Below are 576,716 nucleotides of genomic sequence, written 5' to 3'. Positions count from 1 at the left end.
TGAGATGAAAGGCAATATGTTAATCAAAAAGGCTTTTTTATAAAAAAAAACCTACAGAACGAAAATATTCAGCAAGCTAGATAATTTAAAATTAAAAGCAGAACTAGAAGCAAGGTACAGCCTTTGAAAAGTAAGTGCCATCACAGCATTTGATGTGCTTTTTGAGCTATAATATTTTGTTTTCTTTACTCTATTGATATTGAAATCATGAAAATTCTAACAATAAATTCTTTTAGTTGTGTGTAATATCTGAGTAACATTTTTAATAAGCCACACTTTGCATTTATCAATGAATTGCAAGATATTAGTTATTGCACCATGTAAAGATAAGTTTAATAGTGTTCGTTTTATGGCTAACTATAGTTAGCACACAGACCCCAAATTCAGTCACTCATTTTATTTCCCCTCAGGTTTTCTTTACTCGACATGGTATAACATTACTAATCAAGGCCGGGAGCTGCGGCTCACACCAGCACTTTGAGAGAATGGGAGAGAGGATTGCCTGAGGCCAGGAGTTTGAGACCAGCCTGAACAACATAGCCAGATCCCATCCCTACAAAATAAAAAAGCAAAAACATGAGCCAAGCATGGTAGCACATGCCTATAGTCGTAGCTACTCAGGAGGCTGAGGTGGGGGAATCTCTAGAGCCCAGAAGTTTGAGGTTGCAGGGAGCTATAATCGTGCCACTGCACTCCAGTCTGGGTGACAGAGTGAGACCTTATCTCAAAAAAAAAAAAAAAAAAAAGGAAAATCTAATGAGTAAAAGTGAATATAGATACTCAGACTAAATATTTTTGATTCCTTTGATCAGTGTTTGATATCTTCCTAAAATAGCCAGTCTACATGTCCATTTATTTTGTGTTGTGTAAGTAGATCAAGAAGAAAAAATTGAAAATGTCTCATGTTATCTAAAATGATAAGTAAGGTTTCACCACTCAAACACTTAAATATAGAGTTTAAGTTCATAATTCACATAGACACATCGTATAATGATGAGTTTGGAAGATAGAAAGAATATCATTGAGACTAAGGCTCTCTTGTATGATGAGTAAGAAAACAGAGTTCTAAAAACGTGATTTTCCTGGGGTTATAGGAAAACATTTAACTTTTTGCTTTCTCTTAGTCCCACATACCTGGCAAAAAACACCAATTCAGATGTTATCACCTGAATTTTTTACCTTCCAAAAAAGGTATGTTGAAGTCTTGAACTGCTCCCGCCAACCTCAGAATATAACCTTATTTGGAAGTAGATTAATTGCAAAAGTAAATGGTTAAGATAAGGTTGTACTGAAGTAGAATAGGCCCCTAATCCGATATAACTGAGTTAGAAGAAGACAACCACGTGACAATCACGTGAAGACAAACACGTAGGGAAAATGCCATGTAGCTACAGAGACTGGATTTATGCAGCTGCAACACACAAACACCAACAATTGCTGATGAACCCCCAGAAGCTAAAGAGAGGCAAGAAGGGATCCACCTGCAGTTTTTAGAGGAAGCATCGCCCTGCTGACACTTTGTTTCTTATTTCTGGCCTCCAAAACTGAAAGACAATAACTTTCTCTGGCTTTGGTGTGTGGTGCTTTGTTGTCATGGCCCTAGGAAACTAACATACCCGGTCAACCCATGTATCTGCCTTTTTTTCTGTGCATAGGATCGCCTGAAATGGTGGAGAAAATCATGCCATGATGTGAACATGTCTCATTTAATTCACGACTACAGAGATCAGAAGAGCGCTTCGTAGCAATCCTGCTGCACTCCCTAATAAATCCACTTCCCACCCACTATATGGGTGATTTCACAAAGTCTTCTCTTGTAAATTCTCCAGTGCTCTTATACCTTCCTCCTCTGATGGTCTTGTCTTCACACCTTACTGAGATCATAGAAGCGATTTAAACAGACCCCCTCATCTCCCACCACCAGATCTACAAACATGATTAAACTCGTGCACAGACTCTGTGTCTTTCTTCCTGTTCCAGGAGCAGAAATTTCCCTACAGTTCTCCAAATCAACTCTGCCCTGTGTGCTCCTTATACATTCTCTTTCACTTTAAAAATGTTAGTCCTTGTTTTGCTATGTAAAAGTCTTTTCTTGTCCAATATCTAATGTTCTAATATAATTCTGTAAAAACAAATACAATTCTAGTATTATTTTGTTAAAACAGAGACAAAATAGAACTTCCCTTGGACCTTAAATATCCTTCCAAGTTACTCAGCATTTATCTATTCCTCTTCAGAATAAAGCTTCTTAATGTGGTGGGTGTACGCTCCATTTTCTATTCTCATCTTTTCACTTTTCAGTCTACACGGTTGTGACTTCCATTCTCCCCACTCACTGCAATTGCTACTGACAGGGTTACCAAGGCCATTCATGTCACCAAGTTCATCAGTACTTCCTTGTTTTCATTATAGGAGATCCATCAAATCTTTTATGAATGTTGATACTCCCTCCTTCTTAAAACATTGTCTTTTCTTCATTTCTTTCCTCTGAGCTTACTGTTTTTCTCCATTCTGCTGGCTCTTCCATCCCAGCCTTCTTTCTGCCCACACCTCGTCTACATTTCCAGGCAATGCTAGAGTGTTCAGTCCTGGATATCAACTGCATCCCTCCAGAATCTCATCTGGAGGGTCCCGTGGCTTAAACAATACGTCCCAAAAGATGACTCCCCAAATTATATCCTACACTGGTTATTTCCTCTAACCTCTATACATATCTATGCACTCGGCTGCTTAAAATCTCCTCTTGGAAATTTGACAACTACCTCAAATGTAGCATATCTGAAATGAAATGGCCCCCAAAGTCTGCTTCTTCTCCATTCATTCCAGTCTTGGAAAATGATATCATCAACCAGATGCTCAGTCCAAAAGTCTTGGAATTAAACTTAATTACTTTTGTTTCCTCTCCCCCTTTTCCACATCCAATCCAAGTTTTATTGGCTCTGACTTCAAAATATATCTAAAATACTCACACTTTGCACTATCTCCATTGCTGCCAATCTACCAAGATTCTATCATCTTTTCCTACTTATTGAAATAGATTCCCATATAAACCCACTGCCTCTCTAACCTCAGCCCCTCCAATGCATTTGCTAAACAGCACCTAGACAAGAGGCACAAACTGGATGCCTGAAGGCTGTCTCTAGGTTGGAGACATTTTAATTTAATTGTTTCAATGTCTTCAGAATGAGAATGTGCCCTCTAGGTTTTCACAGCCCTTTCCCTTTTATTTTTTTCAAGCCCATATCACTCCTTATGTTACCTGCTTGCCTTTTATTATTATTAATTATCCCACTTCCCTTCTATGGTCAGTTGAGTTTTGGATCATGACCCCATGTATCTTTCTAAAATGTGAATCAAATCAGTGCAAAAGCCTTTTTAAAATCCTGCAGTGGCTCATCACTGAATTAGAGGATATTCCAAATTCTTGGCTGTTGTCTACAAGACCTTGCCGATACACATCATGCCTCCTGCTCTTGCCTCACTGGGTACCACGAGGGCTCCTCCCTCACAGGTTCAACCACAGCAGTTTATTTTGTTGTTATTGTTCTTCAAATCTGCCAGGCTTTTTTGTTGTTGTTGTTGTAATTTCAGAGATACATGTTTTTTTTTTTCTTTCTGCTTGAAATGCCATTCAAATTTCCATGTCATTTGGGAAGACTGTTTTCCAATCATTGCTTAGATCTCTGCTCAGAAGTCACCTCATCAAGATGAATGTTCCTCTCTGCCATCTAGAGACTCCCAAATATTTGATAGTTCTCCATCATATCCCCTGTTTCAGTCCTTCCATGTATTCATCTCTGTCTGGTATTCTCTTGTCTATCTTATGAAATGTCGACTTAGTGTCTGCTCTGGTCAGACTGTCAAATACTTGGGAGCAGCGGCCATAGTTGTCTTCCCTGGGGCAGCTGCAGCACCTAGAATAGTGCTTCACAGAAATAATATCGAGGAAAGTCAAAATTCAAATCTAGATTCTCAACTTCAACGTCAGTGTGGTTGCTATTCTGTACTCCCCTGCCCATCTGCATCTTGCTGGCTATTAATGAACTTTGTTTTAGTATTCCTCAGAATAAATACAGTTTATACTTGTTTTTAGCACCCCGACCAAAACTAGCAAAATCCTACATGGTCATGGTGGCTAAATTAGGGTAAAATAAGGAACTAAACATATTTCCATTACACATACAAATATGATCCTGCTCTTAGAGTTATATGAAATATTAGGCAATAGAGTGCAGTGGTTAAGAAAGAGCACAGATTCTAGAAACAGAATAACAGGATTTAAAATCTCAGTTCTGCCATTTCTAACTGTTGGGGACTGACATTATATTTTCCTGGTTTAAGAATTAAATTTAGTGAGTAATGTTCAAGCTCTGCCCAGAACGTTTAAGAGTAATGTGCTCTGGACAAGGTTGCTGCCTAGAGGCATAACAATAGGCCTGAGTTTCTGCATATAGGCAAGAGCTTCCTAGCCCCACGTTAATAGGGGAGGGGCCTGGAGGCCACACGATAATCATATTGTTCCTATTATTGTTGCTTGGCTCCATAAGATGGCTGGATAGTTAATGATGGGTAAGATTCCTCAAGGAGGAACAACCTAAGACAGACACACCCACTGGGGGAGGGGGGCAGCCAGAAGGAACTGGGGACAGAAAGTGCCCCCTGTGGCTGCCTTGCTTAACCTTTGCTTATCTCAGCCTGTGATCTATGCCTGGCATCTCGAGCAACTGCCTGGAAACCTTGAGTCAGGGGACATCTGTGTCCTTAAGGTACATGTTCCGGAATGTATGGCCATTGCTGCAATGCCTGGGTGGTCACGTACAAGGAAGTAACTTCGATTTTTTAGGGTATAAAAATAAAACGACTGGTGCATTCTGCACTGCAGTCATGTACTGTCTTTGTGTGTGTGTGTGTGTCTTTCTTTTTGTGTCTCTTTGTTCTGTGTTCATCCCCCCATCCTGCAAACGGGCCACGACACTAACCATGTAACTTCGGGCACATTGCTTAGTCTCTTTGTCCTTCAGTTTCCTTATCTGTAAAGCAGAGATAATGGTAATACTTCACAGAGTTGTTTGGATAAATATGCACTTAGAATAGTGTCTGGAAAATAAAGGATAATCAATTCTGTTACCTAATTTTATCTTTTTATTGTTACAAATGAAAAGACAGATATTTAAGTAAATAGAATAAGTAATAGAGTCTAAGTTTTGTGTAAAATTAATGAAAATGAAACCTTACTATTTATAAAATGCAAATTTATAAATGGAATGAACATTTATTTTAATGTATTTTTTATCAAAAGAGGATTAGCTTTGATTTTGACTATTGATTTAATTATTGACCACAGCATTTGAGATTAAAATAATGTTGATAGCATGTGCTATGTTAAAGACAAGAAAAATAGACCAACAATATAGTAAGCAGTAAAAACACCACAATGCTAGACAAAGAGATCGTTCTCTTCTAACAGTCACGTGCTTTTTTTTTCTTTGCCATATCAGCATTTATCCAGTGCTTACATTTCAAGATTCTCTTGACAACAATAGTTCAGTTATTCTTAATGATGGAGTTGTTCAAAAATATTAAGGATTTAAAAAAACAAAACAACAGTAACTCATTTCAGGTAAGCCAGAGAGATTTCTTTACTGTCAGTCTTTTGTTATTTCATCTGTTATAATCCTTCCTGGTAATACTTCTGCAGAATTTCTGAGTCCTAGAAGACCCACATCAATCTCAGTTCTGTTTGTTAATGTGTTTTTAAGTAAATATATTTCTTGAAAAAGTGTATTGTTTACCCAAGAAGAATAATCCTTTCACATTAACTCACGATTTAGATTCAGCATGACAAATTAAAGCACAAATGTGTTCATTTATGTGTCACCACTTCTAGTTTCTTTTTCTTTTTCTTTTTCCTGTGACTTTCTCAGGCAAAACTTGATATGTGATGAGATTACCGACTAAGATTCACTGTCAATCTTAATAAATGGAAGACGGGTCACCTTAGGCTGTTTCTAAGCAATAATGTGGCCATAAAACATATTTGTTGTAGCTGCTATGCCCAGGCTACTAGGCTGTCCTACACACTCACACACTCACTGAGGTTAGAGGACAGACACAGTTCTCCAGGAAGAGTCCCTGGAGGGAATTCCAGTTACCACTGGGGAGAAGAAAGAATGCTTCCTTAGTGGGACTTTTAGCAAACATCTTAGGTCAGAGACAGCCTGGGGGTTGAACTTTGTAAATCTCCTCAAAAAGCAGATAAGAAATTATCTTTCCTATCTTTCAGCCCTTGATAAAGGTTACTGAAGCCCATTGACTCCAGAAGGTGGGAAAATACTGTCTTTCCTTTCAGTATCAGCCAAACCACTGCCCTAAGCCTAAATAGACCAACCCAGGTAACTCTTATTAGCAGACATAGACTGTGACAGACATAAGGTCGGTTGCTGAAAGGGTGGATACCTAGTCAAACAACCCAAACAGGTAGTTATGTTATGACAGACTTAATGGAAGAATTATAAGATAACATCATTGAAAATAAAATTAGAATCCTTAGAAAACCAAAACTTAAGTTTTAGAATTAATAGAAATAACTTACAAATTTATAAATTTAATAGATAAACTGACACAGAGAATGGATTATAGAAAAAAAAATGAGTGATTTGAAATGTCAGAATAAAGCATTAACATTCTTGTTAATATCATTATATTATCCAAAGTTAGTGTGAAAATTGTATCATATGTTACAAGAGATTTTTAAAAAAACAGAGGAATTAATATAGGGGAGAAAGTACCCAGGTATCAGAGATTTGCTAAAAGTAACATTTTCTCCATATAAAATCCAATGGAATGAACTGATAAACTTTCTTTAATATATTTTTGGCAGTGCCTTTCTTTTCTATGGTGAGTGATTTATAAGCCTATTGTAGACAGTTTCTCAGGCTCACCTTCTAGAACAAATTATTTCCATGTTACACAACGCAAATGCCTTTGAAAGTCATAGAACTACTATTTCAATAGTTTATCATCACCACAAGAACATTCACCTGTACAAGACTATACAGAGTAACCAAAGTGGCTCCAGTCCTTTTTGAGGGGAAAAAACACTGGATTGGTTTTGATATAAGAACTATCTACATATATATTAGCTACAGAAGTCACAGTTATTCAGATAGACAGAGATACCACAAATGGTTTAATGAATAACTTACATTTTGTCTGTACTGGATAATAAAAAAAATGTATGGAAAAATGAATATACGTAAGTTTATGTATAGGTATATATTTAGTGAATAACTGAATCTCTTCTTTTTCTGTTTCTACCCAATACGCAATATAATCCTATGAACATAATGGTACTCAATAAGTATATGTGGAAAGATATTAGATGTATCTCTGCAGTCAGTAATATTTTACTGATTAATTTATGTCTTATGGTATATGCTATTTGGACTTGCAGTTGGTCCCTTTAACTAACCATTAAGCTTTATTAGCCAGCAGTGTAACTTGCAGCAATATATTCTAATCTTCTTTTACTGTTCATCATGTAAAAGATATTTTACTAAAAGGATTAAACTGCTTTTTGGTAACATTTATAAGTTTGTATTTGATTTTCAGAAATGCTGAACTTCTCTTCTACTTAAAAATAGCTCCATCAGGATTTCCAAAATCTCTCTAAGAGTACAGTTTTAGATTTTTTAGAAAAAAATAATATTATCTCATTGATTAAGATTGTTTCCAAAGAATCTTAAAGAATACATGTGCTGAATGTTTTGATTTACTTAGACAAAGTTTACCTGGCACAAAGTTTACAACAGCCAACTCTTTATTGTTGATTAAATTCATTCTTTAAGAAAATTTATAGAACAGGTATATAAAGTAGGCAATAATTATAGCTCACAGTACCAATATACTTTCTGTATTTGTATCTTTTCATTGTCAATTCAAGATCTGTGTCTCTGATTCTATTTGTTTCTTTCAATCTGTTTATAACATTATAAGATACACTCATGTCATGTTCAAACTGCTATTGAATTACATGTTCTTAGACTCCTAGACAAAGAACTATGGATGTTCATTACATACACTGTGTTTTAGAGTTTAAAGTATGATGAAGCAATATTGTATTTTGAAAAACCTAATTGTGAAGCAGAAATTGTCTGCAATTCTGTGTCCTGAAACAGCATAAGCAGGAATGGATATTGGAAATGAACACATATGGGAATTATCTTCCATCAATGCTATTGATTATTATGCCATGATTAAAAGCACAATCACAAAATGATACAAAATGGAAATGCTCATTTTTACAATGTTAAAGTTAAAAACAAATACACATACATTCACATGTATGTATGTGTGCGTAGTCTCAACTCTATACAAATTTATACAAATCTGGGACATCCCTCAAAATTTTAATAGTTACTATCTAGTTATCTCTAAATAAGAGTATGGATAATATTTATATTTTATACTTCTTAAATTAATAATATTCCCCAAATATCTATGTTATATTTTGCTGTTATAATCCCTACAAAATACAAATAATTTAGTTACTTGATAAGGGTTTCAGAAAGGTAAATTTTAGCTCTGGGTGGGGAAACTTTCTAGTCAAAAAATTACACAGAAGATATTGGGCTGCCAGGTGAAATAAGGATTTCTCCCAATGTGGAGTGATTAGAACAGAACTCACAACCCTCCTCACAGCAAAGCTTTAGAAAGGCTTCATTTTTAACAGAAGTTTGGCATCTAAAACTTCTCCTCTCCCAGCCAATCCATAATTCTACCAGTGTAATTATATAGTAAAAACAATACTCTGTTTTTGCTTATTTTTAACATTTATTAACAAAATATAGATATTTCTATTAATTCCTATATTTCACTGTAAACATAAAAATCTCTTGTTCTCAGATAAAACACAGATTTATTAACAATATGCAAACTTCAGAGGAAAGTTTTTAATTATTTTAAAAAGCCAGACCAAAGCCATTTTATTTTACGTAGTTATGCTTTGAAAGTAATGTATGTAAAAAAAATCACTTTTTAGTGTTTATAACCAACCTATATGAATAACAATGTGAATCACAAAATATAAACTTAAAACTGTCAAGTCAAGTAGCTAATGGAAAGTAATATACATTAGTATTGATTTGAGAGATAGTATCTAAATTATTTGGGCCTCTTATTGATTTCTTTTCAGAATATCAGATGTTTCTTATAACAAAATCAATATGGCACTTTACAAGACATTTGGGCAAAAGTGAGACCATTCTCTGGGCAGCACACTCAGAAATGTATTCATTTCGTTCCCATTTGGATACCACAATAAGTTTATTAATAGAAATAAATACTAATTTGGGGAATTCAATGGGCAACATATGTTTTCTACTAAACACTGGCCAGTCAGATATTTTGTACAGCTAGTTGATAATTAAAAAAGGATAAACAAATAAAATATAAATAAATAATGTATATTCATTATGGTAGATGTTGATGGTTATATCAAAAAGAACATTAACAAGGTTTTTGTTTAGAGACTGTAATCTCATAAAATATATTAATAAACAAACACAAGAAAATAAACTCCTGATATTGTAATTCAAGTTTTTGAAAGAAGCAAAACTAACTTCTGTCATTTCCATGTACATTACAATATTTTCTAGCATAAATAGAATATTTTATACCTGTAGCATAAAATAGAGTCCATCTATCTCACTCATGTTATGGATATTATTACAACTGGATAACATAAAATATATTTTTAAAATTTTGCTGTTAAATCTGATTAAGTGTTAAACCCTAAATAGGGCTATGAGGTAGAATGTATACCTTGCTAGAAAGGTATTCCAGGTGTGTTTTTTTTAAGTAAATATTGTGATGAAAAATAATTTATATACAATGCTTTTCTTGTTTCAGATGAGCAACAAAGAGAATATAAAATGGCTTTTACAGACATGATGGCAGACTGTTTATGACTTCTAAAATTGAAGCAACCATAAAGATATGCCACATAAAATTAGATTTTAAATAAGAGGAACATTAATGAAATTTGCCATTCAAAATAAAAATTAAAATTCAGTAAATCATAAATTAGCAAAGATACATGGGCAATAATTAAGCACAACAGGCAACAGGAACATTTTCAAGGACATACTTGCAAATATCAGTCAGTAAGTAGCAGGTCATGTGGTACACTAGAATCATTGGCTCCTCTCAGGAAGGAGAGACTGGAGTTTAAATCTTTATAGCTTTATTTTGTAATTTATGGCAACTCATCCTACAAGAACAGCAGTTTCTTTATTGTTTTTCTAATGGAAACAACCTATACACTATAGTGTTATTGTAAATATTGTATGAGATAATGTAAATATAGTTCCTGCCACATCCAAAACGCTAAATGGTTACCATTCTTATTGTATGTACAAAGATCACATTGTGTATTTCACCTGTCAAAAAAAAAGATAAAATTTGACAAATTTTCTTCTACCACACATTTATGAACTAGCAAAGTGATCATTAGCTGCAATATCACCCATTTAGTGGTGACACATTATAAGTGAAATATCGGGAGCCAGATGGATGAATTTTCTCTTCAACATAAATTTGAAAAATTGTATCCTAATTTGCTGTAGTTATGCTGAAGCCCTCTATAGTAATCTTTAATAAATCTACTTTCCATATATCTTCTTAAACATTGTTTCTCTCATTCCTACAAACATAAACTTTGCATAGTCACAAAATATATCAAACAGTTAAGAAGGAAATAGTAATACGATATATTTTTAGATGTTGAATATAAGGAACCAAAGGTTCTTATCATCCTGAGAGAATATGTGACCTCTAAAATGATAAACAAATTTGTGTAAGGAAAAACATCATGATTCTCATAAGTTTCCTCACCTGGAGAGGAATAACTAAGTTGACTGGATCTTAGACCATCATTCAAACCACCAGGATGTGCTACCCAAGTGACCACACATTGTGACCAGGACTCAGTCCTAGGTTGTGACCGCCACCCTCGTATTCAGCACCTCCTTGTCAGAACGCTCACCCCTGAAGTCACTGCCTCAGAAGCTAGATGGGGCTTCCGGTCACTTCTTTTTCTCTATGATGCTCTCTAATAACCAAGAGTAGCTAATTCAGCTTTGAATTCAAGTGCTTCATTTGGCTTAGAGACCCAAAGTTAAACTAACATAAAGATAAAGATTAGAATTTATTTTTGACCAGATAATATAACCAATGTAAATTGATTTTTATCTCTGGCACCCAGAGCCAGCCCTGCTTCTGTGTGTGAGGGCACTAAACAAGAACTAAGGACAGGGGACATTGTCACTGAGGACCATCTTAGAGGCCGGCATCACAGTTCATCCACTCGCCCCTAACATTTCATGACCCTCTATATGAAAAAGCCACTCACCCTTCTCGAGACCCTAAAAAGTCTTGTCTCAGTGCAGATTCAACTTCAAGGTATAGATGAAGCTTCCACGTAAGACCGCTGTGACACAGCTACCTACAAACAGTTCCTTCCAAATGAAGACCTGTTCCTTGAAGAAACAAAATTATCTCTCTTCCCATATGCTCCCTACGCCATGATGGGACCAATGACCTCTCTAGAGCTTCCTTTTTTCAAAAAGAAGGAAAACGGTGGCACACAGCTGTCATTGCTCCATAACAACTCTAGAGTGTGGCGGGCATGTGATGCCAGTTGTATCAGAATTTAGTCCTGCTCCCTGGGACTGACTCTCCTCAGCTCTTTGCTCTGCCCCGGGTTCTGGATGCTGCCTTCTGCGTCATCCTTTCTTTTCCACAAAAAAAATGGCTGCTGTTTGCAGCTGAGTTTTCTCAGCTGGCTTCTTTCTTGTCTGTAATAGTAAGGGAGTTTATACGTCTATTTTCACTCTGTGCTGTGTCTGTCTTTTTTTAACTGAAGCTGACCACGTTCCTGATAGCACAATCTTCTCAAAATCCAGTCTGAGAAGGATATTATGAGGATTCACCTCATGACACAAACACCTCACCTGAATCTCTTTGAGTCAAGTTCCTCTCTTCCTGGGATTATACTGAGGTGACTAAGAAAAAAACTCCCTTAAGGTTCTTAGAATAGGTTGTTTAATGGAAAAGAATCTGTGAGACACAAGCTCAGGATCCTTGGAGGGCTTTTATAAGACAAAATGGTTCTTGGAGAAACTGCCTCAGATTTCTCTGAGATCTAAATAATTGTATCATCACAACCTTGGCTTCATCTTTAGATGGTGTTTTCACAAGTGTGCTGCGCATTTTATCTTTGCATGGAAGTCATTTCTATTTCTTTTGCCATCTGTAGAGGCTGTGAATGAGAAAAAAAAAATAGAGTCAAGTCCAGAAAATTTTGTCTCTATTATATTTAATGAATCTTCCTTTGCCATAAATCGTCTCAGCTAGATCAGCCAGTTCACTAGGTACACCTTCTGCACCTCACATTTGCACAGGCTGCTGGTATTGCTAAACTTTCTATTACCCCACGATGAGCCTCTTTCCTCAAGTTTCCAATAATTTTTCCTCACTTTCCTTTAAGTGCCCTTCAGCTGTCTCCTCAGGGCCCTCCAGGCTTCCTCTAACAATCTCTTCAAGTCCATTCAAACTTCTGCTCACTGCTTCTTTCTAAAACGACTGCCACAGAGTTAGGTGTTTATTACAGCAGTGCCTCTTATCCTGGTACCAAAATCTATATTAGATATATATTGTGCATAACAAATCACCCCAAAACATAGTGGCTTAAAATAAAAGTTTTTATTTTGTCCATCGTCTGTCATGGTTTCTGTGGGGTAAATTTTAAGCCAGATTGCGTTATTGGCTCTGGGGTCGCTAATGAAATTACACTCAGATATAAGGTGAGCTTAGCTTATGCTGGGAAGTCCTCTTGTAAGTCATTCACAGACATGACTAGCAAGTTGGTGGTGGGTGTTGGCCAAGTGCCTCAGCTCCTTTTTTTCATAAATCTCTCCTCCAGTAGCTTGAGTATCCTCAAATCATGGCATCTTGCTTTCTTAAGAGCTATCTGTCCAGAAAGAGCTAGATAAAATCTGTAGTGCTTTAGTCTGCTTTTAGCTGCAATGACTTCTCTTGGAAGCCAAGCATGGCCACTTCTGTTGTGTGTCATTAACCGCATATGGCTGGACTCCATGCAGTGTGAAAGTGGCTTCATAATAGCTTATAACTCGGGAGACCAGAGCCACCTTGGAGACTGGATATCAAAGATGTTCTTTCTGCATTTATTCTTTCAGAAATGCTTTATTACTATCAGTTTAAAAAGTAGGATACATTTTGAGAATTTTATTCAAGCCTCATATGATAGCCCCTTTTATTGAATTAGCAATTATGTGCCAGGCACTGAGTTAGGCAATACACTTTCATTGTCTCAGTTAATCCTCACAACAGCCATTCAGGGTGCATATAATTGTCACAGGAGTCCCTGTTGGTTGTCATGCAGGAGTCCCGTTGAACACAGGGAGTGTTCCAAGACTTCCAGGTCTTGCCTGAAACCACAGATAGTACTGAATCCTTTATATATGATTTTTTTCCTATACATATATACATATAATAAAGTTTAATTTATAAACTAGGCACAGTAAGTGATTAACAACAGCAACTAATAATAAAATAGAACAATTACAACAATATGCCAGCATCACTACTGTTGCACTTTGAGGCCCTTATTAAGTAAGATAAAAGTTACTTGAACACAAGCACCAAAGTCCCACCACAGTTGATCTGGTAACCAAAGCAGCTGCCAAGTGACTGATGAGCAGGTAGGGTACATGGTGTGGATGATTCGTGTTCTGCTGGACGGAGCAGGTCTGTGTGAGATTTCGTCATCCTACACAGAACCGCATGCCTGGATTGAATTGTTTATTTCTGGAATTTTCCATTAAATATTTTTGGGCCACTGTTGACCACAGGTAACTAAAAGCACAGAAAGTGAAACTGTGGATGGGGTGGACTACTGTATTACAGAGGATGAAACTAAGACTATGGGGGCTGATTAATTATGAAGAGTCGTGGAGTGGGAGGCAGACTAGATGGTAGGATTGAATTGTGTTCTCTGACAACTGAGGTTTCTAGCTTTTCATTGTAACATAGAATGAGAAGCAGCAATAAGAATTACAAGTTCAGTAGAAAGGAGCAAACTGCCTTAAGAGAAGGTAACAAAGAATAGTTTGTAACATTGAAGCTTGAATCCCATACAATCCCGCGTGTGTGTGTGTATGTGTGTGTGTGTGTGTGTGTAGTTTTAAATAATGGGAAATAACAGCAGACAGTCAGTAGTAGGCTATGCTGATGACCATTTCTGATTTACTGGGATTTATTTTCAATTACATATTATTGTACAAAGCATAATAAATAAAATGGGAACTATATTCTTATTGAAGAACATTAACATACTAAACAAGACACTAAATTAGTGTCTACACTAAACAACTAAACTTTGTCATACTAAACAAGAAATTATTTATTACTTTATTGAAAAAAGTAAAATATGTTAGTTTTATACATTGATAGTTTTTTTTATTGCCAACATTTGAATTGTCAGAACTGTAAACAATCATAAGAAATGTATATGCAAGCTAATGAGATTTAATTCTTTGAATGACAGCACTTTCTGTTCAATGTTGGAACTCTTGTGTTTCATTTAATGGATGAAGGTTTTGTGCCCTCATATGTTACGAAGGCTGTGAAAATGTGCTGTCGTAAGTTATTGGCCACCCGAATGTGTTTGCTCTTTTCTTTGGGATAGTTTGTTCAACTAAAGACATTGTATCACTTACTTCTAGGCATATTTAAACTTGGCAGTGCATAGAAATAATCTAAATGCACACACGTGAAAATGCTGACTACAGGAATAATTGATGCAAAAAGCTCTTATTGTTTTTGAGAAATGCATCCTCAAAACAATTATCATTCTTCATTATTTTTCTAAGTTTTGAAGAAGAAAATTAGAGGTATTAAATAGCATTGGAACTAAGATTGTCAGTGTAATTCTCTGTCACAAATTTTGCAGTAACTTTCTAGAGAAAAGCCAAGGCAAAATAAAAATAAAAAATTTAAAAAGATTCTATCATTATAAATAGTGATGAAGAATCGAGCCTTTCTATTCTCTAACTACAAGATTTTATTTACATCATGAATAAACTTTAATTTAATGCAGATACTGTATTCACATTCCCCAAAGAAATTTAAATATTGGATTTCAACCCAGGGAGCCTGGCAAATAAAATAATCTTTAAGACTTTTTTTCCCAGGGGTGACAGCCCTGCCAACTCTGTATCAATAAAAGCTACTGAATTGCTCAGTTCAGAAACCAAGCCAATTCTGAAACTTCCTTCTTCCATAGCATAGGAATCTAATCCTTCAACAAGTCTTATCAAGTCTACCTCTACAATCTATGTTAAGTTCATTTTCTGCTATCTACCTCTGTTGACACGCTATGATATAGCTCCCTGCCAAGGGATAGCTCATCACTATCATTTCTTATCTCCTCTGTCCTTAAGCAGTCCCTGACTATACTCCCCCCAATCTTCCACCAATCTTCATTCTCTGCAGAGCAGAGTGATTTTCTTAAATGCAAATCAGAATATTTTATTCCCATTGCTTCCACTGCAGAAAAACTAAATCACAAAAATGTCAGCATGCCTTCCATGGCATTCCCTTCTCTCAAGTGTTCTTTTGTGTCTGTCTCATCATACGCACATCATAAATATTGTTTCATGAAAGCATCATGGATAAACACATCAATTTCTAATGTTACTATATTACACAACTTGTTTTTCTATATTATTATAAATTATTTGTTGTTACACTCACAACTGGGAGGAAAAACTCCCCAAAAAAGAAATTTTGAGTAAATTTGGTTCTTTAATGTATCCCCGACACCCAACGTGGCCCTTACACTAAATCTCCAAATGTCATTTATCAGTTTATCGATGGTACTTGCAGCTCCTTCTTCTATAAAATAAGGAGATTGAAAAGATTGTTGAGCCTAAAGGAGGGGAGGTGCTGCCTGCAAAAGTTGTTCTAGAACATTTAAAAAGCTGGTGTGTGTGTTTATTTCTTCCAAATTTATGCTGCAGGTATTTAGAGCACGGGCACCAGAGATTCACCTCACCCCACAACATGTTGTACAGTGGTACACAATGAAGAGCCCTTATATCTGCCAAATCAATTTTGACTGTCTCACCAATCATTTATGTAGATGAAAAATCCATTTTTAATTATCTCAGGCTAAAATATTATTTCATTTTACATGCAAATAAAAAGCATTTTATATGATTTTAGTGTACACTAAATTTTCCAGAAATGGAGCCACCTTGACCATAGAAGTATCATTATATCTTATTTTTTTCCCAGGAGTTGTTCACCATTTTGTAAAATGGCACCCCTGATGGCAAAGGTGTTTATGGTATTAAGTTACTGATATAACACCCCATGCTGAGTCTGTCCTTCTAGCTTTCCCATCCGTGATGGGTTTTTGCACATATGTACGTGTTTATGTATGTGAATATATCTATGTAAACTTTACTTTAAAATTACAAATATAAAAAATAATCCACCACGACCAAGTGGGCTTCATCCCAGGGATGCAGGGATGGTTCAACATACGTAAATCTATAAATGCAATTCACCACATAAACAGAAGCAAAAACAAAGACCACATGATTCTTTCAATAGATGCAGAAAAAGCTTTTGACAAAATTCAACACCCTTTCATGATACGAACACTTAAGAAAATAGGCATAGAAGGGACATACCTAAAAATGATACAAGCCATATATGACAGACCCATAGCCAACATCATACTAAATGGGGAAAAATTGAAATCATTCCCACTTAGAACTGGAACCAGACAAGGCTGCCCACTATCTCCACTTCTATTCAACATAGTGCTGGAAGTCTTGGCTACAGCAATCAGACAGGAAAATGGAATCAAAGGTATCCAAATAGGGGCAGAAGAGATCAAACTTTCACTGTTTGCTGATGATATGATATTGTATCTAGAAAACCCCAAAGATTCAACCAAGAAACTCCTGGAACTGATCAATGAATTTAGTAAAGTCTCAGGATACAAAATCAATACACAGAAATCAGAGGCATTCATATACGCCAACAACAATCTAATTGAGAACCAAATCAAAGACTCAATTCCCTTCACAATAGCAACAAAGAAATTAAAGTACCTAGGAATATACTTAACCAAGGATGTAAAAGACCTCTACAGGGAGAACTATGAACCACTGAGGAAGGAAATAGCAGAGGATGTAAACAGATGGAAATCCATACCATGCTCGTGGATCGGCAGACTCAATATCATCAAAATGTCTATACTACCCAAACTGATCTACAGATTCAATGCAATACCTATTAAAATCCCATCAGCATTCTTCACAGAGATAGAAAAAATAATTTTACGCTTCGTATGGAACCAAAGAAGACCCCGAATATCAAGAGCAATTCTAGGCAACAAAAACAAAATGGGAGGCATTAATATGCCAGATATCAAACTATACTACAAAGCTGTAGTAATTAAATCAATATGGTATTGGCACAAAAATAGGAATATTGACCACTGGAACAGATGTGAGAATCCTGATATAAAACCATCCTCATATAGCCATCTAATCTTTGACAAAGCAGACAAAAATATACGCTGGGGAAAAGAATCCCTCTTCAATAAATGGTGCTGGGAAAACTGGATAGCCACCTGTAGAAGGCTAAAACAGGACCCACACCTTTCACCTCTCACAAAAACCAACTCACGCTGGATAACAGACTTAAACCTAAGATATGAAACTATTAGAACTCTAGAGGAAAAAGTTGGAAACACTCTCCTAGACATCGGCCTGGGCAAAGAGTTTATGAAGAAGTCCCCAAAGGCAATCACAGCAGCAACAAAAATAAATAAATGGGACATGATCAAACTACAAAGCTTCTGCACAGCCAAAGAAATAGTCATGAAAGTAAACAGACAACCTACAGAATGGGAGAAAATTTTTGCATCCTATGCATCCGATAAGGGACTGATAACTAGAATATACTTAGAACTCACGAAAATCAGGAAGAAAAAATCAAATAACCCCATTAAAAAGTGGGCAAAGGACTTGAACAGAAACTTTTCTAAAGAAGACAGAAGAATGGCCAACAAACATATGAAAAAATGCTCAACCTCTCTAATCATCAGGGAAATGCAAATCAAAACCACAATGAGATATCACTTAACCCCAGTGAGAATGGCCTTTATCAAAAAATCTCCAAACAATAAATGCTGGCGTGGTTGCGGAGAGAGAGGAACACTCCTACACTGCTGGTGGGACTGCAAACTAGTTCAACCTCTGTGGAAAGCAATATGGAGATACCTTAAAGCGATACAAATGAATCTATCATTTGATCCAGCAATCCCATTGCTGGGCATCTACCCAAATGATCCAATGACACTCTACAAAAAAGACACCTGCACTCAAATGTTTATAGCAGCACAATTCATAATTGCAAGGCTGTGGAAACAGCCCAAGTGCCCATCAATCCAAGAATGGATTAATAAAATGTGGTATATGTATACCATGGAGTACTATTCAGCTCTAAGAAACAATGGTGATATAGCACATCTTATATTTTCTTGGTTAGAGCTGGAACCCATACTACTAAGTGAAGTATCCCAAGAATGGAAAAACAAGCACCAGATATATTCTCCAGCAAACTGGTATTAACTGTGTAGCACCTAAGTGGACACATAGGTACTACAGTAATAGGGTATTGGGCAGGTGGGAAGGGGGAGGGGGGTGGGTATATACATACATAGTGAGTGAGATGTGCACCATCTGGGGGATGGTCATGATGGAGACTCAGACTTTTGGGGGGAAGGGGGGAAGTGGGCATTTATTGAAACCTTAAAATCTGTACCCCCATAATATGCCGAAATAAAAAAAAATAAAATAAATAACAACAATGTTTATGCTTTTTATTTGCTTTACTGATCTTCCTATTTATTCATTACAAGTAATAGAACTATTTGGCTACTTCATCTTGAAGCATTTCTGGCCCAAATATTTACGTATTGAAATACACATGCTTCTTAATTTATGATAGGATTATGTTCCAGTAAACCCATTGTAAGTCAAAAATATTGTAGTTGAAAATGCATTTAATACACCTAATCTACCAAACATCATAGTTTAGCCTAGCCTACTTTAAAATGTGTTCAGAATACTTACATTAGCCTACAATTGGGCAAAATAAATCACACAAAGCCTACTTTATAATAAAGTGTTGACTATCTCATGTAATTTATTGAATACTGTACTGAAAGTAAAAAACAGGATGATCATATGGGTATTTGAAGCACAGTTTCTGCTAAATGTTTGTTATGTTCGCACCATTGTAAGGTTGAAAAATTGTAATTCAAGCCATCATAAATTGGACATTGTGTGTACACATACGTATTATTTATCAAAAATTCTTTTTTTATAATTTCTTTATGTCAAAGTCAGGGCATTATCTTGAGTTTTAAATAAAAGTTATGCATATAGGTAGCTTATATTAATATTATCTTATATTGCATGTCAGAATATTTAAGAGAGTATGATAGGCAGAATAATACCACCCCTCCAAAAATGATGTCCATACCCTAATCTCCAGAAAGTGTGATTGTGTTACGTTATATGGCAAAAGGAACTTTGGAGATGTGATTGAGTTAAGGATTTTCAGAGGAGGAGCTTATCCTGGGTTAGGCAGGTGGGTCCAATGTTACTACAATGGTTCTTAGAAGGGAAAGAGGGAAGCAGGAGAGTCAGAGTCACAGAAGATGCAATGATAGAAATAGAGGTTGGAGTGATGCAATTGCTGACTTTAAAGATGGAGAAAGGGTCCAAGAACCAAGGAATGCAAGCAACCTCCTGATGTTAGAACAGGCAAGGAAAAGGACTATCCCTGAGAGCCTCCAAAAGAAACTCAGTCTTGGTGATCCCTGAACTTGATCCCACTGAGACCCATTTGAACTTCTGAACAGTGGAACTGTAAAGTAGTAAATGTGCTCTATTTTAGGCCACTAAGTTTGCAGTAATTTGTTATAGCAGCAAATAAGAAACTGATACAGGGATTGCTAAGAAAAATTACACTAGACAGAAATAGACAGTCAAGGAAGACTTTATAAAAGACTATTGTAATAGGAGAGAGAGATTGAACTCAGCTCTTTTTGAGCACTGGGGTAAGCTAGTGGAAAAGAACTGGAGGATATTAGGGGACAGGATGGGCAACATGGCTATGCCATGTGTGTTTGCTAATTGTCACTTATTGAATTTAGGTGCCTAGCTTCCCACAGAAACTGTGTAATAATGCTGTGCTTACCTTTCAAAGGGATAGTTCCCATGTCCTTGAGAAAGACATCCCAACATGTAAAACTCTGCCTTTGAAAGGGGCAGAGAAAAACTTTGCAATTAGACATTTTCTAAAGTAAATGCTCCAAGAAAAGGGAAATGAGGGGCCTATTGCCAGAAAGAAGCTGGTCTAAAGTCTTGTCAGGCTGAGGAGAATGCTAAGGCTTAGCAAAAAAAAAAAATAAAAATTGTCTAAAAATGGACACTGCATCTGATAGAAGTGAGAATGATTAGGCTAGATAAATTCTAATTTTGTGTTTAGTCTTTTTTTAAAAAAATTATATATCTTAAAATATTGAATAGTCTATGTGCTGTTTTGATGAATTTGTCATTTTTATTATCTTGCTATTATCAGGACCTATCTAAAATCCTACATTTTCCACAAAGCCCCCCCTGGTTTTCAAACCCTGTTCTCTCTCTTATCAAAAGCCTACAATCAATTATTTGCCTTATATTTTTGCATATTTGTCATATTTATTATTAGATCATATGTTGTTGGACACAAAAGGTTTTCTTCTAGCCTATGTAATGTGCCCTTTCAGTCATAGCTAATAAGATGTCATTGTCTTTTATAAATAATTATATATATGATGTGTTTTATATATATGCACAAAAATATATGGTTATCGCTCAACTGATCTGTTATGAGTTTTATTAATGTGGTTAGAATAAAAATTTGTAAATATGATTTTTTGATTAGTTTAACAGAAAAGCATCAATAAATCTACACTACTCTGATCAAAACTGAAATATTTATGGTAAATCCTAATTTTTTTGATATCATACTAAAATATCCTTTTTGCAGGGATAAGGACTGCAAACATTTATCACAATTACACATATTGTTAAAATGTAGAATTGTGTAAGCTAAATACTTTTATTTAATATAATATTTACCAAAATGATACACAACTACTTCGAATTAATTAAGCTGACTGATGGAAATGCTCTGTGTTTTCTCTGTTCAACACGTTAGCCACTAGCCATATGGTGCTATTTGGTACTTGACATATGGTTACTATGTTTGAAGAACTGAATTTTCAATCTTATTTCTTTTTGATTAATTTGACTCATGATTTGTGACTACCATACTGAGAAGCTCGGCACTTGCATCCCTGAGTTTCTATGATTATTTTTAACCATAGGCTGAACTTTATCCTGAACTCAGAGGAATCTCACAATATCTGTTATATAAAATAATAAACATGTAAGCATCAAAAACATCATGTAATGTTTTTAAAAACCACTAAAACAACTTAAATCAAACATCATAGTTCCAGAAAAATTCGTATTTTTATTTGAATAAAATAAAGGATAGATGAAAGACATGTAAAATCCAAGAAGATATAAAATGCAACATTTTTCCCATGAATGTCCAGTTAAGTGACTATTGAAACCAAAAATAAACATACTTGTCAAGTGCAGAGTTATACTAGTATTATTTGTTTTTGCTTTATGTACCCTCTTAAATGATTCTAGTAACCTACGACCATCTTGTCTGCTTGTAAAAATGATTTCTGAATTTTACATGCGAGAATATAATCAGAACCAAAAAGCAGATGTCAACTTTACTGCCTGAGCTCTTAACACTTCCCACAAGCCTCTGCTCTAATCTTTGACATTGTCCAACCCTTTAGGTGTCCTGTAGACTGCTTTCACCAAGTTTGAAGTTTTTCTCATTTATTGCTGCCCGAGTTTTGCACCTCAATTTATAATTCATCGTTGATTTTAATTAACCTCAAATAACACACACAATTCAGTTGACAGAGCCAAGAACTGAGTAACAGCTGGGGAAACAAAAGAAAAGACAGTCGGTGAGTGGAGCCTCAAAAACAACCGGATGACACACGCAAGCAATTTGAGACAGGAAATGCATGCTATGAAGCGATGCTGTGGGATGTTCTTTAAATCAAGAGAGCTTTCATGACTGAATTTCACATATAATTGTTTGTCTGCTCTGGAAAAGGCAGACAGCACTGTCTGGTGATCACAGTATGTAAGTGTTGTTACAGCTCATTGTCTGCCATGACTCAATGATAAAGCAATTAAGCATTCTAAACTTTATATATGCTTCATCCTTTGAATCATTTACAATTTCTGAATTTCGCACTGCAGACTTCAAACCATGACTTAATCACTAATTGTTGTGATTTTAAAAGACACACAAAAAAGCCAAGTAAATGCCTTAAGTTCAAAGACATATTTGATAACAAATGTTAGGCTTTGAATTTAGAAAGCCATCCTTATTTTCAAAAGTAACTAACTTTTGAAGTTTGAGTTTTAGAAAGATTACATTCAAAAACCAGATATTGAAATATGGAACAGGAGATTTTTATCTACAAAAGTAAAGGGAAAAAAAATCAGTTTGAGTCCATACAGCAAACCCATGAACATTAATGTTCTTTCTATAAGCTAATAACTAATTCTCTCCTACACTTGGAACATCCATCCAGTATAGCAAAATCTAAACACTACGGGGACAATATCTTATTAAGGGACTCATTAACAGGGAATTATTCTCATATATACTTTGCTATTGCTTTAGTAAAAGATTGTCATATATGATGAAATTTCAATGAGAGAGAGGCATTATAGGATATAAATATATATATAATATATATATATATATATATATATATATATATATATATATATAAAATCATTAACACATTATGAGACTAGACTGCCAAGATTCAAATCACGGTCTTCTACTTGCTACCCATGTGGTCTTAGGTTCCTTAACCTCTCTTCTAAACATATTCATGAGTCCACAAGAAGATCAGAATAAGAGCAAATGCCCACAGCCATCAGTCCTCTAGGTTTCCTTGTGTTCTCTTCTCCATCCTGGGCATAATCTATGGCCATGTAGTTGGGAGAGGACCAGGGAACAAAAGGGAAAGAAGTGAATGCAGCCCCATCAGCTCCTGCCCACGGTGCTTGAAGCTGCGCCCAGTGGTGGATATTGTTCATTTGCAAAATCACTTGCTTTCACACTCTCTATGAATTCATGAACATGCTTCTCACTGGGCATGTTTTTATGCTAATCTGCTCTCCTTTTTGTGAAAGAGAAAGAAAACCAGGCTCCCTGTGCTAACAATCTCCATGATATATACCCAGATCTCATGTATGTGAATAGTGGAATAAAGTCTTTCCCCAGAAGGTTTCATTTTGGCAGTTTTCTTTCAAGTACTTCACAGAGTTCCTACTTAAATATAATCTAGGTAAACATTTAGTGTTTCATCTTCTGCCAGCTGAAATTCAGAGGAATTGTAATAGGAACTGAAGGGCCAAATGCTCGGTGTGCCTTCAGTTCCCTGCTGAGAGGATCCAAGCACACAGTGACTTTTGAAGCCACTGTGGGCTCCAGGCTCTAATCAGTACCATGGGAGGTATGAAATGGGATAAGAATGGGTCCTTTGGATGCTTTTAACTGGTGCTATTATGATTCACAAGAGAAACCATTGGATAGCTATCCCTAAAGTAAAGCTAAACAATTAAACAGAAGGCTGGCTAGGATGCATCAAGAAATCACAGGTTATCTTTGATTCATATGAGATCAGAAACAGCAACATTTTATCACTCAATAAAAATTTAAAACACCTCTCAAACTCAAATACATTGCAAGGTTCAGGGACCATGTCCACCCCCATGTTTTATAGTAAACCAAGTTCACTCCCTGGCAGCTCAATAAATAACAATAAAAAATTCTCTCTCTGGGAGGACATTACAAAAATATTTCTCTTTCATTTTTTATGGAGCATATAAATCCTATATTATATTGCTATTTTTAAAAAATCCTAGGACAGTACTTAAAGGAATGTGACAAGAAAAGAGTTTAGACAACAATATCCTTGAGGATTGCTTTTCACAAGATGCATTCTTTGAATTTTTAAAGCATTAACTTATCTAAATATTTGTTTCTGCCTGGAATTTAGTGTTGGAGGTCCTATTAAGGAAAGATGCTTGGAAATAATTTAATTAAAATAGAATAATGTCATTTATAGTTACTTTTTGATTATATGTGGTCATTCAGTAAAGATGTAGTATGTATGTTTAATAATACCTTAATTTAGCAATAAACCTGACCTTCCTTATCAAATGATTTTCCTAGAGTGCTAAATAGTAACACTGCCCTGAGTAGCTAGATCCCATTAGGTCATGTTCAAAAGCATTTACGAGAAATGAGAGGGCTCAAACACAAAGAATTCTATGAACGAGATGAGAAGCTTTCAAAAAGGCCCTTCTAGGTCTATGAAACTTTCAGCAACACCTACAATAATAAAAGAAATGATTTTTTTCCCAACCCTGGAGCAAAAAGTGAAGCCAGTGTTCCTCAAAGTGAATAGATAGATCTTCAACAAAAATGGGAGCTGTTAGGATGAGAAGAATGAAGGATATCAGGACAGCAAGCAAAGGGATCATATATACATCCCTTTGACTGCCTAACTTCCCTCCCTGGCCTGCTTCCAACACATGGATAATAAGCCCACCCTTGAAACATACTGGCAACGTCCATGACATTGATTTACAGTGACAAGATCTGAGTACAAGATCTTTGCATGATGACAGTCTCATCTGTTCTGCATTGTTCTTGATATTCTAGCAAACTAGAGATAAGTAAGTCGTTCAATTCTACACACTCTAATACTGTCCAGTAAAATTTTTCATTTGATCATAAGAAAAATGGGAAACAACACATGATTGTCACTGACATGCATCACATATCACCACCTCTGGGACAGACACCTAAAGCAATTCCTGCTCAGGACAATTGAATAGAATCCTCGAAGGGCCAATTTGGCAGCAGTGGTTCTAATTTGCGTGAGGGCCTCCTTTCTCCATTTTCTCCGTGGATCCTGATTTCTCACCAGTGAGAACAATCTTTATCAATTTTATTCTATGGGATGCCTGCAATCAACATTGGAGAGGCCATGCTACCCGGGCTGTATTTTTGATCATCTTACTTTCTGTTAGTGAAAATTTGGGCTTCGGAAGTGTTCAACTGAGCAATTGAGCTCAATTGTTAGTCAACAATTGAGTTGTTAGTCAACAAGCTTCAACTTTTTAAATAAATATAACTCCTTTACAATTGTAGCTTGCTCTATGCCTATTATATTTGATCAATTCCATCTCCGAGTAATTAAAAGCAGAGAACATACTTAACACAGTCTTTAATCCTAGAACCAGAATTAGAGGCTCTCTCCTAGTAAATAACATTGATCTTCTGTGTCCTGATCATTCCCCTGTGTCTTTTCAAAGTGGTCGGCTTCCTGGAGCAGTTTGAAGTCATGCTTAGGTTGGTAAAAACAAAAAACAAAAAAAACACACTTATATCCTTGTCCTAAGTCTATGTTCTGGTTGCCTTTCCAAAATGTGAGCAGTTACCTATTTTATCAAGCTACATTATTTTAGGATAATATTTTTTGGGTTGAAACCAATGGAATCATCTACTTCTTGGTCCCCTATACTTTATCCTATTAAATCTCCCACTTCCCTGTTAACTCTCATCAGCTCGCTGGAGGGAATTAGGCATGCCTGGCCATTCAAGTACTTGAATTACCAGACGCTCAGTAAATTTGGATTGTACACTACAAGCAGAAGACTAAGACTTGTCAGTACTTTTCTTTGCTTCCTGATATGGTTTGAATGTCTGTTGCCCCTCCAAAATTCATGTTGCAAAATTGCAACAATATGAAGAGGTGGGGCCTTTAGTAAGTGATTCAATCATGACAGTTCCTCCCTCATGAATGGGATTAAGGCCCTTAAAAAAGGGGGCTTCATAAGGCATGAGGCCCTTCTGACTTCTGCCATGTGAGGACATGGTGCTTTCCCCTCTGAAGGATGCAGCAACAAGGTGCGATTTTGGAGAAAGGAAATAGAGCCCTTACCAGAATCGAACGCACCGGCACTGTGATCTTAGACTTCCCAGCCTCTAGAACTGTGAGCAAATAAATTTCTATTGTTTATAAATTAACAATAATCTATTGTTTATAAATTAAATTTATAATATAAATTTAATATATATATTAATATATATTAAATTTATATATTTTTATAATATATATAAATATAACAGATTTATAAATTAACCTGTGATATATTTGTTATAGCAGCACAAACAGACTAAGACATTTTCCTTCATTCTTTCAGAGGACAGTTGCAAATCAGACCTGTCTCTTTCTTGGTAGAGCTCCCGGCATTCTAACTCTTTTTGACTCACTGTCCCTAGCGTTGGAGACTTGTGGGCACATAGCCGGATGTCCACAGTACAAACAGCAATCATTTAACCATCTATTAGCAATTAAATAACAAATATTCTCAATTTCTCATGTAGTATATTCTAACAGAATTCAGGCAATTCAATATTTTGGAGCCAATTACTTGTGAAACCCCATTGTTGGCACTATTGTATCGGTTATGTGGTTTTTGATTGAAAAATCATTTTTAAAAGCCAACTCAAATTAGCAAAAAATGCAAGGAAGTTATTATCCTGCATGATCGGAAAATGTCAATAGATTTAGTTTGTAAGGACCCTATATCTGGGGGTGTGTGCTCGTGCGTGCACACAAGCGTGTGTACAACTTTCGAGGCTCCGTCCTCCTCACAAGTCATAGGCAACCTCAGATCATGCTACGAGAATAAATACAGGATTTCTAGACTTTAAAGCTGCACAAGACATTGTCCAGAGAAAAAGATCTGTATCTTAGAATTTCCATATAAAGTCCTGAAATACTATTCACACTGAACTCATTAGAACCAGGAGTATATTATGCTGAATTTTTTTAGGTACTTCACTTAAATAAATGAAGTACTTCAATGTACTTCACCTGTGGGTCAAGGAACAGTGTCATATATCTTGTGACGAATATATCTGCAACATATACCTGAACTTTCGGGAGAGAAGAGAGGGGAAAGATGTTGAATACATTCCCACTTTTCTTTACAGCTCAATAAATAGGAAAGTAAAACAAAACGTATATTGGATAAATTATCAAAGCAACATTACAATGAAATTTAGTTTCTGTTCTCCATAGTGTTAAGTCATTTTACAAAAAGTTACTTTCTCAAAAAAAAGAAGACTTTGTATAATAAAACTTGATGTGAGGTTGACTTCCAAAGTTGACTACAGATACTTAGTTTTTGTAAGTAATTTTATGAAAACAAAAAATTTTATAAAGGACTATTCAAAGCATTTCTCCTCATCAAGTATTAGTTAATCCCTATGTCAAAGCATTTCTCCTCATCAAGTATTAGTTAATCCCTATGTAAGCTCAGATAGATAATTAATCACATAACTTTGAAAAATATATAAGATCATGTAATTGCTATTGAATCTTAAAGATCTTTTTATGATTTATGATTTCCAACATTTGTAAACTTTCATTCCTTTAAGAAATATATAAGCCCCTGCCAAAAGCTCCACCAACACTGAGCTCACGTTTTTGAGGCACCACTGTGATCTTGTATTCTAGCTCTCTCGGAAAGGGCTCTTAAGAATAGAAACTCAAAGAAGCTGAACCCAGACTGGAACTGTTCAGCTCATCTCCTTTTCATAGCATCAGTTATAACAGTATCAATATGCCCCTTATTGCATATGTGAGTTCCCTTCTCTTGAGTTTATATCTTCGTATAACATTTCTGGTTCAGAGAGTATGTACATGTTGAGACTTAGTAGATTAAAACTAAACTCTTTTCCAAGTGGCTATACCATTTTCTATACCCATCAGCAATGTAGGAGAGTTCTAGTGGCTCAACATCATTGTCCATTTGGTATTATCAGTCTAACCACACGCAGCAGCTCTGGAACTTGAGGAAATAATTTGCCTAAGCTTCTATTTATTCATTTTTATAATCAGCATATCAGAAGGATGTCGTTGAAAATACATTTCAGTATCTGTCACAGGAAAATGATTCCATAAATATTCGCTGTAGCAAAACTCTAAATCACAATAGCCAAGACATCATGCCCAAATATTATTCCCTAACTAGTAATGATCTTTTATTTTATAATGTTTAATGGTCAATACGTTCCTTTTATTCTCTTTAGTGTCATAGTGAGGACACAATGATACCCTTTTGAATTGTTAAAACGGATTGCATTTTTAAAATTAGAAGGTTTCACCTAGATGCAGTGAGAATTATTCACACAAACAAAGGGCAGGTGTCCAACAGCAGCAAAGCCCTATCCTTCCGGTCTGCACGGAGCATGCGCATGTGGGGGTGGCCGGTCTGCACAGAGCATGCGCATGTGGGGTGGCCGGTCTGCACGGAGCATGCGCGTGTGGGGTGGCCGATCTGCACGGAGCATGCGCGTGTGGGGGTGGCCGGTCTGCACAGAGCATGCGCATGTGGGGTGGCCGGTATGCACGGAGCATGCGTGTGTGGGGGTGGCCATATGGAAGGTGAGGCCTTTGCGGTGTCATCAGAGAAGGCTTTCCTGTTGGCACGAGCACTCGCTGAGACCGGAGCGAGGACAGTGTTGCCGAGCAGCTGGGACTGTGGGTGGGGTGGAAAACAAGGTCTCGGTGAGAGCAGATTCACAGACACCCTCAAAAGAGCATCGTTTCCCCACCTGCAGATCTTTTTCTGGAAACAGAAGCAGCAACGTTCACTTCAAACATTTCGCTCCAAACGCTAAAAACGACCTGCGAGGAGAAGCATGCCACAGAGGGACGGCTGCTGTTTTGTTTTGTTTTTAGCCAATTATGTTTTAAAAATTACAAATTGTTTTTTTTTACAAAGAACATAATTTCCAAACTATGAAATTGGAGATTTCTCTCTATCCTTTCACTCCGCTGGTTTTATCATTTGATTCCTCTACGTCCGTCCTTCCCGGACTCCTCTTAGCCCCGGTAGTCAGGAGCTCTCCACAAACGCGAAATCGGTCAGACTTTAAGAAAGACGCGCTGGAGGTGAATGAATAACTGGCTACTTCCATTTTTTTCTGGCAGGAAGACACTTTGCTCTCAGGCTGCTGAATATGTCTAATCGTTTCAGTCGATCTTTCCATGGAGCCATCTGTTAAATCCACTAAAGTATAAACTCAGCATTCAAGGTGCTATTTGGGTAACTGAGGAGGTGACAACAGGGTGTGACAGTTGGTAAAAGGCTCACCTCAACTCAAGGATGAGCAGAGCTGGACTAGGCTCACCGTGTCATCTGCTGGACTTGCCCCCAGCCTAGCAGGGTCTCCGGGCCCCGTTAAAGGATGCTCTGTAACTCAGGCACGTTATCTGTTTTTAACCAATGACAACCAAATTCCCTAAACAAAAATTTAAAACACACAATTTCAATATTACCAGCACCATTTGCCGTAACAGATCAAGTCAATGCGCAGAGTCTCCTGGCTTGAAGGTAGTCTGAGAAAGCAGGACATTCCTTCAAGCGAGTGAAGGTTTCACCCATCATCACACACTGAGAAGTATTCATAGGTCGGGATAGATGTGTCAGCGTCGTCTTTTGCTTAATTCAAAAACAGCTGTCCACCTTCCTCAATCCTCAAATACAATGTCAGTGTCATGAACATGAATATTAAAACATAATTTTGAAAAAGCAAATCATTGCTTTTAAAAGGCATTTTCCAAGTTATATGGGTATAAATTTAGCATAAGATAATAATAATTTGAATTTATTTTATTATTATTATTTTTTGAGACAGAGTCTCGCTTTGTTGCCCAGCCTAGAGTGAGTGCCGTGGCGTCAGCCTCGCTCACAGCAACCTCAATCTCCTGGGCTCAAGCAATCCTCCTGCCTCAGCCTCCTGAGTAGCTGGGACTACAGGCATGTGCCACCATGCCAGCTAATTTTTTCTATATATATTAGTTGGCCAACTAATTTATTTCTATTTATAGTAGAGATGGGGTCTCACTCTTGCTCAGGCTGTTTTCGAACTCCTGACCTTGAGCAATGTGCCCACCTCAGCCTCCCAGAGTGCTAGGATTACAGGCATGAGCCACCACGCCCGGCCAATAATTTGAATTTAAATAATGGTTAAACATCAGGGTTGATCTGCTCTGCTTCTCACAGCTGTGTGGCATGTGGAAGTCCCCAACACACTCTAAGTGTTGATTTCTACATCACTAAAATGATATACCTCTTATGTGTGTCAAAGTGTTGCTTTTAAAATTAAATGGTTTTTCAAATATACAGTCTATTATACAGTATAAATATATATGCATCTCTCCTATGTGAATACCGGTATGTATTACACACACACAGTAATGCACACACATATCTTTTGTAGATTTAAAAAACTATGTAAATTTCCATGTATGACTTTTTCCATTACCACTAGGTAATTCACATATAGTGATGTTTTCCACTTTAGGCAGCCGATTTTTTAATAATATGACCTTATAACCATACATGCATGATAGTGCCATTATGTGGATAAATATGTATTTTCATATATATGTAATTTATATAAGTGTATAGCAATTATCCTCTGAATAATAAATACACATTTATTTTAAGCCTTATTAAATTTATAGTAATTTTATTTCATTGGTTGAAAACATGAAATTTTTTTTCTGAAAAATCAATTCTAAACAGAAGTTCTCCTACTTGAAAAAAAAGAATTATTGATCTGAGTAATTCGCCTTCAAAACATGAAAATTCAGCTCTCATTAGATAGTGTACTGAATGGTAAGTTAAAGGTGAATTTGCAAATTAGTGCAACCTTTGTGGAAAAGAATTTGGAGATACCTCAAACAGCTACATATAGAAATACCATTCAACCCTGCAATAGCATTGTTGGGCATCTACCCAAAAGAGCATAAGACATTCTATTATAAAGACATCTGTACCCGAATGTTAATCACAGCACAATTCTCTATTGCAAGGTCATGGAAACAACCTAAGTGCCCATCTATTCAGGAGTGGATAATTAAAATTTGGTATATGCTTACAATGGAATACTACTCAATTCTAAGAAACGACAGTGAGCTAGCACCATTTATGCTATCCTGGATTAAGCTTAAGCCTGTTATCCAAGTGAGGTGACACAAGACCAGGAAAATGGGCTCCACATCTACTCGCCATCAAATTGGTACTGACTGATTAAAACTTTGGTCTTCAAATGGTGGTAGTGCTCACCAGGGATTGTGGGGGAGGGGCGACCCATATCCTAGGGATGTGTCGAGCATTATGGGTGGGAAGGGAATGCCTCTAACCCTTCTTAGGAAGAGGCAAAGATATGCAAGGTAACCAAAATGCTACAAAAAGAAAAAAAATTTTATCACGTGGTGGGCAGGTGGGGGGGAGGAGGGGAAGGGTGTGTACTTACATAATGGGTGTGGTGCACACCACCTGGGGGTTGGACAGGCTTGAAGCTCTGGCATGGCGGGGAGTGGGGGGAAGGGGTGGCAGGGGCAATATATGTAACCCTAACAATATCTGTACCCCCATAATATAATGAAATAAAAGAAAATTAACTCTAAAAAACAAAGAGGTGAATTTAACATGTATTTTGGCAAACCACAGAGTTCAAATCACTGTTTTAAATGGGTATGGACTATTCAGCAACCTCCTTATGGTCAGTGCTTGTTCATTTTCTTCTTTGTATCTTCATGTCTTTCCTGGAGCCTCCTACATATTGAAGCACTCATATTTGTTGAAGTGAATCGAACCAAACTCCATTTCTAACAGAAGGTAAACAATTGCCATCACCTTAGGAAAGTCTTCGTATCTCATTTGTGAATAATCATCTGCTGCACTTGCTTGTTTATCATCTGTCACTCCTGCCAGGTGGAGTCTAGGAACTGTGCTTGTTGTATTCACCAACATGTATTCATCAGCCACTAGAACGATGAATATTTATTGTTGATGAATAAATGAACTTAGAGTTCACTTTTAATTGGCTGATACATAACATACAACATTGAACTTCATTCTCTAGAAATAAAAAAAATTGTCAACTTTAATCAGTATTTCTCAAGGGGAGGTAATAAACGGCTCCGGGCATTAGCTATTTCTTTAGGAATGCAGTGTGTGGTATCCTAATGTTATTCTTGATTTGCAAAGCTCTTTGAAACTCAGGTGCTTTTATAAGTAAAAATTGAGTTTGACTTCTAAATGTGAAACTACAAGTAGAATTACTAATAAATGAAACAGGCTGTCATTTTATATGTTGCCAGTGATTATAAGATATAATATTAATAGCAAAGCTTTTTTATTATATATTAGAAACAAAGGGAAATGATATACTTTACTGCTTTTGAAAAACATCTTTAGGAAATCAATCTAAAGAAAGTTAGACAGGAAGAGATCAGTGGATAATAACCAACAAGCTTTCTGTTAGAGGAAAAATGGGAACTAGCAAAAATGAAAAGAAGAGATGGAAAATAGTTTTATGGAAAATTAGAGGAATGTGAAAGGAATTTAATTACATAAAACAGGGCTCAGGAACAGCATTTCTCTCTGGTTCTTATAGGTTGGGGAAAGTGTAGCTCTCATGTGGTGAGTGTACTCAGTGAACATCTAGAACATTGTCTGGTCCAAGTAGGAATTTTAAGTCCCCCTCTTTTCTCTCAGTGGGTCAAATCCAACCTGCTCTACTTTTTTTCGGCATTTCCCCATACTGTGGTCAACCCCTCTCATTCCATCTCCCTTAAGAAGTTTTCATCTCATCTCCTCACCCTCTAGGTGCCATTCTAACTCCCAGGTGTGTGTGCCTGTATTCCAGCTCCTCTGATGGTCTGGCTTCACAACAGTTAAGTCTTGGAGTCTAGAAGTATTCTACCAGGATACAAATGCAAGTATAGTTAGGTTGGATAAACTCGAATGACATATCTGGTTCATGATGTCTTGATATAATTCTCCAAGCTGTGAAGCTAATTTTGTCAGTTTTACATAACATGAGCAGAATATGCATCTCACACTGACAGTGCAGTAATGATTTTATGTGTATATATGCTCATTTCTCTCTTTAGGGTTTATATTGTTGTGCAAAATATTCATAATTTTTGTTTCAATGTATAACACTCCTTCGTGCCCTTGATCAATATTTACTGAGTTGTGATTATGTTTCAGACACTGTTTGAGGCACTGGAGATTCAATACAGAAGAAAGAGAGTTACAGACCTTATGTCAATAGGAAACACAAATGAACTAGTGTCGTCATGGTGCCTGGCCACTTAGAGCTGCATTATTCTTTATTACTTTTCAATTCACAGTTTATTTTTAGAAATATTTAATCTACTTGTCCATTTTGTGAAAGACAAGTAATAAAGATAAAATAATTGATAAGTCCACTAACTGGCACAAATTAACTGCAATGTGTCAAAATCCTCTGAAAACAAGTGAGAAAGGTGAGCCCTAAACAATAATAGCAGCACCCTGTCCACTACTGGATCACCAGATGCCAAGACCACTGTCGGGATGTGACCATCTGACAATGAGCTAGGTAAAGATACATTTCTATCTGTTATTTAAATGTCAGTTAAACCCAATCCCTCTCTTATTCTTATTGGGAAATTAAATATAAATAACAATTCTGCTGTCTCTTTTAGTGCCCCATTGAAGCATTAATTCACCTTAGAAACCCCTGTTCAAGAGCAAGCAGTTATTTACAGTTTTATCATTATTAATAGGTTTTAGTTCTCTTTGACAAGATCTCTGTCTTTTTAGGAGTTCTGTGATGCAGGTGGCTGCCAAGAGAAGATCTAGTATACTGCTAGGTTATGCGAACCTTCATTTATTGATAATATCTAAAATCTTCAGGATTTAAAGGCCCAACTTTTTCTAGCAAAAAATAACCTATTTTTAAATATGTAATATAAAGTGAATAAAGTTTTATTAGTAAAAGATACAGTTCAAAAATGAACTAACATCTAGTTCCAGTTCTGCTCTTAGTTGTTTGAACTTAGATATTTGAGCCATCATGTGATAGGATGATGATATAGAATGTTAAATTCTAGAAATTAAACAGTTAATTTCTAATTTTTCCTCATGATTCCATAATTAAAAAGGAAGGATAAATAAAAAGAAATAATTTTCTAATGTAAACACTTGACTTACCTACTGAAATGCTTCTACCCTAGGTAATTACTCTAGAGGTAGCAATTCCAAAATGAATAGTATTTATATAATTACATATTTTCTATATATAATTTATATAATTGATATTTATGCATAAGTATATATAATTTATATGATATATTTATACATATATCTATATTTGTATGTCATACTATTTATATTTATGTATATGTATACCTAAATATAAATCATACTAATCTCTTAAATTACTTTGAATTATAAGTTAAGATAATTTATATTGAATAAACAGCTGTTTTATATATCCAATAATGTAATCATGTACAATTATTGACAATTGTCCTTTTGCATTTTAAAAAAATCCATTTAAAATATCTGTTCCCAGCCGGGCGCGATGGCTCACACCTATAATCCTAAATTCAAGACCAGTTTGAGCAAGAGCGAGACCTTGTCTCTACTAAAAATAGAAAGAAATTAATTGGCCAACTAAAATATATGTAGAAAAAATTAGCTGGGCATGGTGGCGCATGCCTGTAGTCCCAGCTACTTGGGAGCCTGAGGCAGGAGGATTGCTTGAGCCCAGGAGTTTGAGGTTGCTGTGAGCTAGGCTGATGCCATGGCACTCTAGCCCAGGCAAGAGAGTGAGACTCTGTCTCAGAAAAAAAAAATCTGTTCCCATTTGTTTCAATCAATTTTCAATGAAAAGATAAACAAATATAAATATAGTATTTTATTTATATGGTATTTTATATAATTATAAATAAATATACTAGTATTTTAAAAGCTCAATTTTAAAAGATGCACAAAATATGAAAAATAAATATACCATAATTTCAACATTGGTTACATCTGTATAATGTTATTATGAGTGAATTTTTCTGCACTTTCATTCCTTTCTATACGTTTGAAATTTGCTAAATGAGTATGGGTTACTTTGCTAACAGGAAAGCAAACAGAAAAAGAAAAGTTAACCAATATGGCTAGATAGTAGAGACAAAAATTCCTCTAACCAAGCTTTAAGTATAGAACTTCTTCCTACTTAATTCCAAAAATAACTGTAACTTGATTTAAGAGATACAATTTGATATTTCATTTAGTGCTACATAAAATTGGTTTTCAGATGTAAATACATGAAAAATCATTTTTTATTTCTAGTGCATAATTTCCTCTTATACTACTTCATCCTTATAAAACCAAGGTTTCAAACTTAAATGGCTATCAGGGTCAACCAGGCTTTATAAATGTGGAAAGCTGCTGATTTCTCACAAAAGGGAATCGCCAGGATTCTGGAAAACGGGGTGGGGGTGGAGTCCACGACCTGCTAAGGACCTTTTTTTTAATTGCCAACACTCTGCTATGTGAAGGAAACATGCCCATAGGCAGAATTCAGATTAGGATAAAATTTTCAATCAGTAATTATAAACTCAACTTTATTCTTAACAAGAGGTAATGGAAATAAAAATAATGTAGGTGAATTTCACCATTCTCATATGGAAAAATGATGCAAAATTGAGAAAAGTAAATTACAGAATGTAAATAAATATATTGACGGTCAAAATCAAGGCTACTGCAGACACATATATTCATGGAAAATATAGACTCTATTGTAGGATTAAATGTGATTTAAAACTGTAAACTAAGAGTGGTGATTTGCTCAAGCTTGATAAGGATGTTTTCCAGAGTTATAAGAACACTGAACCAAATGAGATTTTTATAGCCTCAATTGGCTGCAGGCATTGAGTTCCTTCAACGTGACATTAATCTCACTTGGTTTTCACACTAGCCCTGAGTAGGATAAGAAATGGACCCGGAGGCTGCAGTTGACAAGTTTCTAGGGCTGCTTTGTGTGAAATCCATGCACTTCTCTCTGTCTCTGCCAGGTTGACCCACATTCCCATTTAGATCCATGACTGTCCCCCACGTCTGGATCGCTGAATGTCCAGCCACTTAGCTGTGTCCCTGGCCTCTCACTCAGTCCTTCCTGGCTGTGGCTCTGAAGACTGGATGGTCTCCAGACACATTCTGCTCAAGAAGGGTGGCCTTCTGTAACCACAATGTCTTGTCCTCGCCTTGCCTGATTCGCACATTATCCACTTTATATTCCTTCGTGGCTGAAATTCACCCACTGAATTGGGCTGTTTTGTCTACACTGGGGCCAGTCGAACCTGAGTGCATCAAAGTCCTCAAGGCACTAAGTATTTCACTCTTGGCTATGCTCCCAAGATGCCAGTCTGTGGGAGAAGAGCCTTCCCAGTCCCTGACAATCCCACATGTATGAATCACCAGTAATCCGGAATTCTTTAATGAGGAGGTATTTTGAATTATGCTATTATATGCAATTTTATACCAGAAAAAAGGTATTATTCCAACATTAAATATTGTCTCTACATTGCAGATCATTCAAAAATCAGTTCATTTTTGTTTATGACTTGAACTCTTTTGACTATACGAGATTCCAAGATTTCTAGGGAACTGAGTGAAGAGAAAGTTCTCTTTATTCTCTGGTGTCATTCAGAGTTCAGTCAAAATACTGCAGAGTGGAAATTACATATTTTTTTCTTTTGACCCCCTTTTGAAGTCATGACAAGGAGGATTTGTGGTGACAGCTGTTTTATCCCGAGCGCTGAGAGATGAGAAGTAGTGAGCACAGGTAAAGGCCAGTAACACCTGCTTCTTAGATCTGTTGAGTAATAGTTGAAAAGTCCTCAATAAACACAACATAAAAATTATGGGTATTGCCATGATTATGCACATAATAATACAATTTGTAATTCATTTTTAAGTAACAGAAAATTAAACATATTCATAGGAAATAATGAATCTAGGATATAGAAGTCACATAATTCCAACACAAAAATTAAAATTTGACTTCTATAATCAGTGAGTGAACCTGAGCCGAAATTGAATATCTGTCAAAATGGATCAAGAGAAGTAGAAATTGAGAACCATTGGTAAAACCATGGATAACAGGGACGTTAATAGATCCGTCCACCTTCCAGTATTCTGGGAAATGGCTCACAGCAATAACTCAGCCTTTCCCGTGAGACTTTGGTAAGACTCACAGGTTCTAGCCTTATCTATCTATGAAAAGGCCACACATAAACCCTCAAATTCCCTTTCTTTGCCTCATAAATAATTCGATGAAGTGCTTGTCCCTACCGATCAATCCAGAACAAAATGCTTCTTTTTTTTTTTTTTTTTTTTTGAGACAGAGTCTCGCTTTCTTGCCTAGGCTAGAGTGAGTGCCGTGGCGTCAGCCTAGCTCACAGCAACCTCAAACTCCTGGGCTCAAGCGATCCTCCTGCCTCAGCCTCCCGAGTAGCTGGGACTACAGGCATGCACCACCATGCCCGGCTGATTTTTATATTATATATATTAGTTGGCCAATTAATTTCTTTCTATTTTTATGGTAGAGACAGGGTCTCGCTCAGGCTGGTTTTGAACTCCTGACCTTGAGCAATCCGCCCGCCTCGGCCTCCCAGAGTGCTGGGATTACAGGCGTGAGCCACCGCGCCCGGCCTCAAAATGCTTCTTAACCAAACTTTGCTTGAGTTTTTCTCCCTTCCTGGACCTCTGAATTGGGACCCATCTTCATTCAGCCTGAGCCTACAGACAACTCCTCCTGAAAACTCGCTGGCGTCAGGCTAAAACATTCTCTGACTTACTGTCCCATTATGCCACCCTCTCCTCCCATTTCCCCAGATGGCATCCTTACTACCCATGCTCACCCCTCCCCATAAAAGAGAAACCTCTTTTGCCTGACGCTTCAGACGCCCACAGAGCTCATGATCGGTGCAAACTCCCTATTTGCAATAATCCAATCCCCATCGTTCTTTCTCCCTTCATGCAGTGATCTCTTTCAATAAGGTCCTTTTCTAAGTCCCTATTTGTTTTTAATTTGACAATGTGCATGGAAGGAAGATTAGATATAATTCAGGTTCTCGATGTCACAAAAATAAGGCAAGATGATGGATTATACTGACATTACTTCAAAGAACGAGGAGAGTGCTGATATTAACTAAGAAAGGGAAGACTGGAGGACAAACACCTCTCTTGGTAAGAATAAATACCAAGATTATGTTTTGCTCAGTAAAATCTGAGATGTATTTGAAACATCTTAGCAGGAGCAAGAGCTCCGTAAGAGTGGTGAGAGCTGGGGCATCAGCTTGGAGTCCTGGGCATGGAGGCTACATTTAAACAGTGACACCAGACAAGATCTTCTACAAGAGGGCATACATGGAGGGGTGGAGATGGCATATGCCACAGTTAGCCAGCAGTCCCTAAGAACTGGCTAAAGAAATCTGCAGCTAACTAGTGCTGGTGGAGGAAAACAAAGCATTCAAAGAGTGAAAAAGTCAGAAGTGCATCAAGAAGATGAGTAGTAGTGATCGTCTCTGTCTAGCAGTGTTGAGAGTTCATGTAAACTGAGGAAACACAAGGGACCACCAGGGTTGCCAGCACTGAGGTCATTGCAGATGTTGGCAAGATTGGCGCTCGCCCAGCTGTGAGGACAGAGGCCCTGTGGGGACTGACTCAGGGGAGGGCTGAAGGCCAGGAAGGGGAAGCAGCTGTAAGGAAAGTTGCTGTGAGACAGAGAGAAAAAAGAAAGAAAATCATCTCATTAAGCAACAATCAGAGAGGAAAATGGTGTCAAGAGAAGGTTAACTATTTGGTTTTTTGTTCGTTTTGTAGGGAAGGCAGAATTTTACCTCTGCCTTCTTAAGGTCTTTCATTGATCCTGAGAAGTAGATTGACATGAGACATTAACAGGAGGAAAGCATGCAAATTTATTTAATATAAGTTTTATGTGACATGGGAGATCTCCCAAGAACATGAAGACCCAAAGAAGCCACTAGAGTGGTACACTTACGTCCTGATTTACTGATTTGGACAGAGTATCAGATTGTGAAACTATGACATGGAAAGGCGGCTTGGGCTGGGGTAGTTAGGCATGGAGAAATGTCTAGAAAGAAAAGGGTTAGTTTACAAGATTTCTTTGTACAGATTTCTCTCAGCCTTGACTCTCTGTCCATGGGGATAAGAATGTTACTTGCCTCCTGGTATAGGGACATACTCCATGCAGAGGTTTTATATCCAGCTTTCAGGAAGAAAAAAGGAAGATCAGAGTGTCCTTCTCACACCTGCTATTTTTAAAGTGTGCTCAGCTTAAAATATCCTTATGCCAAAGTGGCAATTTCGGGATGATATCTTTTGCCACCTTTCAGTTTGTTTGTTTATGAATATTGGCAATATCACAATATAATTGTATGTTGATATTAAAGGTCAGAAAGTAATAAAAATTTTGATAACATAGTGGAAAGGAAAGACAGTTTCAGCCAGGCCAGAATGGCTGATTGAATACAGGGAAAGAAGTTGAAGCACAACACTGGTTTCTGATTTGATTAATTGATTAATTTGAGATGGGGGTCTCACTATGTTGCCCAAGCTGGACTGTAACTTCTGGGCTCAAGGAATCCTCCTGCCTCAGCCTCTTGGGTAGCTGATGCTACAGGTACATGCCACTACACCCAGCTTCTTTCTGATTTTTTATTTATTTATTTATTTCAGCATATTATGGGGGTACAAATATTAAGGTTACATATATTGCCCATGCCCCCCTCGAGTCAGAGTGGTTTCCAATTTTTTAAAAAGAATTTAGAATTTTCTGGAATTAGCCTTGAGATTGCCCTTTTGTAGACAAGATCTGGAACACTTGGGTACTATAAAGTTTAATAGATACGTACCTTTATATATTGTCTGTTTCTGCACTTCTAGCATGCTTTATTGAATTTTTCATGATTATCGTTGAAATTCCAGCAGAATAAACTAATTAAAAATTAAAAGTTGTAGCATTAGTAACCTCTTGGCCATACTATCAATATGCTACTTTGTTTTAATCTAAACAATTATTTTGTTTTTACTATTCTTGTTTTAATCTAAACAATTATTTTGTTTTTACTATTCATTTCTGGAAGTGGAACAATGTAGATGTTAATACTTCCAGTTGGCTTCTTCCCTGGGCAAATATGTTAACAGGAAATGCACATTTTTCTGTAGGAAACAAGAACACATCTGACCTAGCCAGTAGATGAGCAGAACTCCAAGTGAGACTGTGTCCACTTAAGGAACTGCAAGATGTCATCAAAGGAATTGGAAAAATGCTTGCAAATTTTTATATAACTTGTTCAGATAAGAAATGCTGATAACTTGCTCCTGATCTTCTCCAATGCTCGAATCTTCCACTAAAGGTATTTAGATGAGGAGGAATTCACCTTTCAGTCTTTCTGACTATGCAACACAATAATAATAAATATTATAGATGTTCTGGTAGAATATTAGATTCTCAGATACATTTATTTCAGTTTCAAAATTGAAATTTCTACTTTCCTTCTCTAATTATCACCACTGTTGGCACTAAACACAACTTGTGACTTTGAAAAAAGGTAGTTTTCTTCTTTTAAACCTATGTCAAGAAGCCAAAAACCAGCTTAATGTTCCCAACCTATATAAATTTGCATGTGTATAATATATGACAACACTAAAACTTCTAAATGAGTTGTGAAATTTGAGAGCATCATTTTAAAATTCTTATTGCACTACATTTTACAGTTTGAGTTTCTAAGTATTATTGTGGATTGATGACTCAAAAATATTTGAATGTATTTTTCCCATTTCAATATATATTAGAAGTGACTTTTAATTCCATTTATATTCATATTAAGATGCTAAAGTGAACATGAATATTGGTATATATTATATATGTATATATGTGTATATATTTATGTACATCATACATATTCATAAACACAACCTATAGCACTTCATATGTAGCAATATCAGCTTTGAATATTAATATTCAATTTTATTTATGCAGTTGTAGTTTCATTGAAATATAATTAAAGCTTCTATAGTCATGTAAAACACTTAATGAGTCTAATGTTCAATCTCCTGAAAAAGCAGCAAATATTAAGTGATTGTAATGAAATATGGGTTTCAGAAATTATGGGGGCTGGGCGAAGTGGCTCAAACCTGTAATCCTAGCACTCTGGGAGGCCGAGGCAGGCGGATTGCTCGAGGTCAGGAGTTCAAAACCAGCCTGAGCAAGAGTGAGACCCATCACTACTATAAATAGAAAGAAATTAATTGGCCAACTAATATGTATAGAAAAAATTAGCCTGGCATGGTGGCGCATGCCTGTAGTCCCAGCTACTCGGGAGGCTGAGGCAACAGGATTGCTTGAGCCCAGGAGTTTGAGGTTGCTGTGAGCTAGGCTGATGCCATGGCACTCACTCTAGCCTGGGCAACAAGCGAGACTCTGTCTCAAAAAAAAAAAAAGAAATTATAAGCATTATATGCCCATACTTAAATATCCATCCTTGTGATCTGATAATAATTTTTTAAATGGAACCAAATAAGAGGAATGTGTAGGGTATAAGAAAAGTACTCCAGTCTAACTATTGATCTCTGTCCAGTTTATTACAATTTTTTATTCCTTGTCTTTTATTTGACTAGGTCTGCAGCATATTTTTCTATTTATCTTCACATTTCTTAATTTCTTCAGTGATTTCTTTCATTATCAGCATAGTTTCATTTGCAGCTAATTGTTTCTTTGTATTTTCTTCTAATATTTCATTAGCATGTCTTCCATTAAAAGTAATAATTTATACATATGATTCAGACATTTTTACACTTAAAATTGGTAACCCTTTTTAAATAGCATCCAAATATGCTAAAAAAATCTTACATGTACTCATTATTTTTTCATACATGTGTACCACATTATACACTAGCACATACAGTTTTCATATGATCAGTGTTTGCCTCCATAATTTTATGCTCAAGGGATTCTTTGAAATAAATGCCCAGCTTAAATTTTGACAAATACTCACTATAGAAGACAGGTCTTCACCACAGAAAGAATAATTATAGTCAAATTAAATGTGGTATTTGCTGTGCTCTTGCAGTCATCATAAAGAGAAAGCAAATGAACTAGTGTTTAAGTGATCAACAACATATTGTATTTGAATGGCCACAGTGATTCCCTTCCATACTGAGGTGATTCAGTGTATCTGGATCTGAAGAATCATAATGTAAGAAAAATGGTACAAACTTTGGTCTAGGAGGAAATTTCAACAGAAAGATATATGCAGAACCATCAGGTTTTTGGCTTTTCTCATTAATATTGAGGACATATGTGCTTATAATGTAAACACTTAGTAACCTTTTTTTAGGTATGTAGAATTACAAATGTCATAAAGGTCATCCTGATATTTTGATGTGTTATGTAAGATGTTTATTCTCCACTCACTCCACATTTGCTGTAGCTTAGTGGCTACAGTCCCCTGTGTCAAGAGCACGTGGGTCTCAGGGTAAGACAGCAGCTGCCATCTGTAACGGGGTCAGCTACATGCGGCATACCTGCTAAATCACGCAGGTGTGGGAGAGGAAGGGAAGAGGTCCAAAATAAGGAAAACAAATAGCAAATGAGGATTTGGGGACTTGAAAGAGTAAATTTCTTGGATAATATTCAAATTTCAACAGTAACACATCAGGGTCTTAGGAAAAGGTGGCTCCGATTATCATATTATGATTGTTATTTGAATGTGCTCTCCCATTTACCCTGTTAGTAGGTGTATAGTCTGCTTGGAGACTTGGCTATAGATAAACTGAAAATAAAATAAAATACTTCTAAATTTTTAGAATCTAAGCCCTTCTATCGTGTTATTTATATCAAAAGTATAAAACTGGAGGTAGTGATTTTCCAAGCATCAGATGAATGATGAACTTTAGTGTCACAAATGGCAAATTCTATGCTAAGCACTGGATATATAAGATCCCAAGTGGAGCTTGGCAATTACATGACAATAACAGCTAAAGAATCAGATTTAGCACAAGGTCTGGAAGCCATCTAAAAATGTACAGCCAAGTGGTAACTGGAAAGCAATTCTAGCGTAATGCAGTATTAGAGTTTGCAAAAGTGAATAGCTCTTGACCTTTAACATTTACTAGAGGCTCCTGCAAAGGTTTGACTAGTTCAGAAGTAAGAGGCAGATGTGGTTGGGCATTCCTCCCCAGTGAGTTTCTAGCTGAAGTATGAACAGAACTGGTGGGGCAGAGGACCAAGGAGGAAACAGAGCTGACCAACCAGCCAGAGGACAGCAGCTGTCCAGGAGGAAGGTCATGGTGGAAAAGGCTCAAGCCATGACCCCGGAGAACCATGATGGCATGACATGCGTGAAGCTAACAGAGAGTTAGCAACAGGAAGGACTGTCCCACCAAACTTTTCAGAGACTGTGAGCCATGTTCCTACAAAGTAGGTATTAGCAAATACATAGTCACAGGCCAAATCCAGCTTGTGGCCTACTTTTGAACTGCCAAATTACTAAGAATGGTTTGTGCATTCTTAAAGAGTTATGGAGGAGAAGAGAAAGAGGAAGGAGAAGAGAAAAAGAACCAAGATCTTAAGTGAGATGCAACCTAAATTATTTACCATCCAGCCCTTTATAGAAAAAGTTTGCCAATCCCTACTTTAGGCAGAGGAAGAGAACTCTAAGGAATCTTCAGGCTTCTTTCTTTTTTTTTTTAAGTGTGCAATTCAATGTTGTTTTTTATTATTATTAAGGATATTACGGGGGTACAAACGTTTTGGTTACATGTAATGCTGTTTGCCCCACCCAAGCCAGGGCTACAAGTGTGTCCGTCCCCCATACAATGCATTCTGCTTCCATTGGTTGTGGATTTACCCCCTCACACCCAGGGAATATTACTACCATGTGAACAACTCATAAACAGTAGAGAATCTTCAAGTTTCTGAAGTTAAACTACCAAGGAGTTAAACCCCTAATGAAATTCCCGAAAGAATGATATACCTTTTGGGTTTATCACCTGGAAATAATTTTTTTTCTAACCAAAGGATAATTGCACCCACAAATGAAAACAAAATATCCTCTAAAAAGATAGCTTGTAGAGACCATTTTGAAAACTATGAAAAGTGTGTTTAATTGACCTAACTGTAGGTAGAACTATATTTCTGATAAGGAATAAAATGCACATATTTAAAGCATATAATTTGATAAGTTGTTGAAACCCGCAACACAATCAAGGTTATATATACATATACAAACACTGCATCAAAGTTAATATATATAAATATGCATGTCTATCATTCAAAATTCCCTCATGCCCCCTTGTAATCTTTCTTTCCCCTTCTTTTCTTGTTCTTCTCTCCAATTTCAACATCAGGCAAGTAGTGTTCTGCTTTCTGTTACCATATTAATTTTCATTTTCTAGAATGTTACACAATGGAATCACACGGTATGTATTCTTTTTTTCACGTGTGACTTTCTTTTCATTAGCATGGTTATTTTGATATTCATCGATTTTGTAGGTGTCAATAGTTCATGCCTTTATATTGCGCTGTATGGATGAACTAAAATTTGTTTATTCATTCACTTGCTTGTTTATTATTACAGATAAAGCTGCTATGGACATTCATGTAGAAGTCCTTATGTGTGCATATGTGTTCATTCCTCTTAGTTAAATGACTAAGAGGGAAATGGCTGGGTAACATACTAATTATCCATTTAAATGTTTAAAAAACTGCCAAACTATTTTTCCAAGTGGTTGTATCATTTTGTATTTTTCCAGCTGTGCATGAGAATTAAAGTTTTTCACATCTTTCCCAACACTTGGTATGAATAATCTTTTTAAAATTGTAGACATTCTAATAAGTGTGTAGTCGTATCTCGTTTTTCAAAAATTGCATTTCTTTAATGACTAACAATTGAGCATCTTCTATATGCTTGTTTTGTTATCTGTTCATCTTCTTTGATAAAGTGTTTATACACATAATTTGTTAATTTTTTATATTGGGTTTTTAAAATTATTGAGTGCTGAAAGTTCTTTGTATATTCTGGATACAAGTCTTTATTAGTTTCCAAATATTTTCTCCCAGAGTGTGGCTTGTATTTTCATTCTTTTAAAATAGAACTCTATTTTTAAACTATGTTTGTTTGGGAATAACTACTAGGAAGGGGAATATTTGAAAATTAGAAATGGAATATTACTAGGTATTTGTCTGTCTATCTAATCTGTCTCTGAAACGTCAGAATCGATTATCATAGCCTTGATGGGGCTATCACTTTGTGATATTACTCATTATCTTCCTGCAGCATGATTTTTATAGGAATACCTAAACTCTCTAATAGTCCCCTCATCTGAGTCATCCTTCAGAGTGTGACATGGTAAAAGAGAGAGAGCTGGTCCCATATTGTAGTTTTGGAGAGAGGAAATAGTCACTGGGTTAAGGAAAAGCAGTGATAGGTTGTGGCTGGGAAATCTGTCCCAACGAGCCAGCGAGTTCCCCGGCCAGCTCTCCACCGGGGTGCTGCCACCATGCAAATGACAGCAGTTCACTCCGCGCCATCGTATATGTGCAGTGCTGTTGGCGGGCAACGTGCATTTTGTAAAATTCCCACAGATTAGTTTTCCTTCCTGGGGAAATACCATTTATTTAAATTTGTTGTTGAGCTTGCTACAAAGGAAAACCCTTGCCTTCCCCAAACCTATATGTAGGCATAGAGAACAACGTTACTCATGCCTTCTTCCGGAATGTGACATTACTGCCTCTCTAATATCAAGCTATTTTTTTTTTAATGATTTATTCCTTTAAAGGAAGATAGTTGCATATAGCTGTGAACTATTTCACAGAAAATAAGAGCTTCAATGTTAATTCAAAAGTAAATTAATTGTTCTAAGTTCAAGAATACTAATAGAGAAGGAAAATGCCTTCTGTCAAAATCTGCTATATGTATTTGCTTATAAAAATGTCCTCGCAATATTGGAGAACACTTAAGAAAGAATGTCTTGCAACAATTCCAGTTTTGTAAACTATAGATTTTTTTTTTCAGAGAACTTCCTCTGTATAATTCTTTGAATAGTCTTAAACTGCTAAAGCTATTAAGGTTTCACCATCTTTAATTTCTGATTAATTTCCATACTGTTGCATAAAATAATTAAAGTAAAGGAAAAATAGCCAGTCTATACTATAAAGTTTTGGTGGAATGTTAATCCACATAGTAAAAAATTATAAGATCTAATTATCTAGCAATGCAATTGAGATTTATTACAACCACCATTATCAACTAAGAGAAATATATGTTCACCAACTAAGACAGACATAGAGATGTGATATTTGTCTGCTTATAAACATGAGAAAAAAATTTTAATGAAATATTTCTAATGATTTTATTTATATTTTTATTTTATTCATTTATTACTATCCAGTTGCTGAAAATAATTATTCTGTCATCTATTTTCCCAAACATATCATAAATTCTCAGGGATTTAAGCTAGCTTGGGCCGTACTATTATGCCTACAAATGCAATCATTGCAATTACTACATTGTATTGAAATTATCTAATTTTATGTCTTTCTAGCTCCTAAGAATCTGAGTTTATTCAAGAGCAAGAGCTATATATCTCCAACATTTAGAATGGTAATTAGATATGAAGGAAATAGCAAAACTTCAGAATTGAATTGAACTGAATGTGTTCTTTTGTGTATAGTTTGTGTATTTTCCATACTAGATGAGCTAGATTTTATTTGCATGGAAATAGCACAATATACACCCAAGAAAGCAAATATATTTAGAGTTTTAAAGGAGAGAGTAGTAATAGAATTTCTGGAAAATTTAAAGGTATATGCCTAAAGAACTTCTATAGAAATTTTTTTTTCTGTAATGCATACTTGGAAGCATGTAAATGGATTATTTTACTTAATCTGTACTCCTACAACTTTCAGTGTCATGCCTTTTCAAAATTGGACTCAACCACTCAAAATATATTTTCTTATTGACTTTGTTTAATGTAAGAAAATAATTCAATGCAGCAACTATTCATTCAATGTCTTTTTGTATCTAATACTGGTGCTCAACCCTGAAGATACCATGGTGAGCAGGGAAGTCTTTCAATTCAGTGAATTTACAAACTAGAGGAGGAAAGACAGTCAATACACAATTATAGTGCATTATAATATGATAAACACCAGGATGGGGACAAGCTCCAGATCCATGGGAGAAACCCTATTTAGACAAAACTTCCATAAAGAATCAATGTGTAGGCTAGGATAAGGACACTGATTGAGAGTTTTCCAGAAAGAGAGAACAGCATAGGAAAAGGCAGAAAGGCCAAGTAGGAGAGAAAAGACAGAGCTTGTGTGCTGTGCTGAGATATTTATACTTTATCGGAAATCAGAAAAAAAAATTGATTAAAAAGTTTCTAAAAGAAGGACACAGTAAAACTCTTATTTGAGAAAGATCATTGGCTGTAGTGCAGAAAATAAATTGGAGAGGATGAAAAAATATCAGTTAATTAAGCACTGTTTCTTATAATTTTGAAAAAATTGATGGTATGATCTAAAGCAATAGCAGTGAGAATGGGGGAAAAGATACTCATACAAGAGATACTTTATTGTCATCTTTTCAGCAAGTGTTGCTGGGACAACAACATGGATATCCACATGCGAAGAATGAAGTTCTCCTACCTCATGCCATGTACAAAATTGAACTCAACATGTATCAAAGACCCCATTGTAAGAGCTAAAACTATAAAACTCTTAGAAGAAAACATAGGTATAAATATCAGTGACCTTGGGCTAGGCAATGGTTTCTTAGATATGGCACCAAAACACAAGCAACAAAAGAAAAAAGAAAAGATAAACTAGACATCACTGAAATTAAAAACTTTTGTGTTTCAAAGGATGCCATAAAGGAAGTAAAAAGACAACCTACATAAAAAAAACTGCAAGTCATATTATCTGATAAGGTACTATAGGGGTTTGGAGGGACTTGGGAAGCTAATCAAAGAAAAAGTTATGGCCATGAGGTGGCAATAGCACACACAGCTTCACTGGGCTGTGCTGACCAAGGTTTGGTGGTCACTGCTTGGAAGCAGAGAAGGGCAAGGAAACTCTGGTCAGACTGAGGGAAATCTCTGGGTCCAAGAGCTCTAAAAAGCAGTGGCAGCTTGGAATTTTTACAGCCCCGGGCTTATCCATCTATTGCTGGCAGATGTGAGATGAGGTTTATGGTGTATGCAAAGCAGACAGGCTCTAAATGGCTAATCAGCTTCTGTGGACTATTTTTAAAATAACTGATGTGCAGAAATTTTGAGTTTGGCACTAGTGGATATTTGAGCCAAGAGGTCTCAGTCTGAAGTGAAGAAATAAATCACCTAAGTGCATATATACAGAGGTCATCTTTGACTACTTTATATAATAGGTACTTGCATCTGGAATGTAAAAAGAATTATTACAACTCAATAATAAAAAGATATATATTTAAAATGGGCAAAGGATCTGAGTAGGATTTTTTTTTTCACAGTAGACATACAAATGGCAAATAGGCACATAAAAGGATGCTCAACATTGTTAGCCTTCATGCAAGTGCAAATTAAAGCCACAATGAGATACTACTGCACACTCACTAGGATGACTATAATCTAAAACTGTGGTCCCCAAGCCCCTGGCCATGGACTAGTCCTAATTTGTAGCCCATTATGCATGGGGTCATAGAGCTCCACCACCCCGTCATCCCCTTCCTGATCCATGGAAAAATTGTCTTCTATGAAACTGGTCCCTGGTGCCACAAAGATTGGGGACCACTGATCTAAAACACAAAAAAATAATCAATGTTAGGGGCTTGTAGAGAAATGTAAAAGCCATGCATTGTTGAAGGGAATGTAAAAACTTGCAGTTGTTTTGCAAAACCATCTGGCAGTTCATCAAATGGTTAGACATGGACCTACCATAGGATTCTGCAATTACACTTGTAGGCATATATTCACAAGAAATGAAAACATATCTCCACACAAAAGCTTGTATATAAATGATTTTAGCAACATTATTCATCATATCAAAACGATGGAAGCAAGCCAAATGTTCATAAAAGGATAAACAAGGTGTTTGTTGTATGTCTATAGAATGATAAATTATTAGACCATAAAAAGGAATGAAATATTGATACATGTTTCAACATTAATGAACTTCTAGAACAATCTAAAACAGATTTATACATTCCAACATGGAAGGGAAAAGAATGCAAAGAGTAAAAAGAATTAATCCTGGAGAGACAAAAAAAAGAAGGCAAAAAAAGAAAAGAAAAGAAATACTATGGACTATGGACTAAGCAAAACAAATACAAAACTCACTATTAGCTAATAGTGAAAATACAAATATGTTAGTAATTACATTACATGTAAATGGACTAAATACTTCAGTAAAAATAAAATATGACACAAGGATGGAAAAGACAAGCTAAAGCAAATTCTAATTGAAAGAAATCTGATGTACTTATGTTAATATCAAGAAAAAAATTAGACTTTAAGACAAAAATAGTAGCCCGCTACTGACCTGGACACTACTACAGAAGGATGCCTTCAGAACTGCTTCTGGACACTGCCCCATGGACGAGCTCCCTGTTCATCCTTACCTGCTGGTTTCAGTTTCAGACCCTGCCCTGCCCCTGGCTGTTCCGATAGTAGCAGCAGACCCCTCAGTTGCTCTCGTTTGAGTCCCTGAGTAGAGAAAATGCCAATAATGTTTCCTCTCTTTTTCTTTCTGTTTATTTATTTTGAAGAAAGTGGAAGGCTTTTATTATCCAGATAATTGCTTCTGGTTTCTAATTCATTACAGGATCACACTATCTTGCAAAAAAAAAAAAAAAATCACCACAGGGAGTAAGTTGTTCTAAAGAGCAGATACAGTGTCCAAGTGTCTAGACTACCAATTACTGTCCAGCCTGGATTTTTCAAGATGTAAAAGTATTACTAAAAAATATTGCCGTGGCAAATAGGAAATAAATCTTCTACTCCGACTACAGCACCAGATACTAAGATTCATAGAAATTACTACTTAGATTTCAAGTTTCCTTTTCATGCCTACTCTGAATGGGGTTTCTGATTTATTGTTACATCTACGAGAAAAGTATCTAAAATAACCTTAAATAATTAAAAGTATAAAATTCAATCTCCCAAAGACAAATAGGTTGTCTCACATTTCCCCCAAGTCACACACGGTCTTGGGCCATTTGTGATCCCCTAGCTAAACTAATCACTGCCAGGCAGAGGGCAGTTTGACAGGGAGAGGCAAAGCTGACAGCTTCTCCTTACACATCAAGCATGCATGGTGTTTCCAGTGCCAAGCTGGATTTGACAGTTAATTTAAAAAGTATCTTACCATAGGTCTACACAAAAAAAACTAGGCAGCTGCAACAAAATCAATTTTGTCTAATTTAAAGCTGAAAAAGCTTGATGCCCAAAAGGCAGAATTTATATAAGAAAGGTACCTCTATTCGACCACTGGGAATGCTGAGAATATTAAAAATAATGCATGTGGACTAGTTTAGGGTATTGGACTTGGCTCAGGAATACAGATAATAACACATGTTTGGTAAAGAAGTTAAACTGCTATAAATAAAAATTTTCATTGCTGTAGTTATCTAGCAATTTGTACAAACGTATCACCAGCTTCATATATAAAAATATAGTTATGCACACATACACACACAGTTCTATATGCATATATGTGTGTGCCATTATATATAGACAGACATACATGTACGCACATACATACGCACATGCTCATCCAAAGGTTTTTAGAAAATAACCTTAAATAACTAAAAGTATTAATCATATTTTATAGAATAAGCACACACATGCATTCTTACCATAATACATTAGTAATAAGCAGAGTCAATATAGTTTTATCCAGGCATCCTCAAACTATGGCCCACTGGCCACATGCGGGTGTTTTTGCCCATTCGATTTTTTACTTCAAAATAAGATATGTGCAATATGCATAGGAATTTGTTCATAGTTTTTTTAAAACTATAGTCCGGCCCTCCAATGGTCTGAGGGACAGTGAACTGGCCCCCTGTTTTAAAAATTTGAGGACCCCTGGTTTTATCATATCGTTAACCTGACCAAATTAAAAGTTGATACATTCAGATGTGTCAAGATGATAAAACCAAAAACTTTTGTTAGATGAATAATATTTTTTTCAGTATGCTATTCAGTATATTAGGTTTATTTGTGTTTGATATTTTGCAGGATGAAAACTTAACATTCTTCTTTATTAATCATTCTACTTCAAAATATTTAGAATATGAAGTGAAAATGTTAGGTAGACAGGTAGGATCTCCAGCTCTTCTAGGGCCAAGGGTTCCCTGTTTTGGTGCTGTCTTGAGCAATTTCTCCACCTGGGAAAAATAAGGGTGGGCACTCATTTTGTATGTGTGTGTGTCTGTGTGCTGCCCCACCCTTAATCCTATCCTGAGCAACTGCTACACTTGGGGAAAGAGGGAATGTTCTATCAATCTGACCTCAGGGTCATTATTGTCATTAGCTTAAAGCTACATTGTGGTTCACCCCACCCCCACCCCAGGTGGGCTTTTAGCAAGGGAGTTCATATACACTTCAGGAGACGAAGTGTTGGGAGAAGCTCTTTTCCCTGCCTCTGAGCAGGGCAGAATCACCCCAATATCTCAAAGATGAGAGGTTCTCAGAACATCTAGAAAGAACCTCCTTAGTGGAGGCGTTGGAATTTAACATGGAGCAATGAGGAGGCTTCTTACCAGCAGCTGCAAAGAAACAGATTTGAGCGAACGGAAGCAGGAGCAAGACAGCAGGATTGGGGACAGTTGACCCGGAAACAGAAAGAAGCTGATAAATTCCCATAGGGTTCCTTGCAAAGTGTCACCATTAGACTCCCCCAAATCACTACATGGCAAGGTGAGAGGGAGAGCTATGTTCACACAGGAACATAGGTCAGTGCTAGGAAACCGAGATTCATTTGACTGACAAGTAAAAGAATGGCCAAATAATTTCGAGGACCCAGCTGAAATTGGAAGCTATAAATCTGTTCCACATGACAGAGTGGGGATGAAATCCATTAAAAGGTTATTCCAGTGATCCAGGTAAAAATGGATGCATTTTGAATCAGTGCAATGGCAGTTGGAAATTAGAGAAGAAAATGAATGCAAGAGGTATTCAGAGTGTAGAATCTATAACCATTTGTGGCTAATTGAACATGGAATTCATTGAGAACAAGAAGGTTACCAGCAGCTCTCAGAAGTCAGAGAGAAAAAGAGGAAAAGAAAATTTTATTTAAAAGATGATTTGAGGGTCAATGGCATTTACAAGTTATTTGAAACCTTAATGGTGCTTATGAAACCACTCAGAAAGAGTACATGTGAGGAGGGGGCGGAGCAAGATGGCGGACGAATAACACGGCCAGACAGAGGGTCTCTGCAGAAAAGACCGATTCTAGCAGAAACTAGAGGAAAGAAGCAAGAAGACGAGCATACAGCGGACAAGGGCCGGAAGGAGGGGTACCTGAGACCCCGGGAGACTCCACGGGAGGAGGCTGCGGAGGAGAACTGGAGGCTGAGACCACCGGAGCAGCCCGGAGACCAGCGGCAAGGGTAGGTGGATTCGCTGGTTCCCCTCCCCTGCATTCGGGACTGCTGGTGGGCTCCCAAGCGGGTGGAGAGACCTGCGGACATCAGCCCAGAGACTGCCGCCGCCTGCCAACGGTGAGCCTGTAGCAGACGTGGCACCAGGTTCCCAACTTCCTCTGGGCACCTCCGTGTGCACGGAGAGCTGCGCGGCAGGCGCCATATTGCCTCCTCCTCCCCTCCGCCGACCCTACCCGCGGCTGCCCAGAGAGACAATACAGCCACCAGCTGGAGGCACCTCCAGGGAACGGGACCTTCCCGTTTGGGACCCCGCCCGCCCTCCCAGGTGCTGCTGGCACCGTGTTCCCAGGAAAACGGTGCCACGGTGCCGACTCAGAGGCTGAGAGACATAGACCCAGCTTGGGCTCCCTGTGGGTGAATTAGGACCGGAAACCCTCTCCCTGGTGGGAATACAGTTTGAACTCTGGGACCCAGAGGTCGGACCTGCAGACCAGATCCCCTGCACCGAGGGCTAGCATTGCCCGGGGCACAGAAGGATTATACGTGAACAGCCTACTGAGGTCTGTGTGCCTCCAGGGGTGGATCAGCGTCCTAGAGGGCAACCCTCCTCCCAGGAGGAGGCCGTGCGCCCAACCCAGGTGGCGTTCCTGTGCAGGGAACCTCCCCACCGGCATCACAGTCCGGGGAGGCCTGGTGGCTTGTGGTCTGGACTGCTGGCAGAGGCCCAGGAGTAGCTGCGGAGTTGGGGAGGGTGGAAAGAAGCGAGGCCTGCTGCAGACTGTGGGTCTCAGACAGCCCCACCCCCACACCCAGACTTTCTGGCTGAGCGGGACCATTCCAGCCCCGCCCTGACAGCAGAGAACAGAACTTTGACCCCTGCTAACGGCCTGAGGGCAGGCTTATCCAACCCAGCTCCGCCCAGAACGAGAGCTGATAACAGGACTCAAAATCAACACCATAGCCTGTTCCTCCAAGCAAACGCCACCTACTGACAGGGACGGCATCTTGCACAGCCTTTCCACGGCACCCACTGACTCAATATACAGGGAGTGGTCCAATTTCACCCACAGGCACCACCTAACGCCTCAGAAACTAAACAAGGTGTGTGAATACCCAAACAATAACCTAAGGAAAGAAACAACAACTGATCGACATGGGAAGAAATCAGCGAAAGAACTCAGGAAATATGAAGAACCAAACGGAAAACACACCCCCAAGGAGGAGCACCAGCCCCCTAGAAACGGACACCGACCAAAATCAGGCAACCAATATGACAGAAAAGGAATTTCGTATGTGGATCATAAGAACACTCACCCAGCTGCAACAACAACTCAATAACCAACACCAAGAAAACACAAAAAACCTCCAAGAAATGGAACAAAGGTTCAACAAAGAGATTGACACAGTGAAGAAAACTTTAACCGAAGTCCTGGAGATGAAGAATCAACTCAGAGAACTACAAAATACTGTGGAAAGTCTCAAGAACAGGGTAGATCAAGCAGAAGAAAGAATCTCAGAGCTTGAAGATAACACCTTCCAATTAAATAAATCAGTCACAGAAATAGAGCAGAGAAACAAGAGAAAAGAGCAAAGTCTACAAGAGCTGTGGGATTATGTGAAAAAACCTAACGTGAGGGTCATAGGTTTAGCCGAAGGGGAGGAAGACAACACTCAAGGGCTGGACAAGCTTTTTGAAGATATAATAGAGGAAAATTTCCCAGGCCTTGCTCAAAATCTCGATATACAAGTTCAAGAAGCCCAGAGGACCCCTGGGAGATTCAATGCAAACAGGAAGACGTCACGTCATGCAGTCATCAGACTGACCAAAGTATCAACTAAAGAGGCCCTTCTAAGAGCTGTAAGACAAAAGAAGCAAGTGACATACAAGGGAAAGCCAATTCGAATAACATCAGACTTCTCTAATGAGACTTTACAAGCAAGGAGAGACTGGGGCCCCATTCTCACTCTTTTGAAACAAAACAATGCCCAGCCTAGAATATTATTCCCTGCAAAACTAAGCTTCATATATGAAGGAGAAATAAAAACATTCGCAGACAAGCAAAGGCTCAGAGAATTCACCAAGACAAGACCAGCCCTACAAGAAGTACTTAAAACAGCGTTATGCACGGAACATCATAATAATAATCCACGGATATAAAAACAACCAAAACCCAAAGATATTAAAGGCCAGATATTACAATGGCTCAAGACAGAAATCATAGCAACAACATCCAACCCAACAGAATGATCAGTAATCTACCTTACCTATCAGTTCTCTCAATAAATGTGAATGGCTTAAACTCTCCACTCAAGAGACATAGGCTGGCTGAATGGATAAGAAAATACAGGCCAAGTATATGCTGTCTTCAGGAAACACATTTAACCTGCAAGGATGCACATAGACTAAAAATAAAAGGGTGGAGATCAATATTCCAAGCAAATAGAAGCCAAAAGAAGGCTGGTGTGGCAGTTCTAATTTCAGACGATTTCGTTTTTAAACCAACAAAAGTAGTAAAAGACAAAGAGGGTCATTATATAATGGTGAAGGGCACAGTCCAACAAGAAGAGATAACAATTTTAAATATATATGCACCCAACTTAGGTGCACCCAGATTCATAAAGCAAACCTTACTGGAGCTAAGCAAATGGATTAATAGCAACTCCATAATCGCCGGGGATTTCAACACCCCACTGACGGCACGAGACAGATCCTCCAAACAGAAAATTAATAAAGAAATAATGGACTTAAACAAAACTCTAGAACAATTGGGTCTGACAGACATCTACAGAACATTCTACCCAAAATCCACTGAATATACGTTCTTCTCATCAGCTCACGGGACATTCTCTAAGATTGACCATATCCTAGGACACAAAGAAAATCTCAAGAAATTTAAAAAAATAGAAATCATACCATGTACCTTCTCAGATCACAGTGGAATAAAACTAGAAATCAACCCTAACAGAAACTCACATTTCTACACAAAAACGTGGAAATTAAACAACCTCCTACTAAATGATTACTTCGTAAATGAAGAAATCAAGACGGAAATAAAAAACTTCTATGAAGAAAACGACAATGGAGAGACAAGTTATCAACTCCTCTGGGACACAGCTAAAGCAGTTCTGAGAGGAAAGTTTATCTCCATAAATGCCTATAACCAAAAGGCGAGAAGATCACAAATAGACAATCTAATGAAACGACTCAAAGAGCTGGAAAAAGAAGAACAGACCAACCCCAAACCCAGCAGAAGAAGTGAAATCAACAAGATCAAATCAGAACTAAACGAAATTGAAAACAGGAAAGCTATTCAGGAGATTAATAAAACAAAAAGTTGGTTCTTTGAAAAAATAAACAAGATTGACACGCCATTGGCTAAGCTAACAAAAAGCAGAAAAGAGAAATCTCTAATAAGCTCCATCAGGAATAAAAAAGGAGATATCACAACTGATCCCAAAGAGATACAAGATACAATTTATGAATACTACAAAAATCTTTATGCACACAAACTGGAAAATGTGGAGGAAATGGACAAATTTCTAGAAACACACAGCCTCCCTAGGCTCAACCAGGAAGAAATAGATTCCCTGAACAGACCAATCTCAACAGCTGAAATAGAAACAGCAATTAAAAATCTCCCTAAAAAGAAAAGTCCCGGTCCAGATGGCTTCACACCTGAATTTTACCATACTTACAAAGAAGAACTAGTACCTATCTTGCAGAAACTATTCCACAACATCGAGAAGAACGGAAACCTCCCCGACACCTTTTATGAAGCGAATATTACTCTGATACCAAAACCAGGAAAGGATGCAACAAAAAAAGAAAACTACAGACCAATATCCCTAATGAATATAGATGCAAAAATTTTCAACAAAATCTTAGCTAACCGAATCCAGACACTTATCAAAAAAATAATCCACCACGACCAAGTGGGCTTCATCCCAGGGATGCAGGGATGGTTCAACATACGTAAATCTATAAATGCAATTCACCACATAAACAGAAGCAAAAACAAAGACCACATGATCCTTTCAATAGATGCAGAAAAAGCTTTTGACAAAATTCAACACCCTTTCATGATACGAACACTTAAGAAAATAGGCATAGAAGGGACATACCTAAAAATGATACAAGCCATATATGACAGACCCATAGCCAACATCATACTGAATGGGGAAAGATTGAAATCATTCCCACTTAGAACTGGAACCAGACAAGGCTGCCCACTATCTCCACTTCTGTTCAACATAGTGCTGGAAGTCTTGGCTACAGCAATCAGACAAGAAAATGGAATCAAAGGTATCCAAATAGGGGCAGAAGAGATCAAACTTTCACTGTTTGCTGATGATATGATATTGTATCTAGAAAACCCCAAGGATTCAACCAAGAAACTCCTGGAACTGATCAATGAATTTAGTAAAGTCTCAGGATACAAAATTAATACACAGAAATCAGAGGCATTCATATACGCCAACAACAATCTAATTGAGAACCAAATCAAAGACTCAATTCCCTTCACAATAGCAACAAAGAAATTAAAGTACCTAGGAATATATTTAACCAAAGAGGTAAAAGACCTCTACAGGGAGAACTATGAAACACTGAGGAAGGAAATAGCAGAGGATGTAAACAGATGGAAATCCATACCATGCTCGTGGATCGGCAGACTCAATATCATCAAAATGTCTATACTACCCAAACTGATCTACAGATTCAATGCAATACCTATTAAAATCCCATCAGCATTCTTCACAGATATAGAAAAAATAATTTTACGCTTCGTATGGAACCAAAGAAGACCCCGAATATCAAGAGCAATTCTAGGCAACAAAAACAAAATGGGAGGCATTAATATGCCAGATATCAAACTATACTACAAAGCTGTAGTAATTAAAACAATATGGTATTGGCACAAAAACAGGAATATTGACCAGTGGAACAGATGTGAGAATCCTGATATAAAACCATCCTCATATAGCCATCTCATCTTTGACAAAGCAGACAAAAACATACGCTGGGGAAAAGAATCCCTCTTCAATAAATGGTGCTGGGAAAACTGGATAGCCACCTGTAGAAGGCTAAAACAGGACCCACACCTTTCACCTCTCACAAAAACCAACTCACGCTGGATAACAGACTTAAACCTAAGATATGAAACTATTAGAACTCTAGAGGAAAAAGTTGGAAACACTCTCCTAGACATCGGCCTGGGCAAAGAGTTTATGAAGAAGTCCCCAAAGGCAATCACAGCAGCAACAAAAATAAATAAATGGGACATGATCAAACTACAAAGCTTCTGCACAGCCAAAGAAATAGTCATGAAAGTAAACAGACAGCCTACAGAATGGGAGAAAATTTTTGCATCCTATGCATCCGATAAGGGACTGATAACTAGAATATACTTAGAACTCACGAAAATTAGGAAGAAAAAATCAAATAACCCCATTAAAAAGTGGGCAAAGGACTTGAACAGAAATTTTTCTAAAGAAGACAGAAGAATGGCCAACAAACATATGAAGAAATGCTCAACATCTCTAATCATCAGGGAAATGCAAATCAAAACCACAATGAGATATCACTTAACCCCAGTGAGAATGGCCTTTATCAAAAAATCTCCAAACAATAAATGCTGGCGTGGTTGCGGAGAGAGAGGAACACTCCTACACTGCTGGTGGGACTGCAAACTGGTTCAACCTCTGTGGAAAGCAATATGGAGATACCTTAAAGCGATACAAGTGAATCTACCATTTGATCCAGCAATCCCATTGCTGGGCATCTACCCAAATGATCCAGTGACACTCTACAAAAAAGACACCTGCACTCGAATGTTTATAGCAGCACAATTCATAATTGCAAGGCTGTGGAAACAGCCCAAGTGCCCATCAATCAAAGAATGGATTAATAAAATGTGGTATATGTACACCATGGAGTACTATTCAGCTCTAAGAAACAATGGTGATATAGCACACCTTATATTTTCCTGGTTAGAGCTGGAACCCATACTACTAAGTGAAGTATCCCAAGAATGGAAAAACAAGCACCAGATATATTCTCCAGCAAACTGGTATTAACTGAGTAGCACCTAAGTAGACACATAGGTGCTACAGTAATAGGGTATTGGGCAGGTGGGAGGGGGGAGGGGGGCGGGTATATACATACATAGTGAGTGAGATGTGCACCATCTGGGGGATGGTCATGATGGAGACTCAGACTTTTGGGGGGAGGGGGGGAATGGGCATTTATTGAAACCTTAAAATCTGTACCCCCATAATATGCCAAAATAAAAAAAAATAAAAAAATAAAAAAAAAAAAAAAAAAAAAAGAGTACATGTGAGGAGAGCAGTGGGGAAAAGGCAAATCCTGGAGAAAATAGAACATAAGTGATGTGCAAAAAGAAAGAAGATGAAGGCAGAATGAAAATCAGGAGACTGTGGTGATACAAAAGCTTAGGAAGAAATAGTTTCAAGAAAGAAATGTTCCCCTGGTTTAAATTTTTCTGAAACCTCAATGCAAGACAGAATAAGGCATGTGCTTTATTAACTCTGCAAGGCAGGTCAGCAAAGCTGTTATGATTTGGGTGCAAAGAGGAGCAGGAAGAGAGAGGGCTGAGTGATTAATTTTGACTAGGAACACTTTTCTTTGTATGCTCCATGAGAAATAGGATCACTATAGCAATTGCTAAACCAGTGGCCTCCAAACATCTGTCTTAGTAAAAATAAAATTGAACATGATTCTCATGCATGCTTATTTTAGACCATCATGAATATAACAGTTGATAGAAATGCATTTCTAGTGCTGTTTATTTGAAATGAAAAGATCCAGTAGAAAATGAAGTGGAGAAGAAAATAGCAAGAATGTATACAGTTGAAATCTTGGAACCTGAGAGTGAAGTCTGAGGAAGAGTGTTTTGGTTTGAAGTCAGGGCAATCTTATGATGTCATCTATAGCAACATTCTTTGGCATAGTTAATTCAATGTTTAAGAAAGATTCAGAGAGAAAAACAGAGTGCTATTATTGCAGAAATACACATTTAAAAATTCAGCTATGAGGAATGTACCAGTAATACTTTCCTAACATAGATTACAAAATTGTTTCAGAGGCAAGCTATTATAGTTATTGTGAGGTTCCATCTCTTCAGACATCTGCTGAAAATTCCCATTTTGTTGAAAGTTTTATTTTTCTAGGCTTAGAAAATAAATCCAGACATTGCCACCAGGAGCACCTAAAAGTAGTTATGGAGGTTCCTGATTTACTTTTAACATTTTAAAATGCATGAAAGCAATTGAATATTTAAGAATAAGGATACATACCTTCTATTCTGGTTTGGAAGCAGTATTAAAAACCATGTATTCCAATGAAAAAACAACGAGAAAGGGTCTTTTTTGGTAAAAAGGAAGAATTATTCATTAATTCATTTCTGATGACTTCACAGTGAGGAACAAGAAGGAATTAGTTGGTGAGGAAGATTTGATGACAACTGAGGGAGAAAGCAATTTTTTAATCATAGAATTTTGATAGCCAGAAAATTGAAGACTGGGCATAATGATTAATGTATTCTAGACTTTAGGAAGACAGATTTAAAAGTTCAGGGAGAAGGAATGTACTAATTCATGTCTGGAAGTGGACAATGATTCAAGCAGTCTGAAATGCTCTCAGGGAAAGTATTTCTGGCTATGCAATTATTTGGGAGGAAGAAAAGTAAGATGAATCTTAAAAGTTATTTCAGGTGCCCCTGATCTTTGTGGAAATAAAACTCTGAGACACTATTTACATTAATATGGAAATAAGAACATTTAATAAAACAGAAGTAAGACAAACACTAATGTGAAGATTAGAGAGTATCACAGAATTTTAAGGATAATATTTGCTGAGGCTTATAATAATTTTTAAAAGTTCAAAGATTGCTTTCGTTAAATACAGAAAATGGGAAAATATGGTTACATTTTTTTTTCTGAAAGTGAGAAAGACTCATGATAGGACCTTTAAGACTAATATTTTTAAAAGGTAGCCACATGGATTTATGAAGAACTCACTCATAATATTTTCTATTCAATATTCTCAACCTTGTCAAGTTGAGAATTGGTAGTAATGATCTGGAGAGAGAGATTGAAAACAAGATTCTAGGTTTGTTGAACAAACATAGCTGGGTATTGTAGAAACAAGTAAATAATGGAATCAATGTCTAAAAATATACCAGTGAAAAGGAACAAAATGGGAACAAATTTATTAAGAAAATACCATGTGGCATTTAACTCTCAGAACAACTCTGTGAGGTAGATGTTATATATATTTGATGTTGATAAAATTGAGTCTTATAGGAAATTATTAAACTATACTGGGTCATTCAGCTAGTAGTGAAAAAAATTGAATTTCAAATCTACGTCATGCTGACTTCAAAGTCTGAACTAGATTGTTCTGCCTTAAGTATAGTCCAGAAAACTAACTTAGACTTTCAAAGACACAGCTAAATTGGTTAAATGACAAGACAGGCACTCTAGAACACACATTTAAAGTATATTACTAAACAAAAACAAGAAAGATATTGTTTAATAGCTGCACATTTTATGTGAAAATACAGACAGGTTTATTCATTCATTTATTTGTTCATGGAACAAATATCTGTTGAACACATGCCATCCAACAAGTTCTAGTCTAAGCCTTGAAGATAAAGTGATAAACAGACAAAAATTTCTGACATCTGATACTTACTCTTAGAGTGGAAAAATAGTTAACAAACAGGATAATTATTAATACCAATTATATATAGCATGTGAAAGGGTGAGTTATATGTTAAGGAGAAAATATAAGGCAAGAAAAGGGGGTAGGAAGGTTGGGGAAGAGGGTTGCAATTCCAATTAAAGCGTTAGGAAGAACTACTGGAGAAGCTGACTCTTGAGTAAAGGCATGAAAGTGTTGAGAAAAGCTGTGAAACAGCTATCTGTGGGATAGAATTCAAGAAGAGAAAAAATAGCTAATGCAAAATCCCTTAGGAGGAAGTGCTTGTAGAATGAAGAACGTTGGGAAGTGGATGTGGTGGAAACTGGACTGGGTGTGGAGTAAAGAAGTAGGAAGTAGTAGGAGATGAGAAAGGGAACATTATGCAGTATTACACAATATTACACTGACACTTTATACCTATATGTGTGTCATGTGCCAGGCAAACAAATGCCAACCAGATTCCACAAGGGAGGCATTGCAGCGGGGATAGACTTCCTTCTGATAGGATCATGGGTGAAATATGCTCACTTAAATCAATGTAAAACTTTAAACTCAAGAAAACAAGCCAAGAACAAAAAAGAAAAACATGGGGAAAGCTGAGGTCATAAGATCAGGAAGGACCTATAATCCCAGCCCTTTGGGAGGCCAAGGCAGGAGGATCACTTGAGACCAGCTTAAGCAGCATAGTGTCTCTACAAACAATTAAAAAATTGGCTGGGCATGATGGCACACACCTGTAGTCCCAGCTATTTTGAAGGCTGAGGTGGAAGGATCACTGGAGTTCAGGTGTTTGAAGTCGCAGTAAAGTATGATTGTGCCACTGCACTCCAGCCTGGGTGACAGAGTGAGATCCTGTCTCTTAAAAAAAAATTAGGAAAGGTATAGAACAGAGCTTGGCACATAACAGGTGTTCAATAGTTATTTGATGAGTTAATAAATAAATGATTAAATGGACTTCTATAATGCTTTCTTATGTGTTAATAAATTTCTTATTAACTCATATCAGAAGCACAGAATAAATTGTCATGCAGTAATGGACTAACCTTACCCAAAGAGAGTTCTAGCCTTTGCCTTTGGCTTCTAGGAGGTGATCTCTGAGTCCTTGAGATGTTCTTCTTTGGTTTATTAAGAGCCTTGGACTCCACCAGATAGACTGTGTTAACAGTGTGATTTATGATGGGATCTTTGAGTCACTTGTTATCAGCTCACCCTCCAAAGGTTCTGGCTACTAAGGCAGCCACCTGGGAAATCATATCTATGTGACCAGGACCCATTAAAACTCTGGATACCAAGGCTCTAGTGAGCTTGCCCAATTGGCAATGCCCTATGCATATTGTCACACAATATTGCTGGCAGAAGTTACTATTGTCTACAACTCTATTGGGAGAACATAACTAATAGCTCCTGTTTGGAACTCTTGCCTATGCTAATTTTTTTCTTCCTTCTATTCCTAATTTGTTGAAGGTTTTTTTTATCATGAAAGGGTACTGCATTTTGTCGAATGCTTTTTCTGCATCTGTTGAGATGATCATATGATCTTTGTTTTTCTTTCTGTTTATGTGGTGAATCACATTTATTAATTTACATATGTTGAACTATCCCTGCATCCCTGAAATGATGTCCACTTGGTCATGCTGGATTACATTTTATTGTCCTGTTGAATTCAGTTTGTTAGTAATTTATTGAGAATTTTTACACATATTAATAAGGGATATTGGTCTGCAGCAGGGGTCCTCAAACTACGGCCCACGGGCCACATGCAGCCCGCTGGCAACATGCGACCTGCCAATGACGTTTATCCACCCTCCAGGGTGTTTTTGCCACCGCTGCCTGTCCTGCTTAGCAGCCGACTCATCCCGGGCCCACAGTGCGCATGTGTGGAATGTGCACCACACTCTCCAATGGCCCTCCAACGGTCTGAGGGACAGTGAACTGACCCCCTATTTAGAAAATTTGAGGACCTCTGGTCTGCAGTTTTATTTTTGTTGTGTCCTTTCCTAGCTTTGATATCAAGGTGATACTGGCTTCATAGAGCCTGTTAGGGAGGATTCCCTCCTTTTTGATATTATGAAATAATATTTTTAAGTATGGGTACCACCTCTTTCTAAGTCTGATAGAATTTGGCTGAGAATCAGTGAGGTCCAAGGCTTTTTCTGTTGGGAGATTTTTTATTACAGCTTCAATTTCACTGCTTTTTATTGGTCTGTTCAGGTTTTCTATTTCTTCCTAATTGAGTTTTGGGAGGGCGTGTGTTTCCAAGAATTTGTCCATTTCCTCTACATTTTCTAGTTTATGTGCTTAGAGATTTTTGTAGTATTCATGGATGATATTTTGAATTTCTGTGGTAATAGTCATAATATCTCATTTTTTTGTTTCTGATTGAGCTTATTTGGATCCTTTCTTTTTCATTTCTGGTTAATCTAGCAAGAGTTCTATTGATTTTGTGTATCTTTTCAAAGAAGCAACTTTTTGTTTACTTGATCATTCATATTGTTTTGGGGCTTTCTATTTCATTTAGTTTTGCTCTGAGCTTTGTTATTTCTTTTCTTGTGCTGACTTTGGGTTTGGATTGCTCTTCCTTTTCTTTTTCCTTAGATTGCTAATTTGTGATCTTTCTGTCTTTTTGATGTAGGCAATTAAGGCTATTTTCCCATCAGAATTTTCCCATCAGAATTGTTTTTGCTGAATCTCATAGATTTTGATAGCCTGTGTCTCTTTTGTCATTCATTTCAAGGAATCTTTTTATTTCCATCTTAATTCATCATTGATTCAAGGATCATTCAGCAGCCTCTTGTCTAGTTTCCATGGCTTTGTGTAGATTTTTCCTTTGCTTATTTTAATCTGGATTGTTTCACTGTAACAAACTATAGCCATGAGTAAAACAGCTTTCTGAGAATTCTGCAAATCTTTCTAATGATTTAAAAACCTGCAGATAGTCTTGGAATTACCCCACACTTGCAATTAGATTCAGAAGTGACATCTTGACAACTCTGAACCTCTCATGTATCAAAGAAATAATAATCAGGAAGCCAGGACCAAAACTTCAGAAAAATATGAGAATGATATTAGGAGTAATATTATGGCATAAAGAGAAAATTTTAGCATAATTTCTAAGAAAACCTAACAGTGTTTTGGTCTTCCTTTAATGAGTCAATGAAGGTATGTTTAGTGAGTTGGTCGCTCAATTAAAAGGCTAGGCAAACCAAAAGAAGCACTCCCTTCCTCGGAGACTTTTCCCCATCAGGGTAATTTTGTTAGGGGTCCTCTTGATTAACAATGGTAGAGCTTCTGAGCTCTTCACAGTAGAAAGATAATGGCTTGTATGCCTTTGAATATATACATAAAAAAATAACAGGGTGGGTGTGGTTCATCAGTGTGGGTGAGGGTCAAGTGGGTGGAAGGGAGCCAGATGGTGTCTACCACTCAGATATTCAAACATCAGATGTTCTCTCACAGTTGGCTGTGTTGAAGCCCAAAGATAGCTGGCACATGATCTTTACTGTTTCATGGTATTTGAGAGAGTATGCTACAGATTATTTTAAGCGGACCATGGCTTCATTGTCATGCAAAATCATTATAGCCATATCTGAAATTTGGCAATTGTGTAATGTAATAACACTTCCTAGGTTGCTTGTTTTAGAAGATGGAGCTGCCTTAATTTGGCAGTTATAGGTGAGGTGCTGACACATCATTCAAGAAAGGGATACTAGTCTTACTCATTATGCAAAGATTTAAAGAGTGGTTCTGTAAAAGACAGAATTTAATAAACCCTCTTCAGGAAAACATTTCAACTAACAAGGGTAGCTTTTTTTTTTTTTTTTTTTTTTTACAATCAGAGTTCTGCATTGGCTAAATTTGTTATTTAATTGAGTGCATTTTTTTCCATTATGAAAGCTCTTTAACCCTGGGCTCAAAGTCTCTTTGTATGTAGACTGTAGAAGGAATTCAAGCTGCATTTGTTTGGTTAACTTAACTACTGCATCAAATAAACCCAAAAATATATAAAGGAGCAAATACCGAATAAGTTTATCTTTCTCTCACATAGCCATTTAAAATGAGTTTCCTAAAGAGCCAGCTGCCTATAGCCAGTCCTGAATCAGAAAATAGTGTCCATTCATCTTAAATCTCTGCCATTTCCTAATACAGTATAATTCTTTACATCTGGAACAGATAGAGAGTGAGAAGACAGACTAATGCCCAACAAACATATAAAGAAATGGTCAACATCTCTAATCATCAGGAAAGGGCAAATCAAAACCTCAATGAGATATCACTTAACTCCAGTGAGAATGGCTTTTATCAAAAAGTCCCAAAACAACAAGTGTTGGCATGGATGCAGAGAGATAGGAACACTCATGCACTGTTGGTGGGACTGCAAACTAGTACAACCTCTGTGTGAAGTAGTATGGCAATACCTCAAAGAGCTAAAAGTGGAACTACCATTTGATCCAGCAATCCCACTACTGGGCATCTACCCAAAGGAAAAAAGGACATTCTAAGAAAAAGACACCTGCCCTTGAATGTGCATAGCACATTGTGTTGCGTAGCAACACAATGCACAATTGCAAAGATGTGGAAACAACCCAAGTATTCATCAATACATGAGTGGATTAATAAAATGTACAGTATATGTATACTATGGAATACTACTCAACCTGGATGGAGCTAAAGCCCATTCTTTGAAGTGAAGTATCACAAGAATGGAAAAACAATCACCACATGTACTCACCATTAAATTGGAACTAATCAAACACTTATGTCCACATATGGAAATAACATTCATCAGAAATCAAGCAGGTGAGAGAGGAGGAGGGAGTGTGTAAATTCACACCTAACGGGTACAATGCACACTATCTGGGGGATGGGCACACTTATAAAATAGTACAAAAGCAATTCATACAACCAAAACGTTTGTACTCCCATAATATTCTGAAATAATAAAAAGAAAAAGAAAAAGAAGGGTAACAGAACTTGGAAACATATCTGCTTCTCAAGTCTTGGTCTTTAAAGAGAAGACATCACATCCATTCAAATTCCATCACTTAGAACTCAATCATTTAGCTCTATCTATCTTCAATGGAAATAAAGCTAGGTATGGCTCCGAAAATAGGGAAAGTAATTGTTTTCCTGAGTAGCTAGCAACCTCTTCTGATTAGCCATTAGTGTTTGATTTCCTGGGTTGTAATATTTATTGCCTCATACTCTATGAGCATATTCCATATTTAACCAAATGATTGGTAGATCATTTGAAGGCAGCAGATATCTTTGGATAGTACACTACTAAGAACTAATCATGTAAAATAACAGTTTCTTTCTTTTGGATTTTCTAAATTAGAAATTTTATTTGGTAGAGGCTTTGAAAAAGTGTTTCAAAATAGTCTGCTGTTCAAGAAAGATAAATAAGAAGCGGACTGCAGTGGATTTAGATAAATTAATACCTATTCTAACAACCTTACCCGGACTGAGTCTGTGTGTATATATATATATATATATATATCAGTATCAATCTGGAAGAGGTGTCTATAATGGTGTTCTTAAGGTCTTAAATTTGATCCTATACTCATGGATTGGTTCAAAAATGCCTTAGATTAAGATGCAAAAGTTTTATTTATCAAACTGTGACTGCCACCAAGTGGAGTAAACTTTAATAAGTTAATAGAATCAAAATTAGTAAAGACATGAACATTCAGGAACCATGGTCTATAATGAATGATAAATATGGTAAAATCTAAACCCCAAAACCAATTCATATCACTGATTTTCATTGGTCCTCTGAATCACCAAGAACCAGTGTGAACTGGTTCATAGAAAGCCAGTATCTATTTTATCCACCCACAAAGTTCTCCATATCTCCCTTCCCCAGGTAAGTGCACCGTCACTTTCTGAAGACGTGTTGCTTTTGGTGACGATCAATAGGAAGAGTTATGACAAGTACTTGCGAGATCATCGCAGGGTCTTTCTTCAAACATATCTTGTCTCCCAAAAGACTTGAGATTCATAACCTGATTGAAGCCAGGGATTAAGAAAGAGGCAAAGACTCTCCATCTTTGTGACTTCTATCTCGCTAGATTTATAAGATTTACAGCTGTGTTGTTATACAGAACAAAAAGAAATTAGAAGATGGTCTAGCTATTTAAGTCCCAGGACCTCCACTGTCAGTTGGCCATTTTAATCACGACTTTGTTCCTGCTGTATGGAATCACAACCATTTCTGCCTTTCTTGTGCTAAATAAATATTATTGCCAGTTCTTTTCTACACTGATATCTTAAATTAAAGCCTACATTAAAATTAGAGACCCAATTTCAATACTGATATACTCAACCTTTATTGTTACCCCCCCTTTATTTACTACCCTTTTGCAAGGGTGTGACTGTTTCCATGAATTCTCAATGCCTTAGAGAAAGGAGTCTTGTGTGAAACATAGTTAGGAAATGGCTATGCAAGTAGATCTTGATAAATCCGCTGCATCCTCCCATCTACTGAATTTACTGAGACCTTCCACATCCATTTCATCTATGAGCGACTTGTCTCTCCACGCATTCTGGCAAGCCACCACCGAGCGCGGGTTCTGCTGGGCAGTCGCTCAGATGACAACACTCCCAGGTGCTCAGCTTTGCACATGGCACCCAGATTCCCGAGCAAGTCCATTCTGTTAAAATATGTCCCACCTAAATTATGTTTTCCCCTTCCTCATCTAGCACCACACACATGTTTTCCAGGATCAATGATAGAAATTAGCAAATCTTGAAGTTCTATAGGCACTGTGACCCCTCACCTCCTAGCCTTGACTTTGTAATGACTCCCTGGGAAGTAAAAGGAACTGCACCCAGTACTAGGTCTAGAGCTAATGGTTGAGGCAAAGGTAGAGCCTGAAAATTGGCATTTCCTCCCAAGGTAGTGACCTTTCAGGTGATTGTTACAGGCTCTCTGTGGAACACAGGATCATCTCATATGACAGGGGACAGAATTGCTTCTGCTAGCATTGAAGACAGCAAAGGAATTCTGAGGTCAGAGCCCTCAGGATTACCTAGACTTTTCCCATTGGAAGCAGCCTAATTCCTTCCTAATCAGTGCTGTAATCTTTACGTAGCAGAATTGCATGACTGTGAATTGAATCTACAAAACCATGCATCTGATTTTAGATACACAAACCATGTGGCTTTGAGCAAGATACTTTTAAAGAAGTTGTAGAAATTACCTCATTCTCTGATATGTCCTGAGCCAACTTAATTCTAAGCCTGTTACTTTCTTTCTCGGGTACTTCAGTGCAATGAGAAATGGACACTTCACTCAGAAATACTTATTGTTCTCTGGCAGATGCCACTTGTTCTACCAAAGTCATGCATTAAATAATCACTCTATTTCAAATGACCCCAAGTGATAATTTCGGTAATTTTTGGTACTGGACTACTGTGTCTCACCTTCCAAGGGTGCCTAGATTCTTAACTCATTGGAACACAACTAAGATTATAAGTCTTGATTTTCCAGATGCCAAACCTTAAAGGTCCATGGCTTACAATCAATTCTAATACCAAAAATTGTGAAGCAGATCTCAGTTACAGAGTCTAAAATATCTCAAGTTATTTTAAGGAGAATGAGCTGCCTACAAAGTTTTTGAAAGAACTGGAAGAGCATGTCCTAGCATCTGCCTCTAGAATAACTCCAAGAATAGAATAACATTACTTGAAATTTGCTTACAAGGAATCTTATTTTTTGTTGTTGTTGTTAAAGTCTGAAAGCGAGAGTATCATCAAGATGCTATCAAAGCAATTGAGCTCCAGGAACAGAGAAGCTGTGCTGACAAGATCAGAAAGCTACCGTCAGAACTGTCAGCTTCAGTTTGCTGCCGATCTGAACTAGCAAAATGGACTTCATGAACTACTGCCTGTTTCCCCACTCAATTCATCTTCGAAACTAAGTATATGTGGGTAAATCTGATTGGTAGAACCAAAGCTGTAACTGGAATCTTTGCTGCAATTCCTGAATATGTAGGTTTAACTTCCCAGTCTCTGCAGTAAAGGAATCTACCCCAATCATCAGCATCCGAGAGTTCAGCTGGGGACACGACCTGTCATTTAATAGAAGTGCTGAAAATTGGATGGGCACCAATCAGTGGGCACCGCTGATGAGCCACAAAATCTACGTTCAAGTCTTGGCACTCCTGCACACTAATAATCTGTCCCTTCCCCTCTCTGATCCATTGCTGTTTTCACATGTAATATTAATAACTTAGATAAGGCAACTTTTAAAGTGTGTAACATGTGTTTTAACATATTCTGTCATTTTAGAACATCTGCTGCGGAGAAGAGTTCTGGGAGTTAGAGGTTTTCTATTCTTTACAACAGATTTGTTTTAGCCCAAGGAGGAAGATTAGAGAGTATGTGTGTGTATTACTAAGAAAATGTTAAATTTATTAAAATTCAGTGAGAGTAGAATAAACATTAGACTATAAACTTATAAAAAAGCTGCAAAGAAAAAATAGGAGAGAGAAAGTATTATTATGCTTCATAAAATGAAGTAGTTGCCTGGAGCTAAGGAGGAAAAAAAATACATCTAAACACAAGGGACAAGCTTTATGAAATAACTAACTTCAAATGCAAGGATTTTGCGCCAAAATACATATTTAGGAACACAATAATAAAAATACTGTAGGAAATGCTGTGAAAGCCTTTGGATGTTGGTATAGTGTATAGCCCTACTTCTTTTTGTTTTCTACTTTCCATCTCTCAGTGCTCTGTGGAACATATTACAGTAATAATCATACAAGAGTTTATTTATAAGGGAAGAAAAAAGGAAAAATATGAATAAAGCCACTTGTCAGAATCATACACTCTCGTTTTGCCAAAAATATCAGAGCTAGTGTGTTGCTAGTCAGATGATCCTAACCTTGGGATGCTTCTCTTTTGCTTAGAAGTAAAGAAGGAGAGACTAGGAGAAGCTGGGAAGGGGGTGGTGGGAATGGGAGAGGGAGGAGGGATGTAGCAGGTGGGGGCATTGGGGGCCACACAAAGGGCAAATGAAGAAAAAGAAGCAACAAGAGGAAGAAGAGGAGAAAAAAGAAAAATGAAGAGAAAGCAAAAGTGGAGAAGATAAGGAGGCAGAAACAGAGAGAAGGGAGGAAAAGAGACGGAAACAAGAGAATGATGAGAAGAAACAAGGGCAGCAAGAAAAAAAAAAAATTCCCTTCCCCCAAAGGGAAGGGAATTTCAGCTACATTCCCCTTCTTCTTTCCAGGGACTAAATTTCTCCCAAATACAATGGGCATGCTGCGGCTTCTTCCTAAACTCGATTCCCTCTGATCAAATTTGAGTGCACAATTAAACTGGAGCTCTGAAAATATGGGGAGGGTGTGTGTAACACCAAAATATAGCAATTAAATCTTGAATTTTGAAATGATCTTTTGCTATTAATGAACTAATTCATAATTCATAGAATCATTTACCACCTTTCACCAAGGCACTGGCAATGTATTTAAAAGGGACTTACCATTTAGTTCCTAGAACAGAGATAATTCATTGGTTGAAGTTGGAACAAACTAGCCTCTACTCACTTACAACAAACATGCCCAGAAAACTAAACTGAATAATGTTGATTTAGCTATATCCAATCTCATGGAAATGTTAAGGAAATCAGGATAAATAAGCAACTAAATGTAGTCATTCTTTATGGAATCTTTGGATTTCTTTTTAGGTCTCCCTTTATTTTGACAAAATGTCACATCTTCTTGTCAGCGGACTTATACACTGTGTCACACAAGCCCTGCTATTTAATTCTTCTAGTGCAAACAAAAGCAGACCAGCTAGGACCAAAATGAGAATAATGCTACCTTTTAATATGTTTCTCTATATAATCAACAAGATAGGCTATTATTCCAAGGAATTTGTCGATTGGTTTTTTTCCCCCTTTCATTTTCTGGCCCTGATGAATTGAGTAAGATAATAAAAGCAGACCTGGTGGTTCATGACTGTGAACCATAGAACTGACCGTCAATCATGCAGTAAATTGAGACTTTTTCAAATCTTTGTCATTCAGGTTTCGAGTGTATAAACTACATAAAGAAAGCCATTGATTACTATGCATATTGTAAATGACAATTTAAGTGTTTCATTTGAATTCTGTCAGGATAAAACTGTCTTCAACTGAGTGTTCATCTCAGCAGTTAAAACTGAAAGGACCTTTAACCTCATGGTCTGTTCCTTCCATCGGTGAGTAAGGGAAACATTGGATAGAGATCAATTGATACACGATATTTTAGCATTATTTTTTTCTGTACAACAGTAATGTATATTTCTGAAATCAGGTTGTCTCTTTGCTCTCTTCCAGATGTTCTGAAATAAAAGATATATGTTTGTTTTGCTCTCACATAAGCATGGGTTCAGAGGAAAGTCCTCCAGGGCAGAAGTCCCCAAGCTTCTTGGCACCAGGGACAGTTTTCACAGAAAGCAATTTTTCCACAGACTGGCGAGTGTATGGGAGGGATGGTTTCAGGATGATTCAAGGGCACAATAATTTCATTTATTATGCACTTTATTTCTATTATTATTACATTGTAATATATAATGAAATAATTATACAACTCATCATAGGTAGGGAGACCTTGCTCTCAGACTCACCCAGGACCAGGGTGTTTCCAGCTCACTGCCCCACCACGCGTGGTGTGAGTTTCTTCTCCTCATGGTTAAGAGGGAAACACCTATATGGAAGGTAGGAGGATCAATGAATAAAAAAGAATAAAAAGAGGAGATTTTTTTTTAAAGAACAGCTTCTAGAACCTTCCATGAGACACTTCTGCTCACATTTCATTGGCCAAAGTTTTGTCATATGCCCACACTCAACTGCAAAGAAGACTGAGAAATGGGGTCACCATTCTGGGTAGGCAGGTGCTGGCCCCAAACCAACAACTATTTAATATATCACACTGGAAAAGGTATAATAGATTTTCAAGACAGTTATATTTCTCTGACATATTTTCTTTCCCATTTTCCTTCTAGGTTAACATTATTTTTATTTCTCCTAACCCCAATATGACCTTTAATTATCTAAACCCAGATTCCCATGGAGAGGATAAAATATGGAACTCCTTGGCATTTCATGAAATTCTTTAGTATTAGTATTTTTGTGTGGCAGATTTTTAGAATTATGGTATTGCCTATAATGTTCCTGTTTCTGCATGTGTGTGTGTGTGTGTGTGTTAGTTGTAGGAATTTAACTCTGGTAAAGTGACTAAAAATAGGTTGCCTTTCAATAGATGATAACATCAAGAATATTAGCTTAAGGATTATAATACAATTAATTATTGAAGCATTTCAGTGACATGAGGCACTATTTGATAGACTGTATTGTTCAAAAGCACTTTTGCCCTAACTTGGTAAAGGATTATTACTTTTTTGCACAAACCTCAAGGTTGGTCATGTGACTTGTTTTCATAAAAACAAAACATGGTGCTTCTGAGAAGAACCTGAGGAGCCGGCAGAGGTTTCACCACGTCCTGTTTCTACTCTGCACACCCACAGCACTGTCCCTGCAGAGGTAGGGTTATCTGCCCGAGTCCATGCAGAGATATTGTTGTGGAGCAAAGTTTCATTTGACCTGAAGCAATCGTTATGTCTAAATTTCAGGATTCCCCAAACTGACTTGTCTTTCTCAAGCAAAGACTAGCTTTTTTATTTAAAACCTTCCAATGCTTTTCTAAAACACTTAGAATAAAATCCAAGCACCTTCACTTAGCCAACAAACCTGAAACGCTGTGGGTCCTCCTAGTCTCTCTCTCTGCTATGCCATATGGTAAAATGATTCTCTACAACTGCTCCATTCTGGCCTCACTGCCCTTCTTTCTCTCCCTGAAGAAAAAGCTCCAGTTGGCTTGAAGCTCAGAACCTTTGGACCAGCTTTCCCTCCTGCCTAAATACCAGTTCCTATGACCTGAATATGTCAGCTCCTTCCTGTCACTCAGATCTCAGACGTACTTGGCACATGTGTCTAAACAACCCCCCTTTTGCTAGAAACTCAATCCTATAACTCTATTTTCTTCATGTCACCGCCATCATTTTGTTTAATTTGTGGCTTACTAGGTTATTTTATGTATCTCCTCATGAGTTTCTAAGCAACTTGAGAGCAAATGGCACTTGTTGCTTGGAACAAAGTAAGTAAGCCATAAATGCTTTTCGAATAAATGATGAAGATGAGACATGACACCATTTGCATGAGATGAGTCTGACAGGGAACTCCTACTGTTAATTCAGAAGAAACATAAAAGATATCAAGGCAATTTCTATCATTGGCGGGATTTCCAAAGCTTCTGAAAGCTTTCCAAAGCTTTTCAGAGCAAGACTTTAAAAAGATCATCACTTGAATAAATCTAGTATCATTTCCTCTAACTGTATCTTCATCTATAAATGCTCAGATGTAGATTAAAGTGGATAATAATACTACTATTCTGTAGCAATTGAAAATTCATGTTTATGGTGGCACTTTGAATTTGCAAATGCTGAGGAAGATTTTTGGTTACAGAGAATTGTGAATAAATTTAGTATCAAAAATTTATATGGTACTATAGTTTGAATGTGCCCCCCCAAAAAAAGATCATGTGTAGGAAACTTAATCCCCAGCAACAGTGTTGAAAGTTGGGACCTTCAGGCTGTGTCCCCCATGGATGGATTAATATTGCTGTAGCAGGACTGAGTTCGTTATCCTGAGTGAGTTTGTTACGAGAGAGAGTTTAGCCCTCCCTTGCTCTCTGGCCACGTGATGTCTCCTGCCATGTTATTATGCAATAATAAAGCCCTCACCCCTCAATCTCAGACACCCCAGCCTCCAGAACCATGAACCAAATCAGTTCCTATTGTTTATAAATTTCCCAACCTGTGCTATTCTTTTATATTGGCACAAAATGAACTGAGACATGCGGGTGAAATCTTCATCGTTCTGGTTAATGGAAGCAGTCTACCATGTTTCCCTGAAAATAAGACAGGGTCTTATATTTATTTCTCTTCAAGAAGACACCCTAGGGCTTATTTTCAGGGGATGTGTTATTTGTTTTTAAGTATGGTACAACAACCTACATTTATTCAAATATAGTTAAGTTGTCTTCTTCTGGAACATCATCATAACTCTCCAAAGCCCAAATTCCATCCTGAATTTCTTGCGACTCTGTTTCCTTTAGAACCATTGGCCCCAATCTCTTATGTCGAGCAATGGAGCTCTCATGGGGCAGATGAGAAGGGCTGCTCATCTTCTTTAACGCTCTGTGACGAAATGCATGGGTTATGTAGATGCGCTGCATAGCCACACCCATCACTAGGTCTTTTTGTATTTTTTTTTGAGACAGAATCTTGCTTTGTTGTCCAGGCTAGAGTGAATGCCGTGGCGTCAGCCTAGCTCACAGCAACCTCAAACTCCTGGGCTCAAGCGATCCTCCTGCCTCAACCTCCCAAGTAGCTGGGACTACAGGCATGCGCCACCATGCCCAGCTGACTTTTTCTATATATATTAGTTGGCCAATTTATTTGTTTCTATTTATACTAGAGATAGGGTCTCGCTTTTGCTCAGGCTGGTTTCAAACTCATGGCCTCGAGCAATCCTCCCGCCTCGGCCTCCCAGAGTGCTAGGATTACAGGCGTGAGCCACCACTCCCAGCCTGTCTTTTTGTATTTTATTTTATTTTTTGGATCAATTTTATTTTTTTTAATTAAAAAAATTTTTTTTTATTTTAGCATATTATGAGGGTACAAGTGTTAAGGTTACTTATATTGCCCATACCCCACTTCCCTCCTCGATATCACTAGGTCTTATTTTCGGGGTAAGGCTTATATTGCGTAAATGCTTAGAAATCCTGCTAGGGCTTATTTTATGGGTAGATCTTATTTTCAGGGAAACACAGTATATAGGAGCACCAATGAGGACACTTGATAGGTCCCAGCATTCTGAGATTCTGCAGCTAGTCTCTCAATATGCAATAAATAGATACATGCTTGTCTGTGTATAACTACACATGAGAAGATTTAAATTCAGCTGACAACAGGCAGGCTGGGATTCAAAGAGGAAGCCCTCCCTTGATCTGCATGACAGCACTTTAGACCATAGGTGTTCAGTTATGGGGCCTTTATGACTCATGAAAACCGATTTTAAAAGAAAATATTCTCTCAGTTATTTCAGAAGAGTCAATATAAAATTATTGTTTTGTTACAGAAAATTTTACCTAGTGGGAAAATTGTTTTCATAGAAATAGATATGTAGGCTAGTTATAAGATCTGGAGATCATGCACATCTACAACCTCATTTCTCTACTGAAAATCACATGATTTTCACATAATCAACATTATGTGAAATGGTAACTAAATTATTTATTGATGTTTTTGTCAGTTTTTTCCATAACTTCTTCTTTTTTTTTTTTTTTGAGACAGAGTCTCACTGTCTTGCCCAGGCTAGAGTGCCGTGGCATCAGCCTAATTCACAGCAACCTCAAACTCCTGGGCTCAAGCGATCCTCCTGCCTCAGCCTCCCAAGGTAGCTGGGACTACAGGCATGCACCACCATGCCCAGCTAATTTTTTCTATATATTTTTAGTTGACCAATTAATTTCTTTCTATTTTTAGTAGCAACGGGGTCTTGCTCTTGTTCAGGCTGGTTTCGAACTCCTGATCTTGAGTGATCCTCCCTCCTCGGCCTCCCAGAGTGCTACGATTACAGGCGTGAGCCACCACGCCCAGCCCGTAGCTTCTTAATATCACTATTCTTCTAACCCAAGTGCCCTAATGAACTTAAGAAAGTAACCAAATTCAGCAAAAGGCATGTTACAAATTCTAACCAACCTGACACATAGAGTCAATGCAGCTTTAATCAAATTCCCAGAAGGCTTTTTTATTGGTAGAATTTGCTATCTGATTCAAACATATGTATGGTAAGGGCAAAGAACCTAGAATAGACAAAATAACTTTTATTAAAAAAGAACAAGGATTGTCATTATCATATTTTAATACATATTAAAAAGATATATGCATCAGGACCCGGTGGTATTGGCATAAAATTAGACAAAAACGTTAATGAAACTGAATAGAAAGTCCAGAAGTAACACCCACATGACACAGTTTAAGATTCAATGGAGGGAAATAAAATGTATTTTCAATAGATGATGTAAAACAACAGAACAAATCTGTGGAAAATGTTGAACTTCAACTCCTACCTCTCACCATACACAATGATTACTTCATGATGAATTATGCACATAACAGTAAAGCTAAAACTATAGATCTTCTAGGAAAAATATCAAAGAATATTTTGGAGGCCTAAGAGGACAAAGATACCTTAGTGAGGACACAAAATGCATTATTAAAAGCAGCTGGTAAACTGCACTTCGTCAAGATTAAAATGCTTTAGCTCATCAAAAGACAATATTGGAGAAATAGGCTGGGGGTGGTGGCTCATGCCTGTAATCCTAACACTCTGGGAGGCTGAGGCGGGAGGATCGTTCAAGGTCAAGAGTTCAAAACCAGCCTGAGCAAGAGCGAGACCCTATCTCTACTAAAAATAGAAAGAAATTAATTGGCAAAAAATATATATATGGAAAAAATTAGCCGGGCATGGTGGAGCATGCCTGCAGTCCCAGCTACTTGGGAGACTGAGGCAGGAGGATCGCTTGAGCCCAGGTGTTTGAGGTTGCTGTGAGCTAGGCTGACGCCATGGCACTCTAGCCTGGGCAACACAGTGAGACTTTGTCTCAGGAAAAAAAAAAAGACAATATTTGAGAAACAAAATGGCAAGCTTAAACAAGAAGAAAATATTTTGGTACATATATCTGAGGGGTGGTATTCAAAATACACAATATGCTTTAACAAATCAATAATAAAAAATAAATTGTTCAATTAAAATTAGGTGAGGGGGAGAAGAACAAGGTTTTATAAGAGAACATACATCAAGGCAGACTTTAAAAATACTGCTCAATATCAGCATTCAGAAATATCCAAATTAAAACTACAAGTCAAAAATACTGGAATGATTAAAACTAAAAGGACTAAAACCACCAAGAATTCATTAGGGCATGGATATACTGGAATCTTCATACTTTACTAGGAACATAATATGGTTCTACCATTTAGGAAGACAGTTCATAGTTTCTTAAAAAGTTAGTCATGCAACTACCACATGATCTGGTAATTATATTTCTAGGTTTTTAGTCCAGAGAAATGAAGGTGTATGCACACAAAAAAGACATGGTAACAAAGTCCATGGCATCATGAACTAAACACCAGAAATTTCTGTCATTAAATTGTGTAATTAGACATTGAAATAATCAATCATCCTCAACATGTGAACAAATAAATGCATTGTACTATATTGTTGCAATGGAATACTGTTGTTTTTTTAAGCAAACTATGGATATGTAGAACAACGTAGATGGATCTCAAAAACATCATATTGAACAAAGAAAATACCAGACCTAAAATCTACTGTAGGATCACATTACATGAATATTGACAATAAGCAAAACTAACTTACAGTGATGACACAAGAATGGCAATGTTTTATGGGCACTGGGATTGAATGGACACAAAGGAATTTCTTGGAATTATAGAAACCTTTCATGCTTTTATTTTATTGTTGGTTGCATTTTTTGTCAACATTAGTTAAATCTATACACTGTATTTCACAGTATGGAAAATTTATCACAAAAACAAACAAGCAAATAAAAATGAATTATTTAAGGATTGGCTCTTTTAGGCTACTTTAAAGCCAGGATAAGTAGCATAGATTTTATTTAAAAAAATGATTATAAGGCATTGGGGACTTCTAATCATTCCTTAAAATAAGAATGTGTTGATTTATATTTTTAAAACATTCCTGACTTTCTCATTGCCTACTGTCCTCAGTTGTGAAAAGTCACAACTTAAAATGGGAATGTACTTACATCTTCAAGAAAAATTAGTATTATTAATAATTGTTTATCTGCTTTACCAAGAAGATGCAGAAATAAATTTTTACTATTAAGAATCAGATTTAGGAGGGGCTTGAGTGCCAAGTGAAGGGCATTCACTGATTTCTCCCATTAGGCACTATTCTAAAACTCAAAGGAAAAATTCACAAAAAGGACCTGTGAGGAATGATAGAGACTCTAACTCATTTAACTCAGTGTTAAAAAGCATGTTGCCCAAGGAATTGCACCTTTATTCAAGATTTTACCCAGCTGATTATTATTATATTTGTTTTTATTTGAAAAATTTCATCTATTTCTTTTAGGAGATTATTGATTTAAAGATAGAAAATGATTTTACCCAGCCGATTATTATTATATTTCTTTTTAGTTGAAAAATTTCATATATTTCTTTTAGGAAAGTATTAATTTAAAGATAGAAAATGACACATATTTAAAAATAACTTGAAATTCATATCAGTGACTATCTCAAAGGTGAGTAGAATTAGAAAAGCTAGAGATCTGGAGCTTTTTATGCAAAATTCTAATTTCTAATTACCATAGATATTAATGTCTCTCATAGTTTCTCAATCTTCTTCTGTTCTTTTTATTTTTAAATCTCTTATATTACTAAATATATAAATTTTCCATGACTGCTGTAATCAATTAATTCAAGCGAGGTTGCTTAAAACAACAGAAATTTATTTTTTCCCAGTCCTGGAAGCCAAAAATCCCAAATTGAGGTATCAGCAGGACCACACTTTTCCTGGAGGATCTAGGAGAGGATCTGTTCTTTGCTTCCTTCAGCTCCTAATAGCTGTCGGAATTTCTTGACTTGGTCCACATCATTCCAAACTCTGCCTCCAAGGTCACTTTGCTTCTTCCTCTTTTGTCCGTCTTCTCTTCTGTGTGTTTCATCTAAGGCATTTGCCATTGACTTTATGGCCCATCCATATAATCCAAGAGGATCTTCTCATCCCCAAATCCTTAATTTAATGACATCTGCAAAGACTCCCTTTTTTTAAATAAGGTGACAATCACAGGTTCTGAGGATTAAGACAGGGTCTATCTTTGGAGGGCCACCATTCAATCCACACATGTATCAATTAATGCCAAATTAGCATTGATCACCCTGCACTCGGCACTGCTTGGAGTTACCTGAGAGGACAGATTAATGTTTATCTGCACAAGTTCTTGATTTCTGTCTCAGCTCAATCTCTTAAAATGAGCAAGGACAGGTAAATTACCTAAACATGTTTCAATCATCTATCAAATTAGGATGAATAACATCTACATCAAACATTATTTTGGGAGTTAAATAAGAACAAGGAGGCAATTAGAATATTTCATTGCACAGATTAATTGCTGGATATTTTAGCTATTATTTCTTAAATACAAAAGACACATTTGCTGATTTCGAGGAACTTTCGCTTCATCAAACCTATACTAGAGGAAAGAAAGTGTAATGCGGAATATTTCCAATTCACCTGGCACGACTTTGGAGTCTGTGGTCTCATCTTGAAAGCATTTTGGCTTCCTAGCTATTTTTGTTTCTGTTGTACTGATGACAGGTTGCTGTGTTCCTTGCTTTGTATCACCTAGCAACAGAGAGAAGTAGATCAGAAGTAAGATAAATGGCTTGAGAAAGACAGCCCGGAATTTACAGTTTGACATCAATAAATGGCACAAGAGATCCTCTTTGGCCTGTCTTCCTCTCCTCTCTCCCACTTCCAACTTACCTCCTTTTTTCCTTTCTGCCTCAACTATCCCGTAGGCAGCTTACCAAAAGAATACATGCTGAAAAAAAGAAAAACAATAAAGTCCAAGTAAACCAAGATAGATTTATCTTTCCCCAACACCAGACTTTCTGGGTTCAGAATTCTGCTTTCTTCTGCTGCGAGACCCCTAACTGACTCTCACTGCAGGTGCGTGCCGCCACCCTGCTCTTCCCATCTGCATGTTTGCCAATGCTCACCTGTACCTGCTTCAGACTCTATTTGTTTAAGCTGCTACAAAATAGATCAAAAAACACCAATGGAGGCCAGGCGCGGTGGCTCACTCCTGTAATCCTAGCACTCTGGGAGGCCGAGGCGGGAGGATCGCTCAAGGTCAGGAGTTCGAAACCAGCCTGAGCAAGAGCGAGACCCCCATCTCTACTAAAAAAGTGGAAAGAAATTAATTGGCCAACTAAAAATATATAGAGAAAAAATTAGCCGGGCATGGTGGCGCATGCCTGTAGTCCCAACTACTCGGGAGGCTGAGGCAGAAGGATTGTTTGAGCCCAGGAGTTTGAGGTTGCTGTGAGCTAGGCTGATGCCATGGCACTCTAGCCCAGGCAACAGAGTGAGACTCTGTCTCAAAATAAATAAATAAATAAATAACCAATGGAAAACAAAGATGGTTATTTTTATGAAAATGAACTTGAAATATTTAGCAACATCAGATAAATGTACTAATGAGTATGTCATTTAAACTTGCTTCCAAAATAGTTGCAGAGATCTCAGTAAATTGCTTTACAAATATTTTTATGTCTTTATTTTCCGTCCAATAATTGAAGCTGGAAATTGCAGTTTAAACAGAAAAACCCAAAGGCCCTTTGACATTCTAGTCAGCAAACCCAAACCAAAGAAAAAACTCATTCATTCTGTATCAAGAGATGAGCTAACGTTTCATATATTAGTTTGTGAAAGCTGCCATAGCAAAGCGACACAAACTGGGTGGCTTAAAGCAAACAAAAAAGCTTGCAGTGTTGGCAGGGGCGCAGGGTTGGTGTTTTTTTTTGGAGGCTCTGAGGAAAAATCTGTTCCACATTTTCCTTGTAGCTTGGGGTGGTGGCCCGCAGCCCTTGGTGTCCGTTGCCTGAGAGACTGAGAGACACATCGCTCTTCATTCTCTGACTCCATCTTCATAGGGCTCTCTCTTCCCTTTGTACATGAGTCTGAACTTCCTTCTTCTTATTAAGAACATCAGTCATTGGATGAGGGCCACCATAATCCCATATATGACCTCATTCTAACAAGATTCCATCTGCAAAGACCCTATTTCCAAAGGTCACCTTCACAGGTTCCAGGGGGACCTAAATTTTTGGGGGGAGAAGAGGGTGCATTATTCCATACAGCATAGTTAATAAATTCTACCTATATTTATATGTTTTAAGATAAAATTAATGTTTAAAATATGCTTGTGTAGGCCGGGCACTGTGGCTCACGCCTGTAATCCTAGCTCTTGGGAGGCCGAGGCGGGCGGATTGCTCAAGGTCAGGAGTTCAAAACCAGCCTGAGCAAGAGCGAGACCCCGTCTCTACTATAAATAGAAAGAAATTAATTGGCCAACTGATATATATATAAAAAATTAGCTGGGCATGGTGGCGCATGCCTGTAGTCCCAGCTACTCGGGAGGCTGAGGCAGAAGGATCACTCAAGCCCAGGAGTTTGAGGTTGCTGTGAGCTAGGCTGACGCCACGGCACTCACTGTAGCCTGGACAACAAAGCGAGACTCTGTCTCAAAAAAAAAAAAAAAATATGCTTGTGTAATTTGTATTACCATCTTTAAATTATTTTGCTATTAACTAAATATCCACATATCTCAGTTGCATTACATAAAGAGAGTAAATGACTTTAATCAGAAACACATGAAATATATGTGGCTAAAATTGAGCCTTACATAAGGGGGATAATGCAAGTTATAAACCTTTTATTATCTTCCATCCCAAGAAGAAAGGAAAGGAACAGCCAGAAAAATCTAAGAAATATAGAAAAGGGAAAAAACAAAGATCAAAACAAAGAAATAAAATTTAAAAATATTAACAAGTAAATGGAAAAAATCAAAAGATGCAATTAATTCTTTGAAACAATTAATAAAATCTACAAATGCTTAGCAAAACTAATCAAGAAAAGCACATCCTTACTATCAGTAATAGAAAAGGAGGCATCATTGCAGATTTGACAATATAAAAAATACAAATACCATGACTAAGACAGTAAATTTGATAATTTGAATAAGATGGAAAAATTTCCCAAAACCTAAATAAATCAAACCAACATCCTACTGGAGTTGACAAAAGAAGAAATAACAAATTGTAATAGTTTAGATCTATTAAAAAATGTGTACCTCTTACTAAAACCTTTGACACAGAAAGTCTCCTGGCATAGATGGATTCACCAACACATTCTCCCAAATGGGTAAGGAAGGGGTAAAAAAAATTGCAATCTTATAAACTTTTCCAGAGAATAGGAAAAGGTAGCATATTCCAATATGTTATATGTGAAAAGCACAAGTATAACAACAAAAACACACAAGGATACCATTAGAATAGACCATTATAAACTGATCTTTCATGACCATAGATCCAAATGTCCTAAGTTAAATGTTTACAGAGTGAAAATTGTGATAAATAAAATGAACAATATATCATGACCAAGTAGAGTGTATTCAATAATCGCAATGTTGATTTCACATGCAAAAATTAATATAAATCACTGCATTCAGAGATTAAAATGTAGAAAATGTCTATGATTGGATAGGGTCAGAAAGGCAAATTTTCCAAATATAAAACATATTTTAGGCAGAACAAAAATAAAACAAAAACTTCTCAGCAAAGTTATAGGAGAGCTTTTTAAATCTTACTAAAGATAATTACAACAATATAAAAGAAAGAGAAAAAATTCAGCAAATATCATTTCTAATGGTGAAATATTGAAAATGTTTCCTCAAATTTGGGGCAAAAAGTTAAAGATATCTACTATTATTATTTATTCACAATTATACTGGAGTTTATATTCAGTGTAATAAAGTTAGCAAAATTCATAAAGTGTATAAGGATTCAAAGGCAATAAAACAGCCATTAATTGCGCATAATATAACTGTGTACATAGAAACCCCCTCCAAAATCTAGAGACATGCTTTCATAATTAATTTGTATTTTTCCAAGGTCTGTGGATATAAATGTGTGTGCATGTGTGTGCATAATTTATTATATGTAATATATAATAAATAGAATAACTTTGTAATCCCATTTACAATACTACAAAAATTATAAAATAGCTTAGATTGAATGTAAAAAAAGATACGTAGGCCCAATGCATGGAATAATTGAAATATATTTTCAAGAGAAATAAAAAAAATATGGGTATAGTTATATGCATCCTTACTTCATCACAGGTAAACTTTAAATAATACTGCATCACTTCGCAAAGAAGCAATTTAACTTCTTCTACCACCAACTTTTGTGCTTTTGTTGACATACATTTTAATTCTAAAAAGTTTATATATCTACAATATGTTGTATTATATCTACTGTAAATAGCCAAAGGCCTTTAAGAAAGTAAGTATTTTTACTTGAGCCCAAAGGACCTCTTTTAAAATTTATTTTAAATATCTATGCTGGTGCTAAAATTTGCCAGCCTTTGGCTTTGAAAATATTTTTATTTTATCTTAATTTTTAAATGAAGTAGACTTCATTTAGCATAGAATTCTGGGCTGACTTTTTTGTCATTTAAATAACATTTTATATTTTCTGAAGTTATAATTAATTCATATTCTGTCAATGATGTCTACTTCATTTATTTTAATCATGTTTCCATCTTTTCCCATTGCATATGTATTTTACCCTGCATAAGGGTTTTTAAACAACATTTTAGGCATGATTTTTATACTTACATGTCATTATATTTTTGCAATTTCAAACAATTTGTGCTTTCAAGATTGAAGCCATAGAAAAAAGTATGTGAAATCTCAGTGCAATTCAGTGACAGGTTTAAAGAAGAAAATTGAACCAAAATGCTAAGATAAGAAACATGTACAAATTTTCCAAGCATTCCCAGAGTTCACACACTAAAAATTAATTTGCCCCTACTAATTTCACCAATAATAAAAGTATAAAAATCCTTAAAGGTGCATAAAAATTGCAAAAGCATCACCATGGTATGCAAAATTACAAATAATTGGAAATCAATGATACTCATTTTTGACCAGTTTATCATGTTGAATAATTTGTCATTATGATCGATTTTTCAACTGAGCCAATTTATTTTCAACCAATTCATCTATAGTTTAAAATTGTTCTATATCTGCTGGAGTTGTCACTGAAATTTAAAAACCCCATAGGGGAGAAAATTTTGTCCAAAGTGAATGTTCATAAAATCTTCTAAGGGAATTACATTTTTTTTCATTGACTCTTGGTACTGTTCCTTTCTAGGAATTCAATGACTATGTGTGTAACATAATCTAATTTGATAAATTTGATTTTGACCAGCACTTAATGTGAGAGTGTGGCATTCAAGGACCCCAAAAGTCTCAATTTTATAAGACTTCAGAAATTATATTTGTCTAAGAAATATCAGTGAATAAAAATAACAAAAGGCACACAAATACGATTAGCATGATTCTAAATTTTCACAAAACAAAACAAATCAACACAAAAGTGTGCACGTTCATAACAAACTCTTGAACAAATGGTATTAGAGGAAAAGAGGTACAAGGTGAGAACTCTCATTTTTACTTGGTAGTTCTTCATGTTATATAGAATTTTTACAAGTGCTTAGTAGTTTGATAATTTTAAAAAATTACAAGGTTTGCTCGACTATGCAATGATTTGGCCAATCGTAGAGACAGATTTTGGAAGTTGAAGAAAAGCATTTAGAGCCAAGGGTGAGAATTGGAAAGTCGAGTAACCAGGTACAGGTGTGGCATTCAGAGTGTGTGCTGCCCAGACCCTGTAGGAGGATAACGATTGTCCCCGACTTTCAAGAACCCAAAGGGAGATTGGCCAATGAGCTGAGTTTCTCCTGCCATTAGGACAGAAAAAATGGAAGGCAGAAGTCATCCTAGGTTTTGTCAAAGCAAAAAAAAAAAAACCCATAAATTTAAGCAAGCAAGGAAGACTTCATTCAAGACTACTACAATAGAAGAGAAAGGTTGAACTCAACTCTACTGGAGAAAAAGCCAGGAGGGTTCTTAAGTGCTGGAGTGAGCTAATGGAAAAGCACCCGAGTGTGAGGGAGTAGGTGTATCAATGGTATATTTCAAGTACCTTTAGTTATTCCCAAATTTGCCAAGATTTTTTCCTTTATGAGTAAGTGATCTGTGTTTGCTAATTTGGTGCCCAGGGTAGGATGCCCTACCCTCCCACGGACCGGGAGATGGGACACTAGATAGTGAGTGAGTACACTGTCCACTGCTCTTCATGAGTGCATTTCAAAGGTAGCAATCCTTGATCTCTAGCACAGACATTCCTGGATTGTCAAACTGGCAAGACTCTTTTAAAAGTGGCAGAGAAAGAATTTACAAATCGAGTTTCCTCTGACAAATGCTGTAAATAAAGGGAGGCCAGAGGTCTATGGTCAGGAAGAACTCTGTCTCAAGGTCGGCCATGCTGAGGGCAGCACTAAGGCCGTGTTGGCATTTCCGTAAATCTCCATTCCACATGCCCAGTTTCCTTTGCTCTTCGTAACATAAAAGATCCTCATAAGAATACTCTAGTAACCAGATAGGTATGAGTCCAAATGAGGTTATAGATAGAAAATAACATGTTATCTAAAGAAAGAAGCCTAGTAGGAAGAGAGACAAGAAGAGGTCAAACTTTCAGATCATAAAAATCAAAGATATAGAATTGCTTGAAGGGTCAGCTGTACAAATACATGACTAAGTAATATAGTATGTAAGGAGATTCAAGTGCATCACACAAAAATAAGACACTCAGAATTGATATTACCAAGATGGCAGAGCAGAAGATACTAGCTTTCATCCCCTATAAAAAAAATAAAAACCAATGTAGACAATGATCCACAAAAAAAATAATAATAATAAAATAGCCCTGGGATAGCTCAAGGGCCCATTTAAGAATCTGCAGCAGCACAGTGGAGTGAAACAAACCCAGACACCACCTATGCAGAAAGGTTTGCTGGCAAGATTGGCATGGCTGATGCCAGGGAATGGCTGTGAATGCAGAAAGGAAAGGATACCTGTTATCAGCCACATGTTGAGAGCTACTATAGTTACCAGCATCCTGCTCCATGGAGGACATTGGCATCTTTTATGACTGAAGTCACCAATAGCCATTCCCTCTAGGGCATTCCAGAGAGGGAGATCAGCTGCACGCTCCACCACCAATAAGCAGCTGTGGATGTGTCACTCCAAGACCAGAGCTGCCACGTTTCCCAACAGTGCCCATGACCCTTGCCCTAGAGCCACAGCTATTGTGCCTACACAAATGCCCACACTCCAGACTCACTCTGTGGCTGCCCTGTGCTTGCCCACAGCTCAGACACTAGGGCCATCACCATACTTGCCTAAATTGTACCCCGAGCCCTTTGGTCACCAACTCAGACACCTGTGTCACCACGACTACAAGCAGGTCTGCAAGTCAGACCCAAAGCCAAGAGATGTCAAGCAAGTCCCCGCTGAGATACCAAGTGTCTTCGTCCATTTTCTGTTGCTTGAACAGAATACCACATACTGGGTTATTTATAAAGAAAAGGAATTTCTTTGGCTTATAGTTTTGGAGGCTGCAAATTCCAAGAGCAGGGCATGGGCATCTGGTGAGGGCTTTTGTGCTGTGCTACCCCACAGTGGGCGGGCAAGTGAGCATGTGAGACGGGGGAAACTGGGGGCCAAATTCCCATGATAACTACATTAATCCACTCGTGAAGGCAGAGCCCCCATGACCTAATCACCTCTTACATGTTCCACCTCTTATCATACCATTACAATGACAATTAAATTTCTGCATGCGTTTTTAAGGGGCCAGTCAAACCAGTCCTAACAGCAAGAGGCCATGGGCTGCCATAATTGAAGATATGGCGAAAAGAACAGCAGAGCCAGGGATCAAACAGAAATGACAGCCAGATATCAGAGGGTCTGCAAGCCATCAGGGGTCTGGGTGGTGCCTGGTTAACAAAGAGCAATAAAGGAGCTTTCTGGAAGCAATTGTCTTGCTCAGAGAGCAGACCAAGGCATGCATCAGGGCAGTCTTCAGCTCTGAGGCAGTGAGTGAGGACAGAGTCATACTTGGAGCCTTGTAATATTGAGCCACAACCAAGTTCTAGAAGTGGCTTTGTATGAACAGAGACCCTTGCTAACAACCTTAGTAGACGTCAGTTCCTCTTATACTCATCACACAAAGCAATTAATGTTGTATAATGTAACTGGAGAGGTGGAGGAATCTGAGTGCTGAATGACATGCAAGCTACCTATTCTAACAAACTTGAAGCCCCCACAACTTCTGAACTTTTAATACTTTCTTATTGTTTAAGCCAATTTGTGTCAGATATTTTATTCGTTCAAGCCCAAAGCATCTCCCTTGATACACGCCAACATGAATGGTCAATTTATTAGGCTCATGGGGCTGATGGTTTCTTTTGAGTTCTGTATTATCTCAAAAAGAACATTGCTACTCAGTACCCAAGTTTAACGGGAGTTAACAGGGTTTTTCCTGAAATAACTACAGCAATAATCACAGTCGTAGCTAGCTTACCTCTTCACCCATAGAAGCCTCATTTTGTAGTGCTCTTGTAAAAATCAGAGAATTATTCTCCTTATTCAATTCATTTTTGTAAAAGCCAATTCTATTTCTTAAATTGGGCGATAAGAGTATTTTCCAGAGGGGGAAAGTATTCTCTACTGAGAAACTAATACTAATCTCCAAACCCTCCTTTCTAGCAAAACAAAAGCAATCATATAATGATATTGCACTCATAATGTTCATTTACATTGTTTGCTAAAAGACACAACAAAAGTGCTACCTCTGCACATTCTTGTGCAACTCAACTGTAATAGATAAAACTGGATGAAAATTAGTCTACAAGGCGTTTTACAAAAAAACTTTCAGAAAATGTTATATAAATCTAATATACTTATTTTTAAAAGTTTAATTTCTTTTCAACAAAGTAAAAGAAAGACAGAGGGAAAGAGAGAGGAAAGGAGGGAGGGAAAGAATGATGAAGGTAAAGGAAGGCTTAGACAGGTTTGTTTGTACTAATGGAAGAACTAAAAACATGTTTTCTGAAATGCTACTTTATCTTAAAGCACTTTTTCTTCATTTCTGTCATTTTATGGAATGAATGTTGTTAGTATGTAGTTGCAGTGTTTGGAGACATGTGTTTAAAAAATGTTTCTAAGAATGTTGCCTGTACGCTATGTTGTTTAGAGTGCTATTGCAGTAAACAGAAGTGTCATGCATGTAATGAAATATTTAAAAATATTTATTTAAAATGTAGTTCTTAGTTTCTACTTACATCGTGGAAAGATTAAACCAACCTAATGAGCATATTCATTGCCTTTTTCATTTTTTTGTGGTTAGAACGTTTAAAATATACTCTTTCAGCAATTTTGAATTATACATTATTATTAATGGTCGCCATGCTGTGACACACATTACTAATATTCATTCTATCCACCTGAAACCCCTGTGTGCCCAGACAGCCGCATGGCACTCCCTTGCCTTCTTGCCCAGCTTGCTGCAGCAATAATCCCAGACCAGAGAGGTCTCCTCTCTGTCTTGTACAGATTATTTTGGAGGAAACAAGACAATATAGGAGGAGGTTGTGAGAACTTTGAGGCCTGAAAGGAAGAGGAGGCACCTCCACAAGTTCTCTGGCTTGCTCTAGAGGTAAAAACAAGCAGTTTGTCTTTGAACCCTTAGTATCCATCATTCAAATATATTCCTGAAAGAAACGTAGGAAATTTCCGGTAATGTTTTTGTTCACTAAATCCTGTAGCTCACTTATTGTAATACTTGTAAAATGACATGTCAGGTGAGAAATTTAAGAAGTCAAAGATTCCAGAGGAACACAGCACCAAGTTCTCCTGCTAACTTTTTTTTTTTCCAAGTAAATGGTTTGTTAAAACAACACTTAGATGTGTTTACAATCTGTTTACATGTTTGGCACTCATCTATTGGATGATAACCTATTACCCACTGAAATTTGCTAAGTTTGTTTCTAAAGGTGACACGCTTAGTTTTTTACAAGCACTCATCTTTTTTGGCTCTCCTTTTCCTGAGAAGTGGTTGTTTGGATAGTAAATTTTAAGAATCAAAGTAAGTGAAGTAGGGCTATTTTTGTTAGAATAAATGGTGGGGGGCCGTTCATTCAAGAACTTGTTTTGAACAAATGTTAGTTGCCAATATGCAAAGGCAACGTACATACCAATGTAATTAATACTCAATAAAATTATAAAATTTATTTATATGCATTAAAATCTTCCCATATAACAAAAGGCATCTTTTATTTTTATCTGCCATTTTTTTTATTTCAGCATATTATGGGGGTACAAATTTTAAGGTTTCAAATAATGCCCTTGCCCCCTCTCCCCCAACAAGTCTGTGCTTCAAGCTGTGACCATCCCCCAGATGGTGCACATCTCACTCATTATGTATACCTATACCCGTCCCCTCCTCCCCCCTCCCACCTGCCCAATACCCAATAAATGTAATTCCTATGTGTCCACTTAGGTGCTGATCAGTTAATATCAGCTCCAGCCGTGGAACTGCTATTAAAGTCAAGGGCACTCAGCATTTGGCTAGTCCAGCTAAAGGACAGATTTTGTTCTCCTCCATTGCTTGTTCTTACTTTATTGTTTTCTCTCTTCCTTCTCTCCTTTTCTGGTGCTTGATATTTTTTAATGTTTTCATTTATAATATTTGACTTTAGAATATATCTACACAAGCAAAATAAATCTCAATTCTAAATTCTAAAATTTTTTGACCTTAACTTCTAATAGCTCCTTGTGCCACCCCAATTGCTCATTCAAAATTTACTTGAGAAGAATTTTAGAATTAGTCAATATAGTCTTAAAGTTACTTAGGTGTTGAAAGTAACATTAAGATGCTTAGTGTCTCCTAAGATGAAAACTTTACAAAAAAGAAAAGACATGCACCATGTTCAGTTGGAAAGAGCACAATATGTACAAATGAGAAAAACAAGATTATTCATACGGTTTGATGTGGCATAACTCTTAATTTGGGTTTTAACTCATTCATATGAGTTTTTTATTTATTTTATTTTTTAAAAATAGATGAATTGCACTAAATGGGTCTCTGAATAGTTCTTTAGAGATATAAGATTATATTATTCTCAGAACATATCAACAAAATTAAGAAAGATATTAATAGGAAGTAAAGAAAGAATGAAATGCAAGTGAAATTGGTGAGTGAATTTGAAGTCCAGTAGGGTGAAGTATAGTTCTTCTGTCATGTTCCATCAACAAGACAGAATTTACACCTGTCTTAATGTATATATTTTTAAATATTATTAGGTATCCCCTTTTATCTTCTTTTTTAAATGGACAATACAATACCACACTTCCTTCTTCTATTTGATACAGCAAATTGTGTTTTTCATGCCCACCAAATGCTCTGAAAATTTTCCCCTTACTTATTATATCTAATAACTCAAAAATCAATTCAATTTTAAATAAATGCTGTTTCAATTTTGTAAGAATATCAGAACCTTCTTTAATTTAAGCAAGCCACTGACTCAATCTGAACCTAAGTTTTGTATCTTTGAAATGAGAAAATGAGGACTTTGGATAAGATTGCTCCCAGAGTCTCTGCCAACACTGAAATTTGATGATTCTATAAACCAATTAAGATATATTTACCAAAATGTTATGATTCCTGGTGGAGAGTGGGGTTAGAAGCAAAGAAAAAATATATATCCCGTGTGTGTGTGTGTATATATATATATATATACCATATATATATCATATATATAGAAATATATATCCATATATATATACACATATATATCCCAAAATATATATACAAGTTACTACATGCAACCATCAGAGAAAAAGCTTAGAATTGGATTTTTGAATTAGTGAAAATTCTAAAATCTAAATAAAGTAGCTGTTTTAAAGAGTTTTTGTATTACCTGAATAATTTTAATTGCATAACCTACTAAAATAACTATTTTGAGGGCAACACCATTCATTTGGAAATAAATCCCCCAAATTACTCTGTAAAACAGATATGCCCAAAATATTCAGGATCTCTGGAATATCCCCTTCTTGAGAATTCACACTGTTGTAAAAACTAATTATTAACTATTGTTCATGAGAAACATGATTATTTGGCACATAACAATGTAAAATTTACCTCTACCATATATGATTCATAGAGGCACTGGATCTATGCTCTCTGACTGAAATATTGTATAAAAACAGAGAGATACACAAAGCATGTAATGATGTTTTAAAGATTTTCTAAAATTTCTGTTTGCAGATATCCCAATCTGGGGGTTAATGAAAGGAGAGCTGAGACAGATGGTAAATGGGGAATATCTTTCAGGATATAATTTATGATTTCCTCACCTTGAAAAATAAGTCAAGGTCATACTTTGTACATTATTAGCTACTGAATGTGGTACCTTAAGGTAAGTAAATCAGAGAAAATTTGTATTGATAAATGATACTTGGCCACAAAGTATTTTAATCCCTTTTTATTGTTAAGCTTCTTATTCATGAACTTGGACCCTTATTTTATACCATATACAAAATTCAACTCAAAATGGTTAAAAGACTCAAATATAAGACCTGAAACTATAAAACCAGTAGGATAAAAGCTTTATGACATTGGTCTGGGGAGTAATATTTTGGGGTATGACCTTAAAATCATGGGTAACAAACACAAAAATAGACAAATGGGATTATGTCAAACTATTAGAAATAGATTCTTTACAGCAAAAGACAATAAACAAAGTGAAGTGAAACTTAAGAAATAAGAGAAAATATTTGCAAATCATACAGCTGATAAGGCATTAATAATCAAAATATATAGAGACCTCAAAGAACTATATAACAAGAAAATAAATAATCCAATTTAAAAATGGTCTAAGGACCTGAGTAGACATTTCTCAAAAGAAGACATACAAATGATCCAACGAGTATATGAAAACGTTTTCAATATCAGTAATCATCAGAGAAATGTGAATTAAAACCACAACGCGATATCACCTCACACCTATTGGAATATCTATGCTCAAAATGAAAAAGTAAGTGTTGACAAGAATGCAGAGAAGAGGGAACCCTTTTATACTGTTGATGGATGTGGAAACTGGTATCGCCATTGTAGAAGATAGTACAGAGATTCCTCAAAAAATTAAAAACAGAACTACCATGTAATCCATCAATCCCACTACTGGATATTTATTTATCTACCCTCCCATGGTTATTGTAGCATTAGTTGTAGTAGCCAACATATGGAATCCATCGAAGTGTGCATGGATGGATTATTATACAAAGCAAATATGGTAAAAATATACAATGGGATACTATTCAGCCTTTAAAAAGAAGGAAACCCTGTCATTTTTAACAGCATGGACAAACCTGAAGGACACTATTCTAAGTGAAATAAGCGGGGTACAGAAACACAAAAATGACATGATTGCACTTTTATGTGGGATCCAAAAAAGTTGAACTCACAAAAACAGAGAGTAGAATGGGGGTTTCGAGGAACTGGGGAAGGGGAGTGAGAAATGGGGAGATATCAGTAAAGGGTATAAAGTCAACTATGTGGGAAAAATAAGTTCTGGAGATCTCATGTACTGTTTGGTGACTACGTTTAATAACACAGTGGTGCACACTTGAAACTTGCTAAGACAGTAGGTCTTAAATGTTCTAACCACACCAAAAATATGGTAACTAGATATGTTAATTAGCTTGATGGTGGTAATCATTTCACAAGGTATATATCAAAACACTATAGTGTACACCATAAATAATTTTTATTTGTCAATAAAGCTGGGAAAAAAATAGTTGCTGTGAAAATTATTGCCTCAAGCATTAACAAAAAATCATGTCTACCAATCACTTAGATCCTAGAGAAAATAAAATCTATATGATCTTACCATACGAGATAGTGAGCACCACTTTCACCCACTTTTAACCAGATTTTAATTTTTCTTTGAATCCAGGATAGCACAGTTCTTTTTAGATTTATATGAAAAAAAAAATTTGTTTTGCTTTGTTTTCACTGCCAAAGTACAAGCTACATTTCAGATCCTCAGGCTTTTGCATCAGCAAACATAAAATTATTTTAGCACAATAACATACTTGCAAATTTTTTAGTGTGTTAGTAAAGTAACAGTTTCGTCTTCAGTGCAAGAAAAAAAATCAGCAAACTTAGATACATTTGGAATAATGTAATTAAAAGCCTATGAGGTTTTAGGCTATTTTTTAAAAGCAATACAAATGTCCTTGCTGCCCAAATCCAAGGTCAAAACACCCTTTCCTAACAACGTGAAATATTCTACCATAAATATTTGTTGGTGTTTTAGGAAAAGTCATATTGTACAAGTGGTTAAACCGGTCTGCAAATGTATTTTTACTTGAACTCAGCTGAGAGTCTCAAAGGATATAATCAATAGAACCACACATAATTGAATTGCAAAGAATAAAAGATAAACCTGAATAACAAAATTTGATCAGAAGGAGTTCTTTATAAAGAGAAAACTTTTTAGAGTATATTGGAAAATAAGGCTTCTGAAAAGACGTTGATTACTTTTTAATCACATTAGCAATCTGGAAGCCCTGTGTCTCCATGCAGAGAATGCCTTGGGCTTCCCCAGAAAAGATATTGATTCCCGCATCAGGCTCTGAGCAGATGGATGAGGTCACAGGACATCATGCCAGAAATCAATGCCATTTGTGTCCATCACTTTCCAGGCTGCTGCTATTATTTTAGTTTTTAATTTTTAAATTCTGAGCACAAAGCCAATTTATTAAATAAACTATAATCTACTCCCAAAATATAGTAATTGACAAAGCTAATATTTTTGAAAAAGGAAGGGCTACCAGGATTCAATACAGAAATGATAAAAACTCTTTATTCTCATCAGGAATTCCATCTCTGGATTGCTGCAGTAAATACTCATAAGGAAATGGGTTGTCTCATTGTATCTGCACATGACATCAGAAATGTTCTAGACAAAAATTTTTCTGATACACGATCTATATGGCACCTGCCTGAAAGCAAAGTTCAGAAAAAGCCAAAGTTACTTCCTCAAGTGATGCCCAGTGGGTCTTCTGCACCTTCAATGTTTAAGTGTGTGCTTTAGTGAATCTTCCATTCAGGGATGGTTTCTGTTAACAGAAATGAAAGATGCTTTATTTAGAGTATTTTATTTTATGACCCCATATGAGTCTGGTAGATTCAGCCTCTATTTTTGGAGAATTTACAGATGCCTTTGTTGTTAATAACCATGCTTGGGAAGGAAGTGCTCTCTTAGCAAAGAAAGTTCCTCCAGGCATTTCTGTTTTATTTTTTGAAAAATTTAATTTGTTTTGTACCAATTTAAAGATGATGAAATTCATGATTGGGAGCTAGTTGTGACTTTCTATTTCCATTCTCTTGTTCCCTCATCTTTGAAATAATTAAACAAAATGGGATACCTCAATCTTAGCATATTTTCTGTCTCCTTTCAATACCTCTTGAATTTTTGAAAATGCATCACACGATGGAAACTAAACTAGAACACAAAATTTGTTGAAGTACATACAGGGGTTGGAGGAATTTTTGCTAGCCCACATTTCATGAATTTTACTTCATCTAAGTCTCTAACATCTATGTACTTATAGGAAGCTGAAGTCTAAAAATCTGTTCAAATAGTCATAATGCTCAAAATCAAAACAAACACAGTATATGATGAGCTCCTTTCAAACATTGATTTGCAAATATGGAATATTTATAAATTATTTAAACCATGCTTACTATGCAAAATGTGTTTGAAGTTATAACAAAACTAGTAGCTAAGAGTACAGGACACTTATGCAGCAGATATTTTCTAAGCCCTTCACATAAATAATATTTATTCTGTGAAAGCGATTTTTGGCTAGTATCATAATTACTCCTGTTAGGGACTGAATTTTTGTGTCCCCCCCCCCCAAATTCACATATTGAAATCCTAACCGCCAAAGTGATGGAATTGGGGGGGGGGGTTGAGAGATAATTAGGTTGTGAGCATGGAGGCCTCATAAATGGGCTAGTCAGTGTGTTTATATAAGAGACTCAGAGAGGTCTCTTGCCTTCTTTCCATCGTGGGGCAGGGGGTATAGTAAGACATTGGCAAGCTGCAACCTGGAAGATGCCCTCACCAGAACTTGGTCATGCTAATTATCACCCTGATTTCAGACATCCAGCCTCCAGAACTGTGAGCAATAAATCTCTGTTGTCTATAAGCCACCTGGTCTGTAGTACTCTTTTATAGCAGCCTGAACTGCCACAGACAGAAATTGGCACTAAGAATGTAGAAGCGACATTGGAACTGGGTGATGGGTAGAGATTGGAAGAGTTTTGAGGTACATGTTACAAAAGGCCTAGATTGCTGTAAATAAATTTTTAAAGGTGATTTTCCAAGAGTTCAGAGAAGGGAAAAAAATCTGTAAAGGAAGTTTCTATTTTCTTAAGGAATACCTAAGCAATCATGAACAGAATGTTGGCAGAAGTTTGGAGGAAAGGCTACTCTGATGAGATCACAGATGAAAATCAGAAACGTTATTGGAAACTAGGGGAAATGTGAGCCTTCTTATAAACTGACAAAGAACTTGGCTAATCATGTTGACATTCTAGTGTTTTGTGCAAGGTAGAAGTTGCAAATGATGAAACTGTATGCTTATGATAGCTGAGGAAATTTGTGAGCAAAGTGTTGAAGGACTGGGTTGGTTCATCCTGACTGCTTATAGTGAAAAATGCAAGAAGAGAGAAATGATTTAGAAGTCAGAATCAATAAGCTAAAAAAATAAAGATTTGAAAAATTCTCAGCCTATCCATATTGCAAAAAAATGAGAAAGTGTCTTCAGAAGAGAACACTAAGAGTATGGCCAAGGGATTGATAAGGAGAGTAGTATGACCTCATCAGCCATCTCAACAGAAGTCAGTGCCTAGTCTTCAAGACAAGGGAAGAATGACTGTCCACCCAAGGTGATTCAGAGATCATGAGGGCTGCCACTCACACCACAGACCCAGAGAGCAAAGGCAGGGGATGGGACTGCAGAGCTAGTTCCTCTCTGGTTTGGGTGGGTCAGGATGCCCAAAGTCCATGCTGCAGGGGTGGGTCCCTGCAGAGACCTATGAGATAGGCTAAGCTCAGCAGAGGTGGGGGGACAGAGCTTCCCAGAGACACAGGGGTACAGCCCAGTCGGGAAGAGCTGCAGAGGAGGGACCACAGCTCCATGGCCACAAAGGGTGGCATCAAAGAGGGTTATTCTTAAGCCTTAAAGTTTAATGGAGCTTTTCCCTTAGGTTTTTGACTTAGTTGGGATTCACTGTGCATTTCTTATTTTCCTATTTCTCCCTTTTGGAATGGAAATGTCTGCCTTATGCCTGTCCCACCATTGTATTGTGGAAGTACATGACTGTTCGGTTATGCAGGTTCACAGCTCAAGAAGAAGTTTGTCTCAGAATAAATTGTACCTTGAGTTTCAACCATATCTGCTTTCAGTGATATCTATAGATGAGACTTTGGACTTTAGAATTGATGCTGGAATAGTTAAGACTTTGGGGTTTGTTGAGATGAAACGAAAGTATTTTTCACTGAAGGAAGGACAACATTTTTTTGGTGGGGGGGAGGATATTCTGGACTGAATAACAATATGTGTGTCCTTTCAAAACTCATTGAAATCATAGCTCTCAACATGATGGGTTAGGAGGTGGGGCCTTTGGGAGATAATTAGGTCATGAGGGTGGAGCCCTAATGAATGAGATTAGTGCCCTTGTAAAAGAGAGGCCCAGAGAACCTTCCTTCCATCATGAGATATGCAGTGAGAAATTAGCAGCCTGCAACTCAGAAGAGGGCCCTGACCAGCACTAGACCATGCTGGCACCCTGATCCTAGAATTCTAACCTCCAGAACCGTGAAAAATAAATTTCTGTTGTTTATGAGCCACCCAGTCTATGGTGCTTTGCTATAGCAGCCCAAACCAGGAAACACAGCCAGTAATCTACAAATACTACAATGCGGATTCAAAAGGGTCAAAAAAATTTGTCCAATTCATCATAACCTATATATGGTAGAAATAGATCCTTTTTGGACACAAATGCTTTGAAAAGTAAATAATCAAATAAGCTTACATTCCACCCTTTACGTTTAAAATTTCATTCCAAAGTTATGTGAATTCATTCATTCCATTACATATGATTTTTTTTTAGAACTCCCATCAGATACTGAAATCTCTTGGATAGTTTATTCTAGTCGTTTTATAAATGCCAATGTTATTTATTTCTACAAAGTCCATCTTCATACAGTCCTATTTGGCCTCACTTTGCTCATTTTTTCCTAAACTTTGACGAGAGAATTCCATTTCTGCTTGACACTGCTTGGTCTTTAGTTTTCTCATCTCAGGTGCATTCCCCAGACAGAGAGCTGCAGCCACTACTTCACACCTCTTCAAATCACCGGGTGACTGGGATGATGGATAGCACGTCAGTACCCAGGAAGAAAATGCCAAGCTATTCTGTCATTGTCAGAACTGTCAGGAATCACTGAAGTTGAATCTAGGAGCTTGGCTTAGAGTGAACACCCTCATTAAAATGTCCCTTTTTACACTCCAGGTTTCAAGCCTCTGCTCTGAGCTTGGCCCTGGAGAAAACCTCAGCAATATCTAGGGGAATCACAGCAGCAAAGAGGCCCACGGAGTACAAGAGGGGACAAAGCAGCTGGGAAGAAACATTCCGCCTCGTCTCTACAGAGAGAGGAGAAAAGATGTAATAGCAATAAATAATCCTTTGCAAAGGAAGATGATGTTTGTAAGGACTTCAGTTGATATGTAGTATAGAAAAAACGAGTAAAAAAAAATACTTGCATTAATCATACCTCCTTCATAAGCATAGTGTCATTGTGTGTTAAAGAGCTACATTTTCAGCCCCAGATTTTGTATTATTGGGAACATTATCTTTGTTTTATCCTTCATTGTCACACAGGAATGAAACGGTCCCTCTTTGTAATGTAACTACACAGTGACAATAGCATAGCTGATAGAAATACACAGACTCAGAAAGTCCAGGCCTCTAATTTCCTCTCCAACAGAGACAAATGATGTCTTAGGTAGCGATAGTAACTAATGGTATTAGTAGAGGTAGTTGTTGTTTTAAGGCTTGGTCGATTAACCCACATTCCCTAAAAAAGATTTCCACTCATTGTCTTTTCTGGGGTTTTTTGGTTTTTAATTTATGAAAATGTGTGATCGGATACGTCAGGGAAAGATTTTTTTGTCCTGCCCTGCTAGAGATGCTGGCCTCTGCTGGTGTCTGCTGAAGTGAGTCTTCATAGTACTACTAAGTGAAATGAGTTGAATCCTTGACATCAAATAGCCAAGCGTGATATTGCAATGAGTTTATAATAGGACACTGTAAAAAGTGTGTTTCTGCAGAATTTCTTCAGGACATTGGGTTGATTTTTCCTGATTTATTTACTATTTCTAAACATATTTTCCATTGAGCATTTCTCCTTTGAAAGTCCAAATATTAAAAAAAAAAAAAGTGGTTAGCCTTTAATTTAAAATCCTGTTAGTTGTGAAATTAAGTGTATAGGCTATAGTTATTAGCTGGTATTTAAATTCTTTCTGTGAAAGCTCTGGATGATTTAGGGGAAAAATAAATGGATTATAGATTGGTTTTGGTGTTTATCGTTGTAATAGGTATAAGAAGTTATATGACTGGTCTTTATCTGTTTACTATCTACTTTTATAATAATACTTTAATATTTGAGAAGGAATTAATCTTGTGAAAATGTTATTTTGTCATTTATATTTTGGTGTTCTGGTCAGCTCTAACTCTGCCTCACATTTACTAACCTTCAAATACCTCCTTCAACACCTAGCTTAAGAAACAACTTCTGGTTTCTTCAATACACAGATGATAGTTTTATTCTCAGATATTTACTTGGTAATAAATTACTGCAAATTCTTGATTTGCTGCTTTAGGACTTTGTGTAAATTTTTTCAAGAATCCATGTTAATCTGGTCAGAAAGAAAAAAGTCAAATTTTGAAATCATGTTTTATCTGCCCCGTAGTACCATACTGTGCTTCAGGAAGTTGGAGTTCAATAACTTTTCTAAATAGACAAAATCTATTTTTAGTCAGTAACATGCTGGTTAGCATTTTTCTAAATCAATTTACTTTCCCCAAGAAAACAGACTCATCCATGCAAGAGATTTTTCTAAATGATAAATATGACAGTTCTACAGAGAAAAACAACACAGTGATTAATAATCTAAAAATCTGCCCTAAAGGTAAATACCCCTTTTTAGTATTAACCAGACCTATAAGATCACAGCAAAAATCAGCTTGGTCCTAAAGATTTTGATCTTCCTGAAGCCCAGGAGCTCATTTAGCATGCATGCACATGCCTACGGGTGCCCTTGTGCAGCAAAAACATTCGATCGATTCTTTCAGTTCCGGGTGTCAGCCAGAGTCATGGAGCTGTGGCCTCACTTTCGTTCTTCTTCTGTCCTTTGGAACAAAAAAATTTCTTCAACAGAAATGAAGTAGATTTTATATTTTTTTCTATGTTCTTTGCTACTATTAACGGTGCTAGGAGATAAAATGGTAGATCTGGAAGGAATGTCATTAAATTGAATTCAAACAAACTTAAAATTTAACTTGTTCTCATTTGTAATTTTATAGTTCTTGAGTGCAAACATTTTTTTCACTTCTCTTCAATGATTCCCTCAAAATCAAAACTACATTAATTACATTTTATCCTAACTCAGCTTTGTTATATTAATAATTGTGATAATAAGGAAAAGGACTAATTATTTTTCCAAATTAGGAGGCGATAGAATTCACACATCAAATGTGAGAAAGATGTTTGCACTCACCCATTATGGAACTTTATTTTCTTAATCTTATAAATTTCAAAAGGAAATGATGTTCCAATTGTTGAGGGCCTATTGCACTCCTGTTTCTAGTAGAATATTCCTGATCTCACATTTTATCATTGTGTTCTTGTTTGTTTGGATTTTGATTTTGAGTTTGGGGGTCTTTTTGCTTTTCTTTTGTTTTCGCTGTAGGTTGTGTTGAAAGAGCCATAGTCACTAACAAGGATAGGAAAAATGCTTTCTGATTTCTAACTCAGTATTGAGGATATTAGCAAAAAATCCATGCTTTCCCTAGATGACTAAGGCAGGATACCAGCTAGAATGCATTGAGCTAAGCTAGCAGAAAACTTTGAAACCCTGGCCGCAGGGAAAACCTCATCAACAGAGAAAAGTGAGCAGAGAAAAGTGAGCCCACTAGCACTGAGCAAGGCAGCAGCCCACGGGGAAGTGGCTCATGAGGAACTCTGACTTGCAAGCATCCTTCCTTGAGGAACAATGCCACCTGTGTACATGTATGTACCTGGAAATTGTTATGACTGCATAGCATGCTCATTGCTTGCTATAAGGTGGAATATGAGTAAATACATATTTACCAATTTCAAAATCAATTATCTTTTGATATGCTATCATGACCACAGTGCTTACAAGTGGAGCATTAGTGTAAATTTACAAGCCAGCTAGAGTTTTTTCCAAGTCTTTGAGGTAATCAAAAATAAACATCAATTTTACATGCAAATACAGTTTAATGGAGATGTCTCCTTTCCTCCAGAACATTTTTGCTTTGATAAGTAAAAATAAGTGTTGTTTCTCAGTATAAAATGCATACATATTAATATCATTATACTCATAAACAAATAGATGATGTTGATTAACCTCTGCTTCTCAACTATCAACTGATAAAAACCCTATCATGCTGGCCTGGGTAGTCAAAGCCTAGAGCATCCATTCTTACTTTGTCAAAGAGTAGAGTTTGTATGATGCTTTCTAGAAATTTTGAGAGAAAAATAACAAAAATCATGGAAAAAGTATTTATTGAGAAATATCTGTCATATATTAATAACAGTCAATATTCCTCCCTCATTGTGGGTGTGCCATACCTACTGGGAAGCCATATGTCACCATCTGACAGATGGTTAGATGCAGCATCATGCATCTTTCCTAAGATTCTTAAGTTGGACCCCACATCCACAATGAAGCTAAAATTGGGGAATTATTAGTGTTCACAGATATATCAGGAAAAGGCCACTTTCTTTTCACTGTGCATACCTATGAAATTCCATGTCACTTTATATATTTTCTTCCATTAATAAGAAATATATTTTTAACTAACTTATGAGATAGATTTAGATCTGAAAACATAGTAAACTGTAGGACATCTAAAAATGTTCAGGGCCCAGTTTTGTAAATTAAAAAAAAGAAACAGTTCTTTACAAGTTAGGTGCCATCTATCTACTTGATTTGATCCAAACACATCAGATAAACGAAATAAATAACAAACTTGATTTGGAGACCAGTGGGCTGGAGAGTAATGTCATTTCTAAAAATCCTACATATAATTATATCTTGTTCTCAAAAAGCCCCACAAGTCATTATATTTAAGGAATTTTTTTTATTTCTGAATATAATCATGGACACTCAATGTTTTAATCCATTTGGGCTACTATAACAAAAGACGTTAAGACGGGGTAATTTGTAAATAACAAAAATTTATTGTTCATAATTCTGGAAACTTGAAAGTCCAAGATGAAGATGCCAGCAGATCTGTTGTCTGATGAAGGTTCACGCTCTGCCTCATGGACAGAGCGTCCTTGCTGTGTCCCCACGTGGCAAAGGGGCAAGGCAGCTCTCTGGGGCCTCTTTGCAAAGGCGCTTGTCCCACTCGCTCATGAGGGAGGAACCCTCATTTCCAAAAGGCCCTGCTCAATACCATCACATTGAGGATTAGGTTTCAAAATATGAATTTGGGAGAGAAAGAGACAAACATTCAGATGATAGCATCAAAGGATTGGGAAGTTTGATATTACATGTTTCTTTTCCTATCAAAGTTCTAAAAAATGAGTCAATGAACAAGATGTCAAGTTAATACCAACATCTGACACATCAAAATTTATTGACAAAAAAATGTTTCAGACGCATATCCAATAAGCCAGGAGGCTTTATAGTCATGGATTTTTTAAAAACTATGCACACAAACAAGTAACATTTATAGTTCTAAAATATGCTAACATTCACTTTCCTGCAAAATAAATCATGCACACTACATTTTTAAATATGATCCTTAATAGCAAAGTTTGACAAGGGGCTTGTTTTTAATCTTTCATGAAAGATTTAACTTCAGCCTAAAGTGCTATTTACATTTAGCAATGCAATCAATTCGATCACATTCTATTATACTGGAAATAGTTTCATTGAAATGTGCTAGTGTAAATGGGTTTCAAGATGTTTATTAAATATCTCATAAGCTTTGTGGCAGTGCTAAAATATAATAATAGTTTTAAAATGTTTAAAAGCTATGAGTCTATATAACATGATATAAAATATTTGCAATTATGGTGAAATCTCACAGAGTTATATGGTTATACACTTCTAATTTAAAATTTCCAACAGTTCAAACTCATTACTATAATGCCTGGCTTCTTCTGGCTTTTCTGATCATAGCTTAATAGAAAAAATATTTTTTAAGGAGAAATAATTTTCATATAGGGAATTCTTGGCATTTTATTATGACTACAAATTCTTTCCCATAGAGTTGGTAGTACAGTTGTTTAGGTCACCAGCAAGGCTAATTTAGATCACTATTATTGTAGAAGTTGAGTTGGAGGCTGTCGTATAGAAAGCTAACACCTAATTCAGTAATGAAAAATTTTAATGGAACAGTTCCTAAAAGAACTAAAACCCCTAACTGACTCCTTATTTAAAAAGCATTTGCTTTCATTAGGTGTTTAAAGTTATTATATTCATGTTTCATAGAAGAATTAATGTTGACATCATTTTAGTATTCAATAAGTTTATATTCTAGAGCTAAAATAACATCATGCATTATACTAGTTTCCTATTGTTGCTATAGAAAATTATTCGCCCACTCTTTTCCTTACAAGGACTCTTGTGATAACTTTGGAACCATCGAGATAATCCAGGATCTAACCTCCCCATCTTAAAATGTTTAACTTATTCACATCTGCAAAATGTTGTCGGGTTTTTTTGGTGGTTGTCTGTTGCCATACAAGGTAACATACTCCCAAAATCTGGGCATAACGACATGGACATCTTGGAGCTGGGGTTGGAGGGGCTGTTATTCTATATGTCACACACATAAAAGTGGACTTTATTTTAATTTTGACCAGAACATCACAGTCTTTTAGAAAGCTTAGCTCTTTTAATTAAACTTCTTGCCATATTTCAAGTTAATTTTTCCCTAACTTGATTGACTGTATTTTTCTCACAAACAGTTCTATAACCTTCTGATCCTTTCTGTTAATATGATAATGTGAATATTATCATCCAGTTGATAGCAGAGCTATTATAATGGCTATTTTTAATTGATATACAACTTTTAAAATTCACTTAACTGTGTGTATGATTTTTATTGTTTTTATAACAGTGTGTGAATTTTTGTAAATTATTACCTTTCTCAAGGGAAGATGCCTTAATATTAATAATTCACTGAGACTTTTCCTCCATCATTTGCATCCAAATCACAACTTAGCCTCCACTTCAGATACCTTCTTCTTATCATGTGAGCCACGTCTTTAATGGAATATAAAAAGAAATCAAGTATTATTGTTAATTATTAAAATCTCACAGACAATTCAAATTGGTTTAGAGAGTAATTCTTTGCATTGGGTGGCAATTCTTATAAACCTGACCCAAAAATTAAATGTAGGGTTTGGAGATGGTTTTCCTAATTCAGATATATGATAGCATAATGAACATTTTTCCACCAGAGCTGCAAAGAATAAAATATACAAGAAAGCATAGCTTATTATTTCAGAAGGAGGGTAAAGAAAGTGAAATGGTTTATTGCTAAGCATGGTCTTTGCAGGCAAGCCATTTAAAATGTAGTGAGAGTTTTATTGCTATCCTTGTAAGAAATGGAGTGCACCTCCTCTCTTACTCCCTCGACTCTAGTTCAAGCATTATACATGGAAGAATACACAAAGGACAGAGCTATAAAATTAAGATGTTTTACTGCTCTTCATGGTTCACTGGTTGAAAGGCAGTATCATTGTTTCTACAGGGAGGAGAAAGACTACATAAGAAGCAGTCGTTCTACTTATTGTTGATGCAAATGCTATTTGGGGTTATTTCGATTTTTACAATTCCTGTTGCTGAGACCAAACTTAGGCCTATGGCAAATTAATTAATTAATAATTCATTAACTTCAGAATAAACTTTAGAATTTACACAGATCCTTCCCCAAAATTATACTGACCTATCATCCAAACAATTTTCTGCTAGTGGTGTAAAACTGTAACATCAGCAGTTCATATGAAAGAAAATTTGACTTTTTGGTTGGCAACAATTTCAAAATCCACTATCCCTAAGATGAGACTTCCCAAAATGTTAAGGGTTTGGGCTTTATAAATATAAATATGCATCCAACACAACTGATGTGATATGAATAAGATATGACGTGATATGGTAATTGAACAAATTAGTGTATACTTTATTGTTCATTCCATATCTGGAGTGTTGTATTTAGTACTTGAAATTTCCTTTCTGGAACCAGGGAGTGCAAAGAAGGCAATGATGACTTTGAGCACAAAACTTTGAGAGCCCCAGAGCTCTTAATCCTTAAAAAGAAGTAATGAAGTTTTAACATGGCACTCAGGGGGATGTTTCTGTTTAGAAAAACATTTGAACAATGAGAGTTATTTTCATGGGCTACCTTATAAGAAAAAAATAACTATATTAAATTAGTATAGCCTTTACAGTTCCAATGCATTTCAACCTCAAATATTTCCTTTAATCTCTATGACTTCCCCCAAAAGAGACAAAACGGTGATTTTCCCCATATTAAAGATAAGGAAAATGAGTTAAGAGACATTAAGTAATTTGCACAAAATCACACAGCACGAAGGAGACTCCTGTCTCAAATACTGATATTGTTATTATAAGACTTGTGTTCTATGCATTAGATCACAGCTGTCTCTGGTGAGTATAATATTATTCTCAGAATTAAATGATATAAGATGTCTAAAATGGAATGCAAAGAGTAAAATAGTGGTTGTCAGGGGCTGGTGGGAGGGTTGGAGATGGGGAGATTATTAGTCAAAGGGCACAAAGTTTCAGTTAGACAGGAGGACTAAGTTCTTGGAACTTATTGCATAGCAAGGCGACTATAGATAATATATTGTAGACTTGAAAATTGCTAAGAAAGTAGATTTTAAATGTTCCTAATAGACCAAAAAATGTTAAATATGTAAGAGGATAGATATGCTAATTAGCTTGATTTAATCATTTCATAATGTATACATACATCAAAACATCACCTTGTATACCGTAAATATACACAATTTTCACTTGTCAATAAGGTACATGTATAAAGCGCATGGCCCACTAGGAGGCAGTATGGTGGAGTGGGAAAGATGATCACACCTTAAATCCCTGCCCTCTCAATGACTAGCTGTTTCATCATTTGTGAAATGATGTTAATATCACCAGTCTACAGGGCTTTTTGAGGAGTAAATGAGTTACAAAGTTGTAAAGCACTTTGCCCTTAGAGCTCTATCAGTGTTAATGAATATAAAAATCTGTTATTGTCTGGCACCCGACAGATAATAAATGTTAGCTGCATTCTCTCTCCAACATAAGGTGTTAATTCAGATGATGAATTCATATATTTGTCATGTAGAAGATATTATAAAAGTGCAGGGAGTGGGAGAATGGTGGTAAATTTGAATAAGCAGCCTCCTTAGTTCCTTTGTAAAACCCTGAGAATCACTCTGCTTTGTAAGGAGTCAGACAGATGTCCTCTCCTAAACCATACATGGCCTTTTCCCATAAACTCACCTTCATATGTGTTTAATCTGTGCCCAATTGAGTGGCTAAATGTGCATGCTACCACAGGCCTTACTTAGTACATAAGAAGCCATAATTACATATATTTGTGATTTCCCAATGTAGTAATTTTAATACTGCAACAGTATGTTGTTGTATTTACATGCATTTTTTCCCCTAAATCTGATTTGCTGGCATATGCGTAATGTGACTTCACTGCAAAGATTTTTCTGGAATGTTCAGTTTTGTACTTCATATCCTTTCTAAGCTTGCAGACTATGCATTCTATACTGGTGAAAATCAATTTCCCATATTTGCTTTGGTGTTCATAAGGAATAAAATTCACAGGAAAAAAATTCTAAGTTAACATATTTCACTAGAACAATCTAAGCCAAGATGAATTAGATGCATCTTTTTCCTCGAGGCACTGGAGCAAAAGCAGACTATAATTTAGTCATGGTACATCTCTACAGAAAATTACATTTTGTAAATATGTCATAATCTAAGAAAAGGTGGATCCACTATACATATTTTACAACTATAACACTGTCTTATGTGTGCACAAATTTATGAACTGGATACACTGTGTTCTCTGTTGAATTCATGTTTTTATCGTGAATGTGTTCGTATATTTATGCTACAAATTTAGCCCTTTCCATTTGAACTACGGAATTATTACACTAGTCCAACAGACTAGAATTATCTATTATGAACTACTGTAATAACCCTTTACCATGTTGGTGCCTTGAACAGAGTTTAGAAATTTTTCAAATTGTTTTAATATCTTGTCGAAAGAAAATTAATATCTAAGTTATTGTAGGAAAAAAAGATTCCTATAAATATTGACAATGGAAGATCCCTGTATAAATCTGCAAATCTATATTACATATCAAGCAGAATGTTTTCCATTTCTCCCAATTTTTTTTGATGGCTGATCAGAACAAAGTAGTTTTCTTGTCTCTTTTATGCTGTTTATTATTTTTCCTCATCATTATTCTTGTTAATCCTCTGCTCATTGCTTTGTTGATTTATTACATACATGTATCTCCTTTATAGCAAATGAAATGAGGCATAAATTATGTACAATAAATTGCACTCATTTAAATATTAAACTCTTACAAATGTGGCAGATACACATTCCTTTAAAATCACCACCAAGTCCAAGATCCAGAAGTTTCCCCTCAGGGCTCATGCTCACACCAGGATGGATTCCATCCATCCATTCTTCCATTCCAAGAAATCAAGAAATACTTTGTCACTCTGTAGCAATTTTCCTTTTCTAGAATTCTAAGTAAAGTGTATAGATACACACCTTTTTTATCTGGTGTTGTCAATGCAGCATGATTTTAAGATACATCTATGTTGCTGTTTATATCAATAGTTTGTTCCATTTTATTGCTGCGCTGTATTAACACTTCATTGCAGGAATATAGCACAGTGAAGTTAGCCATACAACAGCAGCTGAGCACGTGGATTGATCTCCATTTTGACTATTGTGATAATGCTGCTGTGAACATTTGTATACAAATATTTGTGTAGACATATTTTTATTTCCTCTAGGTAAATGCATTGGAGGAGAGAGCATGGGTTATATGGTAGGTATATGTTTACTTTTATTAGATACTGCAAAACTGTTTCTCAAAATAGTTGTACCACTTCCAACCCCATCAGCAGCGTATAGAGTTCCCATGTCCTTGCCACCTCCGGTTTTATCACTCGTTCTAACTTTTGCCATTCTAATAGGTATATAGCTAATTGTGGATTATTTTGATTTTCCATGATCATAATGATTTCAGCAACTTGGTCATTTATAATGCTTCTTTTATGAAGTGTTTTCAGATTTTTCCCTCATTTTCTATTGGGTTTATTATCTTCTTATTATTGAGTTGTAAAAGTTTTCTATGCACTGTGGATAAAAGTTAGTTAGTTGTATAATGTACATGTTGTGAATATTTTTTCCCAATTTCTGGCTTTCTTTTCAATTTTTTTAGTGGTTATCTTTCAAAAAGAAAAAGATTTTCTCTTTGTTAAAGTCTACTTTTCTTTCTTTTATGCATTGGGTTTTTGGTGTTTTAGCTAAGCAATTTTTGCCTATGCCAAGGGCACACAGATTCTTTTTCTTTTTTGCTTCCAAATGTTTTTAGCATGACCCTTTATGTTTAGGCATATAATTTATTCAGTTAATTTTTGTATGCTAGTGTGAAGTAAGGTTGATATTTTTTATTCCCATAACAATATTCTATTGTTCCAGTGCAATTTATAAAAGACCATCCTTTATCATTCTGTAGCCTTAGTATAGTCTTCACTGTAAATCCATTTACCATATATGTAGTATAGATTTAATATAATTCTGGAATTTCTTTTCTGATATATATATTTTTTCATATATATTAATATATTTTGATGTGTATCAGAAAATCATTTTTATTGTCAATACCACAAAATCTAGCAAGGAGTAACATAAAATCACCATGTCCAAGAACAATAAAAAATTACCAGGTTAGGCCGGGCGCGGTGGCTCACGCCTGTAATCCTAGCTCTCTGGGAGGCCGAGGCGGGTGGATCGTTTGAGTTCAGGAGTTCGAAACCAACCTGAGCAAGGGTGAGACCCCGTCTCTACTATAAAGAGAAAGAAATTAATTGGCCAACTAATATATATACAAAAAATTAGCTGGGCATGGTGGTGCATGCCTGTAGTCCCAGCTACTCGGGAGGCTGAGGCAGCAGGATCGCTTGAGCCCAGGAGTTTGAGGTTGCTGTGAGCTAGGCTGACGCCACGGCACTCACTCTAGCCTGGGCAACAAAGTGAGACTCTGTCTCAAAAAAAAAAAAAAAAAATTACCAGGTCTGCAAATAAATAGGAAAATATAGTTGATAATTAGAAGAAAAACCAATCAATAGGAAAAAAGCCTGAAATAATATAAATAATTATGTGTGAAGACAGTAATGTTAACCATACAGTATAAATGTGCTCCTTATGATCAACAAAGTAGACAAAAATATAAGTGTGACAGAGTGTTAAATGAGAAACAAACAAAAAGGACTCAACTTGAACTAGATATGGAAATGCAATGTAATAAAGGAAAAATACACAGATGTATTAGCAGTAAATTAGGAAGTACAGAAGAAAAAAATCATTGAACCTGAAGATAAAACAATCAGAAGTATCCAAATCAAAGTATATAAATAAAAAGAAAATATAAAATAATATTAAAAAAGTGAGCAAAGCATGTGAAAAAATAACTACTGGTCTAATATTTATGCAATCAAAGTCCCAGAAGGGAGTTGGTAGACACATGGGAGGAACAAAAAGAAAATATTTTCAGACTTAATAGCTGAAAAATTTTCAAATTTAGTGAATAATATAAACCCACAACTCCAATAAGCTCAGCAAATGCCAATCAGAATAATAAAAAAATGCTAATGTACATTGTAATCAAATTGCCAAACATCAATAAAATGGACAAATCATGTTCACAAAACAAAGTTAAATGCAACAATCCTATTGTTGGAAACTGTGCAAGAGCTTAAAGACAAGGAAAAGACTTTAAAATAATGAAAGAAAAAGACCTGCCAATGTAAGAACTTTTCACCTTGTGGAAATACCTTTCAATAATGAAGGCAAAAGAAAGATAAACAAAAATTTAAAGATTTCATGTCCATCAGAACTCAATCATAAGAAATGTTAAAGGAAGTTCCTCAGAAAGAAGGAAAATGATATCAGATAAAAATGTATACCTACAGACCTAAACCTAAGGCATGAAACCTTAAGAATCCTGGAAGAAGATGTTGGGAAGACCCTTTCAGACATCAACCTAGGCAAAGAATTCTTGAAGAAGACCCCAAAGCAATCACCGCAGCAACAAAAATAAACAAATGGGATCTGATAAAATTAAAAAGCTTCTGCACAGCCAAGGAAACTATCATTAGAGCAAATAGACAACCTACAGAATTGAAGAAAATATTTGCTCTCTACACTTCCGATAAAGGTCTGATAACAAGAATCTATCTAGAACTCAAAAGAATTAACAAGAAAAAAAACAAACAACCCCATCAAGAAATTGGCAATGGAAATGAACAGAAACTTTTCCAGTGAAGACAGAATAGTGGCCAGCAAACACATAAAAAAATGCTCAACATCTCTAATCATTAGAGAAATGCAAATCAAAACCACAATGAGATATCACCTAACCCCAGTGAGATTGGCCTCTATCAAAAAATCCCAAAACAACAAATGCTGGTGAGGATATGGAGAAGGAGGAACACTCTTACACTGCTGGTGGGACTGCAAATTAGTGCAACCTTTGTGGAAAAGAATATGGGGATACCTCAAAGAGCTAAAAACAGAAATACCATTTGACCCAGCAATAGCATTATTAGGCATCTACTCAAAAGAGCATAAGACATTCTGTTACAAAGACATCTGCACCCTAATGTTTATGGCAGCACAATTCACTATTGCAAGGACGTGGAAACAACCCAAGTGCCCGTCAATTCATGAGTGGATTATTAAAATTTGGTATATGTTTACAATGGAATGTTTTTGTTAATATTTTTATCTTTTTGTATTTTTATTAATTTTTTTACTTCTTTTTTTCTTTTTACACAATAGAGTATCATTATACAATGGAATATTACTCAATTTTAAGAAACGAAACTGAATTAGCACCGCTCATATTATCCTGGATTGAGCTTAAACCCATTATCCAAAGTGAGGCAACACAAGATGGGAAGAATGGGCTCCACATGTACTCGCCATCAAATTGGTACTGACTGATTAACACTATGGTGCTCAAAGGGTGGTGGTGTTCACCAGGGATTCAAGGGTTGGGGTGGTAGACCCACATCTGAGGGATGTGGTGAGCATTGTGGAGGGGAAGGGCATACCTCTAACTCTTGCTAGGGAGAGGCAAAGATACAAAATGTAACCCAAATGTTTGTACCCTCATATTTTCTTGAAATTAAAAAAATTGTATAGCTACACCTAGAAATGAAGGGCACCAAACATTGTAAGTATGTGGGTAAATATATATGTTTTTCTTGTTTTAATTTCTTTAAAAGATAACTATCTAATCCCATTAGCTGCTGTCAGGAGGCCTGGGTTCCTTCCCCAGGGCCGTCGCCACAAGGTGGCCAGAGTGTCCCCAAAACATGGCCGTCGTCTTCCCTGCAGGCAAGCAACCAGAGAGAGTGTGTGAGGAGGACGCGCTGTGGCCCGGTGTGACTTCATCCAAAAGTCAAATATACCTTCATTTTCACTATATTCTAGTAGTTATGTTGCGGCAGTGTGTACAGCTAGCGTTACAGCTCTTGCTATAGCTCTTATTTGACCGGGGAAAGAACCAAGTGGCACACAAAGAGTCGGAGAACACCCTTTATTCTTCTATAGCAGACTCAGCACACCTAGTGTTACAGCTCTCTTCATGTCGTCAGATGTTCTCCCCCTTCCTGCCCTTCTGCCCCTGCTTTTATATCCTTGGTAGGGCTCAAGAAGCGTCCAATCAACTACAAGCTTTAACATCCAATCAGCAACAGGCTTTAACATCCAATCAACAACAAGCCTTAACATCCAATCAAAACAATGGGATTCAAAAATTACCCAATCAGGATCACCCAAGCAGCATGGCCGGAAACAGACCCCAGCACGTGGGCCTGCAGCATTGCAGCAGGCGGGTCCCTGCCAGAAGCGGGCATCCAGGCGGCTGTGTGCCTCTAACTGGCCAGGCACAGCACTGGCCCCGGAGCTGCGGAACTACGGGGAGGTGGCAATCGGTGGCTTCCCGGCGCCCGACATTTTCCGCATCAGTTAGATGTGGGTCACACTCCAGATGAGAAGAATCTTTTGGAGGAAGGGATTTGTAGACGTACTTAAAAATCACCACAGGTATGAAAGTAATAAATCTTATTTTTGTCGCGCAGTATTCAAGGTTTCTTTTTTTGTTAAAAGAAAGCCATTTTGCTTCGAAGAAATTATGCCTTTACTCATTTATCACCCAGAGGCGGCGGGATTGTGCGGACCGCTGCCCTCCATCCACTCACCCCCTGCCCGCGGCGGGAGCGGGCCACCCAGGACGCGCCGCTCTGGACGCCCAGCGACTTCGCGGCACTTGCTGTTTTCGTGTATCGAGCACCCGTCTTTCCGGGTAAGTTATTGCTCCGTGTGGGGACATGCACTGATCACTTCAGGAGCAGGGACATACATAACAAAGGAGGCTGCGCAGTCACAGAGCCTCTCTGTGCGTCTGTTTAGACGCTGGGGGAACAGCGCACAGTGGAGTGGCAAATACTGTTGCTTTTAATGTCCGACTTCCTGGGTTGGGATCCTGGGTCCCCAACTATGGGGCTGTGTGGCCCTGAGAAAGTTACTTAAACTTCTCAATGTTCCAGTTTCCTCATATCTGAAACAGAGATCAAAAAATAGTTACCTGCCTTATAGGGTTGTTATGAATATCAAGTTAAGACACATAAAATATAGTATATTTTAAATTATAGTATACATTCATATTTATATGTATATTTATACTTATACTCAATTATTTATAAATATTTACAGATGCATATTTACATAAATTCATATTTACATTAGCCCCAGGAAGGATCTGAATCTGTGGCCATTGGCATGCATTTTCTTGGACATGAAGAAAGAGACTTTTTGAGGAGTGAAAACAAAACAGAACGAAAATGAAAGGTGGTACCAAATATGGTTTGTGCCCTTGAATCCAGCTGTGCCTGAAGTTAGCTGTGTTTGAATCTGTATGTGGAGTCTGCTGTTCAGAAAACCAATAAATCTCCTTCTTTTTTTGCCTAAGTTAATTCCAACCTTGCATTTGAAGGGATCCTGAAAACTATGGTGTGGACAACTGATAACACCGTGCTCAGTATAGCATAAGTCACCAAAAAAATGTCTCAAGTTGCCCCTATTTATGTGGAATTTTGATGGACAGAAAACTGGAGATGGTGATAAACTTCAAATGATGAGAGTAGCCAGGTAGGTGAGCTAGAATGGGGCGAACTGACTTGGAAATCTCATGTATTGGATCATTGCCTAGGAAGATTGTATCTCTGCCCTGAAACAGGAAGGATGGTACAAATGAAGTGAGGCAGGGCCAGGTGTCTAGAGAAAAAAAAATTGTCAGAGGAAAATAATGCCAAAAGTTATGCCAAAAAGTGCAGGGGCAAGGGTAATCGGATGTTGGTGTAAGAAAGTCACAAAGGTGTGGTGGCCTACTGCCAGCAATCCCAGCTGCTCCAGAGGCTGAGATGGGAGAAGCTCCCCGGCCCAAGAATTTGAGGCTAACCTGGACAACATAGCAAGACTTGTCTCTGAAAAAGAAAAAAGAGAATTAGGAAGATCTTTAACCTTCTTCAAAATTTTGCTTAAAAGTTATATGTCATTTTTGCTTCACCACTTCAAAACTCCCTAATAAATTAAATTGAACTAATTCCCTATCTACCAACTTCTTGTCAATCATACTTCAGGTTTATACCAAGATACTCCTAAAGTGGTTTTACTGCACAGAAGAAATTTGATTGAATATCTAATATCCTAATTTTAAGATATCTTTTGGTTTATGATTAAGTCTGTATAAATTAAAACTTGCTATAAAGAGATGATTATTTTTCCTTTGAAATTATATGTGAATATGCATATTGTCTATGTGAATATATATACAGACATATAAACTCACATATGTTTTCCCTTAGCTAAACAATTTTCTGACACATTATTTCTTGCTGAAGCTTGTTTTAGAAGATAATATGACAAATTATAATTGTGATAATTCATTGTGAAGAAGAAAAAGATAGGAAATTAATTTGATAATAACCTTCAATAAAAAATAAAAGTATCATTGACTTTTTGGTGCTCAATAAAAAATACAAAAGTTAATTTTATTCAAACAATGGAAATTAAATGACAAGAAAAATAATATGAATGCTATATTTTCTGTAATGAAAACATTCAAAAAAATCAGTTGCCATAGTATTATTAATAGTATCAAATTTTCCTACTTAATTTTCTAACCAGAAACTAAGAAATAGTCATTAACACAAAGATATTTTGACATTTAGCAAATGACTGATTCAAGTTTTTGTTGTTTGTTCAAATATGTAAGCCTCATGTCGGCAAAGTTCATGCTACAATTGCATCAACGTTTTGTGTCAGAAAGACACAACTACATAATATGGTGGTAGTAAGCAGATTATGAAAACATAAAATTAGAGTTTATACATATGGCCGGGTGCGGCAGTATCCCATGTCACCATGTCAAACTTAGAACATGTATTTAAAAGCAGCAATTTTGTGACTTGGAATTACTTGCCAATTTTGACTGCTCCATTTCACAAACTCTAATTATTCTTTAATCATCTACACTGTGGACCATGTTTTTTAATTCAGAGACACATAAATTAGCATGTTTACCGTGGCTATAAACATATATTTCAAACTGAAAAAATATAATCCAAGAAAGAGATTTAAAGGAGAGGAAAAAATGACCCATTTCTAATTGACCCATACTCTAATGACCCTAATACTCTAATTATTCTTTAATCATCTATACTGTGGACCATGTTTTTAAATTCAGAGACACAGAAATTAGCAGGTTTACTGTGGCCATAAACATACATTTCAAACTGAAAAAATATAATCCAAGAAAGAGATTTAAAGGAGAGGGAAAAATGACCCATTTCCTCTGAGCTTGAAAAAGGCATGCCATGCAGAGGAAGACTGGAGGCAACCACAGTGAGAACGGACTGACATTCATACCACATGCTAATGTTTCAGATTTCACTGCGGTCTCTTCACAGTGAAAATAGTCCACAGTCTTGGCCTCACGTTGAGCAACACACCTGGTAGCGGGAAGGAGCTCTTGAAGCAGATGATCTGCTACATTGCTCAGAGCACTTGCTCTGTGGGGAAGCTGTGCTCATTTCCAGCTCTGCTGTGGATGAGAAGACAAACCAGTGGTAAGCTGCCACACACACAAAATTAACCCTGATAGGTCAATAATGGGGAAACCAATCAAACGTCAATATATTAGCCAGCTCACTAACTCTGATCGATTCATCATGCTTCTCTCTAACAAGGCATTTGTGGTACTTGTTAATGTAACTGGCTTGTTTTCTTTCCTCTAAATTCACATGCTTAGGAAGCTAGCACCTTTAAAAAAATACTTTATATTTTTTCCCAGATGCTACATTGGTAGTCATCTATGAGATTTTATAGAATACTTATGTTTTTCCCTAGTTCTTCCTAATTATGTAAGCTTTGCATATCATTATAATCATTATTATTTTAATCATATTATTTTCTTAATAACCCACTAATATTATTGTTATTAACATTATTATTTTCTTAGTAAATGGTCAGTATCAAACAACTGTCTCAATGTATCCTAGAATAACCATCTTGAATATTCTTTAATATGACAATGAAAAATAATTCTACACTCTCATTTCGTAACTTTCACAATCATAAGGTTCTGTCACATCCCTGAAATTCTTTCTTTTATCAAACGTAAATTGCTCCTGTTACAAATTACATCCATTTTCTGTGGGTCATCAGAAATAGGCAACAGCTGGTTGCTTTTTCTGTTGAGTGATATTAAGGATGAAATTGTTAGAAAGCCATTTAAATGTGACAGATGACCTCTTAAGTCATGAAGACAGACGATAAAAGTTCATTGTCTTATCAAGTCAATGTCTAAATAACTTCAGGAAACAATTATTTTCTTGATTAAAACTCCAAAACATCAGTAACTTCATCAGGTCTTTGTTGCTGGAACATTCTGATAAACTTATTGTTTTAAATTAATTATACCATCTAACACATATTTAATTATTGTCAATTTATTTTTTTATTTTTTATTTATATATTTATTTATTTTGAGATAGGGTCTCCCTCTGTTCCCCAGCCTAGAGTACAGAAGTGTCATTGTAGCTCACTGCAACCTCAAACTCCTGGACCCAGGTGACTCTCCAGTCTCAGCCTCCCAAAGTCCTAGGTTTACAGGCATGAGCCACTGTGGCTGGCAAGCAATTTAGTTTGTTTACCCAATCATTTGCTGACTTAGTGGTCTTTTCCTTATATGAAACAGCTGTATGTATATAATCCATTAGAATATGATTTATAATTTTTCTGAGTAAGATAAAAGCATGGCATTGATGGCATTTTGCTGTTTTTGATTGATATATTACTTGAATTTTTAAATGGCTAGTATATATGAAAACTAAATTTACTTAACAGACACATATATTGGCTGTCAACATAAAGCAGGCATAATTACAAGTGCTTTACTAATATTAATTTATTTAGTCCTAACAGCAATCCTTTAAAATATATTATTATCACAATTTTAGAGTTGAGAATTGTGCCAAGGTAAGACTGCTTAGAAGTGGTAGGGGATTTGAATTTGAATTCAGGTAATCCCAGTTCCAGAGTCAGTACTGTTAACCAGTGTATTATGCTGTCAAAAAAGGAGAGGGAGAAAGAAGATAACGGGAGAATGACTATGCAACATAGTTACTGAATCTCATAAACATATAGAGAGCAGCTGAACAGTAAACCACACAAACAACTGGTAGTGTATCCAAAACCTGTAAGCAGCATTTGCGGCAAATTGAGGAAGCAAGGTGTCCCTACAAATTTCAAAATACAAATAATTGAAGACCAATCGCCAACAATCACAAGACCCACATTACAGCAGCCTCCAAGCAGGAGAAAGCAGAAGCAGCAGCAAGGTGTGTATCATAGCAGTCCAGTTGGAAAATGGCAGCTTGACCGATAGTATTTTTGCCAAATCCAATCTGAGGTGAGTTGAGGGGTCCACATAAGATAATCTGAAAAGGATGGTACAGTTTGGCCTCAGGGAAACCTCAAAACTGACCTGTTAGGTTTCTGAGGTAGAAGAGAAACAGTCTGGAGTGGAATGAAAATTGAGCAGGACAGTTAGAATACAGATGAAGCAAAGTGAAGTTTCAAAGAAAAATGGGAAAGAAAACAAAACCAGGAAATCTTAGAACGCAAGCTGCTAGAGTTGTGACATTATGTGAAAGCAAGAGAAGAAAGATTTGAGGGAAGTTTAGAAACTCTGCCAGAACAATGCCACCTCCTAAAAGTTCAGAAAAGTAAAATTTCATATCAAAATAGGAAACAAAAATATTAGGGCCAAATTCCATACATTTTAAAAAATGACTTAAGACATGACAAAACAACATAAAAGAATGACATGAAATAAAATCTGATAAGTATATTGAGAGAGCTCAGGAAAAAGTTAGAAACAAAATAAACCAAGTTTTTTCATAAATAAGGACCAAATTACAGAAACATAAGAAAATAAACACAATAGGCAATACTTTAAGAGAAATAATAGGTTATTAAGTATAAAATGCCCAATTTCCTCAAGTACTAAGTTGACAATTGGTATCTCTGACATTTTTCTTTGACACTTCTTATTTTATTTTTATTGTGAAGGTACGTCCTCAGTCTTTCAAATGCATGGTTTGGCTTGTGATTATCTTTCAAAAATTTTTTTCAAGCAATTTTTGTGAAACCATGGATAAGTCAAAACTTCGTGTTATTTTCGAATACGAGTTCCCTCATGGGACCAATGTAGTGCCGACAGCTCCAATTATCAATGAATGTTTAGGAAGGATGTGGCTAATGAATGAACAGTACATGGATGGTTTGAGAAGTTACGTTCTGGTGATTTTAATCTTGAAAATAAGCCACGTGGGCAACCTGACAGCAAGGTGGTAATGATGAGCTGAAAGCTGTAGTGGAAGCGAATCCATCTAAACCTAAGTGTGAATTAGCAGCAAGGTTTGACGTTACTATTCCAACAACATTGAACCATTTGAAACAAATGGGCAAGGTAAAGAAGCTAGATAGATGAGTAACTGCATGAATTAAATGAGTGTCAGAAAAGAAATCATCTGGAAAAATGGATTCTTTTTGACAATTGAAAGCATTCGGCACATGGTTGGATAAAGATGAAGTGCCGAAACACAGTCCAAAACCTAATATTCATCAAGAAAAGCTAATGGTGTCTCTTTGGTGGTTCAGCTCTGGTATTATCCACTACACCTCCATGAAACCTGGCCAATCGATTACAGTGGATGTCTACTGCAATCAGTTGGATGAACTGATGGGATACTTGGATTAAGCATCCAGGATTGGTCAACAGAGACAGGCCAGTCCTCTTGCAAAACCACATGTGACGAAAAACAATGTTACTCAAAAACTACAGAAGCTGAATTTGGAAACTCTGTCGTCCACCATATTCACCAGACCTTGCGCCAACTGACTACCACTTTTTCCACACTTTGGACCACTTCTCACAGGAATAATATTCAATTCTCAACAAGCTGTGGAAAACACCTTTCATGATTTCATTGCCACTCGCTCCCCAGGATACTTTGCTGCTGGCATAAACAAGCTACGTTAAGATGGCAAAACTGTGTCCATAGTTTAGGTGTATTCTTTATCTGTACTGCTTCTTGTTTGAGATACAGTAAACTACACTTTCGATTCGAAATCGGACATTTCATATTTAATGACCTAACACACGGTTTAAAAGGTGGAAATTTTTTAAAAATCAGAAATAAATGAAAGAATAAATAAAATAAAGTGACAAATAGTAGGCAAAGGTAGTCCATGAAAGAAATTCCAGTAGACATTAATAACAACCTAGAGGATGGAGGTGGAGTGAAAAAAAATAAAAAAAATACTACAAATTTTAATTCAGTAAAACTTTTGAAAAAGCATATCACATACATAAGAATATAGTCCTAAGATGACCAATGTCAAGAAATACTGAACTTCAAAAAAGAAAAACACTCTTTGACATTAGACACAAAAAATAAGTTAATCTAAAAGGAAAAAAAAACAAGTTTATCATCAGTCTTTTTGACAGTTACATTTTAACCCCAATGAAAATGAAGTAGCACATTTAATATGTACAATTTAAAAAAAAATGAGATATGATTTAACTCCAATGAGATTGGCTTTTATCAAAAAGTCCCAAAACAACAAATGTTGGTATGGATGCAGAGAGATAGGAATACTCACATACTGCTGGTGAAATTGCATACTAGCATTAATACAATCTCTATGGAAAGTAGTATGGAGATACCTCAAAGAACTAAAAGTAGAACTACCATTTGATCCACCAATCCTTCTACTGGGTATTTACCCAAAGGAAAAAGACACATTATATAAAAAAGACATCTGTACTTGAATATTTATAGCAGCACAATTCACAATTACTAAGATGTGGAAACAACCCAAGTGTCCATCAATACATGAGTGGACTAATAAAATGTAGTATATGTACACCATGGAGTACTACTCAACCATAAAAAACAGTGAACTAGCACCTCTTGTATTATCCTGGATGGAGCTAGAGCCCGTTCTTCTAAGTAAAGTATCACAAGAATGGAAAAACAAACACCACATGTACTTACCATTAAATTGGTACTAATCTTTCAAAACTTATATGCACATATGAAAGTAACATTCATTGGGTGTTGGGCAGGTGGGAGGGAGGAGAGGATGGGTAAATTTACACCTAATGGGCACGTTGCACACTGTCTGGGGGATGGGCATGTTTGTAGCTCCAACTCTGGAGATGTAAAACAAATTTATGTAACTGAAGCTTTTGTACCCCCGTAATATTCTGGAAATAAAAAAAAGAAACGTAAGGAAGTGGTAACTTTAATAATCAGGATATTAATTACTTTGGGGAAGAGGGAGGAGGCTGGAAATAGTATGGGGATTATGGGGAGATCTCTGTGTGGCTAGCAAATTTCTATTTATTGACTTGAGTGCTATTTATAAAGTGTCCACCTTAAAACATCTCATTGAGCTATCCAATTTTTGTGTGCTTTTCTATATATACATTTCATTTTCTCATAAAAAAGATAAACATGAAAACCATTGATTCATCATTTATGAAGCATTCATTTAGACACTAGCATATATCTTCTAAGTGTATAATTTTAACTCAAAATATATACTTATTTTAAATCTCTGCAGCACAAGAATTTATCCAGTCTCTCAAGCCAAATATTAGAAAGTTATTATATATATCATGTTTTGCTCATGCTAGACCCAATTTGGGTCTTTCTTTTCCACACATATCTCCTTTTCTTGTCACTCTCATCAATGCCTCCTTTCAGAGTTATAATAATTCTCTTGTGTATAATAGAAATTGCCTGTTATCTAATCACACTACATTCTGACTGTCTTCTATTTAATCCTCCATAATACCACCAAAGTGATATTTTAAAAATTAACATTTGAGATATGATCATTCATGACTAGGATGTCAAATGTAATTTAAAGAAATTAGATATAGAAGCAGGTTTTACTTTCTCTCAGTAGAACTTAAATACATTTTTTAAACTTTCAATTAGCACTATTTTAAAGCAAGTTTGATTCAATCATTAGAGGAATAGAACTAAGTTACCTGAATAGAACAATTACAAAAGGTTCTGATGTTTCAAAGAAAAGTGAATGATATTCTTTGAGTGATAGACACTTGCCACTATTGAAGCTTATCATGGCATTTGTTATCTTAGAAGCTAATCACCTAATTAAGCTAAGTGTAAGTGTTTAAACTCCCAAACCATTGCTCTTTCCTCTTGAGTATCTGGTTTTGGTGTACTTTAGGGTACCAGGAGATCTCTATTATCCACTGAATTTTTCAATGGATAAATACACTACTGAGTCTGTTTATCAATGTTTATTTTATTAGATTATAATTAATTACATATTTTTCATAGAGAGAGTAAAAAACAAGTTCAAATCATAGCTCCAATAAAAATATCAATTCACAGTCCATACACCTATAGTGAATTGATCTTCAACAAAGGTGCCAAGAACATATAGTGGGGAAAGGACACTCTCTTCAATAAATGGTGCTGGGAAAACTGGATATCCATATGCAGAAGAATGAAACTAGACCTTTATCTCTCACCATATATAAAAATCAAATAAAAATGAATTAGAGACATAAATCTAAGACCTGAAACTCTGAAACTACTAAAAGAAAACATTGGGGAAATGCTTCAGAACATTGGTCTGGGCGAAGACTTATTGAGTAATACCCCCAAAGCCCAGTCAACCAAAGTGAAATTGGACAAATGGGATCACATTAAGCTAAAAAGCTTCTGCACAGCAAAAGAAACAATTAGCAAAGTGAAGAGACAACTCATTAAATGGGAAAAATACTTGCAAACTACCCATCTGACAAAGGATTAATAACAATAATAACCAGAATATATAAGGAGCTCCAACAACTCAATAAGAAAATAATCAAGGCCGGGCGCTGTGGCTCACGCCTGTAATCCTAGCTCTTGGGAGGCCGAGGCGGGCGGATTGCTCAAGGTCAGGAGTTCAAAACCAGCCTGAGCGAGACCCCGTCTCTACTATAAATAGAAAGAAATTAATTGGCCAACTGATATATATAAAAAATTAGCCGGGCATGGTGGCGCATGCCTGTAGTCCCAGCTACCCGGGAGGCTGAGGCAGAAGGATCACTCGAGCCCAGGAGTTTGAGGTTGCTGTGAGCTAGGCTGACGCCACGGCACTCACTCTAGCCCGGGCAACAAAGTGAGACTCTGTCTCAAAAAAAAAAAAAAAAAAAGAAAATAATCAAATAATCCAATTAAAAATGGTCAAAGAATCTGAATGGACATTTCTCAAAAGAAGACATATGATACAAATGGCCAACAGGCATATGAAAAAAATGGTCAACATCATTAGTTATCAGAGAAATGCAAATCAAAACTACAATAAGATATCATCACACTCCAGTTAAAATAGTTTTTATGAGAAATACAGGCAATAACAAATGCTAATAAGGATGTGGAGAAAAGAGAACCCTGGTACACTGTAGGTGGGAATGTAAATTAATACAATCACTATGGAGAAAAGTGTAGAAGTTCCTCAAAAAACTAAAAGTAGAGCTACCATATGACCCAGCAATCTCACTGCTGGGTATATATCCAAAGTAGGGGAATTCAATATATCGAAAAGATATCTTCACTCCCAAGTTTATTGGAGCACTATCACAATAGCCAAGATATGGAATAAACCTAAGTGTACATCAATGGATGATGCATAAAGAAATTGTGGTACATATACACAATGGAATATTATATAGCCACAAAAAAGAATGAAATCCTGCTATTTGCAACAACATGGATGGAACTGGAGATTATGTTGAATGAACTAAACCAAGCACATTAAGACAAATCTCTCATGTTCTCCTTCATATGTGAGAGCTAAATATTAAAAACAATTGATCTCATGGAGACAAAGAATAGAATGACAGTTACGAGAGGCTGAGAAACACAGTGGGGAGGGGAGAATAAAGTAGTTATGGTTAATGGATGCAAAAATTCAGTTAGTTAGAAAGGACAATATTTGATAGTACAACAAAGTGACTATAATCAACAATAAGTTAAAGTGTATCTTAAAACAACTAAAAGAATGAAATTGGAATGTTCCTAACATGAAGAAATGTTAAATGCCTGAGGTGATGGATACCCCAATTACCCTGATTTGATTATTCACGTGGTATGCCTGTATCAAAACATCGCATGTACCCTATAAAGATATACACTATTGTGTACCCATAATAATTAAAAATAAATATATAAACCTGAAAAAAGTCAGTTAACAAAATCTGCCCTAAGAAAACAGAGCTATTTTAAAATTTATAATACAGAATAGTTTATTTTTTGTTTTTATTTTTTAGCTTTATGAATAAATTTAATATTATACTTAAAAGAGTAGACTTCTCTGTGAATGAATGAAGAAAACCAAGCAATATTTTTAACCATATGAGATAAAATACAAGTTAGACAGAATATAGATAAAGAGTAAAATCTCCTTAGACTGAAATATAAATATCAGAGGAGGCTTGAGACCATGGGGACCATGACGGCCCACTGTGATATCCCACTCACCAGAATCTCAAATTTATATGTGAATTATCTAATATAAAAGTATGTGGTAGACTGCATAAGTCTCTGTGCATGGATTTTGAATTCGTGGAAGTGTTTTTGGCCTTCTTGGAGTTGTATTTGTGCATACACTAGGTCTTAGCATATATATTTTGATAATTAATGTTCTGGGTATATGAGCATATACAGAATAATTTCTGAGCAAACAAGGAAGAATATATGAATAAAGATTATTACCCCATAAAGACAGATATTGATAGAAGGAAATCTTAGTCCCCTAACTTAGTATGATGTGGAAAAAGGAGATAAAGGGAGTATTGTATCCAGTTTTTGATCTTCAATGTGAAGATTACATAGAAGAAAATTTTATTTTTTCATTAAGAAAGCTTTTTAAATCCCCAAATTCCTACAAAGCAAGTTTTAAGTGTGAAACTATTTATTTCTACTTCCTTTCATTCCATAAAAACAGCATTACCTTTACATTTTTTCTCTGTAAAAAAGATTTTGCTTTTCAAAGTGAATTTACAGTACCTATACTCCAAGTTTAGAAATACTCCACAGTTTAATCCCAAACAATTACACTTTAAGTACTAACTGTATGCACCAAATCAATGGAATGTAGGAATGAAGGACAAATCCCCACATACAATCTGAATTTATACCAAAGAAGTAAAACAAGGGTGCCGTTACCTTCGTTTTTCCCAAGAGAAAACGTGCTTCTTGACGTGGTTAGCATATGCTATGATAGGCTTACCTTCCAAAAACAAATTTATATCAAGCATGAAAGGCCAACAAATATATTCAAACAAAAGGAATAGTTTGTAAGCTTTACCCTATTATGCCACTTCCTTTTTAATACCTGAAATAAAAGTGCAAAGAATGAAAGATTTTATGAAGTAAATCATTCTTTTGTGCAATATTATTCTTGCTTTATGTTAATCATTCTTTCCATGTAATCTTACTTATATTGACTAAAATTCCATATAGCCATGTATGTTTAAACAGGCCATAATAATAAACCTCATCCTTTTATACTAGCTAATTATATATGAAATTAGCTAACCAAATATAATTTTTTTTTGTACAAGTAAGGAATGTTGAAAATGAGAGAAGCCTTGTAAACAATTGAGGTATTTATCTTTATCTCAAGTCTATGTGTATTAGAGGTACATTTGTTTATACACTACCTGATATGTCTCAAAAATCCATTCCCTTAGTCAGGCATAGTAGTGCGAGCCTGTAGTCCCAGCTACTGGGGAGGCCGAGACAAGAGGATCCTTTGACCCTAGGAGCTTGAGGCTGCAGTGAGCTGTGATCATGCCACTGCACTCCAGTTTGGGTGACATACCCAAATAGTCTCTTTTAAAAAAAATCCATTCTTCATGAGTCACAGTAAAATAATCACACAGTGATGCTGCATGTAGACAGCTTTAAGGGACATTGTTTATACAGTTCTTTCTCTTTGTTCCTAGTGTCAGTAGGTCTGGATTGCCAAAGGAGTTACTTTTTAAAAAAAGAGGAAGAAGTTGACAATCTTAATAATGCAATTACTTTCTTTGCCGTTTCAATAAAGAATTAGTAGATCATCTGGATTTGAGTAATTCATGTGGCTCTAGCTATAAGATAGGAAACTTCTGTCTTTTAAGAAATAAATTGAGGGGTTCATCCGTCAAGTGCTAATCACTTCTTTTCTTTAGAGCAGTTAGAACACGTTAGCAGCGATGCTGAAAAGCTGGAAGCCAAAGATCTCTTTTTGCTTCATTATGGTTTCTTAGAAAATCAATAGTCTTTTTAAAGATAAAGCTTTATTTTTGTTACTTTGGTTCTGCCTTACTTTAAAATGGACTATTTATTACACGAGCTATAATGTAATTGTCATATATATGCCAGAAAAATTGCCTGTTCCTAAAATAAATAATTCTGATTAAATATATAAAAATGTTAATTTTGTGCAGTATTTAGTAAATTTTTATTTGCTATAAACTTTATCTGCACAGATAGGGTAACACTAAGGCCCTCAGGTTGGTCATCTAAATAAATATGATGTTTTTTTCTGGAGCATTTGGCAAGACATCATGGCTACCACTGAGACCTTGACAGTTACAACTGTGAATGACCTTCCCTGACATTGGAAAAGAGTAAAACAGATGCTTCTGTGTACCATGTAGTGTTGCTCTACTTATTGAAAATTATAGTATTGTAGCTACCTAATTACTCATGCATTTTTCAGTGTGTAAAATTGTCCCAATATTTTCCTCCTCTTATATATTAAAACATTCATAATATGGAAAGCATCTGACATCAAAATAGATAACAAACTTGTTTTATATATTTCTCCTATTGTGAGCAATTGATTAAAAAAGAAATGTTATGTATGGCCCACAAATTACATTTCAACATAAATATTAAACAGTAATAGCTTGTTAAAATAGATTATAGGAGTTAGGAAATAAAATTTGTGGGAAAGTATTTGAGTTTAATTGATGTGCACATTAGACATTCAAATATATAATTTAATAAATTTTAAATATCAAAAATGTCCATGCAGAGTAAAGGGTAGACAAGTATTCTCATCGCCACCCCTAACAAGGCTGGGTACAGCGGGCTCAAACACAATAGGAGGATTTTACGTTGCAAATACAAGTACGGGAGTGTCAGGGCTGGGAAACACTGGGAAGTTTTCTTCACAGACCTTTGAAAACGTTGTTGCCTATGAACTGTAGTTGGTTCCATTATCGCAATTCTTTCTTTCTTCTAGCTCTGACTTGTAGACAATATTGGAAATTTATTCATGAAGAAATAGCATTTACTATGCAGTCATATGTGAGACCAGCCGTATGACTTTGAGCAAATAACTTTATCTCTCTGTGCCCCAATTTCCTCATCTTTAAGATGGAACATTAGCATTTAAGTAAAAACTAGATATTTGGGATAATCAAAGGAAACAAAACAGTACAGAAACAAAAATGAGCTAAGTTAGTCACAGTGAACTTTTGAGAAATGCATATTGAAGTAGAAATATTAAAATATATGGCACAGCGGTACAAGATTATAGCCAGATTCCCCATAATTATTTCAATTATAACCAATATTCTATTGCAGACCCTCAAGTTTATCATTTGACATTTTATAGCCTTAGTTTTCTTTACATATGGTATATTTGGGGGAGAGGCCCTACTAATAGTTAACTTTTTGAAGCACTTACACAGCATCTTATGTATTGATTACTGTTCTAAGCACATTTTCACGTATTTTTCAGGTTTTCAAGGAAATTTTGCAACACTTAAACACAGTGTGAAGAGTAAAAGCAACACCTGGAAAAAGTCCATGAAAACTAAATCCTCACAGACTCTTCAGACGTCAAGATAGTGATTTTTTTTCAGACAGAAAAACCATGGGTTAAGATGTTACATGTCTCTGGAAGGCAGGGAGCTGATAAGCACAGTCACACCTAAAGTACTGCTTCTGAACAACGGGCTTCAATAGTCAGCTCATTACAGAGATCGGTTAAATGCCTCGAATTTCAAAAATGTTGAAAATAACAGTTATGCCTCCTTCTCTCTTTTCCTCAAAGCAAAGAAAGGTGAACCATGTGACATGACTCTAAAAATTACAGAAATAATAATTTGAAATGTACAGGACACTTCAAATAATTCACCTACATGTTTTGAACCATCTTCCTGCCACCAAAGTATTGCAATGTACCCAGACATAGCAGGGAACTGATTATTACTAATAAGACCAACAATATTTTGAAATTATGAATCTGAAGAATGTTTAAGTAAATTTAATATCAGTTAATACAATTGAAAGCAACAAGTAAACCAAATTACTGAGTTTTTAGTGGATATTTGTCATTTGAGACTATTTGAGACAGTTTATTGGTAACTTTAAATTATAAAAGATTTTGCATGACTATCTTAGGATGGCAAACATATATCGAAGGCAGATTATTTCCCTTGCTTGCAGGTATACTTAAAATCCATTTATTTGTTGGCTTATTCTGTTCTACTAACTTGTTTTCTATTCATATTTTAAATTAAACGATAAAATTAAAATTCCATAATGGGAATTACTTCCCATTATTAGATTTAAGTTTCAGACATCAGAATCTCTAATTCCATCAAGAAAATATTGGTTAAGTACAATTTTAAAAACTTAAGGACACTATATTCCTGTCCTTCCTTTAAAAACTCAACTCCATCATTTCATAAGAGCGAATCTACATCAGTTTATTGCTTCAGAACTAAATTGTATTTCTACCAGCTTTGAGTGTGGCCCCGAGTGAGGAAAGGGCCCTGCAGCAGCTGGGGCTTTATATTAAGAGTAGCCCAGCCACTTGGCTCATGATGCCAGCACACACTCTGGTACTGGAGGTGTCCAAGGTGAAAAAAAGATGAATATGGAAATTATGCCAACCCCCTGCTGGAGAGTCATAATTTAAGCCCTTGATTTTTGAAGCAAAACTATGCCATCTGCAGGCCAGAATTACTTGCCTTATAAGAAACAGCTCCTAGAATATGACTGGGACTCCATGGAACACTTGACTATGGGGCACCATGTGATACTTTTATGAACTGTCCGTTATAAGCTGGGATCCGACAGATCTACCAAGTCAGAAAGGTGGGCATGTCTAGAAGCAATTCATCATACATTGGAAAAGATGCATCCATAATTGAGCCTGATAAAGACAACAAGGTCCGAGTAAGCTAAATTATTTCACTCATCACCATTGTACCAGCATTGCCGCCTCAGGTCACATTTAAGGTTTCATGATTTTAAGACCACTTGACAAAGGTGGAAAAATCTGACTTTGATTCATGAATAGGTCAGCTTCTGATGTGTGTACATTCTGAAAATGGGCTGCAGCTGCACCACAGACCCACTAATCGAACCCTGAAAAATATCAGCTAAGGGAAATCCTCAAAGACTGTATATCTTTCAATAATTTTTAAGCTTACAAAGGAGAATTTGAAACATAAATATAATTTATGTGTGCTTATCCCCTTGTTTATCTACTTCGCTTTTCAGATTTGAATTAATTCTTTCTAACAACCTTCCCCACACTTTGGGAGAGGTGATTCCCAAGTAGTATTCTCCTCATCACTGGCAGGTCATTTCCTGAATCCTAAGAACATTACTTATTCTGGAAAATTATTTTCTCCTATTGCTTATTACTGAATTGTTTTTAAAAAAACCAGATATTTTTTAAAACAATTAAATAGTATAATTTTGTCTCTGAAATAACAGATTTTCACAGATTTGATATTGTCAGAACTAAACACTCTTTAATTAAAATGATTAAGAAAACAGGTGTGCTAGATATTTCATCACTCAGAGCCTTTTGATTTGCTATTGTCTCATAACATTCATGGGATATATTATCTCATCTATAATTTTTTTATTTTTTCTTTAATACATATCTTATAGAAATCACACTATTTTCATAAGTTCACCAAACCAATGCATCTTACTTTAACATTTAACAAAATATCACTACCTTTGATTGCAACTAAAATGCACAGTATGAAATGTCCTATATCCAGAAGTTTCTTCTTTATCTGTTATTATTTACCAAATAAACTTTATGGATTGTAAAGATGTAAAAATCAGAAGACATCCCTGTCAACTATTTTATGCCTATAGTTCCTATATCATGATTTTAGAAAACTGCTTCTGAAAGAACTTTTTAAGAATGCTCAACACATAAAGATTTTATTTATGAACATTTTCATATATTTATATGCAAATGCTGTCTTCCTTTGATGTTTCACTTTCTGATGATGAGGAAGACATGTTTTGCCTCAGGCATTTCATTCCTATCATGAGTTTTAGGGACACAGACAATAATATATTGTAGTACTTGTAAAAAATTCTTTTTTTAGTTTCAGAATATTACAGGAGTACAAATGTTTTAGTTACATGGATTGCTTTCGTACAGTTTGAGTCAAAGTATAAGTGTGCCCATCACTCAGATAGTGTACAATGCACCTGTTTAGGTGTGATTTCACCCATCTCCTCCTCCCCACTCTCACCTGCTTGATTTCCGTTGAGTTTTACTTCCCTATGTGCTCATGAGTGCTGATCAGTTGGTTCCAATTTAACAGTGAGTACATGTGGTGTTTGTTTTTCTGTTCTTTTGATATTTCACTTAGGAGAATGGTCTCCAGTTCCACCCAGGTTGCTACAAAGGTGTTAAAAATTCTTGTAAATACTGTATGGTAAGCCTGTTCCTGTTTACAGAATTCTAGTGTAGAAAAGTCCTTCAGAATAAATCTATGTTTAGAAAGCTAATGTGAAAGATTTAGGGACTTACAGATTTATTTTAATGAGATATCTTAAACTTTGGTAGTATATATTGATTACTGATAAAGAGTATAAAATAAAATATTTATAAAAATAGTATGCTTTTAAAAAGCTGATTTCATTCTTCAATGAAGGGAATAAAAGTGAAAGTAATTCAATAGATTTATAGCCACATAAAATACCATATATATACAAATGTGCATACCTGCCTATAAACACCAGTAAATTCCATCAATTCGCACACGTACACACTCCATAAGGGTTATACTCTGCAAATATGAAAACATATCTTGCTTTTCAAGGCTAATTTAAAATCATTATGCAATTAACCTTTATTATCCACAAGTTTGTATATAATTATGATGCAGCTTTTTGGTTTAAAAATAAACATTCATTGAATTTTAATTAAAAATAACATATCTTAACTACTTTTGTTGCTTATTCAAGTTTGCAACTTTTTAAACTTTAATTGAAATTATATTATTATTATTCAATGCTTAGAAGTCCTGAACAACACTATAAAAATTTAAAAACACATAATTTTTTTCTAAAAGGTTATAATATACATTTAGAAAAAAATCAACATACAAAAGAAATAAAAATGATGAAAATAGTAATGGAAATTAATGAGGAAAATATCTGTGGAATCAGTAATAACATCATGCACCTGCAAAAGTGGTTTGATCCACAGGCATCAAAAATATTTAGGAAGGTATCAATAAAGAAAATATAATATATTTAAGAAAAATTGAGGAAAAGAAAGGAAGACAGTGAGGAAAACTACTCTGTAAAATAACATCTCCTTTTGTTAATATAAAGCATGCAGCATTTATACTCACCTCTACAGATGTGCTAGCAAAATCTTACACAATTTACCTAATGTATAAAAGCAACTCATTGTTTAAGAAATATTTAATTTAGCCAAGTTATGTTAGAGAAAATGTGGTTAAAAAAATCCAAGACTTTACACTTTAATACAACTAGAATTGATGCCAACTTAATATCTGAATAAATTATATATAAAATATATTCTATAGACATATGCATATATACCAAACACACATATATACTTAAAATGATATATATTTTTCACAAAACCATAGAGAAAATTAAAATTCTTATATGTATAATAGTTACATTTATTTCAAATAGAAGATGTTAAGCTCAAATACCCTGTTAGTTAAAATTTATTATATTATTACATTTTTAAATCATTTTGTAAATATCTAGTTGTTTGATCACCTTAGATCAAGTTTTTTAAAACTACATGCATATTCACAACTATAATTTCCTTCATTTGTCTTATAATAATAAAAACATTATGTGAAATTGATTTATTTTAATTTTATAAATACATGTATGCAAAATAAATATAATTCAAGCCAATATCTTGATATTTATAGATAATTTACTTTCCTGATTTTTTGATTTCACATAAATAAAAATGCTAATCTTTACACACATGTTGTATGTGTATGTGTAGTATGTTTTGTGCATGTAGTATTTTGTGTATAGTGTGTCTTATGTATTTATGTTAAGACATCCATAAAGTTAACAGATTTCTTTAAGAAAACTAAATAATGTCATATAACATAATAAAATTTCACTGTGTCTTTAAAACTCCAAAGTATCTGAAAATTAGTATAATATTTTTAGCTAGTGATGGAAAAATTTCCAGATGGTAAAAAATGTGAATGATAAAAATAGGCAAATTGAAATTAGAACTGTGATGGATTAATTTCCTCTTGGTTGTCCTTATGTTGTTTATATTCATGCCAAATACATGAGCCAATAGTCTCAAAAAACACAGACAGCAAAGAAAAGAAAATGAAAGGAAAATTACTAAAGTAGTTTTTAATAACATTTGCAATTTGAAAATCCAAATAACTGTCCATAAAATAATCTTGGTTCTCATCATGTTTCGTTTTTCAAAACATATGTCGTAAACTTTAAAAGCCGTTTCTTTCATGTGCTTTTGAATGTAAGTGCATATCAGGTGATTACTAGAAATAATGTGGCCAAAGTTGGAGCTCTGCTTGCCTGAGAAGATGAAGCAGTCTCTGAGATATCATATGAACAATCAAAACATCCCAAGTTGAAATAGGTCCACTATCTTTCCTCGAAAAGTAAGAATGAGTTGATCAAACACATGAAATAAGCTAAGCAGGCATCAAGAAAGGTATAATTCTCCCAAAGTTGAGGCTAAATTTTCCATTGTTTTTGTGTCTAAAATTAATTTCTATCAATGAATTATAAACTTCCACAATCGCTCACGAAAGATACTAGGGTCCACTTGCGATGTTCTTGGGTCTGAAAAACAACAGTGAAAGCTGACTTTTAATCCCCCCAACTGCCCACAAGTATCTCTTTTGACAGTCGTGGGACTAGTGACCACCTGTGGGAAAAGCCCTGGCAGGCGTTGGACCCTCTTACCCTGGAGGACATAGCACCAAATATCGCCTGACTGCACATGCAATGAAACATAAATTAATGGACACGTTCCTGAGTGGGATATTTGGATATCTTAGGCCTTTGGGCTACTAAAATAATCTGTTCTCTACTTTTAATGTTTGTTACCAATAATCAATCATTCTATTTCAATATTTCCCAAACATGCTTCTCAGATATACCAAGGCTAAGGCTTCTGTGGCTAAATAATATCTCTGAGAAATGTTGGGATAAACACACTAACTCTACGTCTTTGGCATAGACATCCTCAAATGCATTAGCATGCTAATGAGCGCCGCTGGTCTCCAGGAGAGCCCTGCTGCGTGTGGCTGTTCCAAGTGTACAAATATAAATTATGCATCAGCTAGAGTCCTCTTGTCCTTCAATTTCTGGGTAACATTGCTATCTGAGCTCCCGTTCTTTGGATTTTGAAAGTATCAGGTCTATTACCAAATTCTTACACATCTCATTGCAGATTGGAGGCAGGTTGAAGAAATCACAATGGCAAAGTTTTGGGATCCAGAAGCTTATTTAATTTTGTAAGCACTGTTTAGGAAAATGTAATATAAAAGTACTAATACATAATAATGCATACAATTTAATATTTACTTGCAAGGAAAAACAGAAATCACAATGAACGATGCACATTTTAAGCTGAAAAATTCCACAAACATTACAATGTCCAGAAAAATAATATTTGTATTAATTATCTGAAACATTTTTATTACACTTTTCTTACAGTTTGTAGCTATACTCTTTGACAGTTACTTTATATGACAACAATTTTGCAATAATTTTTCTGTGGAGAAAATAAATGCCAGTTTCTTGGCATGGTTGATTAAGATTTGAGGGTTGTTTTTTGTTTAATTTTTGAAAGTTTAGAAAGTTACTTTCAATTTAACAAATTGTTCTTGATGATATCAAGTAAATTTTTAGGATATTGTCAAATCTGGGGAATTCTTGACCAGCTTTCTTTCATATATGAACTGTACTATTTTGGAGTGTTTCAGGTGTTTTTGTGTATTGATTGGTATTAACTAGTCCTTGATTTGGTGATACCCACCCACTTTGTCCCCAGTGTCTTTGTTGAAGTGACATATTATGTTTATGTATGTTATCTTTTTTTTTTTTGAGACAGAGTCTCACTCTGTTGCCCAGGCTAGAGTGTCGTGGCGTCAGCCTAGCTCACAGCAACCTCAAACTCCTGGGCTTAAGCAATCCTCCTGTCTCAGCCTCCCAAGTAGCTGGGACTACAGGCATGCACCATCATGCCTGGCTAATTTTTTCTATATATATTTTTGGTTGTCCAGCTAATTTCTTTCTATTTTTAGTAGAGACAGGGGTCTTGCTCTTGCTCAGGCTGGTCTCAAACTCGGGACCTCGAGCAATCCACCCACCTCGGCCTCCCAGAGTGCTAGGATTACAGGTGTGAGCCACCACGCCCGGCGATGTTATCTTTATTGGTAACAGTATTTCGTGTTAATTTGATATTTAATGTGTTTATTATGATACACAACTCTCCCTATGTGATCTACCACTATTCACTACCCACTTTGATTAGTATTTAGTTTAATTTTGGCTCTTAACATTGCCATCGGGTATTGAACAAATGGGTTGTTTTGTGTGTGACTTTATAAATGCAAGTGCTTTTTACTAGCAACTTTTAGAAAAAAACCTTTAGAGAACTGCAAACATAGAAAATGCTTTCTGCCAGAGCAAGAAGAGATGCCAATGCCACTTGGAGTTATAAATTGAGACCAAAGAATCTGCATTGATGAGGTATCAAATTGGAAGTTGATAAGAGTATTAATGTAACTTTTCAAGACTAATATAAAAACTTAAACTGACCATCCTCATCTATTTTCTGTAGTCATAACAAATGTATTTGCAAAACAAATTGGTTTTCCCAAGACCCCGAGGTTTTAATACTTATTGTTACAGCTTGTAGAACATAATCTTTAATATCAAATGACCTTGCTTGGCCAGGCGTGGTGGCTCACGCCTCTAATCCTAGCACTCTGGGAGGCCGAGACGGGCAGATTGCTGTATGTCAGGAGTTTGAACCAGCCTGAGCAAGAGCGAAGCCCCGTCTCTACTAAAAATAGAAAGAAATTAATTGGCCAACTAATATATATAGAAAAAATTAGCCGGGCATGGTGGTGCATGCCTGTAGTCCCAGCTACTCTGGAGGCTGAGGCAGGAGGATTGCTTGAGCCCAGGAGTTTGAGGTTGCTGTGAGCTAGGCTGACGCCACGGCACTCTAGCCTGGGCAACAAAGCAAGAATCTGTCTCAAAAAAAAAAAAAAATACAAATAACGTTGTTTGTTAATTAGTCATCTTGTATAATAATTTTCAAATTGGAAGCTCTGATTGATAAAGGCATAAATATTGGCTGCTTTTTTTCTTAGTAAATGAATTTTTAAAATTATATTTTCTTACTTTCCATTTGTGTACAAAGAGGAATAAATGATGGCTCTTGTGGATTCCTTATTTTAAAGCACTACTTCGGAGAGTGTTTTCTATTCACAGTTATAGATTTCATTTTGTTAATGTGGTCCTGTAATTTTTAAGGTAATATTTTACGTTTAATGTTTTTGTTGATATTTACACATGACACAAAAAATATAGATTAGACTATATTTTCTTGTATTTTTATTTATATTTATATATAAATAAAATATACATTTTATTGATATTAATTAAACATAAAACATTTATATATTTTATTTTATTCCAGACACACTGGAACAGAGTGCATTGTTCAAATAGTTATTATTATCTGCCTCAGCTTAACAATATGAAAATCCCTAAATATACATCTTGAATAAGAAGACACATTTTCAAGATCATGACATGCTAAAAATTAGAATCTTTAGAAAAACACACCAAGGATGGAAATGAACAAATAAACTGCCATGAGAATTATCTTTATCAATGCTAGTCATTGCAATGAAGGCTTTGTTCAAATATAGAAAGTAAGTGGGAGGTTATAAAAAAAAGTTTCACTAAGCCTTAAGGCTGTGTAGAGTCTGTGAAAATCACAGCAATTTACTAATATGAAGAAGAAGAAAGGACAACAATTTTGTCTTCCAAAAGGACATACAACAAATATAAGTGAGAATTTGAAGACATTGCCCATAGTTTATGCCTTAACACAAGCACAATTTCAGACATAAAACAGACCCAGACTTAAATAAAAAAAATGTATTCTCATGTGCTATTGACTGGCATGGAAAGGACTTACTGACTATTATTAGGAAATGAGAATTTTAGAAAGTTGATTTTCTAATAAGATTAAAATTGTACAACTTCTATCTAAGTAACTTCTGCAACACGATTAGCATTAAATATAATACATTACTTACAAAAAATCTAAAACGCCAGGCTAACCATGAGAAGATAGTAAACAAACTAAATTCTACAAAATTCCTAGCAAATGCTCTTCAAAACTGTCAAGGTCATAAGAAACAAGGAAAACTAAAACACTGTGATATTATGAGGAGATGGAGGAGACATCATGACTAAATGCAATGTGTTATCCTGGACTGGATCTTAGAACAGGAAAAGAACGCTAGTGGAAAAACTGACAAAATCCAAACTGTAGTTTAGTTCATAGCATTGTACTAATACTGATTTCTTAGTTTTGACAGACAGTTATATAACACATTGACATTAGGGGAAGCTAAATGAAATTACAGGAAATCTCCATACTATCCTTGCAACATTTGTGCATATTTGAAAGTATTCCAACATAAAAAGTTTGTTATATTTTATAATACAATAATAAATTTAGAAGGGTCTTTTGTAACATATCTCTAGGTACCCTTTATCATTCAGGACTAGGTAATATTGTATTGGTTTCATGATTCAAATAGTTTATTCACAGTATTTTCACTATTAACACTAATGTGAGGGTTACAATGATTAAGAATATAATACACACATCACATACACTGTATGTCAAAAGTGAATAACATTTGCACATAAAAATAGTAAGTTTGATTATCAGAAGTCCAACTTGTATCTAATCAAACTGATGTGCCCACGGGAATAATGTTATAAACAAAATAAAACATTCTCAAGTGTTTAAAAAGTTTTAAATATTATAATAATACTAATTAGTATTACCCAACATTAATAAATAATGTTACATATCTGGCATTATTCTAAGCACTTCATTCACTGACTTATATTAAATATAATAAATATTTAATGAGTTTCTCTAACGTGCCTGACACTGTTCTAGGCACTAGAGATACAGCAATAAACAAAGAAGACAGCGTCTGCTGCGGAACTCACATGCTAGTATGGGAGACGGGTAGTAAATAGATAAGCAGTGAATGCACAGTGAGGCAACTGCAAGTACAATTAGGAAAAGTCAATCAGGGGAGAGGCTGGGGAACTTTACCATGAAGGAAACAGTCCTCAGTGAAGTGAGGTAACAAAACCAAAGACATTTTAGGGAAAGGTATTCCAGCTGAGAAATGAGCAACTTGGAAAAAATTATAAAAACAACAAAACCTATCTTGATCTATAGTTGATAACTAAACAAATCACTGATTTGTTATCAAATTTATACCTAATAGGGATGGGGCCATGTCTATATAAAGCAGCAAATTTTAAAATAAGTGTTAAAACTCCTTACTATCAAGTTTGCAGGGATACACGCACACACACTAATACATACATGTGTGTTTTTCTTTCTGTTCTCTCTCTTCCTCTCGGTTCACTCTTTTCTCTTTTTCAATCATGAATATGTCCAGCACCTTCATTTACCATTCACTTCTTTTTCTTCAATCCTACACAGTCTCACTTCCCTTCAAAAGTCTTAAATAACTGAAATTCTCAATCCTCATCAGAATTAACAAACATTAACCATAACTTCTCAAACATATTGCCTGGCTAAGAGTTTAAGACAAGTTCTGAACATATTGTGAATATATCAAAATGCATATTTTCTTTTCTCTGTGTCAGTATTTTACAGAAGTCTCTTAAAAATTGTGGGGAAGAACAGTTTGTAATAAGCCCTGCAAGAGAAGGACAGGAAATATGATAATAAGTTCTAAATATATTAGCACGATCAATCTTTATGAGTTGCACATGTACTATTTCCTACGCAACTTTTTTGAAAACAGTCCTTGGGAGAAATTTGTCAAACGCATTCAAAATTAATGTGCTAGGTTGTCGTGAATAAATGCTAAAATCCGTGGAGCCGGTGGTTATTGTTTTGATTCTGCGTGAAATGCATTATCAAACTGCCTGCAGCCCAAGTTTAGATATTATCTTTGTTAAAAAAATGGGAGCACATCTTTTGCAGATGCTTTCAAATATTAATTGATAGCAGTGTGCTGAAATATCTGATTTTTCCAATAATTTATCAATACAAATGAGTTGAATTATTTAAGAACAAAAGCAAACAAAGATAAATAACTTTTCATTAAGTCAAGAATTAAAGGGTTAGAGTTTCTATTTTTTAATGTACCTTATATAATACCCCTTAAATTTTTTAAATCCATTAAAATTTTTAATACCCCTTAAAATATTTCTCTTAATTAATCCTTTTTTCTCTTCCCTAAAGTACATAGCTAACATTGCATGTACATTTCCAGATGTTCATGATCAACTTAATGCCTTTAATTTAGTTAAGTCCACATTAGCTTTTGCTAATTATTGTTAAAGTAAAACAATCAAATCGCAGAAGGAAAAATTGATAATAACCGGCAAGCTATCATCTTAGCAAAGTTAGTGTCTACATTCAGTCACGTCAAAAGTAAATATTGATTTTTTTCTTTTTCAAAAAGAAAAATATGTAGCTATTTGGTGAAAATTGAATGTTTTTTTAACATCGGTCGTCATAAAAGCATGTTCACCTCAAGTAAAGACTGTTGAAAGTTAGTATTTAAACTGTATATCATTCTTTTGTACCAGAGATGATATAAAATTTGTAAGTTTCTAGCCACCTTTCTCTTCACTTTAAAGATCTGGAAATAGAGGCCGGCAAGAGAAATCCATTTCCCCAAGTCACAAAGCTTTGCCTAGAATTCAAGATTTTTAACAATGGAGAATTATTCTGTATGTAAATCATGCCTCAATAAACCTGACTTCCAAAAGAATGAACACTATGTTATATGCATATATAGATTTTAAAAATAAAGTTACAAAAAATTTAGACAGAAATGAGAAGCAAGCTAACATTTTGACAATTCTATTTTGTTGTTCTTCTTTTTACATATACCATTCTTACAAAAAACTAGGCAAGTGGGCAGAGAAGATAATATTATTTCATATTTATATGGAAGGATAAGTGAAATTCAAAGGATTAAACTCTCCTCATGTAACACAGCTGGGAGCTGCAGAACATGATTGAAACCCTGGTCTTTTAAATCTTCTAGTTCCCTTTCAAGAATATCTTCTGTCCCCTACCCATTCCCCACACAACCTGGTGAAATATAGTGAAAAGCTTCATTTCTAAAAACTGATAAACCACACAAACTCAACTAAACAGACCAGACGCCTCTGATTACATATCCTCTAAATCTTAATTTTTCATTTATAAAGATGGGGATAGCAATACCCATTTCATGGGGATTTGCGTGATGAGGGACGAGTGATATTATGCATATTCTACTCCAAGGCAACAAATGGCACACAATTGGCCCTCAACAGGCATCAGCCCCATTCTGCCTTTGCTGTCTGTCTCCTAGTGTTAGTCTCCACCCCTGCTTCTCAAATTGGGCTATCCCTGTAGATAGGAGATAGAATAGCAGAGGATATATTAATACAACAACCCTGCTGAGACAATTACCCTCTGGGAGCTTCAATTTTACCCATGTTTGGGGGTAAATACCAACTAATCTAAATGATCAGTAATTTGACCTTTGTTAAATTCAGACAAGTAAGGAAATACAAACCTAAAGCTGACATAAACTTCTATGAGTTCAAAGAATTTCTAGTCTTGTAGATCACTTTGAGCAATACTTGTGTTTGCTCTATCATGCCATGATTGGTACTTTGGTGGAAAGGTGTGAGAATAAAGCAAGAGAAAAACTTTAAACATGCTATATATGACCACTTTGGAAAACTCTTTGGCAATGTCTACTAATGCTGGGCATATGCTTATCCTAGGTCCCAGCAATTCAATTCCTATGCATATGCCTAGCAGAAATGCACAAATATGTTTACCAAAAACATGAAATTTTCTGTTTGTATCAATGCTGTTTGCCATATCTCCAAACTTGATACCACTCAAAATGCCCACAAGATTATAACTGAGAAACTGTGATATATCCACACAAGAAAGACTATATAGAAATAAAAATCAACACTCTAGAATTATGCAGCACAGGAATGAATTTCACAAACTTAACATTACATGACAGTGGCCAGATACAAAAGACTACATGCGGTATGAATCAACTTTTATAAAAACAAAAACAAGTAAAATTAATCTACAACAATGAAACTCAGGGTAATGGCTACCACTGGGAAGGGAAAGTGACCAGAAGAGGGTGCAAAGAGGATGCTGGGGTTGATAATGATCTGTTGCTGGTGACATGGGATATTCAGTTTGGGAAAATTCCTTGAACTGGCACACTTACTACAAGTCTACTTTCCTGTGTGCATAGTATAGTTTAATAAAAGGGTTTTTTTAATTGTATAAAATTTTATAGATTATTTCCTCATTATGTTTAGAGATTGTGGCTGAAGATATTCCTAATTTTCTGAAGATGGATAAATAACCTTAATGAAGAAGGAGGTAAATTTGCACAGCTCTTTACAACATTTACTGACTCAATCATACAGTGTGGTTGATTCTTACCCATAAACACCACCTACTGTCTCATATTAAACTGGACATGCCAATAAAATTCACACTGTTAAGAAGATCACAGGGCAGGGGAATGAAGGAGGATTTTAAAGACCTCCATCCTCCCTCATCAAAGAGAGACAGGGAATCTGCCCACTGACATAGCTCACCAGTGCTACAGCCTACAAACAGCTAGCAACTAAGAAAACCACCACACTAAGGATATCTATAACTACAGCATCAATTCAGAACCTAGATAGCCATCAAAGCACCCAAGCAAAGCCTAAGGTTTTTACCCAACATAAGCTACAAACACACCAATATGAGTGGCAGGGGGAGCTCCCCTAAACAAAAGAAAATCCAAAAAGAAGAGGCAACAGCTGCTCCAAACGAAAAGGACTCAGCAAAAGAATACCAGAAGTATAAAAAATCAGAATGAAAGGGCACCCCAAAAAGGGAACACCATCTCTCTAGCAATGGTTACCAATCCAAATGATAATATTGAAATGATAGATAAAGAATTCCAAATATGAATTATAAGGAAACTCGATGAAATCCAAGAGCAAATGGAAAACCAATGGTAATAAACAAGGAAGACAATTTAGGAAATGAATGGCAAATTCCCTAAAGAGATTGACATATTTGAAAGAAACCAAATTGAACTTCTGGAAATAAAAAAAATCATTTAAGGGAATATAAAACACAGTGAAACTTTTAAAAATAGACTAGAGTAGGAAGAAAAAGAATCTCAGAGGTTGAACATAACTGTTTCAAATTAAATCAGTCAGTCAAAAATAAAGAAAACACAAGAGGAATGAACAAAGCCTAAAAAATATATGGATTTATGTAAAATGACCAAATATAAGAATCATAAATATCCCTGAGGATGAAGAAAATGCATAAGGCCTGGAAATCCTATTTGAGGGAATAACTGAGAAAAACTTCCCTGGTCTTGCTAGAGATTTACACATCCAGGTACAAGAAGCTCAATGAACACCTGAGAGATTCATTGCAAAGAGGCAATCATCTAGTCACATGGTCATCAGACTGGCCAAAATCAACATGAAGGAGGTACTCCTGTGAGCCATGAGTTGAAAGCATCAAATAACTTACAAAGGCTACCCGTAGACTTCTCAATGGAGACCTTGCAGGCCAGAAGGGATTGGGACCTCATCTTTAGTCATTTTAAATAGAAGAACTGCCAGCCTAGAATTTTGTATCCTTCAAAACTAAGTTTCATATATGAAGGATAAATAAAGACTTTTCTAGACAAGCAAACACTGAAAGAATTTGTCAAGACCATACCTGCCCTGCAGGAAACATTCACAACTGCATTATACATGGATCAGCACAATAGTCACGCACCAGTGAAAACCATATAAAAGCCAAAGTTCACAGATCATATAAAACAATAGCACAAGAAGTAAAACGAACCAATGAGGTACTACCCAACAGGCTGAACAGCACCCCACATATCAATTCTATCAATCAATGTGAATGGTTTGAGTTCTCCACTGAAGAGACATAGGACAGCTGAATGGATAAAAAATAAAAGTCAAGTATCTGATGTCTCCAGGAAACACATCTAATCCACAAGGATTCAAAGAGACTCAAGGTGGAGGGATAGAAAAAATATTCCATGCAAACAGAAATCAAAAGGAAACAGGTATACTAATTCTCGTGTCAAATAAAATTGACTTTAAATCAATAATACTAATGAAAAACAAAGATGGTCATTATATAATGTTAAAGGAAGAAATTCAACAAGAAGATATAAGAATCCTAAATATTTATGCATCTAACACAGGACTGCCCAGAATCATAAAGCAAACTCTAGTAGATCAAAGCAAAGAGATAAACAGCACCACTGTAATTGCTAGGGACTTCAACATCCCATTGACAGAATTGGACAGATCATCCAAGCAGAAAATAAATAGAGAAACACTGGCTTTAAATGGGATGTTAGATGTTAGAAGAAATGGGTTTAACAGAGAATTACAGAACATTTTACCCAAAAGCGACTGGATATATATCCTTCTCATCAGCACATAAAACATATTCCAATATTTATCATATTTTAGGCCACAAAACATGGCTCAACAGATTCAAAAAATAGAAATCATACCAAATATCTTCTCAGATCATATTGAAATGAAACTAGAAATTACCTCTAAAAGAAACACTCAATTCTACACAAAGTCATGGAAATTAGACAACTTGCTGCTGAACAATTATTGGGCCAAAAATGAAATTAAGATGAAAATCAAAAGATTCCTTGAACTGAATAACAAAGAAGACACAACTAGAAAAGGTAGAGGAAACGGACAAATTTCTGGAAACAGACAACATCCCAAGAATCAATCAGAAAGACATAGAAAACCTGAACAGACCAATAATGAGCAACAAGATTGAAGCAGCAATAAAAGATCTTCCAACATAAAAACCCTTGACCAGATAGGTTCAAAGCTGAATTTTACCAGACCTCCAAAGAAGAGGTTGTACTCCTACAGCAGAAATTATTCCATAACCTCAAGAAGAAGGTAATCATCACCAATTCTTCCTACAAAGCCAGTATCACCTTGATATCAAATCCAGGAAAGGACACAACAAAAAAAGAAAACTACAGACCAATATCCCTTATAAATGTAAAAATCCTAAATAAAATACTACCTAAATAAAATACTACCAAACCGAATTCAATGGCATATCAAAAAATTAATTCACCAGAACCAAGTGGGCTTCATTCCAGGGATGTAAGGATGGTTCAACACACATAAATCAATAAATGTGATTCAGCACATAGACAGAAGCAAAAAACAAACACTTCAATAGATGCTTTAAAAGCATTTGATAAAATCCAGCATCCTTTCATGATAGAAACCCTTAACAAACTAGGCATAGAAGAAACATATCTCAAAATTATAAAAGTTGCATATGACAAACCCACAGCCAGCATCATACTGAATGGGGAAAAGTGGAATGCATTCCAACTAAGAACTAGGATGAGATAAGGATGCCCACTGTTCACCATTTCTATTCAACATAGTGCTAGAAGTCCTAGCCAGAGAAATCAAGCAAGAGAAAGAAATTAAGGGTATCCAAATCAGGAAAGAGGAGATCAAACTATTGAATTTTACTGATGATATGATCTTACATCTAGAAAACCCAAAGACTCAACCAAAAGACTCCTGGAATTGGTAAATAAATTTTGCAAAGTCTCAGGTTACAAAATCAGTGTACTAAAATCAGTAGCATTCCTAAATACCAATAATAGTCAAGCTGAGAGTCAAATCAAAAATTCAATACCATTTATAATAGCCACAAAGAAAATACAAAACATAGGAATTTACTTAACCAGGGAGGTGAAAGATCTCTACAAAGAGAACCACAAAACACTGAGGAAAGAAATCACAGATAATACAAACATATGGAAAAACATCACTCTCATAGATTGGTAGAATCAACATTAAATGTCCATACTACCCAAAGTGATTTACAGATTCAATGGAATCCCCATTAAAATACCAACATCATATTACAGAGATCTAGAAAAAATAATTCTATACATTTTCCTAAAAAGAAAAACAACAAAAAACCGGAAAGACCTATAGCATGTGTATTTTTATATTTTTACCTGATTTAGAATTGCAGGCATGTCAATATCGAGAATACTTCTGTTCTATATCAGTTTTCAGAATAAGCTTCTCGTTCTTGTCCTGAGCTCTTTGTTATTTTCCCAGTCAGCGTCTTTTCTTTAAATTCCTCCTTGCTCTCTTCTTCTTTGGCATCTTTCCTCACCATTCTTTAAGTTCTTTAAAAACCTCCTTTATATCAGCACAGAAAATCACATACTCCCTCCTAGATATGCCAATATGCTGTCCTAAGTGTGAGAAGACAATGCAAAATAAACTCCTTACATTATTGTGATTCACATTTCTTAAGTAACTGATATGTCCCAGTAGCAATGGGAATGGGGCATCTGGGGAGAACTGGTTGGGGGACAAATTGGTGTGAAAGTACCAGAGGAAATGAACACAGTGACGATAGTGAAACTACAGTGCTGACTTGGAAAGGGTTACAAAAGCTGGAAACTTTGTGGAACAGAGTCTGGCACACATGGATTGTCAATAAATATTTCATATTCATCATATACATAGCAATGACAAAGAATTCAGTGGAGTTGTTACATTCAACAAGAGATGTTTTTCTTAATTCCCAACTATTATCAAAACATTTTCCTAAATGTCCCAAATTGATCCAAAAGAAACAGAAATATGCTTTCATGAGTGTATTATGCAATCTGATAAGAAAATTAAAGGACATTAGATTGAGGTAACCATGAGACATATGCCTTTACCATGGATATAGAAATTAATTTCTATTGACCGCTAATTTTATCAGAGTATATCCAATTAGAATAAAGTAAAATTGAAAAGGGAGTTGAGTAAATTATGAGTAATGAAAGTATAAAAATAATAGGTTAATTTAAGTATAATTTTTTAAGGTATAATTTTATCCATGTACTGTGCTGAATGATGAATTTAGCACATTTCTAGCACATATATGCATTTCTCACTAGTTTCACTTAAAGGTAGAAAATTCTCCACTTTGTAAATAAAACTTTAATGTAAATGAAAGCTAAACTTCACATTTTTGTCCCTATATAAATCACAAAATGTTCTTGAAAGCATAAACTGCTTAAAATAAAGTACAAGCTCTATCCTAAAATGTTAGTAACAAAAAGTGATTTTAAGAAATCATTTCAGAAAACATGTGTGATTCATGATCTTAAAAAATTTAAAACTAACTCCAAAGTTATTAATCTTTTTGTGAAAACTAGAAGTTTAATTTCAAAATATATAAAGAAAAAATGTATTTAAATAATGCAACTAACAAGGAGTTTGTATTCTTTACCAATTTCAATAATAGAATAGATTTATCTCTTTAAGATGCCACATCAGAATGCTTTTTTCCTTCAATTTACAAATATGTATATTTTCAGTTCTTTTATAACAACCTTTCCCTGGCCTTCTAGACATTCTTACCGTTGCATGTTGGTGCATTGTTATTAATAATGTCTTGATGTATGTTGTGGCTTAACTCGGTATTGTTAAAGGTGACCTTTTGGTTTGATTGTTTAGCTGACTTTGGTGCTAATAAGATAAAGAATGAGGTGTCTAATGAAGCTTGTGTATGGAAATAATGATAGATGGCTTATTTGGAATTCTACAGATGCAGCACTGCCAAGACTGCTGAGAAGACTTTGGAACCTAACTAATTTTAGAGAGAGGTTTTATTGATTACACAGAGACAGGGCACATTTTAATCATTTTTACAGCACTGTATTGCCTGAGGTACCAAAATCCATTAAACAAGGATTATAAACTTTGTTTTAAACTCGATCCTAAATTGTTTCTTGATGTATAGTCAACAACAGCTCTATAATATCAATCACAGTTACGAAGGCATATTAAAATCAACTTGTTTAATTTTAATTGCTCATATGCCTGACCCTCTGAGGTGCAGCTGTTCATAAAGCTAAATTACTTTTCTCCTGGAGAGGAGTTTTATTTTCGTTTACATCGCCATCATTTCTTTCCTACGGCCACCAACATGTTCTGGTTTTTACACTTCTACTTTTAATTTCCTCTTTCTATCTTTAAAAATACACTAGAAATGACTCCTCATCTTTTAATCTTCCTAGGAATAAGTGTTTCAATGAAACACTTGAGTACTAAAAGCACACAGGCACACAAGCAAATATGTCACTTGGATGTGTCCTCTGGAATATAAGTAGTTTAAATCACCACACATCTGAAAGCAAAAATATTTAGTTTGTTTAATGGAATGTGAATTTTCTTGTTTTAAACAGGTACTTTATTTGTTTGATGTATTATTTAGATGTAGTATAAACATATGTACTTCTTAAATATTTATTAAAATATAAAAGATCATAAATCAATGCCCTTATTCTATAACATTTGAGATTAAATAAACCTGTGAAAAGAGAGTGACTTTTACAAAAAGACCTGGCTGGAAATCTGAATTTCCCAATAAATTATTATGTGACCAATAGGTAAGTTAATTCCTTTGAGCCTACATTTCCACATTTAAAAAATAAATAAATGAAAATGGGGAAACTTGAGTCTCATTATGGCAATACATCTAACAATGTTTTAGAAATTTAAATGACTATTGTTATACATGTGTATGAATACACATATGCTGACTCAGATATACTATTACTCAATTTGCCAAAGGGTCAATAAATACACAAATACCTATAATGAGGAAAGAGTTGGAGGAAGAAAGTGAAGTATGAGAGAGAATTAATCTAATTTTAAAACTATACATTTTATGTTAAAATGAGCTTCATGCATTTTCAAAACTATAGGTTGAAAATAACTAGATCAACACTCAAAATTCCAGCACTGATAGATTAATAATGACCTAAACACTAAAAGTGCATTATCACAAAATTCATAAATTGAATGTATATGTAGTCAAACCTTAATTAACTTAATTTTTATTTAACTCTCTAGCTTCAACTCAATAAAAACATTTAAAATTAACTTCAGTGTTTTGAATTTCAAATGAAATTGAATACCACTGTTGTTGACATGTCCACAAACATGAATTCAGTAGGAAAATTACTAGCATTATCATATTTGGTAATGCATATATTCCCTCACTTCTTGAATATTGAAGTGTGCTCACTTATACATGAATTACATAATAATTATGTCACTCATTATTCTGATCAAGATATTCAAGATACAGAAATGAAATGTCAATATTAGGTTGAGATTTTCCTTTATTAAGTCTTCCAATGCATTGTAAGTTAACATCAGCAAAACACTTCATCGATTTTCTAAGAAAAAGTATGGCATGGCATGGTATATCAGCTAATGTTTTCTAACTGGTAGCCTTCCACCCCAAGATATGTTATGTATTGGCCAAATACAACACTTATCATTTTTAATAATGCTTAGAGTTGGTCAAGCAAATCTTCTGGTCAGAGGCAGCTAAGCTAAGGCTGGATGTCCAGCACATGTCCAGGTACTTGACTGGACTGGCTGGGGCTGCTGCTCTCTGCATGGTCTTTCATCTTCCAGTAGGCTGGCCCAGGCTTCTCCACATAGTGACAGAAGTAGTCCTAGGAACAAAAACAATTCCCAAAGTGTAAGAAGTTTTCAAACTTCTGTTTCTGTCACTTTTGCTATTGTCGCATTTAGCAAGTCACATGGCCATGCCTCATCAGTGTGGGAGAGGACTCCCAAGGGACGTGATGGTGTTGGCTGTGGGTTTGTCATATGTGACTTTTATTTATTTGAGATTCCTTCTATGCCTAGTTAGTTAAGGATTTTTTTAATCATGAAGCAGTGCTAGATTTTATCTAACACTTTTTCTGCATCTATTGAGATGATCATATGTTTTTTGTTTTTAATTCTATTTTGTGAATAACATTTATTGATTTGTGTATATTGAACCATCCTTGCATCCCTGTGATAAAACTCACTTGATCATGGTGAATTATTTTATTGATCTGCTGTTCAATTCTGTTTGCTAGTATTTACCTGAGGATTTTTGCCTCTGTGTTCATGAGCAATATCAGTTCATATCTTCCTTTTTTTGTCATGTCTTTTCTTAGCTTTGGTTTCAGAGTAATACTAGCTTCATAGAATTAGTTTTCGAGAATTCTCTGCTTCTTGATGTTATGAAACAGCTTCATAGGCACAAGTTATTCTTTTTAGATCTAGTATAATTTGGTTGTGAATCTGCCTGGCCCTGGGCTTTTTGTTGGGGGAGTGATGAAATTTTTTATTACTGTTTTAATGTCACTATTCATTATTTCTCTGTTTAGGATTTCCACTTCTTCCTGATTCAAGCTTGGAAAGTTGTGTGTTTCCAAAACTTTATCTACTTCATCTAGATCTTGTAGATCTTGTGGCTAGTGTACATAGAGATTTTCATAGTAGTCTCAGAAGATATTTTGTATTTCTGTGGTATCAGTTGTAGTGTCTCCTTTTTCATTGTAGATTGAGCATATTTTAATCTTCTCCGGATGATTTGTTTTGTTAGTGGAAAAAGAGGGTAATCTTTATCCAGAGTTAGAATGGCTGGTTGTTCCTATGTGAGAAGAGAAAAAGTAGTAGGATAAAAATTGAGTACATTAGAAAGTTATAGATTGGTGGAAGAATAACCTTGTGAAATAAATTTTACATGTGATCAAGATGGCTAAAATTAGAAGGGAATTATTAATAAGTTTTTCTAAAAGTTGGGTATTAATTCAAAAGTACACTGATGCAAAACTAGAATTTGGTCCTCTTTGTTAAAACAATAATACTTTTTTGAGTCTTCTCTGTTACAACAATAGCAATATTTTTTGGAGTATTGTCTGTTCTTAACAGGAAATTATGAAAGGATTTTAATTATTTTTAGAAAATTGGCCTAGGAAGCAAACATTCTCTCTTTTGCCAACATAATTTCTTGTACTGCATGTAATCTTTACTAGGTTTTTGATCACTCAAATTAATTGGGATTTTCCAGATTGGCCTTTGTAACATCTCAAAAGGATTTGTCTCTCTCCTTGCAAGAAAGAGATACATTTAACTAATAGAATTATTTAATATATTAAATTGTATGTGAGGCATTGTCAAAGTATAAGTAATGCTAACCTTTCTTCAGTTATATTTGCATAAATATGTTATCATTATGTCTTTCAGAAATTGCATAAAATTCCTGGAAATCTGACCAGAACTCTGGACTTGGTAAGAATTCCCAAAACTCTAATGCAAAAACTGATGATTTCATAAAACTGCTAACCTAATATTATGCAGACCAAGAATTCATAGAATACCAAGGAAATGTTTTGGCATATTTTTCTGTGAGATCAGCCAGTACTAAAATTGTTAAGATATGCAATTTGAATTAACTCCATAAGATTTATCCAAATCAGGTTACCTATGATAACTTATTTAAGAAACAATGCTATATACCTGAATTGGAGAAACAAATTGGTATTTAAAAAGATGTAAATCCAGAGTTAAGTGTGGATTCCCAGGGAACCTGGACAGCTAACTGCCATGCCCTTTCTAAGCTTTTATAGCTTTCATTATTACATAATCCTAATTCCTTAATTATTGGTAGTCTCCAACCATGCAATGATTCAATAATGGAGCCTTAGGTCAATACTACTAGTGCTTCCCTACTGATGGCTCCTAATGTACCATGCATCCCACAGAAAATTTTCTGTTGTGTCTCTCCAGGATACATATTTATCTGTGGAAGATTTAATAATATAATGATTATTTAAGTATATGAGTGGACAACACCATGTCTCAATAAGTGGAAAATAAAGGGACTATGTGGATTAGGAATTCTAACAATACCAACGTCACATTATAGAAACTGAACATTGTCTACATTTCTAAATTTGCACTATAGAATAAAAAGGAATTTACCAGCAGGTGTAAATCTGTCTTAATGTGCATCTTTTAGTAGAATATGCCTTCCTTGGTTTGACATAAATAAAGTGCTAATTAGCAATTTATCTCAAACATTGTTTGATTTTTTTCTTGCTGATCTGCTTGAGTTCCTTGTAGATTCTAGTAATTAGCCCTTTATTGGATATATATATATATACCTTGAAAATATTTTCATTCTGTAGGTTGTCTATTTGCTCTGCTGATCATTTCCTTAGCTGTTCAGAAGCTTTTTAATTTAATCAAGTTCTATTTATTTATTTTTGTTGCTGCTGTGATTGCCATTGGGGACTTCATAAATTTTTTGCCTAGGCCAATATCTAGAAGAGTTTTTCCAACATTTTCTTCTAGTATTCTTATGGTTTCATGCCTTACACTTAAGTCTTTTATCCTTCTTGAATTTATTTTTGTGAGTGGTGAGAGATATGGATCCCATTTCAATCTTCTGCATATGGCTATCCAATTTTCCCAGAACCGTTTATTGAATATGTCTTCCTTTCCCCAGTGTATATTGTGACCTGCTTTTTCAAACATCAGTTGGCTGTATGTGGATGGTTTTATGTCTTTGTTTTCTCTTTTGTTTCGTTTGTCTATGTCTCTATTTTTGTACCAATACCATGCTGTGCAGTTACTATAACCTTGTAGTATAGTTTCAAGTCTAGTAATACAATACCTCCAGATTTGTTCTTTTTGCTTAAAATTGCTTTGGCTATTCAGGCTTTTTTCTGGCTCCAAAGTGTAGAATTATTTTTTCCAGATCTGTGAAATATGACATCGGTATTTTGACAGGGAGTGCATTGAATCTATAAATCACTTTGGGTAGTACGTACATTTTAACAATGTTGATTCTACTGATCCATGAGCATCACATGCTTTTCCATTTGTTTGTTTCATCTGTGAATTTCTTTCCTTAGTATTTCATAGTTCTTTTTGTAGAGATATTTCACCTCCTTTGTTAAGTATACTCCTAGGATTTTATTTTCTTTGTGGCTATTGTGAATGGTACTGAGTATTTGATTTGACTCTCTCCTTGGCTGTTATTGGTGTATATGAATGCCACTGATTTGTGTACATTGATTTTGTAACCTGAGACTTTGCTGAATTTACTTATCAATTCCAGAAGTCTTTTGGTAGAGTCTTTGTGGTTTTCTAGATATAAGATCATATTGTCAGCAAAAAGCAACAGTTTGACCTCCTCTTCCCTGATTTGGATAGCATTTATTTCTTTCTCTTGCCTGATTGTTCTGACTAGGACTTCCAACACTATGTGAATAGAAATGGGAACAGTGGGCACACTTGTCTTTTCCCAGTTCATAGTGGGAATTCTTTCAACTTTTCCCCATTCAGTGTCATGTTGTCTGTGGCTTTTATAATCTTAGACAATATGTTCCTTCTATACCTAGTTTGTTGAGGGTTTTTATCATGAAAGGGTGCTGAATTTTGTTAACTGCTTTTTCTGCATCTATTGAGATGACTTATGGTCTTTGTTTTTGCTTCTGTTTATGTGGTGACTCACATTTATTGATTTACATATGTTGAACCATCCTTGCATCTGTGGTCATGGTAGAATATTATTATTATTTTGGTGTGCGATTGAATTCAGTTTGATAGTATTATGGAGGATTTTTGATCTATATTCATAAGAGATATTGGTCTATAGTTTTCTTTTTTGTGTGTGTCCTTTTCTGACTTTGGTATTTTCTTAATGTTTCTCACATTCACTGTCTTCATATCTTATAGGATTTTTGTCAGAACTAAAATATATTAGTACATAAAGCTCTGAACCGTTATTTCTGCTATATTTAAAATGAATTCCTTATACATTGACACTTAATTTTTTTCTCTATATACTGCAGATTTGTCACCTTACCAGGGTGAACTATTTAATGATGGTTGTGTAGGTCTTTGTAGTCTCTGTGGCACACAGTTTAGATCTAATATATTCTTTACTATTATTTGAAATTTTTGCAACTAGCTCTATATTCATATATATTTTTACTCTATAGCATGTGCTTTGAAAACTTTCATAGTTATGCCCAAGATTGTGGGAGTTTTAAGCTTTGGGGTGATGAAAATAATAATGAGTTAATCCAGATCTACCAAAATCGTGATTTTTACTGGGTGAAGCATATATCATGCTAGAATAAAATGCTAGAATTCCACACAATAAAGGTTAGTTTTTATGAGGTTCTAATAAATACAATAGACATTAAACAGAAGTTTTTTTGGTTGCTTTTATGCTAATGGTGAATGAAAAGTTAACACTTGCCATCAAATATCAATGTCCTTTGGTTCGTGTATGTGTTTCCTTATTCTGCAGCTACATAACTCAATCCAATGTATAAACATTAATCCACACACATAAGTCTATGACAAATGTGTTTGAACTTTGATAAGGATAGAGATAATAAAATAGTTTAAGTACTATACACTTTTAAGAGTTCTTATACATGTAATATTTCAATAATTCAAGTATTTTATATAATGCCAAAGGGAAGAAAATATTATAAAGCACATCTGTATTTCCCTACAAATACACTGTCTTTAGAAACTTGTATGCATCTGGTTTTTCTTAGCGGCATGATGGTCATATTCATTTCCCTGCTATCCTATAACTTACGCAGGCACATAAGGATTAAAGTTCTACTGAGCTGGAGCCACATATTTTACTGCATTTTGTCAGATTGCTCTTTGCTAAATATCTAGGAGGAAATTTATGGAGACAGTGTATCTATAAATTAAACAAGTTAACAAATAACTGAGTAAGATTAAAAATTGATCAGCTAACATCACCTTTAGTTACAAATATCAGGATTTATTATGTTTTATTCTAAGCTAGTTAGCTCTTTTTAAATCAAAATATTTAAAAACATATAGTGTCAAGCAGAACACATTTCATGTAGTTTGCTATTTAGACTTTAGAAGAAAAATCATCCAAGTGAAAAATTGGACCATCTTGTTACTGTCATCTGATTTCCTATTAACTACTAACTTACATTGCCTTAAATTGAACATGTGGCTCTTCTATACATTTCATGTTACATTTTGCTCAGAAGTTCAGCTTTTCCAGCATTAAATGATACTTGTTGAATGAAAATTTCTAAAAAGAACCATGAATTTGAAAAGAATGTTGGCCGATATGAAAACTGACAGAAGTCCTCATGCTTCCTGATGACCTGGGTCCAGGCTCATGAACTTCACTTCCAGAACCAATGCCTGGCAGCTAATACAAGACCCCAATTCACAATAGTGGGAGAATGGATGGTAAAAATGTTATGAGTCTGTATGAAATTCATTAGTAATATTTTTTAAACCACACAACTGTCAATAAATATAGAAAATTGAAAACGCTATTAAATATAATTGATGCATTCAAAAGTAAAAGTATTAGAAAGATTAGTGAAGAAGGCAAAGAGTTTGAGATTTAGCAATATAATGTATGCTAAATAAATGCAGTCATAAGCCATTCCTGCTAGAACAGGAAGAAAAAAAACTTTCAAGAAAAATTTAGAAAGTTTTACATTATTAAACAGCATTTTGAGGTTGTTTAATTAGTCATCAAACATTTACTAACTGCCTGTGATTGCAAGATGCTGTGTTACATGCCTTATGGTAAGCCAGAGAGACCCTGCCCTTGAACTTCAAATATACCAAGGAATAAAAATACAAAACAAAATTCATTACTGGTATTTTGAAAGAGGAAACACACAAGTGTTTCAGATGCAAAAAATAAGAAGGTAACCTGGTGTTATGCTATTCTAATCAAGTCAGCTATAACACACTTTACTGTCATGTAAGTTTAACACGTAACGTGGGGAGGGATGCATTCAGGGGGAAGAAAAGCACACTAGATTGTTTAGACAAAACAATGATTTATCCAAATCATACCTAGTAATCTATATTCCTGAAGTTGGTGAGGCAGTACATTAAAAGATTTAGGGAAGTCAGAAAACAAAAATCTCTCAGGAGAAGAACACAGATTCATTTTTAAACAGTAATTGTGAAATAAGAAGACACATAAGTGAAAATTCCATGGGAAACTAGGAGTGGGTGCATGGCTGAGGCTCAGAGGGAGGTTAAATTATGCATGTATATTTAAAAATCATCTATGAACAAACAGATAGTGAACCAATTGGTGATTACAAAGAAATAGAATAGAAAGAAGAAAAAGCTGAGGATTTTATATAAACACTATGAAAAGGAAAAAGAGTTGTGTGTACTTGAAACATTTTCTCAATTAATAATCTTTTATAACCTGATGATTCAGTTAATCATCAAAATTAAAAACTGGTTAAATTCCAGTTTAGAAACCTAACATTTCTATTTCATAATAAATGCTACTACAAACACTAAAAAATGCATTCTAACATATAATTACCTAGTAAATACCTATGAACCAAATTTATAGCAAACAAATGTACACAAATAAGCAAATCTTAAGATCTACTCTGTACTGGTTTAGGTTATGCAAAAAGTGGTATCCCAAAGATATTCACAGACATGGAAATATACACTACTATTAACAAAAATTTTTGGTGATATGCATTCCATCACATCAAGACAAAAGCCAAAATTAAAAACTTGTGAATAGGGAAAGCATGATATAAAGGAATTTCAGTTTCAGTTGATAAGAAAATTTGGAAAGCACAACAAAGTAACTATATGTGTTTACAGTGAGTAAACTTAATTGAAATTATCAGAAATAATATGATAAATAAAATAAAATGATCAGAAATAATATGAAAATAATTTAAACAAAATGATATAAATACAATGTCCAGATCATATGTTCAAAACTTCTGAGTGGGAGGGAGTTGGGAAAAATCAATTAGGCAGATCATCCCATGTTACATCAAGATTTGTCAATAGTATTTCATTCTTATCATTTATATAAAGTAAGATTTTTAAAAAATCAATGTAACTAATGACTTTTTTCCAGATAAAAGAATAAACTTCATTTGGCAAAATCTAGGACTAGGTAGTAGAAGGAAGAAGCATTAAAATCAAAAAGGATCAACCACACCTGTGTTGACAAAAAAAAAATAAATAAAAAAAAAATAAAATCAAAAAGGAAATTTAGTTTAATATTTACCTGATGTTGAAATGCAAAGAAAAGCTTTTCTAAAAATAAAAGTCAGTCAGTACAGCCCATAAAAGAAATAAATCAATAGATATGACCACAGAAATTTTTAAACTACATGTCAAAAATAACAAAATATTAAATTTGAAGGTAGATGAAAAAATGAGGGAAATTATACAATGTATACAATGAATATAAACATATGATGTTTATATTCAAAAATGATATATTTAATACAAAAGTTGTCTTATAATCGATAAGAAAAAATACATCTTATTAGAAAAATGGACATGGTGCATATAGAAGGATTTACAAAATTAAAATTACAATTGACCAATAAACATTTAGTTTTATTTAATCATAAAACTACAGATCAATAAATTAATGAGATATTTTTCTCTCTCAATATTTAAATTTAATTTGAAATAATAATAATAAACATTACATCCATGGTAGGCAAGGGCAAAAACTTTCAGGTTCTACTGGTATGTGAATTGCTACATTTATAGAAATCATTCCTCAATATACATTAATAACTTTAATTTTGACTTGGCAGTTTTACTTAAAGGATTTTATCATATTAACACAACTAAAAATGCACACAAATATGTATTACAATAATAGTTACTGTAAAATGACAAAATATTAGAAACAACCTAAATGCTAAATGATAGAAAATCATTTCAATATAGTACATCATTTAAAGAATACTATTCACCCATAAGTCTCATACTAATATTATAGACAATTAAACTAAGTTTTACAGAAATGGTAATGATAGCATTAGAAAACTTATAAGAATTGGTCCATCTGGCCGAACAGACTATTAATTGTTTCATATTAACTTACTAATGGACAGATTAGTTTGAGAGAAAAACTTCTCTGGGTGGTTCTTGTAATACCAGAAGCGAAAGCTGGAAAAAGAGAACAAAGAGCAAAATTATAGCTGCCTGGATAATTGCCTAAGGTTCTCTTAATAAAATAAATTTAATCTAGCCTTGCAGTAAATTAGCATATACACAGATGGTGGGGTTAACCATTGTTCTTTGGTGAGCCCTTTGTGTGATTTTTTAGACATATCTGGACTAAGCACACAGAAGTGATTCAGCCATGACTCCACCACTGCAAAACAGTAACGTTTTATATCATTTCAGAAGTATATGTGTTCTGCTCCTTTTTGACTAATATTACTTAGTATATATTGTATTAAAATTATCTTTTAGGTAGACTGACTGGGGATTTTTTTTCCATCACATTCACTAGGCTTTGCATTGCCCATTGCCCACTTGCCCAAACATCCAGAGACCCAAGCCTGCAAAGATTACCAAGCATCAGCCTCATCAATCATTTTGACAGCCAATGGGCTGCGTCAGAGACTCATAAGTTATTCTGTAGGAAAATCAACCCACTAGCAAACTATTAAGAAAGCTTGTCATCATGTTCACATTGTCTGCCTACTATATTTTCATGCTTTTTCTCATGAAAAGTGAGAATGAAATCAGCAAGCACAATGACAGGTAATGACAGGTAAAAAGTGATAATCTATCAAATTGTACCCCTCCCACAACACTTTCTAAATCCTGCTTCTCTGTTCTTTCTTAATCCTATGTTTCAAGAATACTACATTTTCCATTATTTTTTAGATACGTACATAATAAGTATTTTAATTTATTCATTAGGAGTTCCTTTACACAAGTCACATTGATGATTGTTTCAAAATACTGTTTTGTTTTGTTGCACTGAATGATCATCATAGCATTTGTAACTTACAAGCTCCATGACAAAGGAAAACTATGTTCATATTAGCTTAAAAATTGCTACAACATGGCTTTAAAAAAAAAAAGAATAGATGTAAAAAGATATAAGCCCACTTAAAGTATGAAGCATTTGATTAACTCTGAGATTGAGAGTTTGGGGGCTTCTAGTCAACTAAAACTCTAATCTGAAGAATAAAATTGACAATTTATTCAGTAAGAAGCAATTAGCTAATATGCTGGAAATACCTTTTGATTTCCACCCACATAGAAGATATTTTGTTTGCACATAAACAGTCAGAACAGATTTGGGTTTTTTTACTTTCCTGTAATATTTTGAGACAGCATTCTTTTTTAAAAACTGCACAAGCAAGTTATTCAATATAAACAGAACTTTTACAAATTTCTTTCCTCAGTGATTATTATAATTTTAATATTATTATTACAAAATGATATTAGCATTTAAGGTACTCTTCTTTCTTTTGGTTTTTAAATTTTCTGAAATCAATATACTTTAACAAAATCATTGATTTTAATTTTTTTTCTGGTAATAAGACTACTTGTAGCTCCTCACCCACAGATTTTTTTCTTTAAATCATGTTTTACACTGACAAAAACTAAACATAGCCTGGGACATTGAATTTTTCTACTTATTTTAAAACTTGAATTAATTATTTCCAACTAAGATCTAGCCTGAAGCACGTTTTTAATGAATGATTAAAGTTATCAGGGATGAAGTTGATAGAGTTATCCTTATTCTGAATGGTTCACTTTTATAACTTTAAATGGATTGGCAAATAAATAGTTTTTCCTTAATGTGCTTATATGAAACTTTTAAAAATCTTGAGTACTTTGATGGAGTGAGGGAATAAAGTGAAATGTTTCAAAAAGAGTAATCTCAAAATAGAATTTTTAACAACTATCAGAGTCTAAAAAAGGCAAAAATATATATTTAATTATCATAGTTGAAGAACAAATAACTTTTTAAATAATTAGTTTTAATTACATTTAAATACATTAATTTAATTAGTTTTAATTCCTTGAAAGTCCTCTGAAAAAAAAATGCAAGTGATACTTGTTTCTGGGAGAAGCACAATCTCCTGACAGTCTTCTTTCACAGTCATTACTTGTGGGCTTTATCTATTAATAGAACACTTTGGTTACTGTCATTATGTCTTTACAAGCTTTGACTCTGCCTGCAAATATTGATCTGCCAATGGGCTACCCAAGGACAATGGCACCATTAATTGCTAAGTGATCTGAAAAACAATTAGAGACCTCCTGGCTCCTATACAAATGGATAGTCAGAGCTGTCAGCCTAATCAGACACGGTTGCGCTTGCCTGTGGACCAGTTGGACTCCTCAAAAATGTCCTCCACATCTGTCAGTTTCCCACTTCTCACAATAAGCACATGCCAAACCTTATAGTTCTACCCTCTTGTTTTCTAAGAAATCTTTGTACCATATATGCACAAAGTGAGCAAGAATCATCTTGGCTCAACATAGTCCTTCAAGCCATATAAGAGATAAATAGAATCATCATTTTGCTTTAATTTATTTCCTTACTTATATACTTGCATGAGAAATAGAGAGAGTGCCATGGATCAAAGATACTGACAGAATTATAGTTATGGAAACAAAATCGAATTCAGATAATACTAATTCAAACCTTGTTTTGGAAAATTATTAGCTTTTTAATCTACAAATCTTAATCTTTCTGAGCATCACTTTCCTCTCCTCAAAAATGAAAATAATAACAGTGTTTATATTATTTGGCAATTTAAAAATACATGTAGTGTGGCAGTTATGAATGTTAGTCCATTCATCATACTGCATACATTCGATTCCAGACTTAGTTATTTACTAGCTGAACAACTTATTTAGGCCTGCCAAGTCTAAGTTATCTCACTTGTAAAGTGGAATTTATAATAACATATAAAAGAATATTTTATTGATCATTTGAGAAGGCCTGTGACATTTGAAAAATACAGTTTTTAAAAGAAAACTCTCACAATAAGGACATTTCTTCTTTGAAATCTCTGATCATACTCTTGTTACCAATTTTAAAATATTTTAATAGTCATGATTTCAATTATATTACAGGTTCAACAATGGAAAAATATTTAATATATATGGAACCTAGAAATACAAAAAACTCTTCTTGCTAACTTTGTTTGTATTCATTGTTTGTTTACATTCATTATTTTCAGCAATACTAGTGGCCAATCTGACTTACTAAAATATAAGTTGACAACAAATATCTACTATGTAGGGACTCCCCTACCACCACATGAAATGAATATATACTACTGGGCTTTAAGAAGTAGATATACAAAAATTCTCTTTAGCTTGCAGCTGCCCAGATGCAAATAAAATATCTGAGATTTCACACAACTTATACATACTTTCATATCTACATATCCCCTTTTTTTCCCCCTCCAGAAAAGTGATATCCAAAAAACCTACAATATACAGATTCTAGTTTTGATTTTTATTTAAAGGCAACCATGTTCAAAGACTCCTTTTGATTCAGTAATAATTCTTTTCATAATCCACAGGAATAGTATTTCTGTCTGATCTAACTGCCTTGATTATTAGAAAAAAATTATATTAAACACAGAGGCAAAAAATGTTTATTTTTAGAGTTTTAAGCAAAATAATTGCTTCTGTATTAAATTGCTTTAGTATACAAGCAGCACAACAGAAAATATTTCTATAAATAGCTGATTTTAAATTTTCAAATAATTTTACATGTCATTTCAAATAATTTTACGTGTAGTCTAGAAGAATAAAAGTAGTTTGCTTTCAAAAAGAGAACCTTTCAAGAAAGGACTTTAAATACACCCTTTAAATGCAACTTCAGAAAGCAATTCAGAGTTTCAGGAAAGAGAATGCATGGAGCCCCTAGGGTGGAGGCCTAGATATGACACCTCTAGTTTCCACCTGGACAGTTCCATTAACACATTTGAAACCCAGGAGACTCACCAGAGAGGCAGCATGCTGTTTTGTCTCTCTGGCTTCACCTTTTTCCGTTTGACAGTTACCCTTTGAGATCGAGGCGTGAAATGTGTCCAAACTACAGCATAATATTAGTTACATTAGCTATGACATTGGAAAGAATGTGCTTTAAAGACATTAAAATGTGAAATATAATTAAACAAATGCAATACATTCAAATAGAAAAGAATTTAAAATTGCAAAGCCTAATGGCTCAAAATTAAAGCAAGCTATGTCCCAGGCAAGCGTGTATGTCTACATGGCTGAGCTGGGCAAGTGGCTTACCCAGAAGGCAGAAAAATGTCAGGCGTAATAGAAGGGAAAAGAAAAGGTTGCCTCGTGGTATTAGCCAGATCAGTAAGAAACGTGCAGAGTTATAAAGGAAAGCAGATGGTACGTGTTGGCCACGCTAAAAACCAATACAACATCTAAAAGCTACACTCCTACTGTCCTGCTCTTTCTTCTTTGATTCATTCTAATTTGCCGAGGCATTTTTTGCTGTCACTGAGACACAAATACAAGGTCTTTGGAAAATTGCACAATACTTCTTTCCCTGTGCAAAATAAGAAGACTAGGACATTTTCATTAGCATATAAATACTCTTACAACCAGAAAATTAATGTTTATTTCCAAGTGCATTTACAACTTTTAGTGAATAATGGTATATGAAATCTAGCATATGGTATGTCACTTGCCCTTTCATTCTGAGACTAGCCAGTACAGTAGCTTGTTTCAAACCTTTTCTTTATGAGAATGAGAAAATCAAAACTTTTAAAAACTCTTCTAATAATAATGCAGTCATCCTGTCTCTGGCTCTGGCATACACAGCAAAATGGTACAATTGCAAATAATGGTCTATTCTTTGAATGTCCATAGAGTGCTCAAGCAGGCTTAATGTCCCCCCACTTTGAGATATGCCCTCTCTGCTAGAGCAGCCAGGCAAGGAGCACTGGGGAGGGCTGCCAGGCAAAGAGCTCAGAATCCGAGCAACCTTTGGTCCACTGAAGGTGTTTCAGAGGTAAGATGTGGGCCTTACTCTCAGTGGAAGCCTTAGGGTAGTGGATGTGCCAACAGAGGGGAAGCAGTCATTCCTGGGAGCCCTGGCTCGTCCATCCCTGCGGGCACTTGTGCCACTAGGTGGCAGTGGGTGGGGGAAGGGTGGGGGAGGAAAAGAGTCTGAATGGAGGAGAGCTGGCACTCTGGTCCTCCCTGTCCCTCTCCCCAGAAGGCAGTGGGCCCGGAATGTCCCAGCTCTGGGATCACACAGAGCCCCCAAGCCCCACTGGCCCCTGTGGCCACTTCAGTATGGGCAGGATTTGGGAAATGCTTGTGTGGGGACAGTGACATGAAAACTGAAGGGCTCATCCTCCCTGGGGAGGACAAAGGCACACAATGGGTGAAGAAGCAGTATGGTGCCCACCACGTGCCCCCGTGGCTTGGGCCTGTGGTGATGGGGAGAGACGTGGAGAAGACTAACAGTTCCCAGTTCACTGGCTGTAGCAGCTTTGGGGCTTGTGAGGGAGAGAAGCTCTCCAAAAGTTTGAGAGCCTGCTGACTGCCAAAGGTGTGAGGGAAGGAGAAGCAAAACCCCACCTACCCTTTCCATGGGACTCCAAGTTTCTTGGGGGGTGATCTCTGCCAAAATCTGGCTACTTCTTGTTCTGCTCCACAACTTCTTCCCATGGAATCATTGGTAAATTCTGTCACTTTTCCCTCTGTATTACACCTAAGCTATGTTTTCTTCATCTAAAACTTTTCCTTCTTTATGGGACAAACTGGTGACCGGTGTCTCTGGTCAGCCATCTTGCTCCGTCTCCCCAATTCCCAATTCTTTAGCCAGGTGTTGGCAGCGTATTCCAAAGCCAAGTTTCCGAATCTACCCACCAGATGTCCTTGCTTCATTGTAAGGGGAAATAGAGACCATCAAGGGCAAATAATTTTCTAATAATTACTGCTCTGCTAATGATCATCTGCATCCTCTTCTAACTTGTTAGAAAAATGATCTTTATTTGCTGCCTCCTCTTCCTCTCTTCCATTCAGTCTTCCATTCGTTATAATCCACCTTTCACTCTGATCACTCTAAACATGTTTTCAAGAAACAATTTCCTATCATCTCATAATTATGAAGTCCAATGGCCTTTTAACAATCCTCATCCTTCCTGACCTCATAGTCCAATTTGCTAAAACTGATCATCCTCTCTTTAGAACATCTTTCCTCATCTTCTAGTTCACCTTTGTTTTAGAACTTCACTAATCCTCTGATTTCATTTTGTCTTCTTTACCCGTAAGTTGCTCCATTTGCTACTTAAATACTCTTATCTCCCATGGTTTTATTGCTATCCATCTCTCTTCCCTCTGTCTTCTTGGGTAGGGTAATCATAAATTTAACAATCAATTGTGCAGTTAGGATCCTCAAATCCACATCTTTAGGCCTGGCCAGTCTTCTAAGTATCAAAAACATTTTTCCAAATGGCTGCTTTATTCAACTATCCCACTGTACCTCCAGCTTAGCCTGTCCAAAGCTGAACTCCTCATTGACCCTCTAATGCTTGCTTCTCCACCTGTTTTTCATAGAATAATAAATCATCATTTACTTGGTCACCACAGCTAAAAACCTACCATTCCCAAATCCTCACTCTTCCTAACTTCTAATGTTAAATACAGCTTTTGGGTCTTATTTTCTTAGATTACTTTTTTAAAAGGGTTCCATTCTTTCTAGTTCCATTATCCTAGTGAAAAAACACATTATCATGGCTATTTGGAGAGTATGGTGGTCCTCTTCTTCAACTTTCTCTTACAACAAAAATACCATTTATCTTGCTACCAGAGTTATCTATTTCAGTACATACTTTTCTATATCCATCTTCCATTTAAAAAATCTAGTTTTCCCATTACTACAGTGAATAAATCAAACTCTTCTCTATAGAATTCAGGTCATTTGTGATGTAGCTCCAAATACCTCTCCAGTCTCACCCCTAACTGCTACCTTCATTCGTTCCACGTTCCAGTCATATGAAACAACTCATAGTTGCGTTCACATATCACCACCTTCCAGAACCATGTGCAAACAATACTGCAATATGTGTGTGTAGTTACTATTCTCTGCTTTTACAATTCTACTGTCTTTATTCAAAACCTAGCTAACATGCATTGAACTTTTTCAAAGCAAGTCCTGCTCATCTCTTTCTTCTTTATTTCAGCAGAATTGCTTTCTTCTTTTTTATCTAAAATCACATGACTTTAGTGAGACTTTTGCCTTTATACATAAACTGAGATTGTGACAATAAAGTGATATATCATCTGGGAAGTCAGAATTATCTTAGTTTTTAATTCCATATGTTCTTTACAAGATATGAAACCTTAGAGGGCTTATTTTCCTCTCTGAAAATTAGTTTCCTCATCTTTCAAAAGAGAGATGACAAATATATCTCAAGGACTATTAAAGAAAGCATAGTGCCTAGAACATAAACCCATTGTTCAATTTCATTCACTTCAATAAAAAATAATAACAATAATAATAAAAGTATCATCTTTTAGATACATGCTAATGTTTTAAACATTTTTCTAAGCACTTTATATGTCTTAATTCATTTAATCCTCACAACAGCCTTAGATGATTATTACTATAATATTCCCATTTTATATGTGAGGATTCAAATACTTTAAAAGGTTAATTAACCCAACCAATGTCACAGATATAGTAAATAGGAGAGCTGGGATTTCAATCTAGGCAGTCTGGCTCCAGATCTCCATCTGGCTAAGAAATACAATTTGAAACATGTTTTGGTGTTTGTGCTTTTTCTCCAAGCCTCTGCCCTTTCTGTTTTGTGATCAGCTCCAATTCTGACCCCATTCCTGCCCAGATTCTGCCAGATCTCTGATTTTGGCATTGAGATTAGTCACTTCAGTTTTTGAATATCAGTTTTGCCCAACAGATCGTGGGTTTACAGATTTGTAAGCATTTCCTCCTGCAAACTCCAAACATCTTCCCACTATCACTATCTCAATTCCACTTTTAACAATCCCAACTGTGGTCAAATGGCCAGTTCTTCTCAAGTGGAGAGGTATTAAGATAGCTCTTCATAGAAACAAAACAAATATTATATTTTAAATAAGAAAAAAATACAACTGAGGTAAATTTAATTTAATTCAGGTCCTCAAATTTCTGGGTAATGTCTTAAATGAAAATAATTGATGGTTTAAGTAAGGTGATAGAGTTTCATAATTGATTTCTTACAAATATAATTTCCTTTTACAAGTCTGACAAAATTCCATTCTTCCCTATCTCTGAATACAACCCTCTCACTTGCCACAGACATGGTTTTTTATACTTGAGTCTTCATATCCAGCTCTCCTACCTTTTTATATTATCTTCATGAAAATATTTAAAGAATATAAGCAGAAAACCCTAGCATTAAATTAATAGCCTTAAAGCATATATTTCTCTCTTTCTTTTTAATTTCTAATTGTTTGAGATAATAAATATGCCGGATAAACTCAAAATTATTTTTATTTCAAGTGATTCTGGTTACAAGACTTTCTATTGTAGCAAAAGCTATTAAATCATTGGAAACACAAATGAAGATTAAATGAATGTAGGGCACATGAAATACTTCTTATCTTACTTTATTTGCTATGAATAAGTTTTAGCAGGAATCGTTAATCCAGTAATTCCAATAGTAAAACTGAAGAGGTTGTAAATTAAGATATTCATTGAGCTTTAAGGGCAGATCAAAAGCAATTGCTTTCTCGGAAATGTGCAGAGGAAAAAATATTGAGAGCCATAAAGGGAATCTAGGAGGTTGAAATGCCAATGCACCTAGCAAGCTTTTCCTTTAGGACCTACATCTTGTGCTGAAATGCTCTGAAGATTACGCACCCTATGTCAAACCAAACAAAGAAGCATGATCTGTTAACATTTTTATAAGGATTCAGGGAATATGTGTATTGTTTGAGATTCTGCTTCAATCTCTAAGAACAAAAAAAATAAGACATTTGTGGCACATTGAACTAAAATTGTTTCCAAAAAATGTAATGTTCACAAAGGCTCTTAAGGATCTATCTAGAGGTACAGCATAGCAGACATCAGCATCAGCACCTTATGGATACTGACTGTATGGAGAATAAAGTTACCTATTCTACTAATTTATGTCATAGAAAAAATCTTTTTGCAGTAAAACATGGTATTAATTATAGCAAATTTCGATAAAAGATCTATACCTTTCAGAGAAGTCAATCAGTATTTCATGTAATCTTCTTTAGTGGAAAATATATAAGGACAAAAACAGTAAACCCATGCCAGAAATCAAGGTTGAAATATATGAGAACTGGGTTCACAGTAGTAAACTCTCTCGGTAGCATATTTTTCACCTTGTATTGTTAACACCAAGCAAAAAAGACTGTCAGACTATAGGGAAAATTAATAGCTGGACCTATGCTGGGAAAAGAAAAGTGCTTATAACTGGACCAAAATATTCACATAACTCCCTTGAGTCTATATTTAATCAGTGTCATTTTCCAGCATAAGAAATCTTCATCTTTATTTACAGCTTCTACCTTGGGAGGGCAGAATTTTCATGATCTGTTTCACTTGGAAAACTTTCAGCATTCTCTAAAAATATAGATTTTTTTTTTTTTTTTTTTTTTAGAAAATGAGCTTTTCTACATATTTCCTATAGCAAGAGAATCTTCCCTCTGGCAACAAAGTACCTTTCCAGAGAAAATACTAATGTCCAATGATCAAAGTAGCTGTGAGTAGACATTTAAAATAAGGAGAACTATTCCTTACCAGGGGTGACTTGTGACTTTCTTTCATTCTCAGTCCATTACTGGGCCAAGGAAATTCTTTTATTAAAGGAGCTAACGTTGTCTTAGAACACACGGAGCAGGACCGCAGGGAAATAAGTCATTGGAACCGCAGAATATGAGTTGAAAGTTGGGAGATGGGGGTTCAGGAGAGCAGCATGAGCCGCAGGTGACTGAGGGTTGAATGAGGGCAAGCCTCGGCCAAGAGACATCTGAAATAGCTGCTGAATTGAGGCCTTTAAATCCAAAATGTTTCTCTTGCTGATTGCAGAGTGCTGTGATTTCAAGTCAGAAAAGCATGTTCCTGCTGGCCTGGAAAAGAAAAAAACATCCAAGTTATGAACTGTCTGTGGGGTTTGGGGTAGACTCTAGGAGCTGAAAGCAAATCCAATCCAACAGTTAGCAAGGAAATGGGGCCTTCAAGACTCAATGTAGCTGAATTCTGCCTACAAGAGTGAGCTTAGAAATGAATTCTTTACCACATCCTCTAGATAAAAACTCAGCCTGGTGGACACCTTGATTTCAGCCATGTGAGAACCTGAGCAGACAATCTGGACACTCTGCGTCCTGACTTTTGATTTATGGAACTGTGTGCTAATAAATGGATGCTGTTCTAGCTCCTGCATTTGCAGTAATCTGTAACACAGGAATGGAAACTACTACAATCGGAAAACGGATGATGATACTATTAAGAAGCAACCCTGAAGAACAGGAAACCCACACAGGCTGGCACTAGTCCTCAGGAGGAAAGGCAATATCTTATTAGGACTTAAATCCTCTGAAGACATATTTCAAATTGGCAATGTGGGGCGAGGTGACATAATAAGGTAGAACATAGAAGCATGAGGTAGCTGAGTTACTGAAGTTGGCTTTTTATATGGTGTTATTTCCTGATGCAAAGAAACAAAAATCTAAAAACACTGTATTGGTTTTTTGCTCCCTGAAACTGAAAAGAAGCATTTTATAAAACCATTCTCAAGCCTTTCTGTGCATTAGCGTCATCTAAGGAGCTTTGAATAATCACAGAGTTAGGCAGAATCATAGAATCCCTGGAGGTGAGACCCAGGCTTACCTACATTCTCATAAACTGTCCAGATATTTCCACCCAATGAGCAGTTTAGTTTGAGAACCAATGCTATAAAGCTCATATCCCGAAAAGTGAAGGCTTTAATATTCAACTCCAATTTGTGGAGAAAATCAGACTGAAAACTAGTATTAAATTTTCATTCTGAAAATAATAACTGCTAATATCTGGCAAGTACTTACTATCTGGTTTTTTGAAAGCATTTTCTAAGTAGGAAAAGTCCTGTGAGGTAGATACTGTCATTTTCATTACCCCCATTTTCCACGTGATAAAACTGAGAAATGAATGAATAACTTGCTCAAAGTCACAAGCAAGTGCATACGACAAACTATGAGCAGCCTACTGCCTACAGCCGCCAAGCTGTGTCTGCTCTCCATAATGCCTTCATGGATCTAGACTGGTGTGTCGCCCGTATCAACTGCAGGTGGAAAGCAAATAGCATTTTCTGTGGCAATTCTTTTTTCTCTTGGTCATACTCTCCCAAATATGTGAAATAAAATTATTCATGCTTTTTCCCCAAAACATTTAGTGCTAAATAAACCTTCTTGACTGTCTAATCACTATTTGATTCAAAGGTAGCTGTTACATAACACAATCCACTTAAGACATCTCTTCTTTCTTAAGGTAATCAAAATCTATCTAACATGTTCATACAATATATATGGTTCTCAAAAATGACATAAGAAAGCTTTGCTGTTTATCAAGTGGAAAAGAGTGCAGAGAGGTCAACACTTAATTACTTGCTGGATTATACCTGCGCCTCTGAGAAAATCCATGGAGGAGATGATCTTCATAAGCATCGTTCATTCTGTCACACGATGGCTAGATAGAAACTCCTAAAGAGAGATTTGCATCCATAAGATTTCCACTAGAAGTCCCTGATTTCTGGATTCAGTTAATTCATGAAACACGTATTTATGGGCACCTTAGAGGTACAATACACAGTCCTAATTGTTGAGGGTTAATAAAATAGATCATCAAAGAGATTATAAACTAGAGGAGAAAATCAGCAGCACACACACACACACACGCAACACATAAAAAGTTAAACCTGATAATTATCCTAGTAATGCAACAGGAAAAAGTGTCATGGAAGTTCAGATGAAGAGAGGTGACTTCTGACCAGGCATAAATAAAGGAGTGTCGATGAGTACTTTTGTTTGTTTAAGTCACTTACATGTATTGGAAAGGCATCATTATTATGCTTGCTCTTGAGTAGAATTCCATGAGAATCTACTTAGGCCTTTCATTAGTATTTACTTTTTGTTTTTAATAATTTAAAGAAGTTCTTTGTGACATTGCTGTTTCATCCATAAGGCACGTGTCCCAAATACAGATCATGAGAGAAACAGCTCTAAAGCTTTGTTTCTATGCAGTTCATAATTTAGGTGTTTAAGATTTTAATCTTTGGAAATTCCATGTATAAATTCTGAATTTTATGAAATTATTTGCCTTAAATGCACATGTTATTTGACATCGTCCATCTTTCCTCCAGCTCCGAAACCTAATGTACCTTAACGAAAAATATTGTGTCTTCTACTTTTCAAATGAGGAAACAACAGGAAGTTTGATTTTCTAAGATAACCCAGGGAAGGGCACAACATGATTAGTATCAAGGACCGTAACTTCCCTCTAACTGGGTCAGGTGCAGCCAGCCACCTGCGGTCCTATCCCTTCGTTTCTCTGCCGCCTGAGGGTTCAAGATAAAGACTCTCAAAGTGTTAATAAATTATCTGTGCAGGATTAATTGGCATGAAACAGGATGTTTCGTGTTTAACAAAATGGGAAATCTATGTTCAGCATTTATTATACCAAATGTGTAATTTTCCCCCACAAAAGGAACAAGGAATTGTTTACCTTAGCCCCATGTGCTGAAAAGAGTAGGTAACTCACACTAGAGAGAGTGCTGCCTACGGCAGAGACACAGGCTAGTTAGACTGCTCAAGTGAAAGAAGGAAGGACAAGTGAAAACCATAAAAACTAGCCATAAAGTTACCAACTAAAAGGATCAATTGGCCATCAGTTTGCAGAGCTCAGGAGGCTAAAAGAAAGACTTCCATGGAAAGCAACTGAGTACTTAAGTGGGTACTTAAATATTTATTTGAAAAGAAAGGTTAAGGAAAGCCTAAGAATTTTCTGTGATTTTTGATAACTCTGAAGCAAGAAACAGGCATTCTAATTCATGAGACACAAATGAGAAAAGGAGAATCAGCAAAACGTGGATAAACAGAAATCACATCAGATTAGAGATGAATCCATTAGCCATGCTAGTTAAGAATTAATGCAAGTTCCTTTTGAATATAAACTGAAAGTTGTTATCAGAACACTACTACATATATATTTTACTTATTCAACATAGTTATACCAAAGCTGCTATAAAATGGGTATCTTTAATATTTCAGAGTTTGCATTCAGTTATCCTCAGCATGTTTTTTATAACCTCACCTTTTTAATGATCTACATTTTAAAAATTCTATATATTGCTTTATTCATTTAAAGACTATTTTACATTTATCTCTTGATTTGTTCCAAAATAAATTAACATTGATTACAGAACTACATATAAACTGAATGGAGAAAAATATACAAAATAATGTTGGATTTAGATAATTATTTCTACTACACCAGTGCTCAGTGAAGATAAAATGAATCAGCAGCATCCTCACAGAATATGACTTTAACAGGGCATAGGTTTCATTCAGTGTCGTTGCATCTTGTACTTCATCACCAAGACAATGCAATAACTAGCAGAGAAGTTCTATTTAACTACTTGAAAATGAGCATTTTATCGCCTTCACTTGTTAATACCATGGCCTTGCTCTACTACAGGACAAAGCCCTGTGTCTGATTTATGACTTTGTTCCTCAAGCTTGGCATATATTTAGCAAATGAGTAAATGGGCATAATAAAACTCTTCCAGGGAAATGGACCAACTGATGTTACGAAGACAATAAGCACATAAAATATATGGAGTCACAGATTCCAAACTCAATATAGTACTTGCCTACTTCAAATCGCATTAATATTAATTATTATGAAAGCAGAATTCTGTCTCTGAAATTAAAAAATAATAATAATTCCAGAATTTTAAAACTTAAAAAATGAGGCAAATTTTATTTAATTTGATAAAACTTAATATTTAAAAAATAGAAATAATCTAACCATACCACAAAGTAACATAGACTTTTAATTTATAGAGTAAAAGTATAACTCTCCATGATGGAGAAACAGTATACTTTACAAATATTAATAAAGGCATTCCTTTTTGGCCAGGTTGAAACCAGATTTTTCCTCCTATCTGAAGTAAATTTAACAAAAACAACACACAAAATCATAAGGTCAGAAACTGCGAATCAAACCATCGTAAATCAGGGATGGCCTGTACTTTCACTCAAGATGGTTGGCCTGGGAAAGCTGGAGGTGGGCTGACTCAGAGTGAGGCATCTTCTTTGGTTGGTTAGGGAGCATATTTGTTTCTCTGGTTTGTGCTGAGTTAGAAAATAGGCGAAACAAGGAAGCTGCAATCATTGATGAAGTCCTGATTATTCTGGATCAATTGTAACAAAGATTGTGATTTGGCTTCCTGACCCAGTTGCTGCAGAAATTATTGCTCAATGCTGTATTTTCATATTTGATTATGAATAAAAGTTTCCTCTGGAGCCACAACAAATAGTCCTTCTGGTATGCAATTATGTTAGAATTCCATTGTCTCTGATGAGACTCTGATGTTGTCCCATAGCCTCTGGTTCTCTGTTCTTTTATTTTTTTTCTATTCATTTTTCTTCAAGTTCTTATGAATAGACTGATCCAAATGGACAATTATTAATAATATACTATGAAAAAGTGCTTGCCTTCATTAAACATCAGAGAAATGCATATTTAATGCAAAATTAGATTCCACTATACACCCAACAGAATGTCTAAAATTTTAAAAAGACAAAAAATACTAAATGTTGGCATTAATATATAACAGCCAAAATGTCTTGATCCTATTAAATATATAATGCCAAGACTTCTCTTTGTGAACTAAATCCCATTCTCTCACATCATTCCAGCAATGACCACTATTGTTTCATAAATGTTTTTCCTCTCTACTGGATCGCACTAATCAGAACAGGAATCAAAACTAAAATTCTTCTCCTAGCCCCAAATCCCTCTCTGGTAACTGCCTCACTTACATGCCTACATTTACAGCTCCCTTAGTGACTCCATTCAGCACCATGGCTTAAAATACATCTACATCTTGATGACTCACAAACTTATACTTATAGTTCTAATCTGTCTCCTAAACTCCAGACTCATATATCTGTCTTCGTTTCCACTTGAGTGTCTTCTGGGCAGCTCAAACTTAAATTCTCGAAACCCATCCTCACTCTGCAAAAAATTTCTTCTGTCTGTAAATGGCAACTCCATCTATTCAATTGCTTAGTCCAAACACCCTGAGGTCATCTTTGACTTCTCTCCCATAACTCGCAGCTACTCTTTCTCCCTAAATGCAAATTTAACCTTAAAAACATGTCTGAAATAAGACCACTTCTATCCCTTTCCAAGCCATAACAACTTACTCTGTTTTGCACCTTGCACTCCCACAGTCTATTCTCATCAGAGCAGCCAGAAGGACTTTTTAAAACTCAAATAAAATGCTACCATTCCTCTATGCAAAATCTCCAGTGACTCCCCATTGTTTTAAGAATAAAAGCCAAGAATCTTACAATTTCCCTTAAATCTCTAATGATCTGTTCCCCCACTTCTATGACTTTATCTCCTATTGCTCTCCTCTAAGTTCTTTATGAGACTGCTAAGAATTTTGTTATTAATCCAAAACCTCAGAAAATATTAATATATTATCCTGGAGTAATATCAGACAGGAAAAAAAATTGTTCCAGTAAAAAGTAGTCAAGGATTTTGATTATATCATTTTTGCTGGTCTTTAAAATGAGAAATAAGGTTATTATTTCATTACTGGTCTATACTTAATCTTGATGGTAAAGATTAAAACATTATAAAATTAATTAGTTACTATATATCTCTAAACATCTCTGTGATATGACTTAAATATACAATCAGGTCTGAGGGTGAAGTCTTGCATATTTAAATGAACAGTGAAATCTCTTTTTGCAATATTTTGAAGTCCTTAATCAATGCTCTTTTATGGTGATTATAAATAATATTCACAAGTAATCAATATTCTGTTTTCACTGATATCTGGGGGGGAAAATATATGCATGGAAGAATGATTTCTCCATTAAAATGAAAGCATTTTAGTAATACTATTCATAGTATTTTTTCTTAAGTCAACTTTCTAAATGTCCCTTATATGAAATGTTAACAACAGAGTGTAGATCACATTACAGTTAACCCTTGAACAATACAGGTTTGAACTGCCTGAGTCCACTTATACACAGATGTTCTTCCATCTCTGCCACTCTGAGACAGCAAGACCAGTCTCCCCTTCCTCCTCCTCCTCAGCCTACACAATCAGAAGATGATTAGGATGAAGACTTTTATAATGATCCACTTCCACTTAATGAATAGTACATATACTTTCTCCTCCTTATGGCTTTCTTAATAACATTTTATTTTCTCTAGCTTACTTTATCATAAGAATACAGTATATAATACATATAGCATACAAAATATACGTTAAACAACTATTTATGTTATTGGTAAGGCTTCCAGTCAACAGTAGGCTTTTAGTTAAGTTTTAGGGGAGTCAAAAGTTATGCACAGATTTTCAACCACATGATAGGGGGTGAGTAAAATTGGGGGTCAGCAACCCTGACTTTCCTGACTCCTGAATTGTTCAAGAGTCAACTGTACTTAAAATAATAAAAAGGTGTAGTTATAAGATTTCAGCATTGAAACTGAGAATATTTTTATTTGTCCAACCATTTAATTATTAGGCAACTACTGTGTACCAGACACCACGCTCTACACATGCAGCAGTGTGCAAGCAGACATGGGAACTCTCCTCATAGAACTAACAGCGTAGAATGTTATTACTCTTTTGCTACATTCACATTGCCAAGCCTTGCAACAGAAAAATGTGAAAAATCCAGTTGTAAACCTTAAACATATACAACTTTTATTTGTCAGTTATACCTCAATTAAACTTAAAATAATCTGTAACAGAAAATTTATGCCAAGTGAATTTTAGTTAAGAAAGACATACCATATTTTATCTAAGTGTGCTCCTAAATTAGCACAGTACTAAGTATGTATCTGAGCCTCAATGAACTTATATTTCTTAAGGAAAGATATCTTACCTTATTTGTTTTGTATCTTAACCAGCTAGCAATTAATTTTTAAATTTAGACTTCTATAGCAGATCAAACATACACTGTTACTAACCAAAAAAATAAAACACACAAAAACCCACCACCAATTAACTTTACTATCCCTACTTAAACTTTTATTTCATGACTTTACCACATTTGATAAATATTGTTAGTATTATTGGTAAAGGGAAAAAGGAAAAAATGGTATTCCTTGAGTACATTCCTAGAGTCAGGCACTGTGTAAAAACTTCATACACATTGCGCCATTTAATCATCTTAACATCACGGTCAAATAGCAATTATCACTTGCCATTCTACAGAAGGGAGACGCGTCATAGCAGGTAGTGAACTCAGATTTCCTGGCTTCAAAGCTTATGCTTTTAAACACTGCTACTTCTCACCCTCGGGCCTCATTATGTGTTCTCTCTGGCAAAAGAACATATTGTTCTCCTTCACTCAGACGAGTCTCCTCCTCTGGGTCAATCCCCAGTTATAGTTTGCCAAATTCACCCAGGTTATGGCTGTCACCTGGTTTAATTATTAATAATGCCCCCTTTCATTCTCAAAAGTGTCTGACTATAGATGATAAATCACATAATAGGAGGAGGATCAAGATGGCGGACGAGAAACACTGCCAGAAAGAGTGTCTCTGCAGAAAAGACAAATTCTAGCAGAAATTAGAAAAAAGAAGCAAGAAGGCAAGCATACAGCAGACGAGGGCCGTAAGGAGGGGTACCTGAGACCCCTGGAGACTCCACGGGAGGAGGCTGTGGAGGAGAACTGGAGGCTGAGACCGCCGGAGCAGCCCGGAGACCAGCAGGAAGGGTAGGTGGATAAATCACCTTTCCCCTCCCCTGCATTTGGGACTGCTCGTGGGCTCCCCAGCGGGTGGAGAGACCTGCGGACACCAGCCCAGAGACGGCCGCCGCCAGCTAGCGGTGAGCCTGTAGCAGACTCGGCACCAGACTCCCAAATCCCTTGGGGCACCTCCGTGTGCACAGACCCAAGCCGCACGGCAGGCGCCATATTGCCTCCTCCGCCCCTCCGCCGACCCTACCCACGGCTGCCCAGAGAGACAATACAGCCACAAGCCGGAGGCACCTCCAGGGAACGGGACCTTCCCTTTTGGGACCCTACAGCTGACTAAGGGGAACTCAGACTGTGAGCTCCCTACCTGCCAGCCCTCCCAGGGCCTGCTGGCATGGTGTTCCCAGGAGAACCGTGCCGACTCAGAGGCTGAGAGACACAGACACAGCTTGGGCTCCCTGCGGGTGAATTGGGACTGGAACTCCTCTCCCTGGTGGGGATACAGTTTGAACTCTGGGACCCAGAGGTCGGACCTGCAGACCAGATCCCATGCACTGAGGTCTAGCATTGCCCGGGGCACAAAAGGGATATTTGTGAACAGCCTGCTGAGATGTGTGTGCCTCCAGGGGCAGATCAGCGTCCTAGAGGGCAACCCTCCCCCCAAAGGGAGGCCGTGCGCCCAGCCCAGGCAGCGTTTCTGCACAGGGAACATCCCCACCGGCATCACAATCCAGGGAGGCCTGGTGATGTGTGGTCTGGCCTGCTGGCAGAGGCCCAGGAGTAGCTGCAGAGTTGGGGAGGGTGGAAAGAAGTGAGGCCTGCTCCAGACTGTGGGTCTCAGACAGCCCCACCCCCACAAGCAGACTTTCTGGCTGAGCGGTACCATTCCAGCCCCGCCCTGACAGCTTTTCCTGGAAGCAGAGAACAGAACTTTGACCCCTACTAACGGCATTGGTGGTGCCTGAGGGCAGGCTTACCCAACCCAGCTCCGCCCAGAACAAGAGCTGATAACAGGACACAAAAACAACAGCATAGCCTGTTCCTCCAAGCAAGCACCACCTACTGAAAGGGACGGCATCCTGCACAGCCTTTTCACGCCACCCACTGACTCATTATACAGGGAGTGGTCGAATCTCACCCACAGACACCACCTTCCGGCTCAGAAACTAAACAAGGCGTGTGAATACCCAAAGAGAAACCTCAAGGAAAGAAACAACAATTGATCGACATGGGAAGAAAACAGCGAAGGAACTCAGGAAATATGAAGAACCAAATGGAAAACACACCCCCAAAGAGGAGCACCAGCCCCCTAGAAACAGACACCAACCCAGATCAGGCAACCAAAATGACAGAAGAGGAATTTCATATGTGGTTCATAAGAACACTCACCGAGCTGCAACAACAACTCAATAACCAACACAAAGAAACCACAAAAAGCCTCCAGGATCTGGAAAAAGAAATGGACACAATGAAGAAAAGTTTAACCGAACTCCTGGAAATGAATAATCAATTCAGGGAACTACAAAATACAGTAGAAAGTCTCAAGAACAGGGTAGATCAAACAAAAGAAAGAATCTCAGAGATTGAAGATAACACCCTCCAACTAAATAAAACCATCACAGAGATAGAGCAGAGAAACAAGAGAAAAGAGCAAAGCCTATAAGAGATGTGGGATTATGTGAAGAAACCTAATGTGAGGGTCATAGGATTACCAGAAGGGGAAGAAGACAACACCCAAGAGTTGGAAAAGCTATTTGAAGATATAATAGAGGAAAATTTCCCAGGCCTTGCTCAAAATCTTGATATACAAGTTCAAGAAGCTCAGAGGACCCCTGGGAGATTCAATGCAAACAGGAAGACGTCACAACATGCTGAGACTGACCAAAATATCAGACTGACCAAAGTATCAACTAAAGAGGCCCTTCTAAGAGCTGTAAGACAAAAGAAGCAAGTGACATACAAGGGAAAGCCAATTCGAATAACACCAGACTTCTCTACTGAGACTTTACAAGCAAGGAGAGACTGGGGCCCCATTCTCACTCTTCTGAAACAAAACAATGCCCACCCTAGAATCTTATTCCCTGCAAAACTAAGCTTCATATATGAAGGAGAAATAAAGACATTCTCAGACAAGCAAAGTCTCAGAGAATTCACCAAGACAAGACCAGCCCTACAAGAAGTACTCAAAACAGTGTTATGCACAGAACACCATAATAAAAACTCACGAATATAAAAACAACCAAAACCCAAAGATTAAAGGCCATATAATACAATGGCTCAAGAGAGAAATCAAAGCAACAACATCCAACCCAACAGAATGAACAGTAATCTACCTTACCTATCAGTTCTCTCAATAAATGTGAATGGCTTAAACTCTCCACTCAAGAGACATAGGCTGGCTGAATGGATAAGAAAATACAGGCCAAGTATATGCTGTCTTCAGGAAACACATCTAACCTGTAAGGATGCATATAGACTAAAAGTAAAAGGGTAGAGATCAGTATTCCAGGCAAGTGGAAGCCAAAAGAAGGCTGGCGTGGCAGTTCTAATTTCAGACAATTTAGTTTTTAAACCAACAAAAGTAGTGAAAGACAAAGAGGGTCATTATATAATGGTGAAGGGCACACTTCAACAAGAAGAGATAACAATTTTAAATATATATGCACCCAACTTAGGTGCACCCGGTTTCATAAAGCAAACCTTACTAGATCTAAGCAAATGGATTAATAGCAACTGCATCATCACCGGAGATTTCAATACCCCACTGACGGCACAAGACAGATCCTCCAAACAGAAAATTAATAAAGAAATAATGGACTTAAACAAAACCTTGGAACAACTTGGTCTGACTGACATCTACAGGACATTCTACCCAAAATCCACTGAATATATGTTCTTCTCATCAGCTCACAGGACATTCTCTAAGATTGACCATATCCTAGGACACAAAGTAAATCTCAAGAAATTTAAAAAAATAGAAATCATAACCATGTACCTTCCCAGATCACAGTGGAATAAAAGTAGATATCAACCCCAACAGAAACTCACATTTCTACACAAAAAACGTGGAAATTAAATAACCTCCTACTAAATGATTACTTCATAAATGAAGAAATCAAGATGGAAATAAAAAAATTTTATACTCCTACACTGCTGGTGGGACTGCAAATTAGTTCAACCTCTGTGGAAAGCAATATGGAGATACCTTAAAGTGATACAAGTGAATCTACCATTTGATCCAGCAATCCCATTGCTGGGCATCTACCCAAAAGATCCAATGACACTCTACTAAAAAGACACCTGCACTCAAATGTTTATAGCAGCACAATTCATAATTGCAAGGCTGTGGAAACAGCCCAAATGCCCATCAATCCAAGAATGGATTAATAAAATGTGGTATATGTATACCATGGAGTACTATTCAGCTCTAAGAAACAATGGTGACTTAGCACATCTTATATTTTCCTGGTTAGAGCTGGAACCCATACTATTAAGTGAAGTTTCCCAAGAATGGAAAAACAAGCACCACATATATTCACCAGCAAATTGGTATTAACTGAACAGCACCTAAGTGGTCACATAGGTACTACAGTAATAGGGTATTGGGCAGGTGGGAGGGGGGAGAGGGGGGCGGGTATATACATATATAATGAGTGAGATGTGCACCATCTGGGGGATGGTCATGCTGGAGACTCAGACTTGTGGGGGGCGGGGGAGAAATGGGCATTTATTGAAACCTTAAAATCTGTACCCCCATAATATACCGAAATAAAAAAAAAAGAAAAATAAATAAATAAATCACATAATAACTCTTATTTCTTCTGCATCCTGGTTGTCAGTCCCCATTATGGTTTTTCCAAGGTGTAGCAACTTATCCAAAGATTGTAATAAAAACACAAGGCCATAGTCACCAAAACAGCATGTTCTTGGCACAAAAATAGAGACATAGACCAATGGAAGAGAACACATAACCCAGATATTAAACCATCTACCTCTAACCAACTGATCTTCAACAAAACAGACAACATACATTGGAGAAAAGAAGCCCTATTCAAAAAATGGTGCTGGGTAAATTGGATAGCCACATGCAGATTGATGAAATAGGACCCCTATCTCACCACTAGCAAAAATTAATTCAAGATGGATAAAAGACTTAAATGTAAGGCATAAAACCTTATGTTTAAGAAGAAGAAAATACAGGAAATACTCTTTTAGACATTGGCCTAGGCAAAGAATTTATGACTAAAACCCCAAAGGCAATTGCAGCAACAACGAAAATAAATAAATGGGGCTTGATTAAATTAAAAAGCTTCTGCACAGCTAAGGAAATAATCAACAGAGCAAATAGACAACCTACAGAATGGGAGAAAATATTCACAAACTATACATCTGATAAAGGGCTAATATCCAGAATCTACAAAGAACACAAACAAATCAGAAAAAAAAACATTAAAAAGTGAGCAAAAGACATGAACAGAAGCTTTTCAAAAGAAGATAGACAAATGGCCAACAAATATATGAAAAAAATGCTCAGTATCACTAATCATCAGGGAAATATAAATTAAAACCGCATGGGATATCACCCTGTCAGAATGGCCTTACTATATAAAAAACCCAAAAACAATAGATGCTCATGTGGATGCAGAGAGAAAGAAACACTTATCCACTGTTGGTAGGACTGCAAATTAGTTCAACCCCTATGGAAAACAGTATGGAGATTTCTTAAAAACTAAAAGTAGATCTACCATTCAATCCAGCAATCCCACTACTGGGTCTACCTAAAGGAAAAGAAGCCATTTTATAAAAAAGACACTTGCACTCGAATGTTTGCTGCAGCACAATTCACAATCGCAAAGATGTGGAATCAACCTTAGTGCCCATCAATTCATGAATGGATTAACAAAATGTGGCATATAAAGATCTTCTTCATCTCTTAACCAAGTCATTTTCTTACCTTTTTCAGAGACGAGCTTGACTAAAGTTTTCATAGAGATTTCTTTGATTGACAACAACATGATGGTATTTTTTTACTTTAATTTCTCTCAGAGATCTAAAAATAAGATTCTTGACTTATTAAGTTGTATTTTAAAATTGTTCTCCTTAGTGCATTTTTTACATTTTTATGCATCTTGATCCTACACACATAAATCTGAGAACAGTATGTTGCACTGTATGGTTTGCCCACTTATTATATCTTTTCTAACAATATCTTTTCTTCAGTAAGTATTTAAATCAGTTAAAATTAAAGACATACACAAAGTTAGTAAAAGATTAAAAAAAAAAAAAAAGGAAAACCTGTATCAAAGAGAAAGGAAAATGTACATATGGTAAGAGAAATTGTCAAAATATTTTCTGCAATTGCACTGCTGCTGTGGCAACTTACCACAGACTTAGTGACTCAAAACAACACACATTTATTACCACATAATTCTATAGATCGGAAGTCTAGCATGTGTCTCACTGGGCTAAAAGAAGGTTTTGACAGTTCAGTACTTTCTAGAGGCTCTAGGGGAGAATTTATTTTCCCACTTTCTCCACCTTCTAGAGGCCATCTGCTTCCTGGAAATATTCACAAAAATTCATGGCCCTTCCTCCACCTTCAAGCGAGCATTGTCAGGCCACGTTCTTCTCATGTTCCTTTCTTTCTGGTTCTCTCTTCCACCTCTTTCCCCTACTTTAAGTAACCTTGTGACTACATTGGGTTTTAGCTGGATAATCCAGGATAATCTCACTATCTTAACACCAGCTGATTTGCAACCTTAATTCTGTCTGCAGCTTTCATTTCCCTTAGCCACAACCTAATATATTCACGGGTTTTAAGAATTGGGACACAGACTTCATTGGCAACCCTTATTCTGCCTAAAACAGTAGTTGATCTTTAATTTCACTCTTAACTTCCTGATAATCAAGGCAAAAAAAAAAATTTTTTTTAAATAGACAGCAAGATAAGTCTTATAAATCAACATGCCAGTTCTGAAAAAGAGCTAGCTTTTCCTAAAAAATTTATCAGAAAAGTCTTTAATATAAGACAGTGAATATTATAGTGAAGCATGGCATCATATCACTGTTTTTTCCCTGCAAAGGGAAAATCATATTTCATATGCCTTTTTATGGCAAGGGAGCTTAAAAAATCATCTCATTAAGAACTAGTGAGATATTTCTCTCATTTTAAAAAAAAATTGTCATACACGGTCCCTGCCTCACTCAGGAAATACTTGCTGAACTGATTAGACCTCCAGTGATAGTTATCCTGAAACCATCAATGGAAAGATCATTACTAAAAATCCTTCAACCACAGAACATTTAAGTAGATTCAGTAATTCTTGGTCTTTCCCTTGTTTATACTCTAACAAGTGGCCAGCCCACTTGGATTTAAGAAACAACAGCTCACATCCTGCTTGATCAGAGGACAGAATTCACAAAATCAGAAAAGATGCAAATTATATTTCCAAAATGTTACCTTAGTGCAAACATTTCATGAAATGTTTTGCTTTCTTATCATTCATGTGTTCACTGGAATAGCACCTTCAATTTCCTTCAAGAACTTTCCTTTGCATTCATGATTTGGCTAATTGGCACAAGAGGCCTAGCTTTTTGGCCTATTTCAGCTTTCAACGTGCCTTCATACTAAGCTTAATTATTTCTAGCTTTTGATTTAAAGTGAGAGACATTTCTCTTGACTTTCTCTTGAACACTCAGAGGCCAATGTAAGGTTACTGACTGACCTAATTTCAGTATCGCTGTGTCTCAAGGAACAGGGAGGCCTAAAGAGAGGGAGAGAGACGGGGCAATGGCTGGCGGAGCAGTCGGAACACACACATTTATCAAGTAAGTTTGCTGTCTTCTGTGAGTGCTATTAGTGGCACCCCAAAATAATTACAATAGTAACATCAGTGATCACTGATCACAGGCCACAACAACAGGTATAATAATAATAACAAAGTTTAAATTGTTGCAAGACTTACCAACATGTGACACAGGGCCAAGAAGAGAGCACCTGCCATTAGAAAAATGGCTCCCATGACTTGCTCAATGCCGGGTTGCCACAAACCTTCAATTTGTAAAAAATACAGTATCTGTGAAGTGCAATAAAGCAAAGCACAATAAAATGAGGCATCCCTGTATTTTATTAAGGAAACATATTCATGAAACATTTGTCTGGTTACATTCAAACTTCCTCTTATGTATCCAACATTTTTTTGGAATCTTTCTGTTCTTGATGAGTGCCAAAGGGGGGAGAAACATACTCTCCAAGGTCATGGGAATTTGTTACATGCAGCTGACAATGTTATAGTGCAGTAGAAAAATCTGCTTAAGCCTGTATGCAACATTAAATTCACAAATTAGTTGTTTACTCCTACAGGAATCAAAACAAACACCAAGGGAGCATGAGTATGAGCGGTGACAGATACTTCTCAGTGACTGTGGTCCTTTGCCCCATATGGGTGCCAGATTACAAACTGGGTAAATTCATCCCTCAAGGCACTGAGCAGAAGTCAGACCATGTGGCCAGGCCAAGCAGGATGGATTTAATTACGAAGACTGGGGCATAATATTCACATAATCTCCTAAAATTCTGTTTTGCCCAGTTAAGCAATAGTTATTTTCAGAGCCCTGTGACCGGTGGGGAAGAGCTCTCAGAAGATGATCAGACCTGGTCTCGTTAATTAACCCCAAAGCAGGGCTGGGACTCTACATGCCTGGGGCTCCTGTTGACACTGCGCAAGGCCAAAATAGGCAGAGGTAGTGTTCACTAAGAAAAGAATCCCCCAAACATTTGGTCTTATTAAAAAAATGCAACAGTGCTTTGAACACAACTTTATGTGACTAGCAGATAGTCACTGAGTACAGGGATAACCTAATTTTTTTTTAAATTAAATGTCAATTGCTCAGAGATGCTTACTATGGGAACCCTGTTTAAAATTATAATTCTGATGCCCCATACCCTGATTTTTTTCAATTAACTTACTATCTCTTAGTATACTTTTTTACTGACTCATGAGATTTTTTGGTCTAATTTTTCTCTACTAGAACTGCGACACTTTATACGTGTTTCATTCATGAATATACCTTAAGTGTTTAAAGAGTAAAAATAAAGACTTGTTAAAAGAATAAAAATTCTGAATTTTCAAGAATGCCCCTGGGACACTCTCGTTTATGAAGGGCTCTGCAGTGGAAAGAGTCCTGGAGACCCACGAAGTCCACAGGGAAACTCTCCCTGTCGTGCCTGCTGAGGGACATGCTGGCTGGAAGGGGTGTGGCATTCTGGAAAAGGAACAAGCCTGGAGCACAAAAAACTAGCTTTCCCATCTCACAACTGCGTACATTTAGGCAAGTATCATACCACATCTTCATCTCAATTTTCTCAGAATAGGCATATTAGCTACTTTGCAGATGTACTTTGTGAATAAATGAAATTATATCTTTAAAGCATTTGTCAAGATGGTAGAAACATCTAGAAAGTGATTATTCATTGCCTTGACCTCAAATTCAAGTCCACAAGCAATGAATCCCTGGCCTTTTGCTCCCACCAATAAGTCCTTTCTAGAAATCCCGATGCCCAAGCCTGAGACTCTGACTTTGCAGCTGGTGGCAGCAGGCATCCCCTACCCCCCTGCTCCAGAACAGCCCCTCCTGCGCCTCTCCCATCACCCCACGTAGCTCCACTTGAATTGCTGGCCCTCTGCTCAGACGGACGTTCTTCTGCTCATTTCTTGGACTGCTTGAAGAAATGCTTAGGCAATAAAACTGCTTGAGAAATGCTTAGGAAATATGCTTGAAGAAATTTAGCCTCAGACCCTTCGGTCCCCATCCCTTCCCTGCCAGGCTCCTTCCTTGTTCAGTGAGGGATGCCACTTCACTTCCTCCCATCCCCCCAGCTCAGCCTGCACCCCTCAGCCCAGCCAGCCGTGCTACTGCCAAACCAGCACCCAAAAGGGACTTCACTTCAACAAAATGCTTAATGCATTTTGAAGGGGAAAAAAAAATTGGTTTTGATTTAAGAAATAGATAGATAGTAGCCCCCAAGATTAATGTTTTCAAGTACTAAATTCGGGAGGAAAGCAGAGCAAGCCATCACAAGCAGCTGTTTTAGTGGACGCTGAGGATGCAGGAATCATGTCCATGGGTCCAGGCCAGTTTTATTTCCTAAGCATTTCTCAAAACTATGTGCCTCTCACTTTTCACTGCTACATCCTCAGCCTTGGGTTAGGTTCCAGTTGTCTCTTCCCAGACTACAGTCACTCATGCATAACCGAGCTCACTAAACCAGTCTTAGCTCTAATCATTCTCCACAAAGGCACCAATACTTACAATGCTAACCTGGCCCTCTGAGTGTTTATACTCTTAATTACACCACAAAGTATGAACTAAAAAGTATAAATCAATAGTAATCAAAGTGCTAGTCCACGAACTGTTTGCTACAAACCGGTGATTAGCAAAGTACAGAAACTAGGAGTAAGCATTTAGAGTCCTTCCCAACAATTCAACGGTACCTTAATACTCAAGTATGCAGTTTTATGTTTTACAAATATATCTGTCCACAACATATTCGAAATTAAAAGGTGACAATAAAGGAAGACTTTCCCCTCCATCTAAATAGCTGAGAAGCCCTAGTCTAACCTTCTAAGTTTTACAAAATCAATGTCAAAGTCAGTCCCTCCAGCTGTCTCTCCTGCCTCCCCAAAACCGGGATTTCACTCAAGAATTTCAATGCATTTACTGTTCACTACAACCACCAGTAAACTATAGCAACAGACTATAGAGTATGGTGAGCTTGTGGACTCTGGAGACAAGCAGTGTGGCTCCAAATCTATGCTGTATCATTTGCTGGCTGTGTGACTTTGGGAAATTTACTTAAACACTCTGTGCTTTAGTTTCTTCACACACCGAATAGCAACACTGCCTCGTATGTCTGTTGGGAAGAGGAAATCGTTCACTGTGACTCTTAAAATAGTGCCTGACATACAGTAACCATCAGATAAATGTTAGGACTGTTATCATTTTTGTTATTTTAGTCTTTGTTCATTGATGGCATGCTCCCTCCACCTCTAACTTTGCATCTGGCTAACAATCAACTGGAAAGACAGTTTAGATTTCATCATTTCCATAAGGCCTTCCTTGATTTTTCCCAGGCTGATTTATGGCTCATTTTTCATTTTGTGCTACCTCATCATTCTGCACTTATGCCTGTATTACGGCAGTTATCACATGACAGAAGGACCACTTTATGTCCGTTTCCTATACCATGATGGGGACATGACACTTATAAAATGCTTCATGCACATGAACAGACCCCATAAACATACATGTCTAACAGATTTCATTTTGATCCTTAGAAAGATACGTGTTCACATCATGTCAGTGTTTCAACTGGGAACTGCTTCCTGGAAGAACACCTGCAGAGCTGGCTTTGGTGCCCTGGGTAAGATAACTCAGGGTCGAGCCTCAAGGACTGCCCTCCCTGCATGGAGCAAAGCCGTGAGCCTGTGACACATTGTAGGCAAGTCCCCAAGAAACTTGGCCAGGTAAAGGCTAAATACCGCATGACCCATCCCAGGAAAATGTGCCCCTTCCCTCATCTGATTCTTCTATGGTGTTAATAGTACAAACCGTGATGAGAAAGAGATTCACAGTTTCCTTCATCATTAACCCATGTTCTACTTCTTGTCCTGCTTCTGGCCATAAGTACAATTATTTGGGAAAACAATGTTCTAGATTTAAAATTAAACTAAAAAAATGAGTCATGTATTAACAATGGTTATATCATTCTGTAATCAGACTCAAAGGTGACCGTGTTTTCAAAAACTCCTATTCTCCTTATAAAATAGCTCAATGTCCAATTATCAATGACCATGTGAAAAAAAAAAATAAAACTGGCACTCGAACACCATTAATAGCCATAATGAAATCTCAAATCATAGTGCTACTGCAAGCCTCTGAGTAATCGTCATTAAATAGCACCTAGAAGAAAAACAAAGATGAGTCTGGAAACAGATTTCTCAGAAAATGGCTAAAGACCATGCAAATGACAGTAGATCAACAGGTCAAAGGCTAGAAGGAAATTAGGTCTCTGAGGAAAAAATAAACAAAATGAAAAATGTAATCAAGTGAATTGGTAGAATACTTTTAATTATCCAGGATAAAGGAGAAACATAAACAATTTAAAATTGCAAGAAATCTAAAATATTTTAGCAAATTATTACAAGTTCTTTTCTACCACTAATCTATTTTTAAAAGGCTTGAAAAATACTAACTGCCCATTTGAGTTTTCAGTGCTTTCCTGTGGCCCCATTCAGTGTATGATTAGGTTCTGGGAGCTGTAAGATGAGCAATGGTGAGGGAGGAAGGATAGAGGAAGCCGGGGGCTGACCACTACGGCCAGTACAAATAGTCATAGGCTTAAGGCCACATGTACAATATATTGTAGGAAAGCTTAAAGGAAAGAAAAACACAAGAATTATGAAAATCATGACTGAAAGACTGTTAATAGAATGCATGATTTTAGAAAACAGGCTCTTTTAATTGCTATTTAATCTGAGCAACTTCCATAAAAGACTTGATGAAAATTAAAGATGCAAAGAGCACAAACTGAAAGTCAAATAATTCTAACTTCTCATTCTGTAACATCTGGTAATGACAAAGTGAAGCAGTCAAAATGAAAGGCATCTGAATAATAGGAAAATCTTACAGGTGTTACTTAAGTCAGAAATTATTCTTTTCTACCTATATTTAGGGCTATTTATTAAATTCCTTCCAGGGCAGCAACTCTAAAAAATATTTTGCATCAGACATACTTGCAGATGTCTGGTGCAAATGTTAATTTGTGCTTCAGGATAATTGTACCTGCAGGGTTTTTGCATTGTGTGGATTTGTGCAAATGCAAATAATATATCATCTAAAGAAATAAGGTTGTGGTAGTTGGAGTTAGATGAGATCAAACAGGGGGAAATGTGCACTTTAAAAACTAAATGTAGGCCGGGCGCGGTGGCTCACGCCTGTAATCCTAGCTCTCTGGGAGGCCGAGGCGGGCAGATTGCTCGAGGTCAGGAGTTCGAAACCAGCCTGAGCAAGAGCAAGACCCTGTCTCTACTATAAATAGAAAGAAATTAATTGGCCAACTAATATATATAGAAAATTAGCCGGGCATGGTGGCGCATGCCTGTAGTCCCAGCTACTCGGGAGGCTGAGGCAGAAGGATTGCTTGAGCCCAGGAGTTTGAGGTTGCTGTGAGCTAGGCTGATGCCACGGCACTCACTCTAGCCTGGTCAACAAGCGAGACTCTGTCTCAAAAAAAAAAAAAAACTAAATGTAGAAAAGTTTCAAGTAAAGAGATCATGCTTCTTATAAAATTATTTTGCAACCCTAATACCAATAAGAAACAATATGCATGAATTATGAATGTGGAAAAGGCTATCTATCATTTGAAAGATAAATGATATGGTGGAAAAAGAAAGTGATACCAACCAAAACAAGAATGAATTCAGTTCAGGTCATTTCTGGCTAGGGGTGTCACAAAACCTTGGTAAGGAAAGAATGGTAATGATAATGACCAGGCTATCATCTGCTCATTCTCTCCTCACTTAACAAAAAGAACAAAAAACATCATGATAACCACTGAAATCAACAAATATAATATATTATTTTTAACAGTTGCATAACAGGCCATAGAAAAACTATATCACATTTATTCAAGCATTCTGCTACTGATAGACACTCAGGGTTTCTTTTTTTTTCTCTTTTTGCAACTATACACCACAGGCCATCCATCATCCTCATGCATATCACTTACATCATTTTAGTTTTGTTTGTATAAATCTGATTCCCAAAAGTGGTTCCAATAGTATGTGAGATATTCTTGCTCTTTTTTATCCTGAAGGTATGTGTGTGGGATGGGGGTGGGGCGGGCATCAGAAGAATTAAATTAGTAATGACTTGGTTGTTATTAGGAGAGTTGAGCAATTTAATGAAATAATCTCCAGAAAAGCATTTAATTCAACAATTACATTCACTAAGTCTCTCCTTATTAAAGTGGTGAGTGTGGTTTCACAAAAAAGAAATAAGTGGACCAGATCAAGGTCCAAGAGTAGTAGTTATAAATCTGGTACGTAAGTGTTAAGATGTCATGCACAAATTTTCATAAGTTGGCTTCTAACTCTATATTCATTTTTCTCCTCTTTCCTAGATGTACCCTATGTTCTTATCATATCAACCCCAACTATAGTTCTCCGGGATATCACACTTTTCCACAACTCTGCTTAGCCTGTGAGCAAACCATTTCCTCTGCCTGGAACATTCACCTTGCCCCAGCCCTACTCCATTCCCACCCGACTGACTCTTCCTTAGGCCTTGAAAACTGGGTTTCATGTCCCTGCTGTAGAAGGCAGTGCCCTGGAATACGGGCAGGATGAAGTCTCCTCGCTGGGTGTCCACACCTGAGTACAGCTCCCTCTTCCAGGTAGCACGTGTCACACAATATTGCAATGCCTTGTCTGTATCCCTCACTGTGATGTGACTCTGAAGACAGAGCCGTGTCTTGTGTCTCTGCTAACTAACATAGCACTTAACGCAGCGTAGACTTCCAGAATTTTGTTTTAATTAATTGGATAAGAGAGTAATAATAACAGAAAGAAAGATGGCCAAGATGAGGACACAGTATATTTAACAGCCTTAGTTGGCCACAGAGACTGAAGGAAATAGGTGTTAGCAGCTCCCGCATCGTGGAGCTAGAGGGTCAACTTAAATGAGTTTTTAGAAAGGCGCTTAAGAGGAAAGGATGGGGCCACTGAAGTTGAGCAGAAAGAGATGAGAAACTGTAATAGAAGCTGATAAACAATTAGAAGGGATGGGTGATGGGCACACTTACAACTTTGACTCAAATGGTACAAAAGCAATTTATGTAACCAAAACATTTGGGCCCCCACAAAATTCTGACAAGTAAAGAAGGGGTGCAAAGTAGGTACAAGATTGTAATGAAAAGCAAAGGTTGTCCAGGATTTCTGTGTCCCAGCCCATCTTCCACACTCCACATCACCCCCTTCCTTCTGCCCCCCGATTTACCCTTAGATTATTCTCACAAGTTCAAGCTTCAATCTGCCTGGCAGTATGCTTACTCACATTCCATATAAACAGGGATTTCTATCCCAACAAAACTTTATTCATCATCATTACTATTCACTAAGCCCAGATTCATTGGCTATAAAAAATAAATTTTGAATAAAAATTAATAACAATTATGTACAATCTGCCACTGTAGCTACACTGATACGCTATGCTTAGGAAAACAGGGATATTTATAAAGAGCTAATTGAAAGATAAACTTATGTAAATCACTGCATTTATTTATTCATATGTCAAAAAATTATATATACAGCTACAAAAAATACTTTATGTATGAAATGAGACCAACTGTCCCCAGTCTCTTGTGTGTTTGGCACTCCCTTCATTTTCTATAGAACAATTTGTTCTTCTTAAGTACAGAATAGCTCGGTATGACTCAGTCATTTAACATATGTAGTAGGAAATGTTAAGCGTGGATTGCATTTTATACTTTGTATCTGTCAAAAAAACTTACTATTAATATAAATACAAATGAACTGGCATCTTGGAATTTAGTGTCTGAGTAGTATAGCAATGAAAAAGGTCTGGTGGTTAAAAACTAAACAATAATAATTTCTCTGAAATTATCAAACCCTGAAAACATTGCAAACCAATCCAGATTCAAATTTTGGTGTTTTAAGATGATTTGGGGGTCGTTTTATGCCCCTGTATCCATTTGCTAAGTAGGAGAGAATTCAGAAAATGCATTTTAAGACAATCAATTTTTTGTTCTACAATACAGTAAGTATTGTTAAATCTCACTAGCAATCTCATTGCATCATTATTCCCAAAAGCATATTTGCCAGTTGTAGATAGCATCATTCTTGTGACAGTTTCATGACCTGGATCATCCTTTTTTAGCTTGGGAGAGTTTTAGAATTGTGCTCTCTTGAAAGGGAAGAAGAAAAGGATCATTTTGGGTTGGTTTTTTTTTTTTAATCCTCAGGTTTAGATGTTGCTTGAAATGGTCCATTTTCTCACTGTCAACACATTATGTGTAAGAGACAGTTTCGTAGAATCAAAGAAACCAGAGAACCTCAGAGAGCGTTATCATAAAGCTTCCCTGTACATTTTATCTGGCAAAGCCCAGGCCATAACGTGTGTAGAGCAATAACCTCTTCCTTCGAGAATTAAGAGCAGCACTGCCGTACATATTGAAGAACAGCAACACCAAATCCTCATGGAGTTTTACTGAAATAACTTGTATCATAGAACCACTGGAAATAAAAATGTGCTCAGTCTCCCCGTACCTGGCCTGTGCACATAATTTAATTTAGGGAAAGGGGACTCAGCCAGTGAGACAAAAATGGAATGAAAGGGAAATGTCAGGAAAGCACACAGAGTTGTGACATATATAGAAATCGAGCACAAAAGGAATTTTTGTGCAGAAGAAAGCTTTGATTGAAATAATTTAAATCAACTAGAATGAAGCTTAAAGAGATCATGAGTTTTGTCATCAATAACTTCTATGTGAAATAGTGAAGAAAAAGTGAGAAAGGAAAGTGAAAAGGAAAGAGACTTGACTGAAAACGTGGAAAACTTATCATCTGTGCTTTTTTTTTCTTTTTTTCTTTCTTTAAATAAATTTAATTTCTTCTTTTTAAATGAGGAAACTCACAAGGACAAATAGAACTGGAGAGAAACAGCCACAGGTGAGAGCTGTCAACAAAGTTTTGAGCAGATGCACAAGGGGAAAATGACTTACAGCGCAGATAAAGCTGAGACCTGAGTCCCCATGGAAGAGGACAGAGAAAACAAGCTATCTGGGCTGTAGAAATCTCCCTGAATGGCTTAGAATTTGAGGCACAAAAACCTTGGGAGCAGGATGAGTGGGGTAGCCTCAACTCAACGTCTACGTAGAGGTTAGGTTGCCTAGATTCCCTCTCCCAGCTGACATGGACAACTAAATATCCCTTCCCAACCACTCACTAAATATCCCTTCCCAACCACGCAAGCGATGAGTCGTCTATTCCTGCAGCAAAAATAAAGCAGCAAGTTCCAAATCTCAGAAACACCTAAAGGGAGATGCAAATGAAAGTCTCAGTGTGATTTTCATACACCTCAGTTAGCATACCTAAAATAAAAAGATTGACAATACCAAGTGTTGGTGAGGAAACTGGAACTGTCATACCTCATTGGGAATGTACATTTTACAATAACTTTGGGAGACATTTTGGCAGTTTCCTATAAAGTTAACCATATTTATCATCTGATTGAGCAATTCTACTTCTAAATATTTACCCCAAAGAAATGAAAACATACATCCACACAAACACTTGCAAAAGAATATTTATAGCAGCTTTATTCATTATAGCCCACACTGGAAACAACCCAAATATCCAACAATTGAATGGATAAACAAATTGCGATATAACAATATAATGGAATTGTTAGGTAGACAGCAAGGGATTCTGGGTCTCTTAAGGATGAAAGTGGGTATCTTGCCTTTGTGCAATTGCCCCACATGGGAAGGACAGGGTGGGCCCTGCCCCCATCTTCATCCTGCCTGGAGCAACTGCCACACCTAGGGTAGGAGGGAACACCCTACAAATCAGCTCAGAACTTGGTGCACCAGTTGCAGAGGACTCTCTAGCCCACAGGCCAAGCACATAGATAACACAGAATCCAGATAGTGACCTGGAACTCACATGCGCAGTAAGACTCAGGTCATGCAGCTCCCAACTGTCCAATTGAAGTGGTTCCATGGTGACCTTTGAACCACAGGGAGGTCCCTATCCGGACACCATAAAATAAGACCCAGAACATAACCAAACTCTTTTTTTCCTGCTATAACAAGGGGTCTGGATATCTTGCTTTGTAAACCTATATCTTTCTCTTGCTCTATAATCCTATCTTGCTCCCTCTCAATAAATTGCACCCCATGCTTGCCTTACTTTGGTGTGTCTGGTCATTTTTTGGCCATGAGCACACCAAGAGCCAAGAACACAGAACGACACTAAACGTGACAGAATAATAGTAATAAGAGAGAACAGATTACTTACACACACAACAGCATAGATGAATCTCAAAATTACTCCGCTGAGAAAAATATGGTAAGCAAAACAGTACGTACTATATGGTTCCATTCATATGGGAACTTAGAAAAGGTAAGATAAATTTATACTGATAGAAAGCAGATACTTGGGCTTATCTCTGACACGGCTGGAGATGGGGATTGCAGATGGCATGAGAGAATATTTTGTGGTCATGTACACGCCGATCATGCTGGTGGTTACATAGACATACACGTTTGTCACAAAGACTAAGCTGTGCTTGAAATGAGTGCATTTTATTATCCATAAATAATACTTCCAGAATGTTGATTTTTAAAAACAGATCAGAAAGTTGCAATGTGCATTGTTTTACTTAACATTTATATATTTGCCTTGTGACAGAGGAAATGCAAATGCATTTGAAGACTGAAAGAAAAATTCTACTGGATTAATAGAACCTGTTGATGTGAGCAAAAGGAGGGAAAACTGATGGAACATCATTCTGGAGTTGAAGGGAAGGTTCCAAATCACAGAGAGATGGGCAGGTCCTATAACTGTCACCATCATGGTAACCACTCACTTTGTATAGGCTCTGCTCTTCGCAATTATAGAAATTATCTCAATTCATCATCACCATAATCTTACGATATGGGCAGAATTATTCTCATTTTACAGATGGCAAACCTGGAATTCACAAAGATTAATAGTTTCTTCAAGGTAACTCACCTATGCAGTGGTGAAACTAGGATTTCAGTTTATGTCTTAGAGCAGGTACTTTAGAAAACTTGTCATTGTAAATCCTCCATCTCTTTGAAATATATGTAAATCTTTTTAAAAGCTAAGTAACCTTCTTGGCAGCTTTAGGACCCATAAATGTCTTTCTCAAGGACATGGGAACCATGACTTTGAAGTTTAATCGTCAACGGAAGACAGCACCCCAACCTCCCACCTTCTGTGGAAGGACGAGAGCCCAGGTTTGGTGGGGCCCTTGCTCCAGGGTCCAAAGCTGTCTCTTGCCATAAAAATAGGAGAAGTTTCTTTTTCCTTTGGATAAAATTAATTTGTTAACACATATGGTCACCTCAATTGCCAGGTGACTGCAGGTAGGATAAACTGTGTGTTATAAATAGTGCTGTCAAGTCCTGCCACGTGAGGATGAGGGCTAAATATTGTTCATCTTGAGAACGTGTATTAATGGTCTGTATCTGCTTCACTGTATGAAAGAGTGAGATTTTTCTCCTCTCTGTAAACCCTTAGTGGATTCCCTATGATATTTACCACATTCTGTTTTAATATTTGTTCAATAATAATGTTGTTTCTTTCTCTGCTACCTTTGTGCAGAGTTTTTCTGGGTTAGGAGGAGATTTTGTTTTTAATTATTTCCCTAACAAGGATTCATGGCTAATTCCGTGTTTTCCATATCTGGAAACCAGTTTTCAAAGATTTATTCTGATTTTCCTAAATTTCTATTAATAGTTAGCTAAAGCAAGCACTCCCAGTTAAATTCACTCTCTCAGAGCAAGGGAGAAAAGATGAAATGGAAATCCAGAAAAAAAATGTGAAATGTTTGACATTTCTGCTCCTTTGATAGAAACCAGATGATACTTAAACTTGCACCTTAACTACCTGGCATTTGTCTGACATAACTTTCTTCAATACCCACTTGCTATTGCTCTTATAGTAAATGTTTAACAGCCATCCTACTTTTCCTTAATTTCCTTCTCAACTGTCAATACAATGAAGAATGAACCTAGGAAATGAAATCCATTAGGGAACAAAGCTATGTGGAACAAAGCTAGGTTAAACAAAGCTAATATGTTACTTGATGTCTGCAATCAACTTCTTCCTTGCCTCTAACTCATTTGGTATGTAGATTGTATCCACTTTCTGTTGATGAATTAGCAGCTTTTACAACTGAATGGGCAGACAAGAGACGCTAAACAGGCTAACGGGCTTTGCACTGTGCAGCCTGTGCATGTGTGGGGGCAGGTGTGAGAGCACACACACACACACACACACACACACGAGTGCACACACAGAGTTAGCAAATGTATTTAATGTAATGAAGAGACTTCTTTCCAGTTGAAAATAACAAACTAAAATATGCACATTAATGTGTCAATGCAAAAGAAGCCAAACTCTGTAAAAGAATTTAAAGAGGTTTATTCTGAGCCCAATTTGAGGACAATGTTCTGGAGCCACTCCCAAGAAGACTTGAGCAAGTGGACCCGCTGTGGCTGAGTTAGAGTTTGGCTTTATACATTCTAGGGAGACAGGGGTTACAGGTAAAGTCATAAATCAATACATGAAGGGCTACATTCATTTGGCCTGAAAAGGTGGGACATCTCAAAAGGGGAGAAGGGATTACAGGTTATAAGTGAGTTTAAAGACTCTTTGACTTGTAATTTGTTAAAGACATGAAGCTTTGTCTAAAGGCATGGTCTTTGTCTAAACCATGGAATGGTTTTTTTGGTGGGGGGAGGGTGTTGGGAGAAGGAAATTAATATTTATTGGGTAACCACTATGTGCCGGGCCTGGTAAGGTATTTTTATAGGTTATCTCACTTAACCATCATAGCAATACTATGAAGTGGAGAATAGGAGCCCATTTTACAGAGGAAGAAACTGAAGCTCAAAGGGTTCCCTGTATGCATAGAACAAAGTAACAATGATAGCTTATACTTATGATGCTTATCATATGACAATGTTATAAGTTCTTTATGAAAATAAATTCATTATTCTTTTTAATAGTTTCATGAAGTAGGTACAATAGGTATACTATTTCTGTTTTAAAGATGAGAGAATTGAGTCATAGAGAGTTGAAAAGACTTACCCAAGGTCACTCAGCTAGAAAATGGTGAGGTCAGATAGATGACCCGTGGCAATGCTCTAAACCACTGTGCTATGCTGCCGAGGGAGGGAGAGAAGGAGCAGGACAGGGAGAGACAGAGATGAGTGAAACAGAGAGACAGACACACACATACACACACAGAAACAGAGGGATAGAGACAGAGAAAGAGAAGTCATAGACAAATTTTAAAATTTGAATATATTTCCTGAAATTACATAAGGCTTGGAATGTTTTAAGATAAGAACGTTTGTTAATCAGAGACAAGCCACCTAACACATATCTGTTGTGCAAATTAAGGACCTGCAGGTTTGTCTTGCATAGCCTTAGGCCTGTTAATGGGTTACAAAGGATGGGAGGTTACAAGAAGGGAGGGGGCATGATGAGGCTTGTCTGACCTCCTTCCACATGGCCAGTAGTAACTCAGTTTTAGGGTACCCCGTTAGCCAAGAGGGGGTACATTCAATCAGCTGGTGGTGGTGGGGCCCTAAGATATTATTTTAGTTCACAAATGTGATGCAATATTTGTCATTGGCTTGTCTGTTCATTTTATATGCAAGAACTACATTTTCCCAGAGCTCTGCCATAGTAGCTCAATTCCATTAAAGAGAGGCCACTGGCTGCACCTTTCATAAATAGACGTGATTCATTCAGTGCACAGTGACCTGTACTGACATTACAAAAATTATCAGGGACCCACAGACATATGAAGATGGGATTATCTGTAAGTCCGAATTCTGGCTTTTAATCAAGCCTCAGGAAATGACTCTTGGCTTTGGATATACATCAGTTACACCTCACAATAGGAAACAAGAAATGTATAAAATATTTAGTCCAACAGTAATTATACCTGGATGGTAGGAGTTGCCATTCTACCTGCACATTCTACCTGCCTTACTGAGTTGAAGGCACCTGTCTGGCTGGCAACATAAAATCAGTAACCCCATGGGTCTGTCAGAACCAACTCAACACAGGGCTTCCTGTGGAAAAGAGGCTGCACTGAAACATCCAACGGCTCTGTGTCAGCTTTTCACGTCACTGCATTCCACGTTATTCCTCTTCCTTCACACTCTGAAGGAAGTGAGAGAGATGTGGAGTTGTCAGACATTTGGGACTTAGCCAACCGTTTAGACAGGAAGAGTTATATCAACTCAGTGATTTCCTGCCTGAAATGACCTAGAGTCCCAGCAATCACCAAGGAGCATGACAGCCATCACTTCCCAACCTGACAGAAGTCAGGTTACATCATGACTAGTATCTGCACTCAGGACTTCCCTCTCTGAGCGTGAATATGTGTGTGTGTGTGTGTGTGTGTTCATTCCCTGTGTTTAAAAATTCACTTCCAAAATTCACAAGAAAATTGCCCCACATGTCAGAAGACTGAAAGTATTATATCCATTGAAAAAAAAGCTAAACAAAGTAGGACATTGTCTTTGATGCAGAAATAATTCATTGTGCTTTTTGCTCATGACTTATTAATCTTTTACTTGGATTTCCAGGAACAAATGGGTGAATGCTGTCTACCAAGAAAGAACAAAAAAAGATGTGGGCAAAGCTACTTGTCAGATAGTCATGACATGGGCAAGAATGAATAATTATTAACAATATATTTTGTAAAATTAAAATATGGTCTACTGCCTAATTCCAATCATTCTTTCTTCCAATATATCTCAAAAAATAAGAACTGAATTTTTTATTGATAGCCAAACATGAGCATGTCAAAACTGAATCTTCCTTTTTGTACATAAAAAGCTAATGCACTGTTGTTGTGACAGATAAAACAATCAGGCTAAATAATCACTATTTTTTTTTCCTCCACTACTTTCTTTCACAGGAATCATCCCTTTTTTCCACCATTGCAATGAGTAAGAAACAAGATTTCTAGTGATCTTTTCACATGTTCAAGAACTTCAGGAAAGAATGGAAGACCCATGGGGCCAGCAACTTTTGGCTATTTTCAAAGAGGGAAGGTGGGGTTGTAGTGGAAGAATTACTGCCATGGTCTGTCAGGGTCCTCTCTCTAAGGCTTCCTTGACACAAACCCATCAGTGACTCATGTGGGGGCCACAAAAGTCTCTATGCATGGAACCGTGCATGATCTTGCCAAAGAGACAAGAGTCCCAGTGATGCTTTCTCCTCTCACGTGAAAGTCTGTGTGCATCAGTGTGGAACTGGGGGAATTATGTCCTATGCAGATTTTTTCATCCAACATTTATCATATTTGTATTGAAAATCTTTTACATGCAAAGATACTCACTGTCATCAGTAGATGGCTGAGAAAGAAAAGAAAACTATTATATTAATGATATGATGTGACAAGTGTTTTGATGGATGCCCAGGGGTACGGAAAGCAGTCCTTCTCAGAAACCACATGATTTCTAGTCACTCGTCTCTACTGTAGCTCCTGCTTTGATCTAAAGAAGTACTTAGAGTGCAGCAAGTTTGACTCTCCTAAGTTCCATAACCTAACTATAACCTTAAGAATGTGATTTCAGAAAAGGCTGTGTGCACCATTCTGCCCAAAGTCATTGCCTGTGTGGAAATGTAGTCACACCCTATTCGCCATACAAATACCATGCAAAATATAATACTAAAATGTCACCTTGATGTTGCATATTTACTTCCATTAAGACTTTCCATTTCCGCTTTTTTTTTTTCCTACTTCAACCCAGGGCTAATTCAAGCTGTGATCGCCTAGGTTCTTACATCAGCAACATCTGTCACCAAAAATAAATATTCTGCAATCAAAACTTAACTGGCCTAGCAATTTGTTGGTGATGCGTGAGGCAGAACAGAATTCAGCTTCATTCTTCCTCAGCTAAATTGACTTTGTAGCACTGAGAGTAGAAAAGATTTATGTGTTAGTAAATGAAGCAGAGTTGGCCCAGAGAAAACAAAAGATGCAAATACTGGCAAGCCCACCATCTTCTTTAATATTCAGGTTTGTTCCTATACAATGTAATATATTTTTAACAAGTTGGGAAACATAGATGAACAAAAGAAACGCTGCTCCGAGTTACAATTAAATTTGAATTTTATTAATAGATGTAAACTGTTCTAACTGCTGAACGTGTGATTTGTCACCTTATTAAATTGAGAAAGAATAGAATGCTCTTATTAAATGACTGTAAGCAGTAATAATTATAAAATCCCTAGCATGTTTTCTCCCCCAAAAGAAATTATGCTGACTGCTCTTATTACAGCATTTCAGTTTACAGAGCAATTTTATACATATTACTTTATTTAATCTTTAAAATAATGCTTTTTAGACAGTGGCTCTGGAATTATTCATATCATTCTTTTTAAACAGATGAAAAACTGTAGTCTAGAAGTGAAATCAAGATAAACCTAAGGATGTGCAAAGAGAGCCGAGAAAAATCTCTTCTTACTCTCTACCACATAGAGTTGATTCCTGCTATTCATGGTATTTACGCTTGGTAAAGTCACCACAAATGCTGAAGTAGCAAATGCTGAACCATCACTCCTATGAGAAACACAGGGTTAGGTTCCTACAAGCCTGTGGTCACATTTTTATCAACTGACCAATACATAATTGGGCTTTATATGTATATCTATTTAAAGGCACCTTATTTAATATATGTTGTTGATTCAGTAACACTGAACTTACGGCCAACAGCACTATAATTAAGACCTGAGTGAAACTCACCTAGCACACCTACACTCTCCACAAGGCACATCCCAATCTTTCTGCACCAGAAACACTAGAGAGCTCCTCAGAACTATGCTTAGGGGCCATTTTAAACGACGAAATCACCAACGAAAAGCACAAAAATGCAAAAAGCACGGCATTAAATAGACCAAAAAGAAAATATTTGTTTATAATATGAGAGCAAAACAAGAGGACAGAGGGTGTCATTATTAGATGGCAGCTGGGTGCACGTGCTTTCCAGGGACTCGGGTGTTCTGATGGTCTTCACATATCCATGCATGTCTGCCAATGGCCAAGCATTGATTTGGGGGTTACAAACAAATTTTAGTGAGTAGATCAATTCACAATACTAATTCACAGATAATGACGATCAACTGTATATTACCAGTTTCTGTCTTCTACAGATGTTTACATATCATCTTAAACAAGGAATTTAGAAAAAGAAAAAAAAAAAGGTAAAGATATGTTTACCTGTGTATACTCTCAATGTGAACAGCAATGTTTTAGCCATAACTGAAAGAATGTTGGAGCACCGATGAGGGATCAGGGCTGCCCGTGGAGATGCACACCTTTAACCCCTCTCTTCCATTTGACTGTTTTACACCGTGAGAAACCTGGAGATGAGACAGGTACTAACAGATGTGGGGAAATTTGGATTTACGCAACTGTACCCTGACTAAACAACTTAGGAACATATTCTGAAAAAAGCGATTATGCATTAGTCTGGGTTCTCCACAGAAACAGAAATCATAGTTTTTTAAACTCTATATAGATATCTATAATAGGAGATAGATAGTGTAGATATATACATATATATACAGTTATTCATAGATATATAGATATATACAGCCCTGTGTCGCTTAATGATGGGGATATATTCTAAGAAATGCATCATTAGGCAATTTTGTCATTGTGTGAGCATCATGGAGTGTGTTTTTGTCATTGTGTGAGCATCACAGAGATGGTATGGCCTCACACACCTAGGCTATAGGGCATAGCCTATTGCTCATAGACTACGCACCTCTACAGCATGTTACTGTACCGAATGCTACTGGCAATTGTAACATAATGATACGTGTTTGTTGATCTAAACATGTCTAAACATAGAAAAGGTACAGTAAAATATGGTATAAGAAATAAAAAATGCTACGCCTGTCCGGGCATTTATCATAAATAGAGCTTGCAGGATGGTGAGTGGATGTGGAGGCCTAGGAGGTTACTGTATACTACTGTAGACTTTATAAACACTGCACACTTAGGCTACACTAAATTTATTGAAAAATAAAGTAATTGCACTATAATGTTATGACAGCTATGATGTCACTAGGCCAAAGGAATTTTCCAGCTCCATTGTAATCTTACTGTTGTATATGCAGTCCCTCATGAACTAAAGCGTCATGGTGCAGCACAGGACTGTATATCTGTTAATAATAACATCTATTGTTTTTAGAGGGACAGACAGATAAGTAGAGATTTGTTACAAGAAATTGGCTCACACAATTGTGAGGGCTGAGGAGTCCGGAATCTGCAGTGAACAAGCTGAGACCCAGCAGAGCTGATGTTACAGCTACATCCGGGTCGCAAGGCCTGAGACCCGGGAGATCTGGGGGTGTGAGCTCCAGTCTGAGTCTGAAAGCCAGAGAAGACCAATGTCTCAGCTCAAAGGCCGTCAGGCAGGAATAAATCCCTCTCACCTGCAGAAGGATCAGTCTTCATAAAATAAACCATCACAGATTACATTCTCTTGTTTAGAAAAATGTGAAGTGTATTTAAAAACAAATCTACTAGAGGACAGCAAACAAGAAAGAATGAATCAGAAATTGGAATTGTCATGTAACTTTCAACATTAACCAAGTCGGGACCTTCACAGGCTGAACGTTCAGTTCGAATTGCTGTGCACACTCCATGTATCAGAAATACCAGTTCATAATATACCATGTAATCATATTCCACTTTCAATGCTCTTCTCTTTTAAACTATACTAGTCTTTCACTATATTGCAATGATTTTAGTTTTTGAAATAGAAAAATGTTTTGGTCATCATCACTCATAGTTTTCTTAGATTTTTATTTAATTTATGAACAGAAACATCAAAGACATACACTTTGCAAACCTACTATGTTCAAGTTCCCAAAACTGAACAACAGATAAAAGTTAATAATATTGCTAGCAGGTTATCCTAAAAGACAGAACAATCATTTAACTTCATTCCTCTGGCCAACTGCCTAAGAATAATTAGTTGCATATTTATATCTTTGATAATTAAGCAAAATATACACCAACTAATTATCCAAGAAGACGATGGTGAATGTGGACATGCTTCAATGATTGTGAAGAGTAAAATCAGTCATCAGTGTCTAACTTCTGAATCTTCTGCTAAACCAGTGATACAATTTTGACACTGAGGTGAAGGCCTGAAACTATATATAGCCTATCATTTGGCATTTGTTAAATGCTTTTTGAATCAAAATGAATTAAGAAGTGGAAAGAATAAGATCTTAAAATCTGACTTTCTGCTCCACTAAAGTAATTTCCACTGTAGGACAAAATAGTAACCTAGTCAGTGACCATGCTTTAGAAATCACACTTCCTGGGAATTTGAAAAGACATAAATAACAAGGAATGAAAAAGAAGAAACATGTCACTTTCAGTGAAACTGTTACTGCAGAAAATAAAATTACACTATCCATGAAAAGTGAGACCTCAAAGGTGAGAAATTTTCTTTATCACCCCTGTCTCCAAGGACCCACAAGGAAGTTACAGAGAAAAGTAAAATAGCTGAATGCAGCACCTATTGTGTCAAGAAAATGAAGAAATCCTTTTCAGGAAATCAGAAAATCAGATATGATAAAATCACAAGAACTACAGCCTAATTAGACATTTAACAGCAGAAATCAAATGGGCGTATGCTCATATGGAAAGGCACTAGAATGGTCAAAACTCAACAAAGAAGTATTGGACAGTCAAGAAACAAGTCACTAGACTTTGTGTTGTCATGATTGATTAAGAGTTCAGTAGCATAACACATTCTATTTCAATACCTTTCATCCATGAGTGTTGTATTAATAAAAGAGTCATCAGCCCTATCTCAGGACTTTAACTTTCATAATAAATATTAACTGTAAGGAAAAGATAGAATTTTCTTTATTAAAATATCAAGAAGTCACTATTTTACTATCTGGAAAGTATGTAAATAGAAATCCTTTCGGGAGCTTTGAAAATTTTTCTATTACCAAAACTTATAAATTATTATTTATAAAATTATAAATTATTTTATAAAAACTTATAAAATAAGTTTTTTATAAAAACTTATAAAATTATTATTTTGATATATCAAGAAAACAAAATTCTTGAGGTTTTCTTAGGAATAATGGCAGAGAGCATTACAAATAGCAAAGTCACTGAAATTGCAACTTAAAGTTTAGAATTGAAATGAAGATTTATTTTTTGAAAGCTATTTTGAAAGTAACTTACTACCAATTGAAGAGCAAAGACTTCTAAAATAGCAATATTTAGATGAGGGCTGTCTAAATAACCAAGTGAAAACTATATAAAGTAAGCAAAGTGAAACCTAAGTATACAGGTTCCCAGGATAGATCACTCATTATTAAACACTGGATTGTCAACTACCATGCAAGATATTTTGCAAATTATAGAGGTAGATTATAGAAATAGGTTCGACCCAATGGCAGAGACAGTACATTGAGATATATGAAGTGTTTTCTCCCTTAGCTATAAAATACCAAAAAAAAATTCTAGCATAGAACACCATGTTCAGTGAAATTAATGCAAGAACATTCAAAGATAATCTCCACCATTATCTCGTTTTGTCTTGGGCCTGCAAAATGAACAATATCATCTACTTTTGCAGGAAACTTCTTGAAATTCTGCCCAATCATCTTGCTCTCTTTAACTCTCCTATAATTCCTTTTGTTCTCTTTACCCCTTTTTAATATTGTCTGCTACTAAAAACAAAGAACAGCAACAAAAAAACAAAAACTTGTTTTTCTTTTTTACATGACTCAACTGTCCATTTAAAATGGACCAACTAGTCTCAGTACCTCAATGGCACCTGCCATCTGTCCTCCTTCACTCAGGCTCCTCAACAATCAGGGACATTGTGGGGGAGTAAGGAAGTCACATTGCTAACTGACCTTGCATTCAACATACTTCTAAGGCTCAGGAAGCATAATACTAACAGTCAAGAATCCTTTGCCACTGAAAATATACAGTATGATACAGCAACAATGAATCTAAAAACTCTTTAAATTTTTTTCAAGTAGAGTTTTTGGAATCTAAAATTAAATATTATTATTATAGGCTTTTCTACTGCTTCACTGCATAATTTAGTAAAGGTCTTCCCTGTGTCTCCATTTGCTCATCAGTGAAAAGGGGAATGTTATTAATATAATTATTAATGTGATCTAAAATAACTATACATATGTGAGAAGTCTGATGATTTCTTCTATCAGTGTGGTCAATTTGATACATGTTTCAATCAAAATTAATACAAGCTAAAAATTGTAATGCAAAGACATGATCACCTTATAAAACTTATTTATATAAAAGTATGTTTATGTAATAATAATTGGAGGAAAGCATTAACACTTTTTAAGGAATCTCTGTTAAGTTATGGAGAACCCTGAATTCCAAAGGAGAGCCAAAGAGTTTTAAATGGTGAGTTTTAAACATGTAATCCTACTTGTGTGTGCTAAAGAACAACAGAGGAAAATTCAATCTGTAAGCTATTTGGAAGAAAAAATAAACAACTAATACTCTGTGACTGGGGAAAAAAAAATCAGCATGACTTATTAAATAAAGACACATTAACATCCCACTGGCCCCATGGGTAAATGAGGAAACTCACAGAGCACAGGCCTGGACCCTGGTAACTGTGTAACAATGCTCACTGCCTGCACATCTCCCCGTGTGAGAGCCAAGAGATGCCTCTCTCTTCCTTTTCCACTCTCGCCCTCTGCTCTGTTTCCTACCTGTTTACGTGCACATCACATCCTTTTCAGAACTAGCACCACACTTACCTCTGCAAAGCCACCCTTTCATCTCCAAACCACCCTGTCCTACTTTCTACCGCAAGCTTTTATACGGTTTGTACCTGATTGTGCAGCATGTCAATGTGTCTTATCTCCAAATCAACTTGTAAGTTCTTTGAAGGCAAAAACAATAGATGTATTGCCTTATGTGACATCTATTTTTTTAATTGTTTATGCACACATAAAAACACACAATGCTTAATCAAGGAATGCCATACTATCTGACTCTTTATTCTGCCTAACTAAGGGACAGAGTTGATGGATCAAAGAGAAGTTGTAGATGTGATCTGCTTTCTACTAGCCTGAATGTAATAGTTCTGCAACAGGTAACACACATCAACAAACTGAGAAAGTTACTGCCTGAAGATGAAACAAGAGGAAATGGGTTTGAGCTATAACAAAGAAAATTTTTGTCAGTTTCCCAAGAGTAAAGTACAGTTAGTCCTTGAACAACATGGGTTTGAACTGTGCGGTTCCACTTATACACAGATTTTTTTTTTTTACTAAATGCTGATAGATCCTGTCTCTCAAGAAAAAAAAAAAACCCACTGTATACGGTATGCAAAACATGGGGACTTGAGGATTTTTGTAAACACTGGGGTCCCCACGTACACCCAGGGATGACAGCAAATTGTATGTGATCTAAAAAAATCTATATTGTTTATGAGTAGTCTGGTGATTTTCTCCATCAGTGTAGTCAATTTGATATATGTTCTATCAATCAAAATTAACACAAACTAAAAATCCTAGTGCAAAAATATTTTTATACTTTTACCAATATCTTGAACAGAGATTTGTCAGTACTTTGGTGAAGAATCTCTCCTTTGCTGGCCTTTATTGGTACGAGATTCTCAAATGACTGATGTCTATGTCAGAAAAAGTGAATGTCCTTAGAAATTCTATCAGAGTTTTAAGAGTTCATAAACTTTTGTTTTAGGCTCATTATTTGATGTCCATCTCAAAATTAGACAGCACCAGGAACCCTAACATGAAGTAATTTTCCACATGGGCAAAAACACAGAGGAAGATTAAGAAACAACATCTTTAAACGCTGCATCCAAAAATTTGTTTTTGACAGCCATCTTGTTTTTAAACAAAATGTCAGTATGTGATTATAAAATTCTAAATGCAGTACTTCAATCAAGTGTAGAAATAAATCATGGACTTCAGGGAAAAATACCAATTCATCCCATGCAAGTAGAAAATAAATAATTCCCATCAGAGAAAATAAATACTGCAAGCTTGAGGTAGAAACTAAATCTCAATGTATCCAAAGAAAATAAGCAAATTAACATTTCCATCTCACAGTACACCTCTCAACTGATGGTCCTTTACTCTGATGCATACAAAATCACCTCAAGATCCAGAAGGAATTGTAGTACGTCTCTAGATAACTATCATATGGCCATTAAAATAATGGGAGATTAACAAAAAAAGCATACAAAACCAAACAAAATAATAAATAAGTAAATTCATAAATACATTTTGTATTATTTTAACTGAATTGCTAAATTAATGCAAAAATGTATATAAAAATAAGAGAACAATGAAAAGAAAAAGTTATGTTAGAATGACATGCTTATGGCTTAAGTTTTTACTTAAATTTTCTAAGGTTTAAATATTGTCTTCTAATTTAAGATGATGTTTAAAAATATTGATTTAAAATTAAAATATTAACTTTAAAAACTATTTCCTAGAAATGTGTCTTTTTCAAGTCTAGGTTTAATATAACAATTTTTCCTTTTCAGAAAATCAAATCAGTACCATCCTCAGACATTTGACATGTCTATTATCCATGATGTACAAAAGATTAATCACACCAGAGAAGCTGCCTTTTAATCTCTAATTCAATAGACTTCTCTTAGTTTCCTGTCTCTAGGTTTCCTTACAACCATTGATATTATTGAACACGCTGGCCTTTATTAAAGATAAAGGGACTTCGTCCCTTGAAGTATGTCTTCTTCCTTAATTCTTTACACCATTTCTTCCCCCCTTACCTGTTACCCTAAACCTAAACCTCCTCCACAAGTGGAAACAGTCTCCACAAATTTGTCCTCTTCCCTCAGTTATTTTTTCTTCATTTAAAGTCTTTACTATAGTTTTATTTATTACATCTACTACAAGGACTTACAATTTGAATCTCCAACTATAATCTCACTCTTAGTTTCCAATGCTGAAATTCTAATTTTCTGCCAGATTGCTCTGTCTTATTATTCACTAGCTATCTAAATTAATGTTGTCAGGACCAACTTTACTGTTATTTTCCTCAAAACAATCTTCTTAAGCCAAACAACATGTTTCTATTACTTAAACTATTATATCTCTTTAACAAGTCTGAAATGTGAGAGCCATTATTCCACCTCTCTCCTCTTTATGCCCAAATCCAGTTAGTCAAATATTAAAATATTTACAATTGTCCCCAGCTCTGGCCATTTCCGTCTCCTCAATTGTAGTAAGGATGCTTGTCATCTTCTCTATCAATAGTTTTCAAAATGCTCTGAACATATTATACTAAAAAGGATAACATGGCAATATACTAGGGCACTTGTATTTCTGTTTTTGTTAATATTTTATAATGTCTATCAGATATTAATATGGGTATAATTTATAAGTACAAACATATATGGTAGTGTGTGTCCAAATTTTTAATGAGAGGGATGCACACTCAAAAAGACTAGAATATCTCAAGAGCTTCTTGAAGAGTAATTAACTTTCCCACCTTTAGCATCTCTCCTTCATCTCACGTGCATGTAACTGCCAGATGAAGGTTCTCTAAACATGACAACGGCCACTGCACTATCTGAACAAAGCTCTGCCAGGACTTTCTATTGCCTTTTGTTACCCAGTCTCAGGAACGTGGCCCTCAAGGCAATCACCTGATGGCCAGCCCCTGCCCCAAACACACACAAGAACACGTGCTATTTTTCCAGCCATATGTTCACTCTTCATTTTCATAATCTTATCGTCCCATTGGAATTCAACCATCTGTCATCACCTGAGAGATACCAAGTGCCTACACAGGTCTATGATAATAAGGGCCGTGTCAATAAACCCAATGAAAGCCAGGCCCTCGTGCAAAAGCCTCTGGACAGAGTCATTTCTATGGAAACTCACTCCAGCAGTTCAAATTAGGTCTTAATGGAAATCCACTCTGCTACATGTCTTTAGGAACATTAAAGGGAATCCAGTGGACATTCATCTCAACTTTTTCCACTAACGCCCAGTTCTCTTGTACTCACCGTTGCTTTGCAGTTTCTTACTTAGCAAATCCCCAACAACCCCTCCTGCTTTCCTTCATGAAGCAAGTCTTCTCTCTTCCCACTGTCCAATGTTTCTCAGTTTCTTACTATACAGCTTCGTCACGGAAACAAAGTCACATGATGGCAAGAACTTACTTTCTCTGATGTTGTCCAGCACTTGGCCTGGAACAAAAAACAAAGCTAATCTGGGTAGTGGTTTGGGGGCAATGGAGACAGAGAACCCTCATATATTAGCAGAAACTATTTCTCTCCTCTGTGACTCACAATGCACCTTCACCCATGAAAACCTGCTCCTTTCCAAATGTTGAGATCCTATTCATTTTTTAAGATATGATCAATTTTCATTGTCTCCGTGATTTTTGACAACATAAATTGATTTCTTTCCTCTCACTGCCTATTGTCCTTGATTTCTCTTCTAATACTTTTCTAGCACACAGCCTTTCAGTGTAGTTACCATCCTATCCAGATTTTCCTAATACATTGATAATCCTTGGAAATCAAGGATTAAACTCTTATCTTCAAATCCACCATGGTATCTATTAGAGTGTATTGCAAACAAAATGTTAAAATATGTAAGGAAATACCAAATATTGTCATGACATTGTCTTCAGTGGAGGGTCTTTTGAACATGAATTATTATATTTTCTTCTTTATCTTGTTTTGGGGGTATTACTAACACTATTATTTAGCAGTCTTTGGTAGTATTGGGATAGTTTGCCTATTTAGAGGACATATATCTAAATCAAAATATATATTACAATATTTATTGTGCTGATACTTCTGTTTACACCAAGTTGAGATGCAGAATGTTTTAGCCTCAAATGAACCCCTTTAATGGGGATGTTTATAAGTGAAGAAACTATGTCTATGTGGGAACAAGGAGTATATGGGAAATTTCTGCATCTCTCAGTTTTTACTGTGAACATAAAACTGCTCTTAAAAATGAAGTCTAAAATAATTGTTATATCTTGACTTTAAAACTATTGCTCTTAAAGAGGTAAAAATTAGAAAAGAGTAGGGATGAGTAGGTACAGATTTTGACATGGCAATAATATATTTGCTTGAGGTTTGTAGCCAAAAATTCAAAAAAAAATAGTAATTAAATCAGTAAAACGTGATTTTGCAAAAATTGTGTAAGATTCTTAAAATTTATTAAATCCAGAAGGAATAAGATAATAGAAATAATTACAAAAAAAAAAGAAGAAGAAACCTAGCAAACTTCTTTTTCTTACTGTGTTCTAGAACCACATTTATTAAATTATTCATTTATTTCATTTGTCGATTATTTAATACTTGTCGGATATGAGACTGTAAGGATCTACAGTAGATTAAAGGTGACTGAGAAGTCTATTTCTTCAAGTGTTAAGAAATTAGAGTAAGTGAAACAGTGTAGTAATTTAAAGTAGACTATAAACATATAATCAATCATTCACTTATTCAAAAAAACACATGATTTATTGAGTGTTATGTGACAAGCTATTTGCTAGGCTGGATGCAATATACAATCTTTATATTTCCAATATAAAGATAAAGAGAACACAGACCAGATCCTAAAGGAACTTGTAACCCTGTGCTATAAGAGATGCATTCAAAATGTGCAACGAGAACAGAAAGAAGCCCCTAATTCTGCCCAGAGACGATAGAGAATAACTCATTCAGGAGTTAACCTTTAAGTGGGGTCACGATGGACGAACTGTACCTCGCTTGGTAAAGGAATAGAATAAAGAAACTGCAGCCAGAGGTAACATAATATGCTAAAGCATAACGTGCCTTACAAACAAAAAGGCCATGAACCTGGAACAGAGTGTGAACATAGGTGAATTGAACAAAAACCTTTAAAAGGATCAAATAGCAGTCTGAAAATGAGTTACTAAAAAACTAAATGTGTTTTCATTAAGTATACACATAGCTATGTGTAGCTGTTTTCCAGTAAACAGGAAAAAAAAGGAAAATGCAATTTTTGAAGAAATATCTACATGCTTAGTTTCTGAAAAAACAGTAAATAGAATTGCAATGTCCTTTTTTAAAGACCTGTCTGTATTTAATGGCCCTGGGATATTTAATTTTATTAAGTTTTTCTAGATAATCATTTAACTTCTTTGAATTCAAGCTGAAGAAAAGTTAGGAGGTTTCTATAGTGAGTCTCTCTAAGCATCCAAAACCCAGACTTCCATGAAGCACTAGTAAAAATCTCAGCAAGACTTCTCTCTGCAAGACAAGTACAATCCCTAGGATTTTCCTTCTTGCTTAACACATACCATGTTTCCCCGAAAATAAGACAGGGTCTTATATTTATTTTTCCTCAAGAAGACACCTAGGGCTTATTTTCAGGGGATGTGTTTTTTTTAAGTACGGTACAACAATTTACATTGATTCAAATATAGTTAAGTTGTCTTCTTCTGGAACATTATCATAACTCTCCAAACCCTGAATTCCATCCCGAATTTCTTGCAACTCTATTTACTTTAGAACCATTAGCCCCAATCTCTCATGTCAAGCAATAGAGCTCTCATGGGGCAGATGAGAAGGGCTGCTTGTCTTCTTTGCTGCTCCTTGACGAAATGCATAGGTTATCCAGATACGCTGCATAGCCACACCCATCACTAGGTCTTATTTTTAGGGTAGGGCTTATGCACAAATGCTTAGAAATCCTGGTAGGGCTTATTTTATGGGTAGGTCTTATTTACGGGGAAACACGGTACATTCATCACCAACATTTTATGAAACTAGCATTTTAAATTCCTCTAAAGTCAAAAAGAGTTCTTGAGAGAACAGGGATGACTCAATTTTGACATGCAAACACCTAGAGACCTTCATGTCTAAAGATAAAAATCTAAGAGGCTGCATTAAGAAGGATTGCCTAAAAGCAGAGCCTGAGATGAAAATTCTTATTCGAGTGATTATTTGAGAATATTTGAGAAGTGAAGTGTGTGATGCGGAGTAGGGAAGGAAGGGAAGCTGAGAGGGGCTGTGTTCTTGGCCGGAGCCTCCCTTCAGCCTGATCTCACCAGGCACTCTGGAGCACAAATGGCACCAGGTTGCATGACCTTTGAGAGAGGGGACTAGTCCCTAGTACCCTCGTGTTATTTAGTCACTGCCACTGCCCCCAAAAGTGAGTGAAGCCAGCAGTGATGTAATCTCTGAACACATGAGCTCTCGCTCACCCAAAGGGGTGAGTGCCCTGGCCGAGTGAAGGGAACTGGGGGGACAATAACAATATCTACTGAAGAAGCAAAATGCAAAAATCTTTTTGGAAAAGTGTTCTATCTTGCACAAGGGCCAAGTGAGCAGTGACTCAATGCACTGATGAGAGCAACAAAGCACTGAGAAGAGAAAGGAAATACAAACATAGCTCCTTTTGTTGAGTTTCCCTTTAATGTGCTTCACAGATATTGAGATTTTTGCAAATTGAAAGAAATCTGCTTGACACAGGGTGGAAATTTGTGGCAGCCCTGTCTCAAGCAAGTCTATGGGTGGCTTTTTCCCAATAGCTCACTTTCAGTCTCTGTGTCATATTCTGGTTGTTTCAGACTTTTCCATTATTATTATATCTGTTATGATGATCTGTGGTCAATGATCTCTGGTGTTGCTACTGTGATTATTTTGGGGATCATGGGTCATGCCTACATGAGATGGTGAACTTCATTGATAAATGTTTTATGTTCCCACTGCTCCACCAACCAGCCATGCCCACTTCTCTCCCTCTCCCAACCAGCCATGCCCACTTCTCTCCCTCTCCTCGGGCCTCCCTATTCCCAGAGACAAAACAATGTTGGAATTACACCAGTTAGTAACCATACGGTGGTCCTTAAGTATTCAAGTGAACAGTAGAGTCAAATGTCTCTCACTTGAAACCTAAAGCTACAAATGCTTAAACTTAGGGAGGAAGACATGTCAAAAGCTGAGAGAGGCTGAAAGTTAGGCTTGTTGTGACAAACAGCCAAGTTGTAACTGCATAAGAAAAGTTCTTGAAGGAAATTAAAAGTGCTAATTCCAGTGAACACATGAATGATAAGAAAGCAAAACAGCCTTATTGCAATCTGTTACATATAAGGCTCCCACTTAGAACAATTACAAGAGCAAAATAAAATTCAAAAATTATCTGCTTAAAGGTATCAGAGAGGTGTAAAGTCTTTGAGGACTAAAGGAGCTTAGGTATCAGAAGGCAGAGAAACTTACAATAGTGAGTCAATAAATCACAACCCCTGTTCCTCTGGGGCCATTTATTGATTCTTTGTAAATAAGAGGATATTCACATAGTAAAAATAACTCTTAATACCATTCTCCAAAATCAATTCCAGATGGATTAATATAAAAGTATGAAAAACAAAGGGCAAAACTTTTGGAAGAAAATATAGAAGACCATATACATGACTTTGGGTTAGACAAAGATTTTGTCAAATAGGCTACAAAAACACAGTAACCATAAAGAAAAAAATGATAAGGTAGATTATATTAAAATTAAGCCTTTTTATCCAGTAAAAGAAGCCACTGAGACAGTGAAGAGCTCGTATAAATCACTAAGTAATAGAGGAGGTCAAGCCTATAGATGAATGGGCAAAAGACCTTAACAGACGCTTAACAAAAGAGGATATCCAACTGGACAATAACAAATGAAAATTTGCTGAATTTCATGTCATCAGGGAAATGGAAATTAACACCAAAATGCAATGGCGCCAAAATGGTTAAACTTAAAAACAAGCAACACCAAGTGTGAAAGGCAGAATTCTAAGATCCACAATCCCAGCACCTCTGTATCCATGTCTTTGTGTAACACCCGGCCCTTGAGTATGGGGAGGACCTGTAACTTGCTTCTCACTGACACAACGTGGCAACAGTGAAAGGACTGTGCAGATGTAGTTAAGGTCTCCAATCAGTTTACTTTAAGTCAATCAAAAAAGGTTATTCGGTAGATCTGACCTTATCAGATAAGCCCTTTAAAAAGAGGTCTAGAAGTAAGAGCAGAAACTTTCCATTGATGGCTTTGAAGAAGCAAGCTCCCATGAATTCTATAGCTGTAAAGATATCAATTCTGTCAGAACTGTGAGCAGTTTGGAAGAGGATCCACCCATGGTCAGTACTCTAGATGGGAACACAGCCTTAAATTTCCACCTGTGAGTCCCAAAGCAAAGAATCGAGCTTCTCATCTACAGAAACTGTAAAATAATAAACATATGCTGTTTTCAGCCACTAAATTTGCAGTAATTTGTTATGCAACAAATGCAAATGAATACACAAAGTAAGAGATTTGAAAGATGTGAAGAAACTGGATCTCTCATATGCTGCTTCGGGGATTGTAAACTGGTACGACATTTTTGGAAAGCTATTTGGCACTATCTGCTAGTGCCAAACAGACACATGGATGCTATGACTCAGCAATTGAACTCATAAGTATATATAAAACTAAAATGCATGCATATTTTCAGCACAAAAGACGTACAACAATGCTCCCGAAAGTTCTGTTCACAAAGCTAGGACTGGAACCTACCAATTATCTCTAATCTGCACAGTGGGTATACAAATGTGTTATAGTAACCCACAGGAACGCTTTATAGCAATAAAAACAAAAGAACTGCAACTCCACACAACAATGAATGAACAAGATGAATCTTATAAACATAATGTAAAATGAAGGGAACTTGACACAAAAGATTACACACTGTTTGGTTTCATTTATATAAAGCTCAGAAACAGGAAAACCAGTCTCCAATATTGTAAGTCACAGAGTGGTTATTCCTTGTGGGAACAGTGATGGGCAGGGGCACAAAATGGGCTTCCGAGGTTCCAAAAGTGTGAAATATGCTTTTCCTTTATCTATATATATGATAATTTAAGAAAAATTCATGGATTTATACCCATAATGATTTGTGCATATACCTATATGTAATTATTCTTCAATAAAAGTTTCCTTAGAATTAGTGTAGTGATTCTCTTCACTTTTGTGTACCTCACAGTTCTAAACAGATATAGTTTGAATGTTTCATGAGGAATCTATAGAGATATATCAGTTCCTGCAGCTTGATTTGCATGAATTTTTCAGATCCTAAAGGTAAATTTGGGGATGATCATCAAGACTTGTAAATGTCCTATAGTCTTAATAATATATAGAATTTAAAACTTCTATAGGACATAACACCATCCAAAAAGCAATTGAAAATCATGTGTTTGTATACAAAATCCATATCAATAAAAAAATAGATGTTCAAGAGAAAAATGAGAAAATACCATAAACAAGCAATTTACTAATGTAAGTAAGCTAAAAACATATATTCTAAAATAAGTAAATAGCATTTCTAATATACCAGGTGGAAAATGTTTAGATAAATATTAACCAGTGTTAATCAGAGTGTGAGCAGACAGGTACACTCAACCTCTGCTACTGGAATGGAAATGGATTTGACTTTTCTGAAGAGGAATTTTAGCTATGTATCCACACATTATTAACCTAACAATTCAAATTCTAGAAATTTACAAGAATATAATCAGAAACATATTTAAAGATGCACATAATAGATGCATACTACAGACAAATAGTTTAAAGTTCTAGCAAATATCATGAAGCACATATTATATTTTCTACAGCTGGTACAAAATTTCATTTTTAGGGAAAGAGTCACCTTTGCCGAAAAGGTGCAAATGAAATGAATGCATAGAATGAAGTTGTTTTTTTTTATCATATGAACAGCCATTTGACTCAGCACAATTTATTGAAATATCATTTTTTAAGCTCAGTATCCAGAATAAGCATACTCCATTTAAATATTAGCAGAGAATTCATAAGTTATTAGAATGAGTTATGGAAAAGAAAAGAAATTCCCTTGAAATCCCTTGGAAAGTAAAGAAGAGTAGAGTTGAAACAAAGTGACACATATACATATTTAATTAATATCTTCAAGGAATTTTTCTATTTCATTTATCTTGCTTCATTTAACATAAATTCATAATTGATCTCGTTTTAAACATTAACATTTAAAATTCTGAAATTTCAAAACCATCCTTTCCCACTCGTCAGTGAAAGAAAAGCCTCCGAAAACCTCTTCCACTGTTGTCACATTTGCAAAAACATTTAAAAGTGCTTTTACTGTACTGCAATACAGCTGACATATTTTTAAGAAAACACATGGAATCAGCTACTGAAATATCTTTAAGAAAAATCTATAGAGGAAGATTCTCCCTAGATATGAAACTAGAACATCTGCATTTTTTGGAAGTTATTTGTGAGATGTGGTATCATTAGTTAAAGTTTTCCCAGTTGTGGATGAATAGAATCTATAAAATAAATTAAAGAGTTTGAAAAACACATTATTCTTAGTATTTCCTTGAAGATATATGTGTGTATGTGTGAGTGATATGTGGGTCATTATTTATTTGTTAATGAGTTACCATGTTGTAATCTACTGAAGAATTTAACAAATTATTCATAGCTTCAGTTTGCCAAAAAGTAACTTAAGAAGATTATTGTTAAATAGAGCTATTCAATTACTTCCTGTCTTTATGATAGAAAACACACTTTATCTGAGAAATAATTGAACACATCACTAGAAACCATAACTGATGTTTTTAAAGAATGAGCTCTGAAGATGAATTCTTTTACTCTTTTTGTATTTCTGGGCCCCCGTTTCTTTATGAACCAAATATATGTAAAAACTACTTTCGTCACTTGTTTGACAAATATATTTTATTATTTACATTATGAAATATTATTGAACACTCTCTACCATGTGGTGTAATGAAAAAGGAACAGTCTCCCTTAAGGTGGAAAAATTTTCATGATGGTCACTAGATCTGTTTTATGCCACTTTATAATTCTGCCTGGAGACAAAGTAAGAATGGATGGAACATTGGTCACTACATTTTGTTAACAAATTAGAGATTATGAATTGCTCTGACCCAGTATGAATTATCTTTCCTCCTAGGTATTCCCTTAACAGAGGATGGACTGTCAAGTTTATAAATTTGATAAATCTTGTCTTGAAAGCAAATATCTGCCAAGATTTCAAAAAAATGTTATAAATGATGGCTATGAATAAGCAACACAAGTGTGCAAAAGTAGATGAAGATTAAAGATGTGTTTGTATGATGGAGAATTTACATTGAAAAATGTCTTGTTGGCCAAGTGAAAAAGAACCTCACCATTTTTTCTTCTTTTTCTCAAGAAAGATAATGAGCTAGTAAATGTCACCACAGTTCCACAGTGCCAATGTACTGAATTAATTGAAGCTGCTAGTTTGGAAGGACGGTTATTTTACTAAGCAAGTTGGAGAGCTCTATTTTTCATTCTCTTTCCTGTTTTGAAAGAAAACAAGATGAATTGATTGTTGTTCAGTATATTCTAGTTACAGCCTGTTATATTATTAATGACAGGAACACATTAAATCTTGTCCTGATTCCATGATAAGTTAAAAAGAAAGGATAGATTGAGTTGAGTTAACATTATTTTTAAAGTATCGTAATGTTCTTGGTCCTTTGAAATGCAGCTTGATTTTACACTGTGACTTAAGATTGCCTCTTTAGTTTAAAAAAATCAAGTGGAAGAAGGTGGAGGGAGGGGGAAGAAGAGCCTAGGTTTCATCAAATCTTTTCTTCATTCAACTATACCCTTTAAAATTATAAAAGTAAAATTCTTTCAAAACATGTTTTGAATATTGAAGATTGTTTCAATTTGTTAAAGATTTGGAACTCTTTTATCAGGAAGTCTAGCTTTTTCCCTTGAAAATAAATATAGGTAATTCTTAAATTAGGAATCAAACTGCAATGCAGTCATGATTTGCTAAATATAACCTGTTTTTTGGTTTCTAGACAATGATCTACCACTAACCAATCAGAAAATATGTTAAACATCACTGTTTCAATCCCTGTAGAATGCATGATAAGAAAATAGAAAAACAAAGATATTAAAATAAAAATTTCTGAAATCTCAGAAACTGTAGATGTGTCATTTGTATAAAGTACCATTTTTTTATCTTTTGAAAATAAACTTTTACACAAAGCCAGCAGTCTAGATTATTTTCTTTCTTTTTTTTTTTTTTTTTTACTTCTTGGCATTTTAAATCTACTTTTATGTTTCAACTTTTTAAGGACTTTTATAAACATATTTTGTATATTAATATTTGTACTGGATGTATCTTTAATTATAGTCAGGTAGCATTACACAGTGATGCATACAGAAGAATGCAACTTAAATTCTCTCTCCTCCTCTTTTTTTGCTTTTTTACTTTTGTTAATGTTCAAAAATATGTTTTGCTTAATCTATGAGACTAAGGGAGTACCTGTGTCCAAAAAAACCCCTTTTTAATAATTAACCCTAGGTGGAGTTTTAGCTTGGATTACACTTAGCTTTAATTTAAAAAAGGGATGCTTTAAATGCCTACCAATATATGAAGGGATTCTCCATATTGATAAAAAAATGAATGTGTGTAAGTTAAAGAGAGAGGTACCAGTAGTTTTATACAACAAAAATAATGACTCTCTAACAAATTAAGTTTTTCAATAATGAAATAGATTTTTTTTAAAAAAAACTTCTCATTATTAAGTTTATTAAGCAAAGGCCAGTTGGAAATATTTTAGCAAAAGAGTCAAGGACCTCAGAGAGATCCTTGAGGAAAGAAGGAAAGAGCTGAATGTCTCCTCCATTAGATTCTATTCTAATCCTAATCTTAATGGGTCCATGGGAAAGGTTCTTAGTAAAATTTGTAATGAGTAGAATAGTCAAGAAAAGATACCTATTCTGTAAATACTCATGACCAACTAATGAATGATCAAAAAGCATTAGGAAAGTGGACCCACAGGATAAACACCTCACTATCCTTTAAAGAAATGGGTAGAAAAGACAAACTTTATATCGAGTTTAATTAAGAAGCCAGTAAAAGATATGCGTTCAGCAGGGACTTCACCGATGAACGTACCAAGAAATGATAAACACTTGCCTTCAAAGAAATGACTATGACCCTGAACAGACACAGAAATGCCAGAATTGTCACTATAGTTGAAATTAGCATGTGTCAGCCCAGAGACTACATGTACTGAGACTCTTTCTGCAGAGTGAGTGCAATGGTGTAATGGCCAAGAGTCAATTTACTGAGTTGTTAACACATCCTATCAATTTCTCAAAAAGAAAACTGAAATCAAAACTTCACTTGTGTTTTCTACTATGTAATTCTACTATGGTCACTATATCTACAATTGTCGGAAATGAGTAAGTTGTGCTAACCGGGCCTTGAGCAAGTATGACAGTGACATTTTTCTTGGGACACTGTTTAGACTTCCCTCTTAGAGGACAGCCCTCTCCCTCCCACTTTTAGGGCTATAATATTAACCCTTTGCATAGCCCTCCATATAGAATCCTGTGTCTCTGGCCATAGCATCTGTCTTCTGTATGTCTCACCTCTTGAGATTCAACTCTTTGGAAGGATTTTTGAAAACACCTATTTAGCAATGACCTCATACCTTAAGAAGAACTAAAACACTGCCACATGCTGACTTTCACACCTGCACTGTTGCATTTGCTAGGACCCCAACTATAATAATTATAAAACAAGAAAACAGCATCTATCCTATAGGTGGTTTAGCAATATAGAATTTCAGATCCCTTAAAAGGCTTCTCTTTAAATGGCCAGAACATGCTTCTGAATGGATAAAAACATATAAAAAGAAAATAAAAGTAAAAAAAATTTAAATGGTCAGTACAGCTAGTGTGATAAGTAGTCCCACACCCTTAATGTCAATCCTGAGAACAAAGCAAGCAAAACAATACACAGTGTCTTTAGTTTGAAACATCACCATAGGGTATGCAAGAATATTACACTGACCATTTTCCACTTTTCATAACAGCATCACCAGTGGAAGCAAAAGTCTTTATCTGCTAAAATCCTTATTGAAGCACTTAAGGGTGAAATAATGTGATGTCAGGGTTTCACTTTAAAATACTTCAGGATCAAAAAACAGAGGGAAAGTAGAGAGAGAGAGATAAATGAAACAAACATGATTTATGTTGGTGATTAAGTTGAGTGATGACAACATGAACATTCATTATACTGTTCTCTCCACTCTCTGTGTGTTTGCATGCTTCCATAATAAACAATAAAGAAAAACAAACAATAAATAAAATATTAATATTAATCTGTTTTCTCTTTAATTCCCTTTCTTTAGCTTCCTCATTAGAATCCTAAGGACAACTTCAGTTCATACAAAAGTGAAAATAAAGACTCAGAAAATCTTTTGGAAAGACTATACCAAAGAAATATATATATATATATATTTTTGAGACAAAGTCTCGCTTTGTTGCCCAGGCTAGAGTGAGTGCCGTGGCATCAGCCTAGCTCACAGCAACCTCAAACTCCTGGGCTCAAGCAATCCTCCTGCCTCAGCCTCCCAAGTAGCTGGGGCTATAGGCATGTGCCACCATGCCCGGCTAATTTTTTCTATATATATTAGTTGGCCAATTAATTTCTTTCTATTTTTATATAGTAGGGACGGGGTCTCGCTCTTGCTCAGGCTGGTTTCGAACTCCTGACCTCGAGCAATTCGCCCACCTCGGCCTCCCAGAGTGCTAGGATTACAGGAGTGAGCCACTGCGCCTGGCCAAGAAATATTCTTATCCTGCTTGCAGGTTCATTTTCAACCCCGAAGGCTAGGGAACAATGGAGATGGAGGAGAGAAAGAAACAAAATGGAGGAGAAACTGAGATGAGCGAGCACCAGGTGAAGGAAGTGAAGTCCTCAGAGTGGGAGGGGAAAGAAGAACCTGAATTCAGAATGTTTTGTTTCTTTCAGATAACTCAAAATCAATTTGCTGTGAGAAAACACTGGAGCTAAACTTTACAAATTGTAATGCCATATGAAAAAGACACGTTTTAAAGGACATAAAAATTCAAGTGAGTGGCAAATCTTATACTTCTCACTATACTCATTTCAAATAAGAGAAGTACCAAGTATTTTAAATTCTACTATTAGTATAATGACTGTAAGAAATTATGTGTGTCATATTTTAAAAGCTAAAGAATCCCAAATACCATTTCATCTTCAGCTTGACTTTTGAGTAGAACCACCTATAGACTGGCAGTTTGCTGTGTTTACATGTGTTTCTCTACTTTCTTTTACTAAAATAGTTGAAACCTGCATTTAATTAAAGACCATCACACTATAGGGAATATACACTTATAAACAATAGTAAAAAGCAAAACTTGATGGTGTAAATCCAGAACTTGAATAAACAACTAACATAGGAAATTCACATTTTTTAAGTTAGTTTAATTTAATTTCCTGATTTATAAGAGATGTATTGTCATTTGAAGTTACTATAAAGAAAGAAATCTGAATCAGAGAAAACGAGCTGTTTATTTTTAGGATTTTTGAGCTACAACATATAATAATTAACATTTATTAAGAATTACTTAAACACTTTATGTAGATCATGATGCAGCCATTTTAACAACTCTTAGTAAATGATATTAAAAATAGGTATTTGCAGATGGAAATTGGGATTCAAAGGATTTATAAACTTTCCTAAAGACACAAAACCATCAGGTGGTGGCTGGAGTTTGTCTTACCAGGTTGTATAATTTTAGAGCCTATAAGTGGTCTGCATAACTCTTATAAACTTACAGCTATAGAACTGGACGTATTCACTTTTCTAGACTGATGTATAACTTAGCCGACCAATTCCCCATGATGTCTTCCTATCCTGGTCCTTCAGGAGAGAGAGATACTGGTTGAGGAATTAGCTAGCTGTCAAGGTAGTGACAGCCTGAAAGTGATGAGTGTAGAAAAGGATCATTAGATTTAAGGATAAAATCTAAACGGAATTCAGCAGAAGAATTACGCTGGGGACTAGCAAGATGCTGCTGAGAATATTGACTGGATCAGCTAAAAGTACCTTCCCAACAGGGAAGGCACTACGGTAGTACTTGGACCAAAGGGATATTGACCCTGAAGTTCAAATGTGGAAAACTTCAGTAGATGGCTCAGATAATTCTAGAGCTAAAGGCTTGTTTCCTGGTGAGTTTGATTACAGAACTTTTATCTTGCTCCTCATGGCCATAGATGCCCATATAAATAGTCTATAGAGATTTAATAAACACTGTAGTGTATTCCTTTTAAAAAAAATTGTAATCCTTTTTATACAAAATTTGATTTTATACAAATAATTATTTAAAGACAGGTATACTAGTGAAGACTAGGATTCAAATTCATTGATATATTTTTAGTTACAAAAGATTGCTGCTTCTTTAAGTCATTTGGACAGCACAGGCAGCACCTAGAAAGAGTAGTGTGGCAACGTGTGAGCACATGTTTAATGCAGGCGTGTGGCCTCCCGGCTCAGCTACAGGAAGCATGTGCCAGTGTAAGCCCTCCAAGAAGCGGATGCCAAGACGGGGCACATGCTACAAACATTTACCGGAGGAGGAGCCTGTCAGGACCAAGGGCAGGGAACAGAATAGTCAGGGAGAGCTTGCAGAGCACCACACAGCCTGGGATCGGTGAGAGGAACAGGGAAGGGGCGAAGATGGGTTACAAAGGGTTCGGGAGCAGCTCAAGGATGTCTCAGCCAGGCCCATGTGGAGTCCTCAAGCTACAGCCACCATCAAGGAGTGTCCCCTTTCACCTGCACCGTGGCGCCCAGGTATTGACCCAGAGCCAGAGGATGTGTCACCTGCGCACGAACAGAGTGGTGACTACGGAGAGCTGGCAGCCAAGACTGTCACTCAACTATGATACCTAAGTGAGCCACCTGAGTGGCACGTTTTCGTGGCCGTTTCCAAACGCGGCATTTACTCTACAATGCATTTGTGTTTATATAATCATGAAAACCAGCTCTGTTGGCAGTGCTCAAGTTGTCATGACACAATATTGTTCGCTCATTTTCATGGCTGTGACTAGTTAACGTTTAACTCTCTGTCAGGGAATCGGGTGCCATTGATACCAAAGTGACAGGCAATTCAGTCCTTGACATTTTCACGAAGAAAACTGCCATCTCCATACCCCATGCGTGGTCAGGCTTTTGCAGGCAGGAAAGCAGAGATCTAGTTTCTCCCCCTTTCTATTCTTTCCATTTTACTCTTTGACAGAAATAAAAATCAGTAAGCCTATGGCACAAACAACCAAAAAAAAAAAAAAAAAAAAAAAGTAGACGAAAAGAAAATACAAAGCAACCTCCTTTTTAAACTATTTGGCAGCTTGCTTAAATTTGTCGGTCAAAAAAGAGAGATGGGATTTCTGGTGCTGATTTGAAATGTTGGATGAGGTGGTAATTTAATAGGTAGGCTTGGATTTTCATGCCAGGTCCACTGCTTACAAATTATGTGACTGGACAGCTTTCTTTTTATTTTTTTTCACCTGTAAGATGAGCATAAAATATTACCTTATAGATCTGTTAAGAGGATAAGAAATAATTTATGTAAAATGACCCTGGTGTAGAATAAGTACTCGATAAACATTCTTACTGCAAAAAGATTATTAATCTTTCAGGAAATAATCTCGATGTTCTGGGAGATTATAAATAGTAAGAAGCTTTATGGACATTTTATCTTCCTGAAAAGTTTTCTTCAAAACAAAAAAGGGCAATCTGTATTCTTAGTCCATTTTAATTCTGTTGGATATGAGTGTTTTTATCTTAAAGGCAAAAACAACAACAAACAAATGTAAGTGCAAACTGGCATTCCTGAAATTCAGACTTATAGTTTGCAAACAAGACAGTGGAAATGTGACCATCACTCCTCCCATTTCCCACTTTAAAAAAAAGAAAAATAATCCTCAGCGAATTACATATAAAATGTTAATAGTAGGAAAGCCCATTGGGCAGTGATATTTTCTTTCAGTTGTCTCTGCCCCACAGTGTCTGGGCTCACGTGGGACCAGCTCTGAAATGAGAATCAGTCCTGATGTTATGATAAAATTCTTGAAAAATAAGTCTCGACTTGGAAATCATGTTTGAAATGAGAAGATGAACATCACAGCTTCAACGCGCATCGCTGTTTTTATCTAATCCTAGGCCATGATATAACCAGTGATACTGATACCTGAACGCCAGAAGAATAAATGAGAACTTCATTTAAATTTAGAGAGAATGATTACTACATGCTGGTTTCAGCAGAAAAATTTTAAATATGTTCCTCATCCTAATGCTGTATTCAACCTGCGCATTATAAAGTACCATAAATCCTAAATATAAAACAACTAAACCTACTTATGCTCCTCAGCACTCAGATCACATATCACTGTGCTTGTATACAAGCGTGAAAATGTGTTCTGGGAAGATCAAATTTCCCAGCTAGTTGTCTAAAGGACATTAACCCTCCATTATTTATTAGGTCGATTATAAAAGAAAGTCCTGCATGGTCCCAAAAGAAAAAAAAAATTGTCATGGTTCCCAGGAAGAAAAAATAAAAAAGCAAGGATTATCCTTGAAAGCAAAGAAGAGAATAGATTTTTTGTCTGTTTTTTTTTTTTTTTTAAACCCAGTTGCCAGAGGAGTTGCTATGGGCAGCAGTAGGGGCCTCGGTTTAAATGTCAGATTTCTCTTCAACTATTATCTTTTTAGCATTCTTTTTGTTGTTGTTCTGTTTTATCCTCTAGATTATTTTTTTCAGAATTTAACTAAGCATCCTTTCTGCTCTACCATTCTTGAAGTTCCACCCATTTCACCCAAAAAGCCCCCAAAAGTTTTTTCTTTAAAGCAAATAAATCATTGCATTCTATGTTCTCTCATTGTTTCATTGCATCTATATTCATATGGTGTATAGAAGTGAAGGCATTTAAAGCATCCAGAAGGTTATCCACATACCATAGACTAGAATTAGTCATTATAAATAACAGAATTTAGCCACCTCAGGTCACCTTCATTGTCATTATGCAGAACACTGACGTATGGCATATCTTATGTTATATTATTTATTTGATAGAGGGTGTGTGTGTGTGTGTGTGTGTGTGTGTGTGTGTATGTGTGTGTATGAATGGAAAATAAGCAAGTGCCCATGAGAAGCCAAATGAGAAAGATAAAAATATCATTCTTAGGGACAAGAGTGATATGGTCTAGTCACAGTGAGTATTTGAACTGATATACTTTACAAACAAGTTTAAAAGAGTTCATATCCAAGGTTAATAAAACACTGGAAGAAACTCAAGAGGACTAATCCAGCAGGGGGCAAATGACTTGATTCCTTTTCTATTTTTCAGAAAAGATGGGTTGGCAAATTGATCTTGTTCCTAGGCTTTCATAGTCTAGAAAGTAAAACCAAGCTCAGCTTTCCTGGGCTTCTCCCCTTCCTGGCTGCATGCTCTCCTCCCCTTTGAGAAGTTCCACATTCCTGTTTTGCTAGTGTTAACATGCAAATGAGCACCACTGAATGCTGGAGGCTTCATGAATAGCAAAGGCAGGTACGTGGGGGGATTTATCTCTCTGTTGATGCTCTTGTGTCAGGGCTCTCTTGTGAGCCCCCAGCATGGGTGCTGTCATTTGCATACACGAAGGCCAGCTTCCCATTGGAGGGAAAAGGAGAATGCTACATTTCTTTCAGCTGGCTGCTTGTGGACTAATCACTACAGAAAAATACATGTATTATGTGAGCAAATTTGAATAACCCTTCAGAAGGGGGGTGGTACAGAATCACTGAGTAATCCATTTAACTTCCCTCCAGACCAGCAACATTGCCCCTTTACTTTCCACTTAAAACGTCGAATGTCCTCAAATTAAAAGACTTTTAGGTTCAATTGCTAGAGTACAATTTAGACTAGTAGCTTGAGATCAGATGGCCCCACAATTTCCAGGAAAATGTTTTACATTTGAGTAACTCTTTAGGAAAAGTAACAATATACTTTTCACATCCCAGAGAGCAGCAGTTAAAATACTATTGTCTTAATACTGCATGTTCTTACATGTGAGTGCTAAAAAAAAATTGATCTCTTGGAGACAGAGCGTAAAATGATGGTTACCAAAGGCTGTGAAGGATAGCAGGGTAAAGTGGATGGTTAATAGGTACAAAAATATAGTTAGATAGATATAATTAGCAACATGTGATAACACAACAAAATGACTATAATGAACAATAAGTTAGGGTATAATTTAAAATAACCAAAAGAGTGGAATTGGAATGTCCCTAACACAAAGAAATGACACATGCCTGAGGTGACAGACATCCCAATTACCCTGATTGATTAATTCCACACTGTATGCCTGTAACAAAATATCACATGTACCTATAAATATATATAACTAATATGTACCCATAGTAAGTAAAAATAAAAATAACAAAGTATCACCTTAATATTAATAAACTACTATTGCACTGTATTTTAGAAAATAGGCTTTGCAAAGCAAATAACTATGGTTTAATTTCTCCAAGCAGGAATAAATGCAGGAGCAACCCAAGGAAGAGAAAGGAACACAAGAGGAAGGAGGGGGGTCTGTTTGGGTTCCCTTTCCTGCTAGAAGGTTGGCCTGGTAGAATATAAATAATTCAAAACTTTGGTTCACGTATATACTGAAGGTTATGCTATAAACTCTGTATGATAAGATACAGGGAGAAATAAGGCAAGTGTAAAAGAATGAAAGAAAAAAAATAAATAAACACAAAAGTATGTGGTATAAATTACAAAACTTCAGGACTTCTGAGAGGGGGGAATGTCTATAAATGTCCAAGTGGTTAAGCGGTTAAGAAAGGTTTGGGGAAGTAGTGGGATAAGGCATAGATCCCAAAGCTGTGCTGTCCCTGTGGTAGCCGCTAGCTATGCATGACTATTTACATTTAAATTAAAATTAAATAACATTTAAAAATAACTTCCTCACTCACCATATTTCAAGTACTTGACACCTCCATGCGACTATGCGGATGTAGAACATTCCATCATCACAGAACCCGTCCTAAAGCATGAGAGTGGAAGGGCCAGGTTTGCAAGTTCTAGCAAGAGGACCACACGTGAACACAGAAAAGTGGAAACGGGTTTGACATTGAGTTCTTAGGAAAAGGAAACACTCGACTGACAGACTAGAAATTTTTACATTGGAAAGTAGAGGTAGAAAACACAAGGAGGAACCTACCCTGAAGACCTCTGAGCCCTGGCAGATGTGGTGACAGGCGAGGGATATGGCAAAGGCTGCACTTAGGGATCCTTGTCCCCACAGCAGCGTGACCGGGCCAGGAAGGGAAGGGTCTGGAGAGGAGGTTTCTGCCCAGGTTGCCTCAGCAATCCCCCCTACCCCCCCAGTACCATGATGACTGTCAACACCAGGGGAGAGAGGGCAGGATGGAAGACAAAGAATGGATGTTAAAAAACAAGTCTTAAGGTAAATAATTTCTAGAAATTAGGAGTGAGCAAAATAGAAAACAAAGGGGAGGGAACTAATGATGACTTTGACTTTGCTAGCCTGAGTGTCTAGAATGTCCATGCTCCAAGACAGAAATAAGGAATGCGACAGCGACTGTCACTCATTCACTCCTTCAGTGCGTCCCCCACATTCATTTTCACACTCTCCAAGATGATGCTGTGACACCTCCTCGTCTTGCCCCTACGCTGCTCTGCCTCCTTCAGCATCAACTGATGATTCTGTCTCACGCCTCCTGGGGAAGCAGAAGCCATCATGTGAGAGCTTCTTCCTGCCTGCACATCCGGCTTCCCTGGCCACACCTCCTCCCTGTCTCCAAACTCAGGGGTAAGGACACCCTCGCCCACCCGACGCCAGCCCATGCGTGTCCTGTGCTCTGGGGCACACCCCCTGCTGTCTCAAAGGTCATACTCAGAAACAACCTCTGTCGCCTACTCTGTACGGATTTCCTCCTCTGGCTCTTTCTCCCCAGCACACAGACAATGCACTGGCTCGTGAACTTGACGGCTCTTCCGCCTCCTTTGTCCCTCAACCAAATGCTGGATGAGGTTGACCCCTGCCTTCAGGAATCCCAATGACTTTGTTCCCCTTACACACAGCTGGCAGTTGGGGAGTAGCAGGAACCCAGGCCTCAGCCATCTGAGTTTATGAAATTCCTCTGGAAATGAGGATTGATTTGTGTTGCTCCAATCTCAGTGACTGTCAGACTTTAGTTTTCCTCTCCCTCTGGAATACATGCCGTGGAGACATACAGGTCAGAAGGACTGTTATTGTTTGTGATTATAATAAAGCTCAAACTGAGCATAGAGACAGATGTGGAAAACTACAGAACTGGGAGCTGCGGGAAAATGCAGCTGGAGCCCCCAGTTTTCGACTTTTTCAGTTGCATGCACCATTCCATTTTGTTTATGGCTTAAGCCAATCTGAATTGGAATTTCTACAAGTTGCAACCAAAAGTAAGAAAATTGATACATAAAGTATCTCCAGAATAAGTGCATTATCTGTAATCCATAAATATCACCATCATTCATTCAGCTTCTAGAGCCCAAACCCCAGGAATCAATCTTGAATTTTCTCTTTTACTTATTGTCTATGTCCAATCAATTAACAAAGCAGTCAAGCCTAACTCCACTACCACCCTTCTAGCACAAGCCTACATAATTTTTTCACATAGACTATGGGCAGAGCCTCTTAACTAGTCTCCCTGCATAAGCTGTTTCCCTCACTCTCCACGTAGCATCCACAATGATCATTTTAGCCATCAAAATTAGATCAGAAAACTTTCTTGCTCAGGCTGGGCGTGGTGGCTCAGGTCTGTAATCCTAGCACTCTGGGAGGGCGAGGCAGGTTGGATCGTTTGAGCTCAGGGGCTCGAGACCGGCCTGAGCAAGAACGAGACCCCCATTTCTACTAAAAAAATAAAAAGTAATTAGCTGAACAACTAATATATATATATATATATATATGTATATATATATATATATATATATATATATACATATATATAAACAAAAAATAAAAAATTAGTGGCACATGCCTGTAGTCCCAGCTACTTGGGAGGCTGAGGCAGGAGGATTGCTTGAGCCCAGGAGTTTGAGGATGCTGGGAGCTAGGCTGACGCCATAGCACTTGAGCCTGGGCAACAGAGTGAGACTCTGCCTCAAAAAATAATAATAATACAAAATTTTCTTGCTCAAAATTCTACAATGGTTTTGAATTGCACCTGAAATAGAAGTCCAGCTTCTCATATTCTATGTGAATTGGCCTCTGCTCAGTGTCCAACCTTCTTACATTTTTCTTCTTTTCCACATTCCTCCACCTACATCAACTTCTTCTGTTCTTGGAACACACTGATTCAATCCCATCTTACAGCATTTGTACTCACTTTCCTTCCACTGAGAATATTCTCCACTCAGACATTCACAGGCTCCTTCTAATCATTCAGGTTTCAATAATTTCAGGGAATAGTCTTCTTTAATTTTGAAATTTAACATAGCCTCGCCTGTTCACTCTCTATTCCACTACTCCGTTATTGTCTTCATAACACCCAAACTACTGAAAATTCTCCAGCTTATTGTCTGTATGTTCCAAGAAAGCAATGATCTGCCTTTCTTTCCACCACGTGTTCAGTACCTAGTCTTCAGATACAGTAGGAACCCCATAAATGTCTCCTGTATGTTTGATTGAATTCTTAGTAAACAGCCACAACTAAATAAGTGCTTGAAATCACAGATGTACTGATAGGTAGCATAGAATGGTGACAAAAATTCTCATTCTTCTGTAGAGATGGGACTCTTCTGGGCTAGGAATGGAGAAGGGTCGTAGCATAGAAGATCAAATTAGGATTGGGGAAAGCTACCATGCAGCTCTGAGGTTAGGGGAGAAGTGAGGCAGTATCATTCCACATTTAAGAAAAATGCTGGCAAACATTACACTGATTTCTAAATTTCACTGAAGACAGTCGATTGTTTCACTTATAAACCAACATCATGAGGTATCATAGACCTACATGAAATAAACCAAAGTCTACCTAGTTTCTGGCATCTAGTTTCTTTTAGTCTTTCTTAGTATCTTGGAGACAATCTAGTCATGAATTAGGCTCTCATATGTACACTGAAATTCAACTTCTGAAAGGTGCTTCCAATTATACTACACAAAAAGATGAAAATTATCCTAAGTGATTCTTAAAAGAGGTAACATAAATTTGAAGAGATGTAATGGTTAGAAGAACAGGAAAAACAAGTGACTTGCAAAGAGTTCTATGTGTGTTAAAAGGAAAGATGTTCATGTTAGGTTTTGAAAAATGCCATTTCATTTGATAAGGAAGACTTTTGGAAGCATCTTGGAAGGACTGATTTCTACTCTGTGTTGACGGTCTTTCAGAAAGTCTCCAACTTTAAATGAACGGGTCAGCAAAATGACAAATACTCCCAGGAATCTCACCATATTTGGAAACATAAATATCTCCTGATGCAAGGAAACTTGAGCCTCTCTAGAATACATCAACCTGCACTCTTGGATTGATTATGCCACAGAGAAAATCCTGATTCAGGGTTAATAGGCAGACAACAGAATGCTTTCATTCCGAAGGTCTAGGTTAAAATCTTATTATATTATTACATACGTGTGTGTGCACTTTGGTATTTTTATACACTAACCCATGGTATTAATGCACTTTCTATTAACATTAAACAGTAATATAGCCTTTACCTAATTCCTTTTATTCATAACATAATGGTTATTATGATCCTTAAAATGACTACTGCAAATTATCTATTATTTTCACTCTTCTCTAAACTAAATATAATAGAGACTTCTTTTTTTATTCCCAACTGTCAAGTCTCCTTACCCTACAAAAAGATTGGTGCTATTAAATGGCAATTGTGGTTTCCCCCTTTTTCCTACCTTTACATTTCTCTGTTGCTCTTTCTTTATCCTACTTTCCATTCATTTTCTGTTTTGAAACTTCTTCTTTTCTGAGGCTAAGTCCCACTCTTCCTGAGTCCTAAGTAGCATCTCTTCCCATATTTTCTTGAACCTCTTCCTTTCAATGATCTCTGCCTTTTCTGGGATACCTATTTCTTATTTACCTATGTTTTCAAAAAAGCCACAGGCCACTTAGGGGGACTTCCAGACAAACTGATCTCTAAGGGTAGAAAAAAAAACACCGTCTAAATAACCAGAAATACTGTGCAAGTGAGCTCGGGTTTCTCTGCGCAACTCCTCATCTGACTGGCAGGATGAAAAGTGGCAACCTTCCACAAAGTAGACAGCACCCTCCAGCGAGTAGGAAAACACTTCTCGTCCTTGCCAATCTTTTTCAACAATTTAAGTATCACTTTTTCTATGTTTAAGCACAAATTTCTCAACACAACTACAGATCTTAACATTTTTTTTCTTTTACCAGTGAGCTAACAGCCCTCACATCACCACTTCTAGTTACTCCAGGCTTCAGTATTTTTTTCATTGCCATTAAAAAGAAAAGTTTACTTTACCCATAATGACTATTCTAGTTTATCATTAACCATATAATATGTTCTTTTTGATACCTTCACTTTCCTGAAATTGCATACCTGCACCGATGAATTAAAAATCAGCAAATAGCAAGACCTTTCATAAGAGCTTCCCTTGGTTGTCTGTCCGTAGCCACTGATCCTGCTCTGCGTTAACTCCCCTGTGTCTGTTTAATGATTCCGTGTTCTTAATTTCCCCTTGTACCTCTTTGACCCTTACTCAAAAGTGGAAAACCCCCACAAAAGCACTCTGCAAACATCTGTACTCAGTGATCACACATTTCCAGGTCAGATGAGGCCCACAGTTCCTTAAATCACTTAAATTCCTGAAATCACTTCTAAGTTCCGGATCCATGGCTCAGTGCCTGCCGCCTCTCTTCCTCTAGCGCCTCATAGACTATGTGCTCCCTTTTCTCAACTATGTGATGCTTTTTAAAAGCAGAGACTTGGGAAGATTAGAGTTATCTCTAAGTATATGGAGAACTGGTGTACAGAGAAAAAACTAGATACCATATGAAAAATCACATAAAAGAGACAATATCAATGAATAGAAGTTCCAGAAAGGTAGATTTTGAATTATTTTAGGTAAAAACTTTTTGAAATTTTTCTAGACTAATTTTTTAGATCAATCTAAAAGTGTAATGTTTGGTAAGAATTTTCAGAGTATTCTATACATATTAGGTGCTGTCAGCAAAATCATGGAATTCATGATTTTTATTGCAGTGATAATTTGTTTCTAATAAAAGTCGAACTATGTAGTGCTAACATGATTGACAAAATGACAGTGTTTTTGCTTTATATGTCATGTATCAGACAAAATTATGCTTCAAGTGAATCCATAGTGATTCTCTTCCTTTGCCTTGAAGAAGCAATAATCTCTTAATCAGCATATGAAACAGCACTAATAATAAAGAAAAGAATGATAAATTGAGCATCATTAAAATTGCAATTTTTTAAAAGAGAAATTCTGTCCATCAAAAGCACCCTTAAGAGAATGAAAGACAAGCAAGCCGTGTACTAAAAGAAGATATTCGCAATACATAAATCTGACAAAGGACTCAAGTCCCAAATATACAGGTCAAAATAAAAAGGCAAACTTTTCTCTTTCTAAGACCTACTTAAGACCTTATGGCCCTGCAAATATTCCCGGGATGTATATTTCAGATGCTGAATGGAGGCTTCAGGTAGTGTTCTTTCTGTATAATGAGAACTGAATAATCATGAAGACCACATTACCAGCAGGGATAAAGGGCATTGTATGATCTTTAGTTTTGAATTTTTAATTCAAATTTTTGAATTTTTAATTTAGTTTTAATATTTCTAGTGAAATATTAGTGTCACTCTTGGTACATGTGTTTGCTGTTTTAGATAAGATGATACTTAACAAGTAGAATGTTTTTTACATTTCTACTATTGCTGTGACATGGTAGAAATTTAGTGCAATTTATTCAAAACATTTATTATCAATTCTCTTAAATTGCTCTTTAACACAATTCAGACACAAGATGTTCAGATGGAATATGGGTGAGCAGAACTATTATTAATAGTTTTGCCTAAATTGCCTTTTTTTCTAGTTTCTTGGCATAGTGCTTGTTATGGTAGTTAATACTCTAAGTCATGCATTCTCAGTAACACTCTTCTTTTAGTAGTTACATTTTTTTTAACTTACCTAAGCTTTCATCTATCATCTCCTGGTAGTGTCAGACCATTAGTTAAGCAGATAGATACTGCTTGAATGGTTGCCCTAGCACCAAAGCCCCCAAATTGCTCTAATCTAAAAGAGGACTTTTATGTGGTTGATGGGCTGGTATTGCCAAACTCAAACAGTAAAAGTCCATCCGTACAATTGCTGCCTGGGACTCTGTCCTGGGAGGTCCATGGTTGAAGTCCTTCTTTAAGACTAAAGCCCTATTAAAATTCACAGTATAATTAATGATTTTTCTTATTTTTGTGTAGACCAAATAAGATTTGTAAATTATGACTGTTCACTACTATATGCTTTATGTCACAAGAAGATAGCTACTATTGTTATTCCCATTTGATAAATGAATGAAGAAAGGAACAGATTGATCTAGTAACTTACCTAAGCGGTGAGTAGGAGAGCCAGGATTTGAGCTTCCTCAGACCACTCTACTTGTTTTAATTGCTGCTGTTGTTTTTTACTTTTTAGCTTTTTAGTGCTCTCAGGAATACCACACTTTTTTGCCAAAGTTTTGAGCAAATAGAGAAAGAAGAATAAATGATGAAGATGAAAGTGAAATCAGTTACTGTAAAACCCTGTAATGCTATGTCCCACGGTAATGTGAATTCGCACATATCATGATTGGTGCTTGGGTCTCTGCTTTGCCCTAATCTTGTTTCCAGACTGGGATGGCCTAATGTTTGTATCTTCCCTAAGCATGCTGTTAGACAGGGGCTATTACCATTAATTCAAAGATGAGGAAACTCTTAAGTAACTTCACAAGGTCACATTCCCTATAAGAAATTAAGCAGGATTCTGGAATTTGAGTATGGATAAATTTGGATTCGAAGCCCATGTTCTTTCCAATTTGTACACTCTTTGTACATAATGGATTACTGCTATTGTAGAACAATGTATTCATACTTTGATAGGCAGCATACCATATATTTTATAATTGACTCCTCAGCAAGATGAAATTATCAACAAATTTTAACTATAATTTCTTGCCATAATAATTTTTACTTATATTCAACTCAGCAGAGATTCTTTGGAAGAACTGTCATTTATCTTTATCAGATAACATGTGAAATTCTGTGCTTACATTGACCAGCTAATTGCTGATACTTTCACCAAACATATTTCATCTTAATTTTTAAAAATCTTTGCCAACAATGAGAAAATTTTACATATTTAATAAGATTAGGCAAATTTATCAAAAGAGCTGAAATTGAGGAAAAACTTATTCTTGCTTTATCAAATAGGCCTAGGAATTCTGACTAGAACTTAACTAAGAATAGTTTAGATTCAATCTGGAATTAAAAAGGTTGCTATGCCTCAACAAAAACCTCTTATTTAATTTCAGTTTGCTCTCGAAATTAGCATTCTAATTTGATAACTAATTTAGAGAGACCAATAAAGGTAATAATGTCACAATTAATCTGATAACCTCATCAGAATAATTCTTAATATGTGTTCTCAGCCTGAAGAACTGATCCTATGAGACACTGGTAATTGCATTTAAATGATTATTTGTTAATGACTTTCATAGACACTAGTCTTATTTTTGTTTAATCAAAAGTGAGGACCATTAGTTTTTATTCTTCTTTGTAGAGCTTTGAAAAAAACGCAGTATTACAAATTACTGTATATAGTACAAAATTATAAAATTACCATAAGGAAATAAATCATACACACACACAAATCAAAGTTCTAGCTTCATCTGGAATGAAAATAAAATAGTATACACTCATTTTGTTCTCCGATAACAGTCTTTGTTCCACCTCCCGCCCTCCACCGAAAATACACAATTTTAAAAGCAGAGAAGGTGAACGAGGGCACAGAAGAACTGGGAGAGAATGCTAGAAAGCAGCTGGGACAAAGTCTCTAGCTATAATCCTCTCAGTAAGAAGAATACTTGATGTGCAAGATCAAAGATGTTTTGTTTGAAGCAACAGGGATACAAGGAGGTGGAAGGAGACTTCCTAGATCTAGTTTGCCATAAAATTTTAAGAAGCAGAGAAGACGTCACTGAACAAGAATCCATGTGACCAAGCTAGATTTGCAAGTGCCATTGGCGTTGGACAGGATAAAGAAAGACTGCACTGTGAGGAGCGGAAGTGTCAATACTGATGAGCTGGGGAGAAATGAAAGTGAAAAGAAGTCACCTAGAAATAACCACAGGTAATGGGGAAGTTTCTGCTAGAGAGAGGACAGCTCTGGCCCCATCTCCACAGGAACATTTTTGCAAATGGCTGATACACAAAGATTTTATCTCATTCACAAGAGAGTACTAATAAAAAGCAAACCCGGGTAAATACTATGTGATGATTTTAAAATTAGAGAAAAGAAACAAGGAGGAAATGACAAACAAAAGGGATTTACAAAATGTTACCACGTCACCAGTGAAAATTGTGGTCAATGACAGAGCTATATAACTTTAAATAAATTTAAAGTTTATTAAATTTAAATTTAATACCTAAATAAGACAAAGGCACATATATTTTGGAAAGATATGGAACAATAGTAGGAGATAGAATTATGACATGTCAGAGCCCAGAGAAAAATTAGAAGAAAAATAATATTACAGAAATGAGGGCAAAATTAGAAACATCATGAAGAAAAATAGACACTTCTGAAAATACAGTAGACAAAAACCATAATGGCTTTGTTTTGCCACTAAATTTTTTGTAAGCCTAAATCTGCTTTAAAAATGAAATTCTATTAATTAAAAATATTATTTCTGAAGTATTTACAAAACAAGGAATGGAAGATTCGAAAAAAGAATCAAGCAAAATGAAATGGGAATGAATTCTCATTAATATAAAAATGAACTTTATTCTAGAAGCCAACAAATTCAGGGAAAGAAACACATGAGACATAAAAATTGGACAAGAGGGAATAAACTAATCCCTAATTGAAGATAATATGATTATATTATGAGAAAGACCAGTAAGATCAACTGAAAAACTATTATAAATTTTATTAGAAATATTATGATAGCTGAATATGAAATTAATAAACAGAAATTAATAGTCTTCATAAAGACAATTTGAAGCTAAGGGAAGAAAATGCCAATTATAATATTATCAAAATGATAAAATACCTAGAAATTAACTTAAGAAATATGCAAGATCTGAATAAAATGATAACATTACAATATTACTAAGGGACAAAAAAGATGGAAAGCCATACTGTGTTCTTGTATGGGAACACTTAATATGGTAAGGACATCAATTACCTGAATTAATGAATAATATTAATATGACTCCAATAAAAATACCACTTTTAAAAAATCAAACCAAACAGTTCTAAAATATACATATGGAGAGAAAATAAATATTTATAAAATGTATATATAATCTGTAAGAAGAACAGGATAATGCTAATAATAAGGGTTGAGGAGAGACTAGCTATCCAGATACTGAAATCTTTTATGAAACTAGAGTAATCAAAATGTATATTTATGCATGACTAGAATAAAAAGCCAATGAAACAGAGATGGGAAAATCCATAATTAGATCTAATACATACAGGAATTTACTGTGATAAAAATAGTATTTCAAATGAGTATGGGGAAGATGGATTATTTAACAAAAGGGTTTCAGATAACTTGGTAGAAACACAGAAAAAATAAAGATTCATTTTTAACTCATGCTTTACACAAAGTAAATTCTAAATAGATCAAAGATTTAAACATAAAGATACCCTAAAAGTACGTAAAGCATAAATAAATAAGTATATAATCTCAGAGAAAAGAAATATGTTGCTAAACTCAGAAGCGTAAAAGAAAAAATCAATTTTAACTGCATAAAAACTTAAATTTTTTGCAAATAGCATAAATCCAAAAGACAAATGGCAAACATGAAAAAATTACAACTTACACCATTAACATAGAACATATGTTCCTATATATGAGAATTTACAAATCAATTAATGAAACCCAAGCATAACTTGTAAGAGTGAAAATTAATAAAGCCCTAAGGATAGAAATTTCACAATCCTTATCAAAATTATAAATGCTCAGGACTTTTGTTTCAGCAATTCTACTAGGACTTTATCCTGCTGACTTGGTAACATATGAGAAAAATGAGATACATAGGGTATTTATCACAGCACTGTGTTAGCAAAAGATTGTCAAAAAGAATACAAGGATCTATAAAAAATCTCTCTCCTGAAGACTGGTGAAAAAATTGATGACATATTCCTAAAATAGATACTATACAGATATTAAAAATAGTGATTCAATAACATATTTTTACCATGAAAAAATTTGTAAGATACCCTAAGTGAAAAAACACGCTGCAGAACAGGTGGAACACCTTGCATATATGTTATTATTACTGATTATATATTGGATACATTTAGACATAATGATATATATTATAATTGTATATTATATATATTATACATACATTATATGTAGTAGTATATATGTACTTGTATGTATAGGTATATTTGGATACACATACAATATAATATACACAAAACAACTGGTGTTAGTGGTTACCCATTGAAAGAAGTATTTTGTACGATTTGTACTACCTGTACCATAAATAATTAAAATTTTTTAAATTAGAAATGTAATGTTTTAGTTAAGCAAGCATCACTGAAAAAGAACCTCTTCTCTTTAGCCTTCCTTTCTCAGTGCTCCTTGTGTGAGGGTGAGCAGAGTAATATGAAGCCGGTTGGGATGACAAACAGTCTCTCCTAAACAGGAAGAGATCAGATCCAGAAAAAGTAGAGCCATAAAATTTGAAGTATTTTCTGGTTAGGGGTCTGCAATCTGTACATTAAAAGAAAAAAATGAAAGGTGTTCCAGACTCCAAGGCCAGGATAAGACACAGAAAAAGAAAAGGTTGGAAAATTTATGTTTGGCACAGACCCTTTTTTAATTCCTTTGCTTCTTTAGGTTGACATTCTGTGCACATCAGCAAACTCCCCAAACCCAACGGCCATCATTTCCCAAGAGAGCAAGGAGGAAGTGGATCATTTCAGAACTCTCCTACTGCTCCTGGCATCGTGGTGAAAATGACCACCATTCTCCCCTGCTACTGCAGGCCCACTCTACAGTTTACTATAACAACCAGCATTTAACTTAATATGAAGTGCTGGCTTCTGAAATTACTCTTACTATGAATCAATAATTAAATGAAGAAAAGTTTTATCTTCCATAAATGCTAGTAAATGTGTTATTCATATCACTCCTAAGGCAGATAGTCAAATAAGAACCTAAACACATATATTTAAAGAATTCGAATCACCCATCTTTCCTCTTTTCTACAGGGCAGTGGAACTAGGGCAACAGACAGGGTTTTCCTGGGGTCATAGCTAAATGTTCTCATGGGACTTGTCAAAGTAGAGCCTAAGACAAGGATCTCAATGCAGGTGGCTTATGTAGGAGGTGATCTCAGGAAGCACAAGTGTGACACAGGGAAAGACAGAAAGTCAATTAAGGGTGCCACAGAGACATCCCATCACAACTGTTACTAAAGTCACAGGTAGACCACTGGGATGTGGTGCATGGTACAAAAAATGTCTGCTCCAGGGAAAAGAAATAGAGTTGGACACTATATAGTTAAAAGGAAAACTAACTGCATAAAAACATTTACATCATACCACATGCTGCATCCCTGAAAGTCTAAAGGGATTTCTAAAGTTTCTTATAATGTAGTTGGTCTCAGTTATCTGGCAACATTTAGTGAGCAGGGCCTGGTGGCCTTGTAGAATGAAGATAATGACCCCTCGTATTTTGGAACATATATGCAAATTCAGACATGGTATAAGGTTGATGGGGGTCACCAGTCAAAATTCCCAAGCTAAAATAATTTGACTTGGGAGTGTTCACTGAAAAAAATGAAACCAAAAATCAACCTTATTCTGTCAGCTAGTAGCTAGTCTTACTCATGCAATTCCTTAAGCTAGTGTTTATCATAAGGAGGCAGAGATGGTGCAGAGGCCAGAATTCCTACCCGCTTTCCACAGTGGAGCTCTCAGTCCCTGCCAATGAGGAGCTACATTTCCCAACCCCCGTGGGATTGATGTCTTTGAATCTATTTTTCTCAAGTTCTCTCCCTCTCCAGAGTCTCTGCTGGCCTGGGATAGGTGTATTTATCCAGTCTTTCAGAGTCTTTTATATATAGGCTTTCAAACAGCCCTCCTGTTTTCATCTCCACCCCCCCTCCACCCCCAGAAGGGCCTCCTTTTTCAGAGGTTCTTGCTGTTGTCAATTCCTGAGACTTTCTTGCATGGCCTAGTGGGAAACAATCATTTCTAAACTTTTTTTTCCCCTTGAGGCTTGAACGTGTGCATTTATTTTCAACCCTGCAGATGAACAGCTAGGTAAAGGGGTGTGTAGGATGCCATCTGGAAGGGTCCTGAGCACAGGAGTTAGGGTGCACCACCCCTCCAGCACAGGGATGATTCACCATCCGAGAAGCTTGTCAAATCCCACTGTTTAAGGATCTTTATAGAGCTCAACCTCCAGCCTTCCTCCCCTCCCCGCCTTGAGGGCAGTGGTTGGGGCTGAAAGTTTCTCTACAGCTACTTTAGTCTCCATTTTTTTTTTCTTGGTCAGCTAAATTTAGTACCATTGACCTATCTATTTTTTTGTTTCTTTATTATTTTTACTATGCCTTTTCTATCCTATCTATTTTTAATGTTCATAAAACCTCTATTGCCATTTCTCCTCTCCTGTTCTATTTTTTTTTTCTTGCAGCTTTAAGCCTTCTAAAATGCCTTTAATGTCATGCTCGTGTGGTCTCAAGAATGAGTGGGTGCAAATGCAGGCATTCTGTTATGTTTAACCCTTGTTACCCAAACACAATTACACGCCAACTGTGTGCACAGGGTTTTTAGAAATGACTAGAGCTTGGCCTGTTTTCTCCAGAGCTTCAATCATAGAAAAATAAATCTAAACTTACCTACATACCAGGTAAGATAGTCTTCTAAAACCTCTCTTTCTCTCAGTATCAAGGAAGTAGTATTAACAATGCTTGATAAATGTTGGAAAATCTCCTGCTATTTTCAGTCATTTCTGGGTATCTCCATGACTAGAAACCTGAAACTGCATGTTTCCTATTAGTCTATTTTTTTTATATTTGCAAAGTTACTCAAGGCAGAATATCTTGAGTAGAACCTTGCATGATTCATTGAGGTGTCTTTGCTGAAAGTAATCACTTTCCAAAGTTATATTTCAACCAGTTGAAAGAAAAGCCATTCATCACCAAGACAGGGAGTCTTGGATGGAATTCCAGACATCTGCAAAGAGCCCAGGATCCAGAATGATCTAGTCTCCTCACGAAGCGAAAGGCTGTTAGGGAGAAGTGGCAAACAGCTGTGGCAGCTCATGCAGGATATAATACAGAGACACAAACCAAAAAATGAGGGCACAGGAAGGAAACCAACACAAGGAAACAGAGTGAGGCATCTGTCAGTGTCATTCATTTACTTGATTGTTACTCACACATAAATTTATAAATATCCATAATGAGGCAGCAAGGGCCACGTGAATCAATTATATCACATTTTATGGCCTGAACGCTACGTGCTGGTGGCACATCCAAACAACTCCTCCCCCATCAATGTGCTACTATTGATTTTTGTAGCTTTGCGGCAATTTCCTAAAAGAAAAAAATCCCTAGGAAAAGGACTGCATACAGACCAGGTTCCTGCTGTTTGTACCTTAAATTCTCCAAACCAGTGTAAACCCATAAACAAGGCTGGGGATGGGTCTGTCAACACAGTTTAAATACATATTCTGCTTCAACAAAGAAAACTGTATCCACCTTATAGGAAAATAATGATTTGTAAAATATTGCTGATGACACTACATGCTGACTGCTGTCTTGTCTACCTCCACAAAAGCCTTCACTTTGGTCAGGTGGAAACAAAAACAAAATATTAAATATGGTAATCTGTCATTTCTCTGGAAAAACACACTCTCAGCCCTGACTATGGTTATACACACATTTCATTTAATTAAAGGGAGAGGAGAGAAGAGAAAAGGAAGGGATTCTGACAATGTTAAGTGCCACTTACCTCTGCCAAATTGATGCTGCCATCATCCAGCCCACAGGGACAGTCTCTTTTCCTTTCATTTGAAGATTTTTTTGAAGTCACTGAACTCAGCAGGTAGGAGACCGGGGCCAAATCCAGGTATAATAAGAGACAAGTATTTGATCCTTTTTCCTTTAAACATCACCCGTTTGTCAGGTAAGCCAACCAGTAAGAAGCAGAGCTAAGGAACTAGCCGTGACATTTGCACCAGGAAAAGAGCCAGCTTAGGAACTTCAGATACCAACTTGGTCCTTTAGCAAAGGTTTTGGCCATTCTATCCTTTTAACTCACTGAAAGTCATTCCTTACTTTTAGATTTCTGAATTAGAAATTACTCTCAGCATTTCAACAATTGATTTTAACTTTTTGAAATGGGGGTGAATTGTTTCCCTTAATGTTCACTTCATTTTCAACTTTGCAGCAGGAAAAAAAAATCTAGTTTGGTCACAAGAAACATTCTGAGTGGGCAAGCAGAGGAAACACGGAAGGTCAAGAATATATAACGTCATAAGGATGTCTCTCCTTTCCTTTTCTTCCTCAGTTCCATACTTAGAAGCATTGCCTGGCATCATTTGCATTAATCCAAATTTGTTTTCCTTTTCCTCTCTCCCTCCCTCTTTCCAAGTTCTATTAATAGTTTCCTGACAACAAACCTGGAGAGATTTTTTTCCTATTGTGTATTCCGATAAAAAGAAAATTTCCATCTGTCAGGAGGGTTTTTTTCCCTCTCCTTATTCACAAAACGGCCCTGAGGACAGAGGTTGGGTGAGAGGGTAGGATGCTAGGGTTTTTGTTTGTCCCTTGCACTGGGAAAGGAGAGTGGTCAATTCTAAAGACAACTCCAAGTATGCAAGACATGACTGCAACCCAGAACACTGGGGAGAGTAGGCCTGGGAGAGGCCATGGGTCAGCACTCACCGTGCCACATTACCAGGTGGCACTAGGGCAGCGATGGTTGAGGGAGGTGGCTATGCACTGCTTCTGAAGAAATGATACTAATTCCCCATAGATTGCAAGTGGTATGTAGGAGTTTCATAAGTTGTCAAATGTGGAAAAGTAAAAGTGTTGATGGAGTTGCAGGACTTAGCAAAAAAATGTCAAAAATAAAACTTTCAGAATAACCCACATCTTAATTCCTGCACTTCCAAAAGGATAAAAACTAACAAAAGCTCAAAGTGCATGAGCACTCTCATCTTCCCACTGGGTACTGCACAAAGATTAATAACCTCCCAAGCCAAGGGACATTGCCTACTTCTTTTTGGAACTTTTTACTCTATGCACAATGTAAAATGTGTTTTCTGTAGTTATCACAATATCTGACATATAAAAGAACACCATCAGTGTTGGAGGAAAAAAATGAAAAAACAAAAGAGGGAAAAAGAAAAATTAAGATGCAAGTAAGACGAGACTGAGTACGAAAGTATAAAAGTGGCACAAAAAGATGGTAAGAAGGAATGAAGGAAATAGAAGGAGGGAGGGAGGGAGAGAGGGAGGAAGAAACAGACATTTCTTTTCCTTAACCCTTGGCAGCTGGGTCAGTGATAGTTATTGCCTTTTTCACTTCTGTACAGGCAATGAGGAAATCTAAGGCCTGCTAGAAAAAAGCATGACTATATAGTAGATTATTGCCTCTATAAATCCGTGTTTCCCAACACCACCTGAGCCCTTACCACTATCACCCTTGTAATGTCCATGGTCACTGTCACCTCTCACTTCCTCCAATATCTGTTTTGTACTTTGTCTTCTTTCCAGCCCACTTTTTACTTCCAACAGCAACTTAAGAAGGAAATTGAAGCCATAAAGTGAACTTTCAATGTTCTGCGCTTCTACCTGTAAATCAGTTTACACCCAAGTCAGTGCTTAACTTATAGGTCCAGAGGGTGATGAGTTTTTCCTACTCAAGTTCAACTTTTCTTCATATTCTCTCGACATCGTCTCTTGCCACGTTCTGGCGCATGTCTCCTTTGTCCCCCGTCTCCTTCATGTATCTGTATTCACTCCCTTTCTGTTGTTTTTTTCTCAAGACTAAACACATACTGATGCGCTCTATATCCTAAAAAGCCATAATCTCTTCCGAGATTTCATGTCATCTTAGCATGTCCAATCACGTTTCTTCCTTCCTTAACAAACTTCTCAACAAATAGCCTTTATTTTTTTTTAAATGGCTCTACTTCTTTCACAACCCATTCCTCAACCAGCTTCAATGTAATTTCTGTCCCTCACAATATTACTGGGTCTCAAGTGACTTTGCAATCACCTCCATGACCTTGAACTTGCAGTTGCCATGTAAAATAGTGTTTGCTTTTGTAAATTATCTCCTTAGCTCTCTTTACTGCATTTTGACACTGGTGTTGGTCATTCTTTGTTATAAGCCCTTCACTCCATTTAGTCCCATTATGCCACACAGTCCTGGCTTTGTTTTTGTTTCTTTTTTTGTTTTCATGTTTCTCTTTCTAAAATTTTTAATTACTATGGGTACACCATAGTTGTATGCATTTATGGCGTACATGTGATATTTTGATACAGGCGTACAACATGAATAAATCAAATGAGGATAATTGGGGTGTCCATCACCTCAGGCATTTACCATTTCTTTATGTTAGGAACATTCCAATTCTACTGTTTTATTAATAGTTATTTCAGTTATTGATTATAGTGACTTTATTGTGCCATCGAATATTGTTCATTCTAACTACTTATGTTTTGGTTTTTCTTTTTCTTTTTTTTTTTCTGTTTTTTTAGAGGCATTATCTAACATTGTTGCTCAGGCTGCATTTGAACTCCTGAGCTCAAGTGCTCCTCCTGCCTTGGCCTCAGCTGCCCAAATAGCTGGAACAGGTGTGCATCACTGCACCCAGCTCCTGATTCTTTGGATGATTTAATAACTGTGCCATCTTTGCCTCCTTCGTGAGACTGTCATCCCCTGCCTGCCATCTCAGCGTCAGTGTCCCCGTGTTTTAGCACTAGCCTGGGGCTCCCCAGGAGTAACTCCATCCTCTACTCGCATGTTCATGACCTCCAAAGCCGTGTCACCAGTCTACACTTTCCCATCTCTTTTAGACTATACATCCAACTTCTCTGTAGTAATATTCTCAAATGCTAATTTCCAGAACCCCGAGATTCAATACATCCCAAACCATACTCACCATCTTTAGGAGTCAGGGTCCCTGCAGGCAATTGCTGATACACTTGAAATAGGACAATTCAAGAACGGTTAACTTTAAAGACTACAGTTTGCAAAGGTGTCGGTGTAGGAAACCACAAAAGACAGCTGAGTAGCCCAGGGCTCACCACCACCGGCCGAAAAGAATGCGGAGAGAAAAGGCTGATGAGAACTGGAAGGAAAATATTCTATACAGTTATGAGAACACTGATGTCTACTTGAGTCCATGTGAGTCAGCCCTAGGGGACAGAAAGGACAGGAACTGGATCTGAAGGAGCAAGCATCTCTGGTGGAGACCCAGCACCAGGCTCCCCTTTTGCTTCTTAGCATTTGCCCTGGTCCTCTGTTGAGTGAAAGTGTAAAACATCAACAGGGATTCCCAGCAGCTAATGCATAGCTTCAGGATAGTGTCCATTCAGTCATTACTCCATGTGAATGCTAGAACATTAGATGCAACTAATATTAGGTAGTAAAGAAAGAAAGGATAAAGGAAAGAATTACATAAGCAAAAATATAGCTGTTATAGTCCACAACTCTCTTGCTTGCCAGTAGAACAAAGTTTGTAATTCTAACTCCTTCTTCCAACACATATCCTACACTCCCCTTACCCTCTGCCAATACTTTGGCTTCACAAGGTTCTTTGCCTAGGACGAGGGTGATCCAAACCCTTATCTCTGTGGGATCTGTGTCTGTGGTGTTATCTCTTTTTTTTTTTTTTTTTTTTTTTTTTTAGTTAATGCTGTTTTACGGTGGCTAGAATATTTGTGCAAGGGAATGCTAAGAGACCCTCCAGTGAATCCCCTGGATTCGAAAAATAAATAGTCATCACTTTTCTCCTTGTTTAGTAACAAACCAATGTGTCTCTGGTTATTGGGATTAATCACCCCCAACTCTTGGATTATTGACAAAGAATCCAAAATGGCCAGGGAGACTCACCATTTAATTTTTTTGAAACATGACTGTTTTCTTTAGTGGAAGAAATCTTACCTTGGGTACTAGGATGATCAAATCCAATTTCAAGATCATGACAAATGGAAGTAAAAATTATAGCAAGTTATAAAAGATGATGGTGAAAGATGGCTACTCCACCTGTACACCTTGTTTGACATACCTGTATACACTTTCTGTGGGAGAAATAGTACCATATATTAGTTACTTGTTCAAGGCAAAAATCATGTTGTATAACAGCCCCACCCGACCCCTGAAATCTCAGAAGGCTTGTGTGTCAGGTTTCCCCAAAATCAAATCTTAGCAGTTTATTTCACTATTCTACCAAGCCAACTGTTTCTATATGGCAGGGAATACATAAGACCAGTGAAATCTTTGGTAATGAGCCCAAATCGCTGCGTTTCCTGTGTAATCGTGAATGACCTCTACTTAGAGGCAGTGTAGTATAGGATGCGATGGCATGGATAAGGTGTTCTGAAAGTACATGAATGGTGGCACTAACAGAAGGGCTGTAGGCAGGGAAGACAAATCCACGTTTGCAACTTTGTGTCTCATATCAAAATACAACAGAGGGCATCAATCACAGAGTAAGAACACATAGTCAATTTGCCTTGCAGATGTCTACCAGCCTCTGTCCTGATCACCCCCTAACCCCCCGTGCTTCCACAATGGGCACACGAATGGGTAGACATGCTGGCAGATGTGGGGGCTGAGCATGGGCCCCTTCTCAGCAAGGCTCACCAGGTCAGTGTTAAAAGTCCAGCCAGTTAATGTCAGCAGTCAGAGACTGATGCTAAAACTCAATATAGTTCCATTCCTTAGAGAGATTAACCAGAAACTTGGGGGTGATAGATTATTTTGGATCTCTTCTGCTCTAAAAAGGGCAGCACCTTATCCTTACTGAGACTGTATGTGTTCTGGGTGTGGATTTGCCTTTCTTTCTGCACTGGCTTGAAAAACACTATTATTCAAAGCCTCACTGAGGGTCTAAATTATCAAACAGAATCCTGCATCATATCTGGATGAGAAGATCTACTTTAATCACACAAGAGATGTGACAATGTGCACATGAGCAGGGAATCTGCCAGTCCTACCATATACTGCTACGTGGAAGTGTGCAGACTAATTGAACATTGGAATTGTTCAATAAAGCACCAATTTGGCAATGTCAGCTTCTGCATTTGGGACACTCCTAACATGAGGTATATACTTTGAAGTCAGAACTGCTTTATGGTCCTGTGCTACTGATAGAAACAACACATGGATCTGGAATCCAAGAGCTGGAAGTAGAAGTGGGCTCCCTCAATATTATTCTAGAGGACCCACTTAGGAAGTCTGTGCTCTGTAGGTGAAGGAATTCTTCCATCTGTGGATATAGTAAGAATTTTATAAAATCCAAAGCTAGATGCTCCTCTACTCTATATGCTTACAAGTCATCAAGCAGAAAAATGGGTCACTATATTGTCAGGAACAATCGCAATCATCACAAGGAGACAAGGCTGTTGCTACATATGGGAGTAGCGAGGAAAATGTTACGACCAAGGGACTCCTTGGATGTCTCCTAGTGCTTCCATGCCTGATAAAAACTATTGCAGCCACCTGGCAAGGGCATAGTAAGTAAGTCTTAAATCACTGAGGGGTGAAGATCCTAGTTGCCCCAGAGCCACAGAATTGCCAGCTGAGTGTGGGGGGATCTCAATGAGTAATAGAGGAGGGATATAATAAATGTCAACTATGGCCTTGGAACTAACTACAGTCACAGGGTTTAGGGATTACAGTTTATCTCATTGTACTCTCTGTTTTGAGGCTTTTTTTGAAAAAAAAAAAAATAAAGAGGGGGGGAGAGGGGAAGCTGTGACTTCTCCTTGAAAACTCAGCGAAAGAACAGAAAGACTTTAACATGGACATGATTAGAGCTGAGCTAAGCAGTGGGCTTTGCACACGTTGCCAGTGCCCTGTCCCCAAACATTAGCGCACATTGTCATGGTGTCTTACTGCATGCTTATGCCGATTTCCACCTGCAGGTATTCTCTGGCGTCGGACCCATGTTCAGTTAACACGCTAGGTGTGCGAGGCATTGCGTTCCCGTGTCATGCACCCTCAATAAACCACGAATGGCTGCTGGTTGATAATCAGCCCACATCCTTGCCAACGGCTAGGACAACGCTGAGCTCTTCAGTGTCCACTGAGACCACCAGTGACACTGACCCTGGCAGTCTGTAGAGGAAGCTGCTTTTTAACGTGCCTTGCTGTATCTGCGTCAGTATTCACCCCTTAATCACATCTCTAAAGACCCTTTTGCCATGTGAGATGGCACTCTATAGGTTCTGGGGTTAGGACAAGGCATTTTGGGGGCCAATCAATATCCAGCCTATAGCAGCCGTTGACACTTGTCTGGCTCCTGTCATTTCCTCCCTTACCATGTGTCCTGAAATCAGCTCTCAGACAAACCTGCCACACTTAAATGCTACTCTCAGCGTCTGCACCTAGCATTAGGATGGCTGCAATTATTAATACTCAGTGGTAATTCCTGTTACAAAGCCTCTCTCCCTTGATTCCAGAATTTTCTGTCAATAATATTATCTTCTCCTTCCCCTGGTGTACAATTTTCTGAAAGTACTTTTTTAAAATTTTACATGCCAGTGTTGATATTTTAAGTATCACATGAATTTCCAGATCTTTAATAGGGACCACAATGGCACACAGGACTTGTTCCCTGCCTTCTGCTCAGCACACTTCTCCCCTGGACATCCTGACTGACTTCAGTTTTGCGAATGCACCAAGCCTTTCCCTCCTGCTTGAGGTGTTTGCTCCTTCTACTGCAAAGCTAAATCCTCCCATTCGTTGCTGAGTTAAGCCCTACTCATTCTTCCGGTCTCATTGTAAATATGCCCCAGAATGATCTTCCTTGACACCCCATCAAAATTAAGCTTCCCAATTATAATAGCTCATAACATCTTACATTTTCCCTTCTCATTCTTATCACAATTTGCAATTACGCGTATTTATCTGATTGGTTCTGAGCAACTGCTACCATGGTAGCCTCTAAGTTCACAAGTCGAAGATCATATCTGATAAGGCCATAAACACAGCACCTCCTACTATGTCTGGAACGTGGGAAGTAATCAATGCATATCTGGTGAATAAATGAATAAAGAAATAAATAAATGAAGGGAATTTTAAAAGTCACCATTGTCTGAGCTGGATACCTCATATAGAAGAAGTGAGCATGCTTTTTATTTTATTTTATCTGTTTTTGTCAGGACTGTGGTGCAGAATATCTTTTTAAATGCAATGCATAAAATATTTAAATTCCACAAATAAGCTTTACTCCTCAATTTTATTCTGCAGGCTATAAATATTTAGCACTTTATTCACTTTCATATTTTCTAGCATAAGCTAATTTCTCTTCTCTGCAAACAGATAAGCAGTGTGAGAATCTGTGTAAATAGGTAGCATTAGCATTCGCTGCTCCTAATCTTAGCTAAGCATTGGCATTCATTAAGGCCATTTGTCTTCATTTTGCTTTTCCCCAATTTTTTTTCCTTTCCCTTGTTTTCATTTCTCTATGCTAATTTTTCTTCAGACTGCTTTTCTTTTCTAGGCAGAGGCAAGAAAGACAGTAACTATCATTATCAATGTAAAGATTGTACAATGCAGACAAAAAATAGTTCATTTCTCATTTTTTATGATTTTCCTCTATTTTTCTTTCTTCTTTGATTTACAACAAATTTTGTGTATCTATGCTGTCATAACTTCTTCTTCCTTGGCACTACCTCCGCACCATGTTTAGCTAACGTCTTTTCCATGCTCTTCCAAGGACTCACATCGGCATCATCAAAATGTTTACAACTAAATCAGAAATTCAGTTTATTTTGAACTCATTCATTCAACAAATATGCACTCATTCATTCACTCATACATTCAAGAAATACTCAAAGTGCCTATTCCCCTAAGCCAAAATTATTTTAGGAGCTGAGGATCCAACAGAGGACAGAATGAAGTTCTAGCCTTCACGAAGTTTAGATTTTCTAGCATAAATTAAGAAAAAGGTAGTATAAATTATCATACAAATATAGTATATATGGGCTCTGAAAAAAAAAATAAAAGTGGTTAAGTGTCTTGGGGATCGTATGAGGTTGGTTCCTATTTTGAACAGAGCAAAGATGTTAATGAAAGGTTACTGTATCATTAGGGGTGCTCTGGAGAATAGAGCCAACAGGAGGAGGGGAGGGAGGGAGAGAGAGAGAGAGAGAGAGAGAGAGAGAGAGAGAGAGAGAGATTGATTTTAAGGACTTGGCTCTCACTAATGTGCTGATAAGTCTGAATCCGCAGGGTAGACCAGCAGTCTGGAAATTCCAGCAGGAGTTAACATTGCAGTCTTGAGTTCCAAGGCAGTCTGAAGGCAGAATTCCTTATTCGGGTGGCCCAGTCCCTTCTTGTAAGACCCTCAGCTGATTGGATAAGACCCATCCACAATATGGAAAGTAATGCCTTACTCAAAGCCTAACAATTTAAATGTTAATCACATCTAAAAAAAACACTTTCACAGCAACATCTAGACACTAGTGTTTGACCAAACAATTGAGCACCATAGCCTAGCCAAGTTGACACATACAATTAATTATCATAGTGACATTTGAGGAAAAACCTGGAAAATGTGAGAAAGAGGGCTCCGTGCTTATTGGGGGGTGGGGGGGGGAGAAAAACATTTTTCAGGCAAGGAAACAGTAGTGTAAAGCCCAGGGGTAGAGTGTTTGATGAATAGTGAGCGGGCCTGTGTAGATGAAGCACAGGTGGGTGGGTGTGGGTACAGGGGCCAGGGGCACTAAAGGAAGGTAAGGTCTAGATATTGAGGGATCAGATCGTGAAGTCTTTTATAAGAATGAAGCCAACTTTGAATTTTACCCTGGATAATGATCAAAGGGGTAGTATGATTTGACATTGTTTTTAAAGATTATTCTGAATGCTAGGTTAAGAATAGATTACAGAAGAGCAAGGATGGAAGACACAGAAAAATCAAGAAGAAATAACCCAAGAGGGAGATGATAATGGTCTCAATGGACATGTTGAGAATTCTCAGACTGTGAATACACGTAGAGGCCTCTTGCTACTCTACCTAGTTCCTGTATTCAAATCACAACATTGATGGCATGTTTGCATACGAAAGGGTACCATTTATTGAAATTCATTAAGTTAATGAGTTTTAGAGATTGAGAATTTAGATAATAAGCGTTATCTCCATTTTGAAGGTAGATCTAATACATTCTTCTAATGGGTCGTCTATGGGCAGTAGAGTGGAGACTAGAAGTTGGATTTACTCAGATGCAAATAACTGCAGAGGGGGCAGCTACATCTGAGATGTTTACTAGATAGTGGAGTGAAAATGTCAGTGGGCAGATCACAAATCAGGAGTTCAGGGGAGAGGTTTGAGCCATAAACGCATTACTTGATATTATCAATATATAAAGGATGTGGTCCTTTTGAACCATGCCAAATTAGCTACTGAAATATTTCCCCAAATTCCCATCCCTATGTGGCAGGGGTCCCCAACCTATGGTGAGTTATGTAATTATTTAATTATATATTACAATGTAATAATAATAGCAATAAAGTGCACAGTAAATGTAATGTGTTTGAATCATCCCAAACCATCCCCCTGCCCCAACCGTGGAAAAACTGGCTTCCACAAAAATGGTCCCTGGTGCCATAAAGGTTGGGGACTGCTGCTATATGGTACTGTGTTAAGGTGGGCCACACAAGACATTTGTGCAAGATTCGGCAGACACTAAGTTCTGGAGACTAAGGCACCAGGTGTTGCCGTAAGGTTGCATGTCCGTGGCTGATCTGCTGTGTACCCTGATGGCATGCAACAGTGTCCAGGCATACGATTCCTCTAGCTCCCACCACATTTCTTCCTTCAGCTCTTCCAAGTTCAGGGCCAGCGTAAGTGTGGCAAAGGATGCCACACTTTGCCATTTTGTCCAAGTTGGAGGTAGGTTCTGGCTTCTCCCTGTGAAATCCGGCACACCAGACAGAGTTAAATAGGCAAGGAAGACTTTATTGAAGGCTATTGCAATAGGAAAGGGAGACTGAACTCCACTCCCTTGAAACAAAAGGTGAGTTTTTAAAAGCTGGATGAGCTCACAGAAAGCACTGGAGAATGCTGGCAGAGGTTGGTCTACATGATTAGGCCATCTGTATTTGCTAATTGGTACTTGTCCAAGTTAGGTTCCTACACGCCCACAGACTGGGATATAGGAGCACTGTACATAGCTACCAAGAACTTCATTTCAAAAGGATAAGTCCCGGGTCCTTGAGAAAGACAGTCCTGGGTTGTAAAACTGTCCAGAGCCTGGGAGAGGAGTTCTATCTCACAGGGGCAGAGATAGAGTTTACAAGTGCAAATGTTCTGAAGTGAATACTCTAAGAGAAAGTAGGTCAGGGGCCTCTAGTTAGGAAGAAAACTGTCTAAAGTTTCGTCAACCTAAGGGCAAGGTTAAGGCCTGTCTTGGCCAATTTATCAATGTAGAGATCATTAGTGATACTGGCAAGAGCAGTTTTGTAGCTCAAGGCTAAGGACTAATGTGAGTAGTTTCAAGGGAAAAGGAGAAAAGAGGAAATAGAAACAGAATATAAACAATTCTTAAGGAATTTTGCTCTAAAGGCACTAGAGGGATGGACTGGTGGCTGGAGGGTGAAGTAGTGGTCAAGAGAATGTGTTTTAGATGAGAGAAATGACTGCTTGTTTGTATGCAGGTGAGACTGTTCCAGCGGAGAAGGGAATATTAATATTAATCATACAGGCAAGAAAGAGGAGGAATGCCAGGAGGGGTTCTTGCGTGGCCAAGAGGAATAAGACCTAGTGTATAATTTGAGGGTCGGCCTTAGATGTAGCACCAACTGCAATTGTATTAATAGGAGAGAGGACACGGTCTTTTAGATTCAGAGGCAAAAAAGAGGGAAGACGTATTGGTGGGAACCTGTGGAAAGTCTATTCTGTTTGCTACAATACAGAGCCAGGTTTTCAGTTAAGCATAAGGGTGGGAAAGAAACTGATAAAGGATTCCAAAGTGAGAAGAAGGTATGAAATAGTTGGTCAAGAACAATAAAAGAGAGGCCGGTCTTGGAGGGAAACACGGGTTGCCTGGGCAGCACTAAGGATTAACTAATGATTAGGTGCCCATGAATTTAACCAAGACCAGTTAGCAAGACTGTGCATTTTCTCCAGTTAAGTTTTACTGTGCAGGTGCAAAGACTCAGTGGAGACTGAAGTTTGACCAACACTGGAAGTTTGCCACATGAATATGACAAAAGGAGAACCTTGGAAGATAATATAATTTTGACTACAGGCATCCCCTGGTATTCATAGGGATTGGTCCCAGGACCCCTGAGGTTACAAAACTCTGTGGACATTCAAGTCCCTTATATAAACTGGAGTAGTATTTACATATAATCTTCACACATCCTCTTGTGTACTTTAATTATTCTTTATGTTACTTACAATACCTAATACAATGTAAATGCTATGCAAATATAGTCACACGCAGCATAATGACATCTCTGTCCATGGCAGACTACGCATACAAATATGGTCCCAGAAGATTATAATGGAGCTGAAAATGTCTATCACCGAGTAGCCAAGACTTAACACATTACTCATGTGTAAAAGTATAGCATACACAATTACGCACAGTACATGATATCTGATAATGATAATAAACCACTGTTACTGGTTTAGGTATTTACTACTATACTATACTTTCAATTGCTATTTTAGAGTGTACTCCTTCTTTATATAAAAAAAAGATGTTAACTGTACAACAGCCTCACATAGGTCCTTCAGGAGGCATTTCAGAAGACATTGTTATCATAGGAGATGACATTTCCTCCTGTCCCTCAAAATCTTCCAATGGGACAAGATGTGGAAGTGGAAGACAGTGATATTGAGGATTCTGACCCTGGGTAGGCCTAGCCTAATGTACATGCTTTTGTCTTCATTTTTAATAAAAAATTTAAAAAGTTAAAAAAAATTTTAAATGGAAAAAAGATGATAGAATAGGATATAAAGAAAAATGTACAATATGTTTGTGTTTTAAGCTATGTTGTCACCAATGAGCCAAAAAGTTTTAAAATATTGAAAAGTGAATGAAGTAAAAAAGCTACAGTGAGCTAAGCTTATTATTGAAGAAAACAAAAATATTTTTTATAAACTTAGTGTAGCCTATGCGTACAGTGTTTATGAGTCTACAGTAGTGTGTAGTCATGTCCTGGGCCTTCACATTCACTCACAGCTCCCTCCCTGACCCACCCAGAGCAGCTCGCAGTCCTGCAAGCTTCATTCATACTAAATTCTCTATTCTAATGTACCATATTCTAAAATGTTTTGTATGATATTTTTACCAGACCTTTTATGTGCTTAGAAATGCTTAGACACACAAATATTTGCCATAATGCTACAATTTCCAGCAGTTTGGTACAGTCACATTCTATACAGGTGTGTACCTAGGAGCAATAGGCCATCCCACATAGCCTGGGCATGTAGTAGGCTAGACCATCTAGGTTTATGGAAGTCTACTCCATCATGCTCCACAATGACAAAAATCATGTAATGACACATTTCTCAGAACCTCTCCTTGTCATTAAGCAATGCATGACTGTAGTTGTTATACTGTATTTTTTTGTTTGTTTTATTCCCCAAATATTTGCGATTCATGATTAGTTGAATCCACAGATGCAGAACACATGGATATGGAGGGCTGACTGGGATACAAAATCAGTGGTTTCTCTATGTCATCACTCATACTGTATATTCTTTTGCTCTTGTTAAGTATTTTATTAACTGTAGTGTATGTGATTCTCTATTTTAATGCTAATAATAATGCTAACATTTTAATAATGCTAATATAATAATTCTAATTTTAATGCTAATAATAATGCTAATTTTAATGCTAATAATAATAGCTAACATTTACTTGGCAGTTAACTGTTTCAGCCACTTTTCTAAGCACTTTACCAGTATTTTTACTCATTTATTCTTAATATCAATGCTGTGATAAAGGTAATATTATTGTCTCTACTTCTCAAGTGAAGGCACTAAGGCACAAAGAAATTAAGTGGCTTGCCTGAGTTAAGACAGCAAGTGAATGAGATAGAAATCCAGTACAGCATTTCAGAATCTGGGCTCTTAATCACTGCGTTGCAGTTGTCTATGAATTAAATGGTCTGCCAGCAGTCATGTAGCATAGATAAAATGTAATAAACAAATTAGTTGGGAAAATATACACTCATGAAACAAAGAGTGAGAAAAACAGATTGATATGCGATTAGCACACGTTTGCAAACTGGAAACTTTTATATGGACTAGGAGTTGTCAGAATGGTGTTTGTAGCATGCGTAGGGCATGGAGACATGGAAGGAAAGCACCCAGGTGATGGGACAGCAGAAGCCAAGTCTGGGACACGGGCTTGAACTTCATGCCTAGAGAAAGAGAGTAATGGGTGAGGCAGAGGTAAGATTGGATTTGGATGGGAGCAGTGGGAAATAAATTTGTAAGGTTGGAATTTTGAGGGAATGCCTTAAGATGTACCCAACAGACTTTAATAGCTTGATTGGTTGGCATTGTGAACCCTCCTACAGGGTTTTGTAGGAGCAAACCACACTGGACACCGTGGGGCAGGGAGGAGTTGGTAGTCACAGAAGCGACAGGGGAGGGGCTGTGGCTGTGACATTCATCTTTCCCTTTCCTTGGCCATTTCTTTACCAATACCTAGTAGATGTTTCATAAATGTTGAATAAAAAAACAAATAAATAATAATACAATTTGATTAACTGAATAAGATTAAAGAAAATTTTGTGTTCTTAAGCACTTATTTCCTCATTTTATGTTTTTATAGTTGACACATATATATTTATGGGGTACAAAGTGAGGTTTCAATGCATGTACACATAGCATAATGATAAAATCAGGGTGTTTACTATGTCCATCCCTCCATAGGTAATGTCTACATTTTAAAATTTTTCATAGACCAAGAAATTATTAATGTTAATGACAAAATGAGAATATAGAAAAGGGAAAGTGATTTCAAAAGAATGAAAGTTTCAGGGTACCAGAGTTAAGTATAAATACTGTGCTTATCAGCAATTCACTCAGGCATCAGAGTTGCTCATTAGTTGTGTAGGAGAAGTCACAGCTAGCATCTAAACCCGGTTAAAAAAAAAAATCATGATTTCTAGCCACAAATTTATTGTGCAGCACCGAAAGAACAATGAGGAGAGGTGTGTCTTTCTATTTTTTCCCCAGCCCCTAGGTGGGAAGCCTGAGACTAATACGATAATAGCAGCAGCTGGGCTTATGAATATCTCCCTCCTACTGAAAAGGGGCTGTTCAGCTAGATGCAAACCTAGTGTGTAATTATATATTTACAAGACATACATAATAATAGCTAAATGATAAACACTAAGGAAGTAAAATGAAAAATAAAGAAAAACTCAGTAGTGAATGCAAAGAGACTAGAAATACTCTGTTGCTCAATGTACCATGCACAGTCCTTTATGAATAAATTTCATATGTGCAAATGAAGGAAGAGAAGTTAATTTGACAGCTAACAACATGGAGTGGAAAAATTACCCTTTAGAAAACTGTTATGAATTTAGATCTTTTCCCTCAATTTTCCCAAGCTTTGGTGGGTGAAATTGGTAGGCTTGGGTTTTCTCATGTCTAAAAATGCATTTTGCATAAGACAACATGAATATTTGAAGAGAAAAGGAGAGTGAAGGAAGCATCAATGAAGAAGATGTCCAAGGTAGGCAGAAGAATGACTGATCTTGCCTCTTTTCTGCACCTGGAAAGAAGAACTTGTTATCAACATCCTGTGCACATGATAAACACTTAGTTAATTTTTTTGAATTAATTAAGGCAGGTATTCTTTCCTAGGAAAGAAGGATCATACTTTGCAGTGTTTTGGTATATTTTTAAGTGTAGAAGGTTTATGGCCACTTATTCTAATTAAACACTAAGCTAGGTTTAGAAAATTATCATGATTTTGAGGGTGGTTTTTTTTTTTTAAGTTTTAAGTATTTTGCATATATTTCACTCTCAGGAGCTAAAGGAGATGGCACTAGTCCACTCTGAGAACAGTGGCTTGGACCCTGTTGCTGTGCTGCCCCTTCCCCTACTCGCACACAGAGCCACAGTGTTGCAACCCCACTCAGAGGTAGCCCTGAAAGGCAGTGGTGAAAAATATGGAGCTACCTGGGGAATTATGGGCTTGGAAAAAAACAAACTGAAAACTTAGTGACAAGGATGTCTGGGGAGTAATACGTGGAGAAGCAAAATTATTTCAAAGTGCAAAGATACTCATGCCCCAAGTAATGTCCCAAGAAGGCAATCATAACAGAGTAGGTACTCGTACCTGGAGCATAGGATAGCCCATCTTAAAGATGTTAGTCTTCTAGGCGCTTCTAAACCCTAAATGTGCAATTGCCTGACAAGGCACAGTAACCTGAAGTTCCAACCATTAAAGACGAAGCTCCAGAAGCAGACCCTAAGACAAGGATTCTTTTGAAAAATTATTTATTAGGGAGATGTTCCTAGAAAAAACTAGTAGTAGAATAAGTGAAATGGTACTGGCAAGGGATGAAGGCTGAGCAAGGGTATGATGCCAGGCAAAGATCCATGGAGAGGAACGTTTTTATGCCACAAGAGAGGTCCTTATAAGGATGGTGTATGTTCCATCTTAGACTGGTACCAAACACAGGTAAGAGGACATTAGAAATGATTTTAAGCTAGAAATTATAGGTGCTCATATGGAAGAATAATATTCAGAGATAAAATAGAATTAAAATTTTCTCACATAAAGCAAAGAGAGATTCTTTAATCCAAAAGGCTCACTGGGCTATAAGAAATTTTAGTGAAATAAAAGGCTAAACCTAGAACCTAACCTAGTAATTTTTTATCTAGATGTTAATATTTTTTAATCTTGGAATTATCCAGCAGAAGGAACTTAAAAGCTAAAAAGCAATAATATAAAACAGAGAGAGAAAGAAAGAATAATCAAAATTGAGAATGAAAAAGGTGATAGAAGATACATGAGAGTTTTGGTTTTGTTGAAGGTTTGTTGTTGCTTATTGTTTATGAGAATATAATACATGGTTGCATAATAACATACTTAAAAATTCTAATGTAATAAACATTTTGGTAGGAAAAACTAAAAGTTCAAAAATGAATCTATATTTAAACCATAAATAGATCAAAAACAAATCATGCAATAAACTGAAATATAATTATATCATAAAAGTTTACCTCCAGATAATGTTCTTAATATAGATAGCAATGTAAACCAGCTCTTTCAAATTTTTGAGTAGCAAAAACTTCCAAAAAACTCTGGATTCTGCAAAATTATGCAACACCCCAGATATAACCAGGTCCCCTGGAAGTGTGTGTTGCAAGAGATGGGAAAGACAAAGACACAGACACAGACACAAAAAGTAAGGTAAAAGGGTGTGGGGAGGTTAGGGGACCACCAGCATTCCCGTGAGCCAGGTAGTACTGACTGAAGTCTAGCACCCATTTTTATTCTCTTTTTCGTGTTATAGATTACAGTCATTTCATGCAAAAGGCTTGTGAGTTAGCAGTAAATCACATAATCAAAACAGGAACAAAGAGACCACTTTTTTCTAATTTATCTAGTTCCTTATTTACTTAGACATGAACTCAGGAGAGAGTTAGGAACATTGCCTCAGGCTTAGAATAGCAAATTGCTCTTATCTGCTAAGCTGACATCCTTTGATTATTCTCTCCGCTTTTGGATTACAAACTTGGTCCAGTTTGCAGACATCCATGCTGTAGCACTCAGGTTTCAAGGCGGGGTCGTATGCAGACAACCCTGATTGGTGGAATGTCCCCCTCAAGGTCCAGCAGCTTTTGCTCAGTGAAGTGACATGTCCACAGGTTGCTCTTTGGCAAAGTCCTGTCTTACTCCTGGGGTTCACATGTCTCAGCCCTAACCCTCAACAATTATAGAAAATTGTTCAATTTATTTTATTCCTGAGCATAATATGACACACACATTCACATACACAAACATACACACACACCAATAACAGCTTAATCTTACCAAAAACACTGTTGATATTCAGGTATGCTTCTTTTCATTGCCATTCTTTTTTTCTAGAAACTCAACCAAAACAGTAAAGGAGAAAATGTGCCCCACCCAACGTCGGCAAAGAGGATACAAGTATCAGAAACAAAGGGGAAAGGTCCATGTATAAGCATGTTGTTGCATTATTATTTAACAATAGAAATTAAAACCAATCTGAGTATCAAACAATACATTACTTTTTACCTTTATTTTTAAAGTTTTTACTATGGAATATTTCACACATATTTCTTTTATCAACAGAAAATAATCTAATTTTTGAAAGTTTATTATTGGAAGTGGAGGCCTTAAAAAATACATATGTATACAACTGTAGATGCGCAGTTACTGACAGCCTACGTGACAGTATGGAGCCTAACTAATCTACGTGTTGACCTAAATTTGACTAAAGCATGAGAGATAAACTGGTGGGGATGGGGTCAAAGTTATCTCCTGTTCAGTCTTGAACTTCTGTTCTGTAGGATATAATAAGTGCTTGATCAGGAACTTTGGCTTTTCTGCGTCCTCCAACCTATGTTTGCCAAACATCTTTGCTAAATTTAATACTAATTAGAAGCACAGTAATTTAGCTTTGATTAATTGTACATAATAATAGCTGTGAAATTGAATAAAATGTTAACTAATGAGCTACAAATTGATCTATGACATTATGGTAGCTGTGCAGAAATTTCCACACAGCCATGCACAGGTCAGCCTGACCCAAAGAGATACGGTCAAGGCTGTTATTTTGCGACGTTTCCAAGCTCTGTCTGCCCAAAGCTCCCCTTACATTATCTTTTAAGTATCTTCAATTCAAATGGAAATATTTCTTATGTGTCATTCAAATCAATTTCTTTGAACTAAATTTATCCAGCTCTTCAAAGAACAGTAATCTGTTAATTAATTAAGAAAGTGAGATGAAATGTTTGTCTAGCATATTACCTGTCCCAAGGTGACAGAATTTTAAACAATGATGAGTCCACTTGTTCATAGAATGAAGTTCAAAAGGCAAAATTTTAGCTAATATATTTGAAGATATAGGGTCCTTTCTGGCCAAATGACCACACATGTATATACATACACACACTATATTAATATAATAGACCCTAGTAAGGTTTTCATAGAAGACAGTGGGGTACCCAGTTCACACATGCACCTGCACCTCTGTCTGATTCTGCGTCCAGGGAACCCACCACCTTCCCAGTTCAGTATTATTTATAACCTCATGTCTCTTTTCACAGATCACATACATCCAAAGCCTGCTTGGGTTATAAATCAAATGCACACATTTTTTTTTACAATATTTATCTGTACAAGTAAACCTATGCTTTCATTGGAGGACTTACCTAAATTAGTTTGTAAAATTCGTATTTTGATATATTTACATAGACTGCACAAATCCACCGCATAGCAAGCACTCAGATACTTACTGCCATAAAATATTTGCTTAGAAAATATCAGCAGAAATGGAGCAACCATGTGTATTTATAATCTATTGGGGAAGACATTCAAGCACTTACCTTTACACTAGAAACGAAGTGCAAGTTTCAATATTTTCAGAAATATTTTTGTTTGTTTTCAGCTTCTTTGTTAATGAGCAAATAAAGGTTGTGTTATCGGTAGAAAACACTGAGCCTGTATATCACTACAAAGGGACATCAGAGGAGAAGGGACTGTTATTAAACCTACGAAGAGAGGGGAAAAAAACGTCTTTTGGAGTTTAAGATGCTCAACAGAATCCTACTGCTAAGCAAAGCAGAGATTTATTTTAATCATAACTTCAAAAGCTATGACATTTTAGAGGCACATAATTAAAAATTTAGACTGGAAGGAAGGATGGGATAAAGGGCTTCATGTATTTTGTGTGTTATAGCAATAGTTCCATATGTAGGGAGGCCTCTAAGTCAGCTAAGTCAGTAATAGTCCCCTAGGTGGGGATGTCCCTTAAATAAGACTGCTTCTGTGACCTTGGGCCAGTGACTTCACCTCTGTCTTAGTTTGTGTGAAAAGTGGTACACTATATAACAGCTACCTCCTAACTTCACAGAAGAGCAAATAAGATATTATATATAAAGATCCGAAACAGATTAACTTTCTACCATTCCATACAGCTAAATTTTCAGATTATCAAATTTCACATTGTATATCATCTTCCAATTCGTTGTTATCATGGTAAGTATGCAATACACATTTGTTACTAAAATACTATATAAAATAAAAATGATTGTGTGTCCTAAAGCTCACCTGTACTGGGAAAATGTGAGGCTATGTAGATAATTGGAAGAAGACAAAAAGAGGACCATTGTCACAGTATTAGGAAAAGGACTAATTATAGAATTTTCATTAATTCCAGAACTGATTGATCTTACATTGTTGTGCTTACAGAAGTAGAATTACATGAAATTTGAGGCATTCAAATGATTATTATAGAAGTTATCTTTTAGTCTTTATGAAACCATACAATAAAATCATGACCATAATAATAGCTACTAGGTATTGAGCTGACGCTATGTGCTCTCTAGAAGAAATACATGGAGTGGGTTGAATGGTGGTACCTTCCCGCCACCCAGACACAAAAGACATATCTGTCTGGAACCTGTGAATGTAAACTTATTTGGAAGAAGGGTAAAATATAATGAAGGATCTTGAGATGAGATTATCTTGGATTAGGGAGTGTCCTAAATCCAATGACAGGTGTCCTTATAGGGGAGTAGGCAGAGGGTAATTGGACAGAACGCAGCCCTAAGGAATTGGAGAGTCACCACAAGTTAGAAGAGGCAAGGAAGGATTCTCCCCTAGAGGTTCTGTAGAAAGTGTGGCCCTGCCAACACCTTGGTTTTGGATTTCTGGCCTCCAGAATTTGAGAGAATAAATTTTTGCTTTTTAAGCCTCTAAGTTTGTGATAATTTGTTACAACATCCATAGGAAACTAATGCAGCATTTTCATGTTGTCCTTATAATAACTATAGGAAGCAGACACTACTGTCCCATTTTTTATATTAAGAAACTCTGCCTCAGGAAGGAAAGTCACTGACTCAATGTCACTGAGCTACAGCATGACTGAGACAGGATGTACACCAGATCTGTCCAGATTTAAAGCCTTTTTCTTTAAAGCCAATGTTAAACCTTTATTTGAAAGCACCCATTTCTCTTCTAACACCATGGAATTTTTCTTACCCTTTACTTACCATTGCCTAGGAAAAGTCTGTAAGTTTATGCTAAGCAGGGATTAAGGTCATTTAACTCACATTGTTTTAAGGCAAGAAGTTCCTGAAATTAGTTAAGGAAGAAAGAAACACTGAAAATCTGTTTAGTGAATGAACAAAGCACCATGAGGTCATTCCTTAGGTTTGCCCGGCGTCTCAGAGTCTAGGGAGATGTTGCTGTCTGATTCTGTGCTAGACCTTAGTAGGGCCATTAAACCATCTACCTGTCTCTTACTCTGTTTCTGAAAGGGGCCTCTGGGTTCCTGCATAGTAGTTCCCAAGGACCTGGGAGTTGCCAGATCATCTTTGAGACATCTCTAACTTGCCTCACCAGGAACAAGCTACTGTGTAAAAATAGCTACTGCCAGGGGATATTCCCACGACAAAGTCAGATCTGCCAATCAACTCCAGCCTTGGGCATCCACGTCCACTTCCACGAGGTCAACTGTCACAGACTATTTACAAAGATGAGTCTGGAAGCGGCTCCTCTATCCTATCCTCTATATTATTTCTCTTTTTTCTATGTCCTCACAATTTATTTTTTAATACCATTCTTGAGGTATGATTTAAATACAATGAAATTAACCTATTTAAGTGCACTTTTTTGCATATTGGCAATATACACAGTTATGTAACCATCACAACAATCAAAATATAGAACCTTTTCATCACCACAAAAATGTTTCTTGTGCCCTGGGGTCAGTCCCCTTGCCAATCTCTAGCCTCTGGCATCCACTATCTGCTTTCTGTCACTGTAGTTCTATTACATCTTTCCTAAAACTTCATATAAAAAATAGAAGCAGAGAATATGTAGTCTTTTGTGTCTGATTTCTTACACTGAGCATAGTGGGTTTTTTTTACACAAAATACATTTTTAATACTTATATAATATAAAAATACATAAATTACGTACAAATTTCCTTTATCTCTAAAAATGGAGAGGCTAAGAATTATGGTAATATAAAGACACGAACCATAAAATACACACGTTTGTGATTTAGAGCTTGGCCAACGTGTTCAGAGCTGTACCCTGTGGTAGTAGTGAACCAACTCTATGCATTTACCTAAACTCACATAAACCTACACCAAAAAGAACATCTACAAAATGTACAGTATGTCAAAAGTTCCTGATTTATCGAGAGGGACAAAAGTGTTCCCTGAGTTAAAAAAATCCGAAAATTCTCAATGGCAACTAGTGAATCCAACCTCATCGTGCCGCAATGATGGCGTCAGGAGGGTTGTAAGTGCCCGATGCCGCCCACGAGGAGCCACCGGCGGGTCACCTGACCAGCGCTGGGAGGCGGGGGCAGCCCCCTCAGCTCGCCACCGCGCGTCCACCACGCCCTTGTCCCCTACTCGTCCCGCCCCACAGGCACCTGCCACCCGAGAACCGCCCCCAAACCCGCAGACCCCACCCCTCAAGGGACGGGAGAGAACCACTTCCTCTGGAAGCGCCGGCCTCCAAGTCCCAAAAGCAAGTTCCTCAGCAGGACCGCGCCAGGCGCTGCAAGCCGGCCGTCGCCATCTTGTGGAGGCCGCCGTAGTGGGTCTCCACCGCCGAAGCGCGGGATAGCGGGGTGCGGGCGGGGTACCCCGCACCCCCAACCTCAGCAGGATGGAAAACCCGCCACACTAGTCAGCACCGAGGCAGGAAGTGGCCGCCACGCGAAGGCCGCGGCCCTTGCACGTGGCTTGCTGAGCATCGGAGCACGCCCCTGCCACAGCACCCCAGCGTCCTGCCGCCCCCTCGCCGGCCACAGGCGCCTGTGTGCCCTGTAGGCCGCGCCGCTGCAAGGCCTCCTCTCCCTGCACCCTGCAGGCAGGCGCCCCAGAACGAGAAAGCCGAGAGACCCTGCTTTCCGCCCCCCCAAAGCGACTTTCACCCACCCTCCAAAACCCTGCAGGCCGGCGCCCCTCAGGCCTCCCCCGCAACTCGCGGAGGGCGGCAGCCTGCACTCCCGCCCAGGGGCTCGGAGGAGCAGAGGCTGCGCTTCTAGCACACTCCTGGGCTGCCCTGGAACTAAGTGTGCCTACTTAGACATATGGCGAAATAAAAACAATTAGAATCTAATGTGTCTAGGCTTTAGTTTCAAAATGGCTTCTTGACCGCACAGGCTGAGCCCGATCACGTTTAGCTTCATCACCTACCCCAAAATCTATTGAAATGGCTACAGAAATAGAAAATAGGAGCAAATCTGTGGGGAACAGGGAAGAGAGACATAAACAGGCTAGAAACCTGGATGCCTCTCTGTCAAGTTTGAGGTAGATGGCGTTGGATTGGAGGAAATACCAGCCGCAGCCAGCGAGTTTGAGCATGGTATTTTTTAAATTTATTCAAAATGCAAAATGTTTTTGCATTACTCAATAGTTCATTTCAGTTTATTGCTTAAGTTCCACTGTATGGCTATACCACAATTTGTTTATCCATTTACCAGTTGATGAACATTCGGACTGCTTTCAGTTTGGATATATTATGAATAACTTTGCTCACGTTTATTTTATTCATTTACCTGCCTTTTCTTTCTTATTTCCCCTTTTTCTATATCTTTAAGACCATGTTGCTCTTTTCTATCCCAAACTGACCAGAAATAAGGTTCAAGGGACCTAGGGCAGCGGTCCCCAGCTGGGGATGATTTCGACTACTAGAAGACAGATGACAATACCTGAGAACATTTTTTTATTTTCGCAACTTAGAAAGGGAGGTTCTCCTGGCGTCTAATGGATAGAACACAGACACAATTAAATATCCTACAATAAACAGGGAAGCCCCCCACAACAAAGAAGTATCCAATCCAGAATGTCAGTAGTGGCAAGGTTCAGAAACTACAGTCTACAGAATGATCGTATAGAGAAGGCCTTTCCATGAAACCTATTGCTACGGTCTGAGTGTTGGTGCCCCCTCATAGCACATACATTGGAACCTAACATCCAGTATGATAGTATTAAGAGGTGGGGGGGTCTTTTGTGAAGTGCTTAAATCAGGAGGGCTCTCCCCTCTGAAAACTTTATCAAAGAGGTTGAAGGGATCTACCTTTTCCTTTTTCACTGTTCACAGGTGCCATCTGTGAAGCAGAAAGCAGCCCACACCACACGTGATCTGAAGGCACCTTGACCTTGGGTCCCCAACCTCCAGGACTGTGAGCAATAAATTTCTACTGTTTATAAATTGCCCATGTAAGATATTTTGTTCTGGCAGCCTGAACAGACTAATACACTATTATGAGGTGGGAATTTTAAATAAAAAATATATTTACATATTTCTGGTTTTAAAAAACCCTGAAATTTAAGGAAGAGCTTCATTTTTACATAGATAGGCTTTAGGTACATGCACAGATTTCTAGTAAAAATACACAGGGTAATACTTGAATCACTGAAAGGATTAATAATCCTGTTCAGGGAAACCATGTACCAAAATAACTTAGCTAAAATGTTTACATAGTTAATACGTGTCTGGTAAGTCAGCAGTTTATAACTTGAAGATCAAGTGTGTCAGGACTGGACTTCCCAGGGAAAAATGGCTATTTTGTCACTGGCCCCCACCTGCCATAAAGGGTAACAGCACTACATTGTTCTTTTTCCTTCTCAAAGTGTATTCTGAAATCCTTAAATCCTACCCCATCATAAGTTTCTGGGCATCTCACCAGTTTACAGTATCAGCAGGGTGAAGACTAGCAAATGAGACAATTTTTACCTTGAGAAATGGCTACTTCAGACATTTGATGGAATCATCTTTAAAATAATCTTACATTGGAAGTAAGTTCAAGGAGCACCTGTGTTAAAAAGTTATATGAACTCAGCACAGAACATTTAATTTACTCAGTAGTGTCATTAGTCTTCAAACCTTTTATATGTTAGTCTGGAAAAAGCATAGATTTAAAGCCAAGCAGGTCTGAATTTATTCCAAGCTCCAATATATGTGTTTTGTACAAACATGGCCAAACATCTTAATTTCTCTCAGCCTGGGTATCTTCATCTATAAAATGGAGAAGACAACAGCTAACTTAGAGTTTGTGTAAGATTTCAATAAGATATTATAGATACCAGGCCTAGCACATCATGTGCATTTGATAAAGATAGATTTTCTCATTGTTTTCAACTGTCAGCTTCAAAATAAGTGTTTTTGAAAAAAATGAACATTATTTTCAAAAGCAATACTTATTAAGATTTGTTTATATAAATATTTAAATATTATGCATATAAAATACTTAATGGGATATATTGCTTACCAAATATTCATGAAATCTAAGAGTTAGACTGATATATAGCACTAAAGGAAATTTTATAAGGCCCACTAATGGAGCTAAATAATTTGCAAAAGAAAAAAGTTACAAGATCATGCCACTTTAACCTAGTTGCAATTAGGCATATTTTTTGAATAAAAAGACCTGATTTGTGATACTGAAGTAATTTATCAGTCTCTTATTAGTGAATGTGTTCATAATTCAGAAAGTGTACTTCACACAAAACGAACTACAAAAAAATAGAATTAAGAGTGCTGTTTGACAAAAATACCATCCATCTCCTTTTAAAAATGCATTATTCTCTTATCTCTTCCTATATAATTTTGAAAACTTTAATACCTTTCTTGTTAGCTGTTAAAAGAATACATTATATTTAAGATGTTGTAGAAAACAAAATCATTATGATTTTCTAATTTAGAACGTAAATTTAAATCTGTGCTCTCAATGGAAGTAGAATATCCCTGTCTCTTTACTAACTCTGCACATAAAAGTGGAAGGAAGAAAAGGAAGAGAAGGAAGAGAAGGAAGGAAGGAAGGGAGGGAGGGAAGGAGGGGGAGATGGAGGGAGGAAGGAAGAGGGAAAAAAATGTGTCCCCCTCACGTTGGGCAGCAGCAGTAAAATACTGTGGTGTGGGGGAAACATTTTCCATCTTCTCCTCTGGGGATCTTGATTTTTCTTGGTCTTTGGGATCGTGCCTCATGGAAAGTGCTAACACTCATGACACTAAAGCTTTCAATGATGTATAGAGATCCTGTTCCTCTCTCTTAAGAAGAAAATGGAAACAGATGTCTTTCTTCATGCAAGGATTCCTAAGGGAATTACATCACTAATGGGGAGAGGAGCTGGAAGAAGAAAAAAGGCTATACCCAGAGGCAAAAATGTGAAGTGAGACTTTTATTTGATGATCTTTTAGAAATGAAGTGCACTGTTGGAGCAATAGAGATAAACAGTCTTCTGTGAAGAATGGCTTTTCCAGACATGTTTCTCAAGTAGCCAATTCCAAATGTACTTTAGTATGTTTAGTTAAAACAGGACCACTGCTTCTTGATTGGAAAGACAATACTGCCTGTCATATGGGGGCATCTTGAAGTATCTCCTGAAATCAGTTTCAAGGATTTTCTTATCTTACTCCTAATAGCTATGAGACAGTTTCATGTGAAATTGAACTGGGTATTGAAGAAAGATAGAAGAAAGATGGAGAGAGGGTTTGAGAAAATAGAGAAATGGACAACTAGCTTAAAGAATGTAAATATATAATCATGCAATTATTTACATTTATTATATTGAAAAATGTCACTAATGTGATTTATATTAATGCAAATCTAATCCTGTTCTAATCCTGTTATTCCTTTGTTCAAACTTTTTCAATTGCTCTCTGTAAAATACTCTGTGCTACAGCATAAAGTATCAGTTCATGGGTATGTCCTCAACATCCACCCAACTTCATCTTTTACCACCCAATTCTACCCTAAGTACTCAAGCAATTTAAAATCATCTGTCATTCCCTGAAAAATGTCTTACTAAGCCTGTGTGACTCAGTTTCACATGTTATGGGAGGCCTTCCCTGAGTCTGCCCAGCTGATTTAAGGTACTGTTTCCCGTACAACTTTTCTTACTCTATATGTAACTCCATTGTACATATCAAAATATTATGATTATCACTGTGATTGCTGACTCCTAGATCTCAAATACCCCCTCGTGAGTGTAGAAACTGTCTTTTCATCACTGCCAGCACCTTTTAAATGTTTGTTGTCGGAAAGCTGGGACAAAGAAATAACTGGATGCAGTAATGCATAAATAGACTATGGTTAGAAACAAATACTGATAAGAGCTGTGAGTCTTGAAGAACAAAAAGTTAAAGTCAGAACAGGATCAACATTGGTTTTTAATCAAAATTAAACACATGTAAACCGAACATTTCTAGGTCTCAATCCTAGAGATGTAGATGGGAGTCATTTTAACAGTTACACAAATATAGTTCTATAACAATCATGTAAATATTCTACTTTTGTCTCCATTTACTCATAAAAATCTCCAGTCTTCTAGAAAATGTGCTCTGTACCATGTCTTAGGTCTCCCCAGGTGAAAGCCTATGTAGACTCGCAAACCTACTTTGGCAAAACTTCCCCTGGCTTGCTCCCCTACCCCAGTTTCTCCTTGGCAATAACTTTTGCTCCTCCACCTGGCTGAAGGTGCCTCACTGCTGTGATTCCTGGTGCTGCCTCCCAAGAGAACTCTGTAAGGACGCTGTCTCCCAAAGTTCCCAAAGCCAGCAATCCACAAGAGTCAGGAAGGCACTGGTGAAACTTCCTGCTCCTATATTTATCAATTTTGTTGCCCAGGTGTTCTAACTTGAACTATTGTGCAGCTTCCTCATCATATCTGAAAAATTTTTCATGAAAACAGTGTTTCCGTCCATGCCTCCCTCTATAGACACCCAAGAAAATGCACAAAGGAGCTTGAGAGTGGACCTGACCCTCGGTGACTCCTTCATTGCTTTCTGTCCTTTCTCAAATATCCTGTGAACCAATCTCTCCTTTCCTCCCTCAGCCAAGATTATCAGGCTGTCATGTAAATAGACCACTGATTGCCTGTAATCACAAATTCCTCAAATAGACCCGAGGAAATCTGAGTTCTGTCTGGGTTCTGCAAGGATTCAGCCTACAAAAGGATTAGGCTGCTGTTCTAATTTTGGAATATCATTCCCTAAAATGTCAATGCTTCTTTCACACAATCTTGATGTGTGTCACCGAAGAGCAGACGTCTGGAAATGAGAAGATAAGCCAGACAGCACATCCACAATAAGGAATATCTACAATCACGGAGAATAAAATTTTGTAAAGTTCCCATACACCTAGGAAAAATCTGGTTATGTTCTAGCCATAACAACAAATCACCGCAAAGATTGGTTTTAAATCAACGTAATCAATCAGGGATAGCTTCCCTCAGTGAACACACTTCTGCAATCCAACCACTCAGTGACAGTCCTTCACTTTTGAAAATCAGCCAATTAAGAATAGCCTCGTCCCAGTGAACAAGCGTCTAAAAGCCAATCTATCTACTACACTTATGCCCAAGTAATCCTGTTTCTATAGCTGATGTCAACCCATCTCCAAAACCTCACCAGCTCCCTGACTCAATATTCCCCCAAAGCCAGTTCCCTGCCCTGCTCAGAGAGGATGTAGCTGGCAAGCACAGCTCTGCCTAACTCAAGAAAGCAGCACATTCCACGTGTGTGGGGGAGGGGGCTCCAGATAGTAAACAGTGGTCTCATCCTTCGGATATCACCAAAGTTAAACATGTGCCTTAGGTTTGGAAAGCCATCCCAAGGAATTTTAAGTGGGATGGCAACCTCTAAAAGACCAAATTTCACTTAACTTTGGACCTAGCCTTGAAGGACAGCTGTGCCTATTCCCAGACAATGCCTTTTAGAGTCACTTTCTGATTCTGACTCTAACAAGCCTTTTAAACTTGTGCACTTAACTTAAATTTTCTTTGCCTTTCATTCCTTATCTGTAAAATAGGCATACTATCTCTCTTTGTTAATATGATTACCAAATTACATGATAATGTGTATTAAATGATAAAGCCTTCAAATGTTGGTAAGCACTAGTTGATTTGCACAGCCCCATTCACTCTGGGAGCAAAAAAAAAAAAAGGTATAAAGAAAAAATACATTTCCTTTTCTGCCCTATCTTTTCTTCCCTTCCATGCTTCAGATACAATAAATGTTATCAATTTCTGGTGAATTCTTCTAGATACATTTCTATACTAACATAAGCAGGTGTGTGCATTATTTTTTAAATAATACATGAATTGCACACATATTATACATCCTGTTCTGTGTTTATTTTTTTTTATTTACCATAGATCTTAAGGCTCATTCTAAAAGAGTATAGAGTAGTCCCCCCACCCCTTATCCACAGAGGATACTTTCCAAGATGTCCAGTGGATGCCTAGCACCTCGGATAGCACCTGACCCTATTATACTGTGTTTTTTCAATCTGATAACCAAGACAGCTACTAAATGTTGGACGGGTAGCATATAGAATGTGGATACCCTGGACAAAGGGATGGCTCATGTCCCAGGCTATATGAAACAGGATGGAGCAAGATTTTATTACACTACTCAGAATGGCATGCAATTTAAACTTATTGTTTATTTCTGGAATTTTCCATTTAACATTTTCAGACCACAGTTGACCACAGCTAACTGAAACCACAGAAAATGAAACCACAGATAATGAAACCACAGATAAAGGGGGACTACTGTATTTAGAACTGTTTTGTTATTTCTTAAGAGTTACTTAGCATTCCACATTGTAGTGTTTTATAATTTATTTAACATATGACCTATATGGTCATGTGGTGGTTTCCAATCTTTGGCTGCATCAAAATTCTTTTATTAATGAAGTTATACAGATGTATTTGCACACACATTACATGTATAAGCTGTAGGAATAAATTCTCAAAGTAGAATAGCTAGGTAAAAGAGTATATGCACCAAATTTTAATAGTTACTGTCAAGTAGCTCTCTGTAGAGTTTTTTTATTATTATTATCTCACAGTATTGTGGGGGTACAATGTTTTTAGTTGCATGGATCACTTTTGTAATCCTTGAGTCACAGTTAAAAGTGTGCCTGACATCCAGATGGTGTTCATTGTACCCGTTAGGTAGGTTTTCACCTGTCCCCTTCTCCCCCTTGCACCCTGCTTGATTTCCTTTGAGATTAACCCCCAATTCATAGCTGCATCAATATAAGAGAACAAATCTACTGCCAGTTTACTTATCAACACTGTTACCAAAAATTTTGTCAATCTAACAGGTAAAAGGGTGATGTATTAAAATTTCATATTAATCTACACATTTATTAAATGTAAAATTACATTCTTTTCTTTTGTTTAAAAAATATTTTTATGTTTTTCCTACAAAGTCTAGTCTTATAATTCACTCATGTTGGAATTATGTTTATATAGCCTTGTTAATTGATTTGGAGGAGCTTTTTACATACTTTATAATAAAGTCTTTCTCGCTTATTTCCAAATATGTTCCTCTAGCTTGCCATTTGTCTTTTGACTTTATTGTATTTTTCTATTAAAAAGTTTTTATATTTTTTATCAATATTTTATGGCTTTTGAATTTTTTGGATTTCTCTCCTCATCTAAAGTAATATTTTTCATAAGCTTTATTCTAATACTTTTATGGTTCCAAATGATTTTGTCATAAGAATGAAACAGAAATCTAACTTTATTTTCCCAATGGCTCTTCGGTTGTCATTTATTCATTATTTTCCACTTATGTGAAATGTTACACCAATTTCTTATAGATATGAGTGTCTGTTTCTATTAGGTTCCATGAATAACATCAGAACCATTTTGTTATGAGTACAGCCGTTTTATAATATGCTATAGTATCAGGTAGACCTAGCCCTTTCAACGGATTTTTTTCCTTAATTTTCCTAGATGTTCTAGTGCATTTTCATATATGTTATACATTTTTTTAAATCAAATCCTCTAGCTACATTTTTTAAAAACCTTATAGATTACTTTATATATCACTAACAGGTTTGAAAAACTGATCTTCCCATTCAAAGCACAGGCTATCTTTCCTTGTTTTTAGGTTTTCTTTTGTTTCTCATTGTAGCAATGATTTTCTTTCTACCTGTATTTTAATATATATATATTGTAATGCTACAGATTTTATAAATTAATTTCCTGAAATTTCTTATTTCTTATAATATCTCTTCATGTTGAAGCTCTTGGTTTTTCCAGAAATACAGCCATATCTTCTTTAAATAATAATTGTGCCACCTTTACATTTAGAGACCCATTGTTGAAGAAATACATCTCATTTTGGAGTAGCGCTATTTTAGAGTCATTTCTCACCTGTCCTGGAGGGTGATGGTAGAAGAGTGAGTCTCTTTCTGTGTTTGCAGGTGCCACCTCTTTCCTACACATCCTAATCCTACCTTAAAAGGTCTTTTGCCTGCACAAAAAAACAGAGAATGTGCTTATGAAATAAGATTCATACAATTATGCTTTGAGTAAAATTCCTTGTACTATGTCAACAAAAACACGTATTTGTGGCCACTTCTCTAGATATGGAAAAATTTATTCTGAGACTAGAGAATTTTCATAAAGATATCTTTTCCTTTGTGAGGAAACATGCACAAAATAGCAAAATTTTCACTTATGAAAATATGTGATGACATCAGATAAATCTTCAAAATTGCTAGTGGATTTGACTATTTGGGTCACGGAAAGGCTGGTGGAAGATGAGGGACAATGTGCCTCAGGGTTGCATCTGAGCCTGGCTTTATTTTAACGTGGTGTGTTTGTCTGGGGAGGGCTGGGGAACTCTGGTGGAGTTTATCAAAGTAGAGCAATAAGTCACCAGTCACAATCATTCAATGTCTTTTCCCTTTGAATTTCCTACCAGACAATAGAACCACATACTCTATTTCTTTTGTTCCTCTCATATTTCAGTCCTAGACACATATCTGATGCTCAACAAATGATTACAGATTAACGAGTCATGACTGCTTACCTATTTCTCAAATATACATCCAGTTGACCCTAGAACAGAAGGATTATGGATGCTGAACCTCCACTCAGTCAAAAATCTACATGTGACTCTTGACTGCTGAAAAACTTGACTACTGATAGCCCACTGTTCCCTGAAAGCCTTACTGATAATATAAGCAGTTGATTAACACACATTTTGTATGTTACATGTAGTATGTATGTACTGTATTTTTACAATACAGTAAGCTAGAGAAAATAAATGTTATTAACAAAATCATGAGGAAAAGAAAATATTTTTCTTATTCAATAAGTGGAAGTGGATCATCAAAAAGGTGTTTCATCATCTTCACACTGAGTAAGTAGTCTGGGGAGGAGGAGGAAGAGGAAGGGTTGGTCTTTCTGTCCCAGAGGTGGCAGAGATGGGAGAAAATGTGCATATAAATGGGCCATCACAGTTCCAACCTATGTTGTTCAGGGGTAAACTACATGTATGAATGTATATATGTTGGAGTTAAGGGGCAGCGTGCAGAACCATGTAAGATTACATTTCACTCCATACATTCCTTTTTTGATCATGGAGATAAAACCTAATTGATTTGGCTAAACAGGTTAATGGCAGCATGAAAATTAGAATCCCAGCACTAATCATTCAATCTCTATCATCAAGTCATTATATTATATAATTTGGTTTATCAAAAGGAATGTTTTAAAATCTCTAATTCATTTTAAAGTATCTAATATTTCTAAGGTACTCACTTAAATTTCCAAAACTAAGTTATATGTAAGTGGAGATAATGTTTCATGATCAAAATTTATGTATTTGTAGAACTTAGCTTTATGTTTTTTAAAAATAGAATGTATTTATAACTTATGCTATTATTTTATCTTTCTTAGAAACATGTGTCTCACTCTGTTGCCCAGGCTGTTGAGCAGTGGTGTTATCACAGCTCACTGTAGGGCTTGAGTTGCAGTGGGCTTGAACTCCTGGGTTTAAGGGATCTTCCTGCCTCAGACTCTCAAAGGTCTGGGATTACAGGCATGGGCCACCACACTCTTAACTTATGCTATTTTTGAATTGATTAACTAAAGCCAAACATAAAGCTGGCAAACAACATTTTAAAATTAAAAGTGTACATAAAATTAAAGCAACAAAAAGATAGTAAAGATGTCTGCTCAGGATGCATTTGAAACAACTAAAGAAAGGAATTGGTTCTCTCTCTTAGTACAGTTTGAAAAACAGTTACTTGTACACCTGTCTCTTATTTTATCCTCATAACCACAAGGCAAAACTCAACAGGATATGGTTTTTCTGATTGTTCTCTGCTTTGTAAAGTCTCACGTCTGGCTTTTGTTCATACAAAAGCCACGGGGCCCTGAAACACCAGCATCAGGAATAGGAAGATGCTCTGCGAAAATATTCTGTAACATTCCCAAGAAAGTACAAGAATATCTGTAATGCAGGAAAAAAATGTTTTACCTCCACAGCTGACTGATTTAGTTGGGCATTTAGGTGGCCTTGGGTTAAAAGAAAATAGATTGAGAAAAAAGAATGTGCTGTAGATTTTAATTATTTCTCTGCCAACCACACACCATGAACAGGAACTATAAAAGTTTATCATCTGATAAATTTTCCCCTTTCATTGAAGTGTAAGCCCAGCTTTAACAGCAAATGTGTTCTAAGCTATTGGCTTCAAACTGTTAAAAAGTAAAGAAAGTTCAGGCAGAGGCACAATGCTTTGCACATGGTGCAAACTCTATGTTCCAGCAACTTTGCATTTGCAAAGAGCCACCCTCAAGTGGCTGGCAATGCTTAATATATGCAGACTGGAATATCTGTAACTCCTCTCATGATGTTTCCTGTAACAAGGTTGAAGTTCCCTCCATAAGCACAAGGTCTGAGAAAATGAAAATTAGCCTTAAAACTTAGGGCACAAGCAAATCCAAACTTCAGTTAACCTGACACTAGTCAGAATAAGCTGTTCTGTTTTCCTTTTCCATTCATGGTGATAGTTGTATAGATTCATGAACATGTCAGAATACACACTTAGAAAGCAATATGCCAAGGTTAGCAATTCATTCTGTCACTCTGCAAACTTTTTTGGAAACCTATTATGATACAGGCAGAACAATCTGAACTAGGAAAACTATGCTGGTGATATGCTCTAAGAAAAGTAGTCCTCAAGAATATTTAATTCCATACTGTTAACAATTAACACATGTCAATTGTTCATCAACCTAATCAAATACAGGTTGATGTTACACTTAAAAAGAGTTAATAATAATAATAATAATCACAATACCACCATTTATTGAGTGATCACCATAAGCCAATTGTTGGACTAAGATATTTGTGTGTGTATACATGTATATATTCTACTTCAATCTGATGTTATTTCACTCTGCTTCCATAGTAAACTATATAACTCCATGATAGCACCCCAAGTTCCTTTTCTGACAAGATAAATATATCCCTGATATAATCTTATCCTGTAACATGTCCTCTAATACCTCCTCAACACTCAAGCAGTCACACAGATAATTTCTGTTTGTTCTCCCAAATCACCCATAAAGGGGAAACTCGACACTGCCACTCATAGCCAGAGGATCCCCCACCAGCTGCCCCAGTACCTGGCCTTGCTACCTGCACTGTCACCTCACACGGAGACAGAGCAGGAATGATCAAGAATGAAGGTTGTAATGGGAACTTGCAGTTGCACCCAGGTACAGACCTCTAAATGCCACCTACTTAAATTGAGAAAGGGATATTTATATTACGCTTAAATAACAAGAAAGAGAGGGGAGAGTATGTGTGAGCGGGAAAATAAAGGAAGGGGTCATGCGGAGATACAGGTCAGACTCCAAAGCACTGCAGTCCTGTGATGACAAAGCACTTGGTCTGTCCCGTGGCTTGTCCCACTAGATACTACAGCAATCCCCTGCCAGGGCATTTCTACCTGTACTGATCCTGTGTCTTTTCTCATGTAAGTCAGGGATTTAGCCACTACTGACTGAAATCCAGAGTCTGGACAACACCTGAGCCACCTCCTTTCATTGTCTTCCGGGCCACACCTGTGGTGTCTGATGGCACAGAAACCAGCGACTCAGTGCCACTGCTCATGGGGTACATATCCCAGCTCTGATGGCATGGAGGTGTGTGGGGACTGGTTAAACAGTGTGCTCTGGGGAAAATCACAGATATCTGTCAGAAAACAGTTACTACACTTTCTTGAGAAGAAAATCAAAGATCATTTGGAACCATGAATAAAGCTGTGAGAATGGTCTTATCAGAACAGATATAGAAAATAAGGGGTGGGCAAGGGGGAACTCCCTTTCCCTTTGAGAATGTAAGAGTATGACTAAGGGCTTCCCAAGGCTGTGAAGACATTTGACCCTGAGTAGCAGTCAACGGTTCACCGCTACCACTTAGCCTGTTTGCAGCTCTCAAAATGTAGGGAAATGGTTTACAAACTGTACCCCAAAGAACTGTGAAGCTCCAATATTGTGCCTCAAATACCCGCCACCAGGCATTTGTCAGGATAAGGTACTGCGACAGGGAGTCTTTGAGCTTTCCGTTCCTGTTCCCAACAGAGCAGCTCCACTCTGTATTGGGATTTCACATTTGGAAAACATGGTTCAACTGTTTAAGAATTTTCGAAAACCGTTGGCTGAGGGACAATGTCATCAGAAAGGTTTTTGGAAATGAATATGTAAATCCCTTCACACACATCTTGTTAACATGTTCTGCATATCATTTAGTACAGTGAGTCATTGCAGCAATTCCCAAATCTTATTTATAAATCTCATGACAGCTGTAGTTTTGTAGAAGTTATATAAACTTATCTGAGACAGAGAGAGAGAGAGAGAGAGAGAGAGAGAGAGAGAGAGAGAGAGAGAGAGAGAGAGAGAGAGAGAGAGAGAGAGAGAGAGAACAAGTCCTCCTCAGACATCGTGAAATGTGGGGATTCTCCATTTTAAAACAAAAATGGGAGGCAGAGAGGGGTGAGGGAAGGTGGAGAGGGTTCAAATGTTTAATGGCAACCAGTGAGGATTTGCTTTAGCACATAAAACATAAATTGTGAGTGCACGTGAAAAACTCTAAAAAGAGTAAGAGTTTATGTCTGTGCTGAGAGTAAAGGGAGACTCGCCCAAGAATAGAATTGTGAAGAACTAAATTGTGAATAAATTTATGTTGCTTAGGGGTAAAAGAGAGAATCTTACACGGCAAAACTGATACGCAGACGCACACTTCGGGTCCCTGCAGGATTTACCTCAGTACTGAGAGGTAAAGGGCACCGTTCACGTGCGGACCGCGGGGGTCTCGCGAGAATCCTGGAGCATAAAAAACACGTCACAGAGCGCGAAGTGCATTCTGGGAAGTGGAGACTCAGGCAGAATTCCGGAGATCCAGTAAGTTCTGCGGTTACCTGCAGGGAGGCAGGAGTTTGTCACTTCTCTGCCTGTGAGGTACTGAGCTCTTCTCTGTCTGCTTTTGCTCCCTCGCAAACTGTCAACGGCATCACCCATTACTGCAGCGTGTTTTCTCATGGCTTCCTGTCCCACTTTTCTGAATGCCTTTTTCAACTTCTGCTTCTGCTACCTAATAATGTCGTGGCCCGTATTTCCTGTTGAAATTCACAAAAGGAAGAGTCTAACTTGCCCAGCTAGGACTTGTTGGGGCAGAGTTTCCACTTGTCGAGTCACCTTACGGGGGAGCCCCACAGGCTGGTCCGCGCCCGCCCTGGTCGGGGCAGCTGTCTGTGAGGAACGGAGGAGTCACGGGCACAGACCACGGTCCCCCCCTGTCTCTGGAATCACCTACGTGACCTCCTCCTTCGGCAGGGGCTAGGGATGGGGCAGTTTTCCTCGGACAGACCCATGTCATGGGCAGCCTGTTTAGTGGAGCAGTTGTGGGAAACAGGGAAATAGAAGGCAGGGGCGAGAAGCACATTTCTCTAGAATTGCTTTCAGGGAAAGCATGGTGTTCCTTCGCTGACCCTTTGGGATAGAAGATTAGACCTTGGGGCACCTACATGTAGGCAGACTGCCTGAGACAGGGGAAGCATTTGTTGTTCCAGGGAAGGAAGGTGACAGAAAAAGTGTGGCAAGTGGCTCCATGAGATGATTAAAGACCATAAGCTTCAAAATGAGATACCACACACACACACACACACACACACACACACACTTTTGTGTAGCTTGCTAAACTGACAACATGCTTGAAGTTAACAGCTTGTTCTCAAAGGACACAAAGGGTAGCACTCCATATGCACATCATATTGACATGGGGTGCCAAGGCAGGCAGGCCCTGAGTGAGGTGGAATGAGGCAAAGAGACACATAGGGAAGTACTTTGCAGAAGCTGGAAGAAAAGCTCCATACTTCCACAGGCCTAGAGCCTAGAGCCAATGTCAAGTTCTACCACAGGTGGGAGCGGAGGAATTTGTAGTGGCTGCCAGAGAACACCTGGATCCCACCAGCATCAGCAACATGGCAGTAGGGACCATCTCCCATGTCCATCACTGAGACTTGTGGTTTGTGTCAGCATCCACACTCACTGATGTGACCCACATCCCATTTGAATCTTGTTTGCTTTGGGTTCAGTAAGCTTTTCTACCACTTTTGCTATTATCTTTTTAATCCTTTACAGCATAGAATACCCTTTGTCTTATGAAAGAACATTCTTTTTTTTTTCCTTTTTTTTTAAACACACAGAAGTTCGACACACAAGAATATTCATTTTTATCATGTTCACAGTGACCAGATAGACTCCAAGCACCTGGGGAGTACACTGTTTTCATTATTGGTGGTAATTGTTATAGTCAATTTAATTTAAAAGATGTTTGTGTATAGATTTGTTTTTGCACATGATGTACAAACATTGGAACTGATTAAATGACACAGTTATTTGGGGATCATGTGTATAACAGCCAGTTTATGTTCTCCTGATCATTCTATTTAAATTGCAGCTCCCCAATTTCCAGCTCCTACTCTGTCATTCTCTGTCTCCTTTCCTTCTTTTTTCTTTTTTCTCCGTAGCACTTATGATAAATGACATTCGATCTGTTTTGCTGATTTTTTTGTGCATTGTCTGTCTCACTCCACCAGATGTAGGCTCCATTTCAGGCACAAAATTTTGCCTATTTTTCACTATTATATCTCCAGTGTTCAGAACAATGCCTTGCATGTAGTATTTGTTAAAAAATATTTGATGAGTGAATGAATATTTGCTAAGTATTATTTTCTAGTTAATATATGATATAGAAAGTTAAAAAGAAGAAACTCTGAAAATACAAAAGAAATTTTAAGATTCCATGTCAGCAAAAGATCATCTTAACAAATATGTGCTAGACAGAATTATGATCAATGGGTAGAAAACTTATAGGATAGCATTATTGTCCCCACTTATCTTTAGAAATAGAAAAATGCTGAACTTCTCCAATGCTGAAACAAATTTAGGGCACAAGAGAACTTGGCAAAAACATTCTGCAAATTCTTTTCTTATAAATAGTGCAAAGAAATGGAGCTTAAAAAGTCTTTTTTTAAATCACAAAAAAAAATGAGTTACAAAGGGTTGAAAATAGTGTCACTGTTTTTAAAATATATTTAGAAAGCTGATTCTTTCACATAAATTACATAGTAAGTGGGATGACTGTGCAAGTTCTAACACAATTCTAAAAACAATGGCCATATTGTTCTTTAAGAAACAAGTACAATCTCATTCAAATGACAGAATTTTATGCAAACTGAATACTTTAACAAAAAGATAAAAATACACTTTTTTTGCCAGGACACTTGTCTGGCATGTCTAAAAACACTTTGTGAAATAATAGGACAAGATGACATAATCAACTGCTTCTGAAATTAACATTTATGTCTAAAACACTATAATATTGTTTCCTTTATTTAGAAAACTAAAATGCAGTGGTATTTTCCGAACTTTTATTCCAGCATCTTTAAAAAATAATTTTACATAATAATAACAACACTCTACCAAGACACAAATATTACTACCATCAGTTTCCTATGCTAATACAGATATAATAATGAAATACAGCCTTTCAAATTTGGAGCATCAATTATTAATATTATTTGCTCAGTATTTTTAAATGTCCTTAGAGTTATGTAACAGGTATTTTTCAAATCATTTTCATAATCTCTTATTTTGTTCCTGGGCTTGAACCGCCTCTTACATAGGCAAAGTAGAGAGTTGCTTAAGTGCCTGTGATTTGAAAATTATCAAAATTGCTCAGTAACCCCCACCTATACAGAAAATTTTATCTGTTAACCAAAGCTCTTTCAATTGCAAGGCCCAGAAACTCAACCCAAACCAACAGGTGAAAAAACAAGGTTTATTGTCTCACATTCACCAGGATGTCCTGTGAAGCAGTAGTTTTAATACTGCTGTTTTCTAGTGACTTAATGCCATGAACAAGTCGTAATGCCTCTCTCTCTCTCTCTCCCCATCCCCCCCTCCTCTCCTCTCTCTCCCTCCCCACCCTGTGTGTGGGTGGAGGTAATCATTCTCCTCCTAGTCCCTCTTCTCTCTTCCTTCCTTCCTCCCTATATGCCTTGCTCCCCCCATATCCTAACATTTTAAATCTCAAGGAAAAATAAAATACTTTCAGGTTCATTAAAGGTGTGAATTAAAACATGCTGCTACCTTTCTCCCTTAAAAGCAACCCAGGATGAAATAGAGAAATAAGAGAAAACTATGGGCACTTCCTAGGGGAAAAGGCTGTTTGAGTTGTGTGTTGAGAAGGGGCCAAATGCAACCTGTATTAGGAGCTTGAGTAGGAGAAGAGCAGCTGCAATTCTGCTCTTGCTCCTCCCTTCCTCCCTGCTGTTGCAGGAGAGCTCAGCAGATCTCAGAGGGGCTGCCAGGTAAGGGAGCCACAGCTACGACTGGGTTAGCAGGGGCACCAACAGCCCCTATAGCCACGCTTTCCACTGGAGCTTCAAATGTAGTCCCACTTGTTTATTTTTGTTTTTGTTGCCTGTGCTTTTTGGAGTCATAGTCAAAAAGTCATAGCCAAGACCAATGTCAAAATTTCTCATATACTGAGAAGAGACATTCACTTCTAAGAAAGTTTTGAAGTAAAATATACAACATAAAATCTCATTAAGGTAGAAAATCAGAGTATAAGGAAAATATATTTTGTTTGCTTTTTCTATGAGAAGGCACTAAGAAAATAGTATTTTAGTTTGAATTCCCATCTTGTCCCTGCTTTTATTTATTTGAAAAAAATAAAACTGCCACAAAATTAATGACAAATGAAAGACTTTGTTGTTGTGGTTAAGTACTCCAGAGTTGGACAGCTTAGTCAAAAAATCTCAGCCCTGCCCCTCAGTGATTGTACGACATTGGACAAGTCATGACCTATTGCCTCACCTGTAAAGGGATGATAGTATCACCTGCCTCCAAAAATCATCGTGAAGTAAATGTGTTAAAAGTAAATGTCAGGACACTTCCTAAGTCCTCAATAAATGACCGCTGTTGTTGTAGTTTAAAGAAAGAAATGAGTAAAAGAAACAGAAAATGGAGACAGTTGAACATTTTTTATTTTATGAACTAAATTCTACAATACTTTCTAAGCAAGCTAAGGGGCAGAGGCTTCCTAACTGTACATAGAAATTTAAAAACTGATTATTGATAGGAACTCCTTAGATAATTATGAAATGCCAGAAATATCTTATAATTTCCTATAATTTCTAAGATTACCAAAACGACTGCTAGTTATTTACTGATGTAGAAGAGTCCTAAACCATCATATTGCCTCATCTTACTGTTATATGAACATATTTGTTTGTTTGTTTGCTTCCTTGTTTTTCTAGGTACTATGACAGAAAGACTTGGGGTTTTATCTTGTGGTTAATTGTGTTTCCTTAAAATCCCTTTGTGGCTGATGTAGAATCTACCTCAATGTAAAATGACTTTCTGAAGTTAAAGAGGAAACACATCTTGTTCCCTTGCACCTCCAGGGAGAGAGGGGTTCCGTGAACTGTATCATCATGGATACAGTATGGATGGAAAAGATGAATGACATGAAAGTTGGTAAGAAGAAACTGTTCAAACTGTAACACAGACAAGGATAGTTCACAATCACGCATGATTTCTTCTCCATGGGCCTCCACTGGGCGCTGTGGAAAGACTTGGGCAGGGAGAAGACAGACTCCTCCACGACATACAGGTACAGACTCTCATCTAATTCCTAGACGCTTCTCTCATACGAAGCAAAAGCCTAAAGCTGCTGAGAGAGGAATAGTAAAACATCCCACCCTCAGGGGCCAGGCAAAGATAAAATCGCTCATGGACAGAGCTGGAGGGCAGGGTGGAGAGTAGAAAGAATAGCCATATGCTCCTAGAAGAGGGGCTGGGAATGTGCTCAGGCCTAGGACCCTGCACTGATGGAAAGTAGAAATCTGCTGCCACTAGGGGGACAGTGAGACACTCTCCCATCCAAGACGTGCCCCATACGCAACACACATACACACAGGCACTGATAGAAGGAAGAGTTTGCCTCTCATAAGAAGGAAGGAGAGGATTGATGAGAAATCATATACCTGAATCCCAAGTACTCAGGACCTGCCTGAGACTGAAGCTGAACCAGGACAGGTAGAGAACCCCCATGGTGGGACATGTGTGCATGGATTGTTCAAAGTGGAGAGTGGGCCAGAAACATGAAAAAAATCCACCCAGCACTCCAAATCCAACACTAAGAATGAGCTAGCAGAAGTCTATGTTTAGAGGACTCCGAGTCTTTTAGGCACTAAACCCATTTCAACTACTGATAGAATGACTCAAGTCTCAAAACTAATGACCAGAGAGGAGAATATATGAGCATTTCAGACAGAAATAGTTTTATGTACATTTTAAAAAGAATCTTTAAAAATCGAGAGATAAAATATTTAAGAAAAAAATATCCAGAAATGACCAAAATATTGGAAAGAATAGTTAGTGTCTTTAAAATAACTGTACTTATTATATTAAAACCTCTAATGGTAAAGGTGGCAACACACAGAAGATAAATGGGGAAATTTAGCAGAAAGATGGAAACAATGACAGTCAAATTGAAATAAAAGCATGATTTTAGAGGTGAAGAAGTCTTTGGATGAGCTTGTTAGCAGATTGGACAAAGCTGAAGAAAGAATCAGTAAAACTGAAGGCAGACTGACCAATAGAATTTACCCAAATATAAAGAAAAAAGAAGTACAAAGTCAGAAGAGAGTATCCAAGAGTTATAAGACAATCATAAATGATCTAACGCATGCACCTTAGGTTCTAGAAGAAGCAAATAGAATGGGGCAAGAGAAATACTTGAAGAGATAATGGCTGAGAATTTTCAAAAAGTAACAAAAGACAACAAACCAACCACAGATCTAAGAAGCACAAAGAAATCCAAACAAGATACGTATATTTTAAATTAGACACATCATAGTCAAACTGTGAAAAAACAAAGGTAAAAAGAAAATCCTGAAGACAACCAAATAAAAAAGAAACATGACCTACAAGTAAACAAAAAAAAGGTATTCAACAGACTTCTTGGCAGAAATAATGTAATACTAGTCAAAAATGAAGTACTGAAAGAAAAAACGGTCAAAACAGAAGCCTTTACTCAACAAAAATTTCTTACAGAAATAAAAGTGGGAGCCTGAATCTATGCTCCTGGGTTACAGTCCTCAAAAATAAAAGCAAAATACAGACTTTGAGACAGTCAAAGCTGGATAAAATGTATTGCCAGAAGCTTTGCACAAGAAATGTTAAAGGAAGTTCTTTAAGTAACAAGTGTGATACCAGATTGAAAATTTTATTTACATAATGAAATAAAGAGTTGCAGAAAAGGTAAAAATGAAAGTAAATATTCAAAGCCATTTTATCTGATTTTTAACCTCTTTAAAAATATTTGTCTAAAATTAAAATAGTAACAATGTGTTGTGAGATATTATTATGCATATGTAAAGTTAAACCAATGACAAAATTATAACAAATGGAGAACACATAAAGCAAGAAAAAAAGTTATGCAAATAATATATAATCATAAACTATGATAAGAAAATGTTAAGGGTATTTAGGGACTAGATCATTTGCAATTTAATAGCAGATGCTAAGGATTTTGGACTATATCTTGAGACCATGGGGAAGTCATTAAGAAATGATAAGCTAGGAGTGCCATAATAGAATTTTCATTTTAAAGAGTCACTCTAGTTAATTCCTGAAGAATTGCTTGATAGAGAAAAATGGATTCAAGAAGAGCAATTAGGAGGCCATTTCACTAGTGTAAGAGCCAAATGATGGTGTTTGGCCTAGAATGGATCCATCAGACAGGGGGAGATGTAGACTGATTTGAGGGCCATTTCAGGAGGCAAAATTAATGTGATAGAAAGGTACAAGGTTTCTATTTCACTCTACGTCATGCAAGACTCTTCTAGGGACACACAGGTATAATTTTCCAGGCAAAAGAAAGGTAAGAGACCATTCAGAAAAAATAAAATAATTTCGTATAAAAGTTTCTAAGGTCCTAATATAGTTATATTTTAAGATACAGAATACATTATAACATAGTTTATTCTAATGCAAATAGCAAATTAGTAGCATAGTATGGATGTTTTAATTCCTCTCTTATTAGTCTGGTCCCCAGATATGAGTTCTGACCAGGCCACTAGGAGATTTTAAGTATAGCTGTGTCAGAACCATTCAACCAAACCATACAAACAGTATGCTACTGTTAATATTTTAGTGACAAGTTAGCATACCACAGCATTGGTTTGTACAACCACAGACTGTGTAATTTATAAAAAATATAACTCGTTACATAATTATTGTTAAGTTTTTTGATTCCTAAATTCCTTGTGTGAAGCAGAATCTTTTCTTCCTGCCCTATTTGGAGTTCATTTCTGCCCAAGCTTTAAAAACAGAAACCCATAGCACTGTTTTAAATCCTTTAGATTATGATCCTGATTCCACAAGTATGGTTCTAAATTATACAGACATAATATGAGCACCAACAAGTAATAGTAATGTTCCTAATGTCTAAATAAACTTGATCATAAATGAGAATATTAAGACAAAGAGGGGGGAGATATGTGTAAGAAAAATGTTTTTTCTTTGAATTTAATTCAAAGATTATCATATTAATTTTCAAAAATTATGGCAATAATGAATTTTAAGTGAAAGGATGTGTTCAGAAAAATATCCACTATTGGTCCTGATTTAATATGATAGAATAAAATATACATTATTTTCCCTTTCCCTACAGTCCTACTGAAATGTCAGAAAAATAGATGAGAAATATATGCTGGAGAGGTTGCTGCCAAGGTGACAGCTCATCTGCCCAGTGTCTCTGCACAGGAAAACCAAGCTTGTCATTCGCCAAGGCAGAGAGCCAAAATGGGTCATAAAAGGATCATCAAGGTTATCTTTAAAAGGACCACCATAGAGCTGAGTAGAACATTTCCAGATGTCATAGAATGCTATCCTATTATACCCAAATTCTCTCAGTCCACTTCACAGAAGCCACCAGGGTCTCATTCTTTTATATTCAGGTTGGAGATCCAGGACATCATTAAACCATGAAAAGAAGTGGTAATTTTAGGCCGGGCGCGGTAGCTCACGCCTGTAATCCTAGCACTCTGGGAGGCCGAGGTGGGCGGATTGCTCGAGGTCAGGAGTTCAAAGCCAACCTGAGCAAGAGCAAGACCCCGTCTCTAAATAGAAAGAAATTAATTGGCCAACTAATATATATAGAAAAAAATTAGCCGGGCATGGTGGTGCATGCCTGTAGTCCCAGCTACTTGGGAGGCTGAGGCTGCAGAGTCGCTTGAGCCCAGGAGTTTGAGGTTGCTGTGAGCTAGGCTGACGCCACGGCACTCACTCTAGCCTGAGCAAAAAAAAAAAAAAAAAATGGTAATTTTAATTTCTGAGAAAATTATTCTTCTGTCTTCAAAATTACTGCATAGAATTATACCTAACACTCACTGATAAATTTGTTAACACTTTTGTTACATGTATATATATATTTGCTTTGGCATTTCAAATGTTCTTCATTTTTGCTCTGACTAGCCAATTTGGTTTTCCATAGAATTTTCAGAGAATCAATCCTTGATGTAATTTTTCACAAAATTGTGTTGATTTAACCCACTTAGTATTTCTCAAAACCTTCCACTTCTCTTCATCCTCATCATTAGTACACTTGACTGAGCTACCATCATCCCTTGCATGGCAACTGCGAAAGCCCCCTAAGAACACTACTGACACCTAACTCTCCTACCCAGCCTCCACACTGCAGGCAGAATGGCCATCATTGTAACAGAAATCTTACTCCCTCTCCATCTCTCTTTAAACCTTTCAATGGCCTCTAATTATGTGCCCATAGGAAAAAGGCAAAACTCTAAAGTGACCTCCAAGGTTCTTCCTGGTCAGTACCTTACTGGCCTCTGGTCTCCAACCTGCTCCCACCCAGTGCTCCCAATTGTTCTCCCCATTTCATCCACACTGATGCCCTTCAGGCACAGCCTCATCCCACTGGGCCCTCCTCCTCACCTGGACCACTGGCCCCTGCTCTCTTTGGTTAGATCGTGCCTACTCTTCCTTCATAGCATAGCTCAAACATTGTTTCCTCAAAGAAACTTTTCCCTATCTTTCTTACTATATCCAAGCTCCTAGAAAAGTCTCTCTTGGTGCCATGTACTACATGTGCTATAAACTCAGTTTCACAGTTTTTAGTGAGACGACTTATTCCCACCCCTCTGCCTCAGTAAAGCGTAAGCTCTATGAGGACAGGCTCCCACCAACTGTGCTTCCACACTTTCCCCTCTAATCAGTAGAGGGCTTGGCACATAGTGAGCACTCTATAAATTTTTGTTAAATGAATTAGCAATGTTGACAAATCCATAAAATTATATGATGAGATGGCATGGCAGGACTGGTGAACCCTTTGAATTTAAAAAACTAAATGTTTTTAAGTCTTTGAATTATTTCTTAAATAGATTTCTCTTTTAACTCAGCTTTCTTTTTCTAGTACTCCTAATAATTTTTTATTAAGTATCTTTGGATTCATACTCTAACTTTCTTATCTTTTACCCATGCCATTAGATCTCTTTGTATTTTAGGCTACTTTCTGAGAGATTTCTTTGAATTTATCTTCTTAAAAATATATTTTTATTAGTTATGCACTTATATATATGCATGCGCTGATTGTCCCTATGTGGGTTTTTTCATGGATAAGTACTGTCTCCTTTCAAGTTTTCTTCTGCCCCTTGCATTGCCTCTGTTTTCTTTTAATTCTATTTTCCATTGATTTGCTTTTGGTTCCAGTATTTTATCTTGGAGGCTTCTCAAAAATGTTTAATGATTATTTTTGGTTTGTTCATATTTAAAAGAAACTAATGGGCAGATTGGAAGTTCTGCATGAAAGGGTACATTTTGTTTAGTGGAATCCTGCCAATTTGTTGAGATATCCCCAAATGTCAGTAACCATATGTCTTTCCTTGGGAGCTATACAATTTCTCCAAGGAAGAATCTGCTGAGTAAACTTTAATCTACTAGCAATTTTGTGTCAAGAGGCACAAATCCAAAAGGTAACATAGAGCTGAATCATCTCACCATTCAGTGATTGTGTTTTCACCAAGTCTCTTTTTGGAATGGCAACTCTTGCTTATACTTTGCTATTCCTTCTGGTGGTATCCCACAATTATTTTACAATTAAAATACAATTGTAAAATACAATTGTATTTCAATTGTCAACAAACGTGGGACATCAACTAACATTCAGGTTTAGTTTTCTATCCACACAAAGCAACACATCCTTCTCTTTTGTAATTTCCTAGTCTCCTAAACCTTAAAAGAACACAAACCACTCATTCCGTAGGGTATCCCACATAGATCTGCAATCCTTTCAAAAATCTTATCATGGTGATGGATTTGTGTCCCTCCTTGTCACTGATGACTCCTCTTCCTGGGGCAGAAAGATCACATCCTTTCCCTCAGTTACTCCCATTAGTTTAGAAGTTCACAGATAATCCTCTTGAACTGTCCGTGGTGAATGTTCAGTGTAGCATCACCTTCACTCCAAAAAGAAATGACCTCTGTCCTCAGAACAAAGCTCTCACTCCTAGAAATGAGTCATTTGAGAATGTGATCTTCCTCAAGAGTCTAAGCTGTGCATGTCACAGATGTGCATTTTCATCAGGAATTCACTGAAGCAAGCAATGAATTGAAATGGAGCATTTCATCCCACCTCCTGTGAATAATTCCCAACCACAACTCAGATCCTTCAAACATCATGTCTTTCCTACAAACAGAAAGTGATAAATAAAATTATAAAGTAAAATTTCACATTTTTACCCTGTGAGATTACCTAACAATGTAGGAAAGTTCTTGGCTCACAAAAACTGAACTATCTAGAATGATGAGTGATAAAGTGACTTGACACTTAACAATACACCCAGGATCTGTTTCCTCCCAAGTCTCTGCCATGCCCCTGTGGTGGAAGCCTCAGCCCTGGGCTCCACCCAGTCCCCGCAGTGACTCAACTTCATGGTAGCAAAGTGCCTGTGGAGTGTATGAAATCCATGTCCTTGTTTCCCAGCAAAATTTTCTTCCACCTCATTAGCTCTGCCTGGGTTATTTCCCCATCCCCTAGCAGTTCTCTACTGAGAGTAATGTGACCATTCCTGAGGTCAGCTCAACCACATTCAACCCGTGTGGATTTAGATGAATATTTCCCAAGCTATAGATGATGGACGATTTGTGGGCCATATACTCAAGACAATGGGCTGCAAGCAATAACTTTTTTAAAGAATAGACTAATGTAAAGACAAAGAAAAAAATAGACCAGTACAGCATAGAGACAGAAATATCAGAATGCATAAACATTAACAACCTTTTTCACTGAAGCTTGCTAAGTTTTACATAAATGTATATGTGATTGGTGGGGAGTGATGCAATTTTTTTTTTCTATGAACTGTAGTGGAAAAGTGTGAAGGGTGGTACTTAGAGTAAGAGAAATTTGAATTCTCCCAAGAAAAATCAGGTTTCAATTGGAAATGGGAATGAATGCTGGGTAGCAGCCAAGAGATAAATATATACTATATGGAATTTTTTGCTACCCATTGATTTATAATCTTTCTAATATGCAAATTATTTGCTTTTTTTTTTTTTTTTCCTAGTTTACCAGAGTAAGAGCAATAGCAGTTTGACAAATGTTTTCTGTGAGTTTGGGAAAGCAATATTTTTTAAAGGCCATTTAAATCTGTCATCTCTGCCATCCGGAGTAAGAGGTATGTTTCCCCCACGTAGCAAACTTATTCCACCCGGCCATGGAGTAAGACCCTCAGCTCTAAGGGCCTTCTACCTGCTCAAATACCAAGTTATTTCTTAACAATTCCAGTCATTTTTATTCATGATGGTTATTTTGTTTTTAATCTAGAGACTTCCTCACAACCAGTCTCTGGAGAGTGTCTAAAAAATCATTAGGAGGCAGAATGCAGCTGGGTGGGGGAGGAGGGCTGTCTACAAAAGGCCACAAACAGAGCTCAGGAGTGCAAGGAACCAGAGCTCCAAGCAGACAGCAGTGGAGCTTGGTGGCCAATGTGTGGTGTTATGGGAGTACAAACAAAGAAACTAAAGGACCAGGAAATTATTAAGATGTCACTTAGATTATTAAGGCAGAAAGCACTTGATAATACCAGGGTTCTCAAGGCACAGCTGTACTTAGGAACAAGAAAAAGTCTTACCTGCTCTAGGCCAGGGAAAAGACCTAGAGAATTGGACTAAATATGTAATTTATTTCAGAACCTGTCTTAAAAGGTGAGCTCTGTGAGATTTCTATTTCTGGGAATGTAGACCATTAATTTTTGGGACTTCCAACTTATAAAGAGAAGACAAATTTCATGTAAAATTATCAAATATTGAATGTTGGCTACCAATTCAAAACTGAGGAACTGTTCATTCTAAAGTTAGAAGTTAAAGGATTCAGGTGTATAGACTTCATATTGAAGAGCAGAAGTTAAGAGAGATTGTTATATCCAAAAAAACCAGTAAATTACATAGAAATAGATTTACTTTTCCAATTTAAGGAAAAATTACTTTTAAATTAGAATTACAAGAAAAAATACTTATATTTGTGGCAAATAATATATAATTTGGCAAGGAAATATAAGATAATTCTTTATTAGTTGGTTACAGATATTTTTAATAATAGCCATTTAGGGTAAATATATTTAACTAAAATGATAGGTATTCAATAAAGGTTCTGCCCCTTAAGAAGTAACAAGAAATATCTTTGTCAGGTCAAAGAGAAGGCTAGATCTGAAATCTGACAGTCAGCTCACAGAACATGGCTTACAGATTTTCTGGAAGCTGTTCAAATCCACTCTGGGCATAGAACATTCTGGACCTGAAGAAAAGTGTCATTGACATCAGATGTTCTCACTTTGTATAATACTTACGTCTGTCACTCTTTCTAGTCAAACAGAGAACAACGAACATGTTCCTTGGTCCTAGACATGGAAAACTAATTTTCTTTGAAAATAACTGAAGGTTTCTGAGATTAAACTTTTTCCTAAGTTTTGTATTATTTTCAGGTATGGTATAATATAAAAGTTATACACCAAGGAAAGGAAACTAAATGGAGCAGAGCATTCCCATAAGAATACTGACGGAGCCCCAGAGGATTTGTTTCTATATCAGATTATAATTCATTTCCCACTTTCTCTGAGCTCACTGCCATATTCTTCTGAGAAAGCAAAATAAATTGTGAAATTCAAAACTGCCAAGGCTGGCTAACAGCACTGTTCAGCACAACAAGAAGCAATTCTTGTGCACCTGGGATGCCAAGAAACTTAGAAAAGAAAACCTCTTTTTCATTTGCTATTTATCTTGGAATGTTGATCTAAATCATAAAGAATATTGTCATCTGAACACTGTCTTATAAAAACCCAAACTGTTTATCTTGGAAAATACCATATACTACCATGTTTTAAAAAATATAAAAAAATATATTTAAAATATATCAATGAAGAAATAGGGAGAGGTATGAACACCAGTAAAAAATTAAAAGCAATAAATTAAATTAAATCCATTTTCTATCAAGTACCTGGTGATAAGAATGGCGATGGCTACCAAGATATATAAAATATAGTACCTTCCCAAAAGTAGCTAAAATCTAACGTGGCAGGGAAACAAAATAGACATGAGATGATAATTAGCTTCACCAACTTAAAATACAAATACTTTGAGAGGGAAAAATGGGATGAGGCAACACAAGATTAATTATCAAAAAAAGTCATAATTAATACACCAAAGAAAGGAATAACGTTAGCCTAAGTTTTTACAGAGAAACGGAATCTGAACTCAGACGTGGAGGATGGGAGGAATAAGTGTGGTTCCAGTGACATACTATGTTTCAAACACTTGGATGTGCAAAAATTATGAAGTTACTTTATTCAAATCACATGTGGTCCAAGCCTATGTGGGTCCATTGAAGGCAGATGACGACTGTTTCTGTGTCAGGTTTGGACAGAAGAATCTTAGTTTTTGCTAGAGCCCTGGTACTAAATTCTTTCCTGCTTGGTGAAATAGGAAGCCTTTCATTCCCTTTATCCACTTTGCCACCCACACTTCACCTGCCAATCTCCCTCCACCCAGTCTCCATAGTAGGTTGAGTAGGGCTCCCACAAGTTCATGCCCACCCAGAACCTCAGAATGAGACTTTATTTGGAAATAGGGTCTTTGCAGGTATAATTAATTATTTCAAAGTGAGATCATCCTGAATTTAGGGTGTGTCCTAAATCTAACACAAGTGTCCTGACAAGAAGAGAGAACACAGAGAGGAGACAACGTGAAGACAGAGGCAGAGATTGGAGTGATGTATCTACAAGCCAAGGACTGCCCACTACCACTGGAAGCTCGGAGAGAGGCTTGAAACAAATCTTCCCTCAAAGCCTCCAGAAGAAACCAACCCTGCTCTTGCTTTGATTTGAGGTTTTCAGTCTCCAGAACTGTTGGAAAATAAATAAATTTCTGTTGCTTCAAGCCACCACATTTGTGTTAATTTGTTGCAGTAGCCCTAGGAAACTAAAGCATTCTACTTTTCTCTTATTTCCCCAACCCCAACATAGACCCCTCTTGTTCTCCTCCAACCCCAAACAAATTTCTCAAGGACTTTGGCCTTCTAAATAAAACAAAATCAGGAAAACAATTTCCATGCCAATAGCTTCTATTTTCTGACTAGAAGAAACTTCTACTCTCCTCTGACCCCTTATTCAAAGATCTACAAATGCCTGAGAACCTGTTTGGACAAGAGAGGTAAACAGAGATAACAAAACACAAATTAATAGCTCAACAAATTATGCTGCCTTATATAGAAAGTGTATGAATCAAAGTACAGTTTGAGGAGGAAATATTCAAAATGCTGGCTGTATAAACCATGATCGAGAGAGAGTGAACTTACCATTCTAAACATAACACAGAACTGAAATCAGGAAATGGTCTAGGAAAATTAAAAAGAATTGGAACAATATCTAAAGGTCAATGGATGCAAGGATAAAAGGCTTAGACCAGACATACCCAAATTTTCTTGATTGATAACATCTTTCTTTTCACAATAATTTTTTCAAAGCATCCCTAGACCAAAAGAAATTCCTAATGCCTTCATTTATTAAGTAGTTTCAAACAACATAAATATTTATGTCCTAACAACTTAGTGATCATTTGAAAAGTAAATACACCTCCAAAAAAATTGTATTTTATTTCACTTTTCAGTAACCGTGATCATTTACTAATGAGATGTGTACATCTGTTGGACATTGCACTCCTCAAGTATTAAAGTATTACAATCAGATTGGACACTGTCACCGTCATTTCATGTCCCACATTATTTTCTGAGTCTTTTATCACAGAAATTGTTGAAAACTCACCTTTGAAAAGATGGGATGCCATTAAAAGAAATGTAATATAATTAAATGTTAATTAAAACTGAACCAACTTGAGATAGTCACTTTGACAATGTCTCAGAGATGTACACTGTGCTTTGTTCAATTTTTACACAAATTCCATGGTATCCCTTTGAATTCACGAGTGTACTCTGGGCGCTTCAGCTCAGAGTTTGGGAACTGTGGATTTTGACACTAATCTCTAATGAGAAACACTGAAGGCTTCTGAGCAGAGGAACGACCTAATCAAAGCAATGTGATAAGGCTTACTGAAGAGAGAAAGACAGATTAGGTTGAAAGATAAAAAAGAAGGCTAAAGAAGAGAGACTCAGAATAAGGTATTTAATTTTGCTAAAATATTTTTTGTAATTGTTCTTCAGGATGTGTGAAAAATGCTTGTGAATGGAGTGCCTTTGAAATGATTAGCAAAAGTAGGGGACACGGCATTAATGATAGGAAAAAAATTATAATGCAAGCACTGTCTTGGGTTAGAGAATGTGACTTATACATAAGAAATATTAGAATGTAAATTACATTGCAAATCCCCCATTATTCTGAAAGTGCAAGAAAATCCAGAGCTCCACGTTCTGAAGCCTTCCTACTTGGAGTGCACATTTGCAGAATGAGCTAGGTAGCACCAAAAGTGCCATTAAAAATAATGTCTCGAGAGCCAGCGTCATTTAGGGTGCAGAAAGATGACCAGATTTCTGATTTTTTATATGATTTCCCCTTAAGAGGAATCATTTGCTCTAATATTGGTAAATGCACTAGACTCAGAATTTCAGGAGACCAGAGTAGGGGGATGTTAGAGGAATAGGGATGGCTGTGGCTTGATTGGCTTTCAGGGGAAATTTGAGGTTTAAGAAATTGTATAAAAGGATTTTTAGAAACATAGCACTAAAATTAAATATTCTCTACGGATAAAATACCCTCTACATTCTATAGCCAAAAATACCTTTTAATAAGGATATTAAAGAATGATTCCCTAAGAACAAAAAATAAAAATCAGCTTTACCAGAAAAAACTGAAGATCAAGATTCAGGAAACCTGGTTCTAGAAGCAGCTCAGGGACTTATATGCTGTCACCTTAGACAAATCACTTCACTTTTTTTTTTTAGTGTCATGCCTTTGTCTATAAAATAATAAAAGGATTTGTACTAGAACTAGAGGTTATAAACTGGCTGCTCTGGGCTGGATATGACATGCAAGTAACTGTATTTTGCTTGGTCCACTATGTTTTCATTTTTTTTAGTTTGAATTAATTTTCAATGCTATAATGAGTTTTCACATAAAACTCTAGATATCTTCCTGGCTCCTTTTGAACACTCATCCTATGTTCCCCCACAATAATCAGCAAGACATAGGTCACAGTTGCCCTCTTTGGAGAGGTCACACACTATAAATGGAACCCAAACATCTTTGTTTAATGATGCTGTTAGTTTGACCCTTGTAGGATTTGAGTTTATAACCCCTGATCTATGTGATTTCTGGTGTGGTTTGAATGTGTCCCCCAAAATTCATCTGCTGAAAACTTAATCCACAGTGCAACAATGTAGGGGGTGAGGCCTCGTAACAGGTGATTATGTCTTGGGTATTCTGCCCTTATGAATGATTAATTCCATTATTGAGGGAATGGCTTAGTTATTTCAATAGTGGGCTTGTTATAAAAGCTAGTTAGACCCTCCACTGCTCTCCTGCTCTTCCACACTCTCTTGCCCTTCCACAGTGGTATGATGCAGCAAAAAGGCCCTTATAAGATGTGGCCCCCTCAACCTTGGACTTCCCAGTGACCAGAACTGTACAAAATAAATTTGTCATTATAAATTACCCAGTCCATGATATTCTGTTATAGCAGCAAAACAGAAACCAAGAAAATTCCTAAGTTCCCAAAACGTCAGAGTACCCTGAACATACACTGAAAAGGATGGAATGTGATTAGGTATGTTTGTGCATATATGTGCAGATTTATTTAATTCTATAAATAATTTATTTTATTATTTTTACTATGTATCATTTTCTTTATCAGAAAATGTCATATTACTTTACAACTTTTTCACTATAAAATTTAACTGCCTTTATGATTATGTATGTTTGTATATGATTTTGTTGTAAGTAAACAGATATGTTTTAGAAATATATGAATTGTAGTTATATAAGTAGGTGAAATATACAGAACATATTTTATGAGATAAGCAAACTTAAGTGATGTGCTGAATCACACATATCTTCACAGCAGAGTCACTAAAATGATCCAATGCTGCATATGTTTTATATAGTGCTCTGAATCCATGATGTTAAATATGAAATGGAAGGTGCTTAAGCTATGAAATATAAGAAGGAATTATTTTTTCATGAATATTTCAATAAATCATCAATAAAGCATTAGCTAGTTAGCCACTAAAATGCAGTACACACATTTAAAACATTAAAAGACATTTCCAAAGAAAAAAATGCATAATTTACATATCTAAAACCAGTTATTTCTGCATTTTTGCTTTTATTCCAGAATATGTCCTTATGGACTTAGATTTATAGTTGTGATAATAGTGTACATAAAATTTTGAACCTGACATCACAAACCCTTTTCCATGCTGAACCATTTTCATAATTTTTACTTAAGGACACTATAATATGACATTACTTCTTGATTTAATTATTCTTGTGGTTTTATATTAAATTTATTCTACTTTTTTATTATAATCATTGCTGTAATGAGCTCCTTTATGTTCAAAAGGTTTTTTGTTTTTGTTTTTGTTTTCATCTGAAGAGTTTCCTTGAAGTAAATCACCAAGAGTGGAATCAGAGAGTCAAAGAATATTAACTTTTCCATGGTTTATGATATATAGCTCCAAAGTGTTTTCCTAGAAGTATATGAATTCACATTTAATCTATCAGCTTTAGTGGGAACTTGCCAGCATTAAGCTATTATCATTTTTAAAGTTGATGCTAATTTAAAAGTTGTTAAAATTACCCCATTATTGTTTAAATTTGCATTCCTCTGAATATTAGTAATGCCCAGAATTTTACCATGGGACTTGGTTCGCTAAATCAAGCAGTTAGATAATCAATTTTTATTTCCCTAAATGAAAAGAAGTGAGATGCTCTCTAACACCATGGAAACGCTAGAAAAAGAAAAAGAGATTGAGAAAGAACATCCTCAGATTATCCTAATATGCAAGACTAAACGTAATCATTAGTCATGAAATAATCCATCCACATGGAATTATTTTCCTAGAAGTGACTCCTGTAATGGGCATTCAAATATTCTAAATATACTCAATAGTTACATAACCCTTTGCTACATAGTATTTTCATTTAGTCCTGAAATAGTTCTGTATTCTTGAATAACAGAAATAAGATCCATTTAAATTTCCTTCTTACAGCTGCCTTAAATAAATAAAGTATTTTTTTGTTCATTGGGTTCACAACAACAAGGAAACAACTCCGGAAATTATAATGCAGTTCCACTTACAATAGCAACTAAGCACAGAATATTATTGGGGGAGGGTGAACTACTAAGAATGAGATATTTTCATTTGCCACCAACAAAGCCCTTACTTTCTGCTTTTTCTTCATGTGCTATTGCAGTTAGATGACTCTTAATCTACTTACCTGTTTAATTGTGGCTCTGTATATTATCCCTCTGATTTCAACAATACCTATTTAACTAATTTTAACTATCAGTACTTTATGAGAGGAGTGTATTCCCACCAAGTGAATTAGTCACAATAAAAACTCTTTATAGATGGCCCCAAATTATTTTTCTGTATAGTTTGCTTTAGCCAAAATAATAAATACTATATGCTTAAGATAAATGTCATGTAATTCAGTTGAAAAAATAACTGTTCAAGTATTAATATTAGTTATTGAAATTGATTCTCCATTTTCTTTAAAATAGTGCTTTAAAATGGACTGATGATAAATATGTCTTCATAATGCTAAAATGGAGGTAAGTTTCTGTACTAAGTATGCAATTTACAAAAACTGCTCTTTATTTTTATTTGACTAAATTTCTACGTATTTTGTCAAATAAAGTTTAACTGCATTTTGGGAGAATTGTCAGTTACAACAAAGCTAGTTCCTGTAACTTTGTCCTGCAGAATATGGTTTCTAGAAAAGTTAAGATAATATTTTACATACCTTTTTGAAGAATATTCTCCCCCAAAATGTTATGTAATCAGCATCCCATTTGATCAACTAACATTATTTACAGTTAAAGATTGAAAGTATTAATAATAACAGAATAGTCCAAAACAGGCACATAATGTATGTTTACTGAAGAAGGAAGGAGAGGGTATTTCAATAAACATGAATTTTTTATATAATAAATTAAATTAATAAATCAAATTAAAAAATACAATACAATCTCAGATGTTGAAAAGGCTTTTTCTTTTGATTAAAAAGAAAAGTAATTTAAGTTTGCAATAAAATGAGTCATCTTTAATGTGATAAATACAGTATATTACAAAAAATTACCCAAATGCCAAATACCAAAGACATGCCCATTCACACTTGAAAGAAATCAAGGTTGTTGCCTATTAACACTAAAAACTAATATTATCCTGAAATTTCTTTCTAGTGTCAAAAATAAAAAGGAAACAAGTTATATATATATTTCAAGATCAAAATTATTATTTTATTATATGATTGTTTGCCTAGGAAACTTAAAAGAATAAACTATGAAGCTTTTAAATTTAATTTAAAAATTCAACAAAGTGGCTAGATAAAAATTCACAGAATTCAATAACTTTTACTGTTCATATTACAATACAGTAACAAATTATTTGAAAAGACCTCCATGAACAATAACAAGATAGATGAAACATGAAAACACAAGCCTGATCTGACAGACATTTAATATATAAAGGAAATTTAAAAACCTTTCTGAAAGAGATTTTTTTAAAGGACTGAAATAAATGAAGGCATATTTCTGAGTGAAAGACAAAGCTCTAGATATATTCATTATTCCCAAATAATATAATGTTTAAAGAAGTTATACTCAGTAATTACTAGTAGATATTAATAATCAAATTAATTATAAAATATGTTAGTGCCTGAAAAAATAATTCTGCAATTCATAAGGAAAAATAAACAAACAAAAATAGCTAAGAAAATTTTGAAAAACTTGGAAAATATGAGAGCATTACTACATTCAAAATTCAAGTGTATTATAAATCCACAATAACTATAACATTGTTGTGGTTCAAGACTAGACATATTTCAGTGAAACAGAATAGAAAACTCATAAAATACATTTAACCAATGATGAAAGAATTATTGCTCATTAGTAGGAAAGGAGTGGATTATTCAACAAATGATATTGTAATAATTATCTATTTGGGATGAAAATAAAAATGAAAGTATACTTCACCTGCCATCATCCATCAAAACTAATTCCAAAGGACTAAAGATATAAACATGAAATGTGAAATTATAAAATTCTGGGAGAAAATGTCGGTAAATATTTATCTGCTCTCTGGCTGGGGAAAAATTCTAAGTTTAAAATCAATGTGGAACGAAATTAAAAAAAAAAATCAAACAACACGACTAAAAAAAAAATAAAAATAAAATCAATGTGGAAAATTCATGAAAAAAGATATGCATGTAACTATGTAAATATTAATATTAAAAGCTACTGTATATCAAAAAAGCATAAGAAAAATTAAAAAACAAGAAAATAAAGTCAAATATGTCAGAATAATCAATAAGTATAATATACAAAGTTCTCCAGCAAATTGTTGAGAAAACACCAAATACCAAGAGATACATAAAACAGAATAAACATACAGACAGACCAGAGTAAACAAATTCTTGTCAATAATAAATTTTAAAAGTTTTATCTTCATTAATGATCAATTAATAATCAGAGAAATGCAAGTTAAAACAACGGTGAAATTCCATATTTTACCCATCAACTTTCCAAAGATTTGGCAACTATCAAGTAGAATGTAAAAAAAAAAAAAATAACACACTGCTATAAAGAGGAACAACTGGCACAACCTGCCTACAAATTTTAAATATGCATCAAATATATTAAAAATATCCATATCATTTGATGAAATTCCTCCTCCAGAAATTTTTCTAAAGAAATAACCACATATATGAACAAAGATTATATATGAAAAAATGCCATTTTATATATTACATTATTCATTACAGGAAAATATTGGAAATACTCAGGATATTCAACAGTATAGAAATAGTCTGATAATACCAGTTACATAAAAATTCATTTGTATGCATGTGTGTATACATGTGTATATGTAAACATGGATATATTAATTTTTCTATTTCTATCATATATAAATATATAGAAGTATTGAATAAAGTTAATCAAAAGCTGGCTAATTGGATTTTTAATAATTACTATGAATTGCTGTATAATCAAAAAAGCAAAAAAATTTTAAATGGAAAATTTTAATTTGGTGCTATTTATTCATTGTAGAACATACTCCTAATTACATAAAGAAATTAATCTCTTACCTGTCCTGAATAGTCAAGAATTGGTCATTTTCCAGAATATATGAAAATAATAGATTTTTCTAATCAACTGGAGAAAAATCCTATATTGTTTTTTTTAATTTGGGGACTATTTAATCTCTACTTTCCTCTCATTTTTGTATCATTTAGATTTTATTTTCAAATCACAATACTTGTTCTATCATTTATTTATGTAAACATCAGCATGTTGGTTCATTTCTCTATTCTTTGGTGTCTTTATCATTAAAATAAGATAGGATTTGACAACAAGTTTATAATCAATGATATCACCTCTTCTCTGCTGGACATGGAGCAAGAACCCTTATGAAAAGGAAATGCAGTTCACTGATGTTTACTTTTGACCTTTTGATTATAGGATTGAATTAAAAGATTTTTTTTTGTACTTTAAAATTAAATCTTTGGATCCTAAGTAGACAATTACATTGCTACATATCTCTAATACAATTTTATCTGAAGGTTTTCTTTTTACAAAAATATGAGCTACTGTACAGTTTTCTAGCAATGAAATATATGCTACTTAAGTTTTGAAACAAATAAGCCTTTCAGTATTGAAATTACTTAATCGTTTTTTCCCATTTGACCTTTCAGCACATCAGCAGAATCAAACAAGAAAAATCAAAGGACCTCCACAACCCTAAACTTAAAAGCATCAGGAAACAGATTAAATGCAGACTATTTCCCTGAGGCTAAAAAGTGAGATCACATACCCTTTCTTTGGCTTCTTAGAAAGTCTTAATTCTTTGCCTCCATACTGTCTGATAAAATGACAGTCAGACTGTGAATGATAATACTCGACAGAGTGATAAATTGGACCTAGCTGTCCATTAAACCACAAGTTAGTGTGCATTTATGAAGTTCGTGATAAATGATCCTTTTCTGTATTAATGTATTACTTTATTCACTATAATTATTGATCCCTAAAAGCCATCCTTTATGCTAAAGTGCTTTAACTAGAGTGCCTTAATAGAAAGTTCAATAGTGACCTCATAAAATGACACATACAGGCAAAAGAAATATAATTAGAGGAGTTAAGTCACAGAGCAAAAATTTGAATATGACATACATCATTGGAAATCTTTCAATAGAAATCACATGTGAATAAATAATCTAAGCTAAAGTTTATAAATACTGGGTTCTGTCTAAAATGGAATACAACCCAGATTTCTTGCAGGGGTCCTGCAATGATCAACCATATAGCAGACATCAGAAAGTAGGAAAAAAACAGTGGTAATATGTTAAAACATTTTTAGTAGACCTCAGACCAAGCCCTGAAATACTGCAAATAATTAATTTCAAGGGGAAGAATGTGTCCCTCCATAGTACAGTAATTCTTTATCTAATCAGATATGTGGAACACTCAAATATGCATAAATCATGTTGTATTTGTTCCATTTATATTATGTGTGGCTTCATAGGACCACTTTGGACATGGTTGACATCAAAGAGAAGAAATATTATAGCAGTTAGACAAGGAATGGTTATATTCTTTTGCTAAAGGCACAGAATTCACATCTATCAATCTGAATAGGAACAAGTTCCAAATGGCTGTTGGAATTAGAAAGATTAGATATGATGTAACTAGAAATTTCATGCTCAAAAAATACCTTATGCTAGTAGACAATATGGCTTGCTTAGTAAGTGTTCTGAAACAAAAGTGTTTCAAATTCTAACTGTTCTAAATTTACCCTAAGTAATATTTTATTAGGTAATGTAACAGTAGAGACAAATTCAATTAATCGTTTTTATGGGAAAAGGTCTTACAATCCCACCCCTTCTATAACATATACAATCAGCATATTATATATTACATATTTTTTAAATTTGATGCTATAGCTTAAGTGTTTACCCTTGAGGTTTTTTGTTGTTCTTTTACTATATTTCTGTCTTCTTGTCAGGGCATTCCTTGGAGACCTGTTTTAAAGCTCTTATGAGAAGTATTAGAAGGAAATATATAGAAGGCACATGTTGAACAATATTGTGTGCCTAATAAAGAAGTCAAATAGATTGATGAGCTCTTTTAAAAGGACAGTTGGAAAAATTACCCCAACTCTGCTGGTTGTTTCAGTGCTATCCCTTGAAATTATTTGTTTATCCACTTTCACAAATAGAATGCTTCTGACATCTAATCCTATAACAACTCTAGCATCGGTTTTCTTTTTTAATGTTTGGTATAAGTCGATATTTAAGCAGTGATAAATGTACTCTGAAATGTTGGTATGTATATTTAATATTCAGATTTAAGTTATTATTTTAGCTATGCATTTTAGGAAACAAGAAAAATCATTTCCTTCTGAATTGGTAGCCAATGACTAAAGCTGAAATCCCAAATCTAACTCAAGATCCAGGTTCCAGGTAGGGGGAGTACGATACTGGCAGAGGAAAAAAGAAAGATTAATTTTCAGCCAGTGCTTCTTATAAATAGCAGGTCTACATATTTGATATTACTCCCAAGACAACACTAATTATACTCTTTCTTCCACATAAAGGCCTCAGGCTGAATGTCCTGTTTTTATATTTTTCCCATTCATATAATGTTTGATGAAAAATTTCAGTCTGATCTCTCCAGTGTAGTACCTTGGGCACATGAGACATAGAGATATTTGGGGCATGGGAATGGGAGAACTCACAGTATGATTGGTCCCAGGGCTTAGATGTTATTTCAGATAACCATGTGTAAAGTATACTTGATTGCAAATCTACATCTTCCTTTCTTCCTCTGCATTAAAACATAAAATTCTTTCACACTGTTGTTTATTTTTTATATTTACAAAGGAATTATGTATTTTCCCTTTGCAATTCAGTCAGGATACTATGGGAGGAGAAAGAAAGATGTTAAAGAAGTAGTAATATATTATTTTAAAAATCAAGTTAAAATGCTACTTAGGCATTTTATAAGAATCTGCTGCCCCTCTGAAGCTTCGTGCTCCTACAGGAGTGAAGGTTCATCATCATCTCTGATTTTAGTACCTCACTCAATAATTTCATTTTATTATTCTCTTCAAGGCTCTTCAATCATTCCAGTTTTATTTTCATGTTTTTCTTCACCAAAATCTTGCTGAAATAAAACCTGACTGTGGAATCATTATAGGATTTGTTGGCAGCGTGATCGTTAAGATTGTATGAGCACCTCCTTCATCTCCACGATATCTCCATTCTTCTTCTAAGGCATAATATAACATTAATATTATACCTTTTATGGGAAGAAATGTTTTTCTGTATGTTCTAAAACAGGAGCCAGGGAAATCACACAGCACAAAATCCCTCTGAAATTTTAAATCAAAGATAGCACTGGTAAGTAAACAAAAGATGGATGGCTATTAGCACTATAAGATTAATAGTTACCTGTATTTATAGATTATAGTTTTTTTATTTATAGAGGTGATAGTAGTTTAAACAAAATAACTGCTGTGACCCAAGGTATGGCACTCAAGGACTAATGGAATCAAAAGAGCCAGGGAGTAAAAAGATACTTAAAATTCCTAAATATTTTATGGCTTCGCTTTATAGATAAGGAAATGTTAGAAAGAAGAAATAGGAATAGAGGATGCTGAACTTTAGAGTGCACGGGTATCACTTAAGGTGACTGGTAAAAATGCAACTTTCCAATGTGCCCCATCAAAGATTCTAATTTAATAAGTCTAGGCAGAATTTGGGGAAATCTGCCTTTTAACAAATATTCCCAATGATTCTGACTCAGGGAGTCTATTTGAGAAACACTTAAATAAATGGGTAGGCCCTTGACTCCAAATTCAATATTGTTTCTGCTGCACTACAAGGTCTTTGACTTTTATGGATTTTTCAAACTCAATTTTAAACAAGGTGCTATTAAGCCTGATACTTAAGTTAGACACATTAAAATTCCAAAGTGCCCACTGAGTTTCGACCATGACTCACAGAAACTAGGAACTAGAAACATCGTCCTCTCTTCCAGGGAGTACTTACCTCCACCTATTTAATATTTAGCAACACAGCAGCACTCTGTTTCCATATGATTGTGGTTCTAGCTACAGAAAGGAATGACTAAGATCTGACTGGTCAGATCCAATCCAAGATCTAGCTGAGGACTCAAAACGTGACCCTTAGGCTAGAACAGAACTTCTGCCTGGTGGTAAGATTTATAAGGGTAGCATCACCTTGTACAAGAACTTCCCAGGGAACATGAGTGATTGGCAGCATTTGATTTAACATCATTAAATGGGCTCTGGTGAGAAAAAAAAAAAAAAGTTCCACTTCTCTGAAATTGGAAATTATTCTTAAAATGGCAAATCACTGAAATCTTTTATCTTATATGGAAACTTAGAAAATAAAACTGCAGCAGAATGCAATCTGGAGTCATACATCAAATGTATGAAGCAATTTGCCTATAAAGAGGAAAAAAATACATTTCCCACCTTCTATCAGCTTCCTACTTAACCTCCTAGAGGTAGAGTCTCCTGCCCATTCTACATTAATGAATCAGAAAAGCAAATAAATCTAAAATTGTGTGAAATGCAAAAACCATTGTAGAAAGTTTCTTTTATTTTCAAAGAGTGAGAGAGAAAAAGCAGAGTTATTTAGCGTAGGATAATTATCAGCTTTTTGCAATTTAAATTAGCACAGAGCTTTTTATTCTTTACTTTAATTATCTGGCATGTTTTTAAAATGCCACACTACCCCAAATAAAAGTTTCTTTTCACAAGAACAAGAATGAGAGTAGTTTATCCAAAGGAGTGAAATGACCAAAGTTGGAGGCTTCATTCTACCGCCAGTGTGATCTCCAAGAGCCTCAGCTGCTTCACCTGTACATGGAATCATCTAAGAGTTTAATGAATTAGATTAGAAAAGTATTTGCAAACCATAAAGTCAACTTCTTTTTCTTTTTGAGACAAGGTCTTGCTCTGGTTTCTCTGGCTAGAGTGCAGTGGCATCACCATAGCTCACTGCAACCTCAAACTCCTGGGCTTAAGCAATCCTCCTGCCTGGGAAGTCCAATACCAACTTGCCAGCATACGGTGAGGGCTCTATTTGCTGAGTCTTCCCAAGGTGGAAGGCAAGACTGGACATCAGTGCATTCATGAAGGTAGAGCCCTCATGGCCTAACCACCTCTTAAATGTCCCACCTCTCAATACTGTTGTATTCTCAATACTGTTGATTCTCAATACTATTGTATTGAGAATCAAGTTTCCAACATGTGAACTTTGGGGGACATATTCCAACTGTAGTAGTTATTGATTCTCTATGAAGTGCTCTTGAACATGGAAGTCTTTGAGTGTTAATTGACACTTTCTTTCACTTTGAATTGGAGAGTCTATAAATTACCAGTTTTGTTTTTAAAAAATCATATTGTACTCCTCACATCTTTTTATTCATTTTCCCTTATTTCCAAAGGAAATACAATATGATTACACAGACAGATTTGCTTCTCTCAAGGCCATTGCACATGAAATGGAATGACTTAGAGCCATACCTCCTTAACAAGACTTTAGTTCACAAGATGAGGTTGTTACAGAGATGCAAAATGCAGGTTTCTATTTCCTCATTTTATATACGCTTCTTAAATCTTTCCCCATGCATGAATTAAATCAGTGGACTTTTCATTGCAAATGATCCTACTTATTTTAATAAGTGGAAAATATAGCTATTGATAGAGTTTTAGGCTATGTTTACCAATTAACTGCCCAAGAAAAAATGCTAATCTCTAGGCAGTCCAGCAGAAGAGAGGTAAGAATAAGAAAGTCCTTTTCCTCAGGGAGAAGTAGTAGGTACTTGCTGTCATCTAAGTAGTGTGGATAGGAAATGATCTGGGTTGGAGAATGGAGAAATCAAAGAGGTCTGACCTGATGTAAGAGAGTTCTCATGAAGAAGCTGAGAGTTCCACTGATGTTAAAGCAAGAGTCCATTTAAGTAAGTGCAGAGCAGATCACCATGAGCTGGAAAGTTGAGTAAAGGTGGAAGAGGGAGCTGTACGCGGCATATTTGGAGAAGTCCAATTTGCCTTGAACTAAGAGTTGATTTAGGACATGTTTTTAAAGATAGACTGGCACCATTATGTAGAGGATCAGAACTACTAACAACCTTAGACTTGATGAGAATTTTCAAAAAATAACTCTCAAACTAAGATTTAACAAAGCTCTAATTTTTAAAAAGCTACAGTTAAGAATATTGGAAGTTTGAGTTTGCGTAAATATTTAAGTAGCAGGTGAAAATACTAGCAAAAATCACAGCCTATATATGTACAAATTTGAAAGTTAACTAATGATCCTCAGATCCATCATTCAACACAAAATAACCTAGACAATTTGGGTACCTAAAATAAACTTCTACATCAATAACCAAAGGCTAGAAATCTGGCTTCTCTATATGGTTAGTTATTGAGGTCACATTTCTGAACATATAAATGAATGGTCTAAATTGACTTTTTAAAAAATACAGTCGAGTGCAGTGTCTCATGTCTGTAATCCAAGTACTTTAGGAGGCCAAGGCAGGAGGATTGCTTGAGGCCAGGAGTTTGAGACCAGCCTGGACAACATAGTAAGATCCTGGCCGGGCACGGTGGCTCAAGCCTGTAATCCTAGCTCTCTGGGAGGCCGAGGCGGGTGGATTGCTCGAGGTTGGGAGTTCGAAACCAGCCTGAGCAAGAGCGAGACCCCGTCTCTACTATAAATAGAAAGAAACTAATTGGCCAACTAATATATATAGAAAAAATTAGCTGGGCATGGTGGCTCATGCCTGTAGTCCCAGCTACTTGGGAGGCTGAGACAGAAGGATCGCTTGAGCCCAGGAGTTTGAGGTTGCTGTGAGCTAGGCTGACGCCATGGCACTCACTCTAGCCTAGGCAACAAAGCGAGACTCTGTCTCAAAAAAAAAATAAAAATAAAAAAAATAAATAAATAAAAATAAAGATCCTATCTCAACAAAAAATAGAAAACTTAGCTGGGCATGGTAGCACATGCCTGTAGTCCCAGCTACTCTGGACGCTGAGGCAGGAGAATTGCTTAAGCCCAGAAGTCTGAATTTGCAGTGAGCTATGATGATGCCACTGCACTTCAGCCTGGGAAACAAAGCAAGACCCTGTCTCTAAAAAAAAAAAAAAAATTAAAATGCTTAAATTTAATGAAAACAATGGATTGGACATTTTGTCTCTTTTATGCCACATGCTTGTTCAATTGGATTTTTTACATTGCAGCCAGATGTTTTAAAGTAATTTTGTCAAAACTTTTATCTTGTTGACATAGAAGCCATGACATTTAAATGTCACAAATATTTGCTATAGAGGTCTTCATTTTCAAAACGTGACATCATAATACTAAACAGAAGTACAGCAAAATGTTAAGACTGGGTATCTTTGAGTGTAAAGTAATGGGTAATATTTCTTCTTCTGTAGACATTGCACTTTCCAAATCACCTATAATAAACATGAATAATTATTATAGTAAACAGTAAAATAAAATAAATGCCAGTTAACAATATCTACTGTATTAAGTGATAGAAAGTACAAAATAACAATGGTGGAAACAAGATAAATGCTTATGTTCAGATGAATACCCTTCAGGAACCTAGATCTCCTCTAGCTCAAGGCTCATCATCCTGAAGGTGACTCTCAATTTCTTGGTCCAGTCAAATTGTAGCTGAGCTCTACACAACAAGATGGAAGAAGACATAAAAAAAAAAAAAGGAAAGACAGAGCAAAAAAGCACATGCCAGCTGTGACTGAAGGAGTGTATCAGTTATCTATTGCCGAGTAACAAATGACCACAAACAGCAAAGTAAACAACAGACACTATCTCATGATTTCCAGGGGTCAGGAATATAGACACAGCCTAGCTTGTTCTCTGCTTTGGGTTTCACAGTGTTGCTATCAGGATGTTCACAGAGCTGCATTCTTCTCTGGGAGAAGAATTCATTTCCAAGCTGACTCAAGTTATTAGCAGGATTTATTTGCTGTGTATGTGGGACTGAGGGCCTCAGCTTCTTGCTATTGGCTTCTGGCTATTGGGTGGAGGCTTCCCTGGCATCCTAGAGGTCACAGTTACTAGAGATTGTCCATATTTTTTTCTGTAGTTCCTTGCCACATGAGCTTCCCCAACGTGGCCACTTACTTCCCCAAGCCGTTTCTGGCAGCCTCTGGAGTTAGTCTACTAGCAAGAAGGACTTTTATGTAATACAACTACATGAGTGACAGTCCATCATTTTTGCCATATTCTGTTAGTTAGAAACAAGTCCTAGGTCCTACCCACACTCAGAGGAAGGGTATTATATTTTACAAGGGCCTGAACACCAGGGCTTGGGGTCCATGGGGGCTTCCCTAGTGTCTGTCTGCCATAGGAAGGTTCCCAGAAACAATCACACAGTCCTCCCTCTTAAAGCGCCATTGGCTAAGTCTGAACCACACCTCACTGGAAAATGTAGCCTTTCTTTCTGCATGGCCACGTGTCCTGCTACAAATGCCATTATTGTGGAGTAAGGAGAGAATATCGGAAGACAACTGGCAGACTGCCTTCCAATCTGAAACATTCCAATCAGAACTTTTGTAGCATTTAAGTGAAATGAGGAACGTGGCAGCATTTGGCATAGTGTAAGAGGTAGTCAAATGATGTTCTGTGATTATATCTACTAAATTTAATACTTAACATAGTTGGATTACTAGAAGAATCAAGACTAAATTCCCTTAAAAGAAGAAGGAAGCTTGAATAGAAAATCATGTTCAATTCATTTTTACACTAAAATTTCAGTCTCAGGTAAATTAATTATATCTGATCTTATAGCTAATTTTTTATTCTTATAAACATGACCTATTTGATAACTCTATCTTTAAAAAAAAATATCTATATATCCCTTTGAAAATTTTATAGCATTGTCCCACATATTTTATTCTTTCTTTTTTTAGAGAGAGAGAAAACAGGACGGTTTAATTTTTAAAGTCAAGAGTCATTTGTTCCTAATTACAGTGCTCAACATGCAAATTACATCCACGTCTTGGTACAGAAACGGCACACCGTCACTTCCCTGGGACTGTTAATCCAGACAGAATTATTCCTGGGCAGCCTTATCTGCTAAGCAACTGCCCTCTCTCCTTTTTACGGTGATATGTAAACTCTCTTGTGCCCAGAAAATGAGGCCTTTTTTCCAAACTGGAAAATGGGGCCTTTTGTCCAACTGAGTTGCCATTCACAGTACAGCACCACTGATTTGTCAATGGATTTCATATATTCTGGTGTCCAGATTGAGACCGCACATTACTTAACCCGTCTTTATTTAATTATCTCAAAGGCACTTGAGAATCTGGCAGTGCCTCGGGGTCACTGGTTTTCACTGGATAGTATTAAGAGATGCAGGTTTGCTAAGTCTGTCCTGGCCTGGGATGTTCACTCTGGAAAGAGTTTATGTGAATAAGGTTCGACGCGTTTGCTCCTATCTCATTCTGTAGGCTCAAAATGAATGATACTGGGAGATTCATTTTGCTCATCCATAGTTCCTTACACTTTTGGTAGTGGAAATGTTTTACTTTTGTAAAGAAAGTTAAAAATACTAACAGAAAATTAAAGGTAAAACACAGGGTGTATGGATCCCAAGAAAACAGGAGTTTACTGTGGCTAGATGTCAAGCTGACTGCACATAATAATAATTAGTTATTCTAATAACAATCCTTCTTCCAAAGACTGAATTTTTGCTAAGATTTTATATATTATCAGTAGCTTGAGTTTTCCCCCTCTCTCTGACTTTTATTACTAGAATAACCAGAAGGAACATTTAAAACATTTTTTAAACTGCAAGCCACCCAGCATACTCCTCCTATTTCCTCTAGTTTCAAGCATAAGGGGGGACCCAGTTCAGATAAGAATGATCCTTGCTGCACACCCGCCAGCTCTTGCATCCTCCTTTTTATTCCAAGAGGCGCCAGCTCCAATGAAAGTTACAAGGTTAAGTGCGACTCCAGGTTCCTGACACAGCTGCTAATCCCTGCTCCGTCTTCAAAACATAGAGGTCATGTAATTTTTGAACATGCCTTCAAAGTGGAGGTCTTTGGCCATGAGCTCCTCTTCGACATCATCTAGTGCCCACTGGTGATCCGTCAGCTCCAGAGCTTCCCACTCTGTCTTGAAAGCTTTGTTGGTGTCTGCGGGCATGGCCATGGCTGCTCCAGTCATCTGCTCCTGCATCGTTCGTGATTGGTCAGCAGCATTATCTTGGCCCAAAATCAGAGAGTAAATGCTCCAAAGCCCAAATACATTAAGGAAGTACCAGGATGCAGAACTCACCCAGGATGCATCTAATGTAAGTAGTTCGATTCCTTGCTGTAGCATAGGCTTAAAACAGAGTGTCAGTGGAAATGGGACTTTGGTTGTGACAAAGCCTGAGAACGTCATGTTGATCCATCCACCAATAAGAATCAGAGGGAGGACATTTGTTACATTCCCTTTCATCATGTCTGTGAGCATAGTGGGATCAGTCATAGGAGAAGGCAGCACTACCTTCCTTTTAGTTTTTTTGAAAAATCCATCCTCTGGGTTGTTGAAATAATATTCTCGTGTCAAGAAAGACTGTTTGGGAATGTATTTTCCATTTTTCCCTGAGGACTGCTCCGAATTAGGACTTGACTGTCAGACACTTGTTCCTGGGTAAGCTTCTTGTCACTCTGCAGCAGGATGGACACGTAGTGGCGGATCATGCCCACGAAGAAAGTGATGATCACAATGGGTAGGACCACCCAGAGCCGGATGTTGGAGTCCAGCAGCAGTTCTGGCCCTGCCATCTTCACTGGAAACCGGCTCCCAGCCCAAAGTAGCCAGATTTCTCTTTCCTGGAGTGCAGGCGCTCCTCTTTGAGTTCGCTTCTGGGTCTTCTCATGCCCCTCAGCCTAGCCGGGCCAGGACTCTGCTCCAGACCCCAGCCTCGCGCACTGCTTCCAGGTGGGCCGCCAGCCACCCACCCATATTTTATTCTTGATACATCCCTCCAAAGGGTCCACTGATCTCATTTACTAGGCGAGGTCAAGTGCCCAGTCTGAAGCTAAGTAACTGCCCAAGTGGGTATAGCCAGAGTGGGGACCCAGGTCTTCTATGTCCACATAGATCACACTACATTATATTATGAAACTGATTTCGTTTAAGAATAAAAATGTGAGTAGATTAGGTATTTCAACAAATATACTAGATGTTGGTCATGTGCCACAAATGTGGTAATATTGAGATACTTAATGAATTTTTGGTGGGTGCACTCTCGCTCTCTCTCTTCCTCCTCTCTGCTTTGCTGTGTTTAATGTAGCCCCAACTGGAAGAACTGATAACAAGAAAGAAAGGAGAGGAAGGTAAGAAAGGTCAGAGGGAGGAACAATTGATTACTACAGGGTACTACTATACCACTGAAAGGACTTTCACATTTGAATAAATCACTGTGTAGAGAATTTTTTAAGTAAAGAAAATGATTCGTTACATAGTTAATCTAATCTTTAGGAAAATAATTATGTTGGATCAGGGGGCTGCAAACACAGAAACCTTTCCCAAACAGATACTGCTGGAGTGTTAAAATTAAACTCTTTCACTCATGCTCCCCACCCATCACTATGACCCTGGGTCCTCTGTGGCTGGGGTTTTTTTTTCCCCCTAAAGAACAGAAACAGAAAAGAAATTAGACTAGGTAACATGATTCTCTGACCCCCAAACCTCCCCAACACCCCTCGCACTCTGACTGCCTCCATACAGCAGGTCAGGTGGCCTGACACTTGCATTCCCCTGAATGTTTCACTGTCACAATCTTAAGTGGCAACTGACTGTAAGTCATGCTGTAATGACATTAACTGTGAACAACAGTTGTGTAATAATAATGTGAAGATCACCAGGCTGGGGACTTCCTTGTATCTTTCTAGCTCATCACTACATTTCTGCAGCACATTATAGACACATACATAGATAACTCATAAATACTGGTTGATATTATGAGATAAATTCATTGGAAAAGCATCACATATGATAAAATGAGTCTTTGTTGGAATAAAATTTCTGCCTTTCATCTTTTTCTCCTTTTTTTCTTTCCTTCCCAACCCACACCCAATCCACCTCAAAGGTCACCATCAGTATTTTTAGACTTTGGAACATTACTTACACTTCCTAAGCCTGGTTTTCTGCTTCTACTCAATTATAATTATACCCATTTTGTTGTGCAGTTTTATAGATTGAATAATGCAGCATATACAAAGCTCTGACACTTGACAAGTGCTTATCATGTTCTGCCTCATTTTCATGTGTGTTGCTATTATTGTGTAAGGTTCCATTATTGCTATTTGTCAAAACTGCTAAGTTCCTAGGTAAAATAACTATATAAAACAGATACAGATGGATATGTATATAAAATGCCCATAACATCAATGACTCATATATTATAGTTTATTACCTAAAAAGTAGTACAAAGTTAAACTGATATAAATCTTTTGACATCCTTTGGCTTAAATTCTATCTGATACTGAAAAGTAACAGTTTTCTATATTGAATTATAGTTCAGGTTTTTCACAGGGACAGAAAACTGTTGCCCCCAGAGTAGTCAGGTTTCAGTGAAAAATAACTGTTACCACTTCATACACTTTAATCCAGTTTAAAATTTTTTGTTTGCTGTAAATACAAAGCTATTATAAACTTTGGAACTCTAGAGGGTCTCTACTAACATTTTACCCCTGCCATGAAAAACAGAGAATTAAACTGTAATTGTATAACTTATATATAACACCATAAGCACAAACTACTAACAGAATTTTTCAAAGATTAATTCTTAAATATATTTTACCTAAAGGGCTTAAAGAAAATTTTAAGAGTTGGATTCATTTGTTCAGTCAATACTTATTTACCTTTTCCAGAGGGCTGAGCTATATCCTGTAGAAGAAAAATAAAATGATCATGGATCTCAATGATTAAAATGAGATTTTGGAGGAAATTATTTTGTGTTTGACCATTAGTTCCTGTAATTTCATTTCACTGAGGTGTATGTGTTTGATTTCAAGTGTGAGTTTTAAGAAAAATAAATAAGGGCATCTACTGCCTTCCTCCCAGAATGCAAAAGGTGCTGAGCAAAAGCTTAAATTCACTGCTGGATGGTGAAAAGATTTCCATTGTCTATTTCTTCTATTACTACTAAGGGCACCTGTTCATTTTGAGGGGGGAAAGACTCATATGCACAAATTTTCCCTCTTTCCAATTAAATTTCTATCTTTATACTCATAACTCTCTAATTCAAATGTATGGTGGAGAATTCAGTCCAAAAGCCTCAAGCCTATGAATATTGAATTTGTCAATCCATGATGTAGAGGTCATCTCAATTTTCTCTGCTATTTCTCTTTTTTCTACCAACTTCTCATATCACTATTTCAAAAACATACTTTCAAAGGAACTAAACAAAATTAATTCATACAACTCCTACTTCTTGAATATTTATTATTTTCTTCGACCTCTTCAAATCCAAGCATCAGATATAATGGGAGAAACATCATAGCATAGGTGGTAGGAAACATATTCTGGGGTGTTTACGAAGCCTGTTTTCAGACAAATTGAGAGAGAAATCATCCATTTTATTCTCAAAATGAATCTCTCTTGTACTACATGGCATGAGGCCAAGCTATGAAATGATGTTTTAATGTTGCCAGCAAGATCAAAGGAACACCTTAATGATATTTGGTCCTGCCCGAATATTATGAGATAGTTTTGAACACTTACCCAAATTGTTCTACAATCTGATGATTGCTTGTATTTCCCCATTAAGATGGAACAAAACAACAGTTATTTCAATAGTTTATGCTAAACAGATAGATAAGAATATGTTTTTACTGCCAAATAGTCATCACCCAAGGCTTGCAATTAACTACATACCTTATGATCAACACATAAGGGTTTAAAATAGTCTCACATAGGAAAAAAGCTATTTTTGAGGACAAAGCATTTAGAAATTAAACAGAAATTATTAAGAAAACAATGTGAAGAGGTGTTATTTTCAGCTAAGACATCTTGTTTTTATAAAGACAGGATAAAACAAGGTTATTTCCTTCAGCAGGGAAATCATTATCTATTATAATAAGACAATAATTTCTTTCCCTTTAGTGTGTTTTAAATTACTGTTGATATACGAGGCACTATACCCGGAGCAGGGGAAAACACAAAGTGAACAAGTGGTGGACGCAGCCTTGAAGGGGTAAGAGTTCAGCATTCGTTCTCCTGCTTCCTAATTCTTTCTGTTTTACTATGCCAAAGGCCCTGTATTTCTAAACAAGGCATTTTCTTTTCTTTGCTAGTTTACCTAATTGATTATGTGGAAAACCAATGAAAATACTGAATTTACTGTATATCCATTATGATAAATAGAAAAACAGAAAATTAGTTTGGAAAACCAAATGTCGTATTAATATATAGTAATAAATGTTCCTTTTACAGACTCACATAAAGGCACACTCTATGTTCTCGACACACATGCACACTAAAAGTTTGAGAATCACTGCTCCAATCTAGTCCCTTAAACATTAAATTGATGTTTCATAAAAATGAGACTTCCATACTACTATTTCAATCCTGTTTACTTTGACAGACAATGTCTGCAAGGAGACTTACAAGTAGGTAAAATTCGTCTTTCTGTGGCTTTTCAGCATCCTGACACCCCTTCCACTTCCCTTCTTCCCAAGCAATCATTTTGCTGAGATTTTGGGTTTGCTGTATTTTCACTTTAACATCTCTTGAGACAGTAAAATTTGGAGTACATGTTCTTGGGCTGAGTTAGCAGTTCCTAGCTAGAATACAATTTCTGTTAAATCTTCACCCCATTATCTTTAAATAGCTTAACAATGTCATTAATTACTGTAAGTCAAAGCTGAAGATTTTTAAAGAAATTGTAATACTTAATGGATGTTTCAGGTTAGAAATACTCATGTGTCCTTTATAAATACTTGTATTTTTTTTACACTTGTCATAATAGAATAATATATGGCTTAAATTTAGACATTGAAAAATAGAAGACAACTCTGAAAATTGAAGAGTTTCCTAAAAGCCTTTTGTTCACTAGGACCCTTCACATAGAAGCATTTAGGTGAAGGACAAAAACTCATCTAAAGATACAAATAATTTTTAACTTATATGAAGCAGAAGTTATTAAATTTCTACATCACCATGAGTTGCTATTCCATACCATTTATCTAAATACAAAGATTAATTATATCAATATACAGAAGTGCATAGTTTCGTTCTTTTTTCTTCTTTTTAATGATTCCTGTAGGTATTTAATTTACAGGTAGATGCTTCCATTTGTATCTGAAGCTGGGATTCTGATAAAAATATTTTATATTGTCTCAGGGCTTCTCAGAGGTTTGCAGAAGTCTGAGCCTCTTCCATTTTTTGAGATTCTCGGTATTTATGTAAGCAGTAATAATAGAAGTGCCAAAGGTGGTTACAAAAACTGTGATATATCCCCAAAATTTAAACTAACCCTAACCCATCTATCATATTAAAAAGTATTGCATACGCTCATTTGGAGATATCTAAATTTGAGGTGCTTCACAAATGTGAGACCCTGGAACAGATGGCCTCTCCACTTCTACCTGGGCACTACCACAGGTTTTTTGTTATCTATAACTAGTGTTAGACTAAATTGGAATATCTGAATATTCACTGGCCTTAATGTCCCTGCATTAGGGAAAGCAGAGAGGATGGGGCAGGAACTACACCGGGCAGTGGTTGACTGCCTGTCAGTCGTCTTCTTACTTCTCTGCTGGGCAAGTAGCCCAGGAATGAAAGGAAATATAGGTAACCTATCACTCTGCTATGACACTGGCTTAAATGTCATATGTGCTCAAACGGGAATTTCTGCAATAGAGCTACAAGATTTGACTATCCCTTGGGAAAAGATGGCATAGGCCTAAGCTGTTTGTACTTCCAGGTGGAGGGTTGGAAGTAGCAGTAGCTAGTGAAGACAGCAACTCTCCACAAAGTAATGGGAATCTCTGCTCCAACTTAGCTGAAGAAAACCTCAAAATACAGTTATCAAAGCACTAAAATACTTTATTTTGTAGAAGAGCTTTTATGTTTTGTTTCGTTTTATTTTGTTTTTGCTTTTGTGCAGGGAAGATGGGGGGAAAAAAGAAAAAGTGAATGCCATTTCTGAACCTGCCTACATACCCTGAAACATTTAGGAATTTATGATTTATGGATTTATGAGTCTTGTCCCTTCTCTGAAATCTTATAGAAGAGCCTGCCTGACCTCTTATCCCTACAACAATACATTACAAGCAACTGAAGGGCAGAGAAAGGACCCACTTTTCTTTTCTCAATATTGTATCCCCAGAGCCATTTAATAGAAATTCAGTAATTTTTTGGTGACTAAAATGATGAATGTGTCAATGCTTGGAAGACAGAGCAGGCTCTCTGGGACAAGAGGTATTAATATATAGAAATAAATGTAGGTCCTTAACATTCCTGAAAGGCACAAGACTTCCAGAGGAGACTCCAACGAAAAAATAAAGTAAATAAAATCAATCTAATGCATATATCTAGCCAAAGAATTCTACCATCCTGACATTTTTGTAGGCTTCCAGAAGAGCAATTGGTTCAGTCACCTCTGTAGCCTGGCTATACATAGAACAAGGATATACAACTTCCTAGCTTTTTAAAACAAAAAAAAATATTCCAACTAACTCAAGACATTGAGATCTAACTGAAGGTCTTGCTGTAAGAATCTAAATGCTCTCATAAAGTTCATAAACAACCACATGTTTTATTTCTGTATCATTTGGGTCTCTTTCAGTTCCAAGGGACTGAAAATGCAACCCCAAGCTTCCTTAAGGCAAAAGTGAATTTATTGATTCATGATGTATGAAAACATGAATCAAGGTAGAACTTGTTTTAGTCACAGCTGGATTCAGAGCTCGAAAACCTCCATCTGGGCTCCAGCTCCCAGATCTGCCTCCCTGAGCCTCCTCTGCTTCATTTTCAGACGTCACATGGTGACAAAAGAAGCTGTGAGCTCACATCCCCATCACACCACGCCAAGTCCAGTGGAAGAGGGTGCAGTTCCTTAATAAGGGAGGCAAAAACAAAAAAAGTCCCAGAACCCTGCCTTTTTGTCTCTGATTGGCCAGAGTGGAGCCACAGACCCCTCCAGCTACCAGGGGGCCGCGGTGCAAGAGTACCGGCGCCCAGACGCAGGTACTGGGTGGTTCCCACAAAACAAACGGGTTTTTGTCCGCAAGAGTCGATGCTGGGAAGCAGAACCACAAATGTCCACTACAAGTTATCATTCGTGGACCCCACTCATGAAAGCTCTCACATATGTTGGTGGAAACAAATGGCATTAAAAAAAAAAAAAACCTTTCAATTTAGGCTCTAAGCAAACTGCAGCCTGGCGGGTGTAACCTCACACCGTGAGTGCAAACGCCTTTCCCTCGCCGGCTGCCGCTGCTCCTCGGTGCCGGGCGCGGGGCCTCGCGGGCGGCCGGCGAGCGGGGACCGCGCCGCGCCCTCCCGCCCCGCGCCACTGCGGGAGCGCGGCCGGCGACACCCGCGCGGCCGTCCCCGCCCCGCCTCGCCCGGGGTTCGCGCCCGGCGACAGCCGCGCGGGGACCCGGCGGGCGGCGGACCCGGCTCTCCCGCCCGGCGGCGGCGGGAGGGAAGCGGCGATGGAGGCGGCTCGGCTGCGGCTCCCGCTCCCGCCCCTTCCCCGGGCGCGCGCGGGCCGGGCGCGGGAGGCGGCGGCGCGGCCGGGCGGGTCCCGGAGCCGCGGGCCGCGGTTCGCGTCGAGTCCCCGGCGCGCTCGCGGGCTCGCCCTGCAGCCGCCGACGGGGCCGAGTCGCCGCCCGCCGCGTCCGTGGGGCCCCGGGCGCGCCCGGGGAGGGTCGCCCGCGCGCCGCCGTCGCCGGAGCCCGGAGCGCGCCGCCCGCGCGCCGCCGCCGCCGCCGCAGGTAACCGCGAGCACGGGCGCGCCTCGCCGGAGCCTGCCCCGCGCCGCGGACCGCCGACCCCTGAGGCGGCGCCGCAACCCCGGCAGGTCGACACGAAGGCGTCGTGAAACTCGCTTTATTTAACCTGCCCTGGTCCTCCCGTTTAACTAAGTTCATTGAGACAGTGAGGAAAAGCCGCCTCCTGGGTGACTCGGTTTGCAAATTAACCCTGAAAGTTTTTCAGGGTGTGGCCGCTTGCTTGTGAGGGATTCACTAACCTGTTAACTCTCCGGCTACTCAGAAAATCGACATTTGAAATATTCTTTGAGGAACATTGCAAGTTCGCCGCTGCGTTCGGGCCTCGCGTTATTTATCAGCGTAGTTAGCATCTGTCCTCCCGACGCGGCGCCCCGCCGTCCCCGGGCGGCGGCTCTCGCATGTGACACTCTTGCCCTCTAGTGCCTCGCCGGCTTGGTAGCAGGGCGACGGCTAATACTAATACAATGTTACATAACGGGAGGGCGCTGGGCCCCGGCTGGTGTTGCTGCCACTTGTGAAGCCAAGAAGCCTGAGCCGATGGCAGCAGATGCTACCGTTTCAGTTTCTTTTCCATCCGTCGAAACTTTCTGAAGCATTTTCAGCATTTTGAACTTTAATTCCAGGTAAGTGTATTGATTTATTCATTTATGCTATGCATTCATGCCTCGTGCATTAACGTAGGGGCTTTTAGTAAGAGATAACAACTTTAACAATTCAAGAATTTCAGGATTGAACAAGTGCTCCATTTTATTCTTGAAAAATGAAAAAGAGCATCTTGATTAAATTAGGTGAAACAAAGGACTGTCTTATTCAGGGAAAAATTCGAAGCTTCTTTTTCATAAGATTAAAGTACTAAGGAGATGACTTCTCGTAGTTGTTTAAGATCTTCACCGACAACTTATAATTATTCTGCAGTAGATTTGTTAAACAGACCACGTCTGTTGCCTTGGCAGAATTTTGTAAGCAACATGAGAGATTTAAAGTAACTACCTGCCCATCCATGCAGTAATCGTCCACAACAAAGCTTTCTATTTGATGCAGTTTATTTTAGAAACATTATTTAAAATTATAGAATTAATAAAATTATATGTAACTGGAAAGAAATGGTCAGCCTCAGTGTTGAATGCTTTAAATTAAAAGAAAATAGATACATCTTCTGTTTAATATATTCACTTGGAGGGTACAGGGAAGAACCAAGTTACATTCTTGAAGAGATTTATCTATATCATTTTCCATGTAGATATTTTTCTAATATCTGGACACTGTTTAAGCCCGAAAGTCATTGAAAGTTGAAAATATATCTATATTCTTTACAAACATATTGGGATATAGCAACATATATAATCTGGAAGAGTTTTGAAAAAAAAACACTTGAAAACAATGTAAACAGATGCATTCTTAACATTGTATTAAAGTACAAATCAGATATTCAGACATGTGTGAAAGTGATCTTGGACCTACTCTTTTTTTGCACTTAGAAAATATCACATTTCAACTCATGGACAATGCTGTTCACCACAAGAGAGCAGAATGGTAGGGAAGAGAAACTCTCAAATGTCTGATTTGAAGCTGAAGGAAATTTTTTCTTTTTTCTACAACCATAGTTCATATCAATATCATATTTGAGAAGAAGATTGCAAAAATATATTGGAAAGAGACTCCTTTTTAAAACAGTACTGAACATATAAAGAGGCTTGCCCTAACAGTAGCTTTTTATTTTTTTCTTGCTCTAGTTAACACAATGTCTATCATCTCTATGACATGGTTATTGTTTTTCTTTATGGTCTTGATGGTAAGACACAAGACTTGTTTCTTTATGTAAATAAATGTTAATTTTAAACTAGTCACATCAGTTAATTTTCTTCATTGTCTTTAAAATGAAGTATTCTCATGGTACTAAAATGTTTTGCATAAAACAAAACTTTTATCTCTATCTGGAGAGATTTGTTTTATTTTAGTTTGAGTTATAGTATACCTTCTCTTTTAAGAAATTTTCTTAAGAAAAGTATTATTTCTGGCCTCATGAAGGACATATAGAATAATTTTTGGTATAACTGAAAGATTTGTTGAAAAAATATAGTAGAAAAGATAATAACACATTTGAGGTTCTTTTTCTGGACCATATATTCTACTGAAGAAGTTATTACAAGCTAGAATCTAAATATTTCATGGTTGACTTGTCATTTCAAAAGTTTAAAACCATAAAGAAATTACAAATTTTTCTTTTAATTCTGGGAATCTGATTATGTGACTTCCTTGAAAGCTGATTGAGTCTTAGCTGCTCTTTGGTGATGAGGTCCAACTTCTAAACTTAAATATGCATCTGTTGAGGTATAAAATATATTTTTAAAAACTATATTTAAGTACTTTGTGATTTGTATGGTCTGCAAAATTAAAGAAATAGAATTGAAGATGAAAACACTATTTTCAACTAGATGAATGCCTTGGATTTCTAACTGCTTAAGAGTTTAGACAATAGGGCAAACCAGTGGAAGTTTACTTTCCCTGTGCTTTGGCTAGAAAGAGCATTCACACTGAAATGCATGAACTCTGAACACCTGTCCAGATTAGGGGACACTGCCAGGCCACAAAACTAATAGCCTACATTATAATGAAAATTTGTCTGAACAATGCTGAAAACTATTTTATAACTGAAGTTTCTCTTAGCCAATAATTGGTTTTACAATTTGTTGATTTGTCTGTTTGTTTTGTATAAAAACTATATCCTGGATGTCACAATAAGTGAATTATCCATTCATGATACTCTAAACATTTTTCACAAATTTCATATACGTTACCTGACTGGAAAAAAAGTAGTCAGGCCCTACTACAATTAATGTCCATAGTAAACCATTTCACAGCATCTCCTACAAATTACTGAGGGATATAACTCTTGGTTACCTCCTGCCAAACGAGAGCTTAAAAATCAAATATTGTAGACCTATCTTAAAACGTTTAGGCATCTCAGTGATGAGTATTCATTTCACATACGTTTCATTTTTCAGTCTGTTTGGTTACAATGCTTGAAAATAACATGAAACTAGACCTGGATTCTAGGCCTGGCTCTTCAGGGAGAGGAGTGGCTGGGACAGCTCCCTGGCTGGCTGGGGGCTTGGTTTCCTCTCCTGTGAGATGTAGATTTCAGAGACCGTTTCCCATCCTGTTTGTTGTCCAACATTGTAGAAATTGCTCTGGAAGATAGGACAGATACACATGAAAAACGCATTAGAAAATAAGACAAAACTTGTTGATAAGCGCTATTGTCTAGGTTTCTACTAGTAAAAATGTAAGTGATTAAAAATAACAATTAACAATCATAGAAGAGTTACCTTGTACCAGGGACTGTTCTAAGCACTTTACATACTCATTTATAGCTCATGTACTGTCTATAAAGATTATTGGAGGCGAATACTATTCCCATTTCACAAATGAGGAAATTGAGGCACTGAAAGGTGACCTACCTACCTAAGATCACATCCCTGGCAGGTGGTGGAGTTTTATTCGGTTTGAGTCTGGCTCCAACGCACATTTCTGTAACTATCATATCGCATTGTCTCTCTATAGGTTTTCAAATATTTATGCTTGCTACAATGGATGTGATCCATTTCCAGCACTTCTATTTTCACATATGAAATAAGCGTCCATTCACCCAAGTGGTATTTACTAAGCGCCTACTTTTATGCCAGGCATGAAGCAGTGCCCAGAACAATTAAATGTAGTGCTTTCCCTAGTGAAGTATAGGCAGTCTAGTTTGGACGATTTCTTTCTCTTCTCCCAATACCCTAATTGGGTTGAATGTCGCTTGTTCGAAAAGGTGCCCAAGGTAACAGAGAAAGAATTTATCTGATTTCGTTCATGTACCATAAAATAGAGAGGAATGTTAGTAGAACCAAGACCTCCAATCTCCTCAGGACTCCCTGTCACATTTCTTCATTGTTGCTTTCTGCTCTTTTTTCATCATCTTCTCTCTGCAGATTGGCTACCTTTCCTTCTCTTGTTCCTGGAACTTGCCCTAATACACAGCCAGACCCTGCTCTGTAACTTCACATCTCATGGCCCAGGCAACCCAGGAAGAAGTCGGGTTAACAATCTGTTGTTCCCGCAATTCTGATGGAAGACAGAGATGATAAAGGCTTGTATTAGATCCTCAAAGCTGCGTTGGCAGTAGTCATAATGCCTTGCTGTTAGGCAGAGATCGATGCATACATTCTATTAATAGTTCCGTCTGAGAGTATGGGCAGACATGTCCCCCCTCAGCAGTCGGGTGGTTTCTTCCCTTACCTCACTGGATGGCACGACACTGAGGAAGGTGAACAAAACATAATCTTTCCTTCATAGTTTCTAAATAGAAGACGAAGGGAGCATTACAATAGAAACTCATTTTCCATTTAATCTACCAAACAAAGCTAATGCCCCCAAGTGTAGCTTTTCTCCCATGCATCCTTTAAAAATTGCAATTGTAGAGGCAGAGTGTATTCTTGGTCGTACTCCATGCAAATCAGCTTCTTGTCTGCCACAGCAGAGTTCAATTAACATGACACAATTTCACACATTCTTTCCTGAAGAAAGGCATGTTCTTTGTCAATTTTTAATATTACAGAATTACTTTTAGCAAATTCACGTAATGTGTTTGAGGGCTACAAATGGATTTTTCAACACTATACAATATAGTTTTGTAGTTCATTCCTTTTTGAGAAAAAGGAATATTGTCAAGATCTTTTAAATATCTTTCATTTATCTTAAAACCTGAAGCTCTTTAGTTATTAATACTCATTTTCCAGATGGTAATCTTTTTTCACATTTCTTATACTGCCAACTTTAACATGATTCTATTTCATTTAGAAATTGATTTTTACTTTGGGATGATGGTGGGTGTTAGTGGAAGAGAAAAGATAGGTTACATTGACAAGTGAGCACTTCCGCTTGCAGATAGTGCAATACTTTGTGAAATTCACATTTGCATATATTTGGATCTTCACTAAGCATATGGATCTGTGATCCCCAAAACTAATTTCTCCCTCTGCCTTTTGTTAGTGATAAATAATTAGATAATTTCTAATGTTTCCTTGGTAGAATCTTTTTAAAAACAGATGTATTGCGGCAAAGCACTTCTATTCACACTGAATTCTGAAAAATCTCAGAATGGGAAAAATAGGTAGTTGAGTAAAAGCAAAAGGCACATTCTAGATGTGCTTGATTTATGACTCTAATCAAGATGGTCACTGCCACTCACAATGTTTACGTTATTGTCTTGACTATTTGAGGCCAATGTGACTGATGGAGGTATCTGCTAACAGAAGATGGTTTGACTTAAGTATGCCCCAGTTTGTGAATGCAGCTGCTATTTGTAAAACATAGTAGAGGCCTTTTCCCCACTCATTTAGTAAGTATTCCACAGGCTGTTCTTACTCCAAGCACTGTGTGCGCTAGAGGTGAACAGGACAAGAACTTCAGATGTTTCCAGTCTATGCAGAAAAATTAGGCAGAAAATCTCATGACTAATTATAGCTGTGGAACATGCTACAGAGGTAGAGAGTGATGTGAAAGTGTGTAACAGGGAGGCCTGACAGATCAGGGGGATCGGGGAAGACGTTTGTGAGACAGGGACATTGATACTTAGAGCCGTAGAATTTGGAGGATGAAGCCAAGTGAAGAAGTGGGGAAGAAACTTGTAGACAAAGAGAACAGCAGGTGGGAAGACCCTGAGACAGAAAAGAGGCTGTCAACTGATAGATGACACGCTTGCGTGGAACTTAAAGGAGAGCTTATCATCTAACCAGGCCCGGGAGATAAGAGTGGGAAGCGTATCACATAGGGTCTTGTGGGACATGTATAGGAATTTGAATTTTTATCAACAAGTAACATAAGCAAGCACTGATGGGTTTTCAGCTGGGAAGAAATAATCAGAGTTCTACTTTGATGCTGCATGGAGAAGAGTGTAGAAGGCACCAAGAGCCCTTGTGGTGAGATTTGCTTTTGCAGTAGTTCAGGGAGTGATGTTGCCTGGATTGGAGAGAAGTGCCCTGGCTTGCGGGGGTTTGGGGAAATAGAAGTGAAAGGACTTGGATTTATGTAGATAAGCAGGGATAAAGTAAAAGAAGGTGTCAAGGATGAACCACTAGATAATTGTGGAAAGAGGAAGATGGTTGTAAGGGTAAGATCATAAATTCAATTTTGGAAAGCCTGAGTTTGCTTGTGATATGACTATAGCAGAGCCAGTGACTGGAGTATGATAAGAAAGGGCACTCGCTGTTCATGTGAGTTGCTGTTGCTACTAGTACATCAAGTTGATAGTTCAGTTTGAAGTCCTATAGCTTAGAGGAGAGGAGTCTGACTTACAAAGAAACATTTGTAACTTGCTAGCATATATATGGAAATGAAAACCAGGGAAAATATGAGCTCGTCTAAGGAAAGGGGGAGGAATGAGAAGAAACCCAAGGGCATGGTGCTGGTTTTGCCTCTCATTGAGCCTCTTCCTTTGCTCTAAGACCCATCTGGCTTTAGATCCCTGCACTGAGGATGGACTTCTGTGCTTCCCATAACTCTGCATAAGCTGAAATGCTTGTAGCTGTGCCCTTAGGAACCATTAGTACACTTTCATTGGCCATCTTCAAGACACTTCTCCCATTCACGTGTTATTTCTGCAACCATCATCATCATCATCATCATCATCATCATAGCAGGTAAATTTTATTTGTACATTCTATGTGCCAAACATTATTTTAAGGGCTTTTAATAGTTTCTTTCACAGTCCTCATTAAAACTCCATTAAGTTGGTAGCACAGTGTACCATTTTCCTACGAGGAAACTGTAGTGTCCAAAGGTAATAGCTGCCTGATAACAATTTCCTGCTTGTTCCTAGCACGGAAGGGATGTGTTACAGATGTCTTGCCAGGTGTGTGGTATTTTTGATACAGGCTATCAAAGTTCAAATTTTCAGGTCAATCATCTTAGGCAGTTAACTTAGCCTCCAAAGGGTCCAGCACAGTTTGGCACATGGTGAACGTTCATTGATGTTGCCTGTGTTGCAATTGTCATTCTACCTTCGTATATGATGATATTTCCCTCACAGTGCCTTATAGGAAATCCTGATAACGTGGTGATGTTTGTAACCAATCCAGCCTGGTAACTTTCCTGTTCCTAACTGTGTTTATTCCAGAATGCCTGCCTAAGTGGCTTGTTGATTTTCTAAATTTCACATACGATTTCTTAGCCGTTTAGCATATGTCTCATTAAAAATTGAATAGGAAGAGAATTCAACCACAGCCATCAGCTCTATACTGTTCATAAGAACAGCTGTGTCCAGGGAACTCTCTGACATGGAGACCAGTGTGCTTGTCCTTTAGTTACTCAGAGAACCCTGACCATGCAGAAGTCTGTGATTTTCAACGTGTTTTTGTAAAAGCATTTCAAAAACACAATCATCACTATACTGACATGTCTATTTGTTGATCATGTTGGCCTTTTAAAATGTTTTTATCCTGTTTCTCATTTGAAAGATTACTGGGAATAACACGAGCCATGTACCCTTAGAAACTTCAGTCTAACAAAGAAGAGAGACATTAACATATTGCTACTAATATTAATATTTAGTAAGAGTAGTGATAAAGTCTCGTAAGGGGTCCAGGTCTAAAGGTGGGAAGAGTAGAGTTGGTCAGGAAAGGCTTTTCTGAGGAATTGGTTTCAGGCAGCATATTGAAGTTTACCTGCAGCCCATCAATTTCAAGGATTTTCTTGGCATTTTTATTTGTCTACATCCAACTAGTTTATAGAACTTTATGATTTTGCTATCTCACCGTGATTTAGTCTTTCTGCCTAACTGAGTCTGAAGTGGACATCACCAGCTCAAGCCCACCTTAAGTTTTGTGTTTCTATTCCTGGCACCTTTATCTTCTAGTCCCCATACCTGCCGCCTCCTCCAACCATAATTAATGGTAAGCATGTCCTTTTCTGCTTTCTTCCCAAATGTTGTCTTTCATTTCCATTTTCCCTGGTAACCACCTAAGTCTGGACTCACACCACCTCCTGGATGGCTGAGTGGAGCAGCAGCCTCTTAGCTGGGACTTCTTCGCTCTGTGCAATGTGGCCCACGCTCTCTGTCCATGTGAACTCTCTCTGTCTTCTATCCTGGGTGTCACCGCCACACAATCGTCTGTAAGCAGTATTTTTATCGACTTTCTCTGTTCAAATACATCCAATGTCCTCTATTTCTGGGTCGATACGTCTGTGCTTCACAGTCACTTCCAAGGACAGTCACTAATCTGCAGCACTATCTCAATCAAATATTGTTTCCATTTCCAACCCAAGGCAGTGTCCTGCAATTAGTGTAGTTTCACTCTAAGGCAAACGCATTGTAACCATTTCATTTCTTCAGCCTTGCCAGGGCTTTCTGCCTGGCCTCTTCTCCCACCCTCATATCCACACCAGACCATTATGCCATGTCCCCCTCCAGCACCATGGCTCGTAGAAACTGGCACTCACTTTCCTAAACTTCATTAGTCTCTCTTTCTTTCTTCTGAAATCTGTGACAGATATCATCTGTGTAGCATAAATCACTATTTACGTGCAACATGGTGTTGGCTGTTGTTTCACAAGTCTTCTTTCCCTCATGCTTCCAAAGAAAAGAATCATTCCTAGGATTACTTCTGTGCTGCCCCAGCACATAGTGCTGGCTAATCTCAAAGTAGGTGTTCCGTGAATACCTGATGACTAATTACATAATGATTAATTGATAGATACTCTTTTGGTGGGTGAACGTTTGCTATCTACCATAGATATTATGATATTAGATGTATTCCATGTTTGGATGCTATGATTATATTAACTTGGTATTTAATAAACAGAAGTTAAGTCCAGCAAATGTATGAGAAGTTATAATCATATTTATAGTCATGTGTAACCTTAAAGAATGGGTTGTGACGTTAGACTAAAATAGAAATGTCAAATTAACCTATAGGCATCGTATGCCATTGTGTTTAGTTAATTCCCAAAATAGTCATTGAGTACTTACTCTGCTCCTGGTGCCAGGGGTGCAGTGGTAGACAGAAGAGGCTAGCTCTACCTTCTTGGGGCTGCTAGTCATACAGGGAGGTTGACTTTAAACAAAATTTTAATTATAATGGTGGCATTAAGTACAAAGGAGAAGTACTTTTCCCAATGACTCTGTGTACCTGCTGAGTGGAAGGACAGAGAAGGCATCACAAGGGATTGTGTGGCAGAGCTTAATTTTCCACGTCTACCTGTCCTAGTGATGCCCACTAATGAAGGTCCCCAACGGCTGCCGCTGCAGTGCCATCCCCTCTCTGCAGGAGAAGGAGCCACACCGACAGTTCAGGCTATCCTCAGTTTTTCGGAGCTAACAGAAACATAGAAACTGTTTCTGAATGAGGTTGCAATATGAACAGTAAGTTCTGAGAGTCCGCACTGGAGACTGAAGTTGGTCATGGTAAAATGAGATGTGGAATTGGAAAAGGTTTGCAGAAAATGTGAGAACATTAATGTACCCATTTGAATATGTTAGACCAAATCCTCAGGGACATATGCTGGAATTTTCTTTGGCTTCAGGAGGACACTTGAACAGTTTAATGGAAAAGAAATGTGCTTCAGTATTTTATACCTGCTAACAGAAAAGGTAACTTTGATGTGTTCCTAATATCTGTCCTACACAGTGAGAGCAAACACTCCTCACCACTCTGCCCCATCACAGATAAGAATTGTATAAGTTACATGCCTTTCACTTTTGACAAAGGGAATAAACTGTAAAATGCTGCTATCTGAAATGGAAAATGTGGCAACACATTTTATAGCCAGTCAAAAACACTTCTCAGCTAAAATGAAACACAGAAATGGGAAGGTGTGAGCCTTTGCGTCCTGCTGGTGTACTCCAGACTAGTACAGCCATAAACAACTGCACAGCTTTAAAAGTGCAATTACTGGGCCAGGCACGGTGGCTCACACCTGTAATCCTACCACCCTGGGAGGCCGAGGTGGGCAGATCACTCAAGGTCAGGAGTTTGAGACCAGCCTGAGCAAGAGTGAGACCCTATCTCTACTAAAAAATAGAAATAAATTAATTGGCCAACTAAAAAATATGTAGAAACGATTAGCTGGGCATGGTGGTGCATGCCTGTAGTCCCAGCTACTTAGGAGGCTGAGGCAGGAAGATTGCTTGAGCCCAGGAGTTTGAGGTTGCTGTGAGCTAGGCTGACTCCACAGCACTCTAGCCCGGGCTACAGAGTGAGACTCTGTCTCAAAAAAAAAAAAAAGTGCAGTTATTTATTGAAATCAATTAACTATAGTTACAATGGAAACTCTGTTGTCTAGGTTTTTATTTGGTTATTTATTTGCTTATTTTTTATTTGCTTAAATTACACCTATACCTATACTAGAATATTTCAAAGGGTAGGATATATTGTTTATGTTAGATTTATTTTAGAGCATGTCAGATCACTCGATGGCATTTTATGTGGCAGAGGGATGTGGTACCACAGCCCTCATGTGGCGTATCAAGCTCTCTTCTTCCTTTAAGTACAGTGTTCCTCAGACTTGTCCCTTCCCTACATTCTGCCTTCACTATGCTCATTAGTAGTTCATGACTAAATGGTCAGAAATGAGCCTGCACTGGATTACCCGACTCTGTTGTCTAAGATTGCTCTGTGATATCCTCGCCATGCTATTGATTAATTCTTGTTCTAGAAAAACCTTACTCTTATGTTATTCCCTAATCAGGAAAGTGGAATGTCTCCCGTCTTCATCTGTTTTATGCTACTATGACAGAATGCCATAGACTGGATAATTTTAAACAATAGAAATGTAATTGGCCCACAGCTCTGGAGGCTAGGAAGTCTGAGAGCAGGTGCAAGACTCTGGTGAGGGCCTTCTTGCTGCATCATCCAATGGTGGAAGGTTGAAGGGCAAAAGAGCATCCCCAAAAGAGCAAGAGAGCAAGAGTGGACCAAGTTCACTCTTGTAACAAGCCCACTCTTGAGATAACTTACCCAACTTGGGGGAACACATTCAAGCCATTGCATCATCGCCCTGTGAGGCTTTCACAACCATGAAGTTCTGTGTTATCAAATCCTTCCATAATCTAGGTTACCCATATGTAGTCACATTTATTTTCTAAGTATTCCCAAGTCTTTCCTTGCACGCATCATTCTTGTCTCTTGCGCAATATTGTGCTCACTCAAACCTCTGTAATATTTCCTTTATCCCGAAGGTCTATTCAAGTCACCCTCATCCTTCAAGTGTCTGCCCAAATCCCACTCCCTACCCTTCAGTGACACATTTCACAGGTGCCCCCACTTGCCATGCTCTTCCTCCTCTCACCCTGTTATATGCAGTCATTGTCCCTAATCCACAGCTCTCAGATTGTCATCATTCTCATCACTGTCTCTACTGTGATGACTGAGAAACTTTAAACGAACTTCACTATGCTGAACATTTATATTTTACGTAGAAGGGTAGCCGTGCCATAAATATTTGAGTGAATGACATAGCTACCCTTAAACATTTGAATGAATAAACTATAATATATAATTTATAGGACAAAAGAATATTTACTCTGTAAATAGAATAAATATCTTGTAAATATTTTGCAGTTATATTCTAGAATATATTATTCATAAAGATAAACACATTATTCAAAATATTGTTCACTGCTTATTTCACAGGTGAATATCATAGAATTTTAGATCCAGAATGTTCTTGGTGCTCATTTATTCTAACCTCGTCATTTGACTTGAAAGGTACACGGACCCCAATGACACAATTAGAGGCAGAGGCACATAAAAAACCCCACTGTTATGGCAAACATCAAATATGATATTTTCCAGCAGTGCTGTTATCTTACCGGCTAGCTTTTAGCCTGCCTTCTAGACGAGAATAAGACCTGTCTTTATTTTTTATATATACATTCCATGATATTTCCTTGCAAAGTGCCAGGACTGTAAGACTCCAATGAACTTTTGCTCTACGAAGCACACATTTCTTTCCTATTATTTTTCAAAGTTACTGAATTTTCAAATGATACTAAGACTTGAAAGAAATTTGAAATTATTGTATCACAAGGGTTAGCTTAAATCTCAGTTGTCTTCATTGTGTTTTTTCAGAACACTTTTAGAGTAAGTTTTTATATAATGATTGCGCTCTTCCCAAAAAGCAGAAACAGAATGGTACAGAGAGTAAATCATGGGTAAATATGCTCTTCTCCAAAAGTGCATGGGACCCTATGGTCTCCCACCAGAGCTGAAGGAACCTAAGAAAGGATTTTACTCTTCACATTCTTCTTACTACATGACCGTTTAGATTTTTGAAAACCCTGGCTAAGTCAATATACAGTTCCAAAATGATCCATTGGGTTGAAGGACCATTTATGCATGTTGAGAGAGTTACTCTAATGAAAGCAACTATCATAGAGTTGTTTCTCTAATGAATTTGAAATGTATACAGAATAACAAAGTTCACTGTGTCACCAACTTTCAGAAAAGATAAAACTAGCAAACTAGTGTTTTAATTGTAGCATTTAATGAAACATGCTGAAACTTTTATGACTTTCAATTCATGTAATTAAATGCAAATAGCTTGACATGTGCTTGGAAAACAGGAAATGGCAGTGTGTGGCTCGGGTGACCTCTCTGTGGTCTTAAGTCTATATTAGCCACAGTGTTTGATGCAAAGCTCAGTGAGTAAAACGAAATTCCCTGTTAGACCAAGGTCTTTTCTGTACTAGGGATAGAGACCAGTGTTCAGTGGAGCCCTCTCCCTCATTTTGTCCTTCCCATGTCCTCATTCAGAGCTGGGAAGAAAGAAAGGGAGGGTTTCTGATTTACCACACACCAGGTCATCTGCCTAGTAGTCTAATAGTCTGCCACTTATGCCCATCAACAAGATCAAAACTCGTTCATTTCAATGCCGCACACTGAATGTTTTGCGTTCTCTTCTGATTTTCAGGCTATATTTTCTGGGAGTCCTGATCGAGTGATACAAATGTGCTGCGATGGTGACATAAACTATTGACTGAGACTGGGAAAGTAGCTGGAAAACCTGATGTTCTCTTCCTTTTTTATGGTGCTTCTATTGGAATAGTGTGGGAAAGTATACACAACATGAGTTTTATCATGAAACTTCACAGACACTTTCAAAGGACGGTTATTCTGCTTGCCACTTTCTGCATGGTAAGCATCGTCATTTCTGCCTACTACCTGTACAGTGGCTACAAACAGGAAAACGAACTCTCTGAGGTGACTTCAGAAGTGGACTGCGGTGACCTCCAACCCCTCCCTTACAGACTGCTGGAAGTGAAAACAATGAAGCTTTTTGATGTCTCCAGGACAGACCCCACAGTGCTAGTGTTTGTGGAGAGCCAGTATTCATCCCTGGGTCAAGACATCATTACGATACTGGAGTCAAGCAGATTCCAGTATCACGTTGAAATTGCCCCCGGAAAGGGAGATCTTCCGGCACTTACAGACAAAAATAAAGGCAAATATGTTCTCATTATTTATGAGAATATTTTGAAGTATATAAATATGGACTCTTGGAACCGAAGCCTTTTAGATAAATACTGTGTAGAATATGGTGTGGGAGTCATTGGATTCCACAAAACTAGCGAGAAGAATCTACAGAGCTCTCAATTAAAAGGTTTCCCTCTCTCCATCTATGGAAACCTTGCAGTGAAAGATTGTTGTATTAATCCTCATTCTCCATTGCTTCGTGTGACCAGATCTTCTAAGCTTGAAAAAGGTTCTTTACCTGGAACTGACTGGACAGTTTTTCAGATTAATCACTCAGCCTACCAACCAGTGATATTTGCCAAAGTGAAGACCCCAGAAAACCTTTTCCCCCCAGTTTCTAAAGGTGCTTTTTATGCCACTATCATACATGACCTGGGGCTTCACGACGGAATTCAGCGAGTTCTTTTTGGCAACAACTTGAACTTCTGGTTGCACAAACTCATCTTCATAGATGCCATCTCCTTCTTGTCAGGGAAGAGGCTGGCATTGTCCTTGGACAGGTACATCCTTGTGGACATTGATGACATATTTGTGGGAAAGGAGGGGACGAGAATGAACACCAACGATGTAAAGGTAAGGCTGTATTCTCCCAGAGTTTCAAAGTTTAATTTGTCTCACAGCAGGGCTACCAACTAGCCTAGTTCAAACTAGGACTAAGGAGTTTCTCAGGACGTGGGGCTTTCATTTTATCAGCAAAGTCAGGCAAGCTAGGATACACTGCCTACCCTACCTCTCACCATAGATTGACTAAGTAGATAATATGTTTCTTTCTGAAACAAACAAAAAAAAATTGAAGATTTTACTAAAAGATTGAATGTGGCAGGATCCAAAAATGGCTTTCTACAGAGTAGAAACCATTTCTTTAGTTCTGTTTCAGAAACTACCTACCTTAGAAAACTATTACTAATCGAAGACTTGGTTCATTTAAATGTGAAATTAAAGTGAATTTGTCTTAATGATAATAAATACTCCCACAAATTTTCAAGAATTACACAGATCTCTGAAGTAGCAAGTTCAGATATTTTTGGAAGTCAAATATGCAACTCATTTTCTCTTACCATGTTTTTCTGAAACTCTGAAAATTAGCATTACTAAATATGGAGAGCTATTACTATGCAAGCATATTTATTCACATATAAACATAAGGATTTAAATTGATTTCAGTGCACATTTCTGGTACATACATGAAGCCCATCGTGCTACATTTAAATTGCATTACATTTCTTATTGGGTAAAACTGCTGCCCTTAAACAGAAGATAATTATTTGAAGATAGTGTTTTATTATTATGAATTGATGTAAACAACTGGTTGTTTAATATTAATGAAATTTAAAATTAATATTGTATACATTTGTCTTAGTTTCACATTCAAAATGCATAGGATTTCTCATACAAGTGAGACTTTTGATATATAACTTTTTATTCTCTATGGCTTTGACCTTTTGGTAGAATATCTAGAACTAAGTCAGATGGCAAAAAAGTATATCTGGAAAACTGTGTTCTTTTATCTAGTCACTGAGCATCTGGCAAATAATAGTAATGTTCATCACACTAGTTAAATGAGCTAAGAATACCAGAAGAATCATTAAATGTTACTGTAAGAGAGTGTGAAGACTAAAAAGAAAAAAACTTTCATACTCTTGGCATTATTTTAGTCTTTTCCTTTTAGCTAAATGGAAATTAATTAATAAAGAAGTTATATTTAAGTTTTCATTAAGTCTTTTGAAATTTAGTTTTGAAAGTATAGCTAATTAAAACCAAGCTGATAGTTTAAGCATTTATTATGTGCTTGAAGATTATAAACAATACATAGTTCTCCTTCTAATCTTTCTATTTTAAATTATTATGATAAAATTTTTTCAATATATATATATTTCTGATGTAAAATTCTTTAAAACTGCCAAATATATGTATTTGTTACGGCATTTCAAAATATGCTAGATAAATCTCTGAGTTTTCTGTGCAACGCTTCCCCCATACCTCATATCCCTTAATATTATAAAAAACATAAAGTGCCTTTTGTGTTCTAGAGGTTAAGCCATGTTTTTAGGGGTATCAAAAATTAATAGGTTGCTGAACACATTAAAGAAGAATTTAGCATGTATACTTTATGAATTGCTAATATTTAGATAGGAATATATTTCCTAAAGCACCTAAAGACTTTTAAAAGTATGTTTTGAATTAGCTGAGTTTTTAAACTACTTCTAAATTATATCTGTGATTGTGTCTCAAAACACTAATTCATTGCAGTCAGCTGCCTTGAGAATGCAAGCATTCATTCATTCATTCCACAACTAGTTATTAACGTGTGCTGCATGTGGAGCACTTTTGGGGACTTATAGATGGAATCATAAACCATGGTCCCATCCTTTAGAAGAGGGGATGAGGAGAGTCAGTCAGAGGAAAGCACACTGTACTGCACATCATTTGCTGCACACTTGATATGGCCAAGCACAGGCCAGGCGCATGGGCTGATACAAAGATAAATAAAGTGTCTTGCCGGGGAGATAAATAGGTAGGTAGCTTGCAGTATGGTTGCTATAATAGCAAAGGTATCCTTGCAGATTTATGTAAGTAATGCTGTGGAAAACACTATCGTGTGTGCTGTGTAGTAGCAACGATCAGGTATGTGGCACAGTGTGAAAGTGAGACCAGAGTGATGCTGTGATTCAGAAGGCTGTGCAGTGATTCAGACCAAAGAAGGTAATTTCTTGAAACTAGGAAATTGGAGTAGCAATGGAGAAGAAAGGACAATTTAAGAACTATTTAGAAGTGAAATTGAACAGCTTAGTAATTGGCTAAGTGGAGATAAAGGATATAACCAAGGATAACATTAGGGTTTTTAGCATAGCTGAATGCTTGATGACACCAGCCAACAGCAAAGAGCAAGAGGATCACAGTGCAGGTCATTAGAGGTCGTAACACAAATTTCAGTTTTATTGAAGTGCCACATGGGAGGTATAGGCGCTTCACAGGCAGTTGGCTCACAGGAGAAGTCTAGCTAGGAAATACAGATCTCCAAGTCAGCATCCAGGAGGGAACAGTTCACAGCAGGAAAGTGCGAGAGATCAGCCAGGGAAGGGATTTTTGTGGAGTGATAAAATACCAAGTGTAGAATCTTGAGGAAAGTCATTTTTTAGGAAATAAGTAGAAGGAGAAATTCCATGAATACGTTTAAAAGAACAGTCAGAGACCAGGAAGCTGGATGCCGTAGAAGCCTTGGGAGTGAAGAGCTTCAGGAAGGCTGTGATCAGCAGTAAAAACCCAACAGCAGGGTCCACTGGAGTAAGGATGGGACTGTCTCCTTTGGGAAGAGATGAAGATCACTATATGAGTCCCTTGATGAAGGTCCCTTGTATGAGGCAGAAGCCCAGTTGCAATGAGTTCAGGAGTGAACTAAGGGGTAAAGATGTGGAAAAATAGTGTTGAGTGCTCAGTGGAGAAATTTTGATATGAAAGTAAGAAGAGAAATTAGACAGTAGTTGGAGGGTGGGAGGGTGCTAGGGGGACCAGCTGCCCTGGTTTCCCCTGGACCAAGAGTGTTCAGTGCAAAAACTCAGAGAGTCTCAGTTAGTTAGTTTCTAACTAACTGAGATAAGAGAAGGAATAGCAAAGACTATGAGGTCTTAAAAAAAAGTTTATGGATTTTGTAATTAACAATATATAATTAATAGAAATATTTTAATCAAGGTTTTTATTTAATTATTACCACCTATGAACAAATATTATACTTTTCCTTGAAGTATTAGGAAAATTGAAAAGAATGTGAGAAAATCAAATATCACATTGACTGTTACTTGCAAAATTAGAAAGATAATGCACAACATAAATTTTAACTACTAATCACTGCATATATGTTAGTTTTTTCCTTATTTGGAACAGGAAATGTATTTCCTTATTTAATGGGAAGATTAGAATTAGCAGCGAACTATCAGCTTTACCTACCTAACCGTTGATTAATATGAACACATTTTACAGAGCTTCAAAGCTACAAAAAAAAACTGACATGGCACAAAATGTATGACTCTTTGTATCAGAAAAAGACCAAAAAAAGAAAAGAAAACAAAACAAACCTAAGTTGGTGTCTTCATTCAACTACATATATTCAAGCTACAGGCTTCAAAAAAGGCAGGATTAATTTCAGTTAAATTGAAGTTAGAAAAAAAAGGTGTGCATGTATTTCATTGGACTTGGGACTAGTTTTGTGATGTTCAAAAATTTAAGTTCCTAGTACTCTTAGACCTATCCTTAAACTTCCTGAGACTAAGCCTACAGAATAGTTTATTCCTTTTAACATTTCATGATCCAAGAAAATAAATCAAAATATAAAAGGATACTGAGCATAGTAGTTCACGCCTATAATCCCAGCACTTTTGAATGCAGGGGTGGGAGGATCACTTGAGGCCCAGAGTTGGAGGTTACAGTGAGCTATGATTGTGCCACTGCATTCTAGCCTGGGCAACAGAGCAAGACTCTGTCTGTTAAAAAAAAAAAATTAAATATACATATATATGTATACATAAAAAGACCTTCTTTTGTATTTCTATGCTGATGGTTTCTACTGTCAGGCCTGTAAAAGATGGGGGTAGCTACTCCCAAAGTAGATAACACTTACTGAATACATGCATTGTTTTAAGTGTTTTACTTCATGTTCTTTCATTATCATTTAATTCTCACAAAAATCCTAGGAAACAAAGACTTTAAGTAGCATCAATTTTATAAAGAAACTGAGGTTCATAGTCTGTGACTAACTTGCCCAAGATCTTACAATTAATAAGTGGCACTCCTAGGATACAAAATGCAGGTCTCTCTGGCTCCAAAATCTGAGCTTTTCCACTTCATAGTGCTTCACAGTTGTGAATCTAACACAGTATTATGGTGACCATAGCAATTCTTTCCTACCAAATTCTACTTTGTAGCAAATTACATGCTAACAGAGTCTATTATAGTTTGATAGGTCATATCTGAAGCTTTGCCCTAGATTTACTTAAAAAATCTGGAACAAAAATTAATATCAATCACTTCTTTAAATGCCTTGTACTCAATCTAAGTTGTAGATGAAGTAGAGTGGCACAATGACAGACACTTTGAATACTGAATAAAAGGAAGACCCCAAATTGCCTGTAATTCAGATAATTTAACTTTTTCTATCTGTATGTGCTCAGACTTTAAAGTCTATGTAATGCAAAAGAAACACTCAGCAAAGTGAAGCAACAACCCACAAAATAGGAGACATTATTTCCAAACTACCCATCTGATAAGAGATTAATAACTAGATTATATAAGGAGCTCCAACAACTCAACAGGAAAAAATCGAATCTGACTTAAAAATGAGCAAAGCTCTGAATAGACATTTCTCAAAAGAAAACATGCAAACGGCCAACAGAAAACATGCTCAACATCATTAGTCATCAGAGAAATGCAGATCAAACTACAATCAAATGACAATGGAATATCATTTCACCCCAATTAAAGCGGCTTTTAGCAGAAAGACAGGCAATAACAAATGCTGACGAGGACATGGAGAAAGAGGAACCCTCGCACAGTGTTGGTGGGAATGTAAGTTAATGCAACCACTATGGAGAACAGTATAGAGGTTCCTCAAAAAACTGAAAATAGAACAACCCTAGCACCCAGCAATTCCACTGCTGGGTATATATCCAAAGGAGGGGAATTCAGTATATCGAAAAGATATCTGCACTCCATGTTTATTGCAGCACTATTCACAATAACCAAGATTTGGAATCAACTTGCGTGTCCATCAATGGATAAATGGATAAAGAAATTGTGGTACACAATGGAATATTATATAACCACAAAAAAGAATGAAATCCTGCCATTTACAGCAACATGGATGGAACTGGAGAATGTTATGTTAAGTGAAATAAGCCAAACACAGAGAGACAAATCTCCCATGTTCTCACTCATACGTGGGAGCTAAGTATTAAAAACAATTGTCTCATGGAGAGACATAGAGTAGAATGATGGTTCCCAGAGACTGAGTAGGGTAGCAGCAAGGGAGCGATAAACTGGGAATGGTCAATGGATGCAAAAATGTAATTAGATAAAATGAACAATATTTCATTGCACAATAAAATGACTAGAATCAACAATAAGTTAGAGTATACTTCAAAATAACTAAAAGAGTAGAATTGGATGTTCCTACCACAAAGAAATGATAAATGCTCAAGGTGATGGATTTAATTCACATTGTATGCCTATATTAAAACTTCACATGTACCCTATAAAGATATACAACTGTGTACCCATGGTAATTAAAAATAAATAAATAAATAAAAACGAAGTCTATGTGATGTTTTAAGGTGCTTTATGCAGGCATTCTTAATATTTTTCAAAAGGACACAAACAATATAGAAAATGTCAAAGAAATTGTATAGTTGCCTAATCTCTGGGAAATGTGAATTAATAGCTATAGTGCTTTTTTATTCTTAACTTTTATAAGCTATCATTCATAATGAAACTGTAGACTGAGATATAAAATAGATACAAAACCATAATGTTAATATAAAGCAAATTATGAGATCTACTTGACATCATTTATGAGCTGTTTATGACCAAAGAAATGCAGTCTTCTTGTATAAATCTTGTAGGTGGACTAAAATTTTAAAATTAAAATTTACCCATGTGGTACATATTGGAATTTTACCTTAAAAGATTAGATGCTTTCTAATTTTAATACTAATAATTATGATGATTATACATGATTATTATAGTTATTAATTATACCAATTGCTAAACTAGCTATGTATTTAGTTTTCTATTGCTGCTGTAGCAAATTGCCACCAACTTAGTGGCTTACAACAACCCAAATGTATCGTTTTATAGTTCTGGAGGTCACCTGTCCCACAGGAGTCTCACTGGGCTCAGTACAAGGTGTTGACAGGGCTGTGTTCCTTTCTGGAGGCTCCCTGGGAGAAAGGAACACAGAAAATTTCTTCGTTCCCCTGCATTTGCTGAAAGGTCAACTCACAATTAAGGCAGATTAATAAAAGAAAGAGGTTTATTTACTGTGTACACGGGGAGCATTACAGAGTGATTACCCAATATCCGAATGGGATCTAGATGTTTTTATAACTGCCTTTTGGAGGGGAGAGAGAGATGAGGAGTATAGGTAATTCTGTCTAGGAGCAGTAAATGGTTGTTAGGAAGAAAGAATAGATACTTGAGAAGATGAATGGTTGGGGAGAAACAGATTGACTTGTAAAAATTAACCTTAGAGACAGGTATGTTTAAAATGATTTGGGCCGGGTTTTGTTGCATTCTTGATTTGCTTTCCTGCAACATGGAAGGGAAGGGAAATCCATTGTTCTTTTGTGGTCTATCTGGTTATACAGATGGAAGGAAAGCCCCTTCCAATGCCTGTTGATCCGGAAGAGCCCTTAATTGAAACTATTCTTTATACCAAGGAATCATATTTTGGGGTGAAGTTTCCTGAGCTCCTTCACCATTGCCTTGCTTTTTCCATCTTTGAGACTCTGCCCACATTCCTTAGCTCCTGTTTCCTTCCTTCATCATCAAAACCAACGTGACATCTCTTTGTGCCTTCTTTCATAGCCACATCTCACTCTCTCTAAAACTGAAAAAGGTTTTCTGTTTTAAGGACCCATGTGATTAGATTGGCCCAGTTGGATAATCCAAAATAACCTCCCCATTTCAAGTCCTTAACGTAATCGCATCTGCAAAACCCCACTTGCCACGTAGTGCACATATTCACAGGTTCCAGGCATTAGGACATAGACATTTGGGGTGGGGTTAGGAAACATTATTCTGTATACCACAAGTTACAGTGTTGAGATAGTCACGCTAGCAAATCTTAGAAGGGCTCAACTCTCCATTTACTACTGTTCTCCTCACAGGGAAATGAAACTTTGCTGGCATATATATGATCAAATCATTAATTTAGCTTTCTGAATCAACAGTAGTTAATTGGGGAAACTTAAATTATTATGCTCTTAAACTCTTCATAACCCTTACACTCTAAAGTGTGTCGGCAAACACTGGTAGGCAAGTAACCCTCTCTTCACTTAGGTAGCTTAAGAAATTTAGCTCTCCAAAGATTGCTCAGTTAGAACAGAGATGTAATCAATTCACTACATTAGTGAATGTCGTGTTTCTAGAAGTGCATCAATGTCGTGCTTCTGATGTTTCTAATGTTAGAAACATCGTGTTTCTAATGTTTCTCATGTTTCTAATGTTGTGTTTCTAAAAGTGCATCAGTTATGAGACAATTAGAGACAATTTTAAAAGCCAGTTTAAGACTACCACACCGTTACTTAAGTGCTGGTTAGCATTTTCATTGTCACCGTGTTCATTATACTTCTTTTCTCTTTCTACTTTATTTTTTTTTGACTTATCTTGTGTTTCTGAGTCTACCTCAGCTTCAGTGCCCTTATTTTATTGTATTGGTCTTTTTCTCTTTGGAATTTCTATTCTAATTATGCCAATCTAAAAACTCAAAGGAGTTCTATTCAATCTGTTTATATCTTCTCTCTTTAGCCACCGTACTTGGAATCTCTGGTGTCTGGGTTAGTGCACTAGTACTTCTTTTCTTCCCCCTCATACTTACCTCTTTATTTTTATAAAACTACCTTTCTCTATTTTTTTCTGTGAATGATATATACTGAGTAGAATGAGCTTACTAAGAAAAAGAAAGAAACATTACATGTAAAAATTAAGCCAGCTGTCTGGGATATTGAACAATGATGATCTAACCAAAAATAGTAATAATTCATTCACTGTGCTTTATCTTGGATTAAATAATCTATATAACACCAGAACAACATATAACAGAGCCACTCCTTGTCTAAGAATCACAAGGTATTTGAGTTCACATAGAAAGACAACTTACTTGATATTCTTGACTAAAAGAATTTGAGTGGTTTTGACAATAAACTGTTCAAAGATTAGAGTTGCTGTCAGAGTAGTTAATAGTTGTATCCTGCCAGACATGAATTTCTGATATACTGAAAAATACCTTTAGGAAATTTTGTATAACATTTTAACAAAAATTATTTGACAGTATTTTCAGGAGAAAGAAGGTATTATAATGAAAACCCATTTTAACTCTAATTGCTTTAACAAAGTAGGTTAATATTCAAAGAATTTTTGCATAATTTGCAAATCTGCAGAAATGCAATAAACATTTAAAGGATGTAAGGGAAGAAAACACCTTCCCAATTATTTCTTCTTTTCTTTTTAAACATTTTAAAATTATTTTCTATTAATACACAATATTTGTACATACTTATGGGGTACATGTGATATTTTGTTACATGCATACACTGTGTAATGATCAAGTCAGGGCATTGGTTTTATCTTATCTGATTCATGGGCATTGTCATTGCTCTGACTAGGGACAAATGAACAAGGGAAAAGGAAAGGTGTATTTTTCATTCTTGCTAGAACTAGATCTCCAATAGCATTGTCACTTGCAACTTTGCAAGAACTAATTAGTGCTCAGTGACCATTCTCAGAGAAGATCCATCTGCTCATTGCACTCAAAAAGCTCTATTTCCCTAAATGGGATCTGTCTGTAATGTATGCCAGTGACAGGAGGCTGTTCATCAACCCCCAGGATGGTTCGGAGCCTCAGCAGAGACCCGGGAGGTCCTGTGTTGAATGTTCTGTACTTAGAAATTGACACAATGTCAATGCAGCATCCTCAAGAGCAAGGAGAGGGTAATTCACTGCACATCTTTGTTTTAAAGCCATTAACAAATTTCAGTCTGGCTCTCCAGTACAACTGAATGCCTTTAACGAGCAGAGTCATGGCTGAATTCAAACTAACCCCTCAAGTCACTCACATATGACATATTCAACAGTTTAAACCTGTACTTTTATTGTTGAGAAGCCTGTTAACAATAGTAGATATTGTTCTAGTCACCAATGATGAATCCACTTATTATTTGCAAATGAACAAAAAGCAGGGTGCTATAGGATTTTTTAAAAGAACAGTTGAAGAATTTGCCACTAGTTTTATCTTAAACATTCTTTCACTCAGAGATGTTTAGATGTATTTTATCACTTATCAATATAAGACTACTTTCATGAGTTTGCAAATCACAGAAAAGGCAAGAGAAATCACTTTAAATGCTTGGTTAAAAATGCAGATTTCTCAATCACACACACAGATTTTGACTTGGTAGATCTGGGGCAGGGGCGGGGAGCAGCTCACCTAGATGAATCTAACGCAGATGATAGAAATGTGCATTTGGGGAAACAGTGATTTAAATAAAATACATTTGATGTTATTGTAAAATATGAAGACATGAGTCCCATTATCCTTCTCTGTGGAGAGTTTTTAAAAATCATATTGTATAAAAATATTTAGGCCGGGCGCGGTGGCTCACGCCTGTAATCCTAGCTCTCTGGGAGGCCGAGGCGGGCGGATTGCTCGAGGTCAGGAGTTCGAAACCAGCCTGAGCAAGAGCGAGACCCCGTCTCTACTATAAATAGAAAGAAATTAATTGGCCAACTAATATATATAGAAAAAATTAGCCGGGCATGGTGGCGCATGCCTGTAGTCCCAGCTACTTGGGAGGCTGAGGCAGAAGGATTGCTTGAGCCAGGAGTTTGAGGTTGCTGTGAGCTAGGCTGACGCCACGGCACTCACTCTAGCCTGGGCAACAAAGTGAGACTCTGTCTCAAAAAAAAAAAATAAAAAAAAAAAAATATTTAACTCTACATATATAAGCAAATATATAATGGAAAGATGTCACAATAGAATTAATGGTTTTGTGGCTAATTTTAATCTGATACTGGAAAAGTTCTTAATTTTACTTATTTTAAATCATGTACCAAGACTGTGTGACAATACTTTGACAAATGTGAATACACATTAAACTGCTTGTGGAAATGGATAGGGTAGATTTTACAAGAAAGGACAAGAAGCAGAGGATTTGAGGAAGTGATTCCAATAAGTAGATGGCTTAATATTTATTGCCTAGTAAGAGGACATTGGATAATTTTGACAAAGTAATGAAAAGTGTGTTGCTTTTGTGATCTTTCAAGAACCTGTACATCAGATCAGGCAGAAGAGAGAGACTCCAGAGGCAGAGAGGATTATGATAAGGAGGTTTGAAAACTAGGATAGAGAAATGGAAATTGTTAAGTGGAAGGACTGGGGAGAAGAGCAGAGAGAGATAGAGAGAGTCCTGTTTTGAGTCTAACTGAATGTGCTTGTGATGAAATATCAAAGAAATTACAAAGGATTTGGATTCAGTTATAGGTGGGATGAAGGTACCTATGTTAGGTAGATAGCAAGAGATTCTGGGTCTCTTAGGGATGAAAGTGGGCCCCTGTTCTGGTGCCACCTCACCTTAATCCTGTCCTGAGTGACTGCCATACCTGGGGGAGGAGGTTGGAACACCTTACGAATCTGCCAATCAGAACTGAGCACGCCAACCACAAAAGAATGCAGAGGACTCTCTAGCCCACAGGCCAAGCAGCATGGGTACCTTAGAATCTGGAAAGTGACCTAGAACAACCAGCTTTCAGAGAGGCTCATGGGAGATCCGCATGCACAGTAAGACTCAGGTCATACAGCTCCCAGCTGTCCAATCAAAGTGGTTCCATGGTGATGTCTGAGCCACCAGGGAGGTCCCAATCTGGGCACTATAAAACAAGACCGAGATTGTAACCAAGGCCTTTTGCCCTCTTTTGCTGCGAGAATGGGTCCAGTCATCATCTGTGGCATTTGTGTCTCATTCCTGTACACGTGTATCTTGCTCTTGCTCTATAACCCTATTTTTCTGTCCTCAATAAACCTCATTCTTGTGCTTGCCTTATTTTGGTGTGTCTGGTCATTCTTTGGCCATGAGCACGACAAGCATTTCATACTAAAACCTGACCCTCCCCTAGATGATTTTCTTTAAAATGTTAGCAAAAGAAGTACTTTTGAATGAAGAAAATAAATTTTATCTTAGGAAGTTTTCAACGGAGATTCAAACATTTGTCTCTAAGAAGCTATAGTTAGGGTGGACTGGGTTTGTTTTTTTGTCCACATGTCCAAAATAAAAATAAATTTTCATTGTTTCAAATATATAAATAACACATGAACTTTTTAAGGAAAAGTATCAATCGGTATAGAAAATAACAAAGAAGAAAGCAAAAAATAAATCTTTCAGTCCTACTGCACACTTATTTAGTCAATCTCTGATGGTCAAATACATTTTTTTTCATTAAATTATAATTTGTTTATTTAATTGTGAGAGATGATTAATATGGTCACATATCTTTATTGTCCATTTGTATTCAGATCTCTTTTCATTTTTAAGTTGGAATGTTTAGTTTTGTTCTTGGTCAGTCAGTTTTCATTTTTTCTCTTATTTTACATCCATAAATAGAACAGCACATTTCTTAGTTGATATATAACCTTTACGTGTCCACATTCCCAGAAAACTTTGCAAAAAATCTGATAAATTAAATTAGAAGGACCTCATTACTCTGATAGAGGGGGGGAAGCTTATACAATGTCTATCAGAAGATACCAGGTCACAGCACCTGGCACTCCATGTTCCTGCTGTGACCAGCTTGCTAATGTGTAACCTCTCAGAGCTCACTCCTCCCCTGCAAAGCTGGCATTGGAAAGAGCTGTGGCACCTTCTTCACAGGGCCATTGTGAGAATGCAGTGAACCTATGAATATGAAAGCACTTTATCAATCTTTATCTCTGAGTTTGTTTTTTTTTTTCTGAGATTAGACAACTGAATTTAATCAATTCTAAGCTCTCGAACAGTTGTAACTCTGTGAGATTCTTTAAAGCATTACTAAGGAAAGTCTAGCACCAATTTGACTTGAACAGAGTCAAATCAAATTTATGGTGAAATGAGGTGAGCAGAACACCTCTTTTGAGAATTAGGATTCACATCACCCCTCTATACGGCATGCTTTTCCAAATAGTCCCAAGGAAGAGCATGTGTGAGAAGGCATTCTGGTTTCCCTGAATAACTTATTATCCATCTAATATATAACTTGTTGAAAATATTTTGAAGATTTTTATATAACTACTCTCTACCATCTGTTATTTTAATACATTGCATAAGCTTACTTTTAATTTTAGACAAATTTCCCAGCTCATAGTTCTTACCAAGTCTGTAACCATTCTGTCCTGTCCCCCTCCCAATTTTGTAGACCTCAACAATTCCTCTCTTGACTTTCACATTTTTATAGACTGAAAACTCTTCATCATTTCATCTTTCTGATTATTTACTTTTCCCTTCCAGTTGCAGAGGCAAACACAATATTCCTGCTGAAAAGAGCCCAGGAGTTAAGATCACATTGGGTCCAAATCTCAAGTCTCCCCTTTGTAGCTGAGTAAATGGGCAACTTTCTTAGAAAAGACAATGACTTGGGCAAATGTGTGCTCAAATCTCAGACCCATACAGGTTGTGAAACCTGAACAAATCACTTAACTCATTTGGACCTGTCTTCTCATCTTTGAAATGGGGATGATGATAATACCTGCCTCGTGAAGTCTGAAGAGGTCTAGATGAGTTTGTGCCTGGCATAAATTGGATACCCACATGTTGGTTTCCTTATCTCTCCTAGAAAATACACTGCATCTTATGAGAGGTTTGTTGTGCTTATGTATCCATTGTTCTAAGAAAACAGACCACAATTATTTACATTTCAGTTCATTTTTTAAATGATAGACACAGTGCAATTGGTAAATTGTGTGTGTGTGTGTGTGTGTGTGTGAGAGAGAGAGAGAGAGAGAGAGAGAGAGAGAGAGATCTGTGGATACAAAAATACATTATACTATAAAAATGTACTGTTTAGTTTTACATAAATAAATTTACTTCTTTCTAAATGAAAATGTATGTGTGACAGTATCTTTCACATATAACAGGAGGGATTTGTTACACTGTGGTAATTTGCTGCTTTTAAACAGACTTAGCAGCATCCAGAGGCAAGGTTGTTATGGGCTCATTATTTCCTACCCCTCCAGAGGATGAACTGTGTTAATTAAGCACATTTAAAGTGGAAAAAAAAACTGCTTCTGTTGTGTCCCTATTAAGCTACTGTCTCTTTACTTACTGATGCTTCTTACAATTTATTAACTGTGAATTATACCTCACAGTAAATTAATCCTTCTTTCCTCACTCAATTTGTCAGGTAGAAAAGTTGGGTAAAGTTACAAACCAGCCAATTGCCTTCCTAAGAATATAGATATGAAACAATTTCCTACAGCATTGAACCTCAGAAGAATTTAACAGCTTTTGTGAATCTAGTACCGATGCTCATTTTCAAGCCTGGAGCAGACATATAAATAATGTTCAGCACAATGTACCTGTCTTTAGAAAGCTGTTTATAGCCATGTATATTTATTAGTTTTCCATGATTTCAGGCAATATGTTTTCTTTACTCTCTCCTTTTGTTGTTGCACGCACACACTCAAATTCCTATCACAAAGTCTCTCTGGTACCTCATAAAATACAGCCTTGGGGGTGATTATTTTTCCCACTTACATTTTAGTACCCTTGCTTCAGATAGTACCAGGATCCAGTAAACCGGATCTTTTGCTGTCCATGGATATTTGCAAGTTTCCTTTTGCCACTTGTCAAAAACTGTGAAGAATCTTGAGATTTCACTTGCAAATGAAGAAGTCAGCCTGCGAGAGTTTCATGGGTGCTGGCAGAAGGGGTGACACTCCTGGGTCAGGGAGGAGGACTATGTTACTCACAGCAATAGCAGTAACCAGAGTATCAGCATTTAAACTGGTTCTCCAGTTCCAGTTCCTACAGGGTGATGTGAAGAGGGCCAGATGGTACCTGTACATTCAATGGGTTGCTTTGTAGGAGAGAGATCCTAAATTTAGGAAACCCAGGTCATTTATAGTGGGCAGTAAGCTTGAATGCCTTTGCCCCAGAGGTAAATGTTGTCTTTTTTATTTTGGAAAATAAGTGACCTTGCCCTTTGCTCTAAAGAAAGATATTCTCTTTATATTTCAAGGCTGTTTATAAATATCCTTGAAAAGACAGTACATAACAAAGGCACTCAGTGCTTTTGCTCACAAGACGTACAGAACGGCAAGAGTATCATGAATTGTCCACAAACACCACTGAAGAGTTTTCTTCGTGAATGTGTGTTACAGTTTAATAATGTTTTCAGTGCATGAGCCTTTACAGTTAATATGGATTTAGTGCTATGAACAGGCAATCTGAAAATCACACAATCTTCCTACAAAGAATACTAATAGGTTGGTGCAAAAGTAATTGGACTGTGAATTTTAAATCATAACTAGGCTCACACACATCTTTATTAATCAAAATAGGAACCATTACAATCAACACATTTTCGCCAATGAGAAATAATGTTTGTTTATTCCTGTAGCTTAAAAATCCGTGCTTTGGGATTCAGCAAACTCTTGGAAAGCATTTTCTGCATCCTGCTGGTTGTGAAAGCATTTTCTCTGCAAAAAGTTGTCGGGATGCTTGAAGAAGTAGTAGTGGGTTGGCGAGAGGTCAGGGGATTTTGGTGGATGGGCCAAAACTTCGTAGCCCAATTCTTTCAACTTTTGAAGCCTTGGTCGTGCATGTGAGGTTGGGCATTGTCATAGAGAAGAACTGGGGCCTTTCTGTTGACCAATGCTAGAGGCAGGCATTGCAGTTTTGGTGCATCTCATCGATTTGCTGAGCATACTTCTCAGATGGAATGGTTTTGCAGGGATTCAAAAAGCTGTAGTGGATCAGACCAGCAGCAGACCACCAAACAGTGACCATGATCTTTTTTTGGTGCAAGTCTGGCTTTGGGAAGTGCTTTGGAGCTTCTTCTCAGTCCAACCACTGAGATGGCCATCGCCGGTTGCCATGTAAAATCCACTTTTCATTGTCACATGTCACAATCCGATCAAGAAATGGTTCCTTGTTGTTGCGTACAATAAGAGAAGAGGACACTTAAAAATGACAATTTTTTGATTTTTGGTCAGCTCATGAGGCACCCACTTATTGAGCCTTTCCAATTTGCTTCAAATGCCGAAAAGACATTTGAAGCAAATGGTCGATGTTGAGTTCTTTGGCAACTTCTTGTGTAGTTGTAAGAAGATCAGCTTTGATAATTGCTCTCAGTTGGCCATTGTCGACTTCCAATGGCCAGCCACTGCGCTCCTTATCTTCAAGGCTCTTGTCTCCTTTGCAAAACTTCTTGAACCACCAGTGCACTGTACGTTCATTAGCAGTTCCTGGGCCAAATGTGTTGATGTTGCGAGTTGTCTCAGCTGTTGTACAACCCATTTTGAACTAGAGTAAGAAAATCACTCAAATTTGCTTTTTGTCTAACATCACTTCAGTAGTCTAAAATAAATATAAAATAAACAGCAGGTAATAATTCATTAGCAAAAAAATAAAGCGAGAAGTGAGCATTAAAATGATGTATAACATAACTACCTTTAAGAATGTATTCCAATATCAAATAGCAAATTTCAACAGTGCTAAAACTTCAGTGACTTTTGCACCAACCTAATACAAAATCCCTCTTTTTAACTCAAGGAAAATTCAGTTTTTAGTTTGTGTTCAATTTACTTACCCTCTGTGAACCTCAGTTTCATCTTCTGTAAAAGGCATTAAATAATAGTAACTAGCTCGATGAGTTGTTGAGTATATTAAATGGGAGAGTCTATGTAGAATGCTTAGCACAGAGCCTGGTATACATTAAATATCTATCACTGAATAAATGTTAGTTTTAACTAGAATTAACTATAAGTATATCTTGATGAGAGCTACTTAAAATACCCTCTTCACTAAACCATCATTAGTCCCATTTCCAAACGTACCTTGGGCATGCCGGTTTGCCTTTTGTTGGTGTAGAAGCATTTATCAGGAAAGGGTAGAGATAAAAGAAAGTAATATTTTGAAGACCTAGTGTGTTTTAAGTTGATTATTTGACCTAGTGCTCCCATGCATTATTTCATTCTTAGAAGCATTCTTACAAAGGAGGCACTATTTTCTAAATGAGTAGACTGAGATTTCAGACATTGCTGAAGGTCATGCAGTGTGTAAATGGAAAAGCAGGAGTCAAATCCCGTCTGACTTTGTACCTGTTTAATTTTTAACCATTTAATTTTATTTTCCTTAACCAGCTCTCTGTCTTTTGGGACTGGTTATGCCTTTATGTCAGAAAATCCTCCCTACTCTCCTGCCCTCATTGCCAAAGAGAACAGTAGGCTCACAGTGGGAGCAGACATTACGGATCCACCCGTATTCTTCTAAAAATAATATCCATCTCTGTGTTTTTTACTTCTTTTTTTTTTTTTGAGGAAATGGAGAGATGTAGGTCAGAGGATACAAAGTAGTAGGTATATAGGATGAACAAGTCTAGAGATCTGTTGTACAACATGAGAACTGTAGCTGATAAAATTGTACTGTATTGGGGATTCTTGCTAAATACAGGAATTCTTGGGTTTTTGCTGCTCTTGCCACAAAAATAACAACAAAAAAATGAGTAACTATGTGAAATGATGGATATGTTGATTTGCTTCGCTATAGTAACCATTTTACTATCTGTATGTGTCCTATAACATCATGTATACCTAAAATATACACAATATGCACAATAAAACATACACAACGAAGTTTAGTTTTAAAAATGATATCCACAATATGCTAGGTTTGAACTGGTACATAAGGCCCAAATCCCACCTTTTGTACCACAGCCTCTTGCCAAATCCATAGACTCAATCAACATGTTTCTCTCATTCTTTTTGACTATCTGAATTTCTAACTCAATGCTTTTCAGATCCCTCTCGGGAACTTTAATGACAGTATGGCATCTTTGAGAAATGCAAGCATAACACCTGTTCTGTGGTATGTTGGTTTTACAAAAGGCATTACATTAAATAGAAAATATTAAGTGATAATAACCCTACAATAATAACGAAACCTCATTCAGGTGAATGTAAGAACTACTATTTACTTTAAGAGATACACTCTTACTATTACACTAACACAACAAATAAAAGTGAAAACATGCCTTTTTAACTTAGTTCCATAAGAATTTTCCTTGCCAGCTCTGCCCAGAAGATTGATTATACGTTCTTTAAAGCGACTGGCATGAGAATCAGGATGGGGAAATAATGACTGCTTCTTAACACTGGAATCAAGTGTGCTGTAGATTGGCAACAGAATGAAGAGTCTGTATTTCTTGAAATCTTTATTGACAGTAGAAGACCATATCAAAAGTCTTCCAAAATAATGCTTCTAACTTTCTCAAAAATTCACCACATCAAGAAAATTCCAAAATAAGAAAATATCTAGTAGAAAAGTTCAGACACCAGTGCCACGACTGCCTAAAGATATTTAGAATTCACATATAATCTTTACACAGATATGAAGAGAAAAAAGTACTAACCGAAAAATAGAAATCAATCATTCTGGTTTTACAATTGAAGATATAATCACACAGTCACTGAAAATAATAAATCAATATTATAATACAGGGCGAGCCAATCAATGGGCATAGTAGGCTGAGTGATGAGGGGAAACTTTGTAGCCTTTTGTTGGTAACATTGTGGAGAGTGTCAGATCAGCAGTCTGAATGTGGTTTCTTGGCGTGCTCTTGGCGAAGAATGACCTTTGCTCTTGGCAAAGCAAGGACACACCAAAGCAAGGACACACCAAAGCAAGGCAAGCGCGAAACAAGGCTTATTTGAGGAAAGAAAGACAGGATTACAGAGCAAGAGCAAGTGTAAGACAAGATACGTTCGCCACAGAACAGTGAATGGGCCTCTTGTAACAGCAAGGCCTTGGTCATGCTCTGGGTCTTGTTTTGTAGTGTCTGGACTGGGCCCTCCTCGAGGTTCAGACGTCACCATGAACCACTTTGAGGGGCAGTTGGGAGTTACGTGGTCTGAGTCTTAGTGTGCGTGTGGATACCCCATAAGCCTCTCTGAAAGCCCATGTGGGGGCTAAACTGCAATGTAGATTTAAGCCAGTGACACGATAATTAGCCTTAGGTTGTCCGAGGTCACCTTCCAGAACCTTTTGTGCTTCTGCATGCTTTCGCAGTTGTCGCGCTCCAGAAGTTCTAACTGGGAGAATCACAGGGCATTCCCTCGTCCCCTAGATGTGGCAATTGCTGGGGTGCCTGCCTTTGTCCCCAGGAGGGCCGGCGTCCCTCACCAGCTACCTAACGAATGCAGGCTCCTAACCTGGTTCAAGTTGGTCACGCTTGGTTTTAGTAATAATTTTATATGTGCCCCGTCTTTAGGTTTGTTTTTGTTTGGTTGGTTGGGTTTTTGTTTTGTTTTGTTTTTTGCTTTGCCCCATTTAAAATTTGTACGGGGGGAAAAAACAACAGATATGTAACATAGTCTCGTGAGCAAACCAAAACACAGAGCCATGAAATGAAGAATTTCACTCTGTCAACCTATTTAGATTTTCCTAGGAGTTCAATTACTGTCTTGGATCAGCTGAGAGGAGCCAATTACTGAGAGGATCAGCTATTACTGGCGACTGCCTGGCCATGTGGCCACATTGTTACTTCGCATTTACCTGGAATCCTTTCAAGGATTCAGTAAAGGTTTTTATTCTGTTCCATGCTGCTACCATTGTAGGAAAGCTTTGTTGCTTTACTTGAATGTGATAGTGAGTAGGCTATTCTCTCAGGGACATATTCCTCCCCTGCGGCTATATCTGAAAAATGCTGTGACTTTTCTCATGACTTTTTCACACCCATAACTTCTCTGTCCCTTTCATACAATGTACTTAATATTTCAATGTTAGCCTCCTGCAATCAAGTCTCATTCCTGGAGCTTATTTAAACCCTGAGCTGTTTTCAATTTAGGAGGAGTTTTAGAAATTTCTCTTTGCATTGAGTTATGAAATGAAGACGAAGGCTCAAACAATGTAGTAAAATCTTTTCAAAATTTGCCTTTGTTTCATTGATATGATCCAGATCCTCATGTCTACATCTCCTTAGAAACCTTCCTTTTAATGAATTTTTTTCGGTACCCCTGACATCTTAAAACTTAGTCATTCAGACACCACCCACCCGCCCTCTGACACCTGCTTCCGGATTGAAAGAGGCATTTATGTACATGAGTCACCTCCTGCCAGCTTCCCAGGATTACATAAAAAGCAATCTGCCAGCCAGCTTGGCCTAAGGACAGAAAATTGCATCTAGTGTCAGAGTGAAAGTCATTCTTGCGTATTGGAGAATCACAATGGAGCACTTCCGGACCTTACCTCTCAGGACTTCAAGCCTAGCCACCCTCTTACTGTAAATGAGGAACTAATAAACATTATGCTTTCATTGGTTTGGATAAACTTCTTGGCCTAATAATTCTAAATCCATCTTAAATCCTTTTGTGTGTGTGTGTGTGTGTGTGTGTGTGTGTGTGTGTGTGTGTGTGTGGTAGAAAAATGAAAGGCTAATTTATATTCAGGAAAGATTATACATGTATTAGCAGAGAGAATGTGGATTAAGAAATAAACATAATATTAGCAAAACACATTATCTTTCTACACTAATACAAAAATATTAGCATGGAAAGATATTTCAAAAGGCAGAGCTTATAGCAAGAAAGTGGTTTTTTTCTTTTACTTCCTAAAAAAAGAAAAAAAGGAAGGAAAAGTGGTTTTATTTCCTAAAATAAATGAATTGAAAGACTTGCCTATATATCATACATAGAATATACTAGTCAAGATATTTTTGGTTTTCTTGTTTTTAGATGAGATGCTTAGACCATATGGAAATGTGGGTTTAAAGCCCCTCTCCTGCCTTTTATTTATTGTGTGGGTTTAAGTAAATTTCTTAACATATCTGAACTGCAGTTTCCTTAAATGTAAAGTGGTAAAATAGTGCATACCCTTTCTCTCTTGAGTTGTTATAAGGATCAAATGAAATGATATGTGAAAACTTTTTGAGAATTGTAAGCAATAATGCGAATATAAAGTTATAGTATTTTTATCTCAAAATCAGAATTGGACCATTTCAGTATCTTCTGTCATTATTCTCTTGGTGGCACAAAACGTGGTGCTCCGGGGAGGCAGACGTGGAGAACCCATTCACCGCGTCTTTCTGCTAGACTCTCAAGCTCTTGCCTTTCCTCAGTGCAGCTGTGGTCCCCCAAGGTGACTCGCCTTGCTAGACCTCTAGGGAGGCAGGGAAGGCTTAACTTTTTGTAGCTGGTACAGAGGATCCGGAAGCTGCTGTGTATTTCACATTCCTTTCCTTCCCGTCAGCCTGCCCACCCACACATGCACAGATTCATGGAGCACCAAAGAAAGTTCCATTGTGTTTCTTCAGACACCCTGCTGTGATATCTCTGAGTGGTGGGTTTTCTCTCAGCTGTGGGTATTCCTAATCAGTTCCAGACTAACCTAGGAATTTGGGCATGACACAAATTCCCATTGGAATTGGAATTTTGGCTGCCAACACAGAGCTTCCTCAGTGTTCATACTTGATGTATGCCATGGGGGAGGGGCGGGGGAGAGGGGTGACAGGGTGTGTATCTGAAATGCATAAATCATTGTCCTCAGAATGATAGATTTTTAAAGCTTCTCTTCTCATTTGCATACCAAGGCTTTCTCTCTGTGTTACAAAGGACAACACTCAGAGGACAATAAAAGTGTACACCCTTAAGGCCAAATACAGAATTCTTGCACTTCTCCCAACGAGGGACAGTTTGAAGCCCAGAAGCCTAGATTTTAATGCACAGAAGGTTGACCGTATCAGCTCTCAGTTGGGATAGGTTTCCTCAAATAGAACCTCCCAGATGTTGTCAGACTCATTTGGAGACCATCTCATAACAAAGAAACTCAACATAGGAGATATGTTAGAGGAGAGTTATAATGTTATATCATTTTTTTTCTTTCATTGGTTTCAAATCTCACCTTTGTTCAGAGTGAAGTTGAAAATAAATGGAACAGTTGGCAATACAACCTTAGTCACCAACTTGAGTTTTCTGTGAAAGTGTTAATACCAGTCAGATAACAGGAATGACATACATCTAGGTAAGCTCCGGTGATATCCACTTTACAACGTATTATGAATAAAAAATAATACCAACTCCCTTCTAAATAAAACTGTTAAATTATCTAATGGGAGGGTACAGAATCCCTCATTTGAGTTGAGTCTAGTATTTTTAACCAAAAAAGAACTGGGCTTGATTCTAATGGGGAATTGGCTTAGGTTAATCCTACTGGGTTGAGTTAGCATCAGGCCTGAGAACTCAGAGACATAAATCCATCAAGCCTTTGTTAAGGGCCCAAGGAATTGCTAACTCCCGATTTGGCACTCTGACTTGGTTTCCTATCATTTGGATACCAGGATTAAGCCAGACTCTAAAGAAAGCTACTCTTTTGCAGGAGAGACAGCTGAGTCAAAGAGAGTAGTAGAAATTTCTTCTAAATACACTCAGCAAAATCATTTTAATGATATTCAGTTTGCACTTTTATTAAGGTATTTCTATGTGCCAGGCCCCTAGCTAAGTGCTAGAGTTGAGAAGAGGCATATAATTCAGTCCTGGCCCCTAAGTCACTCTTAGCATAGCCTGGGAGGGAAAAAGAAAATCGATTAACCATCCATGAACAAAACAATCTCTGCATGTGGATCTATTTCTCTGCTCCAGCATCATGTCAGTAACTTCTGTATGGAAGGTCTGTTTGGACATAAGACTGAAAATATAGCTTGTATGCACTTAAAACTTTTTGTTAAAGGCAAGCCTATTGCATGGAACAGTGGAAAAACACATTTTTTAGCATCAGACCTGAATAAATGTAGGAAAATGTTAAAATAAATAAAATTGTAAAAATATTAATTCTTAAAAACAAAACAAAAAAAATAAATCACACCAATGAGAAAACTTGAATAATATTTTAAACCATGCTTTCTCAAAGTAATCATTATTCAGAATTCAATGAAAGTAGATTTTTAGAGTTATTTGCAGTTATTCACATTTTCTGTGACTAAAGCTTTGGTCAAAATTTTTGAATATTTTTTCTTTAGGCTGGTCCAAGGATATTTAATTGTGGATGAAAGCATGCGAACATGCACAGAACACAAATAATAAGAAATTCAAAATTACCTAAACCAAGTGCCTTTTGTTCTTCTCAGCTAACTGAAAATAAGGAGTAGCTAAGGAGTGATTGGCTATACAGTATGCCTGCTCACAGTACCAAGCTACTAGAAGAAGCAACACTTCTCCCAGTCTAGTCAGTGCATTTACAGTTTGTTTTGGAATGATACTAGTTTTTAATCTGTAGGTATTAATTCGTAGCCTCTTAAGTCCAGACTGCTGCTGGCAGTCTGAGAGTTAATTGTCTCTATTATGATGTTAATATTAGATTCCACTTAAGACAAACAAAAGGACCATAGTCATTGTAGGTCTATTCAACTAAAGCAATTGATTTTTATAGTTTCAGAGAATGGCAAATTTAACTCCTATTTGGAATTTGTGATATTGGAAACATTTGTGAAAAAGGAACATGTTTAAAGTCTTTTGAAAGTTTCTTAATCAGTCTTGACTTCTTCTAAATCATTGCTCTACACTTAATATAGAAATGAACAAAATGAACTCCTAAAGATATGATTTTTGAAATAAATCAAAGATTTATAAATTCTCTCTTCCTTAGTAATGGGTCATTTATTATGTTCTTCAGTGGTGTGCAGACAGTAATGTAGAACTTATGGAACCTAGACAATTTGTATCATTGACTAAATTTTAATTTTAGTCTTTCTTTGGAAGTTATCTTTGTAAAGAAAAAAATAATTTTCCCATTAGGGAATAAGCATTATCCTAAACTCCTTCTGGAGTAGATGAGAGGTCATTGGTTTACATCTGAACTGGGTCTCTGAGAGCAAATGACTATTTGGTGGCCTAATAGAATAAAATAATTACATCTTTCCCAGTTTTAGAGTCACCTTACCAATTAAAACTCAAAATTTAAAATAAGCATATGACTATTTTTATTTCAAAAATTTTACAGGGGTACAAATCTTTAGGTTACATATATTGCATTTGTGCTGCCTGAGTCAGAGCTACAAGCATACCCATCCCAGACAGTGTGCACCATACCCGTTAGGTGTGAATTTACCCATCCCCTCCTACCCCCTCACCTACCTGATCCCCAGTGAATGTTACTTTCAAATGTGCACATAAGTGTTGATCAATGACTACCAAGTAGATGGTAAGTACATGTGGTGCTTGTTTTTCCATTCTTGTGATACACTTCACTTAGAATTAGCTCCAGCTCCATCCAGGATAGTACAAGAGGTGCTAGATCACCATTGTTTTTTATTTCTGAGTTGTAATCCATGATATACATATACTACATTTTATTAATCCACTCATATATTGATGGGCACTTGAGTTGTTTCCACAACTTTGCAATTGTGAATTGTTTTGCTATAAACATTTGAGTTCAGAAATCTTTATTATAGAATTCCTTTTTTTCCTTTGGGTAGATGTCAAGTAGTATGATTTGTGGATCAAATGGTAGTTCTATTTTTAGTTCTTTGAGGTATCTCCATATTACTTTCCATAGAGGTTATACTAGTTTGCAGTCCTACCAGAAGTGTATGAGTGTTCCTATCTGCATCCATACCAACATTTATTGAGAATTTTTTTTTTTAAGTCAGAGTCTCACTCTGTTGCCCGGGCTAGAGTGCCGTGGTGTCAGCCTAGCTCACAACAACCTCAAACTCCTGGGCTCAAGTGGTCCTAGTGCCTCAGCCTCCCAAGTAGCTGGGACTACAGACACATGCCACCATGCCCGGCTAATTTTTTTCGATATATTTATAGTTGGCCAATTAATTTTTTTCTATTTTTAGTAAAGATGGGGTCTCGCTTTTGCTCAGGCTGGTTTCGAACTCTTGACCTTGAGTGATCTGATCTGCCTGCCTCAGTCTCCCAGAGTGCTAAGATTACAGGCGTGAGCCACCATGCTGGCCTATTGTTTTGTGATTTTTGATAAAAGCCATTCTCACTGGAGTTAAGTGATATCACATTGTGATTTTGATTTGCATTTCCCTGATGATTAGAAATGTTGAGCATTTTTTCATATGTTTCTTGGTCATTAGCCTATTTTCTTTTGAAAAGTTTCTGTTCATGTCCTTTGCCCACTTTTTAGGGGGTTATTTGATTTTTTTCTTACTGATTATCCTGAGTTGTATATAGATTCTAGTTATTAGTCCTCTGTCAAATGTATAGCATGCAAATATTTTATACCATTCTGTAGGTTGTCTGTAAGCTCCAATGATAATTTGGCTGTGCAGAAGCTTTTTAATTTGATCAGTTCTCATTTATTTATTTTTGTTGTTGGTGTGATTGTTTTTGGGGTCTTCATCCTAAATTCTTTGCCTCAATCTTTCATCACATAACTTATTATTTCATTTTTTTTTCATGTCTATTAGAGTTTTTCCAACATTCTCTTCTTATGGTTTCCTGCCTTAGGTTTAAGTGTGTAATTCATCATGAGTTGATTTTTGTGAGGGGTGAGAGATGTGGATCCTGTTTCAGTCTTCTACATGTGGCTATCTAATTTTCCCAGAACCATTTATTAAATAGGAATTCTTTTCCCCAGTGTATATTTTTGTTTGCTTTTTCAAAAATCAGATGACTAAGTGAGGACGGTTTTATGTCTGGGTTCTCAGTTTTCATCCATTGGTCTATGTCTCTGTTCTTGTGCCATTACTGTGCTGTTTTGGTTACTATAGCCTTGTAGTATAGCTAGAAATCTGGTAAATTTTTGCCTCCCAGTTTATTCTTTTTGCTTAAGGTTACTTTGGCTATATGGAGTCTTTTCTGGTTCCATACAAAGCATGGAATTATTTTTCTAGATCTGTGAAAAATGATGTTGATATTTTAATGGGAATTGCATTGAATCTGTAGATCACTTTGGATAGTATAGACATTTTAACAATGTTGATTCTGCTGATACCTGAGCATGGTATGGTTTTCCATATGTTTGCATCCTCTGCTATTTCCTGTGTCAGTATTTTGTAATTCAACCTATAGAGGTTCTTCACCTCCTTAGTTAAATATATTGCCAGGTATTGTATTTTCTTTGTTGCTATTGTGAAAGGTACTGAATCTTTGATTTGGTTCTCAGTTTGACTGTCGTTGGTGTATATTAATGCTACTGATTTGTGTACATTGATTTTGTAACCTGATACTTTGCCGAACTTATTTATTGATTCCAGTAGTTTCTTGGCAGAATCTTTGAGGCTTTCTAGATATAAGATTATATAATTTGATAAGAGAAATAGTTTGATCTCTTCTGCCCCTATTTCATGCCCTTGATTTCTTTCTCTTATCTGATTGCTCTGGCTAGGACTTCCAGCACTATCTTGAATATAAGTAGTGATAGAGGTGATAGAACTGGCACCTTGTCTGGTACCAGTTCTAAGCAAGAATGTTTTCAATTTTTCCCCATTTAGTATGATGTTGGCTGTGGGTTTGTCATATATGTCTCTTATAATATTGAGGTAAGTCCTATCTATACCTAGTTTGTTAAGCATTCTTATTATAAAAGGGTGCTGAATTTTGTCAAATGGTTTTTCTGTATCTATTGAGAGGACCATATGGTCTTTGTTTTTACTTCTATTTATGTGGTGAATTACATTTATGGATTTGCATATGTTGAACCATCCCTGCATCCTGGGATGAAGCCCACTTGGTCGTGATGGATTATTTTTTTTATGAGTAGCTGAATTCGATTTTTGCTAGGATTTGCTAGGATTTGCTAGGATTTTATTGAGAATTTTTGCATCTATATTCATAAGAAATATTGGTCTGCAGTTTTCTTTTTTTGTGTGTCCTTTCCTGGCTTTGAAATCAGGGTGATGTTGGCTTCATAAAACATGTTGGGGAGGATTCCTTCCTTTCCAATGTTGTGGAATAATTTCAGCAGGATAGGCACCAGTTCTCTGTGGGTCTGGTAGAATTTGGGTGTGATACCATCTGGTCCAGAATATTTTTTTAGGAAGATTTCTTATTACTACTTCAATTTCAGTACTTCATATTGGTCTGTTCAGGAATTCTATGTCTTCCTGACTGAGCCTAGGGAGGCTGTGTGTTTCTAAGAATTTGTCTTTTTCCTCCTTATTTTCAAATTTATGTGCATAAAGATTTTTATATTCAGAGATATTTTGTATTTCTGTGGTATCCATTGTAATCTCTCCTTTTTCATTCCTAATTGGGCTTATTTGAGTTCTTTCTTTTCTGCTTCTGGTTACTAGCAAGAGGTGTGTCAATTTTATCTTTTCAAGGAACCAATTTTTTGTTTTATTGATCTTCTGTATAATTCTTTTATTGACAATTTCATTTAGTTCTGCTATGATCTACATTATTTATTTCTTCTGCTGGGTTTGGGATTGATTTTTCTCATCTTTTTCCAGATCTTTGAGATGATTCATTAGATTGTTGATCTTTCTGTCTTTTGGAGATAGGCATTTGTGGCTATGAATTTTCCTCCCAGGACTGCTTTAGCTATGTACCACAAATTTTGATAACTTATGTCCCCATTATCATTTAGTTAAAAAAATCATTTGATTTCCATCTCACTTTCCTCCTTGATTTGCCAATCATTCAGCAGTAGGTTATTTAGTTTACATGACTATTTTGTGTAGAGTTGAGTGTTTTTATTGGAGTTGATTTCTACTTTTATGCCACTGTTGTCTGAAAAGATGCATGGTATAATTTCCATTTTTTTAAAATTTGTTGAAGCATGATTTGTGGCCTAGCATGTGATCAATTTTGGAGAATGTCATGTGAGCTTCAGAGAAGAATGTATACTTGGTCGTTTTTGAGTAGAATGTTCTGAAAATGTCTATTTGGTCCATATGTTCTAGGGTTCTATTTAAGTCCCTTGTTTATTTTCTGTTTGGAGGATCTGTCCAATTCTGTCAGCTTGGTGTTGAAGTCCCTCACTATTATAGTGCTTCTGTCTATAGTTTTGATCAAGTAGGATTTGCTTTATGAATCTGGGTGCTTCTATGTTAGGTGTGTGAATATTTAAGATTGTTATGTCTTCTTGTTGAATCGTTCTCTTTACCATTATATAATGACTGTCTTTGTCTTTCATTACTTTTGTGGATTTGACAACTAAGTTATCTGATATGAGTATTGCTAATACCAGTTTTCTTTTGGTTTCCATTAGCATGGAATGTTGTTTTGCATACTGTCACCCTGAGTCTGGATGCATCCTTGTAGGTTAGATGTGTTTCCTAGAGACAGCACATACTTGGCTTGTGTATATTTATCCATTAGGCCAACCTATGTCTCTTCAGTGGGCAGTTCAAGCCATTCATGTTTATTGTGAAAGAATTGATCAGTGGGGTGGATTTCTGATCATCCTGTTGGGTTGAACTTTCTCTTTGATTCTTCATAATTCCAGAGCTCTTTCACTGGTTCCTTCTCAGATGGAGCAGATATTGCTTTTTACTTGTGGATTTACTTTTGTTTAAATAATGGCACACCCACATTAATTTCTGAGTCAGTAGGTGATTTCTCTGGGTGAGAATCAACCACACCCTCTGTGACTGAGTCTGTAAATGCTGTAACAGGTGTGAAAATTAACCTCCCTGTCAGCATGTGGTGTTTGCTGGAGGGAACAAGCTGCACAGTTTTTCAATCCTGTGACCAGCTCTAGTTCCTCTGGAAAAGCCCTCTCATGTCCTTGGTAGTAGGTGGGGCCCCGGTACTTCCAGGTGAGCGTTTTATTCACCACCACAATGGAGGCAGGTGAGGGAATGAGGGTGGGTGGGATTAGGTTGGATGAACCTGTTATCCAACTCCACAAATGCTAGTAAGGGATATGCAGAGGTTAAAGGACCATCCACCTCAGGGCTAAGCTGGACAGGAGTGGCTGAAGTGGCTCCACTTACCTAGAGAGTCTGCATGTGGAAGCGAGGCTGTCTGAGACCCACAATCTGGTAGTCTGGAACAGGTCTCACTCCTTTCAAACCTGCCCTATTTCTCAGTTTCTCCAGGCCCTCTGCCTGCAAGCAAGACCTCAAGTCAGCCAAGCTTTTCAATGACTGTGATGCAGGCAGGGAGGTTCCCAGTCAGTGTCCCAGCCTGAGTTGGGAGTGCAGGCCTCCCATGGAAGGAGGGGTGCCCCACTAGCTCACCATAGCTAGGACCTACACTGTTCCCTCCCCCTTCTTCTGCCCCCACAGGCACCCACACCCTGTAAGACTAAGTCAGAAATATCCCCTCTGTGACCCTGGGCGATGTGGCCAAGACTTGGATGTACCTGATCTAGCCTGCCAGCCCAACCCCAAGCTCCAGGGGATGAATCCGTGACCATGCCAGGGAGAAGAATGCTGGCCCCGTGACCCCCATGGGGTGCCCCGGATGGGTCAATGTCCCTCTGCCTCGGGCCTGTCTTGTTCTAATGGGGCTGGCGAGCAGGGAAAGTACAGTCCAATCACCCCTTAGTCCACTGTAGGACCCCAAAAAGGAGGTTCTGAGCCCCCCTTGCCTCTGGGAGCCTCTGCTGGCTCAATTATCTCTCTCTGTAGCCATGGAAGGGTTGGGGTAGGGGAGAAAAAGAATCTGAGTAGAGGGAAGTCCACCCTATTATTGTCTCCAGCCTCTCTCTGGGATGCAGTCCATCCATAATGATCAGGTTCTGGAGTCACCCAGAACACCACAGGACCCACTGGACTCTGTGGCTCCTACAGTCTGGGTTGGAGTTGAGATATGTCTGTGTGGGGATGCATAGGACAGAAGCTTGGGGAGTTGAGGCCCTCAGGGAAGGACTGAGGTGCCCTGTAGTTGTAGAAGCAGTGGGGTGCTGATGTCTGGCTCAGTCAGTGGAATAGGAGGTGCCCTGGGGGCACTGGGAGCCTGATGTTCTGTCCACAGGCAGCTTCCTGCTCACAGGTGACAGCAGTCTCTGGACTTGTGTGCGTGGAAGACTCTCGGTTGCTCAGGAGCATGCGGATGGCAGGCCCACCTGACCTGAAGGGCGGGTTCTGGGCTCGGGAGGCACAAGGCTGCTAGGACCTGGAAGGGGGCTCTGGTAGGTGAGCTGGTACCTGCCAGGGCCCCACAGTTGCAGGTCAACCCGGCAGAGAATGTGGCTCCCTTTTCCCCTCCCCGCCTCCAAGAGTGGAGCTGGCCGCTCAGCTGGAGGTGGGGTGCGGTCCGAAACCGGGGCCACCAAACAGGACCTCCAACCTGGGGGCGACTGGCCCTGGCGAGCGGGTGTTGGGGCCGAGCGCTCAGGAGACCACCAGAGCCAAGCAGGCAGATGACTGACAGGCCACAAACTGTTTCTCCAGCTCTGGGTTCCCGCAGGTTCACTTCCGAGGGACACAGGCCTGGCTTTCTCGGTCCCACCCGGAGCCGCAAAATGGCGGGCAGCCCCTGAGGGCGGAGCCGCGCCGGGTTCGCCTCCCTGCGACGCGCCCGCCCGCCGCCAGGGGCGCCGTCTCCAGGCTCCGCGGCCTCAGCCCCGCCCGTCGCAGCAGGGTGGGTCTCGCGCAGCGCACCCGTGAGGTCAGCCTGGTCCCGCTGTGTCGTCTCCACAGAGCCTGCGACCTCGCGGCCTCCCACCGGCCTCAGGTGTGTCCCTATATGCGCGGTGGGAGGTGGGGGCGGGTCCGCCTGGGGGTCAGACTGTCCCGCGCCACCGGGCCGTGGCCCTCCCTGCTCTAGTCTCTGTGGCATTTCTCACACTGCCCGGTCTTTGTGAGTCTATCGCTCCGTCGTCACCTTTTGTCCTGCGTTGCGTGTGGAATTCACGACTCTGTCGTCACAGTGAGCGACTCTGTCGTCAGGGTGGCCCCCGCTCGTCACCTCCTTCCCTGGAGCGGCGAGCTGGAGGCGCCACTCACCCGCCATTTTCTCCCTCAAGGTAGGATTTATTATGAGAAATAATACTGAGAATGGTCTGAGGTTACCAAGTAAACAAATGTGATCTTAGATATTCGGTTTAATTATTCTAAAGACTAAAACATTGAAATGTATGTTTTATGTTTCACCTGTGTGTATTATGAGCCCCTCACACCAATTTCACAGAACGTCTGGTGTTTATTCCCAACTTCTTCCCAAATGAAAGGAAGAGGACAAAGTATTTTATAAAAGGTGAAAAATTTAGAATGAGGAGGGCTTCCTGCAACGAGGAGCACATTATCCTTCTTGAGCAGATTGAAAAGTAGGACATAAGGTTTGAGAACAAGGTGAAAGCAGAGGTGATAACTATGAAAGAAAATCCAGTAAAAGAAGAATACCCTATCAAACTTACTCCATCATGGAGGTAAATTGTCAACCCTGTCATTACTCAAAGAGCACACCTGAGAGGAAAAGGCACAAAGGGTTAGAGTACCAGTAGGAAAAGACCACCTGCCACCCACCACGAGTGATTAAAACTCCTGGCCCATGGGGCAACCATGACAAGGGACCATCTGATCCTCATGACATTGTCTTACAATGCCCCTTAATTCTCTATTAGGAACAGGAAGCCATTTAAACATCTACACCTACACCTACGTAATGCGCACAGCCCTGCTGACAGGGCTTGGAGGGCATTGAGCAATTCTGCATTTGATCCTACTTTTTTCACAAAAGGGTGAATGTCACATATTTTAAGCAGCAAGTTAAGGTTTGAGAGTAAATATAATTTAACATTTGGTTCTGCTTTGAGAAATCTGTTTTTGAGGCATTTGTGAACAGTTGAAAGGCTCATTCTAAAATGGAATGGACTGCCCTGTCACAGTTCAGTCTTTGGCTGGACTTTGAAGTGTTGCCCCAGGTCTTGGGCTCCTGGCTTGGAGGAATTGCAAGCCTTGGCCCACGCCTTGGGGAGATGACAGACACTCAGCAAGTATGCGTGAAGAATTTATTGCAAGTGAAGTTTAAGGGTGCAAAGCAAAAGTGCATTTCATAAGGGGAAATGGGTCTGTCTCCATGGGTGGAGAAGACCTGTCTACTTCTTTTCTTAACATGTCTATCTCTTTAGTAAATTTTTCATTCATTTCCTGCATTGTTTTTCTGGTTTCTTTGAGTTGGTTTTCCATTTTCTTTTGGATTTCCTTGAGTTTCCTTACAATCTATATTTGGAATTCTTTAACTGTCATTTGAATATTTTCATTTTGTTTGATATTCATTGCTAGAGAGCTGGTGTTCCCTTTTGGGGGTGTCCTTTCACTCTGAGTTTTCATACTTCTGGCCACCACAGCAGAGGCAGGTGGGGGAGTGAGGCCAGGCCAGACTGGGTTGGGTGGGCTTGCCCTCAGGCTCCACAAAAGCTGGTAAGGGAGCTGTCTTGGCAGCAGGGGTCAAAGGTCTGCACCCAGGCCCCTGAATAAAGCCACAAGGGTGGCCCAACATAGCCAGAAAGTCTGCTTGTGGGGAAGGGGCCATCTGAAATTCATAATCTGGCCGTCAGAGACAGGTTTAGCTCTTTCCCCCTTCCCAACTCTGCAGTCTGCTTCGGCATCTGTGGGCAGGCAGGAGCTCAAACTACCTGAGTTCACAAGCAGTGGTGCTGCAGGTTGGGAGCTTCCCTGTCCAAGATCCTGCCCTGGGCTGAGAGCACCTTTCTGGGGGGGCAGGGTGCTCCGCGAGTATACTGCAGCTGGCGCCCACACTGCACTCATTGTAATTCTGCTCAGGGCTCCCTTGCTTCCCAAGATTAGTTCACAAACCTCCCCTCCCAAGCAACATGATTGAGTCCTGGGGATATGGGATCTGGCCTGTGGGCTTGTCTACAGCCCAGAGATCAATCCCTGACCAAAACAGGGAGAAGCGTGCTGGTCCTGAGTTGTCCATGGGGTGCTCAAGCAGGTCTGGTGTTTCTCTGCTTTGGGGTGTGCTCTGCTCTGGTGGAGCAGCTGGACAAGCAGCACTGCAAAGTGCCGGTGAGCAGGGAGCTCACAGTCTGAACACCCCTTAGTCCTCTGCAGGTCTTCAAGAGGAAAGGTTTGAGCCCCACTGTCTGTGGAAGCCTTTGTATAGTTGATTCACCAACAGAGGGGAAGCATTCGCCCCTGAAAGCCACCATTCAAGTGTCTCTCTTGGTAACCAGGGCAGGGAAGAAAAAGTCTGAATGGAGGAAAGATAGCACTCTGGTTGTCTCTGTCAATCTCTCAGTAAGCAGCCGGCCTGGAATGTCTGGGCTCCAAGCCTCTCAGGCATTGATCTCTGCCAATACCCTGCTCCTTCTTGTTCTGCTGTGCAACTTCTTCCCGTGGAATGTCTGGTAGGTTCTGGCACTTTCCCCTCAGAATTATACCTGATCTATGTTTGTTTGTTTGTTTTTTCTTTTTCATCTAAAATGTTTCCTTCTCTCTGAGATGATCTGGCAGCTGATGTCTCTGGTCACCCATCCTGTCTCCAACCACCTCATGGAGTTTATCGTCCAGCTTCAACCTCACGTTTTATTTTTAATATATAACACAAACTTTTCTTGGGCAGTGGGGTAGCTAATGAACACTTTATCAGGTTTTTTTTTTTAATGAATTAGCACTTTCATTTCTTAAGCAGAACAAATATGCTACTTAAGGGGTTTCCAACATACCTCTCAACTAGCAAAGGAAATCAAATTTGCTCTGGGATAATAGTAAGTGGGTTGAAATGCTTCGGTCCCTTCATATGAATCCTACACCTCTGCTTCTTTTCTGCTTTGCTGCCAAGAGCAAGTATTTTAAATTATTAAATATTTAGTATTTTAAATTGATAATATAAGTATTTTAAATTGTTAAAATTATATTTATGATAACATATAAAATCCCTTTTTCTGCATAATTGAATAAATGAGATGTAACTAATAGTTTCCTAAAGATAATGTGTTGTTAAGAACAGTGAACTATTTTTTGCATTTGTTTCTTCTTTTAGAAAGTATGTTAGTATTTTGACTATTTAAGCATATCAACCATAAGCTAAATAGAATATGCAAAACAGTATCAAGTGCATACTTAGTGACAGTAGCACTTACATAATAGTTTTCTATTTTCCCACTCCCATATTATTTGCCAGTTGCAGCTCAACAAGTGTTCTAGGAAAATCATCCTTCATTTGTATAATTTAGAAGTTATGTGTAATGTAAGCCCAACACCAGTTAAAGTATATAAGGGAAATAATTCAAGATAACTATATAACTCTTTTTTCACGTTCACACTAATCTTTCTCCTTACTCTGTTACTACAATAGAAACATTAAAATACGTAAACATTCAGGTGGAAAATGAAAGATTCACTAATGTCATTTAGAAAGAAGTTCAAAGCCCTGTGAAGGTTACTTATAATACATACAGCTGCTTGGATCATCTTTCTCTTTAGTGTTGATTAGACACCCCTGCAAGTGCTAAGATTCAATTCAAAAATATATTTTAAAATTTTAGGCATATGTCTTATTTTTCTCTACTTGGGTAGCAGAAAGAAATAGAAAATGGAATTTTGTGATACGGCAAAAAGGAGTTCTTAAGGTTAGCAGAAGAAGAAACAAAAGATTCTATCCATAAAGTTAAAACTCAGCTTCTACATTCCAGGAAAGGTTTTTAGGGCCGTATATCCATTTTCTGATTTGCTCTTCATACCAAACCTGTGACCTGTGTACTTATTCTTGTTTTCCAGAGAAGGATCAGTTATTTTAAAAGGTTCAGTAACTTGTCCAAACTTATTATGATGACTGTGCAGTAATCAAGTAGCAGAGTCCTAAGTCACTCTGACTCCAAATCTGCTGCTCATTCGTAATGGTCATGGCAGTGTTGGTGAGGCTACCCTCAAGAACTGGGCATTCAATGGATCGTGGCCTTGGGCTAAGGCAATTTAACAAGAAGGAGAATAATCTCTAAGATACATCATTATAATTAGCAAATTCCTAGGTGAAAGCAAATGGAACACATAGAAAACACACTCCAACCTTTGGTTTTATATTTTCAGCAGGCAGAATTAACATAGTTTCCCCTTTCTATGTGTAGAATATGGGCAGCTGAGAGCAGAGTAGTTGTTTTACCATAAGGGTTGTTATTAAGTTAGGTAGTGCAGTGCTATGTCTATATGTTTTTCATCCAGAGTGTTTAAATGCTGTTGCAAAAAGTGGCCAAGCATTATTCTTCCCACTAGCTCACCCACTTTTCCTGCATTTCTTTCTTATTTCCATGCTGAATGTCAATTGTGTAGGCAGGTCAAATAGTAAAGTTGATCTTGGCCTTATTGTTCATTGTTTTCCTCTCAGGGTATCTCCCCTCTAATTGTGCATGATGCTCCACTCTAATATTAAGCCTAATTAACTGCTTCCAGAATATTTCAATGTTTTCCTTGTGTAGAAACAAGTCTTTATATAGAGAGAATCTTCCCAGTTTTGTACCTGGTCAAAGAGAGACCAACGTGATCACTAGAGCATGTCACAGCCTTCAGTCCCCTGTGGGCCAATGCTGCAGACAGTACACCAAGTGCGTGTTCTTTTATCTGGATCCAGTCGATAAACATTTCTAGTCTGGCTGGTGGGATGGTTGATTTTGTGTGTGAACTTAACTGAGTTAAGGTATGCCCGTAAAGCTAGTAAAACATGATCTGGGGCTGTGTGTGAGTGTTTCTGGAAGAGACAAGTATTTGAATTGGTGAGCTGAGTAAAGCTTGCTGGTCTTCCACAATGTGATGGTCATTCGATCCATTGAGGGCCTGAATAGAACCAAAAGGTGGCAGAGGTGAAAATTATCTTACTGCTGGAGACACCCATCTCTTTATGTTCTCCGACAGAGGACTCCTGGTCCTTGGGCTTTTGGACTCAGCCTGGTGCCTACACCAACATCCGCCACTGCTGTCACCAATTTTTCAGGCCTTGAACTGGCACTGAATTACACCACCAGCTTGCTGGGCTCTCCAGCTTGCCTCTACAACTGCACAAGCCAATTCTGATAAATATTCTCTTATATCTAGATCTAGATCTATTTCCTGTTGGTTCTGTTTCTCTAGAGAACCTTAACTAATTCAGCTGGGTATTCACCTACCAACCTACTCTTCCCATTCCCCTCGGACCTTTTGGTTTTTGAAACTAACAGTGACAGCTAGGTAGTGAACAGGAAAAGAAGAGCACCCCTTATTTCCTACTAGGGGATTGTGTCACACAATTCTGTATGCAGTCATGACAGCGTTCAGTGTTAGTAGTCTTGTTGCTTCTGTGGACAGAGGCAGTGAGCTTTGAAATCCAAAATCCTTTTTTCAATCACTTTTTTAGCACTTAACTAGCTTTGTGACCAAGGGAAGTCACTTAAACTATGTAAGTCATGTCCCCCATGTCTGTACTGGGAGTAATGATCTCTAGTACACCGAGTATCTGTGACGCCTGGGTGTGTGCGTGTGCGTGTACAGATGTACACAGAGACAGAGGGGCTCATCACTAGCTGCTCAGTTGCTTTCATTTACTTTAGCAGATATAGACATTTATATTTATAAATAGTATGTACCTGACTAGAAAATATTAATTGTGAAGGTGCTGTGCTCAGACCCAATGTTTTTGCCTGCTGAGACAGGTCAAAATATAATCTGGGAAGCATAAATAAAAAAGAAAATATTAGCAGATATTCCCCCGAAGAATGCTACACATGTAATGAATACTAACATGAATCTTCATGTAAAACTTTTTTGCAGTTACTTTTAGCTTTAATTTTTGTCTCTTTGATTTACTCTCTCAGATATATTTATTCCATTAACCAAAGTTAGAGAAAATCCAAAGATGTATAAAAGCTATCATTTTGCTCAGGTCTCAGAGCTCAATTTCTTCAAATTAGATCTTTTTTGCCTTCAACCAGATCTTTTAATGCCTTCAAAGTTTCTTGGCTTTGCAAAATGAAGACTTGAAAAACTAAGTTAGTGGGGCAGCACACAGGTTGACCTTTGAAAAAATAATTTTGAAATTTTTTGTGATAAATTGTATTCAAAATACAATTGTCTTATAATTTTAATTGGATATATGTTCCCTTATAATAGTCTGATAATCATTTTTTAATTTGCTGCCAAGTTGTTTTATTTGCTGAAGGATAAGCAGAAATATATTCTGCTGGAGAAATGGCTACTTTATTACTATACAGTCATGCATTACTTTAGGAAGGGGATATGTTCTAAGAAATATGTCATTAGGCAGTTTTGTCACTGTACAAACATCATAAAGTGTATACTTAAACCTAGATGGCATAGCCTACTACACACCTAGAATCACCATTTCATATGCAGCCTGTCAGTGACTGAAACATTGTTATGAGACAAATGATTATAGAAATATGTATTGACATACAGAGTGGTATTTGTATTAGCCAAAAAAAGTCAACCACCTAAATCTACAATAGGATGAAATGATTAAATAAACTACAACACACCCTTTTGATGCAATATTCTGCACTCATTTGGTTTGGCAAGATTAATGTGATATGAGAAAGCTCATGATACACTGTTAAATGAAAAATTCAAAACTATTTCTAATCCTAATTGGTATAGCTCTAATTTTTATTTTATGGCTCTACTTTACCTATATATCTATATATCTACATATGCATAGATTTATTTAGTATTGAGAAAAATGGGAAGGAAGCCCATTATAATATTAACTCTTCCTAAGAGATTAATTTATTAAGGATTTTAATAGGTTTTAATTAGAATAAAGATAATGTGTTATTTAAAAAATAATCACTAATACAAGGAATTGTAAATTACCCTCCTAAATATAATATAATATCTTAGAATGCTTAAAAATAAAAGTGCCAGTTTCCAATAGTCAAACCACTTTTGAAGGTAGATGGGTGTGTTCTTAGGGTTCTCGGACTGGTGTCCAAGGAGACTGCTGGGTGGTGCTTCTTTGGGCAGTCCTGATTGCTCACCTCCTCTGTGGCTAAGGACTCTGCATATCAGGGCTTGTTTGCCCAGAATACGTATGGTTTTCTGAATGCAATGCTGGAATATTGATTTCATTTATTATGATTAGCTTTTTATAAATTATCATGCCATTTTAGACATGTTGTATGTACAAAATAAAGCAAAGCATAATTTTATATCATTTTTAGAACATTTTGTTCATAGTAATGAATAGACTATTTCAGTTTAAAATAGAACAATGCTGAATAAAATCATTGTAGTCATGAAGAGTTTCATGAAAAGAATATGATCTAAGAATATTGCTGGATGCTTAAGCTTCTTGCACAGAATTGGCCAGCAATAAGCATATTTTATAAAGGTGGGAATAATGGATGAATATTTAACATTATTCTCATAGCACCAAAATCTGGTTTAAAAAAACAATGTAAAAGGTGACAAATATTACTGCTTATTTAAAGCATTTAAAATATCATCTAGAAATAAATTTCCCTCTTCACCATTTATAGGCATAATTAGTAGATGCTGTCTGTTTCAGTATATCTTTTATATGTTTTAGTGTTTATTTCTAGAAAATCAAATAAATGTGTAAAATGCCAACTCAAATCTGAAAATTCAGGACTAATTCAGTAATTTGAATCAATGTATTCCATTAGTTGACTAAGAGGTTAGTTCACAGGAAATTTATTTAGCTTGTAAGACCTAAGAACAGGACAGGTTTGGTTTTTTCCTATCAATTATTATAAATATACATTCAAAATACAATCAAGGGTCACAAAGCAAAGTTCAAACTCAAGTTGAGTTCGGACATAAAAGCAGAGAGAAAGAATGTTCCGCTCACCCAATTGTGAGATTTAAAGCACTGAGCACACAACAAATAATCTCAAAACAGATTTTGAATCCATATTTTAACCACTGAAAGAAGAAAAAATAAGAGAATGAAATTAAGTGAGTAAAATGAAAAACAGAAGAAAGATATGATCTAAGAGGAAAGAAAGGCAGGAAGAGAGGGCTTGGATTTTCAACCAGGAAGAAGAAATGAGAAAGGGGAGAAGGGAGGGGAGAAGAGGAATCAAAGGCGAGTAAAATGTGAGGAAAGAAGCTTTAGGAGGTAAATGGGATGTGAATATAGAGCTACACACACACACACACACACACACACACACCCATGTACCCACTGCTGACAATTGTAATTTCAACATCTAATATGTTATGGCACTTAAAAAAAAATGTTTACCAAGCACTCCTGCATATATTATCTCTTTTAGAATCCTCATCCCAATTCTATGAGTTAGATCATTGTCTCCACTTTAGAAATGAAGGGAAAAGTTCAGAGAGGCAATACGATTGTCCTACATCATTGAACAAGAACAACCACCAGAATAGTAAGAGTAATAGTAGCCACAACAGTAATGGAAGAGCAGCAATTAATAATTATTGAGCACATGAGTCACTATGCCAGAAGCATAAATAAATTCTTTAATCCTCACAACAGCACTTTGAGGTAATTAGTATTACCCTTACCTTACAATGAGGCTAGGGGTAGGAAAATTTAATAACATGCCCAAAGCCAAAAAAAGGGCAGCTCCAAAATTCCAGTTGAGACCATCTGACTCCCAGGCCTGTAAGTACCAGAGTTGGAATTTGAATCCCTAGCTCCCAAGTCCTTAGCTGGCCCTCCTTCCATAAGGACAGGAAGAGAAAGGCTCCCGCCTTGCACTCAGGCAGCACCTGCCCCTGCACTGGGGCTCAGCAGACCACCTGGAGGTCCCCTTCCTTCTGTCTTCACGCACAGCTGGCAGAGTTTTCCTTTCCCTGCCTGACCTGTGCCCCCACCCCCTTGTTAGAACCTAACCTGTTCTTGATGACAGCACCATCTGTTTTGGGGGGTTTTTTGTTTTGTTTTGTATTTTGCTCCTATATTTAAAGATACAGTCTTTATCTTTAAAGATAAAGTCTTTTATGTTATGATCTTCACTATTTTGTCATCAAGCTAGGGATCATTCATCATATAATGAGGGATATTATATATACTTAAGGGTCTCAAAATTGCTTTAGTAGAACATATGTATCAATCATTGAAAGTGATATTAATTTTTTAAGTTTGAGAACTCAGCATACTATTACAAAAACAGTTACTAGCCAAATTTTCATATACAGTATTAACTTCATGTTTGAGAAGTATTTACAGAGGCACATTTTTTGATTCAATGACAACCCCTCAGAGAGCTGAACTTAAGGTATCCATTGAGAAAAGACAATTCAGTTAACACTTTTAAAACTATAAGCCACATATGAAAGTGTTAAATGAAAAGAGAAGCACTAGCAATTGCAGGAGATCCATCTTGTGATGAAATATATCAAATGAATGCCCAAATTCAATATTAAAATGCTCAGTATAACAGTTAGTGATAAGAAGAAATTTATTAAATCAAATACCAAAATCAAAACCAACATCAGAGCCATATCTAAATTTGCACAAAGGTACATTAGTAAATCTGCTAGAATGCCTAAGTTAATTATCTCCGAAAAATCAGACCACACCAGATTCTCAATATTGAGTCATCATAGTTTATAATTCAATATATTTAGCAAAAATACCATTTAAAATAGGCCGCACAATAATTTCAGGCTCTTCTCAAAAATAGTAATCTTGCTGAAAGATGTCTGGTTGCGAAACTGCCTGGTCCAGGGAAGCTCAATATGGAATGTAAAACATTCAAAGTCCAAATCTCTGTAGAACTTGCATGTCATGCATATCTCTAAAATAAGCCTCTTAAATCTTAGATACCTAAGTTTCAAAAACTTACCATTGATCAGATGAATTTAAATTTGAGATCCAGAAGTTCTCTTCCTCTGCTTTTCAAACAGGAAGATTCTCTTGCATTCAGATAGGGCACACAATCATAGAGTAGTCACTGAATAAAAATTGTACATCTGTTCACCCCAAAAAAGATTGGGACCATGAGCATGATGGGGGAGGGCTTCCAGGTGTGACCTTTACAATGAAGAAAATAAGATTTAGTTGCGGGCCCACACGTACTGTGGAAAAGGGGAAAGATGATATGATGTGGTAGAAAGAAGAGCACCTAATTTGGCTCTATATCCTTAATCTACAACATACCACGAATTTTATCTGTGAAAATGGGCAAGTCATTTCTCCTCATTTTCCTCATGTGTAAAATAACTGTTGACTAAGATCATTTACAACTCTAACAAACACTACTTTCTGCTTAGTTGAGGTGAACATTCAACTACTATTGTGTATGGGGGGGAATATTAATATAAGAATGAAAATAGAAATAAGAATGAGAAAGAAAAAGAAGAAAGAGAAGTCTATTAAATACAGCATAGTAAATACTTTATAGGGTATAACAAAACTCTGATTCAAAATAGCTTTTCTCATCAGTAGAAGTGTTTTGTTTTCCAGTTTTTTTAATGAAAGGGAAAATTAGAGGTGTACTTTACCAGGATACCCCCTTTTCAGGAACAATCACCATCATCTGGGAATCTCAGATTTGTATTTTGAAGACCAAAGATGTATCTGAGAAATAACAATGTTTCTTTCAGCATATGATCTTGCATAGCTTTACTTTGAATCAATGTCCTTTTGACCCTTGGTGATGTATGGCCCTGATGGGTAAAAAGGGATGTATTTTATGTACTAGATACTAGTTCCTTTGACACATGCAAAATAAACTCTTTTTGTTTAACTTCCTTTTTCTAGATGACACTTTTTGCTGATTTATTACAAGCTAAAGGATAAATATATGTTTGTATTTTATGTAATCTTAAAAGTATCTCTCATCCATAGACTTGGGTTGCAAAAAAATAAAGAAAAAAAAAGTATCTCTCTAGTTTTAAAGTGATAAAGAAACTACTTTCCATCCTTTAATTTTCTCATGTATAAAGGAGTGATTTTATCCTCTCAACACAAAAGAAAAGTATCTTTTTAAAACTTTTCAATGTCATTCTTTACCTCATATATTTTTTAAATTCTATGTTTCAGGCCCTGCTTGATACTCAGAATCTTTTGCGTGCACAAATCACAAATTTTACGTTCAACCTGGGATTTTCAGGGAAATTTTACCACACAGGTAAGAAAAGGGGATTAACTGTTTTTATAAAGCCTCTCTGACCACTCTATATAAAATTACACACCCCTCACACCTTCCTACATTCCCTATGTCCCTCCTCTACTTTTTGTTTATATCATTCAACTCCATTTATCATACTGTTTTCTAACATTTGGAAAATGTTGATGGTTTGAAAGTTTATGAAATTATCTAATAGACTTACATTTTTATAGAGCTATAATTTAAATATATAAAAATGCATAAATATCAATAGTAAGTGTGATGTTCAGTGAATTTTTACAAAGTTTACAGAGCTGTGTAACCAATAGGCAGATAAAAAAAGAGGCCAGGCGCAGAGGCTCATACCTGTAATCTCAGCACTTTGAGAGGCCAAGGGGGGAGAATCACTTGAGGCCAGGAGTTTGAGACCAGCCTGGGCAACATAGTGAGACTCTGTGCAAAAAAATGTTTCTAAAAAGAAAGAACAAGTGTCCTGCTAGATTCCCCCTCCTTGGGCCCCTCACAGTCACTAGCTTCCTTCAAAGAAAACCACTGTCCTGAGTTGTAATCTCGTGACTTAGTTTTGTCTGGCTTTGAGATGTGTGTAAAAGGACTCACACAATATGGACTCACCTGTTTCCAGCTTGTTTGGTTTAATGTTATTTTGATTTCATAGATATTATTGTTATAGGCTGTAATTCTTTCATTTATTGCTGTATAATATTCCATTCTTTGACCATACAAAATTTCTTTATCTATTCCATTCTACTGAGATGGTTGAGTTGTTTCTGGTCTTTGGCTTATTTTGAATAGTTCTAAACTTTATAGTTTTTAGACTTATTCCTTGTGATTTTTTTTTTCAAAATATTATACGGGTACTAATCTTTTTGGTTATATGTGTCGATTTCTTTATGCTTGAGTCAGGGTTACAAGTGTGCCCATCACCCAGATAGTACTGTTAGGTAGGTTCACTGTAGGTAGGTTCATTGTACTGTTAGGTAGGTTTTTACACATCCCCTCCTCCCCCCTCCCTCCTGCTTGATTTCCTCTGAGTCTTACTTCCTGTAGGATTTTTTTTTATATAGTAATAAATGGTGTCTTGTTTTTTATTTCATTTTCTATTTTTTGTTTTTTATTTCATTTCATTTTTCTATTCCTTTGTTGATGGTATATAAAAATAAAATTGATTTTGTGCATTGATCTTATATCTAGCAACTTTATTACAGTTATTAATTCTGTAGTTTAAATCTTTTAGATTTTTTTTCTATACAATCCTGTAATTTTGAATAGTGGCAATTTTATTTCTTCCTTTCCAAGCCTTATAAATTTTGTTTCTTTCTTTTTGCTGATTACACTGGCTCAGATCTCCAGGACAGTATTGAACAAAGGTAGTTATGGTGGCATTCATGTCTTGCTCCTGACCTCCAGGGGAAATCTTTCAATAGATTTGTTCCTGTTCTCAAGGGGAGTTTTTTCAATAGACTATTTTCTATCTACTCTACCTTAGCTTAAGGAAGCTTCTTCCTATTCCTAGATTACTAAGTTTTATCATGAGTCAGTGTTGAAGGCACTTTGTTGTTAAATTATTTATCTGCCGTCTCTCTTCCCTCACTAAAATGAGCACTTCATGAAGATTTTACTACTGTAACATCAACAACTAGAACAATGTTTATTTAAAAATGAGTTCATGAACAAGTGATTTAGTGAAAGTAAAACCATATTTATTTTAACTATCAGTACTTACATGGAATAAGGTCAGAGAGAATAAAATTTGAAAATGTTGTGTTATGAAAAGAAATCACTGTAAATATTGAGAATGATTAAAAAGTTTCTTTCCCACAAATAATTAACATGATCAAATGTATTTTGACTTGCCTGAGGATAACTGAACACAATTTCATGATAGAATGAATCAAAGATTACATAAAAGGGTATATTCATATAATGGAATACTCTGCCATCATTAAAAGCACCAAAACAATTTTGAATGTTAGTGATAAGGACAGAACTCTTGAGAAATACTTTGAAAAATCAGTACAGCAATTAGAACATGCTACCATTTCTATAAAAATAAAGGGTGAAATCTATAGAATTCTGGACATAGTAGTCTTCTTAACTTATTTTATAGCTTAGAAAACTGAGTTATAGAGTATTTAAGTAATTTGCCACAGTCACATAGCTATTCATACAGATAGGATAGCTCTCAAAGGATTCGTAATAAGCTGGTATGAATGAGTATCTTTGAAGAAGAGAATTAAATAACAGAAATGAAGAGTTACTTTTTACTACACTGCTTTTGAACTTTTTTCATTTTGTACCATGTCTGATCTAGTTAAATAAATACCGTGTTTCCCCGAAAATAAGACAGGGTCTTATATTTATTTTTCCTCAAGAAGACACCTTAGGGGTTATTTTCAGGGGATGTGTTATTTTTTTTAAGTACGATGCAACAATCTACATTTATTCAACTATAGTTAAATCATCTTCTTCTGGAACATCATCATAACTCTCCAAACCCCGAATTCCATCCTGAATTTCTTGCGACTCTATTTCCTTTAGAACCATTGGCCCCAATCTCTCATATCGAGCAATAGAGCTCTCATGGGGCAGATGAGAAGGGCTGCTCCTCTTCTTTACTACTCAAGACGAAATGCATAGGTTATGCAGATATACTGCGTAGCCACACCCATCACTAGGTCTTATTTTTAGGGTAGGACTTATAAATTGCACAAATGCTTAGAAATCCTGGTAGGGCTTATTTTATGGGTAGGTTTTATTTTCAGGGAAACACTGTAAATATCTAAGTAATTTTTAAAGTGATATAATTTATCAAATAGTTTTCTACAAGTGCATATGCTTTTCAACTTTTTAAATTTGATATGGACATGAGTTATTTTATATGAATTTAATAAGTTTTCTTAAGGGCTTAGTAAATCTATACTGGTGGGAATTTTATCTATATGCTACTAACATCAATGTAATTTCGATAAGCACATAAATAACATAAGTAGTAAGTATATTTTCAGATAAAAGTAATATTGCATTTCTGGAATAAGTGAATTTCCATTTGTTTCCATGGAAGTTACAGAGTCATGAGATCGACTCTAGTATGTTCCATATCATACAGTTGTGAAATATATACAACGTGTACAATCACACAACTATATATGACTTTGGGTTCTCAATTTGAAAATTTTGTAGGTTTTAAGAGTAACCTTAGCATAGGAAACTCTGAAGGCCTTATTCCCCTAAATTTCTTAGATCAATATATAAAATATACTTTATCTGTGATTGTTTTAAATATTAACAAATGGGAACCTCATAATCATGGTTTAACTTTGTTTTATGATTGAATGAGTTACTGTCCTTATTGTAACATCAAAAATGAAAACACAATTAGACATCTATTCTAAATTCCTTGCTTATAGGAAAGTTCTGCCATCTTGGCCTAGATATATGAAGTGAGATCTTTATATGCAGATGTTCAGTTTGTGTTTTTAGCAAAGTTAGACGCACAGCACCACTAAATTTCCCAATGGGGAGCCCAAGAGCTTAAAGAAACAAAAGACTGTCCATAATCTTTTCTAAACATACCCTAGTTTCAGAGTGATGATCTTAGATTCTTTGACATCCTTTGAAGAAAAGGAAATGACCATACAGATAAGAATGACCAGAGCAAGATCAAGGACACATAGCATATGTAATATGTTTAGGGGAGAGAGGGAGATTATAGGAAAAGCCATAGCAAAACCTGGATAGTACAGAATCACCCAAGGAATACAAGAAAATGCTCCTGGCAACTCAATTATTATTATTTTTTGTCCAACATTGAATACTGAAGAATGACTGTAGCCAATCCACATCCTTCCTTCTCATCTCTGAAAGATTTGTTCTCTTTCTTTACTTGGACACTTCCACAGCACATACTAGGAGTACCCTCTTTCTAATCCAGGGAAAGTACAACACAGGAAGAAGCTAAGGCCAAGGTTTAAAGGGGTCTTGTTATCTGTGTATAACATGAAAGCTTCCACAAAACAGTAGCCAGGATTGCCTAAGACCAGTAAAATCATTTTTCAGTGGGAACAGATATAAAATTTAATACACAATCTTTCAAAAGTTAGATATCATAAAGTTTAATTGAATTGGTTTCCTTTCTAAATAAGTAATTTATTTTTCTATTACAAATTCTATCCATTTTACTCAGTCTTGAAGGGAAGGAGAAAAGCAACACTGTCATAATAGTAAGACTATATTTCAGGAGAGAGCTTGATCTTATTTAATTTATTTTAAATAATTTTTGAAAGGTATGGGCATTTTTGTGAGAAATAAAGATATGAAAAAAATAAAAATCATAGTTCTCTCTTAGTGCTTTGCAAAGCACTTTTTGTGTCCCTTTTCACTGAATCCTAGGAATTAAAAAATATGTTACCTTGTATTCTAGATAAGAACATGGAAACTTAGAGGGGCCCAAGATCATATAGCTAGTTATGTGTCAAAAAACAGTCTTGTAATACCTTTTTTAACAACTCAAATGAAACTGAAGACCATTCTCCTAAGTGAAATATCACAAGAATGGAAAAACAAACACATGTACTCATTATTAAATTGGTACGAACTGATTAGCACTCATGAGCACATACAGAAGTAAAACTCAAAGGAAATCAACCAGGTAGGTGGGGAGAGTGGGTGATGGGTGAAATCACGCCTAACAGGTACAATGTATACATACTTATCTGGGCCATGGGCCACTTAGAACATTGCCTCAAACTATACAAAAGCAATACTTGTAACCAAAACATGTGTACCCCTGTAATATTCTGAAGGGAAAAAAAAGTCTTACTCCTAAATCAGAGCCAAATTTTTATGCATTGCATTAGAAAAATTGGAGTTTTATTGCTTAATTGGCAAGCCTTGATTAGGGGAGCTAAATGGCAAAAGATTCTCCTTATCTATAGATTTGTTACTTTCATATATATCCCCAAATCACTGAGAACCAGTAATATCTGCAAATTATAATTACATCAGAATTAATTAACAATGTGAAAAGCAATCTTTTGTTGAATTAGTAAATTCTGATCTTATTTCTAGACTCCACATTTGGTCAGTGAATGGTAGTCAAGGGCCCTGAATTTGGAGTTGTTCAATCTGAGTTAGATTTCAAGTTCTGTCTCAAACCTCTCAGTGACATGGGACAAGTTACCTCACCTCTCCACATATCAATTTCCTTATCTGTAAAATGAGGTTAGCAGTGGCCCTTATCTTATGGGGTTCCTGTGAGAATTAAATGAGATGATGTTTGTAAATTGTAAATGAGATGATGTTTGTAACACAGTGCTTCACACAAGGTAAAGTCTCAATCAATGATGGTTTTTAATATAATATCTGAGTAGGAAATACTACAGATAAAATTCTGCAGAGACAACTTATTTCAATAAATATATAATAAAATAAATTATAATTTGCAATAACATTACAGAGTTTCAGCATAGTTTTATAGCAACTTAACAAATGGCACTTAAGATTGAGGAATTTGACTTCTTGTTCTTTTCTCTTCCTCTAGTTCTGATAAAGGTGGGCAAAACTGGGGAAATAAAAGGGTGTCAAGAGGCCAGGGCAATCCAACCATGACCACCTACATCAACTTCTTTTTCTCATAATGTTTAAAGTAATAAGCAAGAAACATTTGTTCTCAATATCATTAATTCTGACATAAAACATCCCCAAAGTAGGATTAAAGGAAATCAGATAAAGCAGGGCTATAAAGAGAAAAGAAAAAACATACAATTATGCCTACTATGAATTGGTATAAATCTTTCAGAAAGCAGACATCACTCTTGCATGATTCACATCTATGAATATTTTAATAACAGATTTCACCATGATCTGTGAGAGGGAACAACAAATGCTTGAGCTGTCTTTCCAAAAGAACCCTGAGATCTGGTGCTCTGTTCTGATAAATCAACTTTGAGAAAAGGCCCAGTAAAAAAGTGAATAAATGAAAGATGACAGGAAAGACACAGGGAAAAATAGGAGTTAGAGGTGACAGAGAATAGAGCTTAGAAGCAACAGGAGCGGAGACGTATCATCCGCTGGGGAATCTCAGCACTCACATTGCAGGGGGTGGGAGTCGGGAACGATTGACTTCCGGGAAACCTGAGAGGTTTCTGCCTGTGAGCAGCGCAAAAAGGTAAAACTGCAACAAATAACTGACAATAATGTGTGTCCTAGAAACATGCAAAATGTCAGAGAACAGGAAAGTATCTTGGATATAAGTAAGCAGAGACGTTTAATTGTGTGTAAACCAATGACATCATCCTTATGTCAAAGCATTGCCAGTCACAAAATGTAGCAGGACCCAAGATCCTGCCATGGTTGGGATCATTGGACTTTCTGAACTCCTGAAGTCTCCAAACTTCCTGCTCCTTTGCATTTCTCTTTAAAAGGCTTCCCTTAGCTGCAAGGTAACCACTCAGAAGCCCTGAGAATGCTTCCTCGAGGACTCATGAGTCAGGCTAATGTGCTAATGGAATGGCTTGGTCAGTTCCGGAACACAGTGTCCCCTCTGCCGTGTAATACTCAGGTAGAACTGCCCCCTGCCTTTGTGTAGTGTTATAGTGGAGGGAAAACAAAAGAAACTCAAGGAGACAAGCAAGGGAACACAAGACGAATGGTAGTTGGAAATACAGGAGGAAAAGAAAGAGACGTTATAGGTTACCCACTATGTGTCAGAACTAGACACTTCCTCCCAAACAACAAAGTAAGTATTGCCGTCTCTCTCTTTACCTCCCTTTACCTGTGTGAATACTGACCTTAAATGGGTTACGTGACTCGGGTATAATCACACAACTCAAATGTGTTGGAACCTACAAATAAACTAGAAAAACTTGGGACTCCAATATCCTATACTCCTATACTTCTTCCATGATACTGTGGTAATGTGAGTCTATGATGAAGAGGAAAAAAATAAAGAAAACAAATCAAAGATATAATCTTTATATGTAGGGTGCAAATGCTCCTTCGTATCAGTAGAGTCTGTAAGCATGTGACAGTGAAACTGTACGCTGTCCTTGTTGAAAGATTATGTTATTCCACTCATTCTGCATCACTCAATCTCTGTTCCTCCTGTATAAATCAGAATGACCATGAACCCTCATACTGCACCTTTATCTCGGCTAAATCGTTTTCAGTGCCCAATAAACCACAGGACCCGATACTTTTCCTGCCAACAGGCCCTGCCTCCCTTCTCCTGGGTAATGAATGAAAGAGCAGCGGTACCAGGAAGCGGGCTCTGTGGGCTGGTCCAGGGCAGCAGTCCATCCTCCGTCTTTAGCCTGCAGGGCCCTAATAAACCCAGTCACATGATCAGAGCTGCCGTCGAAAATACCTGGAGATTTTCTCCACGCAAAGGGACAGCATGGGAAGAACCTACTGCTCTAGCAGCTGACCAGATTCAGTGCTCTGACTGAAGGTCAAGTGTGGCTGCATGATTTGGGATGATTGGCATCATGATAAGCCGGGACAGTAGGGAGCACCTTACGCCGCTTTCGCTTTGTGCGTTAGTCAAGAAGCTGTTCATGGGCAGGACAGAAAGAGACTCTCAGCCCCTCCCATGAGTCACGAGAACCATGAAATTCCCCACACTCAGCTGAACTACAGGTCTTGGAAAATTGAGGAAATAAAATGAGCCCAGATGTGGAAAATGAGAGCAGTGAGAGCAGGGCTGACTCTCAAGCAAATAGGAGTTTTACGATAGAAAGTCTGTTCCAACAGCTCAAGAGAAAGGACAAGCATGTGGAACATGAGCACCGCTAAGGAGCAGTGTGGAGGGTCTGCTATGACTTTACCTTTTCTCAGATTCTTGCCATGACTTTCATCTTTTCTCCTTCTTATGCCTTAGTTTTTTGCCAAACACTGAGTAGCTTCTTCTCAGACCTAAGGAGGAACTCAAATAAAATAATTATTTTGTTGTGACTCTATACACAGCAGATGTCAAAATGATCTACTGCTGAGGCTCTGATACCCATTTCCTTACTCATATTTCCTCAATTACATTTCCTACCTCTCCCCCGTTCTCTCTAAACTACAAATTGCATGAAGGTGCCACCAGTTAAGAGCTGCAATGTCCTTGGGAATGGTTATGCATTTCCATCTTGTAGTGATTTCATATCCATGTCTCATGTTTAACAACTTTTAAAGAGTTTTGTCACAATATCAGGTTGTTCCCTAACTAACAGATAGATTTTCCTTTGCTATATTTCATGTTCCAAGCTTTATACGTTATTTTAGGAATATCCCAGAACGGTATAGAAAAACTGCCCCCTAAACTGAGATGGTGCTGAGAGACCAAAAATTGACTCAGACCAATCCAGCTTGGCGAGTGAGATGAGTATTAGAAGTGGCTTACACAGGGCTCTCATTCTCCGTCAAGATAGGAAACTCACCCCTGGGTGGCGGTAGGTGTTCTCACTCAGAGAGAGTGAGATCCACGCTGCCTGCCTGTTTGTGGAGGCTTAAATTTCTTTTTGGCAAGTGATGCAGAGCTCTCTCTCTGCGTGGCTGTGTATTTCCATGCAGCACAGGCTAAGCATGCACGGCACATCCCATTAGATGGGGACGTTAGTGTTACAGTGAACTAAAAGGGACTAAGGCAACTGAGGCAGCTTGAAACTGCTCAAACTGGTCTTAAGACTTACAACTGTGCAAAATGAGCTACTTACGAATACCCTGTGTGCTTTGTATTGCTTTCAGTGTTTTTGTTTTGATCTGTATCTTCAAATTCAAAAGAAACCTGCACAAGTTCTGTGAACTATTAAAAGTCAGTGGTGGGGAACTTGTATCTTTCCCTCGTATGTATGTAAGACAGTGTGAATGATGTCTTCTAAACACATGTATCAGAGTAGATAGATAGGGAATTGACAGATCAGTGTAACAGGAATTAACTGAACAACCTTTTTCTTCCCTAAAGGGACTGAGGAGGAAGATGAAGGGGATGACTGTCTGCTGGGGTCCGTGGATGAGTTCTGGTGGTTTCCTCACATGTGGAGCCACATGCAGCCCCACCTCTTCCACAATGAGTCATCTTTGGTGGAGCAGATGATTCTCAACAAAAAATTCGCCTTAGTAAGTAACTCACTAGTGTACACCAATTAGGAAAATGACAAGGTTTTTATATTCAAAAGCTCTTTGAGGCTTTTGGCCTTTTTGGCATTTTTTAAGCAGCTTTTCTACATGATCATTAAGACCTTGGTATCTCAGCCTTTCCGTCTGTAGCTCTCGAGTTTATATGGGGTGCTTGTCACCATGCTTAATACTTTAAGGGGTCCAACTTAAGAGGGACTTCACAAGACATAGATTCGTTATGGTATTATGATCGGAGCTCCAAAGACATGGCTCCTGTCTAGGGGGAGCTTCCTGCTGCACCGGGAGGCAGAAGTAAGCACCTTAAGAAATTCTCCAATAAAATGAAATATTCCGAGACCTAGTGCCAAACCATATAAACACAAAACTCACAGTTCAAAGAAATAGATGTCATTGGGAAGGGCCAGGGATATGTTCTCATGGAAGTAGGATTTTAACTTCAATCTACTCCTCAAAATAAACAGACTGCTTCAAGTACACCTTTGCCATGCACTGATATTTTGTTAAAAAAGCAAGGATGGTGCTTCTCCACACTGATATTGTGAAGATGTTCTGATAGTATTTACAAACTTCTGCGAGGTAGAAAGTTCTCTCTTTATTAACAGGAATAGTAAACAGCATATAAAACTGGGTAAACACTGCTACAATTTGTAATGAACAGTTCTAAAAGTCCTATTTCAATGCAGCAAACATTAATTCTGTCATCTTCAGAAGTCTAAGACTGCTGATATTAGCAATGTTAATCAGCAAGAGATGATGTGGGGGGAAAAATTACTTTGTAGTTTCTTCCCAATCTGTGCAGAAAAAAAAAAAAACTGTGAGAAAAAAGTAAAGTACGTACAGTAAAAAGAAATAAAAAGCACCAGTAAAAGATAAAATACTGAGAAGTGAGGAGAGAGGTTTTTGTTGTTATTGCTGTAGTTGTTTTGGCAGCCTTCAAAAAATAGTGTTTCAAGGCAGGTTCAAATAAAGGCATGACATTCACTATTATGTTCCATTATTACTTTAGTAAATGAATCATTGGATGCCCATCTTATGTTCATATTTTTAAAAATTGTAAATACTTGAAAGTGCATATAATAAGAACATGTATGCACAGTTACACACATTTTTTAGAATTCTCAACTAAAAACATCATGAATGAAAGAATAATTCAAAATCAAAATCTGGTCATTTGTAATCTCCTAACTTAAGTGCCAAGAAAAGGCGATTCCTCAGGAATGTCATTTCTAAGTATGTGTTGACAACCCAAATTATGGCCCTTGAAGCAGTAGAAAACAATCAGGCAGGATCTTCAGAAATAAGATCAAGTTTATTCTTTGATATTTAATCAAATACAGGACTAGTTGATTTTGGGGGGAAGGGAGGTCAGGAGAGGACAGAAAAGGAAAAAGACTGAGTCCAACACCAGTTCCTCCCCAGCCATGACAATTGAAAGAGAATACCTACGCGAATCATTTGGTAACAGTGATTAGCATGTAACCCTCAATAGATGGCAGCTGTTGTTTTTATTATCATTATATTTGGTATCATAAAACTGCCATCTTCAGTTTTTGCCTGGGCTCCTGAGGTGGTGGGAGTGCCATTAAGAGGGACAAAATCTTTAAGTTTAAAAGCACATTTTGTATCGGGATGGTATTTGCTTAATGTGAATTTTACACAGTTTCTATGTATACATTAAGTCTTTTACTTCCGATTAAGGCATTAGGGTTACAAAACTATGTTGCTGCTAAATTTAAAGATGTAATGAGAAAAATCAAGGGTTTTTATTTTTTTTTAACATAGCCTCTGTTATTTCCTTTCATTCTCACAACCCTGAATGGTAAGTACATTTATTCTCCCATTACAGATGAGGAAACTGAGAATAAGAGAAATGCAGTGACTTGCTGATGATTGTAAAGCTCACTCCTGGTAAAAGTAAGACCAGAAATCTTAGTACTGCATACATTGCAGTATTAGGTCTTCTACAGCTGCATACATTGTGCCTCAGGCTTCCTCATTAGCCTCTCAGCCCAGTTCACGAGTGTAAATGTAGATTTCTCTTCTGCCTGGTAATACACAGGGAATGGATAACTGGAGGTTGAATTCACAGGGCAAGTTTTCCCTCTGGTACTCTAAAGTTTCCTAATATAGGCAGAGTTTCTAAAATCCTGGGGAAGAGAGACAAACACCAAGTATCTGAGGAACTTTCCACATGACTATTGTTTATCATGGGTAGATCCAGAAGCCGTTGTAACTATAGAAGCTATTCTGGAGGGAATTCTGCCTCTATTGTTTGTCCACTATATGGAACAAGCAAATGCTTAATCCATGCTAATATTGCATTTCTAAATTGGGTTACATCCTGCCTGTTTCCACCAGCTTGGAGGCTCTTGAGTGTTTCCCACTGAAGGACCTGAAAGAACATGCAGCACTGCAGTGGGCTACCTTGGGAGCACATAGGTGTTCAAACAAGAACAGAGGCCATGGGTGTAATACTCAAATGGGAAACTGGGTTAGAGGACATTTCAAGTACCAGTACCCTTCCAACTAAGAGAATTTGAGACTATGATCTAAAACTATTTTGTTTGAGCTTTTACACATCACCATCTACAGCCAAATACCTACCACTTCCATTGAATTTTAGCAAATGTCTTTCATTGAGTTTTGCACAATGTGTACACTTCTGACTCACAAATTTGATGTCCATTTTAATTTGGCCTCGAAAGTTCTAATAGTTTATTATGAAATGTCAAGCAGGTCTTTTAAGCCAAGTTGCTTTCATGCATATGGCCATCAGGAAATGCAGCTTTAGAGGTTGATTGGAAAAAAATTTTTAGTTACCAAATATAGGGTATGAATTACCCCAGATATTAAATTGGAGTTTCAACAGGGGATTGTTTTTGAAAGGATTAATTGTAACATTAATAATTGGTCTACAGCAGTTTGAAATATCTATTATGCAGTTTTTAAATAGGACAAAGTATCATTAGAAAAGTAAAATAACATTCTATTTAAATCACAAAAAAGTCCTCAATAGCATATACTCTTAATGGAAGAACTGGACCTAAATTTTAGCAAATGGTGATAGTTGAATTTTTAATAAAATAATTAGTAGAGTTTTTTTATCATAGGATTCTTTGCCAATATCAGATGATACTTAACACTGTTATGGACAATACTATTAAAGTTAGCAGTAGTAGAACAATGTTCCTGATAATAGAAAACCTTGCCGAGGATTGTACTTGCTACTGCATTATCATCATTCTTTCAAGTAGTGTCTTTTTCACCCCTTTTCCAAGTTCAGCAGAACCTGCTAACTTACATTAGCTGGAATGTCTATTGTCAATTGTGAAACTTTTTAGATTAGTGAGCATGTTAACTTTTCCAATATAAAAATAAAGATTATAGTATCAAAATGTAATTTAAAATATATTGAAAGACTTGGTGGCTTAAGGAATATATGATAATCTTTTAATTAGTTTGCTTGCCAGCTAGAGAATGAATGAATACTATCACTTTTATTTCAGTGAAGCACTTTATAAAAAGGCATATTAGATTTTCATTTTGTTGATACTGAGCACAAAGTATAATTCTAGCAGTCCTGGGAGAAGTAGAAAGTTCTGGTCAGGATGCAGGGTCAACTCTGAGCTGGCAGATGTTACCAGTGCTGGTATGGCCATGGCAGATATCGCAATACTGAAATGTGACAATACTGTACCCTTAAGCCCATGATCAGGTCCCCCACCACGATGTCCTAGATCCCCTGACTCCTCAGAAACTAAGTGAGCCTGGCCCAGAAAGCATCTCCAACACCTAGCTCCAGCTCTGCAGCTGCAGCAGTCTGACTGGTCGGTGGCATGGCATGCTGCTTGGTGAATACTTTAAGTATTGTTCCTAAATATAATCAGTCAATCTTGTGATTTAGAAAGGACTGGAATCACTGTATTTATAAAGAAAGACATGGACCAGCAAGTGCAGTCCTGTACATTTAAGTAGAATTCTCTTCTAATGTACACAAGTTCGTGTACGGAATGGTACGTGATAGCTACCTAATAGTAGGTGTTCAATACATGCTTGTTAAATGAAAATATAAGTAAATATTTCTTCTAGCTCTTAAGGTTCTATCTGTCTTAAAATGTAGATTTCCTTATTCTTCAGATATGGTAAATTCAACAGATCAGGAGACAGCTGTCATTAAAAAGATAGTTTGGTATTCACTATCTGTTGTTCACTACCCCTACCTAAGAGGAGGGGGCTCATCACATCATGCAGGGCCACATACAGAGGCACCAGGGTTGTTCAGAAAGCAGAGGACGCAAGGGGAAAATGTGGGCAAGAGGCTTTATGTTTCTGCAGGAAAGCAGGTTTAGGATTGTCTACCGTGAATAATCTCAGTGAGCTCTGAGGTCTGAGGCTGTCTCCAGTTGTCTAGTACGTGGCCCCGGGGCAACTAGAGCAGGGTTCAGTTGCTCAGCCTATCAGAGTCTGATAAAGAAGGGGTTAGGGGTAGGAGCTCCGAGTGTTTTGTTTAGCATTTGAAGAGTATGCTCTCTGGAAGGTGTTTTCTGTCTCTGGGAATGAGCTAGCCCTGGGAGAGGCAGTCTCTCCAGGGTCAGCAAGGTTCCAGATATCAAAGGATCAGAAATACAATAAATAAAAAGGGGTGATTAATACATTTACGTATGCCTTGATCCAGGTTATGTACCTTGAAGCATTCAACAGATTTCAAACACCCTCATCATCCCAGTTGCTGTATCTGTGCACTTTCTAACTTTCCATTCTCCTTCCCAATGTACGTTGCCTTAATCTGAACATTATAGTCCACCAATGTGATCTTATTAGAACAGAAGACAGTGAAATATTTTTCCTTCATGTGCACTTTATTTCTATCAATGTAGCCAAAGATCACATTAATTTTTTAAAACCATAATATCACACCTGTGTCTGCCAGACCTCCTGTCCATGAGCTACTTATTAACCCCTGTGTATTTATTTTTGTCCAATCAATTTTGTAAATTAAATGCTAGGCTTGAGATTATAGTTGTCCCTTTAATGTTCCGTGTTTGTTATATGTTCAGTGTTTCAGTATATTAACATTCTTCTAAAGATTGATTCTGTTATTTAACATGTTTTATATCTTTCCTACCTTCATGTCATCCCTATACTATAAAAAGGATACTATACTGTAGTATACCCCTATACTATATATACTATAGTATATCCGTATACTATAAAATACTTACAAAAATATAAGTATTTATGACTTTTGTATCTAAAGTCATTAGTAAAGTTGAACATAATATCATAGTTAGAAAATCATGATAGAGCAATACAGTCTCCATTCCAAGTTAATATAGGCCCAGCAATCATCATTATTTCAAAATAGTTGGTTATTTAACTACAAATCTCTTTAACTCAAGTAACATCCATAAGGATTACATAAAGTATGTCAGGGATCTTGCTGAAATCAAGAATCAATATGTGCATGGCATTTTTCTGATACCAATTTAGAACTTTTATTTTCAAAGGAATTTATAAAGTAAAGTATTAAAACATATTAACATATTAATAATAGTTCCTCACAGTTACTGCTTTCTTCTTTATTACTTCTCAACAACCTGTTAAGTTATCCTTTCTAGAACTGCATGGAGTTGACACTAAGCTTATTGATACAGTTCCAAAATGCTATCATTCTTATCCTTATTTGAAAGTTTGACATGTTTTCAACTCATGTACCCTGTTCTTTATTTCTCTATGATTATTAAAAGTATTTGCACATCAATTCTACTTTATTTTTTTAATTTCCTTAAAATGTGCTCTCCTGAGCCTGGAAAAAAATGAAATAATTTATTTGATTATAGTTTATGGTTTAGTTCATTGTCTCTTCATCTAATTTTGTTTATGTCACCATAAATATTTTGAAAATTGTCCTCTCTGATGGAGAAAACAAAAGCAGAGTATATATTGATAGAAGCAGAGTAGATAAGCAGATAGTTCTACTTTTTTATTCTATTATCATTTAAAGTATTTCAAACTCCCCCCCCCATTGTGAATTTGCTGTAATATTTCTTGTTTATCTTTTGCTGATCAGTCATTTTCAATTAGTAATTTCTGGGAAATAAAAAACTTTTCCTGAGATTTAGCCTCTTTGGCATTTTTTAAATATCTTTTTTGTTTTGTTTTGTTAGTTGATTTTTGTCCTTTGTTAGGTACACTTCCTTTTACCTCTTGTATGTGTTTTAAACTCCAGTATATCCAATTTATACTATCCAGTATGTACTACAGTTCCATATTGAACCTTTATTATGTGGCTAGAACATTTATTAATTTAATACACTTACTTAATTCTCTTATTAATCTTACTTAATTTTCATCACAACCCTCCTGCCGCCAGCTCCATTTTATGAATGATGAAGATGATATCTGGAGAGGTTAAATAATTTCCCTAAACCACACAGCGAAGTCATACATCTGGCACTTGAATTCAGAGCTTTCTGACTGTTAACTACTATTCTACACAGATGTTTTCTTCTTTGTTTCAATTATATTTATTATATAAATTATAATTTATGTAATATTATATAATTTATATAATTATTAATATAATTTATGTTTCTAATAATTATAATTATTGATTTATTATATTTATGATAATTATTAATTATTAATAATATAATTATTTTTATATATTTACATAATTATATTATATCAATTATAATTATTAATTATAATCTTTAGATTGAATTACCTTTTTTTGAATTCCCTATTCTTTAGATATATTCCCTTGGTATATTCCTAGCAATTGTTTCACAACTCTTTTTTCATCAAAATATTTTAAAATCTACTTTCCTGAATTGAAATATCATATCTAATTATTTTCAGAGTTACCTATTTTCAGTATTTTGAACTCCAAGATGAAATTGTCATCTGCCCAGGGAGCTAGGACATCCACATAGATGGCAGAATGAGCGCATCAGAGCATGAGTGTTGAGGATGTTGACAAGCAGGGACAGATTGGAGGTAAACAGATAAATTAGATTACACTGAATTAACACAGAAGAGAAAATAAAGGCCAGCTTTAACTAGACCAGTAGGCATGGGGTCACAAAGGACAGAGATGTGAAAATCATTCTGGCGCAGATTGATTAGGGCTTTTATTGAATGAATGAGGAGGAAGCAAAAGGAAATAACAGGTCAAAAATAACATCCAGGTTTAAGCCTCCCACTTTGTTATCTCTGTATACTATTTAAAGGCTTTGCAAATATGAACTGCTGCTTTTTCTTTAGAAGTTCTATATTTTACCTATGTAAGGATACCCCCCTGCCACCAATATCTACAGTGGTACAGAATTTATTCTCATTTAGATATGTCATTAAACTTTTGAAACTGGTTCTGATTATTCCAGGAACTTAGAATCCTTTTCTTTGTAAATTCCTTTCCAGATTACTCTTGTTACCATCGTATGGCAAGACTTCATATGCTCTACCTCTGACAAGACAGAGAGTGTAGAAAAAAGTATTTCTCAATTCCTTTCCCTTTTCCTCTACCAGAAATACTAGATTTCATCTTCAGCACATATATCTGGTGACTTAAACTGGTTTCTTAAAAAGAAAGATAAATTTAGCACATGTACTACATGAAAATAATTCCTTACTATCCAAATTTATGTGGACACAAAATGAACTAAAAGCCTTTATGAATCCTCCTAGAGACTCAGTGGTGATCTGGAGTCAGATGTGGGTACGAGGCAGGGGGAGTCTATTTCCAGATCCATGCACGCTGCTCCTGAATCTTGACCGTTCCTTTCTTTTATGCCTTACATTTACTTAAAATGGTGGAGGGGGCACTTGTTTTCTGAGAGCTTGTCATAAACATAGCGGAGATGGAAGTGAAGGCAGAAGAAGAAATAAGAGTAAATTCTGCACAAGCTCTAACCTTGGGTCTACTTTGGCATTTTCATGTCTCCCACTCTGTGTTCCCACTCGCTCAACAATTTCTGTCAGTTTTTCCTTTTGTACCATCTCCTGCTCCTTTTCAAAATTTTCCATCCCCACTTCACTTCCAAGTTTTTCATCCCACACCTAGATGATTGCAGCAGTTTCCCAACTAGGCACCCTGATTCTGCATTATTTTCCTGTGATTTATGCTCAGATCAGGGAACACTGTGAAACTTGAAATTCTGCTGTTGTTTCCCCTAACTGAAATGAAACAGAACCTTGCATTTCTGTTAGAAAGATTCTTGACTTTCCTGAGGAAATGTAAGAAGAGAAATTGTGGAGCTCCAGATATCTACTAGATGTACTTAGTGCTTTACATACGTCCTTAATGAATCCTCACAACCACCTATGAGGTTGGTTTTTCTTGTATTGAACATGCAGAAACCAATGCTTAGAGAGCTTATATAATTTTCCTAAGATCACACAGCCTGTGAAAACTGGAGAAATAATTTTATCCCAGGTCTGTCAAACTCAAAGCCACATAACAATCATGGTTTATATAATTGAAAGTTGCCATGCCATTGACACTCTTAACTGATTGCTGTTGCAAAAACCTCATAATCAGAATTTTATTACTTTCTTGAAGAGGTATATTTTTAAACAAATTCAGAATATAAATTTTGATTTTTTTACTATATTTTCTCCTAAATAGCTGTTTATGTGATTTACATAATTTCTTGTGTTTGTGCTGTCCGCAACACAAGCATTACTGTCCTGGTGGCTTTTATAAATACTCAAGGGCATGCAACAGTTATAACAAACAAAGATCAATATCAACTTTTTATTATTTCAGGAATATTAAACTTCAATCAAAATTAGTACTATGCAGACTTAAAGGTTCATAGTCTAATCAACCTTGTACATTTTCAGAGAGATTAAGTGTGTTTGCAAGTACTCTAGGACTTTGAGGCTGTCCCTGAATTGTTTGTAGCTCTGTTAACTCTCAGAGAGGCCAGAGGTCCATATAAAACTCATTGCTTCAAACTGAGAAAGATAGAAGACACCAAACCCTCCAATTCTTCCATTTTGGATCCAGATAATTTTATTTTCAGTTATTTTGCCACAGCATAAAATATAAGGGTTTATAAATGTATTTTTTTACATTTCTAAAAACCTCTTTTTATGTTTACTTGAAGACATCCCAACAATTCAAAATGTCAACCTTCCCTGTGCAAAGTACAAGTGTTTACATCATTATTCTGAGTATTTTCACAAAAGCCCATCCGTTAGTGGTATGTTTACTTATGAGACACTCAAAAAAGATTTGACACTTCAAAAGTTCTAGAGGGAACTCTAAGAGAGGAAAACAACATGCTTAGTTAAATGGAAATGTACTTGAAATAAATTACATAATTATTAGGGAAGACTGGGAGAAAAATCTGTCACCTTCCCCAAAATAGTTCTTTTCTTAGAGGTTACAAGTAAAAAAGATTAAAGCTGAGTATGCATACCTTTTTCAGTATTGGTACTGAGTTTTTAGTTTAACTTTTGGTTCTGAAATTTTTTAATACATTTGGCTTACAAAATGTCATCCAAGCTTGTCAAATAATTCAGCTGTCAACCTGGGTAGTACTTGAAGGGGAATATGTGGTGTCAAGGAAGGGAATTTGCTGATGTCATTGTTACAGCTTCATCAAATTTATGGTACAAATTTATGGTATTAATATTTACCTCCTGCTTTACACATAATATCCATTACTTTTTCCAGAAGGAATGTATATGGTTAGTAAAATGTTTTTTAGATATAATTGCTAATGATAGTGTATCCTCTTTGAGTAATGTGTGCTCTGAAATAAGAATTCTGAGTTGTTTGGCTGTAGAAATGATGGTGGAAGGATTGTTTTCTTGTTTTGGTGGTTAATGTTTCAGTAAGAAAAAGAATAATGTTAATTGAATGAAAGAAAATCAAATGGCACTTAACCAAAAACTTCGCTTATATCTTTTGTTCTCTACAACTCTGTGAGATCATTAGTTTTACAACCCCTACTTGACAAGTGAGGGAATTGAGGGAATTTGCATAACCTGCCAGGATCCCACAGCCTGTGAAGAACAGCACTGGGGATGATCCCAGGACTCCTAAACACTGCTCCCCATCCTCAGGATTCCTGGCACACTGATACTTTCATGGTCATTGGTTTGGCTGTGTTTGTATTCTTCCAAGAATAAGATTCTTTTCTCACTATAGTTAATTAAACACAATATACTTTTTTCCAGAGATGTGTTAATTTCAGAGTGATAAGGTCACACTTCTGTTTTATGAGTTACAATAATGCCATTCTATTTCACAAGATCTCATTGTTAACCTTTATCCTAAGATTTTTGTTACTTATGTTATTATAACCATGCTTTTCATTATCTAACCTTTGAGACAAAGAATATCTTCCTTCCTGGGATTTCTGGATCCATATGAATTTCACCAACCAGGGAAACTCACTTAACAACACAAGTTTCAGAGTTTTTATTAGGGTTTCATTACATGGGCACGATTGATTGAATCATTGGTCACATGATTAAACTTAAGCTGCAATTCTCCTCTTCTACCCTGAGGTCAAGCTGATATCACCTGGCTCAGAGCCCTCATTCCCTAATTATATGGTTGGTCTTCCTGGCATCCACATTCATCCTGAGACATCCTGTTAGCATAAACTCAGATATAGTTTCGGGGCCCACCATGAATAGCAAACACACTCTTATCACTCAGAAATTCCAAGGAGTTAGGAATTATCTCCCAGGAACCAAAGATGAGGAAGACCAGCCAGATTCTTCATTATGCAACAGCTGCCAACAGAGGATGATTTAAAACTCTTAAACTAAATGTATTAAAAACAACATGATCATCATAGAAGCTTTTCTCATACCAGCCAGCAAACAGAAATTTATATTATGAATCAAAGAGCACCATGTAAGAAAAACTAGACAGATATTCAGTAGCCAGATCTATAAATACTAACCAAATTTATGTAAATGTACCTATCATATTTTAGGAGATTATTACCTCCTTATATATGAGGAAAGAAAATTATACATGTTAGTTTAGATTAGATCATGGATTTAAAATAGTACATTCATATTTAGTATCTGAATATAAGATCATTTCTGAAACCACAAAGATTATGTCAAAGAAACACAGAATCATAAACCAGACTACTTAAATTTAGTGGCTACACATAAACTTAGTAACTACCCTGTTTCCCGAAAATAAGACCTACCCATAAAATAAGCCCTAGCAGGATTTCTAAGCATTTGCATAATATAAGCCCTACCCTGAAAATAAGACCTAGTGATGGGTCTTATCTACAGCAGCATATCTACACAACTCTTGCATTTCATTGCAGAGAGGTAAAGAAGATGAGTAGCCCTTCTCATCTGCCCCATGAGAGCTTTATTGCTCAACATGAGAGATTGGGGCCAATGGTTCTAAAGGTAATAGAGTCGCAAAAAATTCAGGCTGGAATTCTGGGTTTGGAGAGTTACAATGATGTTCCAGAAGAAGATGGCTTAACTATATTTGAATCAGTGTAGATTGTTGTACCGTACTTAAAAAAAATAACACATTCCCTGAAAATAAGCCCTAGGGTGTCTTCTTGAGGAAAAATAAATATAAGACCCTGTCTTATTTTCAGGGAAACACAGTACTTGTACAACCCCTTTATTTCCAACTTTAAAAAAATGAAAAATTAGACTCCTATTCTAAAGTAATGATTTCTTCCAAGATTATTCATTTCAAACCATACCAGAATTATCATCATTTATCACAGGAACATATCCTAATATTTGACAATCTTAGTATGTAACACAAGACCTTCCTTCCTTAACCAACAGATCCAGACTTACCAGGTTTTGTCCGAGGTTAAGAAGGGAGTTAGCTTCCTTTGAACAGTGACTTTACATATACTGGGCTCCCTTGCCAACCGTCACTGCCAATTCTTAACTTTCTGTCAGTTACAGCAGCTACCACAGGACACCTTCCCCAGGTACCAGAGACCCCACAGGTTCCTATATGCCAAGAGTTTGTGTAGCTCATCAGTCTTACCTTAGGAAAACAAATTGTCTTTAGAAGTTTTAAAATGCTTCTCATATTCAAAGAGTTTCATAAATTTATTTTCTTCATATATATTTGCGTGTGTGTGTGTGTGTGAGAGAGAGAGCATGCGTGCCTTTTATGTTAAAAGGTTCTGTGTTCATTTTCCAAACAGAAAAAGGTGGGAAGTGGTCAGAATCATGCTCCTATTAACTGGGAAGATGTATTCTTTTCTTTGTGAAATAATGTCTTAGATAGCCACTATTTTTAAGGATGCCACAGGTTTGTTTTTTATTTAAGCCATACTTTTTTAAAAAGCCACTAAAAAATCTAGAAAAATAATTTTTTTCTAGAAACAACTTCAAAATATACCACCACATAGGAATACAGGGAAACTTTATCTTAAAGTAATATAAATTATAAATATAAATTCTCAATCCTATGAGATAGTTAACCGAAGCACAAACTTCTATATACTGAGGAAATTCAACATCCTGACCAAAATGAACTACAGAAAAGCATTTGGAAGTGTTTCCCAATTGTGTTGTAATAAAGTTTTAGATTTTTTTTCTCCACTGTAGAGTGCAGAATATCTGCTTGTAGAGTTTTCTGTAAATTACATTGGTTTGCATATTTGCTAATCAGCAAAATATAAAAATAGACAATGGGACTTCTAGCCATTAATGGAAAATACAAAAGTGTTTCTGTTCAGAAAGATTGAAATAGAGACAAAAACAACAAGTAAAGTACCCTTCTTAATTACTAGCAACAGTCTAAATAAAGAAATATCATCAAAGACAGTAATAAACAATTATTTCTTTAGTAATGGAGTTAATTGTGTTGTTCAAATACCTAAATGCAGGGTTTTTTTCTTTTAGTTTTTGGGGAATTTTTTCTAAAGACTACAACATCACTTTTTGCTTGGTAAAACTGTATTATCTTCACATTCTCCACTTGGAAATATTTGAATGTATAATTTAGGCAAATCTTGCAGTTTTTAATTTTATACAATATAACTTAAATATATAAATTCATAGTAACAAATAAGTGTGTCTCAACTGGAATAATAATTTTTAACTACAGTCTCAAAGTGTTTTCAAGTATTATTTATACAGGTATTAAAATTTCCCTGTGAGTAACCATATGTTCATTTGTCAAACGAGCTGACAGTTTGAGATAACTGGGAAAGTGAAAATGGGAGGGGAGGGAGGAGTCAGAATCAGCCTATGTACTTCTTTGCTAATACTTGCTGAGCGAGTGCTCGCTGTTGACCAGACACTAGGCACTTTGCAGGGGGTGAAACAGAACCTAGACCTCATGGAGCTTACTGTTCAAGGAAGAAGAGAGCCAATATGTAAATAATTATGCAAAGAAATATGTGCTTACAAACTATGCTGTGTACCATGAAAAACAAAGGCAGGCTACTAAGAGATGTCTTAATGTGGCTTCATTTAGATTAGGACTGCTCAGTAAAGCCTTCTCTGAAGATAGGAAAGAATAAATTACCTACGAGAGGTGTCAGATTTACCCAGGTGAAGAGCTGGACTAGGAACATTTCAGGTGGAGAAAATCACATATGGGAAGATGCCGAGGTAGGCAAGTACTTGATGAGTTTCAGAGAAAGGTTAATGTAGCTAAAATTCAGTGAAGGGTAGAGGGTGGTACAAAATGAAGCTAGACAGAGAAGCAAGGAACATATCATGCAGAACTTGTGATTAAAGAATTTGTATTTTAAGTGCAAGAGGAAACCAGGGAAGCATTTTGAGTAGAAAGTCACATAATCATATTTGTATCTTTAAAATATTGCTGTGGCTGCTGTGTAGAGAATGGACTAGAAGGGGCAAGAGAGGGAATGGGAGCCTATGCCAGGAGGCCATGGGATACAATGGTGGATTGGACTGGGGTGATGATGATCATAGGATTGGAGAAAAGTGGATAAATTTAAGGTATATACTGGAGGTAGTACTAGGGACATGATATTGCACTGGATTGAGGAGAGAATGAGGAAAGAGGAAATGTCAAGAATATTTACTTTGTCGACACAGTGACTGGTTGGTTGTTAGCTCATGGTGTCGTTTAATGACATGGAGGAGCCCTGCAGAACGAGCAGAGCTGGTGGGCTGAGATGTGGAGATCACAGTTTCATTTGAGACCAATTAATTCCATTTGCATTCCAAGTATTTAATTTACGTTTTATGGTAACACAGGCACACTCCTCAAACTTTTCAAACCATGTCTTCCACTAGGAAAATCTTGACATAGATTCCAGAGTTCCTGGATTTCAGATGCTACTTTCAATCAAGGGTCAAAGAAAAGAATAACGAGAATTAACTTTTCAGCTAGAGTTTTTGCCCTAGGTCATAAAATAATATGTGCTAAATCTCAAATTGAATAATCTGGAAGAGAGTAATCAACCAAGAATTTAGCATTATGGCTAAATCTTTTAAAACATGATTGTCTTGTTAATACAAGAGGTATTAATATTCATCATTTTTATGGCTGAGTAGAACTCCGTCGTATACATGTACCACATTTTATTAATCCACTGATGTATTGATGGGCACTTGGGTTGTTTCCACATCTTTGCAATTGTGAATTGTGCTGCTGTAAACATTCAAGTGCAGGTGTCTTTTTTATAGAATGTCTTTTTTTCCTTTGAGTAGAAGCCTAGTAATGGGATTGCTGGATCAAATGGTAGGTCTACTTTTAGTTCTTTGAGGTATCTCCATACTCCTTTCCTTAGAGGTTGCAGTCCCACCATTCTTCTAAGTGAAGTATCACAAGAATGAAAAAACAAACACCAAATGTACTCACTATTAAATTAGAACTAATCATCAACACCTATGTACACATATGGAAATAACATTCATTGGAAATCATGCAGGAGGGAGGAGGGAGGATGGGATATGTAAATTCACACCTAGCAGGTACAATGCACACTATCTGGGGAATGGGCACACTTATAACTTTAACTCAAATGGCACAAAAGCAATTTATGTAACCAAAACATTTGTACCCTCGTAGTATTCTGAAATTTTAAAAAAAGCAATCTAGATACCAGGAGATTTACCGTTAACATTTGCACGTCCCAGCGAGAAAGCAAATAGAGATCTGCACACAATATGTTTAACTATACAGGTTATAAGTTAAGGTAACAAACTATTAAGTAAAATATGTTCTATCTGTAAGGACAAAAAAAGTTAAAAAAAAAAAAAATGACAGTCTGCCTTCCAGATCATACTGCCTGCAATCCACGCCCAAACTTCTCTATGCAGTAAGATTCCAGGTGTTCTCCCTGGTATTGAATGCAAATTTAGCAGCAAATTTATGTTGCCTTTATCTAAAACGCATGTAAAAGAGACATCCTACTAACTCAGTGATCCACAGGCTGGAGCCACGTGGCAGTGGTTGAGAGCATATAGACAAATCAGGAGAGCGGCCTAGGGTGGGGTCGAAGTCAGGATTTACCACAGAAGCCTCCTGAGAAAGAATCCCAAGATCTACCATGGAAGCAGAAACAAACAACCTATCTCTTTTAGGCCAGTAGTTTCATAATTTCCACATTATAGTTGAGTAGTAGGATCATAGCATATAAAAATAATGAAGGCACGGTAGTAACTAACAATAAGAATAAAAAATATTCATTAAATGTATATCATGTTTCAGGAACTGCACTGAATGGCTTTCCCAGCATTATACTATTTGATTGCCTCCAAACCCCTTTGAGTTAAATACTTTTATGACCCGCATTTTAGAGAACAGGACGGAAGGCTTAGACCTCCTGAGTCATTTGCTGACTCTTGAAGTGGAGTTTCCCACCACGAGGCCACACTGTACTGTACCAGCACACAAAGGAGGAAACTAAAAAGCCTCAATATTTTTTTAGAATTAAAGCTAAAAAGAACAACAAAAACTGAGTATACATTGGTTGCCAAATGTTTTTAAATAATCCAAAATAAGGAAAATGTCTCTGTGGTGCTGGACCACCCTTCTATTACACAGGGTCCTCAAGACACAGCTGATTACTTGCAGGCAGTTCAAACTGTGAGCTTTTGATCTGCACAGTTTCTTACAAGTCTGCAGATATCAGAATTTGATAATGTAGTTTCTGTCGTGAATTTCATCCTTACTTCTTCCTAAGCTCTTCAAAACACCGTTAACCTGTAATTGTTCATTTTTTTTTATTTCCATGATTGCAGTTCATTTGGTCTTTATGACTGCACCATTATTCTCAGATCTTTAGGTGAACACTTCACTGATCTTTTCTAACACAAATTATGTGTTGCCACATGAGCCTTAGTGGGGAAAAATTGCTTTAGTTTGAGTTTTTAAAAACTAGCAAAGAAAAAGCAATGAAATATCTCAATTCAATTTTTAGTGGTGTTCTAAATGATCTTATAATAATTTCATAGTTATGGTAATTTCTACAAAGGATGCAAGTAAAATTAAGAACATTAGACTTTCCTGTTCACCTTTCAGAAACACAGGTTTGGTCCCCTCCACTTCCAATACCAACCCATTCTCTTTCTCACAGCAGCAATATGGTGGCTCCATTTTTAGCATCCTCAGCTACAGCTGACTGAACTGACTTTTGAACAGTAAACAAAGTTTACGAGATAAGAAGAAAATGGCATTCCAGTTGCTGACAGTGTATACAGTGTGCAGCAATAGCATGAAGGAAATCATCAAAAATGGGGTGGGGGAATGAATGCTGATAGGAGATGAGGCTATGTAGGTAGATGGGGACCAAATTTTGAGGGCTTTTTATGCCATCTGAAGGAATCTGAGCAGGTACTTAGGTAATGGCAAACCATTGGCAACCTGTTTTCCTTCTGTATTCAGGCACTTCCTATGCTTCCTTCTCCTCCTGTCATCATTTAGGTTGGAAAACAAAGCTAGCCATACCTCTTTAACTTTTTCCATATTCATTTCATCCATTTCACAGCCTGATTCTATGGTTCTATGTATGTGAAATTGCTCTTTGGCAGGAGAAAGCCATGATTGATTCAAAAGAAGACTATCTGAGGGGAACTTTTGAAGACTTTTTTTAAGCAATTGAAAAATATAAACAACAACAAAAAAAAATTCAGGAGAAAAAATACATGTCAGCTACTGAAGCCAAGGGTGTTCATTTTTCATTCCTGTGCAATTTTCCTCTATCTTTTTTTTTCCTAAAAACTGGACTTATTTTATGTACAAAAGCTTGACTTCGAATCAACTAAGTTCCCAGAATATTTTGTTCTTTCGGAACCTTCTACTTTCATAATAAGGGCTTCCACTTCAAAGAAAATTGCTCTGTAGAATCAAAAGTGTGTGTGTTCCTCCCAAGGCAGGGAGCACTGTCTGTTACTGCTGCCCCACATGCTGAGGGACCCACAGAGATGTGGCAAACTTTGTAGAACCCGCGCAGTAGACAAAGTAAAATCCTGTCAGCAGGCCCAGTGAACTTGGAATGTGTTCTATCCCTCTAATAGATACTGGTTTTACTTTGTGGGGAACGCTGCGTGTTGTTTGTAGTGCGAGTGTGTCATTTAACTTGTTGAACTTGTGAGCAATAGAGAGACAGATGGCTGTGGCAATGATGCACTAAATGGAGGCTCTTTCAAGTCATGCATCAAAATCACGAGTTCTGGTGGGGAGGGGGGCATGGGCAATATATGTAACCTAAACACTTGTACCCCCATAATATACTAAAAAAAAAGAGTCATTTGTATAATTTAGCACACAGAAAGAATAAAAGTGTTCTTTTTCTATGAAAAAAAAATCACAAGTTCTGTCCCACCACTTCTCAAACACAAAAGTATCACCATCAAGACTGGTGGATGGCTACTAGGCTTCATAAAGTCTAGAGGTCTTAATGTTAATAATCACTTTAATTTTACCCTACAATTAAGTAATGATGGATTTAAATGTATTTATAGTACAATTTGAAAATCCTGGGGTAAAAATAGATTCAAGATAAATCATCCCACGCTCTAATTAACGTTTGCTTGGTCGTAGGAGCATGGCATCCCAACGGACATGGGCTACGCGGTGTCCCCTCATCACTCGGGCGTCTACCCTGTACACGTCCAGCTTTACGAGGCCTGGAAGAAGGTTTGGAATATTAAAATCACCAGCACTGAGGAATATCCACATCTGAAACCAGCTAGATACCGGAGGGGCTTTATCCACAAAAACATCATGGTGAGCTTCCTCCGGTATGCATAGGAGAGGGTGCAGCTAATTCTGCCAGATTTACACTCCTCGTTTGAAGCAAGAAAAAACAAGAACAAATGTTACAAGCATAACTGTAGGGAAGGCTGCATGCTGTACGAAGCACATTTGTCATATCTAAGCAGAGGATTTTTAATTAAAGTCGCTTCTATTCTTCAAATATAACTAAAAAAAAATTTTTTTATACTGACACTACTGCTGGTAAGCAGGCACTGATGTTAAAATACTAAGAAAATATTACATCTAACTTGAAGATAATTTTTAGTAACCATCATTTCTTTGAAAAGTTACTTAGTATGTAAAACTAAAACTAACACCAACACTCTCTCTGTTAACCTTTCACAAGGCAGTCAAACTGTGTTCTTCTCTTTACCATGCTAAGCTAAAAAAAAAAACTCAAACTATTTGCAGCAAGAAGCCATATGCGAAGTCCTGCATAATCATTAACAGATAATAATATGGAGCGCAAATGACAGATGACGTTAATCATTATTGCCATTGTCTAATTTTCTCCAGGGCTTCTGTTTTGTTTTGCACACAGTGGCAAATGTGTATTGTCAAAATATGTACCTAATACTTTGTGAGACCTCACAAAGTAGGTAATTAAATCCCATTTTTCCCCCAAACCAGAAAATCCAAAGAAAGTACGGTGAAGCTAGGAATGAGCCTCCTAATTTAGACTCGCACACTGGCAAGCGACACCACGAAAAAGAACACTAAGTGGTGAGCCGCCATCGCACTCTGTCAAACTGACATGTCTGAAGAGATGTCTATCCTCTAGAATTAGGTGTAACTGACTTCTTTTCAGACAGTTTTCCAATGTCTGCAAAAATTACAGAGTGGATAATGACATTTAACTTGGATTAACTCCCATCTTGACTTTTCTCTCAATAAAAACTGTTATAAACACTAGATGGGGACATGCTGGCCACATTTTATCGCAGTCTGCCCTTCCTAAGTACTGAAAATGAATTCACTGTTCCTCAAGCTGCCAGCCTTCTGACCAGAGAGTTTAAAAAATCTGGGTTATATTTTTAATTTCTCCCGAAAACATATTTTATCTATATTATAAATGCATGAATCCTGCAGGTAATCAAGGCTCCAACAGATGTCCTGTTTTGATGGAACTACCCCTGTGGTTCTACTTTTGCAGCAATCCGTGGAAACTCTCTATATTTGGTCTGTGGGCTCTTGGATGAGAATTTCCAAGTGAGAAATGTTGAGCAGACAGTTGATTACGCAATGAGAGAAGACAGGGCCAGAAGCCATCTGAATAGAGAAGCAGGTTGAGACCACAGGAGCCAATATGTCCTCCTAGAGAGAGATTGCAAAGAAAAAACCCGGGAATAGAGGAGCAAACCTTAGGTCACACTCGTATTTTGTTGTGAGATGAGGGAGAATGTTTTTTGATGATTCATTTATAAAGCAAACTCAAAAGGCCACATATCTTCTCTTCAAACCAGCTGTTAATCATGCCATTCTTATTTCAGCTCTGCAATTCAAACATCACACTGACCCCCACCACCACCACTGCCAATCAGTCTCTACATTTCATCACTAATTTCTTTGTATCTTTTTATTTCCTTTCCCATAGCCACCATGTTTCTTCACTGCCTTAATTTTTATGTGTTCACTGTGGCGCTGGTTTCTACTTTGTCTGTTTACACCTTCCATCCACTCCCCACTGCACAGACAGTGCCAACTTTTTAATCTTTCCCAATCACTGCCTTCATCCTAGCCTTCCTAACTTTGATTAGTTCCAGTTGTTTCCACACCCCTTAATGTGCTCTTGGGAGACCTGAAAACAGCCTGGACCTTTCTATCTTCTCTTTCCCTGGAGCTTTTACAGATTCACTCCAGCCAAAAGGTCCATGATAGTTTTGCTGTTTCCATTTCTTTGTGATACTTTGCACTGAATGACTTCTGGCTACTCTCTACCTATTTCTATTCCCTTTGTCTTCAGTATCAAGTCCCGTGTCTTATATAATTGAATGTAAAGCTCCTTAGTATGTAGAAGCTCAACACCTAACTCATACCTAACTCGCAACTACTATTCTCCTCTGGATTCCTATTAATGCAACATGCCATTTTGTAATTCCATTAGGAACAAAAAAGCCAGTTATATTTCAAGGTGTTTGAGCCCTAACCAGAGTCTCTGGGTCTCCAGTTTTATTGAATTTTCAAATGGACAACTTTTTATTCTCATTTAGTAAGGAAGTGATGAAAAACCAGGACTCTGTACTCTAACCCCTGCTTGTTAAATGTGACTCTCTGCAGAGAACCAGAGACCTCTAAGAAATTAGAGTACACACGCTGACTATGCACTTACTGTTTTTAATGGAAACACTCATTAGCAGAGACTATCATTAATCCCACTGACAAGCCCCTAGGTGGTCTTTACTGGGAGCCCCCAGAAGGGCTTATTGGCAGTCACTCCTGATTGAGGCCTTAGGTACAGGATACTGGCTTCACGTCCCACTGGCCAGGATTCTTATTGAGCATGGCTATCATAATCATCTCCCACTTACTGTCAGCAGATGTCAGGTTTCTAGGGGTCATCAGTGTCTCAGAGTTTGAATCTGATAGTGTTGCATGCCCAGTCTATAGGGCAGTCTGCAGCAGGATGCCTATGTTCCTTCTCTAGCACCAGAGAGCTGTTTCAAGGAACACACTCATCATTCCGCAGCACTGTACTTACGAAGCAAGACAATGGAGTGTGACCCCAATCACACTCCCACCTCAGCCCTGTGTGGGGGTCTTGACTCTCCCAGGGCACCATGATCCTCGTACTCACAGCAGGAGATGAACCACCCAGCAACCTGACACTTCCTCTTCACTGTGTTCAAATTCAGATAATTTAGGGAATAAACAAAACTCAAATTTCTTTTCACTTCTTTCTCCATTTTGCATAGAATCAACCCTAGCAATTAAGTTCCAAGGATGACTCTGTATGTATTCCATAATTTTCCCAGCAAGATATTCAAACTGAACCCTGAAAGTGCTTCAGAGTCACACACTTTTAAAATGTGACAGTAACTCACACCTGTAATCCTAGCACTCTGGGAGGCCAAGGCAGGCAGATTGCTCAAAGTCAGGAGTTCAAGACCAGCCTGAGCAAGAGCATGACCCCATCTCTACTAAAAATAGGAAGAAATTAACTGGCCAGCTAAAAATATATGGAAAAAAATTAGCCAGGCATGATGTGCATGCTGTAGTCCCAGCTACTCGGGAGGCTGAGGCAGGAGGATCACTTGAGCCCAGGACTTTGAGGTTGCTGTGAGCTAGGCTGACGCCATGGCACTCTAGCCGATACAACAGAGTGAGACTCTGTCTCAAACAAAACAAAACAAAATGTAATAGTAACCTGATACTGAACACGTGAGCATTTTATGATTTTGCTTTTGAGTCTTTCTCCTTACCCTCATATTCTCACATCCTTCAAGGGTAGAACACATATATCTTTGTGTTTTTACACATGAACTAGCATGAAATTAGCATACTGAACTAGCACACTAGCATGGAACTGACTCTGTGCTATGCATTAGCATAGAGCCCATAACTACCATAGTTCCACTAGCATAGAACTAACTCTATGCCATGGGCTAGCATAGAGTTTAGAATAAGTATTTGTTAAATAAATGAATAAATGTTACATAAACCATTCATTCCAAATGCTTTCCAAATTCCAAATTCTATTATTAATTTCTAAAACATTACATTTCTAAAAATTGTTAGGGAATATATCTAATTCAGTTAGAATGTGTTTGCACTTAGTTCTTTTTTGTCATTGATTTTCTACACAGCCTTATAAGAATGCATAATGCTTTTAAACATAGACATTACCACAGCTAATACTCTATGCTTTAAACTAAAGTTCTTTTAACTATTTCATCAAGATAAAATAGCTACTAAGGATATAATTTTTAACAATTTACCAAAGTAAATAGGATATATAGAGTTTTGACTTGCAGCAAAATGAGATATATTGATTGAGCTGAGAATTATATTTTCTAAGAAAACTTTCCAAGGACTAGATTAAAATTTATTATAATACAATTCAAACTAAAGAAAAAAGAACTGTGTTTATAGAGAGTTGCAAAACATGGAAAGTTCTGGACAAGTAATAGTTTGAAGGCACTTACTGAACCAAATGCATTTTAAAAGTCAAGGTAGAAAAAATAAAGATGTATTTGCTTAGGACAGTAAGCAAAAGACCTGCCTGTGAAAGATTCTGCCACATTTGTAGCTCTATGAAGTATATTCATTAATTTTCTGCTACTTCAAGTGGATAGTGACAAACACAGGTCACCACGAAGTCATTATATAAAATTCAGATGAAGATTTTAACATCTTGCACAGCTTTTGTTCACACCTTCTTTTATAATTACATTCATATTTTACCAAGAAAGCTGTAAAAATTTGAAAAAATGTCCTTGTCATAAATGTGTATAATTGAAGAAAACAATAGATTCCATATAGAGAGGATGAAAAGAGTACCTTTTACTGAGTGACCTTTTGTCATTTTGTTTGTTGCACTTTCTAAAAATTGCTTATCAAATGGATAATCTCTTTCTCACTTTTGGAACTGGCAGGCTTCACACTTAGAATCTGGGGTAGCTACTGTGGCCTCTTAGACTACAGCAGGCACTGTGATTTGTGTCTCAAATATTTGTTGTGATTTAAAATGTCATTTCCTAGGAAGCATATTAAGTTGATAATTGACTTCATTTTCTAATGCATGTATATAATTTGGCAGAAATTGTTATTCTTTAAATTCTTGCCTACTTAGGATTACAATGTAGCACAGACAATTCCAATATTTTTAAAGTCTCATTTTTACTACACTGGGCTTGATAAGTAGCTAAAGTAATTCAGAGCCTCTTTTAGATTTAAAATATTTCTTCCACTTTCTTCACTACTCCTTCTATCCTAATATCACCCCGTCTTTCCTAGAGTGTGAAGGATTGCCCCGGCCCTAGTTAGAACTGAATAATGACACCGGCTTGTGCAATATATTTCACGAGAATAAAGCTAAGTTTCAACAAATAATTGGTTGAAAGGAGCTTTCTACTTACTTATTAATTTTTCCTTCAGGTTCTTCCAAGACAAACCTGTGGGCTTTTCACTCACACAATTTTCTACAAAGAATACCCAGGAGGGCCCAAAGAGCTGGACAAGAGCATCCAAGGAGGTGAACTTTTCTTCACTGTGGTCCTTAACCCTGTAAGTACTTTGGATTATTCTCCAGATTAATAATGAACAAGGATGGAGTAAGTGAAAATTACCCTGACAAAGAGGCTAGAGATTGGGCAGTCATCAGCCAAGTCCATATGAACTGCTAGCTCTTAAAACAGTAGTAAAAACCGAATGGAACCACATCTAGAAACTAGCAGTAACATGAGGCACAGCAGAACCAGGGAAGTATTCCAGCAGATTCTCCTCTACACTGGAAAGTGATCGGAATTTAGAGGTTCTTGCTTTTACGGAGAATAAGACTTTTCATCTATAAAACCCTCCTATTTCCACTGGGCACCAGTATTTTTCATCTAGGCAACTATTACCTCTGTTCTTTATTTTTTTCCTATTTAAAGTTAATGTGTAAGCACAGTGGTAGAGGAGTGAGATAAGCAAATATAGTCATATTTTCTACATTTCTGTCTTACTAGGGCACAGCCTGAGGCAGAGCACCTATTTAATGGGGTACTCCTTTGCTTCTTAATACTTGGGTGTCAGCTCCACAGTGAACCATTTGCACATATTTCTGCTTGAGGCAAGTATTAGGAAGTTGTGTAGAGAAAGAACTAATTGAAGTAAGCAGTATAAGGAAAAGGAGGGATTTTATTTCCCTTCGAAAATCACTAACATGAAAACTAAAGCTAAGTTTTATTTATCAGGAGATGTATGGGTTTGCCCCTGGCGTTAGCAACATTCAAGATGAAAAAAATGCAATTATTTCCAAATGTGAAAAAGTTTCTAACTGTAAAAAAAAATGAATAAGATAGGGACAAGCAGATTACAATTTTAAAGACCCCTTTCTTGACCTTAAGTTTACAGGCCCTGCAAATAAAACTTGCAGATACTGTTCATCCTCTACTTGTATTCAAGTGGATGTATTTAATTCTGCATGTGTTCATCTACTCTCCCTACTTTTTTAGGTGCTAGAAAATAAGATAGAAGTAAGGGTAACTTATCTTTGGGCAAAATCTGCATATGTATTCAAAAATCAGGATACTTTGGAGTAGTGTGTGTGGCATTTGGCCTTGGGATATTTATCAATCTTCAGATCCTCAAAATACAGAGTTATTTAACTCTGTATTTATACATCAGAAATACTCTGATTCTCCTAACTTACCTATTCTTTACAAATGGAAATGTCTTTTGAGTCACCTTATATAGCTTTCTTCTCTTTTTTCTCAATTCAGCCAGTACAGTAATACACAGGCAGAAAGTATTAAACCAATGCCTGAGTATGAACTTAAGAATCAGTTGAAATACTCTTAAAATGTTAACATTTCACCAATAATTTTAAGACACTATCATCTGTAAAATTCTGATGTTTTATATTTTCTGAGCAATAGGATTATGAACAGATAATCATCTATTTGATTTTTTTAACCAGTAGTTGCTTTGGTGTTTAAGAAGTTCCTGGTAGTATTGTTATTTCAGAATTTCTAAACCAAATGAGTTTCATTTAATATGGAAGAAATTCAAAATTAAATCACTCATGTACAATGAATTTATGCTGAGAATTTCACCCATTTGTGATAAGAAATATTATGTCTTTCATTAATTAAAAACCAAATTATTTTCTTAATTTAAAAAAAATCTTATAGTAAAGCTTGGATTAATCTTAGACACTAATTGAACTAACTGAGCAAACTCCTTAGCAAACCTTACTGCTTTTCAAGTCTTTATCAATTATCTTTGGCAATTTTATTTGTTTTGATGAGGAGATTTCATAGGGAACAAAGAGCGGGGAAAAACTTCACAAAACTTGTCCTTTCTGGATTCAGAAAACTTTCAGTGGACAATTACTTTCAGAAAAACACTAAATGGATTCCACATAAATGACAAATCTTGTCAGATACCACGAGGTAGGCAAGGAATTCAAAACTAACTTTATCTGGTACACCAAACCAATACCAGAAGCAATGCGGCTTGCCGGGAGATATGTGGGTGGAAGCCTACGTGTAGGCTAGCCACGTCCAGCTACGGAAAAGACTGCTGTCATTAATCAGTGACATCCGCTTCGCAGAACAGGGTAAGGAGTAGTGGATATTTCCTACGAATTCTCCATCCCGAAAGTAAATGCTTGGATAAAGTTTGTGTTGAAATTGAGAAAGGCCCAGGTGCAGTGAGGCATGCTACTAATATAGCAGATGACATTCTTTATTAGGTCAGAATGAGAATGAGAAAACTTGATGGAATCAAAATATCCATTAGCTGCAGGAAATATATGAATTTTGATCACAGTGTATTTGAAAGATAGCTGTTTTAAGTTTGAGTAATAATCCAGGCCTCAATTAGAAGTGCCATTTTTCTGAAAATGCCAAATGAGGTTGTCATTTACTACAAAAAGGTAGATGTCTATTGGAAACATGGCATTTAAATACATTCAATTACATTTGAGTTGAAAATGAAAATAGAAGCAGGACTTTAATTAGTAAAATAAAGACTCTGTAAACAAAATATCTCTCTGGCCTGAAATGCTCTACTGTTACCAAAGTTTTTTTCCTTGCAAAAGAAAGAAGTGTCAATTACATGAATTGAATAAAAATAAAGAGTTACAAAGACAAGAGTTAGCACTCTGGCTCTGCACACTCATGGTGTGCTGAGGTGGCTCTTAAGACCAGGCAAATTTGGGAAATACTGCAGAGGAAGAAGATGTATAAGTAATATTGGTAATCAGACATTTCTAAAAACTGCTGTAGAAATTGTGAACCTAGGATCAAGGTATCAGAATTGAAAATGACCCCAAATATGCGGTAGGTCTTAAAAAAACAATAGGAATTAATGTCTTTCTAAGTGACCAAAGAACTCTAGCTTTTTTTTTTTTTTTGAGACAGAGTCTCACTCTGTTGCCCAGGCCAGAGTGAGTGCCGTGGCGTCAGCCAACCTCACAGCAACCTCAAACTCCTGAGCTCAAGCGATCCTCCTGCCTCAGCCTCCCAAGTAGCTGGAACTACAGGCACATGCCACCATGCCCAGCTAAGTTTTTCTATATATATATTTAGGTGTCCAATTAATTTCTTTCTCTTTTTAGTAGAGATGGATCTCACTCTTGCTCAGGCTGGTCTCAAACTCCTGAGTTCAAATGATCCGCCCACCTCGGCCTCCCAGAGAGCTAGGATTACAGGAGTGAGCCACTACGCCTGGCCTTGAACTAGATTTTAAAATAGAGTTAGCTCCTGTCTATCTTTTAAAACTTATTTTAGGGGTCACTTTCCTCAGGATACCTTCTCTCCTGTGATTTAGAGGCCCATCCTGTGTTCCTGCAGCACCCTCTGCGCACTCAGAAAGTGCTTATTATCCTGCATTGTAGTTGTGGGTTTGCTGTTAGCTGTGTGCTTCTGGTGGCAGAGAATGTGTCTTCCATTTCCAAACTATCTCTTGTACCTATTAATGGTTTTTATTTGACATTTATTAAGGAAGAGAAACTGACTTTTCTAATGACCTAGTAAAAAAAATAAATAAATAACAATGAATATTAAAAAGAAAGGAAATCTGAGTCCTGCTAAGATAATTCTCAAAGCATAAGTAAACCTTTTGCTAAGTTGGGTGGGGCTGAATTAGGTGTTGTTATATACCATTCTTGGACACGTATAATTGTCTTTCTGTACAGAGACTTGTTTTTGTTGAGTTCTTCTGGTTTAAGGACTAGAGACTCTCTCAAGCTACCTCACATGAGGGGTGAATGAGACCCCAGAAAGCTGAACATTCAGGGATCGCAGAAGGAGGGTGTTCTGAGTCCAAGGCAGCTCGAAAGTCCATGAACGTGAGAATTGCTAATATTAATCTTCCCTGAGTGCTTTGACATGAACCCGACAGCTGTTTTTCATGTGTCTAACTTTCCCTTTTCCCTACTACTGACTACATATATGTTTCTTCTCTACCTCAAAAGTGCTGCTTGTTTATGGTTTCTGCGCCCTCATTAATCAATCTCGCACAAGCCCCAGCGTGGGTGCACCAGACGGTCCCCGTGTCAGGCCCGGCTACGGTTCCGACTGCTGACTGCCTCAGCCTCCCCCATTCTCAGGCCAAATATCCAAGCAAAGGAATCTATTTGATCTAACCCACCATTTTGAGACAGCCAGTATCAGTCCTGGCCTGCTGTGAAGTGGCTGCTCGTGGCTCATTTCTTCACCCCACCCCCAGCCCCACCTTCTACGCTGTGGCTGAGCAGTGCTGCCTGTGGGTCGTCCTTGCAGCAAAGGCAGCCAGGGCGGGCACCGTGGTGGCTGTGTAGCCTGATCTGGATCCTGTGGGAGCCATCTTTATGGTCTCCAGCCAATCCCAGGGATTTGGGAGTAAACCGAAACTCTTTGTGGAGAGTCTAAAGATTAATTTTGAAGCTTGCAAAGTCTAAGTAAGTAATTCTCTTAGGTAGGACCAATTAATTTTGTTTATTATTTTATTATCTACCTTGCTTCATACCCTCTTGGAACAGTTCCAGGAGAACGCATACATCTTATACTGTGTCAACTCTGTATCTTCAGCACTGGGAAGAGTTCCTGGCATTCACGTGCTTAAAAAATATTTTATAAATGGATGAATGAACCTAAATGTCCAAAAAAGGAGAGGGAAAGTGGTTTCTGGTAAAATAAATTATGATCCCCGCCAATGGAATACATTCAGACATTAAAAAACATGTTGTATAATAATTTTAATGACATGGAAAATATTATATATATAATATGTATATTATATATATCATGATATAGTCAATGAAAAATTAAGTAACAAAATTAGATAGAGCATAGAAATAAACTAGAAGAAATTCAGCAGAGTGTTAGCAGTGGTTACCCTAGATCACATGACTGAAGATGATTTCCATTGTTTTTGTCCGATTTATATAAAATGTCTACAATGAGCACTTATTACTCTTACAACCTGAAACTTCACACACGCATACACACACACACACAGATACATAATAAATGCTACATTATAAACAATAATAAAGAATTATCTAATAGTGAAGTACATAAAATGGAATTATTTTGTTATTGGTATGTCAAGGATAGAATTGATATTTACTCAGTTCCAATTGTTCTCTATCTGTAAGTCTCATACATTGCCTAACACCTGCCTCACAGTGTGGTTATTTGTGTATGCAGCTTTTCTGCTACAAGACAGGGCATTCTTATTACAGGAATGATCTATGTGTGCTTTATGTTTATGCTTCCCATTGTGTCTAGATCAATGTTTTGAATCTCTAAGAGGTCACTAAATATTTTTTAAATGATTGACAAATTCATGAAGAGTTATATTTCAGCGACATGACTTGATTTATGGTGTATACAAATGTGAATAATAACAAGCCTGGTTTTAATAAAACAACATTCCAGCAGATTCTCTGTTTGCAAGTAAGAGAAATTTGGAATTTAAAAAAATTTTTAAGTGGCCCTGAATCTTTAGCATGTTTTCAAAAGTGATAATGAATTTGCCTGGCATATAACAATGAACTATTAAAGCTGCAAAAGATGAGAGAGTTTACTTATTCGATCTTCTGATTTTAAGTGAGGAACTGGAATTCCAATACCTGGCTTGCTCAAGACTACTTCTGTAGTATTCTGGTGAGAACTCTATCTGTCCTGACTCTTGGTTCATTGCTTCCGCTACTACACACATGGCTTCTGAACTCCTGTGAAAAGGCCTTACTGTGTTCTGCATTCCATCTTAATGTGACTCACTTACCTGGTACTGCGAAAGTATGTGAATGGTTTAAAATGTCAGTCATTATCTAGGAAAAAGCAGTCTATCTCCATGTTGGGTAAAAAAGCAAAAAATAAGTGCTTTTGAGAAAAGTTGTAATAAACAGTTATGACCAAGGGAAAAATGTCTAATGTACTTTTAAAGAACTATGCTCTTTTTATCTTAAAACAATAAATTGTATTGATGCTACGTATAAATTGATAAGACTTTTAAACTTATAAAGCCAAAACATTTTAGTTCATTTATTTGTTATCCTCCATATCAGCCCCATTTTTCTATTATTAATGTTCTTCACTATTAACTGTGGTGTTATATGCATCAGGTCCACAAATTATGTTGTTTCATTCAACATCATTTAGTTATAACATTAATGAGGGGAAAAAAATCGATTCCAGCCAGGGCCACTGTCTATGTGGAGTTTGCACGCTTGCCCCCTGTCTGCGTGGTTTTCTCCAGGTACTCTGGTTTCCTCCCATATCCCTCAGATGTCCACATTAGGTTAATTTGGCCAGTAAATTATTCCAGTCTACATGAGTGTGGGTGGAGCGTGCCCTTCAATGGCATGGCGTCCTGTGCAGTGTTGGTTCTTGCCTTGTGCCCCAGCTGTTGAGGTAGGCCCTGGTCACCTGTGAGCCTACACACTAGAATAACTGGGTAAATGATTATCTTACTATTAATCTTTCTTAAATGTATGTATAGCCTACACTGATTTCAATGTTTAATACTGAAAGTATTTTGTCTTTATTTAAAAGTTTGGTGATGTTTTGGAGACAAGAAATATGTCATAGGAACTTAACTCTTATTTGTATCAATTAGCCTGTAGTAAAATTGGTTTCATTATATGCCATTTCACCTATAGTCACAGTTTCCAAGAACCTATCAAGGATGTTAAGTGAGGACTCACTGTAATAACTTACCACTGTGAGATTAAAAACACTATAAGAAAGCATGATTAAATCTTTGACTGCCACAGTTAAGAAAAATAGGAGTATGATAAACTCTCAAGTCATTGGAATGGGTGGGAAAAAATCAAATCTGTCTCTGATCTTTCTTTCAATAATCTCTTACATGCACCTTTCACTTCACCCATACAGAACATCTCCTAGTTCCCTGAACACGACCTGCCATCTCACTCTGTCTTAAAGTGCTGCCCTCTCAAGTTGAATGCCTTCCTGCAAAGAGGAGCTCGAGCATCATCTTTTTACAGAAGACACCCCCAGATCCTCCAGTCTGATTTCTTATGTTTTCCCTCTGTTCTCACAGCACTCAGACATCACCCTAATATAACTTGCCCATAGTACTGTACTCGATTATCTTTATCCTCAATAGTTTTTGAATTCCTTGATAGAAGACATCATGTCTCATTCTATTTTATATTCACAGTACATTGCAAAAATTTTGACACATAATAAGTTCTTAATAAATGACAATGTGTTTCCTTCCCATAACTGCATATGTACTCTCTTTTGAATTTGAAAGAAAATCTGGTTGCCTTAGAAGTACCTAACCACAGAATTCACTTGACTCCAATGAGTTTATGTTATTGGGTTTTCATTCTCTCCCAACATGTAATCCAGAGAGACCTTTTTAAAGTCATTACATTTATGAGAAGATACTCAGTTTCTTTCATAAATAAGAAAAATACAAAATTAAACTATACTGAGATACTATTTCTTATCTACTAGATTAACAAAAATTCAAAAGATTAATAAAATATTCTGTTCATAAGGCTGCGGGAAAACAGGTACTCTCATACATCCTACTAAGTGTGCAAAATGGTACAACCCTAATGAAGGAAACTTCGCAACATCTAATGAATCTACATAGCATTTACACTTTGATGCAGCAGTTCTACTTTTAGAACTCTATGTTGAAGGAAAGAATTACCACAAAATCAACTTTTTATACATAATTTGAGCACAAATCAATCTTTCAGGATTTTTGGTAATTCAAATAGTGGCAACACCCTAAATGTCCACCCATAAAAGACTGGTTAAAAAAAATCTGTGGTATAACAACACAAGAGACTATTATGCACATAAAAGTAGACTGAGGAAGATCTCCACGTATTGTGATTTCCACAATCTATTAACTGAAAAAATAAGATGGGCAACTTGAATACATATTAGTATTTACCTAGTTGTACAAAAAGAAATACAGGAAAGATATACCAAAAAAATAATAAAATGGTTAACCTAAAAGGGATGAGTGAGATGGGAGCAAGAGAGTGAAGAGGTGAGTAAGGAACACTTCACTGAGCATACCTTTTTATATAGCATTGATTTCGAACCATGCAATGTTTTACATAGTTGAAATAATGAATAAAAAAGGATGAGGGAGAAAAAAGAAAACTTTAAAATTGAACACAAATGAAAAAAATGAACCTAACTATATATCACATTGGATGTATGTGATACATTGCAGAAAATAATTAAAATAATTTTGAATATAGTATTCTGACTCTATACATTTAGTAAAATGTAAGGACAAAAATCTGCATATAAATTTTAAACTTTATTGATAAATTTGTTGTGGTATTTTTGTCGTAATTATGAAACATTTTTCATGTATTGTCAAAGAAAATAAATGAATATATTGATGCTGTCGAGAACTGAGCTTTTACTACAAGTATGGAAAGGAGAATGATAATAAGAATCATAGTGTTTGATTTTGAAATGAAGAGATTAGTAGGCACTTAAGGTTTCCTAACTCTGTGTAGAATTAATCAACTAGTAACAGTGAGCTCAACTAGTGCTCAGATTTTAATTCTTAAATACAATTTCTCCCCCAAAGTAACTGGGCTTTTTGGAGAAAAAGCTGATTCTAAGTCAGGGACATGGAAAGTATAAATTGAGTCTGGAATACCCTGTACCAGAAAAAAAGGAAACACTCAAAGACTAACAAGGTCATATTAAACAGTACAGAAATCAGCTTGAAAAGGCTCATGATAACTATATTTGAGATGATCTGAGCAAAAAAAAAAAAATGAGGTCATAGACATACTCAAAGTATGAAAGAAGAAAGGAAGTTCTTTTATAAAAAAGAATACCAACTAATAAATTCAGATGGAGTTATGGAATTAGAACACCATTTTATAAACTCCAATGAAAACAGTTGATTCAGACAAGGAACCTCAATGGATGCTAAAACTATTAGATGAAAGATTGTTGGGAAAAAGCATTTTCACACAGTCTTAAAGTTTCATTCTATATATCACTCATTAACTACAAAAAGATAAATTATTCTTTATAATGGAGAAATCTAGCAGTTCCTACTATAATCAAGTGATCAAACTTAACATCACCAATAGTGGAATAATAAAATAAATAAAAATTAATTTTAAAATAATCAATTAAAAATTAATAAAAACCTACTAGAATTAATAACAGTCCAGGATACAAAAGCAACATACAAAAATAAGCTGCATTTCACTAACAACAAACTACTTTAAAAGAAAATAAAAACCGATTAGAATTAATAATGGTCCAGGATGCAAAAGCAACATACAAAAATAAGCTACATTCCACTAACAACAAAATACCTTAAAAGAAAATTAAGAAAACAGTCCCATTTACAATAGCATAAAATAGAATAAAATACTTAGAAATAAATTTAACCAAGACAGTGAAAGACTCATACACTAAAAACTGCAAAATATCACCAAAAGAAATTAAAGAAGATACAAATAAATGAAAAGATATCCTGTTGTTTATAGATTAGAAGAGTAATATTGTTAAAACATCCATACTACCCAAAGTAATCTACAGATTCAATGCAATCCCTACCAAATCCCAGTGGCATTTTTTACAGAAATAGAAAAAACAATCCTAAAATTTATATGGAACTACAAAGGACCCCAAATAGCCCAAACAACATTGAGATAGAAGAACAAAGCTGGAGGCATCACACCACCTAATTTCAAAATATATTACAAAGCTACAGTAACTAAAATAGTATGGTACTGTCATGAAGATAGACATATAGACCAATGAAACAGAGTAGGCAGCCAAGAAATAAATTCCAGCAAATATGGTCAATTGATCTTTAACAAGTGTGCCAAGAGTACCCAATGGGACAAGGACAGTCTCTTCAATAAATGGTATTTAGAAAACTAAATATCCACATAAAAAGATGGAAAATTGACCCTTATCATATATCATATAAAAAAAACTTAAAATGGATTAAAGACTTAAATATAAGATGTGTAAAACTTTGAGATAAAAACATAAGGAAAAAGCTTTGCTACATTGGCAACAATTTCTTGAATATGACAGCAAAATCACATACAACATAGGCAAAAGTAGACAGGTAGGACTACATCAAATTGAAAAGATTCCACAGAACAAAGGAAATAATCAACAGAGGGATTACAACCTATGGGATGACAGAAAATACTTGCAAACTGCATGTCTAGTAAGGAGTTAATATCCAAAATATAAAAGGAACCCCTACTACTCTGTAGCAAAAAACCCAAAATGGATTGCGTATTTAAAACTTGAATAGATATTTCTCCAAAGAAGACATACAGATGGCAAGACATACAGATGGAAAGAAACAATAGCCCAATATCCCTGATAAACATAGATGAAAAAATTCACTAATCATCAAGGAAATGCAAATCAAAACCACAATGACATATCATTTCAAACCTGTTAGAATAGCTATTAACAAAACATTAGATATAGATACAGATACATATATAGATATGATATAGATAGATACAGATACAGATAACAAGTACTGGCAAGGATGTGGAGAATTTGGAACCCTTCTGCACAGTTGGTGGGAATGTAAAATGGTGCAGCTGCTATGGAAAACAGTATGGAAGTTCCTCAAAAAATTAAAAATAGAACTACCATATGATTCAACAATCCCACTTCTGGGTATGTATCCAAAAGAATTGAAATCAGGATCTTGAAGAGATATTTGCACGCCAGTGTTCACTGCAGCATTAGTCACAGTAGCCAAGATGTGGAAACAGCCCAAATGTCCATCAACAGATAAGTGGATAAAGAAAATGTGCTGTATACATACAACAGAATGTTATTCAGCCTCTAAAAAAACATCTTGCCATATGTGACAACATGAGTTTAACCTCGAGGACATTATACTAAATGAAGTAAGCTAGTCAGAGAAGGACAAACACTGCATGATTGCACTTATATGAGGTATCTGAAACAGTCAAACTAACAGGAGCAGAGCTGGTGGCTGCCAGCTCAAAGGAGAGGGAAATGGGGAGTTGCTGTTCAATGGGTATAAATGTTCAGTTCTGCAAGATGAACAAGTTCTAGAGATCTGCTGTACAGCATTGAACTTATAGCTAACAATACCCTACTGTACACTGATACATTTAAGAGGGTAAATTTAATGTTATGTGTTTTTCACCACAATTAAAAAAAAAAAAGAAATAACTTGAAAATAGCTTTTTGTATTCTTGATCAGTCTAGTCATGCAGAAACAATCAGATCCAAACACTGATATATTCTGTAAAACAAATGTCCTGGACTTTTCCAAAACAGACAATATCATGTTTTAAAAAGGAAAAAGAAGAAAGGTGATTGATTATTCTAGTTTAAAAGAATCTAAAAGACATAATAACCTAACATAATGTATAAATCCAAGCTTTCATTCTATCCAGCATTTAGAACACAGATCTATAAAAGTCATTGTTTTAGTTATTCCTGCTGAGTAACAAAATCCCCCAAACACAATGGCTTAAAAAAACATTAATCCTTTTATGATCTCTCATGGTTTCTGTAGGTCTCCACTTGAAAGCTCTTAACTGGATTATTCTGGCTTCAGGTTTCTCATGAGGTTGTAGTCGGAGGGTGACTGGAGTTGGAAAACCAGGTGGAGCTGGCAGGCATCTCTTCGTGTAGTCTCAGAGCTTTTCTGTGCGATGTCTCCCCATGGGCTTACCTGGGCTTCCCCTCAGAAGGGTGTTCTCAGGGCATTGCAACAGCTTTAGGTCTCCCTCAAGCATGATAGTAAGCAAGGCAGAAGCAGAACTGCCCACATTCAAATAGAAGAGAATCCAATTCTACCTCTTTATAGGGAGGGACAGAGTTCTAGAAGACAGAGAAATTGTGGTGGACACCTTTGGAAAATATAGTTTGCCACAGACAATTATGGGGCAATTGGGGAAATTAAATATGGATAGCATAATAGATGTCGTTGAATTAATGACCAGTTTTTTTTAGGTGTGATAATGATATTTGGTTATACAGTAAAATTTACTTATTCTTAGATAATACATGCTGCAAGATTTAGTGATGTAGTGTCTTGATATCTGCAACTTATTTTCAAATTATTCAGCAAAATAAAAGATACTTAAAGAGAAAAACAGAAAAATTAAGCAATTGGAGAACAGGTGAAGGCTATACAGATGCCCATTGTACTAATTATTTGCCTTTTCTATGGATTTAAAATATGTTTCTCAAATGATTGAGAGGAAAATAAAATATAAGTCAGATGGCCTTATTTCTCTGCTCACAACCCTCCAATTCTCCTCCTTCAGATTAGAAGGCAGACTCCTTACATGACCTACAAGACTCTGTGTGAATCCCAAAGCTTACCTCACGGATTTCATCTCAAGGCAGAGGGAACACCAAATACAAAATCCCCACGAGGGGACTTGCTTCTCATGTTTTAGAAACAGCAAGTTGTTTATAATTTCCTATTTTCAACTGATGCCTTTTAAACTTCTCATGCATCAATCTTTGTGTACACTTCTTACAGAGCTTCTGATTTGATGTGAAACCTCAATTCCCTACCTACTTACTTCTTTCTTTGTAGTAGGAACTTCAGCCCTAGAAGACCTCAAAGCCAAATCATTTCTCACTACCCCCAAAAAAGGCCTGTAAATTCGGCCTAGGAGAGGGAAATCAGGGCCAGAAGGAAAATTTTTAAAGTTTCCAGTTATATTCAAATTGGGGATTTCAGCAATTTGGTATCCCTTTAAGATGCCTGATACTCAGTTTCAGTCTAGGGCAGAAGATATTGCATCATATTTGGGATTTAGATTGCCCAAACATACAAAAGTAATGATTCAGTAGGTTCTTAATAAGATTTTACTTGGCAGGATTTCATCCACCAGCTTTCTTTTCTGGTTGCCTTTGGCTAATGCTGCTCAGTGTTCTGTGAGATCTCACTTGCCTGTGGCCCTAGAACGCAGTGCCACCTATCGCAGGTGTTAGTAACTTCCTGCCTTAGATGGAGAAAGACGTGTTTGCATATGGGGATGTTTGCTCCTGATGTTTCAGACTTGGATCTCAGCAGAATTGTGGTGTTCTTCTGAAGGTCAAATGATACCACTTTCAAAGGAGGTGCTATTCACACAGATAATGAATCATTGGGCCTTTTGTTTTCCAAGATGAGTGGGTTTGCCACATCTTTCCTTCCAAATCAGTGAACCCTGTGCTAAGTAGGGTTTGTTGGTAAATTTAGTGTGTCAGGAGCTCGCAGCTATATATGGGGCCAGTGAGAAGTGTAGGTCTTGGGACAGCAAAGGAAAGACATGCTCATTTCAGTTCTGCTGTTGAGTTTACTCTGTGGTTTCATGACCTCTTTTATAAAATTCAATAATACAAGTCTTTCTTATTAGAAATTATATATTTAGTAGACATTAGAAATAAAGATTTCAAAAATTATTAGCAGGCCATCTGAATGCTCATTGCAGTTGGCATCAGTAAAGTGGACAGACCCCAGGTGAGTTATCTATACATAGTAAAACAAAGGGCTGAGGCCTTCATTTGGAGTAAACAGGATAAATGCAAGGGAGGCTTGGCAAGGTATTCTTTGTAGTAAAATGGCGATTCTGAGATTGGTGTTTTCCAACTTGCCAAAAGCCTTAAAAATCTTTGTATCCTTTAATATTATGATTCTACTTCCAGAGATCTATCTAAGGAAAGAGTACTAAATATGAAAAAAAAGTGTAATTATAATGGGAAAAGAAAATGGAAATAGACTTTCCAACAAAAATGCTGAACTCTACACAAAGTCATGGAAATTAAACAACTTACTGCTCAATGATGATTATGTCAAGAAGGAAATTAAGATGGAAATCAAAAGATTCTTTGAAGTAAATGACATAAGGGACACAAGTTACCAAAATATGTGAGTTTCTGCAGAAGCAGTCCTAAGAGGAAAATTGGTAGCCTTAACTGGCTGTGTCCAAAGGACAGAAAGATCACAAATCAATAATCTAATGAATTGTCTCAAGGAATTGGAAAATGAAGAGCAAACCAATCCCAAACCCAGCAGAAGAAAAGAAATAACTAAGGTCAGAACAGAGCTAAGTGAAATCAATTCCAAAAGAATTATATAGACAATTAATAAAACAAAAGCTTGTTCTGTGAAAAGATAAACAAAATAGGCCTCTCACTAGATTAACCAGAGGCAGAAAAGAAAGGACCCTAATAAGCTCAATCAGAAATGAAAAAGGAGATATTACAACTGATACCATGGAAATACAAAATATCATTTCTGAATACTATAAAAATCTCTATGCACATAAATGTGACAACATTGAGGAAGTGAACAAATTCCTGGAAACACACAACCTCCCTAAGTTCAATCAGGAAGAAAGAACTCCTGAACAGACCAATATCAAGTAACAAAAATGAAGCAGCAATAAAAAATCTTCCAACCAAAAAAAGTCCCATACCAGATGGTTTCACAGCCATATTTTGCCAGACCTGCAAAGAACTATATACTGCAGGTACCTATATACTGCAGGAATTATTTCATAACATCAAGAAGGAAGGAATCCTCCCCAAGTCGTTCTGTAAATTCAATATCACCTTGATATCAAAGCCAGGAAAGAGCAACAACAACAAAAAAGACTACAGACCAATATCCCTTATGACTATAGATGCAAAAATTCTCAGTAAGATCCTAGCACTCCGAATTCAGCTGTACATCAAAAAACTAATCCACCAGTATCAAGTGGACTTCATCCTAGAGATGCAAGGATGGTTCAACATACACAAATCTATAAATGTGATTTACCACATAAATAGAAGCAAAAACAATGACCATATGCTCCTCTCAATAGACACATAAAAAGCATTTGACAAATTCAGTACTCTTTTATGATAAGAAGTCTTAACAAAATAGGTATAGATAGAATATATTAATACCTCAAAATTATAAAAGCCATATATGACAAACCCATAGCCAGCATCATACTAAACAGGGAAAAATTGAAAGCATTCCCACTGCAACCAGACAAGGTTGCCCACTGTCACCACTTCTATTCAACATAGTGCTGAATGTCCACTAATGGGAAATTTTTAAATAAATTATATCCACTTAGTAGATAATTATGCAGACTTAAAAATTATGCTTATGAATAATTTGGTAATAACAGGTATGAAAATATGTATAAAAAGAAAAATTGTATATAAATATCAAAATTTTGTTTAAAAAACTATACATCAAAATAATAAGACATGCATCTGTGCATGTTGAGAATCGGGTATTCTTTTCTTTCTGCTTTTCCACATTTTACAATTTTTCTTTAATGAGTTTCCATCACTTTCTTTCAAAGAAAGGGTAAGACATTTATTTTTAAAAGTGCTAACGTGAGTTCTTAGCAAAGAATGATTATCCCATTCAAGTATGAATTCACATTTATACAAATCATTTTAAGACAATATATTAATGGATTCAGTTAAATAATACTTTTTGAGTAGCTAAGGGATCTTTCTCTTCAAATTTCAAAACATTAACACCCTCTAAAAGTCCATGGGATAAGAAGTAAAACACTAAGTTTAATAATAATATGTTAACTATAATTGTATTTTTTCCATTTAACAACTGTGTGGACTGCAACCAAGAAAAAGGAAATAAATGAGAAAGGCCCTTTGAGAAGGTTTGTACCAGGCAATGTGCTACATGCTCATACATGACCTTATTAAATTCTCATGACAACTCTATGAGGCTTTATGTGTGCTGTCTTATTTGGCCCTTAATAGCAATTTTGCGCAGCATTTTATAGATGAGAAGACTGAGGTTCAAAGACGTTATATCACTTAACCAAAGGAAAACAAATAAGAGATAGTTCCGCTTTCTTTCCATTGTCATTGTGCTTTGTTGACAGAATATCCTTGGCCCACACTCATAGCCTTTGCATAGCCTCATTTTTAAACAGAAGTTAGCTGCACACGCTTCTTATTCTGGTTTCTTATCCTAAGGGATATATTAATATTATACACAAATGTGAGACTATGAGAAAAAGGAAGGAAAGAATGCCAGCAAATAGCAGTGAGTAGTGAAAGCTGACAAAAGAGTAAACCAAAAAGAAAAAAAAAAAAAGCCCATTGAAAAGCAGCCCAGGAACTCAAAAAGCATAGCTATTTTGCAGTATGGAACTATTTTATGGCAAAACATACAACCCTATGCAATGCTGAGGTGATCATTATATTCTTTTTTTTTTTTTTTTTTTTTTGAGACAGAGTCTCGCTTTGTTGCCCAGGCTAGAGTGAGTGCTGTGAGCCTAGCTCACAGCAACCTCAAACTCCTGGGCTCAAGCAATCCTTCTATCTAAGCCTCCCAAGTAGCTGGGACTACAGGCATGCACCACCACGCCCGGCTCATTTTTTCTAGATATATTAGTTGGCCAATTAATTTCTTTCTATTTATAGTAGAGATGGGGTCTCGCTCTTGCTCAGGCTGGTTTCGAACTGCTGACCTCGAGCAATCCGCCCGCCTCAGCCTCCCAGAGTGCTAGGATTACAGACATGAGCCACCGCACCCAGCCTGAGGTGATCATTATATTCAAAACTTTATTTTCCCATATGCTCTGTAGTATAGGCGGAACGTAACACATAAAAATCATTTTGCACAAAGGCACTCTTTCCTACAAGGACTCTGGATGGATGAGGTTTGTTTGTTTTTGTAATTCATAAAAATCCAGTAGAAGACTTACAAACACAAGCTGATTCCTAAACTGAAGTCCCTCACGAAAGGCAGTGCCCAGATCCAGAACTCATTTGTGCATGTCTACCTACCTAAGAGCTGAAGAATAGACTTACAGCTACTTAGTTATTGAAACGCTTTGAAATATTTTGCAAGAACAACTTAAAAATGGAATTGAAGCATCGACTGAAGCTCTCTGTGCTACTGTGGTTTAAATTGAGCGCTGCGCTTTGTATAAACATAATTTTTGTGGTTTAACTTTAGGCTGTTCTCTGCGGTCTTCCCATATAATGGGAATGCGTCAGAAACACAGCTTCGTTTCCTGTGTAGGCTGGAAACTGTTAACTGCGAAGTTTGGAGACAGTCTCAGAGAGCTCGTTGCCATATGTTAAACTAAACTTGATATGAAAAATCATATCAGTTTCCAGTTTCCCAGAGCATATAAAGAAAAAAAAAAAGGAACTCAGGCTTTAAAAATATAAAAAGCATCTGTCTGCACAGGAAATTCTACTCTGTTATTTTGCAAATGATCCCTACTTATATTTACAAGAGAAATCAGATCTGATGAACTATATAGGAAGTAACACACTATTTTGTTCAAAATTTGGAAATATATGTTCATAATTCTGTGCAGCTGGCTGGACTGTGAACGAACTATCGTGCAGAGATCTCAACACTGCTGCTCAACATGGTCCTTAAGCATTTGTGTTTCCAAGTAAAAGGTGATGGAATATTTTGATAGCACGCTGCTAACTCAAACATTTGTATCAGCTGTAATTTTTGTGTTTAAATGCTCCCACCACCATTTCCAACTCAGGAAGGCTCACAGGCACTCACAAAATGTTTGGCACTTTTCACTCTGATTTTTTATTCCTCCTCAACTCTGAGCCTCAGAAGGATTCTCTCCATAGTTGCTGACCCAGGATCGAGTCCCTGAGTTAATCTTCAGTAGCCCTTTTAAGAATCCCTTTCTGGGACTTCCTTCTCACCTCCTTCCCCATTGTCACCTATCATTTTGTCATTTCTTTTGCTCTGAACCAAATTGCTGTGCTAAAAGCCATCCCTCCCTTTCACATTTTATGAGCCCCCTAAGATTAACAACTGAAACATGAGCAGAACTCTGATCACTCACAGTCTGCAGAGACTTCACATTACCTTTCTAATACCACGGATATTACTGCAGCCTTCTCTCAATAACCCAGTTCCACACTCCAATGTTTATCTTGATTTCATTGATTGTTTGCTTGCCTCACAGAGGAACCTAGAGACTTTTTCCAACAGAATTTCTCTTTTTCATTTAATAGCCTATCCATGCCAGTATTCGCAACTAAACACCCTTTAACTGGAAAACCATTCATTTTTTCTTCCAATTTCTTTAATCTTTCCCACCTTTATCTTGCATAGTTTTTACTCATTTTCATTCTTTTAGTAACTTAAGGATGCTTTTGCTTCCAGTTCCATTTATTCTCATTCCTTTCTCCAATATCATATTAATATCATATGTTCGTAATTGTTAGTCATCTATCACCAAGTGATGCCCACATTTACTAACTTCTCTGGTTTAAATGTTGCTGTCCCTTTTATGTTCATTCTATATGAGACATAGCTTTGGGATAGTATCTTTTCTCCCCCTATCTTATCACAAAAAGATTAAAATGTTTCTCTCAAATGAAAATTATATCTACCTTGTGTTGCCTCGCACACTGGGAGGCCTGAGCTACAGTCCCTCTTTGATAGAGGATAAGGCTGAACCACATCCCTGTTGTGTGGTTTGCTGCTGCCTGTCCTGAGGAGGTGTAGACACACCAAGCTTCTCTGTCCGCCCCGGGCCTGGGCTGGAAAGAGCTTGACACCCATTAAAACAAGCATTTCCACTGTGAGTTAGAAAGACTCTGGGGAGAAGACTCAACACGAATGTGTATTCTCATTGTGGAATTGTTCTCCCATGTTTACAATTGTCTGTCTTTTCCTCTGTGCTAAATTCCAGGTGGTTGGAGACTGATTGGCTGTTCTGTGCCTCCCTCACTCCATTTTGGCCACCACATTGCACGTTATTATGGCCAAAGTGAGGCAGAAAATGCAAATGTGTATCATTGTTTTTTTAGAGTCAGTAAAAAGTTTGTCATATAAAAAAATTGGGGACAATTTTTATGGTATACCTCTGAAATATTTATTTTGGTTAACATTATTTAATTATTCTAGTTACTGTTATTGAGTTTAAGTTAAAAACAAAAACCTGTGAGCGAATCTACCGCCTACATATTTTGAAATACTCCATCCATACATTTAACATTATAAATTCTTTTAAGTGTTTCTTCTTAAATTACTTTCCATAATGCCTTTGTAACATTATATTCAGATAGAGTTGCACATTATTATCGTAAGACAATGGTCATGGCCAAAGGTCATTTATTATCTAACCTTTCATCTTGGTGTTGATGATGGTCAGTTCATCAAACCATCCTACTCAACCTGTGAGAATTGAGCCTTAATGAATCCATTCCATATGATGAGTTGACTTTTCTAGCCATCTACCCTTTTGTGAGAATTATTAAACTAGGCAGTAAAACCATTTTTCTGTAGTGTAGAATATCTCAAGATTTGGTTGAGAAAGACTACATGAAGAAATATGTATTAAACTTCTAATATGAGACACTCACTATGTTGACAGTTAAAACAGAAAAAGCTTTGTAAGCTGTGACTCCTTCTCTTAAAGAATTTACATTTTTCTTTACAATATATAAAATAAACATATGAAAAAAATGAAGAATAATAAAGTACTATGTAATTTGAGATTGAAGTATGTACTATCAGCTTGAGATGTAAAAAGGGGAAAAAATCACTGTGAACTTCATCAGCAATGGAGGTCTTTGAGGAAAAGGTAGATTTAAGCTGAACATGAAAAATGAAAAAACTGAATAGACAAGGCCCTGAATTATGGGAAGGTGAGGAGGGATTCACAAGGAAATTCAAAGCCATGCAGACAGTAATAAGCAGATTCGATGGCAGAGGCAGTAAGGAGACCTGCCTCACTTAGGCAGCAGAGAGAAATAAGAGTCCTGGAGTGATCATCACAAGCAAATCATTTAAACAATCCAAATATCAAATTTCTTAACTATTAAATATCAGTCTCACAGTGCTGTGGTAAAGATCAAGTTTGTGAAGACAATGTATGTGAAGGTGCTTGGAAACATACAGACATTGAGGACTCCTGAGAAATAGGATTAGATTCTTAGAATAAAAACAGACCAGAAAAGATTTTGTCACTTGCCTCTTTCTCATCAAAAAAACATGCAGATTATTCAGGGTCCTCTGTGCTGTACAACATGAATTCTTTCAAAAATATTAACCAAAAAAAAACCAAAGGCAAAAGCATCCTTCTACTAAGTTTTTTCTTGTCCTTAATGAAATCATTGAGTTTACTGCTTTTACCAGTTTCCATTTGAAGAACATTTAAAATGCTCTTTTATTCCAATTTGAGTATCCTCAATCAATGTTAGCCTATCTTTTCATTTAATTTAAGATTATTAAAAATATCATCACCCTATGGCTTTTTCCACCACAACTATTAAAGGCCATAGAACCAGATGTATTATCACAACAAAAGAAAATGACTGGAGTTTGCCTCTTAAGATATTGTTTAAGTTCTGAGTTTCAGATTGTAATGAATATTTCAGAGTAGGGGTAATTTTAGATCAAGATTATAAAATGTGTCAAGGCTACACCACACAGTGCTGCTGGGATTTTTAAAAGGGAAACATTCTTGAGATTTTCTTGAAGTCTCAAAGAATGAAAGATTTGAATGAGTCTTCCTGGGTGTTCATGATCCAAATAGGTGAAGGAATGGAGAAGTCAACCATTTGCAGAAAGAATAGTCCCTGAGTATTCAGAAACTCCAGGAGGGACATCACTGAAATGGAAATCTAATGTGCAAGAACATGAGAAGTAAAGTTGGATAAAATTAAGATGAATGAATAACTAACTCCGCTACTACACGCATTCTATTTTAATGTCTTAAAGCATGTTCTGTGGATTTAAATTACATCTAAAGGGCTTAAGTCCCTTTAATAATTGTAATATACACATGACTTATCTGTATAACAAGGCCAGCATTTGTTGTTTTGGGCCTTTTTGATAAAAGCCATTCTCACTGGAGTTAAGTGACATCTCATTGTGGTTTTGATTTGCATTTCCTTAATGATTAGAGATGTTGCACTTTTTAATATGTTTGCTGGCCATTAGTCTATCTTCTTTTGAAAAGTTTTTGTTCATGTCCTTTGCCCATTTATTGATGGGGTTGTTTGATTTTTTCTTGTTGATTTTCTTAAGTTCTATATAGATTCTTGTTATCAGCACTTTATTGGATGTATAGAAAGTAAATATTTTCTCCCATTTGTTCTAAAGACAGTTTCATTGGCTGTGCAGAAGCTTTTTAATTTGATCAGGTCCCATTTGTTTATTTTTGTTGCTGCTGTGATTGCTTTGGGATTCTTCTTCATAAATCTTTACCTAGGCCAATGTATAAATGTCTTCCTCACATTTTCTTCCAGAATTCTTAAGGTTTCATGCAGTAGGTTTAAGTCTGTTACCCAGCATGAGTTGATTTTTTTGAGAGGTGAGAGGCGGGGATCCAGTTTCAGTCTTCTGCATGTGGATATCCAGTTTTCCCAGCACCATTTACTGAATGGAGATTCTTTTCCCCAATGTATACTTTTGTCTGCTTTGTCAAAGATTAGATAACATATGACAATGGTTTTATATCTGGGATCTCCATCCTATTCCAAAAGTCTATATGTCTGTTCTTGTGCCAGTAATATGCTGTTTTGGTTACTATAGCCTTGATAGTAAAGATTGAAGTCTGGCAGACTGATGCCTCCCAATTTTTTCTTTTTGCTTAAGATTGCTTTGGTTATAGGGAGGTCTTCTCTGGTTCCAGACAAAGCATAGAATTATTTTTTCTAAATCTGTAAAGAATGATGGTGGAATTTTGATAGTGATTGCATTAATTCTGTAGATCACATTAGGCAGAGTGGACATTTTAACAGTATTGATTCTACCAATGCATGAGCATGGCAGGGATTGACTATTATTGGTGTATATGAATGCCACTGATTTGTGTGCATTAATTTTGTACCCTGAGACTTTACTGAATTTGTTTATCAATTCCAGGAGTCTCTTGGCTGAATCCTTGGGTAAAATAAACATTTTTAGAGATATTAAATTTAATTTTCTTTCTCATCTTCATTATGTTGTGGAGGCAGTGCTTTAAAACTAAGAAGTAAATGTTTTATGCTAGAAAATAAAAATGTTTTCACTACAAAATTGAATATAACCTTTGTGCTACGTTACTGCTTTAAAAAGTATTTTTGTTAATTAATCGTTTTTAGATCTATCATAAACTGTAACTATATTCATTATTCTGTCATTTTGTGAGTCTAACAGAACAAGAACATCTGTTGTCTGATCTCTAACTGCAATAGAGTCTTTCAGAATGAGGTAGAGACAATATCAGAAAAGCAGGAACAAGGTACACAATGTAAAATTCATCAAAAATTGATGATCTGAGAGTTGGAGACATTCTCATGGCGTCTAAATATTCATTCAGCAGCTAAAGTAATAGCAGTGCATTAAGCCAATAGAATTACTTCTGGCACCTAACAGAAATGTTAATTTATCTTCAATCATTAGCTTGTAATAAAAGGGCTGAACTTGCAGTTCTGAACGTATAGCCAAAAAAATTAAATGAGAGACATAATGTTATAAAAAAGAAAAACTGCTCCCAGCTAAATTGCTTTAAATTACATTGACCTCATCACTGTACCTTTGAAACTGTCCCTAATTGAGAGCAATTGATTTACCTTCCAGCTTTTCTTTAAAGCCTATCAGAGCCCAAATTCCAAATGTTAAGAGCCCTTTGACAAATCATTCTTCAATTGAGCTTTCCTTTGAGATTCTTAAATGATGACTAACATACAAGCCATGTAGAAAAACAGTACTCAATGAATTTAAACCTTAAAAATTAAAGTGACATCTTTTTCTTCCATTGGAGAAGGTGATAAAATTCATTAAAGTAAGTTTTAGCATAACACAGTTATAGTAGCACAAAAATATGAAAAGATATTAGACACCAAAGTGAGCTGTGAGAGGGACCACTATGCTAAAATTTCAAATGTCTCCCCCACATCCAGGATAAAAGGTCAAGTTGCTGGAAATTAAGAATTTGTGAAGATTTCTGCAAGGAGTTGTGCTGTCCTATAAGCATGATCCCACCACGCGTGGGAGAACAGAGGGTTGAGTGCCTGCCCTGCCCCTCGATTCAGCTCTGGCTCAAGGGTCACTAGGACCATCAGAGAACTTGAGAGGTGTTGCCTACAGGAGCAGGACACAGGAGGTTGGTGTCCACCTCTCAGACTGATAAACCTGAAATGCAGAGAGAGAAACCGGCTAAAGTGCTATCAGAAGACAAGAGAGTCACATCTGGGAATTATGTGCCCTCTTTTCCAAAGGCAGGTCAAAGGCCCCCAAATCCCAGCGCCCAGATGTGGAACTGTTTCTAGAAATACTAGCCTAGGGTCAAGAGGGCTCCTGACAAAGGCCTCGTAAAGGAAGTCGTATTGGTGGAGCCCAGCAGTAATGTCTCCAGAGGTCTTGGATGGTTTTAAATACATGCAATCTTGTGACAGCATCAGTGGGACAGTAATTCCCTGCAGTCTTTTCCCTCCTTCATCTCCATGTCCCAGGATACTAAGGGACCAGGAACCTCCAAGCAAAAGGAAGAGTAATAAAATCACCCACTGGAGGATAGAATCAGTCATGCCCTACCCCAGCCTCCCTTGCAGATTGTCTCCTACACCAGGTCCCAGGTGGGTAAGGAAAGATTTAATACTGCAACAAGTTTGAAATCTTGATCATCTTCTGGACCAGAGCTTTAAACTACTAAATCAAGACTAAGCAAGACTGTATTAGCAACTTAAAACTACAGGAGAACTTTCTGTCACTTAAGAGATGAGGGAGGGCTTTCTGCAAAGGAAAACTACCCACACTGAACAAACTTTAAAGGGACAGTGGGAAAAGCAATCAAGTTGCTTTAATGATTACATCCCATGAATCCTAATTGTTTAAAGACGAGAGCTACACAATGATTTTTAGTATTATTACTTTATTAAGGCTTTTTATATTAACATTTTATACCATACACACACATACATATATACAATTTTTAAAAAATGAAATAACATTTTAAAATATCTGGCTAATCATGGCCTTGTATTATGATTAATGGGTGTGAATTTATATTTCAAATAACCTTGAAAATTTTGAAATTTGGGGAAAACATGCTATAAAGTGAATTATATTAATTGCTTTTTACAAATAGAGCAGATAGAGGCAGCTAGACTCTAAGATTAAAAGTAGATAAAAGAAATTATTATGGCAAATATAATATCATACAACATAGCATTGACAGTACCATAACCATTTACAGCAGAACAATCCTACAGCTTCAAAGTCCAACTGATTTGAAAAATAAATACTAAATAAAACAATGAAGTGTTCTCTGAATGGCTGACTTAGTTTTCCTACACATGAGAAAAAAATGAACTCCAAAGTATAAATATACTCACATGCCTTCTTCAGAATAGGCCAGATAATTATGACAGGTTAACTTTGGAGGCAAGAATTTAGAGACAGGTCTAAATATCATATTTTACCCAAAGAAATTATTTCCTACATCTTTCTTGGGTGACATGTATTTCTTGAGTACTGTCAGGCATTATATTGAGCTCTTAACAGGTATTGTCTCCTTGAATCCTCACAGGTAATTCATCTGGAGCTATTAAAACTAATATTTCCTCCCCCATAGTCTGATGAAAAATAGTCCATTTTTCTATTAACATTTCACTTATTACTTTTCATTCATGTTTGGTTTCTCTTTCATCTGTAACTGGTTATTGATTGAAAGCTAAAATAGTCAAAGCTAACACAAGTTCCAAATAATGCTTTCCAGCCAGCAAGTGTCATGCAAAATGACAAGCAGTGACTTGACATGAAGAGGACAGTTTTCCCCAGCACTTGAACATAAATTGTCCCCATTGATGAGCTCCAGTAGACTGCTTCTTCCTCTATGATTTGTTCCTACTCATGTCCCTGGTGAATGGGATGAAGCCCCAGGGAACTGGGCCAGCATGCTCAATCCATGCCAGGTGGCACACAAGAGACCACCCTTCAAAATACACTTTCTGTTTGACCTTCAAATTTCACCCAGTTCTAAAAATTTTGCCAAGGAATATAGTCAGATACAAACCAAGACATATCAATGGTGACAACCAGTCCAGAGTTTACAACAGTACAAGCTTATAAACAAAGGGCCAAGGGTAGAAAGTTGATTAAGTACACTGTGATGATTTATAAGATATATTACTATTTAGCCATTAAAATATACATATCTACATTTTAAAAGCATTTTTAACAATGTGGTAAAATGCTAAAGATATATTACTAAGCAGCAAACACTATGTACCAAATCATAACATACTTGAACATAAACATACAAGATTTTATATTTTAAAAGTTTATAATTATATATTTATATAATTTATATATATAAATTATATATGTAAGATTTTATATACTTTAAAACAATTGGTGGCAATTTTTGGTATTTTTTCTTTTTTTTAATTTTATATGTTTTTTACCTTTAATGTGCAATTTTTAAAAGCAGAAAGACCACCAATAATGAGGTAGACTTCAATTCGTTTCAACAAACATCGGTAACCTATTATTCAATTAAATTGAGTTTAACAAAGATTTTTTAATGAACCATACACATGACTATAGACACAATGAGGATAATACGATAGTTTCTGCTCTTGGTGAGCTCATAGTTTAGCAAGAGGAAAATATAATCAAGACAACTTATTCCAACAGTTGCTACAAGACAGCATAATGTACAAAGAGTTCAACTTAGCTGCGCTTAAAGTGAGATGGCTATGGGACATACAGGTAGAAATGTCAACTAAGCAGATGTTCACATATAAAATTTGGAAGAAAGATACAGATGTTACTTTGAGATTTGGGGATCATTGTGGTGATTCCACCTAGAGACAGCTTGTAAAAAATAAAACCCTGGAAAACACCAGCTATTTAAAGGTAATGTAGAGAAAGAGGAGTCAGTGAAAGATGTATAGGTGAAGGAAAACTAGGAGAAGACAGTTTGCAAAAAGCCTGGAGAGGAGAAAATGTGAAGTGTGGTCAACTGTGTCAAATGGAGCAGCATATTTTCAGGCATTAGGGAAGGACCAGTAGAGAGAATTGAAAATGGAAGAAAACAGAGGAATGAGTGGCAGAATAAGGTCTCATGGGAGTTTAGAGCAGATGGGATGAAAAGTGCTGGGAGATGCGTTAGTCTTGAACACAGAATGGAACACCTTGGCCTGACACTGCAGGTGTCAGGAGGAATTTTAAGAAGTATGGAATTTTAAGTGTATGGAGAGGGGTAAGGACTTGAAGCATTCCTGCCTGATGACCATTACTCCCTGTTAATCGTGGGATGCTTAGCTAGGAGATCAGGCACAGTGGAAACTAAGCAGGGGCCTCAAGGGAGGGACGAAATCTGCAATAGCTGCTGAGATGACAAAGCATAAATACGAAGAATATCCAATAGCACGGACAGTTCGATGAGCTTAAGGACCATATGCTTGTGTGATATGAATAGCTCCCATTGTGTGTTTTCCCTCTAGCTGTGCTGAACAGTCCATATGTGGGAGTGAGGTAATTAAATGGAAAAGCTGATCCAAAGTCTCAGATTTGCAGAACATTGAAAGCAGATGATTTAGGGATCTGAGGGCGAAGGTAGGAGAGAAGTTCCAGTCACTGACGAAAGAATCCTGCCCGCTAGAGGAAGTGATCAGAACATTTATAGATGCTAAAAAAAAAAAAAAAATGGGAGGGTTAAGAGAGTGGGAGTCTGTGCTGATAAGGCTTGTTAGCTGCTGGAAGGAAGCTATAAATGAGAAATGTTATTTCTCTATAATAACAATATGTTGAAGAAAACAAATAGCTATTATTTATTAAGCAATTACTATGTGACAGGCAGTGATTTGAATTTTTCTTTTTCCATTTAATTGCAATGACAACCCTGTGAGGTAGTTACTATTATTAAGGCCTTTTTTTTCTTTTAGATAAGTAAATTAAAGTACTAAGAGCTTAAATAACTTGCTAAGATCACAAAGCCAGTAGGTGGCCGAGCCCACTTCCTTAACTATTAATACTATGCAGGCCCAAGTCAAAGACATGAAGACATATAGTTTATTTACAAAGGAATGAAGTTTCACAGGAAACAGAGGGAAGTGGACAGTAAGAAAACATGTGGAGAGTGGGGAGGCAGAATTTAGGGAGAGGAGGACAGTGAATGGGACAAAGTGAGAGACAGGAATAGATCATTGAGGAGGTCCACAACTTTAATGATGCTAAAGGATTACCAGAATGAATGGCATTGGAAAAACAGCTGGCCCTAGATTTCCCAACTTTACAAATAAGAGAATTTTCTACTTGTTTTCCAGAATGAGATGTGCTCATGTGATAGAGTACAATCTTAGTGATGGAATTTTTCATGATGATAAAAATGAAACTTCCAGAGTTTGGTCACCACCCCATAAAAATTAACTGGTTTCATTATTTTTTCCCTAAAGAATATTTCTGATCTGGATATGTAAGTCAAAGGAGGAAGAAGAACAGGAATTAAATTATAGTCTACATGTCCTTCATCACGCAGGCTTTAAAATGCCATGAAATAAAGTAAAAAAGGAACATGAAAGGCAGCCTTTTAAATAGAGAAGTTATAAAGTAATAGGCATCTGAGAGGTGCATGGGGAAATGGAGAATTTTGCTTAAGTAGAAAACAGGGTTGAGGGAAATTAGGGGCCAATTGCACATGTCTGTATGCACCAGGTTTTTACTTAGCAGTCTCTGTGCCTCTCCACACATCTGTCGGCATGGCCAAGGGCATTTACCAAGTTGTTTTTTGTACATTTACCAAGTTGGTTTTTTGTACATTTACCAAGTTGTTTTTTGTACCAGCACTAAAGTCTGGGACATCAAAATATATTTATGAACATAACAAGGCATGCTTGTTTTTAAAATGTATTCAAAAGGACCACTCTAGAGCAACCAATGGCTTTGGTGACCTGAATCTTCTCTAGGGGAATAAATATATACATTTCTATGGGAAATAAACACTTCTCTGGGAAAACTGAGTCCAGCCAGTTTTCTGAGATTGTATTCCAGCAGTACCTGCATCAGGACCGCTATGGCTAATCCTCTGAAATGCAAATACCAGAGGCTCCTCCAGACCCAAAAATCAAATCTCCAAGTATAAGTCCTGGTGATCTGAACTTTTAAAAATTTCCTAATGGATTTGTATGTGTGCAACAGCTTTTGAGTCTTTGGTCACCCAGAAGGGATACCAAAACAAAGCAAAACTGGCTGGCTGAGAGCCAGAGCGGCAACGGATATTTCCTCACTGTAAACTCTTTTCTACCTTTTGGATTCTGAATCTTTTCATGAACAAAACTTAAAGAGTGAGCACCATTTTGATATTTGCAACGCCAGCATCAGGCAGAGCATCAGGCAAAAAGCAGGCTAATCATAAAAATATTTATGTTGGCCGGGCACAGCCTGTAATTCTAGCACTCTGGGTGGCCGAGGCGGGCAGATGATTTGAGCTCAGGAGTTTGAGACCAGCCTGAGCAAGAGCAAGACCCCATCTCTACCAAAAAATAGAAAGAAATTAGCCAGACAACTAAAAATATATGTAGAAAAAATTAGCCAGGCATGGTGGCGCATGCCTGTAGTCCCAGCTACTCAGGAGGCTGAGGCAGGAGGATCGCTTGAGCCCAGGAGTTTGAGGTTGCTGGGAGCTAGGCTGACACCACGGCACTCTAGCCCAGGCAACAAAGTGAAACTCTGTCTCAAAAAATAAAATAAAATAAAATAAATAAAAATATATGCGGATTTAAACTGATCACCATGGTCATGAAATAGTTTATAATAAATAACACACATTTTTTTATATCCCTGTTTCTTCTCCCCTTCCCCAACATTCTCAAAAGAAAGAGAGTAGTTTCTGTCTTGCCAACAGCTTTGGCACCAGGACCCATGTTTTGTTCCTTCTGAGAACATACATCCCCCATAACTGGAACTTAATAGATGTACAGGGTTGATGTTGGCAAGCACAGATAAAGCTTCTCATATTTTTCTCTTAGTTATATTTTTATGAATAGTATCTATTTCATTTATCATAAATAGTGGAGTATGCAGAATTTAGCATTTACCTTTTCCCTTTTACAGAAAAAAAAAATTCCCAGATAAGTATCTTGTTATACATATATGTGTCTATCAAGCTAGAAGGAATATTTTTCAATTGTTAATCAAATAAACTTTGTGCCTCTGGCAGAGTTTTCAAGAGCTTGTTAAGTCGTTTTGGTAACAACTAATTACTCCTGCTGTGTTTATAGCAAAAAATTTTTAATAAGGGCAGTTGTAACTTTGTTTGACATTTTCTTCTTTCTCACTGGCATCTCTGGGTATAATAAAAATAATTTTTTGACCCATTCTGTCTTTATAAAAAAACAAACCAAAAATAAAACCTCAGTTCTGAAACACTCCTAAAATTATAAAAGCATCATCTTTAGGAAAAGATGAATATTGACTTTCCCTGAACTGGTGGTAGCCTTTTTAAGCTTGTTTGTTTGTTTGTTTGTTTGTTTGTTTGTTTGTTTGTTTCTATGCTGAACAGAAATTGTAGTTAGGTGAGGAATTTCTAAGAAGTGAAGTGATATTATGAATTCATAGGTTAGAACACAGGTAAGGAAGGAATAAATGCTGTTTGCAAAGCAAGCTAAGTCTTTGGACAAAACATTCTTGTTATATATCTGTTCTCACCAGTCCTGTTGCTTATTGTGCATACCTTCCCAATTAAAAAAGATAAAGAGAAAACTTGGAGACATTACATGTTCCGCAAAAGATATGCTATACTCCATGTCTAGAGAGAATATTGTGATTCATTAAAAAAAGCATAAAATGAAATTGAAGTGTTTAATATTCTGACAAATTATACTGCCTTTATGGCCTTGTATTTCTTTAGGAGCATGAAACAAATCCCAGGCTTCAGTCCAAAGTCTAAAAGGGTCAGAAGGTAATATCCATTACAAAAGTATTACTTTGAAGCAGTCCCTTCACTTAGGGTGCACTTTGCATTATGATAAAGTGGGAATACAAAAATAGAATTGAAAACCTTGGAAATGTTCCATGCTTGGAGGCTAAGTAGCTTTTCTTTTATAGGACTAAGTTTGACACCTTGTAAGTATCCCCTTAACTCTTGCAAATCAGGTTCAATTTCATCAAAACAATATGATTAAGTAGCTCATAACTCATTTTGGTTTGCCTCTGTCTTTATCTGAGTAGCATTTTTTTAACTTTCTATAGTCATGCAGGTAAATAAGTAGCTTCTGCCGTGTTACAGAACAAAATGTGTTCTGAGATTAAAAAGTGAATTCAAAGGGAGTTCAAATGTATTAGTATCACAAAGTCATGTAGTATCTCTAAGTTTTCCATTTTCTGTCTAATGCAGATATTATTCAAGTGAACTATGACACCTATAGGATGTATTGATATATCTTTCACAAAAATAAAGCAAGAAATTTGAATTAGTGGCTAATAGGTTAAAAAGACACTTATTTTTAAATTGGTATTAAAAAATTATTTAAGAGAAGGGCAATTTAGAATTATCATTTTGTTATTTGTTATTAAGCTACACTGAAAAATGTGGCTTACAAAACAAATGAGTAAACAGTGCCTCTAACAGATACTGGAAAAGAACTTTCAAATTTAAAAATGATTTTCATAAGTTTCTCAGTTGCGTAACATTTTATAAATTTTGAAGGAGAAAAAGAGGGGATTTAAAAAGTCACAGAATTAAAGCTACTACCAAAAAAAAAATAAGGTTAAATTTTAAAGGTCTCACTTTTCAGAAAGACCCAAAATGGTAAAAGTCTTACTTAACAATTCCATAGCTACATCAGTCTGCTGGTACAGATAGCTATTTAAAATCACCCTCAGAGTATTTTGCTTGCAAAAGTTCTAAGATTTAATATATGATCAGGCAGAGTGAATAGAGACACAGTGGAATTTTCTTGATCACAGGTAAAGTTTTTCATGTGAAAGCCCACAAGATTTGCTCTATAGAATATAGGATATTACTATTTCTTCTTATTCATAGTTGTAATTACATTTTTTCTTATTTGTCACATCAAATCTTAATATAACTTTTTCTCTCATCTCTGCCACTTAACCTCAATGAATCTTCCTGAATATTTCTTTCAGTTTCTTAATGAATGACCTTATGTTCATTATCATGACAATAACAATAACCATTATTACTATTCATTCACATGACATTATATATTTTGGGAAAGTACTATTAACACATGAGTTATTTTTATGAAATATGTTAAATTTAAGGAAAAAATGTTCATCAAGTCTTGCTGACAAAAAATCAGTATGCATTAATATAATGAGAGTTTTAGAGACATCTAAAATCCAAAACCATGCCATGAATTGAAACCTTGTGCAAAGACTAAAGGAAAAAAAACTGGCATTGCTGTGATTACACTGCCCTCTAGTGTTAAGATAACTGATGTTTGCACTGAAGTTCATTTGCCTTTTCAGATCAGCATTTTCATGACCCATTTGTCCAACTATGGGAATGATCGACTGGGATTATACACATTTGTGAATCTGGCCAACTTCGTGCAGAGCTGGACCAACCTGCGACTTCAGACTCTGCCTCCAGTGCAACTGGCTCACAAGTATTTTGAGCTATTTCCTGATCAGAAAGACCCTCTCTGGCAGGTAAGATTTGTTCAATAACTGGTATAAATTTTTAAATACAGAAACCTATTTTATAGTTCTGTTTCATAATCCAAATCTGAAAAGTAAAGGCATCTGAGAAAAAGCTGTACATTCTTGAAATGTTAGTAGATTTGAGACAGTACTTCTTCCTGAATTGTAATCTTACATTATTGCTACATAGCCAAATTCTGTTCTCTTGCCCATCAGAAATTTTTGCATTTTGAAAGTTCAATGAGGGATACAGTGAATGTAACTTTCATTCAGGAGTGAGAGATCAATTTCACATGGCAACAGGCTGAAAGAGTAGAAGGTGGCGAATGGGCAGGTGGCCAGCTGGGTGGCCTTGAACACATCCCCGTCTCTAATGGCTCTGAGAAGAGTTCAGAACTGACATCTGCCTTCTGAAACATGAGGTACATCGGCAGCCACAGAATGTGGGCAGCTTTCAAAAGTATCAATTAGGGATTACTTTGGACATGGGAGTATTTCATGGGAAAATCATTGAGCTTCCTAAGAGAAAATACCACACTAATATGACATATTCAAACTGTTCTAGAAGTAACTCACATTTCAAAGCATAGACTCATGTGTCATAGAATTGCAGGAAACTACTTTGAATTTCAATTATCAGCTCCCTGATCTGCAGAAACTAGTAATTTTAGCAAACAGTTACATAGTGCTTACTATGTAGGCATTTGACATGTGTTATCTGATTTACTCCTCACAAATACCCTATGTGGTAGATACAGGTATTATTTGCATTTTATAGATAAAGAAACTAAGGCACAGAAAGGCTGAGTCAATTATGCAAGGTCACACAGCTAGTGCGTCACAGAGTACAATCAGTTCCAGGCCCATCCGGCTCCAGAGGCTGTGCTCTTAATCCCTGTTCTCAATGCTACTAGAGTAACAGCCCGAGCTGCTGCTAAAACAGTAACAATCTTCAGAAATCAGTAAATTTCACAGATTGAAGTTGTGGTGAACTCTGAACTCTACAGTCAATTCACCCAGCTTTGAACTGTGTGCTAATTACCTCCTGAGCACAAATAGGTAGCTCCAAGAAGAAACGTGGCTACACATCTAGCAGGTTAAGGTCAGTGGTTATGGACCTACGACTGCATATCACTTTTCAGTTGTTGTAATAAGCGTCTTTTCATCTTAACCACTACGAAACATCAGCACCTGTTAGCCACTGGAAAGATATGGAACTTTCCTGCTAATTTAACACCTTATTTTTAAACTGAAATCATTATTATTTCAGGTGACAAGTTTATAATGATTTTTTTCCAGAACAGCAGCCAAAAAGAATACTCTCACTTTAGTCGCAACATCTGCTGCTTATTAAAAATAAGCAGGTTTATTTAACTTTAGATTTCTACAGTAGTAATTGAATAGAAATGAAAATTGTTCCTGTTTGCCTGCCCATTCCTGAAATAATATTAAAAGATACTTTAATTCTTTTCCCTTTTCCATGTAATACTTACGTTGCAGTTAAAACAAAGGGTGTTCTAGATACGTCCTGCATGGTGGGTGTTGGTGTGAAGTATTATAGACCGAAAGCAGAATCCCTAAAGTAGTAATTCACCTTTATTTTTACCCTTTAGCTAAAATTTAGCACTTTTAGCATCATACTCTGTAAAGTTACATTTTTAGATATACATTTAGGGACCTTTGAAGGCAGCTGAAAGGAATACGCTGTCTCTTTAGTATTATTATGGCCAGATTTCTTTCCCTTTGAAGCACAGCAGGAAAGCTCAAGGTTACTTAGAATAAAAATGATACTTTATATCTCAGTTATTTATTGAATACTGAGGAAGTATCTTCTTTTAGGTTAGCAGGAAGCATAGTCTCTGCCCCACAAGCTCACTATTAAAGGGGAAAAAAAGGGAAAAATTAAGACATAGAAACTGCCAGTAGCAAAAATACATGTATAAAATATAGCAAAATATATGTATAAAACTCTTGGTGCTGTGAGGCTGTTTGCCCAAAGTGGAAATATCTCCCCTCCTGTACCTGCTCAGCAGACTCTCAACTTCTGGGTGGAAAGGAGTTATTCAAAGCTTTTGTGATGCCACTGTAGGGCTTCCATTCTTAAAAAAAAAGAAGAAGAAGAAGAAAAAGAAAACAACTCATTTTTACCCCGTTGTTTCCTAGGCTATCAGTTAAGGACAGAAGTTGGAAAAGCTAGCACACAGAGTGGACACACACACACAAATGTATCTCTATATTCTTCTCCCACTTAGAATCCTTGTGATGACAAACGCCACAGAGACATTTGGTCTAAAGAAAAAACCTGTGATCGCTTACCAAAATTCTTGGTGATAGGACCTCAGAAAACTGGTGAGAACTTTTTGTGTTATGATTGACCAAACAGTATAAAAATCTTGATGAACAGACAATGAGTTCTTGTCACAATGATTTCATAAACCTCCTCTAAATGCTGATGAATGAATACCATACTTTTCTCAGACATAATCTTTATTTAGCTCAATAATGTACTTAAATGCTTGTCAAAGTGTTTTTTAAGGTGAAAAGAATTAAATAGATGTCACACAGTTTGAATATCCAGCAGCCATTTTGGTAGCACATGTTATTTTGTTTCCAAAGATCTTTTTTTCTAGATGAATTTCATCTGTGTATTTTTTAATTGAATTTTGAAATATTTTCTTTTTTTAACTGGCACATAATTGAACATATTTATGAGTTTCATAGTGATGTTTCAATACATATAATGTATAGTGATCAGATCAGAGTAATTATCATATTCATCATCTAAACATTTATTATTTCTCTGTGTTTGGAAGATTCAGTATCCTTCAAGTAATTTGAAACTGTTTGTTAACATGTTAACTGTAGTCATCCTACAGTAGTTTAGAACACTAGAACTTGTTCCTCCTATCTGGCTATAATTTTGTATCCTTTAACAAATTCATCCCTATCTCTTTCCCCCCTTGCTCTTCTCAGCCTCTAGTATCCTCTGTTATACTTTTTACTTCTGTGAGATCAACTTTTTTTTTTTTTTACCTTCCACATATGAATGAGAACATGTGGTGTTTAGTTTTCTGTGCCCAGCTTATTTCGCTTAATATAATGAGCTTTGGTTCCATCTGTGTTGCCATGAATGACAGGATTTCATTCTTTTTCTTGGATGAATGGTATTGCACTGTGTAATATGTACCACGGTTTCTTTACCCATTCATCTGTTGTTAGACACCCAGGTTGGCTATCATGGGAGTACAGATATCTCTTTGATATACTACTGATTTCCTTTCTTTTGGATAAATGCCCAGTAGTGGGATTTCTGGATCATATGGTAGTTCTATTCATAATTTTCTGAAAAACCTCCATACTGTTCTCCCTAGAGGCTATACTGGTTTACATTCCCACCAGTGTAAATATGTTCCTATTTCTCCATATCCTCATCAGAATTTTTTTTTTCTTTTTGATAATAGCCATCCAAACTGGGATGAGATGATACCTCATTGTGGTTTTGATTTGCATTTCCCTGGTGATTAGTGATATTGAGTATTTTTTCATATATTTGTTGGCCATTGGTATATCTTTTTTGTTTTAGAAATGTCTGTTCAGATCATTGGCCCATTTTGCAGTTGGATTGTCTGGTTTTTCACTGTTGAGATGCTTCTGTTCCTTGCATATTCTGGATATTAATCCTCTGTAGATGAGTAATTTGCAAATATTTCCTACTATTCTGTAGGTTATCTTTTCATTCTGTTGATTGCTTCCTTTCCTGGGCAGAAGCTTTTTAGTTGACATAATACCTTTTATTTTTGCTTTTGTGCTTTTGCCTGTGCTTTTTAGTTCTTACTCATAAAATCTTTTCCAAGACCAGTGTCCTAAAGCATTTCCCCTGTGTTTTCTTCTAGTAGTTTAATAGTTTGGGTCTCATATTTAGGGCTTTGATCCATTCTGAATTGATTTTTTTTTTTTTTTTTTTTTTTTTTGAGACAGAGTCTCGCTTTGTTTCCCAGGCTAGAGTGAGTGCTGTGGCATCAGCCAAGCTCATAGCAACCTCAAACTCCTGGGCTCAAGCAATCCTGCTGCCTCAGCCTCCCAAGTAGCTGGGACTACAGGCATGTGCCATCATGCCTGGCTAATTTTTTCTATATATATTAGTTGGCCAATTAATTTCTTTGTATTTATAGTAGAGACAGGGTCTCACTTTTGTTCAGGCTGGTTCGAACTCCTGACCTCAAGCAATCCACCCGCCTTGACCTCCCAGAGTGCTACTATTACAGGCGTGAGCCACTGCGCCCAGCCCTGAATTGATATTTTGATGTAGGCATATATTGCTATAAACTTGCCTTTACTACTGCTTTTGCTGTGTCCCATAGGTTTTGGTATGTTTCTATTTTCATTTTCTTAAGGAATTTTTAAATTTTCTTCTTAATTTCTTCATTGACTTATTGATCATTCAGAAGCATATTGTTTAATTTCCATGTATTTGTATCGTTTCTGAAGTTTCTATTATTATTGATTTCTAGTTTTATTTCATTATGGACAAATAATATACTTGATATGAGGTTTTTTTTTTTTTTTGAGACTTTTTTTGTGTCTTAATATGATCAATCCTGGAGAATGTTCCATATGCTGTTGAAAAAAATATGTATTCCGCAGCTGTTGGGTGAAATGTTCCATAAATGTGTGTTAGATACATTTGGTCTATGGTGCAGTTTAAATCCAATATTTCGTTTTTAATTTTTATGCCTATATGATCTATCCAATCCTGAGAGTGAGGTCTTGAAGTCCCCACCTATTATTGTATTGGGGTCTGTCTCTCCTTTTAGATCTAATAACGTTTCCTTTATATATCCAGCTGCTTCAGTGTTGAGTGCACATATATTTACAATTGTTATACTCTCTTTCTGAATTTCTCTTTCATTATTATTCAATGTCCTTTCTTTGTTTCTTTTTACAGCTTTTGACTTGAAATCTGTTTTGTCTGATATAAGTGTAGCTACTCCTGCTTGCTTTGGTTTTCAAAGCATGGAATATCTTTTTCCATATTTTAACTTCAGTCTATGTGTGTCTTTAAAGGTGAGATGAGTTTCTTATAGGCAGCATATTGTTATGTTTTTTAATCTATTCAGCCAGTTGATATCTTTAAATGGGAATTTATTACATTTACATTCAGAGTTATTATTGATAGGTGAGGATTTACTCCTGCCATTTTATTGATTGTTTTCTGGTTGTTTTGTACATCCTATGTTCCTTACTCCTCTCTTATTGTTTAGTTTTGCAGTTGAGTAGTTTTCTGTAGTAACAAGATTTAATTTCTTTCTCTTTCTCCTTTGTGTATTAGCTCTACCAGTGAGTTTTATAGTTTTATATGTTTTCAAGACGGTGGTAATTGTCTTTTTTCTTCCACATGTAAGACTCCCTTGAGTGTTTCTTGTAAGTTTGGTTTAATAGAGATGTATTCCCTTAGTTTTTGCTTGTCTGTGAAAGATTTTATTTCTCCTTCATTTCTGAAGGATAGATTTTCTAGGTATAATATTCCTAGTTGACAGGGTTTTTTCTTTTTTCTTTTTTTTTTTCAGTACTTTAAATATATCATCACATTCTCTCCAAACCTGTAAGGTTTCTACTGAGAAATCCACTGTTAGTCTAATGGATATTCCCTTATACATGACTTGACACTTTTCTCTTGTTGGTTTAGACTTCTTTTGTCTTTGACTTTTGACAATTTTACTATAAAATGCCTCAAAGAGGTATTGTTTGTGTTGCATCTCTTTGGGTTTCTTTGAGCTTCCTGTACCTGGATGTCCATCTTTCTTCCAAGACTTAAAACATTTTCTGCTATTATGTCATTAAATGTATTTTCTACATCTTTGTCCTTTTCTTCTCCTTCTGGAATGCCTATGACATGAATATTTGTTTTCTTAATGATATCCCATAAATTCTGTAGGCTTTCTTCATTCTTTTACATTCTTTTTTCTTTTTTGTTATTCCAGAAGACCTATCTTCAAGTACAGAAATTCTTTCTTCTGCTTGATCTAGTTTAGTCTATTGTTTAAGTTCTCAGTTGTATTTTTTTATTTCATTCATTTAATTCTTCAGCTCTAGGATTTCCTTTTGGTTCTTTTTACATATCTATCTCTGTTGAATTTCTCATTTATATCATGAATTGTTCCCCTGATTTTATTGAGTTGTCTATCTGTATTGTTTTGCATCTCACTGAGTTTCTTTAAAAATATTATTTGGAATTCTTTTTCTGCCATTTCATATATTTCCTTATGATTAGGCTCTGTTACTGGGGAATTATTGTTTTCCTTTGGTGGTGTCATATTTCCTTACATTTCTACATTTTACATGTTCCTATGTTGATTTCTATGCATCTGCTGGAGAAGTCACTTCTTCCAATTTTATGGAGTAGGTTTTATAGGAAAGGACTTTTTCTTATGAATGGGTTTTTAAGTTTTGGTTTGGTGGGGTATATTGACTTTGGTTCTAAGTGGATGCAGTAGTTTCTGTGTAGTTTCTTCAGCTATAATTCATATTAGTGATGTCTGCAAGTGTCTCAGTGGCCTAGGCTAAGAGAATTTATGATGGTAGTGGTGCGACTTTGCCAGGGGTGGGCTTGGTGGCCTGTTTCTCAGGTTGGGGGTGCATCTGTGCACATGATGGGTCAGCCAACGTGGGGGCTGGCTTGATAGGGGCCACTGGGGCCAGAGAGCTTTACTCTGCCCAGGAGCATGAGCACACAATTGCTCAGCCAGCCTGAGGGCATGCATGCCAGGAGCAGCCTGTGGGTCTGTTTCTCAGACCCAGAATGTGAGCACATAGTTGCTGAGCTGGCCTGGGGGCATGTTTGCTAGAGACCACCCGTGGGCCTATTTATCAGGCCCAGGATGCAGTCTCACAGCTTCTCAGCTGGCCTGGGTACATGTCTGCTGAGAGTGACCCACAGGGCTATTTCCCAGACCCAGTACGTGGGCACACAGCTGCTCAGCTGGCCTGGGGGTGTATCTACCAGGGATTGCCCACAAGGCTGCTTCTGAGGCCTGGGATGTGGGCCAAGGCTGCTTGGTTGGCCTGGGGCATGCTTTCTAGGGGCAGCCCATGGGGCCGTTTCTTAGATTTGGAACACATTCTCTGTAAAAGTAGTTCTCTTAGGTTGCCATCTTCCTGATATAGAGTATATCTGTAAACTATTTCTTACAGAGATGACTATTTTTTTTAAGTCTAAAAGATGTTTGACAAGCAGAATTCCTAGACATAGGAAGCTTTGTGCTAAGGAAGGTATTTATTCATACCCAGGAGAAATCTTTTTCACTTTTTATAAATTGGTGTGCAGTTTTTCTCTCAAAAACTTCTGTTTCTGTAAGAATTGGATTAAAATTAGGCCCAGTGGAAGCTTTAAAATGCCAGACATTCATGCCATTACCTGCATGATAAATTATTAGCAGCCCTTGGATTCTAGCTTCACAGAAAACAGCCATTTCAATCATATTATTTGCTATGGGGAATACTTTCCCTTTCCTCATCTCTCTAGAAATAACTGAGTAGAATGCTATACAATGTACATGGGGAGTTTAGTCTATTCATTTTTTCTTAGTCCCATTTGCAGATATCAATCTGAAAACAATAATAAATATGACAAATACTTTTCTTGCCCTTATTTATTTCACTCCTCCTTATCTATCTAAAGTCAAAAGGCAACTAGGAAAACATTTAAACTAAAGTGTTTTCAATGAACTTCCACTACCATCACATAAACGTGTCCTTACGGATCACATATTAAAGCTTGGTATTTCAGTTTGCTTCAGAAAGGCCTGCAGGGTAGACTTCCTCTCGTGTTGTACTGGATATACAGACACTTTAATATGATGATTAGGTGGCAGAATTATTACTTGTCATCTTAAACTCAATTGGGTTTCCAAATATTTGTTATAATTTAGATATGACATTTACCTTTGGAAGAGAATTTTTATGGAAATTGATTTTTTTCCTAGTTTTATTGAGGTATATTTACATACAACAAAATTCACCCATTTTAAATGTATAATTTAATGAATTTTGGAAATTGTACATAGTTGTATAACTACTACTATTAATACATTCATGACATAGAACAGCTCTGTTACCCTAAAAAATTTCTCCATGGCCCTTTGCTGTCATCCTCCCCACCCCATGCCTACACATAGGAAACCACTTTTCTACCACTGTAATTTTGCCTTGTCTAGAACTTCATGTAAATGGAAGGATATAGTATGTAATCTTTGTGTTTGACTTCTTTCACTTAGCATAATACTTTTGAGATTCATCCATGCTGTTGTGTATATCAATATTTTGTGAAATAGATTTTTTTTTTTTTTTTTTTTAATTTTTTTTTTTTTTGAGACAGAGTCTCACTTTGTTGCCCAGGCTAGAGTGAGTGCCATGGCGGCAGCCTAGCTCACAGCAACCTCAGACTCCTGGGTTCAAGCAATCCTGCTGCCTCAGCCTCCCGAGTAGCTGGGACTACAGGCATGCGCCACCATGCCCGGCTAATTTTTTCTGTATGTATTAGTTGGCCAATTAATTTTCTTTCTATTTATAGTAGAGACGGGGTCTCGCTCTTGTTCAGGCTGGTTTTGAACTCCTGACCTCGAGCAATCCACCCGCCTCGGCCTCCCAGAGTGCTAGGATTACAGGCGTGAGCCACCGCGCCCGGCCTGAAATAGATTTTTTAAGTAGATAAAAATATCTTCTCATATCAGTTATATGAGAATTAAATAGCTTCATTTTAACTACAGTTTTGTCAAAAGTATTTTTCTGGATAGTTTTGCAGAGACTTCTAGTTGTATGGATATTCAAATATTTTTGTATGTTGAGACTGACAAAACTATAAAAACTGAAGCTTTATTGGGTGGTTATTTAAATGTGTGCGTGTGATTATGTAGTTGAATTACCACTGGAAAAAAATATATGTAGGATGGTTTATATATAGGTAAAGACAGAATTCAGAAACCACAACAATTTTTTGACCACTGGTAAAACTTACATTATGCCTTTTACTGACTAGGCAAAGTAATTATATTGTATCCATCTTCTATTTTTGTCTAATTAATTCTGGTCATGAAGGCATGTTAACCAGCCTGAGCAACATAGCAAGACCCCACCTCTACAAAAAATAGAAAAATTAGCCGGGAATAGTGGCACATTCATGTGGTCCCAGCTACTTGAGAGGCTGAGGCAGGACGATTGCTCGAGTCCAGCCCAGGAGTTTGAGGTTGCAGCGAGCTAACATGATGCCACTGCACACTAGCCTGGGCAACAGAGTGAGACCCTGTCCCAAAAAGGAGGGGGCTATTAAAAGCAAACAATATAATTTAATACAATTCTTAAAAATAAAACTCAGAAAAGAATGTTTTCAGTTGATCTAAAAAAGGAATTAATCTGTTTTCTTTTTTCACATTGTAATAGTCATGCTGCTTATTCCCACAAAGATTTAGTCTTTTCAGTTTAAAAAAAATGCCTTTTGCATTTTTTTAATTATATCTCAATTATATACTTAATATATTTATTTATTACAGTTATAAATTATATCTTAATAAAGTTATTATTTTTTGAAGTATCTTTCAAATATTCCAGTATGGCACTAATTAGGTACTTTCACATAGATTATCTCACTTGGCCCTCATAAAACCCTGATAGCTAAGTATTTTCTTCCCCACTAAACAGATGCAAAAACTAAGACTCAGGTTAAATAATTTTTGTTGAAATTCACACAGCTGGTAAGTATCAGAAATAAAACTCTTGATCCTAGAATTTACCTGACTCCAAAGAACATGCTATTTCTAGTTTTCTGTGGATTTTAAGTACTATAGCATATTGTTTCACATTTCTTCTAAGACAGCGATTCTCAAAGGATGGTAATCAGACCAGCAGGTTAAGCATTACCAGAGAACTTGTTAGAAGTACAAATTCTTAGATCAGACCATAGACCTGCTAAATGAGAAATTCTGGGATAGAGCCCAGCTGTCTGTGTTTTAACAAGCCCTCCTGGTAAATCTGATATGTGCTAAAGTTTGAGGACCACTGTTGTAAGTCAAGCTTGTGAAGAACATTTTTACTGTGTATATCATAGATTACTACGTTTCATGCCCTATAGTAATCTATGATTGTAGATAAATTGTTCGTTGTTTAGCTCAGATGTCATCTAGGAACACTGCCTCTTTCATTTTTAGACAATATTGCTGTTGACAGAGTTACTTTAACTATTTTTCTATTGTATAGGTATGGTGAATTTAATCATGATACCAAAGAAAGCTTACCGGAGATATAAGAAAATTCAAAACTTTGTACAAATGGCAACATAATATTATTATAAGCAAAATTAGAATAATACTTTCTCCAAGTGAGAGAAATAGTATAAGGCCACATGTGATTACTATTGCTAGCTATTGATCTGGAATGCAATTAACAGGTCCCGCTCTGCAGATTGTATAATAGTGGAAACTACATTAGAGCAGAGAGGTAGAAACCAGAGGGTGTATTTCTCTCTTAGGAGTACTGAACACATAGAAATATTTTGATATTATGATATTATAAACACAGTCACAGTTGCAAGTGCATGGTTAAATCTTTAACAAACTGAACCCAAACTGCCTTTTTCTTGCAGCAGTCTGACTAAACTGTATACTTTACCTCCTAATAAATCTTTAGGTTTATAAAACACTAATATTATAGTTTCCGATGTTGCTCGCTTTAAAAAAAAAAATCACAGCTTTACTCCCAAATAGTCACAGATCTATATGGGTACTTGTGATATGCCATTGTCTTTCCAATAAAATGCAAATTTCATAAAGTATGTCACTAAGGAAGGGTACCACTTTTTTTCAAATTTAGCAATTTAAACAATTTTTCACTACCTTTTATAAGCATATAAGTACATTCACACTTAAGCAAACTTGTTGAAAGATTAAATTCTGCCTTGAGTTTAATTGGCTTCCCTAGGGTTCAGGAAGAACTTTATAGGAAAACCCAAGTCTCCATTTGGTAATGTAATATATGAAACAATGATACATTTCATTTATGTAAGACTTCATTAATGTCAAAATGTCTTCAGGTACATTATGTCTTTTCATCCTCAGAGAAAACCTACAAAATAACCAAGGCAGTTGATTTTCCATTAGGAGCGTGGAGACAAAGAGAAGCTAAAAGGCAAAGGCACAGACCACATCAGTGATTGAGCTGAGACCAACAGCCAGTTCTCTCCATCCCCCAGCGGGCCTCTCCACCTCACACCACACTGTCCCCTGTCGTAGAATCTGCTGCTTTTAGAAAGCTGGTTATCTATTCAGTTTAATTCAAGACGTACTTGTAACGAATCTGATTGGATCATTGTAATATTTTATTTATTAATGACTTTGAAGTACTAATAGCAGGAAATTGTATTTAATTAACTTCTAAACCTCTGTTGTCTTTTCAGGTACCACTGCTCTGTACTTGTTCCTGGTTATGCATCCTTCCATCCTTAGTAACTCCCCCAGCCCAAAAACCTTTGAGGAGGTACAGTTCTTTAATAGAAATAACTACCACAGGGGGATTGATTGGTAAGATGGGTTATTAGTATAAATCTAAAAGTCTATGTACTGTGCACAGTATAAACTTAGCACTAATATTTAGTAACATATAAGTTTGTAGCCACAAATGTAAGTTACCCTCTGTGCCTTGGAAATTGACTGAATAACATGAAAGAGCTCAGAAATTACTTATAACAAACTTTTCTCAGGTTATGAAGGGATTTCTTGACTCAAGAGAACCACATGTAATTTCAGTTGGCATTTATTATCTTTATTGGTAATTACAGATATGAAGTTGGAGAAGTAGGATAGTACCCAGGAATGTCATTTGTCTCTACTCATAAGAAAACACTTTCATGTCTTTCTCTTCTTGTGTACTTTTCATTAAGTGATGCTATAGCCCATATATATATAATTTTCTATTTTACTTTGATATAAGGGACAAAAAATAAGTAAATAGAACTAGAAATGTGTGTATATTTCATGAATAATCAAAGCTATAAAAAAGTTATCAACAATATACAAAATTTAATTTTTTGCCTTTGAATTGAAATTAGAAATATATCAGCCATCTGAAGAAAACAGTTAAACTAAAAAGTGAAAATGTCAGATATACACAAAATATAATAATGTAGAAATAGACAGTACAAAGTAACATGTTAATCATAAAATGTATCTATAGGTCTTGCTATTAAGGTATAATACTGGACAGAGAGTGGTATAAAAGTGGAATGCTCATAATAATTCTAGAGCCTAAACATAAACATTTTGCATGTATTTTAGCATAAAGAATCATGTATGTTAAGCTGTTGTCAAATTGTATGATCTCAGTTTTGTAAGTATCAACTCCCTCAAAAGTTGCTTGTGAATAGTCCAGATGGAAAGATAAAGAAATAGATTGAATATAAATCGAGTATAAATTGTGCACCTACTAGGATTTACATATATTCTAATTGTTCTATATTTCACTGCCAGTTCTTCAGTACAGGGTTTGATATTGATTAATTGTGTGGAGCTAAATAACAGCTGGGAAAATCAAGAAACCATCAACTATTTCAGCTGCTATCTGACCACTGACTCAAATGAATATGCTAGTGTAATATATAGTAGAATAAAATGATGTTAACATTAGAACTAAATGGAGTGATTAAAAACTACTTTGCAAGTGAACAGGAATGCAATACTCAGATTCCCTGGGACTTAAGAATAACTGTGGTAACAATTTTTTCATCATAAATTTCTCAAAAAATTTTTTGATCATCATGTGTATGGCCACTATAATAAAGAAAGGGTCTTTAGCAGTTTACGAAGAGATAATATAAATAAAGGCTAAAGAGCAATAAAATATTTTAAATATAACTCACTAAAAACATCCCAAATACAAATATTTTTGATTGACAAATTATATATTTATAAAAGGCAATTAACGCAAATAACAAATAATAGTAACTGCAAATGTCAACCTATAGAAATAACTATAGCTTTGCTTTCAATGACATCAATATTAACATATCCCAGTCCTCAGACTGGCCTTGCCTCTCTCTGAGACTCAAGCACCTCAGCTGTCCCTCTGGGACCATGGTGCTGCAAGACTGAAGATTATGTGTCCCAGAGTCCCAGGGTCATTTGAAGAATTAACCCAGGCATGGTCAGTTAATCTAACTACATGGATCTGCTTTCTGGAGAACTGGATAAAACCAGCAGTCTATGCACAGGCTTACGGCACAAGCAATGTAGGGCAGATGAAAATTAGAAAACTTTATCTGTGACAAAATAGTCAACATTTGCAATCAGAAGATCTAAGAAAAATGCTTGACTCATGCATACATGTAAGTTTTATGTTTTATGGTTTGGTCTTTTTTTTTTTTTTTTTTTAATAGGGGAGTTAATACAGTTGTAGGGTCTTTTTTTTTTTAAGAGACAAAGTCTCACTGTGTCGCCCAGGCTGGAGTGCAGTGGCACAGTCATAGCTCAGTGCAGCCTCAGGATCCCGGGCTCAAGGGATCCTCCTGCCTTGGCCTCCCAAGTAGCTGGGACTACAGGCATGTGCCACCGCAGTCGGCTATTTTTTTTTTTTTTTTTAGAGTCGAGGTCTTACTATGTTGCCAGGCTGGTCTCAAACTCCTGGCCTCAATTGACCCTCCCACTTCAGCCTTCCAAAGTGCTGAAATTACAGATGTAGGCCACCACTCCAGCCTGGTCTTATTATTTTTAAGTAAGGATGTAGTGGAGAGCTGGAGTGGTATGTGGAGAGCCATAAAATCCTGTTAGCATTTAGAACCTCTAAACATCTTCATCTGGCTTTGAGTAAAATCGATGAGAAATGCTCAGGGTCAACTCAAATAAATGGTGGGGTGTTGCAAAAAATCACATCTTTCAGGTAAAAGCAAAAATGCCAAAGTGTTATATTTTATGGATGTAGCAAAGCTTAAGGGTGAGGCAGGTGTTCACTTTTAACCCCCAAATAGTTAAACCACTCTGGAGCTTCCAGGTCCCACCCTGGAAATATGAACCTGAATTCCTTTTATTTACTTGTTTGTTCATCATTTTTCAAGTGCCTGTGAGGCATAGCCACAATGAATGTTACAGATGCACAGGCGAACAAGAACTGGACCTGCCTTCTCTGAGCCTCTGGGGACAGGCCAGATCAACACACTGTAGGTCCAAGATCCAGACCTGCTTAAAGTCAAAACCTAAACTTTTCCAGATATGAAAGACTTTTAGAAAGATGGGGTGGATTTTAGAGGCTAAAATCTATGCCCTTTGTGTGTGTGTTTGTGTGGTTTTTGAAGCCTTTTTCATAGCAAGCAAGCTTGAGACAAGCCTGGACCAAAGAGGATGCCACTAGTGACCAGACACTCAGGGTAACCTCAGCACCCTGGAACCAGTGTGAGTCTCTAAACAAGGACCCTAAAATTCGGCACTTTCTATAAATGGAATGTACACCAGAACAGGTAGCAGATCAAACTATCCAAAAACTTCTGTGTATCTCTTTCCTCCAAGAGGATGCCAGAATTACCTATCACCAACAAGGCAATTCCCAGAAAACATAAAAGGATTTCTTTACTGCTCTGAGTCTCAAGACATCACTTCGTTACACCAGCTAAACTTTGCAATGTGTTGACAACTGGATCCTACTGGATCCTACTTTATCATGCGAGATGACATGATCTGGCAATAGAAAGTGTGTGATTGTCTCGTGTGATCTTTCAGTCAAAAGAGAACAACACACTGTAAAAAAGAAGTCATTGCATGACTGCCATTGACTCTTTTGTTCAGTAATTATTGAACCACCTTGCTTTGGTATCCCAGAGTCATGGTGGCTTACGAATTGAAGAGGGTGGCAGTGGGGCCTGAGGCCATCATTATAAAATGTAAGAATCCCTAGAAGTTATATTTTTATGGTCTCTCTAAAAAAGCATTTTTCCTCTAAAAGGCATCCTTTAGTGCTTCAGAAATAAATCTATTATTATGTGCTGCATTAGTTATGCTACATTAGTTATGACAACTTTTATAAAGGTGGAACATTAAACAAAATCCTACATTGCAGCTCTTGACCCTACATGTGTCCCTGCATTTACCCCACTGATGATTTGAATTTTCACTTAAGGATGCAGGGCCTGACATTGGGATTTTATACTTGGAAATATGTATATACTTTTTAGACTTTTCTTACAACTATTCTAAAGAAGGACATAAGTAATTCTATATGAAAAAAAATTAAGCAAATAGGCAATATTTATACCAGATATGTTCTGCACTTTGACACTATGTGGTTAAACAGAACATCACCACAACACATTAGTGGGAATGAAATTATTCTACTTGTGATCAACCAACAATGTTTTGTCTAAATCCTCGTAAGATGTCTTTGAACTCAACATCTATGAATAATTTGTTTTGATAAAATTTTCTTTTCCAGTACTTATATTTTTCTCTGTACAGTATTTCTGCATTTAGATACATTTTAAATAGTTAGGCTGCTGATTGCTGCAGTTTGATCACTCTGTGTCTGCATTTTTGTTATCTCTGTATCTTTTATCCTGATGTTAAGCAAAACAAACTGTATTTAGAATGTATTTCAAAATGTATTTAGAAAAACATCTTCAAAATACATTATTAGTGTTCTGGATATTTTCCCCTTGCTAACAAAGAGGGACAAATCCCCCAAGGAAAAGGTTTTTTGTTTAGGAGACAAATGAATTTGTGGGATGCCTGTAACGTCTTCAGTCACCAGGATATGAATATAAAACAGAGTCTTATTTTGAGAAAAATATTCCTCTTCTAGGTATATGGATTTCTTCCCAATCCCATCGAATGTCACCACTGACTTCTTGTTTGAGAAGAGTGCCAATTACTTCCACTCAGAGGAAGCCCCTAAAAGAGCAGCTTCTCTGGTTCCCAAAGCCAAGATCATCACCATCCTCATTGACCCTTCAGACCGGGCATACTCCTGGTACCAGGTAAGGACAATACAGATAGAATCCAACAGATAGAAGGGGAGTATGGACAGGGGAGGATTGCTTTTAGCAACAGTCACCACCTCAGGTTTTAACAAAAGAGGAGATCTGCTAGTTGTTTGATATTTTCTCTATATTTTCATGGAGAAACTTTCTCCATTAAGTTTTTGTCCATTTTTAATCAATTTATTTAATAAAATTTGTTAATGCAATTAAGAAATTAAAATATAATAAAATATTATGTGCATGTATACCTATACATCTGCATTTTAAAAGCAAATGTTATAATAATTTTAAATGATTATGTTTCATCTAATACACGTGTATTCTATAAAGGGCCAGATAGCAAAAATGTCAAGTTCTGTGGGTTCTATGGTCTCTGTTGCAACTCTATCTTTATATTTTGAAAGAAGCCATAATTATGTAAATGAATGAATATAGTTGTGTTCCAGTAAAACAGTATTCATAAAAACAGATGGTAGGCCACAGATTGCTGACCCTGGCTGTAACAGAGTTTAAATAACTGTTTCCTATTAAAAAAAAAAAAAAAAACTCAGTGGCCAAGCAAATATAAGAGTTCTTCATCCCTGAAAGCGCAACCTGTCTACACCTGTTCTAAGCCTCCTTCTCATCTACTCATTGCCACTGTGTTTCTGATGTTGGTTAGAAGCTAGCACTGTTACTATCACTTTGAAATAATTTAACAGACTCTAGTAATAATACTTATATATCATATACATTTTACTTCAATATATCATTAAAAATGATATCTAGGAAAAAAAAGTTAAAACCTGTCCCAGTGATATTTTGATCAACAAATGGAACAGTTCAATAAAAAAACAGCCAAAATTATACATTAAACAGTAACAAAATTAAGAGTCAATGTTTTTAGTCCTAGGGCCCTTAGTTATCATTTCTCAGTTTTATAATTTAAAAAGCACTTTCCTAGTGTTCATGTGTTCATCTATTCATAAATAATTTAAATGACTACCATGTGCCAAAGTGTGATTTGAAAATGAACTGATAAATGCGGATGCTACACTTGACATTACTTTCAGTCTAATTGGAGAAATATGTCTAAATAAGCATATAAATGAGTGATGAGTGGTGGACAGACACATTCAGAGTGATAAAGCCCATCTGATAAAGACCCCCAGGGAGAGCAGCCTTCCTAACTGGCTGCCCCAGAGGAGCCCAAACACCAGAACTGCTGGGCATTTCCCTAAAGAAGGGAAGGATTTGTAAAGGGGGAAATTTAGGTAAAATTAAAATGAAGAAGTGTTTTGAGAGGTACAAGGCAGAGCTGTGTGTAAAGGAGTTATCAGCAAGTCAGGGCTGAAAAACAGACTAAGGGTCCTATTTCCTTGGAAACTTTAAAGTTAAGATAAATGTGGACCAGAAAAAACCTCATATAGCCAAAGCAATCTTAAGTAAAAAGAACAAACTGGGAGGCATCAGTCTTCCTGACTTCAAGCTGTACTATAAAGCAATAATAATTAAATCAGCATGGTATTCGCACAAGAACAGAAGTATTGATATTTGGAATAGGACTGAGATTCCAGAGATGAAACCATCTGCATATGGTAACCTAATCTTTGATAAAGCAGACAAAAATATACAATGGGGAAAAGAATCTTTCTTCAATAAATGGTGCTGGGAAAACTGGATAGCTACATGCAGAAGAATGAATCTGTATCCCTACCTCTCACCTCTCACAAAAGTCCACTCAAGATGGATAACAGACTTAAACCTAAGGCATGAAACCTTAAGGATCCTAGAAGAAGATGTTGGGAAAACCCTTTCACACATTGGTCTAGGCAAAGAATTCTTGAAGAGGACTCCCAAAGCAATCACTGCAGCAACAAAAATAAACAAATGGGATCTGATAAAATTAAAAAGCTTCTGCACAACCAAGGAAACTATCAGTAGAGCAAATAGACAACCTACAGAATGGGAGAAAATATTTGCTCTCTATACTTCTGATAAAGGTCTGATAACAAGAATCTATCTAGAACTCAAAAGAATTGACAAGAAAAAATCAAACAACCCCATCAATAAATGGGCAACAGAAACTTTTCCAAGGAAGACAGAATAATGGCCAGCAAACATATTAAAAAATGCTCAACATCACTAATCATTAGAGAAATGCAAATCAAAACACAACGAGATATCATCTAACCCCAGTGAGATTGGCTTGTATCAAAAAATCCCAAAACAACAAATGCTGGCAAGGATGTGGAGAGATAGGAACACTCCGTACTGCTGGTGGGACTTCAAATTAGTACAACCTTTGTGGAAAAGAATTTGGAGATATCTCAAAGAGCTAACAATAGAAATACCATTGGACCCAGCAATAGCATTATTAGGCATCTACCCAAAAGAGCATAAGACATTCTATTATAAAGACATGTGCACCCAAATGTTTATGGCAGCACAATTCACTATTGCAAGAATGTGGAAACAACCCAAGTATCCGTCAATTCATGGCTGAATAATTAAAATTTGGTATATGTTTACAATGGAAAATTACTCAATTATAAGAAACAACAGTGATCTAGCACTGCTTATATTATCCTGGATTGAGCTTAAACCCATTATCCAAAGTGAGGTGACACAAGATCAGAATAATGGGCTCCACATGTACTCACCATCAAATTGGCACTGACTGATTGACACTATGATGCTCAAAGGGTGGTGGTGTTCACCAAGGATTCGGGTTGGGGGGGTGGACCCACATCTGAGGGATGTGGTGAGCACTGTGGAGGGGAAGGGCATACCTCTAAGGCTTGCTAGGGAGAGGCAAAGATATAAAATGTAACCAAAATGTTAAAAAAAAAAATTTATTGGGTGTGGGGCAGGTGGGAGGGAGGAGGAGGGGATGAATATTTACATACATAGTGAGTGGTCTGGGGGATGGACATGCTTGAAGCTCAGACTGGAGGGGGGAGGGGAGGCAAGGGCAATGTACGTAACCTTAACGTTTACACCCCCATAATATGCTGAAAGAAAAAGAAAGAAAAGATAAATGTGGGATGTTGTGTGTACAAAAATTCCTCATCTGAAATTTGCAAGTGGGTTGAATATAAGGCTACTTCTCCATGTTAAAGGGACCCATGCAGCTCACACCCTCCAGGCAAGAATGGGATGTTTCATTCTCACTGATAATGATTTTAAACAGCTAAGTCCTGGACAGTTACGATGTTAGAGAATAAACGTTCTCAGCACTGAGTCCTTTTGTTATTTAACAAAAGCAGTTTTTCCAGATTCACAAGAGGAGGAATAGATTGTCAGGAAAGGTCATACAAAGCAGATGATATCTTAGAGAGGCATACTGATAATAATCTGCATAATAGGATAGAGAGACACCCTCCAAAGCTGAGATCCAGAGAATCCCACAATTCCATACTAATCATTCGTGCAAAACCTGGAACCATCTTTTAAATCAAAATATACAGCAAACTGTAAATTGACTGATTTGATTTTGCACCTTTTACCTTTTCCACCAGGTATCTGGAGAAAAAAGAAATAAACCTTAATTGACTCAAAGAGAAAGGAGAAAATTGGAGCTTGGCAACCACTTAGCCCCTGAAAAATAGAGAATTTACAGAAAAAGAAGGTTTTAAGGCTGCAAGCTAACAAAATGTCCTAAATATTACAAACAGATCACAGTGGCAAAATTCAGGCTTTAACGAAGTCTAGTAGAGTTTGTAGTACAGTAATTTGACTCTCAAGTGTAGAAAATTTGCTATTCAACCAGATGTAGTAAACATCCACAAACCCACTAAGGCTGAATATTTATTGGTCAATTTAAGGAAAAGGTGATTTCCTTAAGCCCATGGGCCTGAGCCTGTGCCATTATGAAACACTTTCCTATTTGGACTGCTGCTTTCTGCATTTTCTGCACAATAAATGACTGATTCACCGCAAAGGTTACCATTAAATAAAACAATCTTGGCTTTCAGATGCTAGGGTAATGTATGATAAAAGCTGTGGATTTCAGATAATGTACATGCCAGAGTTTTTAGTAGTTTCTCCATTTAAAATAGCTGATAGGGCTTTTCTAATCTAAAACTGCATTACTAGATAGGGGAGCAGAAGGCAGAACTAGCAGTGTGCTTGTATCATGGCTATTCACTGGACGTGATAAATGGTTTGTGTATGGGCTGCAAAGCGGACATTAATACAGCTTTGAAAAGTTTCCTTTCAGAATAAAAGGTACACGCTAAGGAAACAACTCAGTAAAGCTGGCTAAGGAATCCTATCGATAAGAATTCAACTTCTACCAAATAAGTTCTCAAAAATTTACTCTCATCAGGGTCATAATTTTCAATCCTGATGCTCCAAGCAAACAGTTTCATCCGTTATTAACCTTAAAATAAATAACTCTTCAGCAGTGAGGCAGTCTTTTCTTTAGCTTTGATACACGTCGTGAAGATTGATTTTTAATTATTTATGCCTGTGCTGCAGGTTGTTTAATTATCCACCTTTTCATCATAGCATCAGCGATCACATGAAGACCCTGCAGCTCTAAAGTTTAGCTTCTACGAAGTGATCTCAGCTGGGCCCCATGCACCTTCGGAGCTGAGAGCCCTGCAGAAGAGATGTCTGGTTCCGGGGTGGTACGCCAGCCACATCGAGAGATGGCTTGTCTATTTCCCCCCCTTTCAGGTATGGAGTAGTGATAACTTACATCATGTGACAGTGTCATTAAGTTGATGACTTTGCCTCAAGGATAAAGTTTTTACTCATTAAAACATTACTAGCTTTTACTCTTTCATTGTAAAAAATGAAACCGTGGCAGAGAAAAATAAATAGGCAGGGGTAGAAAACTGTTTAATTTTCTAAGAGTATTTGAGGATAATTCTCCCTGCTCTGCTTTCTAGTGCATACCTTTCCTGGTTGTAAAGAGCTTCAAAAGCCTTAGATCCCTGATTCATATTCTGAGATGAATGGAGCTTGAAAGAGAACCCCTTAACCAAACCAGACAAATGTTGTTTTGCTTAATTAAGTACCATTATTTCCCTATTGAACCACCTTGTCCTATGTTTGTCTCAGTTCTCTTGCTTCTCTCTGTGCCTGGTGTTGACCTAGATCGCAAACCAACCCCTAAGCAATCCAGTGACATCAGATACAGGGTGTACCTGTGCATCTAGAACCATGCTGTCCAGTGTTACAGACACTACCACGTATGGCTATTTAAAATTATGCTAAATAAAATTAAAAATTCAGTTCCTAAATTGCATTAGCCACATCTCAAATGCTGAGTAGCTACAACTTAAACCCGGCAGCTGTAGAGCATGTCCATGACCATAGAAGGCCCTGTGGAACAGTGCTGGTCTGGACTAGAGAGGAACATTGGAGAAGAAGTGTGGGCAGGAGCTGCACTCCAGGCTCTGTGGCCTTCCGTCGTGGCCTCTGTCGCGGTGTCTCGCTGCGTCCAGCCTCGCCTGAGTGACAAGCACATTCTCCCTGTAGCCTCTTGAGGAATTCTGTCCATGTTCAGGTCCTCTGGGAGTCTTATACCTTCTTCTGCATGTGATTATCAAAATGTTTCTTCAGACCTCACCGTGCTGCTCCCGAGTGGCACTGTGGAGGGCACAGCCTCGATGTGTCGCTCCTGGGCCGGGCGCACCCTTCCTTCTCTTGCACAGCGCTGCTCCCAGCTCGAGTGGTGGAATCATTGCTTTGCTTTTAAACTTGGTTTCCATCTGTGATTTCGTGTCCCATTTCTAAGCTTCCTTGGTCCTCTCAACTGCCTTTTTTTGTTTCATAATGTTTATAGGACTTATCAGATTACAAAGCATGAATGCACTCAGTTGGCATGATTTATTTCTTGTTCCGGGTCGTGAGTGAGGATGACCTATTTACTTACGTCTAACGACGCATGCAAACCCCCTCAGGACAGCGTCTCTCGCAGAATGAGTTCAGAGTACAGAAATGTTTCATTATACAGTTAACATGTCTTTTTCAATGTGCACTGGGTTTTGTTTTTTTTTATTTTTATTTCTTTGGTAATTTAGTTGCTGATTATTGATGGGCAACAGCTAAGAACTGATCCTGCTACAGTGATGGATGAAGTACAGAAGTTTCTAGGAGTCTCCCCTCATTATAATTACTCGGAAGCTTTAACGTAAGTTTACATTCTAATTAGTTTATTGACATTTCAGGAGAAAACTTATTTTAGAGAAATTGTAGTTTGGCGATGCAATTTTTTAGGGTTAGCTTTTCTTCATATACTGATTATTTTTCGATTTGACATTAATTACTTGGGAAAGAACATTTCAACGATGTGCCAAAGAAATGGCCTAAATTCTGTTGATTCCTAATTGTGCAAAGATGTAAGTATACTATACAATGAAAAAAAAAAAAAAACAAATAATTGTGCAAAGATTTCCCTTGAAAGGAAATTGAGAAACAAAACAGTTGTGAATCTTTAAAAACCTTAAAAGAGGAAGTAGGAACAGGTGATTAACTTAGGAGTTTAGGAACTCACTCTTCTCTCTTTGTGCAATTTTCAGAAACAATGTCATACAGAAAAAAAAAAAAATAGCCCACTAGGTGACTGAGTGACAGAGATGTATGTGCTCTTAAACACACTTCCGGTTTTTGCTTCTCTGTCTTTACCCATTATAAGTGTCCCCAGTCACCTCTCCTCGAGAGGCCTTGGCAGTTACAGCACTGGTTTGGTTTGTTGGTTGGTTTGTATGGTTTTTGCTGGTTTCCTCTGATCTTCTTAGGCAGTTGACTCCCTAGGGCTGGGACCCACAGGGAGAGGCCAGAGGGGTGCTGGAGTTCAAAGAGGCTCTCACTCTCAGGCCTCACACACCACGCTCCTCTCTTACCTCACCCTAGCTCTCACTCCAGGCTTCATTTAGTATTTTTAAATAAGACTTCCATCTTACTCTGTCCATTTGTAATGGTTCACAATCAGATCTATGAAGGTTATGTGTATTATTAGAACAACTGGAAGATAGTGGAATGGGGCCACAGACCTGACTCTCACTATAAAAAAATTTTTTTAAATCTTAGGCTAATGGGCTGAGCCTTAAAGAAACTGACAAAGACTATATTATGGAATTCTTCCATTGTATTTTTTAGTGTAAAACTCAGTTCCATAGATCAACTGGGTTTCCCTTTCTTTAAATACTCTTTATCCTATTTCCATTTAGAAAGTGAGAGGCAGGTTTCTTTTACCTTTCAGCATCCCTTACAGTAAAGATTGGCAGAAAAATATCAAATACTACTTATGTCTTGCACAAATCATACGTAGAGGCACATGAGAGGGACACTTTGGTTTAGAGGGCAAGGGAGTAGGTGGAACTCTGCAGTTTTGAGCTTCCTTCCTGAGAATCATTCACTTTGCTGTTGTTATTAACCTTCCGAGCTTGTGTTTTCTGTGCTGAGTACTGCCAGGGTTTCGAGAGCTTGGTTCAAGCACTAACAGACACACTAGCCTTAGGTGTTTAGCATTCAACTTAACCTTAAAGAAAGCTGAATGACTTTAGTTTGCAGTTAGAAATTCAAGTCCACTTTCTCTTTTATATCTTTTTAAGTATCCCTGAGAAAAGAAAGCTTTTATTTTCTAAACAGTTTTCTACTTCAAGTTGGCTTATCTTTGGGTCTTTTTATGGAGTGTAAGAGCAAAGCATTGTATTTCAGAAAAAAGAAGTTACAGTATTCTATAAAGACATAATCTGTTTTTCTTATGGAATGGTCCTTGACCTGCATGCGAGGTCTGTGTCCTCTGCCCCCAGCTCAGCAGCAAGCTTTCATTCATCTCCACTGCTGAGAAAAGGCAGTGTATACTTGTAAGAGAATATCAAAGCAACATGCTACATACAAAGAACTGTGGGTCACTTTGCACCCAGCATGTATCTAGCTAAAATTATCCAGTATGTGATTCTCTAACCTGGTTGGGGGCCTCAGTGGGTGAAGTAGCAAGGTAAGATATGTGTAGTTTCTGGGCCAGCAGGGCTGCCCACGTGCTCACTGTGCTGATAGAGATTATGCATTTCCATTCAGTTTCTTTTACATTTTCTTGTCAATCATCAGTTGACCTGACACACCTTGTAGAACCCGCCGTGCACATGTTGTAGGATATTTGGAAGTTTCATGTCATTGTCTTAGGTCTAAATTGATCTTCCTTCACCCCATGCCCTTTTAGCAGTTATTTATCTGAACCCTGACCTCACAATTTAGTTTCTCTTGTTAAAGTAACGATACTTTCTGTAGTGCTTTGGAAATATTGGGAATGATTAGAGGTGCAGGCATAGCCTCAGAAATGCCGTGTATACCAGTTGGCAAGAGATCCTTTGTATGCTTTGTTATTACTTCTTATTTTCCTGCTAGTGATAGTGAAGACTGTCTCTTGGGGGCTTAAAAATAAATTTTTTTCATTTAAAGTTCTCTAAGGATGTACTCAACTGCATACCAATATGAATGCTCAGCTAACCACACAAATTCAGTGCTTTGCACACAGTAGAATAAATGAATGAAACAAGGTCTATACAAAGGTTTTACTGTGCAATCCTGGCATGAAAGAATAGTCTAAGAGGTCTCTAAACTGATTGTCTTCAATGCAGCAAATTCCATTATCAAACTATTTTCAAGAATACTGGCAATGAGCCTCCATTGTCAAGAGTATTGTTTATTCCTTTCCATGATTGCTATAGAAAGTGTTCAAGGCTTCCACTGGATAGTCTAGGTCTTATGATATGTCTTACTATGACTTAGTATTGTCGTCATGGATTTTAAATGACATATTTAGTATGTTTATAAAATCTGATATTCTCAGTGATGATACGTGTGATTGAAATAAGCAATATAAATTTAATATAATGGGAACTTTTTCATTCAATCAAGTAAACCAGCATTTTACCAATCTTGTTCAACATAACCTTAATCCCTAAAATCGTAAATAGGATTGATACACTGATACTGCTTTAGCTTTCATGTTATGTGTGATCAAGCTATCATTTAAGATAAAGCAAAGTAAATAATGCTTAGAGGGAATTGAGCTAATTTGAATAGACTAAAATAAAGATATGAACTTTTAATTTTGCCATGAATATATATATTCACAATTATATCTAGCCATCAATGACCATGACAGAAGTCTTCATGTTTAGAAATACTTAACATTTAGAAATACCTGAACTAGGCATCTTTATTTCTCAATTAACTTGTTTGTTAAGATGAATGAAACCAGAGTATGTTATATGAATTTTTAATACCAATTTACTTTGAAAACTTCAATAAATGGGCATTGAGAATTTGAAATCCAGGGGCTTAATATAGTTTTTTTGCTTCTTTGTTTTGTTTTGTTCATAAGACTTAGCTAAGTCATAAAGGACTAAAGCTGCTTCAAAATTCAGAAGGACTCCAGTTGTTTCTAATATCACTTCCCTGGCAACCAAATTTATTGCCCTGGAATTCTTATCCAACCCACTATAGATGAGTTTGAGTAAAAATGTGCCAAATTAAAAAAATTGGGGAGCAAAATATAGTAGCCATAGTAACTAAAATCTATTGGTTCTTTGGATGACTTATGCAAGAACACCTACAAATGCTAAGTAGTGAAAAGGAAAAAAAAGTCGTCTCCAATTTCTTATGACAAATTCTTTAAAGTGGTTGTAACATTTCAAAATAAATATGTATGTTCTAAGTATTATATATATGTGTGTTTATATATACACATATATATGTGGTTTATATTTTTACATATATATATACACATACCTATTACTTCATGAAAACACTATGTGATAGGTACAGTTAGCTCCATTTTTCAGATGGAAAAACTGAGGCTTAGGAAAGTTAAGCCAAAAGTCACTCAGCAAATAAGTTAAAGAGGCAGAATTGAAACTCAATCAGTTATCTCTGGAATGTACACAGCCAATCTGTTAAGCTCTTCTATATTGGCACAAGATGTTAGAATCTGAGAAAAACAATATTGTTAATTTTTACTAATGAACAGTATTTTAACAGGAAGTACTTCCTTTAAAAAACTAGAACCTTAAAATGAGTAAGGTGTCTCAGACTTTGCTATGAACAGAATCCATCTCCAGATATACTCAATGTCGTATTGCATAATAAATATGTAATCAGAGATGTGCAAATCAAAATTACATTGAGATAACACTACCCCTTAGAATGGCTGTAATCCAAAAGAGAATAACAAATGTTGGCAAGAATGTGGAGAAACTGGAACCTTCATATATAGCTAATGATAATGCATGATATATGGTCACTTTGGAAAGCAGTTTTGCAGTTTCTTAAAAATTAAACAGAAACTCACCCAACAATCCAATTCCACTCCTAGGAATCTACCCAAGATAAATGAAAACCTAAGTCCATAAAAACTTGTAAGTAAATGTTCATAGCAACATTATTCATAATTTGGATTGTTTTGAATTCTCAAAACTAGATAATCCAAATGCCCATTAAGTGGTAAATGGAATAATTTAGTATATTCATACCAGGAAAAAAAGGATATGTTCAGAAAAGACAAATTTATACTAAGAAGATCAGTGCTGCCTGGTACTGGGAACAACAGCAGGGATTGACTACAATGGGCTCTAGGGGTCTTGGCGTGGGGAGTGGAAATGTTCTAAAACTGGATTATGGTGATAATTATGCAATTATGTAAATTTGCTAAATATCATTAAATTATACACTTAACAATAAGTGAATGTTATGTGAATTATACTTCCAAAAAAGTTGTTAAAAATAAAATGTGTATCAGTAAAATTATTCATTAAATCATAAAAGTATGTTTGTCAGGAGAGAACTTACAAACTTCTATGCTTGTCTTAAGTAACAACTATATGATGGTATTTTGGTTTTGAAATTTATCTGCACTATTAGCAATTCAGTATTCTCCCATGCAAATGGTTTTTCAATTTAAAGGCATCTCAGACATACCTTAACTTTATAAGTGTAAACTGAGTGTCTCCTAGGATTCACTTGCACACAGGTAGAATTAAGGTCATATTTTCATTAATATAGAAATGTTATTGGTTAGAGGTTGAATCAGTGGGAGAATCTTGGTACCTCTAACCACAGTCTTTTCCAGTTATTTCTAGACATCCCCAGGTGATATTCCAGACAACAACTATTCTTGTCCATTCTTCTTTTACTCTTTAGTTCAACAAAGTTTTATTGAATAACTATTATGTGCACGACTCCAGGGACACAGTGGTAAATAATGCATCCCTTTTTCCAGTGAGTCATAGAGACACTCAACAATACATAACACTTCCTCCAGCATGTTCGCTCCCTGAAAGCCGTGAAAGGCGGGCCCAGCCCTGGCCAGGCTGCCAGGGCTTACATAAGAAGTTGTTTCCTTCCTGTCCCAAAAGTCCTCTGAGGCTGTTCTTCAGAGGGACACTCTGCTATTCTGAATACATGTGAGAGATTCTCCATCTTCTGCCAGCCTTCTTCACTTGGCTCTGAAATGCTGCTGCCTGTGTCCCAGACTCAGGGTCGGGCGTGAACAGCAGTCCCTGCACCACCTGTCATGACTGTTCTCTGTGGAGGACAAGCTCCAGTCCCTCAAGCCACCATAGACGTGCTTTCCCTTCTACCTTCCTCTCCTTCCCACGCCCACCCGCACACACACCATGGTCTATGATATCGTGCATGCAATGCCTAGGCTGGGTGGCAGCCACACACACACACATTTAATTAGCAGGAGTGGGGGGAAAAAAAACACTACTTTTTTAATTCTTAATTTAAACCTGTATGAAGTTCAGTATTTCTTAGAAAAATTGGGCCAGGTACAGTAGCTCATGCTTGTAATCCCAGCACTTTGGGAGGCCAAGGCAGGAGGATCACTTGAGGCCCAGAGTTCAAGACAAGTCTGGGCAACATAGTGAGACCCCATCTCTACAAAAATATTTTTTTTAATTAGCCAGGTATAGTGGCACATGCCTGTAGTTCCAGCTACTCAGGAGGCTGAAACAGGAGACTGCTTGAGCCCAGGAGTTCAAAGCTTCAGTGAGTTATGATCAGGTCACTCCACTCCAGCTGGGTGACAGAGTGAGATTCTGTCTCTTTAAAAAAAAAAAGAAGATGAAGAACGAAAGAAAAGAAAAACCTTTTATCAGAAAGCTGCTCATTTTAACACACAGCATGTGTATATTCCAGTCATGTATTACTTTAAATATGAAATGTCCAATTTCCTTAAGTACTAAGTTTGACAGTTGATATCTCTGACGTTTCACTTTGACATTTCTCATTTTATTTTTATTGTGAAGGTACATCCTCAGTCTTTCAAATGCATGGTTTGGTTTGTGATTATCAATTTTTTGGGGAGCAATTTTTGTAAAACCCTGGATAAGTCAAAAATTCATGTTGTTTTCGAATATGAGTTCTGTCATGGAACCCATGCAACGCACACAGCTCGGAATATCAACAAAGTGTTTGGGAAGGATGTGACTAATGAACGCACGGTACGTCGATAGGTTTGAGAAATTCTGTCCTGGTGATTTTAATCTTGAAAATGAGCCCTGTGGGTGACCTGAGACCAAAGTGGATAATGAAAAGCTGAAAGATGTGGTGGAAATGAATCCATCTCAACCTACGCGTGAATGAGCAGCAAGGTTCAACGTTACTATTCCAACAACATTGCGCCACTTGAAACAAATGGGCAAGGTAAAGAAGCTGGACAGATGGGTTCCCCATGAATTAAACAAGCATCAGAAAAGAAATCATCTGGAAGCTTGCCTTTCTTTGCTGTCACAACATAAAGATGAACCATTTCTATACTGTATTGTTATGTGCGATTAAAAATGGATTCTTCTTGACAATAGCAAGTGTTCGGCACAATGGTTGGAAAAAGATGGAGTGCCAAAACACAGTCCAAAACCCAATATTCATCAAAAAAAAGCTAATAGTGTCTGTTTGGTGGTCCAGCACTGGTCTCCCCTGCAGGCACGGCTATAGTGGAGCTGCAGACCCGTACCAGTATGTGGCCTGTTAGGAACCAGACTGCACAGAGGTGAGCAGTGGGGAGCAAACAAAGCTTCATCTGTATTTACAGCCGCTCCCCATCACTCGCATCACCACATGAGCTCCGCCTCCTGTCAGATCAGCAGGGGCGTTAGATTCTCACAGGAGCGTGAGGCCCACTGTAAACTGCACGTGGGAGGGATCTAGATTGTGTGCTCCTTATGAGACTCTACTGCCTGATGATCTGAGGCAGTGATGCTAGCGCTGGGGAGCAGCTGCAAATGCAGATTATCATTAGCAGAGAGGTTTGACTGCACAATAAATGTAATGCGCTTGAATCATCCTGAAACCATACCACCAACCCCTGCCCCTGGTCCATGGAAAAATTGCCTTCCATGAAACCGGTCCCTGGTGCCAAAAAGGTTGGGGACCACTGCACTACAACTTCATGAAACTTGGTTAATTGACTACAGTGGATGTTTACAGCAACCAGTGTTGGATGAAATGATGAGGATACTGGTCATTAGGCAGCCAAGACTGGTCAATAAAGACAGGCCAATCCTCTGGCAAGACAACGCTCAACCATGTTGTACAGACAACGGTGCTCAAACTACAGCAGCTGGACTTGGAAAAACTCTGTCATCCACGGTATTCACCAGACCTTGCACCAACTGACTACCATCTCTTCTAGGCTTTGGACCACTTCTTTTTTTTTTTTTTTTTTGAGACAGAGTCTCACTTTGTTGCCTAGGCTAGAGTGAGTGCCATGGCGTCAGCCTAGCTCACAGCAACCTCAAACTCCTGGGCTCAAGCGATCCTTCTGTCTCAGCCTCCCAAGTAGCTGGGACTACAGGCATGAGCCACCATACCCGGCTAATTTTTTCTATATATATTAGTTGGCCAATTAGTTTCTTTCTATTTATAGTAGAGACGGGGTCTCACTCTTGCTCAGGCTGGTTTCGAACTCCCGACCTCGAGCAATCCACCCGCCTCGGCCTCCCAGAGAGCTAGGATTACAGGCATGAGCCACCATGCCCGGCCTGGACCACTTCTTGCAAGGAAAAACACTCAAGTCTCAACAAGCTGTGGAAAATGCCTTTCACGATTTCACCACCACACTTGCTCCCAGGCTTCTTCACTGCTGACATAAACAATCTAACATCAAGATGGCAAAACTGTGTTGATAGTTTAGATGCATAGTTTGATTAATTGTACTGCTGCTTATTTGAGATATAATAAACTATACTTTTGATTCAAAATCAGACATTTCACATCTAATAACCTAATATCTACAGCAAGGTATATTAGCAAAAAATAATAGCTGATCTGGATTCTGAATTTTGATCACTTGAATACTTAAAATGAGTCAGAATTCAATTGTAGAAACTGCTGATAGCAAAATGTTAATGAAAACTATTACATCAATAGCAGACTTCCAGAAATATTGTATTATAGTTTCTAAAAAGCTTTCATATATAGATTAAATAATACTATCTTTATTAATGTTCTCCTTGTACCTCTAATTATATAACTAATTTATTCCGTTGCTTTACTGAATCAAACAAGAATATAAACAACATGAAGACACAACATATTGTGTCCTGATCTCCTACAGCTGTATTACTAATGATGAAAAACAGGCTTTGCATTAGGGGAATGTTATTACTTTATTGTCTCTAATACACAAAGCAGTGCAAAGGCAGAAATCTCGGTTTACATTCTTTTCATAGGACTATAATTATAAACTCTACAAGATTAGCTATGGTTTCTCTTTTTATCTTCTTAAGTGTCATTAGAAGAGCAAAATTTTAAATCTTGATGAATTTTAAATTATCATTATTTTTCTTTTATAGTTGGTTCATCCTAAGAAATCTTTGCCTAACTCAAGGTTACAAAATTTTTTATGTGTTTTTCCCTGTGTTTTCTCCCAGAATTTTTATAGTTTTAGCACTTATATTTAGGACAATAATCCATTTCAAGTCAATTTGTATATACAGTGTGAGGTATGGGTGAATGTTCACTTTTTCCATATAGATATCCAATTTTTCTTGTGCAAACCTGTATGAAAAACTAATCCTTTCCCATTGAATTACCTTGGCTCCTATTTTTTGAAAATCAGTTGACCACAGAAGTGTAGGTCTATTTATGTACTCTTTATTTTGTTCCACTGATCCATTGGTCCATTGATGCCAGTACCACATTGCATTGATTATGGTAGCATTACAGAAAATCTTGAAATCAAATAGTGTAAGATCTCCAATTTTGCTCTTTGTTTTCAAATTTAGGACCTTCTCTCTAAGTCCTTTAAATTTCCATACACATCTTCAAATCATTTTTAATTTCTACTAAAAAAAAAGAGCCCACTGGAGTTTTGATTGGAATCACACTGAATCTATAGATAGATTTGGAGAGAGTTGATATTCTATAAATACTAGTCTTCTGATAGATTTGATAGATTTTGATAGACTTAAGGGTACAAGTGAGTGTGGGTTACACGGATGAATTGTATAGAAGAGATGTCTGGTTTTTTAGTGTTCCCATCCCCCAATAGTGCACATTGCACCTGATCAGTAGTTTTTCTTCCCTCACCCCGCTTGCATTCTCCCCCCTTCTAAGTCTCCAGTGCCCATTGTACCAGTCTGCATATGTCCATACCATGTGGCTTAGCTCCCACTTGTAAGTGAGAACATGAGGTATTTGGTTTTCCATTCCCGTGTTGAGAAGTAGCATTCTGAGAAGTAGTGACCCTAAGTGATAATTCTTTCTAATGGAGAAGAAAATATGGCAGTAGAGTTATTGAATAACAAAAACAATGTGAAAAAATTATTTCATATTGTTTTTTGTTTTGTTTTGGGGGTCTCGCTTTGTTGCCGAGGTTGGTGTCAAACTCCTGCCCTCAAGCAATCCTCCCTCTTTGGCCTCCCAAAGTGCTAGGATTCCAGGCATGAGCCACTGCACCCAGCAAAAATTATTTCTGACAATTACTTTTATATCTAAGTATGGAAATAACTGCTTTATTAATAACACAAAACAGACCTAGAGACCAGTGAAAAAAGAAAAGGCCCTGAATCTAGAGTCAGGAGGCTTAGACTTGAATTATGACCTGAATACTGAAAAATTTGTAGTCTAAGATAAATAAACCTTGACAAACATTCTCTTCTTTTTCATTTTTTATTCAACTAATATTTGATAAATGTTTACAACAGGCAAATGCTATGCTAAGTGCCATAAAATGGGAAGAATCCTACACATGATATCCTTAAGGAGTTATAATGCCAACTCAAATGAGAGTTATATGAAATATTCTGGTAAACTAAAACATGAATTTGATGTGCTTCCATTATTTTATTATAATTATGGCATGACGATGCCATTTGTAGGTGCTATTACTTTAATACAGAGCTCATGCCAAAAGAAGAAAGTGGCTCTGGAAGAAAATTCAAATAGATTATAGACAGAAAACCCTAAAAGTGACCACTCCATGGCACACCAAAACCTCTTCTCTTCTACCGTCTTGTAGGTTGTAAGATGTCAGTACCATCTAAATCCATAGACGTAGATGAAGACTGACTTTTCATTTTAAACCCTACAAAGGGAAAGAGTGGACTTGAAACTTACGAGTCTTTTCCTTTTAGATGAAGGAGGCAGTTTCATTAATTTCTATTAACAGGAGAACTTCCACTGAAAATTTTCCTATTAGAAATCTGGCAAACTCACAAATATGACAGATGGACTGAGAATTCAGAAGTATGCCAAAAGACTTTATGCCAAGGGATATAGTTTAAAAAAAAAAAAAACAGTTTATCTGGTTATAGATTGATATCATTGATATCCAAATTAAAATGTTTATGTATATTGGTCATTATATCTTATAAATTGCTTGAAAAATAATTGTTGGGTTTTTTGTATTTTTCTTTTCCTAGGTTTGATTCACATAAAGGTTTCTGGTGTCAGTTATTGGAAGAAGGTAAAACAAAATGCCTTGGAAAGAGCAAAGGAAGAAAATACCCTCCAATGGATTCTGATGTAAGTACAGAGCTTAAAAATACAAATTAAATAAGCAAAATGATAAAGAATGTCATAGCTACTTTCTTAGAAAACTAAAGTCAAAATTCAGCCTAAAGTCAAAATTAAAACTGACATTTTGATTTTAGTACATGTAGACTGCTTGTTTTGATTTTTCCAATGATATTACCTATCATGCAAGAATAAAGTAAAACAATAGAATTTGACATTTTGAATAAAAACAAAAGGTAACATCTCATTCCAAATAGGTGACAGACACAGACATTTTAGCATAAATGTTAACTGAAACCAAGACAGAAAATATATCAATTGGAAAGTAAAAACAGGACCAAAAGATTTCTATTTTGTTTCGTTGCCTAAGTCACTCTGTAGGAGAAAGTATGGCCTGGGTAATGACATTATTTACTAATATAATATGCTCAGCTCTGAACTGTTAATATGCTAATACAATTAAAGAATTAATATATTTCTCAAACATCTAACATACTAGAAGATAATTTAGGCTTTGGGGAATGGGGACATGCACACTCTGTGATATGTATCTAGCACTTCATGTTTATTCTGTTCAGAATAGTGACATGGCAATCACTTAATGCCATAGATTTCTCAGTTTGTATACCCTGTATTTTTACTTTAATGCTTATTTCACATATATTAAGATTTATTAATATTTTTATTTCATAATCCATCTAGCTAGTATATAGCTTGACTATAAGAATGTAGGTAGATTATGATTTATAATTTTTTTAGATCTCAAAAATATTATTTGGGATTTCCCCCCCCCACATGTTTAATACATTATGTTAACTAAGAAACCCAAGGTGGTCAGAGAATTCTAAGGTGAGCTGAACTTATTTGAATACTTTTAATTAACAAGACTTTCAGGGCAACTTTTTGTGACAGCTTGCTGGTGACAGGCCCTGTCCTCCATAGCCTGATACTCAGATTCTGTATAGAAGCTGTGGAAGAGGGCACTGTCATTTTGATAAATTACATTCTCAGAACTCCAGTTTTCATTGGTTGATCGTTAAAACATACCTTCAGAGCACTATGAAAACAATCCTAACACATTACAAGAAACTAAAGTGCAATTTCTATTGTATTTGAAGAAATTAATATAAAATATTTACATTTATGTCAAAGCTATTTCCCTATTTATTAAAGCTAAAATGTTTAAAAGACACTGAAGCATATCTTTCTCTCTTTTTTTGAAATTATGCTTTTATTTTTGTTTATTTCAGCATATTATAGGGGTAGAAATGTTTAGGGTACATATGTTGCCCTTCCTTCCCCCACCCCCCAAGTCAGAGCTTCAAGCATGTCCATCCCCCAGACGGTGCGCACCGCACTCATTATGTATGTATACCCATGTAATATACCCATCCCATCCTCCCCTTCCCATCTGCCCAACACCCGATAAATGTTATTCCTATATGTGCACTTAGGTGTTGATCAGTGAAACCAATTTGCTGGTGAGTACTTGTGGTGCTTATTTTTCCATTCTTGGGATACTTCACTTAGTAGAAAGGGTTCCAGCTCTATCAAGGAAAATACAAGAGGTAATATATCACTGTTGTTTCTTATAGCTGAATAGTACTCCATGCTATACATATACCGTATTTTATTAATCCACTCATGTATTGATGGACACTTGAGTTGTTTCCACATCTTTCCAATTGTGAATTGTGCTGCTATAAACATTCAAGTGCAGATGTCTTTTTTATAGAATGTCTTTTGTTCTTTTGGGTCGATGCTCAGTAATGGGATTGCTAGGTCAAATGGTAGGTCTACTTGTATCTCTTTTTAAGGTATCTACACATTGCTTTCCACAATGGTTGCACTTGTTTGCAGTCCCACCAGCAGTGTAGGAGTGTTCCTGTCTCTCCACATCCACGCCAACATTTATTGTTTGGGGACTTTTTGATAAAGGCCGTTCTCACTGGAGAAAAGTGATATCTCATTGTGGTTTTGATTTGCATTTCCCTGATGATTAGAGATGTTGAACATTTTTTCATGTTTGTTGGCCATTATTCTGTCTTCTTTTGAAAAATTTCTGTTCATGTCCTTTGCCCACTTTTTGATAGAGTTTTTTGATTTTTTTCTTTGCTGATTTTCCTAAGTTCTAAATAGATTCTTGTTATCAGCCCTTTATTGGGTATGCAGCATGTGACAATTTTCTCCCATTCTGTAGATTGTCTGTTTGCTTTCATGACAGTTTCTTTGGCTGTGCAGAAGCTTTTTAATTTGATCAGTTCCCTTTATTTATTTTTGCTATTGCTGTGATTGCCTTTGGAGTCTTCTTCATATATTCTTTGCCTAGGCCAATGTCTAGAAGAGTATTTCCAACGTTTTCCTCTAGAATTCTAATAGTTTCACACCTTAAGTTTAACTCTGTTACCCAGTGTGAATTGATTTTTGTGAAAGATGAAAGGTGTGGATCCTATTTCAGTTTTCTACATGTGGCTATCCAGTTTTTCCAGCACCATTTGTTGAATAAGGATTCTTTTCCCCAGTATATGTTTTTGTCTTCTTTGTCAATGATTAGATGACTATATGAGGATGGTTTTATATCTGGGTTCTCAGTTCTGTTCCACTGGTCAACATCCCTGTTCTTGTGCCAGTGCAAAGATGTTTTAATTACTATAACCCTATAGAATAGTTTGAAGTATGGTAAATTGATAACTCCCATTTCATTTTTTATTGCCTAGAATTTCTTTTGCTGTACAGGATCTTCTCTGGTTCCATACGAAGCATAAAATTATTTTCTCCATATTTGTGAAAAATAATGTTGGTATTTTAATAGGAATTGCATTGAATCTGCAGATCACTTTGGATAGTATAGACATTTTAACAATGTTGATTCTGCCAACCCATGAGCATGGTAGGGTTTTCCACCTGTTTACGTCCTCTGCTATTTCCTTCCTCAGTGTTTCTTAGGTCTCCCTGTAGAGGTCTTTTGCCTCCTTAAACATATTTGTAGGTACTTTATTTTCTTTGTTGCTATTGTGAAGGGTATTGAGTCTTTGATTTGGTTCTCGGTTTGACTGTTGTTGGCATATATAAATTCCTCGGATTTATGTGTATTGATTTTATATCCTGAGACTTTATTGAATTCATTTATCAATTCCAGGAGTCTCTTGGTTGAATCCTTGGGGTTTTCTAGATATAATATCAAATCATCAGCAAAGAGTAAGAGTTCGATCTCTTTCCCCATTTGGATGCCCTTAATTGCACTCTATTCTCTAATTGCTATAGCAAGGACTCCAGCACTATGTTGAATAGAAGTGGAGATAGTGGGCAACCTTGCCTGGTTCCAGTTCCAAGTGGAAAGGCTTTCAGTTTTTCCCCATTCAGTATGATGTTGGCTGTGGATTTGTCATATATGGCTTGTATCATTTTTAGGTAAGCCCCATCTATGCCTATTTTATTAAGAGTTCTTATCATAAAAGGGTGTTGAATTTTGTCAAATGCTTTTTCTGCATCTATTGAGAGGATCCTATGGTCTTTGTTTTTGCTTCTGTTTATATGATGAATTACATTTATAGATTTGCATATGTTGAACTATCCCCTGCATCTCTGGGATGAAGCCCACTTGATTGTGATGGATTATTTTCTTGATAAGCACCTGGATTCGGTTAGTGAGGATTTTGTTGAGAATTTTTGCATGTATATTCATAAGGGATATTGGTCTGTAGTTTTCTTTTTTGTTGCGTCCTTTCCTGGTTTAGGTAACAGGATTATGTTGGCTTCATAAAATATGTTGGGGAGGATTCCATCCTTCTCGATGCTGTGGAATAATTTCTGCAGGATAGGCAACAGTTCTTCTTTGTAGGTATGATAAAATTCAGGTGTGAAACCATCTGGTCCAGGACTTTTCTTTTTAGGGAGTTTTTTTATTGCTGTTTCAATTTCAGTACTTGATATTGGTCTGTTCAGGAATTCTATTTCTTTCTGATTGAGCCTAAGGAGGCTGTATGTTTCTAAAAATTTGTCCATTGCCTCCACATTTTCCAGTTTGTGCAATAAAGGTTTTTGTAGTATTCATGAATTATATTCTTTTATCTCCACGGCATCAGTTGTAATTTCTCCATTTTTCTTCCTGATGGAGCTTGTTAGAGATTTTTCTTTTCTGCTTTTCATTAGTCTAGCCAAAGGCATGTTGATTTTATTTTTTCAAAGAACCAACTTTTTGTTTTATTAATCTTCCATATAGTTTTCCTATTGCCAATTTCATTTAGTTCTGATTTGGTCTTATTAATTTCACTTCTTATGCTGGGTTTGGGGTCAGTCTGTTCTTTTTTTTTCCCAGCTCTTTGAGTTGATTCATTAGATTGTCTATTTGTGATCTTTCTGACTTTTGGATATAGGCATTTATGGAAATAAACTTTTCTCTCAGGAGTGCTTTACCTGTGTCCCACAGATTTTGATAATTTGTGTCTCCTTTGTCATTTAGTTCAAAGAATCTTTTGATTTCCATCTTGATTTCCTTGTTTATGAAGTAATCATTCAGCAGAAGGTTGTTTAGTTTCCATGACTTTGTATAGAAATGAAAGTTTCTGTTAGGGTTGATTTCTACTTTGTTCCACTGTGATCTGAGAAAATACATGGTATAATTTCAACTTTTTTAAATTTTTTGAGACATGCTTTGTGTCCTAGGATATGGTCAATGTCAGAGAATGTTTCATGAGCTGATGAGAAGAACATATATTTAGTGATTTTGGGGTAGAATGTCCTATAAATGTCAGTCAGGCCCATTTGTTCTAGAGTTATGTTTAAGTCCATTATTTCTTTGTTAATTTTCTGTTTGGAAGATCTGTCCTGTGCTGTCAGCAGGGTGTTATGGTGGCTATTATGGTGTTGCTGTTTACCAATTTGTTTAGATCAAGTAGAATTTCCTTTATGAATCTGGGTGCACCTAAGTTAGGTGCATACATATTTGGAATTGTTATGTCTTCTTGTTAAACTGTACCCTTCACCATTATATAGTGACCCTCTTTGTCTTTCATTACTTTTGTTAATTTAAAAACTACATTATCTGAAATCAAAACCACCACACTAGCCTTCTTTTGGCTTCTGTTTGCTTGAAATATTGATTTCCAACCCTTTACATTTAGTCTAAATGCATCCTTGCAAGTTAGATGTGTTTCCTGAAGCCAGCGGATACTTGGCTTGTATTTTTTTTTATCCATTTGGCGAGCCTATGTCTCTTGAGTGGGGAGTTCAAGCCATTCACATTTATTGAGAGAACTGATAGGTGGGGCAAATTTCTGTTCATCCTGTTGGGTTGAACTTTGTTGCTTTGTTTTCTCTCTTGAGCCATTGTGGTATCTGGCCTTTGATCTTTAGCTTTTACATTCATGAATGTTTACTGTGCTGATCTGTGTGTAACTGTTTTAAGTACTTCTTGGAGGGCTGGTCTTGGTGAATTCCCTCAGTCTTTGCTTATCTGAGAATGTATTTTTCCTTCATATATAAAACTTAATTTTGCAGGGTACAAGATTCTAGGCTGGGCATTATTCTATTTCAGAAGAGTGAGAATGGTGCCTCAGTCTCTTCTTGCTTGTAAGGTTTCAGCTGACAAGTCTGGTATTATTCAGATAGGCTTTACTTTGTATGTTACGTGTTTCTTTCACCTTACAGCTCATAGAAGGGCCTCTTTAGTGGATATTTTGGTCAGTCTGATGACTGCATGTCATGGTGTCTTCCTGTTAGCATTCAATCTCCTAGGGGTCCTTGGAGCTTCTTGTACCTGGATATCTAGATTTTTAGCAAGGCCTGAGAAATTTTCCTCTATTATATCTTCAAATAGCTTATCCAACCCTTGCGTGTTACCTTCTTTGCCTTCAGGAATGCTCATAACTTTCACATTAGGCTTCTTCAAATAATCCCACATTTCTTGTAGGCTTTGCTCTCTTATTTCTCTGCTCTATCTCTGTGACTGACTTATTTAATTGGAAGGTGTTATCTTCAATCTCTAAGATTCCTTCTTCTGTTTGATCTACCCTGTTCTTGAGGCTTTTTCTACTGTGTTTTGTAGTTCCCTGAATAGATTCTTCATTTCCAGGAGTTCAGTTTTATTTTTTTGTAATATTTCAATTTCTTTAGTGAATTTTTCTTCCACATGCTTACCACAAATTTTAATCTGGATATGGCATACTTCATACTGATTTAAGTCAAAGTCTATGAAACATACTTCAATAAACAAAATGAAATGTACATTTATCTCGTCCTCCCACTCAGAGCAGAGCATTTCTGTCAAGCTACTACCGAGATCACAACGTGGAACTCTCAAAGCTGCTGCACAAACTGGGGCAGCCTCTGCCATCCTGGCTGAGACAAGAGCTGCAGAAAGTGAGATAGCACTGAGAGAAAACTTCTGGAGACTTCAGCTGCCATGTAAAACGCACCTTTTCCAAAGCTTCCCGAAGCTACCAAAAGGCTGTTGAAAAATATACCTCTTCACATGAGAAAAAAGAACAAAGTTCCTTCCATGTGCTGGCATGTGGATGATTAGAAAAAAAGAAAAAGTATCTGTTATAAGCCTTGAGGCCTATGGTCTTTCTCTTAACCCATATCTGAGCCTGTGGTATTATTGTAGACTACTGTGCACTTATGTGGAAGTCAGTAGCAACCAACATAAATATCGAACACAAATGCAGAACTGTTCCATTTCACAGTAATATTTACACCTTTATGTATCAACTAAGATTGTGTCTCTGTAGATTTTTAGACTGCTGTTTGCCTGTACAATGTTTTCTTATTCTTTGATTCTATAAAGTCCTACAAAGCAAGAAGCAAAATAAACATCACATGTAGCATAAAATGTCAAAAGCATAACACTCATGAAAAATGCTTGCCAAAATTCAAATCCACTGAAGTGTTTAGAAATAACTGTAAATTATAATTTGTGCTAGATCAGGGAGGGAAAAGTTATTATGAGCTTTATCTGCATCAAAAAAAGTGCTATAGCAAAAAAAAAAAAAAGTGATTTTTCATATACATATTCTAGTGCATTTATATAAAAATTACTAACTCCTCCATCATAATGTAACTGTTATACTGAAATATATATTATAAAACTGTTGGATGGTAAATAGAAACACATTGAATATGCCAAAAGAATAAATAATAATGTAAAGTGTACTGACTAAATTCTCTAAAAGGGAGAAATTGTAGGGGTCTAAAGATACATCACTGAGAACTCTATGTCCACTTGCTGCAAATCTATTCTAGTAGTCCTCACTAGTTCTACAGAAATGCATGCAAAAACTCTAAAGTATGTATCATCTCCAGAAACAGATCGACTTCAATGTGAATAGCTTTTTTTTAATGTCCCCCAGAGCAAAATCTATTGAATGAAAACTAAGCACAGTTTCCCTAGATGATGTGTTTAGGCTATTTACATTTAAATTATTGAAAAACATTTTTCCTAGGTAGTTCAAAATAAAATTATGTAACATAGAGATTTATAACAAAAACAAATTAATATATGATTAATTTGTAATCCAATATTTACAGTGATACTTTTGATACAAGGCAGAGAAACACTAGCATATTTTTAAATATTTCACACATCACTCTGGTAGAAGATAACAAAACATATTTAAATGTACGGATGACCTACTAAAAGCAGAAAGTACAAAGATGAGCAAAGTATGGCTCTTGAAATATATTTACACTTAAATTTTAAGTGATATACATGACTGATAAAGTATTCAAGAAAGAAAATTAAAGAAGTCATACTTATTTTCCTGTTAACATTTACTTAATTTTCAAATGTACTCCATGGTATACATTTGAAAATTAAATTCCCTGCTATAATTGTAAGCTTTTATAAAATGTGATCACAGGTTTGATTAGAAAAACAAGATATGCAAGGAAAATCTCTAGCAAAAAGATTTTCATTGTCCTTACAATGTGTAAAACTAAACTATCAGCCGCTAATTAGAAAGCAAATTGTGAGATCCTCCCACTTATTATATAAAATCTTTAATGTACATTATAATTACTAAGTAAATATTCATTTAAAGTTTCATGTACCCAAAAGATACACTAATTTTTAAACAAACTATTAGCAGAAAGAATTGGAGAAAGAGCCAGTTTTTAAGACTCCTGTCTGCAAAAGCAAAATCAAAGTCATTTAGACAAACCTGGTAAACTCGGTCTGCATGCTTCCTGCTGCCTCTTTTGAAGCCACCCATGCTAAACACGCTAGGAAAATTATCATAGTCTTTCATCGCCACTAATTTAAGAAAACTGGGTAAAGAGGTCAAACAGTGACAATAGGCGCCAGCAGTTATACACAGTGTCATATTTTCATTTGGCAACATTTATGCTGATTTTAAAAAAGTAAAAACACATTCATGCTTTAATGGTGAGATGTACATTTGAACTTCTAAGCAAAGCTGCTAATGGCATAATTTTGTCTAGGTGAATTGACTGAACAGCTCACGCTTTAAAATAAATGTCGAAAACATACTTGATGTTTGTATAAATAGAGAAAAAAAGGAAGAGAGAATACCAAACTATTCATTCACAAGTACAAGCTTAGAGCAGCAAATCTGAAAGGATTTTTGACCACTCAACGTGTCTTGAAGGTAGCATCACATTCTAGATGACACACCTACTTTCCACGTTACATCCTCCAGCCGGTGATTATACTATTCTGCAAGTAACGTAAATACACATGAAAAAAGAATGAGCGGTAATGTGATTGAAAACTAGCTTTGTATAGAATTCCCTTTTTCATTGCTTAAAATATGAAACTTCCTCAGGAAGAAATGAAATGGTTATTTCAATGTTTATAGCTATAATATTCTTGTCATTCACATTGAATGAAAATTACTGGAAACATTTTTTCTCTGAGTTTTTTAAAATAAAAAACCTGGATATAATTCTAATAGTAGCATGGTACCTCATATGGACAACAATAAACTCTGATAAGAAAATGAAGAGTTTGAGACTGATGATTTTGGGTAATAAGTAGGTATTTGGTTGTTTTGCCTGGGCGTGAGTGGGAGGAGGTTATAGAACAGAGATACCACTAACAGAATTCAAAGTGGAGAGATGGATAGGAAGCTTCCAAGTGGGAAATTAGTAAGTTTTATGTGGTAAGTTTTACACACACACATATGTAATGAGAGAGAGAAAGTAACCATTCACAGATCCTCCTCCTAAATTTAGATTTTGCTTGTAGTTTTTTTTTAGTTCTAATAGATGTAAGCGCCTAGGTCACCACAGGATCCCAGAATGAGAGCATAAGAGAACCACACGATTTTACTTAAAAGACTCAAGAACTCGTACTCTGTTCTGTCCCACACAGATGGACCCCTTTCTTTCTTTAGCATTTTAAAAGTTATTAGTCCCTCCTTTATAAAAATCTAGCAAAACAAACAACCTCTGCAAAAAAAGGGGGGGCAAATGTTCTTGTCTCTATTCCAACCCCTTTCTTTTCTAGACATGAGATTTTCTTGCTTTGCAGCCGCCCCACCCTGTCGGGGTGCACCAGCTGAACTCCCCACAGCCTTGCCTCCCGACACAACTCCTGACTGAGCTGGGACCTCTCGTCTCACCTTCTGCCTTCAGACTGGGATTTATACCACTGGCTCTCCTGGTTCTCAGGCCTTCAGTCTCAGAATGAATTATAACCCACCAGTGACTCCACCTAGTCCCCAATTTGTAGACGGCAGACCATGGGACTCCCCAGCCTCTATGAGCATGGAGGCAAGTCCCACATAATAAATCACATAGATGTCTCCTATAGACTTTGTTTCTTTAATGAACCCTGACTAAACCACATGGTGTGACACTGCTTCCATCCCCAAGAAAATCTAGAGTCCACTTTGAGTAAACCTCTCTCCTATGGCCAAGGGTCCCTAACAGAATTTGGGGGCCACTTCCCCACACCCAGTGCTACTACTAGTTCCCCAGTGCCATTTTTTGTCCCTAACTTCTTGTCCATAAAAGTTCTCTATATATTCAGTGCTCCTAACAGATGTTATAAACTAAAATTTATTCACTTAGTGTATTAAATTTAACATTCCTGTGTACCTTCTTCTATTAATCCTGAAACTATGCTAATCTTTGCGTTTCTATCACTTATCAGTCTCTTCCCAAAAAGTTGTAAATACAAAAACTAATAAATCACTAAAATTAGAACTAGCAGCATGCTCATTATCTCCTTTGGAGCATTTCTTAGAGAAAGAGAAATTATGAACAGTGTGAATAAGAAAAGACATTCACTTGCTACATTCAAGTCAAATACCTCATGTACCACACTGGAGTTCTCCAGATAAACAGAACCAGGAGATATACATATGTGCATACGTGCGTGTGTGTGTGTCTGTGGGTGTATGTACACATACACACTCATTATAAGGTGTTGAATCACGTGATTTCAGAAGCTGAGAAGGCCCACGGCAATCTGGTATCTGCAAGCTGGAGACCCAGGAAAGCCAGTGGTGCAGTTCCAAGACCTGAGAGCCAGAGAGCCAATGGGACAGAGTCTGGGGTGGTCCCAGTCTGGAGGCCTGAGAACCAGAAGCACCGAGGACGGGAGCTCCACGTTCCAGCCCATGCAGCCAGGCGGAGTCAATTCAACCTCTTCCCCTTTTTTGTTGTACTCTGGCCCTTGATGGGTTGGATGGTGCCCACCAGCACTGGGGAAGGCATCTGCTTTTCTCAGACTACCAATTCATATGTGATTTCATCAAGAAACACTCCCACAGTCACACCCAGAAATACTGCTCAACCAGCTATCTGGGCACCCTGAGGCCCAGTCAAAGTTGACACATAAAATTAGCCATCACACTTACTTATCAATCCCTTTCAAGGAATTCAAAGCAAATTTTACAGACTAAATACTCCCACCATAAAGTCTCCCAGATACTGTTAGAAAGTATGTATTTGCCCAAACTTTCCCATACAGAAAACCGAATTAAGCGGAATGAAAATATGAGCTATTTCCACAGCACACTGCACCTGTGACAAATCTTACATAAAGCTGTCTTCATCGAGCGGCTTCTTGGTTATGAGGGAATAAATGAAGTGTAAGAAACGCCTGCTGTCCACATTTCTGACTACAAAGTGCTCTATTTCAAATCAATAGCTGAAATGGAAACCAACCTTGCTCTTAAATATTACACATAATTTATGCAGTTGGACCAGAGGAGTCTTCTTTTCTCTATTTGGTACATAATATTCTGAATCTCAATTTTTTTCAGTTTTAACCACTTTTAACAGAAAGGCCACCTTAAAATGCAACATAACTCCTAGTGCTTTAGTGCATCGTTTCAGAACTTAATGCATGCCCTTCAAAGCAAACAAACTTTTAAAAGCCCACAAAACACACTATCAAAAATAAAATATACTTAACATAGAAATCGACAAATTTATAAAACTATAATTTTAAAAACAATAAAAAGCTATGAAAATATAACATTAATAACTTCTGCCTCCCACCTATGATCGACCTGATAAAACCATATTGTTTACATCCCCAATTAATTACAGGGATGTCCTCGGTAAAATTAGAATAGCAAAAAGGGTAGATTGGACTATAGTCCAACCTCTGTTCTTAACTAACACTAGGCAGGTGACTTTCGTGGCCTCCACTTTCTCTTCTGTCAGTGGAAGTCAAATGTGATCATGGGTAAAGAGAGGGTCCCACTTTTCCTGTCGGCTGATTGTGGAGTAACAGCAGTTATTACGACGTTTGTCTCTCACCTACTCTGCCACAGGGAGGAGCCATGAATTTCATTGGGATCTACCTATAAAAAAGTACTCCCCCCCCCAAGTCTGTTCTTGGCCTGTGTTAAGTTTAGCAGAAAGGGACATTTAAGTACATTATATAAATCTGCAAACATAACCAAAAGAGCTAAAAGCAAAAATAAAAACATACATATGTGCCCTAAAATGAGGAAGATGAGCAAGAGTATAAGTGGGGAATAATGTAAATGAGTTAATGTCTCATCCTCCAGGTGGGCAGCCAACAGACACTGCTTAAAGTGGACAAACCAAGAAATCAAGGTAAAAGGGTAACTGGAATGATGGAGGTAAGCAGGACTTAGAAATGGTAAAAGTGAGCAACCTTTGATAAGTGGGACTAGAGTGTGGGACCAGGGAAATATATTTGAATTTTTACATGTACTACTGTATATTTATAACAATTTATCATTTAAAAATATAAGTCTGTGAATATTAGAACCAACAGTGTCCAGTAGGAGGGGCACGGAAGCAAGGGATCTAAGCAGCAGCTGACGTTGGCACCAGATGTTGATGTTATCCAAGATTAACTGACAGATAAGAGTCCAAGCACTGTAGTATAGTATTTATAAAAGCATAGTCTGTGGACCCCTGGCAGACCTGAGTCCCCTTCAGGGAGTCTGCAAGGTCAAAACTATTTTCATTTTCATCATAAAACTATTTCATTATACGCCTTTATCACCGTGCAGGTTTTCCAGGGTGCCATAGCACTAATCCTGGTGCTTCCACATGGCTCAAGCCGGTGTGATCAAGCTGTAGTAAGAGTCCTTGTGTTCATTATCACACGCTCCATGTTTTTAAAAAGTCAGGGTCATACAAGAACGTCTTTGACCAGGCTGTAAAAAGTGTACTATTACATTTGGACCCTTGGGTGTATATCTTTTTAATAATCTGACCAGATATGAAGTACGCGTCCAGGGCATCTGCTACACGGTGAAGTAGACGGTTGTCTTCGTGAAAAGCACTTGAGCAGCTGTTTATGAAGCGAGTTGAACCAGCTACTTTATTCGTGGAACATCATGTTTACTTGGAAGAATGACTGACAAAGAACTATGGTTATACAGACTTGAGCAACTGGCAAACATTTTCTTGAAAATGAACAAAGTGAGCCTGTCACTTCAAAGAAAACAATTGACAGTATTTTGTTGCCAACGATAAAATTTGAGCTTTCAAGTGAAAATTAGAATTTTGTAACTTGTATCAGCTACCTTAAGCTTGACAGCATACCCATATTTAAAGGCCTTTCTCATGACATTGGTGGTAATATTAACAAATGTTATTTTCTAATATTATCAAATGAAATGTGTCAACATTTTAGAGATCTATAGAACTCATTTTCAAAATAACCAAGGCAACCACAAATCATTATACATGGTTCCATCATTATAATGGTAGAAGATCCATTCTTAGGGCAAGATAAACCAGTAGATTTGAACACAGCAGAGTATAAAAAGTTCAATTATTTGGTTTGAGATTCTACATTGCAAATATCCTATTAAAAATAGGGGAATGGGGGGGGAGGGAAATGAAGCAAGATGGCTTAATAGAAACCTCCAGCAATCATCCCTCTGCATGAACACAAAGTTCAATAACTATCCAAGCAAGGCAAGAAGAATTAAAAATCAGGTGAGCAATGGGGTTTTAACATTGTATCAGGGAACAAGGCACTGAAGAGGGCAGGAAAGACAATTTTGCACGCATATGCCACCCTTCCCCACCCCCAGCAGTGTCCTGTCGGTGTGCCAAGTACAGAGAGACGCTGTGTGCCCAGGGGAGGGAGAGAGAAGAGCTTGCGGGGCTTTGCATTGAAACTCAGGGCCGCCCTGGCACAGGGGAACACAGCACAGGGCAGAGTTCTGGTGGTGCCCATAGAGGAAGCATCTAGACCTGCCCAGCCAGAGGGAAATCCTGTGCCCTGAAACCCGAGTTCTGGCTGGCCCCACCAACACTGACAAAAAGCAGCCGGGGCCTGGACTAAATGCGCAAGGCAGTAGGCCACAAAGGTTGCAGCCCCTGGGCAACTCTTGCAGCTGTGCTGGCTCTGAGACAGTGGACTGGGGTGCACATGACCCACTGAGACACCAGCAGCTGGGGCCAAGCCAGAGCCTGTGTCGCCCCTCCCCCAACTCCAGGCAGCTCAGGGAGAGTCTTCCTCCACTTGGGGAAGGAAAGGGAAGAGTTTAGAGGACTTTGTTTTGCAACTGGGTACCAGCTCAGCCACAGTAAAATAAAGTACCAAGCAGATTCCTGAAGTCCCTGAGTCCAGGCCCTGGTTCCTGAACTACATTTCTAGACCCAGCCTGGGCTAGAAGGAAACATGCTGCTCTAAAGGGAAGGACCGAGTCCTGGCAGAATTCACTACACACTGACAATTTTTTTTTTCTTTTTTTGGCATTCAGAACAGCTAGAGCTTTACTAGCCATTTAGTAAACACTTCTTGGCTGAAGAGTTTTCCATGTTCTCCACCCTTGGGCTTTGTACAAACATGAGAGGCATCCAGGCCACAGTCACCACTGGCTTTGAGTGAGACGAGGCTAGCTTCAGGTGCAACCTGGCACTGGTGGCCACAAGGGAATGCGCACATCATTCCTTCCCCAACTCCAGCAGCCCAGCACAGAGAGCGAGAGACTTTGCATGGTAATCCAGGGAATTCTGTATCTTACCAAGTCCACCAATGTGGCACCACCAGGACTCTGCAAGAGTCACAGCATTAGTGGGCTTGGGGCACCCCAGTGCTGATATGGCTGCAGTGACTAAAGACTTAGATCACCACACTCAATTCTCTTTGGATATCTGGAAAGCCTTCTCAAGAAGGACAGATTCAAACGAGCCTAGACTAAGAAGATTAAAATAAATGCCTAACTCTTCAATGCCCAGACATCAACATCAAGGAAGACGTGCCCTCACCAAATGAACTAAATAAGGTACCAGTGACCAATCCTGGAGTGATGGAGATAGGTGACCTTTCAGACAAAGAATTCAAAACAGCTGTCCTAAAGAAGCTCAGTGAACTTGAAGACGACACAGAGAAAGAATTCAGAAGCCTATCAGAGAAGTTCAACAAAGAGAGTGAAATTTTAAAAATCAAGCAGAAATTCTGGAGCTTAAGAATTCAATCGACAAACTGAGAAATGCATCAGAGTCTCTCAATGGTAGAACTGACCAAGCAGAAGAAAGAATTAGTGAGCGTGAAGACAAACTATTTGAAGATAAACATTCAGAAAAAGAAAAAGAAAAAAGAATAAATAACAGTGAAGGATGCCTACAAGATCTAGAAAATAGACTAAAAATGGGAAATCTAAGAGTTATTGACCTTACAGATGAGGTAAAGAAAGAGATTGGGGTAGAAATTTTATTCAAAGAAATAATCATGGAGAACTTTCCAAACCTAGAGAATATATCAATATTCAGGTACAAGAGGGTTATAGAACATCAAGCAGATTTAACTCAAACAAGATAACCTCAACAGTAAACAATCTGAAAAAGAAAACAAGAAAGGAATCCCATTTACAATAGCTACAAATAAAATACCTAGGAATCAACTTAACCAAAGAAGTAAAATTTCTATAAGGAAAACTATAAAACATTGATAAAAGTAATTGAAGAGGAAACAAAAAAATGGAAAGATAGTGCACGCTCATGGACTAGAAGAATCAATGTTGTTAAAATGTCCATACTACCCAAAGCAACCTACAGATTCAGCAAAATCTCCATCAAGATACCAATGACATTCTTTACAGGAATAGAAAAAATAATCCCAAAATTGATATGGAACCACAAAAGACCCAAAATGGCCATCCTGAGCAAAAAGAATAGGAGGAATCATGTTACCTGATTTCACATTATACGACAGAGCTGTGGTAACCAAAACAGCATCGTTATGGCATGAAAACAGAGACACAGACCAATGGAACAGAATAGAGAACCCAGAAATAAATCCACACATTCACGGTGTACTTATCTTGTTTTTTTGCCTCTTTGATCAGGTCTTTATTCAAAATAAGCTGTCCAAAATGATTTGACCTTTATGGAATAAACAAATTTAAGAGTTTATGCAGTAGGCTTCTTTTCTTCTGTGGCAGGTTTATTTTCAGCTGGCTTCTGTTCAGCTGCAGGTTTCTCGGTACAGGCAGCCTTTTTTCCCACCAAAGGCTGCTTCTGCTTCTTAACACCAACAAGCTTTTGTCCTTTCTTCACTACTACAGGCTTTTTGCCTGCAACCCCCTTCTCATCTGATATGGCCCATACTGCTGCAACTGCCTTATCCACCCGAAGTTTGTGATTCCTGGCCTGGCGAAGAATGGTATTCCAGCGCATGGTCTTTGCATATGGGTTCAGCTTCAACATGATTCTCAGGTTTTTCAGTGGATTCTTCTTCGGGACCCTACGATGAATCTTCTTGCGTGGTGCTCGAAGAGCTCTCTGGATCTCTGGGCTTTTCAAGATTCTGCTAAGGTCTGTGTTGATCATCTTGTGCGTGGGAAGGTTGTAGTTGCTCTTGAGGGAAGCAGCTTTACACCAGGTGCCATATAATTCATCTAACTTCCGGAAGGCACTTTCAGTCCAAATGCAGAAACGTCCCACATGTCCACCAGGAGCAAGTTGCAAAATGTTCAGCTTGCGTACGTTAAGCAGAGTAATTCCAGGGATATTCCTGAAAGCCTTGATGATACCATCGTCCTCGCTGTAAATGATGCAGGGTCCCCTGCGCTGGGTACGACGATGGCTTCTCATTTTGCCCTTCCCAGCCTTCATTCGCTGAGAGGCATATAGACCTTTTTGATATCATTCCAGGCCTCAAGTTTCTTAAGAAGTAAAACAGCCTCTTTGATCTTCTTGTAGCCTTCAACTTTATCTTCGACCACCAAAGGAAGTTCAGGAACTTCCTCAATACGATGACCTTTAGACATGACCAGTGCTGGTAAGGCCGGAGCAGCCCAGGGAAGAGCAGGTGGCATACCGCTTTTGGGTGGTGTTCACTCTACGGTGCCAGCGACGCCAAGTCTTGGTTGGTGCAAACATGCGGCTCCCACGACACATATTTCCAAAAGCACCCTGGCCAGAACGGTGAGTCCCACCACCTCGAATTCTGGGAATTCTAGCCATGGCCCTGCCAGTACCTCAAGACTCAGCATTGGTCTGATGACCTGCTAATTCACTGACAGCATAGGGCTGCCTGTTGTTTTTGCGCAAGTTGGTGTGAACGAGGTTCACAATATCTGGTTGAATGGGAGCCTTGAAGACTGCAGGCAAAGTGACATTTTTGCCAATGACTCCCCCTTTTCGGAGTACACCGATATCAGTGGGCAAGCACAAGCCATGGCAGGGAGAGGAGAAGGCCACACTCCTCTCCACCCGGCGGCTACTACAGGAAAAGTGCATTTATCTTTTGATGAAGTTGCCAAGAGCATACAGTGCAGAAAAGATAGTCTCTTTAATAAGTGGTGCTGGGAAAGCTGAAGAATGAAACTAGACTCTTATCGCTGGCCATATACAAAAATCAAATCAAAATGGATTAAAGACTTAAATCAAACACATGAAACTATGAAACTACTAAAAGAAAACATTGGGCAAATGCTTTAAGACACTGGTCTGGGCAAGAACTTCTATCCCCAACGCACTGGCAACCAAAGCAAAACTGGACAAATGAGATCACATTAGGCTCAAAAGCTTCCGCACAGCAAAGGAAACAATCAACAAAGTGAAGAGACGACCCACAGAACGGGAGAAAGTATTTGCAAACTACCCATTTGACAAGGGATTAACAACTGGAATATATAAACAGCTCTACCAACTTAATAGGAAAAAATCAAATTATCTGATTAAAAAAATGGGCAAAAGATCTGAATAGACATTTCTCAAAGGAAGACATACAAATGGCCAACAAGTCTATGAAAGCAGGCTCAGCATGTTTGAGCTTGTTAGCAGAGAAATGCAAATCCAAACTACAATGAGGTATCATCTCACCCCAGGTAAAATGGCTTTTATCAGAAAGACAGGCAATAACAAATGCTGGTGAGGAGGTGGAGAAAGGGGAACCCTTGTACGCTGTTGGTAGGAATGTAAATCAGTGCAACCACGGTGGAGAACAGTATGGAGGTTCCTCAAAAAACTGAAAACAGAACTGTCATATGACCCAGCAATCCCACTGCTGGGTATATATCTGTATATCGAAAAGATACCTGCACTCCATGTTTATTGCAGCCCTGTTCACAATAGCCAAGATTTGGAAACAACATAAGCACCCATCAACAGACGCATGCATAAAGAAATTATGGTACTTATACACAATGGAATATTATATACCCACAAAAAAAAACAGTGAAATCCTGCCATTTGCAGCAATAGGGAAGGAACTGGAGATCACCATGTTAAGTGAAACAAGCCAAGCACAGAAAGACAAATCTCACATGTTTTCACTCATATGAGGGAGTTAAATAAAAACAATTGATCTCATGGAGACAGAGAGTAGAATGATGGTCACCAGAGGCTGGGAAAGGTAGCAGGGAGGAGGGGCTAATGGGTACAAAATTATAGTTAGATAGTATTAATAATATGTGATAGCACAACAAAGTGACTATAATCACAATAAGTTTGGGTATACTTTAACCAAAGGAGTGCAACTAGAATGTTCCTAACACAAAGAAATGATAAATGCCCTAGGTGATGGATTCCTCATCACCCTGATCTGATTAACTCACCTTGTTTGCCCACATCAAAACATCACCTGTACCCTATAAATATATGTAAGTATTAGGTGCCCATAATACTTAAAAATAATAAAATTTAAAAACATTTAAAAGAAAGCATATATTAATAGTAGTCCTGTCAATTCTTTGAGGTTATCAAATAGAAATTAATCAACATAGTCCTTACCGTATCATAAAGAATATAAACCTCTAACACTGAGACTCAGGACAGTGAAGATCTAGTTCAGGTATAAATACTGGCTAATAGGGATAAGTTCCAAACGTTTCCATAAAATTTTCTCTGTGAAATGATTTCCATTATAAAATTTGAAATATAGTCCCACATGTGGGGGGGGGGCACAGAGGGTGACTCAATTTAAAACACTTGACAAAGACAGAGGTAAGATGAGTCCTGGATCAAAAAACATTTGTCAATTTTGCTTTAATATTCTCCCCTTCATTCATTTTGTCGTTTTAATTTTATACATGATAATTTCTCAGAATTCTTTTTCACTTTTATCATCCCAGTCTTCTCATTCAACAAACTTTTAATCAGGCAAGTACCATATACAAAGTAAAACCATAGGTAAGACAAATATGACTACATCCTTGCCCTCTGGTAGATTGGGCAGAATTATTTCATTTCTCCAAAAGAATCACTGTCTTCTTTGATATACTCCACATTTACAATGCATTAACCTAAATACTTCAGACACTAGGAAATGAATTAAATCTCTACTTGATTAATTTGTTAAAAACCTATACATCAAGCTCACATATAAAAAGGTACGGTGTATTTCAGTTGTATTCTTAGAATATGCATCTAAATTGAGAAAGTTGTTCCTTGCTAGCATACCCTAAGGTTTTCAATGTTCACTATAGATGTTTATTATATTAAACTGGATTCCAAACTGGTAGAACCATTAGATATGCTTACATTTTCATGTTATTATCCACATATACATTAATACATTCAGACACAATAATAAACGAATCCATTTAATTCAAAACTTTCTAGGGATTTAAACACATACTTAAATAATAGGATTACAGAGCCATCTAGTGGCCTCAAAAAATTGATGCTTCATGAAATTTTGTTCCACAGTTTTACATAAACATAAGCTTATTTTCCCACTAATACAGATATTTATAATCCTTGTCGATAGTGGGTCAAAGGAATTTTGGAGCTCAGGTACTAGAGTAAATGTTGGACATTATGAAACACCTATAGTCTTTATTACAGAGACAAAAAAGTAAAGAAAAACAAGAGAATTTTAGTTAAGTGTTCATTAAATTTTCAAATTATTTTAATATATATGGTAGGAAAAATTAGACATTTTACAAATATTAGTTCACAAATACTCCAAAACAGTAATATGCCATATTAAATGCTAAATAGACAATAATCTTCTTTTGCATAAAGGCATGTAAACAACAAAAAAAAGTCTCATTAGTAAATGATTAAACTGAGGAGCAAAAGCCATCTGAGGGAGGGAGGGAGGGAGGGAGGGAGGGAGGGTGGCTCAAACTTTTGGATGTTAAATATTTAATGAAATGTTAAGTGCAGAATCTCACGGACATGTGAGCTTCTACAACCAAGTCAGGTATTCACTCTTAAAGTGCTGGGGGCCACTTAGAGATCATGGAGCACTTGGGCAAAGCCAAAGTTTTTCAGTCTAAACCATAAAAGTGTCAGCATGCTGCTTGCTAAACTTCTCAATAAATATATACCATGTTTCCCCAAAAATAAGACAGGGTCTTATATTTATTTTTCCTCAAGACGACACCCTAGGGCTTATTTTCAGGGGATGTGTTATCTTCCCCTTAAAGTCTCAGCTTGCAGCATGCACAGGATGGCCGGGACCTGACATGGGGAGCCCACCTTGTTGGTGGGGCTGCCCGCACCTTTCCGGTCACCTCTGGGATAGTAGCTGTCACCATGGGGCAGATGAGAAGGGCTGCTCATCTTCTTTACTGCTCCATGACAAAATGCATGGGTTGTGCAGATGCGCTGCGTAGCCACACCCTTCACTAGGTCTTATTTTCTGGGTAGGGCTTATATTGTGCAAACGCTTAGAAATCCTGCTAGGGCTTATTTTATGGGTAGGTCTTACTTTGGGGAAAACATGGTACTTACCACATTTTTTATGTCCCTCACTCTTCTCAGGTATTATGATCACTCCTTGTCTAGCTTAAATTTTGTGACAAATCCATGTAACCATTCCCCTGCCTGCATTCCTTTTCCCTTCTCAACAAACCCCAATTTAGTTCACTCCAACTTTCTGTCAGCTCCACACCTGCACCTATGCAGCTGAGCTCAACGTGGACAAAATATACAACCATGCTAAAGATCTGAACTTAAATTCATTACAAGAATTCAAGCAAACTATGTGACCCAGGACCCCTACTATTTTTCCAAGTCCATTGATGCTATCTCCTGATTATACCTTTTCCTCTCCCTTCAAATTTCCAACACTCCCCCATTCTCACTCTGTTGAAGGCCTTGCTTTCTATTACCCTAAAAAAAAAAAAATTAGAGAATATTCCAAGTTCACACCACCACATTCACACATTCATTCACCGGTAAGTACCTGTACCCATATACTCCTGCTCTATAGATGAGCCACCTAAACTATTAATATACAATAACTTTGAAATGTGCAAATTATGCTCGAATATTTTTGTAGGAGTTCATTCTTTTTTCTTAATTTTTAAATTTCCTTACCTATGAAATAAATGCCATAATAGGTGATTTTTAGCAGAATATGATGAAATTCTTTTTTTTTTTTTTTTTTGAGACAGAGTCTCACTTTGTTGCCCAGGCTAGAGTGAGTGCTGTGGCATCAGCCTAGCTCACAGCAACCTCAAACTCCTAGGCTCAAGCAATCCTGCTGCCTCAGCCTCCCAAGTAGCTGGGACTACAGGCATGCGCCACCATACCCAGCTAATTTTTTGTATATATATTTTTTTTTAGTTGGTCAATTAATTTCTATTTTTAGTAGAGATGGGATCTCGCTCAGGCTGGTTTCGAACTCCTGACCTCAAGCAATCCGCCCGCCTTGGCCTCCCAGAGTGTTAGGATTACAGGCCTGAGCCACCACGCCCGGCCAGTACAATGACTTCTAAGGCCATAGGCAGCTTGCCATTACCTTCTTAACTTCACTCCCACTTGCTTACCACACTCCAGCCAAGCTGGTCTGATTTTTGTTCCTTGGGCATGCCAAGTTGAGTTACATACTGCTGCATAACAAATTATCGGAATCTTTGGTGGCTTAAAACAATATTTATTAACTCGCACACTTTCTGTAGGCCAGGATCCAGGCATGGTGTCGCTGAATCCCATGTTCGGCATCCCTCATGGGCTGCAGTCAGCAGCTGAGGCTGCAGTCATCTCACGGCTCGACTGGCTGAGGATCCACTTCCGAGCTGTTCATTCACAAGGTCACTGATGGGAGGATCCAGTTCTTCCTGGGCTATTGGTCTGACAGCCTCAGTTCCTTGGTAGACGGTGGCCAGAGGCCACCCTCTGCTCCTTGCCACATGGGACTCCCCAACATGGCAGCTTGCTTCATCAAAACAAGCAATCCAAGAAGACAAAAGAGGAAGTGGTAGAAAAGCAAAAGTCAGTTTTTTATATCCTAATCTCAGAAGTGACATTTCATCACTTTGCCACTCAAAAGATTATATAAGGGAAGAAATAACATGAGGCAGGGATCACTGGGTACCTCACCTTCTTCAAGTCTTTGACCTTATGTCACCTTCGCAGTGAGACCTTTCCTGAACACCCTTTCTAAAATTACAATTTCTATCCCCAAACACTTCTCATCTCCTTCATTGCTTTGTTCTTCTCCACCGCACTTATTGACTTTAATATACCCTATAATTCACATATCATGGTTGATTTCCACTTTAATTTGGCTAGTACTACATTTCCTTTTCCTTCCCTGAATAGTTCCAGGTTCGAATGGGCCCCAGAAGGCATTTTGCATGGGCCTTGTTAAATGAAAGTGAAGCAGCAGTCACGTACATTTCACACTTGGACGGGCAGAGAAGGGCATGAGGCAGCGGCTCATGCGAGTTGCCACTTATCTGCTAGCTCATCTTGCAGGTGTGGGGCAACAGCCAGGTCCATAGCGTCTTCCAATCATGCCAGATATTCCATTTCAACGTCAGCAACTCCTGGGTCTGTGACAAAAGACACCAGCTTCTCCCAGAGATCACCACCATCATCAGAGTGAAGCTCTTGGAACCCGGAAGAGATCAGTGCTAATTCTAGTTCATTTCTCCTGCATTACAGCTCATTCTTGTAGATGCCAATTCCCTTTGTTTCCTCTACTCCACAGCTGTGCAAAGTCGAATCCTTAATATATACACATAGATATCCTAGTAGCTCTGCTTCTCTGATAGAACTCTACTACTATTATTTATATCTGTTTTCTGTCACTAAAATATAAACTCCATGAATGTAAAAAAAAAAAAAAATCTATTTTGTTTACTATTCTAGCCCCAGCAACTAGCATAGGGCTGGGCATATAGTAGAAACTCATTAAATATTGATAATTTTAAAAAAATATATAAGGTACAAAGAATAATTATAAAAGATGGCAAAAAAAAAAGGGAAGACAAAAATACATTCTATAAGAAGGATTCCTATAAAAAAACAAACAAATAAAAACCAAGATGTGTCTTAAGGATAGATAGGTAAGGAAGAATGGAAAATATATTCTATGCCATAAATTAACATGAACAAAAATAAAAATGAGCATGCTAAGTGTAACATACATTGTGCGGCCTGGGATGAGGAATTTGACATGATAATCAGCGGAAAAGCCACTGCACTGACTCCACTTAGTAACAAGTGACTAAAGTGGAGAAAAACGGTATTCTAGGAAATTTAATCTTTCATGAATATACTCAGCTGATTGGAATTAGAAAGGTAGGGAGACAGCTCAGACATGTTATCTTAGATTGGCAGTGGAACTACAGAGGAAAGGAAAAGAAAAGGTAAATATAAAAATAATGCAAAAAGTTAGAACTTGGCAACTGTAGAAGACATTAGTCCCATAATGATAAATTCAGATATTTCCGATTCTGTTCATTCTGATCACACAGGACTCCATTTCCCCAGGCTTTGAGGTTAGGTGTGGCCACGCAGCTTGCTTTGGTCCACAGAATACGAGTCAGCGTAACAAATGCCACCTCAGAACGGACGCCTTTAAGAACGAGTATGATTGTTTACGTTCCATTCTCCCTTCATGTTGTCTAGAACAATCACGAACAGTGAAGGCCTCGTTAGCCCAGCCTCTAAAATGAACATGGACATGACAAGAAACAAACCTTCGTTGTTTTAAGCCACAGAGATTTCAAATCTTTTGCAACCACAACACAACCTCGCCCACCCTGACTGTGACACTTTTATGTCCTCCCCTTGAGTGTGGGCTGGAATTAATAACTTGCTTCTAACAAGTGGTCGTGTGAATTCCCAGACTTGGCCATAGAAAGCACTGGGGCTTCCTCTCTTGGGTCACTCCAAGAGTGTCATGGGCTCACTCAAGTACCCCTATGGAAAAATCCACGTGGGAGAAACTGAGGCCTCCTGCCAACAATTAGCATTAGCTTGCCAGGTTGGTGAGTGAGCTTCTTTGAAAGAGGATCCTCCAGCCCCTGCCCTGGTCAAGCCTCAGATGAATGCAGCCCCGGTCAACATCCTGACTCCAGCCTCACAAGAGACACTGAGCAAGTTAAGCTGCTCATCAATTCCTAACCCACAGAAACTATGTGAGATAATAATAAATGCTTATTGTTTGAAGCCACTATGCTTTAGGCCAATTTGATACATAGAAATAGACAACTAATACGTTGGCTGATTTAAAAACACATTAAATATTGAAAATAGAGAATGGAGAGAAATCAAAACTAATCTCTTTGCTTTGAGTTTTGGATAATTTTGAAAATATTGTGATATTACTAACCATAAAGTTACTCAATTCTATTCTAAAGTCTTAAGGCAAGGGCCATGCCTGCTCAATAAACATTTGCTAGAGTCTAGAAAATGTTCAACAACTGAACAAAGTGTTCAGAACTGAGAAGAATATTGCAGTACAGATAGGGGAGAACCCTCATCTCCTTTCTTCTGGCCACTACACTTTTATTATTACAGCAAAACCATTTTAGCAGCAGTATCACATTGCTAGTACATACTGACTAAAAGTTTGGGTTACCTAAGTATAATATTTTAAGATGAAAATAAGTCTATAGGCTATTACCTGACTGTATTTTCTCCCATATATCTCAGCATTCATATGAGAGATGTACAGTTATATGTTAAATTTGTTTCTCTGAGGATTACCCATTTCTGTACGAAAACCACAAAAGGAAAAAAGAAACAGAGTAAGGAGAAACAATGTTGAAGAATTAATATTCTAATTTTTTTTCCTTTTAAATTTGTATATATTTGTGGGGTATAAGCACAATTTTGTTACATATATATATATCTGCATAGTGGTGAAGTCTGGGCTTTTAGTGTATCCAGCACCCCAAAAATGTACATTGTACCCATTAACTAATTTCTCATCATCCACCTCCTCCCACCCTACCCCATTCTGAGTCTCCAATGTCTATCCAGAATATTCTACAATAAACTGTTCAGTCCACACAGCAAAAGAAGAGTTAAAATACTGCCCAGCCATCATCTTATCAGTCCTAACAGATCACCTTGCACACTACCTCTAAATTCTTAAACTAACCTTTATTTAACAACCACTTTTTAACTCTCCCATCTATTAACATTGTCACTCCTGAATATCCTGAGACTCAAAGCCTTAGTTTGAAAGGTGGCTAAATTTATTGGGTTTGATCTCAAACCCCCACAAATTTAGAAATATTGCCATTTCAGCAAAACAAATTTACACTAACAGTAGATAGAAACTGTCATTAAAGTACCACTTTCTCCTAAAATGAAAATATAATAAATTGTAAAGTTATGATTGCTTTTCTAAATTAAAATTTATTTTAAAAGTTTTATATTTACAAAATAATTTGCAAAAATGGTATGGGGAGTTCCCACACTCCCTTCAATTTCCCCTACTGTTAATATCTTACAATACTATATCTGTCACAACTAAGAAACCAATATTGTCACATTACTGTTAACTAAATTCCTCACTTCATTCAGATTCACTAGTTTTACATTAATATCCTTTTTCTGCTTGAGGGTGCCAGCCAGGATAGCACATTACATGTTAGTCATTAGGTTCCATCTCATCTGGTATGACAATTTCTCAGACTTTTCTTGTTTTTTTATGACCAAGACAGTTTTGAATACTGATGAGGTAATTTGTAAAGTATCTATCAATTTTATTTTGTCTGACTTTTTTTCTCATGATTAGGCTGGGGTATAGGCTTTGAGGAAGAATACCACAGAGGAAGGTGTAAGTGCCCTCATCACATTATATCAGAGTACACACTATCAACATGACTTGTCACTGATGTTAATATTGACCACCTGGACCAGGTAGTGTTTGCCACTTTTCACAACTGTAAAGTTAAGCTTTCTCCCCCTTTTCTTACTCTACCCTTTGAAAGCAAATTACTATGCATAGCCTACAATAAGGCTGGTGCTGAGATCAGGAAGGGGGATTAAATTCCACCTCTTGGAGAAAAATGCTTTTTAAAATAAATATAAAACCTTTTCAATTTCAGAAATATATATTGAGTATCTCAAAGCACTGAAAAATGCAATTGAGTGCTCATTTAATGCAAGTCATTCTGATAGGCACTTCAAATAAGAGTTAGACATAGTCCTTCACCTCAACTTTAGAATAATGATATCACAAGAAAAATGTGAGTTTAAAAAAAAAAAGAAAAGAAAAGAAAAATGTGAGTTAAGTTACTGTTACTACAGAACGTTAAAAAAGGAAAAAGTCAAATTTGGTTGAAGTAATGAAAATTCTCATAGAACAAGTGATAGTAGAGCAAAGCTTTGAAAGCAGAGTAAAATTTTGACAGCTAAAAATAGATGAGAAGGCATTCAAGATGGAGAAAAAGGCATAAACAAAATATGGGGTAGAAAGGGGCATATTTTTAAAGTCCAGTTTCAGACAAACCACAAAGTTGTAGTCAAAAGCACAGTGTGCATGCGCAAAGACACTCTCATTCATGGTGTTCATTGTTCTAACTTCCTAACCCAGTGGAAACATTTATTTCAAATCCTTAGTAAGACTGTATAGCTTAGCATAAATGGATGGTGTTATAAGATGAATTGTGCTCCTGAAATTTCACGTTGAAGTCCTAACCCCCAGCACCTATGAATGTGACCGTACTTAGACGGTCTTGAAGGGGACTTGAAAGAGGCAATTAGGGTTAAATGAGATCATAAGGGTAGGCCCTAATCCAATATGATCAGCGTCTTTATGAGAAGAGACAACGGAGACAGACAGGTACAAAAGGAATCTGACACTAAGATACAGGAAGAAGTCTGCCACACACAGGAAAGGAAGGCCTGAGGACAACCTGATGACACCTGGATCTCAGACTTGCAGCCTACAAAACTGTAACAAAACAAGTTTCTGCTGTTGAAGCCACCCAGCCTACGGTATTTTGTTATGAGAGCCCTAGCAAACTAATACAGATGATTACTTAGAGATCCTAAATAAAAGATAACTTGGCAAAACTCCCTGCTGTGATTCCGTATTTAAGCCTTGCTATTGAGTAGTTCTTTCAGTTCATCAGTGAGATGAACTAAGTGAAGAAGTGAGACAAAGTACAACAGGGTGAAATATGGTGAGCCTTAGAAACAACTCTAGTTCTCTTAAGAAAATATGTCTCCTATAAGCTTGTGCATTCCAATCCTAACCATAATAGCAAATTTTGCTCTAATTAAATTCGCTCCCCCTAAAAAGTATGTAATGGCTACACGAAGTTTCTGTGGATCTCCACTGTTTCTCAGACAGAATTGCTGCAATATGCCTAAGTAAAAGGTTTGTTTCACACCGGAAGAAAATAAAACAGAAAACTTCAGTGTTATTTAATAAGCACGCTTCTAAGACGTAAAACTCTTCCTAAACGTTGGAAAATCTACTTAAAAGGCTCTACTGCTTCTTTAACAGCACCCTCAGAGAAACGTACAGCAGGGGGTGCAGACCCAGGTGTTCTGCTTTCAGGAGTCCACAAGCGGCCCGGCGTGGGCAAAAAGCTGTGGGTCAGACCGCAAGAGGGGAATGTGCACAAACACACGCACCTGGGCCTCCCGCAAGCTCACCAGGCCTCACAGCCCTTCCTTTTCCAATATTGTGCTTACGAAACGTCTGGGGAGGCTGTCAGTATTCAGTGCAGACACTCTTAAGAGATTAGGCAAAACCCAACCCTGAAAGCCGACCACTGGCACCGGCGCTTCTAGAACAGTTCTCCCAGCGGAAGATGAAGTTCACTAGCAAGGAAACCAAAAAAAGCAGCCAGTTTGACCTAAGAAGTTAACCTGCCAAAAGGTTAAGAAGCAGAGAACTGGCAAACCTGTGTTTCGGTAACAACAGTAACTTCTAAACTAAAATAACCATCCAAGGTTAAACAGGAAACAGCGCATCCTCCGCAGCTGGTTCGGCGAGCGCACGCTCCCGGGCGGCAGGAGTTCCCGGTCACGCAGGAACGTTCCGGCCGTGGCGAGCACGCACGCGCCCGGACCCGCACGAGTAGAGAGGGAGAAGGGCGGGGCCCCAGGGAGGCGTGGCCACCTGGAGGGTGGGGCCGCGACGTTGCGGGGAGGGCAGGACGGAAGATGGCGTATTAAGCCCCGCCCCTCGCGGCGCTTCCCCCGGAAGAGCGTCATCACTGCTATAAAAGAGCGTGCGCAGAGGGACTCGGCCTTTTGCGTCTGGGAAGTGCTGTGTCTGGGTGTACGTAGGCTGTTGTGGCTGTGTGTTCTGTGCGCCAAGATGATAACTGGGGCGAAACTGACTGGCTTAGCTAAAATGCAAGGGACGCGAGAATCGTGTTGTAGCGGTGGGTCAGGGTCAGCTTTGGAAACCTCTCGGCTTAGAAGCCGGACCGGACTGCGGCGCCCCTTAGGTCACGCTGCGGCCCGGGGCCCTAAACCCTGGCGCGCCTGGGCCACGGCCCGGGGGAAGGTTCCGAGCACCTGACGGCCGCGGCCAAGGTCGTTAGTGCCGCCATCGGTGTCGTGTGGCCGTCTTGAGTCTGCTGTCACTGTTCCTGGGCGTCGGCACCCTGAGAACCGCCAGTTTGACCCCGACGGTGAGTGGTGTCTTTCGGAGTTGTGCTTGGCTATTCAGTTTCGGATTTTGAATCTCCATGTATCTTTGGGACCTGTCGACTGTGGCAGTCTCCCTTCCTAGCCATGGAAGAGCATATTCTTGTTTATTGGCAAAGCTGTCACCATTTAATTGGTATCAGATTCTGACTTGCACAAGTAACATTCTTCGCTATTAAAAATTTGAGGGGTGCCGGTTATTGGGCAAACTTTTCTAAACTATTGTTTAAATGTTTCTAGGAAGCTGAGCTCGTTCTTGATTTGTGATGGAAAGATGACAAGGTACGTTTCCTTTTTCATACTCCCGAGTTAGTTTGTGTGGACGGAAAAATCCAAGCCCTGAAATATTCGAAAGGTGTTTATTCTGAGCCATATTTGAGGACCATGACCCAGAGCCATTCTCAAGAAGCCTTGAGCAAGTGAGCTCCCTGTGGCTGCGTTACAGTTCAGTTTTATACATTTTCAGAGAGACAAAGGTTACAGGCAAGGACACAAATCAATACATGAGAGGCATACATTGGTTTAGCCCAAAAAGGTGGGACATCTCGAAGTGGGGGCTTACAGGTTATAGGTGGGTTTAAAGATTCTTTGGCTGGCAATTGGCTGAGAAAGTTAGACTTTATCTAGAAGACCAGAAAGGATATGCTTGTTTTAAGATAAGGTTGTGGGCACTCTGGGAGGTCCAGACAGTAGGACATTTTAAATTTATAATAGGCACCTGGTAGGATGTTTTAAGATGCTTTAAGAGTAGGCATCTGCTAGGATGCTTGAGTTAAGACTGGGGCTTCCTATCTTTTAGGTGATGTTAATGCCATACTGGAATCAGGTTGGGAAGTAAATCACCGCTTTATTTGGTTAACAAAGCCGCTTAGTGGGAATTTACCATTTGTCAGCCTGACCCAGCTGGCCTCCCTAGGAAGGAGTTTTTAGCAAAAAAAATCAGAGTTCAGTCCTCATTTGAAACCCCTTAGCACTAAGACATTGGAAAGCTAACCTTGGCCCGTTTTGCTGGCGTTTTGTAATTTGAAAAACAACTGACTTTGCTGTTGAAATCTTAGAACAATAAGGTAAGTACACAGACCTGAGGTTTATAATGCCGGCTTTTTCTCTTGCAGGTATCAAATCCAAAGTGATCGTGAGCGAAGTCTTACAGCAGTATCCTGCAGTGGATTACCAAAACTTCTTAATCGTACTTGGAGGAAAAGGTGTTTCCAGTAATGCTCTGGAAACTACCGGGGCACCAACTTTAAATATAGGCCTGAGTTTTTTAGAGGGGGTTCCTTGATAATTAAATAAAATGCTTGATTCATGTGGAAACTCGATGTTTTTTTATTAATAGGCGGAAATGTAATTAAAAATAGCAAACAAAATACCTCCTAGTACTGTTAAGAGCTCGTGTGCAAGTGAATGCTGTTCTTTGGTTAAAACAGCATTTGGGAAAAACTTGTAATTTTCATAATCACCAGGTTAACCCCAAGGGAGGGAGCAGACACCACACAAAAGATTAAGGCAACTATACAAAGTGGAAAGTTATACACTTTATTTACACAAATGTGCACTGAAAATTTTATCTTTTAAAAGTCACACAAGAAAATTGGCTATAATAAAAGCATGTTATATGAATCGTATATTCAACTTCAGGATTGAGCAAGTTGTGGGCTGCCCATTTACTGCCCCTCAGGTTGGCTTGCACCAGCACTGTAATTAAATTACAAGGGCAGCTTGTGAGGAAGTTTAAGTAAAGAGATTTTTCACACCAATATTGCACATTTTTCCCAAGCCCTTGTGCAAGTGCTCACCAGATGTAGCTTTATCACCTAAATGTTTAAAAAGTTTATCAAAATCATGAGCTTTTTAGAAAAATTTTAATGCTGCTCTGCCTGACACAGCATCACAAATCTGCAAAGCAGAACTGTAAGCACCTTTAGTTTTGCACCAGTTTTTACAAAGATTTACAAAAGGCATGATTTGATGCAGAAGGGACAATGGTAAAGTTACTTGTGACAGCTATTTAAGAGGATTATTTATAACCATCCTAAATTTCATGCTAACTTCGCTTGTTTTTATACTAGGAGTTTGGGGAAGGATTCATGACATTAGCAATAATTCTCGTGTCTGGAAGTATTACCTCAAGTGTGCATTGCTACCAAGAGTGTCCTGTAGAGTAGAGGTACACGGCAGCTATACCCACCACTAGGTGAGAGACATGAGGAAATAATCTGTTGTCACCATTAGGACTCTTAAAACCCATCTCTAGCTGCCTGCCTCACCTTGATCTAAGCCTGTTTCCCTGTTTGAGAACTAGGGCTGCTGCTACTATAAAATCTTAGTGGCCTTTTATAGTGAGGTGTATGGCCACCTAATGCGGTGCCTGGCATATGCGTTAGGTGGATTGAAACCGTTATTTTAAAACTTTCTCAAATATATAGGCCAGGAGAGCCTTTGTACTAAAGAGTTTTTAGTTCCTAATATTTTGGGTTATTTTTGGAAAACCTACAGGTATGAGTCAATTACAGGAAAGTTTCAGTAGGTGGCACTCTTCCATCATTGTCCATGGATGATGCTAAGGAAAATGGAAGAGTTAACATTTCTTATTCTCCACTAAGTTAAATCTGAAGTGGTTGTTAAAATATTGATTTTAACATCAACATTGATTAGATACGTTAACATGTTGGGTAAATTAGGTTGCATATCCAACTAGCAGTTTTCAGGTTGCCAGAAATCCTTTCATATTTGGCTAGTAGCTTATACGTAGTACCTAGAACATAAATTTGGGGGGGGGGGGTCTTGCTGTGTTGCCTAGGCTACTCAATGGTTTCTGTAGTGCTTGGTACTTAACAAGGATACTTGTTTCCAAATACCAATTGGATCATTTCATTTGGGAATGTATTGTGACAGATATCCTTGTGGCTTAATGATCCTATTCTGGAAGTTTTTAACCTTTTTGGCCCTTGATTTCCTTATTTGACACAGGCTACAGAGATAATGATTATGTGAAGATTTCTTGTTAAGTCTTTTGAAAAGACCTAAGCATAAAAAAGGAAATAATGCCACTGTTGAATGTAGTGAAGGGTATTTTTTATGTCAAATGTGGGCACTTATTATAAATTCATACACCATAATTGAATTATGTGGAGTTCTCAATCCAGATAAATGTAAAAACAGCCTTAATTGCAAAATCAATAAAGAATAATCCCTGGAGAATGCTGAGATATAGGCATATAGATAAATATGGCTCAAATGAGAGTAAGATTAGTTTCCAGTGAAATTTGGGTAGAGAACAATCCTAATTAAGGACAATCAGTATTACACAGAGGTATCTAATAAAAAATGTTCACATCACAAATTCTCAAAAGCAGCAAAAGGTACACAATTTAAACCACAACGTAAAGCAGAAACGTGGATTCAATCCCCATTAGTTGTCATCTCAGGCTGACTGCTAACAGTGGAGGTTAAAGTTCCTGCCATCGGTTTCTTCAAATACGATTCCGTCTTGAGGTTTCCAAGAATTACAGTTTGGTGACACTTTTTATCCAAGGGACAAAGGCTGAAACTTTGGTGTAAACACCAGGGGAATCCTTAACTCCACAGCCGTGTCCCCAGGAGGTCACTCCATACACCACCCAGCTTGCGCCAGGCCGTTCACACATGAGTGGTCCCCCGCTGTCTCCCTGGCAGCTGTCCACGCGTCTCTGTTCATGGAGGTTTCCAGCACAGAGCATTCTCCCTGTAAACCGACCCTTATAACGTTCTTCACAGAACCTCTTAGGAAGCAAGGGGATGGCTGCTTGTTGTAGTGTCCTTGAATAGGCCCGTCCTACTCAGACCAAATATCTGAATTAGTCAACGGGATTCCAGCTAATGATCACAACATTTCACACTTTAATGAACGCTTAACAGTCTTAACATATCTACTGTGGCATCAGTGTAGTTTAAGTGGGTGATAACTGTAAATGGCATATGTCGTTAGCTGCCCTTTTTGAATGTTGACACTTTTACCCCTACTAATTTGTTTCTCAGTACTGAATCTTTCAAGGACTAATGAGTAACATTAGAAACATAAAGGTAATCTAAAGAAAGCACATTTGTGCAGGCTTTACTGTTTGAATTCTGTATGTTAAAAAGCTGAGAATGCATGCTACTAGTTTTGCATATCACATCTAGTCATGTGAGATTCATCTACTTCATTGCATTAAAGGATTAATAAATGGCAATTATATGTAAACATATAAGGTAGCAATAACTGTCCTAAATAGGACCATGGCATTGTAAGAGTAATGTAGAAATAAAACATTGCACAGACTTTCCGATACAAGCTTAAGTTTTACCACCTGGTATCAGTGTACTCTATTTGCTGGTAAGCCATTCATTCCTTGTTCAGTGGCTAAAGCATCACACCGTTACTCTCTGATCCTATTTACTAAATTGAAATAAGTAATCCATAATGAAGTACATTATATAAGATGTACTTTCTTGATCATTTCTATTAACTCAGGTGTGATGTCCCAAGGAAGATGACTGCACCCTCCCTTATGAAGAAACCATAATTCTAATAGTAGACTTTAGCCTTCTCAGAGACTAGATGTACCTCATGGATCAACATGGTATACCAAGAAGGTATTCATCCTAACCTGATTTTAGTTTATTATTGTATTTGAGGAGTGTTTCCTTTTTAAATTTTTTTTCCAGTTTAACTCAGAATAGGTTCCAATTTTTTTAGTATTATATATCTGCTACAGATGTTCTACATTTTGCTGCTATGAAATAGTGTTAAGTCTGAAGTCCAGCTTTAGTTTGGAATAAAACACGGAAATATATTTATATTTACTAAATAAAACCTCACTGAAATTATCACCAGTAGAAACATACTTGTTTGACACCCCTCAAGAATACAGTTATCTGTGTAATTATTTTTAATGGAGGGCAACCAACCTATTATTTCTCCTTATTCGACACTCATCTGTGCACTGAGTGCATAACACAGGCGAGACTCGGGTCTGTTTCAAGACCCATGCTGAGCAAGCACCAGCCTGTACAAGTTGATTTATAGCAAGTACAGCAAGATACTGCAGAGAAAGCCTCCAGGCAGGGTGGGGAAGCCAAGGCCTTAAGGCCACATGTGGCCTTGTAGGTCCTTAAGTGCAGCCTTGTGACTAAATCCAAATTTTACTGAACAAAGCCTTTTATGAAAAGGGGTGCAGCACAGAAAGATGAAGCTTTTCTAGCCTCCTTTGGTGCTTAAAAAAGAACAATCTTGAAATCAGAAGGCTGCAGGTTCCCCACCCCTGCGTGGAAAGAATGGGAAGGGAGGAGGGAAGGAGAAAAGAGCTTCACTTCAACCTCAGCAGGTCTGCCTTTGTTCTACAGGAATTCTCTGTAAGATTTAGTTTGACGAAGGTCTCCACTGCAAAGAAACAAACCATCAAACACCAAAGTCCTGTGCTGGGCAGCTACATCAAGTCACGTGGAAAAGCTTTTTAAAGTATAGACTAAAAAATAATTAAATTAAACATAGACTGCCAAGCCCAAGTCTCGGAGTAGGGTCTTAAAATCTCTTCCCTTATCCCCCTCACTAAATTGGGGAACTAAAAGTTAATAGACGATTCTCTACCCCTAAACTCCACAGTTAACTGAGTTCTCTCAGTCTGTGCTACATTTATTTCTTTTAATTTTCTTTCTGTTTTTAAGAGAGAAATTCTCACTCTGTCACCCAGGCTGGAGTGCAGTGGTACACTCCTAGCTTAATGCTGTCTTGAACTCTCAAAAGATCCTCCTACCTCAGCCTCCCGAGTAGCTGGGACTACTGGTGCGCCAGCACACTTGGCTAATTTTTTTTCTTTTTGTGGAAATGTGGTCTCCATATATGGCCCAGGCTGGTCTCCAACTTCTAACTCCTAGCCTCAAGCACTCCTCCGGCCTCAGCCTCCCAAAGTGCTGTGATTACAGTCATGAGTGTGCTACAGTTCTAATTGGAACCAACAATACCCTCAGGGTGTGAATCCAGATTACAGGCTTGGATTTCACACTTGGCAGAGTCTCCAGACAACTAAGCTTAAACCCATTTAAGATCTTAGTACCCAGTGCACACCCACATATACGGGTAATACCAGACATAGGAGGGGCCCGGCTTCCTTCATTTGTTCCTTTGTATTATCTATATTACCTGTGTCTCCCCATCCTGTTATGTAGCAGTTGGAGGCCGTTTTCTGTGGCCGCTCTCTCTTGAGTGGTAAACAGGCTGGCAGAACGTGGCTGCTGAATCTGACACAGTGCTCTTCTGGTCCTTGTAACCTAACCAGGGCAATGTCATAGTCGCTGCTGTCCGGCCGATAGTCCCGGTGAATCACGATCTGTTGAATTCCAATTTCTTCTTCAAACTCTTCTGGCACCAGAGTATGATAATCCCCAACCCGAACAGCGTAGTTCTTAGTGCTGTTACCGTACCTAAGAGGCAGGGAGAGCTAATGAGAGACTCGTTTCGAATACCGCAAAGTGGCAATTTTCAGCAGGAAAGGTTGGAGATGTTGTAAGCCTTTGCAAACATAACCTTAATTTCCATGTCTCTGACCCACCGCACCAGTCCTCTACTTGAAACTCATCATCATCACCTCTTGTCTTCATTCATTTCCCTGTGTAACCTAGGTTACCAATTCACTCTATTTTCCAAGAAGGAGCACGTGTGGTAGATGACTGGAAAATAAAGGCTGATCATTAACCTGTCATTTCCCCGCCAAATGAAAAAGGATCAAGACAGGAACAATAGTCTGGGCAAAATGACTGTTCTGCATTTGCTATCTTCATTTTCCTGTCATTTCCAAGAGTGTTAGCTCATCATGAAGCTCCAGGAGGAGAGGAACCAGGTCTGACCTTTGTACCCCTCAAAGCGCTTAGTGGCAGCTACTTTATTCCCAGCAGACAGACTCAATGGTTCCCCTTCCCGTGAACCAAATGCAAATCCAAACCATATTCTCACATTGACACTTATTCATTGTATTCTTTCACCTCTTTTAAACCTTGCTCAGATGTCACCTCGGTGAAGCCTACTTTGACACCTTGTGTTTAAAATCACAACCCACTTCTCTCTATCCTCCCATCCCCAGCCCTCCCAGTATCTCAATCTGTTCTACTTTTCCTTTTTTTTAGCACCACTTTCTAACAAATTTACTATTTATTTACTATTTATTACATTTGTTATTCTCTCTCTTCTCTCTGCTGGAATAAAAGGTATTCCAGGTCAGGGTCTTTATCTCTTAGGCTCACTGATGAATCTTAAACACCTACCACTGTGATGTCCATTAAGCAGGAATGCCACATATGTTTGATTTAGTAAATGAACGAATGTATATTTTTAATGTAGATATTCTTTTCTCCACGAGAAACTATCCTATACAATTAAAATAGAAACACAGTATTTACTAGATGATAGTTCTCAGCCTATTTTTCAACCAACATGCTTAGATTCTGCTACATCCACCTATTAATATAACAGGGTTTCTCAACCTCGGCACTACTGACATTTTGAGCCAGATAGCTCTTTGTTGTAAGGGCATGTCCTACACATTATAGGGTGTTTAGAAGCATCGCTGGCCCCTATTCACTAGATGTGACAGTTACACACACCTTCCACCCCCAGTTGTGATAACCAAAAATGTCTCCTGGCATTGCCACATGTCCCCTTTGGAGCAAAATGTCCCCAGTTGAGAGCCACTGACCTATAATACATGACCTGGCCCATCTCCTGGCTACTTCCTCTCTCTCACTGAAGACTAGCACCATGCTCACTGTCTTCCCTCTTCCACTGCTTATAACATTCTTAATAACTTAATTCCCAATACCTTTCCCTTTTAATTTCCTGACTACCCATCCAAAATGGGTGTGTTCTCCACTTTATCTTCACCCACCTGCAACGTTATTAATAGACTTAGAACTTGCATTCATCAAATACTACATACTTATGAAATCTTGATTTCAAGCATCTCACGCCTTGTCTATTACCTTCTACCTTTACAGCTTTAAAATCCTTCACCCCCCACTGGACTTCAATCCTCTGACTCCACTAGTTTTTCATTTCAATCTCACTCTTTCCTTCTTACCCGACTTGAATTCCACCGTCCACTACACAATCACTCCTATGCAAAAACTTTCAGTCCTACTTTTCTTTTACCTGCCAAAACTCTAATCATGATTTCATCAGCTCTCCATCGATGTTCTGCTGGCCTCTGACTGTTGGAGGGGAAAAGCAAACATATAACAACTCTCACCTCGGTTTGTTTTTTTTTTACCGAAGTTTGCAGGTATTCAAAAAGCTTGAAATTTTCTAGTGACTGTGTCTATTTAAAATGTAACCTGCTATTTAATCCTACAAAATCACTGGAGTTTATGAGATGTGTGAATATTCTAATAGCCCTAAACAGAGTTCTGACCATCATGTATATATAATTTTCTAACTATGTCAGCTCAAAAAAACTAAACGATGCAACAAAGATGATTTGGCTTATGCAGCCGTCTACTATTGGTCTATAATATAAATAATTTTTTATGATCTTAGACTCTTCATTTTCAATATTAAACCATCATATATCTTTTATATATTATGCCTAGAGAATATGCTCATAGGTTCCACTCAAAATTTAAGTACAGTTAAGGATTGGGAAACTATGAAAAGTAATAATCATGGAGAATAAGCATTTAAATAATTCTCACTTCCACTTTCTGTGTACTAACTAGAACAATATAATTATTTGGCCAGGCATGGTGGCTCACACTTGTAATCCCAGCACTTTGGGAGGCCAAGGTAAGAGGACTGCTTGAGGCCAGGAGTTCAAGACCAGCCTGGGCAACATAGGGAAATCCCATCACTACAAAAAAAGGAAAAAATTAGCTGGGTTTGCACCTGTAGTCCCAGATACTTGAGAGGCCAAGGCAGGAGGATTGCTTGAGCCCAGAAGTTTGAGGCTGTAGTGAGCTATGATGATGTCACTGCACTTTAGCCCAGGAAACAAAGCAAGACCCTATCTCAAAAAAATAAATAAATAAATAAATATGCCTTATTAACAATATATTCAGGTATTTAAATTAAAACCCCAAGCGATTTAAAACCTTTCTAGCAAGAATAATTGTGGATACATCTTTGAAAGTGCTGCTGAATTGTTGCATATATCTTTGGGATGGAATTTCACAAGTTACCTAGAGCTATACTGTAACTATCTAGTATACTAGCCTAGCACTTGAAATATGGTTAGTCCAAACTGAGAAGTGCTAAAAGTATATAAAGTACACACAGGATTTCAAAGACTTATTATGAATAAAGAATACTAAATATATTGTCTCTTTAAATAGTAAGAATACTTTTTATATTAATTATACTTTGCAATGATATTTTAGATATACTAGGTTAAATAAAATATATATTATATATTTTAATATTATTAAAATTTTATTTTAATTTTAATTAATTTAATTTTAATTAAATTCCCTTTCCTTCCCCAAGTGGAGGAAGACTCTCCCCCAGCTGCCTGGAGTTGGGGGAGGGGCGACCCAGGCTCTGGCTTGGCCCCAGCTGCTGGTGTCTCAGTGGGTCATGTGCACCCCAATCCACTGTCTCAGAGCCAGCACAGCTGCAAGAGTTGCCCAGGGGCTGCAACCTTTGTGGCCTACTGCCTCGCGCATTTAGTCCAGGCCCTGGCTGCTTTTTGTCAGTGGGTGGTGGGGCCAGCCAGAACTCGGGTTTCAGGGCACAGGATTTCCCTCTGGCTGGGCAGGTCTAGATGCTTCCTTTATGGGCACCGCCAGAACTCTGCCCTGTGCTGTGTTCCCCTGTGCCAGGGCGGCCCTGAGTTTCAGTGCAAAGCCCCGCAGCGTCTCTCTGTACTTGGCACACCGACAGGACACTGCTGGGGGTGGGGAAGGGTGGCATATGCGTGCAAAATTGTCCTTCCTGCCCTCTTCAGTGCCTTGTTCCCTGATACAATGTTAAAATCCCGATCACTGATTTTTAATTCTTGCGTTGCTTGGGTAGTTATTGAACTTGGTGTTCATGCAGAGGGATGATTGCTGGAGGTTTCTATTAAGCCATCTTGCGTCAGCATTTATTATAGTTCCAGACTTCTCAAGACACATACAAAAGAATCCTCTTTTGCAATGTATCTTAAGGTCTTTCTAATTAAACTTTTGTTATTTTGATAGGCTTTATTATATTCAAAAATGCTTCTAAAACAAACATTTCAGGTTTTGGCTGACACATCATTCAGTTGTTTACTTTGCTGAAATGCCTTCAACTCCCCCTCAAATAAAGATTGGATGGAATTCCCAGGCAAGCTTGAGCAAGAGAGATCTGAGACATTGCAGTTTATTAAAATCCAATATCAGTTTCTATGAGACTCTGGGGTTAAAGTAAACCACCACAAAAAATTACTAGAATTAAAAAAATAGAATTAATTCAGGTTGCAGGGTCATAATCTTTGTCATCTGCATGGATTCATCTCTACAAGAGATTCACCTCTACCATACACTAGGTGACGATGAAACGTATGTTAAGCACCTAACATACTGTGTTCTTAAAAAGAAAGTCCCATTATTTCTGTGGCTCATATTTCTAATTACAAAGATCTGGCTATTTCTGATTTTCAGAGCAATAATCTCTGACAATTTCCAGCTGCTATGGCATTTCTAGGCAGAAAGTCAAAAAGATAAAATCAGGTAAAGTTATATCCTTGAACAAATCGAATTTGGAGTAGAATTACAGAAATGAGAAAGTCCATGTTTCGGGTACATTCATTCCTCCAAAATCACGTTTGTTATCAGCATAAGCGATGAAAAGGAATTAGTTTAATATCCAGGAACTTTTCTGTCAATTACAGTGCTGCACCACTGTAGCCACAACAAGGTCATTTCATGGTACTTGTAGTTATGACTTAGAATAGAAAATAGCAAAGCAAGCAATTTATGTTGTGTAAAATTTGCAGCGTAACTACAAAAAAACTTAATGTATCCAAGCTTCCACTTCACACTGCCAACAGGATACTGCCTTTCAAAATCTGCATTGCAGAAAAATGTGAAAAATGAGATAGAAGGCCTTTTAACAGTGATTCGCCAACGACCTCAGTGACTCTTATCACGTTGGCCTGGAAGTGTGCGCTGGTCACCTCACAACACGTGACAGCTCTGAGAGAATGGGAACTGGGTTACTAGAACCCTATCTGCCTTCCCAAAAAGTACCCTTAACAAGACTACATTATATGAAATGAGTGTAACTGAGGCTGGTGGACCTGAAATTATGGCATGTTGATCTCACCCTGCCTGGGCCATCATCCCTAGATTACTCTAACACAGGCGTCCTCAAACTACGGCCCGCAGGCCACATGCTGCCCACCAAGGACATTTATCCGACCCGCCGGGTGTTTTTGCCGCCGCTGCCTGTCCTGCTTAGCAGCCGACTCATCCCAGGCCCACAGTGAGCACTCTTCAATGGTCTGAGGGACAGTGAACTGGCCCCCTGTTTAAAAAGTTTGAGGAGGCTGGGCGCGGTGGCTCACGGCTGTCATCGCAGCACTCTGGGAGGCTGAGGCAGGTGGATCACTCAAGGTCAAGAGTTCGAAACCAGCCTGAGCATGAGTGAGACCCCGTCTCTACTAAAAAAATAGAAAAAATTAATTGGCCAACTAAAAATATGGAGAAAAAAATTAGCCGGGCATGGTGGCGCATGCCTGTAGTCCCAACTACTTGGGAGGCTGAGGCAGTAAGGATTGCTTGAGCCCAGGAGTTTGAGGTTGCTGTGAGCTAGGCTGATGCCACGGCACTCACTCTAGCCTGGGCAACAGAGTGAGACTCTGTCTCAAAGAAAAAAAAAAAGTTTGAGGACCCCTGCTCTAACATGAGGATTATATAAAATAGTGACTTCTATATGAAGGCAAACAAATAAACATAAAAAGCTCTCCTTGCATATAAAAAAAAAAGCACAGATGGTAATATCGATCTAGGCCTCGGTATCCAGAAATGCCTGCTCAAGAGCATCGGTCTATGTCCCCACTGCAAGAATACGGCACCAAAGAAGGCCTGAAGAACAAGAAATCTCTGTGTACACAGAAGTTCAACAGCTGACAAAGCCCTCATACAGACAAGTACACACAGAAAGAAAAAGGAGGGGGTGGGAGACAATTTCAAAATGTGAAATCCAGGTCCCCCAACTATAGGCCTTAAATTAGACTAAAATATCTCTCCCCCTCCCAGAACCCTAAAGGGGGACAGTAAGCACGCAGAGCCTGGCTGCATCGCTTCCACACTACAGTCTCTGTGTCGCCAATTCCAGCGTTCCCGGTGATTAAGGAGCATTATTTCAAGCCAAGTCCCTGCATCTAGAAAAACAAAATTTGGAGTTTGTTCTAATTACTAGTAACCGGCTCTATGCCTTTTAATAAACTTACCGCAGGAAAGGTGTGAGCTGCAGCCTCTTTAGGCACTTCAGACAGGAGGTCTACGACATCTGGCAAAGGTTACAGGCCAAGTGCGAAGCACACATGACACATCTGCAAAGCATGTCTCCCCTACCCGCATTAAAAGAAGCTTGCATTACAGCCAAAGCACATCGAAATTCTGCATATCATGATCTGCTCCTCTGCTCTGGAATCAACTGTCTTTATCTTAAACTGTGAAGATAATGGGAAGAAATTCCAAATGGCATATGGAAGGAGTTATCTGTTGATGTAGGTTTAAAAGACCACTCTCCTCAGAGAAGTCCAATATTCCGAAATATATCCGCTGTCTGGCAACTGAGCCCCGACTCCCATCACGCATCAGCCGTTCAGGAGTGTCCACTGCATGCCAAGGCAGACAGCAACACTTGGTGTAAAACACGAATAAGACGATTAATGACTTTAAGCAACAGTGTGGAAGGAGCAGGCCATGGGAGAAATAATGAGATCTAAACAAATAAATCCAACCTGTACCAAAAGAAAAGTCTTTTCAGGAAACCCAAAAGTCAGATCAAAGTTTTCAGCCTCAAGTATAATTTTTGAGCAATCTTCCTACGTTAAGCCTTGAAGCCCTAAGACTATAACTCTTAGCTGAGATTTGAAACGTAAAGAGTATTGAATAGAAGATGATAATCTAAACTTAACATACTCAATTATTTTGCCTAAACTCTAAGCCCTGAAACAGGCTTCTTCAGGTTCTCTGCCTTATTCTTCTCCACTAGTAAGTGAAATAAAATCATCCTCAGTTCCCTACTTTTGCTAATATATTCAATTCCTCCCATTGAAATTCAACATAACAATAGCCGGTATTTGTTTTGACTTTTCAGGTCATAAAATACTTTCACATACTTTGCAGGTCGTTTGCTTCTCACTGTGGAACATTATGGCCTTCAATTTGCAGATGAGTAAACTGAGGCTCCAGAAAGTTAAATCAGGTCTGCAAAGGTAAACAGTTGGAAGAGCTGGAATTGTAACTCTCTCCACGGCCAGCCCCAAGAGTCCTGTGACACTGCTCTGTGCTCTGCTGACTGTTGCCACGGTGTCTCCACCCTCACTCCCTCCTTTCCTTTCCCACTGTCTACCTCTGTATCACAATGGCCTCATAACTCGTCTCCCTCCAGGATAAAAGTATAAATTTAGGTACCTTCCTCATAGTCCCTTCGGTTCCTACTGCAGTATGAGTCTTAATCACCCAGTAGCAGACCAATTGAGTCACTCTAGAAAAAGGCACATGAGCACACATACATGCAAAGATTTTTCATGTAATTTCAAGCTCATTCCCAGCCCCCCTGATCAATCACGTTGCCTTACTCCCTCAGCTCTACCCCAGGCATCTCCAACGGACTCCTGTCCTGAAACTCCTTCATCATATTTCAAGGCTCAAAAACTGTGGGTGGTTTCCACTGCCAAGTGCATGAAAGAGAAACTCATAGCCCCAGGCTCTCCTTGCTTCTCTCCTCCAAGTCCAGCTCCAGTATCCCGGGTGATCACTGCCATCCCTCAAATGTGGCTTTTGCTCCCTCAGCTCCATACGCTAACCAGGCGTCCTCAAACTATGGCCCGCGGGCCACATGCGGGTGTTTCTGCCTGTTTGTTTTTTTACTTCAAAATAAGTTATGTCCAGTGTACATAGGAATTTGTTCATAGTTTTTTTTTTTTTTATCTATAGTCCAGCCCTCCAACGGTCTGAGGGACAGTGAACTGGCCCCCTGTTTAAAAAGTTTGAGGGCCCCTGTGCTAAACACCAGATGCCATCTCCCGCCAGCCTCTACCCATACACCAGCCCAGCCCTCTCTGCTTGAACAGGCGCCATAACACAACTCACTTCCCTCCCACATACAGTCCACCCCTCCTTGGAACTGTCCTAGTGTTAAAGAAATAAACATAAACAAACTCTTTTTCAAGTGAAAACAAAACTTATCCTATCTCCCTCTAACATCTGTGGTATTTGAAGCAACAGGCAACAAATCTAACCTGATTCCATACAACCTCCCCTTTCTGCTTGCCCTTCCTGGTGTACCATGTCATTTTCATGGTGCGGCACCTAGAACCGAGCATAAGTCTCTGTTTGATAGAGACGGTGCTTTTGTCCCTGACGAAAGTGTGAGCACAGTGAGTCAGAAATGCAAGGCTCTTCTCTTCGCTGCTCCGTCTGGACACTGTTCTGCCAACCAATGCCACCCAAGATTGATGGACAATCGCGTAACACTGCTGACTTGTATTAAGGTTGCAGGACACTACAACTCAAGAGCCTGTTGCAGGTGGGCTGTATTTAAACCAAGTTTCTTGGAACTGAAGGCAGCATTTTACTTCAGCCTTATTCCATATTGCTTCCTAGAATCAGCCTATCAAGGTCTTTTGCTATCCCGATCCTATCTTTCAACATCACTTGTCTCTCCCAGTCTTTTGGCATCCAAAATATAATTAACTTACCATCGGTGTCCTTTTTCAGTTTAGCAATTAATATGTTGACCAGGACCAGGATAAGTGTCTGTCAACTCTATTCTTCCCTATCAATATTCTTCAAATGTCCAGACTATTCTATCCCCTAAGCCAGGCGTCCTCAAACTACGACCCATGGGCCACATGCCGCCCACCGAGGACATTTATCTGGCCCACCAGGTGTTTTTGCCGCCACTGCCTGTCCTGCTTAGCAGCCGACTCGTCTTGGGCCCACAGTGCGCATGTGTGGAATGTCCACCACACTCTCCAATGGCCCTCCAACGGTCTGAGGGACAGTGAACTGGCCCCCTGTGTAAAAAGTTTGAGGACCCCTGCCCTAAGCACAGGGGTCTTAATTTTGATTGTACATAAGAATCACTTGATATGATTAATGAAAATGCAGCTCCTGGGTCTCAGCTCCAAAGATTCAGTAGATGCGTAGTAGGGCCCAGGAACCCAGATTATTAATGAGCTAAATCAATCTAACATTGTGGTGAAAAGACCACACTTTAAAAATAGTACACTTAAACTTTTTTGATCATATTAGCAATATCAATGTCTCCCTCCCCTGGGCTCTTATGGCGACACTAAACTCTACGACAGCAAGAATCCTATCTGTCTTGTTCTCCACTCTATCTAGTGCATAGCATGTTTCTGGGAATATTAGGGGTTCAATAATTATTGTTTAAGTTAATGAACAAATGTAACCTTTATTGTCAATACCACTCATGTAACACAGGAATGCATTAAACCCACTGGTATGTAGCTGAACTCTTAAACTCAATTATTAATATCCCAGAAATGGCAAACATTATGTAAAATATAGATTTGTATATTGTGCAGCACCTTAAACATGGAAGATTGCTGCACAAGTATTTATTGAAATAGGTAAGTGTTGAAGAAAATAGAGATCCTAGAAACAAGGATATGTGAGAATTTGGCATATGACAGAGTTAACATAAATCTGTGCTTAAAGAATGGAATATACAGGCCGGGCGTGGTGGCTCCCGCCTGTAATCCTAACACTCTGGGAGGCCGAGGCGGGCAGATTGCTCGAGGTCAGGAGTTCGAAACCAGCCTGAGCAAGAGCAAGACCCCATCTCTACTATAAATAGAAAGAAATTAATTGGCCAACTAATATATATAGAAAAAATTAGCCGGGCATGGTGGCACATGCCTGTAGTCCCAGCTACTCGGGAGGCTGAGGCAGAAGGATTGCTTGAGCCCAGGAGTTTGAGGTTGCTGTGAGCTAGGCTGATGGCATGGCACTCACTGTAGCCTGGGCAACAAAGCGAGACTCTGTCTCAAAAAAAAAAAAAAAGAATGGAATATACAATAAAAAGTACTGGAAGACAACCTATTAAAAAAGGTATAAAATTAGGTCCCCTTCCTTCACTCCATATACCATACACAAAAATAAACTGTAAACATTAAAAATCTAAATATGAAAAGCAAAACTGTAAAATATTCCATGAAGAAAAGAGACTCTCTTCATTACATGGGGCCTTAGAAAAAATTTTAAGATAAGAAATATAAAGCTTTTATAAAACTTTCAAGAAAAGATGATACAATTAAATATTTAAAAATATTTTTTTAAGAAAAAGATAATAAACAAGAAAAAGGATATGGCCCAGAATGGGAAAAGGTATTTATAACACGTAACAACAAAGATTTTGCACACAGAACATATCTAAAAACTTCAAAAATCAATTATAAAAAGATAATCCAACAGAAAAACAGGCAAAGAATATGAATAGAGAATTCATAAAAGAGGAAGACATTAGTCAGGGAAATGCAATTAAAAAGAAACCAAAAACTCTAAGATTGGCAAAACTTAGAATGTTCGGGTAGAGATGTGAGGAAACAGGAATGTACATGTTGCTGTTTTATCAGCTGGTGGAATTCCTCTAGAGGGCCTCATAAAACTAAAAGGAGTCCCTACTTCAGGACCCAGCAAAATGTCCCACAGGTACACACCCAATGAGACATGTGCACAGTTGTTTACTGCAACATTGCTTTTTCATAGTGAAAGAATGCAACCCACCTAACTATCCATCTACAGGGGAATAAACTGTGGTTTAGTCTTACAACGGGAGTGAAAATTCATGCGGCAGTTCAAGTGAATGAACAAAATTTACATGGATGGTTTGCCAATAGATAAAGAGGTGAAGGTATGTACTATAGGATATCATGTAAGAAAAAAATATAAAACAAATTTTTGCTTGGAAACATTTTTCAACAATATGGTACATTTTTTTTAACCTTTTTTTATTTTTGAGTCAGAGTCTCACACTGTTGCCCAGACTAGAGTGCCGTGGCATCAGCCTAGCTCACAGCAACCTCAAACTCCTGGGCTCAAGCGATCCTCCTGCTTCAGGCGCCTGAGTAGCTGGGACTACAGGCATGCACCACCATGCCTGGCTTATTTTTTCTATATATATTAGTTGGCCAATTAATTTCTTTCTATTTTTAGTAGAGACAGGGTCTCCCTCTTGCTCAGGCTGGTTTCAAACTCCTGACCTTGAGTGATTCACCCACCTTGGCCTCCCAGAGTGCTAGGATTACAGGCGTGAGCCATTTTTTAACTTTTTATTGTGACAATTTTCAAGCACAAAATTAAATTAAATTAAATTAACAGTGTAATGAGACTCCCTGTGCTCATCACTTTGCTTCGGTAGTTATAAATATTTTGCCAGACTGGCACACTGGTTTTCTCTGTGTGGCCTTCCCTCTGAGCTGGGAAGACTTCAGAAGGGACTGATAAAATGTTTGAGATGAGAAAATAATCAGGACTATAAAAGCAAGAATGACGCAGATGCCACCTGATTTTCTAGAAGGTACAAATCGAGAAATCTAAAAGACACAAAATATCAGGTCTCAAAGAATCAAAAACACTAAAACTGTACTCCCTAGTCCTTAGCATTCTTTTTTTTTTTTTTTTTTTTTTTTTTTTTTTTTTGAGACAAAGTCTCACTCTGTTGCCCAGGCTAGAGTGCCATGGCATCAGCCTACCTCACAGCAGCCTCAAACTCCTGGGCTAAAGCAATCCTCCTGCCTCAGCCTCCCAAGTAGCTGGGACTAGAGGCACGTGCCACCATGCCAGGCTAATTTTTTCTATTTTTAGTTGTTTGGCTAATTTCTTTCTATTTATAGTAGAGACAGGGTGTCACTCTTGCTCAGGCTGGTTTTGAACTCCTGAGCTCAAGCAGTCCTCCCGCCTCGGCCTCCCAAAGTGCTAAGATTACAGGCGTGAGCCACCATACCTGGCCGGTCCTTAGCATTCGTAACTAAATACACTGAGGTCTCTTCCGCCTGTATGGGGACATGACTTCACCCTCAGATGTGTTCCTTGGGGAAGCGCTAACATAGCCCCTCTTCTCTTCTCCCTAAATGCAGAGTTTGTTTTAACAACAGGGTAGCAAGTGGCTTCCGTAGGGCTCTCCTTGCCCCTCGTGTCACCTCGCTCACTCCCACAGCGCTGTCAGCACAGACAGGGAAGCCTGCGGCCTGGCTCCGACACCCCAAGCACCGGGGAGCAGGAAGGGGCTGGAAGAACTGGGGAAAAGAGCCAAACTGCGCAGTTTGGGGAGGGGGACACCTACCGCTTGAAACAGTGCGCCGCCGTGAGCACCCAGCAGCTGCTGAGGAGCGTGGCCCCGCAGAGGAGCCTGCCGTCCCCGTGGGGTGACTTCAGCCGGAGGGAAACCTGCCAAGGCCAACCGCCCCTAAGAAGGAAGTGAGCCACACAGCAAGGTCAGTAAAAAAGGAGAGAGAGAGCGAGAAAGAGAGAAGACCACCAGTTAAAGCAACGACTTGAACAAGGAACAGATACAAAAGGGACTCTAGCACAGGGGTCCTCAAACTTTTTAAACAGGGGGCCAGTTCACCGTCCCTCAGACCGCTGGAGGGCCATGGGAGAGCGCGGCGCACATTCCACGCATGCGCACTGTGGGCCCGGGACCAGACGGCTGCTAAGCAGGACAGGCAGCGGCAGCGAAAACAACCTGTGGGCCGGACAAATGTCCTCGACAGGCCGCAGGTGGCCCGCGGGCCGTAGTTTGAGAACACCTGGTTTAGCATGTAAGATCCCTTCCCGCCTTGAGAAAGGTGTCCCAGCAACTCCGGCCTGCCAGGTCCCAGCAGCTGGGCAGATTTGCTGGCAGGCATCGGCAAGCTTCCCGCCTGCCCCTGACACTCTCGGAAACAAGCGGAGTCTTTGTCACACTTCATGACTCGACGTGTCCTTTCTCTCCTCACTTAACCCCTCAAGCGGTCTGAAGCAGTATCTAATAAACAAAGTGCTGGTTTTCCTTGGTAAACTCAACAAGTAAACAATTGATACTAAAATGAATCAAGTCTGAAACAAATATATTCTAAATTAAATGAATCTTTGTCATGAGACATTTTTTTCAGGTCTCTTGTTAAACTATTTTGTCTCTGCCGCGTGACTTTTCAGCAACACGTCTGATCTCATGAGGCAGAGGACAGTGGTATAATAAGAACAGGGTCTATATGCATTAAACATAGGTCAAAGGACAGTGTAATTACCAGTGTAGTCTGCATTTAGTTTAGAAAATGAAATGAATAAAACGAATCCCTTATATAATAACAGAACATCCCTTGTTTGTTAACACTATATATATATATATAAATAATTCTTTAATATGGGAAATTTCCTTTGAAGAACATTTTACCTTAAAGAATTTTTCCCACCAATGATCCGCTTCTGCCGACGGTGCAGCAATCTCAAACCACAGACGGACGAGAGGGGCCCTGAAGCAGCAAGAGGTCATGAGTTAGACCACCACTGCGGATGGAGGGGTAAAGACATGAGTGGCATACTCCCCGGATGCTTCTTCCTCTAGGTTAAAAGCCCTTCCTCTGGGAGGCCGAGGCGGTGGATTGCTCAAGGTCAGGAGATCGAAACCAGCCTGAGCAAGAGGGAGACCCTGTCTCTACTAAAAATAGAAAGAAATGAATTGGCCAACTAAAAATACATAGGAAAAATTAGCCGGGCATGGTGGCACATGCCTGTAGGCCCAGGTACTCGGGAGGCTGAGGCAGGAGGATCACTTGAGCCCAGGAGTTTGAGGTTGCTGTGAGCTAGGCTGATGCCACGGCACTCTAGCCTGGGCAACAGAGTGAGACCTCTGCCCTCCCCCTTCCAAAAAAAATCCCTTTCTCTGCAAATTATAGGATAATTTTTCCTATAATGAAAATAAAAAGTTTTCTCATTCGACCAAACAGTAGTAAGTTACAAGCACATGAGATATTTTATGAGGTTTCCCATTATTCAGCTCCAAGGGGTTTCAGGGCCTTCTGAATTGTGTAACCCTGCCCAGAGCATTGTCCTGTTCGGTACCTACATGTCCTGCTGCCGACTATAGAGGTTGTCTTGGAGTTCAGAAATGTTGGACAAAGAAAGAGAATTGCAAAGGCAGTAATGGTCTCAATTACTTACTTTCCAAATACAACACTGTTCCGAGCCATATATCAAAATGTAACTCAGAGGAGCAAATCACATTCCCAGGATAGAATTCTGATCTGAATTTACATTTACTCAGTGTATTAACATATGAAAAGGGTTTGCTAAGCCAATTTAAGTGGTAAACTGTGTTTAAGGGTATACAGTCAAACTTCCCAAGGTAACAGACTTCTGTCACAAACATACAAAAGAGTTAAATTTAAACTACATAAAAGGTGCTGTACAAAAGAAGGGCAAATATAACAGGTATGACTAATCTTTAAAATAATTTTAGAAAGTAGGAGAATGGATATAGAGGTGCTTTGCTTCTTTGGTTAAGTATATGTGTATCAAGCATAGATATATACTCTTTCTATTTGTGTAAGGACAGAAGGATGGGAATTTTGCCAAGAACATGAAGACCTAATCAGCACTAATGGTCCCCCATAATAATCAGGTAGATGAGAGCCCAATAGGGAATTAGCAGTAGTTATTTCTTGATGGACAAAGAGGTTCGACAATGTGTACCAAGATGATTAATTTGCCAAATGATCTCAGAGGCATGCTGTCAAATTTTAACTTCATCTCTTAGAATATGAGTCCTCTAGATGACACTGCATATTATAGAATATTAGAAAAAAAACATAAGTTTCCAATAGTGCTCCAAATTGGCTCAATGTATATGATGCCAAGAAAAGGAATGATGTAAGAGTGACCAAGCAAAACTTGAAGTTTACATCATTCTGGGACAAAGCACCAGATTGCAAGAAAATAAAATGTATTTAAACCCATAAACTGTTATAAAAAAATAAATCCTAGCACTCTGGGAGGCCGAGGCGGGCGGATTGCTCAAGGTCAGGAGTTCCAAACCAGCCTGAGCAAGAGCAAGACCCGTCTCTACTATAAATAGAAAGAAATTAATTGGCCAACTAATATATACAGAAAAAATTAGCCGGGCATGGTGGCGCATGCCTGTAGTCCCAGCTACTCAGGAGGCTGAGGCAGGAGGATTGCTTGAGCCCAGGAGTTTGAGGTTGCTGTGAGCTAGGCTGATGCCACAGCACTCACTCTAGCCTGGGCAACAAAGTGAGACTCTGTCTCATAAATAAATAAATAGCAAAATGAAGTTCATTTATAAAAGGAGTCCATCAAATGATCAATAACCAATGACTTGACTTTGAATCACCTCATAGAAGTCATCAGGTCCTGAGTTTCAATATCAAATCAACTGGTTCATGAGCCAGTTTCTGTAATCTAGCTAGTCTAGCATGAAATCTTTTCACTTGAGGTATGGTAACATTGTTCTAATCATGGAAAGGTATCAAAATAAGTATTGCCACAACTCTAGGAAGGCATAAAAACAAACATATAAACAATGAAGAAACAAAGTCAGGGTATCTCATATTTTAGAATAGGTTTACATAGGAGTGCAGTAAAATATTTCACAGTTATAGCATTTTTATATTTTATAATTACTTAAGGAATGTGACATAATCCAAAGAATCAGTTATATTCAATTTATAAGAGTAGTTTAAATTATTGAAGGTTATTTAATAATCAGCATTTAGGGAAAACTGTCTTACCAATTCATATATGCAAACATATGTATCTGTTTATGTATATATTAAAAAATAAAGCACAAGGAGTTGTCAATGTTCTTTTGACACTCAAAAGCTCCTGAGCTTCGACACTCGTAGCTCAGATAGTGAAGAATCATATTAACAACATCCAGAATGGTATAAAATGCTTAAAAGAAAAAACATGTTTTTAAATGTAAAAAAAAAAACCCCAATATCCAATTCATTTATTGCATTGTCTTTGGTGGCTATTAAAAGGTTTTATTAAAGGAGAATACTCAAATACTTAGATGTACCTGATCTTAACAAAAGCCAATGTAACAAAAATACGAACTTTTAATACAGATAAAGAGATGATTGTTCTTTTCATAAAATGTAGCCACAGATTTGTCCAAAATAGCTAATTCTCCCACTTATTCATGTAAAAAACTGTTTCATAAAAATTAAATATACCCAGAGCTTTCGGAAACTCTAAATATGAAACATATATTTATTGTGCCATATTAAAAGATTACTTCTCATTTTCCTTAAATTTTTAAATTTCAGAAAATAAAATTTATAACAAATTATTTCCTTTCTGAAATAATTTCAGAATATTAGCCCTGTTGTTTAAAATATTGGAGTGTGCCAGGTGCAGTACCTCACGCCAATCTCAGTACTTTGAGAGGCCAAGATGGAAGGATTGCTTGAGGCCAGGAGTTTCAGACCAGCCTGGGCAAACACAGCAAGACATTAACCCTAAAAAAATCTTTTTTAAAAATATTAGCAGGGCTTGGTAGCACACACCTATAGTCCCAGTTACTCTGAGAGATTCACGTGGAAGGATTGTTTAAGCCCAGAAGTTGGAGGTTGCAGTGAGCTACGATCACACCACTGCACTCCAGCTTGGGCAACAGAGAGAGACCCTGTCTCAAAAAAAATAAAATAAAAAATAAAATACAATAAAATAAGAGTGAAGAAGTGCCTTTGCTGGATGCATCTCTATATTTTCATTGCTTTCCCTTTTTATGATGTAAATGTCAATTCTGGGTCTTCAAGGACAGCAGCAAGTGGGACAGCTTTATTTCATCCAAAGAAGGAAATACAGCAACGGCTAAGAGGGTACAAAGGGATGATCCCAGGGATTACAGTTTCTGTAAATCCACTCCTACCCCTGAAGCATGCTCTCTCTGCAAGCCCTGCCTAGGCAAGTTTGCCAAGAACCACTGCTCCAAATACTACCACGAGGAATAGGCACCGACTGCATACATTCTTGCTGCACGGGACATTCGTTACCAACGCCCTCTTTGTAGTAATGAGGTGGGGATCACTATTCTTTGGCTTGTTTAGGGCCCCAGAAGGTGACTTACCTTTATTATTGTTACCTGATGCTTTCTTGCCAAAATAATCACAAATAACTCCTGCATCCTCACTATGGCGGCAGTTGTGTCTTCCAATATCTTGCTTGATACAGTCAGCCAACGACCTCTCATTTCCTGTGCACTTCACGTTGTCAGCGTGGATGGGTCCTTTTCCTTCCCCAAAGTAAGCCATGCTTCTCGCTCTGGCAGGACCCCTGAAAACAGAGCATCCTTAAGCATATGGAGAGTCAGTCAATCATGCATCTGAATAAATCACAACATGTGCTCACGTTCGATTTTCTTCCCTAATTTTTGCAAATTAAAATCAGCAGCTGCATGTGCTAAGAACCATTTATTTCATGACTATCAAAAAAAAAAGAAACCAGGCCGGGCGCGGTGGCTCACGCCTGTAATCCTAGCTCTCTGGGAGGCCGAGGCGGGCGGATTGCTCGAGGTCAGGAGTTCGAAACCAGGCTGAGCAAGAGCGAGACCCCGTCTCTACTATAAATAGAAAGAAATTAATTGGCCAACTAATATATATACAAAAAATTAGCCGGGCATGGTGGCGCATGCCTGTAGTCCCAGCTACTTGGGAGGCTGAGGCAGGAGGATTGCTTGAGCCAGGAGTTTGAGGTTGCTGTGAGCTAGGCTGACACCATGGCACTCACTCTAGCCTGGGCAACAAAGTGAGACTCTGTCTCAAAAAAAAAAAAAAAAAAGAAACCTAAATAAGACAGGTCACAACTACACCTTCATTGTTGTCATACCCTACAGCTACTTTATTACATCGGTTCCCTTTCTATCTCTAAAAATAATACTAGGTGTCTTGGATCACCTCCACCAAAACAATAAAAGTATGGCCAATAAACCAGTCCAAACAGCAATATCTTTTAATGGTCAATTTGGGTGAGGAAACACACTGGGAATGTAATGGAAGAACAAGAATAATATTAGTAATTTTTTTCTCAAATGGAGAAAAGAGTGATAGATGCATAATGAACAAAGGAAATTTTTAAAAATTATTCACCTAGTCATCTAAGGTAGACTCTTCCTGTCTTCCTCTACTACTCCATATTTTGAAAACTAAAAATCTTTGTCACAAATAAAGCATTCATTGACCATAGGACAACTGGGATTACAATGAGGTCTAAAACTGAGCAGTAAATTGAAGTAGTATCTAAATAACTAAAATTTTAATTAAAAGCATACAAAAAAAAAAAAGAAAACACCTTGAACTTCTATTAAAAAAGAAATACTTTTAAAAATAAACATGTATTCTACATAGAAATAACCAATTGAATCAATATTTAAGGTACACATAGATATATAATTAATGGTGTATTTTTAAAGGCAAACCACTACTAGTGGTCTACCATGAGCTAGGCAGTTTAGGTAGATCAGCTTAAATGTCAGAACCCTCTAAATGACAACATTTTCCATATTTTTTCGCTCCAAAATCAATACCCAGGGTGCTCTCACAGTCATTCATGAAATATGCAGAGCCAGGAAAAGTCTGAGTCACCCAGCTGAGGTTGAACAGGAGATGACCTGCCGTCTTGTCTCAGCTCTCACACTGTGGCAAGTGTCCTTATCACATTCTCTTCAGTGCCACGTTTTTCTCACTGTCACTCATGCCTGTAACTAACGCACCCCTCTTGTCCCTAAGTCACGTTGTGGCCTTTTGCCTTTAGAAACATTACACAGCACTTCAGTGCCACAAATGGGGGCCATGATTAAACAGTGAAATTATCAACAGAAATGCAAAAAAGGTGCAATTGACTGCAAAAAAAAAAGGGGGGGCAATTGTTTATAAATATGAGAGCTGAAACAAGCAAGTAGAGCACTGGCCCCACCTTTAGGAGTAATGGCTTGCTATTTGCTAATTCGAGTCATGAGAACCAAAGGTAACTTCAATCCTCTAGAATCCCTTAAAAGGCTCTAGTGTTGAAACATAAATCGCAAAGGCTTTGTCTGACAGAAGCAGTATTATGACTGATCAGAATTATTAGACTATGTTGTGATTAGATAAAAAGCTACATTTCTTATATGACATAAGGTTTCTCATGAGAAGACAGAAAAATTTGAACAGACTCTACTTATTACTTTGTTATAATTCTGAATCAAATCAATGTGCTGCCAGTATTTTCAACTGAATGATCTAAACTAATTTTAGGTAAAAAGTAACTCGTTAGAACAAGCATGAAAAGTCAGAAACAGCAACAGTAACCACCCCAGAGGTTCCTTACTTATAGCCAAGTTGTCGGCAGACCACGGCCGCGTCCTTGTCGCTCCACCCGTCGTCGCAGATTGTCCCCCACTGGCCGTGGATGAAAACCTCCACGCGACCCTCTTTCTTATTTTCTCCATCCATCAGCCTGATAGGAAAACCTAGGCCATCATTCAAGAGTATTAGAAGAGCCAGAACAAGCAAAGTGACGCTGAGGCATGAGAGACTTTACAAAATACAATAGTTCTTTTAAATCAGCTATAATAAAATCAGCTGGGCAAAACTTTTTTTTTTTAACAGAGATCAACAAAAACTTGCATCCACTTGGGTCATATCTTTTGAAGCCTTGACGTCAAAGTGCTCACCTTGCCCAACTTTGCATTCTCAGGATTGGGGACAGTGAGTGGCACACAGAGGTGACACCATGGCTGCTTACTGAATGAATGAATGAATGCATGAACAGCACTATTAAATGGTAAATCATTTTGTTACATCTAACTTCTAAATAGTAAAAAAACATTAACTTTGGGCTGTTTTTATTTCATGTCCGTCCATTTATCCACGAACACAGCTGAGAATTTATACTCCAAAGCTAAGATGTTTAGGAAGGCATGGACAGACACAAGCTTGGCACACATGAGTAACTGGAATGGGTCTAACAGCAGAAGAGGGGAAAAAAGGCAGCTAATAGGGACAACTCCTATCTAACACTTTCTATTTACTACTGGTTCCAAGGGACTTTTAAGTGGTAAAAATTACTCAGATTTAAAAGTTGAGAAAGTGACCTCTAGCAAATTGATTTCTAGCAGTTTTCTTTAATTTTTCCTGTAACATTGATATAATACACTATTTTCAGAAAATAATACTATCTCCTAGAAAAAAACAAAATATAGCATAAATACAAATTTAAAGTCTAATTTTATACTGCAAAATGGAGTAAGAGGCAACCTCACTGGGAAAGAAATCTTTGCTAGGGCTTAATACTCTGAAGTTGAGAATCAGTGTCATGTTCAAGTGAGAAGTCCACCTATTTACTCCCCAGAAACTGCCCCTCACCCACACAGGCATCAACTGCATTCTTACCAGAATCACTTTTACTGACTTAGAATCTTACTTTTGAGTATTCCACCTACCGCAGACCAAAAAGAGTGTCTATAGGGCTAAAACTAATCTTGACACAAGTTTCATTCACATTTAAAGTTCAAGTGCAGAAGTTCTCCTTTAACTAGCTGAATACAGCAACAGTCCAGCAGCTCAATATCGTCGTGCCAAAGTAGTAAAAACCTCTATTGTTTCTTAAATGCTGTTATTTGTATCAGCAAGCCATGACCGCCTTCTCTAGGTTTATCTTTTAAATACACAGTATTTTTTAATAAGTGGGAAAGTAATGATCTATTTGAATGAATAAATGGTAACATGATTATATCCCGAAAGGATATTTGGCTCAGACATCATGTTCTTTGGACAAATGACTTTAGTTAATAGACACATTACTGAGATTAGAATAGAACCAAAGAGATTCATAATAGTGATCACATATTTTATTCATAGTTATCACCCTCAGCTTTTTAAATTTTTAAAAAATACATTTAGAGTCCTAGAATTGAAAAGATTTTCAGGGGAACTGAAAAGATCAGCTGTCCTAAGCATTCAATATATTTAACAACACAGGCCTTCAGAGAACTCAGATTACATGATATTTTGTCACTGGATGTGGCAATGGAGCACGTCTGGATTGATCCCCCAGCGATCCTAATACTTGCTGTCTGGGTTTGAGAGGGTCCCTGTCTAGCAAACAGGCTCTTTCTCCCCAGCCACACGAAATCATTCATCACATAATCCTGGGGGGTCATAAGAAGAATGGGGCAAGGGGCAAGGAGAACAAATGAAAAGAAAGAGAATTGGAAATATAACCTGAAAGGGATAGACTAAAAATTTGTATTTCTACTTGATATAATGCTAGATTAGTGCAGTGAGTCACCACGATCTCACCGTTTAGAGTACAACGAGGAATCAACCATGCCTTTGACGAACTTAAAGTATGCAATATGCTTTATACTGTGGGATTCAACAAGTTTTGTTATTTTATAATGTGAAGATTTCAGCTTTGACCAGGCGCAGTGGCTCACGCCTGTAATCCTAGCACTCTGGGAGGCCGAGGCGGGCGGATTGCTCAAAGTCAGGAGTTCAAAACCAGCCTGAGCAAGAGCGAGACTCCGTCTCTACTATAAATGGAAATTAATTGGCCAACTAATATATGTAGAAAAAATTAGCCGGGCATGGTGGCGCATGCCTGTAGTCCCAGCTACTTGGGAGGCTGAGGCAGCAGGATTGCTTGAGCCCAGCAGTTTGAGGTTGCCGTGAGCTAGGCTGATGCCACGGCACTCATTCTAGCCTGGGCAAAAAAAAGCGAGACTCTGTCTCAAAAAAAAAAAAGATTTCAGTTTCACAGTCCCAAAACAAATGGATACAAGAGGGGTTGGTTCGATCCTGAGGCTAAAAGACAACCTATGGCATTTTAACATCTATACACACATACACACACACACACACACACACACACACGAATGCATGTGTAGATATATAACAGAATATATAACAGAGCTATGATAGCATTTCTGGAAAGTCTTTCGAATGCTTCCTTCTGTATTTTCCAGTGGTATTTATTTTGCCCTACTTATTAGACATTAAGAATCTGTCAAGAATGTTTAATTGCTCTTTGCTTATAAAAAGTTCTGTATCCATAATTATTTCAAAACTGTTAGAGGAGCTAGTTACCTTTTATCCAACTACAAATCTAAAAAAACAATTGTAATTTGGGAGTAGCAAAGGTCTCTGATGGGTTTCTGGAATACAAGAGCATCTTAGAAAGATGAGTGGGCTATTAACTCCAAGGAATCCACTCAGAAGCCCCCCTCTTCCCCCAGCAATCTCGAGAGAGCCATGGAAAGCCAGTGACAAGACCTCGGGATTAGAAAAGAACAGAATCATTAGACACAGGGCAGAGTCAGGGTGGGAGGGAGACAGAATTTGTTTTTTGTTTTTTGTGGGTTTTTTTGAGACAGAGTCTTGCTTTGTTGCCCAGGCTAGAGTGAGTGCCGTGGCATCAGCCTAGCTCACAGCAACCTCAAACTCCTGGGCTCCAGCGATCCTTCTGCCTCAGCCTCCTGAGTAGCTGGGACTATAGGCATGTGCCACCATGCCCAGCTAATTTTTTCTATATATATTAGTTGGCCAATTAATTTCTTTCTATTTATAGTACAGATGGGGTCTTGCTCTTGTTCAGGCTGGTTTCGAACTCCTGACCTCGAGCAATCCGCCCGCCTTGGCCTCCCAGAGTGTTAGGATTACAGGCGTGAGCCACTGTGCCCGGCCCCAGAATTTCTTTTTTTTTAATCCTATCCCACATATTTCATTAGAATTCAAGGTAAATAAAAAACAGAACAGGTGACCAAGGAGTAGGGGAATGGAGATCACAGCTTCTTTAGTCTATATCTCATATGCATGGGATCATAAACATTCTAGAAACTTTGACTTCTAAGTAAAGAAACCCAAATTTAGGGGTAGAAATTTCATAGTTGGTGGAGAGATTCAAAAGATTGATTTTTAGTAATTTTTATGCAGAGAAAAACAGACAGTTAAGGGAAATAGACAAAAAAACGCCATTTCACGTTCTGGACCAGCAGGTGGGGTCAGTGGCCACTGACTTATGGATGCTTGAGAGGCTGCAGCCAGTGCTCACCCAGAGAGAGTCTGTGCCCGTCGCTGCCCGGGTAGCAGGCGACACCAACATCTTCGCGGTGGCTGCAGTCGTGCCTTCCCCACTGCTTCCTGGAACACTGGAGGAAGCTGGTGTCCTTTCCTGAGCAGCTGACGTCGTCCAGCCATATGGGACCTGTGCTTTCTTGAAAGTGGTTTGCAGGGGCCTGTTTACCATACCTGTGGCAGTAAAACAAACACTGCACATGGACGGCTGTCGCTTGCTTCAAGGAACCAGAGCACACAAAACAAACAACCTGATTAAGTGTCATGACTTCAGACGGTAAGTATCTGTTCTTTTGCTGCCTTGGGGACAGAGTTCTAAGAGCTATGTTTGCTCCATCACACATGCTGGTCACCTTAACAATTTTTTATTATTTCAGTGGGCAACTGATGAATAACTAATCCTCTTTCCCCATCCATTCTTGTGTTTTGTCTACAATTTAACCCGCCAATCAAAGAGAATGCAGACAAAGGGAGAAACCTCAAATTCCTGACCATAGAAGTCACACTGTGGACCAGAAACTGAGAACACTGAGCTCATCTGATTCCATCAGCTCATCTGATTCCATCAGCTTCTCCAGGCCTCCTTGCTAACCTCTTCTCCTAATCCATCATGAAATTTGAATTTTAGCCCATTAAAATCAGAATTACAATGTTTTTAGCTTTTCATAAGATTATATAAACTCAACTTTGTATAAGTTATATTTGTGTTCAAGCTGACTTTATTTATAACATTGTACTACCAAAAAACTAAATATAAAATATATATATATATATTGCAGAAATAGTAAAGATCTACAACATAAAGTTGGTAATTAAGTCAGTCTACACCCTTTCATTCTCCCCCCAATTTTGTTTTCTTTTGTTCCATAAAATCCAAACCTCCAGAAATCACTGAGCTTAAGGATCTTTAAGGTGCCTTTCAGTTCAGTCTGTGAAATCCAACTCTTGCTCATAAATTTTATGTCCATCATTTTCCTGACTTCATGTTCTTATTATTTCTGTGCTAAGAATATAAAGAGATCTTTCTACCTGCCATGAGTTTTCTTAATTTTTTTCTGTACAAGTATTTGTTAACTTTATTTAGCAAGATGAACATTTTACTAAATTAAAATGATGAAACATTTAATAGACCATTCTAAGGCTTCTTCCTATTTTCTGACAAATTAAGCCTTTATTAGAAAAGTAATTCACCTAAATCCCACATTGTTATCGTTTTTCACCATTTTTACATGAAATGCCCAATCTGATTATCATCTGTCTTTATCAATCCTACAACATACAACAGGAAGTCATTTTATTTTGGGATCACATTTGTACATGAAACCTAAAGTTTACACTTTTTCTCATGCCCCAAAAAAGTATTTTTCAAAAATTCCTCTCTAAACTAAATGTAGCACATGCTTTTACTACCCTCTAACACAGTCACTTAAAACTTTTAACATACATTATTGAGAGCATTTTTAGAACCAGTAAGTTTATATACTATTGTGTATACAAAAAAAACTGAATGGATTTGTGAAACTAAATAAAATGTGGGAAAAAAATTAAAGTCATCCATTTGTATTCATTAATAAAGAAAAATATGAAAATAAATAGTAAACAATAGGATTTATGACTCTCTAAATCTGTGAAATTGGGGTTTAGTTAACAGTCAAATAGAGATATACTTAAACAAAAGGATACATATTAAGTAATTGTCATTAATTAAATGTCAATACACTTTACCCAATAATTATAACTGCTCTGCCCAAGAAAATTCAAGACATAGGACAATTACGTGCATTTATATCTTCATGATAGCATTATTATAACAGGAAAAATTAAGGTAAATATTAAATAAGTTATGGTATGAACATTCTACAGATATTGTTATTAAAAATTATGGCTACATAGCAACATAAAGGTAAAAAATATGGATATAAAAATTACATGTCCACTACTAGAGCTGATATAAAGTTATACACACAAATTATAATGATGGTGTAAGAATAAAAAATTATAGATGGTGTTCTTCATTTTCTTTCTTTTCCACACTCTCTCTGTTTTCTATTACTTTTATAAATTTTAAACTATACATTTAAACACAGCTTTGCCTAGCTTGAATGAAGGTATATTTTGAAGATTTAATGACTATTTGCAAATAGCTCTATCTCAAGGTGAAATGAAATAATTTTGCCAATTTTTTTCAAGCACGAGACAATTCCTTCAAGCATGACACAGAAACATGAAAGACAAGAAAGAGTGGACATTCATTCAATATTTAACTGAAAGGCACCATTTGCAGTTACGTGGACATACTTGGAATGCATTGTGTGTGACACTTAGCTTTTACGAGAGTGAGGGCAGAGGCGAGTGCTAAAGGGCATCTCATAACAAGAGGGCTGTTTTTCTCAAACAAAAGTGCTAATTATCATCACATTCTGAGAAAGGGAATAATGTAATACTGAAGCATTTGACGCCAGACTTCTCTGCAATATTAAGACACGATGATGTCAAAACTAACGACATGCAATGGCAGTGAAGCGTGAGAATAAAATGGAGCAGTCTCACTGGAAGAGACACAAAGAGACACAGAAGTCACCCCGGCTTCAACCAATTATTCCAGAAGAGGTGTGGCAGCGGGAAAGGTACATGAGATAAACAGCAAGAGATGGTTATTCATCACCTCAGAAACTGTCGTGGTTTTCACTATTGTGCTTCCTTTTATAGTTAGATAAGTAGAAAGATGGTAGCGAGGCCAGGCATGGCAACTCACGCCTGTAATCCTAGCACTCTGGGAGGCCAAGGTGGGCAGATCACTCAAGGTCAGGAGTTCGAGACCAGCCTGAGCAAGAGCGAGAGACCCCCATCTCTACTAAAAAATAAAAAGAAATTAGCTGGCCAACTAAAAATATATACAGAAAAAAAAAAAAATTAGGTGGGCATGGTGGCGCATGCCTGTAGTCCCAGCTACTCGGGAGGCTGAGGCAGGAGGATTGCTTGAGGCCAAGAGTTTGAGGTTACTGTGAGCTAGGCTGACACCATGGCACTCTAACCTGGGCAACACAGTGAGACTCTATCTCAAAAAAAAAAAAAAAAGAAAGATGATAGTGAATATGTATTTTTAGTACTATGGAAATTACAATAGAGATTATGCGATAACATTTTTAAAGACATAGTTTGGCATTTAGCTGCCTCATACCAAGGAACCTTACTTAAATCCCAGCTGGCGACAAACCACGTATGTATTCAGCTCGGTCCAGCCGTCGTCGCAGACTGTGCCCCACTGTCCCCTGTAATACACCTCCAAGCGGCCCTCGTGGCTGCCCTTCCCACCTGCGAGTCTGATGGCCCCATCTGTGATGAGAAGGACACACAGACTAAGCAAATCAACTCTCAAAAACAAGCAAAACGGCACTGTCATTTCAGATGCAGGCCTCCCGCTAGGCCTTTTGTTAAACTTGTATCACATCTGTGCTCAGGGACCAGGGGTTACTGGATTGATTCTGAAGTTTGACACTGTTCCTCTTTATATGTACTCCTATTCTCTGAGTAGAAAAATACATTCTGACATAATTCCAAACTATCTATCTAAATTTTTCTGGACTAAATATGTGTGAAATTTTCTATAACATCAGTCTCTAAAATCTAAGCAGCATGGGTCATTTCAATTTAAAAAGTAAGAAAACATATTAACTTGGAAATAGGTCAAAATTTTAACTGCAAATCAAAAATATTAAAAGAAGAAGACAGAAGAAACTATTCTGGATGAAGGGCAATCTGTCATGTCAACGCATTTATTACTCCTTAGGCATTCATGAATTATAAAAACTGGAACGCACAGCTTGCCTTTGTTCTTTTATTGATGACACAGATCTGAATTGGAATCTTATTAACTGAATAATTAAAAGAGCTTCTAAACAGGTATGTAGTACAATAAATTTAAATTCCAAAAGCATAGATTTAAAAGCCATTTTCCATCCAAAATAATCCGAATACCCCTCCTATCAAACACATAAATAATCTTGGGTAAAACTCATACTTCTCATGAATCTCTGGGATCATTTAAAGCAAATAAAGGTCTCTTAGCAACAGAACCATTTATGAACATAACACTCTACTATCTACAAAGCATGTGATGAGTATTACCTCATCAGACCATTACAGCAATGCTCAAAGACTATCTTCATTTGAAAGAGGGGGAAATTGTGGCTCAAGAAGATGAAGTGCTCTGGTTTAAAATCTGGCATAAATTATCTATTTTTATTGAACATCAATGTGTTAATCTGCTAATAAAAACAAAAGCATGCAGAGAATTATCAATAAAAATATAATTTAGTATTTTGTAGGCTCTAAGAAGTTATTTTTTTATTAAAGAAAGATTTAAACAAAAAAATTTTTATTCAAGTTCTTTTTACCATAAAAACAATGGATTTGTGATAGCTCAACTTCTCTTGACTGTCCATTTCCTTCTTCTCACCCCCAACATGTAATCTCTTTCTCTCTCTCTCTCTCTCTCTCTCTCTCACACACACACACACACACACACACACACACACACCAATCTGCACTCAGACACACCCTTCTTCTAACAACTGACATGCTTTGACAGTCACGCTACAATCTGGAAGAGTCTAAAAACTGAGCACAGCAAAGTTCACTTGATTTCCTTAATAGTATGCTTTAACCAGCAATCGCATGACTGCAGTTTTACCAGCTATAAACACATTAAACACATTCTGAGAGTCAAGACAAGTTAATAGACGAATGAACTAAAGACATAACTTTTACACCTAATATCTGAACTTTATCAGTGCACACTGATTTGGATTATTGAGTACTACATCGCAACAAAGTCATGTTTCCTGATCAAGTTTTACAGGACTGTATAGCCTTAAATTGAACAGTTCAGAAATATCTGTGAATAAGGAGGTAGTATTATAATATATAATTTGTGCTAATTTTTTTTTTTTTTTTTAGTTTTATATGGAGGATTTACTTGTATGCTCATTTTGGGACATTATCTAAACTGAGGATAAGGGACACTGTGGCTAACCCAAACGGCCATGGGGGCAGGTGTATTAATGGGGTGAAATCCTCACCTGTTAGTGGGGTACAGGACACTCCAGCATCTTCTTTGTGGCCACAGTTGTGCTCGCCCCAGGAACTCTTTGGACACTGTTCAATGGAAAGCTCGTTCCCAGTACAGCGTACTTCATCCAGCACGATGGGGCCAGAACCTTCTCCAAAATACGCCTGACTCCAGGCTTTGGCGATGCCACTGCAGGAACACAGGATTCCGGATTAGACATCAAAAGCTGGTCTGACATATTTCTTTGGCCCCTGGTAAAAGCAAAGTTATTCATCCCTACTTATCAATTCACTTCAAAGGTCATGCACGACTTTCTGTTTGTTTCTTTTTTGTTTGTGTGTTTGTTGTTCTTCATATTTTCAGCCATTATACACGTTTTAAAGATCGCTAGGGATTCGCCAATCTTTACCCTCCTTTTGTCCATTAATAATGGAACCTCAGATTTTTAGGAGGACAATGGCTATCTGGAATAAAGACCATTTCTCCCAGCCTCCCCTCCTTCTAGTGGGCCTAACTTCCTTACCTATCAAATAAAGTCTCTTTCCTGCTCAAGAATTCCATATACCAAGCTATCTGTATTGTAAAGTTTATAAAATATATTTTTTTATTTCCATGAACAGTAAAATAAATGAGAAAAAATATTTTTAAAGAGCAATTTATACCAGAAAAAAATATATTCTGACTACTCAATAATATGGTTCTACATGATCATTTTATAGCCCAAAAAAACCTCAGGGGAAAGAAGTGTCGAAAATTTTTAAATTCCTATGTAAATTATGGCACATGCACACAATAAAATATGATGTCACAGGACTAAGCCAGCTTTTAAGAGTTCTTTAAAGACACGGGGAAATGCTTTTAATATTAAGCAAACAAAAAGGAATTCTAATTAAAATGTCTCCACCTGAAACTTCACTGGGCATATATGTATTCTCAAGTTATCTAATTTTCTAACATCTGGCTGCCTTCTTTCCTGCTCCTTATCTTTCTCCAAGTTCTGAGTTAATCAAATTTAAGTATCTTAAGTACAATAATTCCTTTTGCATCTAGGAAGCTTGCCAGCTACCAAAATACACAGACAACATTAAAAGATGAGGGTCAACAAAGACAGCATCGCACAGAGAAATTGTAAGCACTATTCCAGGGAGGCATGATGTAGCTGCCCTCTGGGAATTCAACAAAGCAAATAAGACTGAGATGAAATTTGCTTAAGAACAAAGCATACATTGAGACAAGCAACAATTACGCTCTGATGTCAACCATGTGTCATTAAAAAACTATTTCATCTGAAAGTACTTAGCCTTTAAATAAATGAGCAAGACAGATTATAGAAAGAGGGAGAAGAGTTGCAGATTACTCTTTAATGCACACTTACGAAAGAACTATAAAATCAAGTGCAAGAAAGGCAAACGAACCATGTCAGCTCAGAGCATCAGAGTACTTAGGATAAAAACAAATCTCTACAAAGCTGGGCTGCTAGTTGTTCCAAGGGCTTTGTGGAGGATCTCTACTCCCTTGTATATTTAGGGATATTTTTCCTTTTAACCACTTTTCCAAACATGAATCTCCTCGTACAAGAAAGAGCAATGAGCTAGTGCTTGAAAAAGATGTTAACACTTTGCTTAACCCATACATGTGCCTCCTTGTGATTCCATCTCTATATTCTGTGTAACTGACTATTGTTGTCAACATGGCCTTTGTTTAAGAACTACTTCTATAAGTTAAAAAAAATCTTTGTCACTAAAGAAAGAAGTCTGCATTACAACATGGATTTTTAGAATCACTTCAATAACTATACATGTAACTAATATTCAGTGTCATTTAAAGTTTCTATGCATCTTTCTAAGCAACAAAAGCTTTTTCCCACAGAAACATATTAATAATAAAAATGCCTTACAGCTTAAACTTAGAATATTCCATATTGCCACTGGTAATATTAAATATGTTATTACTATACTGTTAAATTCTTCATATTTTTGGCAAAGACATAGGTTTCCTAGTAACTCATATGAAAAACAATTAGCATACCCCTTCACAAATAATTGATAACTCAGTAAATACACATATATACACTTGGAGTGTTTTTAAAATGTAAAATTCAAAAAAAAAATAAATAAAATGTAAAATTCATAGCTATAGATAACTAAATAGAAGTTCTGAATAGTGTTTTATGATCTCACCATCAAATGCTCAGTTCACTTTATACGTGTGATAACATTTTAAAATATAACATTACTGGCTGGGCGCAGTGGTTCACGCCTGTAATCCTAGCACTCTGGGAGGCCGAGGCGGGCGGATTGCTCGAGGTCAGGAGTTCGAAACCAGCCTGAGCAAGAGCGAGACCCCGTCTCTACTAGAAATAAAAAACAAATTAATTGGCCAACTAATATATATAGAAAAAAAAATTAGCCGGGCATGGTGGCTCATGCCTGTAGTCCCAGCTACTTGGGAGGCTGAGGCAGGAGGATTGCTTGAGCCCAGGAGTTTGAGGTTGCAGTGAGCTAGGCTGACGCCACAGCACTCACTCTAGCCTGGGCAACAAAGTGAGACTCTGTCTCAAAAAAATATATATATATATAACATTACCTAATTAGATTCCCCTTGCTATCCAATGTATATGGTAGACTTACTATGTAAGCTAACTGCTCTGTAGACACAAAACTCTATAAATTAGGAAGTATGTTACAGATGAGAAAACTGAGACTAAGATGTTCTGTTGCTTTTCTTAACTCCAAAAGTAGGACTCAATCTCAGGTTGCTCTCACAATCTTATGCTATGCTAACTACAACACCAACACATGGGAAGTTTAAGAAAATTGGTCCTGCGATTGATACCCAGTCAGAACACTTAAAAAAAAATCTAGTCTCAGAAACTTAATGATTAATTACAGTTTCCTCAAAAAGAACTGAGTGGCCCTATTCCTGACTAGTCCAAAGAAAATGATCACACCAGTAAACAATGCCAGTAATTATGGTAAAACCTGTTGACAGAGGATTTGTCATGCTTCTTCCTGCCCCATGCATGAACTACAAATGAGTAGTTAGACCCTAGACTCAGTTACAGAGGGAAAATGCAACTTTACAGTGAAGAATCGGGCTATTGTCACCTGAACCCAGTGCTCAATCTTAGCCTCACGTGTAGGGAAAACCAGCTATTCTGTGACCGCTGATGAGATGCACAATGAGAACACGTCACCTGTGATGACTGCTAGCCAAATGCTTGCCCTCATCTTCAAGCCTTTGGACCTAAACTCTATTTCAAGAATCACAAGAACCAGAGGAATAAACTAAATGACACTAGGAAGGATAAATGATGAGAATTCCGAAGTTGGAACATTCTCTGGAAAAACTGGCCTGTTCTCTTCAACAAGTCAGTGCTATAGCAGAGAAAAGAGGCCACTCCAGAGTCAAAGAGACTCAGGGACACAGCACTCAGATGTACTGCCTGTCCTGGACTAAACTCTGCTTCAGACAAACCATCTTTCAAGGATATTGTGGGGGCAACTATTAAAAATTGAATAGGATAGAATATTAGACAATGTTAAGAATGATTACCAGTTATTAACTATGATAATGATGATTTGGCTATGTAGGACGGGGTTCTTATTTTTAAGAGATGCATACTGAAGTACTTAGAGATAAAATGGTAAAATGTCTATATTTTACTTTAAAATCTAAAGTTCAATATAAACAGAGTTTTGAAAAACAGGACAGCCAATTGTAAAAACAACTGCAAAAAAAATTGAGTATAAATGGTTCAAGGTTTAAAATCATGGCCCAGTGTCCAGGATTATGGCTAACTGGACAAAACGATACACAAAGAAGATTTAATCCCAAAAGGCTTCCCCATCACTCACCCCGCTGTGTGCTAAATGAAATATTTTTAAAATTTGAAGTGAAGGCCGGGCGCGGTGGCTCACGCCTGTAATCCTAGCACTCTGGGAGGCCGAGGCAGACAGATTGCTTGAGGTCAGGAGTTCGAAACTAGCCTGAGCAAGAGCGAGACCCCGTCTCTACTATAAATAGAAATTAATTGGCCAACTAATATATATAGAAAAAATTAGCCGGGCATGGTGGCGCATGCCTGTAGTCCCAGCTACTTGGGAGGCTGAGGCAGTAGGATCACTTGAGCCCAGGAGTTTGAGGTTGCTGTGAGCTAGGCTGACACCATTGCACTCACTCTGGCTTGGGCAACAAAATGAGACTCTGTCTCAAAAAAAAAAAAAGAATTTGAAGTGAAATGTTAACTTTCAAAAGATCCCCTGATATAATTTTAGACAAACGTTTTAAGCTTCTTATAGCAACGTTGAGAATCACTAAAGAAAGGGATTAGAAGATCTGAAATTATAGCGTAATATTCCAGAACAATCACAACCGAGGCAGAATGGAAGGCTGATGTTCATACTGCTGTCTTCACTGCACGGCTTCCTTCCCACACTCTGCATGGGAATTATTTCCTTTGCACGTTAATAAACATCCTATGTGCTAAGCACATGCGTAACACACAAGGAAGGGGAGTTCAAAGGTTTAGGCAGTATTTGGAGACCAGGAGCTACCATCAGTTAAGAGCTAACATCTAGTAGTGTTCATCACACCACTTTCATTAAGTTGCTACAGGCGACAGCGCTGGTCACACTACCTGTGAAGACTACTAATGAAAAGCAGTAGTAAGAGTTTACATTCTTAGTGACATAAAAATCAACCTAATTCACACACAGGCAGGTGAGGCCCACAGAGCACACGCGGAGCCTACAGCCCAGCACAAAGATCAAAACGTGGCTTTTCCTACCCGTGCAGGGAAACGTGAAATTGAAACAGACAGCACCTGCCTTTGGGTATGGAAATAACAGATTCCAAAATGCAAACGAAACAAAACAGAGCAAGAGCAGTAAAAGCAAACCTGAGGCCCAGCTGCCTGCAGATCACTTCCGCGTCTGCGTCGTCCCACTGGTCGTCGCAGACGGTCCCCCACTGCCCGGCGCGGTACAGCTCCACCCGCCCTTCCCGGGCGCTGCTCCCGCCAGCCAGGCGGACCGCAGGGAACGCGGGGCCTGTGCGGGGCGGAGTTAAAAAAAAAAAAAAACGAGTTAAACCTGTGCATTTACACGGATTGATAAGATTGCGCACATTCGATTCTTTTACCATGCTCAATGATCAGGTAATATTTATGAAGGCACACAGCAGTGACACGGACATGCACATGCATGTCTGATAGCTTATCGTAATCTTGACCAATGAAAACACTCCAAAATGAATGACATTCACGCAAACAGCTCTCAGAGGAAACAGACTAAATTCACTTTTCCCCAGCAACCTCCGAAACCAGAAAAGACACACTCAAAGCTGCAGATTGCTGGGAACACATTTGATTTTTATAGTATTATGGTGGTGACACTGATGGTTTTATTTTTTATTTATTTATTTATTTAGAGACAGTCTCCCTTTGTTGCCCAGGCTAGAGTGAGTGCCATGGCATCAGCCTAGCTCACAGCAACCTCAAACTCCTGGGCTCAGGCAATCCTCCTGCCTCAGCCTCCTGAGTAGCTGGGACTACAGGCATGCACCACCAAGCCTGGCTAATTTTTTCTATATATATTAGTTGGCCAATTAATTTCTTTTTATTTCTAGTAGAGACGGGGTCTCGCTCTTGCTCAGGCTGGTTTCGAACTCCTGACCTCGAGCAATCTGCCCGCCTGAGCCTCCCAGAGTGCTAGGATTACACTGATGTTTTTATTTATGGTAAGTTGAGTATTACCAACATGTAATTATTATGAATGGCACTTGTGTCTATGACATTTGTTTCCAGTACAGACTTAGTTTTATATTTGTAGAAATCACGTCAAAGTTAGTCCCCAAGTCATTATGACAAGTTGGTGAACATCATGGCCAGCACCTCTCAGAAACATGACTGGAACTCCACCTGGGCGGGAATCAGTTTATTCTCATTTCGGCTGGTAAGAACCACCCCAAGTGTGACATCCCCACCGTCTACCATGCCCTGGCCTAGCCCTGTGGGTCCGAGAACTTCGCCTGCACTCGGTGGCCTCATTCCCTGGGCTACAGCCACAGTGGCCTCTTCCTTCCGTCCAGAGAACTCTCCACGCTGGTCCCACCTCAGGGCTTTGGGCCTGCCCTGCCTTCTGCTTGGAACAGCGTCCCCACAGGTCTGCCTTCCTCTGTCACTCAGCTCTCAACCCCGAGTGTCCCTTCTTCAGGAGGCTTGCTCTGGCCGAAACACCCCTCTCTGGCACTTTCTACAACACTGCCTCATTTTGTCTTCCTCAGAATATTTACTTTTATGTAAGACTGTCATTGATTTATTGTCTACATGTCAATTGACCCTCTCCTCTTGGCTACGATGAGGACGGATGTCTTCCCTTCCACCCGTGTCTCTCAGGCACCTGGCACAGAGAAGGCGTGTAGTAAATATTCCTTGGCTGCCTGGATTGGCAAGTGATGCAAAAAATCTGGAAAGAGTCTCTCAGACAAGGAAAAATAATTAGCAACATCCACTCATCCATTCTTTTTAACCAGCAGATATTAGACTAGGATGTTACAGTCGGGGCCACAGGGCATTCGAGGGGGTGCCGGACAGACCTGAACTCGGGCTTAGTGCCTAACAATAAAATGAGTACAGCCACGAGATTATCAGGGAAACCCTACAGTGGTTCAGAAGCAAGAGACCTTCCTCACAGTTTGGGGTAGTTAAAGAATCTCTTGTAAAACAGCAGGTTTCTGAAGAGGGCCAAAGTGGATGGATGGGATTTGGGAAGTCAAGAGTTGGGGGATGTGTGTTGAGGCCAGTTGAACAGTATGAACAAAAGCACAGAAGCACAAAGGAGGATGTGTTTGGGAAACAGTGAGGCAGCCTCATCTTATTGGAATAAAAGACGTAATAGGGTCAAAGCAAACAGGCCAGGCAGGCACCTGCTCTAGTTGTACTTTGTGCTGAGTGCTAATCATTTATCCACATGAAATATGCTTCTAATTCTCCACAGTGCACATGGCTGTCAGTAAATGGCATTTGGATATTCACACTTACATTCCAGTATCATACTTGTGTTTTGTAGTAGCAGAGATTCAGATTACTGAGTATTTGCATATACGTTCATATTCTGATACTTGTAATATAATTTACTTATATCACTAGCACTTACAACTTGTAAAAGGATAAAGACAAGTTTAATACACAAGGCTAAATGATGGTAATATAATTCTCACAAGTTATGATGTTTATTTTCCTTTAGATGGTACCCAGGAAACCCATTCGCCATCTTAAAAGGCAGCTGTTCCTGCACTCCTTAAGCTGATATAACCACATGCATACCTGCATACTGATAATTATCACATGCCCAATGTAAGGAGCTTGGAAGAAGCTCTATTTTTAGGGAAGGTGATATCTACAACCCCAAGGGGAACACTGATGCCATGATCGTATTACATTACACAAAACGACAATATCTCAGTATAGTTGCTATCTTTTATATTTGGTTTCAAGGCGATTTTCCATCTTGATTTCATCATGATTTTCCATTACTAAAATAAGTGTTTGATATAGAGTGTAGGACATTTCTGTAAGCAAAGTATATACAACAGAAAATATGTTTAAAATGAGATGCTATTTGAAAAGCAAAATAGGTTTCAAATTGCTAGATGTACTCATATTGAAGAATTTTTAATTAGACAGTAGAGTATTTCGATTCAGCCTTGTTTCTGTATTTAAACTCTTTTTTTTTTCCTTTTTTTATTTTTTGAGACAGAGTCTCGCTTTGATGCCCAGGCTAGAGTGAGTGCCGTGGCGTCAGCCTAGCTCACAGCAACCTCAAACTCCTGGGCTCGAGTGATCCTTCTGCCTCAGCCTCCCGAGTAGCTGGGACTACAGGCATGCGCCACCATGCCCGGCTAATTTTTTCTGTATATATCAGTTGGCCAAATTAATTTCTTTCTATTTATAGTAGAGACGGGGTCTCGCTCTTGCTCAGGCTGGTTTCGAACTCCTGACCTCAAGCAATCAGCCCGCCTCGGCCTCCCAGAGTGCTAGGATTACAGGCGTGAGCCACTGCGCCCGGCCTGTATTTAAACTCTTCAAGGAAATGATTTAACTAAGACACTTCTATCATCTGGAATCATGTTGAAACCACAATGGAAGTAAGACAACAAAACAAATTTTTTTTTTACCATGGGAAAAGCTACACGTAACAGCAGCTGCCATCTTCTGAGGACACACCCCACCCTGCCAGATGTCTTTCTCACACAGCAGTATATTTTCTTCATCTCCTCGGCAACGGACATTGCTCCAATAAATGGGGATATGGCCCAGTCCAGAAAGCGGGGTTTGTTTTGCTATTCCTTTTCCTCTGGAAGTATAATGACTGATGTTAGGTTTATCAAATACAAGCAAAAATTTTTATCAAAGTATTTGATTTTAAAAAATGGAAGAAATCCATAAAGATGGATGTGCATGAAAAGAAAGAAAGAAAGAAAAAAGAAAAACACACTGATATACATAAATTTCAAGGAAATCAAAACATTAGATGGGAACTTGGATGGATTACCCATGGCAATCTTTTTATCAATCTTGAGTAACTATTTGTACATGTTTGCTATCTACCACTGATTTAGAAGAAAATAGCTGAGTACTGCAGATATAAAAAGGGAGTCTAGATGGCTTTGTGCAAGAAATGTGTCATGAGGCCCAGTGAGGCATGGATCCCCTTCTGGACTGAGCTAAAAGTCACTCTAAGCCACAAGTTTCTCTAAGGCTCCACCTCAAGAGAAAAATCTAGGCCAGGTGCAGTGGCTCACGCCTGTAATCCTAACACTCTGGGAGGCCAAGGCGGGATGATAGTTTGAGCTCAGGAGTTCAAGACCAGCCTGAACAAGAGCAAGACCCCATCTCTACTAAAAAAATAGAAAGGGGCCGGGCGTGGTGGCTCACGCCTGTAATCCTAGCACTCTGGGAGGCCGAGGCGGGCGGATTGCTCGAGGTCAGGAGTTCGAAACCACCCTGAGCAAGAGCGAGACCCCGTCTCTACTAGAAATAGAAAGAAATTAATTGGCCAACTAATATATATAAAAAAAAAAAAATTAGCCGGGCATGGTGGAGCATGCCTGTAGTCCCAGCTACTCGGGAGGCTGAGGCAGCAGGATTGCTTGAGCCCAGGAGTCTGAGGTTGCTGTGAGCTAGGCTGATGCCACGGCACTCACTCTAGCCTGGGCAACAAAGCGAGACTCTGTCTCAAAAAAAAAAAAAAAAATAGAAAGAAATTAGCTGGACAACTAAAAGTATAGATATAAAAAACTAGCTGGGCATGGTGGTGCATGCCTATAGTCCCAGCAACTCCGGAGGCTGAGGAAGTAGGATTTCTTGAGCCCAGGAGTTTGAAGTTGCTGTGAGCTTGGTTGACGCCACGGCACTCTAGCCTGGGTAACAGAGTGAGACTCTGTCTCAAAATAAAAAAAGAGAAAAGATTGTATGCTAGAAGATTATAACTGGAGTCAGAAGATTCTTTTTGACTCCAGTATCTTAGGCTAGCATTTTCAAAATGATTATTATTACTACATCTAAGCACAATAATATCAGGAGGCAATCGATTTATAATTTTTAAAACCTTATATTGTATATAGTATTTGCTAGCAAGACTTTGAAAGTGATTAACAACAAAATAACATGCAGATGGACTCTGCTTTTAGCTCAATCAATTCACATATTTGTGTAGGTAACTTCTGATGTGCACAAACTGATATTAAACTTTAAAAAGATTAAACACATATCTGATGAACATGGTGATCTCTACAATGGTCTCCATGCTGCAGCTTCCATCAACCAAACAGTAAACATGTGGAGTGTATCTAAAAATATGAATGTGTCTTCACAGCAATCAAGCTGGGTTTCTCTGCTTTTATTGTGCAATTCTTAAAAAAAAAAAAAAGACTACTAAGCGATGCTACAGTATAAGCAATTGGACCAGCTTATCTGAAGTCTATGTTTACAGAATGATAGTTTACATTCTTTCATCAATCAAAAGACTAATAACCCGCTGGGCACAGTGGCTCAGGCTTATAATTCCAGCACTTTGAGAGGCCGAGGCAGGAGGATAGCATGAGGCCAGGAATTCAAGATCAGCCTAAGCAGCATAGCAAGACCCCGTCTCTACAAAAAATCCAAAAAAAATTAAGCAGGTCCAGTGGTGGCGCATGCCTGTAGTCCCAGCTACTTGGGAGGCTGAGGCAGGATCGCTTGAGCCCAGGAGTTTGAGGTTGCTGTGAGCTATAATGATGCCACTGCACTTCAGCCTGGGCAATGTCTCAAAACAAAAAAACAACAAAAACTGTGCCTAGGTTTCTGCAGGAGCCAGTTCTGGGCCAGCAGCTCAGGATGGCCAGACACTGCCAGAGCTGATGGAAGCTGCCATCTCCTGCAGGTCATCCTCAGCCCAGAAACCTGAGGTCCAGAACATCACCCTCTACCCATCACGGGGTAAGAGCAGGAGTAAACACCACCCCTTCACACACACACACAAAAACAGAATTTGTGGATGGCTTAAAATAGAATGCTAATAGCAAATGACGGCAACCTAAAGCTGTGTAGGCTACTAAGAAATTATAATTATAATTATCTAATTATTATAATTACAATTCTTGGAATCAAATTACTTGCACCCTAGGCCTAAACAATTATTTTGTTAACAACAAAGGCCAAAAGATGCTTTAAACTTCTGCCCACTTAGCATTTGCCCATTTCCTAGTTCAGCAGGGGCAGCGACATGGAAGTGCATTTGCATGTGAGAGAATTCATTCCTTCCATTTGGGACCCTTTCTTTGCAGCTCTTTTGTGAAAAGAGAGAATGAGGGAAATGACAGTAATACAAGAAGATGCAACCTTCGCACAGCAATGACAGGTGCTCGGCTTCATTCTCAGATACTAGTAGGCTGCTTTGGTCGAGCATGGGTGAACTCACCCCAGCTGCAGCTGGCGACAAATGACTGTGGCATCAGAATCATCCCAGTGGCTGCCACAGATGGCGCCCCAGACTCCACTTGCGTATACTTCCACGGTGCCTTCAAACTCATCTTTGCCACCACGCAGTCGCACTGACCCTAAAATGGGAAAGAATCCCAAAATGGTTTAATAGCAAATAGACAATGAACATTCTGAGCTGGTCCTAGGTTAACATGGTTTTTACACTTAAGTAGGGAGAGATCCAGCCAGAATGATTTAGGCTCCACTGTATACAGCATGTGCTTTTTCCTTCAAATGAATAATTAGCACATTCTTCTTTTCTTCAGCAGTTCGCATCCTGATATCAATACTAATTATTCTTTCTTTTTTTTTTTTTTTGGAGACAGAGTCTCACTCTGTTGCCCAGGCTAGAGTGCCATGGCGACAGCCGAGCTCACAGCAACCTCAAACTCCTGGGCTCAAGCAATCCTCCTGCCTCAGCCTCCCCAGTAGCTGGGACTACAGGCATGCGCCACCATGCCTGGCTAATTTTTTCTATATATATTAGTTGGCCAATTAATTTCTTTCTATTTTTAGTAGAGACGGGGTCTCGCTCTTGCTCAGGCTGGTTTCAAACTCCTGACCTTGAGCAATCCACCCGCCTCGGCCTCCCAGAGTGCTAGGATTACAGGCGTGAGCCACCGTGCCTGGCCTATTATTCTTTCTTTTTTATCTAGGCAGAATCCCATTATAATTTTCAATTATAATGGAAAGTGGAAGAGTATGACTAATATCAGACCATATATCCCAAATATGAGATTACATCATATTAGAAGTTCTTATCATTTGTCTATCTCTACACAAGGTCATAGATAAGAAACACAGAAACAAAAAGAAATGCCCTGCTTATAAATTAGCTGTACTTGTCTGTTATATTTTCCTTCTATTGGATTTGTTCATCCACTAAAGAACAATAAAATGCTGTTTTCCTCTTTAACCTGAAGCAGTAGTCATAAAAATTCTAAAGATTATGTCCATAATTTCAAAAAGATGTTAGTTTTTAAAATATTGCCTAATGTTAGTCTTAGAAAAATAGCCATTAGGTAGTTTGCATATTTGAACAGCCCTGGAATCTGCCTCCTCTTACATACCCCCCCACTGAGACTTCCCAAAGTCCACAATCTGAGTCATTCTTTTCAGTCTTTAAAGGAACCAAAATTTGAATTCAAGCACTCCTGGGAAAGCTAACATTTTAAGTCTTATCCCTTAAGTAGATCAAGGCCCTACATTCCTCCTGTCATGGGGACTGGCTGTAGCACGAGCACTAGGAGACAGCAATTGGGACAATTAAGCAGAAATAGATTAAACTTAGACAATTTAAGAATTTCATCATATTCAGCTAAAAATCACCTACGATGGCATTTATTTCCTAGGTAAAGAAATTTAAAAATTAAGAAAAAAAAATGAACTCCTACAAAAATATTCTAGCATAATTTGCACATTTCAAAGTTATTGTCTATTGCTTTATAATAATTTGCCAAAAATGTTAGATTTCACTGATTATCCATTCATTTCATTTGTGCTGGCTTAGTCATCCACCACTATTATTTTCTACATCATCATCCTTAAAAAAATGTAAGCATTTAAGAAAAACCTATTTCTCATGTCTAAAACGAAGTCTCATTTAATTCAAACAAAAGGCAATAATAAGTAGAGGCAAACATTGTACAGTACTGCCAAACCCTGATTATTCAATAAAGAACACAAGCATGGGGCATTCATGACAGATCATCTACAAACCATTCATACATTCTAGACCTCTTTAGTTCACACAAAGCAAGAAGCCCTGCCCAGCTCAGGGAAAAGCGAGAGCTACACAACGTTTTTAATGAATACGTCTAAAGAGTTCAACTGAACTCAGAGACACAAATAATACTAAAGCAAATCACAAATGCCAGCAGTTTATTTTCATCAAAGAATTCATTTGTTCACCTCAAGCAAACATTATTTGAAAAGATATTTACGTTAATGTATTATTTCTTTACTAATTTCCCCCCAACCACCAAATAGTCATGTCCAAAGGGTTGGAAGAAAGTTCTAGCAATGAAAACAAACGAAAACTGTACTTATGCACGTTAAATGATCATCATAAGATTTAAAATAGAGCCTAAATGAAAAAGCACTTGGGAAGACATGATGTGCACATATAATCTAAATGACTGGGGCACTTAGAAATGAAAAGGAGAAAACAAACGCTGAGCCAAATATCATTACGACATGACAATATAATGGCCATGACAGAGGCGGAAGTGGTTTCCAGGTCAACCAGGGGCTACACCATCGCTTTCTCAAGTGCTCCAAGCGCAGTGCTGGGCTCAGCCAGCAGTCTCTGCTGCATGGCAAGAAATGAGGCTGTGCTCATCCAATTTTCCTTTAGCAAATGCATGCAAATATTTGCAATTCTGAAAAGCAGTCTGCATGTCACTAACTAATGAATTCTCTGCCATGTTGTATTCCAGACAGGACCAGCTCTCTCTCTCTCTGTCTCTCTCTCTCTCACACACACACATATGCACACCCCTTCCTGGCCATGTGTCGACAGGGTTTGCCTTTCACCCTGTCCTGACGGCCATAACAATTTCTAAAGTATTTCGAGGAAACTATCTACCTTAAACTTAGGATGAGTATTTCTTCATGTTATATAACTCTATGAAAGTCTCAATCCTTCTAATAACTATTTGAAACCTCTTTTTTAAAAACAGCATAATCATATGCTCTAAAATGGTAAAAGTTTGAAGACATTATTTATACTATTGTAGGGGTCAAGAGAAAACTTTCTCTTTGTCCCCCGAGAGTTCACTGAAAATTACTGAGAAGGGGCAAATTGATGGGAGAAAAGACATGAATTTATTTGATCATGGTTTCACATGACATAGGAGCCTTTAGAATGAAGACCTAAAGCTATAGGGAAAATTGTCTACTGTATGTTTAGGTTTAACAAAGTATAGACAGCTGTGTAGGAAGATGACTGAACAAAAGAGTGTGATCTAATGTTAATAGACTGGGTGGGGAAACCAGTAAGGCCCATTTGTTTGGACTTTTCTTGGCCTCCTTGGATATGTATTTTTTTTTTCTGGGTACGGAGCAGACCCCTCTCTGGGATGGGAGTCTTCTTGTGACCTACAATCAAACAAGGTCAGTCAGATAAATTTTTTGTGGCCAGTTGTTACACAGAAAGGATGAAACAGAAAAGAAATCCACAAAGGTCAAAGCCAGGTACACTTAATTTCTACTGCTATACCTACTAACAATAAAGTTTTTCTCGCAAATCATAGACCAAATTCTTCATTTGGCAAATATCGTTCCAAGATCACAATCTGGAACTGATCTCTCTCCTTCCCGTGGACCTAGGGCTGCTCTGTCTTAATGTCTCTCGAGTGCTGTTTCCATGGAAACTATTCTATTCCAAATATTCCTATCTGACAAATTTGTTAATAATAATAATTTAAAATATGAAGTCTCAAACAGAGGTTTTAGGTCACTATATTAGGCATTGTAAATTTATAGACCCAACGAGTAACAGGAGAAAAGTCTGGAACTGCAATGCTATGCATGATGGCATGTCATGGAGAAGAGCCCTCAGAGTTCCTGAAATGCACGGTGACAAAAACAAAAACAAAAAAAAAAAAGGAGAAGAAGAAAAAAGCCATCTGGTATTACAACTATTCAAAAGCAAAATGTTCCAATGTGCAAAATGTTTACAACCCTACTACCTTAATTCTTTGCCAAAAATGTGTAACTTACTGTCGTCCTAGTTTACAATTATTTTTCTTCAGTGTAGATATGGCTCCAGTTTTATAAAGGGAACTAAAGAGGTTCGTGTTACAGAAATTCGCTTTATGGCTGGGCGCGGTGGCTCACGCCTGTAATCCTAGCACTCTGGGAGGCTGAGGAAGGCGGATTGCTCAAGGTCAGGAGTTCGAAACCAGCCTGAGCAAGAGCGAGACCCCATCTCTACTATAAACAGAAAGAAATTAATTGGCCAACTAATATATATATATATACAAAATATTAGCCGGGCATGGTGGTACATGCCTGTAGTCCCAGCTACTCGGGAGGCTGAGGCAGGAGGATTGCTTGAGCCCAGGAGTTTGAGGTTGCTGTGAGCTAGGCTGACGCCACGGCACTCACTCTCACCTGTGCAACACAGTGAGACTCTGTCTCAAAAAAAAAAAGAAATTTGTTTTATGGACAACTTTGCTGGAAAGTAGGAATCCTCTAAGATGAGGGACAGACATTCAAGAAGGGTTCTCTTTGACCATTCTGTTAGTCTCAGTGTGTAAGGGGAGCGAGAGGAGAATAGCTGACTAGATTAAAAGGCCCTTCACAAGTCCCCCTGGTTTTTCAACTTTCAGATGCTGTTATGGGTTGAATTGTCTCCCCACAAAAAGATGTTGGAAGTGCTGACCACTGTAGCTATGAATGTGATCTCATCTGGAGATGATCAAGGTTAGATGAGGCCATCAAGGTAAGCCTTAATCCAACATGCCCGTGCTCCCAGGCAAAGGGCAAATTTGGACAAAAAGACACACAAAGAGGGAGAACTGCACTTGAATCCTGAAGTCATACTCTCACGGACTACCAGAAGCTAGGAGACAGTCCAGGAACAGATCCTTCCCTAGTGCCTTCAAAAGGAGCTTGGCCAGGCTGACACCTCCATCTTGGACTTCTAGCCCCTAGCACTATGGGACAGTAAGTTTCTGTTGCTTAAGTCACTCAGTTTGGGGTACTTGCTACCTGCTGACCTTGCAAAATAATGGAGCCTTTACGGTACTGCACCTCCTTGAACAGCCAGAAAAACCTCCCTTCCCATACTCCATACCCGAAGGAGACCTAAAAGAAATATGAGGAAAGGAACCAATGGGTCAGCTATCTTCATTCCGCTAACATAAATCCAGCTTGTTCCCAAATTATGCAAATAAAAAGAAATGCCTATTTAGTTTACTAATCAAAATGTACTTATAGAATAACATTCACTCATTTGAAGAGGAAAAAAATACAGTAAAAACAAAGACCCATCTCAGTAGTGTTTTCTGAATAAAATTAGCAGTAAATATTTTTAAAAGATTTTAAAATGGTAGTTCCATAAAAGAGTAAAAAAGTTTCATGTTATCACACAAATCCTTTCTCATCTATTATTCAACTTCACAGATGCACAAAATAATTCATTACAGTCATTTCTATTGTTCTGGTGGAAGAGAAAGAATGCATGCTGGGAACATCAAGCTATTCAGATCCTTGATAAAAAGTATACTTAAAGCTGTGAGTGATACATCAATTTCAATCTATGAAATAAAAAACATTAAATATTGGACAATTTAGCATTCACATTTGACATTAAATTAAATATAAATACTATGTCTTACACCAAAGGCAACACTGGAAAATACATTAAAAGATCATTTTCTATTTAAATTATAAACTATACAAAAGAAATCACAGTATCTGAAAACAACTGAATGGGGAGGGCTATTAGTTGAATTTTTCAAGTACAGCAGGGGAATCTTAGGTTAATTTTGGCATCATTTGCTTTCTACACCCTATTTGACAGTACTAAGGTATACTATTTTTACCTATAATTATATTTACCTATTAATTAAACCTGTTATATCATTGCTAAATAGAAGATTTTATTCAAATCATCCCAGGTCAAAATGAAAGCAAATCATCTTTCAACATACAGGATATTCCACTGAACCAAGATCCAACGGAGCTATATTTGCCTCCATTAGTTCACATCTATAATTCATATTAATTGTTCATTTATTATTCATGTAAATACCTTTAATGCTGAGAAAAAAACCTGAGTTGGTCTAGTTCAAAATGAGAGTGTATCCTCTGAATAAGCAATGCTCCCCATTTATATTGTGCTTATTCGACATTTATAAATCTTCTACATTATCCCTTTGTTTAAAACATTATACATAGCCATACCCATGCCATGTAAAAAAAAAAAAAAAAAAACAAAAAAAAACATTATACAACATCACACACAAAAAGGAGATTCTATCCGTGGTGAAGTTATGGTATACTAACAATATATGCATATAACCCTACAGAAAATTTCACAAATTGTGCATACCTGAACCGTCTATACATAAGCAAATGCTATAGGTGTTACCATTTTACTGCACAGCACTGAATGAGGAAATTAAAAGCAAATAATAATCCTCTTATTTATCTCACAGAGCATGTCCACAGAGAAGGTAATGAAAATGCTTATGATTCTTCGGACACTTCAACCAGAGGACACAAGTGATTTCTTATTCATCTTTGTAAATGCTGCATCTAGTGCAGACACAGCAAATGTTTAATGAATGAATGAAATCTATCCTTGCCCTCCTAGAAGAATCAGCATTCCACTCTTTGTGTCTCCTCTGGTGAACCTAATAAAAAGTATTGAGGCTAAATGTGCATCTGTGGCTTGTAGGGGGTGAATATCATTGCTTCAGTGCTTTGCACACAATAATTTTTTTAAAAATATTGTTGTGATTTGCAGGAAGAAGAAGAGGAGGGGGAAAAGATAGTAAAGAGGCAAAAATAAACATTTCCTGATTTTCTAGCAACAGTATGTCAACCATGTAGAAGACAATCTAAACCAATTATTCCTGCAATATACAACCGAATGCCTTCTTGCCACGCAGACTAAAGGGAGAAGTTTCAGAGGACTGATTTCTTTATAAGTTTATTCAGAAAAAAAAGCTTAAAAATTAGAATTAAATGATGTTTACCTAACAACTGAACAAACTTCAGTATTCTCATCAATTATAGAATTATCTGTTTCAGAAATAAACGTGCCAGTAATGTTTGCCTGCAAATAGCATCTGAAACCAAGAAAATATGTTTTGTCAACCAAACCAGAATCTATCTAAATGTTACTCATCTAGATATGAATTAAAAATGAATTTAGCATTTCATAGTACAACTTTTTAAATTACTTATTATTTTTTTAACAGTATAATTGTATTGGAAATCCATTTTTTTTTTTTTTTTTTTTTTTGAGACAAGAGTCTTACTCTGTCGCCAGGGCTAGAGTGCCCTGGCGTCAGCCTAGCTCACAGCAACCTCAAACTCCTGGGCTCAAGCAATCCTGCTGCCTCAGCCTCTTGAATAGCTGGGACTAGAGGAATGCACCATCCATCACGCCTGGCTAATTTTTTTCAATTTTTAGTTGCCCAGCTACTTTTTCTATTTTTAGTAGAGACAGAGTCTTGTTCTTGCTCAGACTGTTCTCAAACTCCTGAGCTCAAGCAGTCCTCCCGCCTTGGCCTCCCAGAGTGCTAGGATTACAGGTGTGAGCCACCACGCCCAGCCTTAAATTACTTACTGCTACTTTTTAATTGCATTAACTTTCTCAAATACAAGAACAAGCCCCAACCATACTCCTTAGCAGACCCTTTTGGTTCTCCTCAACAAATGCCGGCTTCCTCCTGGCCAGCTGACCCCCAGCTGACTCAGAGATTAGTGTTACTCAATGGAGGCGATCACAGTGATTGTAAATTCCTTCCCAGAAGGCATCGGGAAGGAACACGTGATCCAGGCTGGGCCAATGAAACGCGGGAGGAAGTCTATAGGGCAATTCTAGAAAGGTTTCCTTCCTCTTTCAAAGAGACATACCTGAAGAGGGGCCCTCTCTTTTCCTCTGCAGGCTGTTGGCTGGGGAAGCCCAGAATCACCACCAGAATAAGGATAAAGGCCACACTCAGAGGATAGCCAGAAAGCAGAGGAACAGAACTGCACCATCTTGGAGCCTGGCATCAGGACTTCTTTTAATATGAACAATAAACCTCCTTACTGTTTCAGTCATTTGGAATTGGGTTTTCTATTCTTTGCCATCAAAATCAACCTAATGGATCCAAGCCACATCCATGCCCAAACTTAGAATTATCCTTTGTTTTCTCTTCCAGGTTATCCACAAGCATCTTTGTTCTCACAATCGTACTGCACATAAATTTTGTATCCATCTTTTCCCCTTGATACTATCACAATTATTTTTATATTTTATATATACAATCGCTACATTTATGACTTTAGTATCTGCATAATATCCATCAAATGAAGGTACTCGTGAGTGGCATTTATCACTCACTATTTCAGTTTCTCCCCACCATTATAAGCCAAGTTACTCTTACAAAGCTTACCTAACACACACACACACACACACACACACACACACACACACGATGGTGATCACGTAAGTATATACATCCCTAACAATGGCTCATAAAAGGCAATAGTAAATGGATATTTTTTTCTTCTTTAAAAAAAAAAACTCTTCAAACTAGTTAAGAGTCATATAGTGACCCCAAATCTAAGTATTTTTCATCTGCCTCAGCCTGAAAAGCAGATTGAGCTCAATATTTAAAATTCAGCCAAGAAATGTATCAAATCTGGTATAATAAATGTTTTTCAGCACCTGCTACATAGATTCAAGATGCAGCATTAAAAGTGGGGAGGACAGCTCTCAGCTAACTTTTTAATTAACGAGCACTTGAAAGAACAGATGGACTTCAAAGAGGACAGCCTGTAAACAGTCGTTATTTGGCCACATATCCACTATCCCTTTTGATTTGAGAATTGGGGCGGGGGTAGACGCACATGAACAGATTAGCATGACGTGACAAAAAGATCTATGAATCATTCTCTCTTGTAAAATCTCAATGATTAGAGTTTTATCATTATTCTGCCTGTGTTACGCACCAGTCCTCAGCCACCTATGGTGGAGTTGCACTTGGCTGCTTGTAGAAAAGGGCAGTTCCCAGCACAGTGCCAAGCAAGCTGTCCCGTGTGCCCGGCCACCCAGAGTCTGGGAGAGCGATGGCCTTTCTCATCAAGAAACTCTGTTGCAAGCTATCACCGGGGGACATCAGTTGCCTAGCAATTCTTCCTGTAGAAATGTGAAAACAGCCGGGCGCGGTGGCTCACGCCTGTAATCCCAGCACTCTGGGAGGCCGAGGTGGGCGGATTACTCGAGGTCAGGAGTTCGAAACCAGCCTGAGCAAGAGCGAGACCCCCGTCTCTACTATAAATAGAAAGAAATTAATTGGCCAACTAATATATATAGAAAAAATTAGCCGGGCATGGTGGCGCATGCCTGTAGTTCCAGCTACTCGGGAGGCTGAGGCAGGAGGATCGTTTGAGCCCAGGAGTCTGAGGTTGCTGTGAGCTAGGCTAACGCCACGGCACTCACTCTAGCCTGGGCAACAAAGCGAGACTCTGTCTCAAAAAAAAAAAAGAAATGTGAAAACAACCTAGTTCACATTCTGTAAATAACCATATTCTAGAGAATTAGGTTGTTATTATACCACAATGGTCAATGAAAAACCAGGGGCACCATTTTCTAAAACCACACAAAGTTACCATCAGCATGCCCAGTGCCTACTCCTAAGGGTTAAGTCACACAATGGTGGGCTCAGGGTCAGGTGCAGTGGCTCACACCTGTAATCCCAGCACTCTGGGAGGCCAAGGCAGGCGAATTGTTTGAGCTCAGGAGTTCGAGACCAGCCTGAGTGAGAGCAAGACACCATCTCTCCAAAAAAAAAAAAAAAAAAAACCAGAATGGAGAATCTACATAATCACTCAACATCATGCATTCCGGGTGAGTCCTGACTCCCAGGGGTTTTACCTGACTGAGACAGAGGATTTTAACATCCAAATCACCTTGACTGCTCATTAGAAATGCACATTCCTTTTATTGCAAAATATTAAGGGAATACAAATGTTTTTGTTACATGGACACCATTTATAATGCTTAAGTCAGGACTTTTAGTGTGCCCAGCATGCGAATGCTGTTCATTGTACCCAATAGGTAGGTTTTTACCCTTCCCATCCTCCTCCCGCCCCCTTCTTGATTTCCAATGACTTTTACACCTCTTTATGCCCACGTGTGCCAATTGATTAGTTTCCAATTATTAGACAGTACATGTGGTGTTTGTCTTTCCATTCCTGAGATACTTCACTTAGGATAATGGTCTCTGGTTCTATCCAAGTTGCTATTAAATGACATTATTTAATTCCTTTTTATGGCTGAGTAGTACTCCACGTGTGTGTGTGTGTGTGTATACACATCATATTTTCTTAATCCACTCACGAACTAATGGGCACTTGGGTTGATTCCACAGCTTTGCAATTGTGAATTTTGCTGCAATAAACATTCCAGTGCAGGTGTCTTTTAGATAAAATGACTTCTTTTCCTTTGGGTAGATATAGTAGTGGGATGGCTGAGTGCAATGGTAAGTCTACACAGAGAGGCACATTCCATTCTTGATCCAGATCTGAGAATTATTCAGGGCCTGTGGGGCTACTGTCTAGGAATCTGCATTTTGACAAGTCCCTAGGGGATTCTAACACTCATTATGAAAACTAATTCCCTGGGCTGACTCAGGGTATTCCAATCCCCAGAAAGAATATTTATGACAATTATAATTTGCAAGTTTCATAAAACCAGGCCCAGGCATCATCACTTTCCTGTTCTCTGCCACGGGGACGTCCACGCACTGCCCAGGCTTACTGGAGATCCCCGCCCCGCCCTTCAACTTGGCTTCAACCAGCTCTCGCCAGGAAAGCACCAACTTCCTCATTTCTCTCGCTGCCACCAGTTGCATGACTCTGGCCACCAGTTTGTTTCTTAAACAATTACTATAAATTGTTCTTTTGTTTTGCCCTGGTTTTTGATAAAGAAAAAAAAAACCTGGTTATTTTTAAAGCATAAAAGACTGGAAATCATGTGGATTGAACCAAACATAATTCCCTTTCTCCCTTCCTTTTAGACTAGTCCATCAACTACAAAACGAGCGTTGCTAGACAGCACAGAGATTTCTACATGTGTTTACAAGTAAAGAACTAGAGCAAAATGAGCTGTGAAGTGAAAATGCACACATCCAACCCTGTTTTCTCCTGCATGCCTGGTAATATGCCTTCTGGTATTTTCATCAGTAAAACACAGGAACTCCCTTATGAGAAGGCTCTGAGAAGTAGAGAGAATGTGCACGCAAAATCCTCAGTCCAGCACCCAGCACGGAGTGAATGCTCAGCAGGTCTTCGCTGTTGTTACCAGGCTAGCCTGTTTTGTGGGCATGCTTAGAGCTGGAAAAATCTTTTAAACTAACCTATTCAAAATCTGCTTTTCTCTAGATGAAGAAACCAAAGCTCTAGGAGTTAAGAGTCTCGTCCAACAGTGCACAGCTGCTGGCACAGCCAAAGCAGACACCGATGTTTTTAAAGCACAATCCAATATTCTCTCCACCACTCCATGATGCTGTCTTTCCTACCCCTAACTGAAATGCAGGCCCAAGAAAGCCACAAGGGCCAGAATATGCCGATCATCTCAAAGGCACAGGCTATGCCCAAGCAGACCGAGAGGAGTAGATGACACAAATAGGAAGCTCTGGTTACCAAGATTGAATCTGTGAGAATAATTTGATTATCACACAGCTGATTGCTCCTATTTTTTGTGCTGGTAGGGAGGGCATTTCTCTCCCGTCTTAGGTGGTTTCTTTTGTTTCTCTTGTGTTCGATCACTTTATTCCAGGAAGTAAATACAACTATTGTGCAGCGTTTAAGGTTTTGTCTGGTGAGAGTTAGCTATGAACATAAAAGCATTGAAAAGATTTAAATTTCTATTCACTTTAAGAGGGTGGGAATCCAAAGACAAGCTACTCTCCTCATTTGGAACATGAAACTGAGTTGTGTGTCAGAAAGAACACTGTCCATATCCTGTCCAAATGTCTGTCCCTCTAGATCACTATAATATTTTTAACTTCAAATTCCCTTTTTTCGAGTATGTGCTTATATATATTTCAGGAGAAGTTGTATTTTCTTTCCTACCCAATTATTTCCCAATAATTTTCCACCCATATCTAATTCCAAAACTAAGAATGCCAGTACTTAGTTTTATATGTTACTTGTGAAAAATCAGGATGAGCTGGCAACATCAGGAGATAAAATGTTGGGAAGATATTTTAGGTTTGTAGTAATAAAAGCATCACGTGAATAAATTTAATGTAAATGAATAATCTGCCTTTGAACAGTGCTTCACTTTGAAAGGTTGGGATTTTGTTTAAGAATGAAGATGAAAAAAATGTCAGTGTTGGCTTTAACATGAGATTTTATACAAATCATCTCTTACAGTAAATAATGAGATAATGCCAGGTCTCTTTGCTTGATATTGCCTCAAATTCTTTATAGCCACATTGGCATTCTGTCCATGAAACATGAGTACAGCGATGACTTCATTCTCTAGGATGAAGGATAATTGATCTTAACCTTCCTTCCTACCGCTTTCCCTTAACTCAACGCACTAATGCAATTGAAGGCACAGATAAATGGAATTTCTGTAGGGAAAGAATGACATTGTGAAAGCTAACCTCCAAGTTACCCCCCAAAGGTACAATGTACATGTTTCAGGATCTCAACTCATGAATCCTTTGCCCCACAGCTTGGATGGAAAGAGGCCAAAACATTTTTTTGAAGGGAAATTCAAGCTTTGAAGTACATAAAGGTTTTCTTCCTCAGTTGTTAAAGAAAAAAAAAAACTAACATTAAACAAAATCCCAACAATTCAAAATAAAGCACTGTTCAAATGCAGATTATTCATTTACATTAAATTTATGCACGTGATGTTTTTATTACTACAAACCTAAAATATCTTCCCAACTTTATCTCCTGATGTTGCCGACTAATCCCAATTTTCCACAAATAACATATAAAACTAAGTGATGGTATTCTAGAAAACTGCATGCCTATAACAAGTCGCTTCTTCACTAAGAGAGTTACCACTCTTATCTATTTTCCTGTTCTGTTTTCTTCCCTCACTAATGATATGTACCATACAGCACCCAAGAATGTACATAGCATTGCATTTTGACCCCAGAATTTTGCCCTGTGTTTTCAAATAGGGATTAATGGTGGGATCAAGGCAAAAATGTTACCACATTTTGCCAAATCAGGGTCTAAAGAAGGGAGGGAAGGTTATTGGTTGTCATTTTATATGTAATATTTCCCTTTCCAACACAAGTAATATACAACTTGATCTCCTCTTTTGCTTTGCCCTTTTCATGTAAATACGGTAACACCCTCCAGGCAAGGTGGTCTAGAAAACAGACACCCAATGCACACACGTCCACCCAGTGAGCGCTCACACACGCACACACGCACACACATGCACACACGCACACACATGCACACATGCACAGAGAGTGGCCAGACCACAGAGCACATCCAGAAACCCAGAGCGCGGCACCCTGCACGGACACCGTCACCCTGACAACCTTCACGCACGGCACACCTGGCTAACTCACGCCCCTGTGTCTCCTCGGCAACCCGGCGGCGGCACCCCATCACCCCATCACCCCATCACCCCATCGCCGCGACGCGCCCGGCTCTCTCCCGCCCGAAGAGCCCGCCCGCGCTCACCGCGCCCGCAGCCGCAGAGGCCGGTCGCGGGGAGGCACCCGGCTCCGCCCGCGCCGTCGGGGCTCCCGCAGAGGTGGTCGCGCCGCCCGCGCAGCCGAGCCCGGCCGGCCGGGGGCGCCCGCTCGGGGACGGGCGGCAGCTCCGCCCGGCGCAGACTCGGGGCGCCGACGTCCGGGGCGCGGGCCCCCTGCTGGCCGGCGGGGCAGCCCCCGGGGCGCGGGGCGCGCGGGGCGCACGGGGCGGCGGGCGGCGGGCGCTGCGGGGCGGGGAGGTCAGCGGGGAGCCGGGGGCCCGCGGGGGGCGCGCGGCGGGGCCGGGGGCGCAGGGGGTCGCTGAGCGCCGGGTCGGGGCCGGCCGCCGCGGGCAGCGCCCCGAGCAGCAGAGCCAGGGCGAGGCGGGCGAGCGCCATGGTGCGGGCGCCGCGGGCTCCGGCCCATGCCGCCCGCGCCCGGCTCCGCGGCGGGGGGGGGTGGGGGTGGGGCGGGGCCACCGCGTCCCCGAGTGCCGCCCCCGCCCCGCCCCTCCCGCGCGCAGCCCCGTCCCGCTCCCCGGCCCGGGTCCTGGGGTTCGCGATCTTTAGCGCAGCGCGGGGGGTGTCGATGCGACCCCCGTGGCGACTCCCGGAAAGCAGTGCCCGCGAGGGACGCCAAGGCCCTTCCACTGACCCGCGCGCTCCGGGGGGCGCCGGGCGGAGCACCGAGCCCCAGTGAGCAGCTGCCCAGATGAATCCCCGGGCCGCCCGGGGACAGGGGCTCCTACCTGCCGCCCCGCGTCCCTCGGTGCCCGGACGCCAGTTCGGTTACTGCTGGGTCCGGCGAGGTCCTGGAACACCACATCTCCTCCCTGACCGGGGAGGGCCTCGGCGCTCCCGTCTCCGTCCCAGCGCAAGGGCCATCCCTCCGACGCCCGCCTCGTTCGCGGCAGGGCGCGCGGACTTGAGTGAAGCCTATTCGCGCGCCCCTAGCTTAGTGGAGCCCTTTTAACAAAAGAAAGTTGGCTTAGAATTTTTTTAAAAAAAATGAGTGGAGCTGCACGTTTCAGAATTTCGCCTTTCAATTGCTCCTGACTGTGCCACTAAAGTTAAACAAGGAAAAAAGGCCGGGCGCGGTGGCTCACGCCTGTCATCCTAGCACTCTGGGAGGCCGAGGCGGGAGGATTGCTTGAGGTCAGGAGTTCAAAACCAGCCTGAGCAAGAACAAGACCCCGACTCTACTATAAATAGAAAGAAATTAATTGGCCAACTAATATATATAGAAAAAATGAGCCAGGCATGGTGGCACATGCCTGTAGTCCCAGCTACTGGGGAGGCTGAGGCAGGAGGATCGCTTGAGCCCAGGAGTTTGAGGTTGCTGTGAGCTAGGCTGACGCCACGGCACTCACTCTAGCCTGGACAGCAAAGCGAGACTCTGTTTCAAAAAAACAAAAGAAAGCCCACAGAGAAGGTGGTATTTACTTTCTGGCACAATCATGTTTCCTGGTGAGGAGGAACACTGTCCCCTAGCATCATGTACTCTGAAGAATTTCAAACTTGGACAAAATTTAAATGTTTCTTCTTAAAACCTGGGTTTCAATTGCAAACGGAATTAATTCCCTACACCTAGCTTTAAATAACTCATCTTTCATTTTTGTGAATCATCTTATTGGCTTGTATTTTTCACTCCTTTCAATGAAATATTTGATTTTACTTCAGAGAGAGTTGAGTAAAAGGAATGGTATTTATTCGAGATGTTTTTATTCCAGAGGCTTTTACCCGCCGTTTTTGTTTTTTTACTGATACTTTCCTGGTTCCAAAAACATAGTTAAAAACTGTAGTTGGGAGCACTCTGGGAGGCCAAGGTGGGAGGATTGCTTGAGGTTGGGAGTTCAAGAACAGCCTAAGAAAGAGTGAGACCCACCCTACTCAGTAAAAAATAGAAAAACGAGCTGGGCACGGTGGCCCATGCCTGTAGTCCCATCTACTCGGGAGGCTGAGGCAGGAAGATCACTTGAGCCCAGGAGGTTGAGGTTGCAGTGAGCTATGACGACGACACTGCTTGTTAGCCAGGGCAGCAGAGCCAGACTCTGTCTCAAAACAAAACAAAAAAAAAAGCCCAAACAACAACAACAAAAACTGTACTTGTGGAAGAGAATAAAAGATGAAACACCTACGTGGGGCAGGCTATTTGCTTATGTTCCTAGGGGTTGGCAGAGTTCAGCAGTCACAGACTCTTGAAATGCCCGGTGACAGTTGTCATCGCAGGCAGCCCTTTTCCTTAGAGTGTCTCTCCCACCTCAGGCTGCACACTCGAAGACGGCCGGGGCGGGCTCATCTTGGGGTGGTGGCTGGCTTGCTCGGCCCCATCCCGCCCTTGCACGCAAGCCTCCCACACTGCTTGCACGCTGCCTGCGGACAGACGCAATGTTCACGCCTTACGGAGAGGGAAACGATGGGCAGGAAGTGAACGAAAGAGAAGATTGTTGGAAGTGAGCTCGGAGAGACAAGGGCATGGCCAGCGGTCTGGCCTCTCGGTGGGCTCCCCGCATTGAAGAGGAACTGAAGGTTCTCCAAGGCCTCCCTAAACCCGACTGATGAGACGGTGGATATGTACATAGTGGAGCTACCCACAGAAAATTCCACATCTGGATTTTTTTTTTCTTTTTTTTGAGACAGAGTCTCGCTTTGTTGCCCAGGCTAGAGTGAGTGCCGTGGCGTCAGCCTAGCTCACAGCAACCTCAATCTCCTGGGCTCAAGCGATCCTCCTGCCTCAGCCTCCAGAGTGGTTGGGACTACAGGCATGCACCACCATGCCTGGCTGATTTTTTTTTTCTATATATATTAGTTGGCCAATTAATTTCTTTCTATCCATAGTAGAGACAGGGTCTTGCTCTTGCTCAGGCTGGTTTTGAACTCCTGACCTCCAGCAATCCTCCCGCCTTGGCCTCCCAGAGTACTAGGATTATAGGCGTGAGCCACCGCTCCCTGCCTATCATTTACATTTTAAAATATACCTTTCTTAGAAAATAAAGTGGCATTTATGTAAGTAAATTATGGATTTGAGGGCCTCAGCTAGGGTTTTGCCTTCTATTTGGAAGGCAAAGTGTGATTTACATGGATCTGTTCTTCACATATGACCCCTTCTCTGCTAATGTTTTCCCTTCCTCTCTCTTTTCAGTCCTCCTGGCTGCTACCACCATGCAGATGCATGCACCATGCATTGCAGTTCCCAGTTCAATCCCTGGAATGCATTGTCCCCGCCACCCATCACACCACAGTGGGAAGGGGAGCAGGGAGGGAGGTTTGCAGGAAGAAACCCTGTCCTTCTACTCTCTGAGGCCACCACCTGGTCACAGCTTCTTCCTCTGCCTCTCTTGAGCCTCTGTCAAGATGCTAAAGCTGAAGGAGGAGGCAGTTCCATATTGTCACCCTTCGGGAACCCACAACCCATCCTCTGCCGTCCCTTCCCCTGAGCAGCAAGCAAGGAGCAGCGAGGAAAGGGAACAGAAAGAACTGACACCTTGCAGGCATCCCCACCACAACACTGGGGAGTCCCCCAGATCCCCACTGGTCACCCCAGTCACCTCTGACTCCTTTAAGCAAAAGCAAACTCGCTGGGTTGGGGGAAGGGTTCCGTTCCCTCTGGCCTCTCAGCCCTCCCTGCTGAGGCCAGACCCAGACCTTGCTGGGAGGCCAGGGGAGGGGAGAGGGGTCTCCCTGCCCCCAGGCAGCAGGCAGGGTGGGCAGGCTTGGGGGGTGCACACACCTGCACATGTGTCCCATGGCAACTGTGTCACAAATGAGCATTTGCTTTGACGGTGGTTTAGAGGATCCTTTTACTTCACAGAAGGGATGGGCTGAATAGCTCTGGTGTAGTTTCATTTGGAACCGTAGCCAATATGTATATTATTTTTACAGAATTCCAAAAATCAATATACGAAATAACTTTTAGAAAAGGCCCATTTACAATTTAGATACTGCCCGTATTTGGAAAAGCAAAGAGCTTTTAAACAGATGGCATGAAAGCAGTATTTACTTGTATAACTCTGATGGCAAAAAATGTGTTAAAAGAACACTGAACAGTGCTCTTTCACATCAAAGGGGGAAAAAATATCAAAGAATAGGAGGGCCTGTCTGGGATCTGTAGGAGATCCAAAATTATAAGACATTGTCGGGCCTTTAGAGGGCTGAAAGACAAGTAAATGACAATATATTATTTAATTTAAAATTCAAGAAACTAAGAGAAAGATCCAGACAATAAGTGATGAATTGCTACATTAATGGCATAGTGATTCAGGGTCAGAAGTCCCCTGTTAGCAGGCGGCCCCTGGCAGTTGAGGTGAAGTTTATACTTCTATATATACTATATACTTCTGTATATACTTCTGTATATACTAATACTTGTATTAGTAACACTCTACTCTGCCCTCCCTGAGCTGTGACGAAGTCTGAGAACCAGTGATCACAGCTTCAGCAATCCTATTAGGCTGTCAACCTTCTAGATGGTGTCCAAGAGAAAAAGAAAAGCTCTAGTGACTCACTGTGTCCATAATGCCCTTAGTGTCACTTGCTCTCTATTTTTCTTATTGTTTAAGGTTGAAATGTATGAAATGGAACAAAATACTTTTTTAGTTTGAATTTGCTTTTTAAAATTCCTCTAAACTTGATATAATTAATATGTGGAAATTAGTTCTACAGACTCATATTCAGGGTTGCCCAAATTCTATATACTAATAGGTGAGGAATATATATATATATATATAATATATATATATATATGAATATATGGTTCTAAAATCATGTTGGCTTCAGAATAAACTGTGCTCAATCTGACTCTAGCCTTTAATCCCTGGGGTATGTCGAGGGAAAAAAGCCAAACTATGTAAAATAATTTTGAAGAGATTTATTCTGAGCCAGATTTGAGGACCATGACCCAGAGCCACTGCCAAGAGGCCTTGGGCAAGTAGACTCGCTCTGGCTGGGTTACAGTTCAGTTTTATACATTTTCAGAGAGACAAAATTTACAGGCAAGGACACAAATCAATACATGAGAGGCATACATTGGTTTAGCCCAAAAAGGTGGGACATCTCGAAGCGGGGGCTTACAGGTTATAGGTGGGTTTAAAGATTCTTTGGCTGGCAATTGGCTTAGAGAGTTAGACTTTATCTAGAAGACCAGGATATGCTTACTTTAAGATAAGGGTATGAGCATTCTGGGAGGTCCAGACAGGAGGACATTTTAAATTTACAATAGGCTCCTGCTAGGATGCTTGAGTTAAGATATTTTAAATTTATGATAGGCATCTGCTAGGATGCTTGAGTTAAGACAGGGGCTTCCTATCTTTTAGGTGATGTTAATGCCATACCAGAATCAGTTTGGGAAGTAAACCACCGCTTTATTTGGTTAACAAAAGCCGCTCAGTAGGAATTTACCATTTGTCAGCCTGACCCAGCTGGCCTCCTTAGGAAAGAGTTTTTAGCAAAAGAAAAAGATCAGAGTTCAGTCCTCAGGTACTTTAGACAAGTTCCCTTGCCCTCCCCAAACCAAAGGCTCCCCATCTGTGAAACGGGGGCAGGAATAGTACTTGCATGACAAATCTTGGGGGGGAACAAGCGTTCCATAAATGTCAACTATGGTACGGTGACTAGTATCAGTAACTGCCTTGCAATTTTTAACCCCACAAACTAAGTCACCCTGTGAAAACCTACATATATCCATGAGGTAGGAAGTTTGTCCAGATCTCCCTCCAGCCATGCCTGCCTCTCACTGCCCCTGGGCGATTTCCCCTCTGAGACTGGTGGCCCCGGGCTGCCTGGGAGCTCATGCCAGCTCTTGGCCTCTCTCCTGTGGTCTCTATCCCTCTTCCTCCCAGCAAGCCTGCTCCTGAAAGCCAGAGATACACACTGCAGGTCCAAATACTTCCTGAGAAGTTTGCCCAGGTATAATGAGTGGTTTCCAAATCCCTCAGCCTTCTAGTTGCAAGTGGAAGGAAGGAAAAACAGCACAGCACTGCTTGCCAGTGGGCTGGAATCACAGAGTCTTAGTGCTGAAAAGGACTTCAAGCTCCAACTTTCTGTCAAATGCAGGCATCCTCCCAGAACTTCCTGACGAGTGGACCTCCAGCTATTTCTTGAAAGATGATCATGGGAAAAATTCCTACTTGGGAGCCAGTTCACCCCCTTTCTAGAAAGTCTGGATTGCTGGAACAGTGTTTTCTCCTACAGACCCAGAATTTACCTCCAGGTAGAAATCCATTTTATCTAGCTGTGATTCTGGCTCTGTCCTCCTATGGCTTCACGATGGGAGTGGTGAGGTTGAAGGTGGAAGTAATAACTTTGGAATCCAGCCCACCTGGGTTCAAATCCCTGTTAAATTAATTAACGTCTTGGCTTCCAGGGGGCTACGGTGAAGTCTCCTTTCTCTCCCACCTCTCTCTGTCCTGGAGAAAGAGGAGAAGTGCTGATTTGGAGGGGGCAGATCCAGGAAGAGTAATCAGTTCAGGTTACTTGAGTCCCTTAATAGTAGTAGTATCGCCATAGGGCATAAATAAGTCTTTGTGAGCATACATGATCGATTACATATTTTCTCTCCTTTCGCTTGCTGTGTTTTTCTTCATCATTGGAATTTTAAGAGCCATGAAGCTGAGATTTGGGTATGGGTTGAAGGGAAAGAGAGGGAAAGACACTGCTTAGCTGTTTAGTGCAGCTACGAGGAAACCACTACAGAATCTGGGGGCAAAACACCTGCTAATTGTAAAAGCTTATGTTTGGGCTTATCCTCTAACATATAAATGTCTTCTGGGTAACTCACTGGGAGAGGGGAGGCAGAAAGGATGCAATTTAGGGATCCTTGATGATCCATCAATCACTGCTAACCGCTCTAAATATAGTTTGCCTGTCTCATATGGAGACAACAATTCTATTTTACAGAGTTGTAAGAATTAAAAATACTATGTTAATGGTGGACATTTTAGTATGTGAAGAGAATTATCAGGGCTTCCTCTAGAAGCCCTCTAGACTAAATATGCTATCATTCCTTCTACCATGTCTTACTTTCATGCCTCACCTTGGAACCCTGTCTCTGGTTAAACGCAAGTGTAGCAAGAGCCCCATTAAACTGTAGTTCACAGGGTTAAAAAGCAATACCTCAGATATTATTTGACCACTGCAGATTTCAGTGGAATAAATATGTTGCCCTAAATAAAACCACACTAGGATTTCATTAACTTTTTCATAGCCACATGACATTTGGCTCTTATACAATAAGCACAAAATGAAGTCTCAAGGAAAATGCAAATGAGCCTTTTTCACTTTTTTATAACACGGTAGTATAGAGTCTACAAAAGAGATCACCAACTAGCAGCCAGCAAGATGCGTATGCCATCCAGATATATTTTGTTTGCTATACAGACTCATTTTAAAATTTAAATTTCATACATCATTTAAAACTCAGTAGCTCACACATGAAATTATAGATTATAGATGATTAGCTTCCCTTGCATAACTGTTAGAATGCTTTTGGCTGCAAGTAAAGTAAACCTTAACTCAAACTGCCTTCACAGAAGGTATTGCAAAGGCCCACAGAGGTCTCATAAGATAGGAAGTGCCACGTTCGCCAGGTTTGATTACTCCAGTGTCTGACTGTGCTGTTGAGGTCTCAGGCTCCTTGTCGCTTTCTGTTGGGTTCAGACTGCACATGGCAAAACATCACCTTTAGACAGTGCTCTGTTTACAGGAAAAAGAGAGACTTGTTCTTTATGTGCCTCTTTTTTAGGCACAAAGAAATCTTTCTCAGAAGCCTCCTAGGAGATTCCTCCTCAAATTTTGTTGGCCAGAATTAGGTCACATGCCTGTTCATGAACCATTCCCTGGCAGGAAGGGTAAAGTTCCTATGATTAGCTTGGACTGATTATCCGGGGTATAATAAATGCTTGGGAAGAGATCAACCTATGTGTACTATGTACGGTTTTTTGGCAGTGGTGAAAAGAAAAGACAGAGAGAAAGAGTGAAGGCCAAACCACGTGGCTCATGGACGAGGTTCTGGGGCCCCAAGAGAGGGAGGGTGGCCCAGAAGTCACCGCTGCTTGAAGGGGCTGAGGCCTTTTATACCCTTTGAGCCTGGCTAGGGACTTTTGGCGGGAAGAGCTGGGGATTTTAGGAGGGCCTGGAGGTATTAGTGGAATCCAAGAGCCGAAAGGTTCTTACCCAGGTGGACATCTGGGTGTGGTTCCTCTCAGCAGGGCCTGGCAGTTTTGTCCTTGGCAGGTCTGGTCTCATGAGCCTTTTCTTTTTTGATCTAGGGAAGGGAGGGGGCCTCACCAGCCTTACATACTCCACCTTGAAAAATCAGAAGATCTGGCAACATTGCAACCCAAATACCCACATGGCAACAAATGTCCATAGTTGTTTGAATCCTTAGACCTAGAGAATAGTCTTCAATTCACCATGGTCACTCCCACCTGGCCTTTGTAAGCATTTGTGTTTACCACACCTGGTTTATGCTTTATCTGGCAATTTTCATGCTAAATTATGATGTTTCATGGGCATTTCAGCCCATGGATTCTGGAAATGATGAGTGGGTAAGTGTGTTAGTTAGCTATACATTTGTAACAAATTATCCCACAATTCAGTGGTTTAAAAGAACAGGCATTTATTATCTCACAGAGTTTCTGAGGGCCAGGAATCTGGGAGTGGCTAATCTACAGGGTTCTGTCTCAAGGTCATAAATTATTTGTAATGTGGCCATAAGTATTTTCCAAATGCTAAGTATCTTGCAAACACATTGTCAATTAAACAATCATTTTACACAAAACACAGGGTCAAAAGTGTTTTAATTTCCCCACAATTAAATCTCCCACTCTACTTTATGAGCAGACTCGTTCTTGGTCTATTATTTGTCTGGCTGCAAGAAAGCAAAAGATTTTAAGCATGAGTTCAGGTGTCCAGACTCCTATTAGATGACTCCAGAGTGTACCAGCTGCCCAACAAGGCTTAATGTGTCAACCAGTCTGGAGTTACTAATGTTTTAATGGGGAGAGAAGAATGCTTGGAACGGACAAAGGGTTTCAGGCACCCACTGAACTGAGTCCCAGGGGAGCAGGGATGTGGATAAGGAAGACAATTCCTGAAAAGATATCACCTGTAAAGCCATCTGTATTAGAATAATTGGTAAAGACAAAGAAACATAAAACAAAACAAAAACAGTCATGGTTTAATTTGATGAGAAGATTACAAAACTTTTTGGGTTAAATTATATTTGCTATTTGCAAGATAAAAACAACTCTGAGCATTTTGTAATGCAACAAGAGTTTCCTGTCTAAGATATCAAGCTACATATATTTCTATTGCTTCCCTATGTAACCTCAACCAAACAAAAAAAGCTGGAAGCATCAAAAGGCTTATATGTATGCATAATGCAACTATGACAACTGGAATCAAAATTTGCTGGTAGAGCTAAAATCAGAAAGAATCCCCCCCCCCCATAAAACAGTTACATTGTGAAGGCTACTTGCCCTCCTTTTGGTGCTGAAAGATTGATACAGTTTTGAAACAGAGACTCATTGGCAGTATTAATAGCTGAGTTGCGTAATAAAACAAACTCAGGGAATTAAAACTATGACACCACCCCAGACTAGTCTTTATTTTTAGAAGGCTTAGAAACCACTGTCTAATGTAAGAAGCCTTTGCATATGACTTAATGTTTGTTGCTATCGAATAGTCATTAGAAAGATGAAATGTGGTCAGTCAACCAAGAAAGACAGTCCTTGGCACAAAGCATTAGTTATTAATATGTTGGAGACCACAGTGGAGGCTGAGCAGACAACTTTATAGAACATGTTGGGTTCCATTTACATGGAAATTGTAATTAGAATAAGAATTTGTAATTAGTAAGGTTTTGTTCTGTGAAAGAATGGCTATTAATGTGATGCATATAGCTTGTGGAATGCTTATCTTCTGAAATATTTTCAGTAAATTATTTCAAAGAATCAACAATAACTTTGAATGACATTAATCTTTGGACCTTAACTAACTCAACAGGGCATATAATGATTAATGTTTAAACATTGAAAATCAACACAAAAACTTGAAAAAGGACATGAGTTTTAAGAAGATAAATTATAACATGATTTTCAGTTTTGATTGTGATACATAGCTGTCTTTGGAGGCTACGATTTCATGCTTTGTGATTGCCTATACTCTTTTGTTTTCAAAATATGTTTGATAAAGATCTTTAAAGAGAAAGTGCAAGCAGAGGAAAAATACCTTTAATGTACACCCATCTGGTAGCTTCCATTTGACCACTTAAAGATGTACTGACTTTTTCATAAGGAAGGAGGATTTTTCTCAAGTGGTTGGATGGATTTGTGTTAATAAGCTCTTGACGGAGGTAATGGATCTTATTTATTTCTCGATCTTCACTTAATGCAAGCTGCTCTATAAATATTTTTCCCTGACCCTATCACCAGTCTCTTACCTAGTTCTCTTGATGGTCAGTGCATTGATTTCTTTTGTGAGATGTTGGCTGGAGGTAAATGCACAAAGTGCAGTGAATATAAGGCCCCAGGGATTTTTTTTTCCCCTGCAAATTCAATAGGTTTTTATGGGAAATGTCAATAAAAACAAAGAAAACTGATTTTGTTTAGAATATTTTATTTTATAACAAGTATGCACTTTCTAACACCTTCAGAAAGTGGATACTATAATATTATCCATCCTAGAGGCATTGAATCTAAGGGATCATAACCTATACAATTTGTAAAAGTGTCCAGAGATGAATATGAAGCAACAGAGTAAATCAGACAAATGCTAAATCAATCAGAGACCTCATATAACTATACTGTATTGCTGTCTGCAAATACAGGAGAACACTGGGATTTCACTGTTATTTTATACCACTTCACTCTAGCCCATGGGGCTCATGAAGTTGCAGGATATTAAACAATCTAAAAGCACTGGAATGGAATATAAAATACTATATATAAATTAGCAAAAAATGAAAATCCAGTGTTCAGGAAAAAGAAATGAATAGATCAGATATTTTGGGAAGTTAGTAGAAAAGAGAGATGTATTACAATACTATATTATCATATTATTATATATTATATATGTATACATTATACTATTATATATTATTATATTAATATAACAGTATTAACAATACTGTTATATTTCAAGAAGAAACTTGCATCGTCTACACCTGATTATTCAGAAACCTAAGTATCTCTAAGAGGGTTGAGAATTTTTACCATTGCTTGGTTTTTACTTGCAAGGCTTAGAGCCAGATTATTTTCTCATTTTGGACATCTCACTAAGTATCTAGGCATGATTTGTTCCAAACTAAGCTATGTTATAGATACTAAATCAAACTTCAGATGGACTAAAAAAGAATAGATGATAAAGGGGAACTGTAAATAATAAATCTAATAAATAAATATTAAATTTTAAAATGCATCCTTATTCCTTGAGATTTGCCTGCCCTCTGAGCCGGGGGTCACAGTCAGAGCTTGAACACAACTTGCAGCCAAGGAGGGGCAGCGTGACTGTCTGGGCAACTTAGGTTAAATAGTGAGAGTTGACATGAGTTGAACCCCTACTCTATTCAAGTCCCTGCACTAAACACATTATCATTCCTTTAATATATATTTATGAATCCTTCCCAAATCCTGTAATGTAGGCATTATTATCCATTGACAAGAAAAAAGAAAAGAAAACTGAGGCTCAGAGAGTTGAATCAACTTGCCTAAATCTACATAGTGGATTTAGGCAAGTCACTCACTCAGTAGTGAGTGACTGAGACGGTATACCTAGGCAGGCCCATAAGCACTTCATTAAAGAACAGAAAATGAGTTTATTTTCAATTAAATTATCCTAAATGTTACCTTCCACTATGAAATTCAGTACAGATGCCCAATTCACCGTTTCTCAAAGGCAAAGAGCCTAGCAGGCTTCATGAACCTACAAGGCTGTATCAGACTGCAGGCCAGAATCGGGTTTTAGTGAATCGTAGCTGTGCAGCCCTGCAATTTAGCAAAATACACTTGAAGGACTGAAATTCTTCAGGCCCCTGCTGACTGAGTTGTCAGGCAGGTGTCTGCACTTGAGCACCAGCTGAATGTGGAAAACCAAAGGGGAATATTGTACCTAATGAGAGACCACCACGAGCCACTAAACTGAGTGCCTGACCCAGTTGTGCTGTAGTCGTATAGGTGAGTTTTTGTGGCATAATTTGGGCTCAGATAGCTTGTGTTCAAATCCATCTCAGTAGCTTAATTGTCAACGTGACCATTTGGCAAGTTACATACCCTCAGCAAGCCTTTGAAAATTATTAGGAGAATTCAGTAGGATAATTTTTGTATAGCACTTATTTTAGGCTTGGCTTTTTTTTTTTTTTAAGAGACAATAAGAGAGGGAACAAGAGTATGAATTTAAGGAGAAAATGAGAAATATTTAGTTTATAAACTGCTCTTATTGAAAATACTGAAAATAGTTATTTGAAACCTACCGGCCACCAACGATCATTTTCGAAGAAATTGTGTGCTCATTATGTTATGTGTTATAGCTCTTAAAGGCTAAGGTTCACAGGAGGCAGCGTGAGTGTATGTGCAAAGTCTGACTGTGCTCCTTACCACTCGGAAGACATGAGGCAAGTTGCTAAACTTCCTTTAGCTCAGTTTAGTCATCTATAAAATAAGGGTAACTCTAATATCTCAGGGGTAATCATTGATGAATAAATAAAATAAAGCAATAATAGCACAGTATCTGATATATAGTAGTGCATTTTGGATAAATGGGCTGCTGTATTATTATTAAAATGATTATTGTTAAAATAAAAGTAAAAACTAAGAAATCTAAAGTTCAATTATAGGGAGGTGAAAGGAACTTTGGCTTTTTTCTTCTACTGCTTTCAACTGGATTTGGCCACAGACTAGTCTACAAGGCTGTCTTCTGAGAAAGGGGTAGGAGAGGTAAGTTTTAGATGTGGTTAATGAGTCACAGGTTCAATAATGGACTCAGCCTGCCCAGGAGCCAGGTAAACATCAGGCTTGCTGGTCTCAAGTGGTTGATGCTTTTTTTTTGTTAAGACAGAGTCTCACTCTTATTGCCCTTGCTAGAGTGCCGTGGCATCAGCCTAGCTCACAGCAACCTCAAACTCCTGGGCTCAAGCAATCCTCCTGCCTCAGCCTCCCGAGTAGCTGGGACTACAGGCATGTGCCACCATGCCCTGCTAGTTTTTTCTCTATATATTTTTAGTTGACCATCTAATTTCTTTCTATTTTTAGTAGAGATGGAGCTCTCACTTTTGCTCAGGCTGGTCTTCAACTGCTGAACTCAAGTGATCCTCCTGCCTCGGCCTCCCAGAGTGCTAGGATTACAGGAGTGAGCCACCTTGCCGGGCCAAGTGGTTGATGCTTAAGAGCAGGCATAACAATCTTCTGCCAAAGGAAAATATCCATAACCATAAATGTTACCTGAAAGCGTTCTTACACTGCAGTGATTATTGTGTTAAGAAAGGAAAAACAAAGTGTGCATATTTCTGAAATTTTTAAGATGCTTCTTCATGAATTCTCGAATTAACAGGCAAAAAAAATTCGAGAAAATTCCTTTTCCTCAACCTCAGATGGATCATGCTTCCGGGGGCTTCCATGCAGGTTAGAGTTGGCTACAAACAGTTTTGTTCCCCCTGGTTCACCCAGGCCTCCCCGGTCACAAGCACTCTTTGAAAGGCAACCTTTATCCTTGGCAGGTTTCCAACAGTTAACTTTTCCATTGGAAAAAGGGGGCATTACAGTTAAGGTGTGACCATTCATAAGCTGAATTTACTAATTTTTTTTAACATTAGTAAGTAATAGCCGGGTGAAATGGCTCACACCTATAATCCCAGCACACTGGGAGGCCAACGAGGGTGGATCGTTTGAGCTCAGGAGTTCAAGACCAGCCAGAGTAAGAGTGAGACCCCATCTTTACTATAAAAATAGAAAGAGGCTGGGCAGGGTGGCTCACGTCTGTAATCCTAGCACTCTGGGAGGCCAAGGCGGGCAGATTGCTCAAGGTCAGGAGTTCGAAACCAGCCTGAGCAAGAGCAAGACCCTGTCTCTACTATAAAAATAGAAAGAAATTAATTGGCCAACTAATATATATATATAAAAACATTAGCCGGGCATGGTGGTACATACCTGTAGTCCCAGCTACTCGGGAGACTGAGGCAGTAGGATCACTTGAGTCCAGGAGTTTGAGGTTGCTGTGAGCTAGGCTGATGCCACGGCACTCACTCTAGCCTGGGCAACAGAGTGAGACACTGTCTCAAAAAAAAAAAAAAGAAAGAAAGAAAGAAATTAGGTGGACAACTAAAAAATATATAGAAAAAATTAGCATAGTGGCGCATGCCTGTAGGCCCAACTACTCGGGAGGCTGAGGCAGGAGGATCGCTTGAGCCCAGGAGTTTTAGGTCGCTGTGAGCTAGGCTCACGCCATGGCAATCTAGCCCAGGTGACAGAGTGAGACTTTGTCTCAAATAAACAAAACAAAACAAAACAAAAAACATTAGTAAGTAAAATTATTCTTTGTATTGTCAGTGTTATATCTGAATTAAGGGATACCATGTCGTCTGGGAGGTAGCACATAGACAAACAATCATGGGGTATCATGTCAATTTCTACTCAGTTGTTCACTAGTTCAGATTTCTCCTAGTTCCTCTCTGAGTCACATCTGTGGATGACAATGAACCCCATAGTGACGTTGTGTAGAGATGTCGTAAAGAAAAATGCTACATTAGCTACTTCGTGGGCACTCGACAGATGGTATGTTTTTGTTGGTTTTTTTTGTATAAACTCAATGTTCACTCAATATTATTTAGAGGGCTAAAAGTTTATTCCTTTCCATAGCATGTGTCAAGAAGCAGTTTCACAATCCAGAATGAAGTAGAACTGGCCAGGAAAAGTTGTTATAAACCCTCGAGAACATGCTGACCTTTAAAAAAAAAATCTCACCCAGTGTTTATTTGGGACCCTAAAGTCCAGTAAATAATGTGGTGTACTTAATTAAAGTCTCAACTTCTTTGGGAAGGAAGCAGATTTTCTTTGTCTTTCAAATTGTAGGCAAAGGAATTTAGACCAAATTAAAGTGTGATTAAACCTTGGAAACACAAAATAAATAATACTGCTAAGGACTGAATTATGTGCTGACACGTTTTTGTGTTCCCACACAGGAGTTTTTAAACATTTTTTACTGTATTAAAAATATAAAAACACTTAGGCCGGGCACAGTGGCTCACGCCTGTAATCCTAGCACTCTGGGAGGCCGAGGCAGGCGGATTGCTCCAGGTCAGGGGTTCGAAATCAGTCTGAGCAAGAGCAAGACCCCCGTCTCTACTATAAATAGAAAGAAATTAATTGGCCAACTAATATATATAGAAAAAATTAGCTGGGCATGGTGGCACACGCCTGTAGTCCCAGCTACTTGGGAGGCTGAGGCAGCAGGATTGCTTGAGTCCAGGAGTTTGAGGTTGCTGTGAGCTAGGCTGATGCCACGGCACTCACTCTAGCCTGAGCAACAAAGCGAGACTCTGTCTCAAAAAAACAACAACAAAAAAACCCACTTAGGTCATTCACTTTTATGTTATGGAGTTTCATAAATATCACTTGAAGGAATTAATGAATGAATCAATGACTGTCTTCATCCTCATCTCTACCCTATCTATACCTTATCAATTAATCACGGTCCTTTTTGCTTCCCTACAAATGTCCTGCTAGAGGATTCTAGCCCACGATGTTGATGAAAACAATTGCTTTCATTTTCAAAAGTACCAGACTACCTTTTAGAATTCCACACCCCTCTGCCCTAGGTTCCAATTGCTTGTCAACTCTGACCCAAAGGATCACCCGAGTCTAGGTTGGAACCAACCACTTACGATCCTAATCAGTTCTCAGAGACTACTCAGTAAGTAGTGTTATTCCCTTAAAACTGAGCCCCAATCCCCGGCTTGTGGGCAGGTGGGCAGGTGAGTGAAGTGTCACCTGTATTTACAGTCACTGTCTCCCATCACCCATGGATGGGACTGTCTAGTTGCAGGAAAACAAGCTCAGGGCTCCCACTGACTCTGCATTATGGTGAGTTGTATAATTATTTCCTTATATATTACAATGTAATAATAATAGAAATACAGTGCATAGTAAATTAAATGTGCTTGAATCATCCCAAAACTGCCCCCTACCCATGTCTGTGGAAAAATCGTCTTCCTTGAAACTGGTCCCTGGTGTCAAAAGGTCGGGGACCACTGCTAAAGTGTAAGTCTCAGAATTTAGCTCGGGACCCTCCAGAGTGCCGCCAGGCTGTTCCAGATGATGGATGTTGGGAGGAGGGGCAGTGTCACCCTGGACTTGTCGTACCAGCCTGCCCGAGACAGTGAGGTCTCCACCGAGCCCCGCTCCCATCTTGGCTGGTAACAGGCATCGAACCAAGGTCAGTCCTATGAAAAACACATGTTAAAAAAATAAAATCTGTACTTCTTGCTTTTTCCTATTCTTCACTTTGGGTCCACTCTTGCCCTCCCTAGGAGTGTCTCTGGAGGTAGACCCAGGGCCGCCCTCCCAGGCCTGGTGCCCTCCAGTCTTCCTACACAGGAGGGGTCTTAGGAGGATACAGTGAGCTGCAGAAGCTTTCCTCATCTTCCTCTTACCTTCCTCTCCCTGCGATCCCCTCCCCTTCCTCTCCCTGCCATCCCCCCACCTTCCTCTCCCTGCCATCCCCCCCACCTTCCTCTCCCTGCCATCCCCTCCCCTTCTTCTCCCTGCCATCCCCTCCCCTTCCTCTCCCTGCCATCCCCCCACCTTCCTCTCCCTGCCATCCCCCCCACCTTCCTCTCCCTGCCATCCCCTCCCCTTCTTCTCCCTGTCATCCCCTCCCCTTCCTCTCCCTGCCATCCCCCCCACCTTCCTCTCCCTGTCATCCCCCCACCTTCCTCTCCCTGCCATCCCCTCCCCTTCCTCTCCCTGCCATCCCCCCCACTTCCTCTCCCTGCCATCCCCTCTCCTTCCTCTCCCTACCATCCCCCGTACTTCCTCTCCCTGCCATCCCCTCCCCTTCCTCTCCCTGCCATCCCCCCCACCTTCCTCTCCCTGTCATCCCCCCACCTTCCTCTCCTTGCCATCCCTCCCCTTCCTCTCCCTGCCATCCCCCCACCTTCCTCTCCCTGCCATCCCCTCCCCTTCCTCTCCATCATCCCCCCACCTTCCTCTCCCTGCCATCCCCCCACCTTCCTCTCCCTGCCATCCCCCACCTTCCTCTCCTTGCCATCCCCTCCCCTTCCTCTCCCTGCCATCCCCTCCCCTTCCTCTCCCTGCCATCCCCTCCCCTTCCTCTCCCTGCCATCCCCTCCTCTTCCTCTCCCTGCCATCCCCTCCCCTTCCTCTCCCTGGCATCCCATCACCACAAACAGCTACCAGGCTCTTGGCTCCCAGGTGGTCCCAGTTAATCTGAGACATTCCTTTGTGGTAGACTAAACCCTCAGGGCCTCTTCCCTGTGTCAAAAAGCAAAGAGTCCTAACTGTGGCTTTTTAGGAGAGCTGTCCACTCTTGTGTGCCCCCCGGGGAGGGGGGGGAGGGTATGTGTGTGTGTGTGAGAGAAGCCCTTAAGATTTCAGAGCAGGTGAGAGGTGAGAGGAACTGCAGGTTGGGCTGGATCTTTGATGAGTGGCTTGTTGAGCAGTCCAGATTCTTCTGGGTGAGGCCAGCGACATTCTCACAGCTGCCCAGAGTTTGACAAAGAATCAACTGGAGTAAGTCTTTTGGGGGAAAAAATTAAGTTACCCACTTGATGCTTTGGATTTCCTATGGTGATTTCTAAACATCTTCATTCCCTATTTTTCATCTCTTACTTTCACAGCCCTTTATCCCCAAATGCTCTCTTCCCTTCCCACACCCGCTTCAGTGATATTTTTTCTATGCAGCATACTCAGCCTGAAATCTTTCTTCCCCTTCCCTCATTTCTATTTTCCTCTTCCACATTCATGGTCTATCCTTTTTTCAAAATCCCTCTCTTGAAATCTGTTACTTGTATAATGGACATGCCAGCTCTGAAACTCCCCCCCTGGGAATGGAATAAAGGGGAAAACATGAGAAAGAAAGATGAAAGAATCATTGCATCTGTTTCTCATCTTCCTCTCTTGGGCTAAGGGAGTGACAGAAACCAGGCTCTCTCTGGATACGAAAACCCCACTAACCCTGGAGATTTCCTCAACTCCCTTGAGGAGTAAAGCCTTAATTATCTGTCTATGGTCATTAGACTCTTAAAGAAATACTTTGCCTTTTATCCAGGCCCCACTCTGTTAATATTATCCTTACTTATTATTGATCATAATAAAAAGAAACAATGACATTAACTATATTCTTTTTTATTTAATCTCTCATCTGGTCATCATTTGTTGATATCATTAAAATAGGATGGTATAAAATGTCAACATATTAAAAGATTAATAAAACTATTACGTCTTCTGGCTAGGCACCCAGTTGATAGTCTAATGTACTAGACAGAATAGAGAGTTTCTATGAAAATTATTTATTACAAGATACCTTTTGCCACAAATTTATAATGAAATTTACAATATCAGCTTTCGGTGTGAGAAAAACACTTTGAGATTAAAATTATAAAATATGTGTGGTGTGATGATGAGATTTTCACTGCATTTTCATCGCAGTAATGTTTCAGTCTCTTGGGCTGCTGAAAGTACAACCAAGAAGCAGCCTTTGACTTCATCTATAAACAATGGTAGAACGGTAATTTACTTCAAGCTGTGTTTCTTCAAGTTGTGTTTCTTTAAGCTGTTGGGGACCAGCTTGTTGCGGAAGAGATTTAGGTTACTAGTGAGTGAGGTTTAGTTAGTGTGATAATGGGAGCACAAGAGAAATTTTCAAAAAACAGTTGGGTTTTGGTGGCTCACGCCTGTAATCCTAGCATTCTGGGAGACCAAGGCAGGAGGATCGCTCGAGGTCAGGAGTTCGAGACCAGCCAGAGCAAGAGCGAGACCTCATCTCTACTAAAAATAGAAAGAAATTAATTGGCCAACTAAAAATATATAGAAAAAATTAGCCGGGCATGGTGGCGAATGCCTGTAGTCCCAGCTACTCAGGAGGCTGAGGTAGGAGGATCTCTTGAGCCCAGGAGTTTGAGGTTGCTGTGAGCTAGGCTGACACCACGGCACTCTAGTCAGGACAACAGAGTGAGATTCTGTCTCCAAAAAAAAAAAAAAAAAAACACACACACACACACACAAAAAGGTTGGGTTTTAATTAGATAATGTAAATTTCACTAAGAAGAGGCATAGACCACAAATATCAAAAGAGAAGAGCTAGTACTAGCACAGTGGTGAAAGGTAGTAGGAAACAAATAAACATAAATGTAAAATAATTCCACCTAGAATGACAAAACAGTACTCAAATCTCACTATTTCATTAAGAAAGGTTCCAAATAGTATGATAGGGAATCACTTATATTTTAGAAAAACATTAACTATAAATAATTCTAATGGAAAAATCAAGCACTATTCTGACTAGTGTCTTAAAAGTCTGTTTTTTGTGCCATTTGGAAATAAGAGGACTGCAATTTAATTAATTACTGGTAAAGATAAATCAACTTCACACATGTTATCTCAATTAATCAACCCAGCAACCTTTGCAAGATAGACATTTTCCCATGAGCACACTGAGGTTTAGTGAGGGTGAATACTGCCCTGGCCTTTAAGAGGTGACACCAGGACCCAAACGCTTGTCTTCACCAAGGTCCTGTGTGACCACCTTCTATGCAGGGAAACTTTCAGGCAGTGAGAAGGTCACAAGATTTCCCCTCATCGTCAAACAGATATGTTCAGTATTTTGTGAGCTTACTAGTGAAGAGCTAAAAGAACACAAAAATATGAGAGCACAGAGGTTTTAAAAAACCTAAACAAAGCCAGTGGATTTCAGAGTCTGAGGCTTTGTCTGGTTTCTTGGTCAGTGATGATGAACTTATGAACCTCTCAGAAAAACAGAGACATTTGTAGGGGGAAATATGTAAAACATGATAATCCTTTCTACTGTTCTTACAAAATATAGCCATCTCTCTTAGACAGTCACACCATTAGTCATGACCTATACATTCTTTTTAAAATACATCATGGAAGGCATTTAAAGTTACAAAATGTGTTGCTTGGGGCAGAAATAGAGTAACAGTTGTTAGGACCAAATTAAAGGCTCCTCTCAGATATCTTTTTTATTGACGATATCGGTACTCATGGGCATCAGCCTTCAAATACAGTGATGTCTTCTCAACCTAGAAGATTTGATGGAAATAACTTTAGAAATAGATGTTCTTTCTAGTTAATGTCTTCAGTTTTTTTCTTAACGCCCTCTCTGTATTCTGTTCTGCAATTATTTGTTTACCTCTGTCTCCGTTCATAAACTGTGAACCAGTGGAGTGTGGGGCTTTGTGTGTGATCCCTCTTTGTGCACCCAGAGCATAAAAACGATCCATGAGTTTGTAATGATACTAAAAAACAAAAAGAAGAAAAAAGGGAGAAAGAAAAACAGCTCTTCAGAAAAGGCTGTCAGACAATGAATGTAGAAGGGCTGATAGAATCAATAAATCACCCTTTTCTAACCACTAACACAACAGTATTGGGGAAAGGACCATCAGTGGATACTCAAAGCACTGGGTAGTTAAAAACATGTAGTTCAAAATGCTAAGTTGAAAAACAGTAGAAAAAAAGAGGGGGTGGTGGACAATTTTATTCGCAATGTCAAAACACATAACCATGTGTTTTATAATTTTAAAAAAGTGGCTGGGCGTGGTGGCTCACGCCTGTAATCCTAGCACTCTGGGAGGCTGAGGCGGGCGGATTGCTCGAGGTCAGGAGTTTGAAACCAGCCTGAGCAAGAGCGAGACCCTGTCTCTACTATAAATGGAAAGAAATTAATTGGCCAACTAATATATATAGAAAAAATTAGCCGGGCATGGTGGTGCATGCCTGTAGTCCCAGCTACTCAGAAGGCTGAGGCAGGAGTTTGAGGTTGGAGTTTGAGGTTGAGCCCAGGAGTTTGAGGTTGCTGTGAGCTAGGCTGACGCCATGGCACTCACTCTAGCCTGGGCAACAAAGCGAGACTCTGTCTCAAAAAAAAAAAAAAAAAAAGCAACCACAGTGGAAATTGATATTTAGGACTGAACGAAAATGAATTTACTTATTCAAAGTTGTGGAATATAACTATGATGATAGTTGGAAGAAATTATAAAACTTATATTAGAAAATAAGCATATATGTAATTTGTGCCCATATGGATGAGCCTGGAGAACATTACGTTATGTGAAATAAGTTTGGCACAGACAGACAAATACCATTTGCTCTCATATATGAAATATAAAGAAGTGGAACTGATAGGAGAAGAGTGTAGAATAGTGGTTACCAGAGTTGGGAATGAGGGTTTGGAGAAGATGTTGGTCAAAGGACACAAAATTTTGGGTAGACAGTAATAATAAGTTCATGAAATCTACTGTACATCATGGTGACTGCAGTTAATATATAAGGAAACTTCAAAAAGTTCATGGATAAATGCATATAATAAAAAAACTATGTGTGGATTTCAATTTTTTTCACCAAAATAAACTCATCCTAACTTGTGATAACATGTCTGAACAGGATCCAGTTTGAGGCACTAGGAAGGATAAGACATCAGTTTGAAAAAAGCCACTATCGGAGCAACATGAATTCTGCTACAACCGAAGCAAGAACAAACATCAAATTTAGGGGTGGAAGAATGGTGAAATTATTGATGCTTTACAAAAAGTTTAGGAGGACAAGAAATCAGCAGATTCCAAACGGACAACTTATTTTAAAAGGGGCAAGATGGTGTCAAAGATGAAGTCCACAGTGGCAAACCATCCATACCAATTTGTGAGGGGAAAAAATATCATCTTGGTCATGCCCTAATTGAAGAGGACTAACAATTAATAGCACAAACAGTAGCCAACATCACAGACATCTCAACTGGCTCAGCTTACACAATTCTGATAGAAAAATTAAAGTTGAGTAAACTTTCCATTCGATGGGTGCCAAAACCATTGCATTCAGATCAGCTGCAGACAAGAACAGAGCTTTCAGTGGAAATTTTAAACATGTGGGATCAAAGTCCTGAAGCATTTTTTCAAAGAATTGTAATAGGAGGAGAGACATGGCTTTGCCAGTACAGTCCTGAAGACAAAGCACAATCAAAGCCATGGCTACCAAGAGGTGGGCATGTCCAGTCAAAGCAAGAGTGGCATGGCCAAGATTTGGGGATGCTCAAGGCATTTTGCTTGTTGACTTTCTGGAGGGCCAAAGAATGACCATTTGGTAATTATGAGAGTGTTTTGAGAAAATTAGCCAAGCTTTAGTGGGAAAAATGCCCAAGATGGCTTTACTTGAGTCCTTCCCCACCACAACAATGTTCCTGTTTATTCCTCCCATCAAATAGAAACAATTTTGTGAGAGTTTCAGTGGGAAATCACTAGGCACCCACCTTACCATCCTGACTTGTCTCTTTTTGACTCCTTTTTGTTTCCTGCTCTTAAAAAAATCTATGAAGGGCACCCATTTTTCTTTAGTTAATTGTGTAAAAAAGATTGCATTGACATGGTCAAATTCCCAGGACCCCCAGTTCTTTGGGGATGGACTAAATGGCTGGTATCATCACTTACAAAGTGTCTTGACCTTGATGGGGCTTGTGTTGAGAAATAAAGTTTACATTTTTTATTTTTATCTTTTAGTTCCATTTTCCATGAACTTTTAAAGTCCCCTCGCATACTTGACATTTGCTGAGAGTAAATTTTAAGTGTCCTTAGTACAAGAAAATGACAAGTATGTGAGGTAACACATATGTTAAATAGCTTGATTTAGCCATTTCACAATAAATGCATCTATCAAAACATAAGGGTGTATGTCATAAATATGTACAATATTTACTTATCACTTAAAATTAATAAATGAATTTTTAACAAAGAATAGAATACAAATATGAGGGACACACTAATGGCATGTGCCCACTGATGAGATACATTTGAGCAAGACATTGTATCATTGTAATACTTTTGTCAAAAAATACTCCAACCAATTCTAATCATAAGGACATCATCAGACAACTTAAAATTGTGGAACATTCTGCAAAATGCGTGGCCCAAATGCTTCAAAAATGTCAGTGTTATGAAAGTCAAAGAAAATAAAAATCGAAACACAGAACACACCTAGAATAAAAGATGTTAGAGAATCTCATCATCTAAATGCAATGCCTGATCTTTGTTTGATGCTGAAATAAAACAAAAACAAAAACCTATACGTGTTACTATTTAGACAATTGGAAACATTTGAAGATAATATTAGTATATAGAATTAGGGAAATTTGAACATAATAGAATATTACTGTATAGTATTAAATACCTAGATTGTGATAATGGTATTATGTTTCTGTAGAAGAGTGTCTTTGTTCTGGAAGGGTGTGTGTCATGACATCAGCAATGACAGGTACACAATAAATGTGGCAAATGTTAACACTTGGCGAATCTAGGGGATGAGTCCTCTGAGAGTTCAATGTTCATTGTGTTGTGGATTTTTTCCCAATGTTTTTGAAGATTTGAAATTTAAGAAACATTTGTTACGCACTATGTGCAGGGGATATAAAATGAATAAATAAGGCTCTTATTTTCCTAAGAAAATACTAGTTTTGTGGAAGACACAGCATGATCACGTTGCTGTAGTATGTGCTGGCTGGCACGTACATGCAGATGTCATAAAGCACGCAGTCACACAAAGAGATGTAGAGGTGATAAGAAATCAAGGAGGGGGAGTGGGAGGAGGAGAGGGGGAAAACCACCTGTTGGGTACAGTGATCACTATTAGGGTGATGGGCATACACAAAACCCCAACTTAAGCATTGTGTTAGATATCCATATGACAAAAACATCTGTACCTCCTTGATATTTTGAAAAAAAACCCACAATGAATGGGCAGAGAATTTTGTTAATAAAATTATTATCATTATGGAAATATCAGAAATAAAGAAAAACTTAGAAAATTTAAATTCTCATATGCCATGTTCCAGAGATAATTATTGTTAATATTTTGTGATTTAAT

At 37.4% G+C, this 576,716-nt stretch overlaps 2 protein-coding genes, 3 long non-coding RNA genes, 1 other non-coding gene and 2 pseudogenes across 11 annotated transcripts; 4 read left to right on the top strand and 4 right to left on the bottom strand.

Moving 5' to 3' along the window:
• Positions 1-154,815: 154,815 nt before the first annotated feature.
• On the bottom strand, positions 154,816-273,501 carry LOC142864870 (uncharacterized). Of its 3 annotated transcripts, XR_012915185.1 has the most exons (7): positions 272,551-273,501; positions 267,694-267,793; positions 205,023-205,205; positions 180,091-180,201; positions 164,940-165,268; positions 159,140-159,230; positions 154,816-155,314 (listed from the first exon to the last, which is right to left on the bottom strand). It is a non-coding gene; the product is annotated as an uncharacterized LOC142864870 (long non-coding RNA). The 3 variants fall into 3 exon arrangements; XR_012915184.1 differs by lacking the exon at positions 159,140-159,230 and having other exon boundaries at positions 154,817-155,314; XR_012915183.1 differs by lacking the exons at positions 154,816-155,314; positions 159,140-159,230 and having other exon boundaries at positions 163,289-165,268.
• LOC105883320 (uncharacterized) lies at positions 272,697-297,854 on the top strand. Of its 3 annotated transcripts, none has more exons than XR_012915186.1 (7): positions 272,697-272,739; positions 277,164-277,383; positions 280,586-280,911; positions 284,496-284,606; positions 292,159-292,209; positions 295,350-295,454; positions 297,765-297,854. It is a non-coding gene; the product is annotated as an uncharacterized LOC105883320 (long non-coding RNA). The 3 variants fall into 3 exon arrangements; XR_001159763.3 differs by having other exon boundaries at positions 272,739-272,796; XR_012915187.1 differs by lacking the exon at positions 277,164-277,383 and having other exon boundaries at positions 272,723-272,796.
• Positions 297,855-301,609: 3,755 nt separating this feature from the next.
• LOC142864869 (ER membrane protein complex subunit 3 pseudogene) lies at positions 301,610-313,009 on the bottom strand (annotated as a pseudogene).
• A 65-nt stretch (positions 313,010-313,074) lies between these two features.
• On the top strand, positions 313,075-474,527 carry LOC105883318 (N-deacetylase and N-sulfotransferase 3). 2 transcript variants are annotated; one of them, XM_075998353.1, is made up of 14 exons: positions 313,075-313,302; positions 325,631-326,766; positions 367,979-368,066; positions 377,011-377,165; positions 395,185-395,370; positions 400,495-400,623; positions 431,980-432,162; positions 434,406-434,502; positions 443,597-443,720; positions 447,979-448,153; positions 452,648-452,818; positions 454,171-454,280; positions 465,025-465,127; positions 471,368-474,525. In XM_075998353.1, exons 2-14 carry the CDS (start codon positions 325,786-325,788, stop codon positions 471,485-471,487), a joined length of 2,622 nt encoding a protein of 873 aa, XP_075854468.1. In that variant the 5' UTR covers positions 313,075-313,302; positions 325,631-325,785; the 3' UTR covers positions 471,488-474,525. The 2 variants fall into 2 exon arrangements, with proteins under 2 accessions (XP_075854468.1, XP_075854469.1); XM_075998354.1 differs by lacking the exons at positions 313,075-313,302; positions 325,631-326,766 and adding an exon at positions 356,941-357,017 and having other exon boundaries at positions 471,368-474,527.
• Positions 474,528-475,152: 625 nt separating this feature from the next.
• Positions 475,153-482,226, bottom strand: LOC142864868 (large ribosomal subunit protein uL4 pseudogene; annotated as a pseudogene).
• An 11,211-nt stretch (positions 482,227-493,437) lies between these two features.
• On the top strand, positions 493,438-495,160 carry LOC105883314 (uncharacterized). Its single transcript, XR_001159753.2, has 3 exons — positions 493,438-493,827; positions 494,084-494,125; positions 494,959-495,160. It is a non-coding gene; the product is annotated as an uncharacterized LOC105883314 (long non-coding RNA).
• Positions 493,881-494,011, top strand: LOC142864968 (small nucleolar RNA SNORA24). The gene has a single exon (XR_012915258.1). It is a non-coding gene; the product is annotated as a small nucleolar RNA SNORA24 (small nucleolar RNA).
• A 107-nt stretch (positions 495,161-495,267) lies between the features above and the next one.
• Positions 495,268-553,023, bottom strand: PRSS12 (serine protease 12). Its single transcript, XM_020284472.2, has 13 exons — positions 552,615-553,023; positions 539,161-539,299; positions 536,378-536,556; positions 533,100-533,250; positions 528,210-528,388; positions 526,323-526,464; positions 523,106-523,302; positions 519,383-519,524; positions 517,146-517,351; positions 513,450-513,528; positions 512,358-512,480; positions 500,007-500,287; positions 495,268-497,660 (listed from the first exon to the last, which is right to left on the bottom strand). Exons 1-13 carry the CDS (start codon positions 553,021-553,023, stop codon positions 497,353-497,355), a joined length of 2,535 nt encoding a protein of 844 aa, XP_020140061.2. The 3' UTR covers positions 495,268-497,352.
• Positions 553,024-576,716: the final 23,693 nt, after the last annotated feature.

This window comes from Microcebus murinus, chromosome 27, assembly GCF_040939455.1.
Source record: "Microcebus murinus isolate Inina chromosome 27, M.murinus_Inina_mat1.0, whole genome shotgun sequence".
NCBI classification, from domain to species: Eukaryota; Metazoa; Chordata; class Mammalia; order Primates; family Cheirogaleidae; genus Microcebus; species Microcebus murinus.
Note: the sequence above shows the minus strand (reverse complement) of the source record. Positions and strands in the feature narration are given on the sequence as shown.

Coding starts and splice junctions, on each gene's coding strand:
- PRSS12 (XM_020284472.2), bottom strand. CDS start 553,023: ATGGCGCTCGCCCGCCTCGCCCTGGCTCTGCTGCTCGGGGCGCTGCCC. Junction 536,557..539,160: donor TGTCGCCAGCTGCAGCTGGG/GTGAGTTCACCC, acceptor TTATACTTCCAG/AGGAAAAGGAATAGCAAAAC. Junction 519,525..523,105: donor CGGGCACAGACTCTCTCTGG/GTGAGCACTGGC, acceptor ATGATGGCCTAG/GTTTTCCTATCAGGCTGATG.
- LOC105883318 (XM_075998353.1), top strand. CDS start 325,786: ATGAGTTTTATCATGAAACTTCACAGACACTTTCAAAGGACGGTTATT. Junction 368,067..377,010: donor AGGGAAATTTTACCACACAG/GTAAGAAAAGGG, acceptor TCTTCCCTAAAG/GGACTGAGGAGGAAGATGAA. Junction 443,721..447,978: donor TACCACAGGGGGATTGATTG/GTAAGATGGGTT, acceptor TTCCTCTTCTAG/GTATATGGATTTCTTCCCAA.